Genomic DNA, 429,131 nt, shown 5'->3' with positions numbered 1-429,131 from the left:
TACATATAAATAAATAAAAGGAAGGAACAAACCAGGATAACATTGTAACAACGTGTCTCCCATATACAAAGGAATTGGAGTGCCACGTTCAGTTGGGATGCTACGCCGGGAAATATTTCTGATTCCTTATACCTATGCAAATAGTAAAATATATATGGTTTCTGTTGCCATACAACACGTATAAAGGTTCTGTGTATACAGATTGTACTGAAGAAAGGTGTGTTGCCACTTCTTTCTTTTGAAAAACTGAGATTTGTTCTATTCTATTGGTGGCTCTTGAAAACTTTTGAAACCTTTATTACTCAAAGGGACCCTTGTGTGTTAGTCAGAAATGTGCTGAAAGTAAGGGCAGAATGTCATGAATCCAAATAGCACCTCCACTTAGTGGAGGATAAAGATAAGAAAAATGAAAACTTGTAAATCATGGAAAACAGCTGGGAGCTTTACTACTGTATGTTCATATGTATAACCCACAGAGCATCTTTTGAAAAATCCAGCTGCCATCTTTGTAATTCAGCAGCTGCATAGGTTATATGTCCATGAGGGAGTGGGAGAACTTAGATCTCCTTCTCTTCCAGAAGTTTCTCTGCCTCTGATTTTTCTCATGTCTTCTGTGCCTCTGATTTTATACAGGTTATATGCAGAGCATGAAATATGAAATAGAGTGATACATGTGAAAATAGAGTGATTGCTATAGAAAGTATCCCATTCACAGTATTTGAAGTGGCTCTTGTTTAATAATTACTGTCAAGATGATACTGAGGTTTTAAAACAAGACCATCTTGGGATTTATTGAATAAGCATAATATCTTCTGAAATCTGACCTGTTAAGATGGCCATTGAGAATAACAGTTTAAACAGTCCTTTTCCATGATGTTGATTACTACCTCCACTGGACCATTTCCCTTATGCAAAGATAGTTACAAAATTATGATGTCCAAGAATGGGCTGTGATATTTTGAAATGCTCCAAAATTCTGAATGCTGATGAAATATTTTATCTTGCCCTGAGCACAGAATACTGCTCTGAATTATCGGTGTACATCCATGGTACTGTAGCTTCTTTGATATTGGTGAGAAAGTAATTCCCTTTAAGGATCCCTGTGCAAGAGAGGAGACCTTTGGCCTCTGTTGGTCCTCTCCAGCTGTGCTGTGTGTACTGTTGATTCAGCCAGCCAGGATTGGCATCCCTGAGCTGACTCACCAGCACTGGCTACATATGCTCTTCGTGTACCCACATTGTTAAATAATGCAACTTGGATTGAAACTCTTCTGATGAGGTTTAAATTAAGTTGCATTTGTGATGCACTGAAGCATGTACGCAGCTACCATGGTTCAGCTGACCCTCAGTAACCTGCTTATCTCCTATAACCTAGGCATGTCCTGGAGTCCTTTCTTAATAGCCTGAAATAAACTTAATATAGATATGTCTGGAAAATAGGAAAGATGAGACACTCAGATGAGATATTTGTGCAAATGAGATAAGAATAAGGAAACATCTTCACTAAACTTCACTGAATAATAACTAAGCTTTCAAACTACAGTTTTTTATGGAAATGAAAAATTCACTCAAATTTTTATGTCTTTAGTGGGAAGGACCAAATGCTTTAGTGATCATACTTGGCAGTGTGTTTTGATTCATTGCTTTAACCAATGGATGTCAAAACTTTGGCTCCATTTTCCACTCCTCAGAGAGAATGCAGTGTAGTGCTTTTCTTTTTAATTTGAATTTGTTTGCTTCTCTGCTGAAAAGCTTTGCAAAGTGCTTTTGGAGGCCATTAAGTATTTAGAGGATAATCGCACCTATTCCAGAAAATTTATTGAAGTGATTCGCACAGCTCATGGTAAATGCAAGGTCTTAAAAGGTTCTGTATATTCGTACCTTTTGTAGAATTGTCATTTTAGTCATTTTAGAAATGAGGGTTTGTATTCTATAACCTGTTTGTTTTCAACTTCTATGCTCCCTTTTTATAGTACAGTACAAGACACAGTGGTTGAGATGTTGAAGTAGCAAAATGAAGAAAGACTTTAGACTGTAGACTTTATTAGTAAATAGTAAGAATTTGTCTTCTATCTCTAGCCAGCCCAGAATATAGTAAAATAAGATTCAGATCTCCTTTTATTTACTGTTTTCCATATTGACATGTGTTGTACCAAAAGAAAAATCTGTGGGTTTTTTTTTTCATAAAAAGCTAAAAAAAACCATGCAGAAAATGGTAGAAATATCTGATCAAACAACAAGGGTGGACTTCAGAGTCATTTGGATCTTGATCAATGTTAAGTAGTGCTAGTTCTAAAATACCAAAGTGTCCCATGCTGTTTCCTTGTTGCCATTTTGTAGTTTTTTCTATGTATTGAATTTGTTTAATGATTCCAACAGAATCAGAGCAGGTGTCGCAGCTTCCTTCTGGAAGCCTTCAGTTGCTCTTGTTTCAGCCTGTGAACATTCTGTACAATCACCGATGCCAAATCCTTTTCAGAGACCCAACAACATGCACTAAAGCTTTGCTTACATCAAAGTAATTTGTGTCTTAAATCTGTATCCATTTTGAGTGAAAATCACTCTCTGGTTCTAAATGGAACACAATGGCAAAAGCAGTTACCCTGCAGCAAATGTCAGTGATAATCAACAGGAGCTGATTTAGGCAGTGTTCAGACACTATTCTAGTAGGAAGCCTAATGCCTGGTTCATTCATCTTCTCTTTATTGCAGCCTTCTGTATTCTCAGAGAAACATAGGCTATCATTGGTTTTCTACAGTTGATGCTTTGGTATTTTTTTAATCTATTTGCTACAACTCATTTTTGTATGTCTCCTATTGTCTACTTCTTGTGACATTTGTGTGAGAGGAGCTATTGAATACTTTTTACCCTTCCTGTAACGTAGACCCTTCAGTGTTCTGCAAACTACAGTTGCCTTTAAACCGTAAAGCAAAACCAGTTTGTGTTACTTATGTTTTGACTGGTTTTGATTTGGAACAGGGACCTAATGGGAACTTCAGTAAGACAAACGTATTCTCTTTTTAATTTTCTTTTTAGAAAACACTGGTGGAAGTTTGAAAAAGTGGCATACGTGTATAGCCTTTAAATTGTAAGGATTTCTGACTGTAGTTGCAATGAAAACACAGTGTTTGCGTGTGTCTGTACAGAATTCTTGGTTTTTGAAATTGCTTTCAATTCAAAAATGGACGAAATACTATGAAATGGTATTTTGGAGCCATGTCAATGATCACCCGTGTCAGACTAAAGACCAAAATGATTGTCTTACGGGACCTAAAATGATCTGTGGAACAAAACACATTTTATGGCTTCTGTTGAGCTTCAGCCTCCTGCAGTCCCAGGACTTAACTTTCATACATGAGCTCTCATACCATGCCATGCATGTTGATTACCTGCTGCGGGTCAGGGTGAGACAGAAGACACCATTTCACCTGTGTGTTCATGAAAATCCTGTGCTTGAGCAACTCTTTCAGAAATACAGTGATGTGTTAGAGCTCCACTGTCGCAAACACAGTGATGTGCTTGCTAGCTAGGAGTGCTTTCATGTATAGCTGTTGTGTACAACTTTGGGAGTTATTTTGTGTTTAACTTAGGTTGTTTTTTGGTTTTGTTTTTTTAATTGGGAAAATAATTACTCTTCCTAGAATCTCTGGAACCAATCAGTATTGTGGGCTCTTTTAATTTGGAGACACTTTCATAATAAACATAAGTATTAGGAACATAGTGTCAGCTTTCTTCTCTTTTCTGTGAAATGCAAACATACTATTTTCCTTCGTTTTAGCTCAAAAGATTGTTATCCAGCCTGCAAACTCCAGCATTTTTAGAGCAGATCCTTGTATGTCTTTGAGTTTGTCATTGTGATGTTTTCTGGTACTTCTCTTACAAGACAGTTTCTTACAGTAAGTGTGAGAAGGACAAGTTCTCTCTATACAAATTAAAAATAAAAAAGACATTTTGCCAAGATTTCAAAAGTAAAATTTTGCATGTTATTGTTTCTGAATGTCCAGTTTGTGCCACTTTGGAAAATCTCAGGGTTTCAGAGTTTGTTAAAAATAGATGTTCATTCAGATGTTTTGGGCTAGGTTATCAATCACCAACTCCTAGCCACTTCTGGAAATAAGAGAAGGGCCGCTGTTGTACAGGGGTTCTCAGAAAAAACCTGCATCTGTTGATTTCGCCAAGGAAACTGCATCCAGGAGTTGCACTGGTGAAACCTTTTGGACCTCTACCATTACAGAGTACACCAGTTCTGCTCACTTATTTATGATAGGATTCTGTATTTTTTCACTACTGTTAAAAGCAAAAGGGGTAATGGTTTTCTTCCTAACCAAGTAGCTCTCCATGTGTAGCAGTGCGCTGAGCTGGAATTGCTTGCATACACTCACTAAAGTAGAGCCTACAAAATACTGTTGTCAGGCAGCCCTGGGTGCAGCATTAAAAGATTATGAGAAATTATTCTGAGAAATTATTCAAATGACAGGATGCATTAAAATGCTCATGCAACTTTAGCAGAAAATGAAGGCAACAGTTCTCAAAACACAGATATCAGTTGGACAGGAATCTCCATACATCAGTTGGTGTTTTGCCTCTGGAACAGAAGTAATCCTGGGGATTTGCATCATAGTTAAAGAACTAATTACTGTAGTTAATATATCTCCATGATAATGTATAGAGATAATCTTGTAGTGCCTTTAATATGGCATTTAAATTCTTGTTTATTGAAGAGATTTATCAAGAGATTTAATTACGTGAGAGTTTGTCCATTTGTAAGTCTAATGTCTCTTGCTTGTTATTCCACATTATACCCCTCTACTTACACAGCACAAGGGAGAGGCCGTGTGTACAGAAAGTGGCTCAGGATAATGTGAAAAAGAGCAGGAATTCCTTGCCACACTGCCTTTAAGTCTGTAAAAGTCCATCTGTACAGGAAACTGGTTCTCAGGTGAAGAAAACAGACGGTCTGTGTTTCTTTAGAGGAACGGAAAGCTGGCGGCTGCCCACAGAGAATGCTATTTGTGAGACCGGCAGCGTCTCCTGCAGTGCACAAGGTGAGTGGCAAGAATCCAAACGTGAAGCTGTGCTGGATGGGCAAGTTGCAGCATGACTCATTAGCTGCTGTGATGGACAGAGCCCAGGAGCTTGTGGAGAGGAATTGCTGCTCTGCGTTAGGCTCTGCTAGTGTAGGAGGAAGGTTGCTGTTGTTTCCCTAATTTGTGCCGGGCTTTTTTTGTCCTCTTCCTGCCCAGTTCTGCAGGATACTATTCCTGCCCCTTGACAGATTTCACACTGTCTACCCTTGTCAGTGGATTATTTTCTTAAGCAGATTTCACAGAATAGTATGCCAATTTGTGTTCAGGTGTAGAGGAGTCCAGAATGATTTTAATGTGATCATCATAGGTTGCTTTCCATGCAGTTCCCATGTTTATTTTAATTGGAAATTTTAAAATGTGACCACACTCAATATTGAAAAATATAAGAAATGGCAAATGAATATTAGTATGTGTCATAAGTATGAAGCCAGAATGCACTTTGGGCTAGCTTATGTATTCACAGTTCTCACCAATTATTGCACTTGCCTCTGGACTGTGAAAACCATGAATCACAGCTGTGTGAAAAGCGATTGCTAATTAGTTGTCCATTAGTTTCCGTATTCCAAGACCTATCTGTGCAAGGCAAATATAGGTTAATTTGCTTTATGGAAATCAAATTATTTTACTTATATTCTTTAGTAACACCTGGAGCCTTAAGATTGTGCCCTGTGAAGCTTGCCTACATAAATATCACGGAGGAAGAGGCTGAGCGCTTTGAAGATAGCTGGGTTTTCCTCTGGGCATCTCCCTGCCTGCCAGACAGTTACTGCCACAGTGCCTTAGGGGAGGCACAGGGTCTGCTGTGTACAGAGGGAGCAAAGCCTGCAAGTGAGGGTGGCAGGGGGAGGCAGCCTGTGCCTCCTGCAGTGCCTCTCTCTTGTGAGCTGTTAGTTCAGTCCTAAAGAAAGAACCTGCTGGAACCAACGCTGATTTGAAAAAAAAGCTGTGAAAAACCTTTTTAGAACTAGTAGAAGGAAAGTACTGAAAGATTGCCATGGAGAGGAGACTTCATGACTTGATGAAATTCACAGCTAATGCTAACGTATGAGAGGCTACAGATCACCACAGAAAACAGACTACAGATAGCCCTAGAAGATTAGGTGCATTGGCAAAATAAACTGAGATTCAGCTCTGAGCTAATGCATTCTGTAGGAGAGGAACCTACAGACACAGAGACAGCGGGAGGAAGAAATTGAAAAGCAATAACGATGAAAAAGATGTTGGGATAGTAGGAACAGCAAATTGAGCTTGAGCTTGCAATATTAGATGCTGGGGAAGAAAAAGTTGATGCAATTTTTGAGGTAATACAAAGTTATGTCACAGACCAGGGAGGTGACAATCCTCTCTATACAGGTTGAGTTGGTGGTGTTCATAATACTTCCCTTGAGTAGCCTCCTTAATTCAAGGTTAGCAGAACAGCATCATGAGACTAACTAATACATTTTTTTTAAAGATGAAGCTCTCAATGCAGTGTTTCTTATCAACAAAACCAGTATTACAGGTTTCTGAGGACTGGCTCAGGGGAGACGAGGAGACGCTGTGGAAATGCAATTACACAAATACTGCACAGGAAGCTGTTAGACCAAAGCCTTAATACATCATTCACGTAACCAATCTGCAACTGCGAATCAAGAAGGGACAGTTTTACAGGCTGCCATCTAAAATATGTGCATGTCTATTGACTGTGTAGATAATATTCAAATCTCCACCTTGATATATATAAAAGGGCTTTGGTTTTAGTAATTGTACTAGAGGATAGTCAGTAACAAATCAGCATGCTGATGATTTAAATCTTTTGGGATTTGGAAGCCAGGAATCACTAATGGATATGGAGCTTGCCAAGACCTAGGGGTAAGACTAACAGTCACACCTGAAGGTTGCATCTGTCTGGGAAACAAGGAGTATCTGTACTCCCAAGTGTGTTGCAGGCAGTGTCATTAGTGAGTCCTTATGAAGTGGTCCTGACTCAGTGCCCAAACAAACGGCACACCTGCCCCAGGCTAAGCTGCTTAAATTTCCCAGTGTTCACAAAGGGGGAATTGGCTCGTGTGTCCTGGGAATTTTCAGGAAAATGCATTAAAATGATTTCAACTGAAAAAGGGGGTTAGTTGTCAATTCTCATCTTGAACTGTATTCCTCACTGTTACACAAATGTAGCACTTCACACGCTTGACTTGTTCAGTGAAGGATTCAGTCCTGCTATCCCATTCTCCGTAAGTAAATCTTAGGAAAGCCATTAATTTTGGAATAGTCAATGACTGATCTCCTGCTGTGTCCAGTTTGCTCTTGAAAAAGTACATCAGTGCTATATATGTTTCTAGGCTTACTCCTGTAGAAATCATTGGGCCATATTCTAAACCTTCTTATGCATCTGCAGTGCTAAGTGAATGTACAGCATTCTCCATGTACGAATCCTCCTGCCGGTGTCTAATGGGTTCGGTTTTACAGTCAGCTCTCCTCCTAGATTCCCATAAAAAGAAAAAAACAATCAGGGATGAAGAAGGGTTGTGTCAATTTGGAGAGAAGCATAAGGAAGGCAAAGGCTGAGCGAGAGGATCTGGCTTTGCCAGATTTTCTTCTGCTGTTCTTCCACTGCTGCAGTGGGAACTGAGTTTAGTATCAAAACATTGGTTCTGGCGGGCACAGAATGGGAGGTTATCTTGGTATACTGGATAAAATGTTAATAAATACTATTCAGGCTCTCTCTATTTGCTCAGTGTTTGTTCTGTTCTCTTTACAGAGCAAAAAGCTTGCAAATGTTTCATTTTATATATTAAAAGACACAAATTTTAAAACTCATTACTCTCAGCATGTTGTTTTTACAGACATCTTTTATTTGGGTTAACAAATATGACTCTATTGCATATCCCATTTATCACTGAAATACAGCAGAATCCCTTTCTGTCCAAAAATGAATGAAACCAGATGTGCCAAACTAAAATTTTGTTATTGGTAGCTAATTATTCTGTACTCATGTCCTAGCAAAATAGTTGTCTAAAAATGGAGAAAATGATTGCAAACAGTTTTTGTCTTCCAGTAAAGGCAACTTTGTTCAACTGCAGTTCCTAACAGAGGTTTTGTTCTATAATCCAATATGTCTACATGTCTGATTTTAAAAAATAGAGTTTCAGCCTGGATTAATTTCAGGCCAATTGAAAACTTGCTCTGAAGCATTTGGTTCAAATTCTGCCTATGGCCTGGCCCAGTCATCTTTCTGGATTTTTTTCAACAAAATAAAATGACGAACTGACAGAGCGCATTTTACTTTAAAGAATTACATCAGAATTCTTCCTCCTGGAATTCAGTATACTTGCCAGGCAGGTCATCCAAGGTGTGTTTGTAGACTCCTGAGCTCAACAAGGAAGACAGGATAGTGCTGATCCTGAGAATTAGTCTCTCGGGAATGAGATGAGTACTCTCATTTCATAATCTCTTTACAGACTCCTTAGGGCTGTGCCCAAGTTGTATTTTTGCCCTTTTAATTCAAACAATAGGAATGCCATAGTTCCATACAGCAGGACGTTCCAGTGCAATAATCTGCCTGTGACACATGTTTTCTCAATGACCACCGTGAAAGCAGAGTTGAGACAATTTTTGAACATAGCTTGTCAGACAATATATCATATGTTTTGGGTTTTTTTCAGAAAAAATATGCTTATTTTGGTGCTAACTTTGATTTTTCTTTTTTAGCTATTTTGTTGCTAACTTTGAATTTTTTTAGCTCACCCTAAAGCACAACTATTTTAACAATCCTGCCACTTGCCAGACTTTGTTACGTGTGTACTGAAAGTGCACGTGTTGATGAGTGAAGTAGAGCAAGTCTTCAGTCATTCTAAATATCAGGTTGTTGCAATTTTGTAACCTGACTTCAGACACTCATGTTTAAAATATCTTAGTCCTACGGTGTGTTGCAGCAGGCCATTGCAGTCATTCACACAACCCATGTACTTTACAGGCCACTGGATCAAGCTCTAAATATGTAAAGGTATAGGGAATCAATGGGAGAGAAAACATCCAAGATATATCCTTAGTAGAGGTCTGTAAGAGTTAGCTTGCCTTTCAGCCATTATCTGTGGGTTAGGAACCTTTTCTTACAATATCTTAAAGGCTATAAATGCTGTAAAAATTTTTTTTTGTAGGTCAAAGGAAGATAGTGGAATTAAGAACTTTTTAATCAGATATCAATACCCAATCGGAAGAAAATGAGGAACTAGCATAATGTGCAGGGGCGGGAGAGCAGCACAGCGTGAAAGGAAGTCAATCTACTTAGAAGTGCAACAGGAAAAAATACATTTATTCTTGTCACAGTAACTATCAGAATAATACTGTACCTAAGCTGTGTGTTGTGCTAGGCCTCTTTCTGCAGGCCTCTGTCAATAGAAGACACAAGTGTCCGCAGGTGACCTCCCTAACGTGCAGCGGAGCGGAGAGGAGGAAGCAAGGGTAAGGCTTGCACCTGTTCTTCAGTTTGTTTCCCATACTGCATCTTCCTCTTTAGAAGCAGGCTTTATTGGTATAGAATAAAACACACTTAAAGCAAATGTTTTATGCATAGCTTCTTCAGCCCTGAGTTTGCAAAGTCTTCAGTGATGCTTTTAGAGGGATTGGTTAAGTGCAGAAATCTGTGTAACGCTTGAGTGTTGCAAGGTTCTAACCTTCAAACATAATTTCAGTTCTAACTTCCAAAGGAAATTGCTTAGGTGTGACACAAAAAAGAACTGTTAGCTTTTAATTGCTGAAAAGGGCAATACAAAATCAAGCATTACAAGATAGTTTAGTATTGTAGTTAATATCTGCAAGAACAGCATGACCAATTTGTTATATTAGTGCTATAGTTCAATTATTAGATGAGAAGACAGGTACTTTTTTAAGCTACTTACTGGCAACAAATATTCACATTCCTAAATTAATACTGTCTCCTAAACATCTGAAAAACATCATTCTACCTCTGATATTTTTAAAAGCTTTCCAATGTGAGGTCCTCTCTTTAGGACTAATCTAAAGGGTTTTCTATATAAATTCACAGATTTCAGTTTGACCTGAGATTCAGTTCCATTACTGGTGAGTTATGGGGACAAAAGACACCAATACAAAACTTCTACTCTGTACATATTTTAATCATGAAGCCTTTTCTATGCCACAGAAGTAGCCTTTTCTTTCAAAAAAGAAATCAGAGTTTATTTGAAACATAATTCTTCCAATCTACAATCTTTTAGCATAAATGAAATTTTCAAAACATGTATTAAAAATAGATGAGATGATTAGCTTTATCTGCCTATTGCTGGAAGGCGACTTTCTCCAGCTCCAATTCAGTGAGATATCTAAGCATGCGTCTAACTTCCTCCCTGTTTAGTAGTAATATAGACACATTTAAGATGCTTTGATGTCACTGAATGTTTAAAATGGATCACGTGTTGCATGGTTGAGGCTTTAATGTATGTAGACACAAAATAGAGCTGATGTTCCTGTTTCTTGAAATATTATACTCTGCAGCAGCCTCCCTGGAAGTAGCACCAGATTTGACCACCTGCTTAGACTAATTGGTTCAACTGTGGACTCTGCTCATGACGAGTGATGAAGTTTCAGAAGCGTGGCTCTTTTAATCCCAGTAAGTAGGAGATTTCCAGGGGAAACAGATGCCCTTCTTGCTGAAATTCCCAATATATCTGCCTGTACCCACTGGGATTATTTGCAGTTAGGCCTCAATTATGGCAGTCTGTGTGCTATTCCTACAACTCGTCTAAGCATCCAGCACAAACTGAGCTGAGAGTTTGGCCATGGATATCTAAGCAAGTGACCAGATACATGTCATAAGGAATAAAACTGAGATATAACTGGTTTGTTATGTCTTTAAAAGCATCAGGCAGGAAATGCTACTGCAATGCAGGAGATGATAGATAGATACTCAGCCTCCTTTGTGTGGGACAGATTTGCACACTGGCTATAAACCCACTTCTGAATTGATAAGGACTAGCTATATCTAATGGATTTAAAGTCTCTTCAGAAATACTAGTACTCCAGAACTGCTGCATAATGACAAATTTGAACCTGGCTGGGAACCCAAAGCTGGTACTTTGCCAGTGCTCCATTCAGAGGTAGAGAAGGTACTATGCAGCTTATTTTTACATATTCCAAGATGACTAAGTAAGGCTCTGCCACAACTGCAAGACAGTAGTATTTCTTGCTATATTTAGGCAACTTTTTGCACTTTCCTTGTGTGAAGAAAAATCAGCCTGAAATTCAGAGGTGAAGGGTGATCCTTACTTAAAATTGATTCAACACTTTCCTGTATCAACCTGTTTAACAACTTTCTGGCCCATCTGGGCCCTTTTTAAAGACAACCTCCCCCTCTCACCTCCCAATAATAATCATTTTAATTACTGTTGCTCTCCTAAGGTATCTTTAAAAGAGCTGCTTCCTGCCAGAAGGGCATGCTATTTTATAGCCATTTTTGCCCAGTCTCTTGTCTGGTTTTACTTTAAACTTAATTCAGCCAAAACACTTCTTAGATGTATTGTCATTTTGATAGGTGGTTTCTCACTGAACAATCTCAGAGTGGGATCAGTGCCCGTAGCCATTACTATATGGGGCAACCTAATCTATACACCAACTCCAGAAAATGATTTCCGCTCTGTGCGAAGCCATTCTGGTGGTTTGAATGAACTCCCTGAATTTCATCTACCATGTAGACACTTCTGTTGTCTTTGAGTCTCTGGATAATGCCATTGCCACAGTAACCAAGATAGATACTTCATTCGAAAGTCCTCTCTAGCAAGGGCAGACTTGCCTGTGTTTGCAGGCAATTGTAGGATTTGTGACCAGGACTTCTGGAGTACTTTAAGAGAGCAGGGATCTGTTCATAAATTAGGGCTCCTTTTCTCCATTTGTGCTAGATTCACTCCCTTTTCTTCTTTCTTTAACTTGTTCTCTTTCTTTATATTCTGAATTTCCTGTTTTGCACCAAACAATATGGTTGAGAAATGACAGTTGAGGGAAGCTTCGGCAAGAACAGCTGAGGAAAGGAAACCAACTTGCTCAGGTAAATTGCACACGCACTGACCGCAAACTGGGCGTCCTTGAGTCACTGTGATGCATCAGCAGAGCACTTCAAGCCGAAGTGGTGCCTCCTGCAACACAGGCCCAAGCACACTGTGAGAGTTATGGGCTAACCTGAGAGAGGGCTGGAGCCTGAAATGAGAGAGAGTTGCTGCAAAGTTGCAGATGACAGTGTTTAGGATTGTATAACAGAAGAAGTTTTTCTCAGAACTTTCCCTTAGAAACATAATTTTATCAGATGGCTCATCTGCCTTTGTAAACAGTGCAGGAAAATACAAGCCAGTAAGTCATGTTGATACCGGTGACTAATGTTAAATGATCAATTTACAATGATCAGTTTATCAATCATCTCCATTGTCTCTCCATTAACGGGGCTGTGTCAGAGGTGCATTTAGACAAGCAAGTGTCTCTCTTGTTAGCTTTAGTCACAAGGTTAGGTATTAGTTATTGCTTGATTTTCTTTTAACATATGAAGCAGCATTTACTTGAATGTATTGGTGTTTTAACTTAGACAGCTGGTACACTGCCCACGAGGTCATCCCACTATTACTGCTACCTTCTCCTCACTTTTAGCCAAAAAGTTCATATATGGTGTCTGGTCTCAATTGCCTGGAGTCCTTTATAATAATTACTGTCAGTGTAAAGTAGATGTAACATGCTTCTAAATCAGAACAATAATGATGTATATGTATAGCTGGTATTCATTCAACAGACCAATTTCACTGCTAAGCCAGTTAGTCCAGCTGAAGACCTGGTGCACAAGATACAGGATACTGAAGAACTGAGTTATGATCCAGTACCCAGCGCAAAAGAATTCCAAGAGGCAAGTCAGTAAAAGAGCAGGTTTCCACTTAGGGTGTTATCCATGAAACAGTTGCAAAACTAATAGGTGAGTCTATAGCAATTAACATTGTTCAGCATGCTGTGACTCAAGGGGAGGGAAATCAGATTAACAGTAATTGCATCTCCTTTCAGTTCATGATTTCAGGGCATATCCACTTTAAGATACATATGTGGGCCTATAAAAAAATAGCATGCACTTGCATGATTAAAAGCCATTTTTAGCATAGTCAGTCTCTGTAACAACTTTTGAACCCATTACTCAATTTAACCCAAGTTTGAAAAGGAGATTGTGTTTCAGCTCTCTATTTTACAACTTACTTACTGGAAATCAGCAGTTGGGCAAAGGAGGGAAGCGCAAAGCAATGCTCTGCACTGCAGGACAGGTAAGCAGAATGCAGCCATTATCCTACTGTTCTAGCAGCAGCCAACCAGCCGATAACCAAGCCCAGCTCGGCACTGGTGCTGGCTCTCAGCCATTAGGGGAATCATAAAGACTAGCTGAAGATATTGCAGTGGGAAGAATGGCACCATCTAAGGACAAAACCCCAAATCTGTAGGAAATCAGGGTTTACTACCTCTGCTTCTCCTGGAACAATGTGTTTATATGCTCAAGGTTCTCAAGTATCCTTTGTGTGTAATTGTTGGAGTAACCAGAGATAATACGAGGTACAAAAAGAATGGAGTCTCACTGTTTGGCAGTCAAAGCTGAACCCCCAACCCTTCAGGTATACAATCCTATTTCAGCAGTGAAAAATCTAATGTAATTCGGTCATAAACATTGCTTTCAAAAAGGTAAGAATAGCACCGTCATTATTTACTAGAGATAGTTTCATGCAGTTAAAAATTTACTGTAATATGCCTGTGTGACTAAATGATTAACGTATAGGTATGTTTGTTATAGGTGGTTTGGCAGGGCTTTTCAAAAGTTATAAATCATTCACAAGCGAGTGCATGGTGATTTTAGCGTATTACAATGATAGGACTAATTTAGACAATTTCAAAGTACTGAATAAGTAAGTTCACAACATTTATTGAAGCATTGGAGAAGATGATATTTAAGTAATAGAACAATGCAATTGGAATATAAATGACAGAAGCACAACATAATTTCCATGTCTTTTTTAATTTTCACATGTGTAGCCAATATTTGTTTGCTTTTTAAAGCATGTCTAACAACATCTGAGAGAGTTTATGAAAAATGTCAGCAAACTCAGCTTAACCACCCCCCACTCTTCATTGAGTAGTTGTATAATTAGTGAGATCTCAGTTCTGACAGCCATAAGGACTGCTACAGCAATTTGATTTCTTTGGAAATCTGACCTCCAGCTAGCACACAAACAACTAACGATTCTGATTAAACACATTTAGTATATATATTATTAATGTTTAATATTATTTTATCTTCCCAATAGTCCTTAAACTCCTAGTGAATTTCCAATATCTAATAAATTCAACACCTTTCAAGTTTTTCCTCCAGATTTTTACATTACATTACAAAAGAGAAATTTGGTCAGGTGCTGAGCACCAGTAACAGATCAGCAATTTTCTCTGCAGTCAACAGAAGTAGTTGCTAACCAGTGTCCATCAGGATGGACTCTTGGTACCTAAACAGAAGCAAGTGGTTTGAAAAGGAAAGCAACAGGGTTGGGCAAACTGATCGGGGGGAAGGGGGGGGGGGGGGAGCCTTTTCTGACCTTCACCAAAACCTATGTCTGCCTCACCATAAACTTCATCCTACTAGTACCAACTGTAGGAAGCTGGTTGATTGTGTGTCATAGCCCCTAAGCTGCATATTGTTTATATATATATATATATATATATATATATTTTTTTTTTTTTATATATATATCGCTAAGCTCAAGAGCTTGTCCCATAAGCTCTTTGGGACAGTTCAATCTGTTTCTATGCTGTCCAGCACACTGGAGTCCCAATGACAGTATATATTACTGCCCTCATTGTCCCTGCTGTTGTTGGATATAGTTATATTGTACAGCTTCACAACGACTAGAAAATTCCACCTAGCCACAGATTCAGGTGGGTGAAGCTGTGTTAGAGCTAAGTGCATTTGATAAAGGCAAAAAGGTTTTTTTTTTTTTAAGACAGATCTTCAACTAGTATAAGAGCTGGTTTGGGTGGGTGGGGGAGGTGTCACAAGATGGTTTTACTACATGTTTTACAATAAGCAGAGAAAGAAGTCTATTGTGTACACTTCCCCCCCCCCCCCCCCCCCCCCCCCCCCCCAGCTTTTACCTGCTTTTGGAATGCCTGGCTCTGCTTTAGAGGGAGGAAGTAAGATCTGCATCCGATTTCCCTGGTAAGTATAGGCAGGTTCGTTATTCAAACTCCAGAAGGAGTTGTAAAGGTTTAAATTGCACATGATAAACATTTCAAACTTTACTGCTTGATTTGGAGGTGTGCACAGAATATTTACAACTGGGCACATCATCTTTTCTAGCAAATATTTCTTAGGAATGTAAATTCCCATGCAGTGGTTGTCACATAGTTTATGTTCTGTGCACAGCAAACTTGGCAAAATAATTTCATTAGAAGCAATAAACCAGCTACTCGTGCCTGGGATGAATATGAAAAGAAGAGAAGGCCAGTAAGTCTGAGCATTTGTCTTTATGTTACTCAGTGCTATGCTTCATTATTCTTTTTTTCTGTTAAAATGACTGGATCAAATCAGCTTGTTAACTTTAGTGGGTGGCACAGGCAGATGGAGAAGTGCAGGAGTACGTTTCAGAAAACCCACAAGCATTCTGAATACAGGGGTGATGCCATTAGTGAGGAACCAGAAGAGACAGGGCCTTGTAACATGGCAGGTGAGGGCTTCTGTGCTAGGAGGAAGAAGAAGGAAGAGAAGAGTTGCCAGCTGAGTGGGGCAGTCCTGCAGTCGTAGCTCCTGAGAGAGAAGGCAGAAGTGGGAAATGCAGACCTGGCTGAATGCTTTTTTTTTCTTTTTAATTATTATTATTATTAAATAACTACTCTCTAGTCTACTGACATAAATGAAAGTGCCTCCAGCATTCTTCTGGTGATAGGAGCAACTAACTGAAACAAACGCATGCTCTTTAAATATTCCTGTTGTTCCTGTTAGTGTGGTTGAAAAGGCAGTAATCTGCAAATGAACTAGACCCAGTACTTGAAGGCAGACTCCCAAACTGTTGTTCCATAGAGACATTTTGTATAATAAAGTGTTTGCTCTGTTAATCCAGATATAAAGGCTGTTATCTGTACTTTTAATATATTGCTTACTGTCTACCTTCAGTACAAGGGAAAGAATAAGTCTTGGGTGCTTATGCAAAGCATAGGAGTCAGGCAGATTGCCAAGATTAGGTAGCAAACTCAGGTAAGTGAGAGTGAGGGATAAGAGAATGAGAGTTTAATTTCTATATCCTTTTTAAGGAGAGACCATCTATCTTCTGAGTCAGAATGAAGGCTGTTAGAGATCTGACTAAAGGTTTTAAAGCTTATGGAGAACTATACCAGAAATACAGCAAAAAGTACAGTGTATGGTCCTGAGTTCAAGCATAGGATGGCTGTTCATAATCTAGACTGCAACTCTGACATTTTCTAGCTTTCATAAGAATGAAATTCCTACACACCTCCAATAGGAACAGTGAGTGCATTAAAAACTGACTGGTTTTAGAATGGTTCTTGCTCAGTCTATGCCTAAGATAAAAGGATGCTAGACTGATTTACCCGGGAGATTCCTTCCATTCCTTTGTTTCTGTACATGAAGCTGGCAGCAAGGGCTTTCTTGACTTTTCAAATGCAGTTATGCCAGGAACCTGATGATGCATCATTTTTTCCCCACTCCTCCTGTTCAAAGGCCGTACTTTTCTGGTATTTGGAATCCTCCTTTTCTTTGCAGATTAAACATATTAACAGCCATTCTGTACTGTTGCTCTGCCTCACCATTTTTTCCCCAAAATGTTTTCATAGACAGCAGTAACAGGTTCCTTGAGCTAGTGAGTCATTGTGCAATACTTATGCACTCCCCAGAAATCCTAGTCCTGCCAGGTCAGTGCTTTTTGTGGCAGATGCAGAACTCCTCTGCTTATGCAGAGCACATACAAGTCTCAGCCCTGGAGTGCTACCAGCTCTAAGCTGACACTGCCTTCAAGCAGGAGGCGCAGAATGCAGTGACTGCAACTCCAGAACGGCAGAAGCAACAGATTCAGCCCCACACCTTGTCTGCAGCACAGACACTTCTTTTCTGCTGTCCTTGTCTCTCGTTGACTCACCTTTGTGTCGATCTTTGTACTGATGCCTCACGCAAGGAATAAAATTTGCATTTACTTCATTAGCCAAATGGTTTGTGAGCAAAGATCTTCTCATGCTCAAACAAACATCTGTGGCCATGTTTTTTTCCCCAAGGGAAACTTACTCTTTGCATCACCTGTTAATAATTCTAAAAGATTTATTATTTCAGTAGAGCAATGTATATATATGTGTGTATGTATGTATGTATATATGTCTATGTGAGCAAACATACAGTATTTCAGGGACAACAGACAATAAAAGATTGTCAGTTACAATAGTCTCACAGAACACATGGAAGTTTATGGAGAAGGCAGAAATTGAGGCTATATTTCATTTGAAATGTCGTTACAGCAATGCCTAGCAAGCTCTGCTCCCATTCTGCTCTACAATTGTAGAGTGATCTGTTGGCATCCTATACCATGCTTACTGCTTTTGGTTGTGTGTAGCCAGCTGCATGACAAGAAGAAATCACTAGGTATACTAAGGAATATGATGCATTATTTACAAAATACCAAACTGTTTCCTATAGGAAAAAAGAAATGGAAGGTTATCTCCTCTTTGGAGGCAGCATTTGCAGACATGGAATACTATTTGGGGCGTGGTTTTTTTCCTTTTAAGATACACTTTAGCTATCTCAGAAGGTTTGACTGCATAGCCTATACTATATCCAGCAAGCTGAACTTATGAAAATTCTTATTCTTAAATTATGAATATTCTTATGAAAAGCTAAGTAATTCAGAACACAGTTCACAAGAGACAAGGGGCAATATTCAACTGTAATAAGAATTTCTTGACTGTATCACCATATTTAAGTATGTCTAAATGGCTAGGTCTTAAATATTAAGATCTAATATAGGCATAGAGATAGATTTTTTTCTTTCAGGCATAAGAGATTAGAGTTTTGGGGCAAGAACATAGTAAGTGCAGCTATAGTTGCATTAGTAAATAGGACAACATCTACACTAAATGTGCATCAGGGAGTTATTTTGGACTAGCTATAGTCTATCCCATAGACTACATAACATTAGCAACAAGAAGGCATTGTGTGTGCATGTCCCGGTTTAGTTTCTTTCCAAAAGGAATGCAGTTTGCATTTGTGATGCGGAATGAAGTAGGGATGATCAGGATATTCCCTTCAAAAGCCCACTCCTGATCAAAGGTGAAATGTTAATGTAAATACATGCGGTAAAAATGTAAAAAAAATTAACGGAATTAGCATCTCTGAGGAGAGGCAGAAGGAGCTACTTATAGGTGCTTTAAGACAGGGAGCTGTTTGAAAGGCAGAATTTTCAATTCATAAAAAATACTGATATACTGAAGTTTTGTTTTTATAGCAAAATATTTTGGAAGGTTCTTCAAAAATATATTTTAAAGAGTTTTTAGGAAATTCTGGAATTCCAAATATTACTTCATAGGCTTTTCACTGTGTTGGGTATTTTTACTCTTTACACTATATTTCATGACCTGCTGGTACATGTCCTTTCAATGTACTTGTGTTTTGCAAAGCATCATTATTATTTTTTGATTCAACTGGCCTCTTTATTAAATTCACTCCTAACAATTTTAGTGACATCATATAACATTGTTTAAATAAAATCTTAAGTGAAAAATGTTGGGGTTTTTTTAGCTGTCCATTTAAATACTTTGTGAAAAGGAGTAAGATTTCACAAATAAGATGGAAAAGGAATAGCTTTAAATAAGGCTGAATACTCTGATTGTAATATAGTCTTCCTGATAAGCAGCACAATACAAAGATGATTTATCTGCAGCTATTATATTTCATACCTTAATTCATTTCAGGCCTTGTCCTGTCTTAGGATTTCAGGTGACAATGATAAATAATGCCTCACTGTAATTTTGCTTTATTACATACAGCTTGTCACTTCTCTGTTCTAAAATATTCCCAACAAGCTAAGTAGAATAAGACACTAAGGCTGATAATCTTAACAGTGTTACACTCCCTCACCATTACCACTCAAGTTGCAGTCCAGCTGTTCTGGCTCAGACAGGTGTTTTGGTAGCCACAAACCTCTGGGATATGTCAGTGTTCTCTTTCAGATCTCCAGGACTTCTAATCAATACAAAGTTCTTACTTGTTCCTACTAAGAGCTCCATTCAAGACAAGTAACGTTGTCAATCATTTCTGTTAGTAGCAATGGAAATAGGCATCCGACAAGGATCTGATACTTTTGTATCACACGCTGAGGGCCAAAAATATACAACCAAACTGGAGGCTTAAAAATGAATAAATCCCTTTCATGATCTACAAAACACACAGCAGCAGAAGCATAAAAAAATATTTTGTTAACAAAAATATCAAGAAAGGCACTTTCCTATCTGGTGTAGATGGTAAGTGTAATCTGCCTGTCTTGTTTCAGAAAAATCAATATACTTTTTTATGGTCATGACCAGCACGACAGGTATTTTTCTATCACTGTGAACTGTCCTCCCCTGCCCCGCTCATTTGGCTTCTGCTTTTCTTTGGGGATGACTGTCTCTGAATATGAATACTGTCTCTGAATAGAAACGCTACCTTATCAGTCTTTTGCAAACCTCCGAAATGGAAGGCTCTGAAACCTCTACAAATGAAAACCTTGAAGGCAAATTTGGCTACTTCCTACTGGATCCAAAATTTACATGTCTGAAGACATTCAGCTAAGGAAGTATTTGATTATACTATTGTTCAAAGAATAATCCAAATACCTCCAAATGATAACGGACTAAAATATTGTTTTGGTTATTTTTCTTTATTTAGAAATTAGAGCAAGACATGGATAAAAAAGATACTTTCACAATACCGGAAGGAGAAATAAAAATGCTCTACAGCTAGAAACAGAGGTATAAGCTAATCTTATACAGATTATTTATAAGATAAAGCAGTGAAAGCTTTTCTGATATTGGCAACAAATGCAGAAAAATTGTTAGTTTCTCTCACTTTTAGCTGGAACTCCGCTATACAGTCCAGGGGAGGAGAACAGGAAGTCACTAAAATGACACAAATTTCCAAAAGATAAGACTATGTTTATCAAAAAAATCAATTTTAGTGTTTTTTCCTTACTCATGAAATACAATTTAGTTCATTATCTTTAGTTTTAGCTTCTTTTTTCAGTATTATTTGAGAAACATATTAATCATTTTCTTTCAGTGAAGACAAAGCCTCAAAGAACACACAATTCTTTTCTAATTTCCAGACCTCCCACTCAGGGCTGTGCTCCTGCTTAAATTTCACTTGAATTGTTACAGCAGTTCCCAGTAATCCATAGCCTGCCTCAAAAGCTGGAATATGTTCCTATGCATTTTTGTTGCTCTGCAGGTGGATAGACTCAAAACTGATGTATAGCCCAGCATGCGATAAACTTCGGACTTGAGCACAGTTTATATTTGAATTGGTAAAAACAGAAGTCTATTTCAGTCCATACTTAGGAGCCATAGCAGAGAAACAGAAGCATTCATCTAGAAGCTAGTTATCACAGTAACGCAAGTTACTTCAGTTAAAAAAAAACAGCAGTAAAGTTTGTATTGCAAAAGCAACTTTAAGATACCCTTTACAGAAGAGGAATACTGGATTTCTAGTTTTAATCTTTCTCCCTTATCACACAACTGTAGGGATCTAATAGTGGGGAACCTAGTTTTTCCGCCTACTAGGCTTCTCAAACAGATTCAAATATGCCCATCAGCATAAACACTCTAGCAGAGGGAAAAAGCAACAACTACAAACTGAATATCTTCCCATATATATCTTCTCACTTCTGCTTTGCTTGAGACAAAGTAAACAGCAACTCCACAAATGGAGGGGAATGAAGATAAGCAGTTGTGTTTTCATATATAAATTGAAAAGAGAAACTCCATTAAAAACATACTAGCCTTACAAAGTTTTTCATTTAGAAGTTAGAAGATAAACGTTACAGCTAAAATGTACTTAAACTCCTCTCTTCCTTTTTTTTTTTCCCCCTCCAAACAGACACATCACATTCTGTTTTCTTATTTAAATATTTAAAATTCACATACCTTCATAATCTCCCTGTTCATTTATGGAAAGGGTGAACACATATGGTTTCTCAGGATCTTTGTGGTCAATATGCCTGAATATAAACTGCAACTGTTCATCTAAAGCAAACACAAACAGAATTCAGTAACACCATTAACATTTGCTGGAGTGTCTCAATGATAAATAATCATCACAGTATTCAGCTGCAGCTCAGTTTCAATTAATAGTCTTCAGAATACTTACAAATTAACCAAACCTCTTTGCAAGACAAATGTGTTTTAATGTACCTTCTTCTGCCATTTGGGAGACAATGATAATGTTTGGGCTGAGGAGTGAGAATGGCTTACTTTGAGTTGACTGACAAAGTTACCACCTACCATTGCCTTCCTCAGCTTTACAAAGACATCTAAACATCTAAACTGCTCTTCACTAATGCCAGCAGCTGCGAGCTGCAGCCACCCTCCAAAGCCCCGGCTAAGCCTGCTGATGACTCAGAACTCACCACCAGTGAAAATGACTACAGTGAACACATGTAATTAAGACAGGAAGATGTAATACACTACAGAAACTTAAAACAAAGTAAGTAGATTTGAGATGAGGCTTACATTCTTCTTCAGTTATGTACCTTAATTTATTCTTCACTACACAATTAACCAGCCATTAACCACATTATATTGCTGCACGCAAAAATTATGGAAACTTACTATGAATTCTGCGTATTTCCAGTCCAAGCCGCTCTTCAAACAATGCTTTAGACTTGCATAGTCGTTCCAATCTCTCTTTAGTGGCCTTGTTTTTAGAAGATATTACTAGAATTTTAAAAGCTACTATAAGTATCAAAGTAAAGGTAAAACAAGTAGAAAAGACTTAGAACAGTAGAAAAGCCTGTCAAGAAAAAGTGTTAAAAACTATTCTCTAGTTAAGAAAATCTACTTGTTTGTTTTACTGACTGAATTACTGCCTATTATCATCATCATTTTAAGACTCAGATAATTGCTCTAAAATATAGTTTACTGAATAATTGTTTGCTTATTTTCCTAACTGAAAACTTTACAACAAGCAATAGCTAATTACAATTGCTAGTTTTGGCTTATCACAAGCAGGGTTAAAAAACAGTGTTATCTGTTGTAACAACTCAAAATCCACAAGTTACTCCAGACATTCTCCTCTTCTCACCTCTTCCAATCCCATAAGCCACACTAAAAGTTCAGGTTTGAGTTCCTAAAGCATCCTAGGGCAGGTCAGCAAGAGGTATGTGTGGGGGCAGCAAAGAGAGAAGGGAACTGCTTCCGAGCAGTGTTCTCCTGCAGCATCCTTTCCTCACCATTTCATGCTTTCCATTTTTCTCCCATTGGCTTCCCAAAGGAAAAAGCACTCTGCTGCTTGAAGTTGATGATGATCTATTTAAGTATCTCTAAACTTAACTTTTCATAAGTTTACAAGTGGTAATTAGTTAAACAGCCCTGACTAGGATGAGGAATGAAAGCTTTTTAAATGCAAATTTCATTGATAACTGAACCCTTACATTGCTATTTAAACTTTTCTTCACCTTATCTCCACATCCTGCATCCTTATTAGTTTGGACATTATTTAGATATCTAGATTTATTACTTTGAGGACATATGGCAAAGCCATCAGCATACACTCCAGAAGGCTTCCATGTTGGGTTTTTTTTGGTCTTAATTCAACTTCAAAACTTACTTTCCTTTTTCTTCATCAACTCTTCTTTAAGCTCTTGGATGCTGTCAGTCAAGTCCTTCCTTTGCTCTTCTTCATGATTTAGGTTAGATTTTATTTCTGTCAAATGTTCCTGATCTTCTGATATGCGTTTGCTCTGCTGGAGAATCTCTGAAATGAAGCAGGAAAATATTAGCATTTACAGTTGATTAATTAGGTTCCCAATATTTATTCCATACCTGTATCATTTGAGATGACTCATTTGAATAAAATCCAGTGGAACGCAAGCTACCTCAACTGGATACGGAAGTCAGCATTATACTTATATCCGATGTTCTCTGTATAGTAAAGTGTTTACACTGAAAATTAACCAAAAGAGAAGCTACAAAGTAGGGAACTCCTCTGATATTTCAACCATATGCAATTTATTTCTGGTGCCAGAATGATACGTATGGTCAAAGCCTAAGGATAGTGGATTCTCTCCACAGACAAGTCATTTGACAGAAAGCAAATGGAAACACTGACTGCTAATATGGTCACAATTTATTTTTACCTAAAAATTCTGAAGGTTAGTTACAAAACTCGGCGTAGTTAATCCTAGACTGATAGGCTGGCTATATTCCATTACTAATATGGAAGAGGTGTAAGTAACCTCACAATATTTAACTTCACTAATCCATTTAATTTATTTTTTCCACTGTAGTCAGCAGGTGCTGTACTTTGTTGTTTTAAGTTTTAACCACTTGTTCATTCTTAAGCACCAAGAACACCATATGCAAAACTTTTAACTAAGCTTAACCTTACTATTATCAATGAAATTCTCAGTCAAATTGCTTTTAACTTGCAGTTTACATCCTATAACCAAACACATTTGGTTTTAAATCTATCTTCTCTCTGGCTTTGCAGTTTGTCTTTTAGAATGTCAGCTTAAAAAATATTATTCAGCTACATTAGGTTAATTTTAGAAATGTCAGACATAATAAATAAATAATAAATAAATAAAACTCCATACTGTACCATCGCTATACTCCTGAATTTTATCAATCATCAGGTCCTCTTCTTTTAATTTCTTAGACCATTTCTCTGTAATGGAAAGTTATTTCAGTTAACTGAAGAGGTTTGATGATAACACAGAGAACCCCGAGGTAATGTGAACAAACAGCCTTCTTACCTGAAAGTGTTTTTATGGACTCCTTGCATGAATCTCTCAGTGCTAAAGTCTGATTGATCTGTTCACTGCCGTAAATACTTTTGAATTTGTTCCAAAAATCTTTTATTTCTCTTTCAAAGAGGGCTATTTCATCTTCTGTCTTTATGTTAGACATAGTGCTAGAAAAAACACACGAGCTCAATACGGTGCCAAGAAAACCTCAGCAGTTACAGCTCACGATTACAGAAGAAAGATTTAGGTTTGTTTTTACCCCTCCCCCCCGGCTTGTTCTGATAAATAAACCGGGGTGGGTTTTTTTCGTTATTGTTGTCACAGCGCGCAGCACCGGGGGAGTTACGTCTCCTTTGCTGCTCTGCCGACGATGGGCAGCCACGCCAGGAGGCCTCCCCCCGCTGCGCCGCGCAGCCGGCAGCCTTCCTGGGGCCGCCGCAGCTCCGGCCGCCTCCCCGCGGCGCGGCCTCGGCGGCACCGGTGCAGTGGCCAGGACGAAAAACGCCCGCACCCACCCGTCTTCAAACCGCCGGCGCCTTCCCGCCGCCCCAACGGCCGCTTTCCGATTGGGCAGTGTCCTTCGCCGCCTCGCAACAAGAGCACGGCTGATTGGGTCAGCCAGCCTCCCGGCTCGCGCGGAGCCGCAGGGCATGCTGGGAGCGGCCGCCGCCGTTGCCGAGGTAACGGCTCTCCTGGGGCCGGGCGGAGCCGCCGTGACGGGCTGCGCGGCGCGGCAGCCTGCGCTGGGGCCTCCCGGCGGCAGCTGCTGCCTGGCAGGCAGGGGGCAGCGGCGCAGGGCGAGGGGCCTCCTGCCCTGTCCGGGCAACCGCAGGGCCTGTGCGCGGTGCCGGTTCCTCGCCGCCCCGAGCCTGCCGGGCTCGAGGCGCCGCGCGGGCCGCGGGCAGGCGTCCTGTCGCCGGCGCTGCGGAGCGGGGCTGGCGGTTAACGGTGAAAACCCTTTGGCTGTTTCTGTAATTTGTCCTGTGCAGTACCCCCCTACGCACACCCTCACTTCAGTGTTGCTTTGTTATCCTCTACTGATGAAACCAGACTTGAGCTGAACAGCAGGTTAGCTTCTTTACACATCTCTCAACACAGAACCCGGTTCCAATATTTAGTTATGTTTCTTCATGTAACATACCTGGGATAACACAAATCTTCAGTTTTGTGATCTTCCTGAGTTCCCTTTTAATTCTCTAAGCCTGAATTCTCACATATATGGGGAGCTATTTGCCTGTCATAGAGAAACCGACTTGCAGAGGTAAATGCAGTCCTTTTTGGTATTAGCAAAAGCATAATAGAGCAGCCCCACCTGTGCATTGTCATATGCTTGTCATCAGCCTCTGTCACCATGAATGATAGTCCCATCTACGACACCAGAGCTTGTCTTTTTCTAGTAAAGTATTTCTTTTTGGCCCTGGATTACACACTGGTTCATGACCCCAAGTAGCAAACTTCAATTTATCATGGAGGCTACTTACTAATCTTTTTGCTACCACAGCTAATGAAGTTGTCCTAGTTTTAATTTACTTCAGTGCTATTCAGATGATACCAGAATAAAGTGAATTCAGTATACCGTCAAGGATTGCTACCTGAAACCATTAATTACTCTTCCCTCATTGGCTTCTCATGGCCCTAATGGGACCCGAACCAAAGTCTGAGCTGAGACCAGTGACTACGTATTAGTTGTATTAGCCTTGTATGAAACTGCTACTGGGCAGCACCTTTTAAACCCAGTCATGTTTCTCTCTTGCTTGACTTGGAAACCTGTTCTCCAGTTTTTATAGCTTCATCAGTATTAAGCGTGTCAAGTCCTAAAAATAATGTTAGGCCAATGTTCCCTAACTGCTTGCGACTTAAATGTACTGAAGCTGAGCTGGTTCAAGGACAATTACCTAGCTGCATTTAGATTTGGGCATGATGCAGCTTATACCTCATGGCTTTTTTTTTTTTTTTTTTTTAACTCAAGCCATTTCTCTCCTTTTCCCAATCCAGCCTTAAACCTAGCTGAGTGAAATCTGCCAGCATAAAATTTAAATGTCATCTCTGACATTGCTAGCCTTTATTATTTGAGCTGATAATTTCTCAATATAAATCTTTTCCCCAGCCCCAAGAGTTTATGAAATACAATTGTAACTAACTTTAAAAAAGCTGAATGCTAATCATTAGTCTTTAGGTGGCGTTCTTCAGTCTGGTCTCTTCTAAATACTCTTGTTAACATAGATAATAGGTTTTATCCCACAGTAGCTGGCACTAGCTCTGTAAATCGTTAGGTATCTTTTTTCATCAATTAAGTTTCTCTGTAGGTTTCATTAATCCTATTCCTTTGTTGTGAACCTTCACCAGCCAGCGATTAAATACAGCCTATGGCATTTGCTACCACCAACTGTACCTTAATCAGTAATCTTTTTCTGACTGATTTGGGAGTCCTTGCTTGTAGTTTTCTGGAGTTGTGAACTTACAGTCTAAGCTAGACTCAATTTTACTTTCCCACTACAGACTCTCTCCTGAATAGACTTACCCACTACATGTTTAAATGAAGCATGGTGATTTTTGCAAAGAGTATTTTTCTGTTCACACTGACAGCTCTTACCTACCACAAATAGAAACGTAGCCTCATGACCCTAACTAGCACAAGTCATGTACTTCTTAAGATCTCTGTTAAGTCTGATTCAAGAGGCTCCATAATCCAAAACTCTCACCTAACCTTATCATAACTCTAGCCCAGACATACCGATATGGACTTTTCTAAATGTCTGTCATACTCAAGTCATGGGGTAAGTGTCGAAGAAAATTTTAACAGCAATTTATCCTATTTCTAGCACTGTGAGCTCTGCTGGAGACAATCTAATTGTGCCATCTGGGTGCTTTTTTTTTCTTCCTTTGCCAGCTCTTTATGGAAGCATCTGTAACCCTAGTTACTTGGTTAAACTTCAGGTTTCTGCAATATACATTGTATATTTGATGTCTGCATATGTACAATGGCAGTAGCAAGGTGACAATTACCTGCAATTGCCCATCAAACTGAGAGGCAGGCTATTGCTAACAAAGATCTTTTGTTTTATTTTTCTGCTAGCTGGAAGTCCATACTGGGCTATTTCACTGATTGATTAAAGGGTGGATTAGAGCTAAATTCAGGATTGGAGAGCTACTGCGGCTTATATGGAAGCTGCTAAGGGAACATTTAATTGGGAAGCTGGGGCTAACAAGCAGACTCAGCTATTTCTCTTGGCAGGTTTCTGATATCACTGGGCTGTGATTGGCTTAGGGTTAGTTTGGGGGATTAGAGAATGGCGATAAATAAGGCAGTGAGCTTATTGGAAAGGGAACAAATATGTAGTGAAGGCTGTCGCCCTTATGTATCTGGACTCCATTTCTGCTAGCAGTTTATGCAACCTGCAGACTGGTTGTACTTTTTATTCACCATTAAACTTCACCATTGTTTGTGATTTCTAAAATGTAGCTCCTCATAATAATTAGCATTTTTTAGATTAATTTTTTCAGGAATGTGCCAGATTGTATTCCATGCATTGTTTGTATCATTTACACCATGTTACATGTATGAGCATGCACAAATATAAACAAGTATTGTAAAGTATGGCAGTTTGCCATTTTGTTGTCATATTGCAAACAAGATTATCTTTAAATTTCCTATATTGGCATAGTTAAATTCATACCAAGGAATAATCATAGTGTAGTATCTGGGAAAGATTAGATTAAGAAGGCAGAACCAAGAGAAAGGGACGGGTTCATGTTAGTGTTTGCTAAACCTCTACTGCTCAGTCCAACCCTAAAGAAGCCTGACCTAGGGCTGCGTGGTCCAGTGAGGAACACTTGAGGGGCACGAAACACAGAAAGCAAGTAGGAGCTTCTTCAAAGATTCTTCTCTTCCTAAGTCTAAAAATAAGATTCATTTTCTCAGCAGTTCCATTTGGAAAACAGTCATACCTAAAAAAATAGCTGTCAGCTGTTGTATACAGTGTTTACTTGTGAATTTACTAAATTGCTAGTTAATTCTCATAGCTGGTCCTGCGCCAGTGAAAACAATGACACAGAAATTAATGTTATCGTTCAATTAACAAAACGTAATGTACCAGAAAGGTAGGCCTAGTACATAGGTCTCCATTAACAGTGTTTTAGAAATTGTTTGCTTTGATGGATTTTCCTTCCCTTGCAAACATTTGCTTAGCAACAGCTGATATCAGTTACATAATATTTGATCTGTAGGTGTAAAGTAGCTGTAAACATTTTATCTTCCCTTCTGTGGTTCATCAACATGATTTTTGTTTCTAAATTATTACCAAGAATATATAAACTGCTGGACAGGCTCTGGTTTTGCATGCCTTGGAAAATAAAATAAATCAAGGAACTATCAATGAAATAAAAATTCTTTATACAGTTATTATTTCAAAGGATTTTGCTTTCCACTAAGAATTAATTTGATCATGTAAAGACCAAATCTTAGTTCTATCATATGAAAACAAGCAAAAACCTTTGATTTAAAAACTTACTTGCATATACATTCTGACCATTTTATAAATGCTACTACTTTTCCTTGCAATTCCACTTAATAAAATACAGCAAATATAGTTTTACTTCATATATAATCTCAAGTGACCCCAAAAGACTGAGTGCATTACAGATGCATTTTGCAGTGCTGTATGAGGAAAAGGAGAAAGAAAAAGCCTATCAAGGAAGTAGTTGCCCTTTTTAGAGTTTAAATGTATTATTAAATACAGTATTCCAAAATGTGTTTCTTCATCTTTTCTCTGGTGGTTGCTAGAGCTAAGAAAGTCTTTAGTCTCAGACTTGAAATCTCATGCTGCACAAGAGATGACTCACATGTCACATGCCTGTTGAATGAAGCATGATCCTAAGTGGTTCCAGGCACAACAACCTCCCAACCTGCCTCTCTCACTAGTTATCAGTGATCTGGCTGTCGGTTCCACACCTTCCTGCTTTCTGTTCTAAAGTTGGGGATGTTTTTTTTAAGATAGCTTTCATAAATATGGTGGCTCAGATGTCTAAGTATATAAGTTGCTGAAACAGTCAGAACATAGGAAAAAAATAAAGCGAATTTATGTTTGCTGTTAGCTAACAGCATTTTTGTATGTCCACATTATATCTAAGGTGCTCATTCTAAGCAGAAACATAATCAGCAGCCAATGAATCAGCAGTGAAATCTTTAACATGAAAATCAGTATCATGACCCCCATAGTATTTATATTAAAAGAGGTTACTTTACAGAAATATTGCCAAGACCTACTTTCAAATGTTTTATGAACTAAATTTCTAGAGAACCAAAGTGTGCCTGAATCGGCCTGAATCATACCTTCTAATTTGTTGAACCTCCATAATGTTTCCATGCGACTTCCCTGACTACACATCATAAAGCCATGTTAAGCTATTAAGTCGCTCTTCAGCAAAAACAGTAGTTCATATCCCTGTCTCCACAGTGTGCCTCGTTTAGCTTAAAGTGCCATGGAGAAAGCACTGGTGGGGAAGTACACAGTGAACATATGCAGCTGCCTTTGTTTTCCAACTTTAATTGTTTTGGAAACATAGAATATCTTTAATGGAAGACATGTCTGAATGTTAAACCCTGTTAAAGCACTGAAGTTTTTGCTGTTGCTGATCCAATGACGTTTTCATTCATTAGACTTTTGGTATCCATTTAATCTCTGGGAAAAAATATTTCCTATATAGCCACCTCACAGAAGAACACGTTCTTTTCTTATGCTACAGTTATTAACACAAAGGTTTGTAAATCTGATGTGCTGATAAATCAGATTTAGATCTGATAAGAGCTAAATAAGATGTCCAGGAAGAGCTCTGGAAAGCTTGTTAAATCCTGTCTGCTTGGCCAGCCTTAACACAGGCCCCTTGTACGTGATCCCATTCTAATCAGTGCTCTTCTGGTAACTTTTTCCCCTTCATTCAATATATAGCCTCATCATTTATTTGCTGCATACTCTTAAAACCCCACTATCAGGCAGAATCTTATTTTCCTCATGAGCTTTTCTTGGCTCTTCATCCTGGAGAACCCAAGTGCTTCACTTGGAAATACTTCATGGAGATACTCATAAGCATCCATTCCCCACCTTCTTCTGATTTGCTCAGCAGGTCTCCTTTGTGCTGGGCTGTGGAGAACAGAGGGGATCGCAGGTCGGGCTTCAGCTCCTCCTGGCAGTGTTGGGCAGCACTTGCATAGTGTAAGTAATACGAGAGAGTGGTGATACTGAATGAGATGATTCAGAGACTTTATCTTCAATGTGTCCTGGATTAACATGGCTTCTTGTATGAAGGGAATGATTGTTTTTCATTGTTTTGAGAAAATTGGTGCTTTAAAAAAAAATTCTAGTGTTCAACAGTATTTTTGATGTATGGATGATGAGTGTATTTTTATTACTGAAAATGTGTTGTGTCAAGTATTAGACACAGCATGGTAGCCAAATTCTATTTCAAATTAAAATGTACAGTTTCAATGACACTTCTGCAAAGATCAATTATTTGTGTATTCTTTCTATCCTTTATACAGGCAACACTTAATCAAGTATACACGTTACTAATGTCCAACCTGCAGAGAAATGAACTGTGAAAAAATTCAAGCAAACATGTTCCAACTGTTCATACAAAGGATTGCATAAGTCATGCATTGTGTTTCCACAAAACTTCCCCCACAATTTGCTGCTGATCAGCATGTAGCTCACTTAGTTTCCTCCAATTAAAATTTGCAAACAGAAAAGCTTTCCAGTGTTAACAGACTCATGTGCTTTCTCGGAGATTTGGAGTCACATGTTCCGGGAATGGCTGGGTACACCACTCTGATACAATATAAAGGCAACGTCAATCACTTTCTCTCATTTTTTAATAGCTCCCTTCCATGGTTCTCTTTCTCCCTCATTAGAAATTTAAGATTAAAGGAACTTTACTATATTTCAAGTACAGTTTAATCAATTTAAGATGGATCTCCTTCATAGCAGTGGGGTGCTTATCATTCAGCATTTACAGAAGGATTACAGGGCTTACCAAGACTTCCTTAATTTCATGTCACATGTTGGTGATCCCCGGAATATATTCTCAATTTATTTTCCTCTTTGGTTTCAGCTCAATCAAGTGGTTGGTACTAAAATGATATGGGTGGCAGTCATTGGTGATTGGTTCAACCTCATATTTAAATGGTAAGAAGTTCTGTTTATTTTAAAATTTGGTATTTCTTATGATGGTGATTATGTGCCTCAAATTTAGAAGACATTCTCTAAATGATGTACAAGAAGACTTTTCTCTGTAACTATAAAGTAGGACTTCACAATGAAGATATTTAAGATATGTTTGAAATGACATTTTGATAAGAAGACCCTAAAGACCTGTTAGAGGATGGCTTCAATATAGCAATATAGCTCTTTCTATACATGATAAGATTATTTATCATGCTTTGTTGTGGCCTTCTCACATAAAATTCATTTTATTGAGTTTGTGCTTTTTTTTGTTGTTGTTAGGATTTTATTTGGTCATCGTCCATACTGGTGGGTACAAGAAACAATGATTTATCCCAATCAGTCAAGCCCATGCCTTGAACAGTTTCCTATAACATGTGAAACTGGGCCAGGTAAGAAATGTTGGAGATTACATTGGTGCAACTAATGCAGGTAGTAACACTCGAAGTGAGTGGCTGTTTTTGGAGAGGATATGATTTATGAAGATCTTATATGATGTACAAATCTCAGAGCTTATTTTTAAAACAGTATCAAAACACAGGAAGAGAAAAAGGAAGAGATAAAATGTGATAACTATTTGGTTGTTGTATTGGCAACTGGACACTGGCACTGAATGTGTGTTTGTGTGTGTGTGTCTGTACACAGATAGTTAGCAGAAAGCTAACTATATATATATATATATATTTTAATGAACCTTTCCATTTTCACTTATGTTACCTCTTTTATATCTCACTCTCTTCTCTGTGGAACTCAAATGCAATACAGCTGAAGTCTCAAATGAACTTGTGAAACCCTAATATCTGAAATTAGGTAAACTAAATTCAGTCAATTAACTCCCAGCCAGTTTAATTCATGGCACGCTTTTGAGTGGATTGCAGAGCTGCATTTTGTTCGCGATATCTTGCATTATAACCCATTGTAATTTCAAATAAGAAGCTTAAGCCCTTGTATCAGACAGGGTTTAATAATGCCTATACTATGTGTGATCTGCAGTCAGCTCTTAGGGATTTTTTCTCTATCTATCTGTCTTTATTGTGAAGTCATTTGGGGTCTGACCCAAAGTATTAAGGTCCTCCGGATATTTTCAAAAGACTTTAGAACTGAGACCATTTGGCACTGAGTAATTCCAAGCCCTGCGTTAGGACCCAGTCAGTATGTTTCATTCTGATTCACTGAAACAAAAGTTTCTTCCTTAAGTAACAAGCCATTCCTATTTCTATCCAAGGGGTACCACTGTCATATTGATTCCCTATTTGCACTGAAAATGACTATGTTTTCTCCCACCTCCATATTTGCCGTTGACCATGGACCATATCTATCACTCACTTATTCCTCACTAATGGAGGATGAATACAATCACTGCGTGAGCTTACATGGTACTTCACACTTTTACATATGTAATTTATATGAAAAGATTAGAGAAGCAGCCACAGCATTGAGAAAAACATGTAAAATACAAACTCTGCAGCTGAACAAAGGGAAAGCTGAGGGGACTGTTTATATGACTACATGGTAAGCGATCTAGGACCTGAATTTGGTTTGTATTTCTGTAATGAACTGATTCAAAACCCTGCAGCTGTCTTTTCTCTGATATTTGTAACATTTCAAAACATAAACCTTAGGGTGGAGTTTATGATTCTTCTAGTAGGTAATTTGCAGATGGGCTATGAAATGTAGAACTTCTATAGAAGTTCTGACAACAACAACAAAGAGGCTTTTCTAACACTGATATACAACATGCTTTGCTTATCGGTGAAATTAGTTTTATTGTGTGGTTTTAGAAGTCACCATGCATATCTGTTACGAAATTAAAAAAAGAATTGCTAGCGTGATTACTAAAGAAATTTCTTTGCAGAATATCAAAAATGTGTGGGTAGCTAGAAATCATTGTGCTTGTCTTCCCTAGAAATTTCTGCTTTACTGCTTCACTAAAATATTCTTCTGCTTTGCGATCTATGTCCATAGCATTGTGTCATAACACCTTCTTCAGCCAAAATGATTTCTTCTGCCAGTGAAATAACCCTGTCCCTTTTATTTCTATGTTGTCTGCACAGAAAGCCAAACTGAAACAGTCCGATACAAACAAATTGCAATAATCTAATTTTCTCCCCTTCCTTTTTTTCCTTTTGTTGAATGTAAACATGGTGAAACAGAGCCCTACTATCAGTGAAAAGAAGTGACAGAATAATTTTAGGAATCACATCCCTTGCATCATGCCAGCAGCACTTTAGTTTTCAGAGGTTTTTCACAGATGTGGAAACTTCTCTGCTGCTTCTTATTTCTTCCAGTATGATGAAAATTTGCTTCACTAAATTAAAATAAATGACACCATACATTATTATACCTGGAATAAAAAGAAGTAGCTATCAATCTCCATATGATTGTATGTTCCTTGTTATAAACTACCACGGATAGACCAATTAATCCAGTGTATTACAGCATCACTGCCTAGTGCTGGTTCTATTGATAACCTGTGGACAAGCTAGTTGACATTGTACAACACCTTAAACTTTGTAAAATAAGTCAAAGTTAAACATAAATAAACACAGTTCTTCTATCTACTTCAAATACATTTCTAAGTTTATTACAGAACTACAGAGAACGTGAATTTTCTGGACTGTAATATTACTAATAAGACACTGATCATAATATCACTAATGACTTCATAATGGAAGTCATTGGAAAAGCAGATAGAAGGCAATTTTGAAGGGCCATCTAAAGTTATGCTGGTGCTATAATTTAGAATATTACAAAGAGCCAATTGTTGCTCCCCTTAGTTATGAGGTAGCCTATTCATAACCTATCTCAGCCTCATATTTAAAGTCTGCATTGTATACTACAGCCCTAACAGGGGTTCTGGTATTTATAACAGCATTTTGCCAAAATATCAGCTCAAGTTTCAGCACTAGTACTTGTAAAATTAGGCTGTGGCTACTCAAATTTATCAAGATGTCTTTGACCACAATTAGTTGAGGCATGCCATAACCTGAGATATATGAAAGAAATACTGCAGGGTTTGACACATTCCCTATAAGCATATTCCTGCAGGAGAAATACACATTACTCAAATTTGTCAACTTATATTTTATATACTCCTTTGACTCCCTGGGGGAAAAAATATGAGTAATTAAAGCTGTATAGACCTGATAATGTTATAAATGCATTAATAGCCAAGTAACAACTAGACGCTCTATTTTTTTAAATCATAATCCAGATCAAAATTATGGAAAAATATTATGCTTTCCAATCAACATGCCAGCTAAAAAATATGAGAAAGTCATTACTGACTCATTTTCTGACGAACATTCTGGATTTCCTATAGATGAGTTTTCTGAAAAAATCATATTAAGAAAATAAGCTTTTGAGAAGCAGCTGATGTTCTTTCAGGCCTTATTAACCATTTTCTTTCTAAATGATTAGGTGCTTGAGTAACTGCTAATAGCCATTTTCTATATGCCAGATGTTATAGTCATCATTTTTAAGCCTGAATTTTTCATTTTTGTTTTTATTAGGAAGCCCATCTGGGCATGCGATGGGATCTTCTTGTGTCTGGTATGTAATGGTCACAGCAGCACTTAGCTACACAGTAGAATGGAAAGATAAATCAGCAGTTACCCTTCACAGGTCAGTCTCTTTCATTATTCTAACACACACATACAGATGTTTCTTTATATACATTCTATGTTTTTAATGGACCTATTTTAACTAACTATTCTTAGTCTGTTTTGGTCCACTTTGTAAAAATACCTTCATTATGATTTGCTTCATCTGGAGAAAAAAAAATATAAAGAGGATTTATGCATGTTTATAGGGTAATATTTCATTAATTTACAGTCATCACACCAACATATCTCTGAATCAGCTCCTATTAAAGGCTGTAATAGGTCTTTAATGTTGAAAAGCTTGAGTTCTATTAATTGTCTTTACTTGCTTGAGCTTTTGGATAGTACATAAATTTACTGCTTTGAGAGCAGTCATTCTTACCCTGTTTTAAAGCAAAAGCACAAAATGCTGGCAGAGTTCACTGTTTGTAGTGTGTTACTTAGCTCTGTGGGGAAACCTTATTACTACTTTGATGGCTTGACAAGGTTGTTCCCATAATATGTGAATTTTGTGACCAAGTTGATGATCTTTTGAGTTCAAATATGCCTTCATGATGACAAATGTACGGAGGGTAGTAATGCTAATTTAACTTGCTATTGATGCCTTACATTGCTAAGACATGATAGTGTCACAGGCCCTAAATGACTGGCGGTCTGTTCCTGCAGCCCTGCATGTGGCTGCAAGATCAACTACACTTGCTAATATTTTAGTACTGACTTCCAATTTTTAATCAGCCAGTTCTAAACTTTTGCACTTGTAAATCTGCACTTGGTAAAACTATGAGCCTGCTGCAAAGAGGACTGGGGTAAATTAGTAGAGGAATATGATTTCTTGTTCTTATTTTTTAAACAACATCTTCCTTTTCTCTCTCAGACTGACATGGTCATTCCTCTGGAGTATTTTTTGGATTATCCAGATCAGTGTGTGTATCTCAAGAGTATTCATAGCAACACATTTCCCTCATCAAGTTATTCTTGGAGTATTTGCTGGTAATGTTGCTAATTGTTCGTTTTTTTTTTTTCTTTTCAACGTGTGTGCAAAAGCTAAAAATAGTGACACATGAAAAAAAGGTAAGAGAATTTTAGTAGTGCTACTAAGCCTGCAGCCATCGTGGTGTTCTGTGCTCTCTGGGAGATCAAGGATTTGATGACAGCATAAAGGTAAAATTTGCAAGGCAGTATTTATCTGCTGTCTTTGTGATTCACACAGGGAGTGAGCCCTTGCCCACATGTCAGTTGATGCTGACTGTGTTAGTCCACACTGTTAAAGACTAGTGGTAGCTGGTTTGCCCTGGCTGCATCTGCACTGCATATTTATTAGAATGTGTTTTGAGCTGCTCTGCATCTGTGCTGCATGGCAAGGACCATGGAGCAAACTTCTGTGCAGCTCGCACTTTCCTCTCAGGAGGAAGCCATTTGATTCACCTCCAATAAAAGTGCAGGAGCAAACCAGCATGAATGCAGTGTGGATGAGCATGGGGCCAGAAACCTGGGTCAAAACAGATAAAAAGCAAATTAGCAGTATGAGCTCCCCAGTGATTTAAGACCCCAAAATTTATTTTCAGAATTACTTAAGCATGTTTCAAATTGGTATTTAGGGAGTTTAGACTATGAACAGTCTCTTTAGTATCTATCTGATCTCAAGGAGGGTGACCAGAGCATTGAGTGGGGGGTGCCTCTCCCCCTCCGTTTCCCACATGCAGAGCAATTTGGGCAGCACTGGATAACAGCTGGCAGTCCCCTCTCCTTTGCACAGCCAGGATGAAATGAATAAGAAAGAAGAGAATTGTGTTCTGTGTCTTCTCCTTCAACACTTAAAGTCCATGTGGGAACTGGTGTTGAAATCTGCATTGCCAGGACCAGTCTTTGAATGGAGACTCTTCTAGAAGAGGAATGTTCTACTTTAATAGGTTGTCATCTGGGAGATGCAGTCAGGCCTAAGGCATTTCTCATGTTAAAAACACGTAGAGCTTGGTACCTTGTTTTTTTTGTTGCTTTTTTTTTTTTTTTTTTTTCAAATTAGCAGCTTTGGGTGGGAAAAAATGTTTTGTCATTTACCACAGAAATGGTAAGGTGTGTGCGTGTGTGAGCGTGTGTGCGTGTATTCTTCTGTCTTGAAAACTCAATTCTACAGCAGGACTGTAAAAAGTGCTTCTTGAAAGTGTGATGTTCTCTGTAACACTGAGTTTCTAATCCACAGGAATGCTTGTGGCAGAAGCATTTGAGCATACCCCTGCTATTCAGACAGCAAGCTTGAGAATATACATCAAGATAAACTTGTTTCTTTTCATCTTTGCCCTTGGCTTTTATCTAGTCCTCAAACTTCTTGATATTGACTTGCTATGGTCTGTTCCAAAGGCAAAGAAATGGTGTGCCAACCCAGACTGGATAAACATTGACACAACTCCATTTGCTGGACTGGTGAGAAATTTAGGTGCACTTTTTGGCTTAGGTCTTGGTATTAATTCTGAAATGTTCATCACGAGCTGCAAAGGTAAAAATAGCTATAAGATAAGTTTCCGGATATTGTGTATAGCTGCTTCTTTAGCTACACTGCAGCTGTATAACTTTGTTAAGATACCTACTCATACTGAGTATTTATTCTACATTCTTTCTTTTTGTAAGAGTGCAGCCATACCTCTTACTGTAGTTGCCTTGGTTCCATACTGTGTCCACTTATTTATGAGGACAACTGAAAAGAAGTTAAATTAGATAAAGTTTCCAAATGGTCAGCAATCTGTGGATGTCTATGAACTTTTTGAGGAGCCCCCACTGCCCAAGGCAGTTTTGCTAACTCATTTTAACTGGGTGGGGGCATTGCCACCACATCTTTGATGTACTCCTTGTAAGTCATCAGTACATCAAAAATCAGTACATCCAAGAATGACCTTGGCAACTCATAAATATTAATCGTTGTCTGTATTCCTTGAAATATTGCAAGGAAGGACAATGCAGTATAGTTTTCTAACAATACGCTGGGCTGTGCAAAAGTTTTAAAGTGTAATCAACAAGATTTATTTAGCTACTTGATGGTCTTTTAGTTCTGTCCATCTCCAACTAGCTGGTGCTTCAAGCCCTGGTTGTATATAGTGATAGTCAATATTCCATTTTTTTTATATATAGATACTGTCTTTTAAAGTGCTAGATAATGGTGTGACGGTATCACACCACCTATAACTGTACAGCTGCACCCAGGCACTGAGAAATAAGCCAGCACAGTTATAGAAAAAGCTTTCTTTAAATTTAAGTTATTGATCTTCCTGAGCAAAACAACTTCTGTTTAAGGAAAAAAAAATAAAAGAAAATGTATTTCGGTTAGACTCTACAGAATATATTTTTGTGCTACTGTGTGATTTTTTTGTTATTCTTAATATTTAAAAAACGGTCATATAAAATCATGAATGCTAAAGATTACACCTTTGATTTTCTGAAAATGCATGAATATTGTGTAACAAATCTGTGGGTTCTGTACATCTACACAGAACAAGTGAAGAAAGGTGTCAATAGTGAGATTATCTCAGCATGTTGCTTCAAGAATGGTGTTCATACTCTCCTGTATTGCAAAGGTAAATTAGTCTAATTCTCTGATATCAAGAGTCACAAGCCTGAATCACTGTTAGTGGTTGTGTAAACATAATTGAAGATTAAATCATTACAAGCTTATATTTTTGTCAGATGGGTTTACTTAAGCACAGAAGTAACTAATATTAAATACTAACTAATGTTAAATATACAAGTTTGTTATGTACAACTGATGCTGTAAATATGTAAAGGCAAGTACTTTCCCTTTCTATCCATTGTTAAGCACCTACTGTTGCATATTAACCTTCAGTGCATGATCCCTAAACAATACTTTGTTGATACCAGCTCATAATACTGACAAGCAGCATAAGGCTACATTATGCCCTAATGAAGTCTGTGCATGTATGATCTGATAGCAATAAGGCTGAAAGGATACAAGCATAATACAGCTTCTAGACTTCCAATTACTTGTAGGATGACTGAAATGGAAAGAACCTTATTTAATTGGGAAAGCAAGGCGAATAGTTTGAGTTGGCCCTTGGAAATGAACATGATACAAATTACAGAGGCAAATACAAAATGTGTCCTTATTTAAGAGCCTGCTAAGGCTACACTGACTTTAAAAAAAATTAATAATCTGTTTTTAAATAGTCTGAAGAATACTCTGCTTTAAGCATCTTCTAGCTTCTTCTCCTTAATGAATCTTTGAATTTGTTTCCTGCAGCAGCTGACCTGAAATCAGTCAATTTATATAATTATGACTATTAAAAATTCAAGCAACAGTGACTAAGCTAATAGGACTAGAGACAAATAATGAAAAACAGGAAGACAACCATGACAAAGATTCTTCCCGTGTTCAGGTTGCTCTGTGCTTTGTTACTCCTACCACTGAGGTGGCCTACAGAGGCACCACAAGATGCAGGGAGGTTGGTGTGACTGTGCTCCTATTCCTCGCTCCATACAGCCGACCCTAGAGGATCCTCCGTACACAGCCCCCCTCTGGCTACTGCAGCAGTGCCTGGGCCTGCTGGCAGTGTAGGCTATTTTTAACTGGGACTTATAGGTAGGCATCACATGTGTGAGGCTCTGCTTTTCAGTACTGGCAAAGAATCTTGGATTGGCAAAGAATCTGTAATGGGAGACACAACCACAAAAGTGGAATGACAGTTAGCATTTTTGTGGTATTCTTCTGAATGCTGTACACATACCTAAGACAACATGGGTTCTTATTTGCTCTCTTGGAGTTTGTAATTAATTCAGCCTGTAACTATAGCATGCTAGGGAATGGGACAAAGACCTGCTTCCTGCTGAACCACCTTGTATTCTTTCTGTACATATTAAAACATTACTAAAACCAAGAATAGTATGATGGGAAAACTAAATAAATGAAATTAAACTATTGATAAAATAATTAAACAATTTTCTGAAGTTACTGGTAAATTAATGACAGTAGAACAAGACACTTCCTGAGAAGCTGTAGTGTGTTGAACTAGTCTTGTGCAGTTGTCTGAAGAGTCTCAAAAGATGACTCCAGAAAGTTAGCATTTTCCAGAGTGTTGGATAAACAAGTGCCAGATATAATTTTGATAGCATTAGAGTTGTAGCAACTAAATAGCTGACTCTCATTTACAATGAAATAGGACTACATAATTCCTTAGCCAGACTCTAGTGAATTTACCACAGTTGAAGGTTATACTTCAAGTCTTATTTAGTAAGATTGTGTGGCACCTTAACTAAGAACTCTCAAGTTAAACATTTGAACTGTAACTTCATCAGTCTTTTGCAGCTGTTTGTAGAATTGTTAATAAACAGACACTGAGCATAAACTTTTATGATGATGGGCTGAGCTTATCAACCTAGTTTGGGCAACAGGTACTGAGTCCCTTTGAATTAAGATTTTCCTACTTAATAAAGTGTGGGTGGGTGGGGGGGGGATGCTCAACTTGTCCTCCTGCTTCCATTAATGGGAGCCCAGGAGAAAGTTAATCCTGCATTCTTGACATGGAGATGTTCCAATTGGGATAATGCAATTCTAAAAATTCTTCCATCCCTCTTCAAAAAGATTCTCACTAGCCACCAGTACTGTCATATGAAGTAGCAGTTATAAATGAAGATGGGTGTTACTCTTCATACAAACCAGCTGACAAATTGGTTTTACATCCAGTTAATAATATTCACTTCTGTTAACAGGCAACTCTTCCATCCCTCCTCCCTATTTCCTGTTACTCCTTCCTGGTGGAAGGACTCTCTCTGGCCATAGTGAGACTGTTCCTGCTCCAGGAGCAGGCACTATATTTGCAGAGCAGTTAGTCAGCTGCTATACCAGTACAATGTCATGGCTACATTTATCCAGAGGAGGGTGCTTGGAAAAACCAGCTAATACAGTTGCCATGGGACCATGCAGAGAAACACACAGCAGAGACACCAAACAATGCGATCAGCTGCCAAGACCAGTCACTCAGGGCTGGCTCTGAAGGCCCTAAGCAGACGCCTTTGGTTCTGCTCAGGGCTCTTGTCGCCAGGCTCCAGGGCCAGGAGGTCCTATCAGTGCAGCAGCTGCGGAGGAAAAGCAGAGAGCTCCTGCCAGCCCATTAGGGTCTGTTATTCAGGCCCTGCCTCAAAATACCTGCCCCTGCCCATACACAATGTGTAGCTCCCCTTGCAGTTTAGTCTCCGTGCACAGGTGCAAAAGGACTTTACAGCCGTATAGATCAATAGCACACAGTTGTGAGGTGGCAAGAGATGGCACCTAAGAATGTGGAAGCATACAGCTTTTGGTGTACACTGAGTGCCTCTGTTATATGGGTGTAGACATTAGCTCCTAATATTCAGTAGCCCCCCCCTAAAAACAGGATTTACCTTATGAAGACGAGCGGCTTAGTATTGGCAGTACCCAGCCAAGCCCATGTTAGTGCTCCTGCAAGGAGATAGTTGGAACAGCAGGTGCCTTCGCAGGTGGGGCTAGTGTAATTGCACTGGCCTTCACACCAGCTCTGTCCTGTAAAGCAGACATTGGTACAGACATGATCTAAATACATACAAATACTTGGTATCTGCGGGGAGAAGCTCAAGTGCTTGTCAGAAGTGTTCAAGCACAAGAGTCAATATAAAATACAATTTATTCATGTAATTTGGGCCACAAAGCTGTAGTCCTTTAGGAAAAAAAAATATATGGCATAAGCACTCATCATAATTGTAGGTTTTATTAAAGTGTGGGGTTTTTTTTCCCTTATATCCTTAAATACAAATATAAATTAATCATATAGAACTGTATCATAAGCATGTTAAAAAAAATAAAATCACTGAGGTTTTAATCTATATTTATAGTTTGTTCATCATTTTTATTCCATAGCAATGAGTTTTTGCTTTTCTTCATTATCTGAACTTTTGTTCTACCATTGTTCACAGGAGTGGCAGGTTTGAAAAAAGATGGGGGAAAATGGAGTTCAGGTGATATAATCTTGTCTATCAGTTCTAGTTCCCTTTTTCTTTTAAGCCGTATCCAGTTGAAAATTAAAGCTTTTTGTCAATAGATTATTGACTGTCAGTAGTTTCAGTCCTAAATCATCCAAACTAATTACTGTCCTGAAATATATAAAAGGCATGAAAGATTAAAACAGAAGGCCAATAATGCAGCTTCCTTTTTCATTTTCAGTGAAGGATTAAAACAGAGCTCTTCATTAAAAAAGTGCTTTTTAATGTCAATTACATGATTTCACTAGGTTCTAGTGAAGGTATTCTAATAATGGAGTTGCACAAGAATTAATACTGTTTTTTGTTGCCTGGAATTAAGTGGGAGGAAAAAAAAACACCCAACAAGCTGCAGATTGCAGGATGCTGTGAATGCCTTTTCCAGGTAACACTCTGTTATTCCAAGTCACGATTTAAATTCTGAAATTGTAATTTTAGATTATCTGTTTATATCTATCTGCTTTGTCTCCAAGATACCAGTCAGTAAAGAGTCCTGTAGACAATGCCCAATAACATATTTGGGAGAACAGTGCAGTGGATCCTATAATGAACTGTTATAGATAAAAGCTTCTACCAGAGGAAGATACTTCCTGACCTTTGTCAGTCATGAATGAATTGTTGCTCAGTTTATCAACTCTGCTTAATGTAAACAAGTAACTAGCCATGGCTAATCCTTATTTTTATTTTTTCCACCTTTGCAGAATATTTTTGCTCTTTTTAAAGGATAGTTATCAGTCTTGCCTTCCCCAAAATGAAAACAGGATATTATCCATAACCCTTTCAATAGAAGAGATTTAAATAACAGTGAAGATTAACTGTAGGAGTTTACATTGATTGAAATAAAGCATTTATTCATATTCAAAAATATTTGACACCTTTGATCAAAGCAGTGATGAGTGTAAGGAAATGAGCCTTACCAGCTTCTGTTCCTCTTGATTGCGTTCCTTACTACAGTGAAGCTGCCTTTTCTATAAATACTTAATGGTTTTATCACAGGGGTACTGCTACACCAAGCTCTGGGCTCCATAGGGTCAGCGTGTAGGTGTGCTGGGGGAAGCCAGGCCTCCCCACAGCAGCACAGCTGAAGTAGACAGGCTATGAGAGTGGGAAGGGGGAGATCTGCAGCCACACTAACAGTATCTGTTGCAATCATCTGCAGACCAGAACATCAGGAGATACTTGAACCCTTCATAACATCATTCTTATTCATATAGCTTACCTAGAGAAGTAGCAGCTTCCAGAACACCAGAGCAGAGTCTTCCTTGATGGCTAGTTGATAGGACTGTGCAGTCTGACTGCAGGTAGTGGCAATTCCCCCGCTCACCAAAGATCTGACCTATTTTCAGGCTTTGTTTCCCTTAGCAGTGGGCTAAGATACCTCCCAGGATGCATTAGCCTATGCTTAGTTCCCTGCACATGGCCTGCTAGGCTTTGCTTGATCCAGAAGGCTACATACATTTAGGGTACCGCTGACCTCAGAATATTGTAGAGCACTTTGTAGCACAGAGGGGTACCGACATACACATACCTACCACAGAGTATTTGTTTAGGGAAAAAAAAACCTCTTTCAAAGTTAGTATTGAAGTAATTCAGCTAATTGGGGCTCCAGTGGTAACAAGCTTGTAATAAGCACCTTCCTTGGCCATTAGTTCGTCATGAGTGCCCTTTTCAATGATGACACCTTGCGACATGACAGCGATGATGTTGGAGTTCTGGATTGTGGACAAGCGATGGGCAATGACAATGCAGGTACGCCCTTCTCTGGCCTTATCCAGCGCTGCTTGCACAGTCTAAAGGCAACACACAAAGTATCAGATGAAAATGGGTAAATCAGCTTGTGACTCAGAGCTGGAGAAATCTGATTGTTTCAGATTAATTAACCACATCATGCAATACTTTTAAAAGTGACTGTGAAGCTAAATCAAACATTGTGTTAATGATCTGTTTTGCAGTGTCATGCGCTTAGTCTAACAGCAGTACAAGGAAAGAATAGATAAATATATACAGCAGTAGAATTTAAACTGTTGTATAGAAGGCCTCTATTCAGCTGACATGCTGAATGTAGGATGCTCAGCATGGATATGTTTTTAAATTCCCAGCATTTCTCTAATCTCTGATTATAACCAAACCAAGCAAATTCTTGTCTGAGTTCTTACGCCCATCACTGCTGTTTTACTGCATGTTCATGCTCTTCATTCACATGCTTGAACAAACTTTGGGTTTTTTGATGCATAGAAGCTGTATTTGTGAAACATTCCTACCACAAGCTTTGAAACCCAGGGAATTAGTATGCACAGTACCTAAAAAGTGCTGCCTCTGCATTGGCAGTCAAAGAGCAACTATAGCTGGCTATTATTTTTATAGCTGTTCTTCCTGGATTTTTCATAAAGATTATTAAAGTTATAGGTCTGAATTAAGAATGTGTAATAATGTTTAGGTCATATGGGTATGTCCTTGTAGGGCAGGGTGCCTCTATAGAACAGAAAAGGGCATTGCAAGCCATTGTATTAACATTCCCTTGTTTCTTTTCACTGCATATTTACCTTTTCACTTTCTGTGTCTAAGGCAGATGTAGCTTCATCCAGTAATAAAATCTTAGGATCTCGTATGATGGCCCTAGCTATAGCAATGCGTTGTTTCTGCCCACGAGACAGCTGGGATCCCTGAGCCCCAACATTAGTTTCATATTTCTGAAAAATATACAAAAGAAAGATTTTATTTAGATGTGAACAAACCTATCAGTACACAAACTGAAGGAACAGCAGGAGGAGAGACAAGAGTCCTGACCATGGTTGTATCCTCCTCAAAAAACCTGGCAAGGCAAAAATACTGTTTAAGAGTGATACTAATGTCTGTGGAGACATTTTTGAACCATGACTTGCAGTCCACATGACATGGTGGGTCTGGAAGAGAAATCTGATAGTAAAATGATGGCTAATTTGTCTAAGGCAAAAGTAGATTTGGGGGAAGAGGCTGAAAGTGACTGAAGAATTGTCTGGACAAGTGTTTTGTTTGGGCACCTAAACTGTATTTATACATTTTATGTTCTTATGTATGATTTAAATGCATTTAAATACTACTTAAATGCATGTAAGTCTCCAGCTTCAAATATTTTGGTCCAAGTATCATGTCCTAGTCACAAGGCAAATCTGCCATAGTTGAAAACAGGATTTATATTTCTTGACTCATTGTCACACTTTGACCACTAAACTGAGCTTTTTCTTCTTTCTTGTCCATTGCTTTGAAAAGCTTTCCTTTTCTCCTAGTTCAGAGTTGTAAACGTTTTCAGTTTTGTAAATATCTGCCTACTGTGTAAAAAAACCCTCCACTACCACCAAACCACACCCAAACTTTCATGAACACAACAAATGCTCATGACACCCCCTTTGCTCCTACTGTCATACCTGCAAAAATAAGGTACAAGGTATAAGCGTGTAGCTTCTTTAATTTGTCCCCACCCAGCTCCCACTGCAATGAATACTAAGCATCCTGCCCTTAGTCCCACAGCCAAGGCCCCAAGTGCACTTACCTCCGGCAGTGACATGACAAAGTCGTGCAGCTGAGCCTTCCGGGCTGCTTCTATCACTTTTTCCATTGTTATATCTTTGGCGTTACTGCCATATTTAATATTATCAGCAATGCTGCAGTCAAACAACACGGGCTCCTGGGACACTGCTCCAATTTTTGATCTAAGAAACTCTACATTTACTTTCCTGGTGTCATGTCCATCTATTAACTACCATATTATAGAGAAAAATAGAGAATTTGAAACATCATTCCAGAACAATAGCCTGCAAAACCCAGATAATTCACAGTGAAACTAAATGATCCCTACAGTTTTAAATGTGGCCATATTACCAAAATGCAAACAAGACTGATTAAAGTTGAAGAACCTGCTCACATTTGGCTTCTTTGTACATGGCAAATGATTTTTTTTCTGGGTACATCTGTGATCCAGCCAAGCACTAAACCATTTGCTTAATCTTAAGCCCTAGTGAACTATTTAATTGCTTAAATGCAGACACGTGCCGTTTGGGATTTCTGGCTTAGTAATTGCCACACTTATTTTTTCTAAAGGAAAAGAAATCAAACTGGTTAAGTATTTATGTGGGGAAAAGATGCAAAAGCTGTTTAAGCTATCAGTAATTGAATAACTAGAAGATGAAGCTAGACAAGTTCAACCTGCAAAGAAGCCACATGTTGAAACTATTTATTTAGGCATGTTCTAGACTCTTTGTTGCTCAAGTTAGGCTTGATTTTTGCCTGTGCTCCCACTATGTCAACCGCACACTATGTGCTTCATACAGGAGCAAGGTGAGTGCCTACAGCCTACAAAATGCACGAGGTCACATCTGAGGATTGCAGTATTTATTCTCATCTTGCCTGAATGCATCTGAGATGACAGAAGAGTCTACATTTGTTTGAGAAGGAGCCAAAAACCCCAGCTGCACAGGTACATACCACCACAACTAGGCTGCACGGTAGGACACCTTCAGAAGAGCCCTTGTAATGTTGCTGAAAACAACAGTCCACAAAACGCATCCCCTTTGCTTACCACAGCTCCTTTCTCAGGGTCATAGAAACGCTCCAGAAGCTGGACACTGGTGCTCTTACCACATCCGCTACTTCCAACAAATGCCAGAGTCTGTCCAGGCTTCACAGCTACAGAGAGTCCTTTCAGGACCTGAATATCAGGCCGAGAAGGGTATGTGAATTTACAGTTAAGAAATTCAATGCTTCCCTTGAAATCATCCTGGGGAAAAAATGAGAAAAGCTACAGTGAGATCAAAACTGAGTTGTAAAGTACAAAACAACTCTTCCTCAAATTCCATTCTTGCATCCGTTATTTAAAATGTGACATTAGTGATCGTGAAATTAGTCCAGAAAGAGCGATTTAAAAACTTATTGGCATGGTTGTCCCAGAGGTGAAGCCATTAGTCATAACATTGTTGCTCTACTTATACTTTCCCTTACTACACTGGCAATCTGCAACAATTGGAAATGGGATTGCCTTGTAAACTCGTAAATTATTTATTTTAGCACAGACACCACATAAGTCCAAATCTGATGATGGCGCAAAGAAATTCATACACAAAGGCTTTTTTGGTAAAAAATAACAATTGAATTTGCAATATGTGAATTAAGACAACATGTGAATTCAGATCAATTTTCCAATTTTCCCAGAATTATTTAAAAAAGCCTTTCAGAAAACCCTGAAAGGGGATTGAGATGTTTTATTTCATAGTTTGAAACAAAATATTTAGTGTGCTTAATTTGTAACAATATTTCAAGAATTCCTTTAATTTTGAAAAAGTCTAAAGGAAAAATAAATTATCTGAACTTTATGGTTTTGACTTTTCAATTCAACTCAATCCAAAATTGAGCGTTTTCATTTTGTCTGACTCAAAGATGATTCTCCTCCTGAACACCCTCAACTTTTTGATGTTAAACTGAAAAGTATCTACTATAAGCTAGCTGTGATCAGATTTATGAGAGCTGTAGAATAGAAAGAAAAAGCATACTATTCTGTGAGTCATCCAAACTGGTCCTATTCCAATTTATAGGAGTGTTGTACTGAGAAATTCCTAATAGCTACACTTAACATTACTCTTTCTGTCTAGTACAGAGCTCACTGATTCCAAAAGAGCAGACACGTAACAAGTATACAGCCAGCATAATCTTCCAGTGATCCTCATTGATTTATAAATTGTTACTGCAGCTTCAGTGCTTGTATTGAGCTGAATGACATCTCAGATTGCTCATCTCCACTCTTACCCATTTTTCCCCTTTATCACTGTAAACACTGATTTTAGGAAGCCGATCAACCAACTGAAAAAAACGTGCAGCAGATGTTTTGGCTTTGGCATAGTTTGGAGTATAGGAAGAAGCTCTTCCCAAGGCAGTTCCACTGGTCACAATAGCAGAGATCACCCTGCGGGAAAGGGGAAACGTTCATCTTGGAAGGCTGCTGGGAAGTGACTGCTCCCCTGAGAGCGGCCCACGCTGCAGAGGAGCCTGTTTCCGGCTCCAGGCACGCTCTTACCTGAACACGAAGCTATAATGGAGTCCTTCAGTGTCAACTAGAAACCCTCCATATCTATAAGAGACAGAATTGGCTATAAACACTATACTCTGGGCAAAGCCATAGCAGATTCCATAAACATTTGCTTTTTTGATTGCAGCTTTGTAGGGTATTTCCAGGTGCTTCTCATATCTATCAATAAACATCTTCTCCTTTCCTATCCCAGCTACAGTCCTGATGTTAGTGAGGGCTTCACTGGAAATCTGGAGGAAAAAAAAACAATATATGGGTAAAACCTCTTAATTTTTACTTGGAAAAAAGCAGAGTACTCTCTTTCACAAATACACAGTTCTTTCACGAATGCCTGGCACTAATGCCATACATAAATTGTTTCAGATATAATACAGATTGTTCCAGATCTCAGCCAACCTAAAGAGACACTTTCCTGCAAGCAACACCTGCTAACATCCTCAACAGTAAAGCTCTGTCTGTTAGAGCAAGTTATTGCAAGCACACTCAGGAAAACAGGCACATTCTCTCACTTGTGACTTATTTTCATGCAGTGTGAATAAGTGGGACATCTACTCCTTGGTAACTGACAGCGTTCTCTATTTTGTGCATCCCTCTCAATACAGGACAATGATGTTCTAAAATAAACTCAAATATTTCCAAAATTCACTTCTCAATAGCAACAATCTCTAGCTGAATGGAATAATACATATTTTAATTTTGACAAATGGTACTTTTTTAAACAAATTTGTTTAGGGACACTTATTTCCTTGCTTGCATGTGCCTATTGTTTGAACATGTTTATTTCAATTATTTTGTGTGTTTTACTTATACCAATAATCAGGGAAAGAGATAGAAGGGATGCTATTCCCCACGTTCCTTTTGTAAATAAGAAGCACTTGAATTTACTATGCTTCCTCTCCTTCTCGCCCTCATTGTTTTTCTTGTTAATGTCCAAAAAAGCCTGATGAGATGAAACATATAAATGAAAGACGACATCTTGATTCCTCTAAGATCAATGACACAATTTCCAGGATTTTACCTTGTACGTAGACAAAGAGTAAATAAATGCCTGCCTATGCACATAGAAAAATGCAACACAGGAAACTGAATTCCCATGATCTTTCTCTGTGGTCTGGAAACCTCTCTGGAGCCTTAATTAATTGTAGGCTTTACATTAGGTTTTGTTCCTAGTCAGAATTTGGTTCTCCACCCCACAAACTGGCACTGCAGTTTCATCAATAGGAGTACCTTACCAGGTTTTTTTCTAGCCAAAATTAAGGATCGAATCTGTTGCATTATCATATAATTTGAAGGAGGGGATAAGTAGGTACTGAGAATTGTGGTGTTCAGCCTGTGCTTTTCTATGTTTAGCACGGCTGACGAACAACCATTGTGGAGACTCAGAAAAAGCCTTTTGCATTTGGGTGCAATGCTGGTGAATAAATTAGAAAATAACACCAGACTATCGCTCAGTGCCAAAACTGCTGAAGCTTTCAGTGCCCTTCTCATCCCAGTCTCTGGGTCATTCTAGTGACCACAGGCTGATGCCTTGACTCATTAGTGAAGCTTCTCTGTTGAAATCTCTATGTTAGTTGCAAGGTAGTATTTTGATTTATCACATTTTATAAATAATTAAACAGTTCTGAATGTGACTGACTGGTCAGGCCTTAGTTGTTCATTGACTTTCTGGAGTTGAAGATTGTTCTTAACAGTACTGCAGAGCGGTCCTTAAGGGTATTTGTTTGATTAGTGATACCAAAGTCAAGTAATGCTAATTCAAGTAATATCCTGTGTCCATTTTAAAAAAAATTTCTAGAAGTCTGCATGTATAGGCAGTCAAAATGTATATTGTGCATTTATTTGTTTACTTTAAGTTAAACTCTGTGTTTCCATTTGTTACATATTTTGTTTTTTAAATCACACCCAGAAGCAGGAGTTGAACATTTGCTTCTCTGAAAGAAGCTAAAACAGGGAGCAGCCTGGGCGAGCTGCAGCAGGGAATGGGAAAGAGACAGGCAGCAGCTACAGTGCTGAACAGAGCGGAGGACTCTACTCCATACACTTGCTGCACTGATTAGGTGCAGGAGGAGGCTAAAGATACTTGGCTGAGAGCTCAGATGAGTAGAGATGAGGCTCAGACAAAGCTGGGTAGAAGGTGAGATGTGTTAGAGACTTGGTGGGCAGGACTTTAATGTAGGAAGCAGGAGAAGGGTTGGAAGAGGAGCTCTGGAAGGGTCATTATGAGACGGGATAAAGGAGTAGCTGGGAGCTCGGGGAACGGGAAAAGCTCTGAGGCTTTGGGGAACCTTGCAAAGCATACTTTTTCTGACACTGGAAATATGGCAGCCTAAAGAGGGATAAAAGCTCAGATGTTACCCTGAGAGGGGAAATGACTGAGGCGGGCTTCATCGTGTTGCCTGTCTTCCAGATCCCCCGCGTTTCTGATGCAGCTCAGTTCCTGCACTGTTGTCCGAGGCATGTTCGCAGTTGCTCAGGTTCTGGCTCATGTGCCAGAACTTAGTGACCAGAATTATTGTCAACAGAGTTTGAGTGTTTCAAAGACAGCAAACCTGTCTGCTGCTCTTTCTGGTTAGGAACAAATTCGCTGAGGAAATGGCAATCCTTTTTCTTGGTCCCCATCTTTTTCTAGTCAGCTATATGACCGGAGCCTGCTCAGCCCATGCAAACTCTGTGTAGCTGCAGATCTGTTGACTCTCTCCATGGAAATCTATCCTCAGCCCTCAGAGAGGCAGTTCTCAGGGTCCCGCAGCCAAAGCAACACGGGACGGTGCTAATTGGGAAACTGGAGCAAGAGTAAGGGGAGGAGGAATTTAGTCAGGGGTCACTAAATACAGGGTGTGTTGCTCCCAAGGGAAGCGAATTCCTTCCTTGTCTCCCATGCTGGTTGTTTTAATACCTGCACACACCTGCTTTCTCCCAGCCACCAGGAAGGACATAGAAAGCATTATGAGAAAGTGTTACATCTCCTATACAAAATAACAAAAAGGCGAATGCTCATCTGTATGAAAAATGAAGCTATACTAGCTGAGAAATTACAGTTGATAGAAATTTGACTGCTACAACACAACACAAAAATAAATACAGTTATGCTTGTGATCTAGCAGCACAAATTGATAGGGAAGCTGCTAAACGATAGGATTTACTGAAGAAACAATTCTCTCTCTCCTCTCTAAAATCAACAAACTTGTTATTCATCACTGAAGTCTTAGGTGTGATGATTTCTGCACGAACTGGTGCCCCTGCTCTCTGAGAACAGCAGAATCACAGGGAGCCACCAAATGGGCATTTAAACAAAACCCGACAGCAGTGCAACTGAATGAGCAGAGATCTGTGCAGAGCATTTAGGTCCAACGCCTTTTGAAAAGCAAGTCACAGTCCAAGCAGTAAGTATTTTTACAGCTAGGGAATTCCCATGGCTTTACAAGCTGAAATATTACAACTTATTTGCAAAATGTTGCCAGTTCTGTTACATTTGAATTATTGATGGTCCCAAATTCCTGACTTTCAGCTCCCTGTAGCTGCGAATATAAATTACTTTTAAAATAATGTTACCCGTCCAGTAGCTTCCAGAGCTTTCTTGTCCTGAGAGGCAAATCCTGTCAGCATTTTGGCCTGCACAGTTCCAGATAATGCCAAAAATGGCAGGAAACACATTATAACTAAACTCAGTTTCCAGCTGAAGTAGAAAGCAATAATGATGGCCACTCCAATGTTGGTAAAAGAACTGACAATCATTCCTATCTGGGATCCAGTCGCCTTCAAAGAAAAGAAAAGGAAATAATTGACTTGTACTCCAATAGCAATTTCAATAATCTTTAAAAAAAATTTTCCTATAAAACTTAGGAAAACTCTAAATGTCATTAAAATACCATAAGGCACCAATGGCTGTTGACATCACTGGAATTTAGCCAGTTTAGATACACTGTTTCCCATTAATTGTATCAAGAGAAGGAATGCAAGTCTCCGATATTATTTTGACCTACCAAACTTTCCAAGGAGAACTGAAGAAAATTGTTCCTAATGATACTAACAAAGACAATCTAACTATTTAAATAAGTTCCCTTGGTTCCTTGAGGAATTCCTTCTGAATACTTTGTTTAGCCCATATATTTATCTACCTTGATTTAAAGAATAAATACAACCCTTTTGTAACTTAACTATTAACACAACAAAGTCTCAGCAGTGCTAAAATCAGCAAGAAACATTAGCGAGAAATAGTGAATTAAAGTCACTGTCTGTTAGGGATAAATTTTAAATACACCTTTGACATCATCTTTATTGTCAGTCATTCATCTTTCCCTCATGTACTTCAAGAACAGTATTCTTTGTAACAAATTTGACTTATTCGCTCAGAAGTTCACTTTTTCAGTAAACAGCAGCACTAAATAGGAACTAAGCTGCTGTGAGTTAGAAGAAATACACATTTCGTATTCCCAATCATTTTCAGTCAAATTCACACACAGCATTTGAAATTCCAGCACAAAATGCTCATCATCCCCTTCCCCTCTGAACTGGAGCAGCAGGGCAAAGTGGCCCAGGACCGCCTCTGGCCTGCCCACGGTGGCAGGTGGGTCCCCCAGGCGTACAGAGGCCAGCGTAAGGAGCAGCCATAGGGTCTGCTCGTACCGTATGGATCCTGCAGCTGTAAAAGCCCAAGAGCCTACTTCTCACTCCAAGCGCAGTTGAAGACATTTTCAAATGCCGGGCGCTGCCTACATCTTCTCACCTTCAGCTCCCTCTGCAACTGCAGCAGCTAGCTGAGCGCTGCGTCAGGCTGTGAACAGTGGAGGACGTGCTGCTCAAGCAGCCCTTCCTTCCTCCAGGGCTGTGGGCCGAGCGGCCGTGCCTCTGCGCACGACACTTGCTTAGAACACAGATGTCCCGCAGGGGACATTACATTGTTCAGTCAGTGTTTTACGGGTTTGTTTAATTCAATTAAAAAGTGCTCTGGGGCTGCAAGGGCTATAAGAGGAGCTTTGCAGCTGGTTTCAGATTCTCAGATTCTTTGGAAACAGCTGATGACAGGACCTTTGGGAACTTCTCTCATTTTTCTTTTAAATTCTTAAAACCTCTAGAATTAATAATTAAAAAACTCCTCACTATCATCAGTGAAGCTGAAGCAGGACAATTACTAGCAACAAAGAAATCTGTATATTTCTTTCTTTCTTTCTAGAAAATTACTTGTGTTGGAGCCAAGTAAAACGGCATCTTGACTCACTTTTACCAGTGCCTCAACACAAATAAGTAATATGTTTATAACTCAGTATGATTTAACCTTCATCTGCTAAGGAACACACTAGATGGGGTTAGTGGTTCCCCTTCCCAGACAGCAACTCACACTAACTGTATGGATCTCTGGCTGGTGCACTCTGTGTTAGTGTAAATTGTTTTAAAGTGGACTGTCAGTTTAAATCGAAACTGTCACATACAATAAGCACAATATCATGCTGAAAACTTGAAAACATGATTAGTGATGAATAAAGCTGAACACTAGTCTGACATGTTTTTGAAATAAATATTAAGCATTGTGGCAAAAAGCTAAAAAATGCGTTTTCAGAAAAAAGAAATTAAAAACTTTGCACTGAATGCTCCTCCTGGTTCCATTGCTGGTTCATATTAATTTTATTAATTTTTGTGTTCTTGTTCTGGTAATACAGGCACAAATAATGGGGAGTACATTGTGATACTATTTTTGCTTTTAGGTAAATACAGTGAAAATAATTTCAAGCTGACAGTCTAAGACAAACAGAAATAGCTTGATTGACTGATGAAGGCTGGATCTATCCTGACATTGCTCTTTGCATACTAGCCAATTTTGGGGACAATGTGCTAAAACAGGCCTTCAATCAGTGCTTATAGTAAAGCAATTCTTAACATATCATGTCTTACCCCTTGGACCTGTGATGCATCTGTTGCAAGTCTTGTAGTCAAAGCACCAGGGCTGTTCCTCTGGTCATCAAACCAACCAATCTCTTGCCCTAGCATAGCCTGGAAACCGATTTTCCTTAGCCGTCTTGTAAGCAGCTCACCAGACTTGGCAAAAGTGTATCCCTGGAGTGCATAAGAATAAATACAATTATTGTTCAGAAAGCTATACACACAGAGTGAAAGAGATGAGAAACAAAATTTACCTATATTGAACTGCTATTACCTGTAGAAATTGCGTCAGAAATGATACAAGTCCAACTAAGACAAAGAGCAAGCAGATACCATTGATCTGTCTTCTTTGTTCTTCTTCATCAAGAACGGAGAAGGTCTTTGGGAAAAAATGGGTGGCGTAGTATTAGAAGTGTGTGAACAGGGGAAACAGAACTTACAAGTTAGGTGAGCACCTGCAACGGGACATGACAGAATTTGGTTCCATGCACTTAACCTGTGGGTAGCCTTTCCAGGAATTCACAAACTCCAAAGTTCTTCATATAGTTATTGCGGTGGTAGTTTCCCAAGATCATGATTCACAACAGGCAGTGGGATGGACAGGAAGAAATACAGGCCAACAAATGGGAAGCACCAAAGAAAAGACTGTATCTGAAATCCCGCCTCTCTCCCAGTCACTGCCACTAAGTGCAGCCTGCAATGAGGCATCAGTGTGAGGCTGGGATTCCCGTTCTGCAACACCATTCTGGCCTGCAGCGTTTAAGTCACTGCTTTGGACACACACACCCCAGATTCACCCCAGATTTTCCTAAACTAAGTCTGGGCAGAACATAATGCTTTTTACTCCTGTTAAAAAACAGGTTTATTACACTTGGTGTCTGCACATACTACTATTATTTGCTGCCCATGCCTAGTTATAGTTAATCAATCATCCCTCCATTGTAAACAAGATCCAGTCTTATAACCAGAGAATAGCAATAAAATAAATCGCATGGAGACAAAGCAACAGTGCAGCAGATCCCTTAACTCCTTCCTAATCTATGACAATTGCTACCTCATTAGGCTACACAAAATGAAGTACTTGTACATGAATACACCATAGGATGACTCTCCTCACACAGCTCTAATTGATGCTGTTTTAATTGCTATAGGTAGGCTTCAAGTGCAACCCACTGTCCTCTGCTGAAGCAGTGTGGATAGGAGCTATTCACTTCCTGCTGGATACTTGAGAAAAAGCATCATTAGTGCTTAAAGCAGAGCCCCCCTCCACCCTCCCCCCAGTCTTCATGGCATTTTCCTTTTATCTCTCATTCTTTATAACTGATCTTTTTCACCAGCTGGCAGTGTTATTGGCTGATAATGAAGTAATGGTCCAAATCTAAGTAGCCATCCTTTAGCAATTACTTCCACTCACAGCAATTGAAATGTAGGTCAGTTAACCTACCTGAAATTGTTAAACTTTTTTTTACTACTCACAGGTATAAGCCACAGCTCATGTCTGTACTTCTCCACTAATCTGTTATCTTTAAGGTGTAGTTAAAAATAACTTGAGCATTTGACCTTTACTTAGATCAAAAACATCCTAAATTCATTCAGGTAAGTATCTGACAATAGAAAAAGAAGATGGAATTTTCATTACACCTGCTATATATAAAAATTCCACAAAAATAAACTTAAGTCCTAATCTTAAAAGGACAACCCAAGTTACTTACAGTTCAAAGTCATCTCTACATTAAGGTAACTGGGAGGAATTAGAGCATGAACTTGAGAAAGAGAAATAGCTATTCTCTACTGGAAATTCTACTTCAAAGTATTTTCAACTTTGTATATCAGTACCCTGGCAACAAAATAAATCCTGCAAAGTCCAAAATGATAATATTGAAACAGCATTTAGTGTTTCAAGCTAAGGTCTGCTCCAAATCCATGATCAGTGTCAGTAGTAAGGCATATGACTTTTCAGACTAATCTTTTCTGTTTAAAGAAAATTACCCATATGTTTTGAGGAAAATCTCTTATTTTACTCCATCATAACAAGAACATAACATATAATGGTCTGCTGCTGTTCCTATCCCCTTAATGAAATCCATTGCACCTCCAGTAATTCACATTTGATCCTGAACTGAACTGGCTATGAACAGCTTTCATCTTTGTAACTTATGTAACCAGAGAAAGATAAACTTAAGATTTTTTTTTCGAAGCATTCCAGGTTAAATACTTGGACTGAATGAGACACAAGAAGGTGAACTCGGTGTCATGAGGACTGTGTGCTACAAGGATTCTGTATTTGAGAATTGCTGGAATGGCATTTTCTCTGTCATCATGGTACACAATATCTAGACATGAATGGGAAAAAGCATGACATAGTAACGATCTTGTCATGCATATAGCTAGCCTAAAACATAACCATGGGAATAACTACTCATCATGCACTAGATGTTAATTACAGTACTATGGTACTCCTTCATACGAATAAACATCAACAAAAATCTCTGCTGAAGTGAATAGAAATTTTAATGAATAAGGCTAATAAACAATGTGATAAATGCTCTGTGTGATGGATCATAATAAATACAAAGCTGTGAACTAGGATGAAAAACACCTGTACTCTCCAGAGGTGCAGATGGCTTTCTGCAAGCAATCTGTGCGTTCTCTCTGCATAGTTGGAATGATCCCACACATTCATTGAACTCAACATTTTTTTTTTCCCTACTGTGAAATTTCCTCTCTAATTAAATACAGAAATATCAAGTCAATACCAGACCGAACACTGAAGAGAGAGGCAAAGATAAGCAAAGGAAGACACCTGTCCTAGGACCCTAGGGGGAATCCCAGTAAGTATTTTTGCTCGTTATAAACAGACTTGAGTTCATTGCTTCTGCATGGCTAGATGGTAGGTGAGATTAAGTAGGAGTCTTCATTTCAAGAAAGTAAAGGACAGCACTATTCCTGGTTTTAGGGAGGTTGGAACTGGGGTGCTCATGAAAGAGAAGGGTGCAGTGAATCTTCCTTTCTCTAATATTCTGCCTGTATCACCCACATTCAAGGTGGCGCCACTGCTTTTTGTTATGCAAGAAAGATGCTGTGAAAAGCCCCCTGCAGTGGCCAGGCTCTCTGCTGCTCCTAGATAAAGGCTGGGAGAACTCCAGTGTCTGCGAGACACCCAGGAGATTTCTGGTGAAGCCAGTTATCAGTCAGTATGGGACTCTTATTGCAAGCCCTAGATTCAGGAAAGCATGCCAGCTCAAGACAAGCAATGGGATGAAGTACATGCTTACACTCACTCTGAACAGAGGGCAAGAGTGCTTTGTTGGATTAGGACCACAGTGCAGGTCTCCTCATCACTGTCCTAAAGAAGCAAAAGTGGATAACAGTGGTTGGGAAGAGATGTCTATATTGCAAGCAGAGGACCTTTTCCCTTGAAAATTTGTCCTGTAAAACTTAACTAGCTGGTTCTGTGGTTATCCTAACATGCTCAGCTATATTCTTGAACTATGATCTTAATTATAAAAAATAACACTGGTTACATTAGCACGTAGCATGGACAACAGCATCAGGTCAATAAAAAGGAAGAGCTGGTGCTATATGATCCAGATTATACAAATTTCAGCAGTTTTACTTTGGACGATCTTTAATCTGGGGTCATGGTCTACACGCCCAGTAGTGGTTGGAGCACATCTTCCAGTTCAGTTTCACTGGAAAAGGATCCATTCCCTGTGCTCTGAGACTACTCCGCCCTGGGAACCAAAGTATAGTAAGAAGGAAAAACTGAGAAATTCATTCCAAAGATGCACTTCTGATCTGAACTAAACCGCTAAAACATACCCAATATTGTCCAGTACTTTGTTTACTTTTTGGGTCTAACTTCTGAGAACCCTGAAGCCAGACTTTGCTAAACTTTTTTCATTCCATAACTGTGGGTTTTTTTCTCCTCACTTCCTCAACTGTATTGCTCCCAGAGCACAAGCCCACACATCTGTCACTACGTCACTGAAGATATTCAAACAACACTTGGAAGGCAGATGCATGTTCCATTTGCCTGCCTTGGCACTACAGGCAGAACAAAAATTGCTTAAAGTTATGGATAATAAAACACAGATGTTGAATTTCACTCATGTTTGTTGTGGCCTCGTTTTACTTTGCAAACTCTCTCCCCTCCCATAGACCCAGACCTTCAAGAGAGGGAATTTGTCCTTGGCAATGAAGGCATTCAATATCTTGCAGGATGACTTCAGGCCCAGAACTTTCAATGTTTGGCAAACCTAACTCTCAGAGGGGATCAAAGGTTACAGCCATTACAGAATAGACACAGCAGTGCCTCATCTGCTATCTAGTGAAAGCCATAGTCATTAGCTTGAGGTCTAGTCACTCAAAAAGTGTTCAGAGATGGTAGAGGTAAAGGCTAAAAGGCTGAGCACATTGTCCAGGAGCCACAAAGTGGATCAACAGGGACTGTAATGTCTCTTGATCTGCCTGTCCCTGGATTTTAGATAGCAAACATCAAGCTGCAGATAAATGTGATTCATAGTCCTGAATAACTTCCTAGAGAGAAATGTCTGAGCCTTTATTTAAAACAAAACAAACAAAAAAACATCAACAGCATGAGGTCAATCTTTTATTTAATAGATTGCAGGCACTGTTACTAGGAACATTTTCTCAGCCCTTTTCTAACCTAATCTCAGATGCTACATCATGCATTCACTCTTTCCTGCCTGAAAGGATTTCAAGCTCCGCTTTGTAGAAGAGTGCCTACCTTTTAGGCTATGCATTCTTTGCGCACGTACATACCTAATCTGACCTAAACAATTCAGTGGGGATCACAACACAAGTTTTATGCTGTCTCAAGTGGTACCCAAACTGCAAAACTATAGTGTCATTCCCAGTTTCTTCCCAGTGTATATGTCATTATTTTACCCAATAAAAAACAGGTTCAACAGAGAGTAGAGGAAATCCTACTGATTCTTGAAAATTAGGATACTATCCTAGGCATTAATTAGAGTAGTGCTGAATTTGTTCAGGCAGCCCTCCAGTCTCCCACTAACTTGGCCAATGTTTTCACCAAAAGCTACTTTGCAAAATGGGGAAGTATCCCCTCTTTCTATTTTGGCAGGCTTTTGAAGGAAAACCAGCCACAGCTAACCTCTTGAAAATTTTCAAGTAATGCTGTGGATTTTGATGGTAACACATCCTTCAATGAACACCAAGGCTTAAAATACATTCCTATTTCCTGTTCGTCTTCCAGGCTTGTTTGACACAGGTCTAGTTTCTGCTGACAGCTGTGAATCCTGTTACAATGGTCTACCTCTCCCAAGGTGTTTTGTTGAGAGCAGGCAGCAGAACTGCATGTTCCAATAGTTCAATAAACAAAGAGTTCAGTAGTTTTTGGATCTGATCCAAAGCTTTCTCAAAGGCCTGGCCAAGTTTGTAGAATAAAGTCTGCTGGGAGGGACCTCTGCACATCTCCCTCCTTGCTGTACCTGGGTCTGAGGTACATCTTGCCTCATCTAAAATAAACAACGTAGGCACATACTGAAACCCACTCCCAACAGTTCCTGGAAAGTGAATGAGAGGGAGAATGAAGCACACATGATAAACACTAATGATTCTACCCCCTTAAGGAAGTCGAATGATACTGCGATGACAGTGATTTAAGTAACTATACTGAACAATTGCTTATAGGCAAGAACATAAAGCTCATTTACTAGACAAGGTTAAAAGACTTGTGCAAAACATATCAAGTTCTGCCTCACAGGATCCTTCGCTCCCATTTGCTTAGGAGCAAAAATACACTTTAAAATATTAGTGTAACATACCCCAAGAATCTGACTGAATAACAAAGCATAGAGTGGACTGACTGCTCCATTCACAGCTGCTCCCAGAGATCCAAGCACCATGTATGGCCATTCTGAAGCATTGTATTTCAAAATCCTGACAAATGGTACAGGCTTGACATCATCTTCATCCACAGCAACAGATTCCTAAAAAATAGATTGCATTTATGCGGGGTGGGGGGAGGAAGCATTCTCTGAATGATGTTTTCCCATTGACAGCGAGGTAAAATAATGAGCATAGGTACTCTGTTAAATGACTGCCTCTAGTATCAAAACAACTAGTCTGGCTTTGTATAGGAAGGAACCATGATGGGTCTTGCCTCCTGTCTTGAACTCTTTTGTAGGATTAGGGAGTCACAAGAGTGTTACATAAATCATTACCTCTATTGTCCCAGGAGAAAAAGAGAGACAGTTATAGCTTGTGCAGCTCTACTGATTCCAAATGAAGAGATTAATTATGACCTGCTTAAGACTTTCAGCTACTGAAACTCAGGCTGTTGCCTTTCTGCTACTTCCAGACGAGGTGCAATGCAATACCCACTACAAAAATTTAAACTCCTTCCTCACAAGGGGACTTTTTATGTCACTCATGGCATGCTTAAGTATTATTTTAGAACAGTGTGGGTGAAGGCACTGATCAGACTTTGTATCAAATAGGCACTAAGTATAATTAGAACAAAGACGACCTGAGAGTGATACCTAGAGCCAAGCTTTATACATGCTAATTACGCCTCCCTTACGTGAAGCATCCTCAGTCTATATGCACAATTCCCATAATTACTTCCAGTAAGTGCAGAGTATTCATCATCAAATTATAACTTATCCTGCAGTTTGATTTTGTGCAGAATTTTTGTAGCACACAGTGCGCTGAGCCCTGTTCATCTTCCTCAGTTCATACAGCTCGAAATGCCCAGACAAGACCGACCCTGTGAACACCTATCTGCTGGAAATGTGCAAGGATAAAGGGATGGAAACATTCTCCTTTTTCTTTTCCTTCTGAGCTAGTGCCATAGTGACAGTCCTAAAGCCTTCTATTTATCCACAGAATAGGCTTAGCAAGAACAAGAGCGGTGACTTCTGACAGCCACTTTCTGCACTGAATAGCTATAGCTTGGCAAATTGGTGCAGGTAGCTTCATAAGCACTTTAGAAATCAATCCACTGTGCATATTCCTAAAGAATTGGTTCTATTCTGCATCATTTTAAGGCATGCTGTCTTTATTTTCTATATTGCTTGATTGCACAAGGACACTGATACAAAGTCTGTTGAAATCAATGAAAGGACTCTGGCTCAGGTTGCAGCGATGTTCTCTCTTTACTCATACCTCTCCAGATGATTTTGAGAGAGTGAAGTGAATTTACTCTTTACTGAACAAGAAGTGGTATCATTTCTATCACTCAGTGGCTGTTACATTTCATAGACTGAACATCTTCATCTACAACATATATCGATCTATCAACAGCTCATGGTCTGCTAGAAATTTTATATGGACAAGTAAGCATAACAGCCATCAAAATGCAGCCTAGAGCTTACACAGAGGATAAGACCCAAAGCTGTGGGTTGGTACAGAAAAAAAAACCATCCAAGAAGACATGTCAACAACTCCTGTAACAGAAGCACTTATCTACAGATTATCAGTATCAAGTAATATAAAAGATGTCCCATTTGTTTACAATTTATTAATAAACTATTGTTTATTATAAACCTGACCTTTTTTGCTGGTTCGTCATCTTCTCCATAAGAAGACATAAGATACACAGACTCTGAATGGTCTCCTGCAATGGATAATGGAGGGTCAGGGACCACATTAGAGAGCTGAGATTTGGAGCGCTGCCGAAGTGAAGCTCTATGAGAAAAGACAGAAACAGTCTTCACAGCTCAGAAACACAATACTTGCTTTCAAGGCAGGTGCAGTTTTAATATCACATGAAATCAGCATTCACTGAACCATAGGAATCCCACTGACTTTTTTTTTTTTTGCCATCTTCTCTCAACTTCAAGAAGAAAATATCCCACAATAAAAATTGCGGCATATTTTCATATTTTCATAATCACACTCCACCCCCACCACTCAGATGTTGTCTTATATGTACCCTGTAATGTTTATTTGTTGAGCAAATTCGTGGGATATCCTACACACAGGATTATTTGCACATGCTCTTAAGATACCAAGTCAATTCACCATTATCACTACAAAGTAGTTTAGTCTAGTAAAACAGGATGCTGAAGCAGACCACCTATCCCCCCAAAAACAGAGCCCTATAAACTGGGAGCCACATATTCGCTCACGTATGCCTGACATGGGCTTGCCTGAAAGAAATAATAAATGTCTAGTACAAGACAGACTGGCCTGTAAAATGTTTTACCTTTCATGAAGTCAAAGCCATAATAAAAACGTCTTTGTACGTTAGCTTTGATTTCTCAAGTAATTCAATAGCAAGTAATTTTTCAAATGTCTGGAGTAAGAGTGCATGAGGTGATACAAATGCATGACTATATGGTAGGAATATTAAAAATGGAACATAAACACAGCAGACCAGAATTGTAGAGGAGGTATTGTGCCTAGAAGGGGAGCAGGATTAAGAGTATTTCTATTTACCCATGGGTCTTCAATCAGCAGCATATCACCCAAGCTCTTCCTTTCCAAGTGGACTGTGTCTTAGTAAATGCTTGCAGCCGTTTGACTCTCTTTGCCACACCATACAGAGCAGTACATAATTAGTACTATTGGTATATTTGGAAAAAGTATAGAGATCTGGAAATATATTGAGATTTACAGTCATCTTCATTTTTAACACTCACCGCAAGCTGGCCCGATAGCTTCCTCTGCTAAATGACTGCACTTTCTCAAGATTTGGCTCAAGCAAGTTATTTTCTGCAGCTGTAAAATATAGTATATAAAGGTCTTCAGTTTGTGCTAAAATTTAATACAACCTAAGTCCCTTGTTGATCTGCAAAAAAAATGAAGTGTCTCCATGTCATAGTTGGAATACTTTGTAGAAAGCAAGGGACATAATACAAACTGTTTACTCCACCGACATAGACATATACCACAGGTTTTATATTAGTTTGCATTTGACAAGATGAAGTTAGGTAAATTGAATATTAACCCACATACCATCTTATCTGGGGTGTGACTGCTGAAGGCTGTTTCCTTATTTTAGCAATTGACCTCATTTTTTAAGATAATTGTATCCAAGGCATGATGCTTCATAAAAATACAAGTCATCCTATTAAGCTTCTATTTCCAGAAGCCTGGATTCAAATCTGCCTCCAGCAAAACAAATAAGGTGGTTTCAGCATACTCTGTAATTTGCCTGCAGTTCAAATGCAGCACAGCTGGATTGTTGGCACTAACAGAGATACAGAATGCCAAGGTATTGCAGGTCAGGATTAATGTTCCGGGGCAGATCTATATGAGGAAGGTCATTCAGTGCATATGTACTAAAAACACTTTGGCCAGGGCTATCAGTGTATTACTTTTAAGGATGCTAAAATTTAGCCTTCAAGGGGGGAAAAAAAGATGTGGGGGGGAGGGGGTGTGGAAAGGAAAACAACTAGCCCCCAATAAAAAATGTATCTCCATTCTGTGGAATTTTACATAACTTTATAAAAGAAAACAAGACACTTACTTTGCACTGGTACTCCAGCAAGCGCCCTGTCTCCTTTGCTTTGTAAGGTCACCAGCATGAAATAAACCCCTTTCCTCTTCAGGAGTTCCTCATGAGTTCCTCTCTCCGCAGCCCGTCCATGCTCAAACCCAACGATGATATCGGCATCTTTGATGGTGGACAGGCGGTGAGCTATTGAGATCGTTGTGCGGCCAAGGCGAGCCTGCCAGAGAACAACAGCCACGTTGCCAGGACAGCAAACGGAAGCACTTGAAACAGTGCAACGTAACCTAAAGTTTGCTCATATCAACAGGAGTCTTTCAAGTGGTTTCAGTTGACTTTGAATTATCGCCATCCATAGCCCATATTTCCATGTATTCTCCACACAGAAAGAGGCAGACATCTTTGAGCTCTTTTGCTAGTGCTCTAAACTGTCTGGAAGCAAGCTGGTTCCAGTATGGAAGCTGTGAAACTGCATTGTTGTGGCCCACAACTTGGGCTCAGCACTGTGCTAATATCTCCAGACTACTTGTTCTTGCCACCTTGGTGAACAAACGGAGAAAACACGCAACTGCCTGAAACTGTGTTCATAGACACAAAACCACAGAATCACACGTCAAGAACTGGAGCTTATTTGCAGCGACTGTTTTTCTCCTCTCTTTTAAGAGAAATCCAGACATCTGCAAAGTTACACATAAATGGCCATTTAAGTATTAATTCTCTGGGACAAGAGAAAAAGGGTTATTTCTGAATGAAACTCGTGTTCTGAATTCACTGCCTTGGCAAGGTCATTCTTGGATTCTTGGAATTAATTCAGAAAGAAAAACAAGATTACAGGTGAAACCTCTGTACAGACTGTAGATTCTTCAAACTTTTGACTTAGCTATTGTCTATGTGTAGAGTTACCAATGACATTCATTGCCAGGGATGGCATTCATTTTATCAAATTTACACAAGACATCATTCAGGCTAAGCTCCCTTTATATTAAATCCATTTATCTAAAATAGGCACTTTTGGTCTGACTTATTTTATATATTTACTGTAGGATTAGATGAATCCCACTTGGGACTGTATCAATTGCATTGATCAAATCTCTGCTGGTTAAAAAGGGGGCCTAGCATAGCTGTCCTGGGGGGAGGCATCTACCTTGCCGGTATTTACTTTTAATCAGACAAATCCTACTAATAATATGGAAAAGTTTCCTTCTGGGCAAGGAGAGAATTGTCAAAATCTTGACAGTCCTGAGCATCTTATTACCTACTTATGCCAAAACCCCTCCCAGGGGGGTTGCTGTGGGACTCAGAACACATGGACCAGATCACAATTCACACAGAATAAGATGGAGGGCAGTGAGTATCCAGAGATGAGCGCTATCTCTGAAGAAAGTGAATTATAGATTCTTGTTAATGTTCCAATAAGAAAGAAATATTTTCAGGCAATATCAAGGCTCTATTTGTGCATATAAAACAGTTATTAAGAAAAGCTTCTCAATGCTTTGTTACAATTCAGCAGCATCCTCCACACAGTGCCTTAAAAACTTATTTCTACCCTTTTAAATCTGATTTATGCTATACTATAGCAAACCTTATGAAGTGCTTCTTGAACAGTAGCTTCACTTTCATTATCAAGTGCTGAGGTAGCCATATCCAGTAGCAGGATTTTAGGGTTTCGCACAAGAGCTCGAGCAATAGCTATCCTCTGCTTTTGACCTCCACTCATCTGGCTTCCACCCTCTCCAACATGAGTGTCAAATTGCTGGGTGAGGGGAAAAAAATGAAAATGAAACACATAACAAAGAGGTCTATGAAGCTTCTGGTGAAGTCACTGGTAAAATGTCTCTCAGGTTTGTACTGGCAGTGGACTTAAAAAAAAAAATTATCAACTTTGAAAGACAAAAACATTGTTAGTGCTCCAGATGTCAAGGACAGCTGATGAAATAACCTCCTTCATAATCAGCACTACATTTTTTTGCCTGAAATGGAATGCTATAGGACTGATCAAAGCCCTGACATCTTAAGGGAGGGAATCAAAGAATAGGGAACCTCTAGGTAACTTACAGAGCTCATACAAGGAGATGAGATTGTGAGATTCAGTATAGACTGTTCAAAAACACATGCAGACTAGTGAGAGTCCTGGGCTCTAAATTGCTTTTGGCCTGAGTAGAAACAGATCTCAGTAGCATGAAAAATACATCTTCCTTTTAAAATCATGTAGATTATTACCATGATATTGAACTTTGTATGTATAACTCCTGAGGAACTAATTCTCCTTGGTTCACTTTTTGCCAAGTTTCAAGGAGGTGAAATATATGTAGTAAGACCTAAATAACTCTTGTCGAAGGAAAGGTTGCTACCTACTGTCAATTTTAATCTTCTGCTCTTCCATCTGAGCTCAAATGGCTGCAAAGGGGGAGGGACAAAGTGATTCTCTATTTTTCCATCAAATTCCACCAAATATTTTAAGAGGCACAGCATACCTGTGGCAAGTCCATGATAAAGTTGTAAGCATTGGCCTCTTTGGCTGCTTTGATTATTTCTTCCATGGTAGCCTCATCCCGACCATAGCGAATGTTCTCTGCAATTGTGGTAGCAAACAGAACTGGCTCTTGCTCAACAATACCAATCTGCGAGCGTAGCCACTGGATATTAAGGGAACGAATGTCATGGCCATCCAGGGTAATCTACAGAGTCAATTAAAGCAAGGACAAAACAAAACAAAACAGTGAGGGACATTCTCTTCCCCAGCTCAGAGACGAAGAAAAACACAATGGAAATAAATATCTCTTTTTGTTTGGCCTCACAAACAAAGCCAGGCAGAAAATAGTCATCAAACTAGTTTCCTGTAAAGGACTTAAAAATTTGGACATATAAAGACATATGTGTTTTCCACTAGTAAAACTGAATTAAAAGCTCCATGGAGACTCAGGTAGAAGAATTATCTGTCCTCTACCATCTGTTTGCAGATACTTTTCAAGACAGGGACATTTTTTTTTTTCCCCAGAGGAAGAGATTTTTGTTTTCTAGCCAGATCTAGTCACAAAGCCCCAAACTACCTCTGCGTGCCTCATTTACTAGTCCTTATCTTTCAGCTGTGAAAAACAAAACTTCTGGCCAAATTTATTCAATTGTTTCAGTGGTGGTGAAGTAGTTAAGGAAGGGAAAGTCTTAATTATAAAATGAACAGGCAAACAAAAGTTAACAAAAATATTCTTCTTGAAAATGGAGAAAGAAAGGTTGTTGTGAGCTGTGCTATTATTTTTTCCACATATTTTCTAATATTTAAGACTATGAAGCACTTTCAGATCTGGTGGAAGGTTCTTTAGGAATATTGAAACTTCAGTCTTTTGGCATGAGGACAAAAAGAAGTCACAGAGAAACTCACTATAACTGAATTCTGTATAAATGAGTTTCACTAAATATATTTTTACACTAAATTGGTTCTTTGTCTCTTTTACTTTCAAATATAGGTTACCATGTATGTGATTTGTGCCAGCTAGGAAAACATAAATGGGATGAAAATGTTAATAGATGCAACTCATATTCATAGACAAATGATTTGGCATATACTAAAGTAGTATTATGGGATAATGATTTAATGTTCAACACAGTATTTCCCGGAATTGAAAATGGGTTGTCACTCCTGAATTATTGTATGGCTAGGTATAGTTTTTACTCAAGTTTAGCACTGAATTTTTATTTCCTCCTAATGTTTTTTCTCTTTCACATAATTATTCTTGATAATACTATTCAGCATTTCCCTGAAATGGACAAAAAAGGATATTTTGCTCATTTCCTTTTTGGATCTGAAAGGAAAAAAATTAAGAGTCTTCCTTTCCACCTTGAAGAAGCAAGCATGTTGCTCTTTTAAGCTCCTAAGACTAGAGAAGCCCTTGCTGGAATGGGAAACTCACCATGCCATCACTGGGGTCATAGAAACGCTGGATGAGCTGTATTGTTGTACTTTTTCCAGCTCCACTAGCTCCAACAAAAGCCGTTGTCTCCCCTGCTTTAATAACCATATTAAGGTTTTCCAAAATCTGGATTAAAAAAACAAAAAACAAAAAAACAAAAAGAATCTATCCATTCTAATTCTCTGTAACTGCTGGGAAAACCAACATATTTTAACTGCTTACAGTAATTATATTCACAAGAGGGATGAAGAATAATTAATTACCTTTACTTCTCGTCTGGAGGGGTAATAAAATGTGACATCATGAAATTCAATTTCACCCTGTACTTTATCCAGCTTGTAGCCATCTTCTGACATGCAGTCAATAGTGGGTTTCTAGGGTAGAATTTAGTGTGTTATTTAATTGCTGTTAAACAGCCAACACTTCTGCAGTAGATAAATATTCCCAATACCATACAAAGCCACAACACTTCTATTTGAACAGCTCTTGGCTGCACGGAAGCAATAGCAGAATCTGCCTCAGGACTACTAGGCAAGAAACGTAAAACTAAGGCCAAAGTGACAGGGCGGTTGGCAGTAGTGGGTAGCTCAGGCAAGATGAATACACCCTCTTCTCATCTTAGGCTTACTACGTTTGCCAGTCATTTTGCTAGTTTTTGATGGAACAGAACAGGTGCATGCAAGAAGCATTTTGACTAAGTTATTTTACCCAGCTTCTCAGGACTAAGATGTACTACTTTGCTCATGTAAACATTCTCTCACACCCCTGAACAACCAATTTGTTGTTGAAAATCTGCACACTTAATCACTTCTTTGTATTTAAAGCATCCATCCTTACATGGCCACTCTTAAGTGTTGGAATCCTGATTTGAAGTTTCTCCATCAAGTGTATCGACTCTCACTGACTGTTGGCCAGGCCCTGGGTATTGTTGAGTGTTAGACATGAGTGGAGAAAAAAAAAGAAATCTGAGGAATCCCAAAGAAATCAGATTTTCTAAGGACAGATCTATGACGAGTTTTAACTGAAGATATTAACTGTGAAATGCAGAGAATGAATTAAAACTATAGCAACACCAATATTTGATAATTGAAACATGTATGATTTTTTATGTAGCCTAACAAACAGAGGGAAGGGAATATATAGAAGGGAATACTCATAATGGAAATGTGTATGTTCTAAGATGTTAAGAACAGCTAAAAGACTGGTTAGTCTTTAGGATTATATCTTAATTAAGTTCAGATATTAAGCTATGAAGAAACAAGGGTTTCACTGATCCTCCAAATGGGAATCTCAGCAAGGCCATAAGTTTAGTGCCAGAGAAAATCAGTATCAGGGCTGAGTTGTGCTTTTACTGTCTAGTCACAAACCTACAAATGTGGCAAGTGGATGGATCTACTTTTGTCACCCTTTCTCTAGACAGATGAAATCTTACTGTAGTTTGTTTTTTTAACCCTAAGGTTATCTGACTCAGCTTTATCTTGATTTTTGTGGCTAATTCTTACTGTTGAAAACTCTTTTTGCTTTTTAAATTTTTCTGTAAAAAACACTTCTCTTATTCATCTCTTCTTCAGCTTATCTTAGAGCAAAACCTTTAACTTATGAAGCACCACTTACAAGGCACATGTGTTATTATTACAGAACACTGAAGGATAACTAAAAAGTCTATTAGCATTATGACAGCTTCTCTAGCCTTCCTTATGTACTTTAAGTGCTCTTTAGAGGACAAGCAGCATTTCAACCTGTTTACACAGCACCTAGCACAGTAAAGCCTATCAATGATCAGTGATACTAAGTACTGCTAAGAAATCTACAGTATTTTCCCAATCACTAAATATACACAAATACAGAAAGGAATCCTCATAAAAAATGCCAGCAACTCTCAGACCTTTCTCATACAATCTCATTTCATCTATTTATCTCTCCTGAAAATGTTGTAAATAACATTTATGGATGCTGTGGGAACACTGCTTGTGTTCATTTGGTCTCATTTCACACTAAGGGCAGCTTTGGGACAGGTGACAGAGGCCAGCCTTGCCAACTAATGCCAATAGAGCCACATCCTTTGGCACCGTCTGGAGGCCTGGAGCTAGATTCATGCTGAAACTTTGACTGCAAGCTGACTATTAATGCCTGCATGCAGGCCTTCTGTGGGCCAGCACCGAGCAGTAATTGTATGTAAGGAGAAATGGGAGCAAGAAACAGAAGTAGTTGGTGGAAAAAACGTCATTACTCAGAAACAGGCCACTTGGGGAATCTGTTCAACATCCTCTCTGAACACGTGTGCATGCACCTAGACCTTTCTATTGCACAGTCAATTCTTCTTTAATTGCTCTCATTTTTCCTCATTTACATTGTGGATAAAACTACTCCTGCTTGAGGGCTATTTAATTATTTTTCTACTACCAAGTGACAGAGCTTAAAAATTCATTACTTACTTTATCTATTGTCTCAAAAATGTTTGTTGCAGCCCCACGGCCAGTGGCAAAAGCTTCCAGGCAGGGAGATACTTGGCCAAGATTTAAAGCTCCTACTAAAACGCCAAAGAAAACCTGACAAAATAGAAAAAAAAATTAACAAAACCTAACAGCACATTTTTATTACAGTTTAGAGCTCAGAAATACAAATCAAACTACAGTGGCTTAACAAATTCCTGTGCATCAATTGAACCGCAGTGATTCACTGTACAAGCAAAATCAGTTCACAGCAAAGCAAACGAATGTATCTGAGAACAGACTTCCATTGCCTTTCACAACTTTGTTTCCAGGCTGAAATAAATCAAATTATCTCATATTTTCCCCAGACTTAGAGTATGTGCACCCAGACATTTACTGAGGTGCCACTGATATATTTTTTAAGCCATCTCAGTGTGGTGGTGTGCCTACACCCTTGAAAAAAGGGCTGCAACTGAACAAGGTGGCAAGTAAATCCTTTGGAGATGTCTGTGACCGGTAAGCAGATGAGAGTCTGCAACAGTTCAAAAGCCTAGAGAAGTTTAAAATATATGTGTCTATATAAACTATATGTGTCTGCTATAGGATGTGATTAAGACAAATTAACATCAAGAAAAAATAGACAACCTTTGGCTGTGCAATCATTGCTATTCTTACATGGACCAATGCCTACCAGTAAATCACACTTGCAAAATTTGCTTCTGGAGCAGGTACCAGCTACAGAGAATATTTTGGCCTCCTTCTCACACAAAAGTGAACTGTAATGATTGCTATCAACACTGGATATGCCAGTATTTGACCTGAGACTATTCTGAGTTCTTTATGGCGACATTTGTGAACATTTGCCATCTCCTGACAAATGGCCCAAGGCCTTAAAGTTGACTTTCTGCAGGCAGCAGAAAATATAAATCCTGAGTATTAGGAGGACTGGTATGTAATCTTCCGCTGTAGTTTGACAATGCCTGAGAAGTCTGCTAAGAAGCAATTAAAGACTCTACTAGTCTTTTGAATACAACACAGACTGAAGTCAGGACAGCTGGCAAGGTGTAGAAGAAAACATTACTGTCCAGGAAGAAAGAAAAGTACACAGGACTCAGCTCTCCCTTGCACCACTCTGATATTTACTGAGACTAACCCCCAGGACTGAAGAGAAAGACACTACTCTGCATAATGTGTACTGTAAACATCTATACTGTGATGTATAGATCATGCCATAAATTCATACTCAGCTTTACTACAGACTAATTTCCTTGTATGGACAAGTCCCAAAGCACGTAGGTTACATACATGTCAGATTCTATCATGAACAGGAGGGGAACAGGTCCTGTAGCTTTGATTGGAAGAAAAAGGGAAGGCAACTTGTAATTTATCTCAACTCAGTATGGCTCACGCACAACAGTTTTTCAGAGACTGCAAAGAGAATATTTAAATGTTTTGTATCTATAAACCACCACCCCCCAAACTCACTAGGAGTGTATGATGGAAAATATGAAGTATAAGAAAGATGACTGACAGTTTTGAGAGAGCAAGGGGAGCATAAGAAACCCTCTCTGTTGACAGCTACAATTTTTCAGCTATAGGGTAGCTCCCCACAGTTTGCTATTTGTCATTTGGAACCTCTGAACTACAGTTATCAGGTGCAAGGTAAGGAAATTGCTCAGCTTATTTTTCACAGCACTGCCTTGTGTCAACTACTGGTGCCAAGAGCAGTTGCAAATGATTTCCTGTGAAGGCCACCCTCCTAGAGCAGGATGACTCAATTTTACAGTGTCCTCAGAGTAATTTAGCAAGCTCCATTTAGCAGGAAGTTCTGCACTACATGCTGCTGTGAGGGTTAGGAGCTGGCATGGTGCTCAAGAGACAGAATGATCAGAAATAGATGTTTCACCAAAACACCAGGGCTTACCAAGGTTCAGGAGAAATTTATTCTGGGTCTGAACCAGAGCCTGCCATTCAGACAATTTTGGCTTAGAGCGAAGAATAACTGAAACATCTGTAGATCTTGGTTCTATTGCATTTAGATTATCAGTCTCTAAAGCATCTACTGTGCTAGCAGTGGATGCATAAGAGTGCTGTGCAGGTTAGTATGCTTTTTTTCTCTATAAACTTCAGGAGCCACAGCCATGTGTGTTTTGGCCAGCTTGGGTCAAAAACATTTACATGTTTTTTGTCCCCTGGAGAGCTGGGTAGGAAATTTGCAACAGAAAATGGTGATTCAGCAAAACTGAAACTATTCATATGAGAGAGGTTAGCTTTGATAAAACTTTCTCTGGGCAGGTTCCTCTTTACCACAGTGGGATTTTTCATCACAAATAAATCTCTCCAGAAGAGCCAATATTCCAGAAACTACAGGCAGACCCAGGATTCGAGAAAGCTATTTTCAGGTCTCTGATGTGTAGCAGACACACAAATGCAAGTGTCATTCTGATCACAGTAGGTGACATTTGAAATCTTTAAAATGAACATGGCATTTTTTTTTTCTTATCCAGTTGAGTCATATACTTTTATGCATATACTGAGCAATGACCTTTGAGAAAAAAAACATACAGGGCTTGTTACCACTAGGTAGCAGATATCAGAACATTACAAATATGTGTTGTAGAATTAATGTTTTCAGGGACAGTCCACAAAAGTTAGATCGAACTAAAATGGTTACCTGTAGAAGAGTGCCAGGCGAATATTCTTCTTCTTCAAGGACAAGTTTAGAGCCATACCAAAAAGCTAATGCATAACACAGGAAAATTACAAGCCACATGTAACCAGTGAATAATCCCATTATTATTCCTTTTCGAATTCCCCAGTGCTGAGCAAACACCAGGTTCTTATCATATCTGTAGAAGGATTGAAAAATAAAAGTAGATGAAATCAATTTGATAGAAAATTCATATAAAAAGAGACGAAAATGAGATGCCTTCAATGGTTGACTGTGCTGCAGGGAATTGAGGGTCCACATAAGGTTGATACCTGTTACTCTGAAGTGAGAGATCACTGTTGCTTCTGCTGAAACCAACAGTCCTCCCAGATCACAAAATCATTGTATGTCCTGCTGTAATAAGCACAAGGAATACCACACTTGCTACATATACCTGACCAAGGGATTGGGAGTTTTAGTGGTGTGACACAAGATTTGGCAATTTGGCTAAAGCTTCAGAGAAAGTCCTACAGCCATACTATGTTTCAAATGAATGCAAGAGGTTTGCAACATAACACCATCAAATCATCATATCTTGCGGTGAAGAGGAAAGCACTGAAGAGAACAACCTATAAATTAAGTTTAATCAGGAGAAATACAAAATTAAGTAGCAATCTGCAATCTTGGCAACATAGGAAGTAAATAGTTTAGATTCAGGTGTCTAAAACTCACCTTGTGGTTTTTTGGTTTTTTTTTCTATTGAATAAGCACTTCTGAAAACTTAGAGCCAGATAATCAGAAGTATTTATCACAGAGAATTCAGAAACTATCAGAGAGAATTGAAACTATCTGCCTGTAGATCAAAGGCTCTTATTTTTAGGACCCTGCCAAAAAGGTCAGGTTAAACATCAGATGTCTGTAATAAGACGTGGGTGAACAATGACAAACTGTTCATGAACATTCAGGTAACTGTGAGAAAGACAGTAGTTTTGATTGTTTTCATACCTCTCAGTATTTCTATTTAATAGGACATATTTTTATCAATACCTTTATTTATTTACTTATTTTGAAGTACTTTTAATGCTCATTTATGATTGTTAAGTACTACTACTGTAACTAGAACTGTTACTATTATTTCTGACATTGTCTAATGAATGACTTCCTCCATTTTTCAGGATCCATGTTGCAATATTTTAATTAAAGCAATAAAAGTAACACACATGTATATTACAATTTATGTACAAAAACAGACAAAAAAGAAACTTTTCTTTCCCAGTCCAATCAGACTATTTCCTTTTCCCCTCTTTTTTAAATCATGCAAACATTCCTACTTAAGATAAAACTTTCAGAGTGGGCACAATAAATGGACATCGTCATGGGGGCTCTGGAACTAGTTCTTACTTAGCTTGAAACCACCCAGACTTTTCAGATGAGCTGCAAAAGTGATTTATCAGAAAGTGCTTAAAGGGAAGTTTGACAATATGTTCCTGTAAGTGGGAATGACTTGAAGATAGTATTTCTGATGTTTTAATACACAGATACAGATTGACTGAGTTCCATAACAGTTTTTGCATACATAGTGTTATTTGAAAACTAAATTTCTGTGATATACATGCATACTCAAAATACTCAAAGCTGAAGGATGGTCACTGTTTCAGAACTGAGAGACTAATTGTCAGGATACTGAAGCGTATGATAGCATTATGTTGTTACATAAGAAAAGAAACCAGACACTCTTTACAATTTGAACAAACCTTTCAACTTCTTTCTTTTCCCCACCAAAAGCAGCTACTGTTCTGATGGATGAGAGTACTTCATCAGCCACAGCCCCAGCTTTTGCATAAGCCTTTAATTCTCGGCCTGTCAGTTTTGCCACAGCCTACAAAACCATAAGAAGCGTTGGTTAGGTGTAGACAAGGATGGTGGTGAGCACTACTGACTGTCACCCAGCAGCACCTACTCTGCATGAGTTCACCTCCCCTGCTCTGAGCAAGCTTTTATTATGCATGCTGCCTACTCAGAAACTTCTGTCTTCTAGTGCTAGGGCATATATATCTCTGTAGCATGTATTTTCCATAACAGATTTACCCTCTTGGCCAACCACTCTGCTCCAAATAGCTAGAAAGAGCAGCTGATGACAACTGCTTCCCCTCCCTTTCTGCTGCCAGTTGGGCTTAAGCAATCTGCAGATGGAGGGTATGTGTGTTTCGGGGGGAAGGGGAGGTTAAGCAGGAAGGTTAAGCCCTTAGCCACTGCAGCAGGGCCCAGCTTCTGGCAGAGGAGGGAACGCAACTGAGGAAGAGGGGATGGAAACATGTTGCCCACCACTATGCCATGTTACTTGGGCTAACAGCAAACAGCTCCCTCCCCAGCATCCCACAGTATACTGTAGATACCAGAAGCTTACTTAGGGTCAAAGAGTGCTCAGATTCATGGAAGAAAATGTCATGATGGACTGTCACACACAGAGATACCACCTGACCTCAGGAATGACATGTCACTGGAAGTTGGAAAGCGTCATTATTTGCTTTCCCTCTTCAAGTACTCTACCCTATGCATCTAACAGCCACTTTTAGAGACAGGAAACCAGGCCAGATTGACCTTGGGTTTATCTTCTTTATGGGAGAAAACAAAGACTTGGGCTGGACAGGTTCAGGAGGAGGAAATGCCGAACAGTATGTATGTGAAAGGAAAGAGTTGGGGACAGAGAAAGAAGAATGGAAAGGGAAAAAATTATAAACATAAAGAAGAATGAGCTCAGAGAGAAAGTGCAAATGAAGGAAAGACTCAGATAAGGTTTTATTTCATTCCCTGGCAGAATGCTGCTCTCCCACTTCACACTGAGTCATTATTCATATCATCTACTTGCAGTCACAGCACAAGCTATGAAAGAGAAGGAGGAAGCAGATAAAGTGCCAGAGTTACACTACAGGTTTGATAGCAAAGGATAAAAAACTGTTCTCAGCACAGAAGAAGGGAAATAGCAAGAGGGCTGAACCTGAACGAAGAGCACAGGAGATTGCAAAGGAGGATCAGAAATTGCCCAGCCCTGCTGAGTAAGGCAGCAGAGGTGAAAATGCTGAGGAGCCTGAAATTCTCCTCCTCCATGTGGTTCCTCTTCACAGTGAAAGGGAGGTGGAGGGAGTGGGAGGAGAAACAGAAACAGGAACAGCTGGGAGAGGATGTAGGAGCTGCTTGGAGCAGGGACAGCTTGAGGTGAGTCTGAATACTTGTTTTCAATGTTTTAAAGCTCCTAGACTGGATCATCTCCACCCCCCCTAACCTCTGTAGAGAACCAAAGCCCAATGTACAGTAACCATTTAAAACAGGTGTGTAGTAATAGAGGGATGCTGTAGGCCAGGTTCTGACCTCAGCAACAATAATATCCATCCATGGGACCTAATGGAAGGTATGCTTACACTCCCATCTTAGAAGCAGGGTATATCATTCCTGGAATCAGAATAAACAAAGTGGGAACAACATCCTCCTCTCCCACATGCCCTGCCATGCCCAGGAGCATCATCAGGTTCTCAGAACGAGACTGCTCTCTCCAGGACAGGGCACAGCAGAGACGCTCTGTTTATTTCAGTGCTGTTGTGACCAGAATCTGCCTCTTGGACTTCCAAGAGGTGCTATAGCCTTCTCTTCCACAAACCCCTCTAGCTCTATGGCATGATCTTCCCTGCTCATTGCACCCAGGCATGGACCTCATACAAATCACTTACCAAGCCATAGACAGCCGCTCCAATCCCAATTAGAGGACTGACTGCAATGATAACCAAAGTCAGTTTCCAGCCACTGACAAATCCCAGTAGGAATCCACACACAAAGGTGGTAAAGCGCTGGATAAAAATTGCTACTTGATCAGCAATAGCATCATTAATTTTGTTAATGTCACTGGAAAAACAAAAAACAAAAGATGATTGGTGATCATATCTTTCATTCGTGTTACAGGTTTTGGCCATATTTGGGTTAGGTGCTTTCTCCTGGAGAGGGCCCTGGAACCTTCCTCTCCCCTATTCTTATCTTCCTCACCTCTTCTAAAGGCCCTGGGCTACAGTGAGGAGATCTGATGCCTTTGCAATGGCAGGAGACATTTATTTATGAATACTTCAGAAAAGATATGGCTTCTCCTGAGAAGAGCCATCCTGCCAGCTGCCTCCTTCACTATCTGGTTCTTACTACTGTGCCCGTTGATTCAAAAGAGGAGGCAGAGACATCACAGCTGGAGGCAGTTGTATGATAATGGGAAAACAGTACAACTGATATGGCATTCCTCCCATCATATAGCACTAAATATATAACATACAGCTTTGCTGAGGGAGGAGGGAAAGGGAAGAGGGCTGTAACCCTCTTTGCAGTTTCACCTTCCAACACTTTCTAATCCCTCTGTACACCTTTTCAGGTAGTTTCTTCTCTAAATGAGAGGGAGTGCAGAAAATAGAGGGCTACATTATTGCTGCAGGCACTGGCAAAACATCATCGCAGCTCTGTCATATGGGGGATGGCAGGGCAGTGGTTAACATCATTTGGTCCTAATGCAGCTGCAGAGTTGTTGTTTTTTCCCGCTCTTATCCAGTGCAACCGCAGAAAAAAAATTCTCAAAGCAGAACAGTCATTATATTTTTGCTGCTCTTGGTTACTACTTCACCCCTGAGATAAGCAAAATTGGGAATTCCCAGACTACATAGGACCAAATGGTACTGCGATTTAAAGTGCAGATTTGTTAGCTCATTGATATATTAAGTAAAATCATAGTCCTCTGTTGAAAATATGAGTGGTGAATGAAGAACATGTTTATATTTCTTCTTGAGAATGTTTTTGCAGTCAAGAAGATCAAGGAACTGGATGTTATTTATTTGAAAAATACAAATTCAGTTCCTATTTTTTGCCAGAGAAAATCCTCATAGCCACATACACTTTGTATTTATTCTTCATAAGTAGAACACAAGTGAAAGTCATAGATACTGCTGAACAGTGAGTAAAGACAAAAAAAAATCCTGTCAACTACAGAAAAATATTTTGCCTACTGTCATGCAGGCACCACAGAGAACAGGGAGCCATCTAGAGTCAGCATATTTATCATGCAGCTGCCTTCAGCCTGTAAACAGGAACCACTAAGGAAAGGAGCAAGTCTTAAACTCCATCTGTTTTTCTAAGGGCTGAATGTTTACCCAGGACAAGAAGGTTTCTCCACCTACCTTGGGTCCTTTTCTAAAGGTAGGTGCTTGTACCCTCTTTTGCAGAACTTTAAGCAAGGCTCACTCTTTTCTTTTAAAAGCCAAGTGGAAGCAAGTGTGCCCCTAACAATTTTCCTTTCCTGGAAGTGAGAGGGGGTTCAAATTCACATCTCCAACCTCAGAAGAATATGCACTGGCAGTGAGATTATAGATCATTCTTGAAGGATTGGGCTCAGGAGGAAAAAGGAAGGACAGGACAAGGTGGCAAAACCAAACCAAACCAAACCATTGCAACAGAAAAGGCATGAAAGGGAAATGATTGTGGCTTAACAGTTGTGGCACTCAGTTGGAAGATGGGGGGAATCACGAGCCTGATCCTTGCTCCAAGGAATACCTGTTTTTTACATTAAACAGTGTTTGGCTAATGCCTAGTTATTGGCACTCTGTTTGTGTTTGGACTGCTCAGGCATTCACAGCACCTAAGGAAGTGCAAAAATGTTCTCTGTAGCATATATTTTTTCTAGATTACTTACTCAGAAATTCGGGTGTTCAGTTCTCCTACAGATGTACAATCAAACCAGCCTATATCCATTCTCATTACTTTCCTGAAATAAGCTCTCCTGATTTTCTGCATCTGACGAGCTGCAGCCATAACCCAAAAGCAGATCTGGGAAGAGAATAATGTGGTTGATGAATTGCAGTAAAAGTCTTTCTGCTCCCAACAAACAGGAAAAGCAGTTTGGCTATTGATAAAATTACTAGTCAGATGAAATATATTCTAGCTACATAGACATGACAGTTGTTTTATGCCCCTGATCTTTAAATAATCCAACAACTTCTTTTCAGCCTCTGATCAAGCACTTGTCTCAGTTGTCACAGGCTGAGAGCAGACACAGATAAATTACTTGTGGTGTTACATGAACGTCGTAGGGACAAAAGTTTTTTTTATCTACAGCTATAAATAATATAGGGATGGCAGCCATCCTACCTCAGCAAAACCCTCAGATATTTTTTAGGAAGGAGAATGACAAGTGAATTTTGTGATTATAAAAGGCTTCAAGAGCAGTGGTCTCTTTAGCAGATTCTGCAGGAATCATCCATGCTTGTGCCTCATCTCAGGCATAAGGTTTGAACCATTACTACGGCATGTGTAGGGTGTGATTCTTCTCCAGCACTATGTTTACAGTAGCAATACTCCAGAAAATCTCTAACAGAAACACAGGGCTCTACTCAGTCGCCCAAACACAGGTTTCTAGCATCATTTGACATACCAACTAGGAATCTTCTCATTCTTCAGGGATGTCTCAGATTCCCAAGACTAGTTTAAATGGCACTAGATGCTTGTGTGCAGGAAACTGAACAAAGCCCCAAATGTAAATATTACATTTTATGGTACAACACAAAGGTGACTCATTTTCTCTGCCAGTGGGCAGGATACTTAGACACTTGGTTATGTCAGCCACTTTTTCCCTCTAACCACACTCAAGCAAACATCTCTCGTGATGTGAAAGGAGCAGCACGCATTCATCTCATTGGGTAAAATGCATACATGCAAAAAGGTAAGCACAAATACAAGTAGGTCTTAGATTGCAATAATCAGCCCACAGGGTTAGAAATTAAAGTGTCTGCTCTGCTCAAGTGTTGAAGTTGACTAAGCAGTTAAAGAGAACACAATTATTATAGACCTAATCATTTAGTGAGGCAAATTTTGAAATCAAAATTAGGGAGTCATAGGAAATCAAAATACTGACTTGGAGGTATCCTAACACGAGTACTGCACAACCAATTCCTGCATAGTAACCTGCAAACTTGGTCATTTCTTGTTCAATGTCCAGCAGCCTGCGGGGGGAAAAAAAAGTGATGAATACTGTTTTAATCTTCTAACAAATTTCTAAACTGGTGTTTTTTCAAGGTTTACATGGCAAGTCAGCTTGTTTTGCTGACAGATGGACTGTTTCTTAATACTGAGCCTATTCCTAGCAATAGCTAGTTTGTTTCCTGTCCCTATCGCAGAGATGTATGGAACTAGGAGGTACCAGGAAATTCTCTTCTGTCCTGGTGCAGCCCTGTAGTCTGCAAGGGCCAGATGAGAAATGCCACCAGACCGCATGCTGAGAAAAAGCACAGGTGAGAGGTTTCTAAAGGGGATAAGTCCAAAAAATTTTCATTATATATTAAATTAGCTTAGTTATTTTGTAGCACTACATCAACGAATAACATATTCAGATTTAAACAGTGTTCTATAGAGAGAAATGAAGGGCTGCTAAAATATATTCAAATATTACTTTGTGCCATTAGAAAGCTCACTAATCTGAAATGAGTATTTCCTTTAGCTCAGGTAGGAGCATTAAATTACTCCTAATATCCATGAAAGGCATTGAGTTGCTAGTATTGCATTTAGATTACTTTGAGACAATGATTTCAGTTTGTTATTGGTTATTCTTCTAGATTTTTAGCTGCTGCAGAGAGCAAGTATCATTCTGTTTGACCAGAATTTGGTACACTCAGAGATTTTCAGTCAAAAGGGAACACTATAATCACATAGTCTAAACATAGGTGCCTAAGCATAGATATCTAGTGCCATTTTTAATACTCTCATGTATTCTGCCTGGTCTCCAGGTGCTGCTACAGAACAGAGGTCTCTGACAAATCCTTTGCCTGCCAGCCCCATCTGGGGGGCCAGCTTGGACAGCCTGGAGGAAATAATTTGGCCCTAGATACCTACATTTAGGAACCTGAGTCACTTCCCATATGCTTAGAATGTCACAGACAAGTAACCTCTAATTCTAATTAAATATCTAATTTAATATCATTCAGAGATTAGAAAACTCTTGGAATGATGCATTGAAAACATAGCCTTAGGAAAGGTTACAGGTTCAAATTTGGCTTTGGTAGATACCTATATCTGAATGTATCATCTTGACTCCATTTATTATAGTTAATGGAAAGAAACAGGCACTCCTATAGGGCAGTTCATCTGACCTGTCTTAGACACCTCCCATAGGCTAAGACAAATTGCATCCTAGAAGCACCCATTTCTCTTCAGTGACTAGAAACAGTTTAGTTAACTTGCTCAGAAGTCAGCAGGCACTTATCGGTATCCAAGTCCTACCCAAAACAAGCAGAAGTCATTACTATTGAGTGGGTCACCAAAGAAAACATATCAGTGATTTCATATGTGCAGCAGGTGTGTCTGTTTTAAGAACAATCATCACTAAATCATCCTTGCTGATATTGCCAGCGGAAGGACTAAGACCCAACCTCACCTTCTATCTCTCCAGGAAGTATCTCCAGCTCAGGAGCAGGACTCTGCAACAAGACCTATGCCCCTTTTCTGCTCTATGGATAGAAAATGTAAGCTTTAAAGGCTGAACTGGACCTTCACTAGAAATACATTCTCTGACAAGCCTTACTAACAAAGTAAAAGAAACAAACACATCTACTACTTACCCGCATCTTATTGAGGTGTTTCTTTCATTTTGATGAGTAGTACCATTGATCCACATTATGGTGTTATTTACACATGCCTTGCCTGGGTCTTTAAGCTCTTGTATTTCAATGTCATATTCAATAAACGTGTCTGCCATTGCACCAAACACAAGCAACATGGCTGGCTGGGCTGCTCCATGAAGAATAGCACAGAAACTACCAACAGTCATCATTAAAATTTCCATAGATGAAGAAAATCGAAACTAAAGAGATGGGAAAAAAAAAAAAAAATCTCTGCTCAGAAGCAGTCTTCCTGCTGTCTGTATACTTATGAGTCACTTATCAGGTGAATCAGATACAAAATTATTCTCCTTAAGTTTCAGAACTCTCTTTAATACACAAAGCAGACAAATCTCTCTCTCCTGTCTAATCTAATTGTATCCATGATTGCTATCTCCTCAAGTATTATAAGCTCCCTTTATGTAGCTAAGAACAGAATCTAACCATATGAATGAATGTATCATCATATAATAGTAATAGCTGAATATCACTCCATTATCATTGTTCCAGACACTGGTTCAAAGATTAAGAATAGGAAGTTATAATCCATATATATAGTCAGCTTTGCCGATTTCCTGGGGTGGGGCATGGGTCAGGGCCTTATATAGAGCCTCTGAATACAGTTAACCGCTTTCTCAAAAGTCTGGGGCACTGTGGTAGGAAGCCACCTAAACAATGCGTTGGCTGAGTCAGGCAACTGAATATTGGCTTTTAATCCAGGAGAAATGTATAGAAATATGACAGTAAAAAAGGATTGAACTAAACCCTATTAGCCTGCATTTGTCATGGCCTAAGTACATGTATACATGCAGCTGAGGATTCAGCTGACATACAGTAACTTCAGTCACCTTTGTCACGATTGTGTGAAGTCTGATTCTCAGGCTGAAGTCATGCATAAATACATAGACCAAATTATGCATGCAGAATATTAGTGTAAAATACTAAATATTTAGAAAAAGGAGTGTAAAGAGGAACCATAGCCTGCTGAAGAACCAATCTAGATTCTATAGGTGGTATAATGTGTCAAAGAGAAGAAGGGGTGGGAACGTAGAGCACGTATGGAAAAGGAACTCTGTGGCACAGAAAAAGGGAAAAACGCAGAGATTAGATAAAGGGAAAAACAAGTCAGTCAACATAAAAGAAAAATAAAGAAAGGGTCTTTCTACAAAAAAGAAGTCAGAAGAAAAGCATAGCATTATCACTGTTTTGTAAACCTTGTTTCTAAGAACTCTAGGAATTCCCTTACTGAAAATAAAAGCATTTAGAAAATGCACAGATATATGTGATATCTTAGAACATCTGACGCAATCACACTCTGTTTACTAATTGCATCTTCAGAGTTAAATATCTATGCAAAACAGGCCCCTCTGCTCAGTAGACAGCCCTCAAACACAGTCTGGAAAAGAGGTTTCTCAATTTCTACAGTTTTCAAGCTCTGTACTTGCTTAGCTCTGTGTAAGCCAGTTCACAGGGAAGGAAAGTGTTGTGATTCCTGTTCCAGTAGCCATAAGGTAGAAAGCAATGTATTTTGTATTTTGTGACTATTATCTAACTCTGGGCATACCCAAAGTGGTAAATATGGACAGATCTCAGCTCTCTCCAACTAACAACTCTACAACTGTGATACTTAACCAAGTAGAGTACAGACCACATGGATGGAATTGCACTGGCTCAGTACTACAGTGAGGACTTATTAGTTTGGACACATTTCAGGCTCATTGCCTAGGCTACATCCAGAACAGAAGTAATAAAACCTCTTTGCTGCATGCTGCTGGGTTGGACATCTTTCAACTGCACTCCTTTTCAAGTTTAGAAATACCCTGTGGGTCTCCAAGGCCCATCAGATGCATCATCTAAGGCTAGATATTAAATACCACACAGAGTTGGGTATTTCCAAGTTTCTACAGTTACCAAATCATATAACATCCATGTAGTAACTACAGGGGAGCTAAATCATCTGCCAAAGATCACACAGCAAGTTTTTAGCAGAAATAAAAATGAACCAAGGTTGCCCAATCCCCCGCTGTGCATCTAACTCTCTTTCCCCATATCCACCAGCAGGTTCAACATAATGCATTTAATAGACAATTATGACACAAATATCGATAATCAATACCCAGCTGACAAAATGACAAAGGGTTCTATTAAATTCCCATTGATTTTAGCAGCAGAATTTCATGCCAAGTGGTTTAATCCTTAGAAGTTCGGCTTAGTCACAGCTATTCCCCCAAACGACCATATAGATTATTGTCACTTATTCTGCAGCACAACACATATAAAATATTTATATGCATAGCTTTCATTACCAGCTGAAAGAAGCCAACACGAACACTCTTCTCCTTCTTTTCTGATGACCTTCAAGAATAGAAAATGTACAATTATAAACTTGTACTTTATTATGTATTTTTGCTGTATGCAAAGATACTACACAGAATTGAATTTAGCTCACTTTTTACTTTTCTTTTGTACAGAAGGTTGTTCATTTGCATAGAAATTCCTAGCAAAAAGGAGAAGATTTTACATTAATCCTTTTATTCTCTTGGTTTGTTCTCTGAAATTACTTTTTATTTGAGACATTGTATCCAGAACTTTTGAAGAGACAAGCTATTTCTTTCAAACTCCTTTGGAACCAGTGATTTGATGGTTCTTTTAAGTTTTAGACAGGGACTAGGGATTGATCTAACAGTGATCAAAATGATCTGAAGGTTTATGCTTTGTTTCATAAGCAGCTCCTCAAAATATTGTTGTTGTAATGTGGCTAGTGGGGTCTTTGAGGCCAGTTAGAGAAATGCCTGTCATCCAAATTGTTGGCTAGCCTTTATTTAAGAAAGGGAGGTCCTGTTCCCACTTTTTCTTACTTTGCATGTATATTCACGCACCTATAGTGGCAGCAGAATTTCTTGCTCTACCTCTCAGTTTTTCTTTCAGTATTCACATGGTTTTGCTACTCTATACAATCAATTAAAAATCTAAAGATCTTGCTCCACCTTTATGGATGGGATCCATATTATAAGAAGCAGCAATCATCAGATGTATATATTCAATGATGAATGAAGAGAGGATTTTGAGTTCGCATTTTTTTTTTTAATGAAACAAATGCATTCAAGCTATATTCATCATGGACATCTTTCAGAAATCAGATCCTGGAAAGCCTGTGGGAAGCTTCATATACATATTAGGTAGGGCCACATGTGTGTGGCACATGAAAGTCGAACAGAACTTGCGTTTCAAGAAATATGCAAGAATCACCGTAGACTGCATTCTGAGCTTGTACTCTCTGAGATGGACAATTTGATAAAGACAAAAATTAAGAGACGTTCTTGCTTCCCCATTCTGGGACTAGCTCTCAGGCTGTGTACACTGTGTCAGAAAGAGCTGGCACAAATTACTGTACCCATGTCCAGTCTGCTACAGAGCTGTCCCAAGATCTAGGAAGAGAGAAGCTCTTCATCCCCCTTCCCATCTCAGATCATAGCTGAAGGTCAAGGTCTCTAAGTCATTTCAGCTTTTAACATTTTACATTTAAAATTTAATATCTGAGCTCAAATGATCTGAGCTAATTCTTTTATTTGATAGTCTCACAGCTACATTTTAAAACCTTAACAGAAAGCAATCAAGATGGAATAAAATTCCTCAAAAACTCATTCTTCAAACTAAACCAGGGAGGCTCAAAGCACTGAAGAGACATAAATATGAATATCAAAAACATTTGCAGAAGAAAATCAACATTTTGCTGCCATTACTCTGTTTTTAAGAGCTACTCCTTTCACATCATACTAAGACCGTTTTAGCCTACCTGTGTCAGTTGTATCAAATACGACAGTTCAACTTCTAGAGAACAGCTTCACTTTAAATATCATTTTTACTATAAATGTATCAATTTAATCTGATGACATTAACATCATTGAATATTCCTAGAAATATTGATTGTTCCATTTGTGTACATGACTTACTCTGGTTTCTTGAAGCCGTTATCTGTTAGGAAAAATAAATGCACAATCTAGTTAATTACTGTTGTTGAAGTACACAATCTTCTGCAGGCATGTGAAAAATAAACTCTAGAACCTCATGGGACCTGGCCATTCCTAGGTTATAAGGAATCTTATTCCTGCTGATACCTCTAGTCAGGGTCAAGAACTGACATGGTTCCAAAAATCCCCTTGGCAAGTTAATTTGAAATTATGTTTTGTTTTCTCTTGAACATGTAGTCTCAAGTTTTCCATCCCCAAGATGGGTAAATGATGTTCATTAAATACATAATTTAGGACATTTGCCAAAAGCACACTCAATTCTTTGCAAACTGTTTGCTAGTACCCAAGTGAACTAGTTGAATCCTGTCTCATCAAGCAATGCCCCACTACTGTATCTGCTGGAAATCCATGTATGCTGCCTGAAAGGAGGAGCTGTAGCTCTTCATTCTTGCATTCAGACCACTTACAGATGGCAGATCCTGCTGGAGAGTAACTGCTGTAGTCCTGGGAGTAAGGTGAATTTGCCACACTAGTGTCTATTCTTGGGATACCCTCTAAGGAACTGCAGCTTAGAGAAACAGAATCATACTACACGATACAATTGTGCTGTAGGGCAATTCCTTAGGTCCCACAACAGGTCTCAATTTAGCTCCCTTTCAAGAGATGTTGTTAAAGATGACATACCTAATGCATAGCTGTGCTGACAGCAGCCCCAAAGGAGAATTGTCAGCATAAGGGTTGATGTATAAAATATTTACTGAAAGACACTTGATATGATAATGCATAAAGAGTTAGTTTTATGAATACAGTACAGCTTGGGCTAATCCAAGGGCATTAAACATATGCACCTTGCTAAAGTTTACCATGCATTTGGCAGCTCAGCACCAGGTTCAGAACCATGGTATGCTTTTCAACCAGTTGCCTTCCTTTCTTTGCATCTAGTGACACAGTCCAGAGGATGGACAAATCTGTGCGTCACAGAACAAACAGGGGAACTTCGCCGCATAATTCACAGAGGGCACAAAGTAATCCCTGCAACCACAAGTTTTGCCACATTCATTTTCTTATTCAATGGAAAAAGGATTTTCTACTGTTTCCAGGGTTTTGGATTTCCCAAGGGAACAATGTTAGATGAAAGGGATTTGTGTTTTGGGCTAGATACACAAAAAGCTCTCAGCGCATCTAACTTTTTGGCACTTGCGCATCTATTGAAGTCTATGGCCCTCAGTTGCTTCCACAGAAGCATGGAAAGGGTAGGTGTCTTGTAAACCTATGAGCACAGCTAAGAACTGCTTGACATTCCCAAAATGTTACCTGTACCAATAGTGATAGAAAAATATATTAAAAAGAACAGAAAGACTAGATTAGTCCCTAAAAGGACTTTTAACTACAGCTTGCAGCAATGCATTCTTTTGATGGATAAATGAGAGAGTTATATTAATGGTGACCTGGAAAATAGACCGACTTGAAGAAAATACTGAAGAAACAGCTGATTACATTCAGTTATTCTCTTCTCTTCTTGGGGTTAATAAGATAACTTTATTTGGCTTTAGCTAACAATGTCTCCATTGGTTTTAGTCTGCTAAGTTTGTTATTCAGGGATGGTAAAATGTAAAGATTCTTTAGATAAAGAGATATACATATCCAAAAAATCCCAAACACTTTCCAGGAAGATTTTATATTTATAAAGTTATGATTGCAAGGAACCATTTGGTATTAGAAAAGAACTGGTTGTGAAGGAAAAAGAAGCATCTATTTGCCCTCTGTTCAAGTTTGGCAACAGCTGTAATGCTTTGAAACCATCCTTAGAGTATTCTCCAGGATTTATTGGAAAATGTAAGGTTCAGAGGAAGCTTCCTCCGCAGTATGGTAATGCTAAGAAGTGTTTCACAAAAAATGAAGGAAGAATGGGCTACTGGGAGGAATATTTTCGAGGGAGAACAAAAGAGACTGGTGAAATAGCATTCTGGGTAATACCGAGAGTGCAAGATGAGTACGATACAAAAGGTGAAGAGAACCTAATCTATGAACTTGAACAGGGAAACAACAGCATTGGGATGCTATTCAGTAATGTGAGGAACTGCAGGACAGCTGTTGTGGGCCAGCAGTTTTTAAGCAGGACAAGAATTTGGAATCACATTATGTATGCTTAATTAGGAGGAAAGAAACAGATGAGTAACAGTTCTGATCATTACAAGAGGAAAAGGAGAAAAAGATGGCAGAGAATGATCTGTTTAGCAAAGAAAAGAATGCAAGGTAAATGAAAGATTTTATTAACCCTTAAGAAAAGAAAAAAGCTGTAGTAATCTTTGAATGTTTAAATAACACTGAAAGGGGAATTAAAACATTTAAGGAAGAAATTTTACAATTTGAAAAAATAGTCAATGAAAAGCTGCAGAACATTGCAAAGAATTTAATTTTTACTGCTGTTGTGAGAACACAGTAAAAAGCAAACCAAAAGAAAATCAGATACTTGATTCAAGTGACAAGAAGTTGTGCTCAAAAGTAGTAGCCAAAACTTGGCTCTTCGCTATGCCTACTACTGTGGTCTTGAAGGGTTTGATCCAGAAAGGGCTAATTCTTACAAACATGTATAAAAGATGGTTATTGAAACAAACCTCAGTAGAGGTTACAGAGCAGAAGAAGTGATCAGTCAGCAGAATGTCAGTAGGGTTTTAAAGCAATCATGTTTGCTTTGGGAAAGGTGCTCTAACAGTTCAACAAACTGCTCATTACACTGAAGAGAAGATTGTTTTTCCAAGGAAACTGAGAAGCCAGCAGCAAACTCGCTTACAGGCCAGAAAACCCCTGACTGAAAAAGAGTAGTAGGTTTGATATAAATGCAAAGTCCTTGCTAAAATCCTATGACAAGTAAAAGCAACAAGTACATCAGACAAGCTACCAAACTGCAGAAAAAAACAAGCCTCCAAATCAGCTAGACAGATCAGGGTAATGGGAGAAGCTTTAGGTAACAAGTAAGTTTTCTGTCCCAGAAGCGGAAGGGCATACTCCTTTGCCTATTCACCCCTTTTTCCCTTCATTCCTCCTCCCTCTCCACCCATACTAGAGACAAGAATATTATAAAAAACATGGGGGGAAGGGGGGGCAGAGAGGAATGGGGCAGTCTGTCCTGCTTTAGCACGCTGATGACTGTTCATTCTAGTGGAATGTAGAATGTTGTGCTGGGGTAGGAATACCCTGGGAAGAGAGCAGGCTTTCAAAAAACACTCACATTGGTCTCTGTCAGAGTCATGGAGCTGAGGTTGCTGCTGCCATACCGCAGACTTTAAAATCAGCTGCACAATCTAGCATGCCAGCTTTGATTCAAACTATTAGAGAATGGTTTTCTACACTAGCTTCTTACTGGGTATAACAATAGTTGGGTTCTTACCAGAAGCAAACTTTTGACTCTGTTGAACAGTACATTAGCTAGTCCAGGAATATAAACCCAGGGAAGCAAAAGGTGTTTCATAAGGATAGTTAGGACCAAAGGAACTATCTGGCTGGCACAGAGAGACAGACGGTGTGAATGTACATTTTCTGCACATGAACCTCTTGTTCAGTTTCAAAGGTCAGACCAAAAAAAGTACTTATATCATCTGCTAATAGAATAGCTGCTTTTAGCTTTGCAGATGTCAGTCAATCTCTACAAAGATAACCCAATCAATGCTTAGTCCAAGACCAAACAAAATAAAGATCGGGAGCAAAACCCAAACACTGAATGACGTTACATTTGAAATCCAGGCTTAACATCATTCAGCATTAAAGCATCAGGGCTTTAAAAATAAAGACAGACACCACAGATCAAATTATAGCTGGGATACCATGCTGCCATACCAATATTGGGGGAAGAGGGACTTGTAGAGAGTATTGATGAGGTCTTGCAGTAGTTTAATTATTGGCTGACTGTTCATGATATATAAGGTTATGTGAAGAATTCTGCTGCATGCCACAAGTTTTAACCTACAAACCTTAGAAGTATTGTTCGCATGCAACTAAAGAGGCTGAGGGTGGACTGCTTTAACCTGAGCTGTCATCTAGGCAGGGAAACAAAGACTAACTCACTGTAACTCAACCTAGTATGTTTTTTGTTTTAAATTCTTTTTGTTGATGAAAAACAGTTCTAAGAGAAAAGGGCTGTCTTTGAACATGAGTCTGACTACAGCTCTAGTGGGTAATGTGTCATGAATAAAAATATTTGAAATGAAATTAAAAAACCTGTACAGTCTTTATCACTATCCAGCTTGATTGCTGTAACGATTAACTTGATGGGTAAAAAGGGAAAAAAAAACAAGACTAAAAAGCATCCCTCCTCCTCTTCAAGCTGTGTTTTGTTCAGAGCCCAGTCTAGTCTACCTTAAAACACCTGTTTTTGTGATGAAGCAGATGAAACGGGGAGTGAATGCCACATTTGTAAATCCCAATAGAGCCAGTGTTTAGAACACAGACTATTTCATTATGTCCTAGGAGAATTTTTTAAATGAAAGCTTTAACACCTCCAGGGTTATGCCACAGCTGGCAGTGTTTTTGAAGATATAGATCTTAGACATTTGCTTAGGGAGTCTGGTGATACTTGAATGCTGGAATCCTTTTGTGAACCCTTTTTCCTCAATGTGCAGAGTAGGTACAGATATACATTATATACCTTAATACAGATATACATACTGCAATTTGCTGCCTTCCATTATGTGCTACTATTTTGCTTTGCTTTGCTTATTTGCTATTTTTGCTTATATTGTATGTATTCATTTCAAAGCAATCCCAGAAACCATGGAAAACAGAACTTTCAGCCCAAATCTGTGCTTAATTTTAAAAGGAGGGCCATATTTTTCCCAGTAAAGGTCCCTTAATTGTACACCAAAGTGATGAGTAAAGAAACCTAAATAGATACTGTGAATATGTAGGCTCAGTAAAGATTGCCCTCTAGTAGGAATTGTTATACATAGTTTTTACAGAAACATTATTTTGCAAACAGTGTACCCATAACTTCAGAGAATAGCAGCAGGTACCACATAACCATGTATTTATTCCACAGACTATTTGCTTTGTATTAGCTCCACTTAAACCACCCACTATCTATTTTACATGCTTTGTAAAATTAGAAACTGACTGAAGAATAAACTTCTTACATTTACCATCTGAGCCAAAAGCATAGTTATCCTCTCCCAATCTCTTGATGCTGCGCAGAATAACAGGGTCAGACATGACGATTAGTTCCTTAAATCAGAAGTCCTGAGGAGAAAAAAAAAAAAAAAAAAAAAGTATCGGCATACTTTTGTCTTTGAACATGCAACAGTTGTATCAAGCTCATGCTCCCTCAGTTTTACCCTCCTTGAAACTACAGAGAAGAAAGATATCTCAGAGAAGCACATATAACTCTCTCCAACTAAAGTGCAAGTCCTTCAAAAGACTTAAATACCTCATAACTCAAGTGAGGCTTACCCATCAGGCATTTGTGGCTACACAACTGTGGGCTACTACAAACAGTACTGGCCCTATTAACAGACATATTAAAATGAACTATTGCTTGCAAGCCAGGTTGATTCTCAACCTAGCCCTTCTTCTCTTTTTTATCATCTTCTCCTGAATCTCATGTATACAGCTTTGCCATGTACATCACTGAATCATCAATAAATTGGGCTGCAAAGACCAGAAGCCACTCCATTAGTTCTAAACATCCAAGCCAGAATTCAATTATTCCTGTGTCATTTTTGACTGATGTTCATCAAAGGTGCCCGAGGACAGATGTTCCATACCTCCTGGAGCAATTCTGGTGCTTCACTATTCTGCTTGCTAGGATAAGTTTTTCTTAATGTCTAACCTGAATCTCATGTGTCATAATTTAAGCCCATTACTTCTTGTGCAATTCATCACAGATATGGCAATAAGAATTCCCTTCCAATTTGCAATATGCTGTATTTATCTGAAGAATACTAGAAGGGTTCTCTCTCTTTAGATGAGCAAACCAATTCGTTCAATTTTACCTTGCAGGCTGTATTTCCCAAACCTCTGGGAAACTGCTCTCCTCTGGCTTCTCTCACATCTTTCTGGAAGTGATGAGTGCATAACAACATCTTATCAATGCTGAGCAAAGCAGAAGGATTATTTCATGTGTCTCACAGGTTATATTTCTGTTTATACAACCCAGTATGACATTTGCCTTTTTTCACAACAGTATCACATTGTTGATTCACATTCTGTTTGTGATCCACCAAAACCACTCGTTTTTTTCAGACAGATTGCTACAGAGCCAGTTGCTTTCCAGACTATATTTTCCCAGTCAATTATGTGTGCTTGCTCTTACCCTTATTTGATAGCACCATGCTTTCTTTCAGCCCATTTTTCAAGTTTGTCAAGATGAATTTGAATTCTAGTCCTGCCCTTCAGCATATCTCGTGCTCTTCAGCGTGCAGTCTCTTCTACTTTTATGTCACATTCAGATTTAATGTGTATTCTCTATTCTATCATCCACCTCATCATCAATATTACCAGACAACACAAGAAGCAAGGCAGACCTCTGCAGAACTTTACTCAACACACCCTTTCATTCTGACATTGATTCACTGATTGCTACTCTATGGATGTGTCTTTTCTTGCTTAAAAGATTGTGATGAGCAGAGAGGATCCGTTAATCCACTAGCCAGTAAATTCTGATCCCCTTACATCCTGTGACCCAAATTCTCTCCTCAAGTGGATAAAGCTGAAACACACATGAGCAAAAAGCCTGGCCAGGACTACGATAGTCACTTATAACATAAAATCATATTTTTTTTAATTCATCCTCACACGCAGTGAATAATTTACAATAGGAATCATAATTTTTCCATACGCTCAGGCAGAACACAAACGAGCCAAACAAGGCTATGGCATTCTTTTGGTTAAAGCGTCTCTATGACGTACAGCTTCCCAAGTTCTCTCTCTGCTGTTTAGATAACATAGAAAGCAAGTATCACCAGGTTCTGACCAGAAAGAAAGAAGAGCTTTGTACAAACCACTGTTTCACAGGGGACCTGATCTACAGATCATTAAATTTTACTTCAGCTGGAAGTACATGGAAGAGGATTTCACAAGGGCCTAATTTCCAAATTAGATTATTCAGCTTACATTTAAGTCATGAGCACATAAATGCAGCTTCCCAAATAGAGTAAGCATTACGCTATAAGTTGCTTGTGCTTGTGACTCTGCTTTTCACTAGTAGAAGAAGAAAAAAAAAATTATTCACTCACTTCTTCAGGGAAAACACAAAGTTTGTTCCGTTCTCTCCCTCCTGCCTTTTGCTGTGGCTGATTAGCTAGAATAGTCCAAACCAGAAGATCTCCAAAACACGTTTGTTCAGATCACCCTAAAGTTCCAGAAGTTTTTTTTTAAGAAAAAGAAAATTTCTCGCAAGCTCATTTTTGGCAGTTTTGTCATTGATCACAGTCTTGAGTTTTTTTGTGTTTTTTTTTGGGGGGGGGGGGCGGTATTTGCTTTAAATTAATCTTCCTGTGACGTTTCTAAAATGTGTCACTTCAGTTGCAAGGTTGGCGCAAGAGATCAGAAAACACAGACTTTTTGTTCCTTTTACAAAATCTGAGAAGTTTGACAGTGGTGAGAGAGAAAATGGAACCCTTCAGAGTGAAGTGATTTTAAGGAAAATTCAATATAAATATGCAGGCAGCCTAAGGCTTGCCAAATTTTTTTAACCCTAAGCATATGTTTGAGCAGTTTTAAAAAGGATATAGTTAAAAAAAAACAACAGGTATAAATAAATTTCAAAGAAAGCCACCAGTGTGATAAAAATAATAAGCCTGCAATATTTTGCTCTTTATTAAAGCTTTCCAGATTTTGGTTCATATGGCTAAAACATTGTTTGCTGAATTAATAACATCTAAAAGATAAAAATTGCAACCATACAGTCATGTTTTATTCTGCAAGAGATAGTTAATTCATCACAATGGTAATTTTACTAGCAACTTGTCCTTAAAATGAAGCCATCGTTTCCTTCTAGATCTGGTCCTGACTGCTTTGCATTGTTTACCACACAATAATGGAACTGTATAAAGAAAGCTGAGCTAAAATACAAACTGTTGATTTTACACTGAAATTACTGTAATTGTAAATGTTACCTGGATCATGAAAACATGCATCCTGCTGGAGTAAATATTCGATGTTACCTCCTATTCTGCTAATAAAATAAATCTAAACCGCAAAGGGTGATATTTACACACATATTCCAGCAGCTTTAAAATACATAATAAAATCACAGCAATTACAAACCTGATTTAAAGTACGTGACATTAATCTTTAAACCATACTACTGAATCTGACTCCCAGGTGAAAAAGTATGAAGTGGTAAAAAAAAAAAGCAAATCAAATCAAAAAAAGAAAAAAAAACCTACACAACCCATAAACTGATGAAGAAGGCAAAAGTAAAGCAAAGCAAAGTCACTCGCTCTGCCTCATCCTCTTTCAGCTATTCATTATTTAACTTTATAATTATACAACATTTCCTGCTGGGGAAGTCTCATTTCAGTGCTAGCTCTGACAGTGTATTTTAACACTACGAAATATATTTTACAACTGATTTTTTCTGATACAGTTTTAAATAATAGGAAAAGTGAAAAAAGAGTCAATGGACTTGCTTGCAATGAGACAACCTAGCTTGCAATGGAAGATTTTCCTTCCTTGTTTTGCTAGATTTGGATAAAGATTCTTGCTACAAACTCTCAGTAGAGCTAAACTTTCTGGAATGATCTCACTTTTCCAATAATATTGTGAATGCCCCACGTTTTTGAATGGAAACACATTTTTATAAATTTTCTAAAGCTCAACACATCAAGTACTATCCACATACTATCCTGTCCAGCAAATATAATTTATTAGCTGACTGAAACAGATTGATATAGCAGATTAATATGCTATATTAGAATATTAAAATAGCATATCCTCAGGGTTCGTACATTTATCTCAGGACCACTTATAACACCTTGCAGCATACTGACACTGATACACGTTAGGAAAGATTTATATAACAGAAATCAGAGATAATAATTTAGATCATCGCATCTACTCCTGCATTGAGCGGAATACAAACCAGCAACAGTGAATATCTATCAGAAACGGCACTGAAGTGAAATTGCATTTTACCCTAGTCGATTAAGGTATGACTGCTAAACTTTTGATAAACAAAAATCTATAAGGAACTCAAAATCCATATTTAAACAGGTAATACTTGGAAAATGTTAACAAAGGAATATACTCTATAGAAGGAAATAACTTTTGGAGCTAGTCAAAAGCCCTTTGAAATCTTTTTCAAGGGCTTTTGATTAGATCTTTATATAATATTAAGAAAAAAACAGTGAAAATTGGCTAAAGAAACATTAGCCTTCATTTTTTAAATCTAGGTTGCTCAGATATTAATAATAGCATACATGCAGAAACACACTTTTCTGCAAAACAGAGCCTGAATACCTCATTCCTCAAATAGCACCATTGAAAAACACTACCTGTGCAGAGGAATTCAGCATTTAGCCTAGATTATTTTGAAGGAAAAATAAGGGCGTTTTCCAGTTCAGGAAGTTTCATCAGTTAGTTACCTTTGAAACATTAAACATGATAGATCTGTTACTTACCTGTGACTGTGAAAAACCATGTATCATAAAACAATTCGCAAGGATCCAGTTCAACTAGTCAGTGATGCACCCAACCATTTCCCATCATGATTTCATTATTCTAACCCATTTGTCAGGACTGAACCTTTAAATTGGGCATTGGTTATTTGCACCTGGGTCAGTAACCATGCGGTCACGATGGCTACAGGTCACTGACATCTAATGGAGAGTTTAAATTTGACTAATGTAATCTCACAACACAAAGTCAGGACACTTGGAAAGCAGTTACATATGTGGAGACCAAGCTGTTCTCTAAAAAAAGATAAATAAATTAAATTGTATACAATAAATGTATAGGAAGAGATTGTTACAGCACTTTATCAATTATAGTATAGAATTACTTTATTAGCAATGCAGTAATTCAGTGTACACTGCTGTCTCTGCAGTAAATATCAGTTTCAGCCTTAATTTGTTCTATTTAAAATACTGGTGAATAGCATGCAAATTGGTTCAGAGATTATGTTAAATTCAGATTAAATAAAATAAATTCTCAAAACTTTGGTTTTCTAACCCACAGGTTTTCCCTATCCCCATGGCATCTAAAATTTTATCATTGTCCCTTAGAAAGGTAAAGATTTTAAAAACTGGAAACTACTGTGCAATAGTGAATTCTCACTGGAGACAAGGCTGCCATGGATTTTCCAGTGAGGCACACTGGTGAGGACAATGCTATAGCCCCAGCCAACGTCACCCTCAGAGTTTAGAGGGGATTGGCAAACATGATATAGTTCCCCTCTGAAATAAACAGCAAAGATGAGGCCAGTTCTCACTATAGACAGCCCTGACTGATACGACAAGACAGAAAGGCAACGCTTTAATCATAGTGACCTTCAACTCTCCTCGGTCTTCCGTGCTTTCAAACTTCCCACGACAAGGCCTCACGCACAAAATTGCTCCCTGATCAAATGTAGCTCATCTGAATTCTGTTTTCCTTACTTACAGTCATTTCAGCATATCCAGTGACAGCATTACCAAATACAAACCTCATGTCCTCTCCAGTTTTCATAACAAAAAGAAGTCTATGGGTATACCGTAGCTTTGAGAGTAACACTATCAGAGATAACTTCACAGCACTAATTACTTAGTCCAACATATCATATAGCCAGAGAAAAAAATAGTCACTTATAGGTTAGGGCCTAGGAGTGGAGAGAATGGAAGGGAAAACACATGGTAGAGCAGAACTCTGCATTACTTCATTCCCCACTGGTAGCCTCTCCTGGAGCAACATGGCCGAAGATCAGAAAGTTGCAATGCTTTTTCTTTCCCAAGTACCTAATCAGAGCTTACACTTGGGATGCAGTGAGGTCCAGCATGTCCAGACAGGGCTGGGCTTGACAGACACAGTACATTAACTTTAGCTTTACACAAATTACTTCAGTCTTTTCACTTGAAAGACTTTGCCCATCTAAGCATTCAGAGAGTATGCGCAGGGCCTGCTTCACTCTGCTAGTGAAGTGGATTAAGACACTGATGAATTGGAGCTGAGACCACAGACTACCCTAATCCTTTAAGGGCTCTATACCTATCCAAACCTCCACTTCATTTCTCTCAACTCATCCTCACAGAAAGTCCTGAACAAATTCTGACCCTGACTTTATGACACAAACCAGAAAAAGAATAGATGCTGAAAGAGCATCTATCTGTGTAAAGTGTAGTGGAGAACATACAGCACTTGGTTTTGGTTCACCTCCCAGAGCCACCTTCTTGTTTTACAACTGCTAATAGAAAAACTACCAAATTCACTTCATCTCCTCAAACTCTTATGTTTTGTCCTGTTTCTTCCGATGTCCTGGGAAACTCAGTTTCTATTGCTACATTCGGCCTTAGCAGCATTTCAGTGAATGAAGAATTACCCACTGAACTAAAACAACAGAGAGCAGGACTTCAGTAAGTCAGAAGAGACTTTGGATAGATACTCCAATTCCCCTGAATTTTGGTAGGGAAGAATTTTGGTAGGGAATAGATATGATTTAGCTTGTGAAACATGAAAAATGCTGTCATGATAATTCCCTTCAGTCATGGTCTGAGTTGAAGGGAAACACTTCACTTATAGCTCACATCATTTTAATACTTCTTTGCACAGGAAGAAAGAGATCACAATTCATTGAGCCAAATGCAGTAAAATAAATGCTTCTTCTCTGAATTTGAGTGGCTGTTTATGTCACTTTATTCCCACTGCAAATGAAGTTCTTTCTTCTCTGGATTTCTTCCAATAGTTCATAGGAGCAAATGAATAAAAATGAATCTTTGTTATTCCTGGACAGATCATTTCTCATAAATGAAAGCTCTTGTGCTCTATTGGCATAGGACTCCTCAGCTCTAAGCTGTAGTCTACAAATTATTGATTGTTATTAAACTAAAAGAATTCACTTTTCTAGCACTGAACAGAGCTAGTAGCAGTGATCCAATAAAACGCTTCCAAAGCTTATTAAAGACAGCCAGAGGCATACCACTGTGTGTGCACAGGCATATAGGAGCAGGTGACCATGCTTCTTCATCAAGAGACATCAGACTCAATCTGCCACTACAGGCCAAGATTCCAGATGACTGGGCTGTTTCTGTGTTTTGCACTGAAGTCTACCTGCAAGTGCAGCAGTCTGAACTATCCCGCTTGACAGGATGCATTGAGCAGACAGCTCTTATGCTTTACTCATTTACTTTGTAGCCAGGGCTAGCAGACAATCGTTTCCAGGGCCACAAAGCCAAACACCGCATTTATTACTTGGGTATAACCCCCATCTGAATTGGGCCATTTACAGCGATAGCACGTCAGTGCGTGAGAAGTATAAGGCAGCTTTCAATGCTGAATTACACTTCTACTCCTGCATTATACTCTTTCTTCCTGTCCTGATACTTTTTCTTTTTTTTCTTTTTTTTTTTTTCGGGGGGGGGGGGGGGGCAAACAATTTGTTCACACCTTTTTTTCCTCCAGGTCTTTGGAAGTACTTTTTTTCCCCCTGTTTTGCTCCACATGCTATCACAATTGTTTCACCCAAATAATACGAAGTTGAAAGTAAAGTGAACTCTGAATATAGCTAGTTACATCGCTCTTTTGGTGTCTTAAATTAAGGTAAGAGGCATTTGAATTAAAGAAGATACAGTTCATGGCTTGAATTATTGGGTAGATGACTTCTTTATCTGGTTTTGGAGTGTCAGTTGTTAAATACTGTTTATAAACTTCCTTTGAAAAAATTATTACAGTAATAAAAGTATTTAGAGGAATCAAACAACCAACCTAGGCTGGAAGGGAACAGATTCTTCTGCAGGATGCTGACCATGGCCAGAGACTGCAGCAGTGGGAAGCTGTATGAAAGGTCAGCACAAGTACAAGTTGGTCAAGTTGGCAGGTACCCACATGCTGTGTCTTCATTCTTTTCTTGGCATCACAGCAAAATATGAACGCTGCTTAGTATTCACCTTGTACAACACAAAATAAATTTTACAGTGAGCTTGCTGATTTGGGATTTATACTATTAAGAAAATAAAATCAAATTATGTCAGTCCCATGAGGTGTATACGTATAATATTACCTCCTTCCTTGACTTTTGAAAAAGTTACCGCCATTTCCAAAGATGATCTTCAGCAGCTGTTCTATATAGAAACCTCATTTTTCCAGCTAAGAGAAGGGCAAGACTTCCTCTTTTGATGATTTGGTTTTTATCATTTTTGTTGCAAACAAAGTCATTTGTTGGTAAGAACTTCCCTTTCTGCAAACTAACTACATTTCTTCATACTGAAATGGTGAATAAGCTAATACTTTCCTTACACTGAAATAAGGAAAGTATCTCTAGGTACAATGGGGATGTTTCTCCAAATATGACTTTCTGTAGTTTTGGGAAGTATAAGAATCCAAGTCAGAGACTGTCATGAGTGGATACCTCAGGGTGGGAGGCTAGCACATAACAAGAAACAAATCTGTTTATCCTCCCATGGTCTAAGTCACAGTGTATTTATTTCTTGGTCACAGAAAGACACTATACTGAAACTGCAAAATAATGTCTAGAGCTGCTCCGACAAGGAAGCTAGGAGGCAGACAACAAGGAAATTATCACTTTTTACTTGCCCAGTTTCTATAGTTACTCCCTCAACATCTGCTCTTGAACAGTACCAGAAACAGGATGCTTGCTTAGACATCCCTTTGATCTGACCCATTATGACTTTTTTCCCCCTATTTCAAATGTTTGTGCAAATAAAAATATTAAAGATAGGTCCAACATATCTAAAAAAAATTATGAAAACAATGATCTTTTATATCAAAATTATGTGGCTCAAAATGTTGGGGGGGGGGGGAAGAAGTATTTCAAATAGACCTCTCTGAGGCTGCCTACCTCATCATTTGGGCATCCAGGCCCCTTAATTACCTCAGCTGTTCTTGTGAGAAGACAGTAGGGCCACACAAGTCTGCCTTGCCCTATAGGCCTCCATTTTGTTGACCAGTTCTGAATGTTGCCAGTCGAACACCTTTTGACCAAGCGCCCCTTATCGCTCTGCCTGAGGGAAACTAGAGAAAAACATAATTTTTGTTGATTAGTCTTTTGTTTTCATTCTTTTTCGGTTTGTAGCCCCTTAAAAAAAAAAAGGTAGAATCTTTACACTGCAAAGTTAGGCCTAATGAGGGCAGGCTCTGGTATTTCTAGCTATCTCTAGATATCTAGACAGGTATAAAGTCCCACCAGCCCATTAATTAAAGATCACAGGGACTGGAGGCTAACCCTAAACGGCAGCCCTGATTGTTTGAGTCCATGTTTGTAGACATGCCTGTTACCATGGCAAAGATAGGGGGTGCAGTGCGCTAGGCTTAGCCTTTTTTGAGTCTAGTTGACTTTTTTTTAAATTTATTGACACGATTACAGACCAGGCCAATTTATACTCTATTTTGTTTATGTTAATTTACTCGTTATTTAGTTAATATCTGCTTTGTATCTGGAGCAGCACTTGATGAAGTGCAATCTGTCTCTTCCTGCTCTAGGTGGTCCCTTCCCAGTTCTCCTCCCCCAGGCCCCAGGGGTTTGCCCCAGCAGGCAGGGCCCTGCCAGGGCTTCGCAGAGGAGCCCCGGCTGCACCCGGGCATTGTCAGGGCTGGCCGAGGTGTGAGAGGAGTGGCAGAGAAATACCACCTCCATGCCCAAGGATGAAGGCTAGTAGGCCTAGCAGAGTCCTTCCGTGGAGCAAGCCTGTCCCCTGGGCTTTGAAAAATAGCAGTCAGGGCCCTGTGGCAACTTCACAACTGCAAAAGAGGGTGCAGGCAAAGCAAGATTGGGCTTCATATTAATGCTTTTCTCCTGTGTGTATTCCACAGGAATATGGAAACTCTAAACAGAGGAAAGGATACTATAAAGAGAATGGATTGTTTTCCTAAAAAGAAAGTTATTTTAATAAGGGTCACACAAGGAGGAGGAACAGCCAAGGTGCTGGGTCTGTTAGGCATGCACACAGATACACAAAAAAGTTTCCTTTTCTTAACAAAGGAACTGTGAAATACTACGCAGGGAGAACAGTTACCTAGTTACTTCATCATACTTTCTTCGAGACTGATGCTGCAGAGGAAGTTACACAACAAAAGTTAGCATGTCTACATCGAAACTTCTGCAACACCATGTGTAACTTCTAGACAAGAAGCTGCATTTATAGCCACCATAAAATATGTATGTAAGCAAGCAGTACAAGCAGCCATTGAACTTGCAATAAAATTGAGGTATATTTAACCTCATAGAACTGTTTTCTGCTCTGATACATGTGCAGAAAATAAAAGTAGTGTTCCTTTCCTATTATGATGCTGAACAACATGACATATGTTTGCAATATGCTTTTAAATTGTGTTTGGCCAGGAAAACATTGGCCATAGTAAATGCAACATCAGTGGCTTCCTGCCCTGCGGAGATAGTCTATAAGCAGTCTCTAAAAAATCTGTATTCCTTTACATCCATTTAGAACTTTTTTTTTTTTTTTTTTTTTTTTTTTTTTAAGTCATCAGGTTTCTTGTTTTCTGGGCCATGGGCATTCATGAAGAAGTACAACTGAAATTTTTTCTCCAAGAACAATTCCACCCATCATCAACTGTTACTTCTTTATAAGTTCACTATTATGTCAATTGCAGGATAATCCCCGATGCGTAGGTTCTTCCCACCCACATTTTGCAGTATTGAAGTTGTCACACTGCCTGACATTCGCCCTGGCAGGGGAAGTGCTCCAACCTGCACCTTCCTGCCCATGCTCAGGGACAACTACGTTGATGGGAATTTATTCCTTGAGAGGCGAAGTGGTAGAACCGTTACTTCTCTTTCTTGAGAGTCTGGCACAGAGAGCCAAGGTTTTTAGGGAAACTAAATATATCATTTTTCCTGCCTAGCCTTGCTTAAGAACCTACAGTGAAGAGAAAGGTTCCAGCTCCTGCTGATCTTGAAAGACCTTCTGCTGCTAGCTGTCCCCAGTCGTACTCTCCCATTTTCTAGGAACAGACGCTACATTCAGACATTTCAGCTAGTTTCCACACAAGCCTCTGCAAATATTTGATCTTTGCTACTCTTCTCCAGACAGTGTTTCTCTCAGACATGTTTCATGGGAGCTGAGGCTGCAAACTGGCAGCAGCAACCTAAGATGCATTATTCTATGTAACTTTACTACAATATATCCCAAGTTCTCATTTCTGCTCAAGCAAGAATTATTTTTTTGTTGTTTTAGCACAAGGAGGCAACTTCTCTGAACTGTGCCTGCTCCTCTCAATAGCTGTGGTTAGCAAACTCATCAAGGAGAGAGAGAGAGGGGAAGGAAAAAAAAAAAAACCCTTTTAAAACTAGCAGCTCTTCTTTTTGTTGCAGGAGAAAGCATTCAGAAGATTTCTGTAAAAATGCTTTTCTACATATTAATCTTTCTTGGCATCGTTTCTCTATGGTGGCATTGGAGGGCAAGAGACAAGCTGAAGGTTACAAATCTCACTGGCAAATATATATTCATCACTGGATGTGACACAGGCTTTGGAAATCTGGCAGCAAAGACTTTTGATAAAAAGGGATTTCGTGTTTTTGCTGGTTGTCTGACTGAAACAGGAGCCAAAGAGCTAGCAGCTGTGACCTCCAAGCAGCTTCAGACAGTACTGCTGGATGTGAGAGATTCAGACAACATTAAGAAAGTGGCTGCACGGATCAAAAAGGAAGTTCAGTCCGAAGGTAAGTTCCAGGGTATCTGACAACAATTAAAAAAAACCCAAAAAACAACAACAACAACAACAACAACAACAAAAACCCCACCCCACCTCTACACACTTCCCAGGCTGCATCACCAGGACAGGAAACAAATAAAGTAACTTCCGCCCAACAGGATTAAACAATTATTATTTTAAAAATTGAGCATATGTATGACTTATAATCAATCATAATGTCACAAGCAAAAATATAGTTGAACTCTAGTGAATAATTCAGAATATAACTACTTTGGAATATTGCTTGCAGACCATCTGAAAAAAGGAATAACCCATGCCCTTGATCCAACAAGCTATGCAAGACAAGATGCTGCAACTGTTACTGATGCTAACTGACTTCAGTAGGACCAGTATTGCCATAGAGTTTACAAGGGTACAAAGTCCTATGGGCTGGATTCTGTTAACCTCGAGCCTTAACTCTGGTCTGTTATGATTTGCCATAGTACCCAATTATACTTAACACTGAATTCCAATTTCCATTTGACAGTCTCTCTCTTTGTAAAATTGCTTATAAGCTTGCTCAGATTGCTTTTACTTGAAACTGTGCTTGGTTTCAGGCCAAAAGTGATATTCCCTCCACCCATGAAAAACCATGAATAAAGTCAGATTGGCAAAAGTATTCATTCATGCAGCTCAAATAGCCGATGCAAGAAAAGAACTGGTTTTAAGCTTTCATATCTTCCTTCCCACTTCTGAGGACTCAGAAATGTTTATCAAATAGATTTAGTGTTTTTCTCCTGCCCCCACCTCATTTTTAGAGCTAATGTTCATAAAAATATATATATAGATAATATAAATATTATATATTATATATAAATATATATATATTATATAATATAAATAGTATTATATTCTTCTTCCCATTTCCAGTTGGATGATGTCATCAGTGTAAGACATAAGCTCTCTGCCACAACAGAAACGTCTGTGGGGGAAAAAAACTAATAAATAGCAGAAGCTTTCTCAGTCACAGCTCCCATCTTCTTTTTAAAGGTCTGAAAATGATTTTTATTTTGTTATTTCTGTTTGTTTTTAAAAAAAGAAGGCTGAGCTCAGTTTTGTCAGCTAGATTTGTTCTGGTCCTGAGGCAGGGTTTTTTTTTAATACAAACAAAACCAGACTTGTAAACAGACCAGGTCTATTCCCTGCACAGTTCCTGCTCACCCACATAACTTTTCTTTCCTTAGCCTTCCTCTACTGAACCTTCTCCCACTTAAAGGAAAAAAAAAAAAGGCAGAGATTGTAAAGGGTGAAAGAGAACATGGTGGTAAAATTAAGGCACCGAGAATGAAGCTGTGTGCTGCAGGACATTCTCAAGCAATTCCTCTGTGAATCTTGGTAGCCCACTTGGTCCCTCACCTATTCTCTGTGAAGTCTCACCCAGTTCAATCAATCTAACACATTATGTGAAAATGTGCTTCCTAATTTTCTTCTTTCTTTCCCTGCAGGTCTCTGGGGACTTGTCAATAATGCTGGGATTATGGGGCTATCAGCTCCTGCAGACTGGTTGGATATTGAGCACTTTAGAGAACCAATTGAAGTTAATTTAATTGGACTCATAAATGTTACAATAAATATGCTTCCCTTGATAAAGAAAGCAAAGGGAAGGGTAGTAAATGTATCCAGCGTTGGAGGTCGCCTAGCATTCAGTGGTGGAGGCTATTTCCCTTCAAAGTTTGGGGTAGAAGCATTTAATGACAGCTTAAGGTACAAATCTCACTGTGATGAAAGACCACTTCCCCCAGCCCCCAAGGCTAACTAACACTAGCACAGGCAAAATTGGAGCCGATTTACAAGCTTGGCAATTAGTGTGGATTTGAAGAATACTATGAACTAATTCTTCTTAAGAGTGTCTTTGCTCAGCATGGATTATGCCACTTTTGAAGACTAAGATAGCAGGCCTGTTTGGCACACAAAATATCCTAAAGTGTTACTGCGGCATAGCTAGTGCTCTGTAAATTCATAACTAACTTACCTTACTGTGTTCAGGGGCCTATTGCAGAGGAGGCTCAGATCAAGGAAATCGAGCACCTAGAAACTGTCAGCCCAAGCCCAACAAAAAACAAAAAAACCGCACACACACAAACCATACCATGAGTTACTGTATGATATTAACTTTAGTCTAAGTTTTGTTCTCAAGTCTCATCTTTTGATTATACTGATCATTAGAAAAATCTAGAGAATACAGCAACCTAATCCTGGGGACTACCATGGCTCCTTCATGTAATACAGGGATCAATTTGTGTGCCTAAATACAGAGTGCCATTTTAGATACCAGAAGGCATGCGAGACACTTACACAGGGCTGACAGACATGACACAGGGCTAGAAAGAACTGCACCGATACGGAGTACCAGCTGGAGGCCAAGTGGGATCCACTAAGACATATGAAATGGCTCTAGATACTTGCATTTAGGCAGCCAGACAGCCTTACAGACAAATCCAATAATTAACAAGCTACTGAAAGGTAAGCTAGGATATGAAATAAAATATGCCAGCTGTTGCATAGTCACTGCCCATACGTGCTCTCACCCTGTGAGAAAGACAAGATAGCTCATGCCTCTTTCATTTGGGATAACAGACTGAAAGTTCACACCCTTGCTTATCGCACAGTATGTGTGTGCTGGTGTGCCACATAAAGACAGAAATAAAGGCAGTAGTACAGGAGAAACAATATTAAGTAGAATGTCTAATGTGATGAAATCTTTGGGCTGTCTTTGCAGGAGAGACATGAAAGCTTTTGGAGTTAAGGTTTCTTGCATTGAACCTGGACTGTTCAGAACACCATTATCAAATCCAGCAAAGATTATGAAAGAAAAGGAGGTTATCTGGAATCAGCTTCCTCTCAGTATTAAAAAGCAATATGGAGATGAATATTTTCAGAAAGGTGAGGCAATTTCCAGCCATTTAAAAGGAACCAAAACATTTCTTGCTGAAAAAGACTTGCAAAATGGCATCATGTCTTCTGTCATTCTGACTTTCTGGAAATAGTGTTATGTAAAAAGTTATGCTTCAAATGCTTCTGAATAATCACAATATGGCCATCCACACAGAAGGAAAGAATTGCTATTTTATACCTGTGAAACTTTATTCAAATCTCAGTTAAAGATCAATTATTCGTGCTGGCATGTGGCTTTTGAGCAAACTTCCAAACAGAAACACTTATCTGATGATGCCAGTCTGGACCAATATGCTTTTCTGTCATTACCTTTTATTTATTTAGTAATCAAATAGGGATAAACACCCTCTGTTTCCACTAGCCCCAGTAGTGATGAAGCCATTCAAGAACTGTGTCTGTATTTCTACTTCCCTCTGCATCTGACGTATTTATATTTATTCTGAGCAACTGCCAAGGCTAGTTACCTGTCCTGAGGCTATACAGGCCTGGCTTTGCCGTGACTATTCCACAACTAAGGGTAACTAGATTGTTCTTGGGGTAAACTATATCACAAGGGTATTACAGGCAGGGGACTTAGTCCCCAGAAACTGCTAGGAATTCTTGGCTAGGGAGAAACAAGAAATACCAATTCCGTAGTGAAATTGCACAAGTAAGTGTGGAGGGAGGAGTTAAGTGTCCTGGCTGTCACTAAACAATCTTTTTTGAGTTTTACAGATGCAGCAAAGAAAGAAAAGCTGTTCAAGATCTGTCTTAACAGAGACATTTCACCAGTTGTTCAGTGTATGGAACATGCCCTAACGAGCCTCCATCCACGCACCCATTACGTTGTTGGGAGGGATGCTAAGGTCTTTTGGAATCCCCTTTCAAAAATGCCTGCAGCTGTACAAGACTGCTTACTTCTGAGAAACAGAGCAGAGCTTGCAGCTTCACATGCAGAGTGAAGTCTTTGACAATATAATCCCAGATGATAACCCCAATCCTCATCCCAAATAAGACTGATTCTATAAGATCTGTTCTTTATTTCAACATGATCCAAACTGTACCTGAAATACATTTACGTAAGGGAATGAGGGTGTAAGAAATAGATACATTTCTCCAATGTCTGCTACTATTAAAAATAAGTCCTTCCTTGTTTCATTATTTTGCTTCATTCCTAAAATGTAAACAAGAACAAAGTCATTATTAAACCTTCAGAAATTACTGTGACTTTTCAGTTCTTCCAATTTTTGGGTGCTCAGTGTGAGAGCCCTTAAATGTTCCAGTTTTCAAAGGTCCATAAATCACTCAAGTATCCCAGGAAACCAGAAAATGTGGCTTTAAGTCCCCAAAAGCAGGAACAGGAGATCAGTCTTTTCAGGCAGAGGAAGGAATGGAAGCAGGGCCATACTGTGGGAGAACCCTCTGCTGAACTCTTGCAATACAAACTAGCAAGGAGGGCAAAAATCCTCTTCCTGAGGCTACTTTCTTTAGTAGAGTCACCCCTACTTAATTTTGAAACCAAGGAAACTCTAGGTGCCTTCCCTAGGTGCAGTCCTAACTAGAGAGAGAGCAAAATAAAGTGCTTACATCCTAGAGATGGCTGGGATTCATGCCACTTCCCACCCACATGGTTTTATAGGGCTTAGGTGAGGCAGCTCCCTGGTCAGCATGCTAAAATCTTGTCGATCCAACTCTACCTCTGTATTGTAAAGGATCCATCGCTTCAAACTTAGATTGCAGATCCCAGTCAAGACAAGACAAGGGCCCAATACCTGCCATTTAGGTACTGAAGAGCTGGGAGTTTTTTTGTTTTGTTAGTTTGTTTGCTTGTTTTTAAATCTGAACTTGCAAGACTTCATGTCTGGAAGTTATTTCTTGGCATAAAAATAATAGCCTTGTTTTTGTGAGGTGCTGAGTAATTCCGGCAGGGAGGCTCTATTTCTTGTTAAATTCCTGACACAAATGCCTTTTAAGATCTAGCTCCATTAGAATTAATCATGACAAAGTGCTTGAGAACCGCGGAGACCCCCATGTCAGGCCTGAAACTGCACATTGCTCAGAAAGTCATTTCCTACTGTCATGGAAACTTCTCAGTGATGAAACAAATGCTTTCTTCATGCTGGTGAATTTGCAGTGACATGATCAGGCTAAACAGCAAGCTACCCAGCGGCTATCTAAATGTTGCCTGTTGTCAATTTATTTTCCTTGGAGCTTGCAAAATGTTATTCTATTTTTCTCAGCACAGCTTACACTTAGGCTTAGTGTGTTCATTATTATATCTCAGTTATCTAAAAAATTATTCCTTCTTGAACAGGTTTGAGACAGATACCTCTGAACTAGCTACTCCTACTGAAATACTGATGGTACTGTTGTTTGAGATTTTATTTTTAAAATTATGTCTGTCAAGAAAAGTGGCAGAAAACCAAATTCTCCTATTTAACATTTAAGTCAAAGGCTACTGTATAGCTGTCATGTGAGCTAGCAACTTCCCTGTCAAAATCTATATGATCTATTAGTTTTTCAGACAAGAGATCAGTCCATACCTGCCAGTGAAATTCTTGGCCCCTGTAGAAGAGACAGCATTAGCTGCTAGTAATGCAAGTATTGGCCTTAGCAGAGAGCCCTGATGTCACTTCACATAGAACCTCATTCTCCTTCTGGAAGTTAATCATTCCCCCCCACCAGAGATTATTCAACCCAAAGTGATTAGGGAAACAGTATAGCAGGATACTAACTAGTCTGATCTCTATCTTTAGAGATTCAAGTTTGGCTGGCTTATGTTAGTGCCTGTCAGACCACAGGCGCACCATCAGCTGCTGTGAGACCCTAGCACTGTGAAGGCTGACATTCAAAGGAAATTACAAACAGAATTGGAAATTACAAACAGAATTAGCACACTAACTGTAAATATATTATTTAAATTAGCAAAGCAGGAAAAATATCAGCTGCTCAATGTATTCCTAAAACACTTTTCATTGTATAAAGGGCCAGATTCTGCTGGCATTTTCTCTCCTGGAACCAAATGCTTTATTTACTCAAATGCCAACAAAAAGAACCAGTGACTTCCAGAAAGAATAAACCACAGTGTGTTCTGCTATAGCTATAAAAGTCTGTCCTACTCACAAGGCTGTATAAGACAGGTGTATATTTCCCACTGTCATGTGTAAAAATACTGTGTTTTAGAGACTAGAAATCTCACTCAGGAGATGACTAGTGACTTACACAAGGTCAGATGGTAAGTCAGAACATCCTCAGTGACTGCACCCACAAGATCCAACTTCTGTTAGCTTGCTGGAACCAATATATAAAATTATGTTTCAAAACCTTCATTTATGCAGCAGAAATAATGTTAGTTTCTTGCTTTTCCACTTGAGAATCTCATTTCCTTTCCAATGTTGTGCTTTAAGCAGGATCATTTTTCCAAGTCCTTTCTAGGAGCCAGGGATTTCATTAAGAAATACACCTATGGACCCAATGGGAAATCAGACATTCAAGTGCTGCCTTCTGTACATGGAAGATTGTCTCATGACAAGCTCTCTGTAACAGAAAGCTACATCTGGAGCTCACATTTTGCTTAGGTAATTTCTCTTCTGTTATGTTCCCCTCAAATAACGTGCTCCCAGCAAGTCAGAGAATCCTCTGGGAGAAAGGGAACTTATGTTGTGTTTCAGTGTTTTCTGAGATGCTAAGCAGGATCCATTCTGCAGGAGCCTGAGAATAAAGCCAGCAGTAGAGAAAGAAAAATTCCTTTTAGATTTTTCTCTCCTACATTTGTGTGGCAAAGGATTGCCACCTGTCATAACAGGTCGTTAATAATAAACCTGACTTGACAATATAACCTAGCCTTAGACCTAGAGAAGCATTCCACCGGGAAGGGCTTTGCCTGCTTGTAGATTGCCATTCTGTGGTCATTTCAACCAACCTGTAGCGTTAGCCTGTCATTCAAATCAGTTCAGACATGACTAGGCAGGCCTAACAAGAATGTCTGCTGGATTTGTGCTAGAGAAGAAATCTGTGCCAACCACCTGTTAAAAAGCATGCACACTGACCTCAAGTCTCCAGCAAGTTACACGTATCTACTGACCCTCCGGAGAGTGCTGCAAGAGTAATAACAGCCCGCACCAGAGCTGGGGCTCTGTCAGAAAGTGGCAAAAGAAGCAGGGATTTCCAGACCCATGTCAGAATGAGTGGGGAGAGGAACTGGAAGGGAAAGAGCTGTCCACCAAGTGGAAGATGAACTCTACAGCTCCTGGCAGGGAGCAGCAGCAGGGGTTACCTGCCGGTCTGGGACTGGCTGCAGTTGCCACGGTCTGGTCAACTAACTGAACAGGGCCAGATCACTTTCAGCTATACCCTACTGATGTCTTGGACGATATCGTTCAAATCCAAGCTTGCTCTCTGGCTGCGCCACCTGACTTGTTTTTCTAAGTTTAGATTTTCTTCTCATGCAGTTAGTTTCAGGTCAATTCCATAACAAGCTTACTCATTCATTCTACTATCGCCAACTGCCTTTGCCCAAGCCTCCCCACCTCCTGCAACCCTGCATCTGGTAGCAGGGACCATGCAGCTTTAAGAATGGAGAGGAATAAGGAAAAGGAGTTCTGCTTACAGATTAAAAAAACCACATAATTTGCAGCTGGATCAGAAGTACCCAGCAAAGTCTGGGCCAGGTAACAAATGAACAAGCAGCTTATCAGTCATATGTTAAAGTCTTTTCCCATGTAAACTGTAGGGCTTTTATTTGCATGTTTGGTAGAACTTGAGCTTTTATTTGAAAAACATTGTTTGGTTACTCAGACAATTGATTTGTTTCAAGTATCATAAAGCTGCCACCTAAACTATTTAAAAAAAAAAAATCCCTAAAACTTGCCAAACACAAGGTACCTTTTCCTCAGCTTTTGTCCCCAGAAGATCAAATCGTGCCAATAATAACTTGCCCACATAAAGGGGGAAAGAGATGGAGGTGTGGAGGACTGAACCAATTCCTTTTAAACCAATGGAAAGACTCCTGGCAATTTCAACATAAGGAGCAGATCAGTCCTCCCCAGCTGAGTAGCTTAGTTCTCCCTAATGAGCCTTGACAGCCCCCAGGCTCTGCAGATTACTAGATACAGGCCACCTGCTTATACAATATAGGTAGAATAGGCAGGCACATAGCGACTTACTTGGTATTAATCTTACATGTATGCTAAGACAGAGGCATCAGAGCACAAGTCATAACGAACAGCAGGGAAACAGGCCATGCTTGTCATCTGATACACAACAATCACAAAGCACCATCCAACAGAGTTTACAGCGAGATTTTTCTCAAAACCAGCACTGTGCAGGTCTTAGTGAACAAGCTTATGAGTTTGACTCAAACAGTTTCTCCATTCTGACACTGGAAGTAACTGGAAAAGGCAACTCCTGAGCACATGGAAACACAGTGAGCTTGCAGATGTCACCCCAGAATGTCAGTACCAGCGCAAAACAGAGCTCGTGTCTAATGTTATAGTAATAACTGTTACATGCATTTGCAGAATAGCTAAGAGAACAAACTACCTGTTTAAGTGCACAGACAAGAATACATCTAGTCTCTTCTAGAGTAATTTTAACCAACTGCTGCTTATTCAAGCACCTACAGGGTCTGAATAAAATGCTAACTCAGTAGTAGCTCTGCCTTCATCTCCCTGCGGAACAGCGTAGGAGAGCTTGGATATGCATTTCTTTTGAGACACTTTAATGAAGATCTTAAGATACTTGCTGACCACTGAACTGAACTATCATACTTCCCGTTTTACAGAGTAGATGAAAAAAGGCCCCTCTTTTCTATGAGGCCAAAGTGCAAAGCCCCACATCTGCAGGAATAGCTCACATAAGAATGGGAGATGTGAGGCAGTTGCTCCTATGTTCCACTGAAGAGCCAGGAGGCTTGCAGCACCGTCAGGAAGACTGATTTCCAGAACTTGTACATCTTAGAATCTGTAAAGTTTTTAGGGAATCTGCCAGAGCATTTTCTGATAAATCTAAACCCTCCAACAACTGTTCCATGAATACTGTTTCTGAAGGATTCCAGTCCCTAAACTCCCTAATTAGCAGTTCTTCCTCAGCTCGGCTGGTAGGTCACTAACCTATAACAGAGCACTGACTTCTGCAGGTTTGCAGTGTGAGGATAAGAGAATCCATCAAAATATATCCAGACCCTAAATCTCACCCTGAGCTGAAGTGTTTTGACACAACTACCAAAGCAAATTTGCTGTGGGAATACAAAAAAAGTAACACTCCCCTCCAACAGGATCTATGTGCTTTGGTTTTCTTTAGCACAGAGAAGCAAGGGATGCTGCATTTTGCTTTCATCTAAGGATCTGAAAGTGCTCTCAGTGTAGTCACACTTTTTTTTTTTTTAAACCAATTGCTTTTATAATGGCATTAGTCTGAGCATAAAGAGCCAAGGTCCATCCCAAGGATTCTCAATTTGTCAGGTGAATATCAAAGTTTTAATGGAAGGCAGACTTTGCCTTCAGCTATTTACTGACTATACTAATAATCAGAGTTCAATATTTATGGAGCTATATCAACAGTCTTTAAATATCAAGCTGACATTTTCTCTGGAAACACACACTTTACCACAACAGATAGCTATTTCAGAACTGATATGCCTCTGGAAGAGATTTTTTTTTCTTAAGTTTTGCACAGTTGTCAAACAAACAAACAAACAATCTTGCATAACATCTCATATTCATAGAAAAATTCACAGACAATTTTCCTGGAAGAAAATATGAACTGAGACTATTTCCTTTTGTTCTCGCCCCAGACTCCTTTCAGAGGGTATGACATCACCTAACAAAATAAATACTTGCAGACAGCTCCAGCAGAGCAAAAGCCAGTTTGGTACACAGCACTGAACATACATGCGTTATTAGAGAAGGAGCACTGGATTCTCAGTGAGAACTAGGCTGGTTAGGGATTAAAGGCTTGAGAACACAGGCCTAGGGCTGATAGGCAGGAGACGAGCAGCAGAGCCTCAATTATTGCTACTGAAACACAGGGACTGATGCTAACCAGAGCAGTCTGGAGCGTTTTGCTAACAGGAGCCAAGCAGGGAGCCCAACTAGACACTCCAGGGCTTTTTCCACTCGGCCCCAGTTTCAAATTTAACCTAATCTCCAGCAATGCAAGCTCACTGCCTGCCATTTTCTCCTTACAGCACAGCCAAGGGCAGGAAGATGTAATTTACAGCTCCAGTTTCCAATTAGATTAATCTTTCCCCTAAATCTCCAATTAGCTCATTTTATTTTGTATTGGGAAAAGGTGAGTTAAGTCCCAAAATGATGCATCACAGCACTAGCTTGCTGAGCAGCTGCTTGATTTACTGGTGTGAGGTTAAAAGAGCCTGCTAGCAGCAACTTCTCTCTCTGCATCTAGCTCTGCTCCAAAGTCTAAATGAGCAGGCAGAGGAAGTGTCATTGCTGGGCATGTCTTTGCAAATGGATTGGGGGCACCTATGACTGGCTACTGCAACATCCCATTTTCAGACTGTATTTTACCGCCCTGAAACCTGAAATAGCCTGAGCTCTTTAACACAATTTTAATGGCACTTTGTCAAAGCATACACAAGTCCTCTCAGAAAGTAAATGTCTTCAGCTCAGTAAAACATTATGAAGCTGGTTCCAAAGTGCACACATTCAGGAATACTGCAACCCTTTGTCAGGTTTAACAGGCATATTCACGGTAAAAAAGCCAAGTATCTAGGTAAAGTACCTGAACAAGAGGGCCAGTTACACTAGCCTTGACACAACAGGGAGATGGGCTGCTCAAATACCCAGTGCAGCCCAGGGACAAATCTAACGCCCCCAAAATTCAGTGGGAACCTTTCTGTGAATTGCAGTGGAAGCAAACTCTTAACTGTTTCTGTATTTGCTTAATATTTTAAAACCAGATAAAGTTAACCACTAGCTCATAGATCCATACCCATGGCTATCAAGATATCCAAATAGGTAAAATAATTCATTAAGTGGGTATGAATGTTGTGTATCAATTTTGACTAATTTCATTAGAGTCCAACATTAATTCACTATCAGATTCTAAGATGATGTCCACAAAGTCACTCCTACTTGGCTAGATGACAGTGAAATTTAAAATCAGAGTAAATCCAGATCACTCCAACAACTCAGTAGGAACAAAAACACAAGAAAGGCTCCAGCAGCCAGGCCTAATACATTAGGCTTCCTTTAATATTCAGATGGCAAGGCTGTCACAGAATCATCAGCCAAATGAATGCTTAAACTCTAGAAAACTCTGAATTATGGAAGAATATAAAAAAAAGCTCTCTTCCTCTGTGATTATGTTTAAATACTGGAAGTACTCAAAAATTCCTTTGTTTTAATGTATCAATTCATTCTTTTAATACAATCACATTTTAAAGGACAGAGGCCTGCACCTGGACACATATGTAGGCAACTAGAGCCAAAGTCACTCCTCAGCACCTGTGAAAAGAAATTTCTTTAGCAGGATGTCCAAGTGCTACACTGGAAAATGCTGACCAGCCTTCCCATAAATTTAGATTTTAATTAATTATTTTGGCTTAGTTCTTGCACAAACCAAAAATACAAACAGAAAACCAGTAATCAATCATGAAGATTTTAGCTTGGTGAGAACAGTATTCTATGTTTATCAACAATCTTGGCAAATAGTAGCATCTAGTAGCAAGCTGTATCCTCCCCACCAGAGTTCAGAAATTTTGTGTTTCCTCAGTGCTTCTTTTTGAGGGCAACATTTACATGCATTTCCCCATTTATTTATACAAACACAGTTCTCATGTACTCTATTTCACTGTGTATCAGCACTGAACAGGGAATAAGGACAGAAAGAGGGAGGCAGAAGACTCCAACACTGATCTGAAGTCCCCCTTGCCTAAGGAGTGGAGAGCAAATAGCTTGCCATCATGCAACACAAATCGCACAACAAATTAGTCAGCAGACCCACCGTTACAGTTTAGGCTTTTCTAGTCATTCTTGGGGTCACTCTGCTTCTATGCTACAAATTAGAAGAGCAGTCTAGGTAGCATCATACAGATTATAAAACAATTGTCCTTCTTCCCAGAAGAATTCCTTTTTTTCCAGTATTAGCACAAATAATCACCAATGTTGAGAGGAAAAAAAGGGGGGGGGTGGTGAGGAGGGCGTTGCTGTGAGAACTGATGCAGTGATTTCTTTCAGTCTGAAACATCCTGAGAGGATGGGGCAGACTAGGAAGATTGGCAAGTAAAGCTTGAAAACAGCAGAAATCTATTGAAAAGGAGGTCAAGAAAAGGTTTTGCCAAGGCACATATTATTCATGGGTATTAGTCACATTGTGCCAAAGCTTCTACCCCTGCTCCCCCCCTCCTTACAGCGAGCTGGAAGGGTTGCAACCAGAACCAAAGCCCTGCACAGGAGTTGTGTCTAAGGAAGCTGGGGGAATGGCTGAGCAAGTTTACTTCATTGTATTTCTAGATCATTAACTATTTGCTCATAGCTCTCACTTTCAGACTCACTGCACATAGGAATTTTGGTGTCCATGCTTCCTTTTATCATTTACTGTCTCATCAGAGACAGTCACAGAGTAAGAGACCCGAGTGGAAAGTACATCTTCATAACAAGCTGTGACACTGGGCTTGGAAATTCATTGGCTAAATGGCTTGACAAAAGGGGGTTTCATGTCACTGCTGCATGAGTCACAGAAAAAGGAAGGCAAGACCTACAGTCCTGCTGCTCACTCTCAGTGAAGACAGTGAACCTGAACTTAGCTGACTCCAGCAGCATTTCCAGGGCTGTGCTATTTGTGACAGAAGAGACTGCTGAAAAGGGTAAGTGATAAGGTCAGTGCCCGTAAAAAAAAATGCTTCAGTATAACCCAATGTAGCCTGGCTAAGAGTTCTGGAGCCTCCCCACTATCTGCAGAGGAGGGCTCCTCTTACTGAGGAAGCATGTTCATTCTTCAGTTCTGTCTCATAAGCCATCATAGTTCAAAAAGACTGTCTCCAGCAATGCTTTTGGCCTCACTTTTACCAACAGAGGGCCTAAAAATCTAGTTGTTCAAGCTGTTAAAACCAGATCATTACCACATGTGTTTTTCAGGCTTTTTCTGCTGCAGTTTAAGAACTTCACCTGGGAGAGGATGCTAAATGGTACCCCAAAGAACTTCCCTGACAATAAAACCAGCCCAACCAATAGAAAATTGCTGGCACAGGCCTCATTTATCCCTCCTCTAGGAAGAGAAAGAGGATGTATTTACAGGACTAAATGAGTCCGATTTTGGCAATGTGCACAACAACAATTGCACTAACCATAACAACTAAACGGTTGTTATTTCAGCCAGGGTTTTCTGAGTTGTTATAGAGGTAGTTCTCAATACTGCTATCATATACCTCCAAGCACTTGTCTAAAACAAAGAGGAAGAGTTTGTCCTGGATACCTATGAGTGGGGTTAAAAACATGACTTAAGTGTGTTTTTCTTTTTGCAGAGTGTAATAAAAGGTAAATAAGGGCACAGTAAATGCATTCAGTTGTGACAATATGTACCTTTCTTTTTCAGCACCTCTAGCTCAGACTAGACATTATTAAGTGCAGCCAAAGGAGACCACAGCACTGCAGCTACCTAATGTAATAAACAGTTGTACTAAATATTCAATAAACGGGTTAATTAATTAATTACTTAAACCAGTAAAACAGTATCTTGTACTAGTAGGCCTTTTTCCTCAAAGCTTATAAAACATTTTTTGGCCTCTTCATGCAAAGTCCTAGGCAATTTTTAAGTAGAATGAATGAGGGCAAGGACAAAATTATTATTAGAACTTACCTCTTCAGAAGCTTTTCTTCAAGCAGGCCTCTGCTTTCAACTTGTGGGAAGTGGTATGTTCTCAGTCCAGTTAACCACTGCTAACCACGCTCTCCTCATTCTGAGCAAATCTCCAAGGAGACTGAGCACTGAACCTTAAGCCTCTCCCTAGCAGGAGAGGCTGTTCCCAGCAAATTCTTAGAAGCGTCACTATTTATCTAAACCTCCCCAAGTAATTTATAAGATAGTAAAGCAGTATTATCACTGCACAGGGTTAAGTTAATATTTTTAGAAGTATTGACTAATTCTACATGTCTAGTTTAGACTTTAGACTGCAACCCAGAAAAGTATTCAGTCTCTTCACTTCTATGTGTATTATTTGACTTTCACAGAGAATGTGTGCATAGTAAGAGCCCAAGTACTTTAGTAGATCTGGGCAGTAGAGCCCAATATGATGGCCCATCTCTCCACCTGAAATCATTTTGCTTTAATACTTTACCCACTCTCATTTAGAGTCATTGCATAAGGCCTTCAACAAACTTTGCCAGGTGTACAGTGTAGAGCTAGATACTTAGAAGCAAATCCCAGTCAGCTGTATTCATCTCACTGAAGTTTTTGTGGAGTATGTGCTTGATTCCTAATGCTACATGTGAAATCCTACTCAGCAGGTATGATATTGCCACAGGCTGAAAGAAATGGTTTTCAAATCCCCTTAGGGCTTTGTGGCTTGGTGAACAATGCTGAAGAAACAACACCTGTGGCACCCACTGATCGGCTGAGGATAGATTTCCACTCAGTTCTGGATGTTGGTCTAATAGGACTGATTGAAATCACACTCAAGCTTCTACCATTTCTGAAAAAAGCTGAGGGAAGAGTAGTCAATCTAATCAATGCCAAAGGCCTTATGGCATTTGTAGGAGGTGGCTACAGTCTGTCCAAGTGGGAATGGAAGCTTTTTCTGACATTTTATGGTGAGTTGTTAGATATACGTGTGTGAATTCAAGAATGGATTCCAAATACTTTGAAGGAGGGTGACTGTGTTTGCTTCTTTCTTTTTCTTTCCAGAAATCTTGCTTAAAGGAGGAAATAAAAAGGCAATGATGCTGGTCATTTGTTTGGGATTTCTATCTCCAGGAGCATGAACAGAACAACTAGGAAACTGTACTGTGAAATGTTTGTACATCCTGGACAAATAGCTAGCATGCAGCCATAGGACACATAAACCCACTGCATGCACACAAGTAAATCAACAGTATAGCCTGGACAGACATCCAGAGCTTCCTGGGCAACTTGTACTTACTATTTTCAAGCTGCTTGGTAAATACTAGATTTCCAGATGTTGGCACATGAGCCTGGAGGACCCTGGACATGTTGCATTGTTGCATAAGGATTACAAAAACGTGCATGCACATACACCTCACTAGTTGAGTTCCTTTTTTTAAAATAAGGAAATAACAAAGTAAAATAATGGCTCTGTTGCTCAACATTGTTCGTGAGGAGGAAAAAACTGTAACTATGTGATGTATATATGTAGTGATCTTAAATGGCTTATATTGACCGTAATAGCTCAAGCATGGTAATAGCAGATAAAATTATGTCAGTTATGTTTGTTTAAATTTGGCAGTATGTGACTACAATTAACTATGGTAATTGGCAGTGGATAACCATAATAAACATAGCAACATAGAATCATGGTAATTATTAGCAGCATAGTGTTATGCTTTTGATAAGGCCTCTCAGATTCCTGAGCTCTCTCAACCTGCTAAGGTCTGCAAGACCTCTCTCCTGGCTCTTACAGTCCACAATCATGGCACAGGGGCACCAGGGGTGCCGATCTGGCATGTTGAGATGGGTTGGAGAAGATGTTTGACTTTGCAGCAGGGGTCTGATTCTCAGACTCTGGGGTCTTCAGTGTTCATCCTCTTCTGCAGGTCCCACCCTGTAGCCTTTGAGTTATCTTTTTATCTCCTCAGAACTCAGTGATGGCTTTCTGTAATTCCTCCATTTCTGCAGATGGCTTGTCCCTGTTGAATTGGTTCCAGAACTAACCCTAAGACATCCAGTCACTTTGGCCTCATTTTGCAGATATCTTTCTGTTAAGTCAGTCCCAAGTCTGATCCAGACTAACCAGTCACTTGCGCTTGGCCTGCAGCTGTCCTAACCATGACACTCTTACATTATCCACCCTCTAGTCTATTAATTTGCTAGATAGTTTCATGCAGAAACTCAGCAATCGTTGGCTTTTGTCTCACCATGTGCACTACTAAATGTATTTGTGCAGGGTTGGCATTTCAGTTTGCTTTCCACTACTATGGGTCCAAGGCCCTGCTGCTGTTAGATTTAAATTTCCTCTTACAAACATCAGTATTTTTGCAGAGCTGTGGTAAGCAGAAAGCTTTATATCTTCACATGAGGTTCAGTAATGGAGCACTCCTTCTTCCCATTTAATAAAATTTTATAACTAGTCTATGTGCCTTACACATCATTTCTCTACACAGTAACGATTGTGTAGTAACCAAAAATATCTGTGGGGACCTTCTCCAAAACCAGCTCAAGCTAAAACAACTCTGTATGTTCACAACAGAATTATGAAGTGCCTATACCAAAAATATTCTACATCTCCTCTATTGCCAATTTATGACCCATTATATTTTGCTCTAATGCTCCATAACAGGCTGAGCTGGGTGATTCCAAGCAGCAATTAGACCATCATAACTTCAGAAAAGTATGCTAAGCAGCTTTCACAGTTGTGTTGCACTGCCTTGTGGTGGCTGAGGCCTAGCTGGATGAGTCATGTCTTCACAAGGACTAGGAAAGTTGGTTGCAAACCTTTACAAATGCTTATATAAAGAAACTATATACACCAAGGTTATATAATATAGACTTAAATGCTAATGTTTATTTAATCCTTGCGTTCTTTGGAATATAGCACCCTGAGTCTCTGAAGTTGCCCTATGGGACAAAGAGGCCATTTGCATGCTGAAGGAGTTGCACTGCAACTCAAATTACACAGAGGGAATCACACTATCAAAAAGCAGACTGACCTTTATTGCAGCAACATTTAACAGTTTAACCATAATCATTTAACCCTACAATGGAGTATATAGTTCTAATCCAACCGAATAATTTTGCTCACTTACACTTTTTTCCAGGCACTTCATAATCTGCTTCTGCTGGCAAACCATTGGCAGCTGGAATGATACAGCAGTATTTGAAATGGTCAAAGTTTCAGTTTGATAATACATGGTTCAGATGGAGCTGGCTGTTGCATCTTTTGCACCAGTCCAAAATAAACCACACAGAATACCTGTGAAGCTACCTGATGCTGCCTTGTTTCTCGGACTTACTTGCCTGCTACTTTTTTACAGCAATAGGCAGAATAAAATTATCGTGACATAAGAAGATAAGAATGAAAGTCTCAAATATTCATTGATGCAACACTTTCTACTTACTTGTGTTTAATAGTTATGCCAATATTGGATGATTATTGCATTTTTGTTTTGTTTTTTTTCTTCTAGGATAGAGATTCAGCATTTTGGAGTGAAAGTAAGCATTACTGAGCACAGTTTCTTTAAGGCAGGACTAGTTAAGTTCAGATATCATTGAGGGAGACTTCTTAAGACTTTGGAACAGACTGACTCCTGAAATCAGAGATGCCTATGGAGAAACTTACTTTGTTGAATGTAAGTAAAAAAGAACGTTTGCTAGATTTCATTAAGTTTGTTTAACAAACCATTGATGACTCTTCTGGAATACAGGCATGTTAGATAATGCCTATGCTACTAGTTCCCCTATAGCATCAGTGAGATGCAATGTCTTGGTACCATTCTTAGTCCTTACATACTAAAATGCCCAAGGAGAAATTAATCGCTACAATCATATTTCTAAGGTTATGGCTTACTGATTTCTGAAAAGTTGTGCTATGTTGTGCACCTACAGTAGGCAACATCTAGCCTACAATATGGGCTAGGGAGGTATCTGTTTACCTGGTTCTCGACTGTTCTGCAGCCCTTGCTGGTCTCTGCTCTGCTGTAGCTACACTGCTCTCAGTACTCAATCCAGTAGTTTAAAGCAAGCCTGAATACATCTACAGAAACTGCAGCCATACCTTTGAATATAAAGAATCTTCTATCAGAGAACATTACAAAAACGCTTTCATATTTATTTTCTTCTTTACAGATATAAAAGCTTAAAGATTATCAGTGAGAAGACTGTGTGCCTCTGATCTTTCTAAGGTCATGAAATGCATGGAACATGCCCTGATAGCAAAGTACCCCAGGACATGATACAGAGCTGGATGGGATGCAAAGTTCTTTTGGCTTTTTCTCTCCTATGCACCAACCTGTCTATCTGACATGCTGCTGTATATGATCTTTCCAACTCCAGCAGCTAGTGGCAGATCTGTTCCTGGAGTTCTAATCAACATTTAGTATTAAACCAGTGTCAACTCTATGGAAATAATTGCTATTCCTCCCAAAACCAGATGTCCTCTTCTTTACCACTAACCAGACTGCTTAAATTCCCTTCAGAAAATGCTTTGATTCTTTCTTTTTTTCCCTGGATTTTCTGAGTTGGGAGACAGATTAGTAAATTTACCATGTTTCAAGGTCTTTTTTTATTCTCTTAAGTGATAATCAATTTTGTATAAATGTATGCATTCATACAATATTCAGCTACAAAGCTGATAAATGCTATTCACCCAATAAACCGTTTAGTGATTTTTCTTATTTAAAAGAAAAAAACAACAGTTTTTCAAGTAGACTTCATCAACATATAGGTTGTTAGTCAATTCAAAATACAGCACTGCTCTTTCAGTAAGTTTCCAACTATCTTATCCATGTACCTTACAGGACACATTTCCTCAGGTGTATTCACCTATTTCATGGGGTTTGTTCATTCTGTCATAGCAAGAAGTTGCTAAGCTTCACAAGCTTCTGAACACAAGATATCAAATAATAACAAAGCCCAGCTCTCGCAACATATTCAAAAAACTACTTTTGGAGTATTTAACCACATCTAATCACCTGACTCTTCAACTGTATAAAGATGAGACACAAGCTATTTTAAAGATACGCAATTTCAGGGAAAATCAAAACTAAATTGTACTCTATTACTACCCAAACAAAGCAGTACTTATATATAAACTTCTTCCTAATATTAGTATAGTTAGAGAAAAACGTAACTGTATAATATTTTTAATATTTCTTTTGTCCTTGATGTGCTTTGCAAGTTAAAAGCATGATTATTTCACCAATTAGATGAAACAGGTCATTTAGTGTAATTTACAGCCAATTAGTTCGACTGTACAAACAGTGTGTTCAGAATGGTAAAATGCCAGTTGAGGTTACTGTGCCTCTTGTACACTCTTTTTTTCTGTTAAGCTGCTGACCAGAGGCTGACATACTGCTGTTCCTGAAGATATGAAAATTGAAGGGGTAAAGGTTTTATTTGCTAAAGATTTGTGTTGGTGATTAATCATTAATGTGCAATTCAATTAAGCTTACAAAAATACCATGCACAGGTCACAACTCCAAATGTAAGAAAAGGAGTTTCATCACTGTGTGTGTGTGCATGCACATGTGCAAAAAACGGAGAGAATATAAAAGTGGTAAAGTAACATTTAAGTATTTCACTGAGGTTTTATTCTATACTAAATGGGTTTAAAAAAAGAAATTCATTCTCTTTCATTTCATCATAAATATCCACACAGTTACAGTCCTCCCTGGCCTGACTGCTGCAGAGAGAATGTACATGAAAAAAACAATGTTATAATTTATCAGCCCTATAGTGGCAGAGTACAAAGAGGTGTTAAAATCTCTAAAAATGGGCCTTCTTTCAAACAACAGAAAGAGTCTAAAATTCAAGAATGCAACCAGTGATTGGCCTCATAAGGAGAAAAGAATAGAACTTGGGAATGAAGTTAGGGAGAAAATCTAAAGCTTCCGTTGAAGAGAGTACCAAAACTTAAATTTTACATACTGAGAAGGGTACATTGCGGTACACTTGTGAGAGAAGAAGGCCCAGTTAAAGCTTAGGGATCCTTTGCCAACAGGTATGTTAAGCATAATTAAATCTACATACTACCTAACCATACAGTATCCCAGAGGCGGTTTTCTTTTACATCTGAAAAGTGAAAATTCTTTTGAGTAAAAAAATCTGATATAAGGCTGACACATTTCAGCAATTTTCAGCAAAACAGGGTCCTAACTTCTCTGTTTGAAAAGATTATTTACAAAACTGATATTGTCTCTTTTTGTGGTGTGCAACTGGATGCAAGTCTTGCAGAAATGTTAGCCCTCTGCCTTTTCTCTTTAAAATTGTTGAAGGACTGTGAACTCTTTCTTTAAGAACAGCATCCTGCTTTTAAAAGAAATCCTTTCTCATAGCCTTACAGAGATATGTATGCTGTATCCCAGTTTCTAAGGAATTTTTTACATTAAAGCACTGAGATAAAGCTTATAAAACTAAGATTTTGATCGATTATGTTTGTACTATCTCAGTATTCAAAGTCTTCTATAATCACTAATAATAGCTTTCTGCTTCAAGGGCTGGTTTATTTAATGTGTGTAATGGCAAAGTTTTCACACTCACAGTGATACAACTTCAGTTACATTACCTCAACCACTTTACGTAGTTGTCTGAAGTAGTAAACACTATTCTTATTTGACTTTATATAAAGCACTGTTTTTTTTCCTCTAAGTGCACTGCAGTTGCCACACTGACTGACAGAAGTGCATAGAGCCTTCACACAGAAAATTATGGAATGAGGATATGATAAAATAATACCTTTATTAGATTTATTCAGCAGCATCATTTTCCAGTTGTCTTTTCTAATCAAAGTACATTACAAGGTAATAACAAGTATTCTAATAGAAACAGTATGTATTTTGAGAACTCAGGTATAAAACAATCAAGTAGCAGAAGTCTCAATGATTATAAATTTAGAAATCTTTAAAATATATGAGTAGCTAGCCAGGAATGCTGAATAACATGTTCCTGCAGTGGTATTCAGACTCTCCACATGATGTTCATGTTGTGGAAACTACCTTGGCTAATTAACAGAAAAGCTAGTAAGATGTACAGTACGTTCTGATAGAAGGTTATGGAAATAACCAGATAAGTACAAAGATTGCATAAGTAGAAACTGTTTCCCTTTCTATTAATGTCCACCTCAGGAAATAAATAGTTAATAAAATTAAATTTTCACATTAAAAACCCTGAATCACTTCTTAAATGAACCAATATCTTCTGTATTTTGCTGTTTGGAAATAAGGTGTTATAGAAATCTAGCTACTTCATTTAACAGTACAAATGACTTCCAGAGACTCCAGCCAAGAACAGAGCTATTCCATTAATGAGCAGGAGAAAATCTCATTAAATTAAGTATGAAATTACTCATGGCACTAAAATCTAAATATATCAGATCTTTTAAAGAACACTATTAATGGAGTGTTTTAATTGGAACCTAGAGGAAAAGTAGGTGTCTTACAGATTGAGAGGAAATGATTCTCAGTCAGATAAAATATTGCAAGAACAATGTTTTGCACAGGTAACTATTCAGCGTGACTAAGACTTTTCCATCTTTTGTTTAACACAGGATAAACAGACACCCATTTTTACATACAGTAGTATATAAAATAGGTTGTAAAGATGCACCAGTACAAGTGTTTGAAGGTGCTGTTATAAATATATACTCAAAAGATCCTGTAATCAGTAATGTTCCTATATTTGCCTTGTTTTTTTAGTTTAAGCATTTATATAATGAATTTATCCCTAAAGATACAACCAATTCCATACAGATTTCTACTAGCAGTATCAACAAACAAGATAATCTTTCAAAAATTTACACATGTACAATATATAACATTACTTTCAGACAGCTTCAGTGCAAAGATATACATATAGTACATCATGATAATTGTTCATAAAAATAGCAGTTGGCATTTGTCAAAAAAAAAAAAACAAACAAAAAAAAACCACAAGGCATAGTTTTAACATACATCTCCAGCCACTGGCTGAAAGGTGTATATATTTTTATAAAGCATTTGAATGTGAACCTTCTTCTGTTATAAAAAATATATGTGCAAATGGATGTGTCTAATTTTTCCCTAAATCGGTTACCTAGTTATACAATGGAGTCCTCTTTAACAAGATTGGCGGTATCTTTAAACGTATCCTCTGTTGCTGTATAAGCCAATGCTTGGTCTCTCTTCAGAGTAATCTTAGGAGGCAGTGAAGGAGAAGGGGTAGGAACATTTTCTGTGTCCTGTTGCTGTTCCTTTTCCATCTGAAACAATAATCATAAAATCCAAATTTACTTTCTAATGTACAACATACCCAACCTTAACTTTTAGAAGTGCTAAATAAATATCCAAACATTTTGCTGAAGTGTAATGTATACATTATTTCTGCAAATCAACGCCTATAATAAAATTTAAATGCTAATTCCACCTCAGTACAGCTGAGAAAATACATTACTGCAAACTTACTCTGCATGCTGTGACTTTCATTTTAATGCTTAATATCAGGAGTAACTTCATATGCCTATATGCAAGTATATGAGTGTGGATAACAGTGGCACTTTGGTTTGTAAGCAGTTAAGCCCATTAGTACTGGGGAAATGAACCCTTAGCTTACTGAACTCTCTCTCTCTCTCTCACCTTGTTCAAGCAAGAGAAACCTCAGTCTCCACAAGAGGCAGCTACTATTAGTCACATGATTGTGGGACTGGGGTTCCTAAGCCATTAGGCACTTTGGAAATTTTTAAGATGAGCCAATTAATCCAACCTTTTTCAAGTGAGTAGAAGAACCCAGAAGCTTCATACCCGGCCATGGGAGAATTCTTCCAGCACACATACCACCAGCTGGCATACTGCCCTAAAAGAACCAGCTCATGGGCTGGGCTGGATGGAAAAATAGGGCTGGTATAAAAAGAGGGCTGCTGTACGTGGAGTTGTTAAATTTTTGTGCAGTGCTGAAGTAATGAGGCACACTACTAAGACACTTTACTCCCAGTTGCTGTACAAGAGCCTCTCACTTGCCTTGGGACCCTGAGCCGTACCAGACTGCACCAGCAAGCTGAAAGCAACACCCGAGATCCCAGAGCAGAAGGGGGCCACAGTGCTTGGGCTGGGAAAGTTGAGGTGGGCAACGCAGCAGGGCTGCCTGAGGTGGGCACCTGCTGAGTGCCTCACGCTGCCTGGGACTTGGTAACTTCACTCAAAACTGCCTCAGGCCCATCTTGACCTGGGCTTAGCAACAGAATCTACCCACAGTCTTTATCCTTGGAAAGCAAGAACAAAGTCCAGCAGTACATTAAGCTAAACAGTACAGGCTGAGAAAGAACATGATACAATATGAAGGAATACCTCTGCATATATTGGGTTTTCAAAATTAGTGCTCTGTTTCAGTTTTCTCTTGAAGAAACTCCATTTTGATTCCTGAAATATAAAAATTATTAGAACTTTACACATTTTTCTCACAATTTCTCTGCAAAACGACAGCACTGTTGTTGGAAGTGTTTTCAATTTCACTTGTGTTGAATGCTAACTCAGTGATTTTAGACAGATGTTCTCATATTGCCATCTGTATTGCTAATTAATTTAGTTCCTTTAAATATTTCAAGGTCTGCTGAAGTTTTAGGAACTCTGACAATCTTTAGAGTGAAAAACAATATGCACAGGGAAAAAGGTGAATTGTCTAGATTCTGTTTTCTGCAGATGGGAGTATGAGTGTTGTTTATTTGGACTGCTTTGGAGACTCATCATGAAAAGCATACGAAAACCCACAAATCATACTTGAAATGACCATTTATACCATAACTCTTTAGACAGCTTTTACTCTTTCACTAGTCAACTAGCCTCACAACGTTATTCAAGAGATGTTTCTGCCAAAGGAGAAAATATATTAGGTTTTTATTATCAAATTATTTAAGTAAACTTTACGTCATCCTATATCAGGTGTTCCAGGTTACCTCCTTAAATACTGTGCCATGTCATTCAAACGACCTCTCATTTAGACTATTTTGTCTTTTACTGTTTATAGTCTTTATTTACATGTAAGAGCATCAAGATCTCACGAGAAATGAGGGCTCCATTATTCAAGGCATCCTCCCAAAAGAATGTACCTTTTAAGTAAGACAGAGGGTAGGAAAGGAAAGAAAATGGTCACATAATGTGTCCAGGGTAACCCAATATACATTAATGGATGGGCTAAGCATATGATCCAACTTTCCTTTCTGCTAGATAACCAGTTATGGTTATTTCACCTAAAGTAGTACTGCAAGGCTAGGCCAAAAGCCAATAAAAGTGACTGCATTTATTCATGGAAGCCTATCATTATACAAACAGGTCAAAGAAGAAAAAACTGTCTTGAAAAGAACACGAGAAATTACTGAGGGAGATAACAGTACAGTAACAGGTTGATGAGAGCTGACATTTCAAAACTCATCAGAGGTGCTTTTTTAGTGGGCAATGCATGTGAAAATGCAGTCCTGAAAACAAGCCAACCATCAGCTCATTCAGATGGATTTACAGATACAAAAATGGATCTTCCATGAATCCCATGAATAGTCTAGATGAGGCAATACTTTTATCTTAATTGTTAAAATACCTGTAACAACACATAGAACAAATGCCCTAAAAGGACCTGCTAGCAGTTCTAAATATTGAAAAATTACAAATAAAAGTGAAAAAAATGATGACCATACACTGGGGCTAAATGTCGTATTTGAATTTTCAGCACCAAAAAGAAATGGGTTTTCACTGTTTTAAACCAAAATGTAGTTTTTCTTTTTTTTCATATTTTACCAAAAAAAAGTACTCTGCTGCGTCTATCAAAATACAATTCATTACGGTTATACGAATGTTTGTTAAAAGTATCATATACCTTGAGTCAAAGTAAAGCCTCAGTTACAATCATTCCACTGGGGAGCAATTATAATTTTCAGAGTTAATATTTGCCCTCAAAATGGAGCACCTTAAATAGTGAAAAGAAACCTTCTGTTCCAGTCTAATCTCGTCAGAATCTTTGGGTGAACCAGGCAGAAGACAGGTTTGAATCCCTATAAATGCTTGTGGTGTGCCCTGGGCCATTCTGTACTTGCTCTCCTTTTCTTCTCATCTCATCAAAACAATTCCAGACCAGCTCTTACAAACCTTAAACATGGCCCAGTTAGCTGGACTTGAGGCAGATTATAGGCCAACTCCATAGCATTATTTAAAGAGAATTTAAGTCACATTGCAGCTTCCCTAATAATTCAACTTTCCTGATCTGGAACACAAATAAACAAGGCCACCCTAGAACATTTCAGACATACAGACCAACATAACAAATAATTAATTAACACTTTTCTGAAATGCTTGTACGTATTATCATACTACCTGAGGTGCATCTGAACTCTGAGGAAGTTCCTTTGGACTAGCAGATATTACAGAAGCATACACAGGATTTTCAAAATTTTCATTTTCCTCATTACCAGCTGCTGTTACCTGTAGAAGAAGGAAAATCAATTGCAAAGAAGGAACGTAAGGTCATAAGGAAAAGGAAAGGTAAAAAATAAACCCAAGTTTCTCTTACATGTGTTGGTCGAGCCACTGTAACAGCGCTTGCTCCACTGGCTCCACTATCTCTGGTTGCATACATTGGATTTTCAAATGTGATTGGCTGTTTCCCTGATTCCACTGCAAAGTTTTCATTCTATGAAGAAAAAAACCAACAATTACAATGCAGTAAACACTTCCATATTCCCAGGAATGGCTTTCTAGTCCAATTCTTCATTTCAGGGGACAATACATGTTTACTTTCACATAGACTTATGCAAAATCTAGCAAACAATAAAACAATAAGCAAAACCCTTTAAATTCTTTCCCAGTGAACTGTACAATATTTTGTTCATAGTAGGAATATATAGGGAGATTCTGTAGAACTAATGCTGCTTAAGTAGAACTACCCTGTATCCAGACCTGATTGTTGTTAGCAGTGGAAAAAATGTACCACTTAGACTTCAGTATATGTCAATATTAGGCCAGAAAATGGAAAGTACCATATAGTTTTTTATGCATGAAAAAGATCTGAGGTAACATTCAATCCTAAGGCTATTTGTCAGTATTTACTGAAATGTTTGTATAGTTGTTTCATTACAAAAGCTATTTAGTTTTAACAATGAATGTGTTTCTTTGTCTAGAAAACGTCATACATGTATATCATGGGCTTATCTTCTTCATTGGCCATTTTATTTTATATTAATTCATTGCCAGTTAAGTTTGTGATTTATCCTTAACTTTGAAAAAAGCTGAGGGAGTTTCCAGAATGGACTTTGCAGCAGGTGCACATTATTCTAACCTATTCTGTGATCTGTTTCCTAGAAGTGAAGATCTTATGTGCATTATACTCATTATGGTAAACAGGAAAATACTTCTTTTTCCCCAGTGAACATTACAGGAAACACAAGGCTGTGCTATTTCTCAGATATGCATAACAAAACATGGATAAAGTAGTTGCACTTTATGATGCCCCCAAAGCTGACTATTAAATCTGATTTCTTTAAACTTGCTAAAATAACAAACTTGTCAAGTTTATAATCCATTGTACAAAGTACTTTATCCTGTGGTTAGGTGTGATTTTTACCTCTGAAGTTGCTAACATATACAATCTGCATTTGAAAACTACACATTCCAACTGTTCCACAGAAAACAAATGCCATCATGAATTTCCTTGTTACAATACTTTAATATGTCTATTCATTCTCTGTATATTCCCTGAATATCCTGAAATATTACAAGGGGGTAACTGACTCCACTTCTACCACATGAATCTTGAGAGAAGAGAGTCATATTATTTTGGAGAACAATTTACAAAAATTCATTTTGGAAAATAATCTACCAATGTTCACTTCTTCTTCTAGAATACATTTATCATTTCACTGTCTTTCTTACATAAAAGACTTTCCTCTACCAGCTGACAATGAAATTAAAAGAAAACAATTTTTAAAAAATATTTCAGAACTAGTCCTTACCATCTGCATTGCTCTGTCTATAGCAGAGTCAGCTCCAAAACCACAGACTCTCATGTCCATACTCACATCTGCTCCAGATCGGAAAGTTACCCCATTGCCATTTTCAGTAGATTTTACAAGACTGCTTAAACTTCAAAAAAAAAAAAAACAGGTTATACAGACAGGAAACTTATAAAACAACAAAACAAGTACTCCTGTATTAGTTTGACAATCCTTCTAGTCTAAGTCACCCCATTCAGAATGAGCTCATATGCCCATGTTGACATCAAATGAACTCAATGAGTTACAAATTCCAAAAATCTAACTACATTTTGGCTACTCTTATTTCAATTTTGTTTTGCAGACAAATTCATTAATTCACTCAGAAGTCCAAATTCACTGAAACTGATGAAAATGTGATTGCAATGGCTTACAAATTTGTGAATGTTGTTCCAAAAACACATATACTTAAGGTGTTTATGCATGCAAATAATCAAGATACCTACAGGTTACTGTTTTCATAACAAGCAAATGTTCAGTTTACATATAGATTTATGGTAACTGCAACTGCACATTAGGTTTGTATGAAAAATGTTGGAAATGGGCTAGGAGGAAGAGTGTCAGGTTAAAAATAATAGGAGCAGTGAGAGATAGGGGTGAGCAGTCAAACACAGGATCTTTTGCACAAAACTCTGAGCATATGACTCCCCAGAAACAGGCAACTACACATTCACTGCAGAGTTAACCTTCAGTTCATTTTGTCAGATTAGCCTAAGTTGAAGGAAGACAGCAGCACTGAAATAATATTTCTGTTTCTACATCTTCATTGGAGCTGGCTTGTGCTAAAAATCTTGCCTTCAGCTGCTGTGTTGTGTGCATGCTTTACCATCTGGCCCCCTAGGAACCAGCTGACACGTTTTAAAAGAAGTAAATCTGAGTTGTGATTGTTGCACGTGGATGAGACCCAAGTTAAGAGCAACACCTAAGCTATAACTTGAGTTAACTCTGCAGTAAAAGTAAATATATCGGTTAACAGTTTAAAGAGGGATTGAGCAATGGCAGCACTAAGGCATACTCATGGAAGAAGGTTAAAATGTGAACCAAGCCATACAGACAAAAAACTGAAATCTCCATTTCATGTTCACTACTCATGCCTCACATTATTTTTAAACAGACGAATACAATGTTGCAGAAGAGCTTGGCCTTTCAACGTTAAAAAGATCTCTTTGACTCCTAACAAAGTTTTAGAAGCAAATTAAAACATATTTAACTACAGTCTTTTGTATCCTTTTGAACAGAATTCCCCGGTCCAGATCAGTCAGGTAAACAGTCTTCTATATGGTTGATTATTACATTTGGGATGTAGAACGGTTTGACAATGGTTCTTTGTTACAAGATATGATTGGCTATGACATTGCATGGAATCAAAAATCCTCTAGAATTGCTGCAACACTGCACTTCCTATATTCCAACAGAACAGGCACGTGGCAAACAAACTGGATTTTTCAGAAATATTTAGGCACAAACATAAATATTTAGCGTACAGACATTACAGCTATGACAGCCTCTGAAACATACCTTGGTAGTTTTGGAAGAGCTGGTAAAATGGAGCCTGTTCGTCTGTAGTTAAAAAAGCCTCCAACTGCTAACACTCCAATTATTATCACTAGTATGACTGTCAGCAACACTGCTACTGCTGCTATCAAAGACAGAAGAATAAGCAAAAATTAAAGCAAGCATAGTTGAGAGTAAAAAAAGAGCCCAGAGAATTACAGACTTGACCCTGAACAAGTATCATACTGCGGTATTACACATGCCTTAGTTCAAGATATCAATGGTAATATATACTCGAAGCTTACTTGTTCCAGGAGGCACTCCCTTTGACAATCCTGTTTCACAATAATTCCCAGTGTAGCCATAAGAACACCTGTAAATATAAGTAGGACAGCTGACTGACTGTTTTTTATTAAGTCTAGGATCTCAGCTTTATTATTATATTCCATAATGTTTACCCACATGACACAAATTTTAACTCCTTGCTTAGTAATTATATGTTTTACTGACTGTAAAGATAATACATCTGCTATCTGCTTAGAATTAAAAGGGGACATAAAAAGTGCTGAGTTAGAAAACTAAAGTCACTGAAGTCAAAAGATTCTGTTTCACTGGAGCATCAGTGGCACCTACTGGCTGTTCCAAGCTACATTTATTGAGCATTACTTCTCCATTGTTTTAATTTTATGGCATAGCTTTTTACCAGAAACTTCATAGAGGTTTGCTTTTCTATTTTTCTCCAAACTGATGCCTTTTACATTGCTTATTTGCTGATATTTCATGCTTATATGTTTTTTTCTGTGATTGCCACAAACATGCTATTGCAAAGGTTTAACATCTTCTGTAGCATTTCCAATACATTTTAAAGAGTTGATTTCTTTTGTGAAACTAAATCAGCACAACCTGATCCAGAACTTTGACCATATCAACATATTGACTTACTTGCATTTTGGAAGACCACTCTCATCTGTATAACATGTTCCTCCATACATGCACCTGCATGCTGGTGGCATTGTCGGAGGGGATTCAATGGCTGCAAAGATTGAAAGCCATATATGTGTTATTAAGCCATCTTCAGCAAAAGGCTACCATACAGTATTTTGTTTATCTGTGCAAAACTTGCATATACAAAATCACAGGCAGTAGCTTTGCTTTTAATAGCACATATGTATGCTGCCATTATATTTATTTTTCTGCCAAAATAACTTATTTTAATCCAAGTAAAACCTGTTCTTGCAAAATAATGGGTTATTCAGTAAAAGTATGCAGAGGCAACTGAAAAGGTGTATTTTTTCACCATCATCACTTTCTTTTGCCTATGAAGTCCCTCACCCATCCCCTTCCTCCTTCAAAGCACTCCATTCAAAATGCAGCAATACTTTATCTTCTCTGTCCCAAACTCTTCTATCCAATCCAGCCAGTTAGGAGTTATTCACAGAGAGCCAACAAGCTGCGATGCATTTATTTATGAAGAAAATCAGTGGATGGAAGTGTGCATACAGAAGGGACCTCTAAACTCTCAGACATCCTGATAGCAAGAATGACAGAAAAATCCAAAGTCTTCAGAGTTTTCTGTCAGTACAGCGCACAGGCTGACTGACTGGTAAACACCAGGTAGCACTGAAGCCTGTTCATGACCACGCTGGTGTCTCGCTGCACTCCAAGAGCCTTGAGGCTGCCCATGGGGCAGTGCTGCCTGAGCTGGCCCAAATGCATAGCTACAAAGGTTCTGATGTTATTCTAATGCTGAATCTAGCGAAAAACAAATGAAATTTCTTGAACATAAATTGCACTAGCCTTTGGTAAGAGCTCAGGATATGCCATCAGAAAAGTGTGGTTCACACAGGAAAAGCTCTGGATCTTAGACATTATTATAGGCTATAAATTAAGGATGCATATTGACAGTCTCTCAAACTGACAAGTTAGATCAGAATATTCTTGTCATAATTTTTTTATCAGCCAAAAGCAGAGGAAGTCTGTTCTTATAATGTTCTTACAGTCTTACAGCCTGTTTCCCATTGGCTGGAATATGGGGAAATGGCAAAATAAAGTAAATGCATATAGAAAACTATGTTTGGTCAGTATGGCAGTTATGGCAGTCATATTCCACTGGTTAACAAAGAATTGCAGAATTAAAGAACAAACAAAATGCTTAAAATCAAGTTCAAAAATTGAGACAAAATTGAGACAGTATTATATATACTATTTGCCATCTCTTCCATTCTCTCAAAATAAATTGTTTTCCTTAATTTCTAGACAGTTTATGTAGAGCAGTATCAATGAATAACAACAAATGCAGTTTCCTCAGAGCAACAAACAGCAAATAGCAAGGACAATCACTGTTATTGATCCTAAGTTAAGTGTATTGCACACTTCCATTGCCTATTACATCATATTAGTAGTTCCTCTTTCTGCAGCTTACACCTTGTGACAGTAAGAGCAAGCATCACCAATTATTAAGAATATACAAGTCAGATGTGAAGCTGTGCGGAAAATTATGAAATTGCCTCATTTGATGCAAAAAGAAGAGGAGAATTCAGAGAAAATTAACCATAGCAAAGATGCCAGACGTAATGCCATAGGGTTAATTTATTAGAGGTACGTTGCAAGGACAAGTGCAAGGACATCTGGCTACCACCCACATCACGGTAAGCTGAGGTGCAGACTAATAGAAATCCTGCAGTAGCATACTCTTTCCTCTCAGAAAAGGCTGAGCAACTCTCTTTTCTTGGAGCTCCTGGAAGCACTGTGGGGGCTCTGCTGCAATGCAACAATCAAGCACTAAATTGCTTAAAAGGATTTCCAGTGCAAGATAATTAATTATCCGGAAGTTGTCTCTGTTCACACTGTGAGTTATTTAAGTTTTTTGCAGATTTATACTGTATTCTGTTATACTGATCGCACAATACCTTGGACATAATTGTAAATGCAAGTCACATTTTGTTAAACCACAATTTGTCAGAAATTCCATAGTTCTGAAATGAGTACACTTGGAAAATGAAAATGGAGTATTTTGGAATTTCAAAAACAAAAAAAATAGAAACCTTGACCAATTTCACAGCTGGGTCTGGACTAGTAGGACTGGTATCTCTATATCCATTTTAAAAATGAGACATAAAGACATTATATAAGATGCACTAGGTGACCATAAATCAATGACAGCTGAGAATAAAAGTCAGATGTCCTAACCTATCAACCTTTACTATATCATCCAGCTCATACCTCCATATTTCTATTTCAGTAAAGCATTTGCATTCCTAAAGAAAAGCTTCCTTTGCTTTCATTTCCAGCTTGACAAATTATTCTACCTGCATCACACTCTGTGCTGCTGCCTTCTACGAATCGAGTCCCTTGAGGACAAGCACAGGTATATCCCCTCGGTCTCAGCAAGCAGAGATGACTGCAGACATCTTTACAAGGATTAGGCACTGAAATAAAATGTGATAAAGACAGCTGAAGAAGTAATGCAGCATATTCCTGAGATATGGCAGGGGGATTTCACAGTCAGTAATATACCTCATCAATATCATATGCCAAAAATCTAAACAAATCTATATCCATTTTCAAAACAACTGATTCCCAGCCAGTGTATTTATATCAAAGCTTTTTGTCTGCCTTTTCTTACATTATTCCTAAGGGAGAGCCCATGGCTGTTGGGAGCCAGAGGAGCACAAGGAGGTGAAGAAACAGAACATTCCCAGTACCCGAGCACCACGGAGCTTTCTGACTCCCAAAGCTATAACCCCTCTAAGGAGGGGTAGGCTGGAGCAGTCTGTGTTCCTCTGGACATCTCACCGCGCTTACTGCAGACATGTCATAGCTGAAATGGTTTCCTCAGAGGCAGTATTAAATGGCCAGTACTTTGTATGTTATCAGTATAGATTCCCATTGTGCCACTTAGCAATAACTTAGTACTAAAAGACTGTAAAGAGAGATGTGTAGTATTCTGCTTTTGAATTAGTTTTGGGTATGCAGCAAAATACTTGCCAGCCTATTCCATTTTCATATCTTCAGAAATACATACTGTCACATGCTGAGAGATGTTTTACCAGAAGATTACTAAGCTCTTTGAAGACATCATTACCAACTTTGATCAGATAGGAAGGAATGGTTCATCTAGGATGCTGATTACCTACCTGACTGATTGTATCTATGTTGGTGATAGATGCGCACTTGAGTAAGCCAGGGATTTACAGTCAGCACTTTTACTTTTTCTCCATTTCCAAATTTATCTTTCTTCCAGACTTCTCCTCGTTCTTTAGCTATCCAATATAAATGGCCTTCAAAGACATCAAGGCTGTACGGACTGCCTGCTTCTCAAAGGAACCAAACAGCAGACTATGAGCAAGCACATCTCTAGCAGGATAGGTGATTCTTCATCAGCTGAGTATTTCATCTAATAGGTTCATTTTAAGACATTTGTAGCAGTATATATAGCATCACATGACTGACCACTTCATGCCACTGTACCTGCAGGCTGCTTAATAATATACATAAAAGAGCAAGAATCCAACTTGCCACATTGTCCCCAAATTGGTCATGTAAGTTACCCTCAGTAAATCTAGTTTCAAAGCATTGTGAGCCCTGCACCTGGTGTGCCATTTACCTCAGTGTAAAGAAGCAGAAAACACTACCAAGGCTTGTTTTTTAAAAAGCTGCCTTAATGGGAGCTGAGGTCTTGAAAATCAAGCTCCAGTTGTGAAGGCTGAATGCTTATTAGCATACATCTTGGTTACTGTTATATTAATTGGATAGTAAGTTCTTACCTCCATGTAACACTACGGTTCTGTCTGTCCCATCAGGTCTCATGGATTCAATAATATTTTCTTTAGAATCACTCCAATAGATCCTGTCACTGTTCAAATAATCAATAGAAAGACCTGTTGGCCAGCCAAGGTCTTCAGAGACCAGAGTTTGTCTTTGCTGTCCATCCATCCAGGCACATTCAATCTTTGGCTGCCTTCCCCAGTCAGTCCAATACATGAGCCTGAAAAAACAAAACCAGAATTTAACACTCGGAATTCAGTCGCCAGGATCATCTTCTGGAGTTTCATGGAACAGGTCAGTGGGGAAGCAAAAAGCTGCTCAGTAGCTTCTGGTTCGCACGTGAGATCAGGGAACTTGCACAGAGTTCACTGAACAAGCATGTTTCAAGAATACAAGAGAAATACCAGAGATTTTTTTTTTTTTTTAATCTTTTGTCCTGATTTTGGAGAGAGAGTGATTTCAATGACGGTTTTCTCAGTGGATGAAAAGTGACTGTGAAAATTTTGAGCATCCATCAGTCACTATAAATTTGCAGAGTTAAGGAGCTGTGTTAAGGACTTAAGGGGATCTGCATGGCTGTACTCCAGCTGAGAAGCACATATCATAATATCCTGTGATTGATCATCTAATACCAGATGTAGCAAGCACAGCTATTCAATGTGCCAAAGCATTTACATTACTTTCCACCCAAGGAGGATATCTTTATTTCTTGGAGCTGGTGAAGAGATATTCCCATCAATTTCCCTATTTCAGTAGTAACAGAGAAATGTGGTGGGCAGAGCATTATAAAAAGGAGATCTTTATTTGGCCTCCCTGGTGTTGTCACCAATACAGGTACCTATCTGAGATCTAACCCTAAAATACTCATATAAATAAATAGAATTACCATGTACACAAATTTCCTAACATTAGTGAAAACACAAATGTCTCATTGATGATACCGGAAATTTCCATTAATTTAATCAGGAAACCACTGCCTTAGTCATTCCAGTAAAGTTTACAGTTGTGGTTTTTTTTGGCATTGAACAGTATAGAGAACAATTTGGGGAAGTCCTGTAATACTTGCCCAAGCTTTGGATTGACAGCAATAGCTGCTGGTTGATCCAGTAGAGAAAAGATAAGCCATTTTCTGTACCGTCCATCTAACTTTGCCACTTCTATGCGATTAGTCCCTGCATCAGTCCAATAAAGATGCCTGAAGTACATAAAACACAAAATATTCCAAAAGTAATTATCTGATACCTGGGAGAGGAATAAGAAAATCTTTTTAAGAAGAAAAGCTACATCAAAACCATTGCAGCAACGTAACAGCAAATAAAATTAATATAAAGAAACTACACTGATTACATCTGAGCATTTTAAATCTGGAACACCCAGACTGTGGCAGGAACATCCAACTCTTAAATGTAGGTGAGTTCAGGAAATGTAATCCATAGGCTCACTAGCTTTCACCTCTGCCAAAGTTTCTACAGCTGCCCCTGTTCCTTGTCAAATCATCTTGATTAAAGTGCTACTGAGAACTTTCATTGTTACTTTTAAGCACCAGAGATGGCTAACAAGCATCTTTATAGATGCAGTTTTCCAGGAGACAAAATCATATTCAAAAATTTAATTACCATGGAATTCATGTGGCAACTCTGAGTGTATACAGCTTGTTAGTCTATAGCTCCTCTCTAGACTTTTGTCTGCTGATAGAGGTGTTAATGAATAAATAGTTACTACATCAGATGCAAATGTTTTCAGTCCTTACAAATATGGCACTCAGTCCACTCTTCCTTGGATTTAGCTTATCTTTACCATCAAGCCTGTATTAGTTTTTCATCTTAGATAATAAACATGGTAGTACTCAGTGTCTTCTGTTGAAATAAGTGTGGGATAATGGTCTATGATTATCTGTGATTCTCCCTGCCATGGGGTAAACAGTGAATACAAAGGGTGATTTGCAGCCTGATGCCCATGCTGGCAAGGGGTGAGACAATGCCCAGGGCGAGGCAGAGGTCTCACCACTTGACATTGCTCTACCCAAAACGACACCTGGGGCGAGGCGGGAGTCTTGCAGCCTGGTGTTGTTGATAGGGGCAAGAGAAAAAAAAAGGCCAGCAGCCACTGACACCTTCTGCTGAGCTCGACAAGGACCAACATCCCACAGTGTTTGACTCAGCCCCACCTCGCCAAGAGTATAAATTCAGTGCATAAATGTTCCTCCATTCCGAGGACGAGAACACCAACCTACAGACAGGTCGACAGGCCTGGACCTCTCTCCTCCCCAAAACAGGGACGCCTTTTTGGTAAGGTCTGCGCCTCCGACAACGTTGGACGTTACCCCAGTAAAAATACCATTGTTGAAAGAGCTTAATTATCAGTTTGAGCTCAGAAAAAGTAGAATTTGTTGCAGTAAGTGCATTTATCATCGGCAATCCTGAACCTGTTGATCTGTCGCTTTAATAAATTGTTTAAGTTGATCAACTTTGCGAAACTGATCCAGTGAAAGTCCTTTTGAGGAGGGCTCTGGCAGGCAAACATTGATTACCAAATTATTGTTCAGCTTTGTGAACCTGATCCAGTGAAAGCCCTTTTGAGGAGGGCTCTGGCAGGCAAAGTTGACTACCAGATTATCGTTCAACTTTGTGAACCTGACTCAGTGAAAGTCCTTTTGAGGAGGGCTCTGACAGTCAAAGTTGATTACCCCTTTCCCTCCCTTCACGCAACAGTAACAATAAGTTATCTCATAATTGCCTTCGGAATGTCAAGAAATACTATAATTCCTATTTTGCAGATGGACAGAAGGACTAAGTGTCTCAAAGCATGTATCTCAGTTTTTATAAAATGTGCACACTTAAGTACGCTCTTTTCAAAAACCTCTCAGCATTATTCTAGAACCAGCATAGCACTATGTTTGCAGCGCTGGAGATGCTAGCCTCACAAGGATGCTGGTATATCCCTCTATCCTTGCTCATGACCATATGCATTTATGAAAAGAAATTCAGCCATTCCCTACTGGCCTGAGACCATTTGGGTTTCTGGGTGGCCTGCAGTTCACAAAGAAAACAGAAAAATAACCTGAAGGCTGCAGGTTAGTCCAGGCCTTAATACATCTATCTCCTCTATTAAAAATCTGTTGGAAGGAAAGACAAAATTTTCCCCTTCTCCAGCGAGACTGGCTTCATTCTGCTCTAGACAACGTACTGCATGAGCAACTCCCCAGCTATTTCATAGCTAGCTATTTCATCACCTAACACAAAGAGCCTAGATAATGAAGGCTATAGATCAGGCCCCAAACTGGAAACATAAATCTTTTTCCAACCTTTGTCTACTCATCCAATAGCCTGTTGAAGCATTAGAAGAAATCTCTGTGGCCAAAAATACAATTTAGACCCAAGTGCTGCTTAGCCACAGCCCAGATCTTGTGCATCTCCTGATCACGTCCCGAGTGAGGACATGAACTGTAAACACTATCTGTCACATTAATTGATAACCACTTGATAGGGGGGAGGCAGATGGCTAAATTCCTCCTTTTAGTTTTCAGTTTAGCAGAAAACTCATGTTTTACTATGTTCTTCCCACCCTTCTTCACCTTATTGACTATATCCAGGAACGTCGTGGGAAAAAAAAAAGTCAACAGCCTTCAAAAGATTGACTCATCTCTATAACCACAGTCTATTCAGCTTCAAACAGAATCCTGAGTACATTTCATAGTGTCTATCTACAAACACTAGGCCCCTGGTTAGTTAATTTGGTATTAGACAAAATAAACTACAACTTTGTCTGTCCACCACATCCTTTAACAGTTACATCTCAAAGTGACCTCATGATTTTCAGGATTAAGTAAAAAATCTCCATGTTTTAGCCTAAAAAGAGCCATAGTAATAGGAAAGATAAGAGGAAACACTCTCTTTCATATACAATTACAAAAATGTTATTTTCTGAGTAAACACATTTATTCATCAGACTTCTGAGCTGCTTCTGTTCTGGGAACAGTTCACATAGCAAAAGGCTGGTAAGAAAGGAGCAAAGATAAAAGACAAACTCAGTTATGCATTGGGAAGGTCTCCTTTCCACAGCAGAGGAAGCTCCTTCTCTGATGCCTACCTGAGTCCTAGAAGGAGTAGCCATCTGACATGAAGGCCAGTGTACTATCACCTGAATGGTGCACAACTGATCTGCTAGTTGTGGAGTAGTGCAGCTTTCCTCAGAGAATATGTGATGCAGTCATCAACATGCATTTGACCTAGTTACCTGCTATCTGGGCAAACAGAAGTAACTTACTACATTCTTCTCAACTACCTTGAGACCAGATGTTTCCTGACACAGACAGAAAAAGCTGGCATAAGGAAGGAAAAAGTGGATTTTGCACTGTCTGATCAGACCCCTGACAGATTCAACATACAGTATTTTTCTAGCCTTTCAATGCACTTACCTTCCAACCCAGTCAACAGCTAACCCATCAGGACTAACTATGTATCTGATATTCAAGTCAACTGCCTTTGTAGGGTTGTTTCTACTGCTGTCAAATGTGGGCAGATAGGCACGTTTGATGGATCCAAACTCAGAGCCCTGCCCCAGAATGCTGAAGTACACAATACCTTCAAAAAAAGCACACAGATAATTTTTAAAGTATAGTTATTCCATATTTTTGGAAAATTCTAATTTTTCTGAGGTTCTTATGTCAAGATACCAGATACATTCTTTCTATTCATAAAAATGTAGAGTTGCCTATTCAATGAAATTAGATCATGTGAATGCTCAAATTCTAAAGCTATCGAATTCTTAAGCCATGAATATCATGGGTAAGATACGCATCTACAATCATATTGACCTAGATTATCAAGAACTGTGTACCACATTTTAAAGAGTAGAGGGTCTTGGCTTTGAACCTTTTTTACAGGATCTGGTGACTGGTTTAGACTGTCATGACACTGAGTAGCAAGTGTGGCCCAGCACAGCGGCCCTGTGAAAAAGACAAAGGCTGGAAAGCCAATAAAGAGGCAACGATATAAGATAATATCAGTATCTACTTAGAATCTGCCATTCCTGTTTAGTATAAGGATTAGTTCTTGCAACACCTGGACCAGGTTTGGGGACTGGCAGAAGCAGGAGAGAAGAAAAGGGCTCATTTGTAGCAACCCTCTACTGTTGCTCAATCACAAAGAGCCACAGCTCCACAGCTGAAGTCATAGCAAAATAAAAGAGAAAACAGAATAAAAACTAGCTACACTAAACTTAACATTAAAAACATTAAAAGGAACCACACTGATGTGAAGGAATGAGTAGAAGGGAGGGGCACATTCAAACCAAGATCTGTCCAGTTAATCTAGTTTGATTTTGATTTTCAGTGTAAATTAAAAACCTAGCTGGCAGAAATGAGTCTTTTTAAACCAACCATTGCATGATTGAGTATTTATGTGCCATGCATACTCACTCAGGCCTATCCCTTCAGGGTCCCAGTCATAATCTATAGCTTGGATACGCTCCTGGTTATCGATATAGTCGGAGTACTGCGCTGATGAGATATTGTATCTTCGAATCCGCACGTTATCTGGCAGCAGTAACAATGGAGGATTACCTGAAAAATGATCGTAAATTTTACTTCTGTGTTTACCTCATTTTAAAAAAACAGAAAGTCATTTACAGTCAAAACTAAATTGAGGTTTTCACAAGTTCTGTTTGAATAAGAGGTGGAAGGGAAAGAGGGCCACTTCTATAGTTTCAGAGCTATTAGAAATTCGTGGATTTTCAAAATTGGTGAAAAACTCTGGAAATGCTTAACACTGAGCATAGCATTATCTGCTTCACCAAGGACTATGCACAGTAGTAATCACTAAGGAATAATTCCTCAAAAGGTTTTAAATATCACAATGTTGGCATGTTGGTACCTCACAGCTTGAAAACAGAATGCAGATATACATTATGCAGCTCAGTCAAAGTTCCTCCCCACTTTGGGGAACACAATATGGGGAGCAAATTTGGCAACAAAGAATAAATTGCCAGTTACTTGAGCTGGGAGCTGTCTCAGCTCTTCTACCTGAAAGGCTTTAAAACCACATGCCTCCATATTCAGATGAATGTTCTCCCACCTGGCCACAGCTTAATTTTGAGTGACCTTCAGTGCTCCAATAACCTAACTAGAGAGGGTATCAGTCCCACCTGGCTCACTGTGCTGGTGAGAAAATTTAATTCTACAGCCCTTTTGTAAAGGAGAGAGTCCAGCTGAGTGTTTAAGACTTGGATCCTAGGCCCTCCTCCAGAAAACAAGTCCTCCTACATTAATCGCATCTTCACTGAGCCAATGCAAAATGACCCAGTGATTACGGCATTCACCTGGGAAAGGAAAATCTCATTTACCAGTCCCTTGTCTAGCTAATAATTCTTAACTTCCTATGAAGTATTCACCTGAATACAGATCCCCCTCCCACAATGCCATGGCCAACTATTGGACAAGACAAGTGACTCTCTTCTCTAATAAACAAACAATTCAGTGTATAAACTGGCAGCATTCCTAGTACAACAGTATATATATTGGTTGTTAGGACACTCTCCTGGGGGATGGGCTATTAATTACATACCTATACAGAAAAGAACTGAATCCAGACATCTGTCCTCCTAGCATGGGTCACAAGGTATTGGCTATGGGGAAAAAGGGCGCATACCTCTTCTCCATACCGTGTTTTATGGGACCTGAAATCCCATGTGTGTTCTGAAAATACCTACAGATCAGGCCTGCAGCAGACACAGGCAAAGGGAGCACTCATTTATGAGTGCTGTGAGCTTGTACTATGAAGAGTGACACAGTTCTGGGCGTACACAGAAGCAGGACTCTAGACACAAGGAATTTCATGATACTATCGGCTACAATCTTGTTGTCTTCTACCACTTAACCTTGAAAACTTTAGGTGTTTAGGTGCTTCCAGAATTGAGCCTATGAAGAGAGGTTTTAAGGAATTAGATTTCTGACAAGGGCACAAAGAGTCAGGCAGGCAGAACTCGGATGCAAATGTGCTTTTTATGTATTTTTAATCTCATGCTCAGCAGTGCATATTTACTGAATTAGGCCTCTGGACTGGAAACCCAGAGACCTGGTTTTCTCATAACATTTCTCAAATCCCAAATATTTTTTAGCTTTTAAAACTCCTGCAGGATGCAGTTTTGGTCATGGGCATTCTATTCTGAAGATTCTACTACTTGACTAGATACACTATGTTGCTATCATGTATCTCTTAAAGCTGTTAAAGTGTAAGTACTTTTCTATAAACAATATTGTCTCAATTTTTATATAATATGCTGCACCGTCACTTTTTTTTTCTATTTTCTTCAGCTCTTTATTATTACTGCTTTCTGAACCAACTCTTTATCTATTCAATGACTGTCACATACTGTAGTCACTGCACTGAATATGATGAAAAACTAATGACTGAAGCTAAGCATGGGCCAAAGTCCTTCTGCTTGTGTACTTCATTCCGTGAACAATGAATGGCAATCTGTCAGCAAAGTGCCTTTAATTTGTACCAGTTTAATTCAAGTTTCTTCTGATGCATTACTTTAGAGACAAAATCTAAAACCTCAGGAACAGGGGCTAACAGGCAGCATTAATTTCCTTCTGCTGACAACCATGGGATAAGCGGTCTTTTGTCTGCAGAAAATTTCAGGGGAGAGGAAGGCAGGCACCCAAACCACTTTCAAGGTATTATTTTTAAGGTTTGCAATTGGAAGCGGAGATGGAGCACTTCAATTCCTGATTATGGAATAGGCAGAATACAAAGAAAATCTTATGCTACAGAATAAAAACTTTTTTTTCCATTATCCCCTGTTAAAAAAAGAGGATTATATTCATTAAGTTGCTATACTCCACTTGCTCTTTACAGGTAGCAATCAATCTTGCTGTCAAGTTAACATACCATCAGCTGCACACTGTTTCCCTTGTTGATCACCCACAGACCTGAAGCCATCTGCGCAGAAACATTCGTAGCTTCCTTTGGAATTCTTGCAGTCCTGGGTGCATGTTCCAAAGATCTCACATTCATTGATATCTACACATAAGTGGAGAAAAGATACCTAGAGTTTAATCTTTCACATGCTAGTCACCTTTGCTCCATGAAGCAGTAGGCTTCTCTCTTCCTAACATAATTAAAGGATCAATAATCTAGTAAAATCCTTTAAAGTCAGCATCACTTTTATAACAGAACTGCTCATCGCTCATCTACTGTCTAACATAAGTCTTAACTACAGATTGCTATTAACTGCATAGCTCCTGTTTATCAGATCCCTTTTCAGAGACATATTTTTGATCATGTATTTTTGGGTTAAATCACCAAGGAAAGATAAAAGATGATGTATGAGTACAAGGAGATATAAGACCCATCTTGAAATGTTGAAGCAAAGGTACCTACTCCCTCAGAAACAAAGAAAATCACTATCCCAGCAGGAAAGAAAGTGAGGGATGGCCTTGAAACATGGTTAATAAAACTACCCAAACTGTCCACAAGAGCTGGGAGCAACAGACCTGCTCCCAGAAGTGGTAAGTGCTCTCATTGAAATATACTGGAATGGCACCTATGAAGATACTGTACTGCATGACCACCAACACTGACCTTTGGGTAAATGCCTCACCATATTTTACCTGCATATACTCAAGGTTAAAACATGGCACAACAAACCTTTATTGAAGGTCTGTTCTGAAGCAGAATGAAACAAGAGTATAAACTGCAGTAAGTTTCCTTTCAATAAGAAAAAACAGCAAATTTCTATCCTTCAGGTTGCAAAGACATGCAACAATGAGAGAGCAACAATGTCTACCTATAGCCACCAAAAGCCTAAAATGGGTCTGAATTTGACCAGTTCTTTGGTGAATGAGGTCTACATGTTCGAAAACATTATTCAGCAGCAAAATGTGTCAGAAAACATCTGGTGAATGTATAAAAATCCCGTTTTAATAAGAATAAGTAGTTACATTAAAATGATGAAGTGACAGGTCACTGAATATTTATCAGTGAGAAGATGTTTAGAAGATTGAAAATACCATCACAGGAGTTGCGGTTAAGTTCACTGGCTTTGTACCCTGGCCTACAGGAACAGATAAAGCCTCCTTCTTTCAAGTTGGTACAGTTATGCTCACAAATATTTTCTGCACAAGTTCGTTCTGTTCCAGGATCTGAAAAAAATGTAAATTAGACAATTATAACCAAAAAATAAAATGATAAGGGGGACATAACATTGATCATTGTTGTCTATTTGAAAACTACTTTCAAGGATAAAGTTAGTTTCCTTTTTTCTAAGTGAAACTTTCAATTAATGTGAATGGCTTTTCTTTGTCTAAGGCATAACTAAGTAAAAGAGGGTGATAAGTGCTGGTCAAGAGAACTCTCAGCTAAGATTGGTTTCATTTGCAGAAGTGAGCATGGTCAGAGACATAAACATTCAAGCTAACCCTCCTTAAGAGAAATGGCATTCAACATTACCAATATGAAGCAACTGCAGCAACTATTTTAAGAGATTTGAGAAGGCCATTGTCTCATTTCTACCCTTGCCAACCTACCTCTTTCTCAAACTACCAGTCCTCTCTTATCACCTAAACAGAAAACATTCTCAATTGTTATAGCACATAATACAGACCCTACATTATTTATATCTGGAAATTAAACATGACAGCTTGCCCATGCAGCACCTAATCTAAAGCCTACTGAAGTCAATAAAAGTCACTGCACAGAATTCACTGCCCTTTAAAACATGCTTATAACAGAAAAGGAACTCAGAGATTATACATCATAATATGCAACAGATAATGAAAACTATACTATTCTCAAAGTACATATAGGATTACACTGATTCTGACATATTCTATTCATATATGGAGTACTTAGAAATTCAGATCTTTTATATGTAAGTAGAAATGATTAAAAATACATGTTTGTTGACAGAGCATGAAAAAAGATACAAATGTATGGCAAAACTTTTACATTAGGCTGATTATCTCCTTCATACACCTAAATCCCAGTGCTAGTAATTAAGTTTAAATAGCTCAGTTTTACAGATATGTAGAAGCATAAATTCATTGTACACAAACACACATACAGAGTTTCTCTTTTCTCCATAACCCAGGTATTTGATATTGGAAAGGACTTGAATGTTATCATCTGATCTGTGTTCGCATCTATCCACAAATGGTAGAAGGCTGACTGCCAGAAGGTGTCTTTGATTTGCACTGTCATATCCTTTTTTTACTTTCATATTTTCATCAAGACATTCCACTATGTTCTTTTACCTAAAGACCATTGGGATGGTATGTGAAACTGAGAAAACAGCTGCTTCAAAACAGACTGCACTATAAGCTTCTGAGTTACGTGTGCTTTGCAAGCATACTGGACTGTAAATCACCAGTACATCATTTGGCACACTTTCCCTTGAAGCCATCAAAGCCTGAATAACTGATATTGCAAGTTCATGCTTGTATTATCACTCTGCAGCTTTTTTATCAATATATTGATATTTATATCAATATATATTGATATAAAAAGTGTTAGGGTTTTTTTCAGAGATTCTGTCAGAATATTCTCTCTTCCCTCAAAGTTCAAGTCAAAGCTTTTGCATCTGAGTGGCTGCTAGCAAATTTATGATGCATACTTAATGAAAGTTGTGAATGCACAGAGAAACTGAGAGGGCCCTCAGTCTGAGTACTGGGTGTCCTTACAGAACTCTGTGGTCATGTTTGCACACAGGAAAATAGAAGCATCTCAATATACAATTGGTTTCAACAGGGCTAGAGCAACCTACACTGGTGCAGAGTCTGCCCCAGAATAATTCTGTGGGTTGGTCTACTGCATTTACGAATTAAATGTCCTGGTATTCTAACCCCCATAATGTAAACCATTTCAAAACAAGGTCAAACCCATTTTTGTGATGCATAAATACTCTGAGCCTAAAATGAATTTCTTAGGGTTTTCCCTGAAGAAGAAAAATAAAAGATACAGCAATGGATAATAGGATAATTCTAGCACAGACTAATTGAAAATCAGTATTTCTTAGCATTCTATTCAAAAGCACGCAGGTACCGTTTTCAGTTGCAGAAATTCTTATTTCAATAGTACTATAACATTCTATTCTATTGATATTAATACTTACTGCAGCCCACTTCATCAAAATGGTCTCCACAGTCATCATAATTGTCACACACATAATGTAGAGGAATGCAATTTCCATTACTGCACTTGAATTCATCAGTTGTACAAGGTCTTGGGGTTGGTTCTCTACCTACAGTCGAGAAGAGAAACACTCCTCTATCACAACTTCAGCCACACAGTACCAACAGGTAGCAGCACTACAGCACACTGCAGATGAGAAAGCTGATGCAAACTGGTAAAAGATGACTACAGTGAATCAGGAAGTCTTCTTTTTATAAAGACAGAAGGTAGATTCTTCTTGTTAAGTATTGCTTAATAGATGACTAAACTTTCTTTTTAACAGTGCTAACCAGTTTACATCCTTTAACTCTATACTTCATGCATTTATTCCAGACTTCAATAGATTACTTAAGAGCTGTTAGCAATCTAAATTTAAAAAATACTGTGCAATAAAGCCAGCAAATAATATCAGTAAGCAATCAAAAACATAATTAAAATTGATAATACAAAAATCAACATAGTCAGTGAAAACTTGATAAGGTATCTGAGGGCAGAACTCTACAGAGTATTAACAGAGCTTCTGCAGGATTTGGGCCTAAAAAATAGCAATGTTGTTCGTAACGTAACGTAATATGTGACAAGAATTCAGAAATAGACATTTCTCTGTTTAAAAAGTCCTAGTTATTCATCCCATCCTTATTTCATGATACAACCAAACTCTTTTTTCTTCATCATTTTAAGTGGAGTTCATAGTAAGTAGGCACAATCTAACTAGTGTTTGTAATAAAATACGATTTGATTTTGAAGACCATGCTTTGTACTTTTCAGGCAAATGATTGTTGATTTTTGCTACTTATATTGAGAGTTGTAAATCTGTAGTACCAATAATCATGGTTCAAATTATTTCATGCTGAACTCCAATTTTCAGATATTTATGTTTAATTTTTACATTTCTGCAGGACTCTGGTGTCATCAAACATTAAGCACATCAAGATTACTGAATTTGCTGGTCAATTTTATATAAACATACAGTGTTCCTCTTTCTCATCACTTCCATCTCCACAGTCATCTTCCTGGTTGCACAGCTCATGACTGTATATACAGCGATTGTTTTCACACCGGAAACGGAATGGAGGTTCACAAGCAATATCCACTGAAATCACAGAGATCAAGTCAGTCATACTTTACACTTAATGCCATTAAGCTACAAATTATCCCAATTAATTTTGTCTGGTACCATTAATGTTTTCCCTATATTTTAAAGGACACTGTGGGGGCATTCTGGCCTACAGGAAGTAAATTATCTCCACATTTCTTTAAATGTGGCATAAAACCTGTGATTGTATGTCAGGTCATTACTTCAGGCATAACTTCATTACTTCAGTAAATTGATGGAAAATCCAACATGCTAATTAAGCTGCTATTTAGTGTATAACTTACAAAAATTATTTAATTAATACTTCTAACATCTTACATTTTTAGAGCTAAAGAGGACTCCTCATCCATGTTTAGAAAAATATCCTGACTCTGCTGAGAGCTTTAAAAACTTACCACTTCTAAAAAAACCAAGTTATCCAAATTATCTCTTTAATTGTAAACCAATGGTCTTATTTCATACACCCAGCTTGAAAATATTAAACAGTGTCCCTCTGTCTTTGCTGGGTTTCTCCCTACTTTGATAACTACATATACAAACATCTGCAAAGCAATGAAAAACATATAGTAGGAGGATGAAGCAAACGTAAAGGCATATGAAGCATTCTCAGCACTCATCCTGAATGAAGTCTGTGAGAAACTCCAGCAAAAACAAAATATTTAAAATTTACTATTTGTTCTCTCTACTGTAAGTAGAGATTTTATTATACATGGGAGCAATATTGTTCATTTTACTGTAATTATTCCCTCTTACAGCAAAGGTGAAGTTCTTCATCAGAGTCATCTCCACAGTCATTATCACCATCACATTTCCAGTATGGCTGGATACACACATGGTTTTTGCATTCAAACAGCATGGGTGGACAATATGTGCCATTAGGATATCGTGTTGCTGAAGAAAAGAAAATTATTATGCAATTTTCATTTAAAATGGAAATTCTAACTTTTTCTGAAAAATATTCAAGCAGATGCTATTATTATTTTTTCCTTCAATGGCCTCTTCTCCTTAGAAGGAAACAGAATATGAAGCACTACAAGGATTTACAGTGACAAGAGATTGCAAGGACTGAGAACTTCTTAGTAGCTGTAACATAATTAATTCAGGTTCAAATGAATAATGAAGTAACAGAAGTTACTCCCCAAAGGCTTTGGGAAATAAATTGTCGTGAATTTTACAAATACTGTTTACAGTTGCTACTGACAATATATTTCAGTAATTAAGAAAATAACAGAACTGGCACCAAACCTGAATGACCAAAGTAGTACCTAAGGCATCTAATTACAAATGGACTTATGTTGGTATAGTAGAAAATCTACCCAGACTCTGTAAAAGCTGTGAAAAAAAATGAACTAGATCAAAGAGAAACCACAAATATGACTCTGCCAACACATGTAAACAAACCACATTTTTGTCCTTTCACCAGCTCCTCCTATGCTCTTCCCTCCCTTGAAGAAAAGCCAGATGTTCTGTAACTCAGACTCTGGTAGATGAATTGCAATGATGTAAATTTCAGGATACAGTTGCCACTGCTAAGATGAAGGTACTGCTGCGCAGACGCCCCTTCTCACTTAAACCACACGGGCTAAGGTCAAGTGCACGGGAAGATGCACAGAACAACCCTGATACCAACATGAAGAGACAGGAATTCTCCCCGGTACCGAAGCCCAAATCATTTGGGCATATAAGCGAGAATAAGCACTTTAATAGCTCCTAAGAGGCCAACCACAGCCAGCACAGGTAAGAGCACTAAGGTGATATCTTCATTCCCCACAGGAATGATATTTTATGGGTAGATAGTAGCCGTGTGTGCAAGCTACAATTTCTAGATGTTTCTTCACAGTAGATCAATATAGAGAGGGAACAGTTAAACATAAAAGCATTTAGCTTCATTGCTTTCACTAGTACCTTAGGAAACTCTATACCCTCCTTTGAGCATTACAAAAAACAATACCATTACAGAACCTCGTTACAGCATAGAATGAATGGAAACAGTGGATCTTAGAATGTGAATAGGATAGTCAAGAATTTTAATTCAACCACATGTGTATCTTCTGCTGGACCATCCTTGCATTAATTTCCTAGAATTATGAATGCGTTTACAATTAATGTAAGAGATGGCAACCCATATATGAAAAGGCTTTTCCTGAATTTTACTGACATCACTGAGAGTTGCAGGGCTGAGTAGCTCTGAGGAGTCCTGTCACTAAACAGAAAAAAAAAAAAAAAAAGCACAGGTCTTTCTGGAAGTGAGCTCAGTGAGCTCCAATTGCAAAGCTTGAAACTCACGACAAGTTGCTTCATCAGAGACATCATGGCAGTCTGCCTTTCCATCACATCTGAAGCGCTCTGCAACACAGTGTCCACTCTCACACTGGAAATAACCTGGGTGGCAAGTCCTCAGCTCTGGAAAGATTCAGAAGTAACTGTGAAATCTCTTCTCATTCAAATCAAGCTGAAATGACTGTTTTCCAAAAACAACAGTTTCCTTAAAGATTGCAAAATCCCAACTATTAAAATGGCGGTATTCTCTACTTCTGGTAGAGAATTCCCCTAAGAGATCATTTTGCAGAATAATTTATCACATTACAAGCAAAAATGTGTACATGTGACAATGTGGCATCCAAAGACAATACGCACCACAGCCACGTTCATCTGAATTGTCTTCACAGTCATCATCATGATCACATATCCACCGGGAAGGAATGCAACGCAAATTGTCACAACGGTATTCACTTTCTGTGCATTCCCGAGGACCTTAATTTAAAATGAAAGTACAAACTTGTGAAGTTTCTCAGCTAAAGATTTAAGCATCCTCATTAACCTGCCTCATTAAAACAGACAAAAGTAATACTGGCAGATATTGTGATATAATCATAAAAATATCTAAATGATATTAGAATAGCATCCCTGCATACTCTTTACATTATGTTAAACATTTTGTGTTGGCCCTCCTGACAAAGAAGAGGGCACTCCATTGCAGATGTTTTTTCATCACAAAATTATACAGAAAAAAATCCATGCTCATTGCTTAAAAAACCATATATTTCTATATTTGCACACAGGGCAGAATTCAGATGGTACTTCCTAGCAGAAAACAGGCTATGCGCATTATTATGATGACTGAATTTATCAGTGTTTTTATGCATTCACAATGCTTCCTTGAAACAGCACTGTGAGAGTTCAGCTATGAAAATACAGGCTATAGAGTGAAACAACCAAATGGTTGCAGTTAAGAGCTATCTACCTGCCCTGTTTTTGTAAGAAATAGGAGGCTAGTTAAGTCAAAAGCTGGACTATATCATGAGAGTCAAGAAAGACTCACTGCAGTTGTGCTCATCAGACTCATCTCCACAGTTATCATCTCCATCACACTTCCAGCGCAGTGGGATACACCGATGATTGTCACAGCGGAAATCTCCAGAAGGACTGCAAGTCCTCTCCTCTGCAGTGTACACAATTTGCCAACAAAAAATGAGACCAGTACACATTAGCATAGTCTTTGGATAAGATGCAACGCACAGAAGATAATGGAAGTCAACAGAGATTTTCATGACACAAACTGGGTCAAGTAACAGAAGAGTGATAAAGAAACAGCTGAAATAATTATATAGAACTGGGATGGAAAAACAAAGAAAGAAACCTTGTGCTATCAAAGTAAAAGAATGATTATTGCTCCTTGCAATGCAATTATTCCAGAGTGAGGGGAGCCCTAATAGACCCCCACCCTCTCTCTATCCACAAAAGAGTAACTTATCACTAATCAATCCAATGGATGGATTGTAGTAGCCTGCAAATAAAGAACCCTAGGAAAGAAAAGCATTTCTTTTCTGAGTAGAGAAGCATGTTTTTGATGACTCAGAGAAAGACATACATTTTTATAATTCTACAAGCAGAAAAAGAAAATGACAGGGCATGCTGCCTTCATAGGGTGCTACTCTTTTGAGTATTCTCTGGTTCTGATATAGTGATCTGATGCCCTCTAAGCTCTGTGTGCAAGTGTATAAGGAGTTTCAAAACAAATACAAGGTTCTGGGAAAAAATTGTCATATTTCCTATATTGATGGTCTCAACAGTGTAGGAGGTAAGATGAGTAACTGTAAACACTGATGGTTTTAATCATCTAGAATAAAAGTTTGCTTAAGTAGAAATATTTCCTGTTTCATTTGATGACATACCAGGCAAAATAATAAAATCCTGATCTTCAAGGCTTATAAACATGTGAGCAGCACAATGAATTGCTCCACAACTATCAGTGTAATTAACTGGTATCAAACAAAATATTCCCAGCTACATTATTACTGAGAAGACTTTCAGAAAACCAAGTGTTTACATCTTGGAGAAATATTTTAGGCACAAGGTAATGTTGAAATGACCTTCTTCTCCAGACATACCACAGCCTTGTTCGTCACTGTTGTCTCTGCAGTCATCGTTCCCATCGCACACTGCCCACAATGGTATGCAACGGTAGTTGGTTCTACAGCTGAATTCTGTGTGGTTGTCACACCGATAGGCAGGGCCCACTGAAACACAAGAGGCGATTGTCAAAGGAAGTTGCATTACTTAGCCAGAAAGCTGCCCTTCTTGCTGTATGATTCTGACTTTAAAAATCTGTTCTGTTGTACAGTCAACTACTTCTACTAAAAAGAGTTAACTGCTAACTTTGTTGTAAAAGAGAAAGTGTTAAATTTATCCAGTTTTACTATTCTTTCCTACCCATGCTGCTTGCATTCTGCATATGCTACAAACCCATGACTGGTTCAAACTGTGTTCAGTGTGTTTTTCCCCGAAATACTTAGTGCTGGTAATTGTGGCAATAGAAGCCCCAAATCTGGAAGCCAGAGGAGGCAGCTTGGGCTCAGATGGCACAATTAAGTCACAGGTTCTTCCAGATGGCCAATAGCTCAAAGAGACATGTTGGAGCAGATAGGAAAGTCCCAATCTTGAGTGAAGGCTAGACATTTGCATTTGTTCTCCTTGTAAACTTCTGTTTCCAAAACACGTGCCTATTGTTACGAGAAACTTCAGCTTCAAGAGATGAAACTCACTTTGTTTTCCTAAAAAGTATGACACGTCATGCATCAAAGTGGAGCAAGGTAAAAATCGGTGAAATGGCATTCACTGCTTCCACATAGGCTTATACCCTTTCTCAGCAAATGTTTCTACAGTTCAAGCAAAGGACCCTGCGAGCCTCAAGGAGGTCAGAGTGGGACCATGTCAGTTTTTGATAACCTGGCCAGCAGGTTATAAGCCTCTTCCGCTTCAGGAGTAAGACAGCAGTGAATTACCATACAGCCTCTCTGTCTTTCTAGCACTCTTTACTACATGATAGCAGTTAGCTTGCAGAAAATATTCCTTTCCAAGAAATTTCCAACCTCTAGAAAATTAAGTAATGCAGTTTGCTCTGCTTTTGGTACACTATAACGTGGGCAGCCTACTACAGCTAAATGCTTACTACAGCTATGTGCTTACTGCATTCATGGAATGGCTCATCGGAGTTATCACCACAATCGTCATCCACATCACACTTCCAGGACTGTGGGATGCAGCGGCCATTGTCACATTTAAATTGGCCTGGAGGACACGTTCTACTGGCACAGTGAGTACTGTCTTCATCTGAGTTGTCACCGCAGTCATTCTCTCTATCACACTGCCAGGCTTCAGGGATACATCGTTTATTGGCACACTGCCACTGATGGGTTTCACACTGGTGATTAGCTGAAAGAACACAGATTGCCTGTTAGGATGCTGAAACAGGAATGGTCTGCTGCTGCAGGTTTATGTCAAATGAGTATGTTTCATGTGATATGAGTATTTATAATGCCTGCACCAAAAATTAAAAGAAAGACTTTGAAAAAATCAAATATCAGTATTTACTTGCCCAGTTAAGGTAGAGATTTCTAACACTGCATGCCACATTTCCCAAAGACATTTTCAGTCAAGCTCCCTAAAGCTCTACAATTCCTAGGAATGAGCTTCTCCTAAAACAGAGGAGAGTAAAGATCCAGCATTCAAACATGATTGAGGCAGGGGTACCTAGTCACTTAAAACAAGAATTAAGTGACATTGTGGCTTTGGGCCATGGTACTATTTCAGATGCACATTCCTTGATGAGCCTGTTCCTCTAAGCAATTTCTGGCATACATGCCAGAAAACCTGGCAGAAGACCATTCTAATGTACAGCCTCTACCTCCAAAGGGCAAAGCAGTGCACTGTATGCTAATGTTAGCAGTGCTGGCAGACTAGGGGAGCTCTGAAGGACTATGAAAATGGGAGTCCACCCTGTTCTTGGCCTCCAGACTTTTTGTGTCTCACTGGACACCATCCTACTACCTTTTTATATACACTGCCAAACTGTTTAAGAGGAGACAATACGATACAATTTCCATACATTTTCTAGATTAGAGGATTCTTTTCTGTGCATGAGATGGTGAGCAGAAGGAATGATATAGTCCTGAACTGAATTTTAGTCTACCTGGTGCATTAAAATCAGTGACACATTATGCAGCTGCCACATTTCTACTTATTTAATATTCCCCTGTGCCACACTTAGGAGCTCAGCTATTTCAAACTCAGGTAGAATTGACATTTCATTTAATTATGACATTGTCAGAAACACTTTGTTAATGGAAGGCAATGAAACTATCAATTATACGACCACACTGCTTTGCTTTCTTGTATATTACTAGGCTTGTAAGTGCCAGAACTATATTATTTACAAGAAGAGGAATAAGGCTGTGCTTTTTAAATTAGACATAAGTGTGTGAAAAAAGACAGGGCTTTAGGGAATAACACATTATTTCAAAAGCATAATTAGACTATATTTCTAAAAAGCTGCCATGATATATAGGTTTCCAAAACAACCTTCCTGCATGCTTTGGATTATGTACAATGCAGAATGTCAAATAATTTTGTCCCATCATGCAACACTCTTGAATATGGGGAAAATTAACAAGTCTGATGGACTCACCTGGGCATTAGGAAGCTTTAGGTTCCTCATATTTAGCATGGCTTTACTCTGGATAAAACAAAGCTGGTCCTATTTCTGGTATTTTATACCTTAGATTGTAATTTATATCAGCGCAAATCTGGCTCAAAGGTATAGAAAACGTTTGTATTCACATTCAGTAGCATTTTTGCTCTCTTTTAGCCTGCTTTTGCACTGAGGTAAATCACTAATAGGTGCAAGACAATAGAAAATTAGGCCTTGCAGCTCTCTAACTCACCTTTTCATTTGTAAAAGGGAGATAACGATTCTAAAGTTTATATATTGTTTACAGGTTTCATACAGACAAAACGTGCTTAAAATTATTACTGCTAACATACCACAAAGTACAGGATCTTCATCTGATCTGTCAGGGCAATCTGGCCGGGTATTGCACAAGAAATGTGAACTTGTGCAGTTCCCATCATTACACTGGAACTGACCAACAGGACAGTATCGGTGTGGACAGGTAGGGGGCTCATCAGAGCCATCGCGACAATCCCTCTGTCCATCGCATTTCCACCAGATAGGAATACACCTACCAAGATAAAATAATGCTTTCTTTAATAAGGAAGAGTCTCTACAGATATGCAGCCAACCTTTTACAGCATAAAAGGCAGTCTTTTCTCAATGTTATTTCCCAAACCATTTAACTTCCAAGACATCTTGAGTTTCATGTCTTCTGCTTCATAAATTGTACGTTAACAAAATACGCCAGAAGACTGTCACCAGAAACAGATGATGCTGGTGACTCTCTAGAAGGAAGTTCACAGCAAATTAATATGGAAGGATCAAATTTTAAAGTGTATTCATGGCAACTGTCACTCATGCTTTTTATGTCTATCTTCAAATGGATTTTTAACCACACAACATTTTCATAATTCTCTTGAACTTTAGCATGACAATTCTACTAGGAATGCCACTGTGACACTGCTTGAAAAGGCCACCCAATAAGCCCATCTGCCTCACATGTCTCAAAGTGATACAGTGTCAGCACAACAGCTCTTATGGCCCCACCACAGTCATCTCAAAGAACAGGGTCAGAAATGTGCCCCCACATTAGATAAATGGCTTTCCTGGGAGACAACATACATTTAACAGTTAAAGACAGAAACCAATATGTTGCAAGAGATGTACAAAAAGTAAGAGAAGGTTCCAGTTTTGTGAATTCACAAAAAATGGTTTCTGGAGCTACATGTCACTAAAAACCCAAACTTCATTACATTAACAATGTCATATAACAAAAAGAAAAGGAAAAACATTCCATTTAAACAAGCAGTCTAGAAATATTTTGCCAAAAATTAAGCCTGTCTGGTCCTGGCTTTGTCTTTGCCTGCACATCACAGAATCACAGGGACACCCTACTTTCATACCCTTTTGAAAAGCCTAAACTGCAGAATATATCTTTTAAAAGACATTGAAGAAAGATGGTGAGCAGTAGACTTACCTTTCAGTGTCTGCACAAAGAAACTGGGTGCTAGAGCACATTGGAAGGCAGTGGGCTGTATTGCCAGACTGTACTACCATGAAGTTATCAGGACATTCACAGGAATAACCCTGACCACCAGCTTTTATTAGACAAAGATGGGAACAACCACCATTGTTGGTGCCACAAGGATTATTAACTGGTAAAACAAAAGAATAAATATTACCATACTTTGCAAACCCCAGGACACAAACAATAGTCTCCTCTAAAACTTTACGGAGACTCCTGACATCACTTGAAAAACAAAACCTAGATAATTAGGCACTCGGAGAGAGAAATATGTATGATCCTATATATAAGAAACACCTACTACTGAGTTGTGATGTTTTAGAAACTAGTTTGAAGCTATGCATTTCCAGTCTGATTCTACTTTATCAGCTAATTAAAGAAAAGACCATTTATATATGTAAAGTAAGGACCTAAATTTATTCTGTGCCTTTTATTCCCCTCAGCAAAGGCAAAAGCAGAGTGCACTCAGCACCCTTTACAATTAGTCTCCAGATAAAAGTTAACCCTCTAAATGCAAATCTAAATCTGTTTTCTCACCAAATGGCTGTCTGTATGGATGGTAGACATGGATGTCAAATGGTCTGTGTGTGGTGTTCACAAGAACAGTCCTGTCTGAACCATCATATTTATTTCCCTTTTCAACAGTTCTTGTGTTCCAATCAGTCCAATATATCGTGTCTTCAAAAATCGTAATTGCAAATGGATGAGGTAAAGTCCCATCATATACTGTGTGACGATGATGTCCATCCAGGTCAGAGTACCTACACAAAGAAAAATATGTGCAAAACACTCAGTAAAAGCTAGAAGATCTTCTCATCTTTACTATATATGTTTACAGTACTTCATTACTGGTGAGCAGGACCAATGCTTAGTTAATGGTGGGATTGCAGCTTCTTTAGTCCCATGTTGGAGCCCTGTCCTCAGTGAATTCATTTAAAGATATGCAGAAAAGTAAAACAGGTTGTATTAGGCAGAGAAATGGAACAGAGAAACATCCACTGAGAGGCAGAGTCCTCCCACAGAAGTTTTGCATATCTGCTGTCTTACAGCAGGTTTATTGCTTTTTTGTCATATGGGAGAGCAGCCCAGATGATTCAGACTGCTAATGATGGGACACTTAAGACAATATGCCTCCTATATTCCTACATTAGTGCCTCCTCTGATAAGGAATTTTTAATAGGATTTTATATTTTTATTATGACCTTGCTGTAAGGGGAAACTATGAAATATGAGACAGAGAGAGACAGAGAGAGACAGAGAGAGACAGAGAGAGACAGAGAGAGACAGAGAGAGACAGAGAGACAGAGAGACAGAGAGACAGAGAGACAGAGAGACAGAGAGACAGAGAGACAGAGAGACAGAGAGAGAGAGAGAGAGACAGAGAGAGAGAGAGAGACAGACAGAGAGAGACAGAGAGAGAGAGAGACAGAGAGAGAGACAGAGAGAGACAGAGAGAGAGAGACAGAGAGAGAGAGAGAGAGACAGAGAGAGAGAGAGAGACAGAGACAGAGAGAGAGAGAGACAGAGAGAGAGAGAGACAGAGAGAGAGAGAGACAGAGAGAGAGAGAGAGACAGAGACAGAGAGAGAGACAGAGACAGAGAGAGAGACAGAGAGAGACAGAGAGAGAGAGAGACAGAGACAGAGAGAGACAGAGAGAGAGAGAGACAGAGAGAGAGAGAGAGACAGAGAGAGAGAGAGAGACAGAGAGAGAGAGAGAGACAGAGAGAGAGAGGGAGACTTACATTTAATTAATCTGTATTTTAAACAGAGCATTTTAAGACTTCAGTGTAGAGAAGGCTCGGTTCAGGTTGTGCACCTCAGCATAGATGAAGTGGCATATTCCAGCACAGACTGTGAATCTTTTTACTTCCATTTCACAAAAAAATGTGAACCACTTCTTTCCATGGGGCCTAGGATGTATATAGGCAATTATGCTACTGATGGCATCTACTGATTCATACCACCTACAACTCTGGTTTCCTATAAAGTCAGCTGGAAGAACTAACTATGGTGCTTACAGCATCTACAAACACTACCACTGCAACCCGATACGAACAATTATTCAGTTTCTTTATTCTTCTCTGTGTACGTACTCAATGTAATTTAGATGGGCATCTGCCCAGTAGAGCTTGTCATTGGTGTAATCTATGGTGAGTCCATTGGGCCATTCTAACTTGGTAGAAATAATCACCGTCTTGTCTTTGCCATCCATGCCCACTCTTCCAATATAGGCTCGATCTGCCCAATCTGTCCAGTAAATCTGTCTGTTCAAATGAATGTTTATAGTTAGAACTGTGCTAAAAATATGCTTAAATAAATATTAGAAGACATATCTTGAATATAGGGTTTTCTGCAGTAAAACTAAAGCAAGGACTGAGGAAGATGAGAAAAAGGTTAATATATTTGTATGTTACTTTAACTACTAGAGCAGACAAGCAGTTGTGTGTGATCACAATCATTTTCAAAGAATGCAACTGGCAGATGCAATGTCTATCAAACTACACACATTTCTATCAACCTTTTTAATTTTGCCATCAAAATTCCTTGTCCACATGGGACCAAATTCCACTTTCAATGGTATCTGAAAGCCCTGCATATATACCTATGAAAGACAAGCTGCTATTTTTCCTAAGTTACAGCTAAGATCTAAGGCCACACAAATCTAAGTGCAGACAGCCAAAATTTTCTTCAGATTTTCAGAGTCATCAGAAGACTAGTCATAAAAGGAAGAAAAAGTGCTCTTGAAATGTCATACCCGTATTTTGGATGAACAACAATTGCTCTGGGGTACTGAAAGCAGAAAGTGTTGTTGGCATCCACACACCGATCCACCAGTTTTTTCCGGAATCTTCCATCAAGTTCAGCAACATAGAGACTATCTTTGTAGGCATCCACCCAGTAGAGTTTTCTGAAATGTGTTAAATTTATATACTCCTATTTATTTGGTTTATTTTATTTCAGAGCTTTTTTCTCCTAGAAGCAATGTATCCACCATAAAGAACAGGCATACTGTTCTGACACCTCTTCTAGACCACGCTCCAGTTTGCCCTTTTCACTCCTGCTCTTCCTGCAGCCATAGTCATTGGTGCCAAATTCAAACTTGCAGTTGCCCAGCAGAGTAATAATGTGCCATTTGCCCATAAATTACTGAGCCTCCCTCTCTTCCCTCCCTCTCCTATCAGCAATGGCAAGCAAAGAGGAAGTGGAAAGCAGACCTGCAGAGCAGTGGATCATGACCAGGGCTGCAAAGTATTGGAGAGAAATACCATCTCTTCCATGCTGTCTCCTCCCATCAGATCAAACAGGTAAAACAGTTGCCAGGTTCTCCTTTGAAAGTTGCTAACTATTGAAATTTGATAGCCTAATTTAAGCTTCACCTAGAATTTTCTAGCACTCCTATTACTTTGCCTAGAATTATCCACAGCTGGAATCAAAGAAAACATTCAAAAATCCCCTGAAAGATACAGTCTCTGCCTACACTGCCCTGACCCGTGCCCTTCCCACCAGGGAGGAGTGGAAAAGTTGCCTCCCCCAACCTGCAGCTTCTGTCATCCTCCAGGCCTCCCCCTGTACTGAAAGTGACTGGAACAATTCATCTACTGTCACACACAGATGGAAGCGTCTGTGTTTCAGTTTGTGCCCGTTGCCTTGCGCCCTGTGGCTCGGCACCACTGAAGAGTCTGGTCCCATCCTCTCGACACCCTCCCTTCAGATACTTGTGCACATTGATAAGATCTCCTCTCAGCCTTCTCTTCTCCAGGCTAAACAGGCCAAGCTCTCTCAGCCTTTCCTCATAAGAGAGATGCTCCAGTCCCCTAATCATCTTTGTAGCCCTTCGCTGGACTTGCTCCAGTAGTGCCACATCCCTCTTGTACTGGGGAGCCCAGAACTGGACGCAGTACTCCAGTTATATCATATATCATATGATATGATATATGTCATATATCTTCCTTCAGCCTCTCTGAAACACCTAACAAAACCTGATTGAAGACATAACTGATGGGAGCTGAATTAATTCAGCACCTGTATTAACAGTGGAGCAGTAGGACCACTTGGACTAAAAATACCTTTTCCTTTCTCACATCTCCATGAATTGCAAATTATTTGGGAATGCTAGGAACATTAATTAGACAAAGGGGTTCAAAAATAAAAACAACTCTATATTCACATATTCATATACAGACACTCTCATATACAGTCCAAATGTGACTTTTTGAGCCAATCTCATTATTTGGAGAGTCTAATTCATGGTATTTGAACTTTTCATGTTGACAGTAATGCACTCAGAGAAAAAAAAGAGCAAATCCTTAGGAAATACCGCCAAGAACACTCTCAGAAAGGGCACTACATAAGGACAGAATCTCTGTGGGAATAAATCAAGCTACCTTATGACACACAGCAGGCAATTAAAAAATGACCAAAATGCAAAGTGCTTTCCAATCACCTAACCCTTATACTGCCCTCCTTACAGCAAGTAAGCTTAGAGCAGTTACAGGTACTTTTTTCAAGAGCAAAAGAAAGATACTCTTCATATTGGTACAGAAGCTAAATTCCATAACTGTTAATTGTTACTAGCTTCACTAGAATCTAGTTACATGGTGTAGCATATTATTTACATACAAAATGAGCCGTGAACCCCAACCCCGGCTAGTGCTAGCATAAGAAGAAAGAGACTAAGCTCCGAATCCCTACCCCATTGCCACATGCAATCCTCTCACCAGCCTGCTTGGCTAGTCCCGTTCAATGACAGTTTCCTAACAAGTCTCTCCCAGGAGTCATATGCACAACATTATCATTGGTGAGACGGTAATTCAGATATAAGCTCAGTATAATAGATATGAGAGCATTAAAACCAGAAGTTTTAGATAATGCAGTAGAAGCTGATAAACTTTTCCAAAGTAGTTCTATACTACTGTATTCACAATCCAAAGATATTCTAGTGCTCTTCCGGAGTTTCATATGAAGGGGGAGAAAGACCCTAAGATAAATTCCCTCATACATCATTTTCTTAGTAGACCAGAAGGACAGAAAAAGTATTTTCTTACCTGCCAATCCAGTCGACAGCGATACCTTCCCCGTTGGGCACATCATCACTTATCACTGTCTCCTTATTTGTTCCATTTAGGAACATTCGTTCAATGACCTTCCTCCCCACATCAATCCAGTACAACCTTTTTTCCACCCTGTCAAAGTCCAGTGCCACCACATTTCTCAGTCCTTGCAAAATGAGAGAGTAAGACTGGCCATCTGTTGTGAGATTTCTCAGATAGTAACGATTGCTAAAAATAAGGTATGGGGAGATATTACTATTTTGTCGGCAACTTTTTCCATCAGGCTCCCGGATATAGCCTGGGGCACACTTACAGATGTAGGAGCCAGCTGTGTTCTCACAAATCTGGCTACATACTGATGGAGTTTCATTACACTCATCTATATCATCACAAGTCCGTTTATCAGACATAAGTTTGTATCCAGGATGGCAAGAACAGTAGAAACTTGTCTGAGTGTCTGTGCAGTCATGATCACACCTACTGATTGAAGGGTCACTGCATTCATTTACACCTGGGGAAGGAAAAGGAATTCTGTTTAAGGAACTGGCTTACTGAGAAAATAGTGCAGTGATTATCCAGTGTATTTTCTCTCCCTCTCCCTCCCTCCCTCCGAAAATTCTGAATATGAATCTGGGCTGGATGTTACAGAGGAGCAAGGAAAAGAATGTCAACCAATATAAATTATTCCAGCTCCTTTGAGGTCTAACACCAAACTCACCAAGTGCAAAATACACACTTATGAAAATGGTACATTTTGTAAATGTAAGGGCAATATATAACAATGTATAAACTATATTTACATTTTATATAATTAACTTGTTTTCATGGCTTGTTAAAATAGTATATAATTAATATGATTTAATTAAAAAATTAATATGATTTAACTAAAATGAAAGATTAGATATATACATTTCTTATAATCCTAAAGACACCTTGGATAGAGAATGTATCATTGTAATTAAACAATTGTCTTAAGAGCTCATTTTTAAAAAGCTGCCTAAGCATTTTAAATGGAATAAGACCATCCAAATAAATCTACACATACCACATCCTTTTTCATCACTATTATCTAAGCAATCATCCAACTGATTGCAGACTTTAACCATTTCAATGCAGTTTCCATTGTCACATTTAAAATGACGGGGAGAGCAAGTTGCTTCTGGTGTACTACAGAGATGTTCCAGCTCATCAGATTCATCACCACAGTCATTATCCCCATCACAGATGTAGGCCTTGAAAATGCAGCGCCCATTCTGACAGGTAAACTGGTGCTGCTGACATGCTTCATAGATGCACCCCCTTTCATCACTGCTGTCACCACAGTCATTCCGTCTGTCACATCTGAAGAATAATGAATACTTTGTTCAATTTTAAGAAGACAGTCACTATAGGGCAGACTGATACACTCACTATCCTGATTTCCAAAGGAACTCAGATATTATTGGCTCCAGTGGGACAGACTTTCAAAAATCAGACCCATATTATACACAGTCTGCTCTTGTGAATTCTGCTCCTATTTCCTTTATCCATTACTGAAAAGAAACCTAATGTATTTGCGCAATCAATCAGAAAAACTGATCAGAATCACCTCAAAAGATAGTACTGGGCCCACAAAAAAGTATTAGAAGCCAATGATGAGCACACAGGATATTAACAAACAAAAAGCGTTTTCAAGTTAAAATTCACCCAGGAAAGTAGAACAGACAAATAATTTAACTATCATATGCAAACCTATTTAACAACTAATTAGTGCAAAAAAAATAAGTTGAATTAGTTTCTTCACTTTAGGCAAATTTTGAAGATTTTCTGCAATGGTTTAAGTATTTACAAACCTGTATGTGTTTCGGATACACAAGCCATTATTACAAGTGAACTCGTTTTCTGTACAAGATCTTCGTGTGCAGTTCTGGTGTTCATCAAAAGCATCACTGCAGTCAGCATCGCCGTCACAGACCCATGCCCGAGGAATGCACCTCCTGAGCGGGGGCCGATTATTGGCACACGTGAACTCTGCTGCTGTGCAGTTGCGGTTTGCTGAAACAAGGCACGTTTGCTGAGTCAGCGAGTTGTACTCCATGTACATAACACCTCCCCCCACCCCCGCCGCCCAGCCTTAATAGCATGCATATGCTCTGCTCCACATGCAGAAACAGATACCACTGTACTCTCTCATATACAAAAGTCATACTCATTCCCGTTAATATTCAGCCAGGTATTGCTCTTCATGGGGGTTGTCTGTGAGCCAAAACACTTTAGGAGTCCTTGGGTAATGCTGGGGCATGCAGAGTTCTGGATCCTGCTGGATTCTCAGCAGAAGCTTTCCATGTGCCAGGCCAGATTTTCTGGCAGCTGAACAGAAATTAGCCCTAGGTTGTCCAATCACCACTTTCTTTGAAGTATTTTGTGCACCAGGGAGCAAACAGAGGGAGCACCACTGAACTGAAATAGGACAAAGACTTCAAGTGTATCCAACCACTGTTAAAGGAATCAAGGAGCAAGATCAGGCTTCCTGGACCTTCTTTCCTTTGTTCACCCTCTGAACAGCCATGCTCTTTTTGCTCACTAACACATAAAGACACTATGTCAAAACCATGTGGATATTAATATGCACAAAAGGTAGTGTGTGATGATCAGTGAACTTCAGACTGCTGAAGGTGCTTTTGTTGCCCAGATTATACAAACAAATCAGGTTATTTACATCTCCATTCCAACTCATCAATTCAAAGATGAGCACTCACAAAATTAGAACTTTTTTTTTTTTAAACAGCAAAATGTAAAATTTTAGTTCACTATAATGAAGCTGAAGGTATAGGAAGAGTGTACCTCATGCTTAATGTGCACCTTTATGGATAGAAAATTTGTCAGAGGTTTTAGAGAAAATGCCTGCAGGTTGAACACAGAAGATGAAGTATCTATTTGGATTAGACACCTACCGCAATTGTGTCTTTGATCCTCATCACTCATATCCCCACAGTCATTATCGCCATCACAGATCCACGTTGCTGGGATACATCTGCCATTATCACACCTGAACTGATCGCTTGAACAAGTCCACACTTGGGGCACTTAAAAATGAACACAATAACTCTGCTTGTTAAACTAACTTGCACTGCCATGATAATCTACTGAGGAAGATTATTTTAGGGAGAAGCTTAGGATACTGAAATGTAGAATAGAAGCTTATATGTAAGAGACTAAATGAAATATTATGTGCTGAGATAAGGAGAACAGCTCCTGTTAATAGCCCAGAGTCTCCCTCCAGGTCAACTATACTAACAGTCACTACAAATACTGTACTGTTTGGATTATCAGGCTGTCAATCTTGTTATACTTCAGAAGTAGCTTGCTCAAGAAACCTGAGACCAGAAAACCAAAATAAGAAGACAGGATTAAAGCTAACATGAATACAGCAGTCAATAAATACATAACGACCCTGATTTAACTATTATTTATGAACTGAGGATCTAAAGTTGATGTAAGCTGCAAGACATCTTCTTAAGCTAAAGGTGCAACTCCAGTAATGTGCAGTGAGCTATCAGCCCTGCTTAAATCATAGAAAAAACTGTTTTGTCTTGTGTTATGCCAATTTTTACAGGGAGGATAATGACTATGTCATAGTATCAATTCCCAGTGATTTCAGTTAGCCTGTTTTCTCTCTCCATGGAAATTACTCTACTTCTCGCTTCTTTCCTCCTTCCCCTGCTTATTACTCTCAGCTTCTGTTGTGTGTACAGGATCTGCTTACTGTAATCCTGTGATTTCCCATCTTGTACTATGTTAAACATGTTCCTCCACATCCTACGCCCCTTTTTTCCTAAATGCAATATTCACACCCCCTTCCTGCACAGCATGACATCTGGTTTCACCTCCAAAACAGTACCACAATACTTGCTACCTCTCATCATTTGATTCACCACCATTACAGTTTTTAAAAGACACAGGAGGTTTTACATCAAGAGTAATCAATTGTGGCAGTTAAGAGGATTCATATTCCACACAGAACCTGTAGTAAAATTACTGACTCAGATACTCAGTGACTCAGATTATTTAAAGCCACTGAATAAACTGCTGAAAATACTTAGTTTCCATCTACAATGGATCCAAGCTTTTGCCTACAAAAGAAACTACTGATTTCCCATAGCCCATTTTGTTCTTCAGTATATACATCTTTTGAGCGTACACTTACCACAAGAGGCAGGTTCATCAGAGCCATCAGCACAGTCTGTTCTTTGATCGCAGTACCAATGAGCAGGAATACAACGTCCCGATGTACAACGAAACTCACTATTTGTGCAAGTCAGTGAGACTGGAAGAAAAAACCTATGCATGACTTCTTTCTTTCTGTTACCCTTCCAACTTGTTTTAAGTTGCTTTTGAATCCATGTTACGCAAAAATATTACAGACCCCAAAAAAGAAAGAGAAAAAATTATGCTAGGAAGGATGTCTTTCCATTGTCTATCTGCAAAGAGTTCTTTGTACAAATTAGCTTGACTTTTCTATGCAAGAATGAACCTAATTCTCTCCTTAGATATACGTATCAGCTTATAAGAGGACAGAATTTGCCATGGAAATAAGATTGCACACAGCAATTATAAATATGCTCTACATTTATATTTGAGACTTGTGCACAAGTAACTGAACAGTCTAGTGTCCTCATTTCTCCAGTGCCCTAATCAGGCAGTAGGAGACATCATGCTTAACAAGCAATCAAAATGGGAAAGTAAGGAAGTAACATCTCATGGCAGATACTGCTTTCCTTGTTCTCCCACTCATTCTTCTTGACTTGCAGGTAGGAATCTTTTCTTAACGCCAGTGAAGAACAGACTGTAACACTGAATAGTTCCAGCCAAGCACTGTGCAAATATTTCTTCTGCATTCTGGCAGAGCCCTTTGAACCTGGTATGTATACTGGGCTTGATAATTTCTTCAGTAGTTACTGATATTTTCCTGTACCATGTGATGGTTCCAAGATACCAAAAAGGACCTAGTCTGGCATTTTGATTGCTCTTATATGTGTCATTAATGATGGACAGTAACATGCTTGCTTAGTAAGATCTTTGGGCTTCTTTCATCCCCCATCCTCCCTTTCTCTCACTCGTTCTTTCCCTTCACTTCTCGATTTAAGGATCAGTAATCCCAGTGCTGCTGGGGACTTAAGCTGTGGAAGGGACAAAGCACACCTTTCATGAGCAGCACAAGACTCACTATGTCTGTATATACAGAGACATTTTCTTTGACACATAGAGGTCAATGCACAAAGTGGCCACATTCAGGTACAAAAATTGAATTCATATTGTAGAAAGATTATGGCATAGTTACTTCAAGACAGGTAACTTCAGGAAAATTAGTGCAAGCAAAAATAATCCAGTCAGGCAGTACTAAAAGTAAATCACTGTCTATAAATCTGTTACATTTTACAAATTGATCCAAGACATTTTTACATGGGACAAGCACTACCTAAAAACAAATGTGTGCACTAGTAAGGAATGCTATTTCATAATTAAGGCTGAGAGAAAACTAGATGCTTTCATACAGTAACTAGAAACTACAATGAAAGATGAAACATATGCTACAGTATATATAGCCACATGAAAGAGCTAAAGGAAACTACATTTGAGACTGTATATAACTTCATTGGATCATAGGAAAAAATAACCTAGTTTTAAAGTTCCAGAAAAAGGTAATTCACTATAACGCTTCAGTTTCAATAACCTTATAAAAATATAAAAGGTACAGACCAGAGTAAGCGAAAAGAATAATCCCTCAAATGGCACATAAAAATGCTGCAAAAAATGATGCTCATTTTTATTAGATAAAAGCACAGTTTAGAGAAATGAGAGGTAATAGTACAGTGTATATGCCTTACAAATCCACAGTATTACAAAAGGGTAGATGTTCTCAGAACGCTCAGGGTCATGTTGAAGGCAAGGAGCAGTGGAATAAATGATTGAAGTGCAGGAAGATAACTGAGGGCCTATTAACTTACCACAGTAAGTAGGGCTCTCATCACTCATATCTCCACAGTCATTATCACCATCGCACAAATATGTTCGAGGTATGCAAATGTTCGTGCTTTGACATTTTGTAAAACCAGATTGGCAAGTGCGCTCCGCTTTAAGAAGGAGAAAAAAAAAAGCAAAAATTATTAAGAGCTTCTTTTTTTTAAATACCACTAAGCTGTATCTCATTGAAAGATATATAACACTGTTAAAGAGAGTCCCATCTGTTGGAACTCCAATTACATTTTTTGGTCATATATGCTTCAGGTATCCAACTGCCAATGATTCATTGTCAGCTGCACCCAAAGGAGACCAAGAGGCTTTAAAATGGCTGAAGTGTATTTAAAACTTCTAGGCCAAGACACCTGCAAAAGTCCTCTTCCCACTGAAAATAATAGCACATTAAAAGCAAAGTAGAATGCTGTGTGTTTTCCTTGCCATTTTCCTCTTCAGTAGTGGATAATCCTGGGTTTCTTTGGAAAATGGAAATTTGAATGAAAATGAAACCCATGAATATATGATGGTAATGAAAATGATACTGAAAATACAAACCATTTTCCTCTCATTTCTGTTCAAATGATATAATGTATTCTTATTGTTCATGCTATATGGAAAAAATTAGGTAATCACTCTTATTGGCAAAAATGCTCACAAAAACATGATTGAAGAAATACATGGCAATACTGGGGGGTGAAGGAATGTAAATTGACATGTATTCACACTGTAATGTCTGCTTTTGCAACGAACTGGTACTGTGTGAATCAGCAGATCAACTATAAATGCCTAATAGAGCAGGAATTCTACAAATTTGGATTTCACTGAGAATAAAAAAAAAGAAGTGAATCACAAGTCATAAATATATTTCAAAAAATCAGTGTGCACACAAAGGTGTAAAAAGCACACTCATCTCTAAATACATTTTCATCACTATTTCTTTAACTCCAGCTATAAATTTTCCATTGAAGGACTTAATACTGGTGGCAAACACATAATTAGCTTAAGTGCATTAGCAATCAATATCAAATTAATTACAGTTTATATTTTTAGGAAAACTAACATATTTCATGTTTTACTGATAACTTTCAGGATGTATAGGGAATATAACTTAAATAAAACAAATATAAACTATGTTTGTAAAATAATCACAGTATTCACTCCTGATGATGAAAATCAGTATAATTAATATAGCATGATACAAAGTTTACAATAAAAATCCAGTGTCAAACTCGAGGCAAATCCTGCAAAAATATAAGCCCTGCATTCAGCTCATCTGAAATAATCCTGTTGAAGTCAATGGGATTACTCACAATACCTAACATTAAGCACTGCATTAGTATTTGTTGGGTCAAGGCAGGCTATTTAAAGTAACAGTCATTACATAAAATTTCACATTACTCAGGAGTATCTTTTAACAATTTAGTCTGCTTCAAAATAATAGAAAACCAAATATGTAATGTAAATGAATAACCTTTTATCCTCTTTACTGATTGTGTCATAATTCTTCACACCCACACACACACCCACACACACACCCCAAAAATTTGCTGCTTCTTTGGTCTAAAGAGTCAGACCCAAATATACAATAGGTAGTTAGGATGAACTTACGGCAATTTCTCTCATCGGATGTGCCGTTATCATAACAGTTGTTTACACCATTGCAGACATACTGAAGAGATATACACCTTCCATTATTGCAAGTAAATTCTGTGTGGGAGTCACAAGTTCGGAACAGGCAGCCAACCTCATCACTGTTGTCTCCACAGTCATTGTAGTGATCACAGCGGTAATAATAGGGTACGCATCGCCCATTGCCACAGGTAAAAGCTGTTGGCTGACAAGTATGAAAAGCTGCAGGAGATAAAAAAGAAGAAGAAAATACATGGATAAAATGTAATCTCAGTTCTCTGACAAAGTAGCAAGTAAAATCACAATACTTCTCTTTTTACCTGCCAGGGCAAACACAGCAGCAAAATGGACTGCATGAAAAGTAAAATACACATTTGAATTAAACAAAGTAGAAATTGGGTATACATGATACAAAGTGAAAACTAAAGTTCTTCTAGATTCTAGAACAAATCAGTTGCCATGCAGACCTCATGATGTAAAACAAAGTCTGGGAGCAGGCAAGGGATCGCTTCTGATCTAAAGCCACATGATGCAAGCCCATGATCATAAAGCCATAAAAGCGATACTGAATATAGTATAGGCAGGACAGAAACTACATCACTTTTTCGTGCGTTAAATGCTTACCACACACATTCTCTAGCTCATCACTGCCATCACCACAATTGTTGTCATTGTTGCATTTCCACCGCTCTGAGATACACCGCCCATTAAGGCACGTGAAGAAACCAGAATCACACCTGGTACCATTATCCACAATACAGTGCTTGTTATTATTGGCTAAATACCAACGGCCTTCGGAGGGGCACTGACATTCTGCACCAGCTGGACCTAAATTTATGTTTGACAGTAAGCAACAACAACAAAAAAACGCAAACATATTTAATATTGATGCTTTAGATAGGCTCCTGTGAAACTGTTCACAGCTATAACACTGGGAAATGTACTGAAATTCTTGTAACTTCTGTAAGATCTATCTGCTTAGATAGAAATGTGGCTATTGAGCCAGATTTTTATCTCAGTTAAGCATATGCAAACTCATTAAAATCCAGAAGAGTTATTTCAGAGTCCAACAGAGGAACTGAGATCAGAACTTGGAGTATCTTAATGTTTGCTTGCTGTCCAAATACTTTCTGGGTGGCAGAAAGACAGCATCTGATGCTTTCAAATATCAGAGCTACATCAGGTGAGGCTTTACCCTCAAAATTAAAACTAGATTTTCAAAACTTCCATGCACTGGACTAACTGATCTTCTCAAAATCAATGAGAAATCAAGTTGTTTTCAGGCAAGACAGATTTTTAAAGGCATTTAAGACACTAAAGATGAAAGCAGCCCATGAATGGGATTTTCCAGAGTCAAGGATCCTAACTCCCAGAAACCCACACCACACTAATCAGCCATGGGGCAGGCATGCTTTTTGGGGAAAACTGCATTCTGGTTTCCTGGTCATCTAGATTAATGACCTGTTGCAGCACTTTGGTTCCCTCCTTGCATGTGCACCCAGGTCTTAAGCTACAAAATGGACAATTATTTCTCACCACAGAGACATAAGTTAGAATCCCAGGAAAAGTGTTTTGGTTTAAATTAAGGAAACCTATGATTTTTATTTGTGAAGATTCTCAAACGCAACCTCTGGTATGTTGGCCAAAGTACCATGACCCTGAACTGCAGTCATTTTCATTGTATTATATTAATAAAATAAATATTAAACATTTATATATATATATGTATATATGTTTTAATTAAGACATATTTCAGCTGTGCCCATGTGACTATACACTGTTACGCTATGAGTTCTAATACAGGTAACACGAACTGCTTACAGTCATCAAGCATAATAGCTTACCTGGTGCACAGATGTGACTGCAACCACCATTGAACTGGTTGCAAGGATTGGTACACTGCTGCTGCTTACTGTTTGCCCAAACATGAATATCCATTGGTCTCTGTGGCAGATTCATGATCATTACAATCTGATCTGAACCATCATACTTATTAGCTCGGTAAATGCTTCGTGTGCTCCAGTCTGTCCAATAAATATGCTGATCAAACAACGTCATTGCAAATGGATGCAGAGCAGTGCTAACAATTACCTCACGGTTTGTACCAGTGAGTGTGCATCGTTCAATCTTCTGCCTAAAATAATAAATATATGATGACAACTTTTCCTGTCTTTTAACAGGACTTTTAAAAAGTCTTTTAACTTTTATATAAACAATGCCTAATTAGTCCTGCAACTAGTATCCACCATTTCAGTAATGTGCACCAACGTCAATGTGTAGGGTGTTGTTATCCCACACTTTCCAGTAGTAATACAAAGTAGCAGCTCTGCAATACCGACACCATAATGTACCAATAACGTACTGAAATGTTTGAACAACTACTTTACTGAGAGCTAAAATGAATTCTAAATTTCATAAAAGAGTACACTGTTGAAATGGGTGTGATATTAATGACTTGTTGTACAGGAGAAAACCAACAGACCCATGAAATGGGAAATGTTTTCATCTCATTTTTATCTTCTGCAGACCCACATTCACACAACCAGGAAATACAAGCAAATTCCTGAAATTATAAACACACACTTTCTGCTAGTTCTCTCATATGAATACAGAACGGGAAAAAAAAGAGTTCTAATATACAATATGCGCATATATATAATAAATACACATTTCTTCCTAGCTGATCTTCCAGTTCTGATTCTACCTTACAAATAGTATTTGCAATGATAAACAAAACTCCTGGAAACAAGATCTCAAGGATCTCCAGAAATTTAGGTCTCCAGCATCAAGTTCTTTGATAGCCATGTTCCTGATTTATGTGGCCCACTCTTTCACTTGTCACAGACCATGCTGCTGACTCAGGACCACCTTGTCACTGGCTGTTCCCTTCAGCCATTTCTACCCTAATGACCACTTCAGGAAAGGTCAGTGTGGGAGCAGAAGATATGCTGATTCTAAGAGACTCAACGTACATTTTTCATGCAAAGATGTTATTTCTGAAAGTTGTTTGTAAGACCACAAATGTTAGACACTCCTTTTACCCCACAGATTCCTATTGGAGGTTGTTCAAAGATTCTTTGCAATGAGGATAACAAGTGAAGAATTTCTCTAGTAATAGATGGGTTTTTTGAAAGAGAGACAAAGAGCTTTACAGAAAAGAGGCAGGACAGAGTTAAATGCTGAAAGTGAGACGAAGTACCATCAGCAAATTGAAGACACTAGAATAAGTATGAACATGGATAAAGGCTGCTCCTTGACTCCAGTTCCCAACATCTTGCCCATCAGACCAGTCATACCATAATGTTCGCCTGGCAAGGCTGCCAACTACTTACTGACAGAAAGAACAGACTTCACTTTGTCTCCGCTCCTTCAAGCATGCCATCATTCAATTGTCCTGCTCTTAATCCTCAACTCTAAAGAGCAGATAAAGGTAGGGCACTGTGTATGCTTATGAAGGCATAAAGCTTGAGGAGCTGGGTGGTGTTTACAGAATGACAATGGAATGGAAAAATTCTCCAAGAAGCTGTGGTGCTTTTCACACACAAGCTTCTGAAAAGAAGCTAATAAGAATCCCAGAATGGCTCTATGCAGGATAAGGAAAAGGAAGCTGTGGGACTAAAGATGTCATACCCTGGTCTTTTTTTTTTTCTTTTAGCAGCTTCTCTCCCTGTTCATCATGGAATGGCCAATACCTCTCACCTGAGAATTCAGAAGTGTCTAATGTTGTTGTTGGAGACTACAAGAGGAAGCTCCACCCTTCAGCTCAAGCCACTGAAAGAGTTCTCACAAAAACTCAGAAACGTTCCAACAACTTAGCATTGGCAGTAAGAAAAATCACTTGAACTTATTTTATCTAACCTCCAGGCAAATGTTTAAGTCTGCCCTAGAGACAAAATGCAATTATTACCAATTGTATTTCAGACATTACTATCAGTGTGGGTTGAATAAGAAGGAAAACAGCTAACAGAGAGAAAATAATCAGATAAAAAATTTCTTAGTCTGCTGAACAGTTCCTCTCCTTTGTCATCACTAAGAGGAAGGGAAAAGCTGCAATGCATGTAAGCAGCAGGAGAAGATATAGCAGAATTTTAATAATTATTACAGTAAAATAATAATAGGCAAAGGCTTTAACGCGAGAGAACAAAAGGCACCTTTCTACCAAACCGTGCTTCTGCAAAAGAACAGAAGAAATGTGACATGACTTGAAGGTTAGGGTTCTGTCTGGTAGGCAAGAACAAGAACATCAAGCCAGATTCCATAAATGACAGGCATAAATCATGAGCAATGAATGAGGAGAGATGTCCACTGGGAATGTATGTGTTAGAGAAGATGTTTATGAAAGTCCTGAGTTCAAAGTAAGACAAATAAGCTGCTAGTGGGTAGAAATGCCATAAAGCACTGTACTAAACCAATCTTGTAAAGTCACAAAACTTCTTATTCCACAGTAGTTCCACAATACTACTTAGTGCTTATTTCTTGCAAAAAGCCATTAAGTAATTTTTAATATTCCATAATACAAAGTATCAGAAGAACCGTGGGGGGGGGGGGGAATAAATAATGGATAAAAAGTAATCTGATGTAAATCAACAAGCATGCTATTGATACATACAGACTTGCATCAGCCCAGTATAGCTGCTGTTCTTCATAGTCCAGGGTAAGCCCATTTGGCCAAACCAAATTGGTGCTCACAATAGGTGTTCTGAAGTTTCCTCCAAGCGTAGCTCGTTCTATCTTTGCGTTGGAACTCCGGTCAGTCCAGTACATGTACCTGCCAATATGATTGCAAGTTACCTTTTTAGCAAACAGAGCTCACAAAGCTCATATCTGCTCCAGCAGGTATCTCCACCCTGGCCTCTCCCATTGAAGTGAAAAATGCAGAAGTAGGGGGAAAGAATTTCTTCCTCTATTCTGACACGCTTTTACAAGGGGATTTCTAGCAGGGATAGCTGAACTCCACTAGAATGAACTTCAGAAAAGGTTTTTGAGCTCCTGAGAGAATCCTGTAAAGTCAGTTAATCTTTTTCTTATCTTTCTTCATTTGTAATACAGTGTAATACTGCGCTCAGTCTCTCAGGGATGTTTTGATACTAAACACATGAATAGTTCTGAGGCACTCAGGAAGTACAACAATAGAAAAAGGGAAAGATCATGTAAGACTAAATAGACAGATCTCTTTGCCCTGCCACCTGATCATCAAGATACAATATTTTTGAAGAATCCTTGGTTTAAACAAAAACCCTTTTTTTCCCTCTGTGTAGCCCAGCAAATGGAAGAGGGTTAGTTGCTTGACAAACACCTGCTTTGAAGATCACTGTTTCATTTACCCCCAGTATCTGGCTCCAGTCTTCACTTAGTAGAGCCTCACGTACTACACTAGGCCTATCACTTCCAGCTACCTCACCCTACTTCAGATTGATTGCATATTTCTAACATACAATTTGTGTGTTGTCTCGCATTGCACAGGAGCATAGGAATCAGGAAAACAGACTGTTCTCTCCCACTGCTAATGTACTGAGATTTGCCGGAAATCTCAGATCTGTCAGAAACCTTCTCCTCTGTTTTTCCTCTAAAAACATTTTAGCACATACTTTATCTCTGCTGTCCATGTGGAAACAGCCCGTTCTTCACCCATTTGATAACTTCATTGCCAGAGCTCAGTATCAGAGAAATCTATATTTGGTCTTCTCTCTCTACATTTTTAAATATTATTGCATAAATATTTCTGAAAAAGAGTGTTATGGTTGCATAGTCAATCACTTCAGAAACTAAGAGAATGCCAAAATTGCCTGGTTCTAGCCCCTCTGCTCCCTGCTCACACAGGTCTGGCACTAGGAGTTAGGGTACCGGTCACTCCTTGGTTCTCCTTCCGATGCCCAATGCTGCTGGAACTACAACTGCAGAAAAAATCCTGCAGTGCTGGATGTATGCCCAGCACAGAAAAGCTTTTCAGTTAACTTGACTGACAAACCAATTCCATTAACTTGACTGAAAAACCTAGGGTTTACTGAGCACATATAAATATGGAGCTTTCTCAAAGTTGAACTTGCCAAGTTTAAATCTTTTTTTTTTTTTTTTTTTTTTTTTTTATGGAAGCACTCACTAAATTTTAAGCTCTTGCTCCCAAAGGCTTCTAGTCCAAACATCTACACTCATTCAGAAATGTTCTAAAAATCTCAGAAGAAAATTCAAATCTCTGAGGCTGAGATCAACTCAGAAAATTTAAATATAAAGATTTACATCTCAGACAGTTATTTGCAGCTGGAACCTAGGGCTTAGAAAAGGAAGTAACAGGCAGTCTTAATTAAAGCCCGAATTACAGTTTTACCTGCAATCAAAATAAAGTATACAAATTGCAACACATACCCTCTGCAGGGATCTAATACAACGGCTCTTGGTTGTGGAACCCGGGCAATCACCGTGCGGTTAGAGCCATCCACGGCCATTGAGCTGATAGTCTGATTGAGGTAGTCACTGTAGTAAACTCTGTTATTGATCCAGTCAAAGGCTATGCCATAAGGAGTCCCCAGATCTTAGACACACATGCAAATACACATACAAAAAAGTTCAGTATAGTATAGTTTCCTGAGATACTGCAACACTTTTCTCCTATTATAATGTGGCAACTCTAAAGATATTCTTCTCTTGAAGTGCCATTGGTATCAATGCAAATTTGCCCATTTAAAATCTAAAGAACTAATACTTTGGATTTAGATAGTTTCACGTGTGCAGCAGTGTTACAAAGGGCATTTTCCTCACACAGACCTAAGTATTGGTTAACAGTCTCCAAGAAGTGACACGAATCATCCTTCACTGCATGCCATGCATACAGACAGCACCAAACAGAGCAGAGATGGATACAAAAGAGACATTCTCTTGTCTTCCTTTGGTACCTATCCTGGAAAGGGACCCAGCCAGTAGGACAAACAAGCTGTATCCTTGAAGATAGCACAGCAACAGGGAAGACTCAAGACGCAAACTCTTCTGAGCTCGTCCAGAGAAGGTACAGTTCCATACTACCCTTAACAGCAAGGTGTGCTGAAATGCAGACCTAAGTTGTCCATCTGTCCAATGTACTTACACAATTTAACCAAACAATTATTAGGACCAATTACTGGCTTTTTCAAAACACAGTCTGTTGGTCTTTTCAGTGTCTGTCTCAGCTCTGCTTCACATCACCTCTGACCCATCTCTGAACTGGCCTGCTACCTTGCTCTCCTCTCTCATCTCACTCTGTTCTGAAGAGCTGCTCCTCCTGCAACATCCACAGGAATTTGATTGGCATTTAACAGCAAGTCTCAGGGAAAACTGGAGATTGTCCATAATCATAATCATTCAAACATTTTAACAAACTAAAACACTACAATAGCCAACATCATCACAGGCATTTAAATTCTATATTAACACATCTAATTTTTCTTTTCATACTCATGAAGTCATAGTATCTTTTAGTATTCGTATGGTACTTGCTGCAATCTGAGAACATTAAAAATACATAAAAATATTTAACTAGTTTTGCACTTCAATTTCATTGCAATCAAGATGAAATAAGGATCTCAGAAGAGGAAAAAAAAAATCAGAAGAGTCAAAAGGAGGATTTAATCAGGTATCTTAACAGCCTACCTTGACCAATAGAATAAAAATATCTGCTGAGGTAGTAGGTAGGTGCTGCAGTCCAGTTTTCTCAATATCAATTACTCTGAATCACATTCCAGTGTACTTACCTGATGCAACTACTGTTGGAGTGCCAATTCCTGAGTCAATACTAACATAACTGATTCTTCCTGTCCCTGAAGGAGAACTTTGTGTAAAATATATTCGGTTGTTTATGCTGTCAAAGTCTAGGGCCACTGCAGTTCTTAAAACATTGACTGTGCGGAAGGGGGGACTGTGATTTTCAGGATCCAGGCGGATGCTTCTGAGGGCATTCTCAAGGGCAAAAATCAAGTAATCATCCGTTGAAATGGAACATCTCTTGCCATCACTGCCTAGCGTTCCAAAGGCACAACCACATTTGGGTGTTTGCAAATCAGGCAGGGCAAAACACAGATGGGAACAGCCTCCGTTGTTCTCCAAACAAGGATTGTTGTTGATGTCAAGGGGTGAACGTGACTGAAAACTACTGTTGTAAATGGTAACATCCCTTAGCCAATTAATGTTCTCTCGTATAACAGTTGGCTGATCTGTATTGCCTGGCTCCTTGCTGGCTTGGAAGACCTTCTTCAGGTTCCTATCCACCCAGATCATTGAATTTCCAAAGACAGTGATACCATATGGAGTTGGATAGCGGCTGCCATAACGCACAATTTCAACATCGCCACCATCAGGGTGAATTCTTGCAATCATATCTAAGGAATCATCCACCCAGTAAACGTAGCCATTGCTGTGATCTATGGCCAAACCACGAGGTGTGACAATGCCCTCAGACACAAGCACTGTTCTGTTGGTGCAGTCAAGAAATGCACGTTCAATCTTTGGATACTGTCCATAATCTGCCCAGAACAAATACCTGTTTTTTGGGTCTACTACTATGTGCCTTGGCATATCTACTGTAGTTTTAAGCAGAACACGACGATAAGTTGTGTTTAAACGCAAAACTTCTATGAAAGTCTCTGTCAGGAAAGCATTTGTAAAATAAAGATTTCCTGTATTTAAAAAGAAAAAACAAAACAAAGCAGAAAAACAAACAGAAAGTTAATCAACACCTGAGAAACATGAGCTGATAGATTACTGAACACATATCCATAATAAAATGAATAGCCATAAACATCTCAGTAGTTAGGAGCATAAGGTTCTTGCCTCTACTTTCAGGAATTTGGGGGGGGGAAAAAAAAAAAAGGCACCTAAAACGACAAAAATCAATTAATTCGTAAATCCTCTCTGATTTCCAAGGGGAAAATCAGTCGTATATACTCAAAATTATGTTAATATTTTGCACTAGCCACAGTTTTTCTTTAGAATTTTTTTAATCTAAAATATTTAGCATCAGTAAATTAGAGCTACCATTGGTGTGCCCTTCCATACTGCTATCCCTTCACCTTTTACGCAACTATGAAATCCATGTTATGGCACAGCACTGTATACAGTAACTAAATTTTTGTAATCAGTGAGAAGGTATGAGGCCTAGAAAATTATTCTAAAACTCATGCTGATAAGCATACCCATCAACAGAGGAACTTCTGCAAAATACATACATACATATTTTGTGTGTGTGCATACATATATAAAGGTAGTAATGGCAATGATAGCCACTTAGAGTTAACGAACAAACACCTTCTAAAGAGTTAATATTTGAATTCATCTATAATCTGTCTGCTTAAATGGGAATGGGAAGTGTAAATAGGAAAATTAAAGTTCAAAGACAAAGTATTTCTTCTGCTTTGTTTACTTTTCAGTGTAATTTATCAGATTTCCACACAGTGATCTGAGGGTAGATGAAAGGTCTCTTTCCTATCAAAAATGTCATCAAACAACTTTTGTGCACTCTGCTCTCCAGTACCTGTTTTTCATTAAGTATGGTGGGTATACTGATGCACTCAACAGCTACTTATGAATGCACAGGCAAGGAAAGAACAAAGCTAAGACATGCATTAAAGCACTATCATGAAAGGAAAAGGGACTACAAATTTGTTCTGTTTAGCATTTTATACTTAGGTCATATATCAAAAGATAGATGAACTTTCATTTTTGTATGTACATGTAAACTTAACAGCCATTCATTATTTCCTCTTGTTTTAAAATCATTTCATAGAGACACAATACAAGTTAAATCATGATTTCCCTTTGAAATAGTTCCATTAGGATCTGCTTATATTAGTCTAAAAATTCTATAATGTGTAAAGAAAAACACTTTCCAAAATTCAGCTATGCTTACCTGCTACCCAGTCAATTGCAATGCCACGAATTCCATTTCGGCCTATTCCATTTGTAATAACATTTCTAAAATAAGAACCATCAGGTTTAATTTTACGTATTGCATTCTGAGAAGAAACTGTGCTGCTGAAGTCACACCAGTAGATGAAACCAGAAGGCATGTGAACATCCACGTGAAGTGCATTCCGTCCTAAAATGTTTTGAAAAGTAATAGTTAATTATCTTTAATATAAACTAATGCAGGTAAGGTGTGCAGGTGGTATGCAGGTAAGAAATGACTTGAGATTTTACATATTCATGGTACAAAAATTATCATCAATTTATAATGCCATGGCATTTTCTCCTGTATGAGCGTTTTCAGATAAAATTCTAACGGATAAGATATTGCAGTGTTACAGCTCTGATATGCGGTATTTTGAACACTACGTGATAGTATTAAGCTATTCAAGTTTAACTTTTACAGTGTGTTAAAATCAAACTTACTACCTACAACTGTAAAAAGAGAGGCTGCCTTCCAAGAACATAAATGTCAGTAAATGCCACTGCCTTGTACAGATTTGTTACCTGCATAGGGTTTAGGTAGCATTCATCCTATTTATCTTGCAGTGCTAAATACAATACATTCGATAATTAATCAGCCAAGTATTAGACCGTCAAAAATTAGGAGTGATGAGATTTTCTCCTACTATAATACTCCCATACCTCTTCCTGCCAGTGGTACCATGGCTTCAGAATGATCAGATGTCTCTAAACTAAATCCTTTAATTGCAGAAAGCATAGAAACAATTACAAAAGAACTGTACGGGGAACAGGTTCTGTTATCAGGATTTAGCTGAAAGCCAGTAGCACAGGCACAGGAGAATAATCCACCAGGTACAGGCAGGCAAAGCTGCTGACAAACTCCAATATTATTACTGCAGCCATTTGAGGAACCAGCAGAATCTGTGAAAGAAAGACATGGATACACAAACATATTTGAACTGTGTTCATCAGAAACCCCTGCACATATAAAACTAAATTCATATATTTGCATAGGATTATCAAAATAGGTGGCAAAAATAAAGATTTTACTACACATTTTAGCACATAACTTAGTAATCAATTTGCTGATTTCTTGTCATCTAAGATCAACACAGCCAAGAATGAGATAAAACTCATAAATTTGAAGCTAACAGTAACAGAATTCATTATTCAGTCAATATTATATGGATAATTTTATGGTAAAACTACATATGCCAACAGATGCCTTAACTGAATGGCAGAACAACTCTTTAATAAAACTAGGTGAATACTTCTGACACTTTCCTAAAAGCCTTCCCCTAATCAAACAATTTGTTTTGAAAGAGTATGCATTCTGTCTCTGAGAGAAGTTGGAGTTTTCACAAGTCGGATATCTTGAAATTCTTCTTTAGCAAACACTTACTGTCTCTGTAATAAACTCGTAGGCACTTCAGATTTGGGATATTATCTCTCAGTACTACTTTGTTTGTTCCAGTGTACTTGTCAACACGTTCAATGACTTCATAGTCTCGATCAGTATAGTACAGAAAGGTATCATACACAGCAATTCCCCATGGATGAGAAAGATGTACCACCAGAGTCACACGATTTGTACCATCCACATTGCCTTTTTCAATCTAAGAAATCAATTTAAAGCTCAATATTACATTTATTATAATAAAAGTTCAATGTTATAATACAAAATTAAAATACAGTATCTGGTACTAAAATCTCTTCATGCAAAAGGTTTTTATGTACCTTCCATAGGTAGGAAGGCAAGTGTCAGCAGGATGCTAATAATGATTTCTCTTTTTTCATTCAAATTCACCATATATTTTTTCAAGCGAACTGAATGACAACAATTATCCCAATTTTGCTCAGTCCTGCAACTCCCAGTTATATAAGTAAACTGAGGTATCTGAATTAGTCATGAGAACCACAGACAGATAAACTGGTAACAAAGCAACTATTAAAAAATTAACTCCTACCATTCCTGTGCTTGTGACAGCCCAGTACAACTTCTGTTCCTTAATGTCAATGGTAATGAACTCCACATGATCAAGGTTGCCAGTGAAGAGGGTCTGTATGCCTGAGCCATCCATGTTTGCACTGGCAACTTTTGCAGGGACTCCACTGTCAGTTCCCTGGTCTGTCCAATACAGCTTCCTGTAATACACAGTCACATCCGTTAGCAAAGCTAATAACAGAGATGGATGTTTTAGACAAACAATGCTTGTTAAATTAGTTTTAGAAACCCATTTTCTCCCCTGTATGAGCCACAAGGGCTCAGCAGATAAACTCAACAAAATGTTAGTAGTATAATAAGAAAGGAGGAGAATAATAATTCTTTTCACAGAGGGTTGCAAGATTTCAACAGTGGCTTTCACTCTGATTCAGTGTTAAAACTTCAAGTTTAAAAATTCTACATGAAACAGAGTTCCATTATCTGGCTCTGGGGAATACACGCATGGCTCTGGCCTGAGCTGCTGAAGAGAAAACAGGTACAGCACATGGCAGCCAGAATCCCAACTAGGGACAAAGAGCAAAGCAGAAAAAAAGTCAAGCATCAACTCATCTGAAAGCCTGCTGAGTCACCAGCACAACTATCTCATTACTAACATAGTCCTATGGAATGCTGTGATTTTGAAAAAAGCATCATATTGTAATTTTGAGTAGTTTTTTTTTTTTAAAGCAAACTAGAGCTCTTATAATCCCATTTACAGACTCCTGTATAGGGTTCCCATTTTGGGAGAGAGCAGTAAAAATCATATTTAGTAATATGCTATTTAAAATGTGTCACTCTTCCCATGTAGTGTGTTCTTCTATTGTAGACAGGCCTCGAGAGACATGACAAGATATTAGAAAGACAGACTTTATAATTCTCTTTACTCTGGTTTCCCATTTTACAGAGATTTTTTTCACAATCATAGTATTCTGAAATCCTTTTTTAATTAAAAAATGAATTTTAACATGTATGTATATGGTAATTTAAGGAGATTGACCATCTAATGCAACTATTTATGTAGCCATACAATTATTATGTAGGACATAGAAGGAGTATATTAATTCTGCACAAATATGAAAAAAAATATGTCAATCCAGACTGGAAGCTGAAGGCCTTAAAAATCAGGAAAAACGTGGAGAAAATGCTCATTTGCAAAAACAACAGCAATTTTGAAAATTTACCCTCTTGCTGGATCAACAGTCAAACCAATCGGGTTGCCAGCTCCAACTGAGGTACCATCATTGGTAATCAGAGTTTTCCTGTACGGTACTTCACCATGCAGCTTCAGGACCTATGCAAGCATTGAAGTCATTTAGAGCATGTAAAATAGAACTTAGCATAGATTCTCAAATAAAAATGAAGGAAGCATAAATCCACAGGCAGCTGAAATTGCAGAAAACACTTTGAAACACTGTGAAGAAAAAGCACATTGTTCTGTACTCTAACAATCTCCTTCATTAACATGCACCCCCTGAATGAGCTTCCTGCAGCTCAGAAGCTACCTATGTTAACAATTAAGTATCCTAGGTATAAAAATAGCTTATCTTTCAGCTTCCAAAATACCTTGACAGTATTACAGGCTGAAAGGGCTGACAAAATGATGATTTAAAAAGTATTCCATTTTACTTGTTTAAAATTAGCTGCCTGTTAATTAATAGTGTGTATCATCTTGATATTTTAGGACAGGGAAATTCATGACTGGGCTAATTCACATTCTTCATTGTGTTATATACTGCTTATCCTCTCTTTCCATACACTAAACGGCATTTTTATCCTTCACACACCATCAGTCTGCTAGTCTCCAAAGTTTTAAAGTAAGTCTGATTTCAGGAATTTTTCACTAAATAATATTACTGACTTCAAACTGTATATAGCACCCAAAAAACTAGGCTTTTATTTCACAATTGTCTTTTTTTAATAATTACCTCAATTGATTGTGTTCCTGGGTTACTGTAATACAGATTTGCAGATATCCAGTCCAATGCCAGGCCAACAGGAGTACCAATAACAGCTGCTGGAGCAAAAACGGTCCTGTTAGTTCCATCTGACCTCACTCTGTGAATTTCACCCTTGGAAAAAAGATAATGAAAGCAGAAAAAATGTCAAGAGCAGTTTCACAAAGAAGATATTGTTTTATTCCAACTGCTCAAGCATTTATTTTATGCTATACTCTTTTCTTAGCTAAAGGAAAATACCACAGAGATACAGAAACGTATTTGTGCATTCACAAAGCATAAACATGATAAAAATATTATTGTAAATCATAATTATATGATGTAAAGAAGCATTACAGTTCATCAATCAAATCAATCTGGCAGGAAAAAATGGCTATATAAGACTAAAATGTATATTTTAAAGCTATATACAGTCACATTAATGTGAGTTGCACTTTATTTTCAAAAGATTTTGACCAGGATACCTCAGTTAACCATCCTGAATACATTTGAAACCTAATATAGGAAAATAAAGAGTGTTCTCTCTAAGCATAAACATTTAAGAACCAAATTTTTAATAAGCTGTAACAGCAAGAAACTAGACTAGGATTATCCTTTGAGCTTTCTTCATAAGGGTAACTCGTGAAGTGACAGCCTATGACTTGGAAGCTGAATGGTATTAGCTACATGTAGTGTGTGACGCTAAAGCATGATATCAACAAGCATTAAACTGAGACAAACTCGAGGGAGATCTGAAGTAGCTACTGGAGCTGACCTCCTGAGGTTTTCTCAGATTAGGCCAATCTTACAGGAGTTGTACAGAAGTCAGTGATGGGTATTATCACATGAATCTTTCAAAACACATACTAAAACAGAATTGGAGTACCAGCAGCTATCACAAAGATTACTAAGCCTTTTTGACATGGGTTCAGCAGGGTTCGGGGAGCTGTGAGTGAGGGCTGAAATCTTGTGTCTCTCTCCTCACCAATTCCTTCCTCCTCCACTAATGCTAGCATGCTGGCACCTGTCCTGGGAAGACCTCACTTCATGGCAGAGGCACCCAGACTGGGAGCTACTACCCAGGTCTGTTCTGCTCTGGCACTTTGCTGGAAAGACAGCGGAGCACCGCCAACTAGAAAAGGACAAAACCTGCAGCCCACCACTGCAGCCCTGAGTTCACACCACTGGAAGAGAGAAGCTGTGCACCTAAATGATGCCAGGTCAGGAAGGACAGATTGCGCATGCCAGGTCAGAACAGAAACAAGCCAGAGTCAGGGTTATATCAGCACCCAGTGATGATTTGGTCCATGCACATTTTTAATTGCTTTGTTATCGTTATATCGGTATAATGCCTAATAGAATCATCTGAAGGCAGAATTCAAAATGGCTCTTCAGAAAGAAGGCTAAATTATGGTTTGGGTTTTTTTTTTTTTTTTAACTGTTCAACCCCTGCTTTGAGAGCCTGATGGATGCATGTACAATTTATTCTTTAGCCAGTGTATAGTATCATAGACACTTCAAAGAGAGTTAGAAGGTCTCCTGCCTATCATTGATGTTTACAATTAAAAACCTATGGAACATGATAACTGAAGATAAAAATACTTGAGAAGTGTTTTTCGAGTAGAATAGGTGGGACTCTGATATTTGTCTTTGCCCTGAGCGTGCTTCAAACAGGGTGAACAAGATGATGGATATTAACCTACAGCTTCAACTGTTGCCAATACTGGCAGTGAGATTACACCTACAAACTATGCAAGTATAGACAAACCTCAAGGAAACCCAAACATGCAACAGATGGAGGCAAAAGAGGGTGTTAAAAGAAGAGGCTTTGTGGGACTATAATGAAGAAAGTAGGCAACACACTTCTGCCATCAGAAACTAGTGAAATATGTTTTTTAGAGAAGAAGCCATGACGCAGGTGCCTCAGCTCTGTTGGGAAGCAACAGCAATCTGAGCCCTATGGGTCAGGGTTATAGACAGGGGCACAGCCCATAATCATACCTTTGTCAGGCTGGAGCTCAAGACCTAACTAAAATATAGTACTTACTGCACTCAGCCTGCAGCTGCACCTGGCATTTCACGCGCCAGTTCTGTTAATGGATACATCGGCCATGACCTGCTACACAACTCTTCAACCTTTTGTAAATGTCAGCTGTAGCTGCTGGCTGAGAGCTGGCAAGAATATGTTTTCAGACTGCACGGAGGATCAAATAGATTCCCAAATACTAGTCTTCTCTCTGGGACAAAGATTTGCTTAAATAGGTCTATTTAAATACCTCATGGGAACTAAACATGTTATCGTAATGCACAAGGAAAAATTCATTTATGAGTGACAAAGAAAAGGCTTTAAAATGAGTAATTTTTACACTACTTTTTGCATTAAACCCGCAAAAGGCAAACCAGTTGGGAAAAGACCAAGTAAATTCCTTTGTGGATGGAAGGTAACCAATTAGCGTGAATTATTTCTGTAAAGCTTAACTATGAACATTTCCTTATTATGCTTCTCCAGGACTTAGCACCACTCTTCTTTTTTTAAGTTTCTAAGAGCAGATATACTGCCGAACCAGCAGCTTCATTCCATGTCCATCTCCCAGACATACACAGATTTTTTAAAAAGTGTTTATCCTGCAAAGACTGAGATTTTTTGTGGCAAAATAACCTTAAGGAGCATACATCACTTATTAGTTCAGCAAGGACAATCATTAAAAAGGCTCAATCAAACAACTATAATCTACTATTAAAAATTAATTCAAACTATTTTTTAGAACTATAAGCCTCATGTGTGCTACCTGGAAATCGCTGTGGCTTTGCAATCACTTTCTCCTGTTAAAAAAACTCAGATACCTCTGTACTCTGCTACTTCAGGAGGTACTCAAACTAGAGACTGATCATGAGAACAAGCAACTTCATTCCAATGATTAGTGCCACTGTGTCCAGTGTACTGCTCCCATGGAAAAGTGCTCTGACTGTATGTGGAATTAAGTCCTAAGTCAATAGAGAGGAGAAACAGTGGACTATGGCAAAGGGCTGAGAGTATTGCTCTGCCACGTTTTCCAGTATTTCCTGTTCAGGTCTTTGGCTGAGCCAGAAATAGCATTAATCAAGTATTTCAGTTGAAAAATAAAAAAACTAATTTACAAATGAGAACGAGCTTCTTTAACTTATCCTAGAAAAAAAAAAGCAGCTTTCATTCCTTTCAATTATATTCATTAAAATTATTGCCTGCAATGCTAATATATTTTTAACAAAAACATTATTTTAAAGTAGAAAGTGTTACTTGAGTGCAAATTTTGAACACAAATACTAACTCACCGGATTTTCAACCCAGTAAATCGTCTGTTCTGTGTCATCAAAGTCAACATCAACACCATTTTGAACTCCTGCTATTGGAACCATGGCATCATTAGTCTTCTCCTCAGGGTTCAGAGAAATTCCATAAATTATATTATCTCTTACAGCAATAAGGAAAGGATGTTCAACTGTGAAAACATGTAATATAATTCAGAATTATGTTCCAATATGTTTCATCTGATCAAAAAACTGGCAATGTGATATGCTCCCTAGAAGCCCGTTCCCTGATGCTGACAGGGGATGGATGAAAGTTACCAGTGATGTTTTGTAGCCATCTGTGTTTAAGTTTTTTATCTCACTAGGACTGAGGTAGTCAGTTGTTGTAATAGTTATAATATTTAAAGTATCAGCACTGTGCTCAATCACAAAAAGTGTTCAAGAAAATTCTAAGAAGGTGGAAGTAAACAAAGCCGGACCATTCCTTGGTGGCTAAGGGAGGAAGTACATCACTCAATGTCCCTCTTCTGAGTATTGTTAAATATAATTGCAGTACCGCATTTTGTTGTTTTATCTTTTGGTAGTCATGCTCCTTTATAGCAAATCTGTTTTTAGGTAAACACATATCCTTATGCTTAGATCATATAAAAAAGGGCATCTAGTCAGGTGATCTGAGGAAATGCATTAGAGAATTTTACAGTGTGAGCCAGCAACCCAATTTCTCCTCTGCGAGGAAGAAGGGGAAGAGCATCTCCCGAACACTAACTCCCTTATTCCTTGTCCATTTGCCCTTGGAGGTCAGAACAAAATCTCTAGCCTCTGTCCACAGGCATAAGCTACCAGCTAAGAGGGAACTGGGCTGTTGTCATGGGAAAGGCAGCAGCATCTCACTTCTTCTGACATGAAGTGGAGTTTGGGAAGAAGTTATCCCTAGAGCTGTGGAATATACATTTTGTAATAGATCAAAGTTGTTTTTTTGTTTTGTTTTTTTTTGCTTCACTGGCTCTTAAACAATACATTTAGCTAAATTTTGCAATGAAAATTAATTTTGACATGAAAATCCACAAACCACAGCACAATTGCACTTTTCCAAAATTCTTCTCCCCCCTCTTCTCTGGCAGCAAGAACTATTTGTCAAATTTGACACAAGTTTACATAGTGTTTGTCTCAGCACAAAATCAAAATTTTGGCAAATAACTGCCTGAAGACATTTAACTAGCTCTAATTCTGAAATTCCTGTCTCTTCCACTTTTTTTTTTTCCACCAATGTGGCAGGCCAGTGCCCTTTTACAAAATGTGTGCATGGAGCAGCTAAATTCATGTGAAATTGTTTCAATGCACATAAGATACCACAGTCATTATTGCCTCTCAAACTGTACACAGTACGCTGCTGCCAAACCCTCTTCAAACATAGATACGCTACTCAAAGTAGGCCAGACAGTGCTGGTGCTTCAAAAGTCTGAGAATCTCATTAAAACTATGACCAACAAACCAATTATATTCAACAGAAAATTTTTGGTGGTTCCTTCTGTTAAATTTAACACCTATGCAAATATGCATAGTCTGATTCCTCTTCATTCATATAATGGGCAACAGATTAATTCTGAGGAGCTATTCAGACCTAAAATCAGTGTAGCTTAATCAGATCCATGTAACATCCTTTGTACAATTGTTACATTTAACACAAATTTACATGACAAATGATAACCTATGTAAAATTAATGTATTATTATATTAAATGTAAAAAATACTAAATTTAGAGTACTAATATTAAGGTAAGGTAGTATAAGGTAAGGCTGCAATATCCACAAATTCCTTGTTTTGTTTTCAAGCCAGTTTGCTACATTACCGTCTTTATTATAAATATCAAAAAGCAGCTTAAAGTAAAATAACTGCAAAAGCAACCTTATTAATATTAGCATTCTTGGTCTTATATAAAGCAAGAAATGGTGCAATCCTAGCATCAATACTTTTTCATCAACATGAAGTTAGCAATATTCAATATGTTAATTAAGTATGCAGAGGCCAGCAACATCATTGTGTTATAGAGAACACCGGGCAACCAAATGCATGTAGCTCAGTTTAATCTTTCTGCTGAAAGTTTGTGCTGGCATACCAAACCAAACAATGACAGCGAGGATTAGGATCATAGAAAATATCAGAAGAGAAACTGCAAATGCCTATTCTTCTGTAACCATTAGCAATAACTAAAATCTTTTACCATGAAAAGAATCAGCGAAGTTTTATAACAACCTTTGCTGATGAGCTGACCTTCGGCAAATCCGTTATTTTAAAAAATCCCCCCAAATTGTAGACATTTTCTACATACTGTTTTAAATGTATAGATTTCATCCAAGAACAAAGAACAAGCCCATATAGTTTCAAAGAACTGTGCTTCACAGGGGGACATTTCTGTTTCTCCCTCATACAATTTATATTGAACAATTATGGAACTTATAAAAAAGGGTCACAGCAGCACCTAATTAGACACAGGGAACTTAACACATCACTGCTGGGAAGTAAAGATAAGATCAACAGCTTGATTCAGTGGCAGAGAATAGACCTGGGTCCACCTCTGCATGTGCTTCATCACTGCCATATTCCATTATTTTCCTCATGATCCCTGTAGGCCTGCACATACAAAAAACAGCGTAGAATTCTAAAAGCAATCCCCTCTGTATCAGATTAAAAACAAAAGTGCGTTTCACTTCAACCTATGTACATTTTTAATTCTCTTACTGCTGCTAAGAAAAAGGAGACTGCAATATGGCTCTTTAAAGAACACATTGCTAAGTATCAAGCAGGGAGGGAGAGTGTTTTGGCCTTTAAAACTGTCTCGGTTTTAAAAGAAAAGGATCTTCTGACTGAAACAGAGATTTCTAGCATTAGCTTAGCCCAGAGATCATTTCTACTTAAATTTCAGTGATCTGAAGCTTCCTTATTAGGCAGGCACTAAAGCACATTTCATATCTGTAGAGCTGACAGAAAAATTCATAGTGAATGCTCTATCTGACAAAATTAATCTGGTCAAATTTCTGGTCACAAACTGCCTGCCAGCAATTTGTAATTTTCTTGACTTTTTTTAAAATGAATTGGCTGAATGATTTTTACAAATCATACGTGGTCTGTGGACTGGTCAAAGAAAGTTCAACGGTACTTTTTGACATGAAATACTTGGTTGCAAAGGTTAGCTCTGTTGCAATACACAAGCAACACCTGTAAGGCCCGTAAGGCTCTGTTTCTAGACCTCCTGCATTTGCATACTTATTTTTTACATTGGGGAAAAAAGCTCAAGTTGTGAAATTTTGATGTAAATTCCACAATGCACTAGTTCAGACAGGTTGAAGGGAGTGATAAGAAGGCAAAGCATTTCTTCTGATTAGAGGAAACCAAAGGAGCATGGCTTCTTTCCTAGCAAAATACAGACCGAGAAAGAATGTGATAGTCTCTTTAAATATATAAAAGGAACACATACCAGGAAGAAAGGAGAACTACTTATGCTATTTATCCTGAAGGACAATGCCAAAAATGGGCATAAACTGGGGAAAGAGTATATTTAAACTAAAAACCAGAAAGTTTCCAAATACCAAAATTGTGACGTTAAGTAACAATCTTTTAATTGGAGTTTTAGGGGCAAGAAAACAAATTAATCTTAAAATGGAGCTTGACTGGTAAAAGGGGAACATGATGTGGCAGTCAAGGACAGGAAGAAAAGAGACTCAGTGACCAAGATTCTAGCACTGCATCCTACTTTCTTACAAGTGCAACAGTTTGCAGGCTGAATACTTACAAAGAGAAGGACAATGTTCTGCCAGAGTAATCTTTCGTTTTTAACTAATGCTCAACTCCTTCCAGATGTATTCCAACAGCAAAACACTGAATGTTTTGGGAAACTACAAAATGTGGCCTTTTTTAAAGTGCTTAAAAGAAAATTCAGTTCATTCATTTTTCCCCCCAAATGAAGCATCTAAATCTTTGGCTTTGAGTTCTTTCTAGAACCTGGCTCCAAACCTTTAGCCCAAAGCACATGGCATCCTTCCTAAGAGTAGCCTACCTGGAAAGGCCCCAAACTTTGATTTCATGAACAGCAGCCTACAGTTTTGAAGTCAGCTTTTTGCCTGACAGAGGCATGACTCTGACAATCTATCAGGTCATTTTTTTCATCTCTCATTATTACTGCCCTACCTCTCATGCAGTTTCTGTTATCAGGAGAAAGCATCCATCCTGAAGGACAAGCACAGGAAAAAAAAAGTGGTCCAGATGAAGAAAGCAAGCAGAGGTGGCTACAGGGGGATGATGAACAAGAATTGATATCTGAAAAGAAAAAGAAAATATTGGCAACTAACAATATAATAGACTAGGAAGAACATTCGATGTCACCAATACTGTTAAAACCAGCCCAGTACCATATCAGTTTTCATATTTCTTTAAACTTAAAAATTAAAATATTTCCAAGAACCACAAGCATACCAATATACTTACAACATGGCATGAACCTTCCTGTAAAACCAGGACCAATATTCTATTGCTCTTTTCATTTGTTTTTATTATGTAAAGTCTCCCAAATTAATTTTCAAACCTTTGTCAACTGCTTCAGGAGGCCTGCAGGATTCTCAGTCTCTGACCATTCTAACCTTTCTAGATGGGGGATTTAAACTATTTATTGAAGCTTTTCAGAGAAAACTAAGTGGAAAACATAGTTGCCCAGATCTCATTCAAAGATTGAGGGAGTTTAATGAGTAATTTCTTTGGATCACTTTGAAACTTTCAGTCTAAGCTTGTAAACTGTAAATGGGACAGTGAACAAGGTCTCTACTGAGTGCCATTACTACTGCACATTAAAATTCAACCATTTAGATTCGACAAACTTGCTGCTAAAGAGGATTTTTCAGGATAAGCCATCTTCATAAGAAAATAAAATCATATTTTGAGTATACCCTTAGCGATTGCAACAGGTCTTTTTCTAAGAAGCCAGTAAGTTCCAGGAACCACCCCAAGTGTGCCAAACAGGAAAGCTAACGAGCACGGAAAAGAAATTAACAAGATGGCAGTAAAACAGTGGCATAAACTCAGAACTCAAACTATCAAAGAAGAATTCATCTCACCAGTATAACAAGTCTAAAATCTAATGATGCAAACTCTAATGATTTACAAAAAAAGGAAAGAGGAAGATACAGTTTTAACACTGTATTTGGAATTTCAGTTATTAAATACTTATTTCTTCATTTGTAAACATTAGCATGTTTTGGTATTTTGCAAGTGTTTACTTTTCTTCTCTGTCTGGCCATATACAGTACAACAGAACAATTCTAAAAGAAAAATCATGAAACATACTAATTTAATACAATGAAAACAGTAAATCATTTTCCCCACCAGTGGCAGAAAGGTTTTACTACCCTGAGTCATAAAATAAAACCTCTTAAACCAGAACTATGATGTATAAATTAACGGTACCCTTTAGTTACTGAACAATTTCCAACAACAGTGCTAAGTGGCTTTGTCACTGAACATGATAGAGGTAGGTTTTGTTCCGAAATAATGCACAGACAATATAGCACTGAAATTGCTCACACTAAGAGCCCACCTCTGTAAGAAAGTTTTCAGAAAAAAGAATTTAAGTCATTGTAACACTTACTTATTAAAAACAGTCAATACACAAGAAATATTGCAGGAACAGTGAAAGACAGTATTTGTGTCAACATATTTTCCACACTTCAGGTCATGTCTGACAGAAAGTCTGATTTGGAAGATGCCTTTACCTGACAGAGGTAAAAAGTGATTTCCTTGACATGTAAGAAATCACTTGCATATGATCTCAGAGGAAATCTTAAATGTAATGAAGGGCTTTAATTTATTATTATTTCATCAAGTGAAATAATGTAAAAGTGCTTGCAAAGCAAGATGATGACAGTCATCTTGTCTAGAAGCATGATATAATTAATGTGCAAGGAACTGAGGCCAGTATGCCACAGAGACAGACTTTACAAACGCAAATGAGTTCCAAAAAAAAATTAAAAAAATCAATTTTCTTAAAAGAAACATTCAAAACAAACAGCAGAAGAACTGCACGTCCCACTTCTCTGTTACTCCTTTTGTCTATTCATTATGCTCATATGTTGCCCAGGTTACTTTCCCTAAACAGCAGCTTATTCAGCAGGTTGGACAGGCTGAAATGATCCTCAGTTGCAAGTCAACAGTATAAATTATATCTGCTCATTTCAACCCAGTGCATTTGTTGACATGACCAAATCCAGGAGTACTTATGCATGAGAATACTGCATGGTTTTGTTTCTGTAATTACCAAAGTTGTTTTGCTGAACTTACCATGAGGTTGTTTTACAGGATGGACTGCCACAAGCCCCAGAGGCTGGTGAATGTTATAAATCATAACTGTTTGGTTTCCTCCATGCCATTTATTGGCCCGAATTACCCGATTAGTGTACCGGTCACTCCAGTACACAAAATCTTCAAAAACAGTTAGAGCATGAGGATGCTGCAATATCTAAAAGGCAAGGATGTTTATCAATTTAGTTCTGGAGATCAGTATCATCTAAAGGCTGCACTGAAATAACACCAGAGCTGAGCACAATAAAAAATGTAGCAGCTGTGTCTCAAAAGATATCCTTCATATATTGCCTGAAAACAAGATACTGGTTGTTTTTATGGGGGAAATATACTTTTTTAATGAAAATGCTAAATAGACCCTATAACACAGCATGAGGAATTCATAAAGCAATCAAACTGCAGGGTGGAACACAGGGAACCAAAAGATAAAGACCCAACAGTAGATTTTCAAAGGCACAAGAGGAAATGCCTGCTGGGAGTTACGGACCTGTCAGTCCTTGCATCTTTGATAAGCTCCCCTGTAATTTTCCAGAGTGTTGCAGAAAGTTGTTTATCTAAATTTCAGAAAACTAGGAGCGGGGCAAGAAAGAGTTGAAGATTGCACCAGCTCCTAGTTCACAAGAATTGTCTGTCTGGCCAAAGACAAACAAGCCCTGAGGTTTGACTGTTAAAAAAATACATGCAGTTATTTATACCAGCTTATGTGTATCAGCTGAGCATCGGAATTATTGCACTGGTACCCACACAATCTTGCCAACTGACAGCAGCACTTTGTTGGGAGATAGTTTGTAAGACGGATAGTCCTCATGAAGTGGCAGCATGTAGCAAGTCTGGGCAACACAGAGCCCCTGCTGCTGTCGAGAGCAGCAGCAGCAGTTATCACTCACAGAATGTGACAGGGGAATGTTCTTCCAAGCTTTTTGGAGTGTGTTTGACTACAGCAAATGCACCAGCTTTAGCAGCAGTGTCAGGTGCAGCCTTTAGACTTCATGCATGCAGAAAGCATTTGAGAATGATCTAAAGCACTAAGCCTGCATTCATCTCCAGGTTCTGTTAAAGATCTCCTGTGAAACCATGGATAGGATATGTAACTTTTCTTTTTCCAACTGTAATATGCAGCTAAAATATTTCTTCTACTTCATAGGAATATTTTGAAGATAAATACATCCAAGTCTATGACAGTGCAAATATGCTGTTAAGTACTATCAGTAAGGACATGGGAAAACAATGGATTTTTATTGATGTCTTACCAAATCACTTGCAACCACCTGTCGTCTATTGTTTCCATTGTAATCACAAAAATCGATATAATCAAGGTAGGCATCAGCAAAATACAGCAGCTTATTTGGGTAATCAATTGAGAGTCCATTGGGCCAGTAGATTTTATTGTTAATGATAACTGTTCGCATTTTCCCATCCATGCTGGCTTTTTCAATTCGAGGGTTTTGGCCCCAGTCACTCCAGAACATCACATGAGCACTGCAAAAAGTAGCTTGTGGTTACCAGTCAGAAAAAAAACTAACTCCTTATTGAAAAATGCTAGACAAAGCCTTGTTACACAAATTACAGAAACAACACTTTTAAGAAATGCCCTATGCAGTGGTACTGAAATCACCAAGTTCAGCAATATGCTTATTCAAGATATTACCATAACTTCTGCTGCAAATATTTTTTAAATACTTCTACTACTATTTTCATTTGTAACTGATAACAGCAAACAGAAGCTACTTTGTTTTCACTCTTTTCCAATGTTGATTAGAATCTCATTCGCCAGTTGCTGAACACTAATTCGATACAGGTTTGTGCCTTTACTGGCATGCCTTGATTACGCTCTCAGTGTTGTAACTGAGAGCCTCACATGGCTGGCAGTACAGATCAAAGTTCTTGATGCTGGAGGGCTCAGAAAAAGTAAAGGTTTGTACATGAACAGTTCAAACCATAATATCCCATTTAAACTATGCTACTTGCGGTCCAAAACGGAAAGGTGCTGTTGTAATGATCTTAATATGATATAAATGATTATTTTAGCTTTGTGGCTACAAAAGAGCCTGTTCTTTGACAGGTAGGCATATCACATTATATTGTAGCTAGGTCTGTGGTATAACATTGAGTGATCATAATATAAAAGAATTTTAAATTAAAAGTTCCTATCTGTGAAGCAAATGCAGGAAGATCTATTTTAGAATAAGACAAACACCTTATTACAGTCAGAGTAACAGATTACCAATAATGATTATATGATGTTAAATATTCACATTAAATTAAGTCTGTAAACACATTATCTTAAAAAAAATCTCTTAAGTTTGCTCCCCCAGCTGTCAAAACTTTGGACAAATATAAACTGATTTCTTCTATTGTTATCATGACAAAATATGCATCTTTTTCAAAACAAAACAAAACAAAATCTTACTCAATTCTGGGATCTAACACTAGTCCCCTTGGGTTTGTTACATTTTCGCTAATCAGCACAGTCCTGTGGCTCCCATCCATTTTAGAGACTTCAATTGTTTCCAGAACAAAGTCTGTCCAGTAAAGATTTCGACCTACCCAGTCTACCGCTATACTTTCAGTCACCGTGACACCACTGTCAAACACCTGTTTAATAAAAAAAAGCAAAAAAAAGCAAAAAAAAAGCAAGAGAGAGAGAAAGAGAGAACAAGCTAGTTGGTATTAAATTTTTATCTTGTACACTTCTGTAGCTATAGAAAACAGGGAACCATATCATTTCTAGAGCTGTTCTACAGAATGAGTGACAATGCACCCATTCAAACTGCTGAGAAAGGATATACCCAAACATTCCTACTAACTTCTGTGGATCTATCAAAGAAATAAGCATCTACTAATAGGAAAATCAGTTTACAGCTTGGTGTTAAAAAAGGGTTTCCTGAAGGGTTTTCTTTTTCAAAAAGCTGTATGAAATGTTGGCTTAATATCTACAGAGTTGTTTCACTTTCTCTCTGTTATCTCTCTTCTCACTACATTGGGATTTGCCTTTTCCCCTTTGTTACCTGCAGATACAGGGTCCTCCCTTTCTCTCCACGATGAAAAGACAAGAATAACTCAGTGAAACTTACTATTTTTCGGTCTGTCCCATTTTGATAAGCACTCCAAATTTTATCTTGTGTTGTATCAGACCAAAAGATACGATCTGTGATTGAATCAAAATCAATAGCCACAATATTCCTCCCATCTCGAACCAGAGAATAAATACTGTGTGACTGAGAAGTGATGTTGTCTACAACAATTTGGTTACGGCTTGCCACTAGCAAGAGAAGATTTCCAGATTCTATCAAAGAAGAAAAAACAAAAATAAACCAATAAGCTATTCACCAGTAATTCTATAAGAAAAGTAACACTGAGTAATTTAACATGGCTTTATAGTGTCAAAGCTATTGTATCTAGATATAAACAGAATCTTCTGAAAGCAGAAAGTCAAATCAATTCCCAGACCAAGTTATTTTATCACATTCAGTCTGTCCATCCTGACCTTGGGATCTACCCTGAGTTTCTTCCATTCTTTCTCCATCATTTACTCCTTCTACCAGACCCTCCTTCCAGCCTCATGTCTGTGCACTGGGGCCTCTCCCTTCCAGTTTGTCCAGTTTGCCTCTGACATCCAGAGAAGCCACTACCAATTCCCAGCCCCCAACTCTGACTCCAAAGTTCCTTGTCTCACCAGCTACCCTACCCAATCTAGCTCTTCCTCCTTTTCAGTCAGGCTGCTCTCCTTTTTTCCCTTCAGACTGCCTGGGGGCCAGGGAGAAGAATAAAGACAGGAAAGACATAGGCTGCTGGGGTTATATTTCTCTGCAGAGGCTTATACGGGTAAGCAACTGTAAAGCAGCAACTGTAAAGACAATAGTCTCTGAGAAACTTCAAATTAGCAAGGGTGTGACCTATTTGGAAGTAAAATGCAAGAGTCTTCCACAGCCTGAAGATACTCCTAAATCAGGAAACCTGTGGTAACAAACTCTGCTATGGCTTCTACGTGCTACTAGTGTACTACAAAAGAGATACAGAGCAATGTCAGTGGTGGTTGCTCTTGAGAGATGAGTACAAGGCACAGTCACTAGTTAAGTCTTCTCAAAAGGCTGGGATTTATAAATTTTGTGGGCACTGAACTCTAAAATAAAGAGCAGATTTTAGCCTATAGGTAAAAGCTTACAGGTGCCTGACATTGCTTTTCTCCAGAATATTATTTTTCACCATGCCAGCGTTAAAAACTCAGTGTGTTACTTAATGGTTTTGTTTCAAGAAAGTAATAGTTACCAATTAACCCCTTAGCTGTCAGTTTTAATACTCAGATCATCTGCCATGAATGACTGTAAATGGCTGTTTGCATCAGCTCTTTCAAAAGATGACAATATGAAAATGGCAATGCTGGACATTTTCCAGACACTGTTGTCATTCTTCAGGTTTTGACATCTATGTTCCTTACCTGCAGCTTTACAAGTCCTCCCATTGGTTTCTAGAATGTAGCCGTCATCGCAGTAGCACCTAAAAGACCCTCTTTCATTGTAACAATGTTGACTACAAAAGCCAGGAGGGTCACATTCATTAATATCTTCACAGGTCTTGGAGTCATTTGCAAGCTGATATCCAACAGGACAGGTACACTGAGCTCCAAAGGGCCCTTGAATACATTCGTGAGTGCAGCCAGCATTATTGTCAGAGCAGCTCTCCTGATCTGAAATGGGGTTTGGGAAGGAAATAAGCATATATTTAACAAAAACTTCCCATGCTAAATTTAATACTTTGCAATTGCATTACAAGCCTAAAACTGCTGCCAGAATGTGACTGCACAAGCACCAATTATGCAATATGAGATTCCATTGGGGCTGATATTTAATGCAAAATACATACACACATATATACATAATGCACACAAAGGTATACAATAACAGAGTATTTACTGCTGAAACCCAGAAGAAGGGTGGGAATCCCAGAAGGCTGTCTGCTGAGTATTTATAACAAAATTTTCAAAACTAGCTAGAAGTATACAAATCCTTTACTGTACAGTTAAGAATCTAAAATAATATTAATAGACAATAATGCTTATAATCATACCTGGCTGGGGTTCATCTGAGAATGTGCATTGATTAAAGAGAAGAAGGAAGGAAAGAAAGAAAAGAGTTACACTTAAATCAATTCATAATCAACATAAATACAAATTGCGGCTACACATGAGCTTTTAGATTTTTTTTCATGATTCTTGAAGTTAGAAATTTAAAAGAAAATATTAAAAACTGAATCACATTTCATTTGAACTTAAGGCATACCACATTTAAGTGAATGTGTTTGGGAACACAAAGCTGATTTCTGCATTGCTATATAAAAACCTCTATACTGAAGTCAGTGAAAGTCATATATGAATTCAGAGCACAGGACTAGACACAGTTAATGAATTCATCATAGACATCATTGTGGTCTCCTCTCACTGCAAGCCAAGTGCAATTTCTTATTTGATCTCTAATTTCAGTGCGCTTTTAATTTCTGTTAGAAATGTTGCTGCATTAAATATAGTATGCTGAATACAGCTGGCTGTTGTTCTGACACTCAGCATACTCCATTTCTTTCTGAAGCCACAGCACATTGTAAGCTATTGTAGATGCTTAAACAGTAACTTACTGCACAATGGAGATTCATCTGCTCCATTAGGGCAATCGGCAGAATTATCACACACTTTGCTCAGATTCACACAGATACTGTGACCTGGACATTGCCACTGCCAGCTGGGGCACCGGAAGGGCTGAGTAGGGCAATCTCTCTCATCACTCATATCTCTGCAGTCGTTATCACCATCACAGATCCACGCCCGAGAGACACAGTTGCCATTGTCACAGCGGAAAAGGGATGGAGGACAGGTCCTGGCAGGACACCTATGATGTTCATCTGAACCATCTGCACAGTCAAGATGGCCATCACATTCCCAGGTAGCGGGAATACAATTGCCATCTGACTGACACTGGAATTCATGCTGGTGGCACATCCCTGGTGGTCTCGTAGCTAAAAGAATGACATTAAATGTTTTCAGTTTTAGATGGAGATGCAAAAACACAAGGTTCAGTTCACCTCTTGCATAAGTAATTTCAATACTATAAAGAACTGTGCCGCTTGTAAATCAGGCCAAAGACCCCCAATCAGTTCATCCACATGACATTTCAGAATCAGAAATGGATATAAGATTTTCATTTTTCTAACTACATATACTTCTTAATTTTACTTTTAAACCCTTAAAAATGAGGCGTCAAGTAACAGAAAACTTTAGGTGCAAAAGAAATACAGACTCTACTTTTTGCCAGAAAATCTGTTCTTGAGCTTTTATTTCAGCATTAATATACTTACAACAATCAGTCTCATCTGAGTGATCATTACAGTCAAAAACACCATCACACCGGTGGTAAGTACTGATACATTGGTCTCCACTTACACACTTAAACTGTGTGGCACTGCAGTTGTATACTGCAAAATAAAAGGCAGTATGTTAACTATTCACTTTATTTTACAGACTAGACTGCAACCAATTTTTCTAGAGGTACACAAGTCAGATGTGATATAAGGAGTCCAAGTTCCACTCAAGACCATGATTTCCCTAGGACACATAAAACGTAATGATCTTGGAATCCACAGAAAACTTGGAAGAAACAGGTCTCAGTCCTCTACAACCAGCCTAGAGATCAAAGGGTTTGCTACAAATGTGTAAATAAGCATCATAAACACAGGGTGGGGTTTTTTTCACAGATTTGTTTATTATGTATTCTACTATCTTGGAGCTGTCTCTTACGAGGTCAAACACCCTTCAGGGCGTGAATCTGAGGAAACACTAAAGAAACGTTCAACAAATGAAGTTATACTTACTGCAGTCATGCTCATCAGCACCATCTACACAGTCTTTGTCTCCATCACAGACATAGTATGGGTCAATACAGCGATGGTCAGGACACTGAAACTGCCCAAGTTCACAGGTACCTGTGAAAGCTGTTAAGAATGACAACAAACACTGCTGTGTTTCTTTTCTCTCTTCTGAAATCAGCATAATACAGAGAGTACAAAGACACTGTCACTAACTTGCAGCATGCAACGCAGCAGTTAGTAATCACATAAATTACAAGCACAGATTTTAGTATCAGGTAATTATTTATTCATATGCAGGCTAGAAGTCATGCAAAATAACTACACAATTCCAACCAGTGAGAAATAATCCCAAAGGAAATATACAGAGAAACTATGGTCTTATTTCACTGCAAAATAATTACAGATACTTCTGTGTAGAAACTTCCAGATTAGATTAGCTGACTACACCATTAGTCATTACTGAGATCACTCGCTAAGTGTTTAGAACATCTGGGCTTTAGTTGCTTGTTGCTGTAAATTGCAACATGTGAGATTTTGCAGCACCATGATTACAACTGTCACAGTTGCAGCTTATTTTTTCAAATGACTCTTCTGCATTCTGCTTGGCTCTGATAGTTCAAATTAGGTGAGTTTTCCACATCTTACAGACTACAAAATATTATTCTAACTTAGGTATCAGTTCTTTTTTCCTAATTTCATTTATCATTCTTATGCCCACAGAGACATACATACGTGTTTAAAAAACCAGACAGTTCTGATACTCACTGCAATTTTTTTCATCTGACCCATCACCACAGTCATTATCAGTATCACACAGCCAGATCCTAGGAATACACCGGTTATTGTCACAGGTGAACAGGCTTACAGGGCATGAAGTGGGTCCTTGTGTAGGGCAATGCAATTCATCACTGCCATCAAAACAGTCATTGTGTTTATCGCAATGCCAGCGACCTGGAATACACTGTCCACTGGCACACGTAAAGGCTGATGAAGCACAAGAACTGTCTAAACAAAAAACAAAATAGGAAGACATTTCTATAAGGATCTCCAAAACTTGCCTTCCCTGACAGTATATTCAATACACTTATGGAACGTCTAAAATATGCATCAAATTCTAAAATGCACATTGCTCAGAGTGAAAATATGCCAGTCATACCAACATGTGCCAGAACTGCATTACAACATTTTTTAAACTGCAATCAACAATAAAAAGTTACATTAAGTACTTCAAAACAATTTGAAGAACAAGAAAAATCACTTCTTCGAGTAGCCATTTGTTCTATACTTTCATTTTCCCCCCAAAACATCCTAGTTGTTCTAAAATAGCCAACTAATATGAGACAGATTTTATACCTTATTTGTATTAGTCTTATGCATTAAGGGACAGAATTTTATTAATATGTCCTATTTTCTTGTTTGCAACTTAAAAGCAAGAATTAACTCTGAAGAAACATGCACCAACTATGTCATAAAAGCCATTTTACAATTAAACCAGGAAATGAACCAATGTGCTTTTAATCTACTTGACTGTAAAAAACAAGAAACAACAAATAGTTCAGAAGTGTGCAAATATAATAACCAGAAAATTTCTATTTAGATGTTAGATGAAATAAAAGGTGCAGCTCTAATCTTAGAGGAAGGTTAGATAATGCATATGGTATTGTTATTTTTCTTATGCTATTTTTTAAATGTCCTCATTTTTATTCAATGCTTTTTTCATCCCCCATGCATCAAAATATGGCAAGTAACATTCCAATACCTTAGAAATTTACAATAACCTAAGAATAAGGGCAATTTTTTTCTTGAGAAGAGCAATTTTTGTGACTCAGTCAATTCATTTTTGAGAACTAGTTAGGTATGGATATTTTTGTGCATTCTTTACGACGCCAGTGTTGAATCCCCTGTTCCTATGTGCTGTCCAATTAATTTCAGAGCAATGCTTTTCCCAGATAAAAACTTCACAATTTATCCACAAACGCACAGCTAAAAATCTGGGTGATTATTCCAAGGAAATCAGACTGACCCATCAAACTTTCTGAACTTCAAGCAGCAAGTATTAACTGTAAATTACAGGGATTGCTTACTTAAAGAACCACAGTTTTGTTCATCACTGTTATCATGACAATCATCAACTCCATCACACTGATAGTGTCGAGGCACACATCTTCCATTGCCACAGGAAAATGAATATGAGCCACACTGCAAAGTTGGTGGCTCACTGGATGGATCTTCGACACATGTCAACTGATTTGAAGCCAGCTTCATGCCATACGGACAACCACAAACCCTCTGAAAATTAGGTACTGGAAAGCAGAAATGGCTGCAGTCTCCATTGGGGTTTGTTCCTCTATTACAGTAGTTAGAACCTTAAAAAGTGATAGAGCAGATCAACATATGCAGTACTGATAAGAGCTTGAAAACTATTAAAAATGCACAGTAAATGTAAAAGAACATTTTACAGAAAAATACTGTAACAAATTCTGGTTTTCCTCACACTGTAAAATAAGATCAAGTCCACTGACATTAAGAAAATCACTGTAGTAGTAACACGTCATAATCATGTCCCCCATTCTATATAATCTCCAACAACAGAAATGTCCAAGGAAGCCAACAACATACTACTAGCTTTGGTCCAACCCTGGCAGCTGCCTGGAAACAAGTACACTACAGCAAACAAGGCCCTTTGCCTCAGACGGGCTTGAGGATTTGACCAATATTTGGACACCAGAAAAGTAGTGAGCCTTAGCACACGGTTTGGTCACTTGTTTGACAAGTGCACTGGGTGTTTTACTAAATTAACTACAATATCAAATCTTCGGTTTAGATCATTACACACAGAGAGTTCAGCTGAGTAAAAAGAATAAAAAATTAGAGCCTTATGCATGGTGTCTACTTTAAGAATAGTGGTTTTATTAATAAATGTTTACCCAATTCTTCAAAATAAGTAGTTCAGTTTAACTAGAACTTCTACCAGAAAAAGAGAAATAGAAGGCTGTAATTGGTGATAAAATTACACAGAATACAATGAAATCATAATTTAATTTTACAAAGTTATTAAATAAAGTAACAGACGAAGTGGAGGAAAACTGCATGCAGTCCCAAAACATTGAAATACATCACCAATGACTGCAAGTGTCTCTGCTGCCTCCCCAGCATGTCACAACCATGATTCAGTAAAGCCATCTTTAAAATTGAGAGAGGAAACCTACTGTCCTAACATTTTATTTCTTATTCCCTACCTCACGTCTTTCATGCTTGCAACAAATGAGCTTACCTATTTGGGAATGAGCATCATATGCTTTAACATGCATAATGTTACTAATACCCCTCCTAATAATAGTCATTTCTCCTCCATCAGACTTCCTTACTCGAACTATTCCACCAAGTCTCCAATCAGTGAAATAGGCATAACCTGTTTTGAAAGACATTTAACACATAACAGTTACAGTGCAATATGATAGAAAAGGTCAAAACATCATGAGATAAAACTGTAGGGCTTTTCATGTAAATTTAGTAATTTTTCTCTATTTCCCGAAAAATAAGAAAGGACAGCACAAACTGACTTTTACCACTAACAAAGCAGAACTGAATCCTTCAGTCAGAAGCAAATCTAACTCAGAAAAAACATGCTATCTCAGATTCCTTTTATAGTGAGGTTTAACAGACCCTAGTGATATTTCAAGTTCTGAGAGAATTTTTAAAATCATTCCTTAAGACAACTTTCCAGAAAATATTTGAATATATTGAAGAGATTTTTGCATATCAAAAGGGGTCAGATGCTGATACCCTTCTTCATAGGCAACATAAATCTAATTATAAACTCTACGTGCATTTAATAAAATTCTCAAATGCTGATCACTGTTAGAAAGGTGATTTATCTTGTTTGTCTAGCTATTGCACAACCAGCCCATCCTGGAAGGTGTGATTCTTAGTACAGCGTATCTGCAGTGTTGCAGTAAAAGAGTTAACTGATCTGCCTCAAATGGTTTAAATTCAAATACGTATAAAAGCAAGCAGCACTAAATGTATCTCATTACGAAAGCTTTCAATAGTGATTTTTTTAAATGAGAAAAGCTGTCTTACAAAAACCATATTATTTTGTCTCACATATTCACACATCATGACATGAAAAAATTCTGGGATTGTAATAGATCATATTTTTCAATGCCAGACTTACCTCCAAAAATAGTAAGGCCAAATGGGTGAGTCATCTGAGTGATACGTTCAAGTGTTCGTCTGTCCAGGCCATCAAAGGTGCTATGCTCAATTTTATCAAAAAAGGCATCCACCCAGTACAGTCTTAGAGTACTAAAAATAATGAAAATGCCGTATCTCTTCAAATGACATATTATGATCATTAGGCAGGACTAACATTTTCTAAAACAATAATCTTAAATCTGTTAGGAGGCTGGGGGGGGGCGGGTGGGAAGGGAGGCAGAGGAAGATTTCTGAGAACTGAATTGAATTTTACAGGTTTTTCAACAAACTGAAAAATAAGGTCTTCAACGAGAGAGTGTCACAGTGCCAGTGCATATAATTTGACACAATTCCTTTATTTTTAATCCCTAACAGTTTAAAGGAAGAAACGCTTTTGCTCAGAAAGCTTCTCCATCTTCCCCCTGTATCATTCTTACCCCCAGTCAATGGCTAGGCCATTAGGCCAGCCTAGCGTTGTATTCACAATTGGCAAGGCACGGGAACCATCGCTCCAGGCTCTCATGATTTTAGCAGGACGGAACCAATCTGTCCAGAATATATACCTGAAAAGACACATGTCAGAAGACACAATAACTCACTAATATAATATATTTAACAGACCAAACACATGAGCGGCATCAACACTCTTATTCGTACCACATTTTCACAGATCTTAAAAAAATACAATTTTGTGTTGGTTCCTTCCTCAAGCAGTAGTGGTACTAACAGCATTTATCCTGTGTATAACAACTTCTGGTCTTTGGAAGTGGTTTGTTCCTTTAGACATAGTATGTCCATATCTGTGTTAAAACTGTTATGGTTTTAATGTAATTACTGTCAGGGAAGAAGAACCAAGCAAAAAGATGATACATCCTCCAGGTAATACTTGCAAATAAGCATGAATATTACAAAGAATTTTCTCTTGATCCTTTTGACTTATTCCTACAGACAAAGATCTGAGGCTAGTGTTAAGTAACTTTACAAGGCAGTGAACAAAAAAAAGTTAGGATCCCAAGGAACCAAGGTCAACACTATTCTTGAAAATATTCTCAGAAGATAGTGTATTTGGCCAGGTGATTGTTACTAAACATGAAAATTAAATATTCAAAAATAATTAAGAAATTCTGTAGTATGGTGTTAGGAAGCTGAAGTATACTGCAAAAGAAACACTGTTTTGGCATGGCCAAATGTTGGCCATACCAAAGTTACATTGAAGTTAAGTATTCCCATCAAAGAAAAAGAGCTGCTTCTTATGCATACAGAAACATATATTTTAAGGTCTGTGCCAAATAAAGACAACAGTATCTAATATGTTTCAGAATTGGTAATTCAGATAAAAAATAGAAGAACTATTTAGTATTCTGGGAACTGAAAGTGTATTAAAAGAAAGTTATGGTACTCTATCTTTTAACTACAAGGAACAGCTTTCTTGTCCACGTGATACAAACAAAGTTCTTTTGGCTGTTTATCTACAGACAAAAGTAAAAGACAAAAACAGGTGCTTTTAAAGATAATTCTTCTGGGTACTTCATTCACGCGGAATCTGCATCACTTTGCCCTCTCCTCTGGGTGTTGAATCCTGAGACAGAAAAAAAGAAAAAAAAGAAAAAAAGAACACAGAAGGGAGAAATGAAAAGAGATGGCATTTTGAAAAGGAACACAAATCCTACCAGAAATCCAGAGAGGAATGTAAATATAACCTCACCAATTTTGCTTAAACCATAGAATTGTTCATAGTGTTTCAAGCGAGAAGCAAAGTTAAACTTACCCGATAACAGGATGAACCACTATTGATCGAGGGTTATTTAAATTCTGAACAATAGCTCGTCTAGATTTATCTGCCAGCCTCATCACACTAATGCTCCTGTATCGAGGGTCTGTCCAGTATAGATTCTTTGAGATCCAGTCAAAGGCCAAATCTTCAACACCTTCCACTCTATTAGCTGTCAGGATTTCTCTTCCTAAAATTTACAACACACATGTAATGATTGTAAATGTTTAGGAACAGAGGAAATAGTATGAATGCATTATTCTGATCACAAAACTAGTGTTTTCCCTTGGTAAAAATGCTGCCTCTGTGCTACCTTAACATAATGTCTAAGGACAAAGTGTTCCAGGTGAAGGAGGTATATGATTCAGGAGCACAAACTCAACAGAAGAGAAACAAAGACTAGCCAAAGAAGAGCAGATAGAAATCTGTCACTCAGTTTTCACTGAAGGGAATTTTTTGAATGAAGGTCAGTAAGGACAGTGCATCTTTTGGTCCCTTAGTTACATCTTCCTCAGCATCTTCCTACTCTTTACACAGTGAAGGTCAGCTGTAGTCTACCATTACTCTGATCCAAGGCACCAAGCAAGCTCAGGAAGGCTATATGCTGACTTAATATACATTTGATCATTATTACAAATTAGACAGAAATATTCTTCACACTGCCACAAATGGAACTCCCAAAAATTTCATAGTTGTAATGTTCTTTTTCTATATTACAGTATGGGGACAAATATTGTGCTCTTCAGACAGGGAAATAAAAAAGAGAAACTAAATTTCATCCTACTGAAAGGCATAATAGTCTGGATGAACTGACTGATGCTGGCAAACACTTGTGGTGAGAAGTGCTACAAATAGTTCATTCCCAAGCACATTCAGCAGGTTTGTCAAAGAGCAGGAGAAACAGCCTGTGGATAGCAGAATCACAGTAAGATTTATTATTATTCAGTATCTGCATCTAAGAAATGCTTAGGAGTCTCAATAAGTGGGGCTTATTACTCATCACTGGGCACATCTATAATGGAAAGATGGGAGACAAAACAGAAAAAGAAATCGATCCGAGTGCATGCTTTGCACAAGTAAGGACTGCAGCAGTGTACTGCTATTCAGGAGAAACCTAGGCAAAATTTAAGTCAGCCGGTGCAGATGTTTTCAGGAAGTGAAAGGACCCTTGGCAACTTTGTATCTTTTTAAGCTTTTGTAAAAGACATGTTTCCTAATGCCCTGAATACAAGCTGAACAAACATTTCTGTCAAACATTTCCCAGATTACTGAAAATTTTCTGCATATCTTGGGATGTGACTTTTTCTACTGCTTTTTAAAAATACATATTCTACTCGCCTTACCACAATTACTCCACACTTCTTAACAATGCTTCTCACCTGAACCATCAGTTTTCTGTTTATAGATTATGTCTTTACTTGTGTCTGAAAAAAATATGGTGTCATCCTGAGCACAGAAGTCAATTCCAACAAAGTATGAAGGGCTCCCTGTTATGGGGATGATCACATCTTCCTGGGTGGAGAGATTGAATGGGATTCCCCGCACCGCCAGCTGGGATGAAAAGAGCAGGAACTGCTGCACAGCTGCAAAAGAAAAAAACAAACACAGCCTTTGTTTATTTACAGGATCAGACAGGTGAGCATTAACTATAAAGCTTTATTTTCCTTTGGCAACACTAATATCCTGGAAATAGAAAGAATGGGAGAGAACAAACAAAAATGAATTTAAATATAAAAGGACCTAAAAAACAAACCAGAAGAAAAAGAAAGCCTAACCCAGAATATTAGGTGATGCGGCCATGTCTTCCTCTTGTATTACTACTGTGATCCTAATGACCCTTTACAGAAAACATTATCCCTGTGAAAACAGCAATATTGTTCCGTGCTGACCTCTTTACAAATTATCTGTACAAAAATTAACTTATGGGCTTTATGGAACCTCCATATAACCAGACCATAACTGAGCTGGCAATAAGTATAGCTGCATGGTCAAATAGTAAAGTACAGAGACAACATATTCAGCTTAATTTGCCAGTAGATATACATGGTAAACCCTCCATCAGTGACAATTCTGCACGCCAACAGGAAGCAGCAGATTGCTGATGGAAGCACACAACCCCAAGACTGAATCTGGTATTCTTGCCAAATGTGTTCAACAGGAGAAAGACCAAACTATTCTGGACGTTACTCTTACAGGTGACCAGGGGTTACATGTTCAAAATAATGCAAAATCTGCACATTAGCAAGCATCCATGGAATCATACAACTGTCTAGACATATTCCATGTCTAACTTTTTTAAATGCTCATAGAAGGTGGTGAGTTTAAGATGTTGCAGCTTGAAATGAACAATGGCTGAAATGACTATATCTAGAGCCGTCAACAAGAGTTGTGAAGAAAAACATGAATGTCTTGGCCACAATGCTATTGAAGAGAGAAAGGAGGTTCTAGAAATAACTCTTTTCTAAAGCTAATGGAATAGTGCTACTTCCAACAACAATAAGGCATTTTCTTACCAACACAGTGCCGTCCATCTACATGTAGGTCAAAGCCCAGTATACATCTACAGCGATAACCTAGTCCATCATTATCTGTTTTGTGGCTGAGAACACAGATCTGTTCACATCCCCCATTATTACTTCCGCAAGGATTTCTTACTGGAAAATAGTATGGATAGGATTAAATCTTCATCTGTTAACCTAATGGCATCATTTTTTTGATTCTTCAGGATTTTTTTCAGCATCCACAATAAATCATACAGACCCCTGTGGGAGCTGCATCACACAGAAATCATAGAACACCAGTTCAATCCTGGAATGCACTGAAGTCCCAGTAGAGCTAAGCAGCGTTCTAGGGGTTCAGCACTGTCCAGAGATACTCAGCACGTAGCCTGGAGCCCATAGCTGGGCTATAGTTTTTTGCATACATACATACTTCATAAATATATCTCACAAACAATACATTCAACTGTTAACATTTTCCAACTACTCCCTCATTGTAGCAGGGAGGAAGGAAAGTCTGAAACTGCTTATAAGCACAGATTTGACTCTTCCAAATATCAACACATTTAGTAAGCCCTGCTTTTAAATGTTGTATTTGACAGTTTGTTAGCTGCAGGAGCTGGATGAAAGCACTGTGTGATAAAAATCAGTCCTATAAATTTATGCATCATAGTTATCACTTCTTTAGAGAAAACATAACAGTCTCGTATGGTTTTTACCCAACTCTAGGTAAGATAATTCCTAAACCTCCCTTAATAATCTGTTGCCTTACCATATGGCTGCCTGGCAGCATGGTAAACAGTCACTCCATAAGGTCTTAGTGAAGACTGGTAGATCACTTGAGGGTTAGATTCTGAAAACTTGTTAGCTTTCACCACTGCCATTTTGGTCCAATCAGTGAAATAAACACTATGTTCAAATAAAGTTATTCCATATGGATGAGGAATCAGTGAGCCTCCATGAGCTATTGTTCTCCTGTTATAAAGATGTTTTATAAATTATTTACAAAATATTATCTAGAAAACAACTTCATTTTGATATCAGAGGAAAATATACAGGATTATTAATTCATTCATTAGCTTCTGCTTCTATTAGAGATAGAAGCAGCCAAAGCACAAATGGAAAAGGTAAAATCTAACAAAAGACATAAAGCTAAACATACATACAGCAGTGAAAATGGACAGATCAGAAATGTTAGAAATTTCCCAGAAAAAACAGGCCAATACACAGTGAATAAAGAAGAGGAATCAAAAATGGAAAACAAAAACAATTCAGTGAGAGAAAAATAGAGAGAGAGGCCAAAGAGAGGAAATCAAAGACATCTGTAAAAATTCAAAATATTTAAGAAGCCTTGAATGTAAAAAATTTATGGTTGCACTAAGTTTAAAAAAAAAAAAAAAAAACAAACAAACATTGTCTGCAGAAACAGACAAAGACGTATGGAACAAAGACAACAGAGGCCTGAACCAATCACCCATGAAAAACTGAAGAAAATCAAATGATAATAAATTGTATCTATTCTATGCAAGAAATTACAACAATATTTTTGGATGAATATTAGGAGATAAAGACAGACTTCAAGGAGATAAAGCAAGTCCTCAGACAAAACATTTCAATACACTACGATATTATTCTCTTGGCATCATGAAGGAAGGTCTACAAATCAGTTGAATTCTACACCTCTGACAGCTTCCAGAGTGATTAAGATGTATGCTGCAGGCATTGGAGATGTGACACAAGAGGACATAAATTTTGTTTTAAAACTGTTTGCAGACCATGTCATTGATTCTTGCACACTTGTACCACTTTTACCTTAAAGTAAGATTTTTGGTGTTGCAATAACTGCTAAGTTTTTATCTCCAAAAGCCAAAGGTTTTTCTAAACACCTGACATTCTTGCAATACCAAACCCTGAAAACAGCCTTGAAAAATACAGAAAAGGAGTAAATTGAAGGTACCATTTTTATAAAAAATGTTCTCTTGTAAGTGAAAGAATACATTGAGCAAAAAATTTGTCAACTGAGCAAAGGACTGTTTTTCAAGACAATATGTAAGAGGTAAGTAGAGAGTGAACAGTTGTTCTCTTGTCATTGAGTAACAGAGACTGTAATCACAGATGCAGAGAAATAAGCAGGCTTCTAAACACTATACTTTATGCAGTAGTCCCATAAAAATGCAACAACTCTTTTCCTGAACGCTTTCATATAGAAAGTGATAGAGTTTCTCTGGCATCACAACAGTGTAAGTGATAACTTAATTTCTAACAGTGAAGATTTATAATGAGGTTTAAAGTGTTGTAAAAAGAGCAAAACCCAAAGCACTTAATATCCATTACACAATGGGGTGTTTAGGAGATGAACGTTTTAAATAAATTCAAGAAAACAATGTAAAAAAGGGATGCGGGAAGACAATACATACTCTTCAAATATAATAAAAAGCAAACACTATCAAAATGTATATTATAGTGGTGGGCTATATAAAATAGTACATTTGTTAAAAGAAGTGCAATAGGTAATTCAAGGTAAAAACAGGACAAAAGATAATGGAGGAATTAAGGATTTTCTAAAAGTAGTAAGACACCATATACATTAACATGTATCACTTTCAAGTTATGTTGTAATTTTGGTCTTTTATGAATCTCATTTTATTAGACAAGTCTTCCTTTGAACTAGATATGGTAAAAACAGTATACCTGTAAGAAATAACATGGAATAATATTTCTCCTACCTTTGAAGCCCATCATAAGTTACAGTCTCAATGTAGTCAAAGCGGCTGTCAACCCAGTAAAGCCTCTTTGATACAATATCCAGTGTTATTCCAGCAGGCCAGCCTAATTTTGTTTTTATCAAATCCTGTCGGTTTGTACCATCCATGAAGGCCCTTTCTACTTTAGGATCACCAGAAAGACTATCCCAGTCTGAGAAAAATAAGTAACTATAAAGGAAAAAAAAAAGTCCCATGTTTCTTAAGATTTTACAAAAAAGCCACATCTTACATGGAATTTGCAAACTGTTTCATTATTTAAAACCAGCATACTTGCAGGACAGAGCTTGATTTTCAGTCGGCATACAGCAAAAACACATTTTATGCCTCCTGCCAAAGAATTGGCCTGCTTTTTCTATTATAGAACAAATCTAGCAAGAATTATGCTTTCACCCAAAAGACCTCAGACACTTTGGGTGTTCTTCGTAAAATACAGACTTAAGCCAATTGCCAGAAATAAACCAGTGACAAACACAGGTGTCTTGAAAGTAGCATTTGTCACTATAAAGTGCATGAAACTCTTCTTTGCATCCTCTGAGGAACCAAGTTTTCATGGCTCATATCCATTTCTGGAGCTCATATATATTTCTGAAGAGTGGGGAAACACTAACTTCTCAGGCTTTACCCCACTGCTTTATTTCATATAGCAGGATGTCTGTGGATGGTATCACAACAGAAATCTTTCAAGATAACTTCTACTCTTGGTTGCAGTCCCACAGTTCCCCTGTTTTCAAAGGCAGCTGCTCATGCACATACAACTCCAGCCATAAAACAGATTCTTAACTCTGGGAATAAAAGCATCGCACAGCCCTGCCATAGCAAACAATTTAAGGTGCAGAAAAGTATATGTAAATGTGCAAACCATTTTAGACTTCGATTCCAAAGACCACCCTGAGCTATTTCTTACTTTGCTTTCTTTTGCATGTGAATAAAGGAATTTCTGACATCTTTTGCCATTATTTCACAGAATTACTCACCCAACAGTTGGATCAAGTGCTATTCCTCTAGGATTTCCCAGATTTTCAGCAATAAGAGTGACACGGTTTGTTCCATCCAAGTTAACCATATCTATTCTGTTCACACTAGTCTCGACCACATATAATTTATTGTTAACCCAATCCACTGCCAGATTTTCAGGTGTGTCCACTGAAACATTTAAAACTTCTTGGATTTCAGAGCCATCAATATTTATGGAAAAAACCTGAAAACAATACAAATATTGACACTACTCACAAGATGTTTTGCTAATCATATGAGTCATGTGGCACCTGCCCTTTATCATCACACTGAGCACAGGTCCACAACTGACCTTTAGATATGACCAGGTTACCCACTAAGCTATTCCCTGGCTTGACTTTTTGCAAAAATTTGGAAACAAATGCAAAAAATCCGGGGAGCTTATCTTCCACTATCATTTCTGCAAAATAGACAAGGTAACAGACTGAAACAGCCTTGTGCTTTCACAGACATGGCACATTGCTGGATTAAAAAAAAAGACAAAGTAAAGGTATCTTGCTTTTCTGGAACCTTGTGAAAAACAGTATTTTCACTAATTTAAAACAAATGAACATGCTTTAGCAAAGCACTAATCAGTGTCCAGAAACAAGAGGGGGAGCTCTTACCACACCAGCCATGGAGGGGAAATTGCAAGGAAAATTTACTTCGCAAATTGAAGAAAGGAAAGGAAAATTCTTTCTTAACAGAAAGGAGAAGACCCAGCATTGTTTTTGTTCTCCTTTACTTAGGCCCAATTTTAAAAGCATCATGCTCAAGGAGAAATAGCATTGTTATCTTAAAAGGAAGCTCACAGCTACATGAAGCAAATACTATAAATGCGATAATTCTATAATACGCAATAATCATGTAATTATGACACTGTGTAATATAAGAAATTAGGAATGATTATCCTTTTTGGAACAACAGTATGAGGTTTAAAATGTATTTAAATGAAATTACAGGTCACCACAAGTAAATATACGCAAGAAAAAGAAGAGCTGAAATGGTCATGTAATTTTTATTATTACCTGGGCCTGAAGAATATTTATCTAGCAAACCATCTAATCATCTATTCTGTTTTTCGGAAACCTTGTGACAGAAGAGTTTATGGGCATTAAGTTAGCAGACAGTACACTAAATGAGATAAGGACGATACAGAATATAACCTGTAATTTTATTTTTTAGTTTACCTCTTATTCTTAAAAAAAAGAAGACAACCAAAAGAATCTTAATAATATACTTATTATAAGACATAAGGGTGGAGATACTCATCATAGATGAATATTCTTATTGCTGTTGCTTTGTTCTAGGTGTTCTAATTATGACTGAATTAGACTAATTAATCCTAATTAATTAAATAGGATTTAGCTGCATTGGGGCAGATAAAAAGGCACTCCTAGCCACGTGGGGTATGCAGTGGAAAAACCCGTATTACTTTTTATTTCCATCTTCTACAGAGACAGTATAAATCTCCTTTCTCATGAAAGTTCAGATTTGACCCTGATTTAATTCAACCATTGTCAATGCAATTACAACAATGGGAACCTACTGCAGTAAAAATGAGAATACCAGAATTGTGAACAAATCAAAAACTGCATGGACGAATACTGTCCTACTTGATGGCCATGCAGAACTTTTCCACTAAAATCAACACGGCTCTGCAGTGGAACTACTAGTTTGCAGTTTACGCATAGGTTCATAATGACAGTGATGCCAAATTCATCTCTATATGGTGCCAGCAGGAAGCAGGCCATGGCTTCTCCTTTTCTCTGCATGACGATCAACATGGAGTTTCTGGAGTTTCAGCATTTGACCTGGGACTTCTTTTTGTTTCACTGAAGTTGGGCAGAAAAGGTTAAGTCAAACTTTTCAATGGGTCTCCAGACTGATTTTTGAAAATTACTCTGTTTTACCCTACTTTGAATCTAAAATATTTCCTCTTTAAAAAAAAAGTAACAAAATATTCACTCATTACACAAAATACTGTCAATATTTGTTATCCAAGCTCAATTACAGTGCCATTTGGAGCATATGAAGAAATCTGATTTTTATCATCTTGGAAGGCAGACAGGTTTTACATTTTAAATGATCATGTTTCAAAAAATTACCAAGAAAAATTTGTCCGGTTTTCAAAGAATGTCTACTATTTCTCTTAATTAGTCTTTTGGACTCCATCTCAAATAAAATTAAAAGTTGTTCAAGACATTCCCATCTAAAAGCATTCTTTGTTTAATATGTCACATGTAATAGTATAGCTTGAAAAACGCAGTCATTAACATAAAACATTTCAAGGACCTTTTTTGTTAGAAAACAAAAATACAGTCAGGTTCTGCTCTCAAAAATGAAAGGCTATCAACACATTCTGCTCCTGGCTGTTCTCTACTTCCACATACACAAAAAAAAAAAACATTCTTCTTGAAATTTCTACCCACCTTATCTTGTACCGTATCAGTCCAAAAGATTCTGTGCAGGTAAAAGTGAAAGTCCACTCCAACTGCAACTCCACGATTCTGCGACTGTACCAAAGTACGAAAACTTCTTCCATGAAGATCTCCAATCAATAAATCACGGCCATTGGAAAAAATAATTGATGCAACACCAGCTGAAAGCAAGGATGACAAAGATATAATTACTCTGTAATCAAGCTATTATGCCATTGAAACGTTTACACACTATGTACTGAACACAAAGGTTTAAACAGATGCTCAGGCTACAAACTATATAAATCTTTTTGTGTGTACTTACTTGCTTTGATTTGTCTTGCAAGTTGCACCACAGCATTCACCTTGGAAAATCCACTCTTTTAAATACTGAATGTTAATGGTGATTGTCAGACTGGTTTACAGTCTTGGAGCAAGCCAGGCAGGAATATATATTTAAAACTCTGCTGGGTAAAACTTTTACAAAACCTCTGTGCATCTATACTCCAGAAGACGACTTCTCATTCCTTTCTATTTCCTTGCTCTATCTCCTTTAATCAAAGTATAATCTTTCATAAGATTTTTCTGCCCTATGAGATTCAGATATTCTTTGCTTCTAGCATACAGACCATCTTCCTTATCTTTTTATGTACCACTCTATCCTATCTTCTTCATTCTCTGATCTCATCAGATCTTTGCTGTATCTTACCATAGCAGAGAGACTCCAGTAAGTCTTTGAAGGAAAGCTCACTTTCAAAGTAGGTGCCTGTTGACAGGCCTAATGCATGTCTGAGAAGAATATATTAAAGTCCAAATTCTATTCATCTCTCCAATTAAAGTAAAAATGAATCCAGGGAAAATGATTTAGAGCAGGTAGGAACTCCACAACAGTATGATAACAAAATCTACACTCTACAAACAACCCACTGGCTCAAAAGTCACAATCAGTTTGAATGGAAAGCTTTTCATGAAAGATACAGAGCTTTTCAAGAACCAGAATAATCTTTCCTAGTGCTGGCATATCCTATGTATGTCTAATACAGTCAAGCATACTTCATTAACTCCAAAAATTTCATATTTTTGAGAACATGCTTAGAAAATTGCAAGATGACAACTGCTCTGTAGAAGTGGTTGAAGAAGGAGGGAAGGGGGAGGGAACTGGGCAGTTCATGCTTTGCACAGAAGCAAGACTGCTAATCAGCTATGTCAGGCAGGGATTCCCATTCCCCCTGAGTTCCTGTAGGCAGGAACACCTGCCTCACACAAAAGCCCGTTAGGTGATTACATCTCCACAAAGAACGGCTTCCCAGCGCCTGCTGTCAGAACAGAGCATGAGGTGAACAACCAGGACCAGTTGCCTGCTGTTGATGGGGAACCACACTCTGTGTGAGGCAAGCGTTCTTGCAGAGTTCATGCTCTGGGAACTAGAAGCCGTGCTTTCTCTCACAGGCAAGCGTCTGAGCTCACAATTCAGCAAAACCTTCCTCTTGCATGGCACAGTTCTAAGAAAAGCGAGGTTTCCTGACTTCTTGCTCCCACTGAGTTCCCCAGTCAGCAGGCCAGGAAACTGCCTGCCACAGGAGCAAGAATTCCTCTCTATAAAGGGGGGCTCTAGTGAGGAGCTCCCAGCTCAGGGGCAGTTGGGAATGTTGAGAGAGAGCTGGAGCCCAAGAGCCACAGTTCTGGGGAGAGAAAGCCCTGCTGAGCCAGCCAGCTCCACCAGCCTGCAGACCCCAGCACACGCAGAGTCTCTTGTTGATATCTACTGATCTGAATGCTGTTCTGACCGCAAGACCCTAGTGACTGAGTTGAGTTAAAATCACAGTAATATAGCATAACCCTGCAAACTGCCCCACCTTCAGCGCTACCTACTCTAAGTCCAACAGCAGTAAGAGACTCTTGCACTGCTGCACACTAACCCGAAGTGTTGGCTCGACAGTGCCGATGATTCTCTAGGACATAACCTTCCACACAGTGGCACTGGTGATGTCCCACACGATCTTCACACAGCTGGTCACAGACACCCCACATTTTGCAGTCATCAAAATCTGTTAAGTGAATAAGGCATACTTATAAATAATGCTCTGCATAAAAGGGATGTCATCATACTTGGCAAGCTACAGATTCGTCCTCTCTGCTTGCTTTATATCTGTTTGCAAATGTATGGCAATGGGAAAGGAGGTTTTTGTAGCTTTTTTCACAAATGTTTCAATTTTTTTCTTCTGGAAAAGAAAACAACCAGTATCTGCTGCTCAGTGACCTGCCCAATAAAAAACAAAATTGTAAGGAGAGGAGGAAAAAATCATTTAAGGGAAGGGATGTCATTGTCTACTTTCCACAACACAGAACACGTCTATGTAGTATTCTTGCTGCAGCAGACACAAGTACACTTTGTACACAAACACACCTGGCTGGATTTAAGCCCACTCTGAACCAGAGCCATATCTATACGTTAGTACAGTACTGAGCTCAAGCTAATAAGCCTGCTAAAAGGCAGTGTTTATTAGCTTCGACTCAGTACCATGCTAACACAGGTGTCTGATTTCCAATTAACGGTTGGCTGCAGACCAGACAGCACAAAGTAGAAACAAAGAAGTTCACTTGAGCATGCAGAATATCATATAGGTGTAGTCTGCAGCTAGGAAAACCCAGCAAGTTCTGAGATGTGCTCTATAAGAAATTTCCTGGGTTGCTGCAGAATATTTTAGTCCCAAAATTATAAACCATCTAACTAGTCTCCTTTAAAAAAAAAAAAAAGGATTTTTTAAAAACTAACTTAAAAAAGAAACAACAGATCTAAGCACTCTGGTGTCTCATCCCATCCATGTTTATTTACAATCCAGGAGATATCCAACACGAACTTAGACATGGTTTTGACATTAAAAAGTTTAAACTCCTTCACTTGAAAACCTGTGAGCACAATTGGTACCACATTACATTGCTGGAAACCTGCAATTCTACTGTTAATCCAGAAGAGGAGAAAATGAGATCTCAAATATTCTTCTTACTAGCACTTCTGGTTTTAAACATTTGTGGACACAAAAGTGAAAATGAAGTGTTTCCTAGACAGTACATTTTGGTATTGAAAGGATGTTATTCTCAGTAGCTTTCCAGCTTCCATATATTTTAAAACCATCAGTATACAGTGAGCCAGAAGCAAACAAGGAGAATAAAAATTGAAAAGATTATGGTTTTGAAAAGTAATACACTCTGCTAACACTATAGCTTAATTCTTCTGGCTTTAAACCAATAAAATTCATTTAAACTAAGATCTGGAAGTATATACTACTGACTGTGAGCCATTTCCTGATGACAAGTCTTTTCCTCCCACGACAGAAATATCCTTAGATCTCTGCAAAATCAAAATACATTGATTCAGATTTTCAAGCCAGACTCAGACAGCTGGGCTTACAGGGCAGTGAGGGAGAATAACAAAAGAGTCACCGAAAATACACCAGGTTGGCAAATGGGTCCTTCCTGCATCAGAGTGAAAGAACAGAGTAAATTCTGGAGGAATTCTGGAGTCAGGACACTGATTCCTCCTAAGAGCGTCCCTGGTGTCACTGCAGCTCATATAGCACTGGGCCACCCAGCACCCTCAAAAATACAGAAGTCTCATGAGAGACTGAGCACCTTGAATACTGTTAGTAGCACACACACACCATACGTTGGGTTGAAAAAACATCCAAGAAATTAGGTAAGTATCTGTGAGGCAGTACTAAACTCCATGATTCTGAAGTTACTGCATTTTCAGTTACTGAGAGAAATTGTTTTTACTACCAAAGGTGTGTGTATCCAATTTACAGCAGCTACAGAATAAAAATGCAGTGCCAGAATACCTCACTTACTTTTACATTCTAGCAAACTGTCTTCATTTACATGTAAATAATGTACACACTGATACATCACAGGATATACAGCCATTCCACAGTGCAAACATAAAGCACCCTTTTAATGTGCAATGAATTACAGCCTTCATATATAGTCACTTCCAAGAAGTACCGAACACTGATATCATTAACTGATTTTTCAGGCATACAGCAACACACATCCCTGGAGGTAACCACTTAAAGACCTTTAACACAGACTTCAAAATAAAGTAGCCATCCAAGAGTAAATATTTTTAAACATCATCATGCTCTCACCATGTCTTTAATGGTCTTACTGAGCAAGACCTTTATGACCTCTCTGTGACTTGTTTCTATCTCACCAAGCTGACATCGTATCATACTGACATTCCAGTTTTATTCTTTTTCTGACTCTTGAGATTTTGCTGACTCTTCCATTTTATTTTTTTGCTGTATATCCAATCACTTAGAACTTACTCATGTTCCTGGAATCCAAAGCTTCTCAATGAGCTGTGAGAAGATACTGGGTATCTGCAATCACTGTACTTTACTTACCAATGCAAGTACGACTGTCATTGCTACTTATTATATATCCTGCAGGGCAGTAACACATCCCTCCCGATGGTGAAGAATGACAGCGATACTGGCAGCTCAGGGCAGCACAGTGTGATATGTCTAAAAAGGAAATGAAAAAGTTCAGAAATATCATTACACCGATTACCAGTAGAACCTTTGCCTTACTAACAGCTACAAAGCTATGGTCTTTTCTATGATGAATATACAATTTAAGGAACAGCTTCTTAAAACAAATGATGGCTAAAGTTCCACAAAATCATGTGTGCTTACATACACGCAGTCAAGGAAACGGAAGACAGAAGTAAGATTAATGTTAATAACAGGTTTTGAGAATGTAGTTAATGGATAAGAATCAGTCTCATATGAACAGCTATAAAGTACCACCACTGGTAAGAACGCCACGTAAACAGCTGCAGAGAAGAAGCCATCTGCAACGCACAGTACATTTTTCTGGTTCCACAAGACCTACTTGTGCACCACACATCCTTGAGCTCCATCTATTGGAATATAACCTCATCGTTTACTTTTCATGCAGAAAAAAATAACCTACTGTATTATATTAAGATGAATATCTATATTATTCCAATATATTGGAATATATTGACTGGGCTGTGCCCATGGAGAAACTCTTCTTTACTCTTTACTTCTCTATTTCTTCACCACTCCTTCCTCTCCTTGTGTTACTGCCTAATGAACAGTTCAGTGACAGGTGATCAAATATGATTGTAGAGCTGCTGCTGACTTCCTCCTCCTTCCTTTCCATCTTCCTTTTCCCAACACTTTTTCTTGTTAAACACTTCTTTTACAGCCTACATCTGATGTTACAACAATACCACTCAGTAGAGGTAAGAGGCACTTCTCCATAATAAGGTTTAAATGCCTATTATTTTTTTCCTCTCCTCCTATTCCAAAGATTTTTTAATAGGAATATTCATCTTCATAGAATTTGAAAATTTAAAATACCCTGGGCCTGATTCTCAGGGGAATTAACATTCATAAGAGTGAAATTAGCAGGAATTATGCATGTTCATTGCTTCCAACAGAGAAAACCCAGTATATGCCAACTGAAGAACCAGATATCAAAGCTGAAAAGAGAATTTTGAAAACTCTAACTTAAGTGACTTGGCCAAGGCCCAGGATACACAAATTCAGTCCTGTGTTCTGATTATTATACAACAGTCCTTCTTGCTCATAAAAAGGAAAAACCACAGATTTTTAAACTAAAAAGGCACAGCGACCATTTTTCCCTGCCTTCCTGAATACATTTGGGGATAAGGAAAGGGAATTAAAATCCTTATTTGTGAAACTTCATATATGGATTTCCAAAGGAATGGTCTGTTCACAGCAGACACGCCTTTTTCAGGCAATCCAGTCAGAACAGTGCCAATAAAAATAGTGAGTTTCAAAATTTTCAATGTTGTTTAGGAGACAAGAAAGAAACGTATATATGGATGTATCTGCTATTCCATCCATGTATGCTATTGATTCTAATACTAACTGCAATGTCTGCCCGCAGTGACATTAGTTTCATCTTCTCCTGCGGGACAGTCCGCAGCCCCGTCACACACTTTCCCGATTGGAATGCAGCGCCCTGAGCCAGGGCAGGCCCACTCTCCCGGATAGCATTCGTGGCGGCCACTTTCTGTGGAAAAGAGAAACAAGAATAACTGAGGAGTATGCGTCAAATAATACTTAGAACTTCTTCCCTAAAAGCTTCCCAGAGCATCTCTATCCTTTATTATTCTGTTTCTGGTTCTTACACACAGCTGGGAAAGACTATACAAAAAACATCTTCCATTCTTCCTTGTCATGATCTTTCTTTTTCCTTCAAACTGCAGTGCAAACAATACTCATGCAGACACATGAATACCTTTCATTTTCCCTGCTTAGAAACAGTAAAACCATTTAGCTTTTGACTATCTGGTGCACCAGAAACAGAACAATAGTTTTGTGGTTTCAAAACATGCTAGCAAAGGATCTCTGGAATGCTTATCATAGAAAAGGCCAGTGAAAGAAAAAAACCCCACACTTCTATTCATTCAAATTTCTGTTTCTCACATGACAAATCTTGGCAAAAAATTACTTCTTTTCACTCTGAACCAATTTATTTTATTAGGAGCATCATTTCTTTGAAAGGAAAACCTGAAAATTTCCACAGAAAGTAGATAACCTTTTACAAACAATATGTTTGAAAGTTTTCTGACTAGGCCTAATGCCTATAATTTCCATTTTCTGAAGGTAAAATCTGAATAATTTGCCTAATAAAGGAAGAATCAAATAGTTCAGCTAATCTATTACTAAGTAACTTCCTAAATAGTTTGTGAAATCTATTTATTCAAAGTAGTTTCAGAAAAGCCAATTTTATTACAGTGAGAATGGTCACAGTAAGAATTATGGCTTTTGTGAGGGCTTTCCACCCAGCTATGGAAGTCAATAAAAACTTTTCAATGCTTCATGGGGTGGTATCAAGTCAACCAGGAACAAGCTACTGTTCATATAGGCTAAATTTAATTTGCACTATACTCAGCACCACAGCAATAACTTATATACACAACAATGCAGTGAATATTGCATAAGTAGAAAAAAAAAAACAGGCAAAGATGTAATTCTAAGGTTTTCATAGAATGAAAATGGATACAAGACATCATCATCTGCCAAATTTCACAAAAGTAGCTTAGTGAAGTCTTCCTCTGACAATGTCATCATTAGAAGAAATTAGAATCAGCATATACCACATCCTCTTTCATCTTCATTATCTTCACAGTCATCATCTCCATCACATATCCAGCTCTGATGAATGCAGCGGCCACTTGGGCAAGTGAAAAAGTTGCCTCTGCAAGTTGCATAAGCTAAGGAGAGAAACACCAGTAAATCAACTTACTCTAAGTGACAAAAAAGCTAGAAATGGCAATAGTTGTCTGAAAGATAAACAGTCATTTATAGTCTCCCCTAAAAAAGAGAGCCAGTTCCAAATCTCATATGTATTGTAAACATTGCTGTTTTGCTCTGTTTTTAAGTAGGAACTTTATTTTAGAGTACTCTGGTTCTTTACACAAATGAAAAGAAAGGCTACATTTCTCTATTAATTGTGGAACCAGAGGCAGAGCACCTTATTACCAAGGTTCATGAAGGTGGGCATAATAAGATGATACTGAAGACATCTGGAGGTAAGGATATCTGCACTAGAGAAGTACCCTAGTACTCAGAGAAACAGAGTAAAAAGCATATAACAATGAACATTGATGTCAAGGCCCTCTATGGTTGGGAGACATTCCCTGACATTTCTGGATCCTCCAAGGGCCAAGCATAGCTACAGAGACAAAAGAGGAATATTCTGACAAAAAAAATCATGTTGGTGGAACAACAACCTGCTTTTCTTTCTGTGTGTCAGAAAGCAAACTGTCACTGAATCCAGCATATTCAAATAGCAACCACACATCCAGGCACTTGGCAGCAAATTTGACTTGGAAAACATCTGTCAAAGTAGCAGTGATAATTTCATCTTTCCATAAAAATATGTCCATGTAGAATAAGGGCTAGATTTCAATGGCTGTCCAGCCAAGTAATCTACTTTTTTGCTATCTGCTGTACACTTGAACTAGTTCTTAGTAAAGTATTTAAAGAAACTAAATAAAGCCATCGTACTGCAAGATTTTTCATCACTCCTGTCTCCACAGTCGTCATCATGGTCACAGATAAAGGCTCGGGGGATACATTCTCCATTAGCACACTGAAACTGCGTACTGGCACATCCATGTGCTGAAAGAGATTTGAGCACGGAAAGAAACAGAAAGAATCCGTCAAAAAGCTACAATGCTTACCTTAAAAAGAGAGTCTATAAAGTATATTTGGGATCACTCTCCATGTGGTACTTACTGCAATTAGCTTCATCAGAAGAATCTCTGCAATCCACTTTGCTATCACATCGCTGGCTTGCATTAAAACATGCTCCATTTGCACAAGATAACTGCTCACATGTTGGGTAGCCTACATAAGAAAACCTTTCGTATTAGCACAAATATTAGACTATAGAGTATAATGATTATTTGGTCACACATATCCATTGTTAACAGTATATCTGGGTTTATATAAAAACAAAAAAGGAATACAAAACTTCCCATACTACTCCAGAAAAATAACCCATTTATCCAGTAACCCATCTCCTCTAACAGATATTTAAGAATAATGTCTACATAAACGCTACAAAACCTTGCAAGAAACTAGGGAGAAATGAGATGCTCTCCCCCAGCCCAAAAAGATTTGTAACCCAAACAATTTACTATGGGACAGAAAATGAAATAATACTAAAGGAGAGCAAGCACTAATCATTTGTTTTCTTTACTTGCATCTCAGTTGTATATTTTATTGATCTGAATAAAAGTGCTTAACTAGAAAGGGAGTTCCTGAAACTTACAGATACCAGACCCTCTTAGAATTTCGTAAGGTCTCAAATTCAGAGACTTCAGGCATTTACAGTTTTGTTCTAATTAAGCCTAGCATGTTAAACTCCCAAGTTCAGAAGCCACTTTGGGACCTCTGGATTTCATGACTTGTTTTACCCTTCCTCAGAATAACACAAGGATTATTTCAGACAACTTGAAACTAATTCTGAAAATATTTATGCATACAAACAGTCAGTGAGTTCAGTGGAACTATCCAACAAAGTAAGCACGTACAGTGCCAGAGCAGCTGAGTAAGAGAAGTTGAATTTAGCTTAGCTTGCTGCCATTTAGAAAAAAGTTGCTTATTACAGGCAAACAGCCAGTATAAAAGCAAGTAATTGCTATTTTTAGAAGTGGGATTTACTGAAGCTTTTCCTCTGTATAGGTGAATTATTAAGCTAGGTAAATGAATCCAAAAATCAGAATAATCAAACTTCATTTTGCACCTTTTAGTTTTTCAGTCTGAATTTTTATCCCAATTTACTTCCATATAAGTCACTGAAGTGGAAATAGCAGGCTCTTGTGTAGGCACATTTTCATTCATACCACTTCAAATGAATTCAAAACTTGGATTATGAAATCACTCAAGCAGAAGTCAGAAAAGTCACAATTCTTCCAGGCAGTGGCAAACTATTTTGCTTGCTTTCGCTATTCTGTATATCATCATATTCCCACTAAATTGATCTGTTGAGTAGGCTTACACGATTTTAACTGCCCTTTAGGAAGTTCTTAATGTGAGAATATAAGCAGCTGTCTCAGATGTCCACTATAACATACAGTGGACACTATATATATATATACATATATATATATATATGTACATATATACACACACACTGGTCTAGCCAGACTTTCTGGTTGATTCATTTCCATTTCATTAATGTGAGTCAGCAACTGACAGGTAAGAACAGTATGCGCCTACTGAGGGAAAGGTAGTTGCAGAGAACAAGGGTTGCAGATACAGAGTTCATACCTGTTACTTTCTGATACTAGTTCCCAGAACTTCTGTTCTAAAAGCCTGCATGGACAATGCCAACACATGGCCTAAATATGATTAGCATCCTTCTGCCCACTTTCCATTCAAACTCCCTTTTAACACGGCCATCTCATGAATTTTTTGCTTGGGTTGGGCTTATGAACAACAAAGTGAAAGCTTCAGAAACAACATGAATTCTGTAGTCTTAACTCTGTGCTTTCAGAAGGTAAGCAAGGACTGATTTGGGCTATGGTTTATTGTTCACTGTGGCATCAATGCTTTCTCCCTGTCTGGAATCAGAGAAGACATCCCAGCAAAGCAACCATCATGGTAACTGTGTACCAGGAAATAGGTATCACAATACAAGAGTACTGTAACTATTTGTGGGGCACATATAAGAACAGTAATTGTTTTCACTTGGTAACTGCATTTAAGTCTGCAATGGAGAGGAAAAGCTTTTAAGGGGAATTATAAAGGACAAGCTTGTATCTTTCCTCATCTTTCTTCATATCCCACAGAAATACGTCCAGTGATGTTCTGAGCTGCTTCTGATGGACTGAATATCAAAGAACAAGTAAGAAGCTGGACCCATTGCCCTGCACTATTTCCTCATGAATGCCCAGACAAACCAAGGACCTTGCCAGCAATAATGTGCAAACTTTTCTCAAGCATGTATTAAAATCCCTTTGAAGAAGGAAGAACTTGTAGAAGTATTTTCTCCTGCAGCAAGCCTTCAAAAATCCTAAGCCTGGAAAATCTTTAGTTTATTATATAACCTATAGTATAAATGCAAATTGTTACAAAAATACCAATCAGGGCAATAAGTGAAAATGCTTTGAAGATATTTTAAAATATGCATTTTGCCTATACTGGTGGTTTATTGGAATAAGAACAGATACCTCTTTTTTCTCATTTTTTTTTCAAAACTGCTTGCTGTAAGGATTCTTTACATTTCTTTATATTTATTTTGATTTTAGTTGCAGAAGCAAAAACATTCTGTGAAAGGCCAGATGGAGATGATGAATTAAATTTTAAAACTCTGCAAAGGTAATGACATTCCTCTTGATAGTTTAAAGACCAAGCTTGCTAAGATGTATATCTGGTCACAGCTTTCTGACTGATCTGAAACATTTTTCACTGTATTGTGCATTGTACTCTTTGTACAATACACCTTATTATTTTAATAAGATTTTATTAGTTGTTTGGGTCATTAAGAACTAATCCTCATGAATAATAGCCAAGCTGAGAATTACATGGAAGTCTGTAGTCAATGTACTGCAGGGTTCAGGAGAATCTGTGTCATCAGGACAGTTCTGCAGTAGTTAGGATAGTCATCAAGACTTTCCTGGGAGAAGAAGAAGCAAAGAAAGAGGAACTGAGCAGGAAATGCTGGCTTCTTGGGGGGCCAACCACTACGCTGCACTTTCTTAGGAAAGCCAATAGCTCCTAGCTGTCACCAAAAGTGAAGTTCTGAAAAAGAAAAGACGATGACTCTGGACCTTGGCAGTGGGGAGGGCAGGAAAAGGAAGTCTCCTAAACTGGAAGACCTATACAATCTAGCTTAATGAAAAGGTCTCCGCCAAAGAAAATCTTGAAGGTGACTATCATGACGTTTTAAATTTAAGTGTGAAGATCTTATACTTATTCACTGCATTTGGGGCTTGCAAAATAAACATTTTCTAGCTTTTCTTTGGCTACCTTTTTCTTAGAGAGAACTAAGACTCCTCTGCGAGCACCAGATCCCAGAGCAGGGTATTTGGGTGTAAAAAAACCCCACAAAGCTATCTGAGAATTGATACAGATCGCAGAAGTTGGTCACACTGCCTCTGTAGGAATTTTCTAGGTTGCACACAGAGGAAGCGACAGAGTTCTGTGTGTGACCTGGAACTATGAAAAAGTACAACAGCCAAAGGAAGGGTTCTCATCCTGGGACTCGGATACAAAGGTTCTTCTCTAGGTCAGCAACATGTAGATTAGAAACAGATGAAAAGGAAGAAAGTTCTGAGTTAAAAGAAGGACAAGTTAGGTAGTTTGCATCTAGAGAGATCTGCAATTTACAGCTGTAAAACAGCAGAGTGGAAAGAGAGAGCAGTAGAAGACAGAACATGGGATTAGGAAAGAAAAGTGAAGGATCTGACAGAGAAATATAAACACTGTTTTCTTTCATTCTGCCTTTAATTACAAAGTGCCTCCATTTCATGATACCATTGTTTCATTTGTCTTTTTCTCCTAAGATCTTCTGAACCTTTCACTAATTATGAAAAACTGAAAAAAATAATCTTTTCTTAGTGATCACAGTTCCCAGAAGATAATACAAGTTTTGCAAAAATAGGGGGGAATCCAGCTACATCCATTCCAGTGCTCAGGAATAAAGGGAGCTCCTCTCTCTCTCTCCACTTTCTTTCAGGCATTTCTTAGTCAAAATACTTTTCTGCAATCTGTCACACTATGGTATGCCAGCACTTCACTTGCAAAACATGATCAACTGGCAGAGGTCAGCACAAACGACAGATGAGGAATGACTTGCAAACCCATTTAAATTGCATCTTTCAATGTATGCATACAGAAGATGCTTGAAAGCTATGCCACAGGGTTTGCTAAAGCTACCTTTTTTTGCTCTCTGCTTAACACGTTTATTCTGCAAGCTCAGCAAGCTGGAAATAGGTCTATACAAAAACAGTAATAGCAAACAGTTGTAACACTGGTACTGGATTCAGCAGGCATTGACCCCTGTCATACAGCCTGGAAGTGTAGCCTTCTTTAACCCTAACCCATGTTAAAAGAAGGAGGAAGAAAAAAGGGCAGTTTCCTACTCTCAGGTGTCACTCTCTTATTATAGCAATATTTCAAATCATTTTACAAAATTAAATCAACTAAAACCCTTTGATTCACTGCCACAAATCACCATGTCACAGTGGGCACACCACTGCATAGAAAGTTTTAGGCCATCGTAGACAACAGAAAGAGGACTTACTGCAAGCCCAAGACTCCTATGAACTAAGTAATAGCAGGTAGTGTCCACAGCAGAGATACTTTGAGAGTTGGCAGATTGACCAGAGCCTGATCTTGATACTTGCCACTCTAGTCTTCAGTTGCCTTCAATACCTTGCTCCAGTTTTGCTGGTTCCCTGTTCCAAATCCTCCCTGCTGCAGAGATTTCCTCCAGCCTGAACTTCTGCCTTGTCCTGTAGCTGATATATACAATTTCTCCATCTAGAACATGAATTTCCTCTCTGACCATGACTTTTCTTCCTGTTTGGACTACCCCCAGGCTTTCCTCAGTTCTTGGTCTCTGTTCACCCTCACTGAGGCTTGTACCATCTCCACAAACCCATTCCAGACCTGACTGCCCACTTCCTGCTCAAAACAGCTACTTATGGTAAGGAACAAGAGGCAGGAATTGAAAGGTTAGACAGTCAGCCCATGGCAGCAAGTCAACATCCAAATTAGAATTAAAAATCCAGAGTTTCTGGGCCTGCACTCAGCCCATCAGCCTCAACAAAAATGTCTTTAAAAGAATTCCCCTTTCTCTCTCATGGCCTCATAATGCAGCGACCTGTCTCAGCTGCCAGAGCTATATCCAGGAAGTTTATTCTATCAGTCACAGCAGAGCAAAATGGAGATGTGTGGGTTTTTCAATTTTCAACTAAAAAGCTGAGGCAGGGAGAGAATTCTACCTTTAATTAAAAAAAAATAAGTATATCACACAGAAAAATGACACTGGCTGCTTACTGCTAAAAAGTATTTGTAACCCCAAGTCTGTCATTTCATACTGCATTTCTGAAGTTTTAAAATGGAAACGTTAAAAAATAAATAGCTCCTGACTTTTAAGAAAGTTGGGAAAACAGTCTGACATATATATTTAATGAAAATAGAAACTACATTAATTTTTTGAAATTAAAAAAAAGCTTCAGTACACTAATTACATGTCTTGTAGCTGAAACACTGCTCTGATGTTTATCTTAGCCTCTGCATGGGTAGTTTTCTCTTGCAGTTAATCCCATTAGGAATAAAATGGACTAAGCTTTCAATCTCCTTGTTCCATTTTATTACGTGCTTAATTGCCGAGTTACTTCATATTGGTGACATTTTGCATTTGACTGGTTTCTTAAATAATGTAACTTATTCAGAACCAAAACTTTATCTTCTTTACAATTTCAATCTGCTTCCAGAAAGATTAGTAAGTGGAAGTCATAAGCAAGCAGATGTGATGTTACTGATGTCTTCCTTAAGACTTATATACTTGTGATACTCTGTGAATAAAAGAACTATTTTTAAAATACTTTTTCTTCAGCAGTTCCTGAATGTTCCATTTTCATTTACAAAACACTTTAGTGCAAATTAATCTGGTAAGGCAAAAGGCCAAATAGAGATATTTCTCTTTTTTTGTTGTTGTTGTTATCTGTATAAGATATTTCTCCTGTATTTATTATGTTATGGAAAGAGAAACAAATGGATGGAAACAGTGGGAAAAATTAATGCTCAAGGCAAATGTTAGAATCTGCTTCAAACAGTAAAATCTAACACTTAAACTAATCCCTAATTTATAGTTTATGATAAAATCACCAAATGATTCATTTTCTCTTATGATTTCTGTTTAAAGTTCCAGGTCTTGAGAAGACAGAGGGGCAATAAAATTAACCAGCCTTTCTGGAGGGTCTTCTTGTTATCATCTTTGTGATTCTCCTGTCTTCCAGCACCATCTCATTTCTTTAAATTAGTCCAACACTCCTACTTTTAATGTTCCAAGTCACAGTCATTCTTGTGGCTTAGAAGGACTGTCAACACATATTCTAATCAACCAGAGCAATGGCTGTTGAATGACATGAGGCAGTACCTCTCCCAGGGGCTAAATATGCTGCCTTCAAAACAGTCACTGGGCCTACTGGTTGATGCAGCAATGACTGGATCCATGAACAAAATTTGAGTTTCCCACACAGCAAAAGAGCACTGCTGTTAAGGTATTTAGAGACCCTTTTCCAAAGCCCCTTTTTAATTTATTCAGCTTAAATGTGCACCTCAATTTTCAAACATCACTGTGGCTTCTAGTCTGAATAAAAAATTCTGAGTATTGACTTTAGGACCCTATTCCCAGTCTGACATATATTTGCTGCATTACTATGATCACATCATTACATCTGGTTATCCCATAGCTTTCTCAATGACTACTCACTGATTTCTCAGAGGTGCTGAGAAGCTCCTTCTTTCAATTCACAGATATGCATTTTTTTAAACAAATAACTTCAGGAAATCTTTTAAAGCTGTCACACATTTGCTAAATTAAGTTACCAATCTCCTTTCTTCCTCTAAACTTCAAGAGGAAAAATGCCAAGTCACAGAAAATATTCTTCCAGAAATGGTATGGGTTTCTTTGGATCTTGGCATTTAGGCATTAGGCATTTGTTGGTGACTTCGGAATTGGCTGCGTGTCTATCACATGGGAAAGTTCCAAGCTTGCTGTCTCAGCAACCTTTTATTCCAAAGTACCACTTAGTTCCAAATCACTTTTCATTTTACAGAGTGCACTCATTTTTAGATACTTGTGAATCAGGGATAAAAAGCACTGGCAGTTGGCTGACCATGTAATATGCTGGTTTTCCTTTATACAGCATGTACATACGCCCTTTTCTCCATAAGTAGAGCCATTAACAACATTTTATTTCTTGCTCCTTCATCCATTTCTTAGCATCCTCACCTCTTCTTTTTTTCCTAGATCTGCTTCTGAGTAAAGTTTGCAGTTTGGCTTTTTCCCAGAAGCATATTAAGCTCCAACAGCTGAAACATCTGCTTGTGTGTTACATATTGCTCATGATGTGTAAAGTTTCTCCTTAATACCAGCAATGAACAGACACGTTGTTACACATGCTGTTACTTAGGTATTAGGAAAAGCACCTCCGAAAAAATATGGCCTCTGCTCTGTGGCCAACAGTCCTTTCCACCTGTATTCAACGGGAGGCTGTAACCAGACAGGCTGCCTCCAGACAGTCAGGTTGCATTAGCTCTGGGAGAGATAGACTGAAAACACTAGTTGTCCATTTGCATTCTGTGAACACAATAAAAAAAATCTTATCTGAATACAGTACAACCCCATCCTTCTTCCCCTTCGTGGGAAGTTGCAGTCTAGAACACAAACACTTTTCAAAGGGTTAAAGTGCCCTCACAGAAATGATTTGGGGCCAAATTCTGCTTTCCTGTACAGATTATAGTTACCACTGATCTCAGGAAGGTGTATGCAAAGAGAACAAGAAAAAACTATGCAAAATTAGCTTTGAGTCTTCCAAGGCTTTAAGCCATTTAAAACATGGTGAGTTTTTTCCAATCCAATATTTATTATTTTTAAGATACAGACAAACAAGAAGCCCTGATCCCACGGCAGCAGTTTGCATTTGAGTCCCACAATAATGAAATTGTATCAGAACATCAGCTCTAATATACAAAAGAATCTGCAATGAAACTGCAATAACAAGAAACATATTGTGGTGATTCTGTCCATCAACAAGCCCTTTAATCTTACAAATTGATTAAAATGCCATGGGGAGATGAAATGAAACCAGATCTAGTGCTAAGAGCTAAGACTCACGGCAGTCTCTTTCATCTGTTCCATCAGTGCAGTCCTTTACTCGATCACACCTGTATGCACTTGGGATACACTGTCCATTTGAACACGTGAACTGCTGACTTGAGCACGTCCTTCCCGCTGCAAAAAACAGGCACTCAATGAAGTTTTCCATCAACCAAGATTTTTTACACAAGAAAACTACTTTTCATCTTCCTCCTTAATTACTCAGTCCTTCTCACAAATATTAACATAGAACTTTCTCCTCCTGTACCTTTGTGTCCAGGAAGATTAAAGAATACCTGACAAGTAGATGGCAGACAATATAGCTCTATTAGGCCTTCTGTACCCTGCAAGGCCACTGTTTTGCCCCACTACAGGGGCTGAGAAAATCATACAGACATAGGTCCTGTAACCCTTCCATTCTGCCCTTTTTCAGAGTTCCCCTACCTCTCTGGGATGTGCTTTGGACTCACCATAATCTGGACCTACAGGCTGAACAACCATTTGTTGTTCAGCTGTTGGGGGTACTGGTTTCATTAGGGAAAAAAAAAAAGAAAGTAAGAGAATAAAGTAACACACATTTCTCTCCTTTTTGCACGTGTGACTCTCAGTACTGCCACCCAGCTGCCTCTCGGGAAAAACTTTAAAAATTCCAAAAATGGAAAGCTCCACTAGAATCACCAAGCCCAGAGATATAAAAGTCCCTTTAGAAGAAGAGCAAACACAAGTAACTGGCTCAAAAACAGCAGCAGTAGTATGATGCCACTGTATATTTACTGAAAGAGCCTTTCCATAACACCCATGATTAATGAGTACAGGGAGAACTATGGTAAGTTACAGTGACCTAGCTCAAAAGTCAACTCAGAGCTGTTGTTCATTTCGCCTTTTATATCTGTAGATTCCTTAGTTAACACATAACCAGTGATTGTGCAAGCACTCACTTACAGGAAGAGGGGAACAAAAGGCAGTTCACCTTAGCTCCATTTTTGCACCTTCAGTGGGAACAAATATCAAGATCTAAAAGCACATGCCTGGTCTGTGAGTGAAGTTCTTCCACAGCTTAAACCTGTGAAGCTCCCCGGAATCAAGGGGGCTACTTAGTAGCTCCAAGCTATTCAGACAGTTTGAAGAAATTATCCAAAAATTATGTAGAACCAGAAAGGAAAATAAATAAAGCCTATCCTCCTCACAAAGTAACTTCTAGTATTAGAAGCAGCAGCAAATTGGTTCTTTGGACCACTGCCATACTTCTAGTCCTCTTTCACACAACAATGCAGCAGAGAACGTAATTTGGTGCAATAATCATCTCAGTTTACTGTTCATCACTTTGGCACATACCTAACCAGTATGTAGCCCTTAAGATGTTTATGTACTAAATCCAAAAATGAAGCAACATATTTTATATCATACTATCAATATGGCTATTGCAGTTAAGCTGCTAAATAGCATCAATAGCATCACTGAAGATGGTACAAGAATCTCTATCAATATTTACTTCAACTGCTTGATAATTCCTTTTTCTCCTATAAATTTCAAACTTTTCTACAGAGAAATGAAAAGTATTTCTTTTTTTTAATTCTGAGCTACTAGTGTGAATTTTGGTATGCAGTGAATGAAGCAGTTTTTTCTGCAGCTGACAGAATGTTTAGATATCCAGAGAATTATGTAGATTTCACTATTCATTTTTAACACTACTAAATTCCATATCAAGCATAAAACTAATGCAACATATATTTTTATCTTTTTCTCTATTTTTCTTTAACTGAAACATCAGTAACTTGATTCCAAGATCTGAAGACGTATACTCAGATATATATACTGTATTTTATTTATTTCAGATTTCAGAGTATTTCATTTCTAGAAACTATACCTTAAAGAGACTCTTCTGGTAAAAGCTGTACTTACAGCAGGCTTGTTTCTGTATGTTACCAATATGTTGCTGCATGAATGACCTCTTACTTCATAAAGCTGGTATAAAATTAGGTCTTAAATACTTACGGCATTGTTGATGCTCATCTGAGCCATCTTCACAGTCTTCCTCATCATCACAAACCCATGACTGTGGGATACATTCACCATCAGTGTGACACTGAAACTGATTTCCCTCACATGTTGGTTGTGCTAGTATGAGCAAGGGAAAAGATTGTTATTTCACAGCCATTTGGGAAAGGGCTTTCAAAAAAGCTTAAAAAAAAAAAAAAAGGAAGAGAAGACTTAAGGTTCAGGTGTCAACTGACTAACTTCCACTAAACACATGAAGCATTTGACAAACCAAAGGGAATGGACAGATCAGGGAGGGGGAGGGGGCAGGGAGAAGGATGCCCAAAGGCTAATGTCAGTTTAGTGAACTTCTATGTATGAATCTTCAGTTTTGTACCTTCCCATGGAAAAAGACAGGCTCCTCTAGAAGGCAGATCAGAGCAAGAGAAGAACCCTCTAGAAGTATCTTTTTCTTCATTTATATATGGAGTCAAACCAGCTTCCCTAGGCTCCCAATAGTCTGTTCAATTGCCCTCACACCTCCCCAGGTGCTTCATCCCTGGTATTATTGCTCTTGCACAAAATCTCCAGCTTTTGAGCTAAGGAAGAAAGTCTTTCAAAACAAGCTCATGATTCTCCTCCATGGATTCATGAGGCAGAAGTGAGGGTAAGGTCTGAACAATCCAAATGCTGTTATTCTGACTCCACTGTGGACTTTTCAAATACCCTAACGACAGGGAGCCATTAGTGAGAAAGGCCAAAATAAATGCTTGAAACTAACTGTGTTACAGCCGGTTCCATTGCTAGTTAATACTCCTGAGAAGAATCACCAGCACAACACAGTCCAGTAGACAGGACTGTGGTCTTAATGATCTTTTTTCTCAAGATCATGATTTTGGCCTCTGCTGTGCTGTAAGTCAACCAGAAGCACTTTGTGCTCATAGAACAAAATGTAAGCACAACCATCAACATAAACAAAGCTTTCAAAGGAGAAATTAAAAGTGCTTTATAGATGTAAGAGTTGGAAAGTACAAAATTATATTAGAGGTAAAGCACTTACAGGGACAAAATGAAATGCATACAACAGATGCACTTCATGCACAATTTCTGGATTCCTTTTTCAAGTATCAAAGAACAATATTGTAATAAAATTTTAAACACAGGACAGTTTTTAATGGCTTAAATCTATCTTCCTAGGTGTTTATATGCCCCACTACCTATAGCACATTATTGCTTTTAAAAGAACAATTAACTGACCAAAACTGTAAAGTTTCATTTTCATCCTCCTAACTGATGTCATGTATGAAGATGAGAACAACTAAACTTCATCATTTGTTAATTATGACAAATGCAGTAAGTGCCAGGTTTTTTAGTTTTCACAGAGTCAACGGGGATTTTACTCAGTGTTTGTTCAAAGCCCTACTCCTTCTTTCCAGTGAATGAATACCATAACCCATCTGAATGTGACTGCTGTCCCTGAGCTGTTGGCACAGAGGATAACACCACCACTCTAAACAACTACCAAGACTCTACCCGAGCTGCAGTAGGTAGGGCTTGTTGTCTGTGGTCTCAAAGATGTGAAATTTAGAGCTTAAGTGATGCTGGTGGTCACTGTACATACATCCAATATTCAGGACCACTGCAATAATGATATACAATATATTTCTAAACCTCCTTAGGACCTAGTCCACTAGCCATCAGAAGAAACAGCATTATTAGACACTCAGATTTTGAAGAGAAGGCTAAGTCATGCTAGAAGTTGAGCCCTACTTGATTTCCTGACTACCAAAGCCAACGGTCTCAAGAGACATGACTCAAACAGATTCTGCATTCATCTCAGGTAACTAGGATTTTGCTCCCCCTTTCTCTTCCTTACTGTACCACAGATGCAGCTGAGCACATTGGGATCTAAGTATTTCTCATATTATAAAAAGGTTGCTCTACAGTTGTTTCACTTACGACAACCAGCTTCATCTGTATCATCTGAGCAGTCTCTGGTCCCATCACACCTCCAGTCTGCTGGAATACAGCGACCATTTCCACAGCGAAACTGTCCACGCTCACATCCTGTGATAAAACAGAGTAACTGGCAGGTTAGCAGTGCCAGCACATCAAAACAGACACTGGAGTGCATTTTTGTCAAATAACTGTAATTTACCCATTCCCTTGTTGCATGGAAAGGGGAAAAAAAATATGGTGATAAGATATACATACAAAAAACTATGAAAAAAAATATATATATAAAGCATTGGGCCAAATTATAAACTGTTTACATCTCTACACACCCAGTCAACCAAAAAAGAGAAAGACCATCTCCAAATCTTAAAGAATAGTCCCAAAGAAACTCTATATAAAGTTGCCGTTAATTTTAATACAGTTATATATTATCCAAATAAAAGGGCAACAGTTAAAAAAACACAGTCTCTTTGAGAGGCACCTATACAACAGAAACCTATTTATCAGGAATGTATCCATTTTAAGTTCACGGACTGTACAGACTTAAATAAAAGTAGGGAATGTTTTTCCCAAATCATTTCTAAGGGCTAAACATTAGTCCTCCCCAGAGTGTCTGAGGATTACAAAAAACAAAAAAAAGGTAATCCCCTCTGCTGATGTGGAAATCCTGTTTTAGCACCCATGTATTGGTGACCTGCTTGAAAGTATGGAAAAACACTGGTTTGGTTTGTTGTTGTTGTTTTAATAACATCGTAGTATATAAAGTCTCTCCTCTGAAGTACAGGAAAGCATGTCTTGAGTCAATATTTGAATAGCAAATAATGTTAAAAGAAATTAAGCTTTCAGACATTTATGGCTAATCAAAAGCTAGCCTGCTGTCATTCCCTCCTGCCTGACCTACAAAGGATTAAGACCTGATAAAGAAGCCTTCATTCCCAGGTGTAAATGCAGCTGGATCTGGCCTTTATTTGACTCCTCTAATGAAATTCCCAGTCCCATAGGAGAGAGAAAATGCACTGTTTACAGTCTTTCATTGTGACTACAGCCTCATAAAAAGGGAGTGAACAGTTTTATGGGTCCCCAAAACAATGAGCTATAGCATAATTAGGTTCAACATAGTTCTGTTTCATGTAATCTCTTGTCAGCACCTCAGAGCAGAGAACACTGAAAAAGCTGAGGCAGTAGCAAAGCCCAGCTCTGAAGAAAAAACCCTATTTCCTGTTTTAATTAATAACCATACAATAAAACCATATCTTTCAATTATTCTAAGAGATTTATCCAGAGACAATAACCTCAGTACACATAAAGCACAACCACCTACTTTTGAATTCATGATGACATAAATAACATGCTACCCTAACTTTCATGTAAAACCAGGCATATCAACACTGTCACATAAACACAGTTAAGTGATGTATTCCTAAGGGATATAGGCAAGCTACTTTATGCAAGGAATGTTCAAATCTGATTGTCTGGTAGTGACATCCTGATTTATAATGTATCCTGCAAATGGTCAAAAATTTCACTTGAATAAATGGTGGTACGGAGTGGTACAGGAGTATGTTCACCCAAATACCTTCTATAGACTAATGCATGATGGTGGTTGGTGGTGCAGGTCTGGGGTTGGTGGTGCAGGTCTCTTATCAACTACCTTTAAAACACAACAACCTCCCTTGCAAAAATGCCCTGAAGGAATGTACAAGTTCACTCTGGAATCCCAGGCCCTCTTGCTGAATTCTGCCCTACAAAGCAACATTTCCATATGAGATTACCAGCTAAAGCTCTAATAAACACAACACATGTAACACCATTTATCGATTGGAATTAATATGTAAAGTAAAAACTAAATCTGTTTGTACATTTAGTAGATTATTGCTTCTCAAAACCACAGGACTATTCATAGCCACTTATTTAAAAAGAAGTTACAATAGAGAATTAAATCAACATCCAGAGGATTTAGAGTTTCTAATGAAAAAGATGTGTCTAAACAAGCAACATATGAAATAATTACACTATAGTTTGTATCATTATTTGCAAGTAAGTCAAAAACATTTTTAAGCACTATGTACAATACTAATTTATTTTGCCTATCTTGTATGAAATTATTACATTTAAACATATCCTTATAGTGATAAAAAATGAGGTGATAACACCGATAAACTTTTTAGAAAGCATTATAAACATAGCAGCCTTTGTACAGTATGAGAAATGGTAACTCAATTTTAACAGAATACCTACAAAGCATCCAGTTCTCCTACACTCTGTAATACTTCCAGAATTATAGCTTAAGTTGGTCAGATCTACATACAGTTAAGTGCTGTACCAATGTCCATTTACACAATTCATCAGCAGACCTACTATATAATTCATTTAATTATGACATTAGCCTTTTCAAATGTAATCTTCCATGCTTACTTATAACAGAAGGCAAGTAGCTCTGAAATGCCTTTACAAAAAAAAAAAGATAATTCAAGGATCACTGTTTTATAGTACCTTTAGAACAAAGAAAACTACATAGCAAATAATGATGCTAATTCATTAAAATAACAGTCTTTGAAGTAAGTAATATGGAAGAAGTAGAAGTGAACTGCAGTTTCAAAAGCACTTCTCACCAAAGTTCTAAAAAGCGTGTTTTTCAACTGTGATAAAAAAATAATTCTCACTTCTACAAAGGAGAAAGTAACCAGGAGTAAAAAGAATGACTGCAAAATCTATTGCTACAAACACCCAGCAGAAATATGCAGAATGAAAGAAAAATAACCAAGTCAGCAATAACAGCAATAACCATGCTTGTTACTACAGACACCTACAAACATCATCTACTCTTCTTCTGCTAAAAACAAGTACTACAAACTTATGAGATCTGATGAATTGTGATTTACTTGCTATGAATTTAATTATACATTTTAAATGGTATTAATTTAAGAAAATATGTTGCAGGCATTACACTGACTAGTACCCACAGAGGAAGAATGAGACCAGAAGGGCTATTTCCATTGGTATATGCTATGAAATGTGAGGCTGCAGCACCCGAGTTTCAGCAAAAAGAAGGAACTGTCAGAAGACAAGGGGAATCCCCCTGTTTATTGCCATTACATGTTTTTATTGCCATTATTTGAAGCCTAGATTCATTGAAGGATTAGTAATTAGAAATCGTATGGAAGAATTTGCTTTCAGTAAGTAGATTTTTTTAAATGGCAAGGTAGTTCATGAATCAGTCAGATATTGTCAAAAATTAATACTAATGAGCTAATTTCCGTAGAACTTCTGATTTACTCTGACAGATGCTGATAAAACCAGACACTTCTTTCAGGCAAACAGAATCCCGTTAGCAGGATTCCTGCAGGAAATAACCACTGAGTTTAAAAATAAACAGTGAAACAGTTAAAGTTTAATCTTCACATGCTTAAAATTTGCTAATAGAAAAGTATCTAGATCACTTTTGAAAGTTAAAAAAAAGAGAGGGTTGATTTTTTGGTTTTGCTTTATTTTTACTGTAATTCTTTTTTAGTCTTCTACTGTGATGAAAACATCACTAAAATACAAACTAGAAAGATACATGACAGAATCTATGAAACACAGAGGAACATATATAAAAACAACTCTCTGGGCATTAACAAAAAATAATTTTTAATGAAAAACACCTGTTTGAACCGTTCGATATTCAGGAAAACACCAAGGAAAAAAACAAATGTACAATGTCATCTTTAATATACATCAGTCTAGTACTGAAGAATGCAGACCAGAGATCAGAATTTTCACTGGAAAAATATTTCCCAGAGCACTATTCCTAAACTTCTTGCCATATTTGCTATCTTTTGGCTTTATGCTAGTTCTGTCACTGCACCTTCTGTGGCTGTATCTGGGATTCCCACGTAAGACACTTCTGAGTGTATGATTAGGATTCACCGTTTACTTAGGTAAAAACCAAGAAGGCTAATATTACCAGCTCAGATTAAGCTACTTGCACAAAGATTATGCCAGGCAGTCATTTTCTACTGGAATAAAGCAACATAAAGGTGATTCTGTCAGAGCAAAGACTGGAAAAAAACCTAACCAAACAAAATACCTTTTTAGCTTTTAATTTGTTATTAAAAACAAATGTATCTCTTACCAAAAAGGATAATGCAACTTCTGTGTAACACATGCACTATTCAATATAATTGCCTTGTGTTCTGCAAAACAAGTGCAACTATGTCCAATTCTATTTAAATCTGTGTAAGCCTGCACAGATTAACTTGTCTTTAACAGTTACAGAAGACTTACACTGGTGTAGTATATGGAGAGAATTATGCCCAATGATCACTGCATAGGAATAAAGTAGCCTAAATTCAACTACTGCCAAACTCCACAGCCACCAGAAGATGGTAGTCACCTATCACGCCACTAATGAATGTCACACTAAGTCCTATGGAACACTGTCAGAAGAAAGAGAAGTTAATAGCTTAAGGCATTTCACAGCACAATGATTTTAATTCACAGGGTTGCAGTCTTCAACAGAAATACAGTCCACTATGCCCTCTCAACCTTTTCTGTGCTTCATTTGCCCCAGTATGTTTGTGTATAAATATTCAGATTGAGAACTAAAGCTTAAACTCAATCATCTTATATTAAAAACAAAATTTTACATTCAGCTCTTAATAGAAATGAATACCACCTTATTTATTCAGTATATTAGTTTAGGCTCCTCTTACTCAGTTCCTTTCTAAACTGTTCCAGTCTTTTCAGTTTCTTTTCATACATTTCTCTACCTGCCAATTTAACCTTGGAGTCTTCCATACTTTCACTTTTGATCCCACATCTTTTGAATTAATATTATATCATCCACAGATTTTAAGGGCATCATGACTGTCTATTCTGACCATATAGAACAGACCAAAAAGATCATCCAGCACTTCACTCTTCCTGCTTACAACTTCTTTGTGAACTATACACACTTTTTTAATGGTTAAGCTTGAATGAAAGATTTAGAGTAATGAAGAAAGTATTAAACCCAGGGTAGAATTTACCACTCTCAAACTCTCAACTTAGAAATGAAACTTAAATTGTAAATGCTTCGCATTTCAGGAATCATCTCTCAAAACAGATTTTTTTACATTTAAACGAGTAAAGTTCTCTAAGACAGTGTTTTTTCCACTAAACAGCTCCACCTTTAATACATTCCATTTTAACGCAGTTTTTCAAAGTAAGTGCTAATGAACTGTACGTTACAAGCCTCTTCCACATAAATTTCACACACACAAAAAAGTGACAACTTCTCTTTTCTCCCTTCCTGCCTTCTAACAAAGGGTATTCTTTGCTTCCATTCTGCCCCCAAATAAAACATGCACAGATACAGCCCACTCTAGTGGCTTTGCAGGTAGAATTCTAGAGATATACCTGTGCTTTCATACACTTTGATGCCGTATTTTTTGCCTAGCTTAATTACACTTCAAACAACCTGAGGTTTTGGAATGCTCAGGGAGGTGAGGCTGAACCTTTGTAAATTCCAACTCGGTTCCCCCACACTTACAAAGAAAGAAGAAAATTCGTAATCCAGCAAAGACCTTTGCTTATTTTTGTAAAACACATCATAATACTGAAAAGTAATATTCTGTTAGCAGTAATAATAGAAAAATGAACAAAGATTAATTAAACTATAAAGAAAAATGGAATGGAGTCTGATAAAATTATGTTAAATTCTACATTTTTACCTTAAGGCAATATTTAATTCTGCTATTTCAGTCTATGTTCTGCAAAGTGCCTTAATACTTAATGCTAACTATTCAGACAAAAGAGTTACAATAGAATAACCTTAGACCCAATTATCATTTATTGGTATTACAAAAAGGAATACAATATTTATTTTCAGTCCTCAAGGACTCACAATACAGAACGTTTTTTGTGCCTTTGTGTTTGCAAACTAGATTATGCTAGAGAAATAATTTTAATTGACAATATCAATGAAAAGACAGTACAGATATGAGTCTGCACTTACTTCACATGACTGGCAAATCTCTGTATATAGATTTGTATGTGAAAAAATGAACAGTCAGTGAACAATCTGAAGAAGAAGAGCTGCAGTGCCTGAGAGACAGCATCTATTATTGCATTATTATTCAACTAGATTTTATCACCAGATTTTTAGTAAGATAGTATCTACAGACTCAGTAGTTATTCAGGGACTGTACAAACACAGCGTAACAAAAAGAAGGGTCATACCCTAGAGAGTGTGCAGCTTAAAGATGGCAAGCACTGGAACTCACCTGGATGCCCCAGTGCCAACAAGCAAAGGCCAGGCTGTGTTGCTCTTCCTTTCACCACTGCATATTCTCCTGTGCTGCAGGAACACTCCAGGAACACGGTGCACATGGTGCACAAGAGGTGCGCAGTTTTATTGGGGTATTTACCAGGTATTTACCCCTTGATCCTGCCTACGGAGGGCCCTCCAACCTTTGCGCCATTGGTGGTGAAAGGATTCCTAGCTAGAGACTCCATCCACATTGGTGTATTTAACAATAACCACTGCACTATGCTTCACAAACTTGTTTACTCTGATTTTGATTCCATTTATACTTTTTATGCCACAACATCATGTGGCAACAGGTTCCTTCATTTAATTTTGTGATGCCTGTGGAAAAGCATTTTGTTTTTTTTAATCTGATTGTTTTATTATGCACTCCCTAGGTCCTAAGCAAAGATGCAGACACTTTAAAAAACTTTCTGGAATATGAATCATACAGATTGTGTTACAGAAAAAAAAGGACTGAACTTGAAACATAACAGATTTGGTTCTCCACTGACATTAACTGGGCCAAGAGATTTGGCTAATTACACAACTTCCCCTAATTGCACAACTTGCCCAAAATTCAGCAAAAATCCATTGATGACAATATTAAAAGAGCTGTTTCCCACCAAACTGCAGAAAATGATGCTTCTAGCCCTGACTCTGTCCCTAGAAATCCACTCATATGTAGAATTTTAAATATTATTGGATTATAAATAGAGCTGATATCAGAAAGGTGAGAGGAATGACAACAGAATGGAGAATTAAGTTTTGTCTTTATTTGTTTCCTTCTCTAAGCCCACCTGGATATGCAGAAACTATTTCTATCTCAAATAAATGAGCTAAATATTCTCCACATTCACAGGAGCAGATCTTGTGATTACACCATGTCTTGATTTCAGTGGAACAATGGGTATCAGAAGCTGTGCTAAACAGGTCTTGGCTGTCTGAGTTGATCCCAATATCCTACTTCCTAAAATTTATACTAATTTATTTTTAATAAAAAACACCTTAAAATTCAAGAACAAAAATGAACATGTACACTTTCAATTTATCGGTGCGATCTTTCATTATGGACTTAGAAATCCACGCTTCACTGCAACTTCAGATTTTTACAGTTTCTCTTCCAAAACCACTTGCAAAGAAGTAATGTTTTCTCAGTGCAAAAAAAGGGAAGTCTAATTCTGGAGAAAGGAGTCCCTTCTGAGAAGAAATGGTACAAAATCTACGTGACTACATCCCGGATTCCAAAAGTCTATTCTGCACTTTATGTCTGCAAATTCTTGCACATACAGACACTTGTCAACTGAAATCATTGTTAATACTACCGCACCAGAGCTCATTTTAATAATGCTCACATGTAAACTCTTTTTAAAAAACCTTAAAATTATAGTATTCTATGTTAAACTATTTGAGTGAGGGAGGGTTTTCAGCTGTTTTAATGCAGTCATAAAAGGACTATAGATTTATTTCTGCTAATGTCTCTACATAAATCCAAGAATTAAAGAAATTCGGATTTTAATCTACTGAAACTAAGCAGGAAAATTTTCCTGCGAAGAAAAAAGGGTCCAAGTCTCCTGCAGACATCAAGTTCAAAGGAATGACACTGTAAATGCCTCCTAGCAACGTTAAAGATATTCATAATCCTCATCCTCTCTACCTTACTTTAGCTTTGTTAATTGAAAAGGCAATAAATGAAAACACTCTGATAAAAACAGAAACAGGTTATAAATTAATTTTTAACAAATTGATTTAATTTTTTGTTTTTCAAGTATAAACATGAACTAATAATGACAAGAACAAGCTCCTAATTTTCCAATAGGTCAGATATGAGTCTCTTACCAAAAATAAAACTCAACTTTAAAAATACCTTTTTCTTCAGTTCTGGTATTCAGAACAAAATGACTGTGGTCTCTACATTATCACTTTAAAGCAGTCATTCTAGAAAAAATAAAAACTGGAACATTTGTAAAGATATGCAATATATTAAAAATATTCACGCTAAACTTAGATGTAAAAAGAAAAAGTCTTAAATTAAAATCACGACCGTTTTTATCATACATGCCCTCAAATAGCATGTATCCATATTATGCATCTTTACCATCACATAGGACTGTAGGTAAACTAACAAAAATAACAGTTCCTTTATAATCTTGCTTCAACTCATATACTTTTTAAAAAGCAGCAAGCTTGCTTTAACTGTCTTCTTAGTCCTAAATCAGGACAGGAAAAAGAAATAATCCTTTTAAACAAGGGCTAATTCTAATAGACAGGTGATACTCCTTTCTAATGGTAAAGTAAATATTCTTTATATTGAACAGGCCATGCTCCATTTAAGTCACTGTCAAATTTCCCATTTTTCAAAGACTACCAAAATCAGCCATTAATTTGGACACTTTCTTTAATCCCAGTGTATGTATTTTCCAAGGTGACTAATAAAAGTTATTTGTACTCCTTTCTTACAGACTTCAATAACTTTATTAACTGTATGGCCAAATTCAAGGGATTCAATATTTGCAGTACTGAAATATTAGCCTCCACAATATAAAAATATATTTCAGATACATTATATGTAAAGAACATGTTCTGCACTAAATTGGATAGCATTAACCAGTTGTCTTGACATTCAATGTCTTAATCCACATAAATCGATTGTGATTGTGTTAGCTGGATAAGCAAGGACTGTGGATCTCTAGGGAAGCATACTTTTCTGAGCGCTCCTAAATCACAGGAGTCTCCATTTTTTTGAATGGCATATTAAATATGCAAAAATCTGTTCTAATTGACCAAATGACATGAGGAGGAAGAAGAACCAGCAAACACAGAAGTAAAAGACACCCCCAATTACTCACAGAAGGAAGCATCGCAGGCATTTTCATAAGAATGAACCTTGCTAATGGCCCCAAGGCTGCTGTAGAACAACAACTGGGAAACAGAGAAAAGGGTGGGGGGAATACGACCAACTGAGGAAAATTTTCAAGAGCTGGAAGTATTTACAACTATATAAAGTGTGGAAAACGAAAAAAAAAAAAAGCGCTTAAACAACTTAGAGATGACCTGTACTGTACAGGTAAGAAAGTCTGTTAGATGCAGTAGCAGATGATAAAACCACCTTCTCAGCTGTTCTCATTTTAAGAGCTGTAATGTTTTTTTTTTTAATAAGTTTTCCATCAAATGTGCTGTTTGCTCTCAAAATTAAACCCCAGGCTGAGACAGTGAGCTGCATTCAACTCAGTCATGCTCTCCAGAAAGCTGATGAGTCACTGCAGCGCGAGGAATCACTCTCAGTAAGTCTTCCAATCCAGTTTGTGAGAGTGCAATCAAGTAAATTTTTTATATCTCTTTTGTGTATTACTGCTAGATTGAAAATTGCTATGCAACATATAAATTGATGATGAAATCATCAGAAGAGATAAATGGAAGAAATAGGCACAATATTGAAAGTAATTCTTTAGATGACGTTGGCTAGCTACACCGAGCCCTTCTCCAAGCACAGAGGGGCACAGCAGGAAAGGCGGCTCTCCCGCTCTGCCTTGTGTAGCCAGGTCAGCGCCACCCTTAGTGCATCTTGGGGCACACAAGAGCACAGAAGCACTGCGTACTGTATACTTACTTCAGAAGCAAGTGAACAAACAAACAAACAAAGGCACAGGTTCTCTCCCACGTTACACAGGGGCCAGTCACACACACTATGTGCATACGAGGAAAGGCGTTCCACCGCTCACAGAACTGCAGGCGCTGGCTTGCCTACAGATTCGCAACCTTTTAAACTGTAACCCCTACCTCCCAGCAATAGCTTCCATGAATGTCTTTCCAAATGCCTACTAGGAAGGAGCCTGCACCCACATCTGGTACTTTACCAGCCAAAGAGTCAGTACCCCATATGGAACGTACAATGATCAAGTTTTGCCTATTTTTCCCTTAACAGGGCAATACTGTAATTTGTGTGTGTCTCTCTACTACCTTATGAAATTTGTAGAGATTTAAGTCTCTGAGAATTTTTGCTATCAGAAAAGGTTATATAGGCCAACAAGTCAAAAATTACTGCATATATAAAAAATAGCAATCAATTGCCAAAGCCTCTTTTCTTTTGGAAACCAAAGAAAAAACAGGGAGAAAGGGTTTGTGTTACCTAATAAGCAGTAAAATATTAGAACGGATGAAGTAGCTTATTCAGGCTGGAGTTTTTACCTCACTCTTATTTCAAATTATGCTGCTTTTTACTTCACTGAATTTAATTATTTGTCCTTCAGTCTCTTTTTTCCTTCAACAAATTCAAGAGGTGCCCACATTTATAAAGGACTCAAAGTTGAGTTTTAAAGTTTTGCTTTGATAGAGAAAAGTCAAAAACTGCAAAACTAATACAAAAATGCTGTTATTAGTTTTTATGACACTGATAGTCATTTTTTTAATTGCCTACAGTTACAATACAAATTCCACAAATGGGTATCGCTTCTTTTGCAAACGCCAAAGAAATCGGATTGTCATTGTTGCCCTCTTTATTGGGCAAAACTCCCACTGAAGCAGATGGTCCTCTCACCTGAGCAAAATGACACGGCAGGGCTGATCTATATCTAAGACTTCCTAGTGATTCAGCCAATAGAAATTAGCCATGGCCCACATTAATAACTGAAATAGACCCAGTTTAATTACTCCAGTAAATACCTTTCATGTACCGCAGCTGTAATAAAATGAATTTTAGTACTTTAGTACATTTACACAATATTAGGAACTGAAATTCATTTTCCATGAGTCAGTCAGGCTTTAAAGCGCATTCTGTGGCTGGCTTGATAGAGAAAATTCAAAAACTGCAAAACTAATAAAGACAGCTCATATACTCATATGGAAGACACCAGAAGCTCTGTCACTAATTTCAGATACATTTGTAGTTCATTTGTGTCAAGTGGCTAATAGCTTTAAAAACCTATTATGCCTCTCAGCAGTAAAAATTTTTCAGTTTTTATCAGTAAAGCAAAAAAGACAATAAAACCTGCAGCAGCGTTCCAAGTTCTTGGTTATGGTCCAACTCACTTATTGTACTGCAGGATGAGCACAACCCTACCAGCTTGCTCGAACTGACCACATGAGCAGTCCCATTCAAGTCAAGCCATCTATTTACACGAGACAACTTTACCAAAGGGTTTCCAACAGTGCTAACAGCGGTTCATGATAGCCCTGATGGGACAACTCTTGTAATCAACATGGCTAGCCAAGCATCTCCTGTATGTGCTTAAAGGTAGCTTTAAGCAGTGATTGCATGAGCCAATCCATAGACTTACGACCATGGAGAAAAGGGTCACTTTTTCTCTCCCTCTTTCCAACTCCTCTCTTTCCCCCACTCGGTGCTGAGGTCTTCTTTCTTGTACAAACTCTGGCAATTACTGGACCCTTCTGTGTACTGCTCTAATGCGCTAAGCCACCAGGAACCTACCCAAATCTCTAGGCCTGGTTTAGTTTTCCACCAGGTTTGTGAGTGAAAATAGCTCACAGAGAGGCCTGGTGAGCAGTGGTGCTGACACGAAGTGGGCAGTAGGAAGAACACAGGGCTGACAGCAACAAGGGATTGGGGCATTGCAGGCAGGAGGGAAGGAAGGTGGGGCCTCCTGCTTTTTAAATAGCTGAGCTGTTAAACTGGCTCATCCTATCTCATGAAATTGTAGCTTCAGAATACAATTTATAGGACAAGAGCTTGGTCACACCTAAATGGGAGTTCCCACTGCTGTTGACTGATGTGAACAGTAAACAGTTTACATAGTAAACTTCCTCCTTTTGGGCAAACCTGGGGAGGCTTATTTATCTATGTATGAGGTCCAATTCTGCAGGCCCTATGCTTTGTCAAACTAAACTACACCTTCTATGGTATGTTTATTTGACTTGCTAAAGTGCATAATGGCTTCAGAAGATGAAAATCATTGCCTAAGCACTAAACATGAACATATCAATTCCTGGGATATCTTGCGTATGGCACCAATTTTTTTGTAGAGATGTTACAAAAAACACCTAAAGCCCCAATCCTCCTTGATCCACACAAGCATGTGCCTGCAATCCCCATCAAAGGGATTCCATATAGGAAAGGACCCCCATTCTTCAACTCTACTCAGCCTGGTACAGTATCAGGATCTGCTTGTACAAGAAAATAATTGGTCAGACATGCCACTGCTGTAAACAGTGCCCTTCTGCTGAGGCTCTGGCTTCTTCAGTGTTAAACGAAGGCAATTTATTCTTGCCAAAACCATAAAATACAACAATTCATAAAATAAAAATTTCAGTTAACTCTTATATGACATTTTATTAATTCAAAACAAAACTTGTAACAACGATCCTTAGATCTCTAATCCACTCTAAGCATTGCAAAACAAAGGAAACATTAAAAGGCTTGAAACCAACAGTAAAAGCTCATGGAATCTGCTAAAGGCTATCCATTCCATTAAACATTTCCATGCTTACTCATTAAACTTAATTTTCTTAAACCATTCTAAAAAATGTGCTGAGTTAAGGGAGCAAAAAGCAGTTAATAAAACAAACATTATCATAAGAAAGTGGACTTCAAACTGCATCTCCAACAACGATAAGCTATAAAAAGCGATATTTACTCTTCACTTCACTGACTGAATCCTATCTTTCCTTCCCTTAGGTCAGTACAACTCAGGAGCAATTTCTTTGAAATTAATGCAGTGGCACTGGCTAGACTGAGGAGAACCCTTGCTCTGTCTTCAACTAGAAATGGTTCAAGATATCTTTAAGAATAAAGTATAATTATTAAATTACATGAAGAAGCATATATTTTAAAGTAATTTGAAAAACAGCGCTAGTCTTTGTCAGTTTTAATATAAACTATTAAAAAGAAGCTAACTGACTTAAATTATCCAATTATAGCTAATTAGCCACAGTGACACAATCTACAATAAAAACATCAACTTCTCTTTATATAGATGTCATTAATTAGAAGAGACCTTTAATGTTTTTCCATAATATCTTCTAGAAAGCACAATTTCCTTTAAAACACCCAAAGTGTTACATTGTTCCAGCACTTCTTAAGCAGAACTCTAAAAGATGAGAAGCAATTATAAACTCCTGCTTAAAAAGTGGTACTACGTGATTCCAAGTTACATGATATTTGTTCATTTGAAGAGTTTTCACAAGCTCTCAGATCTAATGTAGGTTTGATAAGAGAACTGAATGGCATTTCATCCAAAACGCACAAAGATAAAAGGAACTCTCTCTAAAACATGCCTGCATATTGCTCAATTAAACAAAAAAAAATGTATTCGGTTAAAAGAAAAACCTTGACAGAAAACCACCAGGTTTGGTCCTAAATAATGAGAAAATAAAAACAAACACCAGTGGGCTTTGATCTGGCAATAATCTAACAGTGAAAGAAGGCATGCAGAGTGGGAGAGGCTCAGAATACTGTGATTGATTTCATGTCAATCCAGGAAGCCCAAAAGGAAAAGAATTAAAAGGATTTAATGAAATTGCATTCTACCTTTCCCCCAAATGAATCTTTGCTCATTTCCTGCAAAACACAGGGATAGTAAATCTGGATTACAGTGGGATTTCATTGCTCAGATTTCCAATCAGCTCAATATATGAAAGAAGGTTTTGGGTTGTCTTACAGGGAAACAGAAGCATTGCATACATCACACATCTATCTTAGCTGAAATCTCCTTAGATGTGCTGTCTCTGTCTCAACTCCTGTAGCTTAATTATTTACTGTAATTCTAGCAGTTAGCAAAGAACCTAAATCTAACCACGTATCATCCAATTACTAATTTCAATTTTTAACTAAAATTTTGGGGGTTGTCCCACTCTTCACTTTAGCTGATTACTTAGCAAATTCCTGATATGCTTTGCTTAACAGTATAAAGAAAAAGAGTAAATTATTAAGAAAATTCAAGAGATGTACTAAAAGAGGGCTACTCATTAAAAAGAACCCTACTCTGAAGTACTGGCTGTCATTTCATAGAAATATCATTTTTGTTCATTAAAATGTAAGAAGATTATAATGTGTTTCACTGGTATGTATTTTTAATTCTCAAGCCCTCAGGAAAGAAGCAAGTTTAGAACCAGGTAGACAGACACTGAGTGGGAATTTTGCTCTTGATGTTGTTTGAGTACATTACCAATGGAAACCAGGAAAATTACACTAGCGCAGGATCATGACAAACACTGCTGCACCATAGGTTGCGTGCAGTACGTGTTACACTGTCAGTAAGGACCACACTGGCATGTTCATTCTCTTACTTTCCTTTCTCCCCTCTCATCAGTCCCAAATCCTCTGTCCCTAAGAAAAGTCTAACTCAAGGTCTTCAAAAAGTGGGTCTTGGCAGGGGCACAATCTTTTGGACAGGCATCACAGTCATTTCAACATGTACAGCTCTGTACAAGGGAGTACGAATACGGACTCTGGCTTGTGGCCTGCAACAATGTCCCTATACATCGTGCTACGGACAGATGAAACAGACTGGAGTGAAGGCAGAGTCTGTAAAAAGCACTGTATTCTTAGTTTGAAGATTGCACTATTGCAATACTTAGTGGAAGCGCCTGTTTCTCCCTGCCAATTTGGAAAGAGTAATAGTTGCTGTAGCTCTTCTCTGCTTGGACTGATCATACCTATTCACTCACTGGCTTCAGGACATGCAAACATTCGTTGTGATCTCTGAGATATGACCTCCCCACACCATATAGATTCAGTCTTAGAATACCATTCATTCTCAGAGACTAACAGACACTTTTTAAAGGTAACAAATTTTAGTCCTATTGCCCTCAGTTGGATTTAAACTGATGACTTATCATTGCAGAGATTTAGAAAGTAAATCAAATCTGATATAACAACTTCTGTGTTACAGCAAATTTTCTATTCAAATCATGTTTCACCAAGATGCACACAGAATGGATGAATAAGCTTCCTTAAGAAAAATTTATTTAAAAAAATCTTCTGGTGTTGAGACCACCACAGAAAGCTTAAAGTCAGTAGAGCATGAGTTACTGAAAAAGGAACGATAAAATACATATCAGAAATCAACCTAGCTGTCATCTTCTGGCCTCTTAACTCAATGTAGCATACAAAAATTCAAAAAATAACCATGTATGTAATGAGAAGGAGCATTAACAGAAATGCTTGCACTTCCAGCTGCATTTCCCAGAATTTGGAAGTTTAGACCAAAATTATGATTTATCAACATGGAAAATATACAACAACCATTGATCACACATAATTTACACCAAACAATCTGTCTTCTTTGACACCATACATGACGAGTGCTAAAGAAATGAAAAGATCCTCAGAAGCATCTACCAGAAAAAGAAAAAAAAAATTCAAACAGCAATTTAAATCTTGTTGTAAACTACACAGTACAAGGAAGCCCTGGTCTTACAAAAGTAATTTCTTACTTTGCAATTAACTGTAGCAAAGCCAAAAGTCAGTTTTAGTATGTGAAAGCCTGAAAAAAGTGAGACTGGTAATATTTTGTAGCTTGTACTAGTTTAACATAATTGGCAACAAAAATCAATACCAAAGTCAAATTATTTAATGATTTATGAAATAATTAGTATTATTTTAATACTAATTCTGGAAGATTTACATCATCTCTATTGAAAGTAGGTCACCAGGGACCTAAGAGACACCAAAAAGCAACAGTGGAGGAAATTTAAGTGATCTGAAATATATAGGTTACAGAAACATTAAATACAGTAGATTTGCAAAGAATGTAGATAATACGTCATGTCTAAAGAGAAGGATTCTTTTTCAGAAAAAACAACAAGTTTCTATTAATAATTTTATAATATAAAGAATGATTTTATAAACTAACAGTTCCTCTGGCACTGATCCATTAAGAACAGAAAAACTTCAAACACTCTCAGGTACTAAATCCTCATCACAAACAGTAAAGCAGGCCTTCCATGTTAGATAAAGTGGGCCCGATAACAGATGCTACGTGGAATACTGCAAGGGTATGCAGATCTGGTAAGCTTTGCAGAACATTAAAGAACTCATTGTTCAACTGCAAAGTTGCCCTAGTGATCTCGTTTGCCCTCTGCAAAACTGTTGAGGGTACAACATCCATCCAGTGCTTATGGTTTATGACTACGTTTGAGGGTGAAGTGCTTTGAGATTCCTCAAAACAATCATTAATGTTAGTCTTGTAATGCTTTCTTGACACTATGCTTAATTAGGTAGCTTTCTGGATCCCACTTGCAATCTTTTCTGACAACAGTTACCATACAAGCAACAAGGCCTATAGAGTAAAAGTTGCAGAACCAGGCCCTACATTACTGCTAATTACAAGAGGCAGTATTTTTACTTAGTTTATAATTGGTATGTTTAATTTCAGTAAATTTGGGATTAGATAAATAACATAAGAATCATACTAGCATTTGAGCAAGCACTCAGATGAAACAGAGTACTTCTAGAAACATCCAGCTCATACTGGGAATACTGAGGTCCTGTCAACCTCAGGTTTTCAAAAACATTATGGAAACAGCTTTAAAAATAATGAGGATTAGAAAAGATAATACAATTTGCATCATTTTTCTTTTGACCCTTGGATTTGTTTTCAAGATTCTCTTACTGCTTTTTTTTTTTTTTGGGGGGGGGGGGGGACAAGAGTCTGACATGATCTCAAGATTCAAGGAGCTGGAACTTAACAACACCAAATATTTCAATATAACAATCACAGTGTGGCCAAGATTCCTATTCAGAGATTTTACTAGTATCAGTTACCCCATTACTAAAACTATACTGTTTCATTAGCACAGTTATTCTACTATGGAAGGGGTGGGAGAGGGGGGGAAGAGGTGGGGAGAAGGCCAGCAGAGGAGAAGCTTTGCACTGCCACTGCCTACAGATTCTAGTTTAAGCTTCCCTCACCTTATCCTGTCATGTGTTTTGGATGGGTCCAAAATAGTCAGCACTTTTAAAACAGTACTGCAGCTTCCATTCAATCCAATGTAAAGTAATAGTGCATAGGATTAACTCTCTGCCCGGCGTGACCTCCTTGGCTAGAGCTTTTGCAGGGCTCTGCTGCACATTAGCTATCTCCTATTTCCCTGCTCATAAGTGGGAGCTGCTAGCAGCAGTTGCTGTATACTTACTTACTTGATTCTGTCTAAGGAGCTTAAACTAAGAGTTGAGCAAAGAAAGCAGATTAACAATTTGAACGCACATGTAATAGACACACACACACAAACACACACACACTATCAGCAGGATTGCCAGGTCAATATGCAGGGCCTGGGAAATGTACTTCAGCCACTCTTACTCCAAAAAGAAAGGTTTCATGCTCACTGCAGGGCAATTAATTTGTGCAAAGAGGAGGAGACAGGAAGAGACGGGCTGCAGTTACAGGCCAGGGAGAGGGACTGGAGACACAGCTACTCCATCCCCAGCAGCCAGATTAGTACCAGAGGCGGCAGCGCAGCCACAGCGCTCAGCCTGCTCTGCCAGTCACATGCTCCCCACGGTCGCCTAGCAACAGCAAAGCCCAAAGAAAAAGTTCTCCCTCTCTCAACTTCAAATCTGTGTCTGAGACTGACCGAGGGAAGCTTATTGTGCTCCCGACTAAGCATCTGTTTCTTTCTTGCAGCCTTCCGTAAATGACTGCACATCCAACATGTACGCAAACCTGTCCGCAGCATACACCCCTACACAGGCACAACATGTCTGTATGCAAGTGCCGTAGCCTGTGCACACCTAATTAAAAACAGCCCTAGGTATAATTTTAGCAGTTACCAAACTTGCTCTTGGAATACAGGTGAATTTCGGTCTACAAAACCGCATGCACACTTCAGTAGCAAGAAGGCCACAAGGATCCTCAGAAAAAAATGGAAGAACACAAAAACTCTGCAGTGATTATTTTGCAGGGTACCTTATTCGGAGATAGTAAAGCAGTTCTTACCACAGGGAAAGCTGCCCACTTATATCTCTATAAAACTATCTGTGAGTTTAGACCATAGAGTTGCAAAATCTAAGCTGCCCCTCCAAATTTAGCAACATTTATGTCCTGCTGTCTTGTACAACCAGAAAAAAGTTTGTAGAAAAACATCCTGGGATAATTTAAGAGCAAGATGAAGTGAACTTAAAGACCCGGGGGGGGGGGGGGTTGCAGTCTTTTTAAAGACAGTGCTTCCTTTTCCTCAACAGAAATCAACTTCATCAAATGGCTCCTGGAAAGAGCCAACTCTTTCTCCTAAGTACTAAAAAGAGCCCCTTGAATCAGCTCCCCTATTAACCCTCTACTTTCAGGTACTTTAGTCTTTTTCTCATAGAGGTCCCCAGGACAAGGATGTGCTCCTCACGGTGTGAGCAGGTCCCATTCAGGAAAGGTTGAAGCATAGTGCTTACCTTGGCAACTAGCCTGCATTATACATGCAGTGAATAATATAAGCACTTTGCAAGCAGTTGCTGCTCTTCCATCCTTCCGATGGTGAGGTCCCATCTGGGCTGGGACGTTCCAGCTCCTTCAGAAACCTGCTCCTCAACTCCGGGGTGCTGATCTGCACAGCAGCAACACAAGGAGCCTGGTGTCTTCTTCTTATCCCGCTAGCTGCAGAAAAAAGGCGTGTTCGCCTGTTGAGACATCGCGTTTTCTACGAACTCCCACCCTCCAGACATTGCATAAAGCTCTTTATACCCAGTGGCCCCGGAACTAGCATAAGGGAATCAGGCACTGCTCCAGGCCCTGCAGCCACAGGCTGCCTCTGCCCCTCCTTCTACACTTTGCAGGATAGGCAAGATGCTTCCAAGTCCCTGCACTTCAGCGATTTTACATGAGTCCGTTGGTACTACGCTCTGTATTTTGAGTAGATCAGGGGAATTTCAAATTGCAAACGAAACACATCTCAAAGGCATGCTCCAGGCAAGAAAAAGTGCATTTGACAACTAAGCCTTACAAATACTTCACATAAAAAAATTTTCTATAGCTATAGGATAAAGCTTTGAACTTTTTTTTTTTTGGTATTCCTCCTAGAAATACTGCTAGAGGAAAACTGCTGGGATGAAACTTACTTCTGCACTTTCTCAGGAAACACAATCAGTTTCATAAAAGTGCTTTGGCTACGAATGCTTAAGATACCAGTTGAAGACACCTTACTCTAGTTCTAACCCTCCAACGGTTCATACAGCACATGTGAAATGTCTGCCTGTGTTTTAGGTATTGTTGCCATTTCAGGAATCGTATACCTATTAACATGGGTAGAACAGTGCTTAACATCACAGGGGAAAGATAAAGATATCCTGATATTTCAGGCTGGAATGCAGTCTTGGGAAAAGGGCAAGCATTTTGGGGGGCTTTGCTTGCAGATCAGAAGTATCATGCATAAACTGTGTGAAACTAGATTTTTATTTTGTTTGATATTGCTCAGAAATAATTTGCTATGTAGAAAGTTTTGTTATGCCAAGCTGTTCCTTTCTATGCATGCATGCACACATACATGTATATGCAAACAACATATATACCGTGTATATACATTATGGGAGAAAGATGGGTCTATTTATCTTGCAAGAAGCTTTGTCAGATTAATTTTAATGCCACCACCTTTATAAATGCCACATATTATTTCTATTAGTTTCATACCATATTCATTACATTGCAGTGGTTATTTGCTGACACTGGTGACAGAACTTAACAGATATTTCCAAGCATTAACTTTTCTTCTTTTTGCAATGGACTGCAGTTTTTAGTAGTGGGTGGAGATGCTTGCATTATTCTTGCAAAAGTTCTGGAGAAATGTATTGTTGTTTATTACCAGATAGAGATTTTTCCCTAAGTCTTGTAGGATGCTAATATCCCCTAAACCTTTCTGTAAAGGTTTTCTATCTATCAAGCTAGGAAAGGAAGGGGGACGAGGAGGGGGGGAATGTAGAGTGTAGGCTTTTGCAAGGTTGTGATTTATGCAGGTTCGGGGCTGTTTGGTGTAGTGGTACGACACAGCACCGGGGTCAAGCCACAAGAAACACTGGGGGCAGATCAGAATATTCAATTAGCTTCCTGGCACCTCTGAATCACAAAGAGAGGATAAGATCTCTCCATCACAAGATCCAGAGCTGCAGGGGGAGGTGGGGGGGAACCTGCCCTCTTCAAATCTCTCTCCTCCCTCCCACCCTCTCTCCTTTCACTGTAGGAGAACAGTGCTTGAAACATTCCTTTCTGCACAGAAGGACTTTTCCTATTGTTGTTTTCTTTGTGTTTCAGTGTTGCCAACTTACTGGAATTCTTGTCATGGTTTCACAGCAAGGCTCAGGCTGACCAAACGGAACCAGCTGCGTTTGTGTATGGGGCCGCTGTTACTTTAATCCCCCAACAACGCCAATGGGGAGGAAAGGAAGGGATCCTCAGAGGGGAGCAAGCAGATCCACCCAGTACAGATGGGTGCCTGAAAAGCCAACACACAGATTAACCATACTTAATTAGAAGGGGAATGGTTCAAACCAGTTAATGTCCCAGCAACAGGCAGACAGAGCTTGGGAGCTGCAATCCCAGACTGGGAGCAGCATGCACTCTCCCGTCGTTGTGTGTTGGGGGTCACCTGAATACAAGCTTTGGGAGGCTGTTCTGCTTCACTCCCACACAGCTGGCATCATGAAAGGGCACTCCTACCTCATTCAGCATTAACATTTCTACACACGTGTACTTCCCAGAGGGTGGTGGGCAGAGGGATTCTCTAACAGGAATGAGGGGAGACACTGTCAGTGATGCTGGGAAGCCCTACGCTGAGATGGTAGAAGGGTCCATCCTCCCCGCTCATCATTCTTTGCACTCAGAGACAAATGAAATAATCAGCCCAGATGTCTCACCGCCAAAGAATGACAGTCAGTAAGGATCCAGGACAGGACAGTGCTGTTCTCCTCAGTTTACTTCATCTAAAATTTTCCCCTCTTCCTTTCCTGTGGCATCACATCACCTAACCAAAGGGGCCAGGTCCTGCAGGGCCTATAGGACACCAACAAATGGTACTTCAGTGAGACTGAGCTGCAAGAGCAGATCCAAACACCTCAAGGACTTCCCATAATTACATCCAAAATTACTTGTTTCATTGTAATGCACCTCTCCCTCTTAGTTTTCTGTTGTCTAAAAAGTCAATAGGTTGTTTTCTGACTGAACTAGACCTATGGATTTTTAATTGATCTAGATATTATTTCAGGTTTAAGAGAATACAAACTACATCTCCTAGAAGTTTAGAAGGAAAAAAACACGGGCAATGAAGTTGTTTACTGAACTCTGGTTTTAATTCAAAATCCAGATGGGAAGTGCATGCTTGTCTTGTTTTTGCTGTAAGCAAGCAATCAGAAAAGCTGTTAAAGGTGTAATTTAGAATGAACAGCCATGTTGCTTACACATTAAAGATGCATGTTAACCAAAGTTAAAAATTAAAGGCTTGATTTTTGACCAGGGTTCAGTTCTAATTTACAACATCAAAACTCAGGCAATTCTTAACAGCCAGAGAGAAACATTAAGGTTGATGTATTACTAGACAAAGACAAAAAGTTGATGGCTAATAAAAGAACGAGATACATTCACTTGAATAAACAGCGGGTCAGATCTGCACCTGAATGTAAATTTGTCTCTTTTGAACTTTCTCAGGGCTAGGACAGTTTGCAGAGGCTGAGAATCTGCCCAGTTCATTAACCAATAAAGCTGTAATTGCCATTGGCATTCAGTAATCTTGTGGTCAGTCTGTCCTTGGATAAACCCAGGTTTTTCCAAATAGAAAACATTTTATGTTACAATCTGTGTTTCCAATTTCACATGCAAGTTTCATCATTAAATCCTACGCCTTTAGCATGGCAAGCTCTTTTTTATTATTATTATTTTTAAGTCGTACTAAAGCAAGGCTATCTATAGATGTGCTCATATTTTGAAAGAATACTGGTATGACAAGACATTCAAATCTAAAGTAAAAATGACCCAGTTTCTACCTGGGTAATAGTCCCCAGCAGCAGCATTTCATTCTTTGGATTTCATCCATCTTTGCCATTCTACCACATAAAGAGTCTCATTTATTAAACAGAACCCCTGCTTTAGAGCAACCTACAATATATATGTGTGTTAGAGACTTCCTTTCCTAAAGGGCTATTTATTACAAAGAGGGACTCTTGAGGAATTTTCCTTTTACCTTCACCTGAGGCACAACTGAGTTTGCACCAAACCCATCAGATGTCGGGGGAGCAGATGTAGTTCCCTGAACTAGTTTGCATAGGGCCACAGTACTGATGTATATTCAGACTTCACACCTTAGTCTTTCCAGGTACATGTAGTGTGAGCAGGAGTTTCCATAAAAAGGAAGGTCATGTTTTAGGGCACGGGGATGGAATTTATGTAGAGAGCCAGTATTGATTTCAACTCTGTAACAGAAGGAGGAGAAAAGCAGAAAACAGCACAGAGCTCACCTAGCTTCTGATATAAGCCACATCACATTTCACAGTGCTTAAAACAATGGCAGTTACTTGTCAGGGAGATATTTCTTCAAGGATTTTAAAAATCTACCTAACCTCAAACTAAGGAAAAGAGGGCCTTGGTTGGTATGGCTCCCAAGCACCTAATGCATCTTCATCATCAGAGACACTTCTAGAAGACAAACACACCGGATCAAAGGTGGATCCCCAGTCCATGTGAATGTGAAAAACATTAAACCCAGGAGAAGTGAATCATGCCAGAAGAGAAATCACAAAGTGAGGATTGCACAATGCACCTGGCATTGTGGCAAGAAGTTTCCTCAAGGTCCCACGGCAGCTTCTGTCTTTTAACCTGGAATTATATCACAGAGCCCTGGAACTCAAAAGCAGTGCATGAGAACTATGCACTGTTTTGGTAACTGGCACTTAATGAGTGAGATTAACAGAGAGAGGTCACAAAATCAACTTCCAAACATCCCCTGTGCTTTTCCCCCTACAGCATTGGGCCTGTGATGGAGTTTAACAATAACAGTATGGAGATGAGAGGGCTTCCCTGTCTGAAGGGTGGAAAGAAGGGGAGAGAGATTAAACAACTCCAAATCTGCCCTTGCCACCATCCCTTTGGTTGGCACTGTCTGGTCCAGCTTGCAGGTCCCTGTGCCCTATGCTGGAGACACAGTCACAAACCCAGCCCAGGGAAGTCTTGCCCCTGGCTACATCTCTGGTTACCAAAGTTCTTAGTACTTGCCTTTCTGCAAGTAGATTTCTTTGGCACTGTCTCTATCTGAGGAATGGAGCTTCTCATTTTTGCTCCAGTGCCCTGGCCCTTCAATGCCTGCTCTTCCCTGCAAGAAGACAACAAATGGAATTTGTAGCTGAAAAGGAACGAGAAGTAAAGAAGCATTTCCAAATGACTTGTTTTCTAAAAACTTGTTAGGATACTCACAACAGAAATAAGAAGGATTGGAATAACTCCCAACATCCTTTACAGGAGAAGTTTCAGCTATGCTGAACAAAAAGTGAGACTGAAGTCCTCGTCTTCCTGATGTTTTTCCAACAACTTTCCTTCCCACTGTCATCCAAGTCTGAGCATCATTTCAAATGTTTTAATCATAATCCCTCTGCGCATCACTTTCTATGCAAAAAAATAGACGAAGTTCTGAGGCACTTTATAGACAAGGGCTAAAAAAATCCAGGAGAAAATTACCAAACCTCTTCTCAGAGAAAAATATGAAGTATAAAAGGTAGGGGCGAGAAAACAGTACACCATTCATCTTGGCAATTGTTATAAGCAAATCCAAACATGATATTGTAAGAGATAACATTGAGCAAACCTAGTAAGAGACATTATTATTCCTTAAAATATCATTCAAGTTAGCCTGTCCCACAAGTTACTTTCATTCTTATTTCACAGAGTTCAAAAAGTTAATTACTAAAAAGGCAACAGTATCTACTATGTGTGGTGTGTTAAACTATCTGTCGTCTTTGGTGTGGGACAGGAGCCAAACAACCCTATTAATAGTCAATTGCAGTTGTGTTCAGACTAAACATCTTTCAAAGTGGGACTCTCACATGCTAAGAACTGTTACCTCCTGTTCCTCTAACAGCCAGAATTAAATGCTCCAGAGATCCCAACAGCAGTCCTTCAAAAGCACCTGAGAAAAGATAAATAATAATCCTTCAGATCAGTGGCATATTAATTTGAATTCCAGGCCAAAAATGGGGTAATGACATTAAGCAAAAGAAAACATGGTTTAGCAGCACAGGGTTTGCAGATGACAGAATTTTACAGTTTTGTTACGTATTTCAAAGAGCGAGAGATTAACCACTGCCTACTTAATATAAAAGCTGAAAATACAGTCTTACTGCATGAATTTCATGAGCAAGTCTTCATGCTAATTGAAGAAAATGACTAGAAAGCAATAGGTCTATGAAACAAAGTCTATATATAATAGCTGCCTCCAAGTACCTGTTGCATACCAACCACTTAGCTGTATATTGAGATAATTACAGTATGAATACGTTTGTTTAGTTTAATTGGCAATTAAATGGAAAAAAATAAGAATGAAGAAAGCAGAATAGCTTGAGATAAGCCACATTTTAGCAATTCTTAAGGGATCGCTAAGGAACAATACTCAAAGTGTTAGCTTTGAAAATAGTACCTGATTCAGCCAACCTGCAAAACTACTTTGACAAGAAGAGACCAAACTCATGAAAGCATGAGGTCAAAAGGATTACAATAACTGAAAAAAAACAACCTCTCTCCTCCTTGGGGAACTTGTTCACAAGAATGAGATATAGGACAGTTCAGTGAGCACAGACTTTGGCAAGCAGGGTAACTGACTTGAGAAGTCCACCCTTCCCCCTTTATCCATCTTCCCTCTGAGTTGCAGCACTGCAATTCACCCTCCCTTTTGTCCCCTCAGTTTTGCAGGTCCTCAAGAAAGAGCTGACTGCTGTACCTGACTTAGAGCACCAACCCACAAACACCTGAGAGCTGCAATCAGCAGTAGGTGGTGCAGCATTCTTAAACTGACTTTACTGCTCATGCCAATGTCTCATCAGATTGTACCCTAGCTGAGCTATCATCAGAAGAGCACACAATTATTTTTACAGCTACTTTACAAAATAGAGCATTATGAGATAAAAGTTTGCCATCAAAACACAGCTTAATGGCTTGTTTTGTATTTTGTAAGATACCTAACTGAATTCCTCCTTCTTCTCATTGCTTTCTTGCATATAGAAGTTACTATTACTATATAACCCACAGTTCCAGAATTTCAGTTTTTCCTGATTAGGCTGCTTTTAAAGACCGCAGCATGGTAAAGGACACCTCCTGCTGTTTTACTCTTTTGAAGACAGGGTGATCAACACTGCTCAGGATAAGATCTTAAATTATAACCGACAGGAAAGTTACTTTTACGGTGCTTAACTTAAAAAGCTTCAGATCCATAACACTTCAGTTTCTAGTGCAGCTGCACTACACTGTAAGCTGAAGTGCATAATCAAGAAACTGAAACACATTCTTTACCCATTTTACCCACATTTCTGCTGGAATAGTTGTTTGCAAGTTTGAAGAAGTATATGAAAGAGCTGTACAATATACCCATTGTAATTGCTGCTCTCTTAGAAGGCTTTGAGGGGTTGTTCATTGCTTTTTTTTCTTTAAGATAAACAATTGTGCTTAAGTGTTATTGTAAAGTCAGAGTCACAAGTCATTAGAAGTAAATAGGAAGTTACATGCCATATTCTCCTAGATATTAAAAACTCCTTTTGTTCTTTAGGAATGACTGTTTAACGTTTAACTTTTCCAGAAAAACTAGAGCTGTGTCTGTGTCGGACAGTTTAAGATATTAAAGAAAATGCCTTAAGTCCTCATGATTCTTTGTGGCTGATTAGGTACAATAGAAGAGTCATTTCACTAATTTGAAGGCCATGAGCTTGAACCCTCATATTGAACTGAAAGTTATATTTTATTCATATTGTACTGTTTTAGTCAAAATACTCACCAGAAATAATTAAGAGAACAAGCTGCAAATCTTAGACCTTTGAATTATCAAGCTGAATACCCAGTTAATTATTGCACAGTGGAAAAAGGAAGTGGGGAGTCAACAGTCCTGATATATTAGTATTGCCATCTACCTGTGAAAAGTTGATGGGTGATCAAGTACAGGCCAATAAATGCACCTTCAATTCCTAAAATGTTCAGATGAATTCCAGAAGTCACAGTTAAAAAGTTTTCTTCTGGATTAAAAAAATTCTGAGTTTTGGGACAGAAGGTTAAACTCTGGCTCTGTTACTAACAAGGGAAAACTCCAAAGTCCAGCAGTTTCAGCTGATATTTATCAGCATTCAGTCACCAGTTCCCCTTAGCCATTACTCAAGTGAAACATCAGACGCCTTGATCTATTGCAGGAAGAAAATAAGGTGTTTTTCAAGAAAAGGTGATAAAAACCATGGATGACTTTAGAAAATATATATTTAATTGTCCTAGCAGCAAGCAAGTAGTCATTGTAGTCAACGGTTACTTTTCAAGTCAACCTTTCAGGCGATCAGTCTCCTGAATTTTTATTAGCTGCCATTTCTGAATGGTCTTCAAGGCTTGTCAACCCGAAGAGCAAAGGCACATACAGCAATGGTAAAGCTCTCATTTAAAAAGCTGTCATCATTCTACAGGCAAACAGAAAAAAGCATTATGTTCCACTGAAGATACTAAGAACTGCGGAAGTAATGACTAATGGAGAAAAATTCTGCTGAGCCATGTTCATCTTTTCCAGCAGAATTAGAGATCTCTCTCTGTATGCAGCAAAGAGACCTAGTGAAAATTCAAGACAGACATGTACATCCTCAATAATTAACACAGGCATCCCACCGTCCTATATATAGGCATGCACAGATTTTAAATATAAAATGTAAATGTTATCTTGTGCTCTGGAAAACACACTAAAGTATTAATTGATGCTTGCAATCTACTTACACAGTAATGATAAATGATAAAACAAATGATAAAACTCATCTGCTATCACAGCAATTGCTAGCTAGAAGTTCCATCCATTTCTGTTCAAATTTTCCAATGCTACATTTTAAAGAACTATTAGCAGTGTCTAAAGAGCAAATAAACATTTGTCAGATAGGAAAATCCACTCAGCACACTAAGACTTAATTCTGGTCTGATTTCACTATTAAAAAAAGAGCTCCAGAAATACAAACTACTGTGGAACATTCACAGGGGCTGAGGGAGTCACACACCCTTTTTCCTTGCCTTCCCCTTGCTACTTCTCTTTCGTGGCATCCTCCCCAGCCGCTGCAGGGCAAGGCACAATCACAAGCAGCGCTTACCACGCACATCATTGCTGCAAACAGTCCTGGAAGGCAGGTATATTTCATGCAGTTATTCAAAGTTTCTTCCTCGTGTTTGTTCCATTTTGTATTTATCAAGAGCAGGAGTTGGCAAATGTGAAGCTGACTCATTGTGTAAGTTAAATTATACCAGCAAGTCATACAGAAAAGATCATAAAACTAATTTAGTGTTATTATAGATGATTTGGGGAGGGGAGTCAGGCAGAAGAAATCTGGGTACATCTTTCAGCCTACCATCCACAGTCGATATTCCCAACTGTGTTCAGTCTAAAAATGCTATAGCATGAAAACTCTCATGTCCAGTTCCTAAATAGAAGCTTGCCACTGATTTCACTATCTACAGAAATACTTCTTTTTGTTACATTTTTGCTACATTGCTCATACACTTTTGTTTGCTGAAGCACAAAATCAGTTGAGAAGGCTCTATCCTTCAGTGCACGGACAGTACAATTCAATATCTTCAGGGACTTGGTCACACACCATTACTCTTCTAGCACCTCAGTAACTCATTGCTCAGTTTAGAATCTACTCACAGAATGAAAAGGCCAAAAATAAATACAAATAATTATAAACAATTTGATTACACTAAATACTTGGTGTGGTGGTTTTACCATATAATGTTATCAAATATTCCCTTTTTTACTTTAATGCCATTTTTATCTTTATTTTTGCATTCCCCTATCTGCCAAGCAAAGCAGAGACCTTAGGAAAACAGGTGACAGGAAGAAAGATAAAAAAACAGATTTGCCACAAGGATCAGAGGTAAAGTTCTGTGGGCAACATTAGCATTTACATTTTCAGACTACCTCCATTTGCAACGCTAACAGTTCACTGAATTTGGTTTTAGTTTCTTTAAGCAATCTGTCAGAATCCTTTCAGATTTTAGTTTGGGATTCTTTAATATTAGGTTTAAACAATTTTACACAGGGAATGAATGACAAAACAAAGGAGTTTAATGAACCTTTTCTGTTAACTCATTTGCAGCGTCAAGAGAGCTCAGTTTCTCATGCAGATATGAGGCCTATTTTTCTTGGATTTGGAATCTGCCTTGTGAAATGCTGGAAGCTGACTCAAATTCTGAAGCTACAGCCTGCTCCTTTTTTCAGCAAATTTCTTCAGGTGAAAACGTGGGAGATGGTAGGAAGGAAGTCTGGTTCTTTTAATCTTATCTCAGCCCTCCTGAAAGGAGTTAGAGCTGAAGATAAGGGATGTTGAGTCACATGTCTTTTCTGCCCTAGAGTTCTTATCAGGGATGGGGAATGATCCCATTTCTACAACACCAATTTTAAGCTACTGCAATTCCAACATCTTTACAAGAGTTGCTCCTGATCTGTACAAATATGAATAGAATCAGGAGTAGTCATAACATTTAACTATGACAGTTAAATTAGGGCTAGCACCTACTGCCACTGCCAAGTGAAAAAATAAAAGCTATGCTTGGCCTTTGAAGTGATCTTTTCTGCAGCTGCCCCTGGCTAAAAGGGTTTAGGGGGAGGAGAAGGATTTTTTCCTGATCTCTGAGGTGACATTTAACAGGCCTCGGAAACAGACATGGACTGCTGCAACAGTCTACTCAGGAAGGCCTACAGCTTGAATGACTTCTGAAAGCGCATAAAATTCAGTGCATTTAACACCTCCTTCTCTGACAAAGCACTTTTTCCTTCTTGACTTTATCTTCCTTTTGATAGTAACCATTACCAACAGGGCTGAGGTGGACCGTATACCTGACACAGTGAAGACTGTAGGAAAGACAGTACGCTACTTAAAGAATCTTCATAGAAATCTTTATAAGCTCTGCAAATTATTCCTGCTTTTGTTTGGCTCAGTAACTGCCTCAGCTATGCTACAACATGCTTTATAATATACAACAATCAGAATGAGGAAGTTAGGTATTTTTTAAAATCCTTCTACTAGAGCTTTGTATGCTTGGACAGAGTGGCAGTGAGAAGACTCCAGCCAGTAAAACAGACCAGGAGCATGAGAAAAGGAACAGAGGGAACGCATGGCAAGAGCCACTGACTGCTTCTCAGAAGCTCACAGTTATGGTCGAATCTAAGAGTGATCCAGCTGGCCCTTCACCCACAGCAACAGCCACTTGGCTTGGTAGTTTTAACTACAGACGCTGTCTACTGCCTGCCTGTTCCTCTAGCTATAGCTTTCACACCACTGTTGTCTACCCAAAACCTACGCCAGCAATTCTCTTTCCTAGCCATATTTGGCTCCATACCGAGGAGCTTCCAAAAGACCAGTCCAATTTGAAAACCAATATAGAAGAGGTTTTCAAGCCAAGGAGGCAAGAAAATTTAAGATTCACAGCTTTGCAGCAGGAGCTTACAAACATAGCTTGTTTAGGCACTACAAGCATAAGTGGTTGCTGCTTCTTAGTCTAAGTTAGGCCTCACAAGCACACAGAAATAACCATATTACCATTCCTCTGGATGCAGCCTCAGTATATCATTCACCTTTTCTGAATCTCCCCAGCTATAGCTTAGTAGTATCACCGCAAAACTCAAGAACCTTTACATGCACATGGTACAGGCCATTATGTACTTCAGGGAAGTGAGTTTTGAACCACATTCTGTCCTACAGCATTTCACACACACACACACACACACACACACCCCAACATCCCTAATTAATACCTCCACAAACCAATGGGAAGCAATTAAATATTCTCCACAAAGAACACTAATCTATAAGATATGTATCTGCAACTGACCTGTCTGCATAATGAACTGCCTGGTTAGAACATAAAAGATGCAAAGACAATGCTTTGGAAGCCTGCCTGCAGAAGGTACTTTGATGGTCCTAATATGCAGCTAACATGTCTCTGAAGTTATCCCAGTTCAAAGTATAGTATCAAGAATATAAGAAATACACCATTAGGAAAGTGTCTTTATTTTAACTGTGAGGAACATCTCTTCCCACTTTTGTCAGCTTTGTCAAGACCACAACCTCACTTATTAAAAAGCAAAGTTTCATCAGAAAAAGCCTTCCTGAAAATGAAAGCAAGGAATGCAGGTAACTAAAAAAAGTGGGGGAAGGAGCAAACTGTTAGGCTATCACTGGATCTCCAGAAAGACAGGGAAAGCAAGCTTGAAATTTGTTCCTTTTGGAAAGCTTCCAAAATTATCTTTGCCTAACTAGTATTGATTGTATGTATTAACTGACACTATTGATAGTATTCGATGATTTTTTTTGAAAGTCTTACTATTTTGAGGTTTGAGCTCCTTAGAAAAATGTACAGAAATTAATCAATTTTAGCCATGAAAACATTACAGAATATTTTGGATCAGCATTTTAATTTCAGCTGAATCACTAACAGTCTTAGCCCCATGCATTAACAGAGCCTGGCAAAACTCATTCACTACTTTTTGATGTCCCCTGAAGTAAATTTTTTTTTTTTAATCTTCTTGGTGACCTATGTTAATCTTAGATAAACCTTATCTACATTATCTATAGCCCAGGTGGAGATACAGACAACGGAAGGAAATGCAATACAGCTTTAGACATTTATTGTGTATGGAATATACAAAGCTCAATTAAGAATAAGATGCTATGTTTAAAAAATGCTGTATTTTCTGCAGTGCAACAGAACAATTGAAGCTTTTCAACTGGTTATCATAAGAGAAGGCTGGAGGTCTGTCACATGAGGGTAACTCAAAAAAGGACTAAGTTCTTAGATAAAGGTAGAATGCATGCAGAGGGCAGTAAACATATTAAACAGGCTAGGTTAACTTATAAAGCCTGCATCTCAGCCATTCCAGGAGGCAATGGCGTCCATACGGATCTCATTCCCCCTTCTTTTCTAGGGCAAGAGCACCTCAGGTAGTCCACACTTTATAAAGATCAATGCTTGCTCAGCAGTAATTTATAATAGCATTCCACAGGTCAGGAAGGAGGAAAGATCAGCTATTTCCATCCACATCTTTCTGATCCATAGGTGAAGCACAATGCCTAAACAGAGCATTCAATAGAACAACAAAACAATAAAACCACCACATGACATGCTTTGGTGGCTTTCTGAAGTGAATAAGTGGCATTGTAGCCATAAAGCTTTTACTCCTGCAAGATAGATCAATTTCCTGAATTAAAAAAAAAAGAAAAGAAAATATGCAAGTCTTAGTACTGATATTAATAGACTTGCTCTATCGATCATTTCAAAGCAAGCCTCTGCAGTCTCAGCAATGCACACAACGCATTCATGCTTAACTTGAGTCAAGATTGACACCCAGTGGCCAAATCTTTTGACTGATTTTCTATACACCAACCTGATTTTTAAGAACTGATATTTCAAAGATTCTATAGCATAAATAATTTAAATCAGATGTAAATTCACACAATAGATGAATATAAACTACTTAGAGGTGTTTAAAGAAACAAACAGGTCAGACATTAAGTACACATGTATAGTGCTGCAAAATAAGTTTAAAAAGCCACAGGCCCTTAAAAATCTAGATAACTTCGTCTTACTTCTGTACTCACCTTGAGTATTCTGTGGGGTGCTTCATAGTTAATACTAGCTGTACTAGAAGGAGAGGAGAAAGACATTTTGCTACTAAAGCACTGTGGTATATTAACTGCTTCAGAAATGGATACCTATTTCCTGCAACTTCCTAGTTATCCTTTTTACAGGATTATAAACTGTAAGCAATGCATTAAATTCAAATATTAGTGACTGATTAGTGACTGATTTCACTTGATAAGGCATTAATTGACAGGTTCTAGATACTCAACTTCAATCTAACTCCAAGAGAAATATTTTGGGGGGGGGGGAAATAAATAGAATAAAGAACCCAAGTAAAATGAGACTCCTACTTGCAAAAGATGAGTTCACTTTCTCTATCTCTTGCTTCATTTATTTCAAAACCATCAAGATAGTAATAGACAAGTCTTTTTAGATTGGGGGAATATCATTCAATCTAACTCAGACATAGGTAAAACATGTATTTGTTTTGGACACGCTTCCAAAGAAAGAAGGCTAATTTTCTTCTCCCTCAAAGACAGCCACTATTATGATTTTGTCCATGAATAGTGTCTTAATACGTTTAGCTAGATACAGCTACTGTTGCTGAAAACTAAGACTAGAATCTTCTTAATCCTGTATTTAATCAGTTAGGAACCTTTTAGTAAAGTTAATCCCTGCAATCGTAAGTTACACTAATAGTTTTGTAATGTTTTTCTTTCATCCAAGCATTTCTGATTACAGCTATTTTTTCTTCACACAAAGATCCTGTTTGTACATTAAGTGAAAACCCTCAGAATATGCTTTACATTTGGCCTCATCCTCATATTTTAATTTCTCAACATTTCCTTCCTTTGCTTCCAACAATTTCTTTTTAAATAAGGAGTGGCATTTAAGAGTTGAAAGAACACATGTATGGATTTGGTTTCAAGAGGTTCCATAAAAAGACTGTATTTGAAAATACATTATTTTACAGTTCCCAGCATTTGCACTTTTCTGTTAGAAATGTGGGGGTTTACGAAAAGATTTTTAGGAAGAAGTATTATGGAAAAAAAGTTGCAGTTTCTGACATATCAGAACATAAATCATAGCACTAATACATGTCAAGAAACATGAAGGCTGTCAGTGCCTAAAGGGAAGATACTAATTGCATTATCTCCAGGGCCAAGGATGGAGTTTTAAACTAGACTCAACTGTAACCTGCTCAGACACAATACTAGCTAGCACATTCTTCAAGTACTTACTTTAAGTATCAGCATCAGTTAGAGACTGACTCTTCAAGAAATCTCTTAAAGATGGAACTAGCATACATTCAAAATATTGGCCAACTTTTCTTTGCTGTACTTCTTGAGTAACTTCTGCAAGTGCTTCAGTTCCAACATGGAGAAGCAGAGTACAAATCTAAAGCCAAGACCAACTGATTGGGAAGCAGTGCTTACTTTGTTTCATTAACACAAGGTCAAGTGCCCGACAGTGCACTTTTTGCAATACAGCCGATTCAAGTTTGTGCTCTCAAAATACAGTTAAGGTTGGATTCAAAAAAACCAGTAAGGCTATATTGGGTAGAAAAATCCAGCGCTTTCAAACTGGGTATTAAATACCTCCATTTGTCATCAGTCTTCTCCAGAAATCCAAGTGAACTGTGCTTCTCAAATGCTTACTATAAGCTCACAGAAGCTGTGACATACAAAAAGAACACAGCTTGAGTTAAAAATCTAGATTTTTTTCAATACAAAGAGTGGTTCCTTAGTGCATGAAGAGATTCTCACCATCTTGTAAAGCTTTAGTACAATACATGAATCCAAGCTTTTCAGACAGCTTTTTCAGAAAGCTCCTGGGTTTATATCAATATACAAACAGAATCTACGTGGGAAGAAAGATTTTATGGAAACCAACTTCTTCAATAGGACAAACCATGTATAAGGCAGCCTATTGTGGCAGATGGTCATATCCCCCTAACACTCTTTGAACAAGAGACTTGTTTTACCCAGAGACCAGTTGTTTGGCTGTGGTGGGTTAAAACGTAACTTCAAGTTTATGTGAACTTTGGTAAGTAACTGAAGAGTATAGCCTGACATCAGTTAAGATTTAGCATTTTAACAAATACATTGTTCTTGCACTTTGGTGTAAACTGAGCTAAGGTTGCTGTTTACCCCATGATGGTAAGCTGGGTTCTGAGACACTAGCAATAAGCACCTTCCTTACCATATGCCCCGTCTTTGGTAAATCCTTAGCAGCAGAACCCTTCAGTATGGTCAGCAAAATGCAGCAGAGTGATGCAAACATCACCAGGCTATCAGGACAAGAAAGAATTCTTATTTCACTAATATTATTGTCAGTGGAGCAAATGCATTCAAGTCCTAAGGCAACATACACCAGTAAGTGTAAAACTATGGCAGCACAAGGTTCCAAAGTCAAAGGCAGGAGAGTAGCTTCAATACAGCTAAGTCATGTTTTACCAGCTAGAACACCCTAAAGTAATTTCTTTTAGAGGCACTAGGTTTCCCATTATGACCAGTGAAAACTTCAATAACCTGGAAAGACTGAGACAAAAATCTCTGGATTTTGAGTCTGAGCTACAGTTAGTCTTCCTCAGACAGTATACCCATTCCAGGAATAGCAATAACATCTTGAGGGGATTTGTAATCCTATTTGGAGGAGATGACATAAATTGAATACTCTTTCAATACTATGTTTAGATGGTATATGAATGTTGCACATGATGCAAATTATGAAATGGAAGTTGCTTGATCTGAAGCATGTCAGCTTCCCATTTGAACAGTAATACAAAAACGTAGATACAACACAAACAACAGGTTACCTGGAGAATTTTTTTTAAAGGAAAATACACATCACAGTATTCTGAGCCTACAGTGCTAGGGTCCAGATTTGTGAAGCAGAATCCAGCAAGACCTATTGTTGAATAGATACCCAGTTTAGCAACAGCACAGGATAGTACTGTGGTAGCATCTACGTGCATAAATAGTAGCTGCAGCAGGGTCAGTCAGATCATCAGCCAAAATAAACCGCTTTGAAACAAGTTGTTCAGAATACCAGTAGTTTTTCCTCAGAAAGTTTTTCTATTGTTCCTTAACAGGAACAATACTGTACTTGATGAGCAGTTTTACGGAATACTAGCAATCACAGAAGGCTGGAGTCTACAATTCAGTGTCCTGTACCCTCTATACCTGGTACAAAATGTTACCTTCACTTTTACTATATGTAAACTACTGCTTCATTAAAAAGCTTGCTACTAATACCTGTATAGATGTAATAGATCTTTTTTCTGTAGTAGTTATCCTTTCCTGTATTGTGTCCATGTCTGTAGCCAGTACTGGTTGACAGCTACAGTAGGGATATGAGCCAGAACTGCATATGCCTGGAAAAGCACAAGGATGCATAACTATGAGCTCAGGAAGATGTGAAGATAACCACAATCACTTTGAACCCCAGATCATTATTACTCAATAGCCCCATCTCCCATAAGCGTACAAGCCATAGGTATTTTCAAGGAAGCCCATAACTGCCCTGGTGCTAGTCTGCAGACAGCTCTAGAAACAGGGAACATCCTACTCTCCCCTTTCAGGCTCCAACAAGGACTCACCACAGCCTGAATTCAGGGAGGAAACATCCTTTAAGAGTGATGCTTTACTCATTTGCACAAAGACCATCTACAAAGGTACTCAGAAAAATGACCTCCAAGTTTTATTTCCTAGCTCTGCACTTCAAAGGTAAAGCAGCTTGGTTTCACTAGAAGGCAAGGTCTTGGACATTAAATAAATACTATTCTGAAGATAGTTGACCGCAACCATCTACACCTCATGTGGCAATTAGAGTACCTAAAGTCATTCTAGCCTTCAGGCTTCTTGGTAGCTTGTGTTTCTCATCATGAAAAAGAAGGTGCAGGTGAGACCTCTTCTTCCAGTTGTGCTTATATAGGTTATTTAATGTTTGGCTTACGTACTGGTAAAGACATGTCATCCTATTTTAAATTTCACTTAAACTGACTGAAATATTTTTATGTATTGTTAAAGAAAGAGTACATATCAGTTTATCATATGGAAGAGGCTTACCCATTTTTTTTCTCCTCTGGCATATGGAGCGAACAAGCCTACAACTTGCTCAACACATTTCTTTGAATTCAGGAGCCTCAGCATTGATAGCTGCAAACCTAATATAAATAAAGAAAAGTTATTACTGAAACAAGAATATTGTTGAAGTGAACTCCATCATTATTAGTATCTTGATTTCTGCAGCAGTTCTGATATCCAGAAATTAAGATCTACCCAGGTTTTTACTGGACTAGATACAAAGGATCATAGCATACCTTATTTAAACAAGCAATTGGGTATACAGAAGTATTAATGTTCTTCTGTAAGCCTATTCTTACCTGAACAATGCTTTTCTTCACTACAAAAATCCTAGTTACACTTGCACCCAAAGTGTTACACCAGTTTTGTTAATATTTAAGCATTTAAAAACATTGCCTGCCTGCCTCCCTCCCTCAACTTCATACTGCAAATTGTACTCCTGTGCTGCTGCAGAGGATTTTATGGCTGTATCAGATGCCAAAGTAATTTTGTATTTTGTAAGTCAACTCTATAGTAGGAACCAAGTCCCTACTACAGAAAGCCACTAGCCATTTTGTCCCACACATTAGAGGATTTATTTTCTCCTCTGCTTAGAACACATTCCTCTCCGATTAAATGGACTTCTGCTTCCTGAAGTTAGGAGGCCTTTCCAGTGACTGCTGAAGAGCCAAGCTCCTCGTCCTCAGAAGAGGAGCTCTGTGTATGCAGAGATGCTGCAGCAGTTTCAGCTCTACAGACCAGCTTAGAGGAAAACTGGCAACGAGGCTTTGCATTTAAGACATCTTTTTCTTCTTCCTCCTTTTGAGCAGAGCAGTGAGGCCGAGCCAGCAACCACAGACGCTGAGCACCCCCTCCTCCCCGCCACGCAGGCGGCCGCGAGGAAGGCCCGAGGCCCAGCCGCCATGGCCGCCACGCCGGCCGCCGGGCAAGGCGGGAAACTACCCTTCCCGGCATGCATTGCTTCGACTACGGCGGCGCCAGGGAACTACGAGCCCCAGGATGCCTCGCGGCACGCTGCGGCCGCCCCCGCCCCCGCCGCGGTGCGCGGGCGGCAGCAGAGTGGTAGCGTTCCGTGTCCTGAACCGTGTTTGGGGGATAACATTAGATTTCCAGCGCCAGAAATCAGGTATCCAAAACATGACGACAAAGAAAATACTGTAATTTAAGCTTAGGTTCTTATAATGCAATGTCCTGTATTAATGCAGCCTCCTGTAAGGCTGCGAGTCCTAAACTCACTCCCTTCTGCTCATTTTGCTTGCAAGGTCTAACCCGATTTAGCAGGTCTCATTTTAACCCCACGCATCTTAACGATCTACTATAATGCCTCCGCTACCTACTGAAAGAAGTCTTACAACATTCAGATGCAGGTATCAGGTACTGAGATTAAACACATTTTTAAATGCTAAACAGCAAGATTCAGCTGGCTCAGCACTCCACATATTTAAGAATAGACAAGATTAAACACTGAAGACTGTCTACTGCTGTCAGCTGTATCTGTGCAAACCTATTTAATAACTGCTTTTCATTAAGCACTTAACTCACCCAGCAAAATTACAGATTCTCAGTGCAGCTAAAATGTGACTACATGTTGAAACATATCTATGTGCCATGCTGCAGGCACTCCTAAAGAAAAAAAAATAATTATTTAAAATGGATGAATAGAGAACAATCGTTTTAACACAATTTCATAGAAATAGTTCTATATTATTTTCATTCTCCAAGTTTGCATTTATAAACGTGTTTAAATGTTTCTACCTTTTTAAAAACTTGGAATGAGGTAGAGTTTTGCCAGCTTATAATCAGTTGAAGACCTACCCTCAACTCCAGAAGCCAAATGTTTAATCATAAGCAAACATTGTATAATTAGGCCTCACAGCTATATAAATGTGGCTTAATAGGGCTCATCTAGGGTTGGTTTTTTTTTGTGAAGAGCTATGAACCAGCATTCACAGAGAGCTGCAAACGCTAATAGTGTCAGCTGTGGCATCCGGGTGCAGCAAGGGCCGGCAGCTCGCGGGGCGCTATCAGCGGGGGCTCCCCGGGGCGGCAGGGCAGGGCCGGGCCTGGTGGCCAGGGACCCGACGAGGGAGCGGGGCCGCCCTGGGCATCAGGCACCTCTGCGGGGACGGCCGTCAGCCTGCAGGTCAGGTCCAGGTCCAGATCAGCAGGGCAGAGCTGGAGACCGGCACCGCTACAGCACCTCTGCGGTGGAGACCGACGGCCCCGAGCCGGGCTGAACCGGGGTCGGGGCCTGGACAGGGTGTCGGGGGCCAGGTGACGCTGCTCAGGGCCAGTAAGGCCTATTAGTGCACTCAGGATCCTGAGATCTAGTTTACCAGCAAGATTACTGCTGTGAGCTCAATGCATAGTTTTTAAACACTTAAAAAAATCCATATGTCAAAGATGGAAGTTCTGACTTTTATGCAAATTTAGAGTTATACTGGCAAAAATGCATCATTGCTCATAAGATAAATGTTTGTCTTGTTATAACACTATAAAATATCACCTATGTGAAAGACAAAATCTATTCCCGATATTAAAAGGATTACAACTTTAGAACTGTATGGAACTTGATCTTTTCTGCCCTATCTTTATTGTTTTCATTTGCAAAATATTGTGTACAATGCACAGCAACATGCTTTAACTTGCTAAATATACTTCCAGCAAAGTCTAATTCCTTTTCCAACTGTCAGACAACATCTTCTCCAAATGTGTTAGGTGGGATTAAAGTACCTGCTTTTTATTGCAAGTCTATCATTATACACGGGCTTCCACTCCTAAAAATGTAATGACTATATTAAAATAGTGTAAGAAGAGCCTGGTATTGCTAATTACAGTTATGATGCTGTTGAATTTAAGGCAGGTGGAAGAAAATAGTTTTGCAAAACATACTTTACAATGAGAAGTAACTAGGATGCAACTGCAAATTCAAAATAAATACTTGTCCAAGTACTTTTTTTGTTGGTGCCAACATAGCAAATCAAATCCTTAAGATTTCATTTAGCTTTCATTTTAAGAGTATTCTTGATCTAGTTAAATATTCAGTATCTTTTATCAAATGTTCAGTCATATACTCAGTACCTTAAAAATGTATTTGTATTGTTTTATTTATAATCTTTTATACTCGTTAGGCTGAATGCCACAAATACTTTTGAAAATGATTGTTATTCATGTATACGTGCGTTTACATACTGAGATCCTAAGGTAGAAAATATCTCTTACTGAGGGAAACTAAAAATCAAAGGAAAATTACTATAATTAAAAAAAGTAATATCTTCAAAGCAAAACAAAAGCTAGTAACATTGGTATTACACCCAAGCCTATTATGAAAGTTTACTTACCACCAAAATGCTCGGAGTGACCTTTTGGGTGTGCTGTATAGAGATACAATGGGAAAGTACTGAGACAGTCTTGTCTCTTTTATCCCTCCTCAGAGTTTTAAGTTGTCTGGCTATACTTCCTGCAAAATGTTATAGAAGAGCAATACTAAAAAAGGAGGAAATGGAGAGCAAGGTTCATACTGCAGATGAGAAGGCCATGTTTACCACTCTGGTCGCAAAAAATCTGCTGGGAGTCATTAAAATCTGCTGGGACTTCCACAAAGAGCAACTTTTTGACATCAAGACCTTGCTTGCAGCGTTTTCTGTGACATTATGTTTAGATGAAAATAAAATAAAGCTGATATGCTTTGATCAGCTTTTTCAGACTTCACACTCAAGATTTGTACCAAAAAGCAAAGATAAAATCCTGGCCTTACTGGAATCACTGGGAGTTCTGCCACTAACTTCACTTAGGCCAAGAGCTCATGATAGGTTGGTACAGGTATGCACCATTAAGACATCATTTTTCATACAGAACAATCAGCTTTTGTCACAGAACATATGTCCACATTTAAAAATTTAAAAGCTCCAGCCACAACAGTTGGCAAATAAAAGACAGTTTCTCAAGACTTACTGTACTCAGCTGACTATTCAGCCTAAAGTATACTTTGCAGTCAAAAGGTAAAATACAGGTTTCCATTTTATCCTTCTTCATACATAATCTTCAGTGAAGTTAGTTTTGATTTTTTTAATTTTCTCATTCAATTACTTTGAGTATTTCATCAATTCTTTTTCCTAAAATTCACAGATGTAATACAACCTATGGGACTGTGAATCACATTCTTTATAACATTGCTCTTTAATATCAGGATTCAAAATATTGTAAATTGTATACTGTCATTATTTCCTTAGTCTGAGTCATGTGGCTTTCTTTTTTATTCTCTGGGCACTTTGGTCATGTACTTACATGTATTGCATGATACAAATGCTGTTGAAATACCATTACAGCATGATACATACAGGTTAAATGGTCAAGACTATCCTGAGGCAATGAAACACTAGAAGAAGATTTTGTGAAATGTAGGTATTTTTAACAGTTCACAGTAGAGAAGATATGTGCGTTATTCACATTGAGGTGGCAAAAAAAATGGAAACACGTTTCAGAGGCATTACATCAAGCTCTATAGGACTAAAAACTACTATCAGAGCAGAGGAAAAGCAGAGGCATGTTCTGTCTGCTTCATACTGCTCCCCAAACCCAGCATCCCTGACTGTAGATTATTTCTTTAGCATGTGGAAACATGCAGGTGGTATTTTGCCAGCTATACTGGCTCGAGTCTACTCCTGACTGCAGTCCTATTGCAGATTTGTTGGGCAGCTGATGAAGGACCAGTCAGCGTACTGTCAGATTCTAATGATGTGATGCCCAGCTAGAAGACATAGGTAATCCAGTTTAACAAAAATGAACCAGGGTTTCTCAAAAATGTACTGAATTTTGCTAACCTGTGGATTAAGCAGTCACAGAGCCAGAGCAATCTGTAAGAGATGTACACACAGACAGATGGGTGGGACAGACGAAGGACAGATAGCCAGGAAAATAAGTGTTGAAGAGTCAAGTTCGCTGCTACTTCTGCCCAATGGGAAGTGGTAGTGAGGGCTGCTGCTGCCACAAGTCACTATAGCCAACAGCAACTGGCATCTCCAAGCTCCAGTTCTTCCTTCAGTATTCCTTCAAAGTGGCCTTGCAACCTCATGGAGCTCTGAAGCTTCCACCAACTATACAGTGGTAATGGCAGCAACAAAGTGTAATATCACTTTGGTTTCCTTTCTTAATAGTACTTAAACACACTTGAGGAAAGAATGCCTCTTTCTTCATGGTGTTTCTCCTCCCAGTTCTAAAATGATAAGGAATTTCATTTGATTGACCCTAGTCTATTTAGCTGTGTTTTTAAATATACCTTATATACCTCTTATTCTTTGAAAAAGCTGTTAGGCCTCATTTCACAGGTTGAAATACTGAGATCAGAAAGCTGAGAACTCTTGGATTTCAAACAGTAATGATCTTTCAAAAGATCTGGATATGCAGCAATAATATCTCTGACCTCAGCCTCAGTGGGTGCAAGTGTAACAGAGCCTTTATATTCATTTCAAGCTTTAGCTCCTGCAGAGATTACCAGTCTTAATGCCAGCTACTACCATTTTGTTGGAAGTATATGTGAGCTGAGGTAGCTGGGCCCGACTTAGTCAACTAAGTAAAATATGCAAGTGTGTAGTGTCATCTCCCAAAGATATCAAAGATATGTAGATATGTTTAAATACTAGGGGAATAGAGATGTAATTGTATGCTTAAGCATCCAAAGTATAGATTCTTCAAGATATAAAACATTTTCAAATATGAAACTTTTTTTTATTTTTTTTTACAAAAAATAACTGGATTGGTTGCTCATCAAATTCTAGCAGTAACTTTATAACATTTAAATGAGAACATGAATGTTCCTAATAATAGCTTTTAAGACACTTCTTTCATTTAAAAATAAATATACAGTGTAATATATACAGTGTAAAATGCCATGAAAATGTTAAATACTCATTTGGTGCTAATTTATGTTAAAGTTTGTAGTAAATGAGGCAAGAAAGCTTACTGTTAGCTTTTATTTTTAGGAGTTACCTCAGAAACATCATTGGCATTACATTGGCATCATTTAGGTTTTGATGAACTGTCATCATAAGCAAAGTGCAAGTATTGAGAACACTACAACTTCAGAAGACGGCAAGTCTAGAAGTGTACTGTATGGTATGTCACACACCTGGAATTCTGGACAGAATAATACCATGCATCCTACGCAGTCAGCTATAAAAATGTGGAGGCCCCACTAAGCTTTCAAAGTTGCACCTGGCCGAAAAAAAAAATTGCCTTAAGGGTAAACATCATTCATTAATAGAAGGAAATACCCTGAAGCTAAGAACTTGCTACTAAGCATACAAGCAACACAGTTATTTAATTAAGAAATTATTTACCAGCTATGTTTTAAGGTAGGAGTTAGCAGTGAAAATGAAAGGATGACAATGTTTTGCTTCTGAAAGGCACACAGTCCCAATCATAGTAAAACATGCTTTTTCTTGCTAGAATTACTTTTTTTCTCAGTAAGATTTAGGGGCTATGTGAGATTTATTATATCTCTTTCAGTTAAACACCGTATTATTTGTATTCCCTAAAGGGCAAAAAAGTTTGTTTTCATTCCTCATCTTAACCAAAATCTACATATGTCAGTATAAGCATGGGAAAATAAGTGACTGAATAGAAATAATCATCCACTCCTACAACCTTGAGCCTTGAAACAATATTCTTTCTGAGGCATAACTGTGTAGCACAGATAGCTCTATCTGACCTGGTTTTAGCTTAGGTAAGGAGGAACAGCCACACAGTATGGAGAGGTGCACTTCAGCCATCCTAGTTCACCGATTTAGCACTAATTACTGGTAAAGATGAAGACTATAAAACAGAGTTAGAACCATAGCAAATGCAGCAGCCCTTTGTCTCATAACAATCTCTCTCACCTATTTAATTTGGAGCCGTAGCTGCTTCCCTTTCCCAGAGCCCTCTCAGTCTCCTTGGCTGTGACTGTCATGTGGGAAGTAGCCTGAGCTGCTGGAAGGAAAGGAGGACAGCAGTTAGCACCAGGTCCTTTTTGAGTGCATGCAGGCAGAAAAAGATGGGTCCAGAGAATGATGATTATGTGTTTCTGTGGAAATCTGTTTAATATGCTTGTTCCTAATGCAAGCTTGCTGAGGATGTTTGAAAAACTAGGTGACATGCTGCAATCACTGATAGTAGAGGTCACCCTCAGGATCCATAGCCACCTAACTTAGATTTCAATGGCATCTTTGGTTTAAGAGGTTTAGGCTATCACTCACCTGTGGAGGAACTTCTGGGACTGAGCACATGCAAAAATCAGGCTGTTTGTATCTTATCTGGTAGTGCATAGAATTAATCTAGTCATCATATACTTTAAGAAATCTCCCAAACCTAACCACACAAATCTTGTTACCATTTCATGGCTAGCAGCACATTCTAGTGTGATAGCTCACCACAGGAATAGACTTCTGCCTCCAGAATTCTTATAAAGAAAAGGAAAATGGAAATGTGGATAGCAATTATTCATATGCTGTGGAGCAGGAACAAGCCTCTTCCATCTTTACCATGCTGTGTGCCAGAATCCTTGTCTTCTAACAATTACAAATTTTGAAGGCGCGGGTGTGACAGTTAGTCCTGGAGAAACTGTGTACTGCTTTCTGACTGGTCTCTCTTCTTTGACCTCTTCATCCTGGGCAATCCCACCAGCAACTGGAATTTCCACTGGCCCAGTACATGGGACAGTAAAAATCTCTCTACTGCAGTGATAACAGGAATCCCTCATTATGGGGAGATTCATTTAGGTCTGAAAGGCATCCTACAGACATGGACCGCTCTGACAATGTTGAAAACATGACAGCCAGTACTGAAAGCTGCCTTGCCAAATCATGACGGATGTGCAGAAGGATGGGGGTGAAAGGTGTATGGTGGTGATGGGAGAGCAGAGTGAACATGACCAGGCAGGGGGTAGGAAGGTGTTTTGGGGTGAGAACAGGACAGTGGTATGCGTGTGCCAATATGGATGGGAATTTATGTGTAGGGATGGCTATGGGGAAAGTGAACCCAGGATGCATGTGTGTAGTCTGGAGAGGAGGAGACAAGTGGGTGGGTAGCTAGAAGGGGGAGCGAGAAGCACTGTTCTTCCCCTTTTTCCTTGCCTCTCTCTGCTGGTGCCTCCTGACACTTGACACCAATTCCCACAGGAGCTTGCAGCCCCACTTCTCCCTCCTTTCCTCACAGAGCAGCCAGCACAGGGAGGACAGCTCTGCTGCCAGCGAGCCCAGGGCAGCATCCTGCATCTCCGCAGAGTCTCTTGCTTCGGAGCAGTGAGGTAAGGACTCCACTGTCCCCTCTGTGTCCACGGCACCAGAAATCCTGCCCTAAACTAGCGGGAGCTAAGCAGCCCTGCAGACACAGCTGTGTTAGGCACTTCTCCGAGAGACGTTCAGAGAGCATGGTTGTGGCAGGTTTATTGTTGCCACTGAGCTGCCCTTTTGCTACTTGCTGTGTCTACCTGGGAACAGCTTGCAGGGAGAGGAGAGTGAAACAGAAGTGGGACAGGATGAACTTGTTGGTACCTGAGCAGCCCGTGAGCTCCAGATGTACCTGGGAGCCCAGGACAATTAGTTCAGTCCTTGCAAAAGGAACAAGTCCTGTCTATAGGGAGCTGCCAAACCTGAGCTGAGTACTCTGTGCCTACATATCCCCAGGGTCACAAAGCAGGTGTATTCATGGACAGCACACTCAGCCATGACCATCCCTCTGTAGGACAGCCAAGGATAAGGGACTGTCACGGAGGGAAGACACATCCCTCAGTTCTTGAGTAGAGGACAACAAGGGAAACAAACTCAGGTCTGCCTCTGTGCTTCCTTCTTCTTTCCCAGCCAGCTGTGGGCAAAGCAGTTTAAAAACACCACCTCTGGGAATTTCTCTTGGGATCCAGCTTCTTCCACATGGGCACAGCCATGGTTAAGCTGTCTGAGAAGTGCTGGTTGTACAAACACTGCCAGACAGCAAGAGAGAACCAAAAATATTTATAAAATGTCTGTCTCCAGTCTGTCCTGTGCTAGACCTATAGGCACTATACCTGAAAATCACCCCAATATGTCTCTGTTTATTATTTATTACATATTTTGGAGAAGCCCTTACCAAAACAAAATAAAAACAGCTCTTTTTTAAGGACTATATTTTAAAATACAGCATATTACACAACCTGTCAAAGAAGCAAAACTGACTGATGTTTTATTGTCCTTGTACTGCAAAGTCATGCATTATTCTATTTTGTGTTGTTTAGGGAACAAAAAAAAATGTTCTTCAGATTCTGGTGGCTTTTGTGGATACTTGAACACCATGAGTTTTTAGCAGCACAAAATCTCAAGGAAGGAAAAAGATACGGATTGAGAAGACCAAAACCTAAACACATTCTGTCAAATACAGTAGAAAAGTATCCCAGCCCAAGTGATCAAGGTGAATATTTCTATTTTAAAACAGGTTTGATTTTTTTTTTCCCTTGATTCATTTATTCAGATTCTGGACTACCTGGCTAACTTGCACTCTAAGATACTGCTTATATTCAGCAAGGCTTGCCTCATCCTACATTTTCACTTGCCTTATTTTTGCACTTCTATTTTTTCCTCCCTTCCTCTTCCTCCCCCTCTGTGTATTTCAGAAGAGTCTTATTACTTGTGGGAGTTTTTTCTTGATTGGTCACCTGTTATTGTCACTGCAAGAATAATAGCCCATATACCTGTACTTGTATAGAAGTAATATCATTAGTAGTTCAGAAATAATGTTCTCCAATGTACACAAGTGCAGATCCTGCTCTTGGAAATTTATATATCACTAGATGTAAGTGTCAGTGCCAGGGACAAAATCTAGCTCTGTCAAATCCTATTCTAGTGTCTTATTCAATAAGACTCATCTTCCTGTAGATTACGCTCACCTTCACAGTCCCCATCCTAGTAGGATATTCAGTGAAATACCAGGCAAGAGGACAGAATGAATGTATAAATACCACTGCAACATTCTGTATTTCATGAAAACATCTCACCTTCAGGAGTCTCTTATTCTCTGGGGCATCTGCTCTGGAGGAAGTTCCTCAGCCTGTATATGCTCTGCCTTCAGGAGAGATTCACACAGATGTTTTCTAAAACTTCAGTCATTGGACTCCCACTTTTGAATCCTAAAATACATATAAGGGTAGAAGGAGATTTAGTATAAAGTCACTCAACTCACTTACCTAACTATTTATTCTAGATGACAACTGCATTCTGGAAATTGCTTTTTTACTGGACAGCTCTGAAAGTGCTAAGGACTATAATCACGAACAACAGAAAAAATTTGTATTGGAAACAGTAGACAGAATGAAAGGTCTGCAGCTTAGTTCTGGACGTAGTCTCAGCTGGAGGATGGCCTTACTCCAGTACAGCAGCACTGTTTTCATGGAACAAGCTTTCCGTGACTGGAAAGGTCCTGCAGCATTCAAATCCCACGTTGCTCCTATTACCTACATAGGTCATGGCACCTACACAACTTACGCTATAACTAACCTCACACAACTCTACATGACTGAAGGGACTCCAGGCAGCGTGAAAGTAACTGTGCTCTTCACTGACGGAGTAGATCATCCAAGAAACCCAGATATCTTTGCAGCTACAGCTGATGCTAAACACCAAGGAATTGTGTTCTTCACAATGGGAATGACCAGAGTGGCTGAGGAGGTTGGCAATGCTGCCAAGCTCCGGCTCCTGGCCAGCGTCCCAGCATCCAGGTTTGTTTTCAACCTCCAGGACGAAGGAGCTGTGGAGAAAGTTCTCAAAGAAATGGTATGTATGGAGAAAGGTTTGGAAATGGTTTAGAGGAATATAGGTAAAAAACTGCCTTAATCCCAATATTTTTAATGCTAATGCTATTAAGTGCTGAAGTCCACTTATTAATAAAACCACTGTGCTAAAGCACAGGTTTCTTTTCTCTCCCTTTTCCACCATGCAGATCTTCCCAGCCAAAATATTAAAGCTGAGAACTGAATTTGATTCAGATCTGTTGTGAAGTTATTTTTATCTGTTTTATTCCTTTAAGAAAGGTATTTTAAAGCTCCTTTCTTAAAAGAACAAGCAATTTTTAACACCCTAGTGCTTCCTTCTGTGGCAAGCAAGGAAGGCAATATTGGCACTTGTACCAAAAAAGATGCAGCTCTTGTAGAAGTAAAAATAGATTTGTATACCTTAAAGGACGTGTGTCTATTTAGATTAAATCTGAACTTGGTCACAGACATCTTTAAATTGCTATGGAAAATCTACCACATAATGAGGAAGAAACGTGTAAGTTGAGCTGGAAGCTTTGTGTGTCTCTTTTCAGTATGTGAACTTGATTTAAAAAACCTTCCCTGCCAAGCAGGGAAAATAGAGCCATCCCCTAGCCTAGGCTACTATAAATCCATTGTGGATCCACAAGTTGTGGACGAAGTCCTGATCCGATCGTGCACAGAGAGAACAGGAGCAGTGACCAGGAGGCTTTTGCAGTGAAACTGACACCTGAGCCATCTCAAACAGGAGAGCACGTACACAACCAGGCTGTCCTGTCTGCCTGTCACTTTGACAGCCTGCCCCACTACACTGGTTTAGCTGCCTATCAGCCTTCCCATCTTCTCTGGTATTACTATTCCTTTCTATATCACAACAACCACCTCTCAAGTAACCAAGCACCCTTTATTTCACCTGTTCTAAACCAGCAGCTATCACCAGGTGCTTTCTTTTAAAAATGATGCTGCTATCTGGTTTAAATAATTGTTTGTAAACTGCCATAATTAAATGGATTAGAGACACATGTATTGCATACAATCATCAAAGCATTTACGTTCTGTCAGAAGCTGCACCAGTTGTGAAAGGTAGGAAGAATGTATTACATGTGGGTGTGTCAGTAGGAGCTAACTCCATGGCAATTACTTCATGTGATCAAAAGGAAATATGCTCAAAGCTGAACCTTTTCTGAAGTGTTTTCACTGTTCTCATTTTGTGTTTGCCTAACAGTATGCATAAAAGCTCATATTTCTTAAGTGTAGAGTATGCATTATTCACCCTTTGTAGAGGGCTGCTATTATTCAGCACTTTGGAAAAAGTATTGTTCTTAGTTAGCTAGGTAGATAGGAACAATACACCTGTGTTGTCTTAGGTCTGTTTATCACTGTAAATGTATCTCATTGTGGCTGGACAAGGAGAGTCTGTGACTTGTGTCATCAACAATCTGTAATAGGAATTGAAATGATTTAAATTATTTTTTAGAAGGGGAAGATTGGTAGAAGTTTTTTTCATAAATTAAAGTTTAATGTTAATTAGTATTTTAATTTATGAATTTAATTAACTAGCTGCTGAAACAAATAATTTTAAAACCTTTCAGTATTCTTCCTGTAGAACTGGATCGTGACCTTATGTTTCTTATGTTGTTTTTAATATCTGTCTTCACAGGAAGATCTGGTTGAGGAAGAGGTAAGTATTTGGAGGGGGGGTAGAGACCTACTGCTTAACATAGTCTCATGGACATAGACTAGACTATTCTATGGAAACATAATTCAAGAAAACCAATAGCTCAGGGAGTTGGTAATATATTCAATTCAATGGGATTCCCCACAAGTAAAACTACATGCTGTTGTATTTGCAGGACAGAGCTTTAATTCGCTATTCTAATTTCATTTACTTTTCCTGAAAAAGAACCTGAAAAAGAACAATGTGAGTAATCATGTTATCAAGAATTTACTGATATGTCTCAAAGTCATCCAACAGACCCAGAAGACAAGAAAACAAGCCACTGACCTGAATGTGGTGCAATTCTAGCCTTTAATGCTCCTCTTACATAAAAGAGCCGAAAAAAGGGAGAAACTGGAACAAAGTTCCACACCTTCCAGATTCTCCACAATGTGTCACCCTTACTGCAGGCATTTTAGGTCTGGCTGCCATTTTGGGGGAAGAAAGATTACTTTTCTTTTAGAGATCTCAGTCCTACTTAAAGTATGATCACCTCAGGTAGAGGCCATTCTGATGAACAGCTCAAGGAAACTACTACTCAGTATAAATGTCTGCAGAACTGAACCATTTTGATTTTTTCACTCATTTCTACTGGCATGTTGATTTTTCTCTGTCAAAATAAATCCTGAAGTAATACAATGTTCAAGACACATTACCAGTAATTGGGACATTCAGGTACACAGTGATGTTTAAACTCTTCATTTCCAGAAGTCTTCCAGCTGAGTGGAGATTTACTAAAGAATATAACCAAAAATAAAAGCAACATTCCCCATTCTTCCTCCAGAAACAACCCCAGAGCCTGTACAGTCTTTCTATTAAGCAGTGGTTTTAAAGTTTCAAAAAAATCCTAGTAAAATAGCATAACTATACACAATCATGATGTCTGATTGGGCCACATGACTGTATAGATAAGAGAGAAAGATTAGAAACTACTATAATGAATAGCATTAACTAGATAAAAGTATACATGCATAACATCTTTTGTTTATAGATCATGCTAGGGGTAGGCTATGATCTATCATGCATGCAGTGGAATAAAATAGAATAAGGATATAAGATGTCTTTCTTACCCCATTGTTCTGGTTATCTTTACAGTGACTAGTAGTAGGATCAGTATTCTACAATCACAGACACACAGCATACAATAAACTGACTTGGTGAGGAGTTTGGAGGTAAAACCATTATCAAGATGACTGAAGTTTCAGGAGTAGGTATGATATGGATTTTTGGATGGAGTGTAGGAGGCCACATTCCTGATAAGTGGTAAATTGACACTAAAAAGATTTCTGTAAAATGCGTAAACATAACTGACTTCGTGACATTCCCATGATGTATTTGGAGTAGCTCTACAGGAACTTAAAAGCAATATTGATATTTTCTTTCTCTTCCATTAAAATGTGCTGATTTGAACTATTTTCATTCAAAGTGCCCGCAGGCTGCCACATGTAACTGTGAGAAAGGGGAAAGAGGTCTTCCTGGCCCTGCTGTGAGTAGCTGTCACTTCTCTTTTTCATTTTATTGATGATTGATATACAGTATAAATCAAGATTTATTTCATTGACACTTTTTAGGAAATTACCTGAACCTAAATCTGGAGAAACAAAAGTTAAAGCTTCAGTACATATTCCTCAGTAGCTACATTGCATAGAAATGGCAGGTCAATAGGAAACGCACAGAGAGAACTGATATTGCCCTGAGACATTCCCTCTGAAAAAAAAACAGTGTGATTTGTGATCTGCTGAGGCCCTCCCTTTAGTCATGGCAGTTTAAAGGGCAGGAAGGAGCAACTTCCCTGTGTGAAACAGTAATTCACCTGTTACAATCAGACAACCAGACCAGATGGATCTAACTAGCTCCAACTCAGAAGCATTAATATCTGAAATGCTCTCTGAAGGCAAGAGAGAGTGAAAGGGTGGGACATTAGGAATAGCCAATTAGGGCAAGAAAGAATGTGTAAAGTGGGTAAAATAGGCTGTTTTCTTTCAGAAGAGTCTTAAACTACTACCCCATAGCAAATCTAAAGGATTGCTTCATAGAAGGCATGGTGATCTAAACTGCAGAGTTTGTTTCATAAAGAACTCTTGGAGTTGAATGGCCTGATATTGTATTCCTAATATTAAACTAGGACACCGCTGCACCTTACAGACCTTGCTTGTGCAACATGGGAGGGACAGTGTCAGAGTTTGAAACAGAACCCTGCGGATATGCCCATTCTCATGTTTGACCTGCTCTAAACAGATATACACACTTGTCTCACTCTGCACAATAAAGCACATTTTAATTTAATTGAACATGCAGCCATTTGTGTGCACACAGTAGTTTTATTTAGATTATAATTAGATGTCTTTACTTGGAGAATGCAAGTATCTCTTATGCAGAAGCACACACCTTAGAGTTCAAAAAAAACCCCACACGCATCTGACAACCTGGGTAGCTAGAAAAACATCTGTTCATCTCTTTTCTTCAGAGCAGACCGTAACTCTTATTTTAATAACAAAGATAAAGAGAAAACTGGTTGTCTATCTCAGCTAGTCCTGTTGCTCCCAGAAATTCTATTTCAAGGTTACGGTAATTACAGAGATTTTTAAAAAATAAAAATAAATCCACAGAAAGCAAATAACTAAATGTAAAAAGTATACTCTCTATATTGTCAAATAAAATTATCTGACTAACATATCTTATAAGAATTTTTTTTGCCATTTCTAGGGTAAAAAGGGTCGCACTGGAGATGATGGAGCTCCAGGCCTGAAAGGAGCAAAGGTGATATAATTTTTAAGATTTGGGAAAAAGATTCAGTACTTTATTAATACAGAAAGACTATCCTAATAGTGCCCATGTATGGGCATCTATGAATTTCTGAAGTTTCATCTACACCTTTTTGCTGTAGTAAAGATAAAAATTCTTTACAAAGTGAATTCTTATATCTGCCATATAGAATCATTAGAGTATAAAAAGATGGAGCTAGTATGCTTCCTGTACTACATTCAGATATCTAAAGAGATAAAAAGGACAACACTACCTCTTCCCAATTTGACTGATTTTGATGTTGGATTATTCACAGGGGGAGCCAGGCCTTAATGGAATCCCAGGAAGAGATGGAATAGAGGTAAAAAAAAAAAAAAAAAAAAAAAAACTTTCCTCTTTTTCTTCAATCAGCAGTGTTCATTTACTTTAAGGAAAAACACCATGTTTTCAAAAAAAAACCCACTTTATAATAGCAAAGTATTTTTGTTTCAATTCTGGTTTACCAGGTAATGATTAACACTAGAAGAACTGAAAACATTATCATTGCTTAAAGAAAGGGAGTAATTCCTACTTGTAAGCATGATCTAAAAAGTACTCTCTGATAATACACAGACCATCTAAAAACTGGGGAAGGTCTGATATGATAGTCTAAGAACAATTCAGTAGCTGACACTGCCTGCCTTTCTGTGGGTCAGTTTAAATTTTTCACTTGGCAAATAGAGACTTTATCTGCAAAGCAGCATCATGTTTCCTCATCAGAAGCAAAGTTTATAATCCCATCCTGAACTTCAGGGTCCAGTGTGTAATAGTAAAGACACAGTTGAATGGAATACATGTAGGAGAGAACTGTAGAATCAGCCTTTTAGTGCCTGATTCTGGATTCATTTGCATATTAATAATTCTACTCCATTTTTTCTTATTCATTCAGTATATCCTTTTCAGTCAGTACATCCTTTTTAGTTAATTAGTCATCTTTTTTTCCTGACACCTTATTTTAGTATACTCCCCACTAAGACAGAAATATTAACTGTAGTTGATCTGCGTTACATAATCAAAATCCCAGTCTAAAATGATACTTCCATAAGATTTGTTTGCACATGTAACAGCATTTATCATGGCCAGTAGCTGTAGTATTTATGGTCATACTGCCATGTTTATCAGAATCCAGTTTTCTACCTAACTGTTCAGTAGAACTTGAAATGCTGTTTTTCTGAAGAGTATGGAATTACATTTTGTTTAATAGCATCAATACTCACATGCTTAGATCAGGGTGATATATCCTTACAACCTGCTTTGCTTTTTTGTTTTCCCAGGGGAAATCTGGATATAAAGGACAGAAGGTACTACTTTTAGTCAAAACTTCTGCTTACATATTGATGTTTTGTTATTATTATTATTATGTCTATTGCCATACACCTAGTGAATGCTAGTGATGAACCACGACATCATCTTACCCAGTGCTATACAAGCTCTAACTGAAGATAGGTCCCTTCCCCAATGAACTTACACCACCATAGCTACAGTACATCATTTAGATCACATGTTTCAACGAAAGCACCTAATGAATAGAGATGAAATACTCAATATATCTCATAAATATTTATTACTGTTTCTTTTAGGGTGAAAGAGGTGAATGTGGAATCCCAGGCATAAAAGGAGACAGAGTAAGTAGCCACAAAGTTGTTATACTTTCAGGAAACACTGTTTAAAATACAGAAAAACTACACTTGCCTGAATAATAATCATAGTGATAGATTTAAGGTAAATATTATTTCTCAGGCTAAAGGAGATAACAGCTCACAGTTTTAAAAAATGAAGTGAGCAAGGATACCATTTTCAGTAACTTTCTCAGCTCCTTCTATATTTTAATGGGATTTCTCTTAAGGCCTAAGCCTATTTACAACAATGGCAAAACTCTAGCTGACTTTATTAGAAGCAGGAGAAGTCTCCAAGTAGTGAGCAGAGGGAATGAGCAGTGAAAATGAAATGAAGGTTTCTAACAGCAATCATCAAGATTTGGTATATAATTGCTGTGAATATTTTAAATGAAACAAATATAGAATTTAATCCTGGAGTATCAGTCCTTGACATTTAACTCTGTTCATTCTTACTCTACATTTTGATTACCACAGTCCATTTTAAAAAAATTTATTCAGAACTTGTTGACTGCTGTATTTCTCTTGTTTTTTGTTTCTTTTGTTTAGTTTTATTTTAGCATAAAGATATCTAAATAACATCCCACGGTAAAAAGATAATAAGTGGTTTTGACCACATTTAAATACACATACATGTACCCTTTTTTTTTCCCCCCCCCCACTTACCTTTCAGGGTCCTGAAGGACCAGTTGGCCCCCAAGGAACAAGAGGGCTACAGGTAAAAACAAAAACAAACAAACAAAAACCCAAACCACTCCAACTGTATCTGGTTTCCTGGGGTTTAAAGCTCTGAAGTCGTATCAGATCACAACTTTCATATAGTTCTTAAGCCAGTGAATTCAAGGCATCCAAAACATACCTTCCTAAACTGCAACATTAACAAGAATTTGGAGTCTGGACAATTAAATCCTTCTTATAATTCATTCAGTCTCAAAGATCACAGCAAATACAGTTCAGTTAAAAACAAAATCACTCATTTCCCATTCACAGTGTTTAACTATCTTCTTTTGTTATCTCACAGAAGTACATGGAAGTATTTTCCTCTACTCTCTTTCCATCCCAATATTCTGATGGGAGGCCAAGAAACTTAGCCCCTCAGAGATGTTTTGGTAAATCTTGACTCTACATTACCTTTTATTGTATTCAAATAAAGGGAGAGCCAAATCATCTTTCCTGATGATCAGACCTAGCTCCAGCTGAAGCTGAGTAGCTGGATCTATGCAGTCATCTGAAAGCAGAGCTTGAATAATGTTTAGAATTGTTTGTAATTCAAATTTTCACGTAGACTACAGCAAATTAGAGATCACTTTTCAAACTGCCATTGTTCTGAAACTTGAAAAAGTCTCATTAAAACCACTTCTGTTTTAATAGGGTCCACAAGGACAAATTGGAGAAATGGGGCCTGAAGGCCTGCAAGGATCGAAGGCAAGAACTGCATTATTTCTCTTCCTTTTTAATGTTAAAAGGCATGAATATAGCTTCCCAACAATAATGCTTTTTTTAATACTCCATACTCTTCTCCTAGGGGATGTAGCTGAATGTTACATTGCTAGCAAATCATAGACTCTTTGTATCCTAAGAGACTCCTAAGAAAGTTACTCATTTGCTCATGGTATTTGGATTCAGGTCCAAATCTTACTCCATTCTTCTTTCATAAACACTTAAAATATGGCACCATCATAGAATATTATTTAGCAGCATTGTAGTATCATATTTGTTCAGTTTTCAATTTAAAATGATTTTTTCCCAAAGTGCCAAGCAAAAATTCTGCTTGGTATCTCAAACATAAACTCTTCTCTTGAAACCATACATTCTCTAGAAGAATCCTAGGGCTGAAAATCAGTGGTTCCACTGTTTACTCATGCTCAGCCAAAGATATCTAAAAGTCACCAGGAGGAATGCAATTCAGGACATAGTCTTGCAATGGGCCCTCTAAAAGTGGGCTGCAGAAATCACCCAATGCTTTACTGCAAGATCATGTCTCCTTTGTAAACATCAGGGGGTTTTTTTGGTTAGTAAAATATATGACTTACATTTAATAAATCCTTAAGCTTTGCTGGGTTTACTTCTCATTTATACCACTCTAAATTCTCGGTATACCAATGGAGATGACTTGATTCTGTGTGCACACAAGTTTCTATGCTGCCTTCTCTCTCTATAGTATTAGCTTAATAGGAAATGCAAACATCACTGGATATACTGGGTATTATAGACAATTATGGGAACTGTTAACTTCATTAAGAGAGCACAATTACATTTTGCTTCTCAGAAAAAAACTGAAACTGAATAATTCAGCTAAGGCCAATGGGTTCTTCAGCTACCAAAAGGAATACTGTTGTTGAGAAAACTTCGCAAATGAATGCTACTACTTATTTTAAAATCAACTATTGCATTAATTGTTAATGCAAAATACAATACTAATTTTAGATGATACCTTGGTTTGCCTCTAATTTGTGAAAGACATTATCTCTTTTGGTGCTGTTGCACTGTATTTAGAGTGTATGAGAGCCTACTGACCAACAGTGAGGAATAGGCTACAGCAATTGAGTGTGAAAACCTGTCGTATGTCACATGAAACAAGAAATTTTTCCTTTTTTATCTGGTATTACTTTGTATGGGAAATATCTGTGCTCTTAATAAAGGGAATTTTGAAGCACTGAAAGAAGCAACAGATGAAGTGCTGTGTAAGACAATTCCAGTGGGCTGAAATATTCAGGATATACAAAAAATGAACTTCAAAATCTATTCTTTTTCAACAAAGCAAGTTAAACTGATTTTGCTAAACACCAATTTATAAGCAGATTTGTTTCTTTTTTTATTTTTTGGAAAGGGTGAAAGAGGTCTCCCTGGGCCACCTGGCTTGCCTGGAGAGACTGGAATAGGACTGCCAGGCCCAAAGGTACAAGCAGCTGTCATCTTCTATATTATATGTATTTTAGGATAAGAACAAATACTGAGGCAGCTGAGATAATATACTTGATGGTACATGAGAAACTTCAATACTCAAAATGCTGTTTTTATGATACTGGAAAGGTATTTTGGATGTTGGTCAAAACTGAAAAAAGTACATTTTAAACTATATACTTTAAAGCACTTTTTTACCATAGTTTTTACAGTTGACATAACTCAATCCAAGCAGTGTATGGCTGAATATAAATACATACATTGTCTTAAACAAAAATTGTCCCATGAAAAACATGCTTGTTGGCTTGGATTACTGGCATAAAGAAAACAAATGCTATGAGGGAAATGCTGATTTCTCGGAAGAGGGCAATAACTGGAATATCATGTACTTTGAATATACTGAGAATAATTAACCCTTTAGATTCAACATTATCTTATCTCAAAAATAGAAATGATGCTGTCCCCTAATGCTGTGAAATGGCACCAGTTCAGTGTCTGTTGGGTCTTGTGTGCTGCATGAGTCTGAGGATACTAGGATTTTCTCCACTATTCCTGTATTCTCATACATTAAATATTCCAAGCAAAGGATGTTTGATGCATTGTTACATGCTGCACACATACGAAAACCTAAATCAGGAATTTTCAAAACACATCTTTGTTTGAAGGGTGACACCGGCTTGACAGGAAGACCAGGCCCTGTTGGCCCACCCGGTGTTGGTGAGCCAGGACTTCTGGTATGTCTTTTTGTTAATCTGTGAGGGGGAAAGTGGGCAGACAGAAAAACCTCCCCTGTTAAAAGGGAATATATGAGTTAAATGATACCATTTATTTTCTTCCTTCCACTAATTCTCACTCTCATATATACAAAGTAATCTGACTTTCATTTTCCCCAACAAATCGGGAACATTTCCAAATCCTTATATTTTCTAAGTATCTTAGTCTCCAAACTTGCTATGAAAATTGGCATCTTATGCAAAATCTAATAAATATATAAATAAATCTGTCCCCTGACATATTCAAAACCACAACTTCTAACTTCTTAGTTGACTGCTTTTCAGTACCCTTAGAGCATTTGCATCAGCATACGCTTGAGGGAGAGATTCCATTTCAACCATTGTAACATTACGAACAGTCATAGTTAAACAACCTCCCTGAAGACATTCAGGTTGTGTAAGTGGTCCCAGATGATATAATTTGAGCAGTATTACCTTCCTCCTCCTGACAGTTACTCGACATATTAGAGATAATTCAGAAGACCAGTATGCCAATATTATGGTTCCTTTTTTCAAAGTGCCAGTCAGCACCTTTTGGTGAGTTACCTATAATACAGCAGACTGAATTCTCTTAAATTGGACAAAAGAGCCCTAGTGCAACCATGAGGGGAATTCTCTCCAGTTTCTTCACAGGTAGCTTTTCACCACTGCCAAGAAAAGATCTGTAATAATCAAAAGAGGTTCTTCCATAAAAAACAGAAAGATGGTTTGGTGGCAGAAATGACTGGTCTCAATCCTGTTTGAAAACGCTACTAGAGAGGAATGAGTTCTTCTTATTGAAGGACTCGCAAAGAAAATAGCATTACTAATTAGACCAGTGGTGACAGCCATTCAAATGGGGCAGTGGTGCTTCCCAAGTCTTATGAATAACAGCATAGACAAAAGAGCCACTTCGTGGGGAAAGAAGTGCCTGCGATGTGCATCTTTGTTTAGCCACAAAAGCTGTACTGTCATATCAAGAGATTCTGAATTTAAAGAATTTATTAGCAATTTTTTTTAATTTACTTTAAAAGTGTATTTGTTTCAAAGAAGTTTTCTTTTTATGGTTGAATCCAGTGCTGTTACCTTTACCTAAGAATAGAGTATAATTCTAAAGCTGTGTAAAGGACCATTTGCAAGCATACTTAGGCTCTACAGGGTGAAATCTACTGCCATTCTGTGATGTGTGTGCAATCTCAAGGAACAGAGCTGAGAAACAAACAGATGCAGGAGACCACTGTGAAGCAGGCTCAATATGCACATGTTTTGGACCTGCCTTTAATGCAGAGTTTGGGTTGTCTGAATTCCCTTGTGCTCCTATCAGTTGTGCTTTTGAAAAGAGAAAGGCATGCCATTACTCTCTTCAATTACAGTCAAATCTCTCTACAGCTAGATCTTCTTCAGTACTATTCTGCATGGCCTTTAATCTGCTTCTCCTTATCTCTCATGATTATACTGATATATTAATAAAAATTAGTAACAATTTGTAAACTGAAGCAGAGTTTAGGGAGTGAAGATTTAAAAAGTATAAAGGAAGGGAATTTAAACTATATAATCTGTGATTCAGAAGTAACCAGAAAAGCAATTTTGTATGCCTTGTTATAGCTGCAGGCCAGAATGTTCTTCATTGATTCACTATGAATATCGTATTACTGTGTTATTTTTAACAGGTTATAACTACACACCTCAGAGACATGCTTTAAACCAACAATGACACAGAATATGTTGCTGTTGATTTGAATGATTAATATATATTCTAGGCCATTTTAAACTTATGTTAACAGGGACCTCAAGGACCACAAGGTGTTCAAGGAGAAAGAGGTTCACCAGGAGAAGGGCTTCCAGGAGCAAAGGTACAGCAGTAGAAGGGATCTAAGACCAGAGTGTCACCATTAAATGAGTGCATATCAAAACAAGTCCATAACAGACAAGTGAATCTGAGAAACTACCTTATAAATTAATACTAAAATTTAGCATCAATTAATCCAGTATAATTTCATGGAAATCAGTTGGTCCAAACATGACCTCTAGGCAGAGCTAGTCTTTGGTGCCTGTAAAGCCAATATTTAACTCCTCTGACACTTGATTTGCAGAACATAAGCCTGGAAAGAATTCCAGCTTTAATTTTAAAACAGCCTCTAGCATCTGACTTTACACAAACAATTACAAAAGTGATTCCTCTGGTGAAAAATGTGTCTTTTTCATTGTTGTTTTCTAAATGCTTTTACACAGGTATCTTTGATCTCATTCAAGACAGGCTTCTAAGCTTCATAAATATCTTGGCCACTGGTTTATGCAGTTTAGCAAAAGGCTGAATTCAGTTTGTGGGAAAAGGAAGTTACTGTTACGTTACTAATTTCCAGGTACAGTGGAAAGTAATGATAGTAGCACTCACACCTAGATGGATGGACCCACTAGCTCCTTTTGCTGCCTGCTGAAAACCAACTCCTGGGCTGAGCTGTGACTTTGACCTTTGGTTACAATAACAAAGTGACATAGCATGTACATGAGCTAAACAGATAAATGGCATTAGTGACACAATAATCTAGACATGAGATTTAGCAAGAGTCCTAATTTCTAGTGTCTGCCCTGAAACGGATTTTCTCCATGGCCTTCTATGTAGCTTTTTCTTCATTATCAATGTTTCAAAGGGAATTTAATTCTTAACTGTCTCACTGGGAACTCCACTGGGTGTTTACTATTTAAAAAATGATCCTGAAGTAGTAAAAATCACTAAACTGCACAAAAGCCTCCTAGCAGGCTTCTTAACACTTACACCCTGGCTGTATGTGGTGAATTCTTCCATTTTAACAGAGTTTTGAAAATGTTACCAAACACACAGCCCCAGACATAGAACTGGCTTACTGTGGGATAGAATTAAAGGAACTAATGAGTTTCTCTCTCCCACACATCTGTGCAATGAGTGCATTCATTCTTATGCATACATCAAGGCAATTTTGGTTGGGAAAGCAATAAAAAATTGTTTCACAGATACAGTCACCAATAATCCCTTTACTAAAAATCTTAGGATTTTTGCTTTGCACAATACTGCAGTCAGCTGGGTTTAAATTTAAATGCTGCGAGCAACATGATCACTTCAAGCATCCGGTATATATTTTAGGATGAATTATGTAAGTTATCTAACATCATTGTTGATGGTTTGTATTTGCTTAAAACATCTCATCCATAAAAACAAAACAAAAGATTTAAAGAAAATGCATTTAGAAATAACTCCATTGCCACTGAAATCCCAATACATGTGGGAAGAAACATGACAGCTAGTAAGTAATGCACAGCAACACTGTACAGTGGGATCATGTATGGAAGAATATATAATCTAACTCAAAGTATTGAGCAGCTGAGATAGGTAAAATAAATTAATCGAAGTGGAATTCTGCCAGCAGTATTGGAACACTTGATTCTACAAAAAATGCACTGCTTTTTACTGCCAAATCTGACCTGAAGCCAAACATGTATCAACAGAGTCTATATGTATATCTAATCCTACATATGGCTGCCAAGTATGTCAGGTCTCTCACATATTTAAGGAGGTGACTTGTTAATTTAAAACAAATTGTACAGTTGCTTTCTTTTAGTACAGTGGTTTTTGCTAGAAGCTCAGAGGTCAGTAAAAAGGAAAAGGAAAGCAGCTATTCTGCAGCATCAGGAGTAAGAAATGCTATTTTAAACAGAAAGCCACATGAGGTATTCAGTCAAAGGTAAAATGAGGGAATTAGTTACTAGGGAGATAAAAACCCCATCTGGGGCATAGCTTTATTGAATTGGGTGACTCTGTGACAATTTACACAAGCAAACTATCTGTCTCTACATGCTTTGCTAAGAGCAGTACAAGAAAGGCCAATATTTTTTTCCTTATCAGTAACCTGCATCTTCCCCAAGACCACTGTTTTTCTGAACAAACATTTAGAAAGACAATGACATTTACAAATACACTTTTACAACAGTATAGTTTGGCCCAGGCTTTATTCTGGCAAAGCTCCTAGTGAGAGCCAGATCCTGATCGCCATACTTTAATGAGATTAACCCATGGGACTACTGAGCAGAACTCAGCTTTCAGTGAGTCTCAGAATTCAGCCCTGCTCACATTTAAATTAGTTGTGGTTTTGCCATTGATCTGAGGGGAAGCAGGTCTGGATCTAAGGCACTTGAAGTGGGCAGAAAGATAAAAAGAATCTTGTTCAGCTTTCTTTTGTTAGCAATATCAAACTGCAGAGCAAACTCATTTGAAAAGACGACCTCTTTGGTATACTGGAAAATAGATCCAGGCACTGCTTTCTTGTTCTTCTGGTTTTGGTTTTCTTCATGACAAAGCAAATAGTCTCTCTAGTTGCTTCAGAGAGAATAGCTGTGTTTTTATATAATTAACACCATATTATTTTTTCATATAGGGAGATCGTGGTTTCGATGGGCCAAAAGGCCCTCGTGGACTTCCAGGCATCAGCATAAAAGGTGAAAAGGTAAGTAGTTAATATGCCAGAGGATTAACAGAGTGCCAATAAACCTACATACTACAAGGGCTGATATTGACTACAAAAGATGTAATGAGGCAAGGCACCCACAATAGGCCCTGGACAATAAGGTATTTTGTGGAGAGATTTATAGATTATAAATTGTTCAACCTATTCTAACATCTCTTCATATTAAAATAGAAAATGTCACAAAAAGCAGCTGATTCTGTGGGAATGTTAAGGTTTAGATGGGAAAAAGAGACTAGCAGTTGTTTGCAACAACTGAACCAGCAGGGAATAAATGCATAAATGAAAGATATAAGGTCAGAACATCAGCTCCACTGACTTCAGGAGAGGTTAAGTCAACATATACTAATATAGGAGCTGTCCCAGATTGTTTCTGTATCTTTATACAACTAAGCAATTGTATTTTGTTTACCAGGGTGAATTCGGCCCTCCTGGTTTACCTGGGCCAATTGGACTACCTGGCATTGGAATTCAAGGAGAGAAGGTAGAGTTTTCATTTCCCCCTGTTCTCCACAGTTAAATGTGTAATAATGGAGAGTATTTTATTTTTAATCATTACTTAAATAATCATTTCAGGGAGTGGAGGGCCCAAAAGGACCACCCGGTTCTAGGGGGCTACCGGGACAGGGACTACCTGGACCAAAGGTTAGGGAATTTTCTGAAGTAAAAGCTACCATACTGTTTTTACTGTTATGTTTCCTGGTTAAGAAATGATCTGTCTCATGATTATGCTTGTTAAAGTGCTGAAGACAAATCTAAATATTGACTTAGCTGCAGGAGATTACTTCCTTTATTAGTGTTATTAAATTCCTATTATTAAGATCCTACTCCACTGAAAAGCCTTGATAAACCTATGCCATCTATTTAGGTTTTGGCTTGACTCACCACAGAACCTTCAGGGGTAACAGATATCAGACAGTGAACTGAGTACTTCGATACGTTGCCATAGCGAGGGTTGTCTGCTTTAGACTCGCAGCTTCATCACATCAGATGCAGGCCCAGTGAATCAATTCCATTTCACCAGCAAAAAGTATTCGTACTTCACAAAGCAGAGTACCAAAATTTCAAGAACATCTTTTATCATCACTGCACTGTTTCTATTTCAGAAAAATATATACGTATCTTACAGATTGGCTGCCTTTCTTCTGTGTATTTAGTATATCTCATAGTTAACAACAGTCCAAGGTATTAACTAAGATTACCTTTGCTGAAGGAAAACTGTCAGAATAATTTATCCTTGACTGGTTTGCACAAGCCAGAACTGTTAATGAAAGAGGTCACCCTTCAAGTGTTTGGAATGGAGATTTAAAGTGATTTTCTGAAAAGAGGTGTCAGATAAAGTTCTGAATGCCTGAAAGTTACTAAATAATAGTAAAGGGAGCTAGAGGTATAAGTGGATTAAGGATCCTCGTACAAAGACAGACAAGGGTGAACTGTCTGTGGATGTTAGATATGCTGCTGAAATGCCAGCTACTTTGGTGGGAAACATTCATGGGGACATATTAATTGGAGATTTACAGCATTAGTCATTTCCACCAACAACTTTCTGGTGATAGCTCAAAATATGCTTAGGGAGGGACCTGGAGATTCTCAACCTTTGTTATGAGGGGTTTAACACATCATATTAAAAACAATATCACACTAAATAATCTTTCTTTAAATGTAAGTAACCAATATGCTTTTATATCTTTCCGGTGATAAAGCTCTTAAAAAAATTTTTCTCCTTAAGGGCGAGCAAGGCCTGCCAGGAGAAACTGGAGTGCCAGGAGAAAGAGGTATTGGAGAACCTGGTTCTAAGGTACATTGTTAATAGAGGAATTATTATTATTTTTTATTTATTTGGACTTGAGATTTGTTTCTTGAATAGCCTTTCTGTAGGCACTTAGAATAGGTTTAGAAATAGATTTGAGGCTCTTGGTCTTTAAAATTTTCAACACGGACTTTCAATAACCTCTAAAAATAGAATCGTTTAAAATACACCAGCTTCATACAAAGCCAGAAAGATTACCGTGATGGAATACAGCTGGCCCATGCTCAGGTCAGTGTTGCATACAGCTCATCTACAAGTCTGTCCACAGAATCATCCAGAATATTAAACAGCTGTCAGAAGTGGCAGTCCCTAGCATAAGCTAAGCTATAACCAGAGCTGGTGGAAAAAAAGCACTGAACAATAGTGACTGTGCTGCTCCTTCCCTTTTTGCACAGAAGGACAGGGTGCAAACAGAGCCACAGCTACACCCTCATACCTTTGTATGGTAAGCAAGCCGTGCTACTAAACAGAAAGCACGCTTGCTTGGAGTAAACAGGAAGCTGTAACCAGATTATCTTTGTGCTAAAGGGACTGAGATAATAAACAGTTCCTGTGTCATTAACAGCCAGCTTAACATAAAATATGGGAATGGATGAAAAAGCACTTCCATGATAGTGGAAAGGCACAGGGCTGCCCAAGTTTTGCTCCTTTTTTTGTTATCTAGGGATTTGGGAGGGAAGATTGAAAGAGGAAAGAAATTATTTAGTTTCTTTATTTAATTTCACAAACCATGGTAATGCTGAGTGAACCTATTGGATCCCAAATGCTCCCATTTCATCTAAAACCAAATCAGGGTCTTGAGCCTTATGTAAATAAGCTGAGGTCAATACCACTACCATTAGTGGATTTACTCTGATTTTCACCAGCAAAATGTGAATCATCATGTCACGGTCAGCTATATCTTGTATATTCTTTAAATGCTGCCAATTAATGAAATGATGGCAATTTTTTAAGAATGAGCTGAAGAATTAATAGCTAGTAATATTAATTGCATAGATAAAATGCACAGTTCCAACAATCAGAGAGTGGGCTATTTCCAGGCCATCTTTCTTTCCCTTTCTGTGATAAATGGGAATTATTGTCTTTATAAAAAAACTGCAAAATTTGGGCTTATATGCATTAATTTTTGCCATAAATATACATATACATTTTAGTAGCCTTTTAAAAACAGATTTCCTTGATTCAAAAAGAACAGTAACAAGTCTGCAATTAACAGAAGGACTTACTTTTTATTGATGTCAGGGTGAGCCAGGCCCTTCAGGACTGGCAGGTCTGCCTGGTCTTCCTGGAGAAGACGGAGCCCCTGGACAAAAGGTTTGTTCATTTCTGTCTCAGCCTGCTTCCTTCTCGCCAAGCATTCCTACTGTTCGCCCTGTGCTGACATCTAAACCAAGAAGAGAGGGTTTTCATGGACAAGGGGAAAAGTAGCATAGTTTTTGGTTAAAAAATTTCTCTTTTCAGGAGTGTTTTTTTTAGGAGGGTGGTTGTCTATTATCCTGTTCACAGTTGTTATTGTTTTTTTTAAAATCCTCCAAATTCCCTGTAACTCAGAAAGAAGATCACTAAAATGGCTACAGGCAACTTTTTGTAGCCTTCTGATCTTGGTAATCTTCTAGAACCAGAAACCCCATATATTTAAAGATTATGTACTCAAAGTGTTCAGCCAGCACTTAGGAAACATGCTACTTCATGCTTTCCACCCCGAGTTTACAGTGGTTGCTTCTGAATACTGAAAGAAAATTCTGGGCCATCTAAAGTCAATGGGAGTTTTGCCATTAACTTAAAAAGGTTTGTGATTTTAATTAGCTTATTCAAGTGAATGCAGAGTTTATCTTGCATGATGTCCGTACAGCTCTCTGAAGTGCTGCTTTAACTTTTGCATTACAGGGTGAACCAGGACTACCTGGTCTCAGAGGTCCTGAAGGTGCTCCAGGGGCTGGAATACAGGGGGAGAAGGTGAGAATTTCTTACTAAAGGTGAAATTCAAAATTGTAATGCTCCAGGAATAGGTTTGTCAAGATCTTCCCTTTTTTGGTGGAATATAAATAATGAAAAAAATAGACTTCGAGAAACAGGTTAATGAGTACTTCTAAAAGTGATTAATTGCAGTTTGTTTCAGTCTCAGCCTAAAACGACAACAATAACTTTTTTAATAGTGAAGCTAATAAAAGACCATCCAGGACATCTTTTTCATAGAAATTCTAGGAATGGACAGCACAACAGTTCAGTGGCTCAGAATTCCCAGTACCTGTGACAGTGTCTTGTCCCAGAGATCCACAAAGAGTTACTGATTTTTGCTGAGACTACTGCTTCTCCAAGTAGGAATAACTGGGTCAATAATTGGGGTTCTGGCTCTTGTACTGGCCTCACAGAAGGTGAAGTAATTCTGTTTCCTCATGTCAGCCTCTTTATCTTGTGAAAAAAAGACACTGGAAGTTACTGGTGTCATTGTCCAAGCCATTATAAAAAGATTAAACATCACAATGGAAGAGAAATAAACAGATTAAATACCACAATTGCGAGAAGCTGGAACAGCTGAAAAAACAGTGAAGGAAAGAAAATCAAGGCATCCATCTGTTTTCACATTACCTTGTAGAGAATACATGCAGATGACGTGTTGCAGGAAATAAAATAATTACTGTATTGGAACTTTTGCAGAGTGATTCTGGACTCACATCTACTTCATTTTTGTTGTAATGATTACAGCCCAGTTATGTGCTTAATTAGCAGTTATCTCTTTACAAACTTTACACCATCTATTCTTAGTCTTTTTGCCTGGAAATCTAAGCTGATCAATCAGAGAGGGTATTGTCATCACTTGATTGACCCTAAGAGAAGGGAAGTTTCTAATGTATTTGTCTTTGAATACAAAAGATTACCTTTGAGTGAAGTATGGGGTTTTTGGATTATTTCTCTTAAATAATATCTTTCTTCATGTAACTACTTAACTTGATTCTTCAGCTGCAAAGAAGCAATCAACTCCTTTGGGGTATTATTTTTTTCATAATAGTCATTAATTAATAGTCACTTAATTGAATTTGAGCTGATTTATCTATTTTTAAGTGTGCAAATTCAAAACTTGACAAATACTGACCAGAATTGATTTACCCAAAGAAGGCAATGGGAACAGCTCATCTGCACCAGTTACACGATAGAATTTCACTGTTTTTCACTGAAATTTACCAATAATTTCAGGTAATGCTTTCTAAACATTTTGGTAAGTGTGTGACATGTCTTCTCCATTTTGGTAGGGAGATCCAGGTCAGAGAGGAATACGTGGATTAACAGGACCAACAGGAGTGCCTGGGCCTGCAGGAGCTAAAGTATGTTTATTAACACATTATGTGTGTAAAATAGCCCCTTGAAGTCAAAGTTGTATTTTGTTGTAGATCTCAAAAACAACTAGCCTGGTATGAACTTGCTTCTTGAAAAATAATTACAAAAATATATGTTCAGCTAAGGCTTCTTTTAGCAAGATCCACCATAGACCCACATAAACATCTAGAAACATTTTTTAAAACTTCAAAATTCACTATATTGCTTCCCCTTCAGCTTGAAAAAAAATTAAGGGACACTAATATTTGTACTTTTATGCTGAAATATTTGGTAAGACAGCATGGTGTCTGGCATGTACATACGTGACAAGACTTTATTTTCCTGTACACTAACTCATGGCTGATATTCTTTTATGGACTTGAAGTTTCTATTCAAATAGTTACTGAAAGTGAGAGAAGAGCTACTCCAGGTCCCTCCTCTGATTTCTTACGCAGTCTTTGCTATTTATACATGAAAGAGTGGGGAAAAATAAAAAAGGTAAAAAACTACACTGAAAAGAGTATCTTTTCATAATCTATTCTAACAGAAGAATACATGTTTTCAGTATACCTAGAAAGCTGGGCAGAAAGCCTTGAGCACTGGCTATGGTGGACCAAGTCTAGAATACACTAAGAAAAGGATTTCTAATAACATGTATTCTTTGAGTGACTGAGAACCCCATTTGCATTGATAAATCAGAATTATGGTGGTTAACAGTTCAGTTGCAATAGTTAAGATTTTATTCAAGATAAAGTATTATCAGAATATTAAAAATTCTAATAGACTTTTAATTAAATATTATAAATTGTAGCATAAATCTTTTCTCTAAAAAATGTTTTTGCCCACTGGAAGAAAAAATCCATTGTTTTTGCTCTTGTTCCTTCACTGTAGGGAGAGCCTGGTGTGCCAGGACGTCTTGGAATGCCAGGCCCTCCCGGAAGAGCTGTGCCTGGACCAAAGGTAACATCCACACTCCAACTCCTAGTGTTTATAAACACAGTGTGAAACCTATGAAGTAGGCCATACTATCAGTAGAAAGTGTAAATCATTTCAGCCATATGAGGTTACCTAAAGCTTTTTTCCTATGAACAGAGTTACGGATTGTATCCAGGCTAGTTACTATAATGCTCTGGTATTAACTAATTGCTGGCTTCAGGTTTGGTCTACCTGAGATGTAAATTTCTTGGATATCTTTGGACATCAAAATACTTTCCCGTCTTCTGCTCTTGGTGTTTATCTTAAACGTCTTCAAAAAAAAGGAAGTATTTTAGCTGTTACATTTAATATATATAAATATACATAACAAACTCTAAAAATGACTCTGCTTGGTTTTTAACAAAATACATAAATAAGATTTACATTTTCTTCACTGCAGGGTGATATTGGATTACCTGGTCTTGCTGGGCCAATTGGAGAACCAGGGTTTGGGCTTCCTGGGGCAAAGGTAACTCTTAAATTGGTAAACTAATTTCAGCTAGAAGTATAAAATAAGGCAGGATTTCAATGAAACAACAGCAAATCACTTAGGATGGCAAAGTGTGAGACCATGAGCTACCATGAGACCATGGGCAGTCAATCTTTCAGACCCCATGAGCTACAAAACTTTTATGGGGCCAAGAACCAGGAAGAAATTGATTGTTTTTAAGTGATGAGGAGTAAGTACAGACAGAGCACCTGATTTATGTGCTTACAACAGCCTACCTGTCAAGCAGACGGTAAACAACATTTTCTTTCAGCCAGGCTACTTTTTATTGTTTCATTCCTAAGTATGGCACAAAGTAATACATAGACTCCAAGATCTCAGGACATGGGCAAACTGGCAGTATGAGAACAGATCCCTTAAGTAGTAGTAGTAGAAGATGAAAGAGTAGCTAATCATAAGGACTTCCTTTTAGTACTACTCCAGGATTGCCTCAGTATTACCTAGATTCAACTTTTGCAAGCTGCTCTTCATTCCAGGGTTGATTTTGGCTAGGTACCAAGAAACCTATGACATATGAAGCTGTGTTTCTCAAAATAAATTGGAAAAAAAATTGTTTTCTCAGGTTTTGTTTACTTAGTGAATTTGACAGTGCTCTTAGTCAGTGTCCCTTGTCCTTTGTGTGAATCTAACACAGTAACAGAAGCATCTTAGAACAATTTTAATCCCTCTTTGATTAGTTAGCTGGTTGCTAAGGTTCTTAAACTTATTTTCATCAGGAAGAGAAGCTGATGATGGAATCAGGTACTTTTCTGGCACAGGACAGTTAATTCACAGAGAATTGCACATGGTCCTGATTTTGAGCATCCCACAGAAATCAATCAAGAGGAGACAGGTCCTTTGCTCAAGGTTGCAAATCTCTTTTATTCAGCCTCAAGCCCCAAAAGTTCTTTCGTATGAGCCACACTCAGTATGCTTCTGTGACAACGTTCTTTTTCCTATCTTTGTCAGCATTAGTGGTTTTGCTGTTGCTTCACCCTCAGACACGCATCTTGACTAAGCTGTATAGGTAAAATTCCTTTACCAGTCTTGCTTTTTTTTCATGACTTTTGTATGGACCTATGCTTGGCACTGTAATGCAGGCCCATATTTTGGATAGGTGCAGGGACAAAACATAGTCTTGATCATCCATCCAATTGTAACCCAGAACAACTCACTGCACCATCCAATACTGCTGGGAAGGTTAAAGTCCTCTTAGTTTCCCTGGTAAATCTGTGCCTGGTATACTCCTGGTATTTCAGCTGTCTGACTGGGTAAAAGGAATTTAATTGTGTATCTCCAGTCACAGACTTCTATTATGCCAAATAGCTTCAATAAGGTTTCACAACACACAGAGCAATATAGGAAAATACAATTCTGGAACAACAAAACCAGAGGAACCTTGTAACAAAACTTTTTAATTGGCCACACAAACCACTGGTGACCCCAGCCCTAGGTCTTCTGTCTCACTACGTAGCGCAATCAGCATGTGCAGAAGCAATACAGTGTTTTTCCAATGCTCTGCTGCAGTTTATTTATCTTCAGTTACGAGCATTACCTAAAACAGCTACTGAGTGATTCAATTTCTATGCTAGTCTTTTGGCTGTCTATCAAGATGGGTTCATCTCTCAAAAGCTGGAATGATAATAATTGTGATAAAAATATGGGGAATGGGATTGAAGTCATTCTCTCTCATATATAGGCCACAAATGCCAACAGACAGAGCTCCTGAAAAAGATTCAGATTAGTGTCTTAGAAGTGAAAGGTCCTGTAAATCCTCAGCTATTCAATATCCCAGTTTTAGTCCAGGATTAATAATCTACAATAGTCATTCACACAGTAAAATATATAAGGACATAGATAAAATCAACTCACAGTAACATGTTTCCCAAAGAAATTTCACTTTCATGTAAAACTTCTTGCCAGCAATTGTGCTGGAATTCACCTCAGCTTTTTTTTCTGCCTTCATCAGGGTGACCGTGGCCTTCCAGGACCCCCTGGACCCTTTGGGCCAAAAGGGGACGGTTATCCAGGTCCGACTGTAAGTTTATAGGCAATTTTTATATGTCAATTGGAAAAAAATACCTGTGACACTGAGGTAATTAGCATCCATTTCTCAGCTGTGGAAGTGTGTTATACCACGGAAAGGAAGAGAAATTTCCCTATGAGACCTTCCAGATCCCCCACTCCTCTTGATTACACAATGTAACATATTCCAAGTGGGGAATTTTTTTTTATAGGATCATTGATGTCTGTCAGTCCCCCCTCAATATCTTAATGTAAGATACTGTCATCTGCCCAGCCATACAGAATTTTAACCCCACACAGGAGGATATAACTAAGTTAAACAGCTGTGTCCATATACATGGGTGTGAACTCATGGCAACACTATCTCCCAGAACCACTGAAAAAGCAACTACTATTTAAAGAGCCAGAAGAGCAAACAGTCCTTCGTTCTGCTCATCTGGCTGTTGAGGGTGGTACAAAGAATTCATCTACCTACTTTACAACTCTTTACACAACCTTGTACTAGAAGATATGGCCAGTCCTGACAAAAAGGATACAAAGAGAAAAGGCTTTCTATTTCTCTCCCATCTTGCACTTCTATGCAGCGCACCCAGCCTGACCTCACATGTCCAGTCTGCTCAAAACTGTGCTCCACCAGCCCTGGCAGTTACATGCTTGGGAGGTGACAGAGTCCCAGGAACATTGCTGAGTCAGGCGAGTTTGGTGAAGTACTAGCATTTATCTGTGCTAAAGACAACTATAGTTGTGCATGCAGTTACCACACTGAGGAATAAAAATTAACGAATGTCAATATAGAAACTAGAATTTGAAGTATTTATAATGCTTCCTGATATATTTTTCAATCTGATGCCCAGGCTGCTTTTGCACCTGTTTCTCTACACCAGACTCCTCTGGTTTGAAACACACAGGCAGGTCTCTTGAATGACATGCAAAACACGCAAGTGCCAAGGATCCCAGTTCTGGCTAACCAGAGAGTAAAATTTAACCAATTACAGCACACTGTGATCCCGCTAACAGACAATGTATTCAAGATACTAGCCATATTAATGTTTACAAATGCATGTAGTCAACATAGCCTTAAATTAAATTAATAGCCTATCTGTGCATTTAATTTCAGGGCTTGCCAGGCCTTCCTGGGATTCCAGGTGAACAAGGCCCTGATGGAGTTGGACTACCAGGACCTAAGGTACAGACCTTAAATTTTAGAAGAGTAAATGCATGTGTATACTCTACTACATGCAGATGCAATTCCTACTCATGGGTCATAGTAAAAATACCTTTTTTAACTAGCTTTGATTTACTCATCAGTTTATAAAAGGTAGATCCCATAGAAGTTCTTCAAGCTTAACTTCAGAACTGACCTTGACGCTGATTACTAGATTACTAGATTTATACAGGCAGTTGATGGATTGACTAAAGCTATTTAAGCATGTTTAACATCTCTTAAAAGGACATACATCTTTTCTCCATTCTCATCAAACTCCTGGCTGTCCTAAGGCACTGATAGAAAACATATGGTATTGAACAGTGACAGTGTGAACATACAGACTGATTCAACTCTGATGGGCAGCAAGCAAAAGACTTTTGTTGGCTTTGGGGAACTGGAGATCATTTCGCAATAAATGAATTGTAATTCTTATGTAATTATTGCATAATTGATTGTACAAGCTCAGAAATCATGTCTTGGGTATGTTCAGACCTCTAGCCACTGTTTCTCCCCAATATCTGTCTTGTCCGACCTGCAGTAATCAAGGTTTAGCATCGTTTGGACTTGTGCTGTGCTCTTCAATGACTCTCCTGTCTCTTTGTCCCATCTGAGTACAAGAGATGCTAGGAATTCTAGAGACAAATTAAATTTTGGTATTCACTACTTATTTTTAACTTTCAGGGTGATCCAGGTAGTAGAGGACCAATTGGTCTCCCAGGTCCCCCAGGTGAAGGCCTACCAGGACCAAAAGTAAGCCATTTAAACAATTATGTCTCCCTTTGTCTATTTTCTAAAAAAGCAAAGCTATGTATTATATATAAATATGTGGTTATACATACACATCTGCATGTTTTCCATCTTTTCCCTTCACTAGAAACAGCTAATACCACAAATAAGATAGCTAAGGAATACAGTGACTTTTGAATATTTATATAATCATAACATACATTATGGCAATGCCTGAAAATAATTATAACTATAGAAAGCTCCAAAAATAGAGGCTCTTACCCTCCCACAGCTCAGCTTTAGAAGCCTATTAAAACAAAAGAACTGTTTTAGAATGTAAAGGTAAAAGTACTAAACAAGGTCAAATGCAAGCATTTTGCAACATAATAGTGTATTACCTGCATAGCATGGCTTGTTGGTCCCAGAAATTCAGTTCACGTTGACATGAAAGCTAGGTCAATGGCTAAGCAATGTCCTAGGCTGTGCTTGGCTCAGGATTGAGCAGGCACATACAATCCTTACAAATGAGGAAATCAAAAATTTTATGCAGGGATACTTGAATGGCAATATAGGTATAAAATTAATAATGAACTGTGTGAGTTTGGGTTATTTTCCTATGAACAGCATGAAACTGGAACATTTTCTCTAGTGTTCTCTTAAAAACTAAGCAACATGTGCTGTTAATTTGCAATGCCATATTAGTGCATAGGTCTTACTGTGAACCTTAGTGGTGATGAAAGATGCCACATCATTTAGGAAATAATAATCCACTCTTAAATCATAATTCAATCCACAATGTCCCACCAATACAATCCATCTTTCAGTGCAGTGCTCATCTCTGTCAGCAAGATGATTCATATTCAATGACAATTAAGCCCTCAGTGACTCCTTTGAAGTATAAACTGGATTTAAATAATCTGATAAAGGCTTAAAAAAATCTCTTTTTCAGATAGATCAATCTTATTGTCACTACTTCTAGAAGGATATCCATGTGGTAGAGGTGTGACAGAAAATTGCATGGTGGTAAAACAATTTGTTATGTATTTTTATTATGAATATTGTATTTAACATATACAGGGTTTCTCCCCAGGGAACTATGGGACGCCCAGGACCACCTGGATCTTTGGGACCTCCTGGTGAAGGTATTCAGGGAACTAAGGTAAAAAGACTCAGTGTCTTCAACACTTAACCTGCGCTCAGTGGTCAATCTGACTATCACAGTATTAAGGAATTAAGAAAGATTTCACGTTATTATTTGATTTTCTTGTATGACAGAGAGCCTGTAGTTAAAAAATGAAAAGGATAACATGAACATCTACAAATTATGTTCTGTCTCTACTGCCATAAACAAGCCCAAGGGGATGTGTGTACTGAGGGAGGAGGGAGCAGGAACATCTTTTGTGAGGGAGATAAACTTACAAAATGAACCAAAATGAAACACATCTTTCCCTCTGCCCAACCTGTCATGCCCATGGAGACAGTCTGAACTAGTTATGTGAATTACCAACTCTGTTTGAGAAAGATTCCCCATCCTGAATCTGTGTGTAATGTTCCTTTTCACCTGTAACTTGTGCTTTTACATAAGCATGTTATCAGGAGAGACAGACTAAAAAGACAGCAATAAGAATGGAGGAACAGGAAAGAATAAAAAGGGATGGGAGAGAGAGAGTACAAGAACTGGAAAAGACAATGACCATGTGGTTTTTTAAATGTTACGTATCTTTATAGCAGACATGCTATTGAAGTATTTGAGAAAGACAGTAAAAGTTAGCTGTTGCATTGTCTCAAGTGTCTCAATGCACTTGCTAAAATGCAGTTTGAAACACTTTCTCTTTGAACATTTAAAATTAATGCATAATGAATGTCTACCAAGGGTTAATAGCACTACCTGGATTATCATTAGGGGGAACAAGGAATTCAAGGAATGCCAGGACCCCGAGGGCCTCCTGGAGAAGGACTTTTGGGACAGAAGGTATGATACCTAAATCAGATAATGTCTGGGGCCCCAATCAACATACTGAAGATGCTCATTTGAAGGGCATGGGAATTCTGTTAATAGGAAATGGTTAGATCTACTAGGGTTCGTGGGATTTAGGAAAACCCAAACCATTTGCATGATCAATTTAATATTTTAGAGTAGCATCATTTTCAGTGTTGCATACTTTAATATCATATGAGGTTTATCATCTACTGCAATAAAAAGAAATATAGATATTAGATCTAATATTGTTGCCTTTCTTTTACCCACACAGTTTGCAAAATTTGGGGAATACATCAGTGTTAAAAGAAAAGAGAAATGACTGTTGAAATCAGTTTTTGGACACAATCATATCAACTCACAAAAAATGTACAAGGTCCTATTTCCTTAGCTTAGTAGAACTCAAACCATAAGAAGCTAATTCCTTTCTTTGCTATTCCAAACACCTTTTCTGGCCAAAAAGTTTCTCAGAGTGATATTCCCATTATTCATTCTGACTATTTCCTTGCCTTTCTTCTCAATTTCCCTGTTGTTATCTTATTTTTCTCAGAAACAGATGCTCATTTCCATCATGCAGTATCTCATGAAACCCCTGTCTGCACGAACTTGCTTGAGATGGTTCATTGTTCAAACTGCTTCAGCTACTTTTTCTGTAAAAATGCTTAATCAGTAGTACCAGTTATTCATGAAATTCACAAACATCAATTGATTTAAATAGTCTCTAAACAAAGATTTCTAAGTTTTGTCAGAAGCTGAAGGTGAATTTAACAAAGGCAGCTAGAGAGAAATATAAAAGGTAACTCTGACTTGCACTTTGTCTGATTCACCAACATGGTTTTAAAGGGACATCGAGGAGCTACAGGTGAAAAGGGGAAAAAAGGAGAAAAAGGCAACTTGGGTGACCCTGGTTTATCTGGAGAACCTGTGAGTAACTTGGGTTTATCATGTCCATTTTTTTAAACTACTTCACAATAAAGTGTGGTTTTCTTGCTATTTAAGTACTATGCTTAGGAAATGCTTAAGAAACTGAAACTATGAAAAGCTTTAAAAGTATAAAGAAGACATTTCCATGCTGAGTACCCCAAATTCTTAGTGAAAATCAATCACCATTTTTTAAGAAGACAAAACTATGCAATTTTAAACTATGCAAATTCTAACTATAGTTACCAAATAACTGTAGATCAGACTTCTCAAAGCTGATGAACTGATGAACAGAGGCAAAATGGGAACTTCTGCTGATGGGCAGGTTTGAAAAAGCTGGACAGGAAACTGTGGTGCCCTTCTGCTCTGACATTTGCATATAATTAAGTAGGGATACATAAACACCATTGCAGTCCTTGCCCTGACACTGGCTCTATTACATCCACATTTGATGAAGTGGAATTCTGATGCTTCTACAGTCTCAGGTAGGTATATGGTCTCGAAAGGAAATGAACATAGCATAGTAGATGGGAAAGTTTTGCACAAATTCTCCCTTTCTAACTCAGACTGAACACCATGATCAGTGGGAGACCTGAAGTCATCCAATTCCCATAGAAACCTCATCATCTTAGGAGGCTGTAGATACTGTATGCACAAGAACACTAGATTTTATAGCAAAAGTTATTTGCTAAATATTATTCTAATAATGGTATTGATGAAGTCACATTCTAAATTACAATGTTACTGACTAATTGCAATAGCTAAATTAATGATCACTGTTGCAGGGCAAAACTGGACCAAAGGGAGAGCAAGGCCTAACAGTAAGCAAATCCTGTTATAAATCCTATTAAAGCAACATATAAACACAATGCAAGATATCATCAGTTGAAATGTATCATATGTAAATTATTATGGAAGGAGTTTTCTGATTAGAAGTGGTCTCAGTAGTAGTACAGAAAGAAGTAGTAGTATAGAAAGAAACCACTCAAAGGCTTCTGACCTTTTCCCCATTTACTTTATGCTGAAATGGAATTTGAAATTCCTGATGATTTTATGTATTTTTCTTCTACACATTCTTTTGTGGTTGAAGGACCTCGGTGTGTAGCTATCACAGGAAAGATTTTTAAAATGTATTTAAGAGTTTAAAGAGTGACAATCTGCAAACCTGTCATGGTCTTAGGTCTATGGACCTAATTACACTTCTGCTAAGCCTGAACTGCACTAGATCCTAATTCAGTAAAGCATGTCTGTGACTACATAAATACCGTTGAGGTTTATGGTGGAAGCTGAGCAGCAGTGGCAAAAGGTTGTATGTGAAAGACTAACTCGGTGCCAAATGAGTCCTGTCATGCACTTCTGTAACAAATGCTTGGTCTAGTAACAAGGAGCACTTTGGTACCTGCGTGTCACCAAAGCATCCCTTCTCTGAGCAGAGAGCTGTGAAGGTAGCAACTCTTTTTTGCTGCCAAAAGCTGGGTAATACATGGGGCAGATACATTACGATTCACAAATCCAAATTCCATTCTGTCTTGGCTCTTCCCTTCATATGCCAGCTCATTACTAGCACTACACTTCTACTCTACACTCAGTACTAGCAATACACTTCTTGAAGTTGGGTCTGTTTTGCCATTCCCTATGCATTTGCCTAAGTGCAAAGGGAAATCCATGTTATTTAAATGCTGAAATACGAATGGGTTTTGACTTTAAGTTTAATGAAAACCAAATCAGCGCAAAACATTCTTTACAATAACAGTAGTTAATTGTTTTAGGAAGAGGTGTTACCTTTTTGCCAAGTTACTGACTCTTATACACCATATCAAATAGTTCACTGTAAAAGGTAGAAGTGATTTCAGGCTTGCAGGGTCAGGATTGAAAGTTAAACACTAAGGTTCTTTTCAAGTCCCTGCAGGTTGCAGATATTAATTATAAATGAAATCTTGGTAGCATCAATGTTATACATCATTTGAAAGAGACAAATTGTGAAATATTTTTATATTTATTTTTTTTCTTATCTAGAGAGAAGATATAATTAAATTAATTAAAGCGATATGTGGTAAGTATTCAGGAAACCTTTAATTTCAGATTCTATTTTCCTCCATTTACATTTACATTCTTCTCCTTTCCAAAAGGATACCAAGTAAGTCATCACAATCTGGTTTTTATTTTTCCTTTGTAGGTTGTGGAATTAAATGTAAGGAAATTCCTATGGAACTTGTATTTGTCATTGACAGCTCTGAGAGTGTGGGACCAGAAAATTTTGAGATTATCAAAGACTTTGTTACTGCTTTAGTAGACAGAGTAACTGTAGGCAGAAACGCTACCAGAATTGGCCTTGTACTATACAGTTTAGAAGTTCGGCTAGAATTTGGTCTGAACAAGTATACAACTCAACAGGATGTGAAACAAGCAATTAGAAAAATGCAATACATGGGAGAAGGCACTTACACAGGAACTGCTATCCGTAAAGCAACCCAGGAAGGATTTTTTGGTGCTCGAACAGGTGTGCGAAAAGTAGCCATTGTGCTAACAGATGGCCAAGCAGACAAGAGAGAAGCTGTAAAACTAGATATTGTGGTTCGAGAGGCTCATGCAGCAAACGTTGAAATGTATGCAATAGGAATAGTAAATACTTCAGATCCAACACAGGTTGAATTCGTGCGTGAACTAAATCTGATTGCTTCAGATCCAGACAGAGAACATATGTATCTCATCGATGACTTTAATACCCTTCCAGGTACGTTCATCACAGCTTTATTCTGTAAATATTTCTGAGCTCCAAACAGCTAGCTGAACTCATCCCATCTAAGAATGGCTTGCTTTTCATACGATGGGAAGAGATCTTAGCTGAATTCTGCATTGTATCCAGCGCTCCTCAGAACAGAGAAAAAGATGCATCACCTCTCTGGAAATTGGGTTTTGATGCTGATGAGGATTAGTTGAGAGGTGCAAAGTAACAGGACCCTGTATGTGCAGATTCCCTTCTTTTAAGGAGTCGTGGTGTAGGCCAATGATGCACCACACCAATGGGGGATGTCACTACAAGCTAGGAATTTGCACACAGTCATTTAATCTAGCTTTCTAGCTGAATAAGTGCTCGTGCACTGTAAAACCACCGAACTAGAAAGCTAGAATCTAACCCACTGAGATAAAGTCTATTTACTTACTTCCATTGGGAAATAAATCACTTTCTTTGGGTTATTCACATGAGTAAGGTAAACAATTATTTTCCTACTACCAGCTAGTGACTGATATGCTTTGGAGAGATATGGAAACTCAGATGAACACCCTCAGATGAGTACCACATATTTTGTACCATACAGAGGTCTTATGGGCTGGCAAGTTTGTGATAAATAAAAACCATAGTCCAGAGAGCCTGAAATTGCTGGAATTATTTATGCACATCTTAGATGTGTAAAAATAATCTAAATGTGCATAGGATTTCATGTGTATTATGTGTATAAATAATCCAGATTCAGGAAAAATCCATTGAACTTCCAAGTATAATTTTTTTAACTTTTTTTTTAACAGCTCTGGAGTCTAAATTAGTTAACCAATTTTGTGAAGATGAACATGGTGCCCTAATATACAATCATAATGGAAATGGTGTAAGCCTAAGTGGACCACCTAGCCATTCACTGTCTTCAAGATTTTCACATTACTTACTTCAGAACAACAATGTTAATAGACAATCACTTTCAACAGAGAGATCTGGAGTATCTACAGTAGAAATTCCTCTAAATCTTGGCAATCTTCCTCAACCATTAGTTCCGGTATGAAAATTCAGCAAGCTTTAATGAGCTTTACCTGTATTTTCTTCTGTTGCCTGATGCAATATGTAACTCTTTCCCTACTTTTCTACAGGTCAGGTACTAAAATATCTCCTTTAACTTAGTATACTGGATCTGGTAGTTCTGAATAAGAGTTCTGATGTTGTATGCAGGCAGTTATCTAATGATTATAATTCATTCCTGATGTTGTTACAAGGATTATTACTACTGCATTTAATGCAGTTATATTTGTGCCACAATGTGAAACATAACATTGTTAAAGTGCAATTATACTGTAATACTTAACTCTAAAAATAGTTTTAAACTCAACTGTAGCCTACATTTTTCAGTTTATAGAATAAAATGCTGTAAAAGTCAACTCAGAAAAAAATCCCAGATTTAGGATTGCCAACCCTCCTGGTAAACCAACCTGGTTATAGTCCTGATCCTTAACATGGAAGTCAGAGTAACTGGGAAGGAAAAACATTAGAGAACCTCTAAGCGGTGAAGAGCTAATTCATTTTGAGACACTTTATGATATCTGAAAAACAAAGAAAATCAAATGCCCGTTTCAGACCAAACTACCTCCTATGGCAGTTTATGAAGTGTATGAAAAAGAACAAGAGGAGGAGGAACAGTCATTCTTGCAATCAGCGGACACCAAAGGTATTTTTATCATCATTCATTTCTTCACCTACTAATTATTTTTGGCTGATCAAAAAATCAATGTCTTCTGTTTCTTTTCACATGCAGCTGCAGTATCATCATTGCCATCTAAACCATCATCATCATCAGATAAAGTGCTGACACCATCTCTTTCAACTGCAGTGCTCACACCAAGGCCAGGTTATATATCATAACTAATTTTTCATTTTGTTCCCTCTTATCTTGATGCTAATGTTTAGTAAGATTTTATTCAGAGTCACTCTGTTAGGCCTATGTACTCTCTGAAGATTTTGAGTCCATGTTATGGAAGAGAAGCCATTTCAGGATTTTACAGCAGATCTAGTTGCAGTTCTTGTCTCCCCAAATTCCAAATCCCACTGTCCCTCTTACAGCAGAAGTAAGGTCAAATGTAATCTGAGACAGAGCTCATAAATGGCACCAAAAAAGCAACGTAGCGCCAGCTGAGGCTGGCCAGTAAGCTGGAAATTCTTCTCCAGCATTCACTGGAAAGCCAGGAAGGGTCAGTCTATGGAGATGGGAAGCTTCATAAACAGAAGATAAAGAATGATTTCAGAATCAGACAAAAAAAGAGATTTCTCCTTCTGAAGAAAAATAGGAAAAAATATGTTTATTCATTTGAAGGAAAGTATAGTAATTAGCTGACTGCTCAAAGGAGTGATTCTTTTCATATAAAATGTCTGAAAGTATTCTTTCCGTCATTTAGGGAATTCACGCTTCTGAGTTCCAATAATAGTATATTATGATGGGAGCAAGAGAAGAGAGCATTTTTCCTGGAAACATGGGCATGAGTATGCCAGAGGCCTAATATTCTGCCTCTTGCAATAACTAGATTTTTTATTTTTGTAAGTTTCAAGATAACTGTTGTCAATGCCATTGCAGAATATCAATGTCACAAGATCAAACTTGAAGGAAAAATATCTTTTATGTCATGATATTATTAAAATAAATTATACTAGATTAACATACCATGGTCCTGTAGTGCTTATCTGTAGGAAGTAACAATCATTAACCATTAAGCTTCACATTCAAATTTAACTAGTATATACGTAATTACTACCATTTTATTATGTATGTAGCACACATCTTACAAAAGGAGAGTGAAGTTCTATATTCTTACCACTATTCTAATGCCTCTGCTGCCACAGAGAAAGCACATAGAAACCACAAAGAAAACTAGTATCAAAACTGAAGCAGTGTACTGCAGGAGGATGATGGCCATACGTAAGCTTTATGAAAATAGTAGGTGCAACTAACTTACAGTTCTTTAGCTTACAGTTTTTGGTTGCTCACAAGACTGATGGTTGATAATTAGGTTTCAAAGTTATCAGATTGCTTGCAACTCTTTTATATGGAGCCACAATACTATTATTTCTGAAGCTACTACAACAATGCCAATAAAGGAACATTTTACTTTGTGAGTTACTAAGATGCACTTTTAACTTGTCTTCAACTCTAACATCTTTAGAAACATAAAATGATTCTCAAACTACTATATAACATTAGCAGAAAAAAAAATCTAAAGGTTAAAAGCCTATGCAATACAATTGATTTTTACATATGGAATTGTTTCTTTTTTCTTTTCTTTTTTCAGAAAATATCCTGGACCCCCGATGCAAGTTAAGACTGGATCAAGGGTCATGCCGTGTTTATATCATAAAATGGTACTATGATAAACAAGCCAATGCTTGTGCTCAGTTTTGGTATGGTGGCTGTGACGGAAATGCAAATCGCTTTGAGAGTGAAAAGGAATGTAGAGAGGCTTGTGTATTTTTTTCTGGAGGTAAGAATTCATATCTCTCTCTATATTAACGACTAGCAAGTTGAAGTTATTGACTGTTTGGGTCAGTTATCAAATATCCAGTACGGCAAGCAAAGCCAAACCCACTTATTAAAAGAATGTTAACATTGCGAAATCATATACCCACAAATGAGAAAAATGTCTACCTATGCAAGCTTGCTTTAATTCTTTCTGCATATATTGTATGACATGCTCCTGTAACAAAGTAACAAAATTTCAGCAGTATTAAGAGTACACAATTTGATGAGTATAGCATTTGCCACAGTAGTTGCTCTTGCTTCACCTGGATCTTTAAACACTACCATTATACAATCAGTAACAATACTCAATTTTCAATTGTAAACATGGCTTTGGAAAGCAATCTTTTGTTATTATATAATTTCTTTTCTCTTTGTTACAGAAATCTGATATTTGGCATGGATTTTGCAATGAAGACTTCGCTTTTTTAAGCAAAAGTGTTCTCATAATTTCAAGTGTAAAATATCAGTTTCCAAATTACATGCAAAGTGCTACTCAGGGGTTATCAAATAAATACAGAAAATGTATCAATTTGTTGCCTACATACTCACCAGGTCACAAGATAGGGAGGCAGCTGAGCTACTGACCTCTCCCAACAACATCTCAGCTGTTTTTGATGTAAACATTCCTCAGTTTCCATTAGTTAGAAAGATATATGATAAATGTAGTTAAAACACATCCACAAATTTAGATGAAAGACAATACCAATAGCTGTCATTCCCTAATTACGTTAGGTCATGTCTAAAGTGGTTGTTCACCATGCGTTTCTCTTTTGAAAGCCAAGTCTCATTTGTAAATGCATTTTAGTATTTTAACCTGTTTCTTAAAAGTGCTTTTAATTTACATTCAAAGCATCAACTGCAGCATAGTCCTAACGAGAATTTATTCTGTATTGCCTGTCACTGCCATAGTTTTCTACACTTATGTCTGTCTGCATATGATTTGTTTCTTACTACTCAAATTATATACTTAAAAGCTTGTGTTCTAATAAAACATTTCTGGTTTTGCTGCCAGGAGAGAGTGGATAATGGTACCTTTACAGGACTAAAAAGTTATCTCACAGCTAAGTTACAACTTACAGTTAAATGTGCTCCTGATATAACTGGATTTCTGCCAAAGTCTTTAACAAGACTAAATGTCACAGATTAGGCACTCCTGCGTATGAAACAAGATTATAATTTGGTGGTGGTGGGGTTCTAAACAAATGGTAAATTTGGCATATCAAAATTGTATTTTGCCTCAGGCCTACAGTGTTTAACTATTTTTTCAACAATGAGTTTCATTAACCATATTCAAACACACACAAAAATTGACGGAGGTGCTTTAAAGTAAGGCCTGCCCATGAATCCTCTGCTCTTTTCCATCCCACTCTCTCCCCTCGCCTAATGCGTAACCCTTCCTGCTTCAAGGGCTCCCAGCCCCAGGGAAATCCTGCTCATCTCTGTCAGAGCCAGCCAGGTGCTCCCTCTCCCACGGTGAGGCAGTTGGTAAAGAGAGAGAAGAGGCACAGGCATTTTTCCAGAGGTTTTTAAACTTGGTCAAGCTTGTAATGACTTCCATGTTGGCAGCAAAGGGCTCCTCAGATTCAGAGACCAGTTCTAGGGAAAAACTGGCAAGGGTCAAGTTTCCTTCCGTATTTCAGACTGCACTTGTAGTCATCGTATATTGGAAAATGGTAGGATGTTACAACTAAAGTACAGCTAGAGGCAATTTCCAAATTATTCCAGATAAAGAATATTTTGATACATCCAATCTACTTAAAAGAAAAAAAAAAAGAACGGGACTTAAAGTGAAAGAAAAGTTATGTTCGGCCAATTTTACAGAGGATTTTTGTTTGGTTTAATTTTCACCCAGAACAATAAGGATGTTACCTTGTATGAGGGGAAAAAAAACCTACGACGCAACGAAAAGCCGTAACTACTGCACGCCACCACACGCAGGCTGGGGCGGCTGCGGGGAGGGGAGGGGAGGGGAGGGGAGGGGCGGGCGGCCCCGCGCCGCAGCCAATCCCGAGCGCTGCGGGAGCGCGAGGCGCCGCCCGCGGTTGCCAGGGCGGCGCGCGGGCTCGCCGGAGGCAGCCGCCCCTCGCGCAGCCGCCAGCCATGAGCTCGGTGCTGGACGCGCTCTGGGAGGACAGAGATGTCCGCTTCGACGTCTCCGCGCAGTGAGTAGCGCTGCAGCCTTGGCCGGGCTCCCCGGACCGGGGCGGGGCGCCGTCACCGCGGTGTCGGGGAGGCCGGGCGCTGCGGCGATTAGTGGCGGGGGCGGGCTGGCAGCGCGTCCCGCTGCGGCGGCGGCCACGTGACGGCGCGCGGGGGCGGGGCGGCGCGAGGCGGCCGTTGGGGGGGCGGGCGCGCGGAGCGGTTTTGTCACGTGGGTCCAGTCGCCATTTGAAATTAAAACACGGTCCTCCCCCTCCCCCCCCCCCAACCCCTTGTCCCTCAAACGTGCTACCTGCGGTAAATTTGGAAACGGGAGATTGTATCTTGGATATTTAAGCAGTTCTGCCTTATTTCCTTGAAGAATTGTAATGTAGGCAGAGCTTGCTTCGGTGCATTTTTGTTTAACTCCAAAGTTACTGTTCTTGCTACATCCCAATAAACGTCTTTTTCTTGTGCTGCTATAGTGATGCACTGTTGAGTCTAGTCTTCGCGCCTTCGTACCGCTTTCCAGTAGTATCATCCCCTTCCGGATAATGCATCTTGTTTGTCATGCCTACTCACCCTAAAGTGCTGTGGCTGCTCTACACAGTACAATTAAAATATAACAAAACTTGACACTAGACATGTTATTATGTAATTAAGCAGTGAGACCAGTTAAACTGAGACATGAAAAACTTGGTGGAAAATTTAGAGTGTTTCGCATGAGAATGTACATATATACATTTCCTTTGCTCACATCTTTTCTTTCTTAAGTTTGGCTCCATTCCTTATGATGGAAAAGTATGGCAAGAAGGAAGGAACTCTGTCCATTAAAGACTATGTGAATGCAACTTTTTTGCTCCCTCTTTCACACACTTTCTCCCTATTTTGGGTTATAGTTTGCTTGATCATACTTGCTGCATAATTATTTCTATACTGTTATATTTTAAAAATAAGGGTATTAACATTTTTTATACACTAGATGTAATAGATAACAGTTTCAGGTATATAATGTTGCTTTTTTATGTGTGCCTGTGTGGATTTTCTGTATTATGATGCACTGAGCAAAGAAAGGAGAAAGGAAAGGAAGTGTGGAAATGTAAATGGCTTTCCTTTTGGAAAATAAAAGTGATCTATCTTTCACTATGTAATTTTTTTCTTCTTTTTTTTTTTCTTTTAGGCAAATGAAAATGAGACCTGGAGAGGTCCTTATAGACTGCTTAGATTCTGTTGAAGATACCAAAGGAAACAATGGAGACAGAGGTAACCATGTACTCAGGGAACTTGTAACCTTCCTAATATTTAGCCTGTTCAGGTTCATGACGGCCCAGTCTGTTTTCCATTGAACTCAATATCAACAGTCCACTGCAGAACATAGACTGTGCCTGTTTCACAGATCTTTCTCCTCTGGGGATATTTTCAAGTAGTATAGCTTGTTAAAACTTTTAATGCGGTGATAGTTTTGGCTCAGAATTTGTTTAATATTGAAAGCCTTGTAAGAGAAATCCATTTATAAACAACATGGTGATCTTTTGTTGTAAGCCTGTTTAATGCTTATATAGACCTATCACTGTACAGAAATTTGCATGTTGGCTTGCAAGGAGTTATTTCAATTTTAAAACATGAAGGGATTTCCCTTTTCAAGCTTTATGACATTCTTCAGTTGTTTTGATCTTTTTTCCTAAGCTAGTTTACAATGAAACAGTAAGTGTGTACATACTCTGTAAGTGCATGAACTTGCCAGCTTGCCTTAGATGACATTTCCTTGTGTTGGCTCTGCTGCTGCACTGGGTACAGAACAGAGGAGATTTGCACTTGACATATAGGGGTGAGGTTATTCCTGAGGACAGCTGTGACAGCTAGCTCACTGCCTTCCCCTTCTCCTCCCACAGAGCTGTTCTGCACTGATTCTGTGTCTGCATTTTTACGATAGGTGGGTGGATGTGAAATCAATAACTGTTTTTGATTTGTTTTGGAGGAATGCTGATATATACCAGAGGCTGTTTCATTTGTTTCTTCTAACTGGACTTGCTCTCCTAGCATTAAAAAAAAAAAATTTGTATGTAGTGATTGTTCTGCCAGGGTGTCCTGCATTTTTCTTCCCAGCAAGGGGAAGAAATATTCTGGTGTTTCAAAACGAGAGTTAAATATGTACATTATTTACATATTTACATTTTGTACATCATATTAAATGGACCGTTTAATTTGTTGGCAGTCACTCAGAAATATTTACGCTCTTTATTTCCAGGTAGACTCCTTGTGACAAATTTGCGCATTATTTGGCACTCATTGTCATTGCCTAGAGTCAATCTCTGTAAGTGTTGTCTCCTCTTAAGTGGACTATAAATTTTATGTTTCCTTTGTGGTGGTGTGCTGTACTTTCACAATACTATAGGTTATAGTACAGATTACTGAAGTGTAGATCTGCTGCTTCTGTGAAGTCTGAAATGAACTGTTACTAATGAATTTATCAGTAATATAGGAACCGTTTTAATAAATCATAGAAAACTATTAGTGTTTAATGTTGATTTCTCAAAAGAGAAGCTGAAGAGTACTTCAGACGTTTTTTTATTTAGCCTACGTGGAGTTCATTCTTTTTTCTACAAAGAACCAAAAGTTTGAGTTTTTTTCACTCCTGGCCATACTTGTATCTCTTGTTCCACCTGTTTATTCATGTTCTGTACTGTTCTACAGTTTTTATTCCCCACAAGTACCTGCCCTTCCAAATTTACTACTGTGAGCTCTGAATAAGCTTCTAATTTTAAACTATATGAGTAGCCGGCCTGTCTACTCATATTTAATTTGCTGAAGCAGGGCCAGGATGCACTTATCCAGTACCAAAATTATTTCCAATGCTGAGTTCCCAATAGTCAGTCAACATTGGCAATCTATATACTGTTCGTAACCTGTGTAAACTTACACAGCCTGATTGTGTGCTCTTTTGCATTTGCTCTCTATCTAATGCACACACACAAGCACACACATGTGCTACTTTTATATGTGTACTTATAAAATAAAAAATATAAATATAAAATATAAATAAAAAATTGTGTACATAAGTTTTAGAACAGACCTTTCTAGAACAGTTCACAAAGAAACTTACAGAGTAGTTCAGCCCTATAGAAGACCTAGGGAAATCTAACCTATAGCTTTTAGAGTTTTAAAGTACTGGGCATTCTCTAGCTTTCAAGGCAATGTTTTATTTCTTATACTCAGGAAGTATATAGACAAATAAGCATTTTATTGGATGCTGGTTTTGGCCATTGCCATTTCTGTTAGATCTAGATGATGTCTCATAAGCAACCTATGAAATAGTCTTTTTCTGGTATGTTTGTATGTATCAATGTAAATCTGTAAAGACTGTAATGTAATCCATGAAGACTGAATATTCTTATCCGTGTAACTTCTACCAGATCTGAGCTTTTGGAGATGCAGAATCTCCCCAAAGCAAATTCTCATTCTCATTTGGTATTTTGAACCTGACTAGCTACTGTTGGTATCAGTAACAGAATTGTCATGGATGTTCAGATAGAGTCCAGCACCATCTTAGTGGGCTGCTTTGTTTTAGGAAGAATGGCTGGGAATAGTTCTCTGTTTTTATTTTGTATCAGAGCACTGCTATGGAAGAAGCAAAACGAAATTTATAACTTTTTTTTTTCTTTTTGTTTCTTCTTGTACTTTCCATTTTTTTCTCCTATAAAGCATTATTATCAGTGTAGAAAAATTTATTTCTAAGGGTAAAATTTAAGGGCAACATCATGATGAAACAGACCTTCTTGGAGATGCATGGTGATAGGCTGAAAAGCAACAGTCAAAAGTTGCAACAAGGGAAATCCTGATTAGATATTAAGAGAAAAATGTTCACAAGGAGGGTAGTCAAACAGTGGAACAGGCTCCCCAGAGAGGCTGTGGAATCACAGAATCACAGAATGGTTGAGGTGGGAAGGGACCTCTGGAGATCATCTAGTCCGATCCCCCTGCTCAAGCAGGGTCACCTAGAGCACATTTCCAAGGATTGTGTCCAGACGGCTTTTGAACATCTCCAAGGAAGGAGACCCAACAACTTCTCTGGGCAACCTGTTCCAGTGCTCTGTTACCCATCTGCTTGCTTGGAAATACACATAACTCAACTGGATACCACTCTGCGCAGCCTGATTGAATTGGCCCTGCTTTGAGCATAGCATTGGACCAGAGGACCTCAAGAGGTCTCTTCAACTTAAATTAGTCTGATTTTATGACAAGGGCTCGGACCGCTAACTGTAACAAGGAATTCTCACAAAAAGCTTCCAAAGGTGTGCTCCAAAATACCATACTGTGCTCTAAAATTCTGAGTATCTTTTTTTTCTTGCTATCAAAACTGTTCTTTTTTTTTCTCCCCTAACTTTTAGCTGTTGGTTACAACTGCATTATAAATATAACTACAAGAACTGCCAACTCAGTAAGTTTTAAAAATATTTTTTAAAATAGTGAAAGAAGCTGTAATTTATTATTCACACTTACTGTACTATATAAATAATCTCAAAGTTTACTTTCAAGAACAGTAATATAATAATTTTAGCTTATTTTTAAAAGCTGGGAGAGTTTTACATTTCTAAAAAAGTGGGGTTTTAGCCAGTTTCCTAAGGCAGTGAGACTCATGTAATCCCACTGTTTGGTGACCCTTCTTCCTCTAGGTAACTCATGCACGTTTGGCTCACTGCATCTAAATTTAACAAAGGGCTAGAGAGACAGTAAGTTTGTGCAAGAAAGCTGCCAAATACATAGGCTGAGTTACATGCAGCTGTGAAGCCATTTGTTTGGCTAGATCGCAGCAAAGAGGTAGCATGATTATATAGGTTCCCTGGGCAGCCACGTGGTGGCACATGTACTGCTTGGCTGCTCAGCACACTCACCAACCTGGACTAGCGCAGCACAGGGTCTCTTGTTCCCCTGCACACCTAATGGAGGTAGGAAGGGGGCATGATGTAGGGTTTTGGGGGAACCGTAGTGGAATGGCAAGAGGCAAAGCCAGAAATACTGTGTTTCAGTCGTGACATGCAAATGTGTAAGAGCCAGGCTTCAGCAGTTCTGCTGCCGATGGAAGAGCTCATTCCTCCTAAAAAAACAGAGTGAAAGCTTTGTTCGGGTGAAGACAGCAATAGATCAGTGGTATAATCAAGATTACAGCTTCAGTTATTATACTTAGAATAAGAATTTGAATAATACATCAAGATTACTATTCCCTGTACAGTCAACTGTCTTGTCAAAATGTTACATCTGAATTTTTCCTTACAGAAATTACGAGGACAGACAGAAGCTCTGTATATATTGACCAAGTGTAACAATACTCGCTTTGAGTTCATCTTTACCAATGTCATTCCTGGGAGTCCCAGGCTCTTCACTTCAGTTATTGCTGTGCACAGGTACCAGACTTAAAATAGTGTTTCTTCATTTACAAAACTCAGTGAATCAAATTTATAAGCAGAATGTGGAATTACTACAGCTGATGGACCCAGTATATAACTGTCCATATTTAACATCCCCACAAGCTTCTCAATAGAGAAGAACACAATCTCTAGAAAGAAGGGAGAAAATGCTCACAAATTCTACTGCATAACTACATACAATAAAAATTCATGTATGTTAATACTGGTCATGGATTAAATCATTCACCGTGTGTGAATAAATGGGGTGAATAAATCAAAGTACCAAAGAGCTAATTTCAGTGTATATTTTCTATCTGTAATTTATGTCTGTAATCATTTTCTGTAGTCGTGGACCATGTGATAGAAATGAAGGGTTAAATCATGGTCAGAACTCCCACTGACTTCAAAACAGTGGACATTTCACACCTAAAAATTTGTGAAGTCTGTGTCATCTGGATGAATGTGTGCATAATACATTAATGTATGTTTCAATTTAAGAACTGTGGAATACTGACTTACATATGTTAGATGTTTATGACTTAACCTGCACTGAAAAATAAATGATTCTTGATGCCCATGCTGTATAACATGGGAGCTGGAAGATTTATGCTTTGCAGTAGAGGCTGGGAGATGACAATTTTAAGGAAAAGAAAGAAACAGCATACACATGAACAGTACAGATGATCCAAACAGATGTCAAAAAACCTGCTTTAAAAGTAATGTCAGTAAAGAAAACTGAAATGTGATGGCTTACAGTGCTGAAATTTTAATAGTACTCATATTTTTGTACAACATGGTAATAAGGAAAGTTGGAAATACACATTTCCTATTGGTGCTAAAACATAAACACTGAAAAAAAGATAGAAAACACTGAAATGGTAATCCATATTTTCATTTTTATAGAGCTTATGAAACTTCTAAAATGTATCGTGATCTGAAGCTTAGAAGTGCACTGATTCAAAACAAGCAACTGAGATTATTACCGCAAGAACAAATATATGATAAAATCAATGGAGTATGGAATCTATCAAGTGACCAGGTATAGTGAAAAATGAGATTACATTCACTTCAACAAAGCTAAAATGTTTCAGCTTTCATCTTTCCTAGCAGCTATACTATTACAGTTCTGTAACCTCAGAGGAATTACACTTGATTCAGTTCATCAGCTGGTTGCATGTGGAAAAGCTGATCCCATATGTGCTGCTCAGTACTACAAGGCTGTCTTCTTGGCAACCTGAAGTCTACATGACTCAGCTTACATACAAGGAACTAGATATACACCTCCTGCTAGGAAAATATATTTATGAGTCTAAATCTATATTATCCTGAAAGTGAATCATGCTGTTCCAAAGTGCTCTGCTGAATATTTGTATGTTTACTTGCAGCTTTGACTATATTGTAAGACTATGTTGTCTTTTGATTACTGGAAACTGAAAATATTGGAATAGGAATCTGTCTTGAAAAAGTGAAAGAAGGGTTCAAGGAGCAAATAGAAAACATCTGTATTATTTTAGTTATTTTTATTTCCCAGAGCCATGAAACAAAACAGGAACTGTTATTTCTGTCAGTGCAATTTTAGTCCAAAATGGAAACAGGATCCATCTTGACAAGCTAAAAAGTTCTTTTCTTTACATTCCCTTGGCACACATCTCCACAATTACCCAGGTTTAACCTGCATGCCATTATACTTAAACTATATACCAGTTCTAGATCTGTACAGTTAAGAGCACTCTCAGAAGCTTCATGTACTGCCGTTAGGTTTGCCGTGCTGTGATTTGCTCCTGCTTTACTGCAGTAATAGGAACTCCCAAGTGGTTTTCACCACTCAGGTGCTGTACCCTTTAAAGATTTGATCTTGCTTCCTTGAAATCAGTAGTAATGTTTCCGCTGGTTTCAGTGGGAAAGAATCAGGCCTTTATTGGATTAAATATGAAGCTATATTATGCTGGTGTTTAAATGGATATGAATAGTCATTGCGTTTGGAAAGAGGGCTGTATACTTCAACACAGTTCTAACATACTTTTTCTTTAATAGGGAAATTTGGGAACATTTTTTATTACTAATGTGAGGATAGTGTGGCATGCAAATATGAATGATAGCTTTAACGTCAGCATACCATATCTACAAATCGTAAGTATCTTAAAACATCCCTTTTCAAAATTAAATATCCTGTAGCATGGGATGAGTTCTAGTCTTCAGCTGATGCTCCCAACTCATACTGAAATTAGTATTTTCACGTCCTGAATTCAGGGAAGAATTTGGTCTTACAGCATCAACCACAACATAATTTTTTTTCTGTCTGGATTAATTGGATGCTGTAATTTTTCTGTCCAGATTAATTCATTGGGAGGTCCAGATGTTGAAGAATGGGCTTTATTTCTAATTTCCAAAATATTTTCTATGATGCTGTATGCCAGCTGCATACCCTAAGATTTATTATCTGTGATCAAGATATTCAGAAATGAATTGTTACCACTTTTAATGAGACGCTTTTCCCTGGGGTTTCAGTGATTCAGGTTTGTAATGGTAAATGGCAGGGAATGCTGGTGTCCAAGCTTCCAGAACCAGTAATGATAATTAATGCTGTGTAAAAATAAATAAATTATATATGTATATATATATATATATATATATATAAAGCAATTCCAAGGCATTTTTTGATGAACTCTTTTTACCTCTTTACCATTAGCGTTCAATAAAAATACGAGACTCAAAATTTGGCTTGGCAATGGTGATAGAGAGTTCTCAGCAGGTAAGAAGCTTTAATAGCCTTTTTTTAGTTGGTTTCATTTATATATATATATATAAAGTTTTATAATCCTGGAATGCTACAGTGCTACTTTTAAACTACCTACAGAATTCCTTTTCAGTGGTTTTTTGAATATAACTTTCCTATATAATGGGATACCAGTTCAAAGCTTATTTATCTTATGGAGAAACATTGCTGCTGTTTTTCTTTCACCCTTGGTTTAAATGGCAGACTGAAAATACAGAAAGATGTCAAAATACAAATAATATTTTATATCAGCAAATTGAAATTTGTTATCATTAAACTGCAAATCCCCATCAAAGAGAACAAGTTGTTAATAAATGTCTGTCTTTTTTCTTTTATTATATAGAGTGGAGGATATGTACTTGGTTTTAAAATAGACCCTGTGGAGAAACTACAGGAGGCAGTGAAAGAAATTAACTCACTTCACAGAGTTTATTCAGCTAACCCTATTTTTGGAGTGGATTATGAAATGGAGGAAAAGGTAGTCCCTTCATTTATTTGAAATTAGATACAATATTGCACTACCACCACTTATAAAAATACATTAAATGTGTAATAAATACAGGGATTTATTTAACTGTGTTTTAATTTGCAGCCCCAACCTCTTGAAGACCTAACAGTAGAACAGGTTCAAGATGATGTGGAAATAGAATCTGATGAACAGACAGATGCTTTTGTGGTAAGCTCTCCACAGGAAAAAAAAATTCTTTCTTGGTTATTCAAATTAAAAAGCTTACATATCTAAATCTACTAAAGATAAGCAACAACTGAACTTTCGATGTTTTAAGTACACCTGCATGTCATTTAATCAATATCCTTGACTACTACGGGAATTTTTCTGCTTATGGGATTTTAATTACTGTCTATAGAACAAATTTTTATTTTAAATAATTAGTAGTAGGTATATATGATAGTAGTTGTATGTAGGTCCTCAACACACTAAGATCAGGAATAGTTTGAAAACCAGCAGTCTTCCTTCTTCTGGAGCAGACTAATAGGTGGTGGTGTCTGTAGGCTCAACAGTCGTCTCAGATATAAACTTGAAAGATTTTTAGAAAGGCAGCAATAATTTTGAGTCACTCCTTACAATCTGCACACTAATGCCAATACTGCTTTAGAAAACTGTATTAGTTTTCATCTCTCAGTATTTCAGGAAAACATACTTTTAAATGCGGTAGACTGTCCATGAGCTTGATCAGCTACCTTCTAAGAATTTCCAGAGCTTCGGCACAATCCAGTAAGACCTGGTCAATTGTGTGATATGCAGGGACTGCACAAACAGAAGGGTTTTATGTGCTAGTCGGACACATTGCCAATTGATGTGGTTTCATGACTCATCTCTGGAGTTAGCACCAATATTATTTCCACCCTCTTTTCTTTTGCTATCATCTATCCATTCAGATAAGCATTTATCTCTCCTTTCTCTTTTCCCTCTTCTTTCCTTTTTTTTCCCCAGAGTTTTATTTCTGTCTTCAGCATAGTTGAAAATCTTTTCCTTAAAGGTAGATTTTATTTGTAATCTTGATGCCTGTCACTTGTGTTAAATAACTGTGCTCTGTATACTCTAAAATAAAAACTGGAAGCTGTAAATGATTAGAAGATGGTTGCCACAGAAAACATTTCATGCAAGACCTAATGACTGGCTCCGCTCCAATATTCCATGATAGTTAAAGACTGTGATGCTGTTCTGTGAAGTCATGTATAGCTAGAGATTCAGCTTCCCAGGAGAATGCTTCCCTCTCCGTCCCTCCCCAGTCCAGAGGGGGCAGCTGAAACAGGATCAGGCTCTTTCTGGTAAATATGATGATCTAGAACTGGTACTGGCTCAGAGACTTCCAGAACTGCGCATATTTTCAGAGATCTTGCTTCCCAAAGAGTTTGAATTAATTTTGAGGATGGAAAAAATTGTATTGCTTTTGTAGATCACTGCCTGAGAGTAGAAAAACTTGATTAATCATTCATTTAGTCCATGATCATTTCTTAGATTGGTTATAATGTTAATCGAATTTTGAGATTGCTTACATTTTAATGAGTAGTTCCAAAGTCATAGTTTTTGAAATTGAATAATAAATGCTGCTGCACATGAAGTAGAAAATACTAGGATGCTATCAGTTTGCCTTCATGTCAGCATTGTATTCCTCATAAAGTATTTCTCAGTGTAACAAATGTAACATAAAGTTTTTAGTATTTTAAAATCTTTATTTAATATGATGAAAAATTCAGGGATTTAGTATTATTTAGTGAAAAATAATTTAATCACCAGAACGTTTTTGTAAATTATTTCGACCTAGAAATTACTTCGATCTTGTTTATAAAACAAAAATAAAACCAAATGGACTGGTTTGTTAAAGAAAAGTTACAAGACACAATTTTTACCCCAATAAGTTATTTTGTTTTTAAGATTTGTTTTTAAACAATGATTTTTTCTCTCAAGATTGTGAGGGTTTTTGTTTTTGTTTTTCAGGCTTACTTTGCTGATGGTAACAAGGTAAGACCAACTTTTTTGTATTATCAAATTTATGTTGTTGAAAACTTGATAATTAAATTAATACAAAATCTATTCTGTTTTATTTTATTTTCTTTCTTATATCTTGTGCATTCAAAAAAAGCAACATGATCGGGAGCCTGTGTTTTCAGAAGAACTAGGACTTGCGATAGAGAAATTAAAGGATGGATTCACACTCCAGGAACTCTGGGAAGTAATAAGCTGATTTAGATTTTTGTTGTCTGTTGCCTAACCAGTGAAAGACTCACTGTTCTTACTGATTTCATCATCTCTAGAAGATAATTGGAAAAAAATACAAGGGTAACAGAGAAAGAACAAACCAAAATTAAAGAACAGGCAAATGTTATACAATGTATAGTCAGGATATGTCATAAAAGAAATATTACTCAAAACCTCTATATGTGTAAAAGGTTTGTATTTATTATAGTGTTTCTGTTAAAGTGTTACTTTATTTTCATTTATTTATATAAAGCATTGTACTCTCCTATAATGATTATATCTAAATAACATTTCTATAACTTGTTTCATATTGTGCAACAGAGAAATATAACACAGAGAACACTTTGTATCTAGGCATCCTGGTTGTATCATTGTAGCAGTGTTGTAGTACTAAAAACTTTTTGACAAAATGCTGTACTGTTCCAAATAGTAGTTTTCATATCTCATAATTTTATGAAGTGCTTATCACATAACATTTCAGGTACTTAATTTTAATCTAGATAATCCCATGCAGTTTTTTCTTTTCTGTTTTTGGTAAGAGCAATTTTTTCTAATCCTTCCTTTAAAAAAAAAAAAGTACACACATAAATAGCTTCTGCATCTGACTCATTAGACTTTTATGTTGCTATGTGTTAGAGAGAAATGAGTCATTTATTGTTTAAAGGAAGATGCAGCTGTTACGTTTTCTAGTGAAATAAGACCTCTGCACTATTTTCTGTAAGTGGAAAAAGTCAAATGAGCTGTCCTCTCAGCTGTTGTTTTAGCAGCTGACTGTTCTAGTAAAGTAATTGTGATGTGGATGTCACTATTTGTAGGAAAATCTTTCAAAATATATGTTTTAATGAAATCCTACCTATATTGAAAAGGTTTCAATAAACTTTCAGTAAACTTTAGTAATGTTATACCTTGTTGAAGAAACTGCTTTCAAACAGTTGGGTTTTGATTCTGTTTGCATTACATTCAAAGAATATTTTACCATATGGGTCAAAAATGTTTTCTGTATGGACAAAATGCAGTTCTTCATCCAGGCACTTTAAACAACTTCAAATTTATTTTGCTTCTGTATTACCATTTTTAATGAAAATCAAAAAGTTTCCAGTCTAAACTGTGAAACCTTCAACATGTGCATATTTTTTTCTAAATCCGCATACTTTTTAAATTACTTATGGCTAGATTTTGGGAGGGGGGTAGTTTAAATTTAGATTTTTTAGTTTTGTTAAAGTGTTCATTAAATAATAATCACATAGTGGATTATGTCTTTTGTTCTCTATCTCTTTCATTTACTCTTTTCAGTTTAGTTTAACAGCAGTTAACACCATTTCTAATACTGTGGAATTAAAAAGGATTGATAATGTCTACAGATTATCTGAAATGAACAATAACTGTTTTTTAATGAGGGAAAATGGGGACTTCATTTTAAATTATTTTTGAAAGTAGAACTTTACCTGAACAATTTATATTTTATGTTTAAACAGTGGATTTTTAGTTTCCAAATAAATATAACAGATTGTATATTAAGAAGATCAAAATGAAATTCAAAGTCTTACCAGTATCTGAAGAAATCACTGATGTGATATGGGTATGTTTAAGAAAAAAAATCTTATCGCACAGATAATTGATGCAATGATTTGGATTTTTCCTAATATCTCTGTGACTGATAACTTATTAAAATCTGCAACTATGAGATACATTGGCAACTTTTGTGAAACAGTGAGTAGTCATTGCAACTGACAATTCATAATATTTCTATTTCAGAATATTGTGTAGTGTGTATTTCCAATCTTGTTTAGAGCTATCTCATTGAGGATCAGATTCTGCTGTCCTTACTCATGTCAAGTAATTTCTTACACTGCAAGTAATCTCATTGATTCAGCACAGAGAATGATGGCAAAATCAGGCCATAGTGACTAAAAGCAACAGTTGCTTCTTTCAGTCTTTGACAGCTGCAAGAGCAACTCTTTTTTTCCACACCATCCACCCTAAATTCCGACCTGTAAGAGTATGTACCTATATTTAGCTAGCAAGATTAAATTGCAAAGGCTTCAGGCTGGGCAAAGCACATTGATCTGCCTTTTTTACAGACAGACCTTTGCACAGACAACAGCTAAAACTTTCTACTCCTCCCCTTTCCAAGATTTTAGCAAAATGGATTCTCAGAGGGAACTCACTGAAGAACTCAGACTTTACCAATCCACCCTTCTTCAGGATGGCCTCAAGGAACTCCTGGAAGAGAAAAAGTTTATAGATTGCTCCCTGAAAGCTGGTGACAGAAGCCTGCCTTGCCACAGATTGATTCTGTCAGCCTGTAGCCCTTATTTTCGTGAGTATTTCTTATCTGAGCAAAATGAAGAGAAAAAGAAGGAGGTAGTTCTAGATAATGTTGACCCCAGTGTCCTGGATATGATAGTCAAATACCTTTATTCTGCAAGTATTGATCTTAATGATTCTAACGTGCAAGATATTTTTGCTTTGGCCAGTCGCTTTCAGATCCCTTCTGTATTCACTGTGTGCGTCTCCTATCTTCAGAAGAGGCTTGCTGTCGGTAACTGTCTGGCCATTCTTCGATTAGGTCTTCTGCTTGACTGTCCAAGACTTGCATTTTCTGCCCGTGATTTTGTCTCGGATCATTTTGTGCAGATTTGCAAAGAAGAGGACTTCATGCAGCTTGCCCCCCATGAACTTATATCAGTTATTACACCTGACAGCTTAAATGTAGAGAAGGAAGAACTGGTATTTGAAGCAGTAATGAGATGGGTCCGGACAGACAAGGAGAACAGAGTAAAGAGCCTGGGAGAAGTTTTTGACTGCATTCGTTTTCGTCTTATGCCAGAAAAATATTTCAAAGATCACGTTGAGAAGGATGATATAATTAAAAGCAACTCAGATCTTCAGAAAAAAATAAAGATCATTAAAGATGCTTTTGCTGGAAAACTGCCTGAGTCTAGCAAAAGCACAGAAAAGTCAAACAAAGGGGAAGTAAATGGTGATGTAGGAGATGAAGATTTACTCCCTGGGTACCTAAATGACCTTCCCAGGCACGGCATGTTTGTCAAAGACCTAATTCTTCTTGTTAATGACACTGCTGCAGTAGCTTATGATCCTCTTGAAAATGAATGCTACCTAGCAGCCCTGGCAGAACAGATTCCCAGAAATCATTCCAGCATAGTCACCAAACAAAATCAGGTCTACATTGTTGGAGGACTGTATGTGGAGGAGGAGAACAAGGATCAGCCTTTCCAGTCATACTTCTTCCAGGTATAAGCTTTGTCATTATTTGTGCAATAGTAGGTGCTGTAAGAGTTACTGAAAAGTATTTTCAGTCTATGCCAAACAGAGTTCAGTGTCAAACTAATTCATTTCAGTCGCATGACTTTTCTTTAAATGTGTACACCTCTCAATTTTCACCTATGCCAGTGCAGTCCATTCAATAGGATTTCTCTCACATTAATTTTTAATACCTAATTAAGTTACGTGTATTGTAAGAAGTGAATTATCTAGTCTCTGTCTATGGTCAATGGAAGGAAGAACCTCTAGAGAGTTATTCCTATTTCAGAAAGATACATTGAAACCAGGGGACTTGTGTTTTCTCTTTCAAGATCCAAGCTGAGGATGAGATCTCAGAAAAGATTGATCAGAATGTTTTATCTAGGCACCGGCTTTCATAGTTTAGGACCCAGATTTTTATTGGTAAAGATGTGTAAGCATAAGCCTAATAAAATTTTTGCAATCTATTTATTTCATGAATTTCCATCAAGTTCAGTGAAAGTTGACTGCTTAACTACTTAACAGGATGTCTTTTTTGAATCTGAAATATTTTTATGGCAACAGTAATGTCCATTTTTTAAATGTCACTTTTTTCACTAAAATTCCAGAAGTCCTTCTGTTATATTTACATTTGAAAACCTAAGGGTGCTCTAAAACATATAATATATATATACAGAAGGCTGTTTTTTTGGCGAAGTCAATAGACTAAATATGATGTTTCAACTGAGTGTAATTTTATATCTTTATAAATCTGTATAAATATAAGGCTTATTAATACAACTGTAACTTCCACGACACATTTGAGAAAATCAGCAAAACCACAATTTGGTGTAATTATTACCATGAACTAATTCTGTTGCGGTGTTTTTAATAGCTAGCTGCATGCTGTATTCTTGGGTACTTAAACTAGCTCATGATGAACTCTTGCAACATGCCCCTGGCTAAGTGCCTGTTTAAGCACATTGGCCTAAAAAGAGTGAAAGTAGGTCCTCTGTGAAATAAAACAGTGATAAGCAGATGTGGAATTTTAAAGCCTTCATATTGTACATTGCAAATATTAAGTGTTTATAGAGCTGTGGCTCAGTGTGATGTTCAGACGCAATAAAAGAGTTGGTTTAAGAAATTTGGTATACGTATGAGAGGGAAGTATCAGTTTGCTAGAGAGGGATTAGCACTGTTTCATTTCCTTAGGTAGGTGTAAAACACACATCACTGAAGTACAAAAGTTGTTACAGAAATATTCTTCCAATAGAAATACTGCACTGGTGTCAAAATTTATATAATCCAGAACTGAATAATCCAAATCTCAGGCCTTCTAGAATTCTGAATTCTAAATTCTGGAAGGGGGCCTCTGAAACACTAAACCTCCAGACTGATACTAGATATACTATAATACTATTGATACTATGGCATTTTCATAATCCTGCTTTATATGTCTAAACCCATTTCCTGAAATCCTGCTCTCCAGTTTGTCACCTCTCAAGCCTTGCTCACTGCCGCTACTGCACATAGTAAAACACTTCTGTTCCGTGTTACCTGTGTGGCTAACATTTCCTCTGAAATGTTAATGTGGTACCATACAGATTTTCACTTATTAATCTCCTTTTCTGCACCTTTGCTGCACCTGTTTACCATTTTATTTGGTAGCTAGCAACCCAGGACAAAACATGGCTACCACTGACTCAGAAATGTGTAACTAATTGTTTATTGCCCTATCAGAAGTAGAGATGTATCAGGCCATCTCCAAGACTGATTCACTAAACGTGCTGTGGTATGTAATGTATGCATCTTGTCCTCATAACCTCACCTAGATTTAGCTACTGAAACAATCTTATGTCCATGAACTAAATTCCACTGTTGCAATGAAAGTTGTTATCCAATGAGAGTGGTCATGAAATCTGGGAGATGCATTTTACCATAGAGATGTTGACTGTGGAACATAATTCTGGAAAAAGATCGTCATTGAGCTAAACCTAGATCTGATTACTTTGACTAAACTTTCTCTCACTTTCACACATTTACACCCAGGCAAACTCACATCTCCTCCTCCTTTCCTGTATGTTGTCGAGCAAATTTATATGAAATAGAAGAGAGAAAAAGTTCTTGTTAAATGTTAGGAAGCATTCAGGTTCAATTGCAAGTTTTCAGATCAAAACAAAAACTACGTTTTATGGAATTGTTTTTGTTGTCATTCTCCTGCTGCTTTTTTTTAGGTGTTTTCAGCATACTGAACATGAATTGAGACAATCTTGGGAGTACATCATTAGGGAAGACATCAGTATTATGGCCAATGGAACTGTCCTGGCTGCCTTGTTTGCTTAGGAGTGAAGTCTTTATTCACTGTGCCTCCAGAGAGCTCAGGAGCTTTTGAGGGTCTCTTGACACAGTCTCTTTTGCTCTAGGTGTTGTGGAAGAAACATCTGTGGCATTTGAGATGTAATGCTTCTTGATCATTAAGAGGAAAGGTCTGAGGATGTCTGGCATCTCTCTTTATACCAGTTAGTATAACTTGTTGAATTTATAGATGAGGAATGACAGAGCCTTCTGCTCGCTTCAGAGAGGATAAGAACTAGATGTTCGTTACAACACGTGATGGGAAACACCAAGACTGGGGGAGCTTTAAGCAAGGAAAAAGAGTTTAAAAAGGAGATCAAAGAAGCAAACTCTTTGAGAGGGAACAAATGCAAAGAGAGATGCATGGCATTAGCTCTGCTGGGTCTCAGCACCATGAAGCACAGGTGGATAGAAGTTGTCAGTCCTTACCTGCACTGCTGGAGGGGTAGGTAGTTCAGACAAGCAGATGAGGAGCTGTTCAGCCACTGAGTACATCTAGATTTATTTTGTGGAGCAGTTTTCATTGTGTCGATTTTTACTGTTTGCCTTTCCTAACACTTTCTGTTCTGATGTTCTTTCAGCTGGATAACATTGCTGGTGAGTGGCTTGCCCTTCCTCCACTGCCGTCAGCCAGGTGTCTCTTTGGGCTGGGAGAATCAGACAACAAAATCTATGTAATCGCAGGCAAGGACCTTCGCACTGAGGAGTCTCTAGATTCAGTGCTGTGCTATGATCCTGTGTATGTTTAATTATTTAATTATGATGTCCACTGAGGACATGTAAATAATCCATTGTTAGTTGAAAGAGCTAACACTGTGATCTTCCTGTTCCAGGGCAATAAAATGGGGTGAGATCAAAAAGCTTCCCATCAAAGTATATGGCCATGCTACTATCTCAAATAATGGATTGATATATTCTCTTGGAGGAAAAACTGATGACAAGTGAGTCTCTCCAGTCTTTTCATGACATTTTCTAACATAGATTGATTGGTCCTTTATAGATTATATGTCCTCACGCTCAGAAAACAGGGTTTCCTTTTTTTAAATATCTGTGGGTAAAGGTTGCCAGAGATTTGGCAAAGGGCAACGCATTATGATATAAGGGACATCTTTTTTATGACACGGTAAAATTGCATATACATTGTAATCCCAACCAGTTAGTTTAATCACCTAATTTACTGGCAAGGCAAATTGTTACTTATATTGCACACACACACACAGTTTAGCCACAGTTAGCTATGAGGATCCTCATTAAAAGTATTATCTCCTACCAGATAGAGATGCTTAGGTGCCATGAACTGTGTCAGTTCTTTCATTTTTCTGACCTGCGATGTCCATTATACCTTAATAGGAAAATTAAAGTTTTCACTATTTGAGTATGGTGGTAATTTTTCCAGCAAGTGAATGCTTTAAGTCAAGAATTGTGACAAAGGATTCCAGTAGTTATAAACCTGCAGGAACACAGATGAGGTTAGTAAAAGTTCTTTGCTTTCATTAGAATGAGTTTATTGAGGCTAAGAGTCAATGTAAAGCAGTATCATTTTGAAAAATGATATAAGGCATGCTCTGAGTATCCACACACTTAGATAAGCTAATATTTGAAGGAGTTTCCATGTTTCAACTTTTAGTATGCCTTCAACTTCACTCTGATACTGTTCTGCAATGCAAGCAACCCTTCTAAGCCGAGGTCTTCATTTACAGTATATATTCTGTACATATACATATACTGTGTGTGTGTATATATATATAGGGTCTAAAAAATGCTAAATAAATCTTCCTACATGCACGTTGAACTGGGCTAAAGATACAAAGACTTGTATCTTGGTGTTTGGAGGAGTTACTATTCAACACATTTTTTTTCTTCTGGAAGAACATTCCTCTCCTCTACATTCCTCCGATACCTTTCCTCCACAGACCCATCTGAATGAAACACTCTGGGAAAAGGACATTGTCTTTCTCCTGTAAGATACAGTGCAAATTACTGCCCAGTGTCAGCAGCATTTAACATTTGCTTTAGTTCTATGGATGTGACTAGTGTTTTAGACATGCAAAAGTCTTGTCCTGCCCCAAATTAAAAATGAGAGGGGATCTCATGGAGAGGAATGAGGTAGTATACACAGACATACACAATCCACTTCAACTAGGTCTCATGTTGAACAAACAGATGCCAAACGTCCGCTAGAAATGATCACAGGTTTTCTTTTTCCTCCCCAGGAAATGTACTAATAGAGTATTTGTGTACAATTCAAAGAAAGGAGACTGGAGAGATCTGGCTCCAATGAAAGTGGCTCGCTCAATGTTTGGAACAGCTATCCATAAGGGCAAGATTGTGATTGCAGGTGGCGTCACTGAAGAAGGCCTTACTGCATCTGTTGAAGCTTTTGATCTGACCACTAATAAGTGAGTGAAATGTTCTAACTCTTTTTAAGCAAGTATTTTATCATCCAGACTTTTAGGATCTCTGAGACAGATAGAGTCACAAAGGTGTTTAGGTGCCTGTGTTCCCACTAAGACAGTTGGTCTACATACGCCTCTTTAGGAACAACAGCAGTTTAAAGAACCCCTATCTCCAGAGATCTTTCCTGCCCCCACACTCTTTTTATCCTAGCATAGCTTCTTGAAGAGCTCATTTAGCTAAAATAGCATACTCTCTGGTCTTCCTTTTTTTTTTCCTCTCATTTGTTTGTTTGTTTTCAGTCTGATTAGTTTTCCAGTTTATTTGGCCACACAGCCACCTGAACAGGTGTGCTGGCATAATGGGGGAGAAGTGGGAGAGACAGGCAAGGGCTACTTAATCTAGTTTAAACAGTACTGGCACTAGAAACAAAACCACAGCATAAGAAATTAGGTGCCTGGAGAGGACTAGCTGAATGTCCTTTGGGTACCTGACCTCATAGTGTCTTGCTGCTCACTCAATTACTTTTTCATGGCAAATATGATTTACTACTAGTTAGTGAAAGGCAGATAATTCTGCTTATTAATTTGAAAGCTTCAAGAAGACTTTCAAGTTTAAGTACATGCTCTGAACTATTATAAAGAAGTAATGATGAAAGTCAAAAGCTGGAACCAGCTCACTTACTTGGTCCAAATGCTTTCTAATGTTCCTCATGGCCAGAGCCTTTTGCACCCAGCATCCCCCAAGTGACTATGATTTTCTCACAGGGTATACCAAGAGTATCTTTATGTCTCATTTTCTACTCCAGTTTTCCTTTTTGCTTCTTATCCTTCCTCCCAGCTTATTTGCAAACTCTCATTTAAAAGAATGTAAGCAAAGCTTTATTCCAATAGCTCAGATTTTCAAGTAGTCTTGGATGTACCTCTATTTTGTTTGCTAATAACCTCTTCTATCACATACAAACACATTTGCTTGCGCTGTCTTCACTGAAGGGTAGCATTGCAGCTATCAATCAACTTCACAAAAAAAAAAAAATTAAGTTAAATGTATACTATCCCAAAGAGACCTGCTTATAAAATTTAACAATAGAGATGAAATTTGGGGCAGAGAGAAACCTGTATAAAGCATATTACAGACTTTGGGACCAGGAGATCTGTAAGAAGTGGTCTCTGGTAGGGGATATCATCATGGTATAATTCCATCATATTAAGACTTGTATTCACACATGAAGTCCCTGTGGGGACAGAGAAGCAGAAAGTCAATGCTGAAAAATCTCAGAATTTTTTTTCCTTCTACTAAACTATTTCACTCAAATGGTCCTTGGCACCTGCACTTAGGTCAACCAGAGCTGTATTTTAGTGCATTCAGTTTCAAATATTTCTCATATGTTTGACTGAGTTGTTTTTTGGTTTTTTTTTTTAACTTTAGGTGGGAGATTATGCCTGAATTTCCCCAAGAGAGAAGTTCTATCAGTTTAGTTACCTTAAGTGGATCTTTATATGCTATTGGAGGCTTTGCAATGATTCAGCTTGAATCTAAAGAATTTGCACCCAGTGAAGTCACTGACATATGGAAGTAAGTTTAACTTTGATCATACTTTCTTAGTGGAAAGCTCTAACTTACCTTTAGGTTTTTAGACACTGGAGAGTAAAATCCATATTATGTTTAATTTTGGAAATGAGTCATAGCACAAGTTGTAAAGCACTTGTTGATAAAACAAAGTATCAGAAAGTAACAAATAAACATGTAAACAAGCATAATAAACATGAGATTTGGACCTAATGAATATTTCCACCTACTAGTAATTTGAACAGTATGAGTCATGATCTTCTGATTCTTTTACTATCTAGCAAGAGTATTTAGTAAAAGAGTAAAGTGCCATAATTACTGGCAGATTTAGCCTTGTGAAGTGTACCATACACATATTTTCTGTTTCATGATATTCTAATGCAGGAAAGGCTATGTACACAGAAAGTTTGTACACGTTCAGATGCATTAATAGTCAAAAACTGTCCTGAGAGAATCAGATATCCATATTTGTATCTAAATCGTGATAGCAGTGCTGAAACATCATGGCAATACTGTGACTCTTCGCTTGCTGAGCTAAATTTAGGAGATTTAACTGGCAGAAAGATAGAAAGGATTCCCAGAAGCACACTGTGTGTAAGAACTTTCAGGAATTCAGAAGGGATACTGAAGGAGGAGGAGACTGTTCTAGGAACAGTGGAAGGCCAGGAATGAGCTATAGGGACAAGGAAACAGACAACTCACAGGAACAAGAACATCTTTCTGTTCTGTTCTGGAAGACAATAACATTCTTCCATGGCACATTGGGTTGCTACAGGCCTTTGCAACATGTGGATTATCCTCTGTTTCATCTATGTGTGAGGGAAGTGTCAAACTCAAATTTTAAGAAGCTGTGTTTTGACCTTATCTTGTTAAATGCAGGTATGATGATGATAAGAAGGAATGGAGCGGCATACTGAAAGAGATCCGATATGCTACTGGAGCCTCCTGCCTAGCTACACGCTTAAACCTATTCAAGCTATCAAAACTGTAAATAAAATGCTGGAAAATATGATATGGTGAGGGAGTTTTGATAGACTCTTCTGGTTTTGTTGCATGAAAATGCCCCCAAATTGTACAGAGTTTTATAGCAGCATACTAGTTAAACTGTCACTCTATCCAAGTCTTAAGATATTTACTAACTCATCAACAAGAACTGAACTATTGCTGAAGTTTTAAATCCTGAAGAATTCTGATCCACATTGTTTAGAATAAACAAAGATTTCAGAAATTGTTTTTCACTCTGGGGAATTAGTGATGAAATTAGTTCTTTACACCCAGACAATCCAGGATATTGCTGGTTACTCTCCAAACAATTTAAGATGCTCAAGAAAATTAATCAATTGTTAACTACCCACTAACTGTATTTAACTTAACTTTGTTCTAACTGGCTGTTTGTACAGCCCAATTTCCCCCTTCAGCAATGTAGGTAAATCCTGCATTCTTTAGCCATGTCTTGAAAATTTTTTCACTAGAGCCTTCTAAAAATAACCAATCTGACATTGAAGTGCATATTGAAAACAAAGGTATATTATGTAGCCTAAGAAACACCAACCTCAGCTAAAGCTGAGCTCATGGCCCAGCCATGAGCGAGACAGAAATTTACAAGGTTAATAACTCTGGAGATTCACTGCTGTGTTTTGGCTTCTAGTAACAAGGATTTTCCTTTTTTTATGCTTTTGTACTTATTTCTAAAGCAAATATTTAACGGAAGTCTTTCTCAGAGATCTGAGGCCATTAACAAAGCATTAATGAAAAGCCTTAGAATAAAAGATCATCAGCAAATACCCATGGCAGAGAGGACTTTTCCACCTAATAAAGAACTGATGATGCATTTTGATGTTAAAGCTTTTTAACTAGTAACAATTAAACATTGTTTTTAAAACTACAAAAATATCACTTGATGGTGTCATTTTTAGTGATCTGCAGCTTGTTGTCAGTATCATAGTGCTAGGATACAGATTTCTTAGTGGAGCCTTTGCCCAAAATGTAACAGAGCATTCAATTTTTTTAAAGTACAGCACACCCACCATTTTTAAAAAGTATCTCCTTAAAGGATTTCTCCATTGAAAAAAGAGGAGGACATCATAAGTCTAAGGCAATATAATTACAACTGACACATTAGGAAAACCGGAAAAGAAACCACTGCTGGCTGAATAGCAAATCCAGCTATTGAATGACCACCTGCTTTGCCTTCCCAGGAGAGAGAGGTAAGCCTAAACCAAAGGCACAGCCATTATAGCTCATTTCAGTGTGTTACTGTATGTGGGTACTTACTCTCTGGGGCTTCTTTACTGTTTTCCCCCTTAATATACGCCACCAACTTCTCATCTGCTCTTAGCATCTTTTCATTGTCTCCAGTTAAATTACTTGTGCAGATCACTAGCGATCTGCCCTAACACCTGCTGATTTAATTTAGAAAGAAAATGACTGCAAAGTAACAAAAGTAGCACATTTTATTGAAACACTCTTATTTTACATTTTTGCTTTTTCAAGATAGATATACTTTCTGAATCCACTCATAGCAAGTTTTAATCCTTCCAGTTGTGAATATTCATAACTTTATCCATATGTAACTTAAACATATCTGGCTTGGCACAGAGTGATTGCCTGACACCTCAAAAGCAACTCAATCACACAACCATCCATCACCGATCACTTCAGCTACAACCACTGCTACCTTCCTTATGCTCCACAGTTGCTACTTCAAGCTCATCTGTATAGAAGCAGGATCATGCAGAGACAACTCTGACTTCTAGCCCAAGTTCTGAGATTCTAATCTGATTGTCTTCTCCATTTTACCCCAAATATAAGGAGGTTTCTATGTGCTGTGCCTTCAGTGCCATCTCCTCAAAGCGCTCTTCCTCTTCTACAACAGACAACCCTCTTGGAGCGCATGTCAATTTGACCAGAAGCACCATCACCATAAGAAGATAACCATCTGCTACAGCTTTTGCATGGCCATCCAACAAATGTGAGGAAAATTTTCAGGAAAATACCCTGAAACTTCTGTTAGTTCTGTCAGTTTTCTTCTGGCTTCTCATCAGTGAACTGATTCAGATTCAGTCAATAAAAATATTTTCTATTACTGGCTAGTTAAAAAAAAAAAAATCAAAACAAGTGACAACCAGGTGCATGACGGTCAATTCAGAGATGCAGTCACTTACCTCTGCAAAGTTTCAAGGCATGTGGCATTTCAAGGAATGCCTACTGCTTCTATTCAAATGGCAAGAAACCATATAGGCGCTGCGCACGTGAGAGAGACAGGCACAGCTAGCAGTCATCATGAGGTAACAGAAACTGTAGTCACAACATGATGGCTTCTGAAAATGGGCCAGTTTACCACAGTGTACTCTACAATGAATATTCTCCTGGCTCTTCCACTTCTTCCTTCTATGCCCCTTTATCTTAAGTGTCCTGATACAAACCCTGGCTCAGCTTCATCACAGGAAGCCCTGCAACTGGGAGATGGTTTTCAGACATGAGAAATAAAACTGGTAATTTTCACCACCAGTAACCAGGGTAGTATTTATCACTCTCAGAAGACTTGTCTTGATTCTTGGTTTCAATTTTCAGCCTAATTTTGCTCTTTAGTACACTGTCCTATTTATAGGACAGGCATGTCAGATCTTTTATTTCTATTAGCAACAGGCTAGTCCAATGCAAACTGCTGCACTAGCAAGTTTCATGAAGTATCAGTCCCTAGTAAGCACATATGTCTGACATCAGGATTATTTCTTCCTTGTCTTGTATAAATCCTTCAATTATATAAATCTTTCCTTAGTTGTGTTCTTTTCAAGTTGCATTCAACTGGAGTACAGGGTGTTTCAAGAGTCAAGGTGGCTGCCAGACCTCTGGGACTAACTTACCTTTCGAGTATGCAGAGGTATTCCAGAAAGCTCCAGCTGTTACTTCTTTTGCATACGCCACATCACAGGGTAGAAAAAGCAAGCAGCTGGAGGCTCCTCACCACCCCCCACTATAATCACCCACACTATCTCTGTTGTGGAAGATGGCAACAGAATGGCTGCAGTAACAGTCCTATTCTTAGTAAACCTGCATTTCAGTTTTTTTGGTTTCACAGTACAGAGATACTATGCTTTGTCCCTATTGCTCATTTTGTCACATGCTGAAGGACAGATAATTTCCAGTATATCTGCTGCCTTCTCTCCCACAGTTAGTTATAGTATTTCCAACTTTTTGTTTGGATAGGTGTATATCTGGCCAAGTCTCCATGCTATTTATTTAGGAGATAATAATGTCATTTTATGGCAGCATTGTCACAGACCCATGTACTTAAACTACAGCTTCCAGATAATGAGAGATTTTAAGCATCCTTATCACATTTTTATGGTCCATTGTGACCTGCCTTTTACAATCCTTAACAAATTTAGGATTATATCTCTTGATACCTGATGCCCTATGGCAAGCCTTGGTCCAGCTGATTCACAAATAAAGAGATTTTGGAAAGTATGTATTTCAGGGTTACAAGAAGTTTAACTGATTACATGTCTTCAGCATCACTGTGTTTCATATAGATGCTTTTTCAGATATTCCAGCTGTGCATCTTTTGTTGATAGAACCATAGAATTCCATTCAAAGTGAGGAATCTGCAAGACAAAGTCATACAAACTTAGTGTTACTATTGTCTGATATAAGGCACATAACACCTTACAGCTGAGAAAGGGCTCTCTGATACCTATAGCTCTCCACTTTTAAGATATTTTATCATCTGTGTCCCTTCTAAAAGCTAGACTTATTCTAATACCGAAATGATTAGTTTCTCTACCCAATTGTTTTCTTTCATTTAAGCATGGTCAATTTGCTTCCAAAAAGCTGTAATAGTTGCAGAGATGCAAAGCAGATATCCATGCAATACTAGCTGTGACAACCCCATTACACCCTCTCCCACCTGAGGTACTTTGAAACCCAAATTGAGAGAAAAATCCCAGGTCACTATAGCTTGTCATGGTAATCAGGGTATCAAAGTCAAATCACACCATCAAATAGTGCATCAGCTGTACAACATTTACTGTCAGGGAATATGAGGAAGAATGTTTATCCTGCTGAAAAAACAAAATTAGACCTACAGAAGAATTCTAGTTAAAACTACAGCAGGTGACACAGTAACTACATATATAGGAGAATCTGCATTAATGTGCCTCCATTATCTGGGTGTATCTACACTGGAGGGTACTGGCCAGTAAGCGTCTTCCCTGTCACAGTACTATTGCTTTAGCTGACAGACAGCATCCATACCCATCTCGCAGCTGCCATAAATGGCTCTGTATCAGTCAATGTCAATGTATATGTACCATTTTTTCTAGTGTACAAACCTTTTGGTGAATTGAACTGAAATTCCTGCTTCACTCTTTCTCCTTTACTCAGGCTATGTGGAGGTTGCTAGTATACTACAATAAGGTAAGTCTAAGATATTTTGACTTCAGTTTTGCTGTAGCTGCTTTTAGTGAAGGTGCAAGTTCTATAAAGTGCTTACACCACCTTGAAAGCAGCTTGAAATTCCCCTCTGCCAATACAAAAATTGCTCTTGCCCAGTAGATGCTTTTAACTACTAGAAGAAAACTATCTTTAAGAAGCTGTTGCAAGGAAAGCGTATCAATTTGCACTGTCCACACAAGTCCCTAAGGACATAATACATTGGTGACTCCTCACCTGAATTACTCGGTACCCCAACATTTCCAGGTGTCGTTTTTTCACCGCAGATTCTCCTTTCATGTGACATGAATCCTTGCTAAAAGCTTTTGGATCAAGAAATTCCAAGGCAATTCTGCAAACAACAAAACTGTGTTTTACTTCCAGGTTTTCCCTGAATATCAAAAAATGGTATTTCTATCTCAGTATTGATAGTTGCAGTAAGACTATTATTAGATAAACCTCACAATTGACAGAAAAAGAAAAATTAAACAACTCACTGAAACTAGATAAGGTATTTTCCCCTCAAAATTAACTACAGATGCTTGAACTTCACATGGTTTAGAAAAGCACTTCCTTCTTGTATCTGTGTTTGGTTCAAACAGCAAAACCAGCCTAACTGGCATTTTCAAGGCATACATTTGAAAAGGTGGGAGGAAAATGGTATTTCCATCTCATGAAACAGAGATTTCAAGAAGGCCTGTCTGCACCAGGGAGGCTAAACTTCATAAAGGCTTTGGAAAAAAGAAAGAGAAAAATAAATAGCCTACATGTTTCAACAATGACTTAGGACATAAGCATCAACAACCTGGTCTAAACTCAAAAGAGCTAACGTGTACTAACCTCTGAGCACCTGGTGGTAGAGCTTTTCTCCTAGCGTCCTTGATGTCATATCTCAAGTGTATTCCCTCCAAATCATCCAAAAGTATATTCTGAGCCATATAGGAAAGAGGCCTTTTATTTTTATCCAGAATGCATTCAAAATCTGTGAGAAAACACAACAATCCAGTATGCTGATAAAAAAGGAAAATGAATGTGATCTGTATAGTGTTTCATTTTAGAAAAAAATAATAATGATAATTAGAGATATCCAACATTTTTTTGTATTGTTTAGAATTTTAAAATACTGTATTTTATACAAATTGTCAAAATTTTTTATTTGTGATATCTTGTGGCCTTAGAATCTTCATCCTCAGGGGCATTCTAACCTTAGTGGTAATGGTACCAGAAGTCTCTGTAACAATCCTTAGAGGGTTAACTGCTCACCTATTTCATAGTAGTATGGTGTGAGAACAGATATTCTTGTGTAATGGCTTCCTCCTAAGATCTCTGCCAGCATTCTGTGAACATGCTGTCGCAGTGAATTTATTCTTCTACTGCCTACAAAGAGAAAATAAAGAGTTCATATATCAACGCTTCCACAGCTGAAATTTTGAAATAGAAATTTGTGACATTTTTGACAGCCAGCCTACTGGCATAGAGCTTTTCCACACATACCTGGTGTTACTCAATCACAAATTGAGAGCCTATGCAATCATCTTTGAGATGGAAAGTGGCAGATGCCCACTCAGCACAAATTGCAAGGTATTTAAGGTGTTAGGAAAGGACAGAAGAAGGAAGAAGAAAAAATTTTGCCATCTACACTCATGTAAATCCCGACTTTCCATCACAGGATTTTTTCCTGTTCACATACCACAAACAACACTATTTTCAGGTTTGACCTGTTGGATTTTGTTTCCTTTTAATCATGCTTAGATTGTTAAATGCATATTTAGTTATTGCGCATTTATTACAGGCATACCCCACTATCTGCTGCTTCTTCACCTGTTGCAGACTATTTCATACATTGCTCTGCAAAACATACTCAGTCTCAAAGATAAAGCTGCTGAATTTGATGGATAGCAAAGCAGTTCTCCCCCATAAGAATTAACAGAGGAGATGCTGGGCTCGCAGCAGCTGGATTTTTTGAACAGATCACTGTTCTGAAAGATCTCAGCTACTTCACCCATGAGGCTGAACACTTGACCACTAGATTATTTCTTTGTCCCTCAACCTTTGATGAATCTTGATTCTTCTTAGAAAATGATGAGTTCAAAAGGACACAGCAAGAATGCTCACATTGAAAGATTTAAGTCAAGTGTTCGGTTTCATTCTGAAAACACAGCACCTCATCCAGTTGACAATCCTGATAATCCTGTTCTTGCCTCTCCATTCTCCATGCCATACATACTGTCGCCGAGTATTTAAATTGTGAGTATTTCTTATGTAGAAATATCCCCCCCATTACATTAATTCTCATGGGAAAAATTGCTTTACCATCTGTCATGTTACCAGACAGTTGCACTTTTCAGGAACACATCCTCGATGGATAGCGGGGTATGTCCTTCTGAGCTGCTGTTGTGCGCTAGTGTCAGTATTACATTTTTAGCACAAGTGAAGTGCCTACCAGATTGCTGTAACTAGACTATTACTAGTAATGAGGGCAGCTTTTCCTCTCCTGAATTACTTACCTTTAAACAAGACATGCTGGCAGTAGCGTTCATGAAACCAAGGGATGTGAAGCTCTGGGCATTCCAGACAGACTGCTCTGTTCAATTTCATGAGGCACGAGTGGACCTTCTGCTTTGAGGTATCAGACAGGACTGAGGTAAACAAAATAGGGTGTGAGCTGAAATGTGGAAAATCCAATACACTGGACAAAATTGCTACCTCTGAATTCTTTACTAGACATATAGCCATCTCTATACTATGGTATTTATAAACTTCATGCTGCAGAATCTTAAAAAGAATCTCAAAATCCCCTAGGGAAAAGAGAAAAATGCCAGTTTTGCTCAATGTTAAGAACAACAGAAAGATAGAAGAAAGCAGCAATTTAAACTGTCTTCTATCACTTATCTGGCAACAGTACGTTGATAGCAAACAACATACAGATAGAGAGGAAGGGAACCAAAATCTGAAAAGAATGCTCAGTCTCCTACTTACAGAGAAAGGAGACTGGCTGGACTCATTTGTTGCAGACAAGAATCCCCCATTATTTCTTGAGCTCTGGACTGCGACTTTTTCTGCTAATATTACTACAGTCAGGTAATTTTATTTCCAATAATAATTGCAGAGTTTTTAAATACTGAGTGCAGTAAATTGACTATAAAATTAATTTTGAATGGGCTTCTCTCATCTGAAAACAACATCTGTAGCATATGTCAGTATTTTTAAAACAAAGTATAAGTTTTTGTCCATTGCTTCCCTTTTAGCACTCAAATAATCACTAGACTACACAGAGGGGTCTTTCCGGGAGACTGAACTATTTAAAGAGTAATTCTACTTCTCAAGTCACATACACGTCCACAATTCCATTTTTATGCTAAATACTGCATAATCAAATTCATCAGAGAGCTAGATACCTACCTTCAAGCTGAGTATCCAATTTGCTTAGGAAAGATACATTAAATATCATCTTTATCAGAATTGGAGGAAAATAGCCAGCCACTGCCAAAACATGACCAAGCAGCACCAAGTGGTGAGTTTCGAAACAACCTTTAAAAACCAAATGCAAGTACATGTTAACAAACGATGTGAACTTGAAAGGACTTGCAATGCTCCCCCCACTCCCTGCAACTCATCCAAGTTTCTCTCTTAATGTACTAAATGAACATAAAGAACTTTGGTTTATAGTGTAAAACCACAGCCAGATGGAGGAGTACCTTTGCACAGCTGCACCAAGGTGTAAGGTAACCCTTCCCAGTTCTTGCAGGAGGAAATGAGTCTTAAAAAAAGACAACCTCACAATATTTCAGTAGCCAGTAAATTTTCATGCAGTTCTCTGAGGCTGTATCATCAGCCAAAACAATTTTGAGACTCTGTACCTTTTACCTCAACACTTCTTTGTGATCAGTCATAAAATGTATGCTGTTCCCAAATGATGTTTCCCTGGGGAACACCACAACAATTATTTCCAATGACACCACAGCCAATTAATCAGAATTTTCACTTTCTTTATAATACAGCTCAAGATACCTTGCTCACTTACAGCTTAAGATACACTTACTCAAATTAGAAATAAGATGTTGGATGCAATTCTCAAAGAACTCTTCATTGGCAGGAGGGTCATAGTTCAGAATAGAGAAAAGGTAGAGAATAAAATATATTTCAAAGGGATGGATCTGGAAAAAGAGACATTCTAAATTAAGCCACTGCAAAATATTGTAATATTACTTTACAATAGAAAGGGTTTTATAATTCATTCAAAACTGGGAGACTTAATACTAGATGAACTATTTGTAAACTTTTTTTTTCTCAGCTTTTCCTGGACAAAAATATATAAAAAAAATGCACAGGACATTGCCAAAAAGTAAAATCTGTTTGATGTAGAAGATCCAAGAGTTACTGTATGCTTAGATTTTAACAAGGCTTAGATTTTAACAAGCTCTTAACAAGGTTTCCCATCAAAGGCTCTCAAGGAAACTAAATTGTCATAGGCTAAACCAGAAGGTCTTCTATATAAATACCAGATTAAAAAGGAGGAAAAAAGGTATAAAGAAAATACAGTAATTCTGATGACAGAGACAGACTACTGGGGAGATCCCCACAAGAATGGGTGCTGTAAAAATACACACCATGTGATGTGACTTTGTTGTAAAAAACAAAAAATGATTTAAGATGGCCAAATATAAAGCTAAATGCCAAGGATTATGGTTGACCTTCTAACACTGAGTGACTGAATAATAAAATAAGACAGGAAAATTAAAGAGAAGAAAGTAAGTGCAAAATAACATGTAAGTAAGTGCAAAATAACATATATGGAAGAAAAACAGACTTGAGTGTACACAGACAGTGATGAACTCCAAATCAGTTACACTGAAGAAAACTCTTAGAAACACTGTGAATTGTTCTCTGAAATACATTAATTTAATGCTCAGAAGAAATCCCGAGCATTTAGCAAGTGTTTTTATTTATTAGGAAAGCAACAGAGAACAGAAAAAGAAATATCATCATACCATGCTCTGTCTTCACTTTAAACACATATAGCTGTAGAGAAGTCAGAAATGTCTCTTCATATAAACTGACACACAGTGAAGTTTTCAGACCGCAGATTGAGGAACAAAAGGAAACGCTTTTGCACAAACGATTATTACCTTGTAAAAAAGCACTGCCACTGCATTCTGTTTTGTAAAGGCTTAAAAAAAAAATCAATTGAAAAAAAGACAGAGGACAGATGCATTAGCAGCTATGCTATTAAACAGGATTATCCAGAGGTAACCTTTAGTCCAGAAGATCTCAGCATTAGTGGGAAGCTGTTGCAAGGGAAGGATCTCAATACCTGTACTTTATTTGTCCTTGCTACCATCCTGTTCTTACCTTTGTCAAAGCCAGGATTCTGAACTAGAATAACTTTTGCTCCAGTATAGGAGGGCCAGTATAAGCTGTGTCCATCATGGAAAAGGAGGAGACAGCTACAGTGATTTAGACATTATTCTACTTCTAAAACGATAGCCAAGACCAAATCTATATTTTAAAACAGTTTCATTCTATTGCTACAAAACTGCTACACGCAAAACTATTACAAGTGAGCTGTAGAGGTGACTTAAGTATACCATCTACAAAAATAATGTTCCACATTTCAGCAAAATCCTCACTCTCACTTAAAATGGTGGGTTCAAGACAATAAAACCCTCTAGTAAAAAGCATTAAAGTCAATGGATCTGGGGTTTGAATCCTATTTTATTCGCTACTAACCTGTTCTTCTATTGAATAACTTATACAGTAGATTGAAGGAAAAACTGTAATACCTTGTCTATATTTTGAACAGTCACAGAAGCTATTCTGTCAAGTAACAAAACACAGCGGCGGTTTGTTTTTATAAGAAGAAAAGAGAACTGTAACACATTTGCCCATGTTACTTGGTCTATCAAGCGCTGACATGTAGCCATAGTTTCCTCACAGAGGACTTCTTCAAACCATTCTCCGTTCACATATGTAAGTTCTTCCAACAAAAGATCTAAGTTGTTGGCTTTCTGAAGCCTCTGAAATCCACAGTCATTCAGTTTCTGTAAAAGCTTAGCACAAAGCTCTGAAGTGTTTTGCCAGTGCAACTGCTCATAATGATTCCATTTGACAAGAGCTGTAGCAATGCAATTCAAATGAGGGAGCCTGCACTGAGGCAGAACTGCAGTTGCTTTGTTTATAATGATTTCCTCCACTTGAGAGGAAGGAAGCATGGCCATAACACGAATTATTGCAGCAATATCAGCAGGTATGACACTAGATTTTAAAAAACTGGAAGAGAGACAGAAACAAAAACAGAACATCAGTACTGACAAAGTGCAAATGTTTAGAAAAAGCAAATAAATGGTGTGCATGAAAACTGTATTTGAAAAGTTAAAGCTGCACATCATCCCAAACATGTAAGATGTAGAAAATTAATGACATAGCATCTGTGTGAACTTCTTCTACCATTTTTTTTATTTTGAGATTAATTTTTTTCCTTCTAATTAATTCAAAATTGAGAAGGTAATAAGACAGGCAGCATCTTAGTCAGCTGGTGATGCTTCAAGCGCTACTGATGAAGCACAAAAGTCCTTAACAAGGGCAGATACTGAATCTTTGGTTTTCTAGGACCCAGATAATTTCAGTGACTGGCAAATGAACTTTTTCTCCGCAGGAGACCTGGAAGCTGCCTGAGGAAGACAAAGGCATCGTCAACAAAAAAAGATGTTCAGCCAGAGGACTGCACTGCTACAGAGGGTGGAGCAGTGGAAGCAGATCTATTCTCCTGTGACTCCCGAGATGGCTTCCTCGCTAAGTGGCAACTGTACAACCCTGAGGCCTAACTAGAAAGTTCTTCAGTCAAAAGGAGAGTACTTCTGCTTTGTACTTTCAGTTGTTCTGACTACAGCATCCTTACGGCACATTTATCATTACTTGTTCCTTCAAACATCAGAATCATTAATACCTATCCTCCCTATAAAATAATGATCAAAATTACCTGTTGAATGTCATTATATTGCAAAGGGAAATGAACCTATTTGAAAAGATATCACATTTATTAGCCGATAGTACCAGGTCTACAGCCAAGACCACAACCATGTCCTATCCTCTGATTTATGTTTAATAGAATCAAACTGTTCTAACAGTTTGTTAATTCTTTGTATTTTATGAAAACAAAACAATACAATTTAACATCTCAGCTTGTTATTTAAAATATTAAGCAGACAACCATTTAATACTTACACTAAACAGGCAATTACTTTACCAAAAAGACACACTTACCCAAATAGCAACTTTTTTAGTTTGTCAAACAGCTCCAGATTGTGGCAACGCAGCAATACCAAGTACTGCGTTAACTTTACCAACTGTAATACATGATAGTTATCCAAATGTCTGTGCAGAATAGAAACCATTCTGAATACAAACAGAAAAAGATAACATTATTATACTAATGTGGAAGACATTACAAAGTGCAATACCTCCCACAGTGCACGGTACCTAAGCGGAGGGCTGCATACACCTGGGCCCCTCTCCATCCCAGTCATTTTGCTGGTATTCTGCTTAGACACAGCAGCCTCTCTCTGCTTAGTGAACTGCAAGATTAAAGCTTTCATCACAGCAAAACAGCTACTCCACTCCAATAATTTCTGATGCAGATTTTACAGTTAGTTAAATTTACAATTAGTTAAATTAGTTAAATCATCAGAATGAGTGAAGCAAGCCCTTGAATGCAATAAAATAGAACAGCATCACCAGCTTCAGCACAACTGCTCTCACTTATAAAGTAACAAACAGTGGTGTTGCTATGGCTGTGTTGGTCTAAAGCTGCAAGACAGGGCTAGATTTATAGGAAGAGGTAATATAGGAAGAGGTAATATTTTCTCTTAGACCTTCTTCAGCCAGTGAGGTTCAAGGAGAAAAAGCATGAATTCACCTGATCTTCCCATTAACATCACACTGCTGCCTTTTTTCCAAGGATCTGCCTGGTTTATACAACTACAATCAGTCACTCACAAACTGCATTTAACTCTGCTGCATCTGTGTCAAATCTGATGACAGTTTTCCAGGCCCAAAAACTCAACTGTTTTTCTCTTCATTGTATCAAAAAATATTACCTCGTTCTATAAACCATGCTCAGTTAACAACTGCGGGAAATCTGGCACTTAAAGGTGCAATACCTAATAGTTTAAAATAGGGCATGATAACTTCTGAAGAAACAATTCACGATAGTAACAGGATTTGCTAGATAGGACACATTCTTTGCAACTTACTACAGTCTTATTTGTCTCATCAGTTAATAACAACAAATTCAGTAAAATGTTAGAGGCTGTGTTTACTCAAATAGATCATATATTTGTAAATAAGCTAAGAACCACATTATACTACCCTGGTGAGACAGAATTGCCTTTCTGTGACAGTTCCTGAATTGCCCCAAATACTTTTGGTCAGATGTGATATTCTAAAGTCTGCAATAGCTAAATATATAAGGTGTATGCATTTGTCTATGAGAGACAGAACTACCTACCCCTCCACCACCGACTTATTGGATATTATAGTTTTCCATAATAAATGGAAGTAGTTTACTTAGAGAATACAATTTTCTACTAGTATCAAAAAATTACTTTTGGAGTAGATGAGAATTTCTACATTTCATTTTCTGCATCGTCTTTAGCATTACCAATACTTGATGACTGCTAAATCCTTCTGCCATGCTCACTGCAGTAACTAGCAACCTAAAGAGGAAAAGAAAAGATACATTTTCCAAAGAAAAATTGTTGAAAATCTGCAGCAAACATTGCAGCAATTTTCTTTGTCTAGAAAAGGATGAAAAGTACCAACAGGACTACTTTAGGAAATTTGGGAAGATGGATTCCCCCAAACTGGAGACCTTTGTCCTGTATACCCTTCTTCTGAACAATGATTTGTGTGGCACAGACAAGAAGAAAATGTGTAAGATCAGTACATGTTGCTCCGATGCTAGAAATGAGTGAGTCAAAGTCAAACACTTCTGCAAGTGGACAAAAAAATGAAGGTACTCTAAGACACCAAACAGTTCACCATCAATGAACTGGCTATACATGACAGAATCAAACATGAGTTGAACTGGTTCTGGGAAAAATAAGGCTAATGACTTTTTCTGCCTCACATTTATTTTTATTAAAAAAAAAAAAATCTAGGAAAAGCTTATGGAACTAGGCCATTTAAGGCAAAACCAATACAGGCTTGCATAATTGATTGTGCCAGTATATTCAGATCTCTAAAGAGAAGCTAATGTTTATGAAGAAAAGTCTAAAAATATGACTAACCATAACCACTACAAAAAATTCAGTCTAAAACTGCAGACTGCCCCCCAAAATAGCTTGAAGGCCCATGAGTAATACCATATTAGAAGAGGATTTTCTGTGTGGTACAGGGAAAAACATGCAAAGCCAGAGCTGCCACTCAGTACTATGCTCTAGTTGCTAACTGAATGCTGAAGTGTTTGCTGCAAGAACAGGTATAAATCATAAATAAATAAAAATGTTACTAAATTTACCTTTCTCTTACCTTGGGTCCTGCCATAGGCCCAAGAGTAAAAAATAATTTTGTAAAAGTTTCGGGATCATTATAATCATCTATAGATTCAGACAGCAGCTGTTTAGCAACCAAGCGAAATTCAGCATTGTCAAAACCAAGCTGCTCATACAGTCCAAAAATAAGACTAATATTGTGTATATCAAGATGGCAGGCACTTTTAAGGAAAATCTTGTTGCATTTTTCTAGCAATGGATGATATGTCAGTTTAACATTTTGAAGAAACAGTGCTATTCTTTTGGCATAGTTGAAGCGGACTTCATCTTCTGCCCCCAAGAGCTGTTCGGCCTTCTGTAGTAATCGATCTCGAAAACTCTGTGAGATAACATCAGATATGCTGATCATCAAAACTGACAAGATCCTAAAAAAATCAAAAGATTTCACACTTACACATTGAACATTTTAAGTATTAGGTTTTAGATTTCTTAAATAAATTAGCCAAAGCAAGAACATTAGTCAGGATGTTGCTAACTTCTGTCTCAAGAGGAATTTTAAGTCCAATGTAGAAAATATAGCTGAGCAAAAAGCATTTGTCCTACTGAAGCCAAAATTCTGCTATCAGTGAATTTCTAAAGCAGTCAGGATTTTTCTACTATTACTTACAAAGTTTTATGTGATGAAAGTGTTTGCCTGAGGCAAGTCCCTGATTCGAATTTGTGAAAAGATCTTTCATGTTCAGTGGAAACTAAAACTAAAGAAAACTTGGACAATTCTCAAGAGACAGAATAGAACCCCAAACTGAAGAAAAGCAACCTTCAGTTGAGAAAAGGCAAAGTGTTTAGTGAGCACAGCCCAGTAATTACAACACATTGCTTCTCCACTCACCTTATATCCTGTATAGAATCCAGTTTCATGTCCACAATATGAGCTATTTTGCCAATTAGGGGACTAAAATGCATATGTTGCTTGTATAAACACAGTGCAAATTTAGACAGAGCTGGCAAACTAAGTCTGTTAAGACATCAAAGAAAGAAAGACAGAATGTTTACTTTTTAATTTTAGTGAATAACTAAAAGCAAAAATCTAATACAACAATTACATAACAGATAAGATTATATTCAAATTACAAAACAAGGAAACAAAATATCAGAGCATTTCCTATTTGGTCATACATAGCGATACTTCCGACTTTGCCAAAACAAGCTGCAATCTACAAAGCCAAACTTAAACACCAAGGAATTTTATATCAAAGCATACTGTGCGTACAGAACTTTGCAAAAAACAGAAGTTCTTTGGTTTAGCCAGATCACTGTAAGGAAACCTATAACGATTATCTTATCAAGCAGTAAATTGTGAAATAGCTAAAATGAATGTGAGCAATTTATTATCTGAATATAATTTTGTGTTCAGACTAGCCTAAATTTATTTACTTGTCAAGATGCCTCAGCTGTTAAGCTGGGACAGGCAATTCTCTGATGCTGGTGACAAAACTGACACTAGCTCCTCACATCAACCAGAGATTAAAGAATTAAAATTACAATATCAAAAGCAAAAAAAGTGCACAATGGGAAAATGCTGAGGTTTAAATATAAATTTTTTTTACTAAAATTAAGGAGTCAGGAGTTCTAATTACCATTTAAGAGTAGGACTCCAAGCACTACATACTAAGATAAAATTGTAAATGTTAGAACTTCCAACTTATTTCAAACATGTACATCTCTACAGATAACATATTTCAAAATCTTAAAGTGTCGGTCCTCCATTGTTGCACTATCCAAACATCTTCTTGAACATCTGTGTCCCAAATACCATCAATACTCAAAGCACTCATCCTAAAAAAAAAAATCACTTCTATAACCCTTCAAAAATACAACTGACATTTAAAATACTTATAAAATGTTTAAAAACTCTGGTAAATATTTTTGAGAACTCTTGTGCAGCCTCATGTAAAGCAACTACGCTTGCAATTTACAGCTTTCAAAAAGGATAGCAGTACAGTACTTGCCTTTCTAATCTCTTCCATGCTTCTGTAACAAGCGCTCCTGCTAGAGAATCATGGTCTTCAACATTCAGCCTTCAGAACAGTCAAAGACATAACAGTTTAAAAGTTTGCTTCTAAAGTTATAAAGAAACCATGCAAGAGATAAATGTCCTTTTATTATTTATCATACTGTTTTACATTTCTGTCGCTCCCTCCATCCAAACACATGTACCTAAAAACAGATTATAACCATTTGTGCATTAATAATCTAACCCCCACTGAGACTGCAAAACATTAATTGTTTTGTATCTGGAAAACTGAGGCACAGGAAGCTAGGCAAGTTGTCTAGGAAGTTGTCTGTGCCACAGTCAGAGCACTGAAGCTCAGAGAGGACAATCTGCTTATTGTCTGAATTTTGACTACAAAGTCATTCTCTTATTCTCTTCAGATACAAAATGTAATGTTGTAAGAGGACTACTAGTTAGCAGGGGATTTAAGGCTGTAATGTTTTCAGTGAAAGGTTTTCTAATCTTAGAAATGCATCAGCAATAAAGAAGTTAGCAGAAAATGTATTTATTAAATATTGCACTGAATAAAAGGTTTTAAATGGTTTATTTTTGAAGTATTTTGTTGGACTGGCTTTTGATACATGACGTGGAATTCAACATAATACCGCTTACCTCAGAATACTGTATAGGGTGTCCACCACAACCTCATTTTCCATATGTTCTACCTTGTTTTCTGCCAAAATGTGAAGAGTAAGAAACTGGGAGTGATTTTTTATATAGTTGCTAGTCCTTAATGGAAGCGGCCTCTTCTTTTGTAATTGCCACAGCACATTCAGTGCACTTCCCACATGTTTTTCAGAAAGCCTGGCCTTGTTCCTTCCAATGAGACTGAATACTTCATCTTCATGGGTGCAGCTATTTATCTGGCTCAGAAGCAAATCATTGCTCAGAGTTCGAGCTTGGCAATGTCTTAGTGTAAACAAGCAAACCTGCCTCAAACAAAGCATTTTGTTATGTCTATCAGCTGTCTTTAAGGTATCCAGAAAGATTCTTCTTTCACTTTTCACAGTAAACTATGTTGTTACAAAGTTGGGCATTTGAAAAACAGAAGCTTATTTTTCTTTCGTCCTGTATAGTTTCTGCATTAAGAAGAATTCAGTTCTAATGTACCTGTAATGAGATTGAATTAAGGCAATTAAATACAGTCATAACTATTAGCTAAAAATCAATGTCTCTACTTTTTAATCCCCTGAGTTAGTGTAAGCTTGAAAAGAACCTACAACCTAAATTCTTCTTAAAGAAGAACAATGAAAACTTAAATGCTCAGATGCACTGAGAAAACTTAGTCCGTTCAGTAAGTTTTGAAATTTAGAAACCTTCCTTTAAAAGGAGTATGTGCTGTCAAGCTAATACTGAGAAGACAAAGCTGAGGCAGGCAGTTCATGACTAAGTTGAGCGAGGCTCTCTCTTTTTCCCAACCTGGGCTCTGGCACCTGCCAGGAAGTGCAACTGGTGACTGTAAAAGGAAGTGATCCAGCAAGAGCTCCCGAGCTGACATCCCTGGGCTGCTGTGGCCTTATGCATGGGTACAGTCCACAAGGACGGCAACTGCTCCCTGCCTATGAGCCTCTTCCAGAGCTTCTTTTCCAGGCTGCTTTCGTTAGTACATGGTCTATGTCCTGTAAACACATTAATATTTTGGTACATGGCTTCTAGTCAGGAAGACTGGCCATCTCTGTAATATTGGTTGTTGATCAGTCACAACACATCAGCTGAAATCACCCACTCTGAAAAACAAAAGCAACCTAATTCCGCAAACTGTAGTAGAAGTCTTATCTATTGAAATTTGGTAAGCACTAATTTGTTTTCTTAATAAATCCCCCAGTTTGCATGCAGTGCTGACAACTATGTAGTCTACAACCTACAGAATGGGTTCCAAGCTGCAGCAAACAAAACCGCTAGTGGTAAATGTCATGGTACACCAAAACCCCCCCACCAAATTCCCTCAGCACAGAGATCACGAAAAAATTTAGAACTCTTGCTTTAGAGGATATAATCAGCAAAAACAAAAATTATCAATATACCTTATTCCCATCAGCAGACTTGAATGCTTTTCAACTGCACGCATGATTCCATCTGCATAGCATACCATGACCAGGCCAGCAGCATACAGTAGGCCTACTAAGGAAGAAAAAAACTTCTCATGTGAGCAGTCTATGTAAGGCATTAAACTCATTCCACAAGAGTGGATACAGATGGATTGTTTTCGATGTCTGCACATTCAACTTCAAAGAATAAAAAGTTATATGACACTGCACTACACTGCTGTCACTGATACTGAGGCAGATACAAGGCAGCTAAAATGAAGTCATTTTCATTTATGATCTGTTATAATATGAAAGGTTTTCTTCCCTGTGCAAAATTAAAGGACACAAAAATAAAAAGATACACATTTTCCAGCTATTATATATTAAATAACTTTTTATACAGCAACTTGCTTTCTACTCCCACTTTATAGATCACTTTTATTGCTTCTATGAGTTCTGTAGAATAGTTTCTTTACAGAGAATTTATTCTGATTTATCTCTAGAAAAAATTGTGTGATATTATTTATCCCATGCAATCTTTATAAAAAGTATTGTTGCCTTTTCTCTCTTAGCACACAACTACATGCTTTTAGAAGTAGCTGGGACTTCTTAACACATGATTTTATAATGTGGACTAAAATAATCTAAAGTATAGATCAACAGTTGATGAAGCTACTGTTAACTCAAAATCTAGTAATATTCAACGGTATCAACTACTAAATTGACCACATTTACAAGACCACTTGACAACGTTGATGATTTCACAGACAAATTTTCCAAGTTATTTAAAAATGCTTTTTCTGTTCCCTTTTGTTGTGTAGGTGCATATGAATGGAGCAAATCATATGCAGTTGTGACAGTAAAAAGCAGAAACGACCGACTGTTCCACCAACAGCTTATAAGCCAAAAAGCAAAACAGACTTGTCAGAATTTTTGAACTATATAAACTACCTAAAGAGATGAAAGATTGCATTTTCCCTCTAATGACATGACAGTAAAGTACAGCTTCAAAACCAGCGCAACTTTTTTAACTTACTGCATGACCATCTCTGGAGTCTTAGCTACAAATGAACAGACTTTTTTCTTATCCTGTTTTAGAGAACAACTAGGGAAGCATCAGACAAATACCTTTAAAAGCATTCTGATATGTTAAACTTGCTTTTAAGATTTCATGTGCTATAATACAGAACATTAAAGCAAAGGCTCTTTATAAGTGTATTTTTGCCCTATTTAACATTCCTCTATTTTTATACGTCCATCTGATGGTAGGAAAACTCCAGCATTAATTGCCGTTTACTCCCCACAGCACTGGCAAGCTAGGCTGGTAAAAGTCAGGATGAAGGCAGATGCCTGAGGAGAATATAAAACCTTCACTCGCACACCTTCCTGCAAGCTGAGGTAACATGCCCGTTCCCTTTCTCACGCCACAGAGCCCTCATATCCCTCACCCTCACGACTGGGAACTGGGATGTCCATGTAACATGACCTGTAGGACACTTCCAAATATTTCTCTTTCTGGAAGGTATTTAGAAGATGCAAATCACTTACCAGAAACTTTCATGAGATTTTACGTTGTAATTAATTCTAATACTGCGTAATAAGAAAGACAATAGGAAACTGCGCTTGTTTTGGAGTACACAGATTAAGAAGAGTAAACCTATGCAGCTGTTCAGAGAACTATGCCTGAAGTGTCCTACGACCCCTGCAAAACAGATACCGAGAGGAGAGGAAGCTCTTTTAGGTCCCTTCGCAGCAGACGGCGCGTAATGAGCGTTTTCCGGCCTGCTCGGCGGCTGAGGAAGCCGGGAAGCGCCCGGCTCGGGGCAAGGAAGGCGCCCGGGCCGCCGCCCCCGCGACTTCGGGGCCTCCCGGCAAGGAGCCGGGCCCGCCCGGGAGCCCCCGCCCTCGGCGGCCGCGGGCCCGCCATGCCCGCGGGGTGCTCGCGGCCCGCCCGGACGGGAGCCCGGGCCCGCAGCGCCCCGGCCCCGGCCCCGGCCCGGCCGCCCGCACCTACCGGCCCGCCGGCAGCCGCCGTCGCCGTGCGGAGCGGGGCGGCGCTTCCCGGGCCCTGCCCCAGCCGCCGGCTCCTCCCCGGGCCCGGCGGCGGCGGGAAGCCGCCGAGGGCGGAGAGAGGCCGGCTCGGGCCGGGGCCGGGAGGCTGCCGCGGCCTTCCGAAGGGCCTGCGAGCTGCTGGGGGAGCGGGACGCCGCCTCCTCTGAAAGCTATGCTCGGTGAATGTTATGGGAACGGCAAAGCCCGCTATTCCAAAAAAAACCCAAAAACCAAACCCAAGGAAACAAAGGAATCAGTGTTGTCCGTGCAACTTTTAAGACCTCCCTGCACCCTCGGAATATAAGTAATTTGAGACCCTTGCTCCAGTCACGCCCCAGATGGACACTGCTCACTTAAAAGAACGGCATCGCTCAATCCCCGTACTCAACGCGTCTCTGCACTGCTATTTACCGCGCGTGTACCCCCAGAAAGGGCATTTCCCACGAGCCGTCAGGGAACGCAGGGAGAAAGGAAAAGTCCAGCAAGTAAGATCTTCCAAAGGAAATAAAGACAAATTATAACAACTTATGTGGTCATATTAATTAAAATAAACAAAGAAAACCACCTTTTAGCTATTCTGAGGGAATAAAACTCATCAGTCTAATAAAACCACAAAGGGACTTAAGTTCAAGAACAGTGAAGTCCAAGAGTTCAACTTCACTGTACTGGAATACATTTTATTTGTACACTTTTTTATGCTTTACCAAAAAATGTTAAAAATGTGTAAGCTCTGGAGCGCAGATCTAATGTGTTGTAACATGTATATATTGTATACATAATAGCTCCAGAACATCTTTCTGGACCTTTTCTCACCACCATTGATAATAACTAAGAACGTTCAACAATAGTAATGGGGTCAGTCCAGTACCAACTGATATAATGCGATCACGATGTCATATTCACCACACTTATTTATTCCCAGCTTTGTGTGATGTAATCTCTAATTGTTATCATTCTATCTAAAATCACAACCAACATTATTACCGTGACCAACTTTTTATTGGATTGACTGGTTGTTTTGCAGCTGCCTATCAAAAGTTTAGTTTGGGCATTTTGTCTGTTTTTGCTCATCCGTACGCCTCACTCATATATTGTACACTTATGAAACCAGAAAATAGCTCCTATTTTACTTATTATGGAGGTGTAGTGTTTTAGAAAACCCATATGTAAAATTTGACACTGGAACAGTTTCTGCATCCTTCTGCTGGTAAATCCAGATTGCCGTAGTTACGAAGTCTACAGAAGCCTGTGAGTAACAGGGAAAGACCCAAACCCTGTCAGATGATCTCAGTGGTGGCACTTACATTTTTAAAGACCCTCAGGCCTTGGGCAAACTCACATAAGACCTCCAAGGAATATGACTTTCCATTTTTAGAGGAAAACTATTCCACGTTTGAAGGAGACTTCCGTAAATAGTGTGTAAATAGTAAATAGTCTTTCATTTAGCACAAGATGATTAACTTTTCACTGTTGTCTTGTCAAATACACTCGGATGAAATCTGGAATTCCATTAATAATGCCTAAAACAAATAAAAAAATATTAAAACTGCCTTAAATAAGTCAGATCTACAGGGGAAGAAAACAAGATTTATCAGCGTATGTTGTGCCAAAGCCTGAGTGATTTATCAAACAGAGTTCTGGTCACCAACAACTTCTGGATTTCAGAACTCGGAGGCCAGTCCCTCGAGGCTGTTTTTTTTGCAGAGATCTGGAAAGAGAAAACTTGCTTGCCTGCTTTCTGGAAGGTTATTTGGCTGGTCAGCAGCTGGTCGTGGACTCCCATGATCTCCGGTTACGTACGGCTACTCGCCCCAGTACTCACTGGCCTGAATTTAACACTTTCAAAGCAGACATGTACTTCTGGGTAAGTCTGACTTAATTTTTTAGATGTTCACAACTTATCGCAAACATTAATGTCCCTACTTCTAAAATAAATTAAAATCACCTTCGCATGGTAATACACGCTTACAGGATAAAATTATCAGGAACTTTTTCGTCTTTGCTTGCCCTACATTCCCCTTTTAGTTCCCTTCTGCGCCGATCAGGTGTCTCACGTAGCGCCGCAGCAGCCCTTTCGGTCCGAGCCCTCCGGGCAGCTCCGCTGGTTCAGGCCGCTCGCCCTTCCCAGCCCCCGCTCCTTTGCCGCGCCGCGCATCGGGACGGCGGCGGCAGCGGCAGCAGCGCGGGCGCCATCTGCTCGCGCGCGCCCGTGGCAGGGAGCCGCCGGCTACCTGGGAGGCGCGGCGAGCCCGGCGCCCGCGGCTCCCGCTGCGGCCCTTCCTCCGCGGGGCCGGCAGCGACCTGGAGAGGCGCGGCCGCCCCCCGCGCCCGCCTGAAGCCGCCGGGGCGGCAGCACGGCCGGTCCGTGGCGGCGGCGGCGGCTCCGGCGGGCCGGGCCGCGGCGGGGGGCGGAGCGGCGCTGACGAGCTGGCGGAGGCGGGCGGCCCCCTCCCCCCAGCCGCTTCGGCTCCTTCCGAGCGGCCCCCGCCGCCTCCGCGCCGCCGGGCCGGGCTGGGCTCCATAGCGGCCAGCGATCTGCTCCCCCCGGACCCCCCTGGGCCACGGCCCCGCTCGCCGCCGCCGCCGCTCCCGCTCGCGTCCCGCCGCACCGCCCCCAGGGTCGCCCCCTCCCGCCCTTTCCTTCCACTGACGCAGTCCGTGCCGCACCAGCTCCTAACATGGCGGCGAGGCGCTGAGGAGCGCGGGGAGACGCGGGCCGCGAGCGGGGTGAGTGCGGGGCCGCGGGCCGCCGCCGCAGCGCCCGGGGCCGGCGCCGCCGCCATGTGGCCGAGCGCGGGCCGCGGCCCAGGCGGCGGCGTGGCCGCCAGCAAGGGCAGGGGAGGGAAGGGAAGGGAAGGGAAGGGGGGCCCGGCGCGGCGCTGGGAGTCGCAGCGCCGGGGCCCGGGCCTCGCCGCCCAAGGGGGTGGGCGGCGCGGCGGCGGCCGCGGCGCGGGAGGCGTGGGGGCGGCGGGCAGGTGGCGGCCGCGGCCTGAGGGCCGACGGGCGCGGGAGGCGCAGCGGCGGCTGGGCCCGGGCCTGGGCAGCGGGGTCTGCGGGGCCGCGGCCTCCGCCCGGCCGCTAACGCGCCGCGGCTGCGCCCGGCGCGGGGCCCTGCGGTGCCTGCCCGGGAGTTTGAATGGAGCCTCCCTCCTCCCCCAGCCGGCGAGGCGGCCGGGCTGCTGCTCGCCACATGTTCTCCTCCCCGCCGCAGGCCTCTGGCGGGGAAGTGGCGCGGAGAGGAGCAATCATGGCTGGCAGCAGGGTCCCTGCGCCGCGGCTGAGCGTTTCCCGCGGCGCTTCGGGGATTTTCTACGAGTAACGCGTTTCAGACTCGTCTTGGTGGCAGCCGCGACCACGCTAAAAGCGCTGCGTATTTGCGATTATACTTGGAGTTGTTAGGACGCTTTGAAGCAGGGAAGCTTAGGAAGAAAAAATATATGGTTTATCGAAACAGTATGGCTGAATTTTCTGCTGGGGCACTAAATACTGCCTTACAATTCATTCAGAATTCGAAAGGTGGCTTCCAGAAATGGTTGGAAAGAACAGAAGTTTAAACAACTCAAGTCACTCTTGTTAATATTTGCCTAGGTTTTGACTAGTTAAGTTCATTATATTATAATTATCCTCTGATGCCTGTTTTACAATGAACGTGAGACCTTTTCTTTTACTTTAGGTCTCTTTTGTAAGTTGTATCTGAACTTCTGAGAAATAATACTTATTTTTCGGGTGTCTGTTTCACATTACCTGCAGAAGAGCCTATCCTTTGTGCAGGGATAAGTTTTTGTTGTTTTTGTTGTTTTTTTGCTTTATCTTTTTACTCAGTTTGTTTCACTATTCCCATTCATTCATGCAGTGGCGTCCAGCATCATGACTCCAGTTTGTGGGTGCTACCACAATAAAAACATTAGGAAAATATGAAAATTGCGCATACCTTATGAAGCATTAGTTTATCTTAATTTGAAGAGTGTGTCAGTAGATTCATTTATCATGTTTTTTTATTTTTTAGGATTTGAAAAATGTCTAGTTTCTACTATATGAAGTGGATACGAAGGGGGACATACAAAGAACAGTAACATCAGCAATCCTCTGAGAGCACCCTTTGGGACAGTATTTCTTACTAAGGCTTCCCATTTTTCCAGTCCTCTTGTGAAACTGAAAAATTGTTTTGAAGTTAGCTAGCTAACATCAAGCTGTTACCAAAGATTTTTTCCCCTTAGGATCTCAGAAAATATTCTGTGGATTATGAGGGAGGTTGGAGTGAAGAATATGTATTACAGTGGAGAATATTACTCTGCTGCAGTGTGATGTCTCTGTCACCAGATCACTCTTCCATGCCACCTGCGCTTGGCACCAGTCTTCCATTTGGGAGCACAGAGTCAGTGAGTGCCAGGGAGCAAAACTGGCCATCTTTTAAAATGGAGTGAGGGTTAGATAGGAGACTAAGTTGAGGCTGGTAGGGGGACTAGAGATAAAGTAATAGTCAAAGGAGGAGAACACAAGAATAAAAGATGACAGAACAAGCTTTTTGGTTATGGCTTGCAAATATGGGTTGGTATTAAAAACTGTATTTCCTACTGTTAGGTGGTCTTGCCTTATTCTAAACTTTAGTAACCAGGGAGAGGAAGGCTTTCCTCTTCTGGAGTTTATTTTGAGGATCCTGTAACAACAAAAAGTTTTACTTTCTCCATTAATTAGACATTAAAAACATTCATGTCTCAACAAAGCTTTTCACTTACTATTGGCAAGAGCATGTTTAGATATTTTATCATCTTTCTCATTCTAGGTTTCTCTGTCCTAGGAAAATAAAACAAGAAAATGATCTGGGGGGCAGACTACCTTCTCAGCTGAATATTTTTGTTCTCCTAGCTGAGATATTATAACTGCGTGTGCATTCTTTGTATACTTTGGTACAAGAAGACTGAATTCATGTTAATGATTGTAAAAATTCATACTAAAAGTGATGTAAATGAACTTTACAGTGTAGTAGTATAGGAGTACATGCCACACATTTAGTTAGGACCTAGCTGACAATGGTATTTTCTTAAACCTCTCTAAAAGAATAGCGGGCTCTTTCCTTATGTCCATGGAGGACAATGGTTGATATTGTCAGGTATCTCTTCACTTGATTGGGGGAAAGTGTGTGTGTGTGTGTGGGGGGATACTATGTCAGCAAACCCAAAAGACTTTTAGAAGACCTTCAGCATTATTTTGGAGAAGAAGGTCTGGTGGAAAGTGGTGTCAATCACTTTTTTTCCTGCAAAAATTTTGAAAGTTGTTGCATTTCTTTTAATACCATTGGAGGGGGCAGCCAAGTTTGAAAACCTATAAAATTCTCTTGGTGATGATGAGTAGAAAGTCTTGCACAAGTTCCATAGACCTGTGTAGAATGTGAATGTTTTACTTAGAAAGGTCCACATGATTAAGTCCACATGATTGCAAAGAAAACATCCTGAACCTGAAACATGTTCAAACGTAGTACCATATTCCTAAACCCGCTGACAACAAAATCTTGTGCTAATAAATGAGTAAAATGAAAACTAACTTTCTTGATTGTCATTGCTGCTATTTCAAGTTCTTTGATAGTGAAACAGGAAGGAAGAGATGCTGGTGTTTAGGAAAATGATGGAGATTGAGGATAGGCTGGTTGGATTTTTGATGTTCACATCCTTGGTATCATCCTATCATTTAGCAACCATAAATTCATTTCCAGTGTAATCCATATTAGAATGAGCATTTAGCATTCTTGGTCTACAGTTCCGCTGTCACTTTAACCCGATATGTGCTGCTGCCAAAATGTTTTCTTGCAGGGGAGGTGGAGGGGGTAGTTTTCATGCAGATCAGTGATGTGTATGAGTTTTAACCAGGTGGATGTATGAGCACTCCATTCTGGTAGCAGCCCACATTTATATTGACTTCAAGTGATTGTGAAACCACAGCCTTAGTCAGCCTGATGGATGTTCATGGCCATCAGCTCTTCTCCAATGTATGACATGCTGGTATTGCAGTTGATCTGTATCTGTGAGTGCTTCCTAATTCATTTCAGTCAAAAGGAGCTAGGTTATATTAAGCAGTTATAATATTAGATACTAGATAGCATAGGTAATTTTGACAGAAAAAAAATCCTCTAGGCATACTTTTAAGTGTATCAACAAATATGAGTGATAACCTCTGGCAGAGAGGTGCTTGTAAATAGCTTGTGACAGTTACCTTTTTTCGTCGGCACAGCTCAGTTTGAAAGGGGACAGCTGTCTGCAACCTGGCCAGGAGTTGGCCAACTTTATCCTACAAATAAAATAATGATGCTGGCACAGGTGTGAAGAGATGTGAAGCCTGACTGACACAGCTGGTGATGCATGGGTTATAGATGCAACTGTTCTGACAAAGCTATATATTTTTGGTATATTTGTTTTATCTAAGAAAGTGGAATTACAGTGTAGACTGTAAGTTCAGCTTAGTGTGGATTTGGGTTTATTGACAAACAAGCCTTTTCTTTTAGGTATACTAAAGTAGTTTTGTTGACATTGTTTCTACTTAGACTTAGTCAGAGGCTGCTCTAGGTGATGGTTGAGAATGATGAATGGCTTGAACATTTCAGGATATTACTTGGGTTGCAATATCATCCTTCCTCCCAGGGTTTTGGAAGGAAGAAGCGAGCTGACTTCCCAGTGTTGCCTTTCTGGATAGCATATTTGTGTGCGCATGCATAGTGGGAGTCTTTGGGTTGACTTCTGGCTGGTAAGTTAATGATATGAACATTAATTTAGTAACCTAATGTGATTTATTTATTTTAAATAATATCTATTTGTGTGGGATTAACAAGGTAATAGTTGAAAAGAAATATGAGTGTGGAAAAACAGTTGGATTAAGACAGGGCTCATTGACAGGGTTTCTTTTTGGAGAATTGGACAGGAAAAATACAAGAGAAGAAAAAAATGTAGTATAGGACAGTTTAAAAACCAAAATGTAGCTGACTTTCAAATCAAAGATGCACAATGAACTACAGAAGAGAAAAAAGTACTGACTGCAAAGAATACTTAAGTATATTGAAGGGGAATTGCTCACTTAGTTAAGTTAGTCAGGTAGTTAGGATAAATGTCGTTGATGTTCTAGCCTGGTTTACTAAGGATTTAATAAAGCTTGTCCACTTTATTTATTCCATCAGCTCTCTCCTGCAAGAACACCTAGCTCTCTCCCCCCACCCCTTTCCAGTAAGTTTTGATTCTGTCTTCCAAATGGGTTCAAGGATGAGATATTCCTGGATTATTTAGGGAGGATTTTTGCAACATCTGCTCAAGAGTTAGGTATGTTTATCTGACCTGGTGATTGTTCGGTCAGGGTTTTCATACTGAACAATTGACGCAATTGCCATTTGGAACCAAATGCAGCCAGTATTTAGGGAAGATTATTGGAGGATTTAGGGAAAGTGCAGGGGACACTGGAGGTAATTGGGGAAGTCATATTGGTAGATAGATCTGAATTTATACAATGTGTGGGATAAGGATTTAGAGTACAATTTAGACTTCATTTGTTCCACTCTTCATGAGAGAATGTAGATAAACTTATCAAATCGAGCAAAAGTTGGTGAGAATGAGAATTCAGGCAGAATTCTCTCTCTCTTCCTTCCCTCTTCCACCCTTTTCTTTACAAAACCAAGTCAAAATTGACTGCGGTAGGTATATTGACATTTATTTCATGATTTAGCTTTAATCATTATCAATATTAGCAATTAAAATTGTATCACATATTAAGATAATGTGTATTTATTTTGGCTAAGATCGTGTATATAAATGTGTGTTCCTTCCTCTTCTATTTCTCAAGCAAACTGCCCATAAAGCAGAAATTGAATATCTCTCACTTAAGTACAACAGCCAAATGTCTAAAGTTCAGATACAATTGAAGAGTCATCTACTATAGACCCTTGGATGCCTTAGTTCAGCTAAAGTGACTTGCAGTTTTATCACCAAAACAATATTTATTTTTTTTATCACCAAACCATAGCGTTTGTTCTGAGAGGTTTTCTGGAAAAAGAAACTTTTTTTTTTCCCCCCTCTCCATGTGGCTATATTCTGCTATGGACAGTGCAGGAGTAGATGGCTGTCCTTCAGGCTGGTTTCAGTTCTGAAGGAAGTCTGTCCACTCCTACCTTCCCCTCTCCTTTTTCCCTTACCCATGCTGCCTCCTTCCTTGTGCTGGCCCAAGAGTTTGTGTAGCAGTATCATGAACTGGGTGGTGTTCTGCTAACTTGACAACAACAAAATTTTCAGCTAGATGAGTTTTTCCCATTTGTTTCTCCATGTGGCTACAAAACTTGTTGTGCTGATAGGAGAGGGGGGAGTTCAGAGACAGGAGCAAGCAGGCCAAGGTAGGGCTGCTGCTTTTGACGAAGGCTCTGGCTGGTGTGAATAAATGTATTCATTACGCAGCTAAGAGGATATCTACTGAGGTTCTAGGTGTTTGCAAAGTCTGGTCAGGCTAAATTGCATGAATGATGAGCTACTGACTGGTGTTTCATTTAAATCAGTCCTGCATTGTTCTTGGAATTTCCACTGTATAATCGTGGTAAAACGTTCGGAGTGACATTGTGCATGAGGGGGAAAGATAATATAGACTAACATGATTACCTTACAGCCTTTTGATTTCTTATAGCCTCTAGTTCTTAAGCTGAGAGTGACAGATGGCAACAATAGGGTTTTTCTAGGCTGTTCTGTGGCACAGCTACTAGTTCAGTTCTAGAAGAGATTATGTATGCAGTATGTCTAAAATACAGATTTTAATAGTGTTTTCTGGCAATAAAATATAATTAAAACTGAAAATTTATAGGTTACCTCCCAAATGCTGGAAAAAGTACTCCAGTCTTAAAGATCTTTCTGCCATCATCATGTTTGTTTCCTCTCTGCGGTAGTTCAGAGAGGTTGGGTCATCAGAAGAGGGAAAGAATGTCCTAGTTGTGCATGATGTAGGAATGCTGGAGTTGCAAATGACATGAAGGGAAGTTATTACTTACTAAAAATAAGGGGATTCATACACTCAAAGATATGGCAAAGGTTACATTAGGGTTCTCAAATAATCAATGCCGTGAAAGGAGGAGAAACAATACAAAGCTGAAGTCATTTCACTTAGCAATAATTGTGGAAGACCTACATCTTTATTTTTTAATGTAGATTTTCTGGATCCTAATTAGAGCAGCTCCTGATACCACAGTGACAGGAGTCCTGGAAAAACATTTCTAAGAAATTAAATGTTTAGGCCAGGGTATGAAGTTGTAGCCATGATCAGTTATTTTCACTCTTTGACCATTCCTTTTTAATATTTATGGCAAAAATTCTGATATTTCTGAAAGTACCCCTACTTGACTTACATAATTATTTCAAAGAACTTGATGAAAAAATATTAATGTTTTATTGCTTATTTCTTTACATTCAGGTTCCACAATACAGCTTACAAAGTCAGGAGTAGCCTGCCACTTACATGGTTAGGAAGTCTATCCCCTAACCTCAGTTCTGTGCTTACTGCCGGGGGATTCTGGTGTTCCCCATCTGAAAGATCGGTGATACCAGACTACAGATGCTCCTGATCAGAGCTGCCTCGCTGTGTGCGCTGTGGCAGTTGCTTATATGAACAGCTGGAGTTTAACAGGGAAGAAAACCTCCTGTTTAAGTAGTGAAGGACACAAATATTTATCATATACAGAATTTTCCTTTGGTTTGCATCTAGTGTTCTTAGTATGTCTGTCAGCTTTTCAGAACTGTCAAATACAGTTTGTGCCCAGTCATGCTTTTGTATGAATTCAGTAGATTATTCCTTGCATTGAGTTCTTATTTCCCATTCTTATTTAAGAATTGTCTGTCAGTGTGGGTGCTCTTAATTTGCAGCCCCAGCTAGGCGTAGGGTGCAGTTGCATGACTGTCGGCTCTGGCCCGCACCAGTGCTGCTGTCGGCCTCTTCCCTCCAGCCCTGCCTGCGTGGTTCTGCTTCCATCCCCTGCGCCACTGCGTGTTGCTTGTCCGCCTGTGTGGTGAGGTGCTGCAGATAGCTAAGGGAATAACAGGCTGCTCAGATATTTTTTTGTGAACCAGCCCACAGTGATAGCAGGTGAATGCCAGTGTCAGCGAGGGTGGGGAGTGCGGGGCAAGTACAAGTCTGCAGCAAGGCTGTCACAGAACTGACAGAAACCTCCAGCAGTCGGAGAAGGTACCGTCCCAGGCTGTTGCCTTTTTGTACTTCTACATGTTACAAGCAGCATGTCCACTCTCGAGCAGGTGTAGTTCATGGACCAGTTTTATTAATGGAAATTGAGTTTAGCAGAAGCTAGCCTTGGTTGTGCACTGCAGCAGCTGACGTACTCCTGGGGAGGCAGGCCTGCTCTGCGGCCGGTAACCTTGACCAGGGAGGTGAGGTGGCGCAGGGAGGCTGCAAGCTCCTCAGCCGCTAACGCTGAACTTAAGAGATCACAGATTAGTCTGGTTAAACAGTTCAAAGGCAGTTGCAACAAGGTGTTTGAGAGCACTCTCTGGTGCCAAAGTTGACTCTTGTTTCTGTGATTCGTATTTTGTCTTGAAGACACAAGAATTCTAGGAACAAATGACTTAAAGTGGTTATCTTAGACCATCTGGAGAGCCAGAAGGCTTAAATCTTTATATTCCCCATACCTTGCAGTATCTTTTCTTCTTTTATTTCTTCATTTGAACTATGACACTCAAGCTTAAAGTTAAAACTATTGCAGCAAGTAGTAAAAATAAAATCACTCCTTTGGGTCTGCAAAACATGAAATTGATGGAAAGTACTTTGGGCTTTCTGTCTTTCAAAATATTTTTGTGCTATCTGTTTTTTATGGATTCCTTTTCTTATCTATTTTTTGTGCAGTCTTTATTGTCTTTATAGAATCTTCTTGTTTGACTTAAGCATAGTTTCACTACACAAAAGGAAAAACAATCTTATTTTTATTATTTACAGTATTTAAACTTTTGAAGCCATGGGAGTAAAGGTCCAGAGACCTCGTTGCTTTTTTGACATAGCCATCAACAATGTGCCCGGTAAGAAAATTAAAATATGTACTCAATAACATGATACTCATATGAAATATCTAAGAATAATACAAATACCAATCAACTTCGTAACAAATGTGTTTTTTTTCTAGCTGGAAGAGTGGTCTTTGAATTGTTTTCGGATGTGTGTCCAAAGACATGTGAGAATTTTCGCTGCCTTTGCACAGGTTTGTAGATTTTTTTAATTTTATTTATAATTTTTAATATAATACCATGTTAGATAGTTTGACACCCAAGTTATTTTTCCTGACATTTTCTGACATATAAAAGCAAGCACATGAAGCATTGGTTCTTGGCATCTGTAGAGATTTAGCATATTTCTCATATACATCTGATGCAGAATCAAAACAATTATAGCTTTGGCTTAGGATGTTGCAGAGAGCATATACTAATCAACTTCAAATACTGACACAATAAGCTGATTTTCTGTTACTAGAAATTACTGCTCACATTATGTAACATTAACCAATCCTGAAATAAAAGGTCAAGCATGCAGACTTCCGTTTTAGTCTTATGATATTTTGAGGTATTTCAAATGTATTCATTACTATCTTTGCTTCCTACTTAGCTATCATTTTAATTTTTCTTTGTAGATGGAGACTGGTGACTTCCATCTCTAGTGAAATTCAAATTAATTCTTGAAAAAAATGTTTAAAAATTTCTCTCCTAGAAACACTTCCAAATAGTAATATCTTCCTTTGGACTTCCTGCTCTTGTTGAAAATGCTGATAGTTTACCAAAAATTAATAATAAAATATTATCACAAGAATAATTTTGTGTATATATGAACCCATATTTTCTGTCTTAAGCATTTCCTGCTTCCTTTCCTGTCAGCTCTGTTCCCTTTCAGGTCAAGGCGTCATAGCTGCTCATATGAATCACTCAGCAGTACTAATTTGATCTGGATCAGGTGTGAGACCGTGATTACAGTTATGTCAAGTTAGCTAGAACACTTTGTGTAACACTCATGCTGCCTACAGGAAAGGAGGCATTATCGGATTTGAAACTGGTTTACTTGCACAAAATCAGCGTGCCAAAATTTGTTAATAAATTTGAACCCTAAAATGTTTGGTTTGTTTTTGTTTTGTTTAAATGGGTTTTAGTTTGGTATGATGCGACCATGGTGTTCTTGATCTGTCAAATGCCCAAAAGTCAGATTTATTGCATAAAGGTCATATTTCCCTGCTACTGCAGGGAATTTTTTACTTGAAGTCTCTGAATAGCATTTCAAGTCAGAAACAAGTATTACTAAGTCCATACTTAGTGGTTCACATTTAAAATCAAGTTCAGATTAATTATTTCACTGCTTCAATGTATTTAAGAATAATGAGGAAAGTATGTGGTCAGAGTGTTTATGACAGCAAATTATTTCAAATTTTGATTTTATTTCTGTATTTTCATACTTATTTTTTGTCAATTCTGAAAAGGATACACAGTCTTCTTAAAACATGGGTTACCACCTCTTTTTTTCCTGCCATATCTATGTTAGGCTTACACCAACCTAGTGGAACAGACACAGCTATACGTTTATCAAAGATCCTATCAGAAGCACCTTTATAGCTAGTCAGATGCATTTGGAGGCACCAATCAGCTATAGAAAATTTCAGAGGCAACTGCCCTTGACCAAAGCTGTCAGTTTTGCAGCTCAGAATGAGGCTGTGGGAGGTCACAGTTGAACCGTGTGCTGGCAGTGGGAGGAAAAGCTCCTTCTCCTTCCAACACAGTCTCCCTGCTACCTTATTGTCACCTTGAGGTTGGCTCTGCCTCTTGCAGGACTCCACCTTGAGCTGTTCATCTTGCGAACTCAGCAGAGAGCAGGAGCTCCAGAATTGGTGCCAGGCAGGAGGGTGGTGGATGCAGTCAGGAGCAGGGCAGGGAACAAGATTCCTTCTCCTTTTTACTCTTCTTTTAGTTACAACCTTTTATGCTACCTTCACCACAGGGTGTTGTAACTGAAGATCCGACTGTTCCTCTCCACCTTCTGGGCAAAGCCAGTTATCTTAAACCTACACTGACTGTTTAATTTAGAAGAATTTACACAGAAGAGGCCTAGAAAGATTCCATGAAAGAACTTTGAGTTACGTGAATAGTCACGTCCTCCCAGCAGTAATAGTAAGATACTGCACCCTTGGATGTTTAATTCTCTTTGGATAGGTGTCATTTTCCATATCTGTTTGAGCTCTTAATTTAGTTCGTCTTGAATTAATTGTAGCTATCCTGGGGGGGGGAGAAAAAGGTGATTCTTATCTTGTATGCTCATGTCAGTAAGGAGTTCCTCTGATATAACTGCAGAGGCAGAAGCTGTTTTCTGCTCTGTTTCCTCAAATGTAATACAAACAGGAAACTGACAGGTATGTGCCTACCTCTCAGGTTGATTTTTCAGAACTTGGTAGATAATTTTGATCAAGCCCTTAGGCAGTATTTTTTAATAGTGGAGATTCTACAGGTACAAAGAGTCACTTTGTTTTTTGTTTTTTGTTTTTTTCCTCTCCTTTAGGTGAAAAGGGTACAGGAAAATCCACCCAAAAGCCATTGCATTACAAAAGTTGTCTGTTTCACAGGGTAGTGAAAGATTTCATGATCCAAGGAGGCGACTTCAGTGAAGGTATGATGTGAATCTTCTTTAAAGAAAACTAATGCTTATGTAGTAGAATATTGCAAAAGTCCTGTTTAGCATCCTTTACATACATGAATTATTCTGTAACTTAACTGCTTTTTTTTCTTTCTGAGTAAGAACCTTACTCGAAAACACTTAAAATATATACATATGTACATACACATAATTTCTGCTCCATTACCTTAGTGCTCAGAGTAGATTTGTATTGAAAGCTTTATATGTGATGGTAAAATATTATGTCTACTGCTGGGAAATAAAGAGAAGAGAGAGAACATAGTAAAATACATGGGAAAACTTTCTTGTTTTCCAAGTTTGTTTCTGCTTAAAGGAAATATCAAGAAAATGTTTCTTATTATTTGATCATCTTTAGATATCTTCAAGAATAATGTCAGTGTCTTGCATGTAGTTGGAGCAATAGTTTTTATTGCAAAACATCTTCAATAAAATGTGACTCTTTTTATCACTACTTTAAGTTGTAACTGCCACTTTTCCTCTTTCAAGGAAATGGCAGGGGAGGAGAATCCATTTATGGCGGCTTTTTTGAAGGTAAGAGTTTCATGAGTCCACTCTTTCAGTGTTACTATAAACAATCATATTTATATTCTGTAGTCTCAGTTCTGTAAATATCAACTCCATTGTCTTTGTTAGAATTTTGTTTGGTCTTAGAGTCTTTTGTTGCTTTTCACATGAGGCTATTTTAATGGAGGGGGTGGTTTTTTGTTTTCTGTTTTTTTTTGTTTTGTTTTTTTGTTCATTTTTTAAGATGTGAACCTTTTTAACTAATGAAAAATTAAAAATGGAACTCGTTCAGATTTAGGAGCTTTGCCGGACTTACATTTTTATAACTGTTTCTAAATATCGTATTCTGATTCTGAACATACCTTTTTGACTTGAGCAGATAGCCAAAAGTTGGGGCTTGCCTTTCCTCCAGTCAGAAGGAGAAAGTCATGATGGAGTCAGATTTTTTTGGAAGTTGTCTTTATTTACAGGAAAGTATAAAGCCCTCCTTTCCTGAACTCAAGAGAACTTAAGTATTAAGAGGCCATCTGTGTTGTCACAGTGCTGGTTCTCTTTTAGTCAGTGTCACCTAAGAAGTTCTCTCTTCAGCCTGTTTCCCAGCCTGTGTTTGTCCAGAATGTACTGGAGCATCTCTCTATTTCAGGGAGCAGTTTCACGTTACAACTAACCCCATCTGATGGCTAGCTGCCACGTAAGGGGGGGTTGTAATCTTCCCCTCTTCTTTCCATTTTTCTTTTAACATTGGTGCTTGTCTGAGCTTGCAGCAAGCAATCAAAAGATTTATTCACTGTTTTGGTAAGTTTAGGCTGCAGTTTTATATCAGACCTTGGGTTGAATCAACAGTTTGCAACTGCCAAAAGAGGGAGGTCTTGCCTTGCACTGACCGTGGTTCCCATCAGATCAAACTAAGCTGATTCAGCTTGCTAAAATGCCAGACAACTTGTACAGCAAAAATGTATTTGCTTCCATATTAGTGAGTCGATCCAATTCAATAGGTAGTCCGACAAGAATCAGAACCAACACAAGTGACTAGCTGGGGTTGGAGAAATGTATGGTTGGGGGAGACGGAAGAAGTAGCAAAACTTTTACCTTCTGGCAGTCATAAACTGTTTATTCAATGCAGCCATAGCACGAATCCATAGGGTATTTTTTGCTGATGAGGCTCCCTTATCCAGCTCACCACAGGGTTAGATGACACCTGATGCCATGCAAGACAGCAATGGTACAGGTGACAGTGGGTAGTGAGTGGAACTGTCCCTTTCCCTGCCAGTGACTCAGCGTGATGTAAGACCACAGCCTTACAGGCAGTGTACTTTTCCTCTTTGTTGATTCTTTCTCTTGCCGTATATCTAAATGATAATCTTCTTCCATCTGGACAATTTAGACGCTCCAGCAGCCTTTATGCTGTTTTGGGGAAGAAGGGGAATAGGATGATCTGTTACAAGTGTCTTAAGTGAAGAACGATGATTACATTTCACAGTTTCATTGGGATTTAACCTGAACTGTTAAAATAATTTCATCATCCAAAGTAAGATTCGTTTCAGCTAAACTTATTTTCTTAATGGCTAGCTTGATTAAACTCATCTATGTAGCTGATAGACAAACAGAAGTTGTTTGGGATTGCCATCAAACTGGATCTCCGTGTTTATTAAAAAATAACAAAATAGCCTGAAAATGAGGGGGTTTCGTAATTCTTAATGCACCATAATAAATTTTTTCTACCTCAGAGACAATGATCTGCATGTGCAGAATAAAAATAGCGACAACTTAAAATAATCAGGTCTCTGTTAACATTGGTAGGAAACAAATCTCTTGAACATGAAGTTTTCACTTCTAGTTTTTCTCAGGCTATAAATCATTAATTCATATTTCCCCTTCTTAAATTGCACTATTTGGAATGAAAGGTGTAATGTATTTAAAAAATAGTACCTATTATTTTGAATCTAATTTTAATGTTATTTTTACTGAAGTGACTAGGATGAGTTTACTTAGATTATAGCATTTATCTAAGCACGTGGTGTTTCTGAAGTAATTGAAAACACTTCTTTTAGATGAAAGCTTTGCTGTAAAGCACAACAAAGAATTTCTCCTTTCAATGGCCAACCGAGGGAAAGATACAAATGGTTCACAGTTCTTTATGTAAGTATTGAACTGTTATGAAGTGTGTCTGTGGCTTGCAGTTTGTAAGCTGTAAAGGTAACCCTTTTAATTATTGAAGACTAGCTCCTGAGCAAACGCAAAGCTGATGTTTTTTCACAAAGTTCCAGGGAAGTAGCCATTTTTCTAATGAGCAGTTTAGGGAAAATGACCATTTTTTATCACTTTCGTGTTTAGCGCTTATTGTCTGCACAAAAGAGCTTTTTTTTTTTTTTTTTTTTTTGGTAGGTGTGTTCTAACTCTGGCAATAATGCAAACCTGTTAGATCCCTGCAGAACTTCATCACATTCTTTTAATGTATGTTGTCTAAAGGGAGGGAGAATGGCTCTGGAGTTTCTCTAGACTCAAAGTAGTAGAGAAATTTTCTGTACAAAATAACTTTCAAAAGCAGTCTCATTTAGAGTTATATATAAGTTTTAATTCTTAAAATATTTCTGCAGTAGACCCCTGTTAAATCTAATCTATCTACAGAAAGCATTCTTGAAATTCAGCAGTCTTACGTGTTTCATGACCTGAATTAACATGCTCAGTTGTGCATGTCACATACCATTAGACCTGTACTTTGGGACTTCTGATAGATCATTAGTGTATTTATCTCAGCTTTTGATTTCTGTCATGGCTGACATCTGTATGCCTTAGTAATCCTAGTGTAGTGGAAGCTGTGAACAGTTTGATTGTCTATAGATAAAAAGACAGTCATTTCTACTTTTGATGTCAAATATTTTGTACATGGCTATTTTTTTCCTTTGCTTTCTGAAAATTTTCTAATGTGTAGAAGGTTATTTGCAGTTTCCTTTCTCTGAGACAATTTGCCTTAATTTTTGTGCCTGTTCCTGGAAGTGTTAATATAATTTAATAAATAGAGTACTTATATCCTATAAAAAGATGTTGTCTAAATAATCTGTACTTTTGTTTGACTTATGTAAAATGTGTTAGTCAAAGTAAGAAATTGAATAAGTAGTTTAATGTATAAAACATTAAATAGCTGCATGCAAACTTACAATAATGTAAAGATGTGGCTTTTGTCCAGTTTTATTAGTTCACTCAATAATTTTCACCTTTATATATATACATGACATGCTTCAAATGCTGACTGCTTTCCACTAAAACTGTTTTTTTCTTTAAATTACTTCGTTTGGCAACAAAAGAACAACCAAACCTACACCTCACTTAGATGGGTAAATATGTTTATCTTCTTCATATATGTTTGTTTGAGAACTGCTTTGAAAAAATTTAGTACTAAGAAGTCATACTTCTATTTAAATTCTTCAGACATCATGTTGTTTTTGGACAAGTCATCTCAGGTCAAGAAGTTGTGAGAGAAATAGAAAACCAGAAAACAGATGCATCTAGTAAACCATATGCTGAAGTACGCATACTGAGTTGCGGAGAGTTAATTCCAAAATCCAAAGGTAAAGTTGAACTGTGCATTTACATAAATGCAAACTATGAGGTGTTTTTGCTCATTTGCTTCTGTGTTGGTCACTTGTAAAAATAAATAGAAAAATACTTATGATGGATAGAGGGACAATCAGTGAAGAAGGAGCAATATTACAGTACAGTTTTGTCTTCTAAAAAACTTAAAAGGTGCTGATGGAGGAGACTTATTAAAGAAACATCATTTATACTTTCTTCAGAGCTTCTCCTGGCTTGGATTTTCTTATACTAGTTCAACTTATTGTAGTACAAAGCAGACAAGTACTTCTCCCATAGAGAGTAGAGTGCTCTGTTAAGTATGCTGAGTCAGTCAGTCTGACCTTCTTTGATAACTGCTGTTTTTGTTGAAGGTATTGAACTTACTTTGTTTCAGGTAAATCTTCAGAACAGGCAGTTAGAGTAGAAAGCCTGGAACTGCCATTTAGCATATATCCTTTCTAAATTACTATAAACTATATTCATAAACAGATATGACAGAACCTGCCTTTGTTTTTGGAAAGGATGCCCTACTCTGTTCTTTCAGAGCTGAACATGGTACTAGAGATTTGGATCCTGCTCTTCTTAGAAAATAAAGCTCACTGCTAAGATGCTGCTGTCACTCTGGAGAATCTCTCAGTTGAAGAGATCTAGGATGCATGTTTGGTAGGAGCTCTTGACAGAGATCATCATGGTTTTTCATTCTTAGCACCTTCTGGTGGTCTGTACTGTGAAGGGTTGCTCAAAGGATGCTGAAGCACAAAACAAGTATAATTTTGTTCCTTTGGCCAAAGGAAAATACAAGCATTCAAACTTGAGCTTCTTGGTTTTTGGTTTTCCTTTTCGATACAGTTCTTTGTTCATCTGTTGTGATGTCTAGGAGAATGGCTGTGAAGTCTGAAGTGATCTCTTCAATCCCTCAAAATTCTAAACAGAGTTATCTTATGGCTAATGGCTTCAGAAAAGCTCTACAACTTCTTAGATTAACTCGTAAGTCATCCTGCATGTTAGGATGTAACTTTAACTGTACAATACTTAGGCAGTAAATCTGTTAGAAAATGTATGAGTGGGATAAATATGAAAATAAACTGAAACAATATAGATATGACATGGGTGGAACTAATAGGTGAGACATCCACCCTGTTTATGCATCTTTCTTGGTTCGCCACACTCCATTTTTCGGGCTATTCTAGAAGGCTGGAAAGTGACTCACTAAATGCAAATTTAGTTGGAATTGAACTGTCTGATGGCTTAAAGCCTTTAGGCAGGGCTTTAAAGTAGTCATCATTAAAAGAGCAAAAAAATAAATGCAAAATGTCTTTTTCCTTTAACTTTTCCTGAAAGAGAACAGACTTCTGGAGAGATCTGACTGTCTGGTCCTACCCGTTTGTCTGTATCCTTGTACCTCTTCGCCTCGGTACTGCTAGGAGCCTGGAGACTACTTCCTGTAGCTGGTCCGGTGTGCCACGGAGGGAGATTGCTGCCAGGGCGATGGGGAAGGCCATTCAACTGACCATAAGGCACAATACTAGATACTGGTGGGCAGCAGGAGGATTTGGAGAACAAGAGGCCTTAGGCACCAGGAATGGGCAGGTGGAGGGCAGAGCTGAGTGCGGGGAGGAATGTGGGCACTAATGCAGAACCAGCCTGATGAAGGTGCTGCCTGGCAGACAGTGATGGAGAATCCTGATGAGTGGAGAATGCTGCCATTGAAAGGGAAAGGCTCTCTGTAGGATCTGCAAAGGGAAATCCACCACTACTGTGAGAGATGATGGTATGGCTGAAACTGTTTGCTAAATGCACAATGTGGAACCACTGATGAGCTGTGTTGACCTGAGGTGGTGGAGATAGGAGGAACAGTTTGTCATCACGTCAGCAGAAGGAAGTTGGCCAAGCTGCAGTCCAAAGCTGAGAAATGGAGCAGGAGAGGCCCTTGGACCTGCCAGTATAAGGAAGAGGCCAGGGAATCCAGATGTGAGGAGCAATTTCTGGGAGGTGAGCAGTGTCATGGAAGACCAACAACAGAGAGGCCTCTGACAGTGGAACTGTTTGTAGCATGTTACTGTGGGAGGCAGAAGGGAACTGAGGTTGTTAGTGAGGCAGGTACTGGAGGAGATTGCTTCTGGGAACTTGTTGTTAAGGCAAATGAGGAGATTCCTGGGAACAGAAGTATAATCGCAAATTTATGTGGGAGAGTACGTTATGATAGCAGGGGAGGCTAAACCAAAATACTTATTTTGCATGGGCTTGTCCAGTAGGCAACACGAAGGAATTGGGAAGGTCTGTATAGAACAGCAATGAAATTAACAGTTCCTAGGTGTGGCAGGGAAGCCAACGTGACACTAGCAGGAATCGCAGTAGAGGTTAGGTGCCTGGTTTGAATGTTTATCATTTGGGTTAAGGTTGAGGAAAGGGGATTGGATTTTAGGGTGTTGTTTTGAGTGGATGAAGTACTTTATGGAGGAAACATTTATGCCTTTGTAGAGAAGAACTGAATTTGTTTGGGGTTGAGCGGATGATCACCTGACTGAACTAATTTATTGGATGCTACATGAATTGAGTGATACGGAGATCACAACTTAATTACAGTATTGCAGAAGGCTAGAACAGAAGCTTTCACTTGGTATTTGACAGTATGTTTACCTAGAAGAATGGGATGTTTGTCTTTTCCCCCCCCCTTTGTTTCTTCTTCATTTATTGTTTATTTTTTTATTCTTTAAAGTAGGAAAGTGAGTTAATGAAAATTGAGGGAAGTTTAAATTATAAAGGAAAAATATCCCTCTCTGTGGCCAAGTGGTGTTATTTTTAGAAAATCTTAAAATTCTGGAGAAATGTCAGAAAATTGTTTTAAAAAAAAAGTTAATGTTATGTCAGTATTTAGAAAGATCATTATGGAACAATTAAGCTACTATTCTCAGGACAAACTATGGAGCAACTAACACCATATTCATTTTCATAATGAAAAATGGGAGTTTATTTGGAATGAATTGACAGAGTTTTGCAGAAAGGGGTCTAGTCACACAAACCTAGTTTCATTTTTTGACATTGTGACTTTGGTTAATCAAAAGTTTATGTGAGACATTTTTAAGAAGGTAAGAACATTGATTAAAAAATTACATTCTGATACAGAAAAAAACAAAATGATTTTTTCTGTCTACTGATTCTTAACAATAGTCTTTAATGAAGATTTCTCATGAAGAGGGTATTTCTAGGGGATTCTGCAGAGAGCATTGCTAGGCTTGATTCATGATCTTCATTGATGTTACACATGTCCCTATGGAATCAGATGGTTCAGAGTAAAGCCAGAGAGAGCTTTTCTCCTCTGCTGGTTGTAGCTGCATGCAGGTCCCTTGTCTACAGAGACAACTGTTTCCAGAGGCACTTGTGATACAGCACTCCTCACAGTAACAACAACTTCGTCCTGTCAACAAGAGTTAATTATGATAGTGTTTATGAATAGATATCTATGAGGACTTGATTACTATGTATAATTTTCACAGTAAGAAGCAGTAGGTCCTTAAAAAGTGAAAGGCATAATAAAAAAACCCATGGCAAATAGCTGAAACAAAACACACAGAAGTAGACAAAAAGTAATAATACTTTGAACAGCAATGTGATTAAACACTGAAAAAAATTATCAAAGAAAATACCTGTCTTGTAGTGTCTTGAAGTAAAGGCACACTCTTTTGGGGGAGCGTGCTTTAGTCCAGCACAAGTTACTGGATTTGATACAAGGTAACCAAGAGCGTCCTTGCTGTGACTTGCAGGATGAGATCATCTCTTCTGGCTGTTGTGCCTCAGCTAGGCCTGACTGCTTTCTGGCCAGGTGCTTTCTTCATTTCAAGTCCAGTAGTCTGATATCATAGGACCAACGTAAGAGTTGCTGTATTCCATAACAAGCTGAGGTGTGGTGAGTGCCTGGCTGTGCCGTGCAGCGTGATCGGGTAATTTATGAAGTCTGGCAAATACTATAGGTCACAGTGAATGGAGTGGGAAGCAAGGCCTCTATTTCAGATGCGTTGATAGGTTGAAACCCGATACTGAAGATAACGAAGTGGAACGGTTTGACTGTAAATAGAAGTCTCTCTCCTTCTCACCGACCTTCATACTACAGGATTGGTTTTGTTTGTTGATGTGGTCTGTAATTGGCTGGAACTAGATTGGTTTGGCATTCAAAATAGCATTTGCTTCTGGACAGAGATAGTTAGAGGTTGCCAGAAAGTATATCTGAAACCTTTTGCCAAATATTGTTTGCTATGTAAACAGTTCAGCTATTCCCCCCCCCAAAATGCACGTGCACACACACGTCATTTCCCAAATACATCTGCCACTGAAGTTGTTGTTCGTATGGTGAGAATTGCGTTCTGTCTGTTCAGATAGTTACTTATTAACTTACCTTCACTTCTATTTATTACTTACTCATTATGAAATAACTATAACATACCTAAAGCTGTTTCAGTGATGGAGATAAAACCGTGTCACAGGTATCCTTTGACTAACTTAAAACAGATGCAGAGGGAAAATTTCATGAAATAACTGTGTTTGACTTATTCAGCCGTTTCTGAAACTGAGCTTGGAGCCATCTTGCTTTAGCTGAAGGTATATGGGAAGCAGTATAATACATATTTTTGAATGGGCCAAAACCAGAAGTGGATAAGTAATTGAGTAGATAAACATAGGAAAATATCTTGGGACTTGGATATTAGTTCACTTGTTTACTACTTTTTGTGTTTATGGTATTTAGAGCTCAGGTGTGATTCCTCTTTTTGTTTACTACCAGCCCTATATGCCACTAGGCTCCTTTGATTGAAATTCCTGTGGGAACTGCTTGGTTTTCTATTTTAAATACATACTTGTTACATTCTAACAATGTATATACATTTAAACAGGGTAAAACTGCTATAAAATATAAATTAGACTTTTTATTTAATATAGTGCTTTAATAAAGATGTATGAGCAAAAGTTTGAGAAAATAGAACAGATATCTTGATCTGGACCAACAGGGGAAGTAAACAGTATTGTAAAAGAAGCTGCTCTTCTAAAAATATTTTGCAAGAAGTTCTAAAAAATTCTGATAAGAACTTCAGCTGATTTTAATTGGTAGGGTAGTATAAAACAAATTAGCTGTCAGAAATGGCTAAGACAACTTCCTAGTTCATATCACACCCAGAAATTACCATGAGACTAATCTATGAAGTACCGAGGTCGTGTTTCAGTTGGCTCTCAGGCTTTCGTTAATCTGCATCAGATGTGGCTCGTGAATATATACGTAGAGACATTATGAAAAAAGTCTCTGTAGAAGTCATAGGCTTGTATCTGTGATGCTAATTTGAAAAGTTACTGTAGTTAAGTGCAATGGGTTTCGATTTCAGCCACTGTACCAATGTGGGGATTCAGGAACGTTAGAGAAAAAACTGTGAACAACATGGCTGCAAAAAGGGATGCCAAGATGCCAGACTTGCTGGTTTTTGGAGAGATTTATCTGCATCTTGTATCTGATTGAATGTTACCTGAACTAAGCCTCAGCCAGCTTGCTGTCATCCAAATCTTGTATCTCAGCCAAGTCTTTTGGAAGCAAATGCTCTGCCTCAGTGAAGAAATCTGTCTTTTGCCACGAGATATCACTGCGCCAGAAGCTTGACGTGCGTGTTGAATGGGAGACCTGACAGGATAGAAGGATATTGGGCTGCCACAGAAGAGATGTTGGTTTAGGTAGATAGTCTAATGCTACCACCTCATATTTTGCTGAAGATAAAGAACAGTACAGCTTCAGCTTTGATATTTTCATGAAAACATTGGAACCAACAGTACTGAAGGCTGCTGCTGGATCTAGAAAAATCAACATGAATACATTGCAATCTACAGCTAGACGGCATGCTGGGAGAGGTGTGTGGCTTGTTCTAAACCCTGCTCAGAAGTAATGTAGATGAGAAGATGGACTGACAGGAGTAAAACCTGACAGCTTTATGTATTTGAGAGGCCTCACTGCTGTATGTTCAATAACCTTATGCAGAAAAAGAGTAAGTTAATATTAAGAGATGGTGCTATGAGTGAGAGCTTAATGATTGCTTATCTGAGAAACGCTGACTTTCTCTTCTCCATTAGGAACTCCTAATTGTCTCTATTTACAGCTGGTATAAAATACCTTCATACTTGACTTTGCTGCCTGAGAGCATAGCCAGTTACGTCCAATCTGCAGGAAACATTCTGAAGTTCCCATGACACATCTGTCATCTAGCATAAAGAAGCTGGCTGAAACTCAACCAGAAATATGCTGTGATTTGCCAGCTATGGATCTGTCCTCACCACTTTTATCATTCTATTCCAAATGAGAATTTCTTTCTTGTGTAAGTTAAAAGTTAGCGGGAAGTACTAGCTTATTATTACAAATAATGCATCCTTAAGTGGAAATGTGGATTTATTTTCCTCTCTAACCAGTTTAGTAATGAATTTTATGCAAGTTTTATTGCTTTTGCTCATTCGTGGAAAACTGCTACCTCCCATCCAGGCAGTTTTTGCAAAAATGAAATCAAGTTAGGGTTGAATTTGAGAATTTCCATATTGAGCTGCTCACATGATTAGTTATTGTTATCTACTGCTGACTCTGCAAAAATCTGTCAACTTACTCATGTCTGCCAGGCATTCGAAGAACCTAACATTGATAATTCCAAAAATCGATATGCTATTCCATGAAATAGCAGCTTATGTTTTCATAAAGGCAGTTTCCTGATCTACTCATTACAGAAGTTTCCTCTGCCTCAAGTTCTCTAAATGAATTTCACTCTTTTTTTTTCTTTTTTTGCTTTCAGATCTCTATAGTCTTTTTGTATAGAATTAAGAGGTTTCATTTCCCAAATAACTGCACACTAAGAGTTGAATAGTGGTTAATATAGATTCTTCTTAATATTAGGTACTGTTGCCACTTTCAAGATTTTTTTTTTTCTGGATACCTGTAAGTGTGGTATATAATCAGAGATGGCTAGCAGGAAATTCTGAAGTGAAACTTTTCTTCACTTTCATCTGTACAAAATTGAGGCTCTCTATAAGTAAAAAGCTGGTTAATAACCTGTAATTCTTTTAAATTTTTGAAATCTTTTTCTTCTGGCACTTGAGTTGGTGTAACACCCAAGAGGGCGTACTTTCCTTCTCTAGAGCAAGGACAATTAAAGATCATCTAATGGCAAAAATACATTAAGATAATTTTCCCTTTTTAAAGAGTTTTGTAATTATTTGGCTTAATATTTATTTTATAACAACCTCTGATACACAATAGCTAGTACAAATTACATCATCATTTTGGGCACAGGTCTGTGGTGGCTGACAAAGGAAGTGCTTGGCTAGAATAAGCAGGTATTCTTTTGTACTACAGATAATGCAAAAGAAGAAAACTTCATCCATTCAGGGAGAAAACTTCTTTGTTTTCTGCTGTGTGAAAGCATCATGTTTGCTGTATCTGAATAGTTTTCAGATGCAGATAGGTTACACTATGTTGGTACAAGTCATAATCCTATATTTCTCTTCCCCTCCTTATTTCCCTGTTTTGTGCAGAGGAGCTTTCCCCCCCCCCCCTCAAACTGCTTGTATGTTGGTGTAGGTCAGGTGAAATCTGTGTAAACTGTGAATTCTTTGGATAGACCAGGCTACTAAAAGCTATGTAAAACAGGCTAATATTTTCAGCCTAAATGAATTCTACTGCAAAGACTCATTTGCAATTTTAAAATTCATTTCTGTTTCCAAGCTGAAGCCTGTTCCAAGGTCTTAACAGATCTTCTTCTAAAATATGGATTTTCTGTGGCAAGAAAACAAGCTCTTTTGACACCAACATTTATTTTTGTACATTTTTCTTCGGTTTAATGGTCAAGCTTCTATTTTTTGTTTCTGCAGCTGTATTATGTTGTGCAGTGAATGATGAACTGTCTTTGCAATTTGCAGTGACAAAGCAAAACGATATTAAATGTTAATTACAAAAGCCAATTTTGATAAGACTAAGTCTGAAAACAACCAGTGCTGCTTACCTTCTCTTCCTTCTGGATAGAACTTTTAATTTTGTGGGCAGTAGCTTGGTATGAATATCTTGACGCGTTTGGAAATACTCATACCGTTCAGCTGATTTACCTAAAGTGTCTAACTCAAAGCCTAGACTGCCTTTCATGAAGTTCCAGTACGTTTTTTTTATAGTATCCATTTTTTCAAATTAGTTTGACTCTGAACTAGTACTTGCATCACTTCTGGTATTTTAAGTAGGTCTCAGCTCAGTTTAGGGGGTGGGAGGGGAAGGTGAGTGCGTGTTCTTGGCTTCCTTGCTGCTGGGCTGCTATCAGATTGCCAGTAAATTGCTGGTTTGAAGTTCCAACAGACACCCAAGAAATGGTAAAACACGTAGTTATGGAATAGCCTACTCTCTAGCAGGGTTCCTTTTTAATACCAGATGGTTAATAAGTGGCTTGTATCTTTTTGTAGAAAAACCTGATGAGCTGGAGAATTAGGGCTGCTCTCTGAGCATGGTTTCACTAAGCAGGAGGTTTGGTTATTTGAGAATCTTTCTTTACCTCTTGGGCTAACTTGAATGGGTAATCCGATTAGCCTGTGTCATGCATTTTCTGTTTCAAAGCTTTCTCCTTTGCAGTTTGAATAGATTTTATATGAAGTCAGATTAAAGCTGAAGCCAAATATATATTTTTTTATAAACCATGAATTTTTAATATATTTTAAATGATTCTTTATATATGGCTTACGTTGCATAAAGGTTCATCTGAAAACATACACAGTTGTATGAATTCTTGCCAGTACAAATTTGGTGCTTAAGATCATATTTGTAAATACACGTTTGAAATCTCTTGTATATTTCTAAATTTATTCTTTATTTTATTTGGTTGAAACAGTATTTTCCCCCAAATTTCAATTTTTTCATAAATAAGCTCATGAAGATATTAGTTAAGTTGTTTGTTCTGAGATTTATTAGAACTGTTTGTTATGGAAATATATGTTTCTGTTATTCTGATTTAAAGCCAAGAAAGAAGAAAGGAAAAGACATAAGTCGTCGTCTTCATCCAGTGATTCGGAAAGTTCAAGCGATTCAGAATCTTCTTCTGATTCATCATCGGATTCTGAGAGTGCTTCTGAGGAGAAATCAAAGAAAAGAAAAAAGAAACACAAGAAAAATTCCAAAAAACATAAGAAAGAAAAGAAAAAGAGAAAGAAAAGCAAGAAAAGGTCAATTTTGAGAATTTTCTTGTTATTATAAAAGGGACTTTGGAAACATTATTTGTTTTTACTCCCTGCATACCATAATAGTATCACTTTCTTATCCTATAACTACATGAAATAGTATACTCTAACTTGTGAAGTAGGTATTTCAAAGTTTGGGAGACAGCCAGTTTCCATGTTGTAGCTTGAATTTTTCTAATTTGATGGTAAAGTACAGTATAAGTGTGCCTAGCTGCTGCCACTTGTGAAGGAATGAAGGAATGGACGAACTTTCATATATTGGGCTTGGAAAGTTGCAGAAGGGCTTGGTTTGGCAAGGAAGTTGACTGGTTGTTTCATGAAATTCACTTCTGTATTCAGTCCAAATTTAAATCATGTGCAGTGTGACTCCTGAGAATGTAGTATGCAGGAATAAAGCAAAAATTACATACAAATAAGCATACTTAAGACTAGTAAAGCTCTGTCTGATATGCTGAAAGTCTTTCAGTTTCACTGGAAGATAATAAAACTGATAAGGCACTTTTGCTTCTGACAATGTTGTTTTAAGTCTAATAGTTTTGCTCACATTCAGTATGAGATAAAGCTGTGTAAGTGCAAGTCATATTTTTCCAAGGCAGCACTACAATGTAAGAAATACTCATTTAGGGCAATGCTATTGAGCAAATCTACATCCTAAGCATTATTTCTGTGGGACCAAGCCCATTTCATACAAGATTATTGTTTATACCAGCTATTTGGAATTATAATAGTTTGTAGACAATTATATATGCAAATATTCAATCTGAGCTTGACTTTTCTGATATGTTTTTTTTAAGCTGTATCTAAATTTAGAATACATGTGTGTTTGGTATTGCACCATTGGAATTCATAGATCAAAAATATTGGTCAGAAATCTACTGTACTTACGTGATTTTTTTGGAGCAAAGATACTGTATGGAAAAAAATAGTGTCTGAAACATAGTTCTGTTTGTTCCCTAGGTTTTTTGTTTCTTTATTATTGTTACAAAAGAAAAATACTAATATTACCTGTAGATTTCATCCTTCTAAATGTGCACATTTTCAGTATAATTTCTTTTTTGATCATTGTATATTAATTCAACGTAAGTTCTGATTGAAAAGTCTTTCCTCACCCAAATAACTCATTTTAAATATGAATATTTATCTTTTGTTCAAAAATAAAGCTCATCCAGTGAAAGTGAAGATGAAAACCCTGAAGCACAGCCGTTATCTACTGTCCGTCCTGAAGAAATTCCTCCTGTACCTGAAAACCGGTTCCTGATGCGGAAAAGTCCTCCTAAAGTAGATGAGAAAGAAAAAGAAAGGAAAAGCAGAGAGAAGGAAAGAGAAAGGTAATATACGTGTTTGAATCTGCCTACACACTGATGGTGGTATGGTCATATGGCTGGTTTTTCAAGACTCAAGAGTGAACCAATATTTCTTTCCTTATTGAATAGTGGCACATTGTAAGCACTGCTGGAAGAAAATTGGATTTTTGAGTTTAATCATAACTGTATTCTTTGTCCTAGAACAAAGGCTTAATGTTTAGAAATTGTTTTAGTGAATGAAAAATAACTGATTTAAAAAAGAAATGTGAATAAAATACGTTGCTATTTCATTTAGAATTTATTAGAACTGTCCTATCTGAATCTGCAACTTTTTCCTTTTTCAAAATGGAAAAATCTGAAAATCTTGTGAAGTATTTTCTTTTCACCAAATATGAAGTTTTCATTAGAAATGTTGGAGGAAGGGGAAAATTCTAATTGAGATTTATCAGATTTCATCACGTGCATGTTTAATAGATTTAACCTAAAAATAGGTAAGAACAAGTTTGCCTAGTGTCCGTATTACGAAGATTTCATTTGAATGAAACTTAGAAAGAATGGTAAGAAGAAAAGGAGAGCTAATTTATAGATGCAATTTTAATTGGAAATTACTGGCGAGATGGTTGCTTTTGGAAGCTACTTAAGAGGTTATCGATATTACCATGTCAGTTGGTTACCTTAGATGAAAGTTTTACATGGAAAACTAGCCTTGTCTAATAATTACTGATGTGCCCATATGAAATGTCATGGGTGCTATGAACATTCACTTTCTGCTATCCTGTATATCAGTAGTTAATCTATTCTAGCTGTTGTTTTTTTAAAAAAAAGAGAGACAGAGAGAGAGAGATGGCAGAAATGTTATAATTGTTCCATGTAGGATTTCATGATTGCCCATCACTGTAGCTGATTCTGCCTGTACTAGAAGAGTTGAAATGCAGTTAAATTACTATTAAGCTTCAGCTCTTGGCTTTCTACTATCTTATGGTAACGGTATCTTAATCTGATCATGCAGGTAACCTCAGCTGCTCTCATGTGAGACAGGTTGAAGTGAACTGATGGTCAGTGAAGGGTGGCTTTGTATTGTCGCTGCCTGTGCACTACAGTGCCTCTCCCAGCTGTGAGAGGATGTTCACTTCTCATGCCCGTGAATGAAACCTCACACAGGCTGTAAATCCATTGCAAATTAATTTCTCCCATATCTCTATAGAACATCTGTGCTTTAAAAATGATAAAAGAACTTAGCCCCTCTCATGAAGAATTAAAGTGTAGTCCATGTAAGTTTATGATGTGTTATTTTGTCCTGGCATGTATGCTAATCAGGTTGCAAAATGTAAAGTTGCTACCAAAAAATTTAAAGGAAAAGCCACTCCTTTTCTAATCTCAAAGAAACTTTTTACAGTTCTATTTTCCTTTTCCGATCTGAAAGAAACTTTTTATAGTTCTATTAAGGCCTCATACAAAAGCAGAAAGTATACTTGTTACTGTCTGCACTAGTAATAAAGAATGAAAGTAAATCTCTGTTTTCATTTGCTTTAATTTATGAAAAATATTTAAAATTATATGAGTTTTTAATCCTCTTTTTCTCTCCTTGCAGTTTTTAAGATAATGTTATAAGCAACATCACTTTATTTTTTTATTTTTAGTAATCTATCAAATTCTCAGTCAACGTACCAGAGAAGGCTGTTAGTGACCAGATCTGGAAGGAAAATAAAAGGAAGAGGACCAAGGGTAAATGTTTACAATTTTTTCCCCAAGCCAAACATACAAACCCACATGGTGGCACGCTCTTACTGCATTTTCATTAGGATGGTCAATTTAAAAAAGCCCAAAGAGAGCAGGTTTTATTATGCGTCATAATTGATTTGAGGGCTGAAGCTTCAAAGAAGATGACAAGGAAAATTCTCTCCTGTTTTCCAGAGTTACTGTGGCCAAAGAATAATAGCCAGTTATGCTCAAGCTTTTAAAAGAAAGTTGTGTAGATTTTGCATACTGAGTTTATTTGAAGATTCAAAAGCATGACAACAGAATGGAATATTTTGTTAAATCATAAGTGTTGTTGGCAAAATCATGGTAAAGTAATGCTTAGACATCAGAAGGAGTGGAAGGATGCGAGAAAACTTCTTTAATATTGATTAGATAAATAGTTCTAGACTTATTTTTAGGACAGTAGTTGTAAAGTATTCCCTGCTTGGAACCTTATGTCTACATGCCTCCCTTTTACTTTTCTTTGCATGAGTCAGTTTATATATAAAATACAAAATCCCATACTTGAAGAAGCAATGGTGGTTTGTGTGTGTGTATGAGTATTCAGAAAAAAACCCAAACAGTTTTACTCTTTGGGAGAGCTAGTTTGTAGAAGAGTTCCACTCTATTGGAAGGGAAAAACAAAAGTGAGTCACTTTTGAGAGCAACAGTTCTAAAAACTACGAATAGCCTAAGGAAAAAAAAAAATTCTTAAAACATCTGTTTTGTTATTGAGGCTGTATAGGTTTTGACATAACAGATGTCAGCAGTCAGAAATTCGGAACAGGAATCTCTTTACAATATCATTTGGAAGAACAGAATTAAAGAACAGTTATTAAATTAATCATGAGAAAATAGAAGTGATGATTAATTGTTTTAACAGTTTAAATCACAGTGGAAACTTGCTCTGTTCTCATTTGTGAATCTGTGTCTAAGAGCAGGGAGACTTGAAACATCAATTCTTATGAATCCCCAAGTCGGTTTAGGGAGATACAGCGCTCTGAAATATTTGTAAAACAGCTTTACTGAAATGATTGTAAAAACAGGCCACCAAAACTTTGTGAGAGGGTTGTGTTGCCTAGAATCAGCATGAGTGCAAATCAGCCAATTTATGTCATTTTTATTTGTTACTTAAGTAGAAATACATACCCATCGCTGACTGGTTCAGAATAATACTTAAGATGAAATGAAATACTAAGTATATTGTTCATATTTTGTTGGTTCTGAAGCTTTGGGATATGTGCTATAATGTTGAGTATGAAGGTAGTTAAGAAGTATCTTCCTCTTTGTGTCGTTCAAAGATCTGAATTTTAGTCCAATCTGTCTTGCTTCCTGTTGAAAGGAACAGGAGGCAACCTTCATAGAAGTGTATGTGGCTGCTGTGTTCAGTTCATGATAATCTTGTTACTGTTATATTGTGTGCTGTTATATTTGCAGTACCGTTGTTTCTTGGTTGTGGCTGAATTGTCCAAGCTGAGGGTTAGGGGCACAGCGATCCCTGTACACCTTGGGCTGCAGCACAGTGCTCCTGTTTTGTCCCTAACATGGGACACAGTGCCTCTTGTTACTGTTATATCATGTACTGTTATATTTGCAGTACCGTCACACCAGACTTTGTTCCTGCTTACTTAACATTGCCTCAGCTCTAACTAGAAACCTATTAGTAAATCTTTCAAAAGTAAATTTAATAATTACATTTTTCTTGTCTAACTTTCCTATATTCTGCATTAGTTGCATGACAGATTCCTGGAAGCTCTTATACTTCAAGAATGATTCCTGTTTCTTGTGAGAACACAGGCCCGCTGCCACCTGTTCCTGGTGGCAGCCTTTCACTTACAGTGCGGTTGAAATGGGAACACACTCCTTTACTTCTGGAGAATGTGTCGAGGAGGAGGGGACCTAGGGTACTTGCTGACCTGTTCCTTACTGGGTAAATTAAGCACACCCCTAGATGAGGAATACCTTGCTTTCTAGTTATCTTGAAATTACTTCTAATTCAAGTTTACCCAGTTAGCATAAAATGCAAATGAAAATACACAAAGCAAACACATAGTTACAAATCTTTGTGAAAGACACAGGTGAAGAAATGAAAGCAAAACTATATACTTTCTCTAAGTTGTACTAAGATGAACTTGAAAATATTTCTGTTACTTTCTTTTCCAGAAATCTTTGTTGTCAGTGGCTGTTAGAGATTCCCATTTTTCAATACATTTACCCTTCATACTTTATCATAAAGGTTCTCTCTAACGGATAAAAGCCTTTTGCTTCTATTGCCAAATTTTCTTCTGAAGTCTTCTATAAGGTCCAGACAGATTGAACTTACTGCTTTAAAATTCTTTGTATTTCATCCTTTTTCAGAGATCACCCAACCCAATCCCATAATTCATATAGGCGTTTTTTCCACTTGTTTCAGCATTCAAATGTCTCTTTGTTAAATGAGGTGTTATGTCTTGTATTTAACTGTTACATTGGATCAGAAAGGAGATAGCTTTCCTCCTTCCCCTGCCTAATAACTGCGCTGCAGCCCTGCAAACAGCTGAGTCGGTCTTGTGGCCCACTGCTGCTGCTGAAAAAGGCAGATCTTGCTTCTGGTGAAAAGGGGGTCTAGTGAGCACCAGAACTAGTGCAGTGTCAGTAGCAGGAATGTGTGGAAGTCCCCTTTTTGACAGGGGTGAGCTGTTAGATTGAGTCTTCTGATCTTGTGAAGCTACATGCTATACATTCTTTATATCAAATGGTTTTAGTAACAGAAGCATCATGTCTATCCTTTGAATTTTTAGTAATAACCTTTAAAGAAAAATGTGAAGAATTGTTTTGGTGTTGCTTGTCAAAGCTAAGAACTTTCATTGCCAGAAAAGCGAGTTGTGTTTGTCCAAATTAAAAACGACAGGAGAAGACTTATTAGCTTTGAGTACAACAATTCTGAAATAAAGTCACCTTAAAAATCAGTTATTTGATCAGACATTTGGTATCCCTGATTTAACCGAATGTCAAATATATTTTAACTCAGTAAATTAATAAATCGTCAATGTCAGCTTGGTGTAGAAATCTCGTGTCATGTTAGTTGCAGTGCAGAATCAACCACCAGGGATAAAAATCTTGCTTAGCTATCATAGCATGTGAAATTCAAAGTTATGGCCAACTTTCTTTTCTTTTCCTTTCAAGCGTTACCGGACGCCTTCCAGATCCAGGTCAAGAGATCGATTCAGACGCAGTGAAACTCCTCCACATTGGAGGCAAGAAATGCAAAGAGCTCAAAGAATGAGAGTATCCAGTGGAGAAAGATGGATAAAAGGGGACAAGTAAGATTGTTTCTTTTCAGAATATATGCACTGAAATTTTTGTATGTTAAAGTAATACCCATCTTCTCAGATTTTCTCTTGTATTATAGTAATTTTCACGAAAATGTGACTGACTTTGGTTACCCCATTGCCTCATAACTGTTCCTGTTTTTAATCATGCTCATTTGTGATTGCTGTAGATTTAAAGTTATTAATGTAGTGGTCCTTATGTGATTGAAATTTCAGTTGTGAACCTCTTTCACTTCTGACTTCGTTTTGCAGAGTGGAAGGATTCAAAATATTTAAAAGCTATACTTTTCTCTCTCCAAGGAGTGAAATAAATGAAAACAAGAAAGATAATCAAAAAAGCCCAGGAAGAGGAAAGGAGAGAAAAACATCAGACCACAGACAAGTTTCTGAAAGTCCAAGCAGAAGAGGGGAAAAGGAGAAGAAAAAAGATCGCAAATCAAGCAGTAAAGACAGGGAGACGAGGCGGAATTCAGAAAAAGACGACAAGCATAACAAAAGCAAGGCCAAGAAAAGAGCTAAATCCAGAAGCCATAGCAAAAGCAGAGAGAAATCAAAAAGTAAAGAAAGAGACTCTAGGCACAGTAGACATGATGAAAAGAGAGCAAGATCAAGAAGCAAAGAGAGGGACCATGAGAAAGGCAGAGAAAAAGAAAAGCGTTATGATTCTAGAGGGAGAGATAAAGAAAGAAGTAGGAGCAAGGAAAGAAGTAGAAGGGCAGGTTCAAGAAGTAACGAACAAGATCATAGTAAGAGCAGAGACAGGGAGAAACATAAATCGAGAAGCAAAGAGCGTGAGCATGTTAGAGGAAAACATAGTTCCAGCAGTAGAACAAGGGATCGAAGCAAAAGCAGGGACAGGGGCAGGAGAGGAAGATCTAGAAGCAGAGACAGAGATCGCAGTAGAAGTAAAGAATATTCAAGGAATAGAGATAGAGAAAGAAGAAAAGGAAGATCAAGAAGCAGAGAAAGGAGAGGTACACCAGAGAGATACAGAGGAAGAGAAAACAGGAGGAGGAGAGAATCAAGGAGTTCAGAGAGAGACGATAGTCAAAGCAGAAACAGGGAGAGGTATTCAAACAGAGAAAGCAGAAGCTCGTATAAGAGGAATGATACTGAAAGCCAAAGGAAGAGGCGTTCGAAAAGCCGTGAAAGTAGCAGTCCTGAATCCAATAAAGATAAGAAGTCTAGCAGAGATCAGGATAGAAGTCCAGACTCAAAAAAGAGACCAAGTAGTAAAGAGAGAGAATCTAAAAAATCATATTCACACAGGAGCAAAGAAAAGGAGAAGTCCAGATCCTCAGCAGAAAAAGAAATAAACCAAAAATCAAAGAGTCAGGAAAGAGATCAAGCCCAGAGTAAGGATAAAAAGTCTGATCATGAAACAAGTCCTGGAACAGATGACGACAGACATGGATGAGTTTGTGGACTTAATGTTTCCATTGTCTCAAAGTTTTAGAGACATTTTGGGGAACGCCTTTTTTAAGATGTGGACTTCAGTTTGGTCTTTTGATAATCTAAAACCTGGATCATTTGTACTGCTAAAGTTTTAATAAACTTGAAATGAAAAACACATTCTATGTGTAATATAGTGTGCTGTGTTTTAAATATTTCTTTGTTTTATGTATCCTGGTGTGTTGGCAGGTAGGAAGGTAACTTCTATGCCACATTTATTTTATACCTGATGAACTTAGAATTTTGTGCAAACAATCGCTACCTGCAAAGAAGCTTATTTCATGTGTGAAGGAGAAAGCTGCAAATATGCTACATGTCTCTTTAAAGCTAGTAGAATTCTACAAGGTGTCCATCACTACCATGTTGCTATATTCATATTTTAGTATGTAGAAAGCTTAAGGAAATTAATGATTTTTGGAGGATTTTTTTTTTTTTTTAATATGGTCAAAGTGAGTGAATGTAAGTAAATCTTCACTGTTTGCACTTCTGTCACCATCAACAGTAGAATCCATTCCTGCACTAGGGCAGTTGTCTTATGTTTGGGAATTAATTTTTATGAAGTGCTCATCTTTTGGTGTAAATTCTTCTGTAACCTCCCTTTTCTGCTCCCTGCTCTCATGTTTCTCTCTTGTGGAAAATTAATCTTGGATGCTTCAGGCTACATTGCCTTGCTGTCGTTGCTAGTTAAGGGATGCGCAGGGGTGAAAGAGATGAGCAGAATTCACGGGGGGCGTCTGCACCCCTCGCTGAGAGACAGTGCTCACTGAGCAGAGTAAGGAGCAGGAAATCCCTTCCATTTTTGCTGCTTCTTAGCTGTCTTTGAGAGAACTGTTGCTGCTTTCCAATCTTTGGGGTATTTGGGGTATTTGAAGCAGGATTTCAAGTAACGTTTTGAGAGAGGGCCTTAAATTGATTTATTATTATTATTGCTAAAAATTTGCTTTCCTTCTGAAAAAATTTCCTTCCCTTAATTCAAGACTGTCCTTCGAATTCCTGCTCACCTTCTACTACATGTGTCTTCCTCAAACAAATTCCTTCCTTTTTTCTCCTTTCACCTCATACCTCAGGGACCCAAATCTGTGTTTCTTAGCCCCACACCTTTGTATAAAAGAGGAGGAGGTTGGCTTGTATTGCTCTGGTAGTGCCCGCATATTTGCTGTGTCCAGTGAGCAGATAGTCTGTGTAATGTACTTAGTGGGCTGAGAGAAGGAGGACAGGTTGGTGTCAGCCCCAGCACTTCAGTATTTGGGCCATTTGCACTGAAGGTAGACCTTAACAAAAGTAGGTTGATGGCTGACAAATCTTGAAATTCGTAAACAAAAGTGACAGGCATTAATGTAAAGCTGTGGCAAAGCATAAGAGTGTTTTAGTAGGTTGTTTTCTTGTTTTTTGCAAATCTCTATTAATTTTATGACATAACTTGTTCTTACTGCCTTTGTGAGTTTGTCAACTTTTTTGCTATATAATAACCTACTTTTATCAGTGCATCAGATTAGCAGTGTTGAAACTTGGTATTGTGATCCTGACGGTTGTTATTCTAAAGAAAAATAACTAACAGTTATGTTTTAAAAGCAAAATATGTAGGATTGTGAACAAGAGGAACAACCCTTTTAAGGGAAGAATACTAAAAGCACAACGTACTTTTTATCAGAATAGTTTGTAGAACTGCTTTGCCTGTTCATTTTTTCCCCATGTTTTTGTACATATTTTGCATTACAGTGGCCATTTCATGCAGAATGTGTAAGATGTTTCACAAGCCCGCGTGGGTGGATGACTTAGCTGTTACTTAAGAGGAGTTATAGGAGTAAATGAAAGAACAGTACACAAAGCCACTCTGAGCTCAGTATGACTTTGGAGAAGGTCTAGTCATATTTTGGGAGTCTGTATTAAGAAAAAGCTTAAGACATTAGGCTAAAGGATTGTATGGCTGCTTGGACAAAGGCTTCCTTTAGTGCGTTTATAATCTGCTATGCAGATAACTTGCTTCAGGGTCTCTCATTTAAAAATTGTCCATTTGCGTTGTTATTCTTTTTTTTTTTTTTTTTTTTTAATAGAGCTGCCACAAAAAAACCCAGACTGTCTGTTCCTTGCTGAAGTGTGTTTGCACTGCTGGGAATATTCTTGCTAACACCACTGAAATTTCTATAAGCAGACAAACAAAACAACCTCAGCGAGGGAATAACTATGTTGACTCCTGCAGTAGAACTGAGAGGGGAAAAAATGCAAGCTGTCAGCAGTGAGACAATCCATAGGAAATAACTTACAGAATTAAAAAAAGGTTACAGTCAAAGACTTGAATGTATTTATTAAAAATCTCAAAATGAAGATTATATCGAAATGTAGTTGACATAAAGCTGTGGGAAAGATTTTAATTCAAAAGATGCATTTTTATACCTTCCATATGGATTGTCTTCCTTGTTAAAGTGGAAAAAAAATTATTTGCACACATTAAAGGAGCTCTGCTTCTTTCATAGCAGTTTAAAATTCATTTGATTAAATGGCACAAAACTCACTTTTGTTGTTTTTAATGTATTTTGTAAGAAGTTGGTCACTTTTAATTGCACTAATCTGTTGATGAGTTTATGCCTGCCTGTACTGTATTTGATGGTAAATGGTTTTAGTGCTGCTCACTTTTGTTTAAATTGAAACACAGCAGCTGCAATCTTGTCAGAGGGAGGATGTGCCAGATTCTCTTTTTGTTACCGAATTGGGAATTGAGAATGCTGATGGGAATTCAGGGGGACTGAAACGCCGTCCCTCGAACGGCAACACGTCTCCGAGCCCCAGTGGCCTCTTGCCGCCGTTGCTTTTGCTGTGCGTGTGCTGTGCTTCCTGCCTCCCTCGCTCGCTCCCTGCGCGGCCAAGCCGTTGCGGCGCCGGCCTCGTGCGGACCGCCGTGGGCTGGGCTCACAGCACCCGCGCACCGGCCTCCGCAGCTGTGGCAGAGGCTTTGGGCCTTTGGCGTAGACTGCTGGACTGTAAGCATGTTCGAAAGCAGTACTTAAGTGTACCGGAGGCGTTGAAAACGCTCTTGGTCTTTCCATGTGAATGGGGAAAGCAGTTATATGTTTAAGGGACAGCTTTTTCTGTCGGTACTCAGGACTGTACTCCAGAGTATTTGTGAACCTGAAGACTCGAGATAAATGAGGGCCCAGAGTACTGCACTGGTACTTTTTAAGAATACCTTTTAAGTGCGTGTACATACAAAAAATAATTTCCAAAGGTCAGACATGCTTTCTTTGTTATTATTTGACGTGATTGACAGTGGTGATTAACACTGTACTTCTGCATGCGTATAGGCGCTATGGTATAATGCTGAAGCATTTCATACTAGTGGTAGCTTTTGCAAACTCTGTCAGAAAAAGAGCATACTTGATGTTGATTTTCTGGGTGCTGTCATCACCTGAGAAGCACAGATTCTCTGTGAGGGTGGGTGGAGATATATATAAAAGGTTGTGCAGAAACAACTGGCTTTAAAAGATGTGTTGCTGTCTGCTAATTCTTTGGCTGACAGTCATACAGTGTTTCAGTTGAGAAGGGGGGGAAAAAAGGGCTGTGGTTAAATTTTACCCTTTCATTCTATCCAGTTGTCAAAATCCTGCAACCTCTCACTTGCTACTGAAATCTGACACTACAGACTTCTCTTGCAGCGATCTTTGTCAGACGTCTTCAGGAATTTGCCATTATCCCCTGAGCAATTTCTAATTTGTAATAGTGTCACTCTAGCAAAGATTTTAGCTTAATGTAAACATAAAGGAAGCAGTCCTTTAGGCTTCTTTTCTGGAGTTTGCTAATTTATTGTTGATTTATTGAAGGGAATATGATGTTTTTGGACACACCTTCCAGGGCAAAGTAGTGTCTGTGGCTTGTCTGATTGGCATAAATGTGTATTCATGCTTTTTGAGGCTTTCCTTACATTAGAAAACCTCAGGATAAACATACTATGCTTTATCACAGACCTTGCTTTAAATCATCCCTGTTTTCTCTCTAATACTTGAAGAATGGTTTTATTAAAAAAGACACTAGTATTTTTCTTTGTCAGCCATGGATTAATTTTTACTGTCAACTTACCTGGAGGGATACTAGTGCCGAAGTTAATCTTCATGTTTCTAGAGTCACTGTGATACAAACTTAAAGTAGTTACATATGCTCTGCTGCTTTTGCTGAAAAGAGTAATTTCCCTAATGCAGTATTCCACTAAATTATTCAAGAAAATGCATATCACAAAATCTGCAAACTCTGCATTCTGCAAAATTTTAATTCAGTACAATTCTGCAGTTTTCTAGCAAGACAACTCAAGCTTTTCATTTTGTTGTATATGTACTTCTAGTATAATTCTTATTTCTTACCCTTGAACAATTCACATTAAGAACAGTCTACTAACAAAACTTGTGTTCCATAATAAAAGCATAAAGTACTATATATATATATATATATTTTTTAAAAAAAAGCTTTGATACCAAAAAAAAGTTTCTAAGTATGAAATTTCACAGAAGGAATAGCTGTGATGAAATAAAATTCAGTGCTGAGTTTGCATAGTAAAACTACATAAAGGTAAAGCCATGTTTGGTTAAAGAATTAAACTGCAGTATTCTTTATGATAAAGTCACGGTTCATATGAAACTAGCAAGACAGTTAACGTGAGCGAGTTCAGAAGGCAGATCTTAAACTGCTAACTATGCTTGACTGTAGCTCATTGGTTTTAAGTGTTTTTATTCATTAAAGCTCTAACACTAGCACATTGAACACAGGCTAAATGAACTGTGAAGTAATGTGGTACCATCACTGACTTTGAATTGAAATTTTGCAACATGCAGAGCAGAGTTATAAGGAAACTTGGCAGGCAGTTAAGCATTTTTACATACTCTGTACATATCCCTATAAATGTATATGGGAAGTACTCAGCGTGTTGATTTAGCCATAGATGTTAACTCTTACTTTTTTTGGTACTGTAAATGAGTGGTTGGAAGGATTAGAAAGAATTTAGGCCTCATTAATTTATGATCAGTTGTAAGAGGAACTAGCTAAGAGAATTGTGGTTAGTTTTAAAAATAGTGCTGTTTGTATTAAGAAACTAGAATTCAGTGAAGTATTTGGAAAATCTCAGTCTTCTGGACATTTTGTAACCTGTAGCTCTCAACTGGGAAGCTGACCCAGTTCTCAACTGGGAGAGTGTAAATTCTTGATACAAAATGTACAATTTATGTATTAAAATACTTTTCAGAAATAAATTTTTTTCCATATTTGTTAGTGTATTCCATATGTCTGCTGTGTGTGCTTCCTGCAGTATTACTTAGCATCTTCTGTATGTAATTAAGAGTAATGTTCACTTCTGCTAGTTCATATGGTGCAAGTGTAAATGTGCTAGTGATTCAAATCTTCAGCCTTTTAAAGTGGTAGTAACAAGCTTTTACAGATTTCTAAAATGTGCTGATTTGATGTCAGGACACTGCCTCTTTTAACCAAGATTTATAAATTTTTATGGAAGATGTGGATAAAGTCAGACTTTTATTTCCATGCTAAATTGGATGACAGTATTGAATTGTAGAAGGAATTGGAGCTTTCTGCACTAGGTACAGATTGACAGACAAGTGACAGGAACTCTTCATTCAGTGCAGTGTATACAGAAATGCAGCTCTAATGAAGCTGGTAACAATGATAAAGGACACTTTGGGATTTTATTTATTTATTTATTTAATTAGTTTCCAACTTTGATCTTGTACTTACACACACAAATACAACAGCCTGCTATTTTTTGCCCAAAGCCAAGTTTTCACCAGCTACTTACAGAAGTGTTACCTACTTGACACCAATTCAAAAGTAATGGTAGGACAGTTTACAGTCAATTTAGAATGGAATACAAGGGCAAGTTTTGATCCAAGGTCATCTAGACCAGCATCGCAGCCAGCCTGGGCCACAGCAGGATGCTGGAGAGAAAGCAGGAAAGAGTGCAAAGGCACCACTCCTTTCTTGCACACTCTCCCACCACTCAGCTTAGAAAGTCTGAGTGCTAGGGATGTACAGTCTTGCTGCACGCTGTGTCCCATAAATGGTTAGCTCCTAAAACCAGTGCCACAACTTTCTCAAGATTATATTCCTGTCTTCCATAACATTCTCCATTGTAAAAGAAAGAAAAGTAAGTGGAAAACTGTTAAGAATAAGAAGTACACTTAGCATTGATGATCTTACTCTTGTGGACAGCTGTTTTTAAAGAGCTTATTCAGTTTTATTTGCTTAGTAATATCTTTTGAAGCCAAAACAAGTTTTAAATAAGCTTTCAGGCCCAGAGATACTGAATATTAAAGAATATAGTACAGATGAATGCATACATGTTTTCAGTTTTACCTTTGGTTGTGATCTCTTGACTTCCTAGAAAGTGAATCTACTGTTTTGTTCCATAATAAAGCTAGAGTAATTAGAGGTAAGTTAGAGGTGCAATTGCTTATTGCAAAGCAGTTGCAAGCTACAGCTATAACTTTGGCCCTTGTTTCCTGAGCTGGAACAGAGCACAGGCAAATTCTGGTGAACATTGTGTCTTATGTGTTCCAGAGCTGGCTTCAGCTGTTAGGCACTGATGTCTTGCAGGCTCATACAGGTTGTAAGGTGACGTTTAAATGATGCTTCTGGACTTGTCAGCTGTATTTCTGAAGAAAGAAACAGAGCTTAAGTCTTACTGTATGATCTGTATGATTAATAACTACTACCATGAATTGTACATGCTGTTGGGTTGCAAGAGAAATCTGCAAAGACCTGTCCTACATCAGTACCTAATTTCCCCCTTTTTCACCATGCCACTCGTTGTTGGATTTATATGTTCTAGATGTTGGGAGCCTCAAACCTTTGATCCTATCTCTGGTCTGCTCTAACTACTGTCCACTTCTTGTAGGGCATGTTGTTGCTCTCTAACCTTCTTCTTTTCTCTTACAACAGACAAAAATGGGGGCAATCACTGTTAGCAAAGATTCAATGTTGAATGGTGTTGGGCCTTCAGTCCTGACTTTTAAGCGCTTCGGCACCTAACAAAGGTGTCCAGTTTTCTGAACAATGCATGGGGAATGGGAATCTGCAAAAAAAAAAAAAAAACAGGACTGTATCAAGCAGCTCTGCCTTAAGACCACTGCTGGATCATTTTAACAGATCAGACGGCAGGTTTGAGTCATTTATGTAGCTACTTATGTATCCACAGCCCTGCAAAACAAAAAATAGCTGAGATTATAGCAGCGGAAAGACAGGTCTTCCAGTGCAGGAGCAGGAGGGGAATGACTAGATAGATGATAAGCTTTAGCAAAGTCAGTAGCACAATTTCATGAAGCATACAGGAACTGGTTTAAGATCAATTCACTACTGAGAACACAAGACATACAATCTGTCACACCTCTGGCTTTTGCCAGAGTCAACTCCCTCTGGCTTAGCCTTCAGGAGTTTTGTTGTTTGTTGGATTTTTTTTTTTTTTTTTTAAGAGCTAGTTAGAATTAGAAGGAAGATTCAGTAACAGCAACAAGGATGCATTGCCAAAACAAGAAGGGAACTTGCAGACTATTTATATTAAAGTAGTACAGTGCTTTCCCATTTCAAGAGATACTGGAGAGGCATATAATATGGCATAGGTTAATAACAAGCATCTGAAAGAAATCTTAACTATTGAAACAGAACAAGTTTTTTGACCTAACAACCCCTGTGAGCTTTGGAAAATTGTACTTTTTCCATGGGGAATACAACCATTTTGTACTGGGACATGGAAGTGTATTTCAGTAACATTTGGAAGTCACTGGAAGTTCTAAAACCCCTAGTATTCCTTCATGTTCTAAAAAAACTTTTTTTCCTTACCTAGTTTTATTAGGGATCACTAACTAGGGTTAGCCATTTAAAGCAAGCACACAAAGCATGTGCATCTTTGGATGCAGTAGCTCAAGCTTTTAAAACAGCATGAATCACTACTGGTCACTTCTTTATTCTACTGACTGCTGAATTTAGCCAATGTGTTTAAAAATTACACAGGATTCCTACTTCACTCTAGGTATACGGTAAGGAAGAACTGTTTTCTGGTACAAGTTTGGTGTTTTTGTAGATGTTGCAGGTAAAAAGGGGTATAATCCCCGTGGAAGCAAGCTGTAGAATTCAAATGCAGGTATACATAACCTAGGAAACAGACTGATTTTGAAGCAGAGTAGAAAATGAGGCTGCACTCCACCTTGCTTCTTGCTGCTGAAGAAGTAGACTAAAATCCATTTAACTCACCAATCGCACAATAGTGAGCATGTGCAAATGTGCACTTGGGGACGCATTTGAAGCGTTATCAAGCTCTGGGGATTTTGGCATGACGCTTGCTGTAGTCAATGCTTCTTCTCAAGGCTCCAGCTTCTGCTATAAAAAGCCTTTATTAAAAGTTTCCATTCTTTCTGCTTGCTGAAAAAAGCTTGAAGTAGTAAAAGGAGCACTGGCTCAGAGAGAAGGCAAATAAATTTTTCATTAGTGAACTAAGAAAAAAGTAGTTAGAGACAATTTCACAAGTTACTTAATTGCCATTCTTCTACTAAAAAAAATTTTAAGAAATCATTTCCAAACAAGTCCAAGTCTCCAAGATAATTGGAGAGAGATCTCCATGGCTTTTAGTTGATAGTACAATAATGTTAGTATTCTAGTTTGGATCACAAGTGAATTTTTGAAACAGGTCCCTCAATTGTCCCCACTTCTGTGCTTCAGTTCACATTGCAGGGTGGTCTCACAGTGTGCAAACTGGACTGTTTCAGATGAAACTTAAACAGGAGGATGTGCTCCAACCAGTAATGGGCGTTCAGCCCTGGCACCAGGCGAGAGCTATTCTGGACAAACCCCTGAAACGTGTTGTGTCAGCATCAACTGTTCCACTCCGTGGCCCCTTCTGGGCCACATTAATTGGGCACAGACTCAGCTCCACCCAGCCATCTCCTGCTGTCCAAAACCAGTTCAGCAGCCTAGACCACAGCAGGACCTCCGGCCAAGACAATGCCTGGGTCTGCCCTGACTTTGAGGGACGTTGTCTTGGCCCCCTTCTCCTGCAGGCTCTCAGGGACACACAAGGTGTAAAGCCCTTGTGCTCTTCCTAGCACGTGCTCAGTCCCTATGCAAGCTGGGGCTCACGCACATTTGGCAGGAAGAACATGAACAGTGTTACATTGCCCATCCTTTTCCCCCAACTCTAATTTTTGTAATTGTGTATGTATACATACCCCCTGCTCATGCAGTTTTCTGTTGAGCCTAAACTAACTTTTTGCAAATAACCACCTTGTATTTCACGAAATATGTAGTCAGTTCCTTGGCATCTTTCTCAAATGGGCTTCGAGTTACTTTTACAGGATATATTCAACATTGATCACTTCATATTAACTTATCCGATATGATTCAAAAAGGTGGTGGTTTTTTTTTGGGGGGGGGGGGGGTAGTTATTTTAAGACACATGCAAACTACTTCTGGCTTTCCTTTTTGGATAGTCTCAGTGTTATTCCCTGGTTTTGTTTCTCAAGCAGGAGTACAGCTACAACAAGGTACCTGACTCTTAGCAATTTTATGTGAGAGGAAAAAGAGGAATAAAACCTAGATAAGAAGCCCACATCCACATTCTGTTCCTACCTTGGATACCTGGAAAGGAGAATAAAAGTTATGGGCAAGTCTTGTCACAGACTCAGTTACTTACTGTCCTTATCTTCGAAATTCTCGCTCCTTAAAAAAAGCAGCTTCTCTCTGAGTATCGTAGTCCAAGTCTGCTTGTTTTTCCTGCTGTTCTCTTGCCTGCTTTTCAGCCTGGTGAAGAAAAGGGAATAGCAAAGGTTGATATTTCCTTCACAGCATAACCATCCATTAAAACGTACAGAGGATAAGCTTACAAGAGAGCTGAGGTGATGAGAATCAGTTTATACTTGTCAAAAATCTTTCTTCTTTTCAAAATTAATTGAATACTTTAGTGAGCCTCAACATTAGCTGCTGCTCTTTGGTGACCGGCCCAGAAGATACAAGATGGCAGCAGTAATTCACAGTAACTGAGGACAGGGTGTGGTTTATCATTGCAAACCAGCCTGGACCTGCACAACACTTCTCAAGAGGAAAGGCTTTGTGTTAGTGGCTGCCCAACAGGGATCACAGAATCACAGAATGGTTGAGGTGGGAAGGGACCTCCGGAGATCACCTAGTCCAGCCCCAGAAGGATTTTAGTAGTGGGGTCATGAGCACATCGGAAGCTCAAGCGCAGAAAGGGGATGTGAATCTCGGAGTGGGGTCTCTTGCAGTCATGTTTGGAAAGTACTGATCTCTCTCCTGTCGGCCCTTTCAGGTAATCCTCCTCGACCAGCACGGTCAGAGACAGTCTCAAAGAGAATGCTGTTCCCCTGCTCTGAGAGGAGGTTGGTCCCCAACACCAGCATCTGGGCTGCATACAGGTCAAACAAACAAACAAGCAAAAATACAACAGCAAAAAGCTCCCCCCCCCTCTCTGCCAGGATCTAGTTCTGTTGGTTTAGATGCATACTTCTTTCTAAAGGGGCTGACAGAGTACAGCACTTCTATTTACCATTTGCTGGACCTGAATTTTCTGGACTTCCATATTTTCATCACGACGTCTTTGTTTCTTGGCTTCTTCCATTTCCAGGTAGATGCGATCTGCTGCCATCCATTGATTATAATCTTTCTCAGCTTCTGCTTTTTCCTCTTTCTCCCTTTCCACTTTCATCTTCATCTATATTTCACACAGAAAAAGTTAACCAAGTAGTTAACCAGTTAGTTTTGGGAGTCACGTTTTTCCACCAGCCATTCTATAGACAGGAGACAAAAGCAATAGTGGTACACCCCTGTTTCAGAGCTGTGATGAGCATGGTCACTGTGGCTGGCCAGTGTCCAAGCCCAGGGTTTTCAGCAGAGCTGGTAGATATGCACACAACATGTGGGGGGAGAGAGACAGAGGACCCCAGGAAAGATGGCAGATGACCTGATGAAGCGTGCTGATGGATGACACCAGATCACCATCTGTGATCTGGGCCAGGTTCCTTGTTTGGAATAGGCAGTGCCAAGTAGAAAATGTTCACGGAAATTACCAAGTTATAGAGCCTTCCACCTCTAACCTCTGGAGAATTATCACATATACCACTTGCACATTGCTGAAGCAGTTATCCTAAAACTATATATGATAAATGAGAGAGGTGACTGTTAAGTGAGAACTTGCATGAATGCCTCACTAAAGACTAATATGCTAAAAAACCATAGTGTTTCTCAAAGATATTCAGAAGAACGAATATACAACAGAAAGAGGAATAAGAACAGGCTAGGTTTCTTACCACAGAGGCTCTATGTTCAGAAATAGATTCAATGTTAGCCCTAGTTTTTGCTTCTTTTTCTTTGTTTTTCTTTTGGTATTCTTCTTCTATATCTGCAGCTCCTTTAGCAATACGATCGTCTTCCATCTTAAATGCCTCCTTCATCTGTGCAGTTAATTGTTTAATAGCTTTGTCCTGATGTTCCTGCATTAATCTACAGGAGAACACGAGCTATTATAACATACCAGGATATCCACCTACTTATGGCATGGCTGCTACCAAACCCAACAGTCCTGCTTCCACTTTTCTCTTGCCACATAGGCCCACCTACCCACCCTTGACCTCCCTGTGTTCCTCTGGCTGGGGAACAGTTTGGTTTGGTTTGTTTTTTGGGGGATAGGGGAAGGGGGTAGAGGTTATCTGATTTGGTTGCTAACAGGGCAAACAAGTGCTCCCTGTCTTTGTCCAGCTAGCTTTTTGTTGCAATAATGAGCTGGATCGCTCAGGGAGGAGTCCACTTAGGATCTTGCCATCAGGAAGAAAATGTTCAGAATACTTGGCCAGAAATAGGAAGAGAAGGGAGCTGCTGGACTGGCTCAGCAACACCGTACTCACTGTTAATAATACCATACTGTTAAATAAGTCAATCACATTTCCTTACTAAAGTAGGGAAATTAATATAGGTGCCTAGTTAAGAAGTCAGGTATGTTCTTTTTCTTGCTCTGTCTCATGGAATCATAGGCCACACACACACACACACACACAAATTTGCATTTCTGCAGATCCAGGCAGCCTGAAGAGTAGACAGATTGCCTCCCTGCAAAGCACCAAGTACTACTGAAGCTGAGAAAAAGTTTCTTATAGGCATTTCTTCCGAACTTTACCTTTTTTCCAAAGATTTAATTACAGAAAGACTCAGTTATATCACACTGTTTTGATTTTGCTGACGTAAGAATTCTGAGTAACATATTTGTCACAGAATTAAATTATTACATTTGAATCTTAAATTTAAAACTCAAGCACTGGACTCACCTGCTAGTCTCTTCATCTTTTTCTTTTCTTAGATCTGCCATCATTTCTTTTCCTTTAATGTGAGCCCTAATCCGATCATCATCTTCCTCTTCCTTTTGTTTCTCTTCAGCTTTAATTATTTTCTGTTTAGCGATATGCTCCTGTTTAAAGATCCTTTTATTTTTATACAGGATGAGATTTTGGAAATCCCAAATGAAAATAAAAATCTAGCAGAGACCTCAGGCCTTGTCTATTATAATTACAGTTCTTTGGTTGTACCAGTGGACGAGGAGGTGCAGAAGACAAACCTGGACAAGAGTTCTCATGACCAAATTGCCACAAACTACTGCAAGAATAAAATTAATATGCACTTGCAGCCATCTGGTTGCAGCCTGAGGCACAATATGCGTAATTTACATTCTTTCCTCTCTCTCCCCACTGCCTCTGCCTTTACTTCCCCCATCCTGTGTGTCATCTGGATGCCACAGATGCCGAAGGACACAAAAAACTAGCTTCTGTAGAACCATAAAAATATAAGCCAGAAGCATTTTGTAATCAGCCAGCAAGGTAGGTATAAGTACATATTGCTTTTTATCATAGATAAAAGGTTGAAGGCAAATGGAGTAAAGTTTGTATAATTACAACCACAAGATGTACGGGAAAAGGAAAATTGAGCAGGGTATCATTGGAAATATTCTCCTCTTATTCTCTCACACACCAGTGATTCAGAGGCCCTTCACTTTAGCCTCCCTGTTCAAGCACTCATTGAGGGGAAACGGCAGCTGTGGTAAGTACGTCTCCTAACCATCGCTGATCATAAAGGGAAAAAAAGTTAAAAAGATACTGTCATATTCACTGACACAGGTTATTCCTTCTTCCAAACAAAGGAAAATGGGCTCAAAATGGAGCAGCCACATGGAACCTAAATCCAGGTGTCAAGTCAAGGAGGATACTCCTTGCTGTCTGCAGCAGACTTTTTCATCACAGGCCGGTCGAGGCTCAGGCATCAGTACACCGCCACTTCAGGCAAGAGAAGACACCTCTCTCCAAGAGGCCTCCCTCAGAAGCAGGGAGGACAGAGATGGCTGCAACTGTCAAGGTACGGATAGGAGCTCATGTCACCGAAGCAGTCGGCAAGCCTCCCGTTGCCCTCAGGCCTGTTTGTTTAGGTATATCAAGGCAACTTTCACTCCCCGCAGCCAAAGCAAAACCAGCACTGAGCTCTCTGCTTTCCTGTTACTTACATGATGCAGCCTCTGGTGTTCAAGTTTTTCCACCTGCTCCTTTTCCTTTCCTCTCTGAATTTCCAACTGGTACAACCGGGTCAATCTCTGAATTTCTTCTCCTTCTCTTTTGTCTTCTAGCTTGGCTAGTTCTGCCTGATGCTGGTGCTCCTTTATTCTGAAACAGAGAAAGGAGTTGAAGAAAGGGTGAAGTAGTGAAAAGACATAAAGTAGTGAAAAGACATAAAGTAGTGAAAAGACATAAAGTAGTGAAAAGACAAGGATTCTGCATGTCTAAAGGTACTTTAGCACCAAAGAATCTGTACTTTGAAGTGGAGGTGGGTAGACTGTCAGAGATCAAAAATAGCATCATCATTTTTAAAGGTAGCCCCACACCCTCTGGCCAAAGCTCAATTCTAGCACAAGGGAGAAGTACTTAGGATTCTGCTGGCTAACTCTACACTAGCAAAAGCAAATAAGACCAGCAAACGAACTTGAACTCTAAGTACCCTGTTTAATTGTTGGCATGCTGCCTGCACCAGCTTGGCCTTTGCCAGCTAGCACTCTCCCAAACACTGCCAAGGCACCAGGTAGGACATGAAAATGGCCGTCAGCCCACTCTAGGAGTCTGCATGAATGATGCTGGGATGGGGCAGTGGGAAGCGGAAAGAGTTTTTCCTTATGGAGGCAAGCCACCTGCTCTCAAGGCCAGGACATAGATCCTCTTGTTTAATTTACTAGCACAGACACAGGCCCTGAAAGCACGGGACTTCTCTGAAGCTGTAGGCCAGTGTTACTGAGGAGCCACAGTGGGAGCAGAGGTCACGGGCTTCAAGCCTGACCACAGGGAGATGAAGATGAAAACCAGGATTTAGAGGGAAGCACTTCAGGCGGGCGGAGGCCGCCCCGCCCCATCCCATCCCGTCTCCCGCGGCGGCCAGCTGCGCGCCCAGCTCACCCCCAGAAACGCGCGCTCCTTCGCTCGCTGCGCCCAGGCCCCCGCAGGCCTCCCACCCGCGCCGTGAGCTCAGGGCGCCCCCCTGGGGCTCCGGCAGGCCCGCGAGCGGCTCCCCGCTGCCGGCGGGCCGGGCCGCCGCGGTACTCACTGCGCCAGCTGCGCCCGGCCAAGGGCCCGGCGGGCCGCGTCCCGGCCACGCTCCCGCTCCGCCTCCTCCGCCTCCTCCTCGCGGCGGCGGGCCGCGTCCAGGCCACGCTCCCGCTCGCCCTCCTCCCGCTCGCGGCGGCGGGCCGCGTCCCGGCGCTCGCGGTCCATCCCTCCGCCTCCCGCTGCCGCTGCCGCGCGGGATTTCCACCGCGCCGCCGGCCCGGCAGCTCTGCGCTCCTGCTGGGCGTCTCCCGACGCGGAGCGGAGGCAGCGCGCGGCACCCAGGCGCCCCCCGGCGGCCGGCGCGGCCCCGGCTCCTCCCGCCTGACAATGGGCGGCGCGAAGCGCGGCGCGGCCGTTACGGGCGGCCGTTACGCGCGGGTGCCCCGCGCCGCCCGGGGAGCCGCCGTCCGCGCCAGCAGGCCGGGCCGTCCCTGAAACACGCGCTTCGCTACAGCAAGGCCGCACCTGGCGGGAGGCTGTAGCTCTTCCCCCGCCTCGTTCCTCCATCTCTGCTCCTCCTTCTGCTCCGGCCTCGGCTGTTTTTCCTCGCCTTGGTTTGCGTCTGCTGCGCTCGGGCAGCTGGCGTCGCACTCCAGCCTCGCCTGGCTCTGCGGGTGGCTGTGTCCCTCGCACAGACCTAGGCCGGCCTGCTGCGGGATTGCTGGAAGCCCCTTTGCCTTTGATGGGCTGTCTGACCTCGACAGTGAGCCCCTTCGGGCTGTTCTCCCACAGGAGGGCCCTTGGCTTGGACGAGAGCTGAATGACTAGGTTAGCTCTTCCAAAAATTGTCCCCTTTGCCCTGCCCAAAAGAGAGGCCTGGAAGAGCTGATTATTGGGCTTGGGAAAGGAGTAAATCCGTCCCACAGCTGGCTGTTTAAAACAAAGCCTGCTTAGTTCTCCGGCTGCAGGAGGCTGCAACCATGCAAATGGGGATGCGCTTGCAGGGACCTTGCCTCTGGTGGTGTGTCTTGCCCAAAGGACTGCACTTCTGTCCAAGCCTGCTGCTGTCAGAAGCCAGGCTCAGGATGCCTGAAACGTGGGCTCAGGAACTTGAAGGCAAACAAGAGACCTATTTTCCAAACTAAAGTATCATCAAGCATCTTTTTATGAAACGCTTCTTATTTTTTAGAACTTGTATCATTTTCCCAAGACAGACAGACAGCTCGGGGGGCTGAAACAGAAGGCTGGGTGCAATAAAGCTAAGCTTTTAAGTTCTTTGGACTTTGTTTCCAGTAGATGCCAGAATAGGGGGAATATCCTTTTTATACCCCACGATATTTGCTGAAGAAGTCATTATATGAAATTCTAACTCTGTCCAAGGCAGGAACATGATGGGAAAATTTCAGCAAAGAAATTAAGCTTAAGGAGTGAGCTGTGCGTGTGATTTTTGGTGTTGGAGCCCAGAGGGAGTTCCACGCTGGCTGCAGAAATCAGAGAAACAGTTTTAGATCTGGATCTATTTGCCACAGATTGAAAGAGGAGTCCAACTATGCCTTCTCTTGTTGCCATGCTATTTTTGTAGTAGTTAATCACAGCTATATTTGGGCCTATTTTCCTGGTAGGTGACACCTTTTATTAGCTGTGATCAAATCACATTTATCTTTGCACATAATACCATTTGATTATACAGTATGTGATACTTGTTTTACAGAGGTAGTTGCAAACTCTGTAAGAACTGCAGGACCATAACTATTCTAACTTTTGCAGGTATTTGGTTGGGCTTTCTTCTGTAGAGTCTGTAAAGTTTCTTTACTGGAAATATCTAACTGGAAAAAGGCTAGTGAAAGAAGTGACTAATATATATGCAGAAAATAATGGACATTCTGTCCTGATAACAAAATAGCATTCTACAGGCTGAAGGATACAGGGGAGAGGTAAGACCAAAAGGATTTTGAGGTAGACTAGCATTATTTGAGTGCAGCTATTGTAGAAAAGAATTCCATGCTGATCCTTCATTGGGAATTTGGGTCATGTTCATATGTGGTAGGCCTGAAAAGTCTAAGGCATCTTTTCAGTGAATTTTTAGAATAATAAATAATAAAAACGTAAGAGAGAAGACAAGAGAAAAAAAAGAGAGAAGTTGGATGGAATGTGTTAGACGGAGGTCAATTACATATCTCACAGCTGTCTCCAGTTTAACAAACTAACTTTCAAAAAATACAAGCTGGTGAATTTTGAGACTGTAGTCAGCACTCTGGCATTTTTTTTTCAAATGGGCTTCCAGTTTCATAGCGTATATTCAATATGGATCCCTTATAGTTTTAATTCTTCCCGTAAGATATTGAATCTATTGTTTTTACCACGTGAAAACTACTTTTGGCTTTCGTTGTTGGATAGTCTCAATGTTATTTCATGTTTTTACTTCTTGAGTTGTAGTACAGATACAACAAGGTAGCTTAGTCCCAGCAATATCCTGTGCTGGATAACTAGGTCCTCTTCCTCTGGAAGGTGGCCCACGTACAAGTCCTGTTCCTTCTTTGGATGCTTTCAGAAGAGGATAAAGATTATGTGTAGTCTTGGACTCTGATTCAATTACTTGCTTTGCGTAGTTCTGAAATTCACGCTCCTTAAAAAGTGCAATAGCCTCTCTCTGAGTATCGTAGTCCAAGTCTGCTTGTTTTTCCTGCTGTTCTCTTGCCTGCTTTTCAGCCTGGTGAAGAAAAGGGAATAGCAAAGGTTGATATTTCCTTCACAGCATAACCATCCATTAAAACGTACAGAGGATAAGCTTACAAGAGAGCTGAGGTGATGAGAATCAGTTTATACTTGTCAAAAATCTTTCTTCTTTTCAAAATTAATTGAATACTTTAGTGAGCCTCAACATTAGCTGCTGCTCTTTGGTGACCGGCCCAGAAGATACAAGATGGCAGCAGTAATTCACAGTAACTGAGGACAGGGTGTGGTTTATCATTGCAAACCAGCCTGGACCTGCACAACACTTCTCAAGAGGAAAGGCTTTGTGTTAGTGGCTGCCCAACAGGGATCACAGAATCACAGAATGGTTGAGGTGGGAAGGGACCTCCGGAGATCACCTAGTCCAGCCCCAGAAGGATTTTAGTAGTGGGGTCATGAGCACATCGGAAGCTCAAGCGCAGAAAGGGGATGTGAATCTCGGAGTGGGGTCTCTTGCAGTCATGTTTGGAAAGTACTGATCTCTCTCCTGTCGGCCCTTTCAGGTAATCCTCCTCGACCAGCACGGTCAGAGACAGTCTCAAAGAGAATGCTGTTCCCCTGCTCTGAGAGGAGGTTGGTCCCCAACACCAGCATCTGGGCTGCATACAGGTCAAACAAACAAACAAGCAAAAATACAACAGCAAAAAGCTCCCCCCCCCTCTCTGCCAGGATCTAGTTCTGTTGGTTTAGATGCATACTTCTTTCTAAAGGGGCTGACAGAGTACAGCACTTCTATTTACCATTTGCTGGACCTGAATTTTCTGGACTTCCATATTTTCATCACGACGTCTTTGTTTCTTGGCTTTTTCCATTTCCAAGAAGATGCGATCTGCTTCCATTAACTCATAAAGTTCTTTTTTACCCTCTGCTTTTTCCTCTTTCTCCCTTTCCACTTTCATCTTCATCTATATTTTACAAAATATACAAAGTTAACCAAGTAGCTAGCCAGCTAAGTTGGAAGTCATGTCTTTCAGCAAAAGCACCCCTCTTTCAGAGCTGTGATGAGCATGGTCACTGTGGTTGGCCAGTGTCCAAGCCCAGGGTTTTCAGCAGAGCTGGTAGATATGCACCCAACATGTGGGGGGAGAGAGACAGAGGACCCCAGGAAAGATGGCAGATGACCTGATGAAGCGTGCTGATAGGCAGTGCTAAGCATGGTAAATGTTCACATGAATTACCAATGATTATAGAGCCTTCCACCTCTAACCTTCGGAGAGAGTATTATCACATATACCTCTTGCACATTGCTGAAGCAGTTAATCCTGAACCTATATGTGGTAAATATGAGAGGTGGCTGTTAAGTGAGAACCTGAACATGTGTCTCTCTCCATGAAGACTAAAAAGAAGATACTAAGAATTCTTGTGTCTCTTAATGATATTCAGAAGAAGGTTGGCTATATCATAGTGTATTCTTACCCTCCTCCTCCAAGTTTCTTACCACAGTGGCTCTGTGTTCAGCAATAGATTCAATGTCAGCCTTTTTTTTTTCTTCTTTGTCTTTGTGTTCTTTTTCTTGCTTAGCTTCTTTTTTTGCAATATCTCTAGCAACACGATCATCTTCCATCTTAAATGCCTTGTTCATCTGTGCAGCTAGTCGGTTAACAATGGTGTCCTGATGTTCCTGCATTAGCCTGCAGGAGAACATGAACTATCGTAACATACCAGGGTACCCACCTGGCCTACCTGAGCTTTTTCTGCTACCAAAACAAGCAATGCTACTTCCACTCTTCTCTCCTCTTGTTGCACAGGCCCACCTGCCCAACTTCTTGACCTCCTTGCATTCCTCCTCTTCTGTTCTTTACAAATATCTGATTTGACAAATAATTGTTACCTATTTTTGTCAAGCTAGCTTTTTGTTGCAATAGTAAGCTAGATCACTCAGGGAGGAGTCCACTTAGCATCTTGCCATCAGGAGGAACTGTTGGGAGTACTTGATGAGAAGAGGTAAGAGAAGGAAGCTATTATATTAGCTCAGTGGTATCTTTATGCCATACTCTCACTGTTAAATAAATAAACCGTATTTCCTTACTAATACCCCAATGTAATTAATACAGGTGCCTAGTTAAGAAGTCAGATACAGTCTTTTTCTTGATCTGCCTCAGGGAAATATAGCTTGTGCTCCAAAACTGCTTTCCACCTAGATCTTAATTGTCTTCAGTTGCTGCAGGGGTGGAGCTTTTGCAGGCCTTATGGAAAATCACTGCTCACAACACAGTGGTGTACAGCTTTGCACTTCTGCAACTCTTTGTGCTTTGAAGAATTGGGAGATTTCCTCCCCACCCAACTTGTTATTATTGAAGTTGAGAAAGAAATCCCTTTTTCTCCTGAATTCCCTACATTCTCTGTCAGCAGAATTTATTTGTGGAATAACTGTGGTTTGTGTTGCATCATCAGTCTGAAAGAATTGAATATGACTACAGTATAATTTTAAATTGTGATCTAGCTTTGTACCTACCTTTGCATTTCAGCTTCTTTTTCTTTTCTCAGCTTGGCAATAATTTGTTTTGCTTTAAAATGAGCTCTAATCCGATCATCTTCTTCCTCTTGTTTTTGTTCCTCTGCTGCTTTGATTATTTTCTGGTCAGCTACATGTTCCTGCATAGACAAAATGATCCTGATATATTCATAACAGATGAAGTTTAGGAAATCTGGGCCTTGGGTATCAACTTAAAGGAATCACTCCCTATTCTATCTCTTCATCTTTCTTTCAAAGAAAGAAGAGAAGGGATTCTCAGTACCTCCACTTACTTCTGCTTCCCTGTTCAAGCATGCTTGAAGGGGAGATAGCGGGTCTGAGAAAAGAGAAGGGGAACTGAGCACTGAACACAGCCACTTTCCCAACATGTTATATAAACACATTGATAGGCAGGGGGATAAATGAAATATGGGCACAATCCCTGTTCAAACATGAGAGGAACGGTAGATGCAGAGTGAGGACACCAAGGAGTGCTCTTTCATCCAGCAGAAAAATGGGGTATACCACTGCAATGCTACACAGTGTTGTGAGGATTATTCCTCACTTCCATTCACTCACAAGCAGGAGAGGGGGAGTTGCGATGAATGGGAATATGCAGTACCCACCAACACACACAACTGTGTTGCTCCTGGCCCACCTCATCACAACCTTTCCCAATCTAAGAGCTCAATCCAAATACTAGCTGAAGAGGGCTGTTTTAGAGTTTCATGTGAAAAATACCATCTTTCACATACTGGTCAAAACCGTTGTGAGCATTGCTGCTTCACCTGTGGCAAGGTGCCTTTGAAGGTGAAGAGAGAGGGCAGCAGGTCTTGCTCAATTTCCTAAACATTGCTGATCATAAAGGGAAAAAAAGTTAAAAAGATACTGTCATATTCACTGAAACAGGTTATTCCTTCTTCCAAACAAAGGAAAATGGGCTCAAAATGGAGCAGCCACATGGAACCTAAATCCAGGTGTCAAGTCAAGGAGGATACTCCTTGCTGTCTGCAGCAGACTTTTTCATCACAGGCCGGTCGAGGCTCAGGCATCAGTACACCGCCACTTCAGGCAAGAGAAGACACCTCTCTCCAAGAGGCCTCCCTCAGAAGCAGGGAGGACAGAGATGGCTGCAACTGTCAAGGTACGGATAGGAGCTCATGCCACCGAAGCAGTCGGCAAGCCTCCCGTTGCCCTCAGGCCTGTTTGTTTAGGTATATCAAGGCAACTTTCACTCCCCGCAGCCAAAGCAAAACCAGCACTGAGCTCTCTGCTTTCCTGTTACTTACATGATGCAGCCTCTGGTGTTCAAGTTTTTCCACCTGCTCCTTTTCCTTTCCTCTCTGAATTTCCAACTGGTACAACCGGGTCAATCTCTGAATTTCTTCTCCTTCTCTTTTGTCTTCTAGCTTGGCTAGTTCTGCCTGATGCTGGTGCTCCTTTATTCTGAAACAGAGAAAGGAGTTGAAGAAAGGGTGAAGTAGTGAAAAGACATAAAGTAGTGAAAAGACATAAAGTAGTGAAAAGACAAGGATTCTGCATGTCTAAAGGTACTTTAGCACCAAAGAATCTGTACTTTGAAGTGGAGGTGGGTAGACTGTCAGAGATCAAAAATAGCATCATCATTTTTAAAGGTAGCCCCACACCCTCTGGCCAGAACTTAGCTACACAGTATGCACAGTCAGATTGCAGTCTTCTGGTAACATTACTTTTTATCTGTTTGACCCATTAACACCACTCTATTCATGACATTCTGGCCTATCTCTGCAGCAGTCTGAGCAACTAGGATTTCCCCTGTAAGTCCCATGATACCTATGTTTTTCTTCATGCACATGCAGGCCAGAGCTTAAACTGGTAGTGTTCTGTACTAAGTTCTGCAGGGATTTATACATTGGACCTAGAATATGTGAGACTAGACTTTGAGCCCTTCCTCTGCATCAGGGAATTTGATTTCATCTGCCAAATTTCCTGGGCCAGTCCTGTGAACACCACTGGGGACCCCTCTATGAGGTTTCTGGAAAAGCTGAGAGAAGGAATGGAGGTGGCAGAGATGCATTCTCTTGGCATCTGGTTATGGCCAAATGGAAAATCTGTTTTAACCTTTTCCTTTTCTGGAAACAAAACTGAGTTAATATGAATTTTCAGTAACTATTTCTGAATAGTGAGTTGACTAAAAATTAACATTGCCTGCTGGAGGCCATTTTACATGCAGCCTGTTGGCAGCTACAAGACACTGCATATCACAGTGCAAGATTTTTTTTAGAACTCTAGATCTTTCTTCTAAAACATTGCATTTGTGGTCCAAACAATTAATAGGTTTCTCTAAAAGCTTTATAGAACATATTTATGAGAAGAGAGTTTACATAAAGAATGAAACAGAGTTGCTATTGATTAATTATTACTTACTGTTCCAGCTGATGTCTGCAAAGTGCCTTTTGTTTCATATAACGTTCATGTGCCTTTTCCTGCTCTCTGAGAATAGCTTTTTTACATTCATGTTCCATTTCTTCTTCCCTCTTTTTATTAACATCTCGCTTTAACTTTTTAAATTCAACTTGAGCATCTCTTTCTTTTAGGACCTCAGTAAGTAGAAGTGCACTCTACAAGAGAACATTTCAAATAATTTGCATGTTCAGACATGTTTAAAGAAATTCAATAAAATTTGAAATTAAAAAATAGTAAGTTGTCAACAGACATGTAACCCTTTCACTCTTTCATTCTTATAGTATTGATAGGTTCTTGCTTGATCAATAGCATCTTTCCGTTTTGCTGCTTGAAACTGTGCTTCTTCCAAATCAATTAACCTTCTCTCTTCCTCTTCCCTTTCTGCACATAGTTTTTTGGCTTTAAGTTTCCGTTGTGCCAGGCCCTACAATGCAGATAAAATTTCTTTTTTTTTTTTTGCAGATCATGCTTAAAAACTGTAGATTAAAAATGTATAAAGTATTCTGAAGACGATATACTCAATTACTTTTTTAATTTTGAATTTTAGATTTAATTCAACAATTAAACTATTTAAAAGAAGTTTAGTTAAAGTACTTATTAAAAAGCAAAATTTAAACAAAGGGAGTACAGCTAGAAATATTGCCATGAGTGTTTTTGCATGTATGAAAATGACTGCCCCAATTTACAAATGTATCTTGTACTTACCATAATGGTATTGGGCCAGTCTTTTACGGCTGCCTTGGAGCGTAATTGCATTTCTTTCCGTTCTTTCCTCTCAGCAAGGATACGTGCTGCTTCTCTAGTTGTACTGCCAAGATTGTCCTGAATCCTTTCCCATTCTGCTTTTGGCAATACAATAACTTGATGAAGATCTACGTCGTTTGGAAGAAAACATCCATCTAGAATATTATTTTCTGCCAAACCATTTAATGCTATGCATAGGGAAGAAAAGATATTAAGGTTACTTGATATCAGAAAATCCTAAATTTAAACCTGTATCAAGATGTTCCTGCATAGTAATGATACTAAGTTATAACAGTTACTTTCCCTATCCCAGTACTCTAGAGCTAAGACAGAGTAGCTACACACTAAACATGGCTGGGGTATGTGCTTGGGCTATGCCACACCACTGTCTGAGTGATTTAACCATTTGCATGTCCCCTTAATTGTTTGTATGTATGTATATACGTAGCTTGTGATAACTAACGCTTTTGAGACAGTATTTGGGCGTGATTCTGAGGACAGCAGGGACCAGGGAGCATTCCCAAAAGGGAAGAGGGAATATGGGTGAAGCCATTCGGCTGGGGGGTGGAGGGAGTCAGCCAGAGGGGGCAGCAGTATGGGCACAGGCTGTGCCTTGCCACCCTTGTCCTGGGCTCCTCATATTTACTAGAACATGTGTGTGTGTGCATGTGTGCGCACACACATGTGCATGCATAAGTATGTTTTCTAGGTGATCATTAAGTTTTGTGAAATATCCTTCAAAAAAGAAATTAAGTTTTGAACAAAAAGACATTCTCTTAGAAATTCTCCTTGTTTATCTGATTTGCAGCAGATTAACATATCTAAAACATAAGGAGGCTTTCACTTATAGTGATACTTATGCTAAAATCAAAATCTGTTTTTCAGATTCAGTTATTAATCTATTTGTCTTATTTGGGGACTGGGCCTGATCTTCTGCCTCTTTCCAAGATAAAGGTAGCCTTGCTACGTAACCATACGTAGCAGCAGCTAGTATATTGTTACAATTCCGTTCCTTGTGAATTCTGAACTATCAGACACCGCCTTCTTTTCTAACTTCCAGGTGTTTTATGATAGTATAACTCCACTGCTTTCAGGTTAGCTCTTTCCAGTTATATTTCAGGGAGAAACGGGCATTAAAATTCTTGTCTACAGGTGGAGGAACAGGAGGGAGATTGGAGAGGGAGCGCCTTGCCCGGTGTTGGCCTGGGTGCCCGCTTGCTGCCGCTTCTCCAGGGGAGCCGCCCTGCACACGGCGAAGGGACGCCCGCAAAGCGCCCGGGCGCCTCGCTGCCCGCGCTGAAGCGGGGCGCCCGAGGCCAGCCGCCGCGGCCCCGCGCGGGCCGCTCCCTCCCGGTGCTCCATGGGCCCTTTACCCTCCGCCGCGCCGCCCGCTCGCACGCCCGCGGAGCCCCACTCACGGGCTGGCTCCCGCCGCCGCCCGCGCGGGGGCCCGGGCCGGGCCGCCGCCATGGCCCCGACCCGCGGCGCCGTGTGTACACGCCGTTGCCGGGCAACCGGGCGGCGCGGGGTCACGTGACGGCCCGGCCACGAGGCAGGCGGCGGGCGGCGCTTGCGCCGAGGGAAGCCGGAAGCGAAGGGCCGTTGAGGTGGGTCGTGCCGGGGCGCGGCTGTTGGGTGAGGGCGCGCGCCCCGCGGGCGGTAGCGGCCGGGCGGCCCGGCCCGGCTCGGCTCGGCTCGGCTCTCCCCGCCAGCAGTGCCCCCCTTTTCCTCGGCTTCTCGGTCCGTAGCGGCCGCCCGGCCCAGGCCCTCGGTCGTTCCCGCCGCCGGTGTCCCCCGCGGGGGGCTGCTTTGCTTTTCTCCTCCAGGTTGGGCCGTTGGGCTCGCGGCGGTCGCGTTGGTGCCCCGTGCTCGCGGGGGGGGGGGGGGGGGGTTCGGTCCGGTCCGGTCCAGTCCAGTCCAGTCCTGCGCGGCCTGCGGGCGTGGGCAGCGCCCCGGGGCGAGGGCGGGCCGTGCTCGAGGCTGGGGCAGCAAATGTGCTTGAGGAGAACGGCGTTAAATACGGGGGGTGTCTCCCGCCCCAAGGGGTTGCCATAGCCCGGAAGTGGGTTGTAGGTACCGCACTTGCAGAATCGCAGGAAACCAGCCGATTTTTTTCCAGATCCAACAATGGCAGTGTTTATTTTTGTCGTTGACTTTGATTCGGTGTGCCTCGTGTTTATAAACAATTTGGCTTCAGCTGCTCAGTACTTCTTGCCTCTCCAAATATCTCTTAAGGTTTTCTGCGTCCAAATATCTCTTAGGCTCTTTGACAAGCTGGATTCTCAGCCCAGCTGGGAATTCTAGTTCTGTTGCACTGGCAAGTGATTATGGAGAAATTAAGAATCGTTGGTCAAACCAATAATGTATAAGGATGGGAAGATTGATTCTGTGTCAGTAAATATTAATTACTACGCAGTGTGCATCTAGATACATCTAGATTGTATATTTTAAACAGAGCTAGAGTTAGGGCTTTGACCTTTACAGATTGTGGGTTTTTTTAGCTTCAGCACAACTTTTCCCACAGCTGTAGTAGCCATAAATAGTGTACTGTGTTTAGATTTTGTCCTAACTCCTTATTTTCTTGCAGAGTTTTTCTCTTCTGAGCACAAGATCAGGATAGGAATTCAGTACTTTTGCTTATGTAAATATTTCTCCTTTTTGTTTGTGTTTTGAAAACTCTTCTGACAGCTATGAAATTTCTGTTGGTTTTTGATTTTGACCATACGATCATAGATGAAAACAGTGATACCTGGATTGTGAAATGTGCTCCTGAGAAAAAGCTTCCTAATGAATTAAGAAACTCCTATCGACCAGGACACTGGACAGAATATATGGGTAGAGCCTTTGCCTACTTGGGAGACAATGGCGTCAAAGAAGATGAGATGAAAAGAACTATGACAACAATTCCATTCACTGCAGGAATGGTAGATCTTCTAGGCTTTATTGGCAAGAACAAAGAGTTCTTTGACTGCATAATTATTTCAGATTCTAATACAGTGTTTATTGACTGGATTTTAAAAGCTGCTGACTTTCATAAGGTGTTTGATGAAGTGTTTACAAACCCTGCAGCATTTACCAGTACTGGTTATCTTACTGTACAGAATTTTCACACTCACCATTGTGCAAAGTGCCCTAAAAACCTTTGTAAAAGGAAAGTGTTAAAAGAATTTCTAGATAAACAACTGGAGCAAGGAGTAAGTTATATACAAATTGTGTATATAGGTGATGGTGGGAATGATCTATGTCCAGTAACTTTTTTGAAGAAGGTTGATATTGCTATGCCCAGGCAGGGATATACTTTAGAGAAGAAGATTTCTCAACTCTCCCAAGGTCTCAGTCCTGTAGACTGTTCTGTTCTGGTTTGGTCATCTGGTGTAGAAATAATGTCTTACTTGAAACTGCTTCTAAAGGAATAATTCAAATGATAACAGGAAACAAATATTATTATACTTTATCTTCCTATAACTGCATGCACATTAAAACACAAAATTGTAAAGTTGGGATGTTATTATCTGGACCTGTTGTTGTTTTTTTAATATAAAAGTATTTATCTTCAATTCTGACAATAGAGGGAAAATGTTGTTAAAATGGCTTTCTAACGTACTACATGTTCCAATATAAATGGAGAAGGGTGGCTGCAAAGGGGATTGACCATAATTCATAATTTTTTTATTATTATTATTTTCCGAGCCTTTATCAACTGCATAACTGACTTCTGTTCACATGTTTACAGGAAGACATAGGATTAGTGCACAAAAGAATGAAATTCTTTACTTGTAAAATGTTAGGTGCCAGGAATAAGGTTCTGGGGCTGTCGGCTTTATATTCTTCTTTAATCAGGATAAATGTTTAATGTGTAAATTATTTAGTATGCTTGTAATCTTGTTTGATCTGAAGATGCATTTATATTTTAATATACTAAATATTTTACCAAACAAAATTACTTTTTAATGGTTTATATTAAAGCCAATAAAAGGTACTGTCACTGACAAAAACAAAGTGCATGATTTGTGTAATGTATTCTGCTGGCCTTTGTGTCTTCAGGTCCCCGTACTTGTGAGGACTTGGAGATAGTGAACACAAATGTAGGTGTCAGCCTCAGAAATCTTTGGATAACACCTTCACTTATTTTATCAGTCTGACTTCTTCTGTTCTTGAGAACAGTAAGAATTTTGCTATTCTGTCTGAAGAAGATTCTCCCATTCTCCTGACTATCACTAGGAGTGTGCTGTTGCCGCTCTGTGTAGAGCTAGAACTGATCTTCCCCGTAGACATCTGGGAGTCAGCAAGGTGCTTTGTTTCTTCCTGCTGAGTTTCTGCTGTAATGCACAGGCCCACAGAATGGGGGATTTGTATGCATTTTTACACTACTTTCACCTCTTCATTGTTACCAGTATAAGAGTATAATCCTCTCTCACAGGCTAGGAGGGAACATCTCTGTCCATTTGAAGATTTAACGGATTTTTTCTGTCTCTGAGGGAATTGTATGTGAATGTGGACTCTGCTTTACCACTTGCAGTGATTTGGGTAATGCATATAGAGATACTAAAAATGTCTCATTAAAGTTAAATAATGTATTTTCATGCCAAATTTTTGCCTTCTTATAATCCCACAAAAGGTCCAGAATGATGATGTACTTTCCTATTGATTTAATGTGTTTTAGGTTTACTGCCTTAATAGCTGAGAAATTAGTCCAACTTTAGCAGCACTTATGGTTACAGGTACCTGAGATGGAGCTGCCTGTGATTGCTGTAACTGTCTTCCTCTGCATTTTCGGTGCAGTGATGTTCCGATTTTCATCATATGCATTTGATGTTGTCACTACCTTCTTTGACTCAGCTGAATATTTTTAGGGGTGATCTCTCTTGTTTTGAGGCTGATGCTATATGAATGAAGATTTTGTTTAAATACTTCCTTGTAAAGGTTCAGTTTTCAGCCCTACTTTAACTTATTATAGAAGATTGCTTGAGTAGTCTGTTGTTTAAGATATCAAGACTAATACAGTTGAGTTTTTGGGTGCATTGATTTAATAATGGATATTTGATAGTGGTCTGAGGTCTGTATATATAGGTAGAGCTCCTACCCTATTATCTTCTACAAGTGCCCAAAGGCAGCATCTGAAGAGTTGGTTGGGTCTCTAGTTGTGACAGTTTTAAGTTGATTTGCAAGTTATACAAAACAGTGGTAGTGGCAGTTGCATAGTATGCCATTTTGTATAGTTACTTTTCTTTTTTTTAATCTCCCTCATTCCAGATGTGCTGCTTAATGTTCCAGATACTGTGCCAGTCTCTTCTGTCCTTTTCAGAACTTAATTGTGGGGCAGCTTGCTTTCAGTTTGTCCACAGATCTCGGTTACTGCTTACTTGAAAACAAGCAAACAGAAAAAAGCTACTATATGAATAATAATTCAGCATTTTCTTCCACCTAGATTAGGTTAACTAATGCTCTTTTACCCTTTAAAAACCCTACCTAGTAGTTTGGTGTATTACTGAATCATTGAGTAAGAAATTATCTTCACTCTCTTCCCTCTCAAAGAGAGCAATTTTTTGTGTTTTGAACGAAGTACTGAAGCAGGAGATGAGACTAGATTAAGCAAAGTAAACTATTTGAAAGACTAGCAATTATGGTCCGATCACTTTAAGCACAGGGTGGAGCTAATGCTATTTGGTGGGGCAATGTGCATGTTGGAGACAGAGAAATTTGTTTCCTTCCAGTAAGTAAGCCATTATGTAGTTGATATGAGGTTTGGGGTTTATTCTCTCCTTAAAAAAAAAGCAAGATTACTTTTCTAAGGGGTTTGCATTACCACCACAGTTACCAAGCTTTTTACATTTGGGTATGAAGAAGAGGAGATGAGTATCTCCAGCTTGCAGTGTTAAACTGGTAAGGCAGCCAAAAGAGAAAGGAAGATGGAGCAGATCCTTGGAGGGACGTGTATTTTGTACCGTTGCTGACCTCCAAGCTTGCCAGGGGTTTAAAATAACATGCCCTCTGGGAGGGAGATGGTCAAGGGACTGAGGAAGTATGATGACTTAGGTAAAGATATTATGAAAATTAATGCATCCTGGAAGGAAGTGTATATGTGAAATTTTCCATATAGTAGCAGAGCAAAGTGTGTCTATCACATGCCAGCCATAACAGAGTACTTACATAATACTGCACCCTGATCTTATATGCTAGTAGGATAGCGAAGAGCTGGGAGAAACTTCTGCCTGTCCATAGGAAGCTGATGAAATGGAAAGTGGAAAACACCAGCAGCAAAACAAAGTTGTTGGCATGGGGATGTATAAACAGATTTGGACCATACAAGGGAATGCGCCGGAGGGAAAAAAAAATAAAAATGGAGCCATGTAGCTGTTGGACAGCCCCTGGTCGGAGGCAGCAGGCTGGGCTACTGCTAAGTCCTGGACTGCACCACAAAACTCTGATTAATGCATTGAGGGTGGTTGAAAACCAGAAGGCAAAGATGTGTGAAGGATTTGTTGTCTTTTTTTGAAACAGTCTGTTGAGGTCTTAGGCTACTACATAAAGGACAAAGGAAAGTTTGAGTCCTGTTGCGCAGTCTGCATGTGAGGATGGATGAGAGGCGTGTGTCCATAAACACCTTCTTCCCATTCAGATTCCTTCCTTAATTCATGCTTTTTGGGGAGGAAGTACCACTAGTAATAAATATAATATGTATATCTCTTTTAATTTTGACGTGTGTAGAGCTCATAATTTTTTTCTTTTGGATATTGGTGTCACTTAGCTAATAGTAACAATAGGTAGCTAATAGGTAACCACTTTTGATAAGAGAAGCTATTCCCAGACCTTTCAGGCCCAGGAGCACTCTGGCAGGGCAGGCAAATCTGGCTGAGATGGGGAGAGCTGGCTGGTGTGAAGGATCCCAAACCTGCTGGTGGTGAAAGGGAGTCCAGGCCCTTCAGGAGAGAGCAGAGCCGCTTTGACCCCAGAGTGACCCCCAAATACATTTAGGGGTCTCCATTACAGAAAATGAAAAAGACTTCTGAAGCTGCAAACCTCTTTTTTCAGCAGTGGCAACAGTCGTATGAATTTCCTTGTGAATAATTTGCTTATATTTGCAGTCTGTTTGCCAGTACAGTTTGTGACAGTCATTTGAGCCTTGCCGGGCTCAGATGTCTGAGGAGGCTGTTGCCATCCCCTCTCAAAGCCTGGGCTTGGGTAGAGGGGAGGGGATCCCTTCAGGGGAACCCCGGACCTCGCTGCCCTTTCCGGCGCTGCGCTTCGCCGTGCCGGGGGGAGCGGGGCGGCCGCGGGCCCCTTCCCTCCCGGGACACGAAGCTGCCGCGGGTGGCTGCGGGCGGCCGAGGAAGCCGCTCTTGCTTTGTCGCGTGGCCCAGCGCCGCCGAGCGGGTGACGCCCCCCGCTCCCCGAGCATCTGCTCCCGTCCCTAGTGCGGCCGGCAGCAGAGGGGCCGCCTGCCACCGCCGCGGCGAGCCCTTCCCCGGGGCGGGGGAGCTCCACGCCGCCGCCGCCGCCGCCGCGACCGAGGCGAGCGGAGCCTCCCCCGGGGCGAGCCGCGCCGCCGGGGCGAGCCGCGCCGCCGGGGCTCGGTGACCTTGAGCGGGGCCCCGCCGAGGTGCTGCCCCGCCGGCCGCCCGCGGGCAGCGGCCCTTCCGAAGATGGTCAAGGGGCCGCCGCCGCCCCCCCGCCGCGGGCCGCGCCGCGCCGCGCCTGCCGGGGCGGTGAGCGCCGCGCGGGGGAGGGGGCTGCCCCGCTCCCCGGGGACGGCGCTGGGGGCGGACAAAGCGGCCGGCGAAGCCTCGCTTAGAAGTGCTCGCGGCGGTGCTTAGCGAGTAGCGACCGGCGGCGGCGGAGCGGAGGCGGGAGCGCGGGGCGGCCGGAGCCTGGGGCAGGGCGCGCTGCGTGCGAGCGAGCGAGCGAGCGAGGACCGCCCGCTTTTGTGCGGCGCCGCGGCGATGGCCCTGGCAGGGCAGGAGGACTACGTCTACCTGTACAAGGACGGTTCCCACCCGGGGGATTTGCTGGGGGCCTTCCGAACGTTTTACCTGGACGGCTTGTTTACTGACATTACTCTTCAGTGCGCGTCCGGGGTCATCTTCCATTGTCACCGAGCTGTGTTGGCAGCTTGTAGCAATTATTTTAAAGCGATGTTCACAGCCGACATGAAAGAGAAATCTAAAAAGCAGATCAGGCTCCCCGGGCTCAGCCACATCATACTGGAAGCCCTGGTGAATTATGCGTACACAGCGCAGATCCAGATAACAAAGAGGAACGTTCAGAGCCTGCTCCAGGCTGCGGACCTCCTGCAGTTCGTGTCGGTGAAGAAAGCCTGCGAGCAGTTTCTGGTCAGGCACTTAGATACAGACAACTGCATAGGGATGCACTCCTTCGCCGAATACCACCACTGCCCCGAGCTGGAAAAGGAGTCGCGGCGGATAGTGTTGTGGCAGTTCGAGGACGTGTGGAAGCAGGAAGAGTTTCTGGACATTGGCAAGGAGAAGCTCTTCTTTATTCTCTCCAGAGAGAACCTCAATGTTTGGCAGGAGAAGACAGCCATCGAAGCTGTCGTTAAGTGGGTTGCACACAACGTGGAAGAAAGAATCGAGTACATCTATGAACTGCTGAGCTGCGTCAAAATAGATTTAGATAGCATGTATTTAAGGTCAGCTTTAAGCCTACAAAAAAAATGCCGACTAAATGATAATAAGATCAGGTCACTCGTATACAATGCACTAAACCCCAACCCCAAAGGCATTTCCAAAAGACCCACAGCAGTCATGTATGTGATTGGAGGATACTACTGGCATCCCTTATCAGAAGTGCATATTTGGGATCCTTTAACTAATGCCTGGGTCCAGGGAACAGACATGCCAGATCACACCAGAGAGAGCTATGGGGTCACTAACTTGGGCCCCAACATTTATGTGACGGGAGGTTATAGAACCGAGAGCATCGAAGCGCTCGACACCGTGTGGATTTATAACAGCGAACGAGATGAGTGGACAGAAGGCTGCCCCATGCTTGATGCAAGATACTATCACTGTGCGGTTTCTTTGGGTGGCTGCATCTATGCATTGGGTGGCTACAGAAAGGGAGCTCCAGTACAAGAAGCCGAGTTCTATGATCCTTTAAAAAAGAAATGGGTTCCTATTGCAAACATGATCAAAGGTATGTAAGCTTTTATACGACTGCTGCCTCAATGTCTGTCCTTTTGCCGATGCCACTTACAAATGTCACAGATGTGTTTCGGGTATGATCCAAGTTCTACTGACGTCATGGGAATTTTCCCGTTAATTTTGGTGGGCCTTGGGTCAGGTCCTCACCAGCCAAACTACTGCAAACATCCAGACCCCGCACCGGGGCCTGAGAGCTGTGTCACAGACACTGGTGGCCACATGCGAGCAGTACTCTCAGTTTAATTTTGTCCCCTTCCAGGAGCAAAATTTCTGTGCAAATTAGAAACAAAACAGAAAAATCTCTGGGACTGATGTCCATCCAGTAGACCTTCAAAGACCAAACTCCAGTAAAGGGATTGTATTATTTTAATATGGTATAGAATCTAATGACTTAAGTTCCTAATGGCAGGTAAAATTCTTTGCTCGAAGCAGGATGAACTGACAGAAACTTCAGTTCAGGTTATTAAGGTTTTCAGTGCAGTTATTTACAGACGTGCCTTCTTCATTTAAAGCTTTTTGCAAGTAATTTTCTCATTTCTCAGTATCATCTGTTCAGGATCCTAAGTTTTCTCTTTAGTGTGAAGATAATGAGAAGTTCCCATACCTAGTTTTTAGCAGCCAGACTAGTGATTTACTACAAATGTACAAATTTGGATCACAGCCCTATTGAAGTGTATTATTTCATTATAAAATTTATAAAAAATTATACATTTTATCATATAATTTGTATAACATAATTATTGATAATTATTGATAAAATATTTTACAAAACTATACTGCAACTTGATACTTTTATACATGAATGAGAGATTTCTGAGGTGTCTATAATAGGAAAACACTTTTATCATACTCATACATCAGCTTCTTCAATATTCATATATTTCCAACAAACATTGCTATTACTCTTACTTAATTTAAAAAACAGAAATACTACACTAATACTCTGAGCAGGGGTATGTATTCTGTGCAGGTGTTTTGCTGCATTTTCTGTGTGAAGCTTTTTCTCAGAAGCTTAAAAAAATACAGGATTTTCTTCCTAATTTTTGTCCATTTTACTTTGCAAACCCCTTGTTTAGTTTTCTTTCATTTTCCTGGAGATAAAGTTAACATAGCTTGATTCTGTTTGCGTCCTTGTTTATACAATAGCATCATTAATTATATCATGGGGAAGGCTAAAACTATCACAAAGGATACTCTGAGACACTGAATAATCTCACCTCTCATTGACTTTTCCCTTGCCAAATAAGTGATGACTTTTGAAGATTTAATTTAGTAAAATACTGAAAGAATTTCCCTATTCCAAAACCTGTGTGACTAATGTTGCGTGAAATTTTGTGTGGCCATATTATATGCAATACAATGTGCCAGTTAATACATTTTTATTTAATTTCTTTTAACTTATACTGATAAGGTATCACTACAGTTTATTTAATTGCATATTCATTTACATACTTGAAAGCATCATTTCATGCTAAAATAATAACTAGCAAGTCATTTGAAATGGGATTGTTGGTGTAAGTGGCAGAGAGTATTTTGTGGAGCCTGAAGGTGTGCTGTGACTTTAATACTGTGTACAGGAGTTGGAAACGCCACCGCCTGTGTCCTGCATGAAATCATCTATGTAACCGGAGGTCACTACGGGTACAGGGGAAGCTGCACCTATGATAAAATCCAGCGATACCATTCAGGTAGCAATGAGTGGAGTATAGTCGCCACAAGTCCACATCCAGGTAAACAGTGATTTCTCTCATGAATTTAGAGTTTGATTTTATTGCTTCTAGCTTGGAATCTTTAAGCCCCCTTGCAGCATTTCTGACGTTTTTCTATTAAAAGGAGCAATGCCTGTAGGAGCAGAAAGGTCCAGAATTGCTGTTTGACCCTGTGGGATCATCCCCATTTCCAGACTTTGAGAGAGGAAGGGAAGAGCTCTCCTCAAACATCTATATAAATATTGTCCTAAGGAAGGGCTGCGTTCTATTAAATAACATACTAAGCTAATTTTTCATAAAATCTGTCTGTTCGTAGGCATTTGGCAAAGATCTTTTATATGGATTTTAATAGTGTTTTCTCTACTTTCTGCATTTGGTAACAATAAGTTTTTAAGGATATTCTCACTAAATACCAGTGATCATGTATATGTCTTCTAAAATGCCTCGGTCTCGCTTAGACCAAGTTTAGCAGAAGTTCCTGAGGCCTCTCCTAAACTCAGTGAAGAAACCCAGCTGACCTCAGTGGGCACTTAAGCCAAGACCCCAGTGTTGGTCAGGTAGCTGCAGTTCTATAAACTGCATAGCATTTCTTGTTTAAGTTAACATTATCATTCTGAGTTGAACTATATTCCTTTCTTCCTGAAGAATATGGATTGTGTTCAATTACGTTACAAAACAAGATCTATTTTGTGGGTGGACAGACCACGATCACGGACTGCTATGACCCAGAGCAAAATGAATGGAAGCAGATGGCTCACATGATGGAGAGAAGGATGGAGTGTGGCGCAGTGGTTTTGAATGGGTGCATCTATGTAACGGGAGGATATTCCTATTCAAAAGGAACGTACCTACAGAGTATTGAGAAATATAACCCTGAACTTAATAAATGGGAAGCAGTAGGTAATCTCCCCAGTCCTATGCGTTCACATGGCTGTGTCTGTGTGTATAATGTCTAAACAGATTTAATTTTCATATTGCTGTTACAGAAACAGCAGATAGAGTATTCATAGTTTTACTGATTACCTCATCAATGAGATGTCTAACATAATCCCTTAGATCATATTCATTAAAAACTATGTATAACTTATCTTCATTTTAAATGATTCGTAGATGATTCACAGATTCATATTCATATTGATTCAATGATTCATAGGTTCATAGATTCAAAGATAAATGCAGTAACAATGTTTCCATATATTTTCAGTCCAAACATTCTCTGTCATAAAAGTTTTTGAATGATTCTCTTACAATACTTTGTGTAGTTATATAGGAATGACTGTCAAAAACAGAATTTGTTTTCATTAGTACCTGAGTGGAACTATAGTCTGGTGTTAAGGTGAGTAAAACCAAACAAAATGCACTGCATTTCTGTGGACTGGTGGGTTTAAGATGAAATCTCTAATACTCCGCAGATAGTTATAGAAATTGTTCATTATCACAGGAAAAGCATGTGGTACATACACAGCAGTATCACTTTGAGGACTGGGTTACCACATCCAGAAATACTGGACAATTATCCTCTAAATCTAATTGTTCCTCTAAATCTGTCTTAAGATGCTGAAATGAGACGAGCACATGGGGGAAGAAGTGACACATGGTAACCCAGCAGCACAAAGAGAAAGCGTGCATTAGTTTTCCAGAAGCAGAGCAATGCTCTGCAGTGCAAGACCATTTGAGAAATGTCATTTTCACACTGAAAGGGCCTTTGGGAAATGAAAAAAGAAGTCTCTCCATTGCTTTGCAATGGGCTCTTGGCTGATTCACAGGTATTGTTGACTCTTTTCCGACAAAAGCCTTACTGTGATAGCTATTTTTGCAGTCATATATAAGATGTGTGTCTTCATGGAATGGAAGGAGCAAAGGAGAAAGACTGGAATATTCCTAAAATCTTCCCCAAGATACAAACATCGCTGTTTTATTTAATACCATTCTCTCCTTTCCAAAAGTGCTAAATTGTGACTTGGAACAAAGGCAGCAACTGAAGAAACTTGTCAGAATATTTGCGTATAGCAATTTAATACTAATTGGTCCACTGTATTTATTTATTATTTCTTTCAAAATGTGGTATGAGATCTTTGAATTCTGTCTAGAGAACAACTTGATGTAGGCAGAAAGATCATCATTTTGTGAGCTCCTTACTGCGGGCAGGCTCCCAGTGTCGCATGCCAGTGTCAGTGCTGGCAGAAAGCAGAATCCATATGTTATGGTTAAATACAGGGTATTTGCCTCTGCCATCACCAGCCTTCTTACCAGCCTGCTTTGCAGCCTGTCATGTGTCAGGTTGACTACGAATCATTATTTCTTAGGATTTGTTGTGTCCTCTTACCTTGTATAGATACTGAATGTGTGGCTTGTTCCCTAGGGCCTGGTTCCCTAAGGGAGTAAGATACAGCTGTGTTGTCTTTCTGTGTGTGCGTCAGCTCCCCTCTACGTTTTGAATCTCATCTGTTTTCAGCCGTGTTTCACAGAGAGGTGTAGGTCTTAAAAATAAGAAAATTTTCATGTTTTTTGGAAGCTGGTAGCAGGATACAGGGGAGAAGGAGACTGAAATTGGTGTCCTATGAACATCAAGTGGAGCTGGAATTGCTGCAGTGTTGCAGGGAGGAAAGGGTGAGGTAGAAAACGTAT

General features: G+C 38.7%; 14 protein-coding genes, 1 long non-coding RNA gene and 1 pseudogene across 31 annotated transcripts; 9 read left to right on the top strand and 7 right to left on the bottom strand.

The window, feature by feature from the left end:
* Nucleotides 1-19,980: 19,980 nt before the first annotated feature.
* Nucleotides 19,981-24,659, bottom strand: SPC25 (SPC25 component of NDC80 kinetochore complex). 2 transcript variants are annotated; one of them, XM_013960767.2, is made up of 7 exons: nucleotides 24,595-24,659; nucleotides 24,089-24,246; nucleotides 23,935-24,000; nucleotides 22,942-23,088; nucleotides 21,945-22,049; nucleotides 21,261-21,359; nucleotides 19,981-20,237 (listed from the first exon to the last, which is right to left on the bottom strand). In XM_013960767.2, the coding sequence occupies exons 2-7, from the start codon at nucleotides 24,240-24,242 to the stop codon at nucleotides 20,113-20,115; spliced, it is 696 nt and encodes a 231-aa protein (XP_013816221.1). In that variant the 5' UTR covers nucleotides 24,243-24,246; nucleotides 24,595-24,659; the 3' UTR covers nucleotides 19,981-20,112. The 2 variants fall into 2 exon arrangements, with proteins under 2 accessions (XP_013816221.1, XP_013816222.1); XM_013960768.2 differs by having other exon boundaries at nucleotides 24,339-24,634.
* A 2,316-nt stretch (nucleotides 24,660-26,975) lies between these two features.
* Nucleotides 26,976-37,716, top strand: G6PC2 (glucose-6-phosphatase catalytic subunit 2). Its single transcript, XM_013960765.2, has 6 exons — nucleotides 26,976-26,987; nucleotides 31,043-31,260; nucleotides 31,579-31,688; nucleotides 34,809-34,920; nucleotides 35,773-35,888; nucleotides 37,099-37,716. Exons 1-6 carry the CDS (start codon nucleotides 26,976-26,978, stop codon nucleotides 37,608-37,610), a joined length of 1,080 nt encoding a protein of 359 aa, XP_013816219.2. The 3' UTR covers nucleotides 37,611-37,716.
* A 1,545-nt stretch (nucleotides 37,717-39,261) lies between these two features.
* Nucleotides 39,262-97,810, bottom strand: ABCB11 (ATP binding cassette subfamily B member 11). 5 transcript variants are annotated; one of them, XR_001295128.2, is made up of 30 exons: nucleotides 97,784-97,810; nucleotides 90,025-90,127; nucleotides 84,878-84,899; nucleotides 83,231-83,279; nucleotides 80,886-81,127; nucleotides 79,187-79,274; nucleotides 77,969-78,102; nucleotides 75,981-76,152; nucleotides 74,010-74,134; nucleotides 72,280-72,454; nucleotides 69,609-69,722; nucleotides 67,437-67,547; nucleotides 67,174-67,299; nucleotides 65,740-65,943; nucleotides 64,848-65,018; nucleotides 63,284-63,485; nucleotides 62,454-62,532; nucleotides 61,362-61,497; nucleotides 59,634-59,798; nucleotides 54,098-54,202; nucleotides 53,836-53,997; nucleotides 51,499-51,702; nucleotides 47,935-48,176; nucleotides 47,667-47,823; nucleotides 46,447-46,644; nucleotides 45,421-45,627; nucleotides 44,435-44,581; nucleotides 43,111-43,681; nucleotides 41,280-41,418; nucleotides 39,262-39,549 (listed from the first exon to the last, which is right to left on the bottom strand). XR_001295128.2 is itself a non-coding variant. In XM_013960661.2 (29 exons), the coding sequence occupies exons 2-29, from the start codon at nucleotides 90,098-90,100 to the stop codon at nucleotides 41,998-42,000; spliced, it is 3,978 nt and encodes a 1,325-aa protein (XP_013816115.2). In that variant the 5' UTR covers nucleotides 90,101-90,127; nucleotides 97,784-97,810; the 3' UTR covers nucleotides 41,513-41,997. The 5 variants fall into 5 exon arrangements, 3 of the variants coding, with proteins under 3 accessions (XP_013816115.2, XP_013816114.2, XP_013816118.1); XR_001295127.2 differs by lacking the exons at nucleotides 39,262-39,549; nucleotides 41,280-41,418 and adding an exon at nucleotides 41,513-42,005; XM_013960661.2 differs by lacking the exons at nucleotides 39,262-39,549; nucleotides 41,280-41,418 and adding an exon at nucleotides 41,513-42,005 and having other exon boundaries at nucleotides 43,525-43,681.
* Nucleotides 97,811-101,395: 3,585 nt separating this feature from the next.
* LOC106499163 (dehydrogenase/reductase SDR family member 9) lies at nucleotides 101,396-105,829 on the top strand. Its single transcript, XM_013960553.2, has 4 exons — nucleotides 101,396-101,714; nucleotides 103,192-103,450; nucleotides 104,466-104,629; nucleotides 105,356-105,829. Exons 1-4 carry the CDS (start codon nucleotides 101,396-101,398, stop codon nucleotides 105,580-105,582), a joined length of 969 nt encoding a protein of 322 aa, XP_013816007.1. The 3' UTR covers nucleotides 105,583-105,829.
* Nucleotides 105,830-110,057: 4,228 nt separating this feature from the next.
* On the top strand, nucleotides 110,058-119,847 carry LOC106499106 (retinol dehydrogenase 16-like; annotated as a pseudogene).
* Nucleotides 119,848-122,187: 2,340 nt separating this feature from the next.
* LRP2 (LDL receptor related protein 2) lies at nucleotides 122,188-252,060 on the bottom strand. Its single transcript, XM_067299102.1, has 80 exons — nucleotides 252,041-252,060; nucleotides 233,436-233,543; nucleotides 231,495-231,617; nucleotides 229,518-229,634; nucleotides 221,396-221,506; nucleotides 221,165-221,278; nucleotides 220,252-220,368; nucleotides 219,018-219,161; nucleotides 217,499-217,618; nucleotides 215,015-215,143; nucleotides 213,108-213,277; nucleotides 210,657-210,880; nucleotides 209,644-209,850; nucleotides 207,690-207,892; nucleotides 206,933-207,073; nucleotides 205,799-206,002; nucleotides 204,417-204,609; nucleotides 203,086-203,211; nucleotides 202,629-202,759; nucleotides 201,726-201,863; nucleotides 200,536-200,817; nucleotides 199,217-199,456; nucleotides 198,455-198,574; nucleotides 197,942-198,058; nucleotides 197,225-197,602; nucleotides 196,664-196,678; nucleotides 196,035-196,283; nucleotides 194,671-194,882; nucleotides 194,007-194,191; nucleotides 192,847-193,075; nucleotides 191,576-191,753; nucleotides 189,437-189,565; nucleotides 185,276-185,442; nucleotides 181,955-182,098; nucleotides 181,211-181,320; nucleotides 180,013-180,190; nucleotides 179,448-179,661; nucleotides 178,727-178,966; nucleotides 178,026-178,214; nucleotides 175,876-176,796; nucleotides 174,518-174,683; nucleotides 172,764-172,922; nucleotides 169,999-170,288; nucleotides 168,779-168,982; nucleotides 168,134-168,376; nucleotides 166,516-166,641; nucleotides 164,715-164,834; nucleotides 163,462-163,593; nucleotides 162,361-162,562; nucleotides 161,574-161,869; nucleotides 160,523-161,039; nucleotides 158,233-158,385; nucleotides 157,571-157,741; nucleotides 156,014-156,237; nucleotides 155,429-155,606; nucleotides 154,323-154,519; nucleotides 152,469-152,714; nucleotides 151,360-151,519; nucleotides 150,322-150,458; nucleotides 149,637-149,753; nucleotides 149,286-149,402; nucleotides 147,753-147,890; nucleotides 146,874-146,996; nucleotides 145,845-145,973; nucleotides 143,746-143,877; nucleotides 142,625-142,756; nucleotides 140,152-140,295; nucleotides 139,150-139,315; nucleotides 135,799-135,927; nucleotides 134,732-134,952; nucleotides 134,102-134,281; nucleotides 133,274-133,393; nucleotides 130,908-130,998; nucleotides 130,271-130,338; nucleotides 129,990-130,110; nucleotides 128,433-128,562; nucleotides 126,995-127,114; nucleotides 126,799-126,906; nucleotides 124,786-124,857; nucleotides 122,188-123,704 (listed from the first exon to the last, which is right to left on the bottom strand). Exons 1-80 carry the CDS (start codon nucleotides 252,057-252,059, stop codon nucleotides 123,543-123,545), a joined length of 13,977 nt encoding a protein of 4,658 aa, XP_067155203.1. The 5' UTR covers nucleotide 252,060; the 3' UTR covers nucleotides 122,188-123,542.
* Nucleotides 252,061-267,633: 15,573 nt separating this feature from the next.
* LOC106499183 (uncharacterized) lies at nucleotides 267,634-269,592 on the bottom strand. The gene is made up of 3 exons (XR_001295114.2): nucleotides 269,489-269,592; nucleotides 268,676-268,794; nucleotides 267,634-267,708 (listed from the first exon to the last, which is right to left on the bottom strand). It is a non-coding gene; the product is annotated as an uncharacterized lncRNA (long non-coding RNA).
* An 816-nt stretch (nucleotides 269,593-270,408) lies between these two features.
* Nucleotides 270,409-315,263, top strand: LOC106499155 (collagen alpha-1(XXVIII) chain-like). The gene is made up of 37 exons (XM_067298627.1): nucleotides 270,409-270,632; nucleotides 272,983-273,328; nucleotides 279,712-280,284; nucleotides 281,923-281,943; nucleotides 283,406-283,465; nucleotides 284,686-284,739; nucleotides 285,041-285,085; nucleotides 286,038-286,064; nucleotides 286,344-286,388; nucleotides 287,053-287,097; nucleotides 287,751-287,804; nucleotides 289,210-289,278; nucleotides 289,949-290,017; nucleotides 291,820-291,888; nucleotides 294,445-294,513; nucleotides 294,947-295,015; nucleotides 295,108-295,176; nucleotides 296,261-296,329; nucleotides 297,584-297,655; nucleotides 298,229-298,297; nucleotides 299,593-299,664; nucleotides 300,548-300,616; nucleotides 301,032-301,100; nucleotides 303,088-303,156; nucleotides 304,261-304,329; nucleotides 305,032-305,100; nucleotides 306,167-306,235; nucleotides 306,980-307,048; nucleotides 307,898-307,978; nucleotides 308,761-308,796; nucleotides 309,992-310,028; nucleotides 310,152-310,709; nucleotides 311,504-311,745; nucleotides 312,318-312,408; nucleotides 312,496-312,588; nucleotides 314,021-314,209; nucleotides 314,628-315,263. Exons 1-37 carry the CDS (start codon nucleotides 270,409-270,411, stop codon nucleotides 314,633-314,635), a joined length of 4,008 nt encoding a protein of 1,335 aa, XP_067154728.1. The 3' UTR covers nucleotides 314,636-315,263.
* A 1,031-nt stretch (nucleotides 315,264-316,294) lies between these two features.
* BBS5 (Bardet-Biedl syndrome 5) lies at nucleotides 316,295-328,986 on the top strand. 2 transcript variants are annotated; one of them, XR_010884587.1, is made up of 13 exons: nucleotides 316,295-316,409; nucleotides 317,567-317,649; nucleotides 318,635-318,700; nucleotides 320,775-320,824; nucleotides 321,661-321,788; nucleotides 322,695-322,830; nucleotides 323,826-323,921; nucleotides 324,481-324,543; nucleotides 324,911-325,045; nucleotides 325,160-325,243; nucleotides 326,148-326,358; nucleotides 327,029-327,052; nucleotides 327,174-327,222. XR_010884587.1 is itself a non-coding variant. In XM_067299101.1 (12 exons), the coding sequence occupies exons 1-12, from the start codon at nucleotides 316,348-316,350 to the stop codon at nucleotides 327,273-327,275; spliced, it is 1,029 nt and encodes a 342-aa protein (XP_067155202.1). In that variant the 5' UTR covers nucleotides 316,295-316,347; the 3' UTR covers nucleotides 327,276-328,986. The 2 variants fall into 2 exon arrangements, 1 of the variants encoding a protein (XP_067155202.1); XM_067299101.1 differs by lacking the exon at nucleotides 326,148-326,358 and having other exon boundaries at nucleotides 327,174-328,986.
* KLHL41 (kelch like family member 41) lies at nucleotides 327,293-338,681 on the top strand. 2 transcript variants are annotated; one of them, XM_013960585.2, is made up of 7 exons: nucleotides 327,293-328,868; nucleotides 329,424-330,544; nucleotides 333,469-333,626; nucleotides 333,721-333,828; nucleotides 335,101-335,286; nucleotides 336,710-336,856; nucleotides 337,730-338,681. In XM_013960585.2, exons 1-7 carry the CDS (start codon nucleotides 328,865-328,867, stop codon nucleotides 337,839-337,841), a joined length of 1,836 nt encoding a protein of 611 aa, XP_013816039.1. In that variant the 5' UTR covers nucleotides 327,293-328,864; the 3' UTR covers nucleotides 337,842-338,681. The 2 variants fall into 2 exon arrangements, with proteins under 2 accessions (XP_013816039.1, XP_013816040.1); XM_013960586.2 differs by having other exon boundaries at nucleotides 327,296-329,609; nucleotides 329,859-330,544.
* A 604-nt stretch (nucleotides 338,682-339,285) lies between these two features.
* On the bottom strand, nucleotides 339,286-360,076 carry FASTKD1 (FAST kinase domains 1). 6 transcript variants are annotated; one of them, XM_013960582.2, is made up of 16 exons: nucleotides 359,852-360,076; nucleotides 355,852-355,948; nucleotides 354,440-354,937; nucleotides 353,784-353,852; nucleotides 352,664-352,789; nucleotides 351,801-352,199; nucleotides 350,887-350,997; nucleotides 349,547-349,678; nucleotides 348,067-348,553; nucleotides 346,326-346,440; nucleotides 345,686-345,814; nucleotides 344,791-344,922; nucleotides 343,547-343,660; nucleotides 343,124-343,265; nucleotides 342,521-342,635; nucleotides 339,286-341,457 (listed from the first exon to the last, which is right to left on the bottom strand). In XM_013960582.2, exons 3-16 carry the CDS (start codon nucleotides 354,772-354,774, stop codon nucleotides 341,368-341,370), a joined length of 2,496 nt encoding a protein of 831 aa, XP_013816036.1. In that variant the 5' UTR covers nucleotides 354,775-354,937; nucleotides 355,852-355,948; nucleotides 359,852-360,076; the 3' UTR covers nucleotides 339,286-341,367. The 6 variants fall into 6 exon arrangements, 5 of the variants coding, with proteins under 5 accessions (XP_013816036.1, XP_067155198.1, XP_067155200.1 ...); XM_067299097.1 differs by lacking the exon at nucleotides 359,852-360,076 and adding an exon at nucleotides 357,869-357,906; XM_067299099.1 differs by lacking the exon at nucleotides 359,852-360,076 and adding an exon at nucleotides 357,869-357,888 and having other exon boundaries at nucleotides 355,852-355,945.
* Nucleotides 360,077-360,400: 324 nt separating this feature from the next.
* On the top strand, nucleotides 360,401-392,824 carry PPIG (peptidylprolyl isomerase G). Its single transcript, XM_067299096.1, has 13 exons — nucleotides 360,401-360,633; nucleotides 368,860-368,939; nucleotides 369,044-369,118; nucleotides 371,449-371,556; nucleotides 372,070-372,114; nucleotides 374,139-374,226; nucleotides 375,393-375,422; nucleotides 375,517-375,656; nucleotides 384,666-384,870; nucleotides 386,046-386,213; nucleotides 387,830-387,914; nucleotides 391,095-391,231; nucleotides 391,541-392,824. The coding sequence occupies exons 2-13, from the start codon at nucleotides 368,879-368,881 to the stop codon at nucleotides 392,655-392,657; spliced, it is 2,259 nt and encodes a 752-aa protein (XP_067155197.1). The 5' UTR covers nucleotides 360,401-360,633; nucleotides 368,860-368,878; the 3' UTR covers nucleotides 392,658-392,824.
* A 5,537-nt stretch (nucleotides 392,825-398,361) lies between these two features.
* LOC106499200 (cilia- and flagella- associated protein 210-like) lies at nucleotides 398,362-407,574 on the bottom strand. Its single transcript, XM_067299095.1, has 7 exons — nucleotides 407,315-407,574; nucleotides 406,230-406,386; nucleotides 405,007-405,146; nucleotides 403,996-404,188; nucleotides 403,236-403,400; nucleotides 402,366-402,472; nucleotides 398,362-399,336 (listed from the first exon to the last, which is right to left on the bottom strand). Exons 1-6 carry the CDS (start codon nucleotides 407,479-407,481, stop codon nucleotides 402,371-402,373), a joined length of 924 nt encoding a protein of 307 aa, XP_067155196.1. The 5' UTR covers nucleotides 407,482-407,574; the 3' UTR covers nucleotides 398,362-399,336; nucleotides 402,366-402,370.
* An 868-nt stretch (nucleotides 407,575-408,442) lies between these two features.
* On the bottom strand, nucleotides 408,443-417,117 carry CFAP210 (cilia and flagella associated protein 210). Its single transcript, XM_067298536.1, has 9 exons — nucleotides 417,052-417,117; nucleotides 415,595-415,821; nucleotides 415,140-415,313; nucleotides 414,851-415,044; nucleotides 413,734-413,890; nucleotides 412,445-412,584; nucleotides 411,428-411,620; nucleotides 410,730-410,894; nucleotides 408,443-409,966 (listed from the first exon to the last, which is right to left on the bottom strand). Exons 1-9 carry the CDS (start codon nucleotides 417,101-417,103, stop codon nucleotides 409,667-409,669), a joined length of 1,602 nt encoding a protein of 533 aa, XP_067154637.1. The 5' UTR covers nucleotides 417,104-417,117; the 3' UTR covers nucleotides 408,443-409,666.
* A 96-nt stretch (nucleotides 417,118-417,213) lies between these two features.
* Nucleotides 417,214-420,155, top strand: PHOSPHO2 (phosphatase, orphan 2). Of its 5 annotated transcripts, none has more exons than XM_067298534.1 (2): nucleotides 417,214-417,240; nucleotides 418,322-420,155. In XM_067298534.1, the coding sequence occupies exon 2, from the start codon at nucleotides 418,324-418,326 to the stop codon at nucleotides 419,047-419,049; it is 726 nt and encodes a 241-aa protein (XP_067154635.1). In that variant the 5' UTR covers nucleotides 417,214-417,240; nucleotides 418,322-418,323; the 3' UTR covers nucleotides 419,050-420,155. The 5 variants fall into 5 exon arrangements, with proteins under 5 accessions (XP_067154635.1, XP_067154632.1, XP_067154634.1 ...); XM_067298531.1 differs by having other exon boundaries at nucleotides 417,219-417,240; nucleotides 418,221-420,155; XM_067298533.1 differs by lacking the exon at nucleotides 417,214-417,240 and adding an exon at nucleotides 417,257-417,268 and having other exon boundaries at nucleotides 418,221-420,155.
* A 3,418-nt stretch (nucleotides 420,156-423,573) lies between these two features.
* Nucleotides 423,574-427,459, top strand: KLHL23 (kelch like family member 23). Its single transcript, XM_013960597.1, has 3 exons — nucleotides 423,574-424,786; nucleotides 426,372-426,524; nucleotides 427,149-427,459. The coding sequence occupies exons 1-3, from the start codon at nucleotides 423,574-423,576 to the stop codon at nucleotides 427,457-427,459; spliced, it is 1,677 nt and encodes a 558-aa protein (XP_013816051.1).
* The last annotated feature ends 1,672 nt before the right edge of the window (nucleotides 427,460-429,131 follow it).

Source organism: Apteryx mantelli, chromosome 6 (genome assembly GCF_036417845.1).
Source record: "Apteryx mantelli isolate bAptMan1 chromosome 6, bAptMan1.hap1, whole genome shotgun sequence".
In the NCBI taxonomy this organism is placed as follows: domain Eukaryota; kingdom Metazoa; phylum Chordata; class Aves; order Apterygiformes; family Apterygidae; genus Apteryx; species Apteryx mantelli.
The sequence above is the reverse complement of the archived record's forward strand: the minus strand, read 5'-3'. Positions and strand labels throughout refer to the sequence as shown.

Coding starts and splice junctions, on each gene's coding strand:
- SPC25 (XM_013960767.2), bottom strand. CDS start 24,242: ATGTCTAACATAAAGACAGAAGATGAAATAGCCCTCTTTGAAAGAGAA. Junction 22,050..22,941: donor GTTGATGAAGAAAAAGGAAA/GTAAGTTTTGAA, acceptor TTAAAATTCTAG/TAATATCTTCTAAAAACAAG. Junction 20,238..21,260: donor TGAACAGGGAGATTATGAAG/GTATGTGAATTT, acceptor GTGTCATTTTAG/TGACTTCCTGTTCTCCTCCC.
- G6PC2 (XM_013960765.2), top strand. Junction 31,261..31,578: donor TTCAACCTCATATTTAAATG/GTAAGAAGTTCT, acceptor TGTTGTTGTTAG/GATTTTATTTGGTCATCGTC. Junction 31,689..34,808: donor AACATGTGAAACTGGGCCAG/GTAAGAAATGTT, acceptor TGTTTTTATTAG/GAAGCCCATCTGGGCATGCG.
- ABCB11 (XM_013960660.2), bottom strand. CDS start 90,100: ATGTCTGACCCTGTTATTCTGCGCAGCATCAAGAGATTGGGAGAGGAT. Junction 67,300..67,436: donor CCTCCAGACGAGAAGTAAAG/GTAATTAATTAT, acceptor TTTTTAATCCAG/ATTTTGGAAAACCTTAATAT. Junction 44,582..45,420: donor TTGTCATGTCACTGCCGGAG/GTAAGTGCACTT, acceptor TATATTTTTCAG/AAATATGAAACTAATGTTGG.
- LOC106499163 (XM_013960553.2), top strand. CDS start 101,396: ATGCTTTTCTACATATTAATCTTTCTTGGCATCGTTTCTCTATGGTGG. Junction 103,451..104,465: donor GCATTTAATGACAGCTTAAG/GTACAAATCTCA, acceptor CTGTCTTTGCAG/GAGAGACATGAAAGCTTTTG. Junction 104,630..105,355: donor AGATGAATATTTTCAGAAAG/GTGAGGCAATTT, acceptor TGAGTTTTACAG/ATGCAGCAAAGAAAGAAAAG.
- LRP2 (XM_067299102.1), bottom strand. Junction 170,289..172,763: donor TACTGGGCTGATGCAAGTCT/GTATGTATCAAT, acceptor TTATTATTTTAG/GCAGAAGATTGAACGATGCA. Junction 143,878..145,844: donor TTTTGATGAAGTGGGCTGCA/GTAAGTATTAAT, acceptor CATTTTTTTCAG/ATCCTGGAACAGAACGAACT.
- LOC106499155 (XM_067298627.1), top strand. CDS start 270,409: ATGGCCGCCACGCCGGCCGCCGGGCAAGGCGGGAAACTACCCTTCCCG. Junction 285,086..286,037: donor CAGGAAGAGATGGAATAGAG/GTAAAAAAAAAA, acceptor TTGTTTTCCCAG/GGGAAATCTGGATATAAAGG. Junction 310,710..311,503: donor TGACTTTAATACCCTTCCAG/GTACGTTCATCA, acceptor TTTTTTTAACAG/CTCTGGAGTCTAAATTAGTT.
- BBS5 (XM_067299101.1), top strand. CDS start 316,348: ATGAGCTCGGTGCTGGACGCGCTCTGGGAGGACAGAGATGTCCGCTTC. Junction 317,650..318,634: donor AGGAAACAATGGAGACAGAG/GTAACCATGTAC, acceptor CTTTATTTCCAG/GTAGACTCCTTGTGACAAAT. Junction 320,825..321,660: donor CTACAAGAACTGCCAACTCA/GTAAGTTTTAAA, acceptor TTTTCCTTACAG/AAATTACGAGGACAGACAGA.
- KLHL41 (XM_013960585.2), top strand. Junction 333,829..335,100: donor GGAGGAAAAACTGATGACAA/GTGAGTCTCTCC, acceptor TTTCCTCCCCAG/GAAATGTACTAATAGAGTAT. Junction 336,857..337,729: donor GAAGTCACTGACATATGGAA/GTAAGTTTAACT, acceptor TGTTAAATGCAG/GTATGATGATGATAAGAAGG.
- FASTKD1 (XM_013960582.2), bottom strand. CDS start 354,774: ATGCTTTGTTTGAGGCAGGTTTGCTTGTTTACACTAAGACATTGCCAA. Junction 353,853..354,439: donor ACCCTATACAGTATTCTGAG/GTAAGCGGTATT, acceptor ACTGTTCTGAAG/GCTGAATGTTGAAGACCATG. Junction 348,554..349,546: donor CTAAAAAAGTTGCTATTTGG/GTAAGTGTGTCT, acceptor TCTCTCTTCCAG/TTTTTTAAAATCTAGTGTCA.
- PPIG (XM_067299096.1), top strand. CDS start 368,879: ATGGGAGTAAAGGTCCAGAGACCTCGTTGCTTTTTTGACATAGCCATC. Junction 375,657..384,665: donor GTTAATTCCAAAATCCAAAG/GTAAAGTTGAAC, acceptor TCTGATTTAAAG/CCAAGAAAGAAGAAAGGAAA. Junction 391,232..391,540: donor AGATGGATAAAAGGGGACAA/GTAAGATTGTTT, acceptor TCTCTCTCCAAG/GAGTGAAATAAATGAAAACA.
- LOC106499200 (XM_067299095.1), bottom strand. CDS start 407,481: ATGGACCGCGAGCGCCGGGACGCGGCCCGCCGCCGCGAGCGGGAGGAG. Junction 405,147..406,229: donor AACACCAGAGGCTGCATCAT/GTAAGTAACAGG, acceptor ATCTTTAAACAG/GAGCATATCGCTAAACAGAA. Junction 403,401..403,995: donor CTGAACATAGAGCCTCTGTG/GTAAGAAACCTA, acceptor TGTGAAATATAG/ATGAAGATGAAAGTGGAAAG.
- CFAP210 (XM_067298536.1), bottom strand. CDS start 417,103: ATGGCGGCGGCCCGGCCCGGGCCCCCGCGCGGGCGGCGGCGGGAGCCA. Junction 415,314..415,594: donor ACTGGCCCAATACCATTATG/GTAAGTACAAGA, acceptor TCTGCATTGTAG/GGCCTGGCACAACGGAAACT. Junction 409,967..410,729: donor AAATTCAGGTCCAGCAAATG/GTAAATAGAAGT, acceptor TTTCTTCACCAG/GCTGAAAAGCAGGCAAGAGA.
- PHOSPHO2 (XM_067298534.1), top strand. CDS start 418,324: ATGAAATTTCTGTTGGTTTTTGATTTTGACCATACGATCATAGATGAA.
- KLHL23 (XM_013960597.1), top strand. CDS start 423,574: ATGGCCCTGGCAGGGCAGGAGGACTACGTCTACCTGTACAAGGACGGT. Junction 424,787..426,371: donor TATTGCAAACATGATCAAAG/GTATGTAAGCTT, acceptor TACTGTGTACAG/GAGTTGGAAACGCCACCGCC. Junction 426,525..427,148: donor CGCCACAAGTCCACATCCAG/GTAAACAGTGAT, acceptor TTCTTCCTGAAG/AATATGGATTGTGTTCAATT.